At 44.5% G+C, this 458,642-nt stretch overlaps 10 protein-coding genes and 1 long non-coding RNA gene across 30 annotated transcripts in view; 4 read left to right on the forward strand and 7 right to left on the reverse strand.

Annotated features, from left to right (window-relative positions):
* Positions 1–482: 482 nt before the first annotated feature.
* Positions 483–33,057, forward strand: RADX (RPA1 related single stranded DNA binding protein, X-linked). Its single transcript, XM_083796759.1, has 15 exons — positions 483–8,528; positions 8,893–9,035; positions 10,837–11,029; positions 14,215–14,323; positions 14,478–14,569; positions 14,661–14,783; positions 15,700–15,807; positions 17,303–17,470; positions 18,039–18,199; positions 18,637–18,818; positions 19,983–20,051; positions 25,604–25,683; positions 27,332–27,625; positions 28,938–29,120; positions 29,996–33,057. Exons 1-15 carry the CDS (start codon positions 7,925–7,927, stop codon positions 30,139–30,141), a joined length of 2,655 nt encoding a protein of 884 aa, XP_083652885.1. The 5' UTR covers positions 483–7,924; the 3' UTR covers positions 30,142–33,057.
* A 1,052-nt stretch (positions 33,058–34,109) lies between these two features.
* Positions 34,110–75,039, forward strand: RNF128 (ring finger protein 128). 2 transcript variants are annotated; one of them, XM_083796647.1, is made up of 7 exons: positions 34,110–34,614; positions 61,037–61,284; positions 67,516–67,587; positions 68,175–68,257; positions 71,522–71,618; positions 72,077–72,245; positions 73,614–75,039. In XM_083796647.1, the coding sequence occupies exons 1-7, from the start codon at positions 34,209–34,211 to the stop codon at positions 73,727–73,729; spliced, it is 1,191 nt and encodes a 396-aa protein (XP_083652773.1). In that variant the 5' UTR covers positions 34,110–34,208; the 3' UTR covers positions 73,730–75,039. The 2 variants fall into 2 exon arrangements, with proteins under 2 accessions (XP_083652773.1, XP_083652772.1); XM_083796646.1 differs by lacking the exon at positions 34,110–34,614 and adding an exon at positions 47,146–47,608.
* Positions 75,040–80,557: 5,518 nt separating this feature from the next.
* TBC1D8B (TBC1 domain family member 8B) lies at positions 80,558–120,210 on the forward strand. 4 transcript variants are annotated; one of them, XM_083797157.1, is made up of 22 exons: positions 80,558–80,639; positions 80,676–80,844; positions 89,665–89,775; positions 93,542–93,660; positions 94,281–94,506; positions 95,001–95,241; positions 96,726–96,933; positions 98,531–98,698; positions 100,048–100,197; positions 102,966–103,116; positions 104,524–104,738; positions 105,196–105,313; positions 106,004–106,289; positions 107,378–107,507; positions 110,866–110,964; positions 112,133–112,201; positions 112,419–112,659; positions 113,751–113,816; positions 114,120–114,203; positions 115,234–115,290; positions 115,593–115,690; positions 116,045–120,210. In XM_083797157.1, exons 2-22 carry the CDS (start codon positions 80,715–80,717, stop codon positions 116,453–116,455), a joined length of 3,378 nt encoding a protein of 1,125 aa, XP_083653283.1. In that variant the 5' UTR covers positions 80,558–80,639; positions 80,676–80,714; the 3' UTR covers positions 116,456–120,210. The 4 variants fall into 4 exon arrangements, 3 of the variants coding, with proteins under 3 accessions (XP_083653283.1, XP_083653282.1, XP_083653284.1); XR_014571927.1 differs by having other exon boundaries at positions 80,586–80,844; positions 107,378–107,523; XM_083797156.1 differs by having other exon boundaries at positions 80,586–80,844.
* A 2,811-nt stretch (positions 120,211–123,021) lies between these two features.
* On the reverse strand, positions 123,022–220,283 carry PASD1 (PAS domain containing repressor 1). 11 transcript variants are annotated; one of them, XM_083797165.1, is made up of 23 exons: positions 211,236–213,220; positions 170,135–171,226; positions 148,390–148,481; positions 147,098–147,154; positions 145,542–145,696; positions 144,718–144,809; positions 142,776–142,865; positions 142,109–142,229; positions 140,957–141,070; positions 139,876–139,994; positions 138,933–139,015; positions 135,178–135,284; positions 132,560–132,707; positions 130,643–130,724; positions 129,442–129,565; positions 129,018–129,115; positions 128,497–128,583; positions 127,816–127,974; positions 127,049–127,255; positions 125,867–126,069; positions 125,295–125,387; positions 124,883–125,090; positions 123,022–124,349 (listed from the first exon to the last, which is right to left on the reverse strand). In XM_083797165.1, exons 4-23 carry the CDS (start codon positions 147,127–147,129, stop codon positions 124,179–124,181), a joined length of 2,493 nt encoding a protein of 830 aa, XP_083653291.1. In that variant the 5' UTR covers positions 147,130–147,154; positions 148,390–148,481; positions 170,135–171,226; positions 211,236–213,220; the 3' UTR covers positions 123,022–124,178. The 11 variants fall into 11 exon arrangements, with proteins under 11 accessions (XP_083653291.1, XP_083653292.1, XP_083653294.1 ...); XM_083797166.1 differs by lacking the exon at positions 211,236–213,220 and having other exon boundaries at positions 170,135–170,541; positions 171,125–171,226; XM_083797168.1 differs by lacking the exons at positions 170,135–171,226; positions 211,236–213,220 and adding an exon at positions 213,237–220,283.
* Positions 220,284–223,075: 2,792 nt separating this feature from the next.
* Positions 223,076–229,383, reverse strand: VMA21 (vacuolar ATPase assembly factor VMA21). Its single transcript, XM_083797200.1, has 3 exons — positions 229,231–229,383; positions 227,399–227,508; positions 223,076–226,223 (listed from the first exon to the last, which is right to left on the reverse strand). Exons 1-3 carry the CDS (start codon positions 229,281–229,283, stop codon positions 226,081–226,083), a joined length of 306 nt encoding a protein of 101 aa, XP_083653326.1. The 5' UTR covers positions 229,284–229,383; the 3' UTR covers positions 223,076–226,080.
* On the reverse strand, positions 225,983–345,256 carry GPR50 (G protein-coupled receptor 50). Of its 2 annotated transcripts, XM_083797192.1 has the most exons (6): positions 345,003–345,256; positions 316,471–325,540; positions 246,698–246,826; positions 238,537–238,606; positions 229,231–235,689; positions 225,983–226,223 (listed from the first exon to the last, which is right to left on the reverse strand). In XM_083797192.1, exons 1-2 carry the CDS (start codon positions 345,175–345,177, stop codon positions 324,672–324,674), a joined length of 1,044 nt encoding a protein of 347 aa, XP_083653318.1. In that variant the 5' UTR covers positions 345,178–345,256; the 3' UTR covers positions 225,983–226,223; positions 229,231–235,689; positions 238,537–238,606; positions 246,698–246,826; positions 316,471–324,671. The 2 variants fall into 2 exon arrangements, with proteins under 2 accessions (XP_083653318.1, XP_083653317.1); XM_083797191.1 differs by lacking the exons at positions 225,983–226,223; positions 229,231–235,689; positions 238,537–238,606; positions 246,698–246,826; positions 345,003–345,256 and adding exons at positions 279,673–280,085; positions 338,189–342,871.
* Positions 345,257–357,057: 11,801 nt separating this feature from the next.
* HMGB3 (high mobility group box 3) lies at positions 357,058–363,362 on the reverse strand. 2 transcript variants are annotated; one of them, XM_083797196.1, is made up of 5 exons: positions 363,228–363,362; positions 360,422–360,578; positions 359,779–359,918; positions 359,125–359,299; positions 357,058–358,552 (listed from the first exon to the last, which is right to left on the reverse strand). In XM_083797196.1, the coding sequence occupies exons 2-5, from the start codon at positions 360,569–360,571 to the stop codon at positions 358,409–358,411; spliced, it is 609 nt and encodes a 202-aa protein (XP_083653322.1). In that variant the 5' UTR covers positions 360,572–360,578; positions 363,228–363,362; the 3' UTR covers positions 357,058–358,408. The 2 variants fall into 2 exon arrangements, with proteins under 2 accessions (XP_083653322.1, XP_083653321.1); XM_083797195.1 differs by lacking the exon at positions 363,228–363,362 and adding an exon at positions 362,329–362,444.
* A 3,046-nt stretch (positions 363,363–366,408) lies between these two features.
* On the reverse strand, positions 366,409–399,586 carry LOC310880808 (uncharacterized protein). The gene is made up of 14 exons (XM_083797193.1): positions 397,221–399,586; positions 396,864–396,955; positions 395,636–395,663; positions 394,150–394,307; positions 392,975–393,154; positions 390,313–390,500; positions 389,571–389,702; positions 384,955–389,480; positions 384,512–384,702; positions 381,358–383,654; positions 380,858–380,981; positions 379,455–379,537; positions 367,641–367,753; positions 366,409–367,557 (listed from the first exon to the last, which is right to left on the reverse strand). The coding sequence occupies exons 2-8, from the start codon at positions 396,885–396,887 to the stop codon at positions 389,165–389,167; spliced, it is 1,026 nt and encodes a 341-aa protein (XP_083653319.1). The 5' UTR covers positions 396,888–396,955; positions 397,221–399,586; the 3' UTR covers positions 366,409–367,557; positions 367,641–367,753; positions 379,455–379,537; positions 380,858–380,981; positions 381,358–383,654; positions 384,512–384,702; positions 384,955–389,164.
* Positions 399,587–399,713: 127 nt separating this feature from the next.
* On the forward strand, positions 399,714–420,317 carry CD99L2 (CD99 molecule like 2). The gene is made up of 11 exons (XM_083797194.1): positions 399,714–399,844; positions 408,200–408,256; positions 409,140–409,187; positions 410,026–410,121; positions 410,294–410,374; positions 411,175–411,258; positions 412,702–412,764; positions 413,680–413,706; positions 413,784–413,906; positions 415,970–416,035; positions 416,469–420,317. The coding sequence occupies exons 1-11, from the start codon at positions 399,790–399,792 to the stop codon at positions 416,531–416,533; spliced, it is 765 nt and encodes a 254-aa protein (XP_083653320.1). The 5' UTR covers positions 399,714–399,789; the 3' UTR covers positions 416,534–420,317.
* Positions 402,221–415,963, reverse strand: LOC310880817. The gene is made up of 2 exons (XR_014571930.1): positions 414,208–415,963; positions 402,221–406,150 (listed from the first exon to the last, which is right to left on the reverse strand). It is a non-coding gene; the product is annotated as an uncharacterized lncRNA (long non-coding RNA).
* A 2,629-nt stretch (positions 420,318–422,946) lies between the features above and the next one.
* MTMR1 (myotubularin related protein 1) overlaps positions 422,947–458,642 on the reverse strand; it is a 37,429-nt gene continuing 1,733 nt past the window's right edge. The window contains exons 2-17 of one of the 4 annotated variants that reach the window (XM_083797176.1): positions 458,461–458,566; positions 455,258–455,281; positions 453,016–453,066; positions 451,617–451,692; positions 450,607–450,701; positions 450,281–450,388; positions 449,769–449,870; positions 448,988–449,071; positions 448,169–448,318; positions 446,959–447,147; positions 446,260–446,445; positions 442,963–443,169; positions 442,046–442,138; positions 436,688–436,801; positions 435,060–435,236; positions 422,947–424,218 (exon numbers count right to left, since the gene is read on the reverse strand). In XM_083797176.1, coding sequence (XP_083653302.1) covers positions 424,054–424,218; positions 435,060–435,236; positions 436,688–436,801; positions 442,046–442,138; positions 442,963–443,169; positions 446,260–446,445; positions 446,959–447,147; positions 448,169–448,318; positions 448,988–449,071; positions 449,769–449,870; positions 450,281–450,388; positions 450,607–450,701; positions 451,617–451,692; positions 453,016–453,066; positions 455,258–455,281; positions 458,461–458,566 — 1,927 coding nt within the window. In that variant the 3' untranslated portion in view covers positions 422,947–424,053. The remainder of the gene's footprint in view (positions 424,219–435,059; positions 435,237–436,687; positions 436,802–442,045; positions 442,139–442,962; positions 443,170–446,259; positions 446,446–446,958; positions 447,148–448,168; positions 448,319–448,987; positions 449,072–449,768; positions 449,871–450,280; positions 450,389–450,606; positions 450,702–451,616; positions 451,693–453,015; positions 453,067–455,257; positions 455,282–458,460; positions 458,567–458,642) is intronic. The other 3 variants (XM_083797177.1, XM_083797178.1, XM_083797179.1) reach the window with 3 other exon arrangements.

Below are 458,642 nucleotides of genomic sequence, written 5' to 3' on the forward strand. Positions count from 1 at the left end.
TGGTTTTGTTTTTACTTGAAATATGTGATACTGGAAGGTGCAGGGAAAGTGTGATTCTGTGTATTGGAATATCTGGTTGTCTACCTCAAGGATGATGATTCAAAATTTGCTAAGGGGAGAAATAAAGCTGTTAAAACTGGTAGCTGTTTTGTACAGCATGTCAAATTAAGGTAGTGTTAGCCATCATTTTGTGACTGACGGGTGCTCAGACTGCAACCATCAGCTCCAGAATTGGTATCTTCCCATATAATATCAGCAGAGAATCAAATTAGGGACTAATCGCCTCTTCTCCATGGTGGCACCTCAACTGCTGCAGGTAGATAGAGATGCTAACACTGTTCCTCTGTGTTCTTTGGCTATGTGGAGGACCGCACTTTCCAAAGATATTAACCTAGCACTTTTCATGAGCACTAGCTTATCTCAAAATGTATAGTGTTTTTTTATGAAGTATTTTCCTCTTAAATGGTTAAACTTACAGAAAAAAAAAAAGCCTAAGCCATACTAAAAAATATATGCAGTTACATACTCAAAGTAAATTTAAATGCATGCAAGTGATCAGCTTGTGTGCAAATTTAAAATCTGTGTGGTATGCATTGCTCGGGCAAAGCTGTGTGAAAACAGGTCTCTGGCTATTTGTAGTAATGCTCCTACCTGTTGTCCGTGCTAGGGCTGGGACAAATGAGAAAAACAGAGATATTTTAGCCTGGCGTGGCTCCCTGTGCTACTGAGCACGGGGCTTATTTTGTTCTACTGTCACCAAAACCCAACAAAACAAAAACAGAGATGAAAGTTACAATTACAAGCAAAAGAAATTACGATCAGAAATACAATTTACTTGCTTTTACTTCAAATAAAAAATCTAAGAGGCTGTGAAGAAAGAACACCTTTCATTTTGTACCCAGTGGGTGTGCAAAACTTGCTTGCAAAACTGCTCTTGCTATAAGCAATCAGTGACCCAGGCTGCTCTACAATATTTTTAAAGTGTGCTTATCACAGCAGCCTCTGCATAACATGGACGGCAGGTGAAATTTTCCTCTTCTCCCATTTTGGCGACGACAGGTAGGAGGCAGGTTTTTCCTGATGCTAGACAGTAGTTTAAACGGATTTAACAGAGTACAGTGGGAATTCAGATAAGACCGTGCCAAGAGATTAAAGAAGCAAAATGTCATCAAACTCGTTTAATATTACTGCAACAGAGAAGTTTGACAGTAAGTTGACACTCTGTGAAGATGTTTAGCTCTCTACCAAGAAAAACAAAGTGGGTTTGAGAGAGGGGATGTGTGCTACTGCATTAAGATGTTAAACTCTCGTTCTGCTTCCTTCTATTAGTTCTCTTTTCTTTTGAGCTATGATTCAAGTCAGTGGTTGGATTTTCACCTGTCACTTTGCATGTAAAACCATTGGAATTATTGGGATTAACATCCGTATGTAAATAAGGAAAGAATCAGGACCTTGGAGGTGAATGCTTTTAAAGGATTTAGAAGTGGTATTCCAAATAGTAAGGCAATGAGGTGTAACAAGGAGAAGAATGTGTCATTTGCTCTCTATCAAGAGAAAATCAGAAGGAGTGAAGATGAGAAAGCTCAGAGATGTTGAGAAGAGTAACTGAAGAGAGTAGAAATAACTGAAGAGGAGGGAAAAGCTGAAGAAAATAAACAAGTAGTCAAAGGGAGGCAGTGGATGTCTGGCATGGTGTATTGCTGTAGGAGGAATAATAAAAAATAAAAGTTAAGAAATGTTAAGGAAAGTAACCAAAGAAATGGAAAGGTATCTGGAGTGACGGGGTGGTCTGAACGCTGAATGAGGGTGCTCCGAATGGTTATTAAGTAAAAGCTCAAAGGCTGGGAAAAAAAAAAAAAATCGAGAGACCCAAGGTTTTCCTGATATAAGTTTAACTATGCAAAATGTGTATCAGCTCTGTGGTTTCATTCTGTGAGGAGTTTCTCTGGCTGTATGTACCCTCTCTCTAACTCTTAGGACCACAGGGTGAACTGCCGAACAGTTTGGTTTTCCTCTCATTTCACTTTGATGTGAACCAACGCAATAGGGGCAGCAGGGCAGAACATCACGGTTCCACACCTGTGTTCCTTTGGTACATGCAGTTGCCTAACGGCAGGTGGTGCTCCTAACATTGCATTTGCCCAACCAAGTGTGCACTAACACTGCAGCGAGATCGTTTTCTATGTGCCTGCTTTCATTTAAGAACGGGTGAACTCTATTCTGCAGCCTGACCCTTGATGCGTGACTCCAAAACCTGGGAACAATGCAAGCTGTGTACTGTACGTCATGTATGTGGGTTTTTTATTGTTCCCTAATGTTCGACTTGTACAACTGAAACTAATAAAAAAACTCTGAAAATCAAAACTAATGCTGTCCTTGTAAAATTTTGTTATCTTGGCACAAACTATTGTAGAAGTCATATAAAGCTTTGTTTGTTTTCGAAACCCAGTCAGCACACCTACAGAAATGCCTGGCTCTTTCTGCCTGCACCTGTCTTTAGAGATGAAATAACATACTTCCCTGCAGTGGATAACGATGTTGAGGTGACAACTGGAGTTCAGACTCCACAGAATGCAAGTAACGGTGACAGCCAGCGCTGTGCTGTGCGCCGTGCTGCTAACGAGCTTTACAAGCAAGTTCCCGTGCTTCTGCCTTTTCCTTGCACACACCCCCAGTGGACCCAGAGAGAAACAACAGCTGGAAGGCACTGACACGGCAAGAACTGGTTTTATGACTGTTTATCAGCCTGAAGCCAGTGTAGCCCCTTCGCTTCTTCTCAGGTATGCTCACGTCGCCTTTGTTGCCGCATATAAAATTTACCTGACGTGAGAAGTGATGGCACATAGTAGCTGTAGCATTTAAGAGTGAGAATTAAGAAATTTGTCATTTATGCCAACGCTGGAATTGAAAAGGATGAGTTTATATATATATATACACACATATGATTTTTTTTAATAATAATAATTAAAAAGATTATATTGAAATAAAGTTGGTTTTTTTAGAACCAGCATGAAAAATCTTGTACCCAGCTCCAAATATGTGTCAAGACTTGCAGGTGAGGACCCCAGGGTTTACTCTTGAGGTGGTCCTTTGTTTTCTGACTGTAGGTAAGCGTTACCTTGGCAAAGGTTAGTAACACACTGAGAAGTGGCAATCTTCTTAAGCTCTGTTTTTCTCCTTGCTTTTAATATTGTCAGATTTTTCAGAGGTGTGGATATGGGTTCCATCTTCCCTGTCAATTTTTACCAGTTCTTTTTTCTTCTTTTTTACCCCTTTGATCAAGATGGTTCTGCTGTTGCCAGGGAAAAATTCTAAGGCCAATATTTTTCCATGTTTGTTTTTATAAAAAGACGGAAGCAAATTTCTCCCTTCATAAAAAGCAGACAGATGAACAAACGGGCAGGCTTTTCTCTGCAAAAGTTTCAGGAAGCAGAACTTTGAAAGTAACCAGCAAACCGGCCTTTGTACCTTTTACTGTGAAAATAGAAGCCCATTTGCCATTCCCAGTAATGCTTCTCCATTTTTGGCCTAGTTACAGATGGAAAAATAAACGTTCACATGTGCTCAGTATAATCTCTTGCAAAAGCCTATCTCCTAAAGTCCTAGCAGGTGTTTTACTTGAGCCTGAATGGCCTGGTCATAAGAAGGAAACTTAATATGAAGGAAGCCTAAGGAAAGCTTATAAAAAAAAGCTGGAGAGCAACTTTCTGCTCAGGGAGACAAGGGGGAATGGTTTTAAACTAAAAAAGGGGAGATTTAGATTAGATGTTAGGAGGAAATTCTTCACTCAGAGGGTGGTGAGGCACAGAACAGGCTGCCCAGAGATGCTGTGGATGCCCCATCCCTGGAGGTGTTCAAGGCCAGGCTGGATGGGGCTTTGGGCAGCCTGGGCTGGTGGGAGGTGTCCCTGCCCACAGCAGGGCATGGAACTGGGTGGGCTTTGAGGTCCCTTCCAACCCGAGCTGCTCTGTGATTCTATGGTCTCATCCTACCCTTAATTGTAGTACGATGATGTGGCAAATATTGACTAAACAAAAAGCAAACTGGCCCAACTGAGGCACTTGTTTGTGTGACCGGTAAGTAAAATTCAACTGTCTAGCAACAAAATAGAATTAGTCTTTCTCTGCTCATCCTTGTTCATGATCCTCTCCTGCTCCCATCCCAAGTTGTTCAACCGAAATGCTATTGTGAAAACAGAAAGTTGCAGACTGCTAGAAACTGAATGCACCTGGAGATGCAGGAGCAAGTTCCAGACTCCACATCTATATGCTGTAGCACTGGTTCATGTGCTACAGCCCCTGGCATAAACACAAATCATGGAAGAGGTGCACACTGGACTCCAGGACAGCTTTCTGTCATCAACAAATCAGACCAGGCCTCTCCATGACCCTTCTTAAGGTAGCAGCCATAATCACACTAATATGTGACTTGCTTAGTCCTCCTCCTCCACACGCACACTTCATTCTAGCCTTACACACTCGCATCTTTTTTGTGCTGTATGTTCTGTAACGTGCTGCACAAAAGAAACACATCAGTGCCAAAAAGCAACAGTAAGATAGTTGTTAGCTTCTATTCAACGAAATCAAGCAACTGTTTATTTAGAACCTGTAGGGTTGCTAAAAATGCCTTCCCTTCCTGGCTATTAGCAGGCACTAATAAGAGACAAAAATTCCTTTCTCCCTGGAAAAAAACCACCCTACCTTAAGAGCCCCTCAAACCTACTGTGACTCATTAGAACTGCCCTGATCCAAGTTGTATCCGTGCTGCACCTAACGGCATAAACAGAAATTTCTACTGTCTCTATGACAAAAATACACTTCTGCAAAGAAATCAATGCAAGTCTGCGGTTTTGGGGTTATCTCCCATCATATCTGAAACTAAAATATCTTCATACATTTTGTAATTTGCCAAATATTTGCTAAAAAAATTGCCAAATATTATAAATAATGTAATTTGTAAAAGAGTACAGCTAGGCAGCAAGATACAACTATACACCTGCACACAATGCAAGCTACAGAGTATATCAAACAAACTGTAAGTACTTTTGTATTACCTATTGCTGCTGGAGCTCAAATGAAATGGCATTTTAATTTTATCTTTGTTTTATATTAAAAAGTGGTTTGTTCCATGGTACCAAATTGCTCTGGAATTAAATTGGTTCTCCAAAGACCATCATAAAAGCTATCTTACAACTTCAGTGCCATGTTTAGACAGCTGTATTTAAGTTAAATGAAACACAAGCAAACTGCAATCTATATTAAAGGTTTTCTCGTAGACTAACATCTGCGCAACGAATCAAGGTTCCACATAACAAAAGTGTAAGAGATCCTCCTGCTGATAGCCCATCGCTTTCTTAACCTGTTCTTCAAAATGCACAGAGCTGGTTAAAGGGCAAGAGCATGTCATCTGGGCAGGCACCTCAAATGTTATTTTAGTATTATTTAATCATATCCTGTTATTTTCAAGGTTGAGTTAACAAAAGCACCTAAGAGATGAGGATGAAATGTATTGGGAAGGCTATTTTATTTTTTGTCCTCAAAACACCTTGTGGCAAACAACTGCTTTACAGTAAGCTTTATGATCTTGCGCAGTAACTCATTTCTTTTTAAATCTACAGCATCACATTGTATACTTTTATGCTCTTCATTTTGCAAATATGTATTAAACATAGTATTTTACAGAATGTAGTAAGGTTCTTCTATTCAGCATAGCCTGCTCCTCACTGCTATAGAGGCTGACTGCTGTTTTTCTGAAGGTGTGTTGTACATAAAAACTGAGATCCTCAGCTCTTAACTTTTTAAATTCTGATGCAGCCATTTGACGGCTTGTCACCATTCCTTACTGATTCTCCAAGTCTTTCTGAACTTCTAGTTTCTAATACAATCTCAGACTCCATCCATCCCATCCCACTGGTCAGGTATGGCAGGGTGACATCTAGACGAACTAAAGATGTAACTGGTCATTGAAGCACGCTGTTGATGTGCAGTCAGAGATTTACCCTGCTTCAGTTTTTAAATTGGTGTGTTAGCTAGACACCTGCTGGTGAGAAAGAAGGCAGCAGGAGTAAGTCTCTGGGAAAGGAACTATCTTGTATCTGAAACTGCAATGCATACAAATTTATCCAAAATTTAGAAAGTATTAACTCTACTATCCATCCATATTAGTCCATTATCACTCCATAAAAGCTACAGCTTCATCATTTTCCTGAGTCAAAGCCCAGTGACTTACAATAACAAAAAATCCTGAAGACGGTGGTGGTACATGTACCAATTAGTACTGCTCTAAATAAAATAGCTTTCTTCTGCAAATCATATCACAAAGCACAATGCAGAGCAGCTGGGAACAGCCCACAGCTTTCCCTCATAATGCCTAGAGACTCACTTAACAGTCAAAAATATTGTACACCATGGCTCCCTGGGTACGGTTTGCATGTGATGTGAAATCATATCCTGTGTGATCTCACTAAAAAGGTGTTTGGGTTGCGATCACTTCTTAAATCACAAATGCCACTTTATCAGTCCACACAACAGAATGTGTGTTTACAGGGGAAAACGAAACAAAAAACCAACAACCATTAAAGTTTTACTCAATACTCTGGCTTCAACATAGATAGCAAGAACGACTAATATCAGTTTTCCTCAATAAGGAGTGCACTATTACATCAAATCCATAAATTCATCCAACTACTAGGGCAGTCCAAAGGCCAGTAAAGATTTGTTTTTATACCCCAATGTCTGAATTTTTTGGTCTGTTTTAAATGGTTTTAAACAGCTTTTCCCATTTCCCTATGGCAAAGGCAGCAGCCTGAGAATACAGTCATTCACCGAGAACTGCTTTTGGCCCAGCATTTGAAACAGCACGGCCTAGGCTGGAGCCCCACTTTGGTCTTCTGGATTTCTAAAAGTTATCGGGAGTGGTGCCATGGTAAGTACTGGGCACAGCTTCTCTTCTTTTAGTGGGTGACATTGGTAGTAGGGGGACAGTTGGACCAGGTATCTTGGAGGTCTTTTCCAACTTTAATGATTCTGTGATTCTCTTCTGGCCCTTTTATCCTTACTTACCTTGCCTTCCTGCTCTGTCCTGCTGAGCAGGGGAGCTTGGCTTTATGTAGGCTTTATAGCCTATTAGGTTCTAATATAATAGGTTCAAGTGCTAATATCTATATATATTGCTATATATATTTATGTATTAGCAAATGCTAATGTATCAAGTAATATAATAATAGTAATTTAATAAAGTGTTAAATACAAAATCCTTGATCCCCAGAACTTCAATTAATATTGGAAGTGATCACGGGATCATAAAGGGTAACAGAATCTCCTTGATGGTGGCAGAGGGATGAAAGTCAATAGTAAAAAAGTAAGGCTGCATGCTTGGGGACCACCAAAAGCAGCTCCTCCAGCTGGATGTTAACTCATCCCCCGCTGCTGGGAACAGCAGCGGCGGCAGATATGAGCAATTTAAAGCATCGGGGGCTATGATTGCCAACACGCCACAACGACCAAGAAGACAAACACCATTCAGGGGTTATCACCCTGAGGGCACAGGGGCACCGTTAGGCGCGCGGTCAAACCCTCAAAGAAAACCGAGCGGGGGAGCAGGTGCCTCAGGGAGCCCCCTCAGCGTGCCGGCGCCGAGCAGGCACCCCGTTTGTCACCGGGGGGGCTGCAGGAGCCGGGGGACACAGCCCCGGGCGGGTCCAGGCGGGCCGCCTTCCTGTCACCGTCCCCCCCCCGCCCCGTTACCGCGACCGTTGGGCGCTCTGACTGGAACGCGCGCGCGCAGCAGCCCCGCCCCCGGCCGCGCCATGGCGGCGCCGCGGCTCAGCCCCTGACAGCAGCAGCAGGCCGCCCGCCATCGCCGCCGTCCCTCGCCGCCTCCTCCCGCCACTCTCCCCGGCGGGAGGAGCCGCGAGGAAGCTGTCATGCAGGAACCCGGCCCGGATCCGCCCGACCCTACCGACAACAGCACTCCCACCTCCCCAGGCGGCGGCGGCGGCGGCGGGGAGGCTTCGTGGCTGCTCGGGGTCTTAGAGGCGGCGCGCGGCGCCTCCCTCCTCAGCGCCTCCCCCGCAGAGACGCCGCCGTTGACCGTGGTGGCGGTGGAGCGGTACCTGGCCGAGGCTCCGCCGTCCGCCCCGCCGCCGCCGTGCCCCGCCGCCGCCGTGCCCCCGCAGTACTGGTACGACGTGACCCTGGCGGACGGCTCCCGGCAGGAGCGCTGCCACCTGGCTCCGAGCCTCAACGGCCTGGTGCAGCGCGGCCACCTGCGGGCCGGCGACCGCCTGCGCCTCACGCGCTGCTCCTACCTCTACGACGAGCGGCGCCTCCGCTACGGCTTCCCCTGCCTGGAGGGCGTCGAGCGGGTGGCCGGGGAGCCGCCCGCCGTCCCCGTGGCCGTCGCCTCAGCGCCGCGCTGCCCGCCCCTGCGCGGCGAGAGGAAGCACTACCTGCCGCTCTGGAACAACGAGGATCCCTACGGGGACGCCTGGGAGGCCGAGAAGCCGCCGGAGAAGGTGGACGTTGATGGTAAATGGGCGACTGGGGGGACGGGGTGGTGGGTGCGGAGCTCCTCTGGGTGGGGTGCTGAGGGGGTGTGCGGTCGGGTGGGGGATTTGAGGGGTCTGCCCGTCAGGGGGGTGCCCCCGGAACGCCAGCTGCTCTCGAGGTGGGTGTCCTGCTGATGGATAGCGCTCTGTGTCCTCCTGCACGTGTCCCTCTCCTTACAGTCCATATAAACATCAATAACCCAATTATACACAGGTGGCGCAGGACCAGGTTTCGTGGTATTAGCAAATAAACCTCTTGAAATATGTGTAATCTTACTCTGTGCACTTTACAACTGAAAACCCTTGAAATGTCCACTCTTCCTTTCTCTCCTCTTTAACATCAGTCTCTAAGCTGACTTCTCTTGGTCAGCTGGAAATGACATGGAGAAGCAGAGTTCACTTCCATCCGCTGCTTGTCAGAGTGCTGCACAAGTCTAGGCTAAGGTACTACGGGAAGCCAGAGAAAAAAATGGATGTGCCGTATCAGGTAAGGAGGCATAAGGCTGTAAGTTAGTGCTCTTGAACAAATGTTATAGGATATTTGGAAGTTACTGTTCCCATGTAGTAAACACATTAACAGTTATGTTGTAGATAACTTTATATTAAAAATGCTTCGTAAAAATGCTAGGCCCTTCCAAGTATGGAAATGGTGGAGTTGCTGGTAGTACATACAAACATTAGTAGATGTGTTTCAGTTACTATAGTCCAGTTGAGATTTCTCTGTGAAAAGACAGAATATTTGCTTAAAAGACTGTTTTCTGGTCTGTATGCTTTGGAAGTTGGAGTTAGTCTGTCTTGTACCCCCAAAAAATAATATTAATAATTTTTTGTCCCTTAATTTTTGCACCAGATGACTTCCAGATAAATTTTTTTTTGTAAAACTCTTGCTGGTCTTCCTAATATGTTGAGCTTTTCGCGATATTTTATGTAGTGCTTCTTGGAAATGGACACTGCAGGTGTGTTTGATTGTTCACAGGTGCACCCATCAGCTGCTCGCTTATTTCTTCTGCCCTTAGAGGGGTGTTGGGGAGAACATTGGAAGAGCAAAAGCAAGGAAAAACTCGTGTGCTGAGATAAAAACAGTTTGATTAAAACTGAAGGGAAGAAGGGGGAAAACCAAAAAAGTGATGCAAAGGCAGACTGATGTCTGACCAGTCTCAGAGCAACAGGTACTTGGGAAAGACTGTCCCCCAGTTTCATTGCTGAGCACGATGTTATGTGGCGTGAAACAATGTGTAGGTCAGACCAGGTCAGCTGTCTCGGCAGTACCACCTGCCGGCCTCCTGGCCACCCCTTGCTTACTTGCTGTACGGGAGACACAGAAAGGCCAGCAGTAGCTGAAACACTAGTGTGTTATCAGTGCTGTTTTAGTCACAGACATGAAACACAGCACCATGCAGGCTGCTCTGAAGAAAATTAACTCCATCCCAGTCAGACCGCTTACTGGAGGGCAACATTTCACAAACAGGTCGGATAACTCCTATTTCTTCCATGGGGACAGAGGGGTATGGAACTTGTTAATGAAAGGCCACGTTCGCCTCTTGTTCCACGTTTCCATTCCCTTTCACACAAAGATGAATCTGGGTCTTTTACTGGAGATGATTCTTAGTAGACAGTCTACTGACTGACGTTTGTTTTGGTGGATTTCTACCTCGTAAGACCATTCGTTATAAGACTGTTTAAAAAAAAAAAAAAACACAAAAAACAACTTCTTACCGCTCAGTGATCTGTTCAGTTATGGATTCAAAGCTTTCCCATTTAAGAAAAGTAGGTAGAAGTCTTTGTCATAAGTACAATTTCAGTGAAAAGATGGTGGTTTGCAATGCAGATCTTCTGTGTGTTTTTTCAGCTTGAAAATAGTCTTGTATCATGTTTTTGTCATGAATGTGACCCAATGAAAATGCAGCTTCTCAACTTTCCATGGAGACATTTTGAATTATTATTCTAAATACTGCATTCTATCTGATAAGGAAGACTCTTTTCCCCATTGATTCTTGTGCACAGTATTTCCCAAACCTCCTCCAAAAAAGCACAGAGTGAAACTGGCATCACCTACTGTTACTGAGCAGTGGAAGGATAAGAGTTTGGGCTGGCGGAGTTGTGGATGATTTTTTCTCTGGAAACTGGGGATTTCTTCAATGCCAGCGTTCAGTACAAGTTTTGGAACATAATCTGGATCCATTTGTAATAAGTGAAGTCATTCATGAGTCAAGTAGCTGGTGTATTATTTAAAGAAAAAAAAGGATGATGATAAAAGATAAATGTATTTTTGTCTCCTTTTTTTTTAGGCTTACTTTGAAGTTGCTGATAGCTCAGGCATGATGTCGATGGTTTTGTGGAATTCGTTATGTCCCGAATGGTATAACAGTATGAAGGTTGGCACGGTACTACTTCTTGAACAGTATGCTATCAAAAACAGTTATCCATTTAAAACAAAGCCAACCCCGGGAGATTCACAGATGAAGAGATTTGCTACAATTGGTTAAGTATTGCAGAAATCTGTTTTGATTCAGTGAAATAGAGCTGTAAAAAGGGGAAATAGAAAGTAAAACAGCAAGTGATCCATTGCCAAGACTGAATGATGTGATATATATCTGTAATAACTTATTTTTCCCTGTTTATATTTGAATCACGTTTATGAAGTTTTTTGCCACAATTAGATAAAACCTTTATTTAAAAAAAATAAAGATAAAAATCTCTGATTTCAAGTATTGAGTTCATAATGCTGGGCCTCTGGTACTGAATTTTAATCTGATTCTGCTTCTTCCTGATAAGTAAAACAGATACCCTTTGTGCACTGTTTGCACATGCTTCCAGGTCGTTGAAGCACATAGTCACCTGCTCTGACTGTAGGCTTTAGTGTGGTCAGGCCCTGGTGTATCTGCAAAACTCCACTGAGTAAAAATTTGCATTGGTGACTGCTGTCTGTACTGAAACAGCGGCACCATGGGAGTTCATATTTGAAGAATATTCCTTGACTGTGAGAAAGCGTTTTCTTACTTGCTGTTGTTTGACAGCTATTCAAGGGAGCTGTGCCACAGGAATACAAGTGGTGCAATAGAACAGTAATAGCCTTTTCAAACTAGATTTGGTCTACAGTTGTTTTTTTTCTCTCCCACTTCACTGAACATGAGGTTTTTTTCCCCTTATATGCTTATGTTCAGAACAAAACAACAGCTAACATTCAGAAAATACGAACAACTGCCTTGAAACAAGCAAATATGTGTTTGTGATGGATGATGCATGTATAACTTATTAACAATGACAGTTTCCTAATGCAGTTGCTACAGTGCATGAAAATAAACAATATTTTCACTGCTAGAAGCAGTGTATTCTCTGTCTAATGTATCTTCACCTTAAAATCAGATCTTAATGTGTGGAGCGTTTGTGATGAGTTGACAGGAGAGAGAAATGTTCAGCTGGGAAGGGAAGTTTGGGAGGGGAGCTGATGATGTTTATAAACAAGCCCTCAAGCGATCATAATTGCTGCAAAACCTTTCTATGGGAAGAGAACAGAGTAACGTACACCCTGAGGTGACTTTCCCTATGGGTAAACGACTTCAATCCTAATGGCTTCATTCACACTACACTACTGATTTCTGCAAGTATTAGTGGTGTAGAAATGTTGATGGAGAGATCAAAATAGAAAATGAGACCGATGGGCCATAAATGATAGTATCTAATGGGAAACTTAACCAGTCTGTAGTAAGGTGCCACAGAGTACTTTCAGACCACAGATAAATCTTTGGTTCATAGCAGCATGTATGTGCAGTATCTTATTTCTTAGCTCAAAGCTCAGAATTTTGTTTCAATATGAACTTATAAAGCATATTGGGCCCTGTGGTGGTAGATCTTGAGTCCATATATCCTACAAGAGGAGAGTGTGGAAAGAATAACATCTAGAAAATTTCCTAGAGCAGTTACAGTTGATTTTATGCAGCTCTTGGAGCATGATCCGTTGTTGTTCAGATGTCAACATACGTGAAATGTAGTGCCTCACTAACTACTCAACATAAAAATCTCTGTATTTCAATTTTTAAAGCATGCACAATGGGTGTTCCAAAAATTCTTCAGATAGCTAGTTAAAGGATTCAGTTATGGATTGCTCAAGTAACAATTACTTTGTTTTCATAATCAGTTCCAATTTGTAATTCAATCACATACCACCTTTCCAGTGTTCCTTATGACCATTCACCTGTAAATGTTTTTAAATGGTTAGGGGGCTAGGGGGGTTAACAAAGCTAGAGTTCGTTAGTGTACAAGGGAAGGGGCTTTGAAAATTAAGAGTTCTACAAGATGGTATGCTTCTGGCATACGTCTGGTTTTCTGTGAAGCGAGTTCTGTGTTGCCCACTTGTTTCATTTGCAGTGTTGTATGACATGCTAAGAGGTGCTGTTCTATAACCTAAAACTTGTAAAGCTTAAATATTTAGTACCATCATCTTGAATTCCACCTCTGGGCAATGTGTACGTCTCACATCACTGAATTTATGTGGTACTGATGAAAACAGCTGTTTCAAATAGCCCGGACTGACTTTCAGTTCTGAGTAATCCCAGTGTATAATCTTTGGCTGAGTATATGGCTTTCATCTAATCTCAAAATGACCAAAAATTTTTAAATTTGATGAATAGTTTTGATGGATAGAAAGGAGTGGTATGTTTTCAGAAATTTTCTCACAAATACTGCCTGAAAACACCACGTGCAAAACCACATTAGTCCTCCAAATACACTTCTAGCAAGTAGCAGCCTGAAGAAAATTCTTAAGCAGGTCTGGTTTTACGTATAATGCCTTCCTGGTGTCACACCGCGAGGGGGAAGGTCCTGATAGGTAAACAACTGTATAGGTTATTTATTCTTAGCAATTACTTTTCTGGGTGCATTATTCAACTAATCCCTTACCTGAGCCCAAGTATCTTGTGCAAACTGGATCAGAACAGTCTTTTTCATAACAGCAAGTTTTGTCTTGTTGTGAGAGAGACAATAGAGTACCACTTAGAACATTCTATATGCTGAAGCCATTCCTTCTGTATCTTTAGCTGGTTGCAACCCTCTGCCCCCCAGTACTCTACCATGTTTGAGATGCTAAATAGCATCTCAACACTTTGCTTAATAAATTAAAGTTTTCAGGGGTTATGATATAGAAATGCAAAGACCTTCTGTCTTCTTGCATGGCCACGTCATTGTTTCTGTCTTATTTATAACTGCCTGAACTGGTGTCATACACGGAAGTTCTCATCTGCTGGTTCTGTCTTCTGTCTTTCTTCATTGTCTGCAAATCAATTTTAGATTGTAGTGACACTTGAGAACAAAGAGTGAACAAATATTTCATAGTCTAGCAGTATCGTATTAATTTCTTTTGCTGTTTTTTAAAATACCTATCTGGAACAGACTAATTGGCTCATGTAGAGCATTGGAAAGTTTAGCATTGCTCACATTCAAAAGTTGCATTGTGGAATGCTGTACCTGCATTTCTTTTTCTCAATAGAAACATGAGGTTAGAGGACTTCGTGGACGATTTCATAAGCAGTGAGACGTGTTTGAAATATATCTTTTATGAAACTTTACCCAGTTTTGTTTCAGGTTTTGTTTTTATTTAAAATGAAAAGTGTTTTCTTGAATTTGTATTCATGCTTTACACGCTCCTGTCTTTTTTTTTTGTTTGTCAGAAATCAGCCTTAATGTACGTGACCCACCTACCAAAATAAGTATCATTCCAGAAGAAATGGTTAAGCCAGAGTGGGGATTACCTGAAGTTAAATACCGCTTTATCACAAGGTAAAATGGAAATCAGTTGTTTGTCAAGCTGGAACTTAAATTTCATTAAATTACACTGAGTGTTAATTGGAAATATGATTTAAGAAATCTCTTAAGAAAGCTTTATGTTTTGTCATTCGTTAGTACCAACATTTTTGTTCTGTTCTGTTTTTAGGTCAGAGCTGGATAACTTACCAAACAATCATTCCTGTGATGTTATTGGTCTTGTGACATTTGTAGGAAGGATTGAACGAGCAAGGAAGAGAGGTTTTTCTATAAATACAACTCTCAGAATTTATCAAACCTTTTTTTAACTTTTTGAAGAAACACATGTTTTTCTTAATATTTGTTTATATAGAACGCAGTGAAGACTTCTGGCTCTATCGTTGGGCGCATGCCATTGATGGGACCTCAGAGCAACCATTTATACTGGAAATATTTGCAACTTCTCAGCCAGATGTGTTTGAGCGTATTCATCCAAGTATTTATCTCTTTACCGTACTTATTAATAACTGTTTGTAATGTTTTTCTACTTGGTCACTAATTTCAAATTCTGAATATAATTGCCATTGAATTTTTTTTAAAAGTGCCTTGGTTTATCTCCTAAAACAGAAAACAGCTGATCAGGAATTAAAAACTAAAAAAAAATTAAAAAAAAAAAAATAGTTCAAGTATTTGAAATTCTTGTCATACTGCAACCTGCCAGTTAATCTAGACAGATAGAGGCAGCACAACCTGGGGTTCATCTGACATGGTTAATTTCAAACAGAAATTTTAGTTTTTTTTGCCCAGGGCATCTCTTTCATCAGAAACAACTAAAGAAAGAAGGCAGCTCTTTAAATCTCTTACTCTCTTTGTCCATAAATAAATACTTTCTTATAGACAGGAATAATGTTAGATGATTGGATGAAGGGAGAGGTGAATGTGGAAAAGCTTTCTTTCTTTGAAAAAAATATTTTTAGCAATACAGAAATCATCTGAGAGCTGTGTTAGTTATTTTCTGTGAGTTTGTAATGTTACATTTCAAACTGGGGAATCCTTATGGATTTTTTTTAAAGGGCTTTAAATATTTCTCCTTGCCTTCTCTCTCTTTCCCTCCAAGCTACTCACCCTTCTTTTAACACTGTTATTATTTATTTTATTGACATCCTACCTGATACAGTGTCACATGTTTCAGTGCTAATAGGCATGCTGAAACTTTCTTGCACATTTCTTAAGTTGAAAATCTAATGACATCTCCATATACTAATTTATAACAAAGGCTAAATACATGCTAAAGGTCAAGAATTAAAATAACATGTTTTGACCACTTAGTTAAAATTAATCCAGTGTCAGTCGGTCTTGAAATTCTAAAATCAATTAAATACCCAGAAAAAAAAGTTTGTTTGTTTTTCTAGTGACATACTTGGTGTGTACACAGATGAGAGTGGTACGGGACCTCACTGACAATCCTTCCAGCACAATTTACCTTACGACTTCGAATGAAAGTCAAATATTCATTACAGGTAACTTAAAGTAGTTTTAGCTCTATGTGGTTCTAATTGTAATTGCTTGGACTATTACAAAAAAAAGGCGGCATATTGTATTCAGGTGAGGCGCTAATTGATGTATCTTATGAAAAGTACAAGTATTAGGTTAAGTGTTATGTTTACTAAATATTTTGGATTGTTTTAATCATTAGATAGTGTTGCAGTGAATATTGCCAATTTCTTAAAAAATGAAATATTATTTGCAGCTTTTCTGGGTTACAAATCTCCTTATTACAATAAAAAAAATCAGTATGGTAAATTTATCTTAGTTAATATTTTCACTAATACTTGAGAGCTGTTATGTTTCATCTTTCCCAATGCAGAGGCCCTTGTGCAGAACACGTGGCCTGGAAAGGGTTGTCGTACTGGGCTTCACTGAAGGAGCATTCCTTCTAGAAATTCTTATTTGAAAACTCGGATCTGCAGTACAATACTCGTTACGGCCCTGCGATACTGTGCACTAGCTAGCATCAGTCAGCATGTCACAGCCAGGATCAGGCATAGCTTGTTGTAGTACTTGTGCTTTTTGATCAGGAGGCAGATATAGCACAGCGTTGTAGGTGAGAGGTGTAATGGCCTAATTGCAGGGGAGTATGAAATAAAGTAGATGCCTCTTTCCTGTGTTTATCTGTCCATCTCATTTCTTCAGATTTCCTATCATATTACTCACCCGGCCTGAGTCTTGCTGCTGACAAGGAGGAATAGGAGTATTATGTGCTAAAACATTATCTGAATGTAGTCATATATACACACATGGTCTCTTCTGACAAGCTGGGTAGGGTGTTTTGTGCTTAATTGGGCTAGCAAAACAAGCTAGTCTTTTTTCTTAACAGCTGATTTATATTACACCTAAATGAAAAGTTTGTGAGTCTTTTTTTACTTGTTTTCCTTCAGCATATTTTGTGCTTAGTTTTCTAATTAAATGTTTCTCTCTTGAGCTTTTCTTCAGACTAGCTTTAATTCATTTTATGTCTGTTTGCATCCTAAATGAGAACTACAGCTGGAGATGACAAACCATTGGATGAGATCTATTTCAATTCATAGCTTAGAAGTAGACCTGTTTATTTGAAGTAGACAATTTATTTGATGTAACTGGGATTTAGTCAGTATGTTGGTTTTAAACCAGACATCAATGAATACATACCTTACCAATTACCTGTCCGGATATTTGCTGGGCCCTATGAAGAGGATCTACCTGTTCTTTCCTGCTGAGGTTACAGAAGAATGAAGAATGTGTAGGTCTTCAGCAAAGGCAATGTAACGAAATGATTTCTGATCATTTTATTGTTGCATATACTCGTGAAAAAGTTTTCTAGTAGTATTGCCAATTGTTTTATTATTTAACATTTGGCTAACTTTCAGTATCAGATGCTAGTGTTAGCTGAGGAATTCAAGATACTCATTTTAAAATTAAAAGCTAGTGTCTATAACCTGCTTTATTTTTGATATCTGATTATTTTTGTTTTAAAAGGGTGTCACAAGGGCCAGCCATACACCAGAGATACCAAAGTGAAAAACTTCATTCACTGGACTAAAACACAGAGTGAAGCTGATCAAATGAAGAAAACTGTCATTGGTGGCTATTACCCTCTTCCTCGACCTCCAAATAGCTTTCTGAAGTATTGTAAAAGTAATAAAGGTATCGTATTGTCAAGTATCTTTAAGATTTGTAGCCTTTTTCAGTTCAGTCTTACTCCAAGCATTTGAAACATCAGTTAAAAAGTACTACAGTTATTATTAGTGATTACACGGATGTGTAATGTCTTCTAAGAAAAAATCCCTTTCGTGACTCATAATGTATCGTAGGCCAAATCCTCATCTTACAGAAAGTCAGATTTTGCACTTTGTGCATATAGTTGCAGGAGAATTGTAACAACTTACATGAGCTGCAAGTCTTCCCAGAAGTTTTACTCTGACTGCTCTGCTAAATCAGCATTAAAGACAGTTATTTGGAAGAACATAATTAATTAGAAATTTCACCTGAAAACACAAATTGTAATACCTGATAATGCTTATGAGGGGGAAAAGGGCATATTAATTTTTTTCATGTGATGTAAACAAGAGGATTTAAAATCCTTCAAAAACTTACTTTAAAATCAATTTCATACTTAGTAACATTTTTTTTTCCATTTTCTTTGAGACTTGCATTCAGACTTTTTGATAGTGCATTTCTTTAAAACTTGTTTATGGGAATTACTCTTTTGCAGTTGAATCAGTTTTGAAAGCCATAGGTGAAATGGGGAAAGAAATTGAAGATTTGCACTACAGGGAACACAAGCGCATTGCTATTCAAGGAATAATTAGCGCCATAAGATACATCAACTGTAGCAATGTAGCTGAAGATGCCTCAGGAGTAGAACCTGTTCAGGTACAGAGCTTGAAAATTAATGCTGTAGCACTTAAGCAGCTATGATCATAATTAGAATTGAGAATATCGCATTTGAATCCAGAACTTGGCTACATTGTCTCTTGATTAGCTGCACTTGCTATTTCAAGAAAGAAATAGTTTTGCAAGTCATAGTTTAAAATTTTGAAAAGCAGTGATTCAGTGTTTCTCTCTGAGTTCATTGTAGCAGTCCTCTGTAAAACTGCATAACTGTTTAGAAGCTACTAATTTAACTGGCTAGATGATTTAATTAATGTAAATTAGAATGTGGGAGAGCGGACTACTGCAATTTGTGCACTGTTGCTTTCTAGACAGAATTTATCTTACTTTCTCTAAAACGTACTTTAACACTTTCAGGGTTTTGAGTTAGAAGAAATAGTTCTGGGTGCTTTGAAACTCTTAATTAATTGTTGTTGCAGAAAGATACTTCTCAGTCTCTTGAAAGTTCTACCGTGTCCAAAGAAGATGGTGTTCAGAAGGGAAACCTTCAAACTAAAGAGTTCACGTCTTTTCTGGGGCCACAGTGTGCTCCTGGGGAACAATGGCATCAAACTCTAAAATCGAAAAAGAGCACAGTCAAGAGAAAGACAGAAGAAGAACAGTAAGCTCTTTTTTAAATATGTAGTGTATCTTCTCAAAAATGTTAATGTAAATTAATTCAAAACCTAGGTCATAGAAAAGCACATAAGAAGGCTTTAAAAGGGTATGTAGTTTAATGTTTAAAAGTTAGTTACGTGCTTTTCCTAGTATCAGGTGACAACAGTTACACCATTCAGGCTAATGGAGGATTGATTAAAACAGAGGCATCTGATTGATAATGCTCTCTTCTTTTTAAAATTTATGCTACTTTGTTATTCTCAGGGATTTTCAGTAAAGGTAATTAACACTTCAACAATCTATAGGTTAGTGACCTATTTGTGGAACAAGTAATAGTTACAATGGTTTCTTCACTGGAAATGCAGAATTGGGAGGAATAATGTTTTAGTATAGCTATTCCTTAAATCCAAACGTACAAATTTTTTTTTTACTTCTTTTTTTTTCCATTTCTGGTTAATGGAAGGTATTACACATAGGTGTAATTTGCTCTTAGAAAGGAAAGTAGAGGATGGTCATACAGTAACCTAAAGGCTCAAAATAACTCATAGTACTATGGCTCTGCTTGTGATGTAATTCTATGAAATTTTTTTGCACCTAGTTAGACACAGACAAAGGACATCAGTCCAGTATAAGAAAATGGGATAAGAAAAAAACTGGTACAACTTTTTAGTTTCAGGAGTAAAATATTTGCTTGTATAAATATATGTTTTATTGCAATGTTTGTGCAAGTTCTGATGTAATTGTACCGAGTCTTAAAAGTCTCGTTTATATACTGAGAGATTTAATGTTGCAAAAATCTAGCAAGTCACGTTTTTTGTTTTAGTGGATTTCTCGTGCTATAAAAGCTATATTTTTTTTCTTGACTTTTCACATCCAAAAGTCATAATAGTGGGAAGAGTGCAGGTATTTCGAATATTTTGCAGGGAAATGAAGTGAAATGTAATTAGGATTGAACAAAAGCTTACGACAAAAAAATGGGGAATTTGAAGTTCTGTGTTGGTAATGTTATAGCAAGCACGTTAGCGGATTTCCATTCCATAAGAAAAATGCCAACATTAGAATATTTTAGGTTCTGCCTGAAAAAAAAACAAAACCATGCGTGTTCTTTGCTCTGTGTATTTCCATTTAACAGAATTCTGTAAAATAATGGTGAATTTCCTATCTTAAGGGGAAGTGCATCTGTTATTCCTGTACCATCTCACCACTATTTCACACGGTCTGCAAGAAAGAAATTTAGGTAAGTCATGTGAAGTTAATTATGTTAAATAATTGCAATGATGAAGCAAAGAAACTTGAAATCAAATTCTTATAGGTTTGAAATTAAACTCTGGTATGTCAAGAATCTGCATGGAAGTAAAAGAACACAACAGAGTGGAATTTAATATTTTCTATTAATTTCCTCCACATTGATTCTAGGTCAAATATATTGGTTTATTTTATTCTGAAACAAAATCTTGAACGTGTTATTAAACAAATTTTTGTAGTGCTACATGTGCTACTTAAGGAATACCTAGTAACAGATATATTGCTTTATTTATCACAATGTTTTTATTTATGTAGTCTTTGTTTCAGAGAGATTATGGTTTAAATAGGAGAGTCAAAGGTAGGAGGGAGGAATGCTTAATTAGCAAGCAGAGTGAACAATGTGATTGCATTAATGGATTTGCTAGTGGTAATTAAGCTATAAATCATCCCTGGTGCTACAGAGGTGTAAGCTCACAGAGGTGTAGTTGTCTCTGAGAAGTCGCTTGACTCCTTCCACTGCCCAACACTCAATCTTTATTGAACTTGCTTTGGATCCAGAAAAGGATAAAAAAGAAAAAATCCAGGTAGCATTTTCAGATCCATATCCCTGACAAAACTGGAACCTAAAGAGATGACTACACATGGGAAATTATTAAGAAAGCAGACTGAATGTTATTTGCTAGTCTGGGGTAGAAAACTTCCGTCCTTCATGCAATTTTGTTTACGGGTTGTAAATTCTTGTCGTTTGTTTCAAACAATGCTTGAGTAACCTGAATTTATGAACTCTGTGATGACAGTAATTTCGAATGTCTGGTGTCTTGGTGGTGGCGACTGGGGTTTGTATCATGAGTACATGATACATGTGTACAGTGGGGTCCATTAAGATGATGAAGGGACTGAAGCAACTAACGTATGAGGAAAGGCTGAGAGAGCTGGGACTGTTCAGTCCAGAGAAGAAAAGGCTCAGGGGTTTATACATTTGATATGTTTAAACACTGATACATTTATATCAACCTATATAAATACATGAAGGGAGCATGCAGAGAGAATGGTACTAGGCTCTTTTCATTGATGCCCAGTGATGGGACAAGAGGGAGTGAGCACAAACTTAAACACTGGAGGTTCTGTCTGAACATCAGGAAGCACTTTTTGTACAGTCAGGGTGACTGAGCACTGGCACAGGTTGTCCAGAGAAGCTGTAGAGTCTCCCTCCTTGGAGATGTTCAAAGGGTGTATCAACATGGTCCTGGGCAGCCGGCTCTGGGTATCCCTGCTTAAGCAGGGGGCTGGACCAGATGGCCTCCAGAGGTCCCTGCCAACATCAATCATTCTGTGATTCTCTGTGCCCTTCATCTGCCTTCTTAGTTTACTTTCAGCACCTCTTCACTCCTCACTAAAAAGAATTTTTGATGGTGCTAGGGATGTAGTGACAGTCATGGTGACGGAGGTTATGTAAGTTACTGACCATTCTTCCAGTGTTACTGCCTTGGAAGTATACCTGTTCTCATGAAAACCAGTTCTTGGAGGCTAATCGGAAAAAGTTTTTTTTTTTTTTTTTGGACAAACTAGGTTCTTCTGAGCTCCCATGTCTGTTTACTCTGATCCTTTTGGTAGACGCTGCGTTTTCTAGGGGAAATGGTTGTCTGGCTCTGCAACTCACTCATTTAGCCTGACACCTGGCTTTAATATCATGCACCTGCCAAACAGCAAGTTACATAGCCCTGGGGGGAACCTTGGCAGACCTCAGCTGCTAGGGTTTCTATTTAACAGCAACCAACTTAGCTGGGGAGTCAGCACGGACCCCACGTTTCAGCTGGACTTGGCACTTGCTGCCTTCAGGGACAAGAGGCTGTATAGCCACCTGGTGTAAGGATGAGTTTGGGGGTATTGTGGTGCAGGAGTTTGCAGGAACGTGTGGCATGAATCCATTAGAAAATCAGGATGGTTTTTTGAATGGGAGGAATCACTTTTTTTCTTTTGCTTGCTGAGAAATACTCAATTTCTTCAGGGGTGGGGGGAGGATGGGAAAGAATGTATTCTCCCCATTTCTTAAAAATGGGAAAAAAGTTAAGGCATGTTTTCTTTGTTCTCTGCTTTTCTCAATCTACTACTGTCCTCGCTACCTGTGTGTCCTGTACTCTATGCCATTAGTAAAGGAAGAGAAAGTCTGTGTTGGATTATGGGAAGCTGTTTCACTCTATATAATTAAAAGGTAACTCGTGTATTTCTGTAATTACCTATATAGTTGTTCTGAATTCTCCAAATTACAGGAGAAGTACTGAAGTACTTCAAGCTTGCATTGTTTTCTGTTCTGTTGCTTCAAAGTAGCAGAATGCCAGCTCTCACTGGAATATTTTAATATGTTTATGAAATAACGGTAGATATTTCTAAGTATGTATTATAGCTTAGATTATTTTGTGTCAAGTATTTTGTGCAGTATTTCAGAATGTGGTTGAATTGTTGAAGGCTTTATGCTTTTAGATAGTAATAGCTCATTTTAATGTTCTTTATTTGACCACCTCAGTTCCTACATTTCTGAGGTAACTCATGTATAGGATGTCCTATAGTACTATCAGAATGCATGTGAAATGGTCTGATTATTAAGGGTTTCAGAAAGGCTGAGGTAAGAGGAAACCAATTAATTTAATGCCATCATTAATATTTATATCCTTGCTAGTGGAGACATTTAACAGAAATGTACTTTCAAGCTTTTAATGTAAAGTAGTTCAATTTTTTTTTTTTATGAAGGGGGAAAGATCAGGAATTTTAGACAAGCTTTTTTTTTTCCACAGAAATGGAAAAAAAAAAACCCACACAATAGCTTTCTTAACTTTTTAATCTTTAGAAGCTTAGCACTGCAGGTACCACAGAGTTGCTGGTGTATTACATGTTCACATTCCAGACTGCTTAAAAGTACCTTGTTTGTATGCTTCTGTCCTTGCAGTTTCACTTCTAAATGTTTAGTGTAACTTAGCCCTTTGCTTATTTTCTCCATTTTCTATCCCTTTCAATGAGAACCAATGGACAGGAGAGTCTGCAGATTGCGGGTTGGGAATAGCAAATTTGTCGTGGCACAAGTTTTCATAAAGCTGTCATGGGCAAAACAGGAACATGGATGTTTTGGTTTACAACAGGCACAGCATACAATACTAAACGGAAGGATTTGGGTTATGTCAGGTGGCTTTCAGACAATCTGGCTTGCAAAGAAACACATGTCTATACACAAGAGCTTATATAAGTTTCCCTTGTTTACTAATGTAGCCCAGGTTGCACTGTGCACCCATACAGCACAAAGCAGTCCTGTAGCAGTAACATGTTGGGCAGGTAGGTGAAAACATCCCAGCCACAGATCTGTGTAAGAAGCTTGGGAAGAACTGCGACAAGTTTATTTCCAAATTTTTAAGAGGCAAAGCTAGCTCTAAGTCAGAGCCTTCTCACCTTGGAAAACAGTTTGAAGAGAAAAACAAACCATTTTCATAATATCAACTTGTCAGCAGTATGAGTTGGTGTACTCCCGTGCTTTAATGAAGAGGGAAGTTAATTGTCTTGTACCTTACTCGATGTGTTGATTTCTGAGCAAGCCTTTCATAACACTGCTAGATTTTCACGTCTGTTGTTGAGAAAGTCGTGAAAGTGAGAATTAAGTTTTGTGGGCGTTCATTTTTAATTAGACAACTTCTGTTAATAGCTTTTGATAATGTCTTTAATGGCTTGAAAATCTATTAATATAGTTGATATGTAAATATTTAGTTTATTACTATGCATACACAGTAATTACTTTCCAGGTTATTTAAGGTAAAATGAATTAATTCTTCATAAAATGAAACATTGTTTTATCTCAAAATAATGCCATGGAGTCACGATGTAATTACTGAATTATTCTTAGAAGATAAAAACTTTCCTGCTACATTGCATCAGAAGATATAAAAATACCACTGCATAAAATTAGATACGACATATTGAACGCATCTTTCTGAGGTTGCACTGGATCTCAAAATTTGAAAAACATCTTGAACCCTACAGTGGCATTGAAGCACATACGACTTTCTGTTTACTGATATGTTTAGCACAGCTCTGCTCTGAAGCCTGCTTGGGTTTTGGGGAGCAAGAGGGGTCATGCTACTCTATGGCAGCTTTTTGTTTTCAAAATTTAGTAGCTGAAACCTTATTTGTGTAGTTTGTGCTGTTTGAACGGGGATTCTTTTGTGCCTAGAGGCAGAGATCACAAGATAGTCACTCCAGTACTTAGCTCACACAACGATAATAGTGCATTTCGTAGAATGTACTTTCATACTCAAAAAAACCACAGTGTATTTCCTTTTATCTTTTCACAGTATCACTTCATCTTAGATATTTCCCATTTGTTATGAAACACTGATAAAGAATTTCCAGTATTTATCCATAATATGAAATAGGGAAAATTTGGAAAAAAACAATAATAATTACAACTGAAAACTGAAATACAAAATATCCCACTAAACAGCATGCACTGTTTCACGTCCTTTTTCACTGTCTGTGTATTGTTTCTGTGTATTTGCAGTTATAATACCTTAATAGTAACTACTTTGGTAGGCCAGAATTTCAGTGGTACCTGAACAAAGTCTTTCCTGTGTCTCAGTAGTTTGTGTTGCAAATTAGTCTTTTTCTTGAGTTTATTCATACATCTTGTCGAGTTTATAATAAGAGGAGTGTAGCAAAGAAGAAAGGAATATATGAGCTTAAGAGCATATCTTTCTCTGTTGTGGCTGTAGAGTATTTATGTTTTTCTCCAACATAATGTCCAAGATAATTGATTAGAGATTGTAGAGGATAGTTGCTAACCATTAGTTTCAAACTTCATGGTTAAAAATGAAAGTATAACTTCCTAAATTTATTTATTTATTTATTTTATTTACTCTTTATTTTATTTTAGTTTTTATTTTAATTTTTAAATATTTTTATTTTAAATAAAATTATTCCTAAAATTAAAAAATCTGGTTTGCTTGATTTACCTGATTGTTATGACAGAGTAGTATGTGCAAAAGAAAATAAATATTTGGAATTTATCATTTGGATTCTGGAGTGATGAGTCAGCTGTATTCTTGCTTTGTGTTTGACTGCTGAAGTGTGCTGATATGAAATCACAGCAGCATGCTGTGCAGTATTTTCTTTAGAATTAAGTCATAAACCTGTTGATAGTCTGAGATACTCAGCTTTTAGTGTCACGCATGCTATTTCCAGTAGGTGCTCAGTAGAGGGCAATGCTGGCTTTTGAGTATAAAATACTTTGCTATCTACTCCATAAAGCAATGAAATAAAGCAGTTCTTATCTTGAGCTCTTGAAAATGGATTTACAGAGCATATTAGGTCTCATTATGTTGAGCTGCTATATTACAAGTCCTGTGATGTGAAACCAGCTATCAATGCTCAGTCATTCAGGCTTGTTTCATTTATCACTAGACATCTGTCAAGATTTGAACTTTTGCTGCATAGTGTTTGAGATGAAATAGATTTTAATATATAAATATATATATACACACATACACTCTGACTTTCCTTTTATAGCTTGGACAAATTTCAACATGAAGATTTTGTTCAAGACAAAAATGAACAGCCTGTATCAGACAGTTCACAGTACTACCCAGGTATGTCTCAAGCGATTGTAACGTTAAGTTTAAACCTGCTTCTACCCTTCAGGTCCAAAACAGGCAACAAAGATATCCTTACAACCATCGTTTGTCAAGACAGCTTTTCTGTGCTGTATCAGCCTCTAAGGAGCCGCTGTATGAACTTGATAAAGTCATTGTGCTCCATCGTGTCCCTGATGTGTTATAAGGGATGGCTGAAATGGCACTATTAGGCTGTTTCCCTGTATGAGAAATAAATTCTCAGTGTTTATACAAACTGCAGGTCAGTTTTGTACCTCAGAAGTATTGTGCAGTAGACTTAGTAGCACAAGCCTTCGCATCTTTTTTTGATGGTTTTCTTACTATACTGATCTACATGTAATAAAACTGTCCATCTCCAGGAAGATAGCTCCAAAGCTACATGAACACCTAATTAAAAAGAAAAATACAATATGTGGGAGGAAGTTGATGCAACATACAAGCCAGTAATGAGAGTGTTGGTTGAGTTTTGGATTTTTTATCAGTTAATATTATTAAATATTTCTTTCTTCATTTGCAATTAAAATATAAACTCATATTTTAAGTAGTTACTTTCTTGATACCTATTTTTGGATGAAGGAAGAAGTCTAATTTATCAGTCATCATTTTGTGTAGCTTAGTCTGTTTTTTATTTCCTGCAAATATTTTATCACGTTTTCCTCTTTTCGAAGCTGTCTAGATTTACTCTGAGTCATGTAATTTTATCTGAAAGTTTGTCTACTGCTTGCATCTGTCCCAACATCAACATTTGTCAGTTTACTTCCACATATAGTCATAGTATGGATAGTGTTGTCCATCCTTTTATTTAGGAATGCCGCAGTTCATCTTAATGTAATAACGATGGTTTGCCTCTAGTCTACTGATCATTATCTACTGTGTTGTGTTTCTTTAAAACAATAGAATTTACAGTGAACTTTCCCAAATGATTAATATATTGTAGATTGAAATTATGAGGAACGTTTTAAATCAGAGTAAAATTTATACAGTAACTGTTTAAAGTGATTTCTTTTCAAGTGAAAGAACAGCATTAGGTATTATGTAGAGATCTTTTCAAAATTAAGAAAGCATATCCATAAGTAAGTTTGATAAATAATGGGTTAATTGGTTCTTAGTATTCAATGAAATTTCTTGTGACTTTTAAAAATGAGAAATCAGATTGGGTTTCTCTCCTGAAATTATTTTTTTACAGGAATTCCTGGTAGCTGTAGTGTTTATTGTGCTGTGCTCTTACTGTCTCTGGAATTGCTGGGATATTGTGTACATACCTTAAAATGAATGTATGTATGTGGTTTCAATTAGGATGGTTTAAAAAGTTTAAAAAAAAAAAAATCCCTTATACATATTTTAAACTTGTTTTCTTGGTTTCTGGATGTTCGTTAAGCAAATTACATGCTCTCCAAAAACAAGCCATAACGTTCAACTTAGTGTTTTGAAATAAGTGGTTTAACTACAAGTGTAGCCTCTAAGGTTAGTCATATACTCCCGTTCCAGCCCTAGTTTCTTTGTTTTGAGCATTCTGCTGTTGTCTTAACTGAAATGTTCTAGTGAAAATACCTTCCATCTAGCAAAGAAGTGACAGGATTCTGTAAGTACATACGCAACTAACTATTTGCTGTGTTTATACTAGACCAAGAAGGAGTAAGTGCTATACCTGAAACTGAAGAGACTGGAGGAACTCGTGATTCATGGCAGAGTGACCTGTGGGCACAAGTAAAAGACAAGCTGCTGAAATATTTGCATCACAGCACAGTTTTCCCAGAAAGCATCCCACGTAAATTTGATTATGTGCACAAAGACTTACTTATGCAACAGTACAACCTTCATGCAGCTGTGTACCAGCCAAAAGAAGCTAGAACAGATAAAAATATCAATGAGTTTAAAAGTGCTAGTGGCCTTGGGTATTATGAAGTGACAGTTCTGGGTAAGTATTTGGTAGCTTGGCTGTTTGCTATGCTGGGAATGACTTAAGGTAAGCTAGAAACTGAATAGATTTCTTTGGCTTAGTCATTCGAATTTGGGTGTTTAAGTTTAAAAAAAAAATGTTTTAAAGACATTTCAGATCTCTGTTAGAAGAAGGAATTAGAATATTATTTCACCAGAAAGCAGTAATCCTTGTTAAAATTACCATCATGTCATTAATTGAGATAATTGAATATCTTATTTCTATTGCCACTTTCCATATAATTGCAATTTTGTGTATAGGCGTGTGTGTATTATTTGAAGGTTGTGTATAGTCCTTAAGCTGTTCATTATTACAATTAGAGAGAGAGGTTCAGTTCAGTAAGTGAATCAGTCTGACATAATTAGGTAAATTATTCAATTGCACTTTATTGTCAGCTGATCTCTCTGTTGGAGCGGTACCTGTCAGGAGCAAGATAGTGTTCTTAAGGGAAAAGGACACCTTGAAATGCTTCTTTTGAGCTTTATCCTCACTGAGTTTTTTTTCTTTTTTTTTTAGTTGTCTTTTTTAAGTGCCTTTTTTAAAGTGCATTTCTTCCATACTAGAAAATGAAGGGCTTGTATTTTAGCCATACTCATCAACCACTCTCTGCTGCTTCTGGTTACCACAAAACATCAATTGATTGACCTTTATTTGTTAAAATATAAATATGCAAGGTGATAAAAAATATGCAACAAGATCTGTTTGTTAGCATTACTTCGGGATATTAATGTTTGGTTTATTTTCCCATAAAAAGGAGAAGGAAATTGACTAGATTAACAGTGCTCATGTTAAGTTCAGGTAATTTTAAAGTTTCCATTATTTGCTAAGGGAGATTTTCAGAGAAGGTGTTTAAACATTAGAATCCTGGAACATGCAATAAAATACTCAAGATGATGGTAGCACAAGTACTGTACCACATGCTGCATAGATACAGTGGATGTAAAATGATTTTTTATGCCCTCATAGCAGTGAAGTTAAAAAGGAGTGTGAAATGGCTTCCAATATTGATTTAATATTTTTTTAGCTAATAGCATTGATAACCTTAAATCATAATAATGTCGTAACTATCAATTCCAATGTGTGTGTATACTTATATAGGTTTCTATTGAAATGTAGTTTTAGACATCAGTTATGAATTAATGAACAAAGAGCAAGTATGTAAAAATTTTCTGATGATATATATCAGTGTTCAGCCTGCAATAGTCTGATTTTTCTTAATGAGGAAATACAATGTGAAGTTGCAAATGGGCTGGAGATGAAGATTTCTGCTAGTAAATATTTTTCTCAACAGGTATAAACCACGATGTAGCAGTAGATGTCGCATTTCTCCCACTCTTCTGTCCTGAAGACCCACACTTACTTCAAATGGAGGACATTGAAAATGATACATTATTGTCTTGCATGAGTTGCATCTCTGCTTGTCAGCAGAAGACCACCAGCTATGGAACACTTCATGACACCTTTCCACTTTCAAGTGAGACTGACTTTCACTGGCATTACTTATTTATCTTTTCTTATTCTGTATGCCAGTACAAGAGAGAATCCTCTGTAGAAATTAATGTTGTAGATCAGGCATTGCTCACCTCTTCTATGACACACGTGAATTTTATGTGGCTACCTTTAATAAATAGCTATAATACTGAATTCTCAAGGCAGTTTTTATTGGAGCTGTTTTGTACTCTAAAAATAACATTTTAATATCCAAAACACTAACTCCTAAGTGACCTAGATAGTATTTGCAGTTATTTGCAATGTTATACTGACGTAGGAGTCAGTACTTGTGCCTGAGCATGTGGATATTTGCCTTGATTTGCTTTGAAATAGAGTGGAATAAGAGTCAATCAACTCATTTCACTGATGTCACTTGGAACAGCAGCTTTAATGCAACCTACAGTGCCTGTGAACTGAAGTATTTGCCTAATATGCTTCTAGTTACTGGCACCTTACAGCACTTGTGCTGAACGCCATTCATGCATGTCATGCTGCAAAGTGCTATGTAGGCATAGTGTTTTCATGCATGTTTATACACACAGACGTGATTTTATTCAAATACATTTACTTTTCCTTGAATGATACTATGGAATCTGAGAATTACTAATGTTTAAGCAGTGCATGTTTCAGTATTTCTGTTTCTGATGCTGTCATTTCTGGTGGATGAATTTAGTAATGAGATTCTACACCCCACCCCACAAAAAAAAAAAAATTCATAGTAGACCTGCACATAATAGTTCAAGTGTGTTTTTCAATGGAAGAAACTTGAACATACACACATAACTTTGTGGAAAATAACGTCAATTCACTTTATGTTTTTACTGTACATATATTAAAACTACTTTCCTTAATTTCTAGATGAAATTGTAAAAGCAGCGATGGATCTAGATGGCAAACATGTTATCTGTATCTTGGACATCTGTCACTTGGGTGATGATAAGGTGGAAGTCTTTCTGAGCAAAATCTACAAGACGGTGGAACCGGATGTGCTGGATCTAGTGTAATTTAATAACTTATTTTCAACACTTATATAGTGTTGAAAAGGAGGGAAATAAAATTGCTGTAATTTGAATACACCCTCTACACACTGCACTTTTCTAGAACTAGCAGACAAAAATTATGATTCTTATAACAGAGCAATTGTCATTCACATGAATGCGAAGGACAATTGTTACCTTTGTTTTTGGCAACCTGGGAACAATTTTTTACACGATGTCTTGATCACTTATGTTCAAGAAAGGTGAACTGGCAATGCAGTGAGCTTATCTTTTGATAGGAAATGAAGGAGTACGACTGTGATCTCTCTTTCTCTGCCTGTGTGCATACATACGAAAAGTATGCATCAGGGTGAGAACTGAGAAGAGAGGCAGGCTTTTCCAATATTAAAGGCAATGTTTGCAAAAGAATTAACTGAAAAGAATTTAGGCTGAAAATTAAAATCATTTTGAGGATGTGAACTATTATGTCCCAAAGTGATCTTTCAGTGGGAGGTACTATAGACAGCCTCATTAGGCTTGAACCTTACTGTGTTTGTGAAAGGGATTACATATTGTGGTGCCTTAGTACTGGGGGCTGGACTCAGTGATCCAAGAAGTCACTTTCAGTTCTTTTTACCTGACCAAGGTCAATTGCTATGTTTTTATGTCTGCTTTTGTATATATAGTGTTGGATAATGAGTATAGCACCTAAGATTTATAACATATTTTATTTATTAATTTAGAAAACAAAATATTAAAAAAGAAGAAACTTTGTTAGTGAAACTTTTTTCTAGCTTTGCAAGAGAAAAAAAATATTTTTAAGTAACAGTTAGCATGGCTGGATATAGTTTGTGTCACCATTACTTTTTCTTTCCTGTTGGCCACCGCTAGCACTATCTTTTTTCTTTTTGGTGATAGCTGTAATTCAAATGCATGAGGGAACTCAGTAGCTCCAAGAAGCTGCTGCTTCCAGGAGGGCAAAAGGCTCAAGAATACTGTCAAGATGTTAAGTTTCTACAAGCCAGCAGCTGCTGAGTTCCGAACCAAGTCCTGCGTTTTCCTCCCGTTGGTCTCAAATCACTTATGCAACTGGATCTTTGGGAAATTATTCTCAAGCAGGATCCTAAAACACATTGCTGCTTGACAACTTGTCCATATGCAGTGCTGGTCTCAGTTCAGTTGTTTTGAGAAGAAATGATTGCGTTGTGGAAGCTTGCCACTTAAATTGTACCATTATTGACTAAAGCCCACAGAATTAATTTATAGGAACAGATCTGTTCTTTTTCGAAAAACTTTCTAGGTATGTTTTAGCTCCCTGTTGGTAATTAGCGAGTATCTTTTTCAAGTAGTGGCTCACTTGTGTGCTCTGGGGACAATGGACTTTGTCTTCAGGTCCTACAACTCTATCTACCCTGACTTCAGTTAATGGTAATTGAAGGAGAAAGTTAACTGTCTTTATTATAATAGAGTTTCAATGCAACTTCGTATAAAAAGTAAATGCCTTAATAATGTTTAGGGAAAAAAAAGGTTAACATTATTCTGAGTTTCTACCATGGTTTACAATTTAAAAATGTATTAATGAGAAAAGTTTAACTTAAATTGCACAGACTAAAAGTGAATTAAATGTGACTTTGTGTTGTTTATGTTTATATTTTATATGGATCATAATAGTATTAACTCTAGAGCAACGTTTGTCAACCCATGGCTTTCAGAGTACTTTGTAACCTTGCCACAGAAGGCAAAATGAACACAGGACAACCCCAGAAGAGCAGGGTGTTGCTTGCAATTACTTGTGTAATTTTGTTGCTCATGGGTATATGAAGATAAGAAGCTCTAGAGTGAGGAAATTAGCACCAGCACTTCGTGTACCAAACTGAGCCATGCTGACTGTGTCAGCATTTTCTTAATTTAGATATACTTCAGGTGGAAGTCTAATTTTAATAAAACCATTATTTCTAGAAGCAATTTTAAAAAATAGTTATCTTTGTATGAAAGGACTGATGTGGCGAACAGAGTCACAGAGTCACTGTATTCGGTTGTTCTAGCCACTCAATCCATCCCCTGCAATAAAAATCCAGCAAAGATCATTTGCTGCATTGCACTGCTTACTATACTTTAAATATGTAGCATTAATCATTTGATCCTCCATGTTAGGAGGTTTCCTAACTACAAAATGTATCAGAATGATGCAGACTATGTGTAATGTGCACTTGAGACTTTTTAAGTCCATAACTTTATTTTACAGAAATAGTGGTTGAAATTTTTCATGGCAAAAACAAAGGAGGAGACGTATTCACTCCTGCAGAATGAAGTGCCAACGTTAGATGCATACACTGTCTTTGTATAGGTAGAGAATATTCAATACCTATAGTAGACTTGGAATTTGAATACTCAGGGTAATTCTTAAGAAGAACCTACCCCATCCTCATAAGTTACGTTGAACTTGGTATGCCAACTTCAGGTTTTGAAGTGTTTTTTGTGGTGTTACATGATTCTACCGGTCTGTCTCTGTGTCAAAAAAGCACTGTATAACTGGGGAGAAGGTCCAGTCTGAAAAAAACTACTGGCTATTTTATTTGGCGTTTATTGACACAACAATAAACCAAAGTATTTTTGTTCCTGAGTTTGTCAAAATGTGTTAATTTTGCCATGTGAAACCAAAATAGCATCTTTACTCCTGCAAATTATGCCATAGGAATCATCTTTCTTGCTGCTGTGTATTGTCACTGAAATCCTGCATTTCCATGTTTCATATGTTTCCAGCATTAATATCAAAGTAAAACATAGGAAAGTAAACAGTGTGAAATTAATGGTACTTTTGTATGTATAAAACTTTGTAAGTTATAGATCTTAGAGGTAAGATCAGTTTCAACTTAATGTGATGTAGAAACAGTATAACAGTGAAAACTGGAGAATATAAATAAATAAGTTAATATCTGTAAATGTCTTGGATTCTTTCTTTCAAATTTGTAATGTCCCTTCTGAAAGCTGTTCCAGTATTCCAAGAATCTCCTCCAGAGTCTTGTTTACTCTTTCAAAGAATCTTTACAGGAGAACTAGGTCAGGCTTCCATCAAAATATATGCAACCTATTGTAGCTGCTCGTGGCTTTCAACACCGCTCAGCATGACTTGCAGAGAAGCTGGAAAAAGGCCTTGAGTTTTTGACTTGTCTTTAATTTTCATTTTGACCTACAGAATTGTGGCACTGCAATAGAAAAAAATGAAAACCTAACTTATATAGAAAGATAGGAATCAATACTACTAATTGCTATGGAATGCAGCTCTGAAATTAGGGAATTAGGGAAAGTATCTATAGAGTGTATATCCAAAATGGAATGTGAGAATCATTCAGACAGCGAGAATTGTGAAAGTGAGCTAAGGTAGGAAAACAGGGCTGAAAGAGGTTTCTTTGGTCAGTTTATGTGATTCTACATCTCTTGCATTGGTATGAATCAATGTTAAAATCGGTTACTTATAAACACGAGAACAAGCTCGACTTGACAGAGTAGGTGACTGAAAGGATCAGGAAGAAGACGAGGAAAAATGACTTGGTCATTTTAGTGTGTAAGCTGAGGTTGGTTGTTTTGTTTGTTTTTAATAATATTTCCCTCCACTTTTGACCTTTTAAGCAATGTCATTTGCATCCCAGATTGTATTGTGAAGCAAGAGCTTGCATCACTGAACGAAAGATGATCTGGTCCTTCAGGAGTGACATTCAGGTTGAAACTGGAGACTTCCTGGAGCAGGGGGCTTAGGAAACAGCATCAGGGCCAGAATTTGTCCAGAAATGGTGGGGGGAGCTAGGGAGGGAATGGCGTGTGGCGACAGAGGAGCAAAAAGTTAGAGCCAAAAGTTACTTAGAGGTTCCTTTATTCTGCATGTCTGCTTAACAATACACAGGTGTGTCGCTTGGGTTCCCTCCCAGCCCCCACTCCAGATAAGCACGCTGACGCATAAAGGACTTATGTAGGTGGTGTCAGGTTCCTGGTGGAACTGAAATTTCAAACTGATCGGCAGGCTGAGGGCTGACAATGGCCACTGCTAGCTGAAAATATCTGCAGGCATCTAAATTTTGCACTTATATGAATAAGCAATGAGGCAGGAGAATAAGTTCAGCTCTTCCTGCCTCCTGGTGATTATTAGTATTTTACTCAAGCCTACAGAGACACTTCCTGTGAATGCCTTTGTAAGTTTGTTCTATTTCAACAGCACCAGTAACATGTCTGTGTCTGAGCAGTGTGAATGTGGCCTGTACGGGTTAAGCTCCCCCCTGCTCAGCGCTCAGGGGTCTGTGGCCATTCCTAGAGCTGCTAACCTTCAAGCCTGTGACTCAAACACTCAGTTCACCATCACGGAACCGCCGTGGATAGCACTGATTGAAAGAGGAAATTGCACTTTTGCTGAAAAAATCAAGGTGGCTGCCAGAAGGGGTGCGACAGCAGCTGTGATCTACAATGCAGCAGGCAAAAGCAGTTACCCCATTCCGATGTCGCATATTGGTAAGTACCACCGTAAAGCACCGGGACGTGATCATTTCTCTTAAGTTCGGTCCAGGACAGCACAACGGGGCTGTAAGGAAGCATTGGTGTTTGTGGATTATTCTTGCTTTAATCGAGATATTCAATGGGAAAAATAATGCATTATGAAATCTGAGACTTGACTTGTTGAGAAATACTTTGCTGTTATGTTGTGAGCTTGGGAAGGTGTAGCCCAACTGTGACTCTCTGGAGTTAGTCCCATTTTATACTTTCACCGCACATAAACTGTTTTGGACAGTAACGTAGAGAAGCATGTAGTGTCTGCTGTGAAGGCAATAGTTTATGTTTCAGGGCTGGAGGACGCAAACAAATGAGCCTACAAGTATCTGCAGCACAGGCGCATGCTTTGCAGAGCTTGCCCTTTTTTTTTTCCTAATCTTTTTTTAAATCCTGTCTGAATAATAGCTGATCTCAGCCTCTTCTGCTCTTCTGAGATTCCTCAACCAAAGGTTAGACAAAATTATTCTACTCACACCTTCTGGCCCTAATACCTATGAATCTATCATGAAGGAAAAGAAGCCAGCTGTGACACTGCATTGCTTAGCTTTTATTTCTGTGCTTCTCAAGGTCAAGCTGCGTAATAAAAATTTTAGTATAAAACATATATATACATAGCTACTTCCCTGAAATACACTTTGGTGGTGCTGCACTAGGAATTCTTTGGCTTAAGTCAAAGTTTGGCTGGTTTTGTGAGCAAACTGAGAAGCTTTCCATGCGGAGTTGGGCCAGCATTTTACTTATCACCTCCCTGGTGTTGTTTTGGGTTGCTACTTGAGGAGGTTTCTGGGTATGACGCCCACAGCCATGCAGTTTGCAGGAGTCAGCCAGTACAGCTCTCGAGCAGACTGCTTCAGAGTCTCAGCGAGCACCTCCCATGCCGTAGCAGCGATGCAGGTGCTTTACAAACCTAACCATCATGTGAGGTGCAGGAGTCCAGCTCCAGCAAAATGCATCCTAAGCAAGGGATTGCACAACGCACGCGCTGTATGGCACTGAAAGTGCCGTGCCTTATTATAATGCCCAATCAACTGGCTGATATCTGATATCAGCACGATAGAGCTGAGTTGGTGTTTGCGAATGGAGCTTAAATGTGTGTCATGGCCAATAAACCATATGTTTTGTTCTAACTGGAGAAAGCCATTTAGATTTTAGTGGCCAGCACAGAAAGATTTGAATTACCTTGATTTTTTGGGGTTGTTTGTGGAGCTTGTCAGCTCACACTACTGCTGTACAAACAAAAAAGGAATGTGCTGGCTTCCCGGAGCTGCACAACGGGTGCCTGTCGGGCTTGGGGACTGGAGCTGGCCCGGAGCAGGGCGGCCCCGCACCAACCCGTGCCCTGCACAAAGGTCTCTGTAAGGTGCGATGCAGGGAGCGGGTGGGTGCCTTGCCTGGACACTGAGGTTCCCTCTGGTGTCACAACTGGGGTGGTTAGACTAGGCTCCAGCAACAAGGTGCTTGTTTAGGATGGGCTCTGAAAGCAGATACTAATATTGCTGATGTTTTTTTTCTTTAAAAAAATAAATAAATCTTGAAAGCAACAGAAGTATCACATACCCAAGAGTGTATTTCATGAGACATGTAGTCCCTTAATATTAATTAACTTCACATTCTACTATGATAAGTCCCTAAAAATTAATTTAGTTTTCTCAATGACTAGTGATTTTTATAGGGTTTTTATGGTAAAATATATCCGCTTCCTTTGAAATCTAATATTAGGATCTACTTCATGTCAAAGAAAGTTAATAAACCGGTGCAGTACTCACACGTGTTAAACCCAGTGAGGGTAAATTACTTCAGTGAGATGAGTTCTTGACTTCGTCTAATCAATAGAGGTGCTTCTTCTCCCTGTGTTTGTTTCCCTGCCTGCAAAGCGTGGAGCTGTACTTTTTGGGTCAAACAGAAAATGCCTGGGAGAGGAGTGATCATTGCTGTGCAGCACTTGGAACAAGAGTGTGCTTAGAAATGATTTATCTTTCTGTAGTAGAATTATTCTCAGAGCTGGGGAAGGAAATGTACCATATGGATGGAATCTGCCAATGATGACATCATACAGAGAGGTCTATGGGGGCTCGGTGATGAATGCTCTCTCTTGCCTTGGAGCCTTTAGAGGTAAAATGCCCTGTTGGCAGGGCAGTGAGAGAAAATCTACCCTGCTGCTGACCGTGATCTGAGCTCCTGATTAAAAAAGGAACAGCAGCCCCAATATCATTGCTCAGCTCTCACTTGAGCCAGCCCCGACATTGCCGACCATGCATCTATGCAGAAATACAGTAGCAGGTAAATAAGTCTATAGGAATTCTGTCACCTAGGTTATTTATTAGGACTTCGGGCCTTGGTCACAGTTTCTCCCTCATTTTTCCTTCCTCCTTCCTTCTGACTAACATGAAATCAATAGAGCCTTCTAACCAGCCTTGATTTCCATTACAACAGTACAATATTATGCATGTATTTCACATCAAAAAACACCTGCTCAGTTTTACAGCAATTAACTAGATAGTTCTGGGCAAAGTTTGGGTGTCCAGGAAATGTTAGTAATTTCATGTTGCTGGGAAGGGACAAAGAGGAAAAAAAAAATCCATTCTTCGTGACTCCTTCCTCATCATCTCTGGTAGTTCTTTCTACCTGCTGTCAGTTTGACATGATTGTGGGTATTGGTTTATCATTATACACGCAGACGTAAGATAAAACTGATACAGTACTAGCTTTTACTAGAAAATTTCAGAGGTCAAGATGTTGGTAACATCCTTCCTTTTCTCCCTCTGATTACACAGATCATTGATGGGAAAATGCTCTCGTTTAATCTGGAAGATTTTTCTGTAGGTGGTTGTGTCTTATTTGCATAAAGTTAGGTTGATTCAATGATACAGAGACTAAGCTCTTGCTAGGAAAACAAACAAACATAAACAATTAAAATATCTCTTTTTAGTAGTTCCAGCACTTGTATGATTTTCTCTGGAAAGGCAATGGAATATCAATCTGGAACAGCATTTTTCCAGTGCAGTGCCTCAACATTTAAGTGAAAATTAAAGGAATTACCAAGTTTTTTGAGCCATAGTCAAATATAAACAAAATATTTTGGAGCTTCTTTTTTAATAAGAAGTATCAGACCATGGATGGTAGCAGAATAGCTGTGCTCTGCAAAGTCACTGAACAGCTGGTTTTGGTCCCTGCCTTTAAGCAGTACTGGCATGGGTCGGTAGAGGGCTGTATGGTCTTAAAACATTTTTATTTTTTTTTCCTGTTCGTTTACAAGAGAAGATAGGAGGCAGGATACAGAATATATGTGTATATATATGTCATTACTGCTGACATTTGGATGCTATTCCCATATAGCAGCTAAGCTACAATATCAGTGGAGTTCTGACGTGTTTTCTCTGTGGGCTTTGGTAAGACTCGGTGAAAGGGAAATCTGCTGGTTAAAGCCTCATGAAGATCATTAACCTGGCAGAACTGTTGTATAACAGGACAAAGCAGATATATCAGCTTATTCATACACCTGACATAATTGGCAATTCTGAATAATACGCTAACTGAAAAGAGTTGTTGTGGATCTGTACTTCCTTCCAACTTGTTTCCAGGATATTCTATAGACTCCAAGTATTACTTTTCTTATCTCAGAAGTACTTTGAGATAGGATCTTACTAGCTATTCATGCAATATCTATCAAAAACTTGCAGGATAAATGCCTGAAAATGGAATTTGGTTTTAGCTTTTGTTTTGAAAGCTGTTATAAAATCCTGCTGAGATTCTGCATCTTAACTCTAAAATATCATTGCTCATTTGAACTTTAAAGTAATCTCTGTTTTACAACACATTTTCAGTGACCCCCTCTGTTTGGTATAGAAAACCCAGGTACTCCGTCTAAGCTCAGAGCAGCCTGTGGGATCTGTGGGTGAAAACAAATGAAGTGCCACAGAGCAGATGCCATGTACTTCCCTTTTCATTAAGTCCTTCTGAAGTAAATGGCTCTGCTAACAGCAGCCCAAGTGCCTCCATGAAGTCAGTGTACTCATTGTGTGGACTGAATTCCTCCATCTGCTATTGCCAGGGAAAATGGTCTGACTCCATGCCACTCTGCTGTGAGTGCAGTGGCAGGGAAGTAGAAGCACGCAGTCCTTCACCAGCTGGACCAGTCAATACAAGGAGAGGCTGAAAGCCCCAGGACAGGTCAGTGTGGAGAAGAGAAGGCTCAGGGAGACTTTATCCATGTGAACAAATTCCTGATGGCACAAGGAATGACAGAGATGGACTCTTCTCAGTAATTCCCAGTGAAAGAACAAGAGTCAACAAGCAGAAACTGCCATACAAGAAAAACACTTTTTCACAGTGAGGGTGGCTGAACACAGGAACAGGTAGCTCAGGGAGACTGTGAAGTCTCCACCCTTGGAGATACTCAAAACCTGATGAGGCAGAGCCCTGGGCATCTGTCTCTAGCTGCACCTGCTCAGGGCAGGGTTGGACTGGCCAATTTCCAGAGCAGCCAGCCTTTTCCTTCCAGAAGGGCTCCCTACTTCTCTCCAGGCAACCAGCAAAATCCCTACAGGCTGTGCCCACCTCCACAGAGCACATGCTGCCAGCAAACTGCATTCAGGTCTGGATTTTCCAGGTCTCCCGGGACTTGTAGCCAACAAAGCCCAGTCCCTCACCTCATTGGTATTTATTGCTGTTCCTTTAGCTTCCAAAATAATTAATGTGATGAGGACTGGGTTTATTTCAGGTGACGACATACTGTGATCTACTTGTTTGTCCATATACCTGATGGTAAATGTATACAGGGAGCCCAAATTCTGCTTCTTAGAAAAACAGTGGAAGGTTTGTACTGGTACCACAGCGTGGCTCTCTACTGGGCTTCCTCTGTTGGCAAAGCTCATGAAAATCTTTGAAAAACCTTAACTGCCAGAACCACCAACAGAAACCGACCTCCTGGCTGTTTCCCCTAAAAAACAAAAGTTGTCATCCTCTGTTTAATGATGCACAATAATCTGATGGAAACACCAAAAGATGTATTTGCATCTAATCAAGTCAATCAGTCTGGCGTCTAGTTACGAGCATTTAGTATATTATAGAACATATGCAGCTCCCATTAGTCACTTATCAGTGTAACCGCTTATCAGTCATGCCATTGCGGTTGAAGTTGGGTGAGTTGTTACAGCTCCAAAAAAACATAATGGTGCAAACCTGGTAGTCACCATCCCTTAGGGACATTGCTGGGTGAGAGTTGAATTGTCTCAGCTAATAAAAGAAACCAAGCCCAGCTCTTCTGTAGTGAGAGTCAGTTCCTGGTACCTCTTCTCCAGAGTGGAACTGCAGTGGAAACACCTTAGAAGGATCAATAAAAGGCATCGAGGCTGTGAACTGCCTGAGTGTAACTGCCTGAGCAAGGAGCTGGGCATCGCTAGCTAAGCTAAAACTGATCAAGGCAGATTTAGTTTAAATTTTGACCTCCTCTTAAGGCTCTTGTGGTTTGGGGGCCTTGCTCAGGCTAAGAATTAGAGCCTGGACACCAGCTGGATTTAAACATTTCATACATTTTCTCTCAACATGTTGTGGGACGATCCCTCCTGGTGAAGCACAGAGTGATTGAGACCTTTTTCTCCAGGTGCTCAGTGCACTGACTCACACTACAGAAGAGCTGGGCTTGGTTCCTTTTATCAGCTGAGACTATTCAAATCTATTTTCTTGCTTCCTTGAAAACCCCCAAGCTCCAAACTGTGGTGGTGTGCAATGCTCCTCTTGTGTTTGTGGTGCTGCAGGAAAGCAGTCAATTGCATCCATCTGGGTAGGGGCAAGCACACCTAGAAGCAGGACAATGGGAGCTTGAAGCAAATAAGTTGTGATGCGAGTAACACAACAAACAAAGTGTTGTTTTGCCCTAACAACTGTCCCCTGTGTGCCTGTACCCCTTCTGACTCAACACAGGTAAATCTTTCCGCTTTTCCCCTTTCCCAGCCTTATGACTTCACTTCTGTTCCCAGCACAAGTTGAGGAGTCCTTTTTGCTTCCTTGTTCCTTGAAACAATAAAACTATCTTTCTCACAAGTGGGCCTCTCACTGGGTAGAGGCAGTAAGGAGCTGGCTGTCCAAAGGCTACATGTGGTTGCTAAACCTGGGTTTTCAGCCTCTCCCTGTGGGAGCCGGCTAGGCATTCTGTCTTCTCACCAGCTGCTGAGGTAAAAAACCTTGTGGGAAACTTTGTGAATTTGCCAAGCTTTTAGCTCAATTTTTCTGAAATTGGTTGTCAGTGTAGACAAGCAGGAAAGTTGTCTGAGGGGAAGAGCGATAAGCACAGAAAGGAAAATTATACAATCGACAAGCATGACTCCTTTGAAAAACCAATCCAAAAATGAATCACCAGCAGATTTTGGAGCTGATCTAAGCAGCAGCTGATCAGGGGTTTTTAGAACACATTTTGGTCACAAATTTCACTAAATCTCTTTTGGGACCAGCCTTCTTTCTTTCAAAATTCCTATTGAAATTTACTGCCCTGCCTGCTTATATCCTAGTCCATCTGACTTTCTAACTAAGGATTTATACAGGGTATTTACAGAGAAAAAAGATCCTTAAGCCTTACAAAACCGGTAGAAGTATTTCTATTGATTTTGGTGGACTGTAGGCTATGCCATTTGCACATGGAAACTCTGGGTCAGCAAGGGTGTGATAAGGTGCACCATGTTTTTTGTAGATGTTTTTATTACTACCTCATTTTTAAATTAAGCCTAAATATTGTCAGGTGTTCTCAGGGTACATGGCCCAGCAATTTGTTTGTAGCAACCACTGTTTTCAGTGAAAAATCTGCTGCTGTTTTCAGTGAAGCTCTCCAGCTGGGTTGATAGAGGCATAAAAGTTCACCTAGGTGAAAGTGCAGCACCACATGCATTCCACAAAGAGTGAGAAAAACATGAAATACAAACCTTATTTGTACATAATTATGACATATATACAACTGAAATACAATTTTTGGTACCTTTATACATACGCTGTGTTCACACTCGGCCTTCACCCTGTAGCGTTCTCTCAAGCTGCAGCTGGGCTGGTTCAACTCAGAACTTGCCTAAACAAAGGTGCAAAAAGGCACAGACGAAAAAATACCTGTGGCTTACAGTTTCTTCCATCTAAAGGAGGAGATGTTGAAAGAAGCACACACTGGGAGGCATCATTGAGCCTAAACCCAGGTGTGAGGCCTCCTCTCAGGCTGAAAGGCGCGCTGCCCCTAGCGCCAGCCATTGCAGTTCAGGCCTGTCATGCTTTGAAGTCACATGCCAGAATAAGCCTCAGGAAAAAAAAAAAAAGAAAGAAAAAAGTAAAGGGACAAATCATTTAGTGTGGAGCCAGTCTTTGGTTTAGACAATGCCACAGCATTCTCAGAGAAGGCCCGAAGCCCTGAGCTGCAGCCAGCTCAAAGCACTGGCAGCCTGAATCTCATGCACCCTGTCAGGGATGGTTTTCCCATTCCTGATTTTTATTTATTTATTTTCCATTTTAATGCTGTTTTCTCTTCCCAGGTCCCTCTCTGGGGGTGGTTTCTGGAGGGTGGTATGCACCCTGGCATCTTGTCAGCAACTTTGGGTGTAGATGGAAGGCCTGAGTAAGCCTGGCACATCCCCAGCCTGTTGAGGCTGTTGGCAAAGTCCCCACTGACACTGCTGGGGTCACTGAAGTGTGTCACAACTTCTGTCCTAATTATGCTGACAGCTGAGCTTCTGCAGTTGTGTGATCTTAAAAGCTCCCATTCAGAGCATTCCTGTGCTTGGCTCTGTCCCGTAAACAAGGATTCAGGACCAGCTGGAGTCACTGCTAACCCTTCCCTGTAGGACTTTGTGAAGGCTTTTTCACAGAGGTCTGTGGAGGTTTCACGGAGGTGAAGCCAGAACTGACAGTCACGCTTGCGCCTTGGATGCCAAAGCTCCTCAGGGATATGCCACTGATTCCTGCAAGTAGCCGCAACGTGTGGCCTAACAGTCTGTGCATCAGCACAAACCAACCCAGGAAGGGCAAATATTTTAAACTGTACTGTACTCTTCCTCAGAGGGATGAGTGTCAATGTGTTCTGCTCTTGTGGATGTGTTCAGCCTTCCAGTCATCTGACGCTTCTCATTTGGTCAACAGCATTATGTGCATGGTACGGAAAATGTTGGTCCCCAGGCTGGATGGAGGTTTCCCAATGTGCCTCCGGGGAAGGGAACCACTGATTCAGCCCCCTGCTTGGAAACTCCACCATTGCTGAATAAAGACCACCATTGAATCAACAGGCCTGAGTATCATCATGCTTAGCTCCTAAGATCCTGTTAGCATCTGAAACTGAAACAGATTGAAAGCATGATGTCTTGCGAGTTCTGCCTTTCTTGAAATGTGTTTGTTTGTTTGTTTTAATTCATCAGAGGAACTCTAGATGCTTTGCTTGCTCAAGGCTCCTTGTAGTCACCTCTGGGGAATGTCTTTATCTTCAGTTTAATTTTCTGGCATTTCCCAGGTATTGCTTATTTCTATTCATCAACCGAGCTCTGTTGAAATGATAGGTGGAAAAAATAATTTCATGAAATCATGAATTTATTTGATGGTAGAAAGAACGCATGTGAGCTTTGGTCACTGTGTGAGAATCCGTCTTACGTATCTTCTGCCTCTGCGGACAATGTTTTACCCATATTCCCTGGGGGTAGTGGAGGGCACATGTAGCACTGTCACAACAGTTGGTCCCACTCTGCAAGAACTACTGAAAAATAATATTTTCTTCTCTGGCACGGGAGACTCTTGTGCACATCTCACTAGCCAAGTGAATGACTTCAGTTCCAGCAAACAGGGCAATCTGATGAACATTTTTTTTCCCCACTTCCAGTGAATGGAGAGGTGTATACTGGAGTTTCCAAGCTGTGTTAGAGCCAAACAAGCTCCTAGATTCATAGTGAAACTTAGCTGGAGCTGGCAAGCTGTGTCTTCCATAGCCAGTTAGAAGAATCACCACAGATCCTTCTGAAATCCCCTAAAACCCACAGGTAGGAAGTGGAGAGGTTTCCAGCCTCTACACCTCCTCCAGCCCGAGCCTGCCCTCTCTTTAAAGGGACAAAGGACCACAAGCTCCATTCCTACTCCTTTTTTTTTTTTCAGTTGGGTTAAAAACTTGGGATGCTTTACCCACACAGTTGCCTACTCTGGAGCAAGTCATCTACCCAAGTCCCTTCCATTGCTAGCTGTGGCCATGAGCTGGTTTGGGGTAAGGAAATGCAACATCTCTTGTCTTTAACTTGTGATTCAGGGTGATGTTTGTTCATGAATTTTTGTCCCATGTCATTGAGTCCTTGTTTTCATTTTAGTTTTTTTTCTTCCTTTTTTTTTTCTTTCCATTTTTGCAAATGCTTCTCCTTTCCACTCGGTTATTCAGTGGAGAAAGCTCAGACATGCTTTCAGTTCCATACACAGTGCCTGGAGCGTTTGGTGCCAACTGCTGTAACAGCCTCAGAAGAGATTTCTTGTGTCCTTGTGAGCTTTCCTCCAAAGACACGTTACTGGGTATTTGAATGAGAAACAAATGTAGTTTTGAAGGTCATGACCATACAGGTCTTCCGTCAGCAATATGACCTGAATGATCTGGCTTGACGTTAAAAAGCAATATTTGGCATAGTTTTTGTTGTTTTTTTTTTTAACCTCTGGAAAAAAGAAAAGATGTTTAAATATTTATTCAAGTGAGATAAAGCTCCAGGTGATGATAGGGTCCATACCTGTAGAAGTCAAGGAAAGCATTCTCAAGATTTCACTATGTCTGAAAGTGCTGCCCTATTTTTTGAACTTCTCAGAGACTCCTCTAGTAGCCATGGGAAAAATATATATATTTATAAGCAAAATTAGGCAGCAGCCTAAGTTTTTAAACAATGAAATCTTCTAAGGTTAAACAAAATCAGATATGTGCCAGAAATTCCTTCTTGCTGAACCTATCTTAGATGTAATTCTGCTTCTAATTTTGTGGGAGCTCATTAGTGTTTCTTATCCTATCATTTTGGGCTAGGTCATCATGGGCTATGGTGCTTTTATTTTCAGAAACTTTTAGAAAGCTTTCACAAATGAGTGCAGCAGAGATATGTTGTACAACTTGTAAATATGTTGTATGACTTGTCACAGCCACTGCAAAGTCTGGCGTCTTTCTCCAGCACAAAATGTGTTTTCTCCAAACTATAAAATCTCAGATTTTTATGACATGGAAAAAAATTAGGGGCAAAACAAACAAACAAATGATCAGGCCCCCTCTTGCCTGATCCCACCAGGATTTCTAGTGGCAGTTATTGTTTTTGCATGCTACTCTATATGCCCCGTTTCTGTTGTAAATTATGAGCAACTGAACTGAAAGCCTTCAGACAAACTATATTTTTTGAACATGAGTAAAGGATACACTTCAGTGAGTCTGCAGACCTGTTTATTAATTACCATTCTGGAAGAAGATTTAATTAACGAGAGCCCAGCAAGATGGTAATGTTAGACACGTAGCTTAAAATGCATATAATTTGCATGCTGTTTTTAAAACATTCTCACTTCAGTTTGCTGCCAGCATGTCCCTGCGTGCTCTGACACCATACCAGTGCTGTCACTCAGCTCTTCTTGGCTGTGTGGGCACGGAGCAGACACTAACTATGCTGGGTTGCTCGAGGACCGCTGACCAGCTGCAGGTGGTCTCTGCCCAGTGAAGTAGGCCTGAGCTACCAGTGTTTACTCTGAAGGACTGAACATAATCAACACAAGCATCTACTTCTTTTCCCAGTACAAACATTTGACTTCCTTTGCTTTTCTCACTTGAGAAATTCCCCAAACACAGTGAACAACCTCAGTGTTTGTGCCAGCTGTTTGCTCACTTGGTTATTTTCAAGCAAGAGGAGGTATTGCCTGAGCAAGGAGTCAGAAACTTGGTAGTGAAATAATGCCACAGCAGCATCTGCTATCAGATTTAGAGGGATTGTTTCTTGTTATTACACTGCACTGCATGGTAAGAAGTTCGTTTAGTCTCTGTTCGTTTTGGTGAGATTAACCAAGTATGTTGTGGATATTTTGCCACCAGACACTGGCTTGGATAGTGTGTATGTTGCACAACAGCTGCCAAAGCGTGAGGAAGTTATTACCAGATGAAGCCTGGAGTGGATGAGCTCTCCGCCAGCACAGCACCACTACGACGCCCCATGGGCCTGCTCTCCGCATCCTTCCCACTGCAAAAAACACGTTTCCATGTGTGAGGCTGCAGCCCTAACATCTGCCCTGATGCTGCTTTATTATAATCCTGCTACAAACCATATGGAGAAGTAAGACACTGCTGCTGAGCCAAAGCCTCACACTTAGAATCCCCAAGACTCTAGGAAGCTTTGCATCCTGAGGAGATTCCAGTTTTTGTCTTTGATCCAATTTTGTCTTGGTGAAAATGCCAGAGCTAAACATCCCTAAAGCTCCAAAGGCATTTGAAGCTGAGTGGTTTGGCTCCTGTCCATCCTATAAAGCTTGGCTATGTTTTCAGGGTGCCGTTAAGTTGTTCCCTGTGCCTATACAAAGTAGATTTCAAAACAAAAACATGTATTTGATTTCTTAAAGATATATTTCTTATCATAGCTAGAGATACTGTTGCAATAAGTTGTCTGCTTACATGTGGAATGAGAAAATGAGAGGCTTGTTTAGGCTTGGACAGAGCTCAGTGAGCTCTGCGTATTTAGCAATATTGATCTTTAGCAAATTGCTTCATCTGCTCTTCGTTACTTGCTCTGTGCTTCTATTTCAGCAGCAAAACCAAACTTTGATCTCCCTGTGCTCCTGAGCTACAAAAGCCTCCCAGGTGCTGTGCTGGCAAGCGGCATACTCCGCAGGGCGGTCACTGGTGTGGGGACTGGATTCGAGTCCCTTGCCCTCCAGTTGTTATTCACACCTGGCCCAACTCCCGTGGTGTCCCCAGGGCTGGGCTTGGTTGCCCAACGCTGGTTGTCCTGCACTCAGCACAGGTGTAAGTGAAGGAAAATGGATGCCGTCGATCTGTGCTGAGTTACCGGCTATCAGCCGCATGGGTTCAGGATCAGCCAGAAGGCCATGTGTGAAAAACTAAGCCATGCCAGCTTGTACCACAAAGGGTTTGACTCTGCGTTTAGAGTTTTGGATTGGATCATCTTTCAAGGTCCCTTCCGATCCCTAACACTCTGTGATTCTGTGAATTTTGGTCATGACTGCAGAGACAGCAGCAGGTCCTGTCACTGCACAAGAAATAATCCCTTCTAAATAACAGGCTCCACCAAGAGACCCAGCCTGCGTCGAGAGACACGAGGCCAATTTGGAGAGTGGCTCCTGGTTCTGGGGGCAATCCCTGCGCAGCAGCCCGTAGGAGCGGATCCTTTCAACCTCACGAGCGCCTCTGAGGAGAAGGGGAGCTCGAACTGCCCCTCAGGGCCCGGCCGCCCGGGGACCCCTCGGCGGGGGCGGCCCCGCTCCTCCCCCGTGGGCGGAGGCGGCGGCGGGGCCGCGCCGATTTAGGCGGCGGGGCCGGGCCGAGCCGAACCGTGCCGGGAGATGGCGGCGGGGGCCGCGCTGCTGGCGCTGGGCGCGCTGCTGGGCGCCGCGCCGGGGGCCTGGGGGGCGGCGGCGGCGATGTGGACGGCGTGGCTCAACGTGTCTTGGGAGGACGGCACGGCCGGCAACCGGAGCGGCTGGGAGGCGGGCGAGGGCGGCCTGTACGGGCAGGACTCGCCGCTGCAGGCGGCCGCCGGGCTGCTGGTGCTGCCCGACGGCCACGACGGCTTCAACGCTTGCAGCGCCCTCACCAACTTCAGCGGGGCCCCCCCGGCCGGCGGGTCCGGCTCCGGCTGGCTCGCCCTGATCCAGCGAGGGGGCGGCTGCAGCTTCGCCGATAAGATCCGCGTGGCCGCGCAGCGCGGCGCCGCCGCCGCTGTCATCTACAACTACCGAGGCACCGGCAACGACGTGCTGCCCATGTCCCACGTCGGTGAGAGGCGGCCGGGGGCGCCGCGGGTCGCTGAGGGGCGCCGGGGTGGGCGCCGGGCGGGGGCCGGGGCTGCCTTCTCCCGGCTTTGCTTAGAGCCCGCGGAGCGGATTTGGGTTCTTTTCTCAGTTTTCTTCCCATATGCTGTGTGCTAGCCGGCAAGCCCGAGGCGAGGCTGATTTTCCGTTTTTCACCAGCAAAAGCTAGGCTAAAGCCCTGTTAAAGGTCGTTTCCATTTCGCAGAGGCTAATGGCAGAGCCTCCCTCCTGCTTGTAGAGAGCCTTCCGCTTGCCAGCAGCCTGTTCCCTCCCTGGGCTGCCCATCTTTCAAATGAAGAATGAGTTTTGGCTGTATTTCAAGCCAAAGTTTCCTGAGATGCAGCCTTGGGCTGTCTGGCTTCTGGCAGCAGTAAGAACAGGTGCCCTGTCCGCAAGGGCCAGGGGTGAGCTTTCTCTGGTTGCCGTACCCCAAGCTTTCAGGTCCATGTATGATGCCTCACCTCTGTGCTTGTCCTTTGCCAGGTGGCAGTGCTTTGGGCAGCCCCATCTTGAGAGAAACGCAGCAGTGAAAATGAATAGCGAGTCTTAAAGCTTAGGCTGGCTTGGAAAACAATTGTGTACTTGCAGCTGCACCTCTTACAAGGGGTGGGGAGGGTTTCTGTCAGGTAGCAGTGGAGGTGAGTGGTGAGATGAAGAATCGGCGGCTGCCTCTGGAGGCTCATTGTGTGCAATCGTAATGAGCTGTGTGACTCTGTGCTCCACTTTAAGAATTTAAAACCCAGAATGTGGATGGGCTCTGGCCTCTGGGGCAGAGCTTTCTGGTGTAATGAAATCATCCGCTGACAAATGCTGTCGGGATCTGTCTACCGCTGGGCGAGTTTCTCCTGCTGACCTGACAGCAGCATCCCTGCCCAGAGCCCTGCTCGCTGTGTGCTTGTATAACCCAGCAGCTCTGAGGAGCTCCTTTTGCACTACTGGAGCTGTTCTTGAAGGGAAAGTCCCTGTGCCCCTGTCCTTTTCACCATCCTGGCTGCTGGGAGCCCTACAGCATCTTAATCCTGCTGGCAGCTGCCTCCTGAAACAAGCCATCTGCTCCAAGAGGAGCTCCCTCCTTTCCGTGCTACCCTCAGCTTTCTGCCGAGGGATTTATGTTGGAGTGTCTCTTGCTGTCCTGATTATCCCACGTGACAGGTTACAGGCCCCAGGGCATGTTGAAACTTCCCAGCCAAACTTTTGACAACCAGGACGGTGACATTCTGGAGAAGACAGCTTTTGTTGAGCTGCTTGTTGCAGCTGAATGACTCCTGGACGTGTTCTAGCACAACTACAGGGCCGAGCTTGTTGCTGCTGTTGCCTTTACTCCTTGTCCTTTGTTTTAGCCCATTACTTTCTCTCCTGTTACACCCTCTCTTCTTCTCTTTGCACTTGAGATCTTTCTCTATTGTCTCAGTTGGCTGCCAGCCCCTGCTCTCATTCCTCTCCTCGTGGGGCTTTGCCTTCTGCCTGGGGCACGGGGCACCAGGAGCCCCACACTCACCTGACCTGCATCACAGGCTCTCAGCACGGCATGGCCCAGAGGGAGTGACCTGCCAGTAGTTGGCTTTGGTGGTGTTGCAAACTACTGGGTATTCCTTGTCTTGTTCTGACTGGTGCCACAGTCTGGGCTCAAACATAGGAGATGAGCTGGTCGCATTGCCCTTCGAACCCCATTTTGGGCTGGGTTTCCTTCTGGCCTCCTGTGGTGACTCTATATGATCTGAAAGTAGAGGTGATGGTAGCCTGCTAGTTAAGGAACAGTTGTTGTGCAGCTACGACTCCTGACATTTCTGTAACGGCTGTGGCTATGCTAACGGTGAATTCACAGTCTGGGTTTCCTAATTGCCTTCATTTCTGCTTTTGCTGTCATCATATGCTATCCAGTGAAACCAAATGAGGGCAAGAGCTTCCTCCAGGCCGAGGCAGTGGGAAGTAGCTCAGGCAGCCTCTCTGGGGCTAGGGGCCCAGCTACAGGGCTTGCCTGGGGTGATATCTCCTCCTGCCTGTGCTGCAGTGAGGTGTGGGGGCTCTCCTCTGCCTCGCCGGGAGGGAATTGCCCCATGGGTGTGCTTTGAACTGTGTGGCACAAATTCTCTCTCAGGGTTTCTGCAGCAGCAGAGCACCGATTTGTTAGCAAAGCTTACCAAAAAGTACAGTGTGCTGCCTTCTGTGGCTGACAAACTGGGCTTCTGCAGCGACTTCCTTCTTCAGAGACTTCATTGTGTCTGTACTTGACTGCAGTGACCTTATCATCCTGCTCTGAGAGACTTCTTTTCTTATAACCAACATGTTTAGGCTGAGGAATTCTTTAATGCTTATATCAGTGCTCTGTGTGGAAACTTTCTGGTATGCCAACTTAGTTGAAAAACAAAACAAAACTGCCAATAAAAACAGCAGAACACAATAAAAAGCCAGATCAGATATGATCAAATCCTGCTTAATATTCTCCAACACGTAGAATGCTAAGGATTTAACGGAGTCCAAAGTAATATTTACTTTGTACTTTTATAAGCACAGGACCTTATCAATTAGCAAACTTGAGTTTTAATTGTGCTCATTTTAAGAAGATGGTACCTCTCAGTGGCAGGCTGAGCAGGGTTTCAAAGTACAGTTGTGTGTGCTTATAATTGCACCTCTCTGTAATCTATATTGACCTTCTGAAAAATCCATTTGATTGGAGGAAAAACCACAGCATGTGAGGGGGGGAAAAAAGTGCACGGTAAGAGTTGGTTTGTTTTAAAGGTGGACCTTGACTTAAGATAGAAGCGGGCTGTTAGGTGGTTTGGGTATCGGGGTACGTTAGGAAGGACGAAAGTGTTTTTGGGTGGTACGTCCCTGTGCTTGGTGAAAAAGAACTCTCCGCTGGTCAGAAAACTGTTGGGATAACTTTGTTTGGTTTCTCTGTTGTGTAGCTCTAGCCTTGAGGAGCACATCACCTGATCTGCAGAGGGCTTATTCGGTGAGAACACAGCTAAGTAATTCTGGCCAAAGCAGTAACAGCGTGCTGCAGGCTGATGAGATCTGGTTCAAGTCTAAACTTTTGTCTGTAGGTAAAAGGGGAAGGGAAGGTCACATACATAGCACCGCCACTTGACTTGCTCTGCAGGAATTCAGCAGAGATTAAGGCTATCAACCATACGTTTAGAGGAAATAGCATACAGCAAAAAAAGAGCAGTTGTGCTCTGGTGGAACTCAGTATGAAGCATGAGCTTCAGAAAGAAACTAAAACTATGCCACAATATTGAAAGGCTGATGTGACCTGTAAAACTGGTCCTGCTAAAGCAAAGGGTTGAGGCAGAATGGTAATCCCAAGGCAGGCTGTGCTGAGGCTTTGTAAATGTTGTCTAAACAAATAGTTCCGCTCTCCTTTGCAGTGAGTGGGGGTTTGCACTGAGCACATCCAAGGTGGTATTTGCAGACTGCAGTGCCTGGAGTTCACAGCTCTGAATCTAAGAATAGCTGTTCAATGTGTATGGACTGCAATTTTGTCTTTGTAGGCTCAGTTTAGTTCTTCTGGCTACCTGGTTCAGAGTAAATTAATATTGCAGCTATAGGGGCATTCAGACAGCTGAACATGGTTTGCTGGGTTGGGCTGGTGGGCCTAATCTCACATCTGCAGGGTATGTGGGGTGCGATAGTTGGGGTTTCCCCTGGGACAGAGGTCTGTGAGCAGCTGGGAGAGGAACTGAGGACCAGAGCAGGTTGGTTGCTGCTGCTAACAGCTTCTGACCCTGGCCTTGCTCTTTCTCATCCGATTTAGGTACCTTTGTACCATGGAAAAATATACAAGGTAGGCACCAATCCCTTAAATAGCCCAGAACAGGTCTGTTAAGTACCCTTGTTCTTTGGGTTTCCTGGGCTGCTGAAATGTGGAAGGATGAATTAAAATCCTAAGTGACAGCTGTGGCAGCAGAGGCTTCATTGTGTGGGGCACGTGGCCCTAAAACAATGACACTGCTTGTTTGCCTCCAGCCCTGAATATGCCGCTGAGCAAACAGCAGTCGGGCTCGATGCTTTTCCTGACCGTATCAAATGTGCCCTGTCTTTCTGCAGACAGATGCCTTCTGGCTTACGTTGTGCTGACTTCTGTTATCATCAGCTGCCTCAAACTTGCTGATTTCCAGTGGTACTTTCCTGCTACGAGTACGATAAAGCAGGGGATGTTAGCAGCAGACTGAGGAGGGACTTTTTATCAGGGAGTGTAGTGAGTAGACAAGAAGTAAGGGGTAGGTTTAGATTAGATATAAGGAAGAAATTCTTTACTCAGAGAGTGGTGAGGCACTGAATGGGCTGCCCAGAGAAGCTGTGGATGCCCCATCCCTGGAGGTGTACAAGGCCAGGCTGGATGGGACTTTGGGCAACCTGGTCTGGTGGGAGGTGTCCCTGCCCATGGCAGGGGGTTGGAACCAGATGGACTTTAAGGTCCCTTCCAACCCAAACCATTCTGTGATTCATTTTAAGAGGGTGAGCAATGTATTTACCAAATCAGAACTGCTGAAGATTGCTGAATATAGTTGCTGAAGAATTCTCACTAAGGAGTGTTGATTGCTGTTTCTCCAGAGGGCTTTAAATGCTGTTTGTGGGATTGAGAGGTGGTATTTCAATCTTGTCAGTGCCACAGACCAAAAGGCATGAATGAGATCTGCATGACAGCTCTCTTCACATCACGGTGCCCTTAACAAGTGTACTGTCTTGGCTGCTGCTTTAAAGGATGATTTCATGTTCTAAGATTTAGGGCCTGGCAGCATTTGTACAAGTCTTAAAGGCTCAGCGGGGTGGAGGGAAGGCTGGTGATAGGATTCACTTGGCAAATCATCACTTTTAACACTATTTAAACCAAATAGGATGCATGCTGGTTTCCAGCTCCAGTACCCATTGGGAAGCTCTGGAAACTCATGTTATTTAAAACTGTTTGGTCTGCATGTGTTCCTCTTAGACACCCAGCCTGTTTGGTAAAAGGTTTCCACACTTCCTAGTGTGGAAATCTTCCTTATCCACAGTAATGGTTGTGTGTCTGGTCTGGAGGCCAGCCTCACCAAACAGCTTCTCAGGGCAAACATGGATGGCTCTTCCCAAGCAATGTGGTCCCACGAGTAAATGTAACATTGGTGAGCACAATACGCTGCTCAGGCCAAAGGAGACTTGTGTTTCCAGGCCAAGCCTGTGCTGTGGGCACAACCACCAGTTAGCAGGGTTTTCTCTTCTCCCCAGTTTTGTCTTTACCATGCTCAGGATCTTCTGAGGTTTAAATTTCCTCAGCTTAAAATTCTCCATGTTGCTCCTGCTCCTTAACTTATTCTTCTTTTTGAACCTCTGGCTATTGTTGCCTACTCCTGCCGATTTTTTTTGCAACTTTTTTGAGTGTCTTGCTGTTTTGGATTTACCTGTGTAGTTTGAAAGACTTTGAGAAAGAGATCGAGAATAGTGCCAGTTGCCCAGTAAAGCAAGCTGCAACTGGATTTCGTTAAGCTTATGTGATAGTGTGAGTAAGAACCCAGTCAAAAAGCTGGGGTCATAAGGAGCTCTTGCTTTAAATAACTGAGAAGTAGCCTGGAAGTGAGTGATTCTTTTATCTTGGACCAGGTAATGTTTGGGGTGGAAAGAGCAAAGGAGGAGTGGAAGGGGAGGGATAGGACTACATATGTGTCAGATTATCCAGGCTTAACTTGCTCCTGGAATGAGTTCAGTCACCCTTCCCTCCTGCAAAGGGGAGAGCTTATCACATTGCAATAAAGCTGTGAAGATGAAGTTTCCTCTAAGAGCATCTACAAATGAAGATAAGTGCTGGGACAGGTGATGTTTGGTCAGATTGGCCTTCCCGATAAAGACTTGGCCTTGTGCATGTGGTTGAAAGCAATATTTTTTTTGTAAACCTTGTACCATTTATTAGCGAAGAGCTAGGATGCAGGCTTCATGGCTTCACAGTGCTTGTCTGGGGGGCCAGGTGTGAAGCTCATGCCCATAGCATGATATGATGCTGGGCACAATAGGTTTTGTGTGCAGTGCTGATCTTACACCCAAGGGGAATTACATCACATCCAGAATATGGGCTTGGTGTGCATACACTGTTAATGTTCCCTTCTACTACATAATGGTAAACTTGTACCAGCTTGTTTGACAACTGCCAGAAATCCCGTTTCTTACTATTTCAATACAGCGAGGTAAGCAGTATGCAAAATGTTACACTTTTAAAACCTGAAAGGCAGAGTAATAAACACTGTTCTCACCTGCCTGAACAGGCAGGTGTGCTGAGGTGGTAGGAAACAGCGTGGAGAGTCAACTGACACTGCCTTTCATGTTAAAGTGCGGGAGATGGCTTCATTGCCTAATGCCTTTTTGATCATGTTGTGGTTGAGAGGGATATCTGGGTGGCTAAAGAAAGCCTGGGGAGTGCTAGCTCCTGCGGCTGAAGGCACAGTCAGTTCTGATCTTGTGTGTTTCAGGCACCGTATCATGTAGATAAAAGCAAAGATCTAGCCACCACCTTACCAAAACCAGGATTTGTATTTCACCTCCTTAGTCTCCAGATAGCCATTCTGCTTTGGTGAAGCAGAGCCTTTCCTATTCTTGAGAAATTAAACTCAGAAGTCTGCTTTTTTACTTTTTTGTATGTGAAGCAACTGAAATGAAAAGTAAATTTCTTCCATTCTGCTTTTTCTGAGCATGTGGCTTATGTGGTGTTCAGCTAGGGTTTTTATAGTGCTGGGGAAGGGAGTGATGGGTTATTGCCATGGTGCTTCGAACAGTTCTTGTGTGACTGCATTCTCTGAAGACTTCTGCAAGATCGTGCACGCTCTTTAAAAATGAAATCTTTCATCCTCGAGGAGTTCTCTGGCAGAACTTACTCAGCTGTAGCAGAATGCCTGCAGCCTTTAATCCGTTAATAATTGCATCTTCATTTCTCAGTCCTCCTAACACAGAGAGAAAACAGTTCATTTGTATACTGAATTGCTGCTTAATTTCTTTGTTAGACAAAAACATGGTACTCCGTTTTTATTCTTATTTTTAAAAAAATTCTTAATTCATCTAGACTCGCTCTGCCGTTGCAATATTAAACAACTTGCAGTTAGCCTGTCAGAAAGCTTTCTACACAGGGGAGGATAATGTTTAACTTTCAGATAGCTGTACTGCACTGCTTGCTTTCCTTCTCCTTCAGTCACTTCCATGAAATGGTTTCCCTTCAATATTAAAGAACAGTCAAATGTTGAGGAAAATATAGCATTGGTTGAATCCTGGGTTAAATACTGTTGATATCACCCAGACCACAAGCACAGGCTCGTGTGGGGCCGGCTGTGGGGTGCATGGGGCTGCTTCTGGGGGTGAGGAAGCTGAAGCGGTGCTGCGGGGGTTTGTTGGTTGCACAAGGTGCTCTCTGGACAGAGTGAAGTAATGCTGTTGAAAGCATTGACATTTAATTTCACTGCCCTCAAGCATGATGCAAAACCTCAGACATTTGTCAAGGGGGAAAAATAGGCCTGAATCTGAAATTTTGTAGCTCGTGTGTGTGGTATCCTAGCTTTTTTTTTTTGTTTTTCTGAAGTAACTTTCCTAATTATTTCTTCAAAAATGTCTACAAAACTATTGCCTTCTTCAAATGCTTTTGCCAATCTATGTTGTATCTAGGTTTGCTCTCAGAGGGGAGGGGGTCCCTTCAGGCTGTCCTGTGGCCTGTTCGTAGTGAGTGCCGCCAGAGGCGTGACAGGGGTTAGGCCTTTGCTGTCCAGGAAAAGCTATACTTGAAGACCTATTGAATTTGCCCCAGATTATTAATATGCTTTCAAACTCAAATGAAAGGGGCTTTCATAAGTTGACCTGAACTGAATTTAGAGTAAGTTTAAACAATGCAGACCAGTTCCAATGCCTAGTTTTAACTGAACAAGCTGAGAAACCAATTTTAAGTGAGACTAGGAGAGCTAGGGCAGTTGGACTTCCTGAGTTAGCTCTGATATGCAAACCTGTCCTAAACTGGAAGCTAATTATTCACTTCAAAAAGCTTTGTCAGGGTCTCATAAAAGTCTGCTTTTGTCAATGTTACACTGGAGTATTGTGCAGTGAAAACATTAGACTGAATTGTGTTCTCTGTGGCATTAGGTACTGGAGAGTAACAGCACCTGTGTGTTAAATTCAGCTGTAGAGTAGATGTGTAATGATGGCAGCTTTCATAACTGAAGCTCTTACCGAAGATTCAGAGCCATGTGATGTTTTGTTAGTGACTGGCATGTTAGATGTTAAAACGTGCCGTACCGAAAAGGAGCGTACAGTCATAAAGCAGGTGTTGCCAGTTCTGTTTTCTTGGTTATGGAACTCAGGCGGTGAATGAGAAAAATGTGGGAATGAAACAAAGGTTCCTTAAAGTCCAGTGCTTTAAGTTTTCTTTAAAAGTGAATTTGTTTTCAGGCGGTTAATTAGCTGGGGAGCTTAAATATGGCCTTAACTAGAAGGGTTTTGGTAACACAGCAAAGATTTAAATTACTGGAGGCTCTTTCTTCCCATTCCCATGTTGTGTTTCACTTTTATTAACTGCACAATGCAAAAGCTAAATTGAGTAACACAAAAGCAGCAAAGTTTTCTTCCCCTATCATCTGGAAGAAAAAGCAAAGATCTGAAAGGGCAACAGCGAAGTTTGACTTCAACCTTGCTGTAGGTCTTTGAGGAGGAATGGCATGCAGAAAAGGCATTTCCTCCTCTTTGGCTGCCATGTATGGAGTGGTTTAAACTTGTAGGAGCCTGCACAGGAGCGTCCAGGAGGCAGGATTTTACCCTGGAGAACACATCGCTGTAACAACATCCCCTTCTCCTAAGGGAAAGGTTTGCTTACCAAAGCTGTCTTGGAAGGGATGGTAGTTGTGACAGCAGCAGTGGGACAACTTTTGGTGGAACCCAAAATTTTGGTGCTTGGTCTGATGCTCTCATGCAGTGAGTGCCAGCAGCTGCTCACTGGAAATGTAGAGCTAAATTTTAATTATGGTTGAGGTAGCATTACACTTCCATTCCAGGTAAGGAAATCTTCCTGTTGTGTTTACACATATAGCTAGCAGCTGTGCTCTTGGAGGGCTGTTGTATTCATTCCACCTGGACTGCTGGTAGAGCTCCTTTCTAATGTTTTATTTTCTTTTGGTGTAATAAAAATGCTCTAATAGTAGTGAGCTTGGTGGGCTGGACAGAAAGCTTTCAGTCATAGAGCCTGTAATTACTGGAAAACCTGGTGCATTCCTTATGAAATTCCTTTGAACCCCGTCTCACCCTGTGAATTCCCCAGACCCACTGGAGGCTGCAGTAAGTGCCTGAAGGGAAGAACAACTGTAATGGGTCCCAGCAGGGAAGTGAGAGAGGAATGCTCAATACTGTCTGTAAATGATCAATATCCATGAAAAACAGTTCCCTTTTAATTTAAAGGAAAAAAAAAATCACTAACACCCAGGTAAACCTGCTTAAGGTGTTTCCAAAAGTTGCGGCTGTACTCATATGTGCCTGGGAAGGAGGTAGTTTCTCCAAGCTGCTAGAGTTTCTCATTCCTTCACTTGCATGGGTGTGGAAGGAAAACAATGTTAGAAGTCTGAAAATCCTCTCCTTTGTGGGAATCGGCTTGTAGTTTTGAACCTGAGCACGTTGTGACAGCTCCTTGGAGCTGCTTCTGTGAGGTGAGAGTTAACGTTAGCTGTGTGCACAGCGTGGATCTGCCATGCAAGCATTGCCTTGACACAAGCCATGGAGTCCCACCATGCAGGGCAGTGGTTCAGACCTGATTTATCTGTAGCTCACACAGGAGCAGCACAGGGTGACAGTAATCCCCTTGTTGTGGAAAAAGCAGGTGTTTACTGTGCAGAAGTCAGTAGTGCCAGTTATGAGCACGTCTTGCATGCTGCATTTCTCTTCTGAATTGCCAAACCTGTAACTTCATGCTTACAGGGTAGCATGAAGCCAAAGTGTAATGGCAGAACAAGGAGGGCCTTTGCAGGGCAGGGTTTAATATATCTATTTATATTGGTATAAATAGATGAAACTCCACTCTACATCTAAGTAAACCTGATACAGGAAGAGTAAAACTTTGATCTCTAGTCACGTACTCTTCCTGTGTGCCAAATGTGCTTGTTCCAGCTCTTCTCCTCGCACCCCAACAAACCATTTTTGTTCTTGTGCCAACCAGCGTCTGCAGAACAGCATCTTTCAGATTTTGACCAGTGGGCTGCCATCATTTGGGGGGAAACTTTTGCAAAAGTCCAGACCTACAGAGGCAGATGATATTTGTCTGAAGACTTGAGTTACTTTCCCGCTTTCCTTTTCATAGGAGATGGAAAAGGAGAGAGCTGGGAAATGTTTAACTCAACAGATTTTGCTTCTGTTTAGCAATGTGACCCTATTATTAACTATACAGGCAGCAGCTTAATCGTACCTTCTAACTTCCCTTAAACTCTTATAGGAAGCCTTGCTTGAATGACAAAAGCTGACTTCTAGGCTAGGGTTTTGGGTCTCTGAGAGTTTTTTGCCATGCATAGGTGATTCCTCTTACTTTGGAGTCTAGAGAAAAGGTGCCAGTTCATGGCAGCAGCTGTGTGTGAGACACCTCTGCAGGTGTCCCCTCAAATAGCTCACTTCTGCTGAGATGCCCAAGCACTGTCAGAAGCCTCTGTTCAAGTTGGTGGCTTCCTGGCCACAGGCATGTTTCAGTACTTGCCACGATGGCATCCTTCCAGCAGCTCAGGAAGCACTGAGTGGGGTTTGTCCTAGCTGTTTTTATTCTAGCAGCACAGCAGCGTGCCTAAACACAACTTCTGGGCTTCTAGCTTAGCTTCAGGCCAGCACAGTGTCATATAAGGCCTCCACCTGCCAAAAGGAGCCTCAGGTGCTCCCCTGACAGGCACTCTGTATTGGTGCCAGAGCCTTGTTTTGTCCAAAAGGAGCTTCTAAAGTGACCAAATGCCTGTGCCACTAGTGGCCCAGGTCAACCAGGCTCTGAAATAAAGGGAAAGGAATCCTGGAACAGCACTGACTGTTGGCACAAGGCATTTGGTTAACTATGTGCTGTCAGGTTAGCTCACCTGTAAGCGCCTTTAGAAATGAATTGCTGGACCTAAAAGCTTGAGCTCGTAGTACAAAATATCAAAGATGGATGCTGATACATGTCAGCAGGGTTTTGTTCTAAGGGGCAGCAGTGCAGATGCTGATGGACATGACCATCCTCTCAATTTTGCCTTAGTTCCTGCACTGTCAAAGCTCTTAAAAGTTGTGCTTTCTTCATTGTTGGTAAAAAATAAAAAATAAAAATAAATCTCTAATTGTTGCCACAGCTGGCCATGCCTAAAACGACCCCAACACACCACCAGTCCGCTCCTTCATGAAACAATGTCTTCCCTCCTCCACCTCCTCATGGGTGTGAATATGCATTAAGGGTTGCAGTGACAGGAGGAAAAGAGGCCAGCAGCTTGTGGCTCCCAGCGAGGGTGCTTGAATGAATGAGGCGGAGCAGAAAACACCCACCTAAACTTCCTTTCTTCAATAGCTGCAGTCAATGATTCGAACTTGACTAGATGAGCGCATGTGTTTTGATCCAAAGCAGCTAAAATTGTGAGAAATCTCTGTGGGTGTGTGGAAGGTACTAGGAAAGAACTTAATGTTGTCTTCTAATAACATCCTGGTGAACTGATTAGCCTGCAACTTCGGTGGAATTAAGTTTTTTAAGGGTGTAAAACTTCATTACAACTGCCGACTCGGTACTTGAAATGGTTTTGCGGGTTGGTGGTGACATTGCATTAACACAAATCCCTTTACTGTGTGTTGTATTGCACTTAACCACAAGCTATATTTGACTGGTGAGGCACGTAGAAGTGGAGGGGAATAAGGCAGAACAAGCCTTTTGGCAAGCTTTTTATTTTCTTGTTGTCACAACCTGTTCTCCCACGCTTTTCCTCCACGCTTACAAAAGTAGTAAGTCTCAGCTCCTGACCTGACCCATGCTTAATTCTTTTCTTGTTCCTACCACCTCCTTCCAGCTCGTTTTATAACTGGCTTATAAATCCTAGCTCATCATAAAGGATGGTAGGTGCAGTCTGACTTATTTCCCCATCCCTTCCCTGCTCTGAGATGTACTTCTCATTACAGGGAGCTTTCTGAATAAAAGATGAGTTCTCACTGGGAGGAATTGCTAGACATCATGCTTAGACATCTCGGATCAAAGGCATTACATGAGCAAGCTGGAAAATTAATAAGTGCTTTTTAAAATGAGAGCCTTTGTGGTTCAACACCAATTCTAGTTTTGATAGCTGAAAGTTAGATGAGGTTTCTCTTAATGGAGGAAAAAAAATTGGTCTCACCAATAAAACTGGTTTGGCTGGGAGGTTAGCTAAAAATAGCACTTCTGTAACAGCCTTTATTCCTTCGCTGTGTAATATATTATGAATGTTGTGCAGCTGATGATTTAATTCCGTGGGACTCCTTACCGGCTAGTCTTTGAATCTTGTATTTGGTTTAGAGAGACCAGGGACTGCTTACTCATCTTCCTTTCTCCCTTTTTCTCCTAAGAGCTTCTTTAATGTATTGGGACTGCCTGAAGTTCCTACAAAGGGTATGAGGGGACCTCAGCACTTGCCACTTGAAATGAAAACAGCCTTATCCAAGTCAATATTTGGTGACCAGAGTTGCTTGAAATTTCTTCCAACCGTAAAACTCTTCCTTCCTCTGATGTTTTGCCATGATGCATAATCAAGGAAACGAACCCTGATGTTAAAATCTGGATGGGGCTTAGTCTGCCACTCGCAGTTTAAAAGCCAAGCACACCTCAGTATTGGCATCCCTCTGAACTTGCCTTAGAAACCTGCAGCATTTATAGTCGCCACCAAATTTCACTCAAATGTTTTTCAGTTGCTTCTGAAAATGCAGGAGCAAAGGCTGATCTAGGCTATGATAGTTTGGTGTCTGGATAAGTACTCAACAGTGCTGTTAAATTTAGTTAAGAATTAGCAGCAGAGCAAGGAGGGAGGCAGATATGTTACAGGAAGCATCCCTAAGCCACCAGCTCTGTGCCTGGCATCTGGGCGTTCTCCAGGAGCTCAATCCCTCGTGACCTTGCTGTGTTTGTAGGATTTCTTTTTAATTCCATGTAGGTCGAAGGCATGTTAAAATATAAATTGCCGAAGTGTTGTTGAAAATGATGGTGATGAGTGTCCCATATGGGAGTGAGGAGCTTTATGGGGAGGAATGAATTCTAAATATGGTTTGCTATACTGTTGAGCTGAACAAGTACAAAGAGATGATGCTTATTCCTCCAGTCGTATTAAATCTGTTAATGCCAGTTAGAAACTCTCCAGTGTGTTCTTTGGCACTTGAACCAGAGCCTCTGAGATGATGACTGTAATGCAGCACCTGGGAACTGAGCATGGATTCCCCTTCTCTTTTGCAGGTGCAGGAAGCATTGTTGCAATTATGATTGGCAACCTGAAAGGCATGGAGATCTTACGCAGGATCGAGAGTGGCATGAAAGTGACAATGGTTATTGAAGTGGGGAAAAAGCACGGTCCTTGGATGAATCACTACTCCATCTTCTTTGTCTCAGTGTCATTTTTCATTGTCACAGCAGCAACCGTGGGTTACTTTATTTTTTATTCTGCTCGGAGATTCAGGATCACGAGGGCCCAGTCCAGGAAACAGGTGAGTGTGTTGTCTCTGTGTGTGCCATCGCCTATTATCCACCCGAGCCACTATGCTGTGGATCTTAAGGCTGAAATAGTGCTTGAGCACCAAAATCACTAAATTCCTTCCTTCCACAGGAAGGAGAGCGTGTAGTCTTTAAACTGCTAAGGGAGATACGTTTAAACAGCCAAAATCTTTCTACTCAAAGAAATGGCAAAATGTTACCTATCTAATTGTATCTAGAGAGTGCAGCTGATGATGCTTTGCCAACTTTTTCCTACAATTTTACTCCCGGCACTGCAGTGCAGCAATAATGCTGGTGTATTGGAGGAGGTGAGAGAGCTAACCTGCTTTTAGCTGACCCTCACACTTCCCACGTAGCGCTGCCTATGTGCTAGCTGCAATGTGAGACACGACTACAAATGTGTCTGCAAAATGGTGCATGACTCCTGTTGTGTTTTGTAGACCACAAGTTAGGAAACTGCCTCTTGTTGAAAGCTTCTTTCTAACTGAAAGTTTTCTCAGAGCTGCAGTGACAGCCTCAATTAGGAGGTGAAAAAAGGCACTGTTGTGTTCTTTTTAACCCCCAGGCAGGCAATTGTTAATGAGTTAAGTTTCCAAGTAACTCTCCTCTGTGCAATTATCTGATCAGCTGATACAACTAATGCACACAGCTTTGTCTTCAGTCTGATCAGACCCACCTTACACCTGCTACTTCAGGGCTTAAGCAAAAGCCTTAAAGGTGAGAATTAAGTACTAGCATGATGTCTGTCAAAGGTGATGGGCAGCAGGAGGAACAGGATCTGAATGGTTCAGATACAAGAACTTCCCTTGCAGCTGTGTTGCAAAGACGACTGGGTATTTGCGTGCTTCTTTGCAAGCTTTTTGCAGGAGGTACCTGAACTCTGAAAGAAGAGTTATTAGAGTCCTCTCCTACAGGTAGTAGTAGCATAAAGTAGCATAAGCATCTTACTCTAGCTTGGTTTGGGAATTACGTCAGGACTGGGTTAGATACTTAGAGACGTTCTGCCATTAAAGAATATGTGCCCTGACGAGTTTCTGTGCTGTTGTGGAGAGATCAGGCCCCTTGAGCAAGATCCTTCTGAACTAATCTGAAGCTAGAAGTTGGACACAGGTGTTGAAATTTAGGCCAGTTTTGGGCATCGATAACACTTTGGGACTGACTTCTCTAAAATGCTAACATGCAGAACCATTGTTCTTGGCAGGGAGGGACTGGGGTGAATGACAGCAATGTTCACGGGGAACTTGGCCAGAGCTGAACGCCGGGTTCTTGCTCATAACAACAGCTCCTAACTCAGTCGAGTTGATGTTCTGGAATCCTGTTGTTTAAGTGTAATCTTGTGGATGAGGAACAGTCAGCTGGCAATATGCTTACAGACTAGACATCTAGCAGTGGACTGAAACCTCTATTTTTGCCTTGTCTAAGCTGTCTGCATTATCTTGGGGACTAGGCTTCCCGTTAGTGCTTCATTTTAGACTTTTTGTGTTCTGGTGTTATGCAACAGCTGGAAGTGACATGAGAATACAATAAGGGAATAGCTGGAAGAGCGGTATTGGAAGGCCTCATCTGACTGAGATGTAGCACTGCCACTCCTGGAAGTTGTGCTGGGTTGTGTCTGTAGTACCTTTCACAAGGGATGGCATGGAGCCCTGTATCTTGATGCTGTCCACTTGCTAACGTCTGTGGACAGGGAAGCATACTGTCTCCTGCTGCTGAATTTCCTCTTCCATTCTGTCTGAACTACCCCATAGTGAGAACTCAGTTCCAGCGCTAAACAGGATTGGGTGCCCTAGAAGCTGATCTGCAAAAGATGCTTGTAATCAAATCATACAAAAAATTTTTCCTCCTGCAAAGGTATTTAACAGAGTAGTTGCAGAAGTTCTGCTCTGTTCTGATCTTTCAGGCTTTCAAAGAGCTACAGATGTTATTAATGCCTCTGGTAGATGGTACTGGGAAAATCCAGTTGGCTTGGCTTGCAACTTCACAAACTGTTTCTATCTTGGGCTCCGTGTGCACAAAGTTTACTTTAGATTGAAAAATAACATTGACAAATGACATGCCAGTTCCACATGATTTCAGCCCAACTGAAATTAAGGAGCCTTAAAGTGCTTTATAAAGTATAAGAATCGAAGAAAGCTTCTCTGCCATCGAGAAAAAAATCTACTGCTTTGTAGAAGTGAAACCCAAGACAATCCAGAATTGTTTTTTCAATTGTTTTTTGTACCAAGGCGTCTAAAAATTGACCTCACGGGGATAAGATAAGCAAAGAATAACAAAAAAAGTTCTTGTTAGTGAAGGTGAACTAGTAAAAAGGTGGCTCCACAGTGTTCTCTGTTAACTAGCTGACTGGATTTTCAGAGCATTTCCGAAGTCTCAAAACAGAGACTTTGAAACACTGAATATTAGTCAATCAGCTTATCAGTGTGCAAGCTACATGTGGAACTTGCCTGTCATCATTTAGCCCTTTAGAGACTCTGACTGTCTGGACTTTAGTCTGTTATTTGGTGGGGTATTTTCTCCTCCATCACACAGTTGTCTAAGGGTTTTACATTATTCTGGGACGTATATTTAAGAAACAGTTGTGTTTTCATAGTAATTAATACAATTTCTCAAGTATCTTAATGTATGCCTTGACCAGTGTTATAATATTTTTATAGCATCTGTGCACTTCTTGACCTGCCCTGTGGGATTATATTGCTATTCCGTGAAGTCTGACAGTACAACCGAGCATTAGTCTTTTTTTAAATGTCCATATACTGTTCGAACCAAAAGAAATACTTCCTGATTGCTTTACAGAATGCTGTGATAAACTTATTATGATAAATGATTATAATGCTCTATGGCCTGTTTTTATTATCTTTTGGATTCTTGAATCCCACTTGCTTGCTAGGGGTCAGAGCAGAAACAGGGGTAACCCCTGTTTGAACTGGATGGTCTCAAGGTATTTACCATATTAGCAGTATGCTTTTCATTTTCTTTAACTTGGGAAAAGTCTTCAGACTCCAGTGCTTTCAGAAGTCAGAAGCGATCTCTTGTTTTATAGGTAGTCAGGCTGTTGAGTACATTTAATCTTCACCATTTACCAACAGTTTCTGTACTTTTCGGTACAACTACCTGCATTTTCTAGTGAAGGAACTCTTTTTCTTCTTGGTTTGATCACCATATAACCCACATAAGGTCTGAATGCATTCTTTGCTGCAGAATTTTCTAGAAGGCAGCAGTGCTCTCACTCAGCTTGAGCAGGAATTGTATACAAGTCAGGAATGTGAAACTGTGCAAACCTTATTTAATGTTGAGTGACTATTGAGAAGAGCCAGTCACGTTATCTTGAGGTCCAAGTGAAAACGTGAGTTTAATAACACATCTATCCTAATGGTGAATTGAAATGGAGTCACATTTTCCTCATGAACCAACTAGATAAGCTGTTTACAACCAGCTATGTATCTGAATGTGTATTTTTTTCTGGGCTTGAAATTCAAGTGTCCACCTCTCCAGTCTGTTAGTGAGGTCTCTGGGTGAAAAGGTGGAAAAACAGGGGAAGGGAAGTAAGATAAGTGCCTTGCTACCTTTCTATTCAGTGAAATGACAAATTCAGGTCTTCAATATATTAGCCTTTCTTAATGCAGAATGGCCAGGGATGTTAATCTGTGGCCTGGTTTCTGATTTGTGCTCAAGTCTTCACTTCCAGTGATTTCATAAGAATTAGGTGTTGCAGCTGAGCACTGACCTAATTAATGGCTTTGAAGGAGGTGAGTTGCTCACCTTGCTGCAATTCAGAGCTACTTCCGTGGCAGGAGTTCCTCGCCTCCTTAGAGCTTGCTGGTCTGCATTGCTGTGACTGTACTCGTAGGGGGCCTGGAAGGCACCCTTGTGCAGGATGGTTTGGAGATTAAATTGGTAATGAGGGACTAGGTAAGACTAGGGGCAGCAAACCCACCTTTCCCATTTAGGGACCTATCTACTTCAACATGCTGCAGCCTGGATAGCAGCCAGGACCTGACCTGTCTTCTAGTATCTTGATTCCTTTTTTTCTTGCCTCGGCCTAGTCAGCTTTTTGTTTTTCCAGAGCTGCTGGCTTGAGGCTTTTAAAGTCATTAACACTGAATGTTTGCTCCAAAAACCTGGCTTCACAAAATGCTTTGACATTCCAGGCTTGAGTATTCTGGATCTCCTGGTAGGCTACTCAATAAAAGCTTCCTCTTGCAGCCTTTTGCCATCCCCCTGGAAGTGTGTTCTGCTGTACTTACCAAAATCAATGTTAAAGGTGACTTTGCCATCGGTGCATTTCAAGAAGAGCAATTAAACTTGTGCCCAGGCAAAACCTAAAATATCGTTTCAGTAAATTATTAATCATACAGCCATTTGAGTACACTTAAACTTTGCTGTTTGCCAACAGAGTTTCTGCAGCCAGTTGGGTCCTGTCAATATGTTTGGCCTGACATTAGATGTGTAGATTAGGTACTGTAGGAGGGAGTACGCTCCTAGATAGTTTAGTTCTTGATTTATAACAAGTAGCTGTAATGCAGGTACTAATATTGCTGCATTCCTGGTCTGTTAATGGAGCTACGTTTGCTACTGAAACTTTTAGGGGCCACAAGGTTTTCTGAGACAAGTATGTGGCTACTTCCCTGTAGCTTGTGTCTGAAACATTGACAAGGGGAACATGATTCTAAAGTGGCTTACAGAAACTTACACTGGTATCTTCAACAGAAGATCTTTATAAGCTTTGAAGAAAATTTTATCAGTTCTTGTTCCTAATAGGTAAAATACATCTGAAAACCTGCTTGCATCCTTCCCCTTAGGATTGTGTGCATATCTTTCTTGATAATTGCTATAGCTATTAACTGTGAAGCTTCTAAAAGGATGCATATTGATGCCATATGTTAGAAGCCCAAAACAACATAGTATACCAGTAAGTTTGGCTTCACCAAAGCAATGTGATAGGATCACAGCAGACCATATAAATTAACTTTTTTGCCATTAACTGCTTCAGCAGAGGAAACTTCATGCAGTCTTGAATTACCAAGCTTTGCTGAGTTTTAGGTGTCATCAGTAGCTCATCACCAACTTGTTCCCTCTCTGCTTCTGCTAGCAGCCCTGCACCTTCATCCCAAAAAAGATTCTTGTAAAAGAAGTAAAATTTGTTTGGGGAATTAATGCTGGAAAGTTAACAGCACAGTGTTCCTGCATGGAGCGGCTGAATCTGGAAGAGGAGTTTTGATTGGGGCAGCAGTGCCAGAGCTGCCTGATACACCTCCGTGTCCTGAGGCAATAAGAGCACTGGGAGGGAGAGAACAGTCAATTCTTGATGGTGGTGGAACAGCACCAACTTGTGACCTTTAAACAGAGATGTTGGCTCCTGTGCTAATTAAATGCTTTGCAGTGACAGCTGGACAGCAACAGTTGCCAGGCAAGCTGGGCTTCTGCTCGTCTCTGCTCGGGTGTCCTGACAGCACCAAGCAAATGGTGTGGAGGGGAATGCAATTCAGCTTCCTCCTCTGCTTTCATTAAAGCTGCCTCATAAACCACCTGGGGCTAGTCACTTGATTTATTTCACAAGGTGGTGGAAGTAGGGGAAAAATAGCTGAGGGTTGTTTTTTTTTTTGGTTTGTGTTACTTTGAGCCAAAACTGAGATAAAACTGCATTCTTCCACCTGACAGGTGTGGTTGGTGCTAGGAGGCTGCTGGCTCCTAAGCAGTTTGTGCTCTGTGAAAGTCGTGGCAGAGGAGTAGTTCAGGGTACGCTGGTGGTAACTGAGCTGATGGGCAAAGAGCCTCGCCTTTCATCGTGGTGTGAGTCTCTGCCAGGATGTCATAAAGCGAGTAGTTAAAATTATTGATTGTTGGACTTGGTGTTCAGTCTTCTGTTCCAAGTTAATTTGAAGGTTTCTATTTATTTTGGCTAGGTGTAATCTGATAAAGATGTTATCTTACATCTTCTAAAAGAAGAAACCTTTGAAATTCCTGTGCTTTATGAGAAGGTTAGGTAAAAACAAAGCATGTGCAGATGCTTTGGTGTGTCATCTAGAGTCAATAACCATATGAGTATGTCCTGAAGCTTGTTTCATGTTTTGTCTAAACAGCGTGTTCATGCTTACTTAGCTTGTTTCGATAACATCTAGGTTATAAAACCAAGGTGTCTAATGCAAGCAAGCACCAGTAAGTATTAGTAACCATCACTTCCGAGAAAAATAACCGTGTTTAATGAGGACTGCTTTCTGTTACAGCGACAACTGAAGGCCGAAGCTAAGAAGGCCATTGGACAGTTACAGCTGCGCACCCTGAAGCAAGGAGACAAGGTATAACTCGTCTGCCATGTCCTGAGCCTTCTGGCGCATACTTTGCACAAATGTAAAGCTTGGTCCTTCACACTGGAAAAGGGTGCAGAAGCCTCTTGGAACCTGTAACTGTGTGTTGCAGAGGTGGTTCCTCTTTCAGACCAAGTCCTTTTCAGGGGTGCAAGACTTCCAAATCTGCACTTTCTTATAAATTTTTTTTAGCTGCTTACTTGTATTCTTGTTGAGTTGAGAGTTCCTAATTTTGTGGCATGGATGCTTAAAGGTGAACTAGCACCTCTTCCCAGCTTCACTGGCTATTCTTGTGGTTAAAATTGGTGGTAGTAATTTCCAAACCTCTGCAGTAGTGCCTGAAATAACCCAGTGATGGTTTGCAGCTGTATTTCTAAACCATGGGATTAAACTTTGAATGCTTCTGTTCAAACATCAGCTTTACTATGAGTAATCCATTAAAATGTGTTTATATAAGATTATATATGGAAGCTATTTTAGATTACTTTAGCTAGACCCCTTTGTCCACAGTAAATCTGACTAGTTCAGAAGAAGCTTTCACAGTTGATTAATGCTGTAAATTCATTTTGCCGCTTTAGGAAACTGGTCCTGATGGAGATAGCTGTGCTGTGTGCATTGAGCCGTACAAGCCAAACGAAGTAGTGCGTATCCTGACTTGCAAGTAAGTCATCTTCCAAACTGACCCTTAATCCAAGATAATGAAACGTGCCTCTACTGGATATCCCTTCTGCTGTGTTAACAAAGCTGATCAAGCTCAAATCAAGCTGTTGCAGAGCATGAATTCTTGAATCTGTCAGTGTTTCAAATTACAGGAACTATGTAAATGGACACTTGTATGAACACGGGTTGTAGGGGCACACTACCTTCCACTGTACAGCTTGGCTGAACACATTGCTTCTCCAAAAGATTCTAGGGCTTTTTAAAGATTTCTTCCTCTGCTGACTGTATTGGGTTTATATGGCAAGGTTTTGGTAGTGGGGGGGCTGCAGTGGTGGCCTCTGTGAGAAGATTCCAGAAATTGCTGTTAGATAATGGCCACTTTTAGCCGGCTCCAAAGGGACCTGCTGTTGCTCAGAGCCAAGCCAATAAATGATCTTGTTTGCGCCTCTGTGAGAGCAGATTTAAGAAAGGGGAAAGAAAAACTACTGCATAACAGCAGCTGGGAGAGTGAGGGTTGAGAACCAGCCCTGCAGAGATGAAGGTCGGTCAGCACAGAAGGAGGGCAGGAGGTGCTCCAGGCACACAGCACAAGTTCCCCTGCAGCCTGTGGAGAGGCCCCTGGTGGAGCAGGCTGTCCCCCTGCAGCCCATGGGTCCCGCATGAGAGATGAAGCGATATTGACTGACTGCAGCCTCCATTCCCCTGTGCTGCTCGGAGGAGGACTACGTAGAAGAGGGTGGATTGGGGGGGGGGGTGTTCTTAGTTTGAGAATTTCTCACTGCTCTAGCTTGTTAGTAATAAGTAATACATTTTATTAATCTTCCTACTCTGAGTCTGTTTTGCCTGTGACAATAACTGTTGAATGATCTCCCTCTTGTTATTTCAACCCTCGAGCCCTTTTCACCATATTTTCTCCCCCTTTCCCTTTTAAGAAAGGGAGTGAGAACGGTTATGGTGAAACTCAGCTGCCCAGCTGAGTAAACCACCACACTAGTGTATGAAAATGATAACTCTAAATTGCAGATAACTGGTGAAACTATGCACTTTTCTTTTCACTCAGTTTCCTGTTTCCTGAGAGGGTCATTGATATCAGTCTGGTAACCTAAACTTGTTAAACCATGCTAACTTGTATAGTTTAGAAGAAAACACTTCTTGATTCTTGCATGCCTCTTCTGAAATAAAGGCCAAAATAGAGCTATAGCAGTTTATTCTTCTAGAATTTTATATTATTGTATCTCATTGTGCTCCTGTGAAAGCCTGGTATACTACTGTTTTAATTTGATAGTTCCTAAGATAAGTAATGAAGCCTTTTCAAGGTTTAAGGAAGTTTGTTCTGTGTGAGTTCTCTGTGTGCCTGCTGAATGGGACTGCTGTGGCAAAGCTTCTAAAATCAGAGTTAAAGTACGCAGGTGAAATACTGTGTGAACTGCACAAATTTGATATGGGAAGAATGTGCTTTTACATGGGGAGGGTTATGAAAAAGCACTTAAAGTTTTGATATAGGAAAAATCCAGTTCTGAAGAATGGAAAAATCTGTGGCTGTTATGTTCTGAGCAGTGTTATTTGTCAAACACTGTTAAATATGAGCTGGAGTTATTACAGCGTTGCAAAAGCTCTCTGTTTACAAGTAGTAGGACTTCTCAGCTGGTTTGATATCAAGGGGCTGGGCTGGTAAGGTGTTATCAACAAACTTCCTTGATCTAATGCATCGTAATTTAGAATAAAACAAAACTGAATAAGCTTTCAGGAATGTCTCAATGGTTATTAGGTTGTCTTGTCACATTTGTGCTAGTGGGTAGTCCTGTATAGTAATGAATTAAGTGCCATAAGTACAGAGGCATTTAGAGAAGTCAGTTCTAAGTATCTAAAGCCTGTCCTGTTAGTTCCCTATAAAGCCTCCTGATCTTGATGTGAATTTGTAAAACAAAGCATGATTTACTGGGTTAAGAGGAGAGTGACTTCTTTCGAATGTATTATTTATAGATGAATTTGTTATACTGTGTTTTGCTCTGAGTCTGCTTTTAAATATATTTGTTTCATTCCTCTTTGGCCCAAGTATGGCTGTAAATGAGACTAGCTTAAGATGACCATGTTTGCTTGATGATCTCTGCCAATATCAACCATATTAAACTCTCTATAAACTGATATTTACTGGAAGAATGTACTTGATGTTGGTGGTCAGCCACAGTGATGAGACCCTCCTTGTTAAAAGCATTTAACTGTATCTATAAATGAAACAAGCAAAACAAGCAATTGAATGCTCCTGTGAGTCACATCAGTGGTATCTGAGTATCTGGGGCGTATGTGTTTGCAGAAGGCATTCTTGTCCAGATAGTCAAACTGTAGGCATTTATAGCAGGAGAGGTACACCAGACCTAAGCACAAGTTCTCAAAATTGTCACGCATCAAGGAAGTTTTAGGCTGTACTATAGACATTACATTGGTACAGGTGGAAGGAAGTGATGTTTATGTAAGCTGAATTGGGGAATTTTGTATCATGCTTAGGTGTAGGACACCGAACACCAAATGTGGTGAACTCTTCACTTCTTTCACAATAGAGACGTGATTAACATTGAACAGTGCCTGTGTGCCTTGCTGTTTCTATTCAGGCAGAAGGAACAGGCAAATTACAGGATTTCAAGTAGTCTGTCTGAATCTGTGTCCTAATTCAGACTCATTGTGGAACTGAGTATCTTCATAGAAGCAAACATTTGCATCTGTAATGGCTATGAACTATATTTAATTTATTGTGTATGCAGCCTGCCAAATATCCACTTGGAATACACAATGACTGTATAGGCAAAGTAAATGTGTGGGAGTGTAGTTTATGTTGAGGACGTAACCTGGTGAGTTTTTTTCTATGTAGTTTTAACAGAAGTGCTATTTAGTCATGCATCTGCATGACAAAAGTTGACCTTGATATTACTGTTGGTGTCAATATTTGCATTATTAAAAGTATCAGCTGGGAATCCATTGTACAGTGATTTAAAAAAAAAAAAAAAAAAAAAACCAACAACTTAAGACTGATGTAGCAGAGATAATACTGAATTTTAGCAAGCTGGGTAGAGAAACCAATAACCATAAAACAGCTATAGGTTGAGAGACTAACCAGCTAGCTGTAACTTTCAACTGCAACTTCTGGCAAAATAAGGTAATTCATTCTAGAATGAATGAACTTTCAGTGTTTGTAAATAAGTCTAGTTGCTGCTACGTAAACATCTTCACTGATGTGAAACATAACTTGTTGGTTACCTTCTTCCACCAGCCATCTCTTCCACAAGAATTGTATTGACCCCTGGCTTCTAGAACACAGGACATGCCCAATGTGCAAGTGTGACATACTCAAAGTTCTGGGTGTTGAGGTAAGTCAGTCTTTCCTGGTGGTGGATGCCACTATCAATATTACGCTAGGATACATAAAGAATTGCTCGTGTGTTCTGCCTCTGATCTGGGCAAATGCCAGAGGAAGATGCTGTTGCCAGTGCCTGACACTGCCTGGAGCAGCTAAAATGTACATCAGAGTTTGCCTGGAGGATGGACACCTGCACTGAGTGGAAGAAAAATAGATTTTCCTAATGCTGGGCAATAAAAGGGAAGAGCTAGCTGAAGAATGCGGAAGCTGCATCTGAACTTCCCACTCTAAATAGACAGTAGCTGGTTTTCACTTATGATGCTGAAGGTTAACAGCAGAGCTTTTTATTTATTTGAAATCTTTTGAGTAAAAGTCAACAAGACTTCATTCCCTGCAGACACTGTTTTTCTGGAAAGATGTATACTCCTTCAAAGCTGTAACTTAAGCACTTTCTCTTTTTTTGCAAAGGTGGATGTAGAAGATGGGACAGAGTCTGTGCAAGCTACAGTATCCAGTGGGACATCAAATGTCACTTCAATTAACGAAGAAGATAGTCGTAGTGAAACTGCATCATCTGGATATGCTTCTGTACAAGGAGCAGATGAATCTGTTCTGGAGGAACATGCGCCATCAGAAAGTAAGTATATTGCTTCATCTGTTTTGCTGGATTGCATTGCCCTTCCATTGATTGTGCTATGAATTAGGGTGTTTTTGCCTTTATAACAGAGCAGTGCTTTAAGACTTGTCTGCAGAACAAGGTGTTCATCTTCCCTGTTGTTTTAGCACTTGGCTCTGATACTTACTTTATTCAAATGAGGTACAATCTAAACTTGAATTAAAACCAGAAGCTTAGGAAAAGAGAAGTTGAAAATCACAAGCTTAATACTTGCAGGCCAAAGGGAATTTCTGAAGATTTTCCTTCTCTTGTTGTCTCTTTGGAGATTACATTTTGGATGAGTGAGTGTTGCTTTGCCACCACATCTGTCCACTTTAAGTAATTAAATACTCAGAAAATCTTTAGGAAGTCTGTCCAGCTTTAGCATAAATGATGCAAAACCAGAAATGATATGCTTCCTGTTGAATTTCAGATTTTGCCGAGGCTGAGTCATCACTGAACACTTTTCAGAGTGTTTTAATTGCAAAAGACGATTAGCATTTCCAAATGCAAATATTTTAGCATCTTTTGTTATCTTTTTTGAACAAGAGCATACATATTGAAAATGCCTTTTAATATTCAACTCTGCCAGCAATCTCAGTGCTTCTGGTTTCTTCTTTTAATTGAAAGAGATTCCAGATATACAAATTAGTGTAATTATCCTGGATGGTGGAATTGCCTTGGAAAGAGGAATAAGTTTGGAGGCTTTCACAGGTGAAAGGGATGTGGCTGCCTAGCTCTCCTGCTGGATGCCTAGCTGATATAATAGGAAAGTGTGGGATTTGCTGCCACCTGTAGGACATCATGCCCCAGCGAGTGAAGTGTATATGGAAGTGTCCTGTTTAGGCACCCTAGCTGAACAAAGGGCACTTCCTATAAGCTAAACATCAGAAGCTGAAATGGCATCCCTATAAGTAAATGAAGTGATGCTGGACTAGCTAGATGGCTCAGGCCCTCGTGTATTCTCACCTTCAGTGGCAAGGACAAATACTTATGTCAACCTAACAAAAATACTGTGTAGGGAGAAGGCCATCCTTTCTGAATTGCCATGTCTTCCACTGTTTATCCTGAACCAAGTATCTTGGAGTTACTCCTGATGCCTGTCTTTAGTAGCCCTAAAGTCACCTGAGAATTGTCTCCTTATTTTCTTTTTTGTTGCTTCATGCTGCCTTCTGGCACTTGCATGCACAACCTGTGCTTGCCCAACGCTAGTGAGAACTGAACTCCAAAGCCTAGAAAAGATGACTGCAGTGAGCTTGTGGAAATAAAGCAAGTGTGTTTTGCTTTAAGGTAGTAAAGCTTGCCTGTAACGCTTTTTAACTTGTCTTTTCTTGTTTTTGTTCTGGATAGATGATAACACACATCTTGTAAATAATGAATCCCAACCTTCAGCTGTGAATGTTCCACCCCTTGACAACCCAACTTTTGAGGGAGATGAAACGCAAGTTCATGAAGTCAAGTCCTAAGAATATGCCCAGCAACATGGTGTAAGCCTTCTGCAAGGAGCTGCCTACTGCCATCACGTGTATACCAAACATTGTAAGAATCCAGTGGATGACTGTAGCAGCGATGTTGCCTTGGAAATGCTGAGATCAAATAGATTTAAATCATGATTATATGGTTTGCAATTCTTGAAACTGCATCTCCCATGTGGAATTTAGTTTTAGCACTCTTCAGATAAAACTGTCTTAAATATAAAGAAAACGTCAGATTATAACACTAAAACAAAAGTTCCATCTTCAGCAAAGCTTCTATTCAGCATTTGAGTCCCTTTTATAGGGAGAACATTCTTTATATAGTAGCTGTCTCTACTGGTAATTGTTTTGACTTGTTTTTTTTGTTGTTTATTGTTTTTAATTCAAGTGGATTCTCATTGTAAACGAATAGATTTTGATCTGGTCTAATTCTTATTTACCAGACACAGTTTTTCAGTTTAAAGCAACACTGTATTTAATATTTCAGTGCACTAATTTGGTAGGAGAAAGTACAGAGTAATGTCTGTCAAACTGGATTTTTCCCGCATTGTCTTTGGTTATCTGGTGAAGAGATTGACTCTTGACCTCTCCACTCCAATCCACCTACCACATATTTCCTAAAGGGAAAAAGAGGGCTTCAGGCTAACAGGCCAAATCTGACTTGCACAATACTGCAAAGGGAACAAATGCAGGAACTTTCCAAACCTGTTGATATTAGTCTGAAAGATCCTGTATGATTTTTGGAGTTATAACAATCTCTAACAGCAGCAATATGCAAGAGTCCTGGCTTTGTGGAAGTCTGGGATGGCTTCTGGAAGACTTGAAATAAAGATGAAAAGGTAGATCCTTCTCAAAGGATCTGCTGTGTCTTGTTCAGGCAACACCTAGGAAAGATCCCAGTCTCTGAAAAATGGTGGACTGTTGCTGTGCAGTGTGTTGCATGTGTGCTAAAGCTGATGTCCTGTAAATGTAACATGATTGGAAAAGTTTTCTGCCATCTGTGGGGAGTTGAAGGGGTCGGGGAGGAACACTGGATACTTCAATATTAAGTTTAGGGCCTTGCCCATCAAAGGTAACTGAGGACATCTTACAGATGCACTTTATTTTTTTATCTCTGTAACTATGGTTTGTTTCTAATGTTAGCAGAGCTTTGTCTTAAAGCCCGCAATAAGGTACTATTAAATCTGCAGGGGAAAAGCAATGCCTTTTCTTATCTATAGTATAATTAAGGATGTTGTAAATATTTCATGATTTGTATTGAATTTGAATATGAAAATGTAAATAAAACTATATTCTGATGACCTGTTTGTCTGACACTAAATGGTGCTTATCAGCTCGTGTGGAAGCAAATGCTATTCTCAGTTCTGCCCCATCCCACAACCCTGAAACTTTGCTGTTGCGAGGCCAAAAAGCACCAGTGCTTGCTCAAAGTAATTGGAGTAAGGAGTGCTAATTATGTGCTGGATGCTTCCATTACATGGATTAAAAATTTTGCTGAGGGGCTTGAGCCCAGTAGCTGTACTCAATATACAAGAAAAACAAGCACGTTAGGACAGGCCCTCGAGCCCTCGAGGTTAGATAGCCAAGAGGTGGGTGTACTGGCAGGGTGGTGGTAACACAAAGGGCATGTTGTCTTGAATTCTATCTTCTTGTGTTAGGGACTCCCTATGCCTGCCACAGATTTGTTTGCCGGCTGCTTGACGTAGTTGTGAACTACTTGTTTGTGCACGGATCAGCACAAGGCAGTCTTACTCAAATTCTTCAGATCACTTGCATCTCACTTTCCTGTCTGGTTGATCAGCATTCCCATCCTTACTTAAAAGTTATTGCTCTTTGTCTTACAAAGCATTTTAGAAATAATTAAGTGCCCTTTGTTCTGTACTAGGAAGCTAGACATTGACAAATATTTACTATTTCCTAATTTAGCAGTAGGTACTGCATAGTACTTCTCAGTTCAGGGTAAGGCAAAGGTGTCACTACACAAAAGTACAGAAATGCTGCCCAACCAAATTGACCACCACTCTGTTTTGCAGACTTCCCCATCAAGTCCAGGAAGCATTGATGGGTTATGGGCTCAAACTGTAAACCTAAGTATAATCTGACTTCATGCTGAAACTGTATCTTGCTGATAGCTGTGGTGATCTTCCTATCCTACCTCTGAAATGTAGGACAGAGAAGGGAGCTGGCAAGCTGTGAATACACCCCCTGAATGCTTAATTTCATTTTCATTTCAAAAAGCTTTTATAAATTTATGGTGTATAAGCTGTGTAATAGTCTCATGCTGTTATGGAGTCATCTGGCAGTCTTGGGTTTAATGGGAACAAGATTCAACCTTCAAACAAACCATCACTAACAAAAAGGTGGGAAGGGAATTCAGACCAACTCAACTTATTGAGAGGTGCTTTGGCATTTTTTTTGTTCTGATCCTATTGATCCTATGCATATGGATTACTTCTCTGGTAGAATTCCAGCTTTTCTATTTGCTGTCTCTTAAGCAATAAACCTGCATTTCTTCCAGTCCTGGTGTTTCTAATGGTAAATCCAAGGGTAAGGTGGATGCACAGCATTTTCTCAAGGAGTGCACTAGTAGAGTAAGGAGGGATGCAGCAGCAGAACACCAGTGAACTCAATTCAGGCTAAGATAGGATCTGATGCTGTAAACGTATTCTGTAAAGATGTGAATTTACTCAGAGCTCAAGGTATCTATGCTACTTTTTAGAAAAATTTTGAAGATGGTTGGATCAAATGTGAAGTACAATCAAGGGAGTAAGAGCAGCGTTTGTAGCTGGGACAGTATTTGAGCTGCTAGGCAAAATAATTAAATGCTTTTCTGGTTTTGCATCTTAACCTTGAGAGCCTGCCATATACAGATTCTGTTTGTAAATATTCTCCATGCAAGGGTTTGTTTTAAAATGAAAGTTTGAAAATTTTGCAAACTATTATAGTGAGCTCAGGTCTGTTGCTGTCTCATTTTGAGAAAACTTTTTTCTTATTTCACTCAGTTCCGCAGAGGTTTTCCCCTTGAGAACATTGCTACAGTTATTGCTGCTTTAAAGAAATTCTGAAGTTGCACTTTGTATTTTCAAGTTTCTATAGATAGGACCTGTCTTTGGCTGGCTTTGCTTAGAGCACTGTGCAACACACTTGTTTTTTTTGTGATGCTACCGGCTTGGTTGGTTCTGTGTACAGATGAATATATATGTGTGTGTTGTGACATAATAGACTCCTTTAAGCAAGATGCAAACAGGAGTGTGCCTGAGGGTAGGGTTATTCCTGAAAAGCAATGTGAGCTTGTTGTTATTCTGCAGTAGTTTCGATGTTTTGCTACGCATACTAACGTTTGCATGTAAGATGCTAAAAATGATGTGCCCACAAGGGGTAACAGTTGTTAAAATGAATGCCTCTTTTGACTCTGTTTCCATTGAGTCACAGACATCTCAATTGTTCTGTCCCCAAAGAGAAAGCAGAACAGGTTCAAACGTCATCTAGCATGTTTACTCACTGCTGTCACTTATCTTTCTCCCCCAGGAAAGCTCTGATCTAGACACATAAATGCCTCAGGTTCTTAAAGCAAGGTTGGGCAATATTTTTTATCCCTGTAGGAGAGAAAGTCTTGTCACCAGATGCTGTATTACCGTGCTTTCTTGTAAACCAGACTTCACAACAGTGGGATTTTATTGTAAATGCAAAATTTTAAAGAATTTTCTCATATCAAGGAAAAAAAATCAGATGTCACTATAGAAATGTAGTTATAACTGAGCTTTTGCTTAAGGGAAACGAGGCCATATGTTGAGGGACTGCAAGCATATAAATTTAGTGTGAGTCAAGAGAGCAGTTGGATTTCCCATAAAATTGAGAGGTGTGGTCCATCTCACTCTTTAGTTGGAAGGATCTGTGCTTGTCAAGTGACCTAACGGCTGGACAGAACAAATACATGCATCTACCTTGGCTGCTTGATTTGATTAAATTTTATCCAGTGTTTAGCATATACCAGGTCAGAAGCTAGTCCTGCCTTTTCACCCAGGTTTAGATCAATGTCTTTCCTGCATAGATCTGAATAGCGTTGAACTCCCTCAGAGTTGTAATGGTCGGCATTTTGGAGTAGATGAAAGGAAATTTTTTTGTTTTGGCAATTTCATTTTGGCTCTAAGGGAAACTTGAATCCAAATTGTGAAGTTCACCCACAGTGAATTAACAGCTATGTAGTTCTCTACACTGTTTGTTAAACTGGTGGTTATACAAAGTGAAGCCAAAATCTATTTATGTAGCTATTTATCTATTTATATACTCTTGGCTGCAGTTACTGAAGGGAAATCATTTGCCATTTTCAGGAGGTCTTTAATGCAGTGAAAGAAAAATTCCGCAGCACTAAATGGATCTCTCTTGCTGTGGGATGCATTGATTAGACTGTAGGATGATTGTGAACTGATTAAGACAGAATTTAAGCATCTATAAATAAATTCATCGCTCTTTGCATCTTAATAGTATTTGGTTAAGAATCCAGTGCCTGAGGGAACTGGAAAAAAGGAAGACATTCAGGACCTTGAACCAATGGAGAGGAAAACAAAGCATTTTCCAAGCAGCAGCTTTATTGTTAATTTTTTAATCTGAATAAAAAGTTTGAATTTTACATAAGAAAGCAGCATATGTTCTAACACGTCTAGCCTGTGCAAGATGCCAACAGCCAAATTCTAGGTAGGAATGCCAAAGGCATCTCTCCTTACAATTAGCATCAGTATTAGAAGACCTGTGTCAGATCCTAAATAAGTATTTCCTATCCAAGGGCTTGGCTAATTGGGGAAAATTAAATGGTAAATACTCCCTCAGGGAATGCTCTTAGAAAAGTAGCATCTGTGTAGGAATCGCTGTCAGTTTTGGTAAATCTCCAGGAGCTGCCACAGCAACAGCTCACCCACAGGAACCCATTCATGTCTGTTACTTCAGATGGGGGGATTTAGGGGACCGCCTCATGGAGAACAATATGCTGGTATATCTTAATTGTTTGCCTTGTTTCATTAATGTTTTATCTACGTTAGATACCACATGTTGGCTGATGACTTTTAATTCATTTTTCCGGTGTAGTAAATGTAGGGCAGCAGAAATTTGTTTCTATTATACTCTATTTTAAAATAGGTAAAATAATATAGTAGTATTAGTTCAATTCAGTCCCAAAGGTAAATCTGCTTAATACTGGAGTTATCTTGCTATGGTGTAATGAGTGATTGGAAGAAAAAATGTCTTATGCCAGTGCAATTCATCCAGTTTCGAAAACTTCTAGTGAATTAAATGTGACTGCATGCTTGGTGCTGCTTTCACCTTGGTGCTGCTGGATCAGTAGTTCCTTATGCAGTTGGAAGTGGCCAGGCATGGCCAAACATCTTTCTGTGAGTGCTTGGCAAAATCTCATTGTGCCTGTGCTCACAGATAGACCAGTGGCTAGCAGAAGCTCTATGGGACACGGAGTACATCTGGGACTGCTGAAGAGGCTGAAGGAAACAAAGGATAAAGCGAAAAAGTGCCAAGTTTGAAATCTGTTGTTAGCGCATGATGTGCATAATTTCTTTTTTTAGAAGACTTCAAAGTAGAGGCTGAGTTTAAACAAATGCGTACTGGATGTTTCATATGATACACAATCAATAAAGCACTACTCTTGGAAAATCTTAGGAAGGTCAATAATGCTAGAAAGAGAGCTAAAGGAAGGATCTGACAGGGCAGCAAACTGCAGAGAAGTTTCTGGGAAACGGGAACGACCTACTTTGTACCGAGTGATAGAATCTGTCAGGAATAAAGAGCAGGAGTGAATCTTTCACACTTGGAGTTATCTTTAGCAAAAGCCTCTGAAAATTCCTCAGCACCAGCAACCTGGAGCAGAGGCAACGCCACTCCCCTAAATTTTGTTTATGGCCAGCACCAGAAGATACCATTTAGGAAACAGAGTGTTACCACGTGTCATGCCACAGGGAGAGAGCTATGGTTCTTCTGACAAGGTTGTGAAAAGACTGGTGAAGAAACACCAGAAGAGAGAGCTAACTAACGAGAAGACTGAGCAGCTGTGATCGTGGCTTCCTGGGGAGGTGTTCACTCGCTACCAGGCTAGATTGATTTTTTCTACCCTAGAACAATGGGTAAAGTCAGTGTGTAGATGATCTGAAGAACTACTCCACGAGAATGAATGATAAAGTTGTTTCAGACGAATCATAAAAATACAAAGCCCCTGAGTCAAACTGTTGTTAAGGCAACCAAAACGTCAACACCGTTCCACAATAGCTCTTAATCTCGTTGGGTGATAGAAGCGAGGAGGCAGGCTGTCTTTTTTTATAATGCGGTATGTAAATAGGCAACATTGGCCATATGTCTGCTGGTGGTGTGACACGCCAGCTGGGAGGTGACACCTGTGGGTGGTGTGACAGGGCGTGTGGCCCTGTGGAGGGCAGCGGTCAGGGCTGCATGGCAGGCCGGCCGCGTGTTTCTTGTGGTGTGAGTCTCGGTGCTGACTGGAAAACAAGCGTAAGTGCTAAAACTAAATAAATAAAAAGCCATGTTCTTTGGTGATGAATGTTGGGCCAACATTTCCAATGGACTTCTTTGGATGGTGTAAGGGAAATAAAAGAAAAATCCCTTTGTGAAGACCGCAGGGGGACGAGCGCCAGTCCCGTTCCGCGAGTCGCCGCCGCCCTCCCTCCAATCGCCCTAACGGCCCGTCAGGCTGCCGCCACAGCAGCCGAGGAGGCGGGCGGCCACGCAAGGCCCGACGGGAGTTGTAGTCCCTCAGTCGCCGTCACTGGGCGGCGGGGCTGCCGCGATGACTACAACTCCCAGCATGCCTCGGGGGCGGCGGCGGCGCTTGGCACCCGGGCTGTGGACGTGGGAGCGGGAGGCCGGGGCGGCGGCGGCGGGTATGGGCGGCGGCGGCGGCGGCGGCGGCGGCGGCGGCGGCGGCGGCGGCGGCGGGGGGGTGCAGTGAGGGGCCGCCGAGATGTGGCTGAAGCCCGAGGAGGTGCTGCTGAAAAACGCCCTCAAGCTGTGGGTGCTGGAGCGCTCCAACCAGTACTTCGTGCTGCAGAGGCGGCGGGGCTACGGCGAGGAGGGCGGCGGCGGGCTGGCAGGTACTGCCCTGCAACGGGGGGCGGCTGGGGGGCGTCCTGTGGGGAGGGGAAGGGGAAAAAAGGGGGAGGGAAGGGTGGACGAAGTGCCTGGGGCTCGGTGCGGGGCCTCCTGGGTGCCCCCCGTGCTGGCAGCTCTGCAGAGGGGCCGGCAGATCCGCCTGTGAGGCTGCTGGAAGCGAGCTCCTGCTTGGGTGCTTCTGGGCTTGCATTTGAAAAATAAATTTCCAAAAAATAAGCGTGTGCTGTGATGGAGTGTCTCAGGAGCAGCTGATCCAGAAACTGACAGGGCACTGACACCAGTATAATAAACTTTGTTTCATGAGAACTAAAGGTATGGACCAGAGTTTCTGTTTTTAATTATCTTCTGTGTGGCTCGTAAGGTGCTGCAGGGACCCCGGCCGTCACTGAGCTCCCTGTGGTGAGGGAGCTGTTCAGGCCAGAACTGACTCCTTCCTAGTCTGGTGGTGTCAGGCATCGCCCCTTTCAAGGAGAAATGCCCCAGGGAGCAGGGTAAAGTTGGGGTATGGTTCCTGAATGTTTTGAGTGAGTTGCATCTCTGGGTTTTCTAGGCGCTCTCTAACTGTGTCATCATAGTGTAAGGTGTATTAAACATAAGGCATAATTGTCTTGTCGAAACATTGGTTTATTCTGCCCAACAGAAAAAAACAACAACATCAGATTGTCTGGCTGATGGAATTTCCTATGTAGAAATAGCCCTCCCGGCTGGAGGAAGGGCATTCCTCGTTGGTATCTGAACCACTTGCAGGGAACAGGGAAAATGTAAAAAGAAATCGCTGCAAAATCCCAGGTTCCCTTCTAGGGATATCATGATATTCCAGATAATGTCAGGCTTTGACTTAGAACCAGGGGTCATATTTTTCAACCTTGGAAGACTTGTGGTCATCAGGTTAGACCGGCCGTTCTCTGGCCTGGTGTCTGGAAACCAAAGCCAGATGAGTCAGTACAAAGGTTGTCTGGCCGTGTGATAAAATTCACGTAAGAACTGTGACGAACATGAAACGAGACCTAGAATCAGGTGTTCGTTTAAAAGCATCCTTGTAGACTTGCAGCTGGCAAACAGCTGGGGCATCCTATTGCCCTTCTGCTTTTGTTGAAGGTGAGACTTCTGCTTATTTTCTGTCCTTGATGGCATTTGATAGCATGGAAAAACACGAATGAAAGTTCCTGTAGGGTGCCTTCCCGTGTGGTGTCGCACGTTGTATTTCTATAACTTCTCTCATTATTTGAGGTTCATTCAGATTTCATCTGTACGTGTTTTTTCAGTGGACAAAAACAAAAATAAGATGTTACTGAATTAAAATTATAAATAAGAAAGACTAACAAGAGAATTGGGAAATAATGTATGCAGGTATAAAAATATTCAAGCCTTCTAGGTATAAACTAGCACAACTTGCTATGTCAGGTTTTAATTTTGTATTGCTGTATGTTACTCAAGAAAGTTAGTGCTTGCTTTAGCAGGAAAACACCAATGAACAGCTATTATCTTATGAGATCATCTCGGGTGTGCCAAGTGAAGCCTTTTTCTGGCTCTCCCGAGCAGCGTTTTCCAGCAGGTGTGATGGAAGAGTGGAGGTGCCCGCCAGCCGGAGGGGCAGGGGGTTCGCAGTGAAGGAGGCGGCAGCAGTGCAGGTAGAAGTCTTGCAGGAGTGGAGGGGCCGTGCCTCAACCCTGGGGTGGGAAGAAAGGTGAGACCTGCTGCAGGGTTTGAGCAGCAGCAATGGGACTGGCTGAGGAGGCAGCTGAAAGGGATCCCAGCAATACAGGAGTATGCTTGGCGGGGAGGGCTTTGAGGAGGGAAGGAGCAAGTACTGAGGAAGCAACCAAAAGCAGGTGCAGACCAAACATAGAAAGACAGCAGCAGAGACGCTTACCTGAAGGAAGGCTGGGATTTGCTGTGCTGACCTAGGTTTATAAAGGAAACCACACGTGGACTTGTTTGCATGACCCTTCTGCACTTACACAGCAGGGCCAGTTTGTAATCCCTCGGTGACAGTTAGCTCTGAGGCTCGTCTCTACACACAACATAGTTACTAGTTGGCTAGTGTGGATAGAAATGGATGGAGGTGCTTTGTGCTGGTTTTGCTTAGCCTTGTCTCTCTCTGCTGTTACGTACCTGCATAGTTTCCCATTTCTTTCTCTTTTCTTTCATAGACCTCACCTAAGGATACAGATATTGTAACCTGTTTGGCTGGTTCTATTTCCTGATAGCTCAGCCTGCAGACTGTCACAAAATCTGTTGTTGTATGTCTGGCAGTGTGGCTGTGTCCTCTGCTCCTTCTGTTTTCTGCAGAGCCACCATGGAAGATCTGCTCAGGTTTGCTGGAGTGTATTGGAAAGAATGCGGTTAGACAAAATGGTTTGCGTGCTGAAGCACAGTTAAGAGGGGAAAAAGAACACTGTGTTGTGAATGCACATGCTGTAAGCGAGGTCTAAAGAGATTAAGCACGTTGGTCATAAAGACATTATTTTGGTTATAGCTTAAACAGGACCTTACCTAGAAGACAGGTATTCCTGGAGTGATTATATAAATGGGTATTTGATGTCCCAAAGTACTGATCTTTCACTGAAATGTCAGAAAACAAATGATTTGTTTTCTGCTTCCATTGCTTTAACTTTCCTTTTTCTGCTTCAGAGTAAAACACAGCTGTGAGAGGAAAGACACCTGTCAATAAAGTACGTGGCTGGAACTGATCTTCCCTGCTTGCTGTTCGTGCCGTGCTTGAAGAAAGGGGGATCCCAAATGTAGGAAAAAGTCCTAGTTTTCCTGGAACGATTATTGCCATCCTGAATCTGTAGAACTCCCCTGCTGATATTCTTGCTTTTTAAAGGATGTAGCTTGTTGTCTGCATCATTGCTAGCTAATTTGCAGGCGTAGGAGTTTGGAGGAAGGGGAGGCAGAGCTAGACTTGCGTATGTGTTCTGAGGAAACTGTCTTTATCTGGTATCTGGCAAAAGGAGCTATGTGAAAGTGTTATGAGTAGTGGGTATCAGTGGCAAGGACCTCGTCTCCAAGAGAATTTCTTCTTGGACCAATGAAAAAAAGTACCTGGTGATGTTACAGAAATTCACTTTGGTAGGAACAGTAGGATGGGAGAGGAAACTTTTACTGTAAGCAGACTTGGTACGCAGCAAAGGTGTTTGCTTTTCAGAACTTAAAGCTCTGTGCTGTGGAACCACTAAGTGTACAGTAGTAGAATAAATGGTAGAAATCATTTATACTTGCTGGTGTTTTAGCAGACTGGAGCTTTCGGTTTGGCTTGCTTGCTGCGGGTTTTCCAGTCTGACAGGAATTGAAAGGAAAACTTGCTAGATGAATAAAGATCTGCAATGATCTATGCTGCGTTTTTCTTTTCAGCAGCTGTAGCAAAGATTATTTTTCAGTGCGTATATTTTGCAAGACAAATAATACCACTGTGTCACGGAGCATTTTTACATCCGGGGATGGCATGTGGCAAAATGATCAGCGTGTACTCTGGTCACTTCCCAAATACTTTCACTTTCCAAATTAGAGGAGCAAGCACACCCTGGGGCCACAGGACTAAGCACCCTTGGAAGTGTCAAGTCAGACTACCAGCAGTTACGGGAGGTGCTGTGGCTTGCTGCAGAGTGGAGGAGTTGGCTCTGAGCCTGGAGAGGCAAAACTGGTGCTCCCCACTGGGCTCAAGAGCAAAGGGCTGTTGCTAAAGTTCATCTCCTCTGCTTGGCCCCTGCAGAAGGTGCTGACCTGTTTGAACATTGCAGGAGATTTTTCTCAGCTCTGTATTTAGCTGTGATTGTGTATTAAATTCGTATCCATGTTGTACAGCTTTTTAACCGTACAGAAGCAAAGAAGAGGAGCTCTGGCATCTGTCAGGCTTTTCTCCATGCCTCCCAAGGAGATTGACGCTTACTTTTTTCAGAGTTGTGCTTCTAATTTCCCTGCTCTCAGGGATATTCATTGCCACAAGTACTTTTACATATGATCTTGAATACACACCTTAGTTTAATGAGTTACCATTGTTTTACCTGAGCCATCCACTGACTGTAATGTACGTGAGTTATTGTAAACAGAGATGAAATCTTTTTCACTGCAGGCTTAAACTAACCTGTTTTACATCTCAATTACCTAAGAACATTTGCATCTCAGCCCATGTTCAGCATTGCATTAAGCTGAGGTTTCTTGGTCATGAGACCAAGTTCCTTTGGGAAATAAAATTAAAAAAAAAAAAGATAATTCTGTGCTTAATTTTAAGAGATGGGGAAAAAGGGTCTTACTATCAAGTTGGCATTCATGTGTTTTAAATCAAATATATCAAGCCAATGGCTTTTCATGGCTTATATTTGTGTCTTTGTTTAGCGAAAGCTGGACCTTTACTTATTTGTTTTCTGAGCCAAAGTGCTCTGTTGTCACCCTGGAATGAAGCTTTATCCTTCTTTCGTAAACAAGTATTTCTAGTAGTAGGGCTTTGCAGTTTGGGTCTCCTGTGCTGTAATTTGACAACAGCTTGCTCCCGATGTGTATTTTCCCCGATACTGGGGATGTTACAGAAGGTGTGCTGTGCTGCTGTGAAAGTTGGTTTCTACAGACCTGCGCTTTCTGTTTTTTAAGAGGGATTTCTTGAAGAATATAGGCGCTTAAATTGTGGTTGGCATACTTGAATTCATTGTCACATATTTGGGCAATGGATATAGGTTTTGTAGTAAATCTGTATATTTCTCATACTAAGTATATTTCCTGTTGATATTACTCCTTGCAGCTGTGTCTAAGTATTGCATTGCCTTCAAGTTTTATTTTCCTATTTAATTCACAAGTTATTAACGGGTTGACTTTGTGATACAAAAACAACATTAAAAATCCTGTAAAGTTCATTCATTGATTTTTATTCGTGTTTGTATTTCTTCTAAACGTACGGACTTTAGTTTTCAGGAGGTGGCTGTTTAAAACCCTGTTAAGGTTGCTTCAGGCTTCCTTGCTGTGAGGTGTCCTTGCAGGGTTGCACCGAGTCTGTTCGGTTACCTCAGGATCATGCAGGCATCCTCCTCAACTTCTAGCATTTCTCCTTTTTATGTTGATGTAAATAAACTAAGAGTGAGTACTTGGCAGTGCGTGGAAGCGTCTGCTGTTCCAAGTCCTTAGGGATATGGGGCTGGCCACTGTTGTGCTAACAGAGTATCTCTGTTTGTAAGGAACTCCTACTCATATAAATATTTTATGTCCAGTAACACTAGTAATGTAGTAAATCAGGAGATGGGCTGATCCACTTTTAATATCATTAATTATTGACCTCAGAGGTGCTGTTAGGCGACAGAGGAGAAAACAGGCTTGTGCTAACTTTGCTTCAGAACAATAGCACTCTATTTAGGAAAAGCAAACAGTAGTACTCTCTTGATGTACTTGGTGAAATAAATACGGAAGAACAAGGCAGTGTTGCTCCCAAACTGCAATGTGCCAGCCAGTTATTTTCATATATATTATCTTTATTGCCATAAATTGGTACAACTGAGAGCAGAATTCATTGCTAATATGTTTTGGTGCATGTCTCTGCGGGAAAATAGTAGGAAGCAGGCTGCGTGAGCTGCTGCTCTGGTACGTTGCTTCATTGTACCACTGAACCATCTGCACGTAGCTCTGAAGGTTTGCTTTGGACTACTGAGACTCTTTCTATTTGCTGATATTCTATCAGCTAATGTTCATATGCTGTCAACTGAGTGTTAGAGAAACTTTTGAAAGGGATGCTTCCATATTTCAAAGCTATTCTATTTTCCTTGCCCTTTCTTATTATTTTGTAGGGTGTTTTACTCCATTTATTTAAGTATCCAGGGTATTTCGTAATGGTTTTACACAAGTAACTCTGAAATTGAAAATGTTTTCCGAAAGCAGAACCTTTTCTCCTTGCGAATGTGCATCGCCTTTTATATCTATAGCTGAAGTCATTCCCTGCGTGAGGCTAGAGGATGATTTGAGTGAAATCACCACTAGACACTGCGGGTCGAGCTTAGAGCAGAGGTGGGAGTAGATGACCTTCTGAAGGTTGTCCCTAAAACTGTTTGTTTGAGAACAATGTATGCTGCATTTCATTAGCAAGGAATTGGCAAATAGGGCCTGATTTTTCCCCTTGCATCCCTCATGGAGATAATGCTAGTATCTGGGCTGAGCAGTTGCTGATACTCTTGTTCTCTGTTCCTTTATGTTACAATTAATATCCTTGTCATTGTACAGGTGACTTTTAAATCTTTCCTTGTCTGCAACCCTGGAAATGAGTCATTTTTCAGCAAGCTGTTGTGAATGGGGTCAGCAGAGTGCCAGCAAACCGCTCAGCGTTGGTCATGCTTGCCTGGGTGAACGTGGTTCTTGATTTCCCACAGGAAATCACAATAAAAGAGAGTGCTTCCTGTGATGCTTACTACCCAACAACTTGCAGTTATGGAAACCCTGACTGACAGTACAGTATTCAGAAAAGTTCACAGCTCGTAGTTAGAGCACATGCAGGGCTAGGGTAAGAAGATGGAACTGCCAATTCCTTGCATTTATGCCAGTGACCATAGCGGTGAAATTAGCTCATAATGTACTGCGAGGTTATCAGCTGAAGCACAAACCTGCGGTCTGTATTGTGGACAAAGCAGCACTGACTGGCGTACCTGTTGAAATGACCAGTCCCAGCCCGGTGCAGCTGCTTGTGTTCAAATCGAACAACCTTCCTTCCAACAGACGGGAGCTGGTCGGGTGCAGTGAGGAGTGCCGCTCTCTGGGGCGCTGTCGTAAGCATTCACTCAAGCTCAGCGCTTGCATCGACCTCATAAATGGTGACTAACGCCCTGGTACAAAAATTAAATCAGGAAAATTGTAAAAGATGATAAAGTAGCTGCTAAAGCACAGCCATCTTTGAGATGAGCTCAGTGTTCTGACTCATTCAGAAAGGCAAAGCTCTTTATACAGATCTCAGAATGTTATCTATTCAATGTCTGACTTCGGTTTGAAACTACAAAAAATGCTACTTTTCAACAGTAAGTTACAGGCTATGAACTGCAGACATTACAAGGTGGTATTTTTGATGAAATTTACTGGCCTTTGGGCTTTCTTTGTGCTTTTTTATTATTATTCACCTTTTTTTTTAAGAGAATGAAAATCATTCTGAAAATTGAATAGCCACAGTGAGGTAGGTCACACAGGCTCTGTGCTGAAAGTGAATCCTTAGGAAGCATGTTCTGAGGATGGCTGCCCTAGACCTCTTGGTTTTGTCTTAGTTTGCTTCCTTGTATTCCCACAGTTAATACCTTTTTATACCCTCCCTCCCTTATATACCTTAATACCCTCCCCATAACTTGAGAGGGGATTAATGGCAGGAAATTGGAATGAAAGGTAGTAGAAGCCAGCCTAAAAATTCTGAAATAACTTTTGAGAAATACAGTTGAAATAATCCAAATCTAATGCTTCCATAGTATATTAGAGATTGAATCAAAATATAACTCTCAGTTCCCATGGAAGGGTACCTAGAGGAGCTATAAAGGCATGTACTAACTTTGCATACAAGCTCTCTACCCTAATAGCAACTCTTGATGAAAGGTTCTGCATCCATGATCTACTTTACAGCATCTCTTGGGTAGCTGCCTCACTTGTAGGCCTTACATTTCAGTTCTTCTGTAGGAGATTAAAGGCTGTGTGTGATTGCTTTGGCAGCACTGCTTTATTTGAACTTTCCATTTAGGCAGCTATGCTAGAAGGATGCCAAGCCTAGAAAATACAGGAAGGAAGCACAAGATATTGCCTGTCTTTTTGTCACTTGTATTTTCATAAAAAGAAGTTTTACTTGAACATCAGGATCCAAAAGCTTATGTTTTTTTCTGTATAGATTTTTCTTCTCCTCTTAGAATTCTCTGATCCTTAGATTTAAAATCAACTTTTAAGGTCTCTGAGGTGTCTAACACTTATATTACTGTGCAGAAAGAATGATATTGGCTGCCAAGCTAAATTACGTAATCATTTTCTCAGGAAATTTTTTGAAAGAGAGTATCTCATTTGTCATGAGAGTTGAAGCGGGTCTCATTAATGGAATTACTATATTTTGATCTGAGCTGGGCTTAATAGGAGCTAATTCAGTCTGTAGTGGAAAGGAGGTGACATGGCCATTACATCTGGCGTTATAACATATAATGGAATAATGTACCTTATGAAATATACTCATGCATGGATGAAATCTTAAGTGTTCCGTACTGAGTGTAGGAGTCCTCTGATAGAGTGTTGATAAAGAACGGCAGGTATTTTGTAGGGCAGTACTTATAGTAGAGTATGGAATGAGCAGCAAAACTTCTGTAGGTACAGAAAGTATGATAGGTTTTTCTCGTGTAAAAACAATGGGTGGGATTTTTTTTATAAATCGGACAAAATGGAATTGCGGTTTCCTGAGAATTGTTTCCTTTCTCTGTAAAACAGAACAACAGTACATGACTAATTACGAGGTAGTTCAATTACTGCTTGTGCTTATTAAAGTCTGGGAACTACTGCGTTCCTTTTCAGGTTATTCTCTGGTTTACCATGCTGCATGGCTATTACTTCCATGGGTGTCATCTCAAGACCTTCTTCATCCTCAGGCTGTGTTTATAATGGCTTTTTCTGGATGAAAGTATCACTACCTCACAACCAGGTTCCTCTTGGAGCACTTTGGCTTTACTCATTTGTGTTTCTTAATTTCTCAGTGTTTATTAGAGAATAACTCTTCACTTGGGTAGCACTCCTATTCTCTAAGAACGGAGACGGAAGGTGAGTGTGCATTTCAAGACCTTAGTTTCACCAAGCTGTGTATGTTTTGTTAAATGTTACAGGTCTTCTTGTGGGAACGCTAGATGCAGTGCTGGATTCTACATCCAAAGTGGCCCCTTTTCGCATCCTGCATCAGACACCAGACTCTCAAGTCTACTGGTCCATCGCATGCGGTATGTACTACTGTTTAGAAGTTAAGTGAGTTTATAAAGTGAAAAATCAAGGTACAAAGAATGGTCTCAGTTTTTGTGTTGGGTTAATTCTCTCACATCATCACTCATTCCAGTGACATCTAAATGGTTTAAAAGTGTTTGGTATTGATATAGTGTTGCTCAGGAGATTGCAAACAAGAGATTGGCAGCAGTTTATGGTTCCAGTTTTTCAGACTATATCTTCGTATTATAATGTCAGATTGCCTGTTTTCTGCAGCAGTCTGTGAAGTACCGAGAAACTGCTTTGGTGCTCTCTTAGAATAACAGAGGCACAATCTTTCAGTCTGTAAGCTGCGATGGAGCTCTGTAACTTGGCACAGTTCAGGATGGTATGGATAAGTTGACACTTGGGAGTACTAAGTGTGCTGTAGGTATGAATAACAGGAATAGCTTATCTGGATTTTGTTTCCACTTTATCTTTGTTTGTAAAAATGAGCCGGGTTCCCAGTCATGGTAGCAGCTGAATTCTTCCTCATATCTGCTGCTCTCAGTGCAAGAGGTTCTTTCTCTTTGTTATGTTATTAAGCAGTAGGAAATGGAAAAGAAAATTGACCTTGAGTGCTGAGTATGTGATTTTTCATAAAGCATCCTTATTGCTAGGGTGTGTATTTTTTTATTTTAATATTGCAGCTTCCCTTGAGAATAAAGTCTTTATTCTTAATACAGGCTGCTTAAATAGTAAGTCTCCAGACAGACTTTCATTCCAGAAGCTGAGAGGACTCTTAATTCTTTGCATGCATCATTGTTTTTTCTTCCTTAGCACGGTCTTGTCTTTACATTGAAAGTAAAATAGTCATATGGTCTGATGGTAAATGTCACAATTAATCTATTTCTTAGGCTTATCGAAAACTCTGAAAATACATAGAATTGGAGTTAATATATATATATATTCATTTTTTTTAGCTTTCATTTTTTAAAATTATTTGTGTTCTTTAAAAAAAACAGAACACTCCATTTAGATTTCACTGGTCTCCAGGCCTTCTTTTTAGTTGCCTGTGGTGAAAGATGAGCTTTGTAGGAAAATTTGGAGGTGCCCTTCTGCAAACATGTACATACATACATAATTCTACTAGTAAGTGCAATGCTATTGGATTTTGCTGCTATCCTTTTATTATAAATCTTTGTTGCTTCACCTTAAACGAGAAACTGTGCCTTTTCCTATCTTTTTTTATAAAGTTAGCTACTTTCAAAATACAGATTTCTCCTTTTAGAGGTGTAGTTCAGTAGTTTACGCATTTCATGCTGTAATGCTAATCTGTTCCTGTTCTGCAAGGACTTATCCTAAGGGCAGTAGCTGGTGAAAGAACTGCTTAATAACAATTTAATAGAATTCATTACATGTCACTTAAAAGGGGCAACAGTTTAAAGTTGATAGAATTTGAACAGCTTGTGAATTGGCAGTAAATAAAAATTTAGGACTTCTTCTGAAGTCAGAACTAATGGTGACAGGCTATTAAAAAAGATACTTTGATAAGTACATTGGAAATATACTGTAGGGAATTCTAACAGCATCATGTAAGCCCCTGGGAAAATATTAAGTGTAGTCTTCACTTTAGGACTGAATTTATATAAATTCTATGCTACATAAGTATACTTTAGAACAAAAGGCTACATAATGTAATTGTACTTTGTGTTAGAAAACAGGTTATTCCTTCTGTGAAGTGAATAAGTTGAAGAGATTACATTCCTTTCCTGTTTTTACATGTTAAGGGTCTGAAATGGTGCTCCTAAAGCATTTAAATGTTTATAAAAAATTTCATCTTTATTGTGTCACATCTGTTCCTCTGATTCGTGTTCTGACTCAAATAATTGCTCCACGTGTGTAGTCTGAGAAAAAGAATTAGCTTTTGAATTCATTGCTGTGTTAATTATTCTTTATATCATTTCTTTGTGATTGCAAATCCAGCATATGTAGCACAGTCTATTTAACTGTATTTAGAACAATTTCTGTTCATTCCCATAGCAGCCTTAATTCTGTGGAGTCCACTGAAAATTGTTCAATTAGTCTTTGCAAAGTAAATTGCGAAAATAGAAATACTTAATTCTGTCTTCTTACTTAGGGGTATCGATAGTATGCGATTGTACTGGCTTTATTTGTGAGCATTCCTGTGAAGGATAAAACAGCCAACTAACTTACATTCTAGAATCCCTTTATTCAATCCTATATAAATTCTTTCCGTCCCTTTTCTTCTCTGTTTCCCACCATCTGATGGGGGTGGAAAGAGCCTCCTGTCTCTAAAGAATTGACACAGTGTTGTACTTGCAGGACCTCAAATGTTGTTTCACTAGTACAAGCTCTGCTTTATTGCCTGTTACCACTTCCATACCTTGTATCTGATTAAATGAAAAGAATAAGATGAATTATCATAAATATTTCACAGATCGTGAAAGTATCTAGTAGGTAAGAGTTTCCCTTTGTATTTGAAGCAAACCATTAATCTATTTCTGGGAAGTTCGGGTGAGATAGGTTTTCTTTGCTATGAAATTGTAGTGACATATGGTAAGCGATTGCTATCTGAAACCTAGATTAAAAGCACTGTAAAGTGAATAAAGTAACATAATAAAGTCGGCTTCTCTCTAAGATGTTTGATAACGTGGTGTTTATATTCCTGGAACACTGAATTTTATCTTGGCTATGGTTTATACATTCCTTATGGTTAGTGATGACAGTTTTTTTTTTATGATACTGCTCCCCTTGCATGTATGTAATGACAGGGAAGAAAACATTCCTTATTCCTGTGTGTTGGGAGTCTCAGAGGGTTCAGAAGAAAAACACTACTAATTTTGGAGGTGCAAAAAACATTTCAAGGATTATTCATCATGTATGAATCGATGATTTTTTTTTTTTTTTTTTTTTTCCTGGTTCCTGATACAGGATCTTCCATCTGGGATGTAGCTGTGCTTCTGTCCTCTTGTAGAACCCTTTAACTGCATGAAAACATCACATTATTTGGAATTACAACACAAGTAGAACTTTGCTGTAGATAGAATGACAAGTTTCCTGAATGATGGTTGCTTATATTTTAGTGTGATAGAAATATAATTAAAATGTGACTTGATAGAGGATGAGATAAAACCATGACTTACATTGAGCACAACTAACTAGTAATTGTTTGTGGTAGGCAGTGTTAATGGTTGTTTCATGTATCCAAAGAGAAATCTCTGCTACTCTCCTGGTCACAGTGATACAGGCTTTACATCCTTACACTTGTCAGAAGGTTTTTGCACCACAGCAAGACCAAGTCTTGAAGTTCTCAGGGAACCAGTGTAGCTTCCTGATCTAAGCTGAGGCTCACATTTTTATTTTCTCATGAATTTGGTCTCATGTTTCCCACCTTCTAGGGGAGTGTCCTACATACTGAACTGGGAGCGTGCTAATGATGCTCTGAGGGACTGCTGAGCTAAGGAACTCTCAGTCCAAGTCAGGCTTCAGCACTGAGCCACAAAACGTTGACAAAGCTGAGATGCCTCTAGATGTCAAGGCTAGAAATACAGCTGCATAAAGAGCATCAAAAATAAAAACCACGACTGTGCATTTTTAATGTACACCATATACGTTTTTGCTGTACAAAAGAGTTCAATGATAGGTTTATAATTTAGGATTTGAATTCATGTATCTACGTTACTCCGTGAACCTGGAATACACCGAGTATTCTGTTGATTATTATTGTGAATAAACTTATTAAAGTATCTTCTAATTTTTGTTAATACTAATTTTCTCTTTCAGGAGCCAGCAGAGAAGAGATAACAGAACACTGGGACTGGTTAGAAAACAATGTTATGAACACATTATCAGTATTTGATTCAAATGAAGATATTACGAGCTTTGTCCAGGGAAAGATAAGAGTAAGTAACAGGCACACACCACAGTGAAAGGCTAAGTATTTTTTTCCTCTAAATGTACACAAATAATATGTTCCCTATAGAATGTTGAAGGACAGCACTGTAATGTTACATACGTCTGAGTGGGAAGTATGTGGCTGTTAGCTTCAGCATGCTCTGTTGTTACTGTTTATCTGCCCCACAGTTAAGAAAAGTTGTTGGACATAGATTATTTCTTTTTGGTAAATGATACAGCAGATGCCTTTAGATAGTGGTCTGAAACTGATGATACATTATTTCACAATTTTCATAATGCCTAGGAAGTATATGGGAGGTTTGTCTTGAGAAGGTACAGTGCTTCACTTTGCATATACTAAATGTTTAGCTCAGGAATTCTTGTCATTAAGTAAGGAAAACATGTTTTTTTCAGATTGTATACGTTGTACCTAAGCTGTGTGGGAAAACCCATTGTGTATGTCTGAAATAGCACATTTGATTTATAACCTGTGTTTTGAATCTCAGACTGTTTTTGCGGTTCTTAAACTTAGTATAGTATCAGAATGCTCCATTTTATGTATGCAGGTGCACGTACGACACTCACCCATGTGGACACATATATAAAGTAACCGGTTGTTTTGTTTTAGGGTTTGATTGCTGAAGAGGGAAAAGGTTCTTTTGTAAAAGAAGAAGATCCTGAGAAGTTTCGTGAGGGTCTTATGAAGTTTGAAAGGTGTTTTGGATTACCAGAGCAGGAGAAGTTGGTTACCTATTACTCATGCAGCTACTGGAAGGGCAGAGTGCCTTGTCAAGGATGGCTGTATCTTAGTACCAACTTCCTTAGCTTTTACTCATTTTTGCTGGGAGCAGAAAGTAAGTAAGCCTGGATGCTAATCTTAGTCCCTTTATGTTTTGCTGTGTATCTTTCAGATTTGGAGTAATCTTATATTCTGAGTAAACTATTTTGCCATGTGAGTAGATGTCATCACAGAACAGAAAAAGCACAAACATAAATACTGTAGGGAAATAAACGCATTTATGAAACATACTTTAAAATGTTCGGTTTTTTTCCCCTCTGTTAGATTCACAAAGAAGGCACCAAAGAATGATTCACACCAAAGAGTGGTGTGTCTTTAATGTTTTTATTTCTATGAAAGTCTTTCTAATTGTATTGTTTTATAGGAATTATGAAGGGAATCTTTATTTTTTGGCCTTGTGAATTTTTAGCTCTTTCCAAATGGGTTATGATTTAACTGTGTTGCTTCTTTGTACTTTATTAGTGTTGTTGACTACCACTTTTCTGTGTTTAATAGAAAGATAGGAGCTAAAGAGAAGTTACTCAGATCTGCCTGTATTTGTATTTTCAGTAAAACTTATTGTCTCCTGGGATGAAATATCAAAGCTTGAGAAGACTTCCAATGTTATCCTGACAGAGAGCATTCATGTCTGCTCCCGTGGGGAAGATCACTATTTTTCCATGTTTTTGCACATTAATGAAACATTCCTTCTCATGGAGCAGCTGGCAAACTATGCTGTTAGGAGACTTTTTGACAAAGAGACATTTGAAAATGACCTCGTCCTTCACGACCCCCTGCAGATCACCAAGAGGTAACGTAATTGCTTGTAGCCTGTCTGCTCTGGGCCCAGTGCTTTTTAAGACAAATGGGAGGAGAATCCTTGCGTCTAGGAGATAAGTAAATGTCGGCAAAGCTCTTAAACAAGTGTCTTGTTAAAAATTGGGATCAAAGTAACGTGAGGCATTGTAACTTATTACTTTGCAGTATCAAAAGTCTATATGAAGGCAGGAACTGATCAAACCTTCAGAACTGGGCTTCTACTATAGGGTTTACAGTAGTTGATGTTTTTAAAAGGCATTTTAGCAGCATCTAGAAATAGACGATGCAGTTCAATTTTTGATTTTCTACAAAGAATCCTGATGAGGAGGGAGAAGGTGGAGAACAAATGATTAAATACACATGTAGATAGTAACTGCATGGCTTTTCTGCTACAGGATATAGGTGATAAAATCAGTGAGATACAGGTAGGTATATGGCTTTCCTTGTTTATGGCAGCGTTTTAGGCAATGGAAAAGATGTGTATGTCAATAACCGGATGGTTAGAGTCCTTCCTTCCTTCTTAAGGAAGATGTGTGGTTATTTCATGTTGTATGATTTGAGTTCTAGTTTCTGTAGATGCAAATGCTGTCTTCTCCTCAATTCATATTCTCACTCAGATGTTGAAGTGTTGATCTGCTAGTTACTGTGAAAAGCAACCAGGAAAAGCAAGTCTATTGTTATGTAATTTAAATTCACATAAGGGGACTTCGTTGAAAATGTTATCTATATAAATAGAAAATATGATAAAGCATTTTTCTAATAAATTTCAGTCTTAATCTGATTTCCAGTAACTCCATTTTACTTGTTCCTAGTTAAAGCCCCTTGCAACTGCAATGTAAAAGGGAAAGGAAGAAAAAAAGCCAAGTCTTTAATTGTATAGTAAATAAAACCTGTTCTAGGTTGTATTTCCTGGGTAATTGATACCTCAATTTGGTAGCAATGCTGGAGAGAGATGGTGCTCTGTGATCAAAATGTTGATTGTGGCTGCAGTTATCTGTGAAGAATTTTTCCATGGCAGATGTCTACAACATGTGCTACATTTCTAGCTAATTGGCCCTCTGTCAAGCAAAAACTTGTTTTAGGTTTAAATGGATTATTTTGATGGCTTGGGAAACAGAGCAGGATTAGGCTAATAATATGTTGTTGTTTTTTTTCGTTTTCTCTACCATCTTTAGGCCCTGATTCAGCAAAGTTCTTCACTGTGTAAGAGCATGCTTGAATCTATTTCTATTTAGTGAAGCATTTAAATATTTTGTTAAGTGGGTGTATACAGGTTTGGTCCTACACTCTGTTGCCTCTTTAGGCAAAATGCTGAGCCCTCCAGATGGACACCACAGATTATGGGAGAGCATCATGCTTACATAGCCTTTTCCCAAGGCATTTTAACTTTCTTATTTGTAAGGTCATTTAAATATATTTCTTTTTTTTCCTCTTTTTTCCCTCTGTTTTTTTTTGTTTGTTTTCTTTTTAATCTAGAGGCCTAGAGAGCCGAGCCCACAGTGAGCAGTTTAGTGCATTCTTCAGGCTACCCAAAGAAGAAACTTTGAAGGAAGTTCATGAGTGCTTCTTATGGGTTCCTTTCACTCATTACAACACCCACGGGAAAATGTGCATTTCAGAAAACTACATCTGCTTTGCTAGCCAGGATGGCAGCCTGTGCAGTGTAATCATTCCATTAAGAGAGGTAATGGAAACTACAGTCAGAGCCTGCTTTACCAGACGATTTGCATTTGCGTAGTTTAATGCCAGTTTAGCAGATTTTCGTTAGAATCTGTTTAGTTTATATGATGTCATAATTTCTCCTTACCTTGGATAGTGCATATAATAATACTGGTTATAGAACTGCTTTCATGTTCCAGCATTGTCCCCTGTGTCTTTTTTGCCTTTTCCGTAATTACTCTGATTTCTGTAGAAGGATACAGAATCCAATTTTTTAAATACTTTTTTGTAAAATAAAAGCTCATGCTTAATTCTTGAGATTGAGTTAAGGGGAGATTCTCAAGATAGAAAGTAAAGGATTGAAGAGGGTGGGTCTTGAAGACAATTGTTCTGCCATGTTACTTTCTTAGCTCCGTGGTGCCATTCATCTCTTTGCAGTAGTTGAGCAGTGCCATCTATTCGAACATCTGTAGGAAAATCCATTGACAGTCTTCAGTGAGCAAATATCAATGCCATTACAGCTGGTAGTCTCAACAGACTGAATAAGGACCATATTGTCAAGGGCACAGCATTCAGAGTTCTGTAGAGTACTGTAGCTAGACTGGGATAAAGTCTAGGAGAAAAAACCCCTTCTTCATCCCTGTGCTAACTTCATGTGATCTGGGACATTTCATGTGATTGCCACATTTCAGTCTGTCGGTGTTGGAAGCTTTTCAGCAGCACCTGGACTTGTAATACAATAGCTTAAAAATTAAACAGGCTCTGTAATTGCTCTGTATACTCTGTACATACTGCCAATGTAAAACACCTCACAGTGCAGTGAACTGAGCTGATTTCAGCAGTGCATTTGGTGTTCCCCACCCAGATAAGGGACTTTATTTGATCTTCTGTAAATAGTCTTGGAAACAATAGTGACTTCTATAACCTGTGAAAAAACAGAAGAGACTGTGTTAAAGGAGCTGACTCTAAATGCTCTCATGCAGATTGTCAGGTACTGCGGAGTTGTTTTGTTTCAGCAGTCTTTCATTCTTTGCTTTCAACAATGTAAAAGCATCAGCACTGACAGCCACTCCAGCTATTCACTATTGTCTTGTAAGAACGTGCATTATTAAAGTGTATTAACTGCTCTAATCTGCAACTGTTCCATCGTGGCAATTAAAAGCAGCTCCAACTGTCATGTTATGACAGCTGTCATTGAAAGAGTATTCTCAGTGGAAATTCCTTCTTGTGAAACTTGATTCGTTTGATTACTTGCAAGAGCCATGTTTTGTCTGTTTTTGGATGGTAAGAAAAAAAATAACAGCTCCAGCAGGTAGAAGGAGGAAAGATATTCAGATACATTGCATGCTTACAGCTGAGAAAACCTTTTCAAAGATTTTTTTTTTGGTACTGTGTAGAAAAACTATCACAGATCCTATTGCCTTGTATTAAAATAGCTCCAGACCACTGAGCTGTTAAGTAGTAAGTTACTTGCATGACTAATTCTGTTTGTGTGGTGCTACTGTTGTCATACTACTGTTTCATGTACATGTATCTTTTAAATTTTTTTCTTTTTAATTTTTTTTTTCTAGAAGCAATTTTTTGAGGTGAGTTGCATAATTAATATATCCTTGCCTCTGTAGGTCATAGCGGTGGATAAGGCTGATCCAGCCAACAGAGGAGTCAGCATTAGTACCAAAGGAAAAAGAGCTTTTCGTTTCACTGAGGTTAAAGATTTCGAACAACTTGTCACAAAGCTCCAAATCAAATGCAATGCAACTTCAAATCCACAGCATATCATAAGTACAGAGGTAACTGTTCAGCTAATTCTAATTTCTTATTACCTGCTCCTAGGAATTAGGTTTTCTAGTCTTACAAATAGTTTACATATTGTTGTCAGTGTTTTGCAGTGTAATGCCATACACTTTTAGTCTGAATCTAGACACAAAAGGAGCAACAATATCTGCTTCACCTCTAGATTACAGGTTATGTCTCTTTCTATTTTTTTAAATCATGTTCCCATTTCTTGCCTTCAGACCCTTCACATTAAAGTCTGATGTAAAAAAAAAGTCTGATATAAAGAGTGATATAAAATATGTTTAGCTGTGTTTTTGTCAGCTGACTCTTTGAGTCAGAAAGATGATGGAATAATTGTAAGCATGCTTCTGGATGTGAAGAAAGCTGTGTGTAGTTTCATGCATAAGAAATAAGAAAACAATGACAAAACAGCCCTAGCAAACATTACTCATTGCATTTTCTGTATCTCTTCCATGAAGGTTTTCTCCTGAGAAAAATGTAATCAGCTGGAATAGTCTATAAAATGAAGGCTGTAAGAAAATAATCAGTGTCTCAGCAAAGTCTCTACATTGAGATTTTGCTTCTTAAGAGTTACTAGGTGCAAGTGGAGTAATAAAAGCAAAATAGTTTGATAGCAGCAGCAATGTTCAGCTAGTAAGGGTACATACAGCACAACCTTGAGACACCTGAGTGGTAAGGTCTGCTTCTCAAGGGCATTCCCCTTCAGATCACCTTCTTTTGGGTAATATCTGCATTGTTTTGGCATAGTGTGATAAGTTGTATAGCTTTGGTTTTAAGGTGTGGAAAAATAAATAACTCAGTCAGTGCCCATTTGAACGAGAATGTGTTGAACAATAATGTTACTGTTGAATGCATTATGTTTTGTATTATTTGGCTTTATTTTCTATCAGGTTTTGAAAAGCAATCCAGGTTCTAATGCTGTTTTTGAAATGCTCTTAGCATTTCTGTATAGTTCTGTATGGCTCCATTTAAATTAATTTTTTTTTTTTTACTTCAGTGATTGATGGCCTGGCCTCCCTGTCTATTATAATTTTCATAATGAGTTTTTGTCCTTTTATAATTAAGTTCTTGGCTGTAGAGATGGATTTTCAAGTGCAGCCTCCTGATAGCCTGGCTGTGCAGAACAGGGACTGCTGGTTTTCATTTATTTTGGAAATTTGTTCATGCATATATGAATTGTGTGCGTCTAAATTTTAATACTGTATCTGGTACTGGTAAATTAATATCATAAGCAAGGGTAGTCTAGAAACAAAAACGGTTTCTGCTATCAGTGCTATTTCTTGAAGGATTGTTTGGCATTTATAACTACCATTTATTAATTTTTGTTTGTTTATTTATTAAGGTTGCAACTAGTTCTGCCTCTGACAGTCCAAAAGATTTTGATGAGTTATCGTCAAAGACGGGTCAGAGAGATAACAGCAAAACCGTCAGTACAGAAGCCCTAATGACTGTCTACCATCCTCAGGATGCCGAGAATCTAGACTCTAAAATGGTAAGGGATAAAAATGGCCAACAGGCTTTGGAATCTAATTGGAAAGGAGTTAAGTATATTCCAAATGTATTCCAGCAAGGCTTCTGATTTCCTCTGGGGCTTTGCCAATCTTCTTTCATCTGCATGTTCTGTATTTTGAGTCCACAGGGTGCTTCTTCATGGCTCCATTCAATTTTCTGCTCGTCTTGTTTAATAATGATATGCCTTATCTTCATGGAGCTAATTCCTCTTGCTCTTCCAGCCCCTCAGGGAAGAGTTGGCTGTTTGTTTTGTGATAGCTAACATATTTCATATCTTTCTGAATTGTCAAGGTAGAAAGCCACTACAAATGCTTTGGGAACAAGGAGAATGTTATCAGGAAATTGACTTCATTTCTTCATTGCTTCATTCTTTTGCACTTCTTTGTAACAAATCTATGCTCTGGAGTTTTTTTTAATTATTATTTTTTCAGTAAGACGTACTCATTCTGATTCTCCAAAATGTGTGCAATAAGACACAATTTTTATTTTAAAATTAGTCTTTCAGCAAAATTGGGTAAATTCAGATATGGAATTTATGATATCAGAAAATAAACACCCCTTTGGCAGGAATGAAAGTAATACAGGTTTTTAAGTTCTGCTTTTTATAGCACAATGGACAAAAGTGGGCAAAATCTACTTTCCCTTTCTGAAGATCACCTTGAATTGCTTTAACAATATTAAATCTTACTGCTGCATGTGTAGAAAATGTAGTGGCAGTGCTCACCCTGTCTCAGCACTGGAGCCTCTCTTGGGATGCAACACCCGATTGTCAGTTGCTTTGCTTCAGGGAAATTGAATTGCTTTTTAGGTACATAATCAATAGTTTATTAGAAGTCTTATACCTCACAAAGGACCTGTTTCACTGCCGCCACTCTTTCTACCTCCCTCTACTCTGCAGGTAAAAGCCTCTTACTTCAGTTATGTTTGAATAGGGAATTTTTGCCAGTTTTCCCTCTGAAGCAGGTTTTACGTACGTGGCTGGTCCTACTGAAGTTCAGATACATACACAGTTGTTTTGTATTTTGACAGTAATTGCTATTTTGTAAAAACGTTCTCTCTAGTTGATAAATATCTGATTAAATGTTAAAACGATAGGGGCTTAAGTGTTTTCAGCTATTAGTTCCCCTCCTTAATCCAACTAGACTTCATTCTCCTGCAGTTTTCCCTGATTATTGATTCTCTCCCATTGCTATGTGGAGTTCATGTAAATAAACTGTGGAGAGACTTAGAAACTGTGGCAAAACAATTACACTGTGTCATGCCATCCCTCTGCTTTGCATTGTTTGTACCCACTCTGTTCCAAATCTGTTAACTGATATAATGCAACAAAGCATGATGAATCAGACAAAAGGAGAGTAGCCTGTTTTGCCTGTTGAGTTTCTATGGGATGTTATCTCATCTGTGTCAGTGTTACTACATTTGTATTGCTGTTAGCAAGAACAATTCATAGACACATTGAAGTCACGGTATGTTACTTTATCTGAATATCTAAGCAGGTATCTGTGACAGTATGATTTCATCTTGCAAATAATCATATGCTTAACTACCTTGCACCATCATGGCCAGATGCTTTTCTCATAGCTTGTTTGTTAGAGCTCTCAAATTAGCACGGAGAAATCTGGAACCACACATAAACGTTCTGAACCTTCTCCCTATTTTTCTTGGTTGTCTTTTCAACTGCTTTTTCTCAGTTCTGTCTTTTTTTTTCCTTATTCTATCAATTTACTGTTTACCAAGAAAATTTTATGCTGTTTATGACAAAGGAGGAATAAAAAATGGAGTATAAGGGTACTTTAAAATTGGCCCAAGTTATAAACAAATTTGTATGTGTGTTTGTGTATCATATAAACATATGTATATTTACATGGAAAGAGCTGACAAAGAATCTTGCAAGTACGTCTGTTTTTCTGCCAAAAGAATCATTAAATGTGAATTTGCTTATTTGTTATGCTGATAATCTGTTTTTGGAATGCATCAGGAGAACTAAGAGGGCAGAATTTGTCTGCACATTTGCACCATATACTGGTTAGCTGTCTGACTGCTTTATCACTGTTCACTGACTCCGTTTAAGTCCATGGTACTTCATGGTCCTTTGATAATTCTGTATTTTTTGTTGATGTGGTGTCAAAGCTGCGAATGGTTCAACCCAAGGTAACAAATAGCACTGCCTACCTGTTGATTAAAAAAAATAAATCAATTTAGCAAGGAGTCCTCAATAGAAGTTAGAAGATGGCAGATATGTCTGAGTTCAGAAAGCAATTTACAGGGATTAAAAACTGCTGTTTGTTTTTGTGTTGTTAATTTCAGAGATACTGCCTCTGCTGAGGAGGTGCCTGTGCTTCAGTTTGTTGCAGAATGGAGGAGGATTTTGCAGATATTTTGCTTGACTTTGCTGTCCTTTGGCACTTAACTGTTGGTTCTTGTCCGATGGGATACTGGATTAGATTTACCTTTTGTCCAGTCTGGTATAGAAATTCTTGTAAGAATTAAGAATGTAAAATACTCTTGTAAGAATACTTTAAAGAATGGTTATTAAGAAATCACATTGTATCCCAAACTTAAACTATGCACAGGTTACATTTTTGCCGTGATCTGCATCAGCATTCATTGCAGATATTAACACTGATACCAGTGCTGCCACTTACAGTTTACATGAATATAACTAGGAGCAAAATGTAGTTCTGTTCTCTGAAACATGAGAGAATCTTCCAGTATACTTAATAGTCTTCTTTTTTTTGCTTTTCATAGTTGAAAGAAAAAATGAAAGAACAGTCCTGGAACATCCTCTTTGTCGAACGGGGACATGGTGTCAGTATGTTTCGAACAAAGAAGACTCGAGACTTGGTGGTAAGAGGGATCCCAGAGGCCTTAAGAGGAGAGCTCTGGCTACTCTTCTCAGGTATTGCCTAGCAAGTCTAATTGAGTCATTTTGTAGACTCTGCTATATAGGTGTTCTAGTTACTTACCGACCATAGTCTGCCAAAAAAACCACAATGCAAAAACCAAAAAACTTATTTCCTGTGGCAACTTATCTAAATCTTTCTGAAGAAAAATTTCAAAAGACTTCAAAAGAATAGACAAAGTTATTCTGTTCTGCATTGATTCAAACTAAACCTGTGTCATCATCTACAACAAACTCAACTAAAAATAGTAAGAATGCTGTATTTTTAAAGTTCAAGGGGACAATCAGTTTCAGCAGTATCTCTTTACTTGCTAAAAAGAAAAGTGTGCTTGCGGTTCCATTTTTCAATTGTTTTGGTTTAAGCTTTCGGAGATGATAGTGTTCCCAGGCAAAAAAAATGTTTTCTGGCAGAGAATTTGTCTCTAGTATTCGTAGTTCTTTGTTGTACACTGTTGCTTGGTTCAGAGTGAGAAGTGTACAGGAATTGTGGACTTTAATACACATAAGGGATCTCTTGCCAAAACTCTGAGTATACTTTTGTGGCTTTCTACTGTAGAACGCAGCTGGGTCAGAGCACTTAACGTGAGGAAGTGGAGGCCTGGGGAATTAAGGCATTGCTTTAAAAGATGCTTAAAAGGCACCCCTGTGCACTTTTTATTCCCAGTCACTTAAACACTTACAAAGGTGGTAGCCTCTGACTTGATCAGAGTCTTACAGGTAAGCTGAGTTGATTCAGAAAACAAACTGCAGATTCTGAGGAGACCTTACCTGCTACCTGTACTCATGGCGTTCCCCTGGGCAGAGCGTTCTGCTGTTCTAGAAGGTCTGTTTATCATAAGAAATATGTTTTAACCTATTCATTCAGCCTACTGCTGTATGGTAGTTCTTTTTGAGGACATGTGAATGTGGATTTCTTTGCCAGTGTTCTTTGAGTGTTTATGTAGACATTTATGCTTCTGTTACCAGATATCTCTATCTTGGATTGTGTTGACATAAAAGTTATGGAATGAATTAGGTAAATATCAATCCGTTGCCAAGTTTTTTCTAATCCGTTACCAGTTCTACAAAAGGAAAAGTGTTTGCCTGAAAACTTAAGCAAAATTGTAGGTGAAAGGAAGCTTCTTTTTCCCCACAATGAAACAGGAAAAAAACAAGTCAAAATCAACTTTATAATGGATAGTGACTGGAATATGGAAAGATTTTCTCCAAGTCTTATTTTATTTTGCTTTTCTGTATTTATTTCAGAGTGATTGCATTAATATCAGTAGAATTACTCTGTTACATTACTGCAATAGCAGCTGGAGATACCTTAGTAGTCATCAAAAATGTTTGTACAAATTGCAGAGAATTATGTACATACTTTATTATTGCCCTCTAATGCTGTGCAATAACATTTATTGGCAGGTGCTGTAAATGATATGGCATCCAACCCTGGTTATTACCCTGAGTTGGTGGAAAAGTCCTTAGGAACATGCACGTTAGCTACTGATGAAATCGAACGAGATTTACGTCGTTCCTTGCCTGAGCATCCCGCTTTTCAAAGCGACACAGGAATTTCTGCACTCAGGAGAGTTCTGACAGCTTATGCCTACAGGAATCCCCAAATTGGATATTGTCAGGTACAGCAGTTTTGAGAATCTTAATATTGGTTGTCTGAACGTTAGTTCACCGTATCAGTATTGTGGCACCTCATAAAATCAGTCACAGAAATATGTAAAGGTTTCCTTCTCAGTGGTTTACCTGCGTTGCTTATTTCATCCCACTGCGTGGCATGAGCTTTTATGCTGTACTGGAATTTGTTGTTAAATGTTGCCATGTCCATTGCATTTATGCCTGAATTTCTACTAGACTTTTAAAACTTAAAAGTATTTTTATATAGTTTAAATACTATGCTCTATATTTGATAACGTAGAGGTACAAATCTTACACTGGATAAGGCTGTAAGTTATCCCAGCGCTCTAAACGCATGCTGTGAAATGTCATCAGAAGTATAAACTTTAACAAATGACAGAACAGTTGCGTTTTTGCTATCTTCCTTCCACATTCCCATGTTCCTTCCCTGTTAAAATGTTACAGGCAATGAACATTTTGACATCAGTACTTCTGCTGTATGCTAAAGAGGAAGAAGCATTCTGGCTGTTGGTTGCCGTGTGTGAAAGGATGCTACCCGATTATTTCAATCGTCGAATCATTGGTAACATCAGTCTATCTTTTGGTCTGTCTAGAACTGAATATAAATGATCATTCTGTGAGAACAAGTGTAAGGAATGAGCTGAAGCCTGAACAGTGCGGAGGAACTGTGGTTCAGTACTGTAAAGTAGAAAATGGAGGTAACAGAACATCCCAAGACCCTCCTTAAGAGAGCATGGATGTGATTTTCAAATATTGTCATTATTCTAGGGATCACTACTCAGGATGTAGTCACTTAGACTATAACACAGTTCTTTTGGAATTGTAAGTGCAGTTCATACTACTTATTGGAATTTACTCAGCTTAAATAAAAGGAATAGAGTTACTTCAGGAGCAGACTTAGTCTTTGATCTGGTACTCAATGCTTGCAGCTCTAAATGCTAGAAGAAAAATTGCACGTGAAGTTTCTCTGTCATTGCAGAGAGGGTGTATCAACTGACAGGAGAATAATCGTTGGCAGTAAACATGCACCCACAAAGGTTCTTTACAACATGCAAGCCTCTGGACTCAGGTATAGAGTGCATAGTTTTCAGCACAGGGAATGGAGCCAGTGGTGCCATGCAGCTAGATCTGTGTTTGGTTTTACATCAAAGTTGCATTTGGTTAGGGGCTAGGTTTCTGGCCAGTGCTCTGAGAAAACTCTGCTTCTGTGTATTAAGATTTGGGTGGTGGTTTTGTTATCCTCTCCCTGCAGGTGCCTTGGTAGATCAGGCAGTGTTTGAGGAGCTCATCAGGGTTCATCTGCCTCAGTTGACAGACCACATGACGGACATGACTTTTTTCTCCTCGGTCTCTCTCTCCTGGTTCCTTACCCTTTTTATCAGTGTGCTGCCTATTGAAAGTGCAGTCAATGTGGTGGACTGTTTCTTCTATGATGGAATAAAGGCAATCTTGCAGCTGGGTCTCGCAGTGCTGGAATACAACATGGAGAAGTTGCTGACTTGTAAGGATGATGCAGAAGCAGTGACTGTGCTCAACAGGTATCGGTGTAACTGCTCTTCTTACAGGCAGTGTAGCAGCTGCTGTAATTACAAACAGATATGTCATTTCCTCTGAAAATTCCATCTTCCCTTTACGTTTGTCATACGTTACATGTTTGAATGGGCTAGGAGCTAATGAGGAAAATTAGGAATTAATGGGAATTAATGAGGAAAATGTAATTTTTACTTTAAGATGCCATGCAGCCTGGTATTTATTGTAAAACCTAACTGTGCTCATTAAAATTTCTAGCACTTAATAGCAATAAGAGCACATTCAGCCAGTTTCTAATTTATTAAAATCTTAAATAGGAGTGAAGTTTTAATTTTCACTTGAATCAAACAAGCTGCTGCTTCCACTTGATGCTCAAGCTTTTGATGATTATTGTGAACTCCTTGTGAACTCTGGCTTTCAACACTTTATCCGGCTGCAACACTTCCATTGCATGGTAAATCCAGCCTGCAGCATTCTGGTAGTTGTAAAAAATGATGACGGTAGTTTGCCTCGCCCCAAGAAAAAGGAAGCTGTCACTTCATAGATGTTTTTCTCTGTTTTCTCAGTGTTGGCAAAGGAACTGGATAACCTCTGTAATGGAACTGTTCAGTCTGGTTTTGTAGATATGATGAATAGTGCAGATCAGGCATGTCCTGGTTTATGCATCTGAGGGAATTAAAATTGCCTCAGTTGCAGTTCAGCATAAGCCTCCATTCCTCTCTCCTGGTTATGTGGTATATTGCTGCTAGTTGGATTAGAGAAAGCAGGGGAAAGCCAAGTGAAAGGGAGCTCAGGAAGCCTGAAATCTAGCTTCCCACTCCAGAAAAAACTACTGATAGCACTAGGTCATGTCAGCCATGTTACTGCCTAGCTGGGTCTTAAAACTTCAAGGCTAGAGGCTCTGCAACCTTCTTTGGGTAGCCAGTTCCCGTGTTTGTATATCTGTGCTACTGTTACAGCATATTTGTGCTATTCATGCTGATATTCTTTGCTCTTTCCCATTCTCTGCTTACTTTTTCTTCAGTAGATGCTGATGTTATCCTTGTGTTGTGATAATCTGCTTCCTGCTGATATCTCATGTGTTCGCTTCACGCAGGTTTTTTGACAGCGTCACCAACAAAGACAGTCCTTTGCCTCCAGCTGTGCAGCAGGGCACCAGCCTCAGCGATACAAAGAGTGACCACCCAAAAGTGGACATTACTGATTTGATCCGAGAGTCAAACGAAGTATGTGTTCTTGTGGGTAAGGTTTTGCATCCCTTGCAGTGTTTACATTATTGGGTGGGCTACACTGTACAAACCAGAGTAGAAAACCTCTCTAGATTGGTAGGAATTAGGCTCTGCGTTTTCCTGAGTCTTGCTGAAAACCTTGTAGGTTATGGGATAGGTTTGGTTTTGTATTTATTTATTCTTTTAACTGCCTGGAATGTGTTTGCTAGACTGTCCTGAGTGGAATTCCCTGGTTTCATCATAGGTCACGTATTGCCGTCCACTCTGTCAGCTAAACAACAAAGAGAGCATGGGAGAAACAGCCCTTGCATTTACTGATTTGAGACTGATTACTTTACAATGCAGATGGTGGTAACGTTTGATGTAATGGCCAGTGCAGGAAACTGTGTGCTTGGGTAGTTTATTGTACTGATGAAATGGATGTTTTGAGTTGTGTTGGGTGAGGAAGACAAATTGATCTTTTAGCACTTCCTTTCAATTTGCTACTTTTGATTTCTGCAGTGTTCTAGCTTCCCAGCTCTATAATGGGGAGGAAGTAGCTTCTCATTCTTATTTTGTCCTTAGATTTTCATCAGGCAATTCCTTCCTTGGCATGATTTAGATCAGGGCATTAATCCATTGTAGATAGGTTTCTCCTTAGCCAATGTGAAATGAAAAGCAAACTGAGAGAAAAGATATGTTCATGGTTTGAGATTTTTTTCTATTAGCTGGCTTTTTTTATCTCTGTTCCTTTTTTTTTTCCTGACTCTCATTCATATGTTTCCAGTGAAAGAGCCACAGTGCATCTCTTCAGGAAAAATGTTGTAGCATTCACTCAAAAAAGATTAGCTAGCTATTATTTCTATAATTAAGGAACAGCACCTCTCTCTCTCTCTCTCCTTTTTTTTTTTTAAATGAGAAGAGGGCTTTGCTTTTAGTGGGGTGAACAAAGCCAAGAATGAGAAATTCAAGATCTCTTGGAGTGTCTTTATAGCATTAGGTTAATCATACAAAATGTCACTGTTTCTGCTGTCACTGTTGTTTCACAAGAATGTTATACTGAAGAATCACTTCAAGACTCTTATAAGAAGTAGTACAAACTATTACAGGTCTTTCTTGCCATGGTGAGGTCTCGAAGTATGAGTACTTGCAGAATAAAGAACAGACATGGTAAATAATGAAGTGCTGGATGTTACGTTCTGAAGTGTAAGCTTAAGTTTTCATGGAGAGAGAGTCATTACTGATAGACAAAGAAAGCAAAAGGAACTCGCTTTCTTTTTCCCCTGCTGTTTTAGTCAGGTGGCTGGACCGAAACAGTAATAGTGTCTTGATTTGGTATGGCTTTTGAAAATTGATTTGTGCAGATCTTTGAATGTGAATCTCCCAGTTTCAAGCTGACAGTCCTGCTCCCAGGCCTTTATCCCCATTTTTATCTCATGGCCCCTTTTTGGCTGTAAACTTGGATCTTCAGATGAAACTGAATTTTGTTAATGCTGGTAAGCATCGCAACCCTTTGTTTGAGAATTGCTGATACAAAGTAAGAGTCAATTTCTCACTTCCCTTTTAGACCAGACAGTTCATTTCAACACAGTTCAGTTCTGGTGTAGGGTTTTATTTTCACATTACTGTGGAATTAAAATTGAACAACTTTTGAAATGAGAAGATTGCTGCAATGGAGAGTTGTCCCTCTGCAGACAGGTCTAGTTACTAATCATGAATAAGTGACCAGAGATGTTCTTTGTGGTACTGTTGCTTCACATAGGTATTCAGAAACAGATGAGACCAAATGAAAAGATACGGAGTTGAATCCTAAAATTATGTTCAGCTTTATGCCATTATGACTCAGATACAAACACATGATTTATTCTTTTCTAGTCTAATCAGGTATGAAGAAGTCATGCTTAACTGGTGAATGGAAGTGTGACTTTATCACACTAATCCAGAGTTAAATTATACATCTTGTGTATATTCTTAGTGAGGCTGTTGCACAATGTCAGTGTCCGGATGTCGGACTAGTGAATACATTATGACTCAAAGATGCAATTCCTTTGTTTCCCTTTTGTTTCAGGACAGAAATATGCTGCTAGTGGTCTTCACATACAGAAATACAGTTCTGGAAAAGAACTGCAGGGTTCATCCAGTTCAGCTTCCTCTCCAGGGTACACCCAGATCATCCTTGAAAAATGTCTAATGTTAAAACCCTTTCACAAAAGAGAACCTGCAACAACTTTAGCCCATTGTAGATTTTCTGTACCTTTAACCACAAAATATCCTAGTATCCAGTATAACACATCTTGGGTGCTCATAAAGAGCTATTGAAGAAGATCAACTGCATCTTTCTCTGTAAATCCTGGTTGCTACTAGGTTGTTGTTTTTCATCTCTTACCACTTCAACTCTGGTTTCTTCTTTTTCTAGATTCAACATAAGCAGTTCCTTCAACCTTTCCTCAAAGTGTGTGTGCTCAGATTCTTTTTATGATTATTAAAGTCTTTCATACCTTGTTTAAAGTGCACTGCCAAAAATGGGAGTAAAACACTGGCAAAACTTCTGAAAGTCCTGCCTAGTTTGGTAGTTTATCACTTATTTGTTCTCCAAGTCTGGTCCTAGAACCAGTTGTGCACATGGTTCCTGGTGATCGTGGTTAGGCTGTCTTCCTGGTTCCATGTGTTGCTGAAGAGTTTCAAAAACCTTCCAGAAGTAAAGATGCATCATACCCACTGTTTCAGTTCTACATACTAGGCTGAATTTTCTCATAGGAGAAAAAATTGATTTGTCATGATTTTTGTTAAGAGTAATGGCCAATTTTGACTATCTTATCTGTTTCTATTTAGATTTTAATTGTTTGATAATTTGTTCTAGGATTTCTCTGGGAATTTGCTTCTAGGTTTTGCTTACTTTCCTACCCTTTTTAAAGGTAAATGTATTTATTCTACACCAATCCTCAGACACCTTCCCTTTCCTTTAGACATTGTAGAATTAGCTAGGAATGGTTCAGAAATTACTTCACTCTAGTGAACTTCAAGCCTGACAACATATACGTATTTTTCTTTTATACCCTGCAGTGCTAGTCACCATGTGATGATAAAGTTGGATATGGAGCCAACACACAGTAAAATCCTTTCCTGTGTCTTCCCTTACAGTGAAGTAATCCCTAGTTTCTTCTTTCCTCATCATTCTTTTAAACACCTGCCCTTTTGAAAGTTACACTATTTAGGGAGAATCGTGGTGTGGTAATAAACAATTCTTTGCTCAGAGCTCCTGTGATCTTCTTTTGTGTCCATACCTGTATTGTGTTTAGATGCAGAAAAGACAAAAATATCTGCTTAGATGTATCTAGCAACGGTTGATTTCATAGAACTATACTTTTCTTCATAGAGATATGGCGATATTCGATACGAGGATGTTGAGAGTATGCGCTGCAGAAACAGGCTTTATGTGATCCAGACGTTAGAAGCTACAACTAAGCAGAATGTGGTGAGTGACTTAAAGAACTAAACCCTTCCCTCAGCTAAAATTCCTTCTCTTGGAAAATTTTGAAAAAAGCTACACTTTTTAAGGCCAAACAAATCATTTTTTAGGGTGAAATCCCTCTCATCTGCAGGGCATTTGTTAACTGAAGTTTGGGCTGTGATGTTTTCAGTCTGCCAGTCACAGCACGACCTTCTGCTCTCATTACAAGTACTGTCGTCACAGACAGTTTCTAAAGGCTGCCATATCTCTGACACTTGCATTGATTGGAGCAGGCTGACCTATATTTCTTTTTGCTGTTCTTGAATTGTTAATGCATTTTTCTTTGAGACATAATGCTATAGTAAAACAATCACAATCAATCACTTGCATTTTTGGTCTCCAAAGCAGTCCCAAATGTCACAGAAGAGATTATCGCACTGCATTCAATAAGGGTTACTTCTTGTGCCTGTAGTGTGTGGAGGTGTGGTAACAAGCGCGTGGCGTGGCAGCTCTTCAGCTGCCAACATCGTCCTTTCAGCTCAGACCCCTGAATGAAGGTAGAGGTTGCAGGGTGCTTCCTTTGTTTGCCTGTTTTCTTCAGTGGTGTATTTGCAATAACTGGTGATAAGACTAGACTACTTAAACAGTGCTTTTTTCTCTAGTAGGGGTGGCTTATACAAACTGATACTAAACGCTGTTTGTTGAGCTAAGATGATAACTGTTGTATTTCATTTTACGAAACATACATCTTGTGAAGATGGATACAGGTGTTGTTTGAAAATGCTGTATTTTTTTTTTCTTCAATTAAAAAAATGGGGATTCAGCTTCACTGGTAAGGGCTGAATGTGCATTTGTCCATTGTAACAGAAGCTGAATGTTACTTCATTATAAATAATCTGGCATTCACGTTTTATCCTATGAGTTTCATAACATAGTCTCAATATATGCAAATGATGCGAATAACTTCAAGGTCCCTTTTCATAGAGAAAAAATATTTCTTCCAGTTATCTCCTTCCAATCATCTTCTGATTGCTTTTAAGAAATAATTCTATTCTTACTCCTAATTATTGGTTACATGCCAAAACCTGGAATATTCAAACTGTATTTTTTTAATGTAAGGTTAAGTCTCTTTTATGGGTTTATTCCAAAAAGAAAAGACTCATTAATTAATTTTCTCTTTATTTTGTTTCAGCTACGTGTTGTGTCCCAGGATGTAAAATTCAGTCCTAGTGATCTTGATGAGCTTTATGACTTATTCAAGGTAGTGTGCCATTTTCCTTGCTTCTCAAACATGTATGTTAATGGTGAACTGTATGATGGCTGTGAAACAGTTTTAACAAATTGAGGAGAAAGCTAGATTCAGCGTATTTTTTACATGTCAGTTTTAAAGCAAATTATGTAGTTAACTCCTCACATCTTTCACCCAGAGAAATAGTTGTTGTTTCATCCAGTGTAATGTTTTTACTTTCTCTTTGCAGAAGGAGCACTTTCTTTCCTGTTACTGGAATGTCAATAGTCCTGTTTTGCGACACCATGATGCCAGCCTACCTTACCTTGAGCAGTATCGAATTGATTGCCAGCAGTTCAGGGTTCTCTGTCATCTCTTAAGCCCCTGGTCACACTGTGCAAACAGAGACTCTCTTGCATTGTGGACGTTCAGACTGATGGATGAGAGCTCTGATGGCCTGATAAACTTCAAGCAATTTGCCTGTGTTCTTGGTAAGAGAACAATACATATGTAGTACGTTCACAAGGGAACTCCATCTTGGAAATAATCCTCGGTGTTATCACCTTCCATGCACTAGATAAGGAGCCTAAGGAGACTAGCTTCTTAATGTAGGGTCAAATTGTCTTGCCTTTATCATGTGGCATTAAATGCAAAGACATGAAATGGCAAGTCAAATGCTCAAAGTATATTTATAAAATTGAGAGTGGGAGCTATGTTCTTTAGGTGAATGAAAAAGGCTTTAAATTGTGGAACTGTGCTCTCATTCTCATGTCTGTTTCACTGAAATAGCTAACACAAAGCTTTACAAATTAGTAAGTTCTCTGAAGTGTTAATCCCATGGAGAGTAATCTCCTGTTTGAGATGAAATTTAAATATAGCTTTACCAGCAAAATACCAGAAAATTAGGAAAGGGCATAACCTCATTGCCCAACCTGTTTGGTTGATGACAAATGCTTCCTCGCACTGTAAGTCTTCTCATACACAGATCATGTAAGATAAACAGTGCCTTATATCCCTGGGGAACTGAAAGTTTTCTGGAGTTAGTGCTTTATTCCTTTCATCTTGTTTTCAAAGTGCTATTGTTTACGTGCTGGTTTTACCCTGCTGGGCAGCTAAAGTCCGCCACAACAGCTCTCTCACTCCCCCTCCTCAAAAAAAAAAAGAGGGAGGAGAAGAAAATATGATGGAAAGAAAAAGGCTCACAGGTTGAGGTGAGGATAATTTAATTAAGGGGGAAAGAAAGAAGGGAAGAACAAGCAAAATCTGTGAAGAAGCAAAGAGGGGAAAAACACAATTATTCCTTACTTCCTATCAATGAGCGATGGTCAGACATGTCCTGGGAAGCAGGGCCTCAGTATGTGGGATAGTGTGCTAAAATGTCTTGGTGTTCTTGCCTCAGTGTAGGCAAACCTCAGGCTTAGCTACAGCTCATACTTCCTTAAGCATCATCTCTAATTGTACTCCATGTAAGACAGAATACATGTCCTGTTCTGACATCCTTGGGTTGTATTTGTTTAGGTTAAGAGGGTATTTTAAAGCTGGGTCCAGTGGAATAATCTGGTTTGCCTCTTTCCTCCGATAGATACCATGTACAACGGAAGTTTCACAGACAAACTCAAGTTTCTTTTTAAGTTGCACATTCCTCCAGGTGAGTGAGAGATGGTAGCATTTGGGGAAGGCTGTTCCTGGCTTTTATCATCTTTGCATGATTTTAATTTAAGCTTCACTTTCCTTCCTGTTCTCACTAGCCCTGGTTACAGTACAGTCCCATAGCTGTAATACAGATGTGTATTTTTTCCAGAGTGATATATTCTTTGGGAAGGACTTAATCTGGTCAAACACACTTTCTGTTTTGTTCATAGGTACAATATGTACAAAGCGTTTGCTTTTTGTCCTTGCTTTATTAATGCTTGGGAACCCCAAAAACACTCCATTCATTTATTTATTCCAGCTTTTACTGAAGTAGAATCTCTAAGCCCTTCCAAAGGTGGTGATCTTTCAAAAGAAGAACTGATCCACTTCAGTCAACTCAGTGGTAAGCATCAGAGTGTGTGGCTTTGCCTGAAGAATTTTGGAAGGATTCTATTAATTTTCCTATAGTGAAAAATGGGAAGCTTTCTTCTGAAAGTCTCCAAAAGCTGTTTTGAATTCTAGCAAATCATGTCACTATTAACAGGGATCCTCTGTGAAGATCTTCTGGAGACAGTTACATTGCCATATGAAGTAGTGCCGAATTCGAGGATAGCCATCTTTCTTCACAGTCGTTTTTTGTGTAGCAGCACATGGCTTAATTCTCATAACCAGCTGTGTGTGGTAGTGCATCCAGGCATCAGTAACAGGCCATTTCATTGGCAGCCATATAAAGAACAGAGATGTTCCCTGCCCTGAATTGGTTATGTCTGATGATTGAACTCAAAGGCCCCAAATGTTTACGTGGAAATAGAGGAGTATATTTGGTCAGCATTTCTCAGCATACTAGGCAGCCTTTCTGTTGCAATAGTCATTAAAATGATGACCATTGCAGTTTTGTGTTCAAGGCATACAGGGATGATATTTCCTGCCTCAAGAAATTTAATAATTTAATATCCATGTCCTCAATTAAAATAAATCCACTAAGGTGGGTTTGTTTTTGTTTTTTTTTAATTGTGGGGTTTGAGTTTATGGAGTTAACAAAATACTGCATTTGGAAAGCTGTTCATTTTTGCTTCTTTGGAAGAGAGATCCTTTCTGGTTTTTAGAAACAACCTAAAAGTACTTTATCTGTAGTATGTTGGCACCGTTCTCACCGTTGTTCAAGACATGGACCACAAAATATTATCCACTTGATGCAACTGGTTTTAGCTTTTTTGTGATCTCCATTCTCATAGTGCCTTTTTTTTTTTAATTTTTATTTTTTTGAACGTGCATATCTTACCGTGTGCTTTTTTGGCCTAATCTGTGTTGAAAACATGGGGGTCTTTTGGGGGTCTTGCTCCTTAAGGAAAGATTTTTTTGATAAAAGGAAGTGAAGCACTGTTCCTCCTTTCTCAAAGCAGTAACTTTTCTTTTCTTCTCTGAAACTCTAGTTTCATCTACTGGGGATAATCTTGAAAGTAATGCTTTGAAGAGCAGCCCGGAAAAAGGTAGAGAATCCTGGAGACACTTGGTAACTGTGTGTCTTTAGTAGACGCATAGCTGGGAAAGTGTGTGCTGACGAAGTACACTGATCTTAGCGTAGTGCTAATGTTATATCCACTTTTATAAGTGTAGTCCTCGGGGGAGGAGGGACACATAATGTAAACCCTGATCCTGTTTAGTTTTTGGTCCTACTACTCTGTTGAGAAAGAATGACATGGAGGATACAGTTGTTTTGCCCTTCATCCCTCATGTAAACTCTTAGTTCTTGTTTGCTCACTCTTTTTTTCTTTTTCTTTTTGTCAAATAGGGAAGGGGAAAGTTGATATTCAGGCATATTTGAAGCAATGGCAAGATGAACTTCTTAAAAAAGAAGAAAACATCAGGGATCTGCCAAGAATGAATCAGGTAAAACAATCTGTGTCAGAGAACTACGGAAGCCTGGTTTTGATTGCTGTATCTCTTTTTAAGTTCTGTTAGTATTTTTCTAAAGGATTCTTAGGATCCCTTAAATTTCAGGCTTTCACATTAACCATTAGACTGTGTTTTTCTAAATTACTGTAATGTAAGCATACTGTAAACTGCAAGAGAGGGACTTCCAGACACACTGTTTTAGCAGGGCTGGTCCAGGCCCGTACTGTTAGTAGAGCAGTTGTTATCAGGTGCCTAGCAGCATCAAGTGCTGGATCGAGATCACAGTGTGGAGTGAGAAATGAGAGTTGTGTGCTGTTCTCTAAATAGTCTCTTCTGTTATCCGTGTAGTCTCAGTTCATCCAGTTCTCCAAAACCCTTTACAATCTATTCCACGGGGATCCTGAGGAGGAACTGTTGTACCGGGCTATAGCAGTGGTTACCAGCCTCCTGCTGAAAATGGAAGAAGTTGGGAGAAGACTGCAAGGTCCCATGTCACCAGTCAAAAGTCCAGTTGCCATTACAGAGGTTTCTGCTGAAAGCCTCCAAAAAGGGCTGGAGGAAGGCAGCTCCAAGCAGACTGAAGGTGGTAGGGCACAGAGTTTGAAAGGGAACCATGAATGGTCTTTTGCCTTTGAACAGATTTTGGCATCCTTATTAAATGAGCCAGCCTTTGTGAGATTTTTTGAGAAACCTCAGGAGATAAAAGCTAAAATAGAGAGTGCTAAAAATTTGCAACTTAAAGCAAGAACCAGAGTGTAATTTGCTTTATCTTTGACTCTGAACTAACCACATAAAGCACTTGCAAATGAAGGTTGTTTCTATGGAAATTGAGTATGGTGTTTACATAGGGAACGGGGTTTGAAGATTTAGCTTTAAATATCAGATTACTGGTATGCTTTGATGTAAATAAAAATAGTTTGAAGCACAATCACTTTCTTGCATTGTTCATAAGTTTCAGCCCAAGCAGGGGCTGAAGGATAAACTGTCTTTACCATGTTATTAAAATATGCAACATTGCTAGAAAACACTAGGTGTGACCTATAACAAACCTTTCTGAATGACAGCTGTTAAAGTGTGTGCTCTGCAGGTTCATTTCTATTACTGGGATAAATGTAATGACTTCCAGACATTTTCCACTTAAAATGAGTTATTAACAGCTAAGAGGTTGACTTCCAGGTTAGTTGAGTAATTTCCAAGTCTGCATGTGGACTGGGATCAAAAGCAGGGTGAAGACTAAGAACAGAGGTTTGAACTGGTAGCTGTGGTGGGCACAAGAGCCTGAGGTTAGGAAATAAAGTTGTCCTGCTTACCGTTCCCCTGCTTTGGTGTCACCGATGGTCCTGACTGTTGCAGATTCCAGTCCCTCATTGTCAGTTTTCAGACAGCATTCTTGCAGCCCACATCTCAATTTTTGCAGTGTGGCCCTTAAAACTAATTTCCTGTTTTTGTAGCTCAGCCTATATTTGTGATTTCTTTCCCGTTCTCATATCAATCCTCCTTCAATACAGACAAAAAGGATGTAAGGTGCTTGGTCATCCAGGATGCACACAGATGCAAAGGCTAGTGGTATAGGTTGTTGAAATTGAGGGAGAACAGTGGCTAAATCTGTTTGACCATATGGTGGTTGCCATTCATCTTCCATGAGGAGCCATTGTTGACATCTTAGGAGTATGTTGATGAAATGTATAGTTTTGTTTGTGTTTGGAATGCCCAAGGACAGACCATCCTTAGCTGCTTCCTAGTTAGCTGAACGTGACCATGGAACTGCTACGGACAGATTGCAGTTGCTCCTTTGTATACCCGGCGTCCACACCTCAACCTAGTGATTATTAATTCTTTTTTATAGCTCTTTGGATTATTGCTGTTGTTATTTTCTATCTGCCAGGATTCATGGCAACAGCAAACCCTCTAGAATCCAAATTGGAATTTTTAATAAATAAATAAAGATAAAGATCCTGGGGAGGTAAGCTCTGCCAGTGTTTATGCTCATGGATGTTGACCTTGAACCTTAGGTAGCTTGTGCTAGAATGGGTTTAGAGAAGCAGGGGAAGAGCCTGTATTGTAACAACAACAAAGTAAACTGGAGATCTGTTAAACTGGTTAAAAATGACTGCTTTTAAAGCCTGTACGACAAACATTTTCTTCAGGGCAGCATTACTGTATACTGTGCATGTTTTTTGCAAAGAAGCAGAAACAGAATAGGGATGGAACCATTCACTGTTAGTTGTTTTTCTTGCAATACTAAAATGAATGAGGAGTAACATGAAATTCTGACTTGTGTTACAAGCATTTGCTGAAATGCCATAATTGCAATCGGGGTTAAAATTTCCATGTTGCTTTTAAAGAATACAATTTTGATCAGGAGAAATGAATGTACGTATTATTTCCTCTCCTCTTCTCTGCACTCTCAGGTATTAATGTAAAGTTCTACTGAATGAAAAGTAACTCCAAAAAATACAAGACATTTGCGAAAAATGAGGAAGCTTGTTTTAGAAGCCTTCATAAAGTAGTCATAGTTGATACAATATAAATCTGATTTGTATATTTATGCATAAAACATACAAACTAATTTATTCATATGCATGTTTCTGAGGCAAAGTAGGGCAACACTGTGTTTGTAAATGTGTTTGCTCACTGTTTTCCTAATGTTGTTTTAGAAATATAAAGCAGATGATACTGATGTTCTAGTCCAGGACGTACTCAGATAAGCTTTGCTCAGTGAGTAATTCTTATGCAAGCAGCTGTGCTGAAGTTAAAGTAGCCCCATGAAAAGAGAGACAGCTACCCAGACAAAAAGCTTTTGTAGGTCCGTGATGGATATTTCCAATTTCAATAGGTAGTCAAAGCTATAAACTGTTTGCTAAGCAACATAGCATAGTGACATGAAATTCTTAAAACTCAAAGACATTTTCAGTTGGAGAGCCAATATATTTGTTTAAAAAAAAAAAGAAAAAAGAAAAAAACCATGCAAGTTAAAATCGAAGTACAAAAGACTATACTGAAGAAACCTGCAAAATAAGAATGGCCTCGTGTTATTACACGGTTTGGCTATGCAAAACTGAGCACCTTTTTGAAATACCAGTTTCTGTTGGTGTCAGTCCAAGAAACCATAGAGCCATTACCAGTGATGTAGTAATCCTTGTCAGCTATATCGTATCTATGTATAAAGTGAGATTACCAGCATACAATTTTTTAAAAATATATATTTAAAATATATTTGGTGTTGCAAAGATGAATGCTGTTTCACATTGTATTGCGTTAGGACTCAGTGGGTGAGCACATTTCTGTTGCAAGAGGTCAGCTGCGAGACGTAGCGGGGAGTTAAGCAGAAGCGCTAGCAGGGAGCCTGCTGGTTGCAGTGTGTCTGACCCAGCACTACTCAGCTACTTCCCAATGGGGGGACTTTCCATTCAAATTGCAACTTGGAAGTTTTTAGAAGTGTTTTTGAGCAGCTTACTCAACAATAGGAAGCAGTGTGGTTAAATGAGTATGGATACATCACTTCACGTCTCAGTTTTATTTTTTTCCTGGAACAGTTTTCATTAAGTTATCTGATTATTTTTTATTTTTGGTTCTGTCATAGGAAATAAATGAATGTACAACATTCAGTACAAAGTCGATGATTGTAGCTCAGATATAGATTGCTAACACTAGTGATGCTGTTTATACAGTTTTAAAATTGCACTACCTTCTGCAGTGTCACCAGCGGGCCCTGGCAGCTGTGCCATGGTTATTTGTCCTGAAATATTCTCAGTGGCTGTTGGCATGCACTGCACAGCCCTTTCTTGTGGCTGGGCCATTATTATTGTTGATAATGCACATAAAATGCCTTTCGTCAAACGCAATCACCTGCCCATGGGGATGGCCAGCAGAGCTGTAGTGTTCCCTCAGCCTTTCAATACGGCACGTGCTGCTCCGTGACTGCTCAACCCCTTTGTGTACAACAGGTGCGGCGCTGTCTCTGCACAGTCACCCCAAAGGGCTTGAACACATGAGGTGAGGGAATAGCTCCACTGATGGTAATAAAAATACGAGCCCTTTCCACCATCAAAGGGGAGAGCCCTTTATAACTCAAACAGGGGCATTTCCAGGGACTTAGAAATGGTCACTGCTATGTGATTCGGAATAAGCACTCTCTGTTTCAGTCCATTCCTAAGACAAGCCACTTGTTCCTCACTCTAATGGCTATATAGTAATATATTTTTTAGAAGAGTTTGCTAATATAACAACTAAGAAATAGCTGTGCGTTGATTCTATTAGCGATTTCTCATCCAGTTGTACTATACAGGGTTCTTGATTGTGATTGCAGTTATTACCTGAACTAAAAAATGAAATACTCTAATTTGTCTCCAGAAACATAGGCTATTTTGTCTTTTTGCTATAGCTTTGTCACTTTACCAAGAAGGCAACACATTGGTGTTGGCAGGTTGGCTTTTTATATAATGTATTGTATGCAGAATACTGTAAGACAAATGGGGTGTTAAATAAAAAATGTTTCACTTAAGAAAAAAAAAGTTTGAGGCACTATTCTTTTGCACGATGGACTGCGTCAGAAGTTTGTTCAAAAACATCAGTCACGTTAAAACCATTTTTAGCCAGTCCTTTCTGAAGCAAGGATTGAGCCACGCAAGGACCACACTAGGACTCCAACCCCTCCAAAAGTGAATAAAAGAGGAGATCCAGGTTTTGAAGGCTGGGTGTAGTTCAGCAGCGCATGAAACCTGTGCTTGCTTCAGTGCTGAGATGGCTGGTGAGTAAAGCCAGGAAGAGCAGCATTACTTGTTTTTCAATCCACATTAAAACACTTATGCAAATATATGTGTGCAAATATATGACACTGATACCTTGTTCTTTCAAATTCACGTGTTGCCCTTATTCCTTCTGGCACTGGTCATGAAAATTGGTCTCTTGAGCCCCCTCTGTTCAGCTGTTTATACACGTGTATGTGCGTGCCATGGCTGCAGCTCTTGCACCTCCTAGAGAGCAAGGAGCGGTCTGATCATCTGCCTGACACACAACACTCAGGGAATAACAACAGCACAAGTTGTGTAAGAGGTCTTGCAAGTATGCTTTTATTTCTTTTTTTCTTTTTCTTTTTTTTTTTGAAAATACTATGTACAATCTCTTTAAAGCTTGTCAAAATGCACAGACCGCCATCCAATGCAGCTGTGCAGGTACATAGATTCAAAACGAGAATCTTTACTGTTCATCTTCATAAGACACTTCCTTTTTCCCATTACAAAATACTTTTAAGAATAGTAACATTTATAAACGTATCTATATTTGACATCATATAAAATAAACCAAGATTTATAGTCAGTTCTAAGATTGTTTCATATTTTTTCTTCCTCTTTTTTTTTTTTCTTACATGGACTATGTTACAATATGTACAGTAACTTCTCACTGTGTTTGTCAAAGCTGCCTGATGGTACCCACCAGGCTTTAGCTTATATGTACAAATATGCTAAAAGTGCAAGACTTTATTAATTAAAGCTGCCTGTGTTTTCAGAGGTCTGGAATTGTGTGGCCTATATATATAGATATACATATATATGCACATTAAAAACATATCTGTGTATCTATATATGTAGAGAGAGATACTATATAGGTGCTTGTGTGCTAGAAAGCCTCAGGACATTAGTGAGCACTGATGCTGGAGCCCAGCTCCTGGCACAGGCAGCACTGCTCATATTCCCACCCGCCTATGTGACCACCTCACGCCTGGGGTCCCTCGTAAGTACCTGGGAGTGAACCAAACCCACCAGCAACCCTCCATTCCAAACAGGTCCCAGAAACACAGCTCGTAGCTAACACGGAGGTAAACAAATACAACTCAACCTGAATAAAGAGATTTATTTAGTCATTTATCTTTTGAGCGTGAGTGGTGACAGAAGGCAAAAAGCCCGGGCCCCTGAGCCAGCCTTGCCCCTGCCCGGAGGCAGGCTGAGCAGGGACAGAGCCAGCCCCACCGTGGGGCTGGGGGACTTTGCCCTCGGGAGCCCCGTTCTGCCTGTGCCCATACCCATGCCTGTGCTGTGCTGGGTGCCCGCGCCTGGCACCACGAGCACCTGCACCAGCAGCTGGGGTGGGCTCTGGAACTAAAATGCGTTCAGGGGAGAGGTTCTGATAAAGTGCGTTTTACATCGCTTGTTCTTTGCAAGGCCAATTGAATATGTAAACATCCTTGCAAACCTACACTCCCTGCCGAGAGGCTGCCATCAGAAGGGCTGTGCAGGGGGCACAGCCCCGTCCGGCACACCCACTGCCCTTCAACCCCCTCCAACCACTCCTTGGACTTGCTTTGAAAGGCAGCAAACTGCTGCCTCCTCCCTAGCAAGCCCTGCTAACAACCCCCTGTCTCCCCCAGACCCCAACCCCGACCCCAAGCACCACCACCAAGAAGGGTTCACTGACACCCACCATGCCTGGGCTGACGCACAGGGCTGGCACCACTGCAGCCCAGCTGCTGTGTTGCCGGTTTAGTGGGCAAGGCAGGGAACTGCATGGCCTTTGCCTCCCACCAGCAGCACTGGGACATCAGCTGTGTACAGCAGCGTGTCCTTAGCACACATGCGAGCCTCTGTGCATGTGTTTTTGTCCTCATGCTGCTGTAGGCCGTGGCTGCACCTCCCCTCCGCCTGCTCTGCGACACCCAATTCTTCACTGCCGGCATCCCTGGGGTGCACAACCACTGCCCCCAGCACCAAGCGACCAAGGCCCGTGGAAGGCCGGGCTTCTCACAGCTTTTGTTCGCATGCGAGCTGTAGATGCAGGTGTCCCTGCAGCGCCCGCTGTCTCCAGCTACAGCTGTACCCCCACCTGTACACCACCTTGCCCGCTCCCCTGTTTCCTGAAGCCAGGGCTACTTGTGCCAGAGGCTGTGGGGTCAGCACCACTGTGCAGCTGCTGGGGTGGGGCAGAGAGCCAGGGAAACAACAAATACAAATATTTGTAATAAAATAAAAAAAAAATAAAAAAATAAAAAGCCCCAACCCCCCCCTCCCCCCAGAGCTTTGATTGGTCACGACAGGGGTTACAAACAAACCTGTCCCCAAACATTGCTCTTGCTGCACGCTGGTGCAGCCCTGCTGGATGACCCTGCTCCTAACTAACCACCATCCGCCACAGCTTAAATAATGGCCTAAACCATCTTCTGTGTTTGGGCTGGAACAGCGCCCACGGTTAGTACTCAGCTACTAATGCCTCAAAAAAATGTACATTTTCATTTTTCCTTTGGAAAGACACAAACAGTAGGGACACAACTATACACCCACTGAGGAATAAACTCGTTTTCAATTCATAAATATAAACATATAGTTAAAAAGTGACAATTTACAAAAATACAATTTATTGCTGACCCTACAGGCTTGTAACAGTGCCTGTGTCATTGTGAGTATACGTTTCAGGGTTGTCAAATTGAAATATGACCTAGCAAAACCACAAAGTTTGCTGTCACATGATGGTCTAAGTGCTGTTTGCTTGTTTTCATGTAAAGAAACATACACAACAACATCCACTTGGAACAAAACAAAACAACAGAAAAGAAAGAGTAAGGATTCTTTGTCCGTAACCTGAAAAATATTTGGCTACAGGGAGTAAAAACCATATAAATTTATCTGCACTTGTTAACCAAAGTAAAACATGACGAGTATCTTACTAGTTGTGATGTGAGCTGGTATAACAACAGTACGAAATTCAGGCAAAAGTGGTGTTATGTAAATTAGCAGCATTATCCAATCTCCTGGAAAACAAAAACGGTGGGGTTGAGGTATAGAAAAAAGGAAAAAAATCCACAACGGACCTACTAGAGTGAGACGAGAGCTATGTACACGGCAATCCCTCCTGTGACTGCTGCGGCCTGTGTGTGCTGCACGTGCTGGGCTTACCTTCACAGTGCCTTCCAGCACCAAAGCCACGGAGGGACAAGGCTTTGCTGCGGTGCCAAGTGCTCTCCGTGGTGACCTGATCAAGCAGCTCCCGCAGCCGGCCACCAGTCACCGTCCTGGTCACAGGAGCCATACCTGGCACTGGCACAGGCACGCACGGCTTGGTGACCTGCAGCAGCACCCCCCGACGCCTGTCCGTGGCTCCCAAATGAAGCACAGCTTTTGCACTGACAAGTTTACAGCTGCTTTTGGAGCCGAGCTCCAGTGGGCAGGAGCCCCACCATGTGTATCCTCCTGCTCCTTGCTCTTGAAGGTGCCCTCCCTCCAGGAGAGGCATGCCTGGGGCTTGCGGCCACTCACAGCCCCAGGGCTCTCTTCGGCAGTGGTTGTACCACCAGACGATCCCAGCTCAGCCCCATGGAAATCCCAATCCACGAGGTGTCCTCCAGAGCCATCTGCCCCTGGTGGAATCATCCCAGCCCCCATGGGGCCCGACCTCACCCGTCTGTGCTCCGACGGCTCTGTCTCCGCTCCGCCTGCGCTCGGGTCACCGAGCCACCACGGCCAAGGTTGTCCCTGCCTTGGGGAGCCAGCAGTCAAGGCAGCTGCATTTCGGGCAGGTCCTGCAGGTTGCAGGCCTGGCCCTGTGCGTGGCGGCTCTGCGGCTGCGGGTGCAGGAAGTAGCTCAGGGGGTTCTGCTGCGGGACGTGGGCTGGCTGGAAAACACGCGGGCTCGGGCCCCCCGGCACCGCCTCAGGACCTTGCATCTGCGGGAAGACACGAAGGCAAATCAGCCCTGCCCCGTGCCCGGACACGCCGTGCCTTGCTGCTGAGGCTCTTGGACAAAGTACCAGAAGGTGACCCTAAATGCAGCCCTGCAGCACGACTTCCAGCTGTCTCTCTTCCTCCTGCTCTGTGTGCTACCATCTTTGCCAGGAGGACTGTAGCTTACCTCTGCCAACCCGGCAAGCCTTGGAGAGTGTATTGCTCACTAATAATTAGTTTCAACAGCCCCCCTCCTTGGCAGCATCGTTAACTTAGCACACTGAAGGAAAATGTGCACTGAAAAACCCAGATCGCCTTCTACAGAAGTTTGTGTTGGGAAACAATCATTTACTGAAGGAAGTGACTGCAGCTGATTAAGAAAAAACAAACTTGCTATGCTGAGACATAACAGCAGGAGGCACGTTGTCATGCCAGGCTAGGTCTGATTAGTCGTGAGCCCCATTTCTTCTTAAAAAACCCTCAGCCCCCAATCCCAGCCCCGTGCACACCTACAAAGCTGCTCCAGCTCCCTCACCTGAAGGTAGAGGCGGTGCTGCTGCACCTGCTGCTGCGGCCACTGGTGGAGGTGAACCGGGGCGCTGGTCTGGTGGGAGGTGAAGCTGGCGTGGGGGATCACCACGGACGGGGAGAAGATGGGCGAGGGGGCGGGGGGCCGGACCGTGCTGCAGGTGATGGGCTGCATCTGCATGGGGGGAGGCAAGGTCTGCTGCTCCGCCACGAATCTGCCACGAGGAGGAAAACACGGCGTGTGATGCCCACCCCAGAGCCACCACCCTGGGCAGCCTGGGTGCTGCAGGAATGAGACTGCAGCAGGGTTTGTCACGCCCTGCAGAACCTGCCATGAGCGTCCCCCTCCCCGCCGAGCATGGTTTGTGTCTGTGTGATCTTATGCAAGCGCCCTGCTACGATACTAAGCAAGGACTCACTTTCCCTGCTGCCTGCTGGTGCCGCTCAGCGCAGCCTGAGCGCTGCCATTAGCGGCGGGCATCATGGCTTGGATGGACTGGTCCAGCAGCATTCTGCGGTGGAGGAAAAGAGAGGACAGTCAGGGCAGGGACGGACCAAACCGTTGACCACCAGGCTCTAGAAAAAAGCCCCTTAAGACCTCCCAAAAAGCATGCAAAGCGCCACTGATTCTCCGTGAAAAAAGGCAATGAAATAGGATACTTATTGTCACTTTGTGACCCATAGAGGTGAGCCAAAGCCTGCCAATCACGTGAGAAATACATGAAAATGTATTATAGATGTTTATAGATGGTGAGACTCTAGGCAGCCTGGTTTCTCTTGTTCCTTTACACAATGTTTTGCAGTGGCTGGATCCCCTAGACAATGTCTGCAGATACCTCCCTGAAAGGCAGTTGTATAGTCTGGGGCAGTTTCCAACTTTGTATAAAAAAGTAATGTTTTTGCCATAGCACCCATCTTGGCTGGAAAAAAGAGACCCTGGAGCTTCAGAGTGACCAAGACTCAGGTCTGGGAAGACAGGCCCAGCTCGTACCTGAGGCTCCTGTCCTGGCTGTAGTCGGACTGCGGCTGCCTTTCGCTCATGTCGGTCGGCATCTGTGCAGCCACCGTAATGGGATGTGCTTGCGAAAACACCATGGGGTTGTTGTAAAGGGGCATTGAAATGCTTGTCTGCCCTGGCAGACACGTTTGTTGGGCTTGGTTTCCTCTCATGAGGTGCTGCTGCTGCTGTGGTACCTGAAATGCAGACGTAAACACACAGGTAAGATTTTAAAGCTCCCTGTTAGGCAGCTAGAGCAACCGCTTCAAGGATGCAGCTGGGAAAAAGACAATGAATTGTGGATGTTCTCCCTGAACAGAGAAATAGGAACTGTGTGTCTGTGAGGACAAACACCCTGTGTGCATTTATTGCTCTGGCAGAGCATGGGCTGGCAGCCTCTCCTGCTGCATCAGAGCATGTGGGCAGAGCGGGACACAGCTCGAGGGAGAACGGAGCAGCCTACAAAGGGAGGGGGAGTGCAAAGTCCCCAAGGACTGCTCCTCCTGCTTCCTCCATACCTGCATGGGTATTTTTGGGCACCACAATCCTTTCCCAAGAAGATGGGGGGCCAATCTCTTCTCTAGAGCTAGGGAGACTTTATAACAGCCCTCCAGTAACTAAAGGGGGCCTACAGGAAAGCTGGGGAGGGATCCTTTATCAGGGATTGTAATGATAGGACAACGTTCTTTAAGGTCCCTTCCAACTCAAACCATTCTATGATTCTGATCTATGCAGTGAATTTAGGTCTAATGATGTGAAACTTGCTTTTCAAAGCTGTCTTCCAAGAAATCTGGGCCAGGAAAAATAAGCAACAAACCCTCTTTCACAATTATGCCTAGCTCCCTGAACTATGAAGTCACAGTTCTTGCTGACTGCAAAAAAACTCTGGGTGGTGATTGCAAGCACCATGAATCAGAAGCCAGACTTCCCACTTGGTTCTGGGATGGCTCCAGCACTCCCTGGGCGCTGACATTTTTAAGCTACCGAGCTTTGATTTGTACAGCTGAATGGCGTCATTTGCAACGATCTTGAGACAGGTTTCATAGTACCAGCTATGGAGTAAAACAAGCAGGGCGGAGATGAGCAGGACAGCAGCGGGTAGCCCCACATAATGCTTAGAGCCAGCAGGCACGCACATAAAAAGCCAGGCAGGGGACAGGGAAGGCAGCCAGCCACCTGGGAGGACGTGCCACAGGGCTCCCTGAGGAACTGGCGCGGTGAGGGCTCGTGGGGGCCCCCGTAGTGCTTGGTCCCCATCGGGCCTGGCTGGGGGGACTTCTTGGCGCTGGCCTGCCGGGGCGTCCCGGGTGGCGGTGGGGGTCTCCTGGGGCTCTGGTGCTGCACGTTGTTGAAGACCAAGGGAATCGGTTGCTGCATCAGAATCTTTAACAAGAAGAGGTGCATGAGTTGTCATGGGAAGAACGATGAGACAGCTCGTATATGGCAACTGCCACTAGATGGTGCTTCAGTTTTGCTACTAAAATTGGGGTTTCACAGCACTGTGGCAGCCGGCTGTATAACACCACAGCTCTAAATTTGCTCTAAACAGCAAAGCGAACCATGGATAACAGAGAGTCATGTTAGCTTGTGCACATTCAGAGTCACAACTGCTCCAGTCCCATTACGCCTGTTACATGCCGCAGGGGTGGCACCAGGGAACGCAGCAGCAGTAACCAGCCACCGAACCACCGAGCGCACCACGCAGAGGGGACTTCTGAGCAGCTTGACCACTTCCTTGCGACTGTTTTTCTAAACCATGTAAATACTTAAGCAGACAGTGATGCCAGCTACCTCTCAGGAGACACCTCTCTGGCCAGCTGAGACTATACTACCAATTTATCCAGAGCTCATTTCTAAGTGCTTTTGCCATAGCCAACGTTGTCACTGATCTGCAGGGAACAGCACCCTGTTCGTGGGCTGGGAACGGCGCGGGCAGCAGGTACCTGCAGGTTGGAGTCCTGCACCAGCTGGAGCTGCTCCTTGATAACGTGGAGCTCCTCTTGCTGTGTCTTGATGTCTGCTTGCAGTATGCGAGTCCTCTCCTCCAGCTGCTCTTTCAGCTGGTGCATCATCCCCAGCTGGGCCGGGAAGTGGTACACTGGCTGTGGGGAGTGCAGAACAAGTCACAGGTAGGACCAGTCCTGCTATGCACATTTGTAATGATGCTGGTTCCAGAAAAGAAAATTCCTTGGTACAAGGTGGGCAGGTTACTGAAATAACTGACTGGTTATTGTTTATAAATATTATTTATATCCATATTTACATATGAGTATGTATAATTATTTATATATGTAACTCCTATATATATATATATATTTTTTTTTTTCTCCTGGCCTATCTCAGACATCCTGTGCCACCCCCTTCCTCTACCAGGGCAATAACTCTGTAGTGTTTTATCAGCCTGTGCCAGCTGCTAACAATACAGAGATGAGTCTTCAGCAGCCCCCAGTGGTTCAACAAGTCTAAGCCTTCCCTTAAACTGTCACCATGGTGTCCTAGATCGTGCTGGGAGCAGGGACAGCGAAGTGGGGCCCAGCCCGGCAAGCCCCAGCACAAACCCTTCGCCCCCTGCTCAGCACGGGGGGCAGGACACCAGAGCATATCCAGCAGAAGCAAACACGTACCATCACGGCGTGCTGAGAGGGGACTGCCGGCTGAGCCACGGGATGCTGAGGGAGGTGTTCGCCGGGGGCTGGAGGAGTTGCTAGGGCCTAGAAATGAAAACTCCGCCTTACTGCAGGCCCACAGCACCTCTAGCACAGAGCTGGTGTGGTACCGCCTCATGCTGGCCACCCAACTCCGGTGAGGAACAAGTGCGGGAAGTTTGAAAGCAGGAAGCTTCACATGGATGGCTGAGGGGAGAATGTGAGCTCCTGCATGCCCCCTGCTAAGTGTAAACCCTCAGTGTTTGGACAAAAGCCCATGTTTCACATGTACAAAGCCCAAGAGAAGTGGGGTGAGCAGGTGTTTGGCCTTGAGGAGCAAAGAACCCCAAGACAGGAGGCAGCCATGTTGCCTCCAGCAGCTCTGCTGGGCCCCAGGACACCCCAGTCCCGGCCCCACACATTCAGAGGTGGGGAACAGAGCCCTCCGAGGGCGAGACTGAGGTCTGCCAGCTCTTTTTTTTTTTTTTAGCAGCACCGACCTGGGCGCCTCCAGCCAACGTCAGCCGCAGGGCTGCCTTCTCCGGCACCGCCGGGCGGGTGGGAGTGCTGGTGTCGGTGTGCCGCATGGACGAGGTGGCTGGAAAAAGAGACATTTTGTTGTGACATGGCTGTGGGGTGGCAGACCCGCGCCTGGCTGTCCTCGCTGAGCCTGAGCTCCCCGTGCAGACCAGCAGCCACCCGAGTGCTGTGGGGCTGTGTCCCCAAACCACCCACCCCTGGTCTCACGTGGGTGACAGAGGACACGGCATGTGGCACCGGTGGCACCGCAACGCCTCAGTCTCTGATGCTGAGCACCCCCTGAACCGACTCAGTCCCTGCTGGTGGAAGTCTCCCACCCCACCCACGGATTTCGGAGGGTGCTCTGCCCCTTGCCCCCACACCCCCGCCATGCCGGGCACCTACAGGCAGAGTCGGAGAGCGCAGTGTGCGAGGAGCGGCGGGAGCTGTGGGACGACAGCGACACTCCTTCCCGGCTGGCCTCCTGGCTGCTGCCGCACTGCCCCACGTCCAGGTAGCTGCCGTGGCTCTGCAGGGAGCCAAGCACGGCTCATCAGAGGGAAAATAACAGGCCTGGTGCTGGAGGGCCAGCAGGGCTGCACGCCTCCACCCCGGGGAGGCAGCCAGGCTGCCCCTCAGCGGGCACCCCGATGCCTTCACCCTCCCAGCCCAGAGCGAAACAGCCTAACCCAGCGAATATGAGCAGTGTTGGAGGTATCACCCCGCAACGACAAGACACCACTTGGCAGATGGTTTATATAATGTGGCTGTTTCACCTGCAGGCTGTGGGAGACCATGTCACTTCCCCACGCCTCCCTGGGAGCTCCCCAGCACCCCACTCCCCTCCAGAAGAGCAAGGAATGGGAGCAGTCGCTCTGCCTCTCCTCCTGCTGCCTTGCACCAGCAGATGAAGCTTAATGTCTGCAGAAAAACATCTCAGCCGTTGCATGAAGGGGACGGATACACAAACGTGCTGTGGTGAGAGAGAAGGCAAGGTGGCCCTTGCTCCAGCGTGAAAGGTCCTGGGACCTGCATCCCATAAATGATTTCTTAAAATAATGGCATGATTGTCTATAAAATAATGGAATGATAATTCCACTTGGGGAGCTGCTTTGATTATTGGTCTTGTAAACTACCGAGAGGAAGAACTTAAAAGGAACCGAAATGACCTTGTTAATTGGGCAGGCATGTTGGGATGCCACACTGATTTGAACCATGGGAATTACTGCTCTGGTCAAAATCCTACACATGATGCTATCAAGCCCAACGGTGCAAACAGAGCAGAACTCTGGAATAAGAACCAGTTGTGTTGTTTTCCCTTCACTTCCAATCTTTGTCTGAGTATTGATGACAAGTTGGCATTAACAAAAGAGGTGTACTCAAGGCAACTGCTGAATTTGCTGTTTTATGCCTGCATGAAGATGGGACAGCTCAGAGCCATGTAGTGTAAAACTTCCATGTATCTGTGTGAGCCATAACCCAGCTGAAGGCTTGGAAGGAGAGGGGAGGAAAGGAAAAGGAGAAGGAAGAGGTATTTTCCTAAGATCAGTAAGTGATAACTTTGTGGTTTAAAGCCTATTCATTCAAACGTGAAGAAACATGGTACCTTTATAGAAGAAGATGCCAGTTCAATTGATGACTCTTCAAGGCCAAGATCTCGCCTCCTTTCAGCTCGAACCTCCGCATAACTAACAAAAACGATGACAAATTTCAAGTTTTTTAGTGTCAGGCCTCAGCTGTCCATGAAAACAGATGCACTGGGTGTTACGTACTGCAGTGCACCTGCCACACGAGTCACGATAGAGCTTTCCCATTGAGTCAGAAGCTGTGCACAGCTCACACACATGTGCACACTCATATACAAGGTGCTCACAGGACCATCAGGGTAAAGCCTTGCAATCTGTGAATAACCACGTGCACTGAAGGTCCAGAGATCAGAAAAAACAGGGCAGCGTCACGTCCCACTCCACCCAAGCAGGACTGTGGGATTAATTGGTCTCATCCTTCCAAGCACAGATGTAGACACCCCTTTGAAGATTTTGGCCTTGGATGCCTTCAGACAATAGTTGTCTAAAAGCAAAGCTCTGGGGGTGCACACAGCACCATGCCTGCCACATCGGGGTTAAAATCCCTCACCCTGATGGGAGCTCTGCACACAAAATGCCGGCTGCCCAGCTGCAATGTGAGGTGGATACCAGAATCCCCATTAATGTGCCTCTACAGTCTGTATTTGCTTCCCTTACTATTTTTTTCTCTTAAATAATAAAATATTTACAGTAAACAATGCCACATGATTCACCACTGGGATAAATTGCAGAGGATGTTCTAAAGACTCTGAGCGGCTGTGTGCTGTGGGTGCTGAAAAGTGTCAGAACTAAGGCTGCTGAAATACAAACAGGCCACAACCTTTGTGAGGGCAAGAGAAGATGCTGAGAAGAACTTAATTATACCAGTGTTAAGCACTAAATTTTCCTGAAATCATGCTTTAAACCTAAAGTTCATTTAATGTGTGTGTTTCAATGATATATTCTAAGCCTTAGCTGTACAAGACAACTGTATTTCAAAATCTATTTGGGATTATCACTAGGCTTAAGAGGCACTGAGAGCAGAAGAAGAAACAAGTCCATGCACAATAAATTCAGAGCTTGAAGTGCAGCCCAATTGCCTGAAGGATGGTAGAAGCAACACAACTCAGAAGCAATCTCTCCATCTAACATTTGCTTAAAATAGCTCTTGACATGTAGTTTGTATCAGCACTCTAACCACTGACACCTGTTTATCAGTGTAAGGTGTCCTCAGTCTGTTTCTGAACACAGGAAAGATTCCCAGTTTACTTGTGCTTTTTCTTTGAGATGTTTGACAGGAGCACAAAAAAATTGCAAATTGATTCCTGGAAGTAAAGAAAGATGTGCCGAGCCATATGTTTAATGAAGTTAATAGATCAAACCAGTATGTCAGTATTTTTTTAAGCCCTCCACTAGATATATCCCCATATGATGACTGTTTTTGCAGTGGTGGTGGTAACACAGCAGCTCCAGTGCTTCCACCCGTGGCTGGCTCCAGCCCAGCTCCGCAGCTGAGCCCAGGCCAGCATCCCACTGGAAGGGATCCTGGGCCACGCTGTGGGCAAGGAACGCGGCCAGCAGGACAGCAGCCACCATGGTAGGTCATAGCTAGGTCATGAGTATTTAAAGAGTTTTGAAGCCCATAAAGCTGTCTGATTCCTTGTGATGCCTTGTGAGCTTCAATTCCTTGTGATGCCACATCATGTCATCACTGGGGACAGAAGAGGAACATAACACTGATAGATGTGGCCAGTGGTGGCTTCCAGACCAGTTGCCAAAGAGTGGTGAGAACACATTATGTTTTTCCCCGTATTTCCTGTCGTACTGTATACAATTGCATACCATCTTAGTGTGCTAAGGTGCACAGCAAATATTTGGCTAACACAAAACAGGACCAGCAAACATAATGGATGTGTGCACAGAACAGGTAGTGTAAAGTGCTTGGAGCTTGCTCCTACCTAACTACCAGGTGAGTGCAAACGATGAACTCGGGCTTGGAATTCCACTGGTGGTAGGTGATGTAGTAGTGTGTCTGCAGCCAGATCCACTGCTGGCCTTTGGTCAGGAACCTGTAGTAACACGACTTGCCTTTTCCAAACTGCATCACTGGTAAACAAAAAGAAAGCACTTTATGGCAAACGAACTACAGAAAGTTCATGGTATAAAGGAAATTAGAAAAAAAACAAAACACTCAGTCCCATTCTCCCTTGCAGTTTGCTACCCCACTAAGAAGGCTCTTGTGGCTTTACAAGCATGATGGGCACAAAACCTTGTGCTGAGCTTTCATTTGGGTTCTTTCCTACTTATTTTCACAAGAGTGCACTTTACTATTCTAAGATTGTTCTTATAACTAGTAATTGGCATAACTATCTAACTGGTTTTATTCCTAGAACTAATTAGTGGGCTTCTCTGAAAGTAATAAGCACAGACAACATCATGTAAGCAAGGCACTGGCCTTTCAGAAGCACATGAAAATGCATTTCAGAGACAGTGGGCCTGAAGTCAGGATCCTAAAAATGGCACAAAACGATAAGATAGCGGAGTTCAGCAGTTTAACTGAGAGTTTGCTTCTAAGAGCTGGCCTAAATACAATAGACCTAGTACACATCATCAGGTTATGTTCAGAAAAATCACAGATGCTGTAATAAAATGGGAACATAATGAGGGGAACTACATTAAATAACCACATTAATTGCTCCCAGACTGCTGTCAGTACAAAATGAAACATGCTCATTTAAACTACCTGTAATTAGCGCAAAGTGAAATACGAGCGTGGTTTAAGCAAACCCATTTCACTTCAGAACGGCAAGATGCCTGCCCGCAGAGGCCAACCTGACAGATGGGAGCTTGTCCAGCCATAGAAACCCAGGCACTTCTACAAACCTGCACATCTCTACTTTTTGAACTGTTAGGGCTACCTTCTTCAGCGATCCCATTAGCAGGGACGGGCTTCAGAAGAAGCCCTTAGAGGTCTTCCAGCTAGCAGGCTGTGCTGGGGATCGCTCAGCGCCTGGTCCTGTCACAGATGTCCTGAAGCAACTTCTGGAAGTCACCTCACCAGCATCTTACCTTGCCTATCTGCACAAGAAGATTTAAAGATCCTTGCCTGTGGGTGTGCTAGGCAGATATGCTTTTTTAATGTAAGAAGAGGGGATCAGTGGTGAGCAGAGATGTAAACCACTAAATAAATTCACTCTCAACATTAGCATCTACGTTGAACTGCAAGCGTGTATTACCAAAAAGACATCAGCTGGTTAAGTAGCTCACTTCTGCCTGAATGGCCCTTTTAACACACTAAAAAGTGCCACTGTTATAAGCAAATAAAGTATTTATTTAGTATTCCCATCTATGTGTTTGCTGCACCTGACCCAAGCCGTGTCAGCCAGGCAGCCTGTGCCCCTGCTGCCCACTGGGTCATTGTGCTTCACCTCGATTGTGCAGGGAAGCCAGCAGAAGGCAGAGTGCGGAAATTTGATATTCAGAGAAAGAATAATTTTCTCACTCTCTGCTAGGTCCTTTAGCATCTCACATATGTGTATGGGGCAGTGGTAGAAGTGGTGGTGGGGGCTTGCAACTCAGCGTTGGAGCAGTGCTGGGGGTCACAGAGCTCCTTGGTGTCCCTGCATCATGCTGCCAGCACTGCAGAGCAGTTTCAGCACCTCCCCTTCCCCACTTTCTGGGGTAGATTCGTTTCCTCGTGGCAAAACACTCTCCTTCCAAACAGAGATGGCAGACTGACAAACAGAGCACCTTTGCCCAACAGAAAACCTGTAAGCAGTATTTTCTGGAAAAATAGCTGATTACCAAGATGCATTTTACAGAGTGTGTAGTTAGATTTTATTTCTTGGCATTGCAAACCAGCTAGGGGACAGACTTTATTCTGGTTCAGTATCTTAGTCTGAAGTGTATGCAACAAAACATAAAAAATACAGTCTTTGGGAAAAAGCACCTCCATGGGACCTGGCTCCTTGTGGGCTCCCGCAGGTCACTTCTCTGTGTTCACACATCAGCCAGAGCTGGATGAATCTTCAAAATGATGCAACGCTGAGAAAAATCTGGGCTGAAAGCCCCCAGACTTCTTTCTGTGCCAGCAGATGTTCTGGTGAAAGGACAAGGCTCCTTGCCCTGCTACCAGCCCAGTGTGGCCCTGCAGCCACAGAGGGGCTGTGAGGCTCTGCTGCCCCGGGCAGGTGGGAGTTACATGTTCAGGTCCTGTTGGCCTACAGAAAGTCCCCAGGAACGGTGACAATCAGCAACATCCCAAGGGTCAGGGCTGCCCTCATAAATGGGGAACAGAGGGTAGGAAGTTCTGGATTCCCATCTATTAATCTAATTTCACTCATACAACATGAGCTCAAACCGTGTATCTGCCAGTTTGGAAAAGCTGCAGAAATAGTTGCTGATCTGACTGAATTCTGCAGGGACAGAGCCTCCCAGCCAGGCACAGCTAAGGCCATTTTTCTTTCATGGGAAGAGGGCATCCCCTCCCTCCCAGACTTTTGCGATGACAGTGGCAGGCTGCACAGGTGACACAAGAGATCACAGACAGGCACACGGTGACGGGAGAGGAACTTACAGTGTTCATGGCACCTAGCGAGAAGCTCCAGGTCATCTGCGTGGTAGTAGTCGTACCCTGACGTTCCCAGAACCTCAAAGGGTAAGTATCCTATGATGGGTGGAGCCCTAGGAGGGAAGCAGAGGGCAGGCAGTAAACACCAACCTGACACTGCGACACCAGGGCCGACATGCTGTGATGGATGCCAGCGACCAAAACCATCTCATACATCCTTTTGGGAGTGGATTTTCACTGTGATGCATTGCCATATGCAAGAGAAAAAAAGAAAAACAGAGAGAGGGAGAGGCAAAAACCGAGAAAATGAAAAGGTGTGTGTTTACTGGTTCATAGCCTATTCATTATGTGGGTGTAGAGAAGGCATGTGCGTACGCAAGTGACTCAATTCATTAAGCACGCTTGTGAGACATGGCTTGAGATACGCTACGGGTGTTCATGTGCATAATAACTCGGAGCTTGAGTAAAATTACCCGGTAGGTTGGCTATGTCATCTGGGTAGTGAACGTAGAGGGAAAAGTAAGTGGGAAGCTGCAATGTGTGTCAGGACCAGCTTGAGGAAAAGAGAAAGTAATTGTTCTCCTGGAAAAGCTTGGGGAATTGCAACCCGCAAAAATGTTTCTATGTGGGTAGTAACGAGAATAGGTATGGGGCTGATTCTGAGGACTGTTATTTCTATGGCAGGTAGAGCAGAAATCGAGGAAGTATTTAGACGGGCACACTGAATAGACACCAGACTATTCTGCTGTCAATTCTAGATGTTTTATTTTCTAGGCAAAATCTGATATATATATATATTTAAGCAGGTGTACTAACAAGTCTGAGCTTGTACACAGCCTCCACTGGAACCTGCTAGGTTATAAGTATGAAACAGCACTGAAATGCAAGGTGAAAAACACTATTTTTACCTCTAGTCCCTATAGCAGCATGCTGAGGCACAGGTATGCTCCCCCTTGCACTGCCTCAAGCACAACGGGTACTTGGTGAGGCAGGATTTGACCACGCTGAGCTCATTTGGATTTTTGCTCCACCTGTGTTGGCTGCTGGATGTGCTGACAGCAGGAGGCTCGCCTGGCAAGTTCAGCACTTCCTCGGGAAATGTCAGCAGGACACCAAATGCTTCAGGCCTGGGGCCGCTGGGAGGTGGCACTGCCCACTGAACAAGTGACCCTCTGCAGGAAGGTGAATGCCACAAAGCGGCCAAGAAGGTGAGCAAAAAATTAAGTGTAAGTACATTTTGGTTTGGACAGAAATCTTCAGTCTTCTGGTATTAACATGGCAAGTTCTGCTGTTTTGGCTGAATGACCCAGTTCCACCTTCGTACCCTGGAGAGATGCTGTGGGCATAGATTATTCAACTACGGAGGGCCAGAAGAGGTCTGTAACCTCTCCCTTATCAGGTTTGTTCTTTTCTCATTGTGCAGGGAGGCTCTAAGTCCTGCCTGTGACCCCCCGAGGGCTCAGCAAGTCTGAGCAATCTGCTAGACCTTGCCCAGCACAAGGGAGGAACCAGGCCTCCACTCTCTGGAAACAGAGCCCACTTAGCACACAGTGGTCTCTGCCACAATGTGGCCCTATTTATCCAAATGACTCCTCAGAGAGCACTGTGTTCCTTTTCCCCATGTGACACAGATTTCTGTTAAGGACGATAATACATGTATTTATTAAAGTGTCCTTCCTTGCCATCTCTTTGGCAGCTTGGCCAGTGTCTCTTGGCTCTTTAACGACATGCTTATCTTCAAGACAATGATGTCTTTCAGATGCACATCAGATAAACTTTTAAGCTGATCAGGAAAGTATTATGCTTCCATGACTTTCGCCAGATTTCCTTAAATGAGAAAGTAACAACAAAATGCTCCTAATCTGTCATTTGACAAGGAGCTGGCTTGCTTGTGGAGCAATTTAGAAGTGTTTTGTTAGCTTAACTTCCAGCCTTGAGGCCTGCAGCTGGCTCTTCAAATGGAAATGCAACATCTTCAGAGAGCCTTTGAGTGCAGGATTGGTAAGTGGGCAAAAACCTGACGGGTGGTGGGCCTTTCAGCTGTAAGACATGCTGGACTTGACCCTCCAGTCTTTTAATAAAAGAAGGGAAAATAAGGAGAATGCAGGACAGACATGGATTGTTATCAAAGTTCACAGGATTTCTTCCTTTACATATATGTATATGTAGACCAAGAATACAGATTTTCTTTATTTTTTTTTAAGGTTTATCCAGGTCTGTAGAGTGTTTGTTGTACTATTTATCACAACTCCATATATACCATTGCTATGATATGGAAGGTTCCAAGCAATGGTGGGTACCTGCTGCCCCCACTGATGGCACACCTCTCAGCATCAAGCCGTGTGAGCTGATGTAACCAAGCAAGAAACAGGAAAATATCCCAAAACATTTCACAGTGTCCTAGAGATCCTGGGGACTGCACCGGAGATAGGTTTGAACCAGTGATTAGATGATACAACCCACATGATTCCCCTCTGGCTCTTGGGTCTGTGCTTACCGCTTAGAGCTGGTGCTGCCACAAACTGCCTCAGCATCTGCGTTAGCTTAATCCACTCCCAGTAACAATGGCTTCCTCGCCGGGGATATCAGTGGGACTGGAGTGGCTGCGAGTGCCCGGCACAGAGCTTCCTCTCTGAGTCATAACCCAGATTCATCAAAAAACTCTTTGATTTGCTTTAAAGGAGCTCCTGCGTGCCTTATTCGCAGCAGCTGCTGGGACGCAGCCCTTTGGAAAGCCAGCTCACTGCTGCAGACGGTGACATAAGGGGCCTAGGGCTCTTTTAGGAATCCTCGTTAAATCACCTGATTCTGAAGACGTGCCTCATTGGGCAGGCCAGTTAAAGTCTAACGAAGTCACTGCAGCGAGATCTCCACGACAGGAATAATAACAAGCCCACCATCCCGAACCACACAGCCTTTTAACCGTAGGGCTGCCGCGTGGCCAGTTCCCCTGTGCTTCAAGGTATGACACACAGAGCATCTTCCTTACTACAGAAATGCAAATTATTCATCAGTTACATTCTCTTTCTTGTCCTTGATTCAAATGTGCAGAGGATATTGAGCCCCCCTGCAAAAAATCTTCTTTCAGACAGCCTTTCTTACTAGCCATGTATTTCTGCCTTTGCGGAACTTGCAAAGGAAGGGATAATGGGAAGAGCTGGATTTCACAATGTGTTTACGTATACATGCCGAATGCAGAGAAGCAAAAGAGAGAACAAAACCCTCCAGCTTCTTCTGAAGAAAATGAATCCTCTGTTAATCAGCTTAATAAAGTGATTCCTTTTTCATTCCCCGAGCTCACCATGCTGCACTCAGTCAAAACCAAATCTGCAATTAAACCATCCAATCCATTGCGTTTTCTTTTAGTTTTATAAATTCCTTCATTTATCAAGGTGAAAATCAAAATTTGGTCAATACAGCAAAATATTTTTGAGATCCTGGAAGCTGTAGATGGTGAACAGAGAAGCTAAATCAATACAGGTAACATGACCCACAGTGCTCAGCTTCAATGACTTCATGTCTTGGTGAAGTTCGACATTTTTCTAGACATTTAACCTTCACTTTATATGGCTTCTTACCTGCCTTAAGTAAGAAAGAGGGCAAAGCTTTTAAAGAGGCCTGATAAGTAAGTTCAGAATATTATCATCGGTGTAGTTTAATTTAATTAGAGCTATTTTGCTTGGGATGTCAGGCAATAGCAACACAAACATTTCTATTTTTAAACTACAAATTGTTTATACTTCAGTGACCAAATCTCTTACCTGTGGTCCAAGAATAAAAACTTCCATTCCAAACTATGCCTCGATGTAAATTCTTCACATGGCTCTTCAACATTGCAAAGCTCCTGCAAAACAGTTGGCACATTCAGACATTTAATTCTGCGAAATAACAAAAGGAGCTCTCCCTCAAGACCAAGAATGCATCATCTTGGTATAATAAACCCTAGCAAAACACAAGGCTTTTAAAGCACTCGACTTTTTTTCCTCTAAGGAATGCATAAACCTTGTTTTATAGATGCATAAACTGATGAAAAGTGGCTGAATAATTTACCCTGGGCTGAGTTTCAGAGCTAGGATAAATAGTCCAAGGGCCTCATCTTGCAGTCTGCAGGCAACATTTCCCAACTTCCTGTAAATACTGCTAACCGAAGATGGATGACGGAGCAGGTTCCAGCCTCAAGCTGGGCTGGCTGATGCTCTCTCCAGCAAGAAGCACCCGCTGTCCTTATCCCTGCCATTGCGGCACCGTGCCACACTTAAAGACTGGCAGAAAGAGTCCATGAACTGCGGTGCTCGGGGTCTCCAAGTGTGGCTGGCCTCCTTACACCAAGGAGCAGTGGGGTATATTTCTTCAGTGCCTCCAACTTTCCAAGCAGTTAGCTGGGCACCTTTTATTGGCACCCCCTGAGCTCGCTGCTCTGAAACATCCCATCACACAACCACCTCTTCTCAAACGCAACTCCCATTTTACATTTTCTCCTTCCAAAATATATGCCATCTCACCCTCCCAAGCACAGCAGTGCCCTCCCTCACTTACAAGCCCTGAGCACAAGGCAGTTTGCACTGCTGCATGTACTGTGAGAGGCTGCTGTGACATGGCTGCTCGTGCGAGGGCACCGAGCACAGCTCGTGGTACAGCAGCAGCTCCAGCTGAGCATGGGTTGGCTCTGGTACAAAAGGGAAAAGGCAGTGGGAGAGCTCTCACCTTTAAGAACTGTGGTGTGACGAGACGAACAGTCGCTACGAGGCATATCTGCTCCTCTGTGGCTGACCTGAAAGCTCGTGCAATAGCTGACTCAAAGCCATTACAGGAGGGTGTAGGCACTAGACACAACCAGACAATTTATTTAAGACGAAGAGGAAGGAGACCTTTCTTTTCATGTTAGGACAGGCACGACGACTGATGAAACCCAAGCAACAAATTCCTCCGACCCACACCGCGATGCCACACTGATAGACACTGATGTTATTTAAAGCACGATCCGTTAGGCTCCGAGTTACAGAGCTGCAGCCGCCCACCCCTGGCTTGCAGGGAAGCCTCGTAAGACAGCTCTGATTGCTCCCAGCACGCAGCTACAGCCTCCTTGCTAGCATGTCCTTAGGGAGGATGGAAAACTGATGCAAAGTCACTGAACTTCAGCTGACTTTGAAAAGTAGAGGGATTTGCATGATCTTTTTTTCCCAGTGTATGTTTTACAAGCGTCACTTTAAAAATCACAAATTGAAGATCAAGAGGATTACAGAAAGAACTCTTGGTACCTTTATTCTGCCCTGAATCTTTTTTCTCAACACAAAGGAAGTCACAACTGGATGTTAGAAGATGTGGTGAACAAAAGGCTGAAGTATTTTCCCAAGGAAATTGTTCACATCAAATCCAGAAGTTTCTCCCTTTTTATGTTATTTCCAGGAAATAGCACCTTTCTGCAGCCCAACACTTGCAAGATCCAGGATTTTACAAGTTTCTCAAACCATTTCATCTTTAAAAAGTGTCACTCAATTGCCACAAGTGAAACAGAATAGCATATTTTGCTGGTTAATCGAATACGTAGGCTGCTTCACAATCAAGTCATGGAGGGAGTCAAATGGAGCGAAGATCAGTCTGGTGTCACTCCTCTGACCAACAGACTCCCCAGAGCTTTTATGTGAAAAAAAATCTTGCTAACATATCCACAGCACACTCCACCCCTGCTGATTACAGCATTTTCAGCTGAAACAAGGCTACGGAAAAACAGACAATTTAAAGGAGAGAGGCTGAGAGGTAACGGCAGGCTGTAGAGGTAACTCACCATGAGTAAAATATTTAAAATCCACTACAAATTTCACATATTCATACGTCAGGGGTTCATTTGGATCTAAGCTGCCTCTTGCTAAATGGCAGCAAAACTCTATTTGCTTTTCCACTGAAAAGAGAGAAAGAGAGTGAGACATACACATTATTGGCAGCCTGCATGGTAGCACATAGATTCAACATATTCAGTCTGTCCAGGTTTTATATCCACCCTGTTGCTTTGGCATCTCAGTGCCCTTTGCTGAGATGCTCCCGATCCCTGTAAGTAAACCCATAACTAGCAGGAGCAATGATCAGCTGGTTCTGCTTTAGGATGCCTATGACCACCCCTTCTCCCACAGCTTTACAGTTGCCCTGCTTCAACAGGGCTGAAGCCCTGGCGAGCTCAAAGTCGGTGTTTGCCCCTGCCTTCATCGCGTGCAGGATTTCACGTGAAACACTCTGCTTTGGCACCGCTCCGCGGGATGCAGAGCAAAGGGCGCTGGAGTCACCCTAAGTCTTCCTGCTAGCTGTGGAGGGCACCATGCCAAGCTCTTGCTCAGTTTTCTGCCCCAGGTCTGAACTCCATGGGTCAGACCACGGGCTCTTCGGCTTCAGGGAAACCAGCACAAGGGGTGCTCAGGTCCTGTGCATGCTTATGGGGCTGCAGGGAGGGAGGTGAGCTCTGGTGGCCACAGCGAACCCACCAGGGAACGGGGGGGCTGCTAGAAGGAGGGGGTTGCAGCACGTGGCTGTAAGGAAGACACGGCCACCAGTTCTAGTGTGGGGACACAGTCTGGGGAGAATGACAGACGAAGGAAAGTTTTGGGATTTCCCAAAACCCTTTGGGATTTCTCCTACCCAAGCTCTTCCCCCAAACCCCTCACCCCTTTCACAGGCTCAGTCCTACCCTGAGAAAAGTATCTAAGGAGGGCAACTCCACCCTGTCCTGTGACCCAAAGCAAACAGTAAAATACAGCCTGTCCAAATCAAGTACTGGGAGCAAGTAGGAACACTGGATGGGCTGCATCCAAACCCAGAAATATGAACAGAGGCCAAAAGCAGCAGCAGGCAGGAGAATTAAATAGCTGGAGGGCCTGGTGCAGGCTGCCCCTGGGAGCTGCTTGCCTTTGGCAAATTTCCTTGATCGACAGACAAGCAAAGAGCTTACCGTTGAGAAAATCAGCTGCAACAGGATCTGTCATGAGCACGTGTGGAGAAAGGAGCTTGTACACCTCGCTCTGTTCCCGCTCAGGCAGAAAGTTTAATATATTTTGGTCCACCAAATCTGACTGATGCAAAAGAATGCTTTGTCATGTTCCACAGCACAGCCTGACACAACCATACACGTTTTCATCCTACAGTGGAGCACAGATGCTGCCTTGCTAGCACAGATGCTTAACACAAGGAAGCTGAGTTGATCTGCAGGTGGATCTCTGTTTCTTTGCACACTAGGACATTCAGCCAGGTTAGGACATTCAGGTTCCAATTTGCCCTCACATAGCATGGCTCTCACTTTGCACCAGATAAAAACAAAAACTGGTTTCGAGGGGCCAGCAGAAGCTTCTATATCAAAAACGACCTGATGTCTAGAAATTCTCATGGAAAACTAACATTTTTGCTACTAAAGACCATGGGCTCAAAGTCGAAAAACCCAATGGCATTAGGAGAGCATGTATTTAGTCCTGAAATCCCCTTTAAATCATCTGAGAAGAGCTTCATCACATACAGATTTCACGAACATTTGGCTGGACAAACCCAAGCCCCATCTCTGCAGTGACGGGGCTGTGCTAAGGCAGGGAAGCGATTCTGCAAGGCATTGTGGTGTCAGAACTTACCGGTAAGTGTCCGAGCAGAGAGGAGACACTGTCGGATACATAAATAATAATCCCATCAGTGGTAAGTGCGATGAGAAAGCCATCTAATGCCTAATGACAAAAGGCAGACCGAAGGAAAAAGAAAAGAATTATGCATGGGAACGACATAAACTACAATACAATAGGCTAGTTTACTCAGTGGTGATGACTGTAACAGTCTAAAACCAACATGAATCAATTATGGCAATGACGGTTTAATGTAGAAAAATAAAAATAACACATGGTGTCTAATTCAGCATTCTTCTTACACTCTTATTTGCTCATTAATATTAAATTGACTTGTATTTTGCACTCAGTGAGTACTTATTTAATGTGAAGCAAGACGGTGGTGGTTAAATTTTCTACACCCACACAATCCTAGTGACTTCAGTCACTTCATTATGTGTTCTGAATTGCACAACAGTTAACCAGTTCCGTGTGTAAGGAAATGTTAGATATCATCATGGCAAACCCAGCATTATGGATGAATGGATGAATGGATGGATGGATAAACAGAGACAGGCGAATAAAATAATACATTTTTTTAAAATCATTTTATGGCTCATGAGGACAAGATCTGAAGCGTTATTTATCTTGCTTAAAGCACTCATTTGCTAGGCAACTGACACAACAATTTGAAAGTTTGTTTTCCCTTTCTTTTCAAAGTTTGTGTTCCCTTTCCTTTTCACAATGGTTCCTGGCCCGGAGTCTATGTTCTCTGTGCCTTCTAAATCACTGCACGTGCTTTCTTCTTTGAGAGCTCTCTCCCTGTTCTTCACAACATCTTCTTGTACCATTGATTCAGTCTGTTCCTATTCTTCTGTAACACTTAGAAGATCTAGGAGGTCTGACGCCTGGCCAGCACCGTGTACAAAGCCAGCTCTTCTAACGACATCATTAGGCTGCTCCGCAGCTCAGCTTGCAGGCAGCTAAAGATGCTGCGCAGAGGGAGCATCCAGCATCTTTCCCCACAGCCAGCTATTCCCTACCTCACTGTCTGAGTCCCTGCCTTTGCTAATAATAAGCCCTCTCTGGGTAAAACCACTGATTTTAAGTAAACTGCTCAATGGTCAAACATAGTCCAGCAAACCAACAGCTATTGAAGGGCTCTCCCCGGCCACTTGTAAGGGAGAAATTTGTTTTGATTCAGCTGGAACAAACTAGCTTGTTTGGTAAGAAAAATTCCCAGAAAGAATGAACAGACTTTTCCAGGGAGGTGAGTCATGACATCCTGATGAAAAGGAGTAACTAAGACACTGCAGCACCTCCCAGCTCAGCCCAGCATACACCCTAGTTTTGGTGGGGCAAAGAGCAGCGGCTGCCTACGCAGGGTAGGAGATGTCCTCGCCGGAGGAGAAAGCAGTACAGAACCCAAGCAGCATCCTTAAGAAAGGAAAAATGTAGGCTTGTGGGGTGTTTCTAGATCGGCTCGTCGTTTTATAGGTGACAGGATCAGGGCTGATCTGAGCACACATAAAAGCAACCGAAGTAAAAGACGAGGCAGTACAGCACAGGTACAGCCCTGCACAGCTAGTGGCAGCAAAGGCAGCAAAGCCTTGCTAATGGGATGTGGGAGGATGGGAGCTGCTCTGCTTTGCTCAGGTCCTTTCCAGTTTTTGCTCTAGCAGCTGGTCTGAGAAGGGCAGTTCTGTTTCTCCTCTCTCACCTGGCCAAATCTGGGCCAAATTGGGCTTCATGCCTAAATTAAAAGCTGTTTACCTTTAAGGGGAAGCAGTCATATTCCTAATTCTGTGTCTGCAAAGCATTTAGCACAACACTGGTCTCTGTCAGGTTTGGATTATATGTACCAGCAAAGCAGAAATCATTAACACTGGGACCCACAGGTGAAAGGAACTGTATGTCTGAACTACTCCACTGAACCGATTACTTTTCACTAATCTATGCAGCTTTAATTTCTTCTTACCTCTAACATCAACTGGGTGAACTCCTCGTTGCTAAGAAATGAAGGCTTCCAGTCTTGTCTAATCTCACAGGCTTCTGTCTGTGCTGTGATTTCTTACAGAGAAAACATCAAAAAAGCAACATGACTCACATTCATTGGGACTTTTTTTCATTTTCAAGTAACACGATTTCTTTTAAGAGGCTTTCAGAGGAATCATCCTCAGATCATTCTCCATACAAAGCCTTATTATATGTAACACTCAATTTCCACGCCATCATGATAGAAATGCATTAGAAATCAAGAGAAAAAAAAAAAGAGGAGACATTTTGGGTAGTTAGAAGGAAACCTTCAAAATTGAAGAAAACAATTTCTTCCAAAATGTTCTTTCCAATGCTCTGGGCTAGCCTCAGAGCACCACTGACAGCAGACTGGGGCTGGCTCTGCAGCCACTGCAGTAAGGCAGGAGCTTGTAGGCAGCCTGAGGGGCTGCACCCATCCAGATCCTAGCCCAGCAGACCTGGGAAGAGGGGGCAGAAATCCTCTTCCCCAGGCTTTTGTGGCGTATGCTGTTCCTCAGGTCCTCCTTCCTGCTCTGCTTGAGAGCACACAAAGCATGCCAAGGTATGTGGAGGTCGGTGAGGCAAATGCAGCGATGTCACTGCATTCAAGCCTAGCCCATCTGTTGAGGCCAACTGCTGTGCCTTAATCTGACCCTCACTTAAATTCATGTCCAATACGGGGTTTTTAGATGCTTGGGAAAAATAGTTTTCATCTTCTGAGCAGCAACTGGCTGCTGGTCAGCTGCAGAGCCAGTGCCTCCGAGGGTAAAGGGGCACCCTCAGTACCTTTCTGTTTCTGTAAGAAGTCGATGGTCCTCTGCAGTATGGTGGACTTGTCCATCTTGAGAGGGTGGCCGTGGCCCTGCAGCATTGTGCAAAGCTCTTTAATGAGGACATTAAACTGGTCTCTCCTCTTCTTTTCAGATTTGTTGCGTGATGCCCTGGATGACAGAAACATGAATGGCACTAAGTAAAACGAAGGGTCTGCAGCTCGACCCAAGGAGGGGCAAGTGGCCCTATCCCAGCAAAACACTTTAAATACAAGAATCTGAATTCTGCTGGGACTGCTCATTTCTTTAAAATTAGGCTTGGGAGTAAGTGTTGGTGCTTTAAGCCCTGCAGCAGGACTGAACTCACTGTCAGCAAGGAATGCCTGCAGGTAACAAATCGGATTTATATGCATTTGAGCAAGACTGCATCCTTACGCACATTTCAGCAGCAGTTCTCATTGTTTCAAAACCAGTGATGGCTTCACAAAGGTGCTATGGATAAAATTTCTCCAGTACAATACTCAAGGCATCACACACTGACTTTTTGCCCAGTTCTGTTTTGCAGCTACTATGCACGCATATAAAGGTCAAAATGAGAAGGATGCCTTGTTCTTGAATTTGTACCTGCAGACGTAGCTCATTCCCAGAGAACGCTGCGCAGAGATAATTTGATTGCAGAACAAAGTCAAGCACACGCTCTCATATCTGGGTTTGAAAATCTGGTGTGGCAGCAGCATGATATATGAAACTGGGTACGTTAAGAGTCTGGCTGCGGAAACCACAGACTCGTTTCCAGCTCGCATTAATACAATTAAAGAATGGTTTATTAGGGTTTTCCCCTCCATTAAAAACAATAAAGGAGAAAGCAAATCCATTCAGTTTCTTCCAAAATGTTCTTTCCAATGCTCCTATCTGAGATAACACTATTTTCATACAACCTCTTCCAGTAGTAATTAATTTTCTTTACAAGTGTATTCATGATGATACATCGGCCCTGTAATCCAGCCCGAGTGTGGTATGCAGAAAGGATTTCCATTCACTTTCAGGTTGGCATTTGGAGGTTCTCATTTGGAGGTTCTCATATCCAGCATTTCCGTTCCCAGCCCTCTCTGTTTTGGCACTAATGTACAATGAGTAATCACAGCTGAACCAAGCTCCTCTGAAGGAAGACCAGCTCCTTCCTACCTGTGCTAAGGCAGGACTGCCCTCTAAGTCTCATGGGGAACCCAGGTGGGCAGCACTGCGTGAGGTCAATAAAATCACAGACTGGGGTACTGCATCAGCATGATAAATAGCCAAGGGATAACATGAGATTCTGAGGGTAAAGGAATGTAATCTAAGGAGCACCGAGCTGATTAACCCATCGTAGGGGTGGTCAAATACACCATGAGGAGCTTGAAAATGGTGACAAAATTGCATTTTATGTGGTCTGCTGTACACAGCCTGAAAACTGCAGGATTTTGCCTCTGACATCAGTGTCCCGACTACTTTTACAACCATCAGACAACACAGCATTTGCAGTTCTCCCCTGGAAGAGCTTGCAAGCTCAGCTCTCCGTGCATCCCTTCATACCTCTTTGCCCTGTCCTTCTCATCTTCATCCATCAGTTCGTTTACACGACACAGGGCTCTGGAAGGAAAGGACAGAAGTACTTACTGAGTCATATTGCCTGATCTCGTTGAGGCTGTCAGAACATGGAGCTTACTGGTTTGTACCCTATGACCTCCTGGATGCTTCTATCATCCCTGACCCAGCCTCCACTCGATTACATAGTTTCTTGCTTGTTCTGTCACCTACTGAGGCTTGAGAAGTGAAACCTTTGCCATATGCCCAAACATACATCTACAATAACTGTAATTGTACTGGGAAAGAGTCAGCAGCCCCCAGCCTGCCTCTGCAGTCCCCTCTGTGAAAACAGCCCCAGCCACAATCAAGCCCAGCCAGCACGTGATGCAGCCAGGGGAACACCAGGGATGGGGAACCCTACCAAGGCATTGATTTCTGCACAGGAACCAGCGTCTCCTCTGCAAACATGAGAGCTGATCTCAGTTCGAAGTCTGTGCCAGGCAGCACAGTACCTGGTCCTGCTTTGGGGAGTCAGCTAGGCTGCTGGAATTCATTGCAATGCTTAAAGAGCATCTGAGATTTCTGTCCCAGCGCAAGGGCACAGGAGGAAGGTATGCTGATCCCCCACAGGATTAGTATTAGGCAACAGCAGGGTACGGTCAGGAGATTCGAGGAACGATATGAGACAGGCTCACCTGAAATGCCCTGCAGCCAGCGACCGATGCTTGCACTGGTGGACTCCCACCACATCATCCCACCTGCATCCTACTGTGGGGATTCATACCCAAGGCTGCAAGTCAAAACTGTTCCTCCACTGGCATTAACCACCGAAAGGAAGGGAACGTGACCTGGCTTCCCTGGGGTCTGTCTGTCAGCAGTCATTGTGGGCTGCTGTCTTTATTGTACACTAACTGCTTCTGCAGCACAGGTGAGGAGAACAGTTGGCCACAATTCCCTGTAAGGACATGGTACTCTCAAGCCCCATGCAATGATATAAAATCCATCACGATGAGGGTGACCTCTTCACTGGTGATTTGCTCTCAGGTCGGTAACTCCAAATGAAATAAAACCACCCACAGCTGAGAGGATGTCAAAGATGCTGCTCACAGAAAAAGCAACAAAAATTCCCCCTCCCTCCCCTGCTCTGGAGCAAGGATTCCTCTCCCTGCAGGGGACTTGGGCAGCGTACGATTTGTATGATTTCTGTATGATTTCTCCAGTCCCAAAATGTGGATGTACTCCACAGGGAGGGGGTGGTTCTCCCTGCCTGAGTCCCTGGAAGCCCAATTAGCCGTTACCTGTTCTATCGCTCAGATTCATCAGTCCAGACTGACGGAGTGGGATCAGCACTTCTTATCACCATGTAAATAGAGACGGAGAAAAATTAATCCTGGAAGGAAATGCAAAACCCAGTTAAAACACAGTTGCAAACGAGACTTAGCCTCAGGAGCAGCAATTGCTTCAAGCCGAAAAGGTCAGGGGTCACCAGTTAGAAAGGTGGTCGGGTGTAACTGGGGAGCAGCCAGGGATACTGGGACACGTCTGGGACTCCTGGATCTGTGTGCACCACCTGCTGCCACAGAAGCAGGCCCAGCTGACCTCTCATGGCCAGAAAAGCACAGGGCCTGATAGTGTGGAAGAATGGCCCGACTAGTGTGGGGCCACTGAGGATTGATCGGAGTCCTTCCAACACCTGACGGTACAGCTGGCATGTGTGCAATGAGAACCTGCGAGTACACCTGCCATTCACCAACGCTGATCTATCTGGTGCTTGTGGCCAACACAGAGCCCATCCGGTGGTACAGGGAGAGTGCTCTGCAGGGCAGGCGAAATGGGACAACAGGCCGAATTCTTGCTCACTGCACCCATGTGAGATTATGTCAGTCCACCTGCTTGAAAAACCTGGATCGGATAAACTGTAATGCCGTGGTTATAAACTGCAACACTGAAGTTACCTGGAAGAGGACTGAAGCTCCTGACACAACAGAAGTACCAGAGTAACACATAAACATGCAGCTATATAAAAGGCTTCATGTGTTTCAGCCCTAAGCACTTCAGTAAAAAGTGCAGCTGGGATTAAGTCGGCAATTTCAGCTCAGAACACGAACTTCCAGGGAAAACCTTACGCAAGGACTGGTGTCCCTGCTGCAAACACCACCTACGTAACAGGTTTAGGTACGGGGGACCTGCTAGGCTGCTGCTCTCACAGCAGTCATACGCTGGTCAAATTACAAGCTTTTATCCTAGTTCAAAAGGAGCGTGTGATCTTGTTTGTTATCCCAGTGACCTACATTGGAACTGAAGTTCTTATCTTAGTCACTGCTTCTCACCGGCAGTGCTGCTTCTTTTCAAAAATTACGTCGTCGTTTCTCCTTCAGAAGGATGGCCCACACCCAAGTTTTGCTTAACTCAACAATTTCTGAGACACGGAGATATAAAGAATATTCTTTTTAAAGCAGTGGGTTAGATTCCAAAAAAGTACTTGGAACCACACAAACAAATCTATTAAAACTTTTCGGAAAACATTTTTCACATACAGGCCTAAGTATGTAAAAATTCAGCCAAATAAAAGGATTATTCATGAGTTTTGAGTGCAAAGCTTTGCACAGAAACCTTCCCATTGCCTTGCCCATCACCTGTCTAACCACCGGAGGCTTTTTACTGGACATTAACAACGTCCAGTCATTGCTCACCAAGCCTAAATTAGGAAAGGCAGTCCCAATTGCCCCGTCTCCAGCAGTAGCTGTGGCATCCTGCCACAGCACGGCTGCTGTGAGCTGCTGGGGTGACGAGGCTTCCCGGGCCTGTCCTGGGGACACCCCGGTGAATGCGAGCGATGCCCGCGGTCAGCACCAGACTTGGAGGCTCAGACAGAATAAAAGGCCATAAAAGAAGTCACAGGCCCGATCCCACGGAGAAGCTTTTTGCATGATGCAGCAGGATGGTGAGCTATAAAAAGTCTTAGCAGAAGACACCTAAGGACAGAATATTCTTAACCGGATTAAGCACTTCAGGACTACATTTAGCTAAGTGCTTTTTGTCTTGTTATAAGCCAGGGCTAAATATAGTAACCAGAATACTTAAGAATAGTTTCATAAGGGTTGTATACACTCCTCGGCAAGACAAGGCACTTAGCACTATTGACAGAAGTATGTCTGCATGTTAAGAGTATTTTAAACAGCTCCAGATAGAATCTCTTTGACCTTAACTGTATTAACCAGAGGGATCAAAATTTATTTATTGCCTCCTGAAAATCCTCTCCTGCAATACACGGAGAGAAGAACTCCTGAACTCTGCGGGCAGGTGAGGAGAGAGGACACCTGTGAATGCTGCCAGCATCTTTTTCCACCCCACCTCCAACTGGTGATGGTCAGTGTTCCCACCACGAAATGCACATCCATCATTGCTTAATGCCCTCTGTAGCAAGAAAAGATTTGTTCTTCCCTTGCACGAGGCATCTCAAACAACACTAAAAGCACTTTAAAGGCAAGTTACATTTTAGACTTTTCAAACATCACTGTATTAAAGTTGTTTCTAGGGTTACAGAAAGGGCAATGGAGTCTGACAGCCTTAACAAGACAATGGACTTCTCAGATACACATCTAAAAGTTAAACTGCTGTTTCATCCTTTCCGCAATATTCTGGCACAATTTTTACTGAAGAGGGAATGGGAGAGGGAATTTTTTTTAACTCTTTGTTTTGCCGAACTGTTTGACTTCAGGAGCTATCCTGAAGTTGAACTTGCAATATTGAACTGCAATATTTTGACTAAAGATAATGTTTATGTATTGGATTGCTGTAAAACATCAAAACATTCATGTTACTTTGAGGGTAACTCTTAATGGCGTAACATATTAGAAAGAATTATCCCCTGAAACCAACAGTTCCTATGACTGCTTCAATATAGTGTTAATTTTAATTATTTGGCTATGTCACTGATGACAAGGTAAAGCTCACTCTGTGAGTCTACTGCTCTAATTTCTTTGCGATCAGCAGCAAATAAAGTTTTCATCAGTCACCTAAAAACAGCCCTGAACCCAGCTAATTTGATTGTTTTTTCCAACTATTTCAAGTCATCTACTTAAAAATATTTCCTATGCACAAAAACTTTGTATTTAATTTTTTGTAGCATTTTGCACTTGCGTAATGCATGGCAGTTCGGGAGTCTTCAAATCTATACTGTAGGAAATACTTTAATTATGGAAATGCGCCATGCTAATAATTTCCACAGATTTTACATGCAATGAATTCAGCAGAGAGCTCTCAATTACAAGATGCAGCACAACATAGCCGTAAATAAGAGAGTTAACGCGTTCTCCAGCAGTACGATTTATATGTCAATATGGCAATGTTTCATTCTTCCAGAGGCAACAGGAGGGCATGACTGCGCTTGACAGCTAAACAGCAGATTTAATTTTTAAAAGGCAGAATTTAACCTTTTCAGTGAAGTGCTACTGATTCAATTATAAGATGCTAATGTAAATGACATTTGGAAAAACCAAACAGTGCCTCTGAACCTTTCCGGCTGTTTTACATGCCGTAAGGATTCTCCCAATCCCTGGATCTCCACCGCTTACTTCTGTTTCCCACCCCTGCCTGTATTTTCGTGCAGCATCTCTGCAGCAGCTGGAACAGGGTAATAATGGTGGTGAATTGATGAGAGTATCCAAAATTCTGTGTCCTCCTCTTGTTCATCTGTCAGAAGCGGACCTTTTCTGGCACTGCTGTAAGAGGAGCATCTCAATGCGCTCGCTTAGCTGCAGCATCCCCCTCCTGGTTTATTGAGCTCTAAATTTAGCTTGTTACCTGTGACAGATTTATGACTACATTCATTACAGCAGTAACAGCTTCAGAGAGAAGCTAAGAGGTGCCCAAAGAAAATGGATTATACAAAACAATTATGCCATAAAAGAGGCTGTATCAGAACACTGTGATTCAGCACCAAAATGAAATGAAAGATAAAGGGAGGAACAATGCTGCTGTGGGTTTTCTTTTTTTTTGGTTGTGTGTCTTTATTTATTTATTTTTAACTAGGGTATGCTGTTTTCTAACAAAAGGAAAGGGGAGAAAGATTAAAAAACACTAACAGACGCTTGAAAAGAAAAGATGATTACTGGAACATTTTGTTCTCTAGGATTTTTGTCAGATTCTGGAGAAAATAGCTGGCCAACTTTGTTCTGTTCCAGCAATTTACTAAGCCTTGCAGGCTAAAGATGCAACATTGGAGGAGATTATTTTAAATGTCTCTAGGGCTTCTGTAACAAGAAGGGCATGTATTTAATTAACTCTATCAATTTGTCTAATAGCCTCTTAAAATTCTCAAAAGATGGCAAAAGGCAGGACTGCTGATTCACAACCCTACCAGTACAAAAACACAACTCCACTGGCACACGCAGGGGAGGAGAAAAATGAGCATGCAAATAATACTCCTGCAGTCTTGGACAAATACCTGTGTTTATTTGTAGCCAGTTACCACAGGAACTACCCTTCCAGTAAATGTGTGGTACTATGAAATGATGAAGATGTATCTAACCCATAAATAAATTTTTAACACACCTGGCTCATTCAGACACGGTATTTCTGGACCTGGATGCTCAGTCTAATATTTAGAGCCAAATAATCCCCCAACAATAACATACAGTTTTCTCTCGCGTGGCATAGCAGCAAAGGCAGTTGTTCACAAAAAATCCTTTAGCAGAAATCGAGACGTGTGTTCGCATGTGACTATTTCCAGGAAAGGCACATAGAGACAAAGAGAAGGCAGCAATATTGAAATCTCACAACCAGGAGCCTTTTGAACAGAACGTTCTCCAAGATTTCCAGAAAATAGGAATTTTCTTAAAGCTCTGGTTCTGCTTATGGCTGATCCCAACAGGGCAATGCATGAGGTGCATAGACATACACATACAAACACGCATTTTAGTTCAGAATGATTTACAAAAAAACCTGAAAGCAATCTCTACCAAGGAAAGGTGACACTCAGGATGACTGCAGCACTGCTCGTCTCCTGAGGTTTAACGTTAAGCAACCATTCCTGCTGGTGAATGTGGAAAGAAGGCAAGCAGGGCTCCCTGTCTCGTGCCTCAGGGCACCTTCTATCATATCCACTTCTCTGGCAAGTCACAAAAGATGGCATTTGTGTGTGTGGGAAGTTAACCCAACAAATTTCAGCATTGAAAAAAGCAGCTCGACAAGCTAAAAAGCAAACAAGTGAACAAAACAAATAATTTGATTCTGCAGCTTAAACAAGATGGACAACAAGTTTTGGTTGTGCTACCCTGAAATCCTGCTTGCATTTCCTTTTCTGTTCTATTTACTATGGGTGAAACTCATCCCAAACTAAGTCTACGTGCCATTGAACTACCTACTTTTAGGCCCTGTGTGCAGAATAAATGTAATCACTACACAATAAAGAAAATCAGCCATCTAGTCAAGCTAAACAATCAACCACCAGTTTGTTCAAGGAGGCAATAATAGCATCCATGTCCTTAGCTGTTCTCTTTTTCTGCTCAAACAATATATATATATATATTTATTTTCGGTTTCTTCTTTCTCAGGCTTGTATATCAAATGCATTTCAGATGCTGAAGGACGGTACAGATGAAGAGATTTGTGCTTTGTTTTCTTGTGCTGGAGGTTGAACTCATAATGCAAACCTAAAAGTGAGGCCCGAGGGCTGTTTGCCTTGCACAGTAAAAGGAGGAGCCTTCAAATGCATCAGCAGTGGGTCATTGGTGGTTCCAGGGCCATACTTCCCAACTGCTCTGCTCTGGTAAAGAGATAAGCGGGTTGCATGACTTGGCTAAAAGTCCTTCTCCTCACAGCCTGCAGGATGAGCAGAGATGAAAGCAAGAACTGATTGCCATCTCCCTGACGAGCACATCCCAGGGTCCCCAGGTAGCTGCCTGCAGAACAAACAAGGTGGTGCCAGACCTCTCTATTTGGACCTCATTTAATGAAAGAGGCCCAATACTATCAGTGCTTCTCCACTACGTGACCAGATATTTAGTACGGTCCGTGCCTTTCTGGCATGCACAGATTGACTGTATATGACACAAATCAGAGCATCCTGAAGGCACATGGCATGTTACTCCTGCATTGCCCTGTCTTGGCACAATGCTACATCCCCAACAAGAGAGGGAAACTCAGCCGGTGCCCTGCTGCTGCTGGGCAATGCACCACGAGGCAGCTGGATGATGTACAGACACCCTGCAGGTAGCCAGCTATCCTTGACTCTGTCATTCCTCTGCTTCCTTACATCTGCTGGGCCCTCTGTACCAGGGAGCCCTTCAGCTGCTGTAGTGGGAGGTCTTGGGAGTCTGGTTCTTGTTCGCTTTCCTTTGCTTTCTATGAACAATGTCAACTTTTCCAATGCTTCGCAAGCAGCTTGCTGCCTTCTCCTCGACTGCTTCTACATCAGGAAGTCTCGACAGACTCTATAAACACGCTTATCCCTGTTGTACAAGTGAGGAAACAGGGGCACACACTTCACTTCTGTCTTTTTTTTGAGTGTCCCAGTTTTGGGAAGCTGTATTTGAAACGGTAAGTGCAGCTACAGCCTAATTTTCAGTAACGCTGAAACACAGCACAAGCACCTACAAACAATGCACATTTTGGAAAAGTTTGACCTAAATCGTTGGCCCAAGGTCAGGCAGCAGAGTTAAGAAGTGAATCCAGATGTCCTGACGATTAGCCCCGTCTACTGGCATTCAGTCAAGTCTTCCCTCCTAAAATAAGCTTCCTGAAGCATCAGACTAGAGTCTTAGAACTCACTTTAATATGTAGCACTGATAAGAACTGATTTTCAAGTGAAGGAGGGAGAAAAAAACAACAGTTCATTATTTTTTCCTCAAGTGGCCACTGAGTGACTAGTGGAAGGACAGCTCAGGATTCATCTGATCCCAAATTTCTACTGATAAATCAAAAAAGGTAAGATTCTTCTCCCTTTTTAAAACAACTTGAAAAAAAAAAAAAACAACAACCACATTTTGCCTCCGTAATCCTAGACCTGAGTAATTTAATCTGCTCTCTGTTGCAATCTGTTTCTCATGTGTATCACCAGCCTGGAATTTCTGGAACTCAATACATAAGGAAGCTATTCAAAAAAAAGGAAATATTATGACAAAAGCATTAGAGATAGGTCTAAACCAGACTGAAAGCCTCCCCATAGCAGAGGAGAATTCAGCTGCTGATCCAGAGTTAAAACTCTCTTCAGCCCAAATCTCAAACCTGAACACTGCCAAAAAGGTGGCATTTCCCAGCACCAGCCCACCTCTCAGCTCTGGTTCAGAGACAGAAGAAAGGAGAGAACGGGCCCCGGGGCCATGCAGTGAAGCATTTATTCTCCTGCAGCAGAAGTGGAGCAGCACTAGCTGTCTGAACAGTTCAACTGCCCCATGTGAAAGACCTGTGAGAAAATTATAAAGAGCTTTAGTAGTTAAAATTCAAAGTCTTACATGCAGGCTTACTTAGAGTTTTATCTACTTACCCATTAAACGAATATCAAAGGATTCACTGCAGCTGAGCTAACTGACCTCATTTTATATCTCTGGCTTCACGCGTCCAAGTTCAAGCGTAAGAAAAACTTCTTTACCCTCTCGGTGTGTTTAATTCGGGAGTGTTCCAGGTATAACGTGCATGTAAGTCAAAAGGAATTTAAACAAAGCGCTTACATTTCAAAATTTGTCTTATCCTCATTTGGCTCCGGGAATTTCAGCTGCTTTCCTTAAATGATCTCCTCGCATCTGCTCTCCAGCTGAGCCGAGTCCGTGCCCCACTGACCTTACTGCTGCCATCTCTGTAATCTTGCAGCTGAGAATAACCAGCCACGCACCCCGGCCCTGCAAGCGTCAAGAGCCTTTCAAGAAAGAGGAGGTACAAAAGAACCAGCTTTTATGTAAGAGGGAAAAGAAGGATTTAAGAGAAAAAAAAAGCTGTGTGACTCAGGTGAGCAATGGGAACCGCACACCCGAGGAGCCCTGCCCTGGCTTCCTCGGGCAATGGGAACCGGAGGCGTCAGCATCTTGTGGGATTATGCTCTGCAACGGCAGCTGGCAGATATTTTTCTAATGCAGAGCACAGCAGCATCGTTCACACTCGTTTGATTCTATTTGCTGCTGTTCCTATTCAACCCCGACTAATCCGATCAAGTTATTTCTTGGCCTGTGCCTTAAAGCCGAACAAGTAAACACTTTTCATAAGGTCTGAGCCCACTTGTTTCAAGTGTATGATTAAGCACTGGATGTGAGCATTATTGTGAGAAAATTCACCTAATTGCTCAGAATCTCCGAAATAACCCACACTTGTCTTGAAGTGGTAATTTTCCATCCAGTGTTTTATTTCCTGCATTACAAATATATAATATGGCTGCAAAGGGGTCCCAAAGACCAAGCATGTTTGTGCTTCAGCTACCCTAAAGAACGGCTCTTTTGAGCTGAGAATAGCTAATAATGGCCCCAGTTAGACAGCATGATGCAAAATATTTTCTGTGGCTACGAGACCTTCTCCTTCTTGTTTACTATGAAGAAGACAGACAGACGATAAATACAGTCATTAAATGCATTTTGGACAAAGTCACGCTCATTTATAGTATTTGCATTCAGTAACCCTATAAGACTTATGAACCAGCAAAGCTGTTGATCCAAGTGTAATTCCATTGCAGTTACACCAAGGATGGATTTGAACTATTGAAGCTTACCCCTTTTTTTTTTTTCAAGAAGAATTGCTGCCACTTATGTTACTGGAAGTGTTAATAATATAGCTGGTTTTCCTTCCTTCTTTAGAACAACCTCCACACCTTCTCTTTCTCTTCTCTGAGACACTTTTAACTTCACATCCAATATTCCCTTTTGCAATATCTTGCCCATGTTGCTTCTCAACTAGCTCCTCAAAAGATGTTATTTGTTCTGAAAGCTTCAGGAATAAAAGAATATTTAAACAATTAACTGCAATCAGATTCATCATTCTGCACAGTACTGCAAATCTGCACTGGAAACGTAATGAGAAAGCAAAACTTTTGCTCTGAAAGAGGAAAAGAGAAGATAAACATCAACATGTCTCTCTCTCTTATTACTTCGTTATCATTTTTAGACTACAAATATGACAGCCACTGGAGCAGCTTAATACTGGGTCATTATTGTTACACATATTATGCACAAAGACCCAAGTCCTCATTCTGTCATAGATAAGACATTCACACACTTTTTTTTTTTTCCCTTGCAGTTTATTTGCATGGCTGGCTGGATAATCAACCAAAATAACAAAATATGACTCAGCACGACTGAATGTCCCCTTCGCTTTGGGGATTCTCTTGGAAGCTTTTTTTTTTTTTAACTCTAAAACTGGAAAAGATGTGTCCCTCAACAACTGCGTGAGCATACAGAACATTTAAAAATGAGTTTTACTTCTTATCTGCAATGATCTTACACTAAGAATCCTCATCCTGTGAGTCACAACCAGGACTCCAACACAACCAGTAAGTTAAAAGCACGGGCCCATGCCTCTCGAAGGATAACTCTCAGGTAAGAGACCTGGCCAGATGAAAAGGCTGAGGCGTGAGACGGCATCTCCCCTGAGACACAGTGCAAAGAGCACTGGAGAACGAAGATCCGCTGACACATGCCTCTTGTCTTAACCACCTGTGTAATTCCTGGGTGCAGGCAGTGGGATTTGTTTGTGCTTTCCAGAAGTAGGACAGACACAAATCTGTTACTCTGGGCTTTTGCGACCAAAGCACCTTAAACCATGTATCCACATACCAGCAGCATCCATACTATATTTAACACCATAAAATTAGGCTGGCTCAGAAGATAAACATTAAAACCAGCTGATGAAAGATACTGCAACGTACATGCCCACAAAACATATGGGTTGAAAGGGAGCTTGTTCCTGCGATAATCTGACTACGTTACACCACCAAGGCCAGCACAATCCCTGACGAACATTTACGCAGTAGCACGAAGCCAGCAGCAGAAGTTAAAAATGTCCATGACCTTTAGCTAGCAGTCCCAGTTTCCTCGGGATTTCACACCGTGTTGGAGAGGCAAACATCATCTGTACTCGCAGCCTCTTTCTCTCCTGCACTGCTTTTGTGTATGTCTCCTATAAATCACAAGCAAACTTCCCAGTGGTTTAGCAAAAACTCAAGCAGGGAAAACATTCAATTAGGCAGATAGAAAAAACACCTTCCTCCTTCCTTCTCCTCCTCCCACCAGGCCCGCTGCAAAAGGTCAGTAGTAAAATTCCTTATAAGATCACAGAAATTAGTGTTACATCCTTCCTAACACGAACATTTCTTCCAGTTCTGTGTTCTGTGTGGGCAAATTCTGCACGCTGTAAACCAACCAGGCTGAAGCTGGTGTGGTTTTTAGGGCTAAGCGTGCTCGTCTCTCTTCAAGCAAGCCCCTGGTTGCCAGCCGCGCTGTCACAAAAAGTAATCCAAAGTACCTAAGCTGCTTTCTTCTACGCTGAAGTGTAGATGAATAAGAAATCAAGTGCAGTACCACAAAATGCCTCTCCGAAGCTTGTTTACCATTGCCGTAGTAGCTGAGCCGCTGAATGAAATATTTACAACTATTCATGCAATCAAACTCATTTTCCTAAGGAAATAACTGATTAGGTATCTCACATCTGTTCCTGACAATGATTTAAGCCTGTGCTGATCCATATCTAGTCCTGACATGAATGCTAATGCTTTGGAAGCAGTCATCCTTAATGGGAGGGTGACGACAGGTGATCCGGCTCTGGTGGCGATGGGCTGCAGTGGGGAAGGTCCTCGTCCACAGGTGAGGGATGACACAACCAGCCCACAGCTCCCTCTAACCTTATGACCTAGGGCTTAGGAAGCCTGGCAGGAGGCAGAAGCCAGAGCGATGCCTGACGTGGAATTATCTTGGGAATTATCTTCCCATCCCCGTCAAAAGTTTTTAATATCTCACAGATGTTTGCTTCCTCTATGCAGAAGAGCAATCCTGCTCTGCCAGACTTCGGCGTTGCATGTCCTCCTTCCAACAACACTTCCCCACCAGGGCTCTTCTCTGATTGAAGATATTGCAAGTGTTGCAAGGCTGGGAGGAAAATCAACTGCTAGTAAAGCTGATTGAGATGATTCCCTAATAAAACATGACATTCATGTCAGGAAAGACAAAAGCAAATGCCACGCTTTTGCTCAAAAAAATAGCTGTTCTGTGGGCAAACTCTCAAAGCCAAGACACGGATAGAAACACAGGGAGAAAAACAGTGTTTAGTTAATCTAATTTAATTCATCCAGCAATCCTCTTTTCCACAGTAAATTTATCTCAAGAACTTACGAAGAAGGAAGAAGAAGCATTTAGTGCAGTGGCTCCAAACTCCACACTCTTCGTTACTGCAGAGACTCAAGTCAACTGCAGAGCTCCTCAGTGCTGAGCCAAAGATGCCAAAGACAAACCCCACGATTTGTGTGACTGCTCCTGCTGGTACTGTACATATTTTGTGCTAACGGCCGGGTCTGGCAGCAGCAACCAGGTCAGAAGAAAATGTCTGGCAACACCTACATCGCTACAAATTTTACTTCGAGGTCAAGGAACCAAATAAATACAACTGAAGAAAATTTGCCTGTGTTTGCCTGCAAAGGACCCTGCAGAGCTGTAAGTCAAAGAGAAACAAAGTCCATGAAATTGTCTGAGCAGTAAGCTCTGGAACAGTCAGGAATGCCTCATAAAAAGTAGATTTCAAACACAATCCAAAAAAGATTAAACTGACAACTTATCTCTCTTAGGACTTCTATATATCATAAATAGACACTACGCCTTTTACATAAAGCAGCTCATTATCTGACTTTTCAATGATACCTCCTTTTACTCAAACAATTCTAACTGGACTATACTAGAAAATCCCAGAATAGTTTCCAAGGTGTGACAGTTTTTGAAAGAAGATGATGATTTATATTTATAAAATTTTACTTACCGTGCAATCAAATTCACATTAATATAATACACTATCTCTAAGGACAACTTTTAAGAAAGATGCTATTCCAGCTTGTTAATATTCATATGCTTTCCTTTAAAAATATAAAATTGAAAACACAGAAGTTGTCATCCTCTTTTGAGTTAGTCTTTATCCATCCCTTGAATGAAAGAAGAGATTCTGCTCTAGTCAAAACAGCCTATTACCAACCATCAAATCAATCCAACACTCTAGATCTCGGTTGCTCTACTAGTTGCATTTATGAATACACCCATGATAAGGAATTCAGCTCCAGATTCAAAACATGTGCTCTGGCTAAGATGGAGTTCTGATCCAGCCTCGTTTCTTGTTTCCAGGTGGTTTAGTGACAATTTTAGTCCATTGCACTTATTTTTCTCCCATTTTAGACAAAGAATCTTTGCCCTTTATGGATAGTATTGCAGAATCACACACACTCTCCTACTCTAAAGACTCTTCTGGGGCATTCTCCTTCCAAACCAAAGAATTTCCAGAAAGCAGAAATACAGAATTGCACGCAATCTCCCCACGTAACAGAATTTTCAGCAAAAGAACCGTGTCCCAGGAGACATGAAGATGCCCCAGGTAAGGAAGGCACTGGGATCCATGGAGGCCCCAACTCCAGCAGAATGAGCAAGGAGAGTCTCAGGACTGGCCCCCAAGGGCCGACGTGTACTCCCTCTGTAATTGCACAGCTCCAAATCACTACTGCCATCCAGGAGGCCAACCCCAGAGCTTCGGATGCGGAGAAAATAAAGGAACTCGCTTTTTCTACATTGACTCATTGTCTCCACTAATGACAAGGCTCAGCCTGCTGCAATAAGCAAGATTAAATAGAAGATGTAGGTGTTAAGATTAGCACACAGAGTTTGTTTTGTTAACACTTCCTACTGTGCCCCTTCCATTAAAAGCCTGCTCCAAAATGAAGCCTTTCCAAGTATTCTGTTTGAGTGAAAAGCAAACTGTTGATATTCCTCCTTAACATGCCCAGCAGTAGCGAAGCCAACCAAAGTCCCACCTTTTTGCCACACATGACTCACTTAATGCACACACTTAATAAAACGTGATTAGAAACACTTTGATCAGCACGAATATTTCTAATTTACTGTAAACTGTGGCCGTGTATGCTGCGCTCAGCGACGGGACAAACAGGTTCACAACCCAACTTCCTCGGCGCGGGTGTAACCTCCCCAGCTCTTACAGCCTCCCTAATTGCTGGGTTTGCTGTAACTGGACCAAACGCACAGCATCCTCCTCAAGACATGAAGACATACGTGCAACTTGGGCAGCAGAGCCTTCGGTGGCCCAGACCCCAAGGCTGATATCCCTGGGATATCTATTTTCCTTGTGCTGATACTCTGGGAGAGGTCCTTCAGCAGGGCCAGGGGTTTGGCTTATCCCTTTCAGAAAAATCCTCTGAATTACTTGGAAGTCTTCTTATAATGCTGCCGTGTCTATGCGAAATAATTAATGTCAACGGGAGCTGTTATCAGCTCATCTTTTGTTTATTTATTTCTCAAAAAAATGGTTTACTTATTATGCTGCTTACGGTCAAAACTTTATTGTCCTGAAGCAATGCGCCGCGCTGCGCTGTGAGTTAAAATAAGATTAAAGTAGGCTGAGCCCAGAAGAGAACAAACAAACCTTATTAATTTCTTTTACGCATATGTGTGTGCGTGTGTTTGTGGGCTGAACGGATGAAGCAAGAGAGGAGATTAGCATTTTTATGGATATGATTCCTGCCGTTGCTACATACTTGAAAATCTTGCTTGAGCTCGGGCAGTTTGTAAACAAGAATAAACACACCTGCAAATATCTTGGCATTCAGCTATTAGTCAATCAATTAACCCATCTGTCTACACCTGCCACAGAGCAAAGCGCCTGACATTGACTTGCACGTCGCTTATCTGGGAGAGGGAACACAAATTGTGGGGAAACAGAGGTGTAGAAGTGAGGTGTTACACTGCCGTGGGGATCGGAGGGGGTTGCCTAAATCCCTGCCTGGAGATGGGATGAGTACAGCACGGAGGGTAACCTCCGGTACAAATACTGCAAGCCAAGTCCAGGACACCTCCGTGGTGCCCCAAAAGTGCCCGTCACCAGCTAACCACCCCAAGCTCACCTTCCTGCCCTGGCCAGGGGCTGCTTCCAACCATGAGTGTGTGCCCAAATACACTCATGTGTGTGCATCCGTCCTCTCCAGCTGGACATCCGAGGTCTTGCCCTGCCTCCCTGCTGCCCTCCCAAGGAAAGATACGCTTTTCAGGGCTCCCTGGGAAAATGGTGAGCGAGCCTCTTAGTTACCATAGTGCTGTGCTCTACAGAGATGTCGACAAATTAATCAATTATACAACCGTGTTTGCTGAGAATACAAGTCACAGTCAGATGATCCGACGCGTTTCAGCAGCTCCGCGGAGTTTGGTTAGCGCACTTCCTTGTCTACCACCTCGGTATTATCCTCGTCTGCACTGTCATTTTTCCATATTTCAATTTCTCTGAACAGGCAGCTTATCAGGTATGTGATCTCTGCTTCAGGCTAAGTCAAGCTGTTTTCCTTCTTGCTTCCCTGCTTGCTTTCTGTCTTTTTTTTCCCCTTTTCCTCCTCTCTTTCTTGTAATAAGAAAAAGGAATAAGATGCACATTATACATCAACTGTCCTGTAACAAAACTGTCTTGCTAAAATTACCGACTTATCACGAAAGGCCAGCAATCTCTTATTTATTCTAGAGGTTTTTCTGCACAAATTACAGAATTTTTCTCTGAGCAGCACCAGAGCAGGGCTGATTTTAGGTCCAGCTTTGCAACATATTTTAGGAATATCAGGTAGAAAGGGAACAGTGGGGACATGAACACCAGCTCTCCAACCTCAGGAAACAACGCTTCTAGTGCTGACTTCACAACATCTCTTCAACCATCAGGAGCCCCAGAACACGTCCTCACATCCTTCATCAAACTTACAGTTCACATCATTAGCACACAAGATGAAACGGCACTGTAACACGGAAAAGCAGGGTGGGTAAAAATCACTGCCCAGACCGCACATCCTTGCAACCACACAAAGTTCATTAAACAACATTAGCTACCAATCCTGGAAAATATACCATGAAGTACACTGTGGATACTCACGGCGCAACCTGAAGGAAAAACTCCTCTCTGCCCCAAAATCAGACGAACAGGTTAAGCCAGGAAGCACGCCAGAAAACACCGCAGGCAGTCGTGCCAGCCTAACACCACAAGGAGCCTCCGCACTGCAGAATTTCCTTACACCTCAACCTGTGGCCAACGTCTACTGCTTGAGAAGGCAAACGCGGGGAAAAAAAAGGCTGATTCTGCAGCAATGGGGACAACTCTCTCTTGCCATGGCTCCCAGGAAAATAGCAGAAGCCTTGATGCATGGGGTTAATGTAACAGTGCAAACAAAACCTGGTCCAATCTCCTTTCAACCTTGCATTAAAAATACAGATATACTGGAGACCAAAGGGCTAATTCTGCAAACTTAATTTCCTATCTCCAGGAACTCTCTAATTTAACTGTATAATCTCTTTCATAAGATTATCAAGATCTATCTCAAAACTACCCTAATTGAAAGACTATTACCCAACCTCAATCCTTAGGTAGTTGGAAGCTTCCTTCTAATTTCCCATTCAAATTTATTCATGACCAACTTACACAATTTAATCTCGTGTGGATGCTATCTTTTGACTTACACAGTTTTTCCTCCTTCTTGCCATTTAGTCCCAGCTGTGCGTAAAAAGACCTATTGTAACCTGTCCCTTCATTTGTTCAATTGGCCAGAGCTAAACAAATTAAGGTGTTCAATCGCACGTCATTCAATAGAGAGTCCATTTGTGTGATCACATCTCTCGCCCTCCTGCCATTCTAATCTAACATTTTCTTGATGGGGGTGTCCAGAGCTTTGCAATACCCCAGCAGACTACACCACGAGCGACAGAAAGCTCTTGTACAATGATAAAACCAACGATAAAATCCCACCACTTGCCCACAGGCACCCAGGGCCACGCAGTGCCTCCACATCTCTGCTGTCTGTCCCTGCCAGCGACGAGCCCATTTCACACTTGAAATTCTTGTTGTTGGTCTCAACGCGCAAAACTTTGCATGACTTTGCACCCAGCACTATTAAATGTTATTTTATTTCTATCACGCCAATCAACAAAGTCATCTAAATTCCTTTCATATGATAATCCAGTCCTCCTCCCTCCGAGGCCACCTCCCAGCCCCGTGTCCCGCCAGGCACACACCCAGCGCTCCCCCAGCTCACTGCGGCCCCATCCTAATGGTCCCCAGGAGCTTTGCATCCCAAAGGCCCTCCTTCAACGCCAATCTCCCATCAGACAACTTTATTTGGATGCAACTCTTGTACCTTCTGCTTAGCCAGCTCCTTCTCCACCTCTCAGCTCTCGTATTGAACCACCATCTTCCTTTTAAGCAATACTGTCCTGTGGGGCATGGTATCAAATGCTTGGCTTCACATAAATCACATTCCTGCACTACCCCACCTAAGAAATCTGTTATATAAAAAAGATGTTAGATTAGTCTAGCACAATCCATTTTTTGATAAAATCTTGTTGCAATTTATCCTTCTTCCTCATTATTTCCATGTCTAATTATTCTTTCCTACAAAATACGTCATGAGACACCGTGTACTATTGCATTCAAACCAGCACGCCTATAGTTCCCTGCATCACTTTTTTTATTTTTTGACTGCGTAGGGACTCCGTGTACAGGATACAAACACTTCCCCTCCTCTGCAGCTGATGAGCCACGGGAGAGCCTTGCTGCAAGCCTTGCCATGCAAGCCTGGCGTATGGTTGCAGCAGCCCGGTGCCACTGCTTTTGGCATCCCACAACCAGGATCACTGGGAGTCCTTCTGTTGTCTTGCTAAGATAGTTAGGTTTTGCTCTTTTTTATTTATTTTTAATAACTTTGCTATGAATAGCTTCCAGTCTCCTACAGATTTGCTGGGAATTTTTTGGTGCTTAGGGTCATAATTATTGGGTGATATCAGTGGTAGGGCGATGGTTGGACCAGATGATCTTGGAGGGCTTTTCCAACATTAACGACTATGGTTCCATGAATTTCACTCTGTGCCAGGTTCTATAGAAGGTCCTCCTTTCATGAGAAGGTTGTCATATCGCAGAGACGCAAGTTCTCCTTTCAGTTTAGGCACAGCTAATTTCAGTTCTGTGTAAATTGACTCAGGGCAGGTTCAACCAAAATAAGTCCATATGAACCCAAGTAAGAACGTCTGTACGCGAGGTCACACCAGGTTAATCAAATCACTTTAAAAATGGACTTAAACTAAACTGGTGTAATCTCTCTGTGTAGACAAGGCCAAAGCCAATAATGGAAAATCAAGTAGGTCGACTTCTCTCATTAATTGCACGCACCCTGTGCGCATTGACTGAATCTGGTGGGTCTGTGGCTAGCACGGACACGGCCAGCAGGCTCAGCGGGGCACGGGGCGCTTGGCAGGGCATCGCCACCACCTTGAGCTCGCCTGCAACCCCAGCTCAGGTGGGACGTGAGTGACAAACCGAGCCCCGCAGGGTGCTGCAGGCATGCTACCACGGGGCAGGAGGGCTCATTGCCAGAGTCCTTGCACACAACCACAAATAGCAGGGAAACGAGGGAAAAGGAGGTGTGTAATGGATACCCCAGCGCAGCATTTTAGTAACACCAACCAAGCCTGGTCCATGCTATTTAGGTTTTTAGATGCTTTAGCACTTTGGTTAAAGGCATACTATTCCACCAGAATCCCTTGCTATCCCGGTACGAGCCCAGATCAGGTGTCCTGGTACAGGCACACAGCTTGCTCCCCCAGTCTCGAAGGAATGAGCCATGTTGGCATTAAAACCTTTGTATCACCACACGTGAATCTTGGGCGGTTGCGTAATTTAGGGCAAAACAATGCCACTTCTGTGTATAGACAAGCTCCAGATCCAAACTGTAAAGACATTGTACCAATTTTCTGATACTACTAATGAGCAGAAGTTGCGTTTGACATCAGCATCTCTGAAATCCAGTGTTGCTTCCAACGCCATGAGACTTTCATTATGAACTGCTCACTCCCTCATTTTAATTTTGAACCCTGAGCTATTTTTGAGTACTTGATGTGTGCCTTAAACCAGTGAAATAATTCAATGCAGACATAAACTGAGTGGCTAAAAAACAGGAACCAACGCAGGTCTTACTGCCAAATTTCACTGAAGTTTGCAGTTTATAAAAAAAAATAATCAAACCAATTTTACTTTCTCCCCTAGATCAACTAATTTCTCTGATTGAACAGAATAAACGAGCAGCGAGTAACCACTCCTATGGCAATTTACATTTTTCCTCTTACATCGTCCAGAAAAATTGTGAAGGCTCGGCAGCGAGCACGGGTAGCCCCACAGACACCAATGCCTCCCGTCCACACCAGCTCCCATTTCTGGCCTCACCACCGCGCCTGCTCTCCTCGCATGTGTCAGAAGTTGGGCAGCCACGGAGCCCCGAGCGCTGCCGCTACGGCTGCCAGTGCACGGGGTGCCCTGCTCCTCTGCTGATTTGCCATCACCAGCACGCTGATTTGCTCTGATTTAGCATGTTACAGGAAAAGTCTCTCTCTTTTTTTTTTTTGAATACATTTTCTAGCAAATCAAAAATCTAAATGCATTTTTTTTACTGGCTAACTACAGCAAGGCAGTGCAGCCTAGGAAGTTTACACAAATTAAACGAATTCCCAGACAAAGCGGTGCACGCTGTGGTGCTACGTTCAGAACAAGGGGGGGTCACACCGCATCCTCCCGAAGCCATCCGCTGCTCCCCCCGGCACTCGCAGGAGCCGCGAAGACCACCCGCGCCACGCAGAGCTGCCGCTCCCAGTTCCCAGTCCCCCTGGGGGTGGCACTGGTGGGGACTGGGGAGCAGCAAGCCAGCAGAGCGAGGACGGGGGCGAGCCGTCCTTCTGCCCCAAAAACGAGGCTACTCCAGCCACACGTCCCCATCTCCGTGTGTCGAGCAGCACCGGCGGCGCGCAGCAGCACAACCTGGGGCTCGGGAGCTGGGAACCACCGGGCTCGGCTTCGAGGCGTGCTCGGCTTTCGGAGGGGGGCTTTGGGACCCCCCCAGTTCCCCGCTCGCCATGCAGTCGGTCCCTAAAGCCGCCCGCCGCCCCAAGCCCGGGGGGAGGGCTAACTTCGCACCCTGCCTTCCCCATCCAGCGCTCGGGCGCAAGGCTGGCGTCGGAGCTTTTTCCTCCGCCGTATTTTCAGAAGGCAGCCCCCCGCCCAAACACCTTCCCGGCCGGCAGCCCCCCCCCCCCCGGCGACCCTCCCCTCCCCAAAACTTCACCGGGACCTCCCGGGACGTGTCAGGCGGGGGGTCCCCCACCCCGCCGAGGGCACGACCCCGCTCCGTTCCCGCGGCGCCCCGCACGTACCGTCCGGCAGGCTGCGCGTCCCGGAGCCGCTCTCAGTGCCATGCCCGACCCCCGCGCGCTGCCCCCCCGGCACCGGGGGTCTCCTCCAGCCCCGGGCTGCCTCTTCCCGCGGGGGACATGGCCCGGGGAGGGGGAGGGGGGGGACGGGACACGAGTGGGGCAGGGGCAGGGCGGGCGGAGCGAGGCGCAAGGCGGAGGGAGGGAGGGGACGGGGGGGGGGGGGGGGGCGCAAACGCGGCTGCGGGCGGGCTGCCGGCGCTGCGCGGCGGGACTTGTGAAAGTGCCCGGTGGCGGCGGGCGGTTGTGTAACGCGGCGCGGGCTGGGCCCGTCCTCCCGGCGCTGCACAGGCGCGCTCCTCCTCCCGCCGCGGTGCCACCGGCGGCCGCGGGCAGCCGCCACCCGCGGGGGGGACCGGGGGAGGCGGCGGCGGGGGGCGCGCAGGAGGCGCGCAAGCGGCCCCCGGGGGTTTCGGGGAGGGTCCGGGGGGCTCCCGACCGGCCCCGGCCGCGCAGAGGGTGCGGGGGGCGCGCAGCGGGAGCAGGGGGCGCCGCCGCACCCCCGAGCCCCCGCCGGCTCCCCGACCCCCCCCCCCCCGGCGACGCCCGGCGGGCTCTCCGCCCCGCTCCCGTGCCCGAAACGCGCTGTGCCCTGCCGTCATTACTCATTCCGCGCCGTGAGTCACGGGCTCAGCGTTTGCGGCTTCCTTCCTCGCCCGGCTTCTTCTCTGCTCTCCCCATTCTCTCTCCTTCCCTGCGCCCCCCGCCCCGCTCCCGCAGCGCCCCGAGCCCGCAGCCCCGCCGAGGGGGGAAGCGGAGCCGCCTGCCCGGGCTCCGTTTCTGTTTCTCTTATTTCTGCGAGCACCGGACACCGAAGGCTCTTGGCAGCAAGGCTGGGGGCACAGCCGGGACCCCTGACTAAAGCCCCGGCAGGTACCCGTACCATGCAAGCCCCCTTTCAAAGCAGCACACCCTCTTACAAACAGGTTAGGGTCTGTTTCAGCCCCTCTAGCCCCCCTCAGATGCCCCCCTCCAGCCTGGGCAGCACCCCCAGGCCCCAATGTCCCTGCCCGTGGCCCTCTCCCAGCTTTCTTTGCTCAGCCAGGATTCCCTCTCCTGCGTGGCCCCGCACCAGACCCCAAGGGACAGAAGCAGAACCCAAAGGGGACACCGGACCAAAGGCTTTGCCACAGGGCAAAGTATAAAGCCGGTGCCACCGAGGAAGGAGAAACAATACCCCAGAGGAGCACCAGCTGTTATTGATGAGGACAAGCCAGCAGGCACCTTGGCACCCAGGTAATATTTCTGCCCTCTTAGTGGAGCCGAGGCAGCGTGGCTGTGCCTCAAGTGGCAAATCTCATTTTCCCCCCGAGAGCAGGTTTTTGAGGCACGCACCCTTGTCACATGGAACGGGGCAGCACTTCCCTGGTCCATTTAGGAAAATCCTTCCTGCCCTCTTCCAGGCAAGGCACAAAGAGCTGGCAAACGTGGAGTTTCTCTCCTTTTCACTTGAGTTAGGATGTGTCTGTGCAGGGCAGCCTGCTGATCTGGGTGGCAGCTGCTTGGAGGATGCCACTGCCTGCATGTGGGGCATTTGGGGGATCTCTGCAGGTGTGGTGCTTAAAGCTGAGCACCCGCAGAGGGGCTGGGCTCGCAGCAATGGCCCCAGGTCGTGCTGGTGCTGCTGTCACCTCTGTGTCTGGGACATTTCCATCCCTGCAGCCTGGAGTCACGGCCTGGCCACCCCCATCCTGCAAGCCCGGCAGGCACAGCAAACAGCATCAACAGTCTTATGATGCTGCAAAACCCTCCGGAATATCACACCACGCGTTAATCAGAGTAACAGGACTGTCTGACCAGAAATCATGTTCCACTCCAAATGTTTCAACCAACTCCCCTGGCAGGTAGAGGTGCAGCTGGCAGCAGGCTGGGCGAGCGCAGGGACTGCTCTTCCTGTGGCAATGCTGAAAGAGTTTTCGTGTGGATGACGCTAATTATCTTTGTTAGAAGAACACTACACTAAGAACCTTCCAAAAGTTAAACAAGAAGGGCGAAGCAGCCCTTTCGACAAGACAAAACCCCTGCATTGCTCAGCAAGCTGCGGCGTTGGGCAGCGTTAGCTGTTCTCTGCGATAGCTGCCATATCCTCAGAGCTGTTTGTTATTTTTTAACAATGCTGTGTTGCAAAGCCATGTCAGCAGCTATAAAACAAAAAGAAGACTGGTTTTGGCCAGAAAACAAAACCAGCAAAGAATACGTGTATTTATATCTATATATTTACAGGCTGTCCCAGCACACTGGAGAACCCTGCAGTCCAGCAGGGACCATGAAGGAGGAACACAAATGAAGAAATAGAGGGCTAACTTGGGCTGCAGTCTGCACACTCCCACTCCCATGCCTGGTCTTTCATCTGGAGCAAAGGGTTGTCCAAATTAGCCTTTAAATTACACACCATAGCCAGGAAACATTTGCGTTGCACAGTGCTAAGTCCAGAACCAGCACCCAAGCCCCATCTCGCTCTGGAGCATGCCTGGGAATTCAACATGATGCTCTCCTGCATCAGCTATAGGTGTGAGGCTTGCGATAACCCAAACCGAAAGGAAAGCGAGGGATATAGACAACAAAGTGGAACAAACACCCTTGCCTTGATCCGCAGGGGCTGGTGCCGTGCAGCTTTCTCCGGGATGTGGTTCAGGCGTCCGAGGTGAGGCCAGCAGGACAGGGAGTGAATTGTACTATTGCACAACGCTGTTACCTTGATACCACGTCGTGTAAAGATTTTAAACTGCCTCTTTATTAGTCATCCTCTATTCATTTTAATTGTGCCTGATAAACAGGGCTATTTCACCTTTGCATTCTATTGTACGCACTTATCTTCCACGTTTATATCGCCGAGGAGACTTTCAATCTTTTATTATGGTGTAGGTAGGTGTAGAGGAATGAACAGGTACTTCCCTCGCAGCCTGGTGGTGTTTTGGTGTCTTTGCATGTTACGTTTTCAGGTCTCTGCTTTCCAAGCATGGAGGTCTCTGTGGGTCCTTGATCCCGGCACTGAAAATGTTTAGGCAGAGGCTTAGGTTAACGCACAGAACCAGTGAGAAGGGACAGGCTGATTTAAACATGCACTTAATTTTTCTCAGGATCAAGTGCTGTAGGTGCGTGCTTAACACCCCTGAAGTTACTTTGATCTTCTCTGAAGACAGAATTTCCTGCAGATTAAGTTCTCGACTCTGAACGATGGCATTGGTTATTTAACGAAATCAAAGTTGGGAGATGAATAATTATTGAAATTAGAGAATATAGCTGAAGTTTCTGGAATGTTTTAGTCGCATTTACTTGTAACATGAAAAATATACTGCCCAAGAGTCCATCAGTGTGAAAGTTTGTCCCTGCAGTTTCTTATCTAACAGCTGATGGCCCGAGCACGTTTGTGAATTCGGAAGTTTCACTAAAAGCTCCTGGAAACAGCCGTGCATGTTCCCCTCTGTGGCATTACAACCTTCCCCGTGCCCAAAGACTGCCCTGTGCCACCTGTAAGACAACCGGGGTCAGGCTTTGTGGTGACTTCTGCTGTGCCCCGTAGAAGTCACGGACGTTGCTGCTGCTCTTTGGGGTCTGTTTGCTCAGAGCTCACCTCGCTGCTTCAGGCAACACCCTGCAACCATGGGACTGCTCCTCCCGCTGGAGATGCATCTGTTCTCCAGGCTTATATAGTTTTGCCTTCATCTTTTCACCCCTAAAAAGATTTAAAAATAAAGTTTGGGTTTGCACCACAATCACGTGAGAAGAGGGGTAAAATCCCATTCTCATTTAGGTTCAGAAAAGGGAACGGAAACTCCATTGAAGGCAGGGACAAAACCACATTTACTCCAGTGTGAACAGGATTTCCCCCTTGGTGTAAAACCTTGCATCCCTGTGAGCTGGAAGGAGCTCCTTGCTGTGCCACAGAGCATCCTTGAGTGCCACTTTGAATCTTTATGCAACTGCTTAAAAGGACTAGGGGTACAAATGAGTTAATCACCATTTAGGTACAAAGTTCCAACTAAGCTTTTCAGGACCAACCATTTTAATTTCCATCATCCAGCTCCTTATTTTATAGAAAATAATTGCAGATGGTTCTTGTAGAGGCAAGAGAGATATCTGGTTTGGGGTGTATTTTCTTGTGCTAGAATAGCAGCATGGCCAGAAAATGATCAGTGGGCCCATCTGCAGGCATGTGGAACACGTTCGTATGTATTTGGAAAGCTGAGAGGTGCCGAAGTCAGAGGTCTGGCCAGGAAAAAGAGTATTTTTAATGTGGCTAATCGTGCTTCAAACAAAGAATATTATTTTTATAAAGGAAAAATTGTTCTTTCTTAACTGGAGTAAAATATTCTCTGATAAGAATTCCTGTGGCCTGTTATTCTGCCTAACCCAAAAAAGTGGGGGAAAAAAAACCCTTGTAAAAGCATGAAGGGCTACCTCCTTCTTCTCTTATCCTTCTGTGAGCATCCACCGACTCTAAAGCTCTTTCAGCTGTGTTTTAGCTTGATAGCATAGGATAATGTACCTATGCATTCATTTGCTTTGATCCTGGGTTCGTATCTTCTGGAGGCTGGGCTGACGACAAGTTCAGGCTGCTGCTTTTAACTACGGGTTAAGTGGGCATGGGGAATAATCACCTCTGATTAGTATAATCAGCCACTGAGGGGCCTCATGAGCAGAGACATAGAATAAAAACTCAATAATAGTTTTGTTAAAGGGCCAAATCCCCCTGGATTCAGCAGCCATGGATATTTCCTGTCGTACTTCTGCTGATGCTTTGTTCATACCAGTGTGCTGGGACGGGGACAGCGGCAGCTGCCTCCATCCCTGCCCTCTGTCTGACTGCCAGCTCCTAACATTCACCTCCTCTGCTCTGCCCGGGCTGGTCTGCAGCCAGAGGGCTCCCAACTACATCCTAATCTCCTCCAGCAGCCGGGTAACTGGGAAGGAGAGTGGCACTGGGACGGCTGGCACCTGCAGGCACACGGCACCCTGCTGGTGGGGTGCTCCCGCTGCAATGCCACGTGCGATGGGGTGCAGGGAGAAGCAATCGCCTGATTTCACCCGGTGGGAAGGCAAAGTTTGCTTCTCCAAGGCAAGGTGCCCAGTGCAGTCCTTCCCCAGTGCTGCGACCAGCACAAGAAATGAAATCAGGGCTTCTGAAGGCAGCGGAAAGACCCAGCAGAGAGCAGGCTGGGCTCTTGGGTTTAACCCACCACTGGATGATTGTGGGGCTGACGGTCCTTCTGCCACACCCAGTGGCAAACACTGACAAAGCGCTGTGTAGGTACGTATCTGTGCATGCATCTGGTACCACGCAGACTCGCTCACCACAGACAGTTGCATGAACTTAACCACCAAGGAAAGCTCAGGCGCAGTCCGACAGCCAGCCAGCGTATGTGTGTCAGGCGGTGGCTGCTCAGGCACAAGCTGTGCCGGCGGGTCTCTGACAGAACTTGGGTGTCCCGAGGGACCCCCGACACCAGAGCCCACCAGTTAGAAGGGACACCAGCTAGAAGGGACACCAGCTAGAAGGGACACCGGCCCGGAGCACAGCTCTCCAGACGCCTCCCATAATGGTCTTTTAGGATACAAACAAGAAACAAAATCGTATGTCCTTGATCCCAAGTGCACTGAAGTCAACCCAGTTTTTGGGCACATTCCACTGTTCTCCTTCTGCCTTTCTTTTTTTACAAACACAGTCATGTTTAAATCGATCTCTATATGCATAAACCAAATGACCCGACTTCAGCAGAGATCTTACCCTGGGAGCAAGGCAGACCGAAAGCGTCAGGCATTGCTGGTGCTGTGCTGCTGAGCTCATACCTAAACAAAAGCAAGTTAAAATGCAAGTCTGCGAGCCTTTACCACTACGTTTCACCGCTAAACAATACTGAAATGTGTCAATAATTATACAGAACTGCGTGGGATGTTACTGCGCTCTCTACTCACAGAAATGTGCACGGTTTTTCTGGGCACAGGGGAGGTGCTGAACATCATCAATGAACTGACTACGACGCCAGAAACTAGCACTGTGACAGATTTCATCCGCCAGCCATGTTGCAAAAAGCCAGTTGACATAAGTGGCAACAACCCCCATCTTCCAACCTGGTGATATCAGTTTGTGCTATGCAGCTGCAAGCAGTCTTATTTTTGTGTTTCCACAGAAAGTGAGCATGCAAGACAGCCCGAATTTCCTCATCTAGAGAGGAATATCAAGTCACTTTTGGTCAGGGCTTGTGAATGAGGGGTTGGGACTGGAGAGAGAGCAGTCTGATGCACACGTAGCAATGACACTCGTGACGTTTTGCAGAAGCAAGACCTGTGGGAAATAAGTTTGGATTTTTTTTCCTTTGGACAGTTTGTCTCTCTTCTTGTCCCCACTGTGGTGCCCATGTGGACAGGTAGGTGCTGCCACCCTGCTCACACAGACCCAAAGCCCTTCCACTGCATCCCTGCCTGGCTTACCAGCAGGTCCTGCTGGTCACTTCCGTGCCAAATCCTGGCTGCCTCCAGGGGCAGGTTTCCAAAAAATGCTTCCTAGCTGCTTTGCATTAACCATCTTCCATCAAGGCTAAGTGTTTCTCATGAATGCCACCCACCTTTGTACACAATTCTGCATTCAGCACAGTACACGAACAACTTGGCTTTGCAGACCAAACCAGGGCTTCCCTGAGAATCGCAAACCACGCTTTGGGAAAAGGTGTTTTACAACAAATTTCTTTTGACTAAAGCAAAAAAATCCTCTTGCTTTGGAGCACCACTAATAAAGAAATAAAGAGTAGTTGCTGTGTTAGAGGCATCTTTTTGTTCCCCACATCTTTCGTCCCCCCTGCCCATTTAATACACCTGCCTGCCTTTAACACCAACAGTAGTGCAGAATAGCAGCCATTTCAACCGCGGAAAAACAAGAGAGAGAGAGACTCTGAAAATAATTAAAAAAAAAAAAAAGTGCATTGTTTCCTGTAGAGCTTCAATCCTTTCACTTGCAGAACTTGGGCTGACCTGCATTAGACAGCACTCGCACAAAGTGCGATGAAAACAGCCCTCCCTGCGGGTTTGCTGCCCCGTCATCATCTCCTCCCGTTAATTCAGGCACCACGCAGCAGTACGTCCGCGGCACAGATCATGTCACTGGCGCAGCAACCGGCGGATGAATCATAATGAAACCACCAAGAGGAAACATGTCACAAACAGAAGGGAAGGCTTGCTTTTTGGTGGAGTGCCTCGTCTACAGAAGGGTGCTTGAGTTAAGGATGCTGATGAGAGAATTAACTTGTGCCCTGGTCACTTAATGCAGCTTTTTATGCAGTCCTTTACCGCTCCTGTTGCTATGGGGAATGTGAATACTCGCCATGACAACTGCAGCCTGCAACCTCCTTCACACGCAGCATCTTCAGAAGGGAACGCTCCCATTCATGCATCCTGCAAAATTCGGTGTCCTTGACAGCGATTCAGTGCGGGGTTTGTAGGCACATTGACTATTCTTCTGTGTTTTACAGTGTGACATCGTCTGGTGTCTAATACTATTTATTACCGCTTTCTTGCATAGCACTTCAATATCAAAGCACTTTGCAAAGGTAATCTTTCCAAAAAAAACATTCTGCTTCATTTACAGATGAGAAAATTGGGCAGAAAGCTTACATGAGGCCCCACAGCACAGCAGTATCAGGGCTGGCATTTGTACCCGTGCCACTTGGGCCATTAGGGTAACATCTAGGGAGAACGTCCTACTTTTATTTATCGAATACGAGTTCTGTGTGTGTCTGAAAACGCAGTACAGAAGCTTGAGTACAAAAGTAGGAGCAGTGCTGGCTGGCCTAGCACAACTTTTTCGTTGCAAGAGGGTGGGATGGCACTATGGACTCTGCACCGCCGGGGCAGAGCAGCTGCAGGGATAACTTCAGCACGCCGAGAGCATCCGTGCCTCCGACCAGAGGGTGCGAGGCGCTGCAGGCTGTGGGCTCTCCCCGTGATTTAAATGATTTCCGGAGGGGAAAAAAAGCCCCACCAAGTCGTCATCAAGAGTTACGAGCGACTCAGAACACAAAGAATGTGCTCAGATGAAATATATGGCTGAAAAAACCATTACCGACCTGGACTGTAATCGTTCTGGCTATTTACCTCTTAACCTTTCCAAACATGTTCAAAAGTGCATAATAAGTGACATCTCTTCTTCATCACAAGGTTTAGCCCGTGGGGAAACTCTCTCTTTTAGTTACCGACGTTAACCATGTTGCTCTTGGCATCAGATCCATTTCCCTGCTTTAAAAAACAGCATTGACAACTTTTTTCCACTGTTTAATTTGTGCAGTCACAGTAATTAAATATGAATCTTCAAATATTGCTTGACATATTGCAGATTTATCATCAGTGAAACACTCTTCTGCACATTTCCATAATTGCTGCTGTTCAGAACAAAATGGTTATGCACTGAAAGACTGACAATTTTCTCCTTTTGGTGAAGTTCTCATTTGTTTGCCCTCTTGGCAGTGCTCTATAGCAGCTTCATTTCATAATTAAATTATTTTCCACTCACATATGGAGGCAATAGTTTACTTTCCAATTTTTTCCCCCTTATTTTACATTGTTTCTAAAGATGTGCAATCCAATACGTACTGTAAGGAGCCAACATATCCTTTAACAGCATCTTACGAAACGCTATTCATGTGCTGCCCCAGCTGAGTAACAGACAAATATAAATCACACAGAGATTTCATCTGAATAAGTGGCCTTGATGGCCAAGTAGGTTGTGCCTGACTGGTGGCTTTAACCCCTGGTGATTCCAGGGGTGGTAAACTTTGCAAAGAAACAGCTTCAGGACTTTGTTCGAATTTTTTTTTCCTCCGTCTGCACACTCTGCTCTTTTCCATGCTGACCGCCCACCATCTCTGCGTGGTTTCTTAGTCAGAAAGGACAAATACTCCTCGGGCAGACCAGTCTTGCGGTGAAGATGGAAGAAGCCATCCTGGAGCCTTCAAACACCACTGGTAGAGCCAGCCTGTGCCATGTCCTGTCCCAGGGAGCCCAGCTCCCCAACCAGGGCCGCATGTCTAACAGACAGTTCCTAATAGACTGTCCTAATAAACACTGCTTGCACGTTTGTATCAGCTCAGAAACCATAATAGCTGTCTTCCCTTCAGTAAATAAATATCTAATTTCTTGCGAGCAAGGTCTTATCAGATGGAACAAGCCTCCTGGGAAGGTTTGAGGTATGAGAACCAGTGTCAAAAACTGCAGACGGGGTCAAATACGCAGAGCGATAAGGAGCCCCAGTGCGCTTCTTCACTGCCTATCAGCATTTTATTCTTGGGGCCAGGTTAGCCCCCTCTCAATTAAAGATGCGAAAGGAATGGGCTGCTGCCTCACTGCCCCTGCCTGTCCCATCACATCCCTCAGGGTCTCCTCGCCACAGCCCCTAAGAGCAGAGAGAGCATCTTATTTTACAGAGCTCACATGGGTCCTAAGTCTTTTTTTTTTTTTTTAAATCTTTAAACTTCAGTACACAAGTTTGGAGTCACAGCCTGTGGTGGGGTTGGGGAAGCCTCAACTTTTCAACAGGTTTCCTCTACAATGAAGACCTACAGCTTGAGGGGCTGAGCTTTGTAATTTCCTGCTCGCCTTGGGCAAAACCCATTTCCCACGCGGACATTAGTCACTTTTGCTAGCAGTAACCAAAGCATATTGAGGGCAGAGAGCAATGAGTTGATCTCAGAGCAAGGTGTCCTCCTCCTCCTCCCCCTGGAGGACACTGCAGATCTCCCAGTGCATATCCAGCCTTCAGCTGTACATTTCTATTTCAGGTCTTGGCTGCTGGAGCTGGCTGGAAGGGTTGATCGGCTTACCTACTGTCTTGCCAGGATCAGGGCCTGAACCAGGGCAAGCTGGCTGTAACCCAGTCCTGACAAGTCTAAGGTTGTGCTGACATGCCGGGGAAGAGAAGGAGCTGTGAGAACTTCTGTTGTCCACAAGCAAAGTTTGCTTTTATTCAGATTTTCAGACCCAGTACATCAGCGGGTTCACTTCTACCCCATTGATTGTAAGAAGAATAAAGAATGGGCTCTTTCTTTTTTTGTTTGTTTGTTTTGTTTTGGGTCCTTTTCGGGATCAGCAGGTGGAACCTATTCTTCTGAACCCGGTTCTTTCTTATACTGAGTCATTTTGAGCCGACTTCAAATGTCAAGGCCATCCTCATCACAATGTCTGCACCAAGGCCGACGCCAGCTTTCTTTTAGCAGACCAAAGCAGCGGTCTGTGTGCTCAGCCTCCCCAGCACACAAAGGCTACAGAGTTGAAAGACTGCACAAGTAACTAACAAGAAGAGGCAAATACATTTACATTCTGGGTGCTGGAAACTTGGATATCCACAGGACAGACTCCTCCTGAGGATGACAGGGAGAGCTGAGGCATCTGAGATAGTGTTCTTCTGTCAGCCTTGGAAGAATTGTTTTCCTCTTTGGGTAGGCTTTCCATTGCTCACAACTACAAGGGAATATCAGGATGCTTTCTCTTTTGGAGGAATAAAAAAAAAAGGAAAATTTTGATGGATCTGCCAGACAAGAACCCAGACACAATGCTAGAAACAAGCACTGAATTTCTGACAGCCCAAAAGTGATTGAGTGGGGCTCGCTGCCTACTCGTGATGGTCACTTTGAGCACGACCTCCAAGACTGAATAGAGTTGCCTTGGAGAGCTCTGTGGAATCACATGTGCTGCTGACCTGCAGGGGAGACACGTTAAACTTTGCATAAGGCTGACACTTGGAAAAATAAAGCTGAACAAACGGCTGGTAGTTTTTCCATTATAAAACTGGCATTGCTTGCACTTCCCAAAGAAAGCAGAGAGGTGTCCCTTCGAGAACCTGGGGGAGGAGAGAACTTGGATTTCCTAAAAATCCTCCCAGAATGGCGACAGGAGGGACCCTTGTTCCTTTGTCCTCATGAAAGACAGACTGGGCAAAACTGTAATGAGAGCTAAGCCTTTGTGAATATCAAACCACTTCTCCAGGGAGCACAGGGCAATAGCTGTGCACAATGAGGAGTGCACCCTCTTTTAGGCTACCCTGTGTCTTAGAGCACTGGATTCAAACTCTGGGGGCTGCAGGGCCTGAGCAGTATTTTTAGAATACCTTGAAAGGTAAAAACTGAGATTTCCAGCCAAGCGTGCGACTACATTTTGTGTGCAGTTTACAAATGGGAGAAATTAGAGCCATATCCTTTGATTGAACAAAAAGACAACAGAAATCTTCAGGCAGAATTCTCCTCTCAGATCTACCCACGCTGCATACATTGATGTCAAAGAAAGGCATCTTCTGTGCAGCTTGTAGAGAGAACGCAGCATGAAAACAGATGCCCAGAGCACATATCTTAGAAGAATATATTTAGCCTCGCAGTATTTTACACTGAGAAGTGATCATGCAAAATACAGCCAGTATTTTCTTGCCAGTATTATTTTAGTAAATAATAAGGAAAATCTCATCCTACTCACTATTATAGATAATCTGGTTAAAGTGGGGAGGAAGGAGTAGCTTTGATTATGCGTTAGGAAGAAGGAATACCATGACATTTACTATACTCAGAGTCTTAAACCTTCGTTTTGGAGTGTACGACAGGTACGTGGAGCAGCTGGCAGAGTCCAGTCTTCTTTGGGGACGGGGACAGGGACAGGCCGAGCCGACAGGTTTGAAACTCGCTCAGTCAGTTTACCAGGGGGAAATCTGCCAATTTACAGTGAAAGGTGATAGGTACAACTCACAGGGCTGACTGGGTTCCCTGATGGAACTACACAAGTGTGTGAAACACTGAATACAATAGAGAGAGTCCTGGCGACTTGAAGGAGAGAGGGCAGAGACCCGAGGCTCATGCCACTGCATTTTGGGCTGGCGGGATGTTGGCGCATAGCCATCAGCACCTTACAGAGAATCCCATGCACCACGCTGCCATTACTGTTACCACCAGGCCAAACAGAGTGTTGGTCTCACTCTTTACCCTTACAGAATGGAATTCATGATTTGTTTTTTTTTTTTTTTTACAGATCCACAAGTTTGAACTTGGTGCAACTTACCAGGTCGGTGCTGATGAACTAAATTATTTCAGGCCCTGTCAAAATTAATTGATACCCTTCAATTTGGGACACAATCAGCCTAGACGCAACCGTCTAATGTAGGCAGCCTTGAGCAGCCTGTCATTATCCTTCTCTAAAAGGATGAGCTGAGACCTAAATGCACCAGATGAACAGGCATGAAGTAGAGAGGATACTAGAGAAGAGTAAATATCATATACAAAGAGAAGATCCACGCATTCTCCAGTTAATTAATCCATTCAATTCCAGAATAAAACTAATAAACCTAATCCTGAAACTGGTATCTAGGAAGTACCTTCGCAGTGCAACACTGAACACGACACTTCCATCTGCGAAAGCATTCAGAATTCAACCTGTCATTAAAATTGCCATTATAATAACTACTGAGCTATTCTTGTACGGGGAAGTACTCACTGACACCGATAAAGCATTGTGAAGGTGGGAGTTACTATTTCTAAGAGTTATCGTTGGTCTCAGTCAAATTATTTTGGAGTTCACTGGAAATGAGAACTTCTGCCTCCCGTCCAGAATTACTAGAAATTACATTATCTCTTCTCCCGTAGATACAAGGCAGAAAAAAGGTTTTTAGGGTGAATTGTGGCAAAATCTATTAGGCCATTTCCTATGATGCCTTACAAGGATATTATTAATAATAATAACAATTATTATTAATATTATTGCTATTAAATGCCAGTTGAAGACTAACACAAAACAGGGTAAATTCTGTTAAAAAGAAAAAAAAATCACTACATTTAGGCTTCCATTATTAATACAATTACCAAATTGAGCTAAATGACTGCTTTTTGTTCAAACAGACCAGACTTTCCAGTTAATACATAGCTATGTTCATTTATTTTATTAGTTGCTTTTAAGGTAGAAATGTAGTAACTTAAACATTCTTCATTTTGAAGCTCAACCCAGCATCCTCAATTCATGCCTGCAGCCCTTTTATGTAAGTGCAATTTTAAATCTCTCCTTCACACAAGCGTAAAGCTACAAAGATAATAGTAGTGCTATCGCCCTATGTCTTTCAAGCTCTCTCCATTTTATATAACCTAGCAGCACAAGTGGGCTTTTCTTCTGTTGATAATAACTCCAGATGTGGCACAGCCATACCTATGACTAACACACTCAACAATAACATTCACAAAACATATCGGTCAGGAGGGCAATCAAGCACAGCACTAACCTACATCACCTCCGGATTTCAGCACCTGCGGAACACAGTCATCCGCTTGCAAGAAAGGCACAAAAATAGAGGAAGAGGCAGCCTCCACCACCACAGCTATTGCAGCCAACAAGAGGAAGCTACCTTGGCACTCCATCCTTGGAAGTAGTGCCTGAACAGGAAAAGTTGGGCTGCTGGAATAGTTTGGATTTTGATCTGTGCTTGTTAGATCAGCCTCACAGCAATGCGTGTGCCTCTGCTCTTCACCTCAGTCCCATGCTTGGCTACGTTCCACGCGAATTTGGTGACGCTTAAATGTATTTTCATCATCAGTAAAGTGCAGTTTTACATAAAGGCAGAGGAAGAAAAGTGATACTGGTTCTCCATGGCAATGACTTGTGTGTGCTGCCCTACACAGGGTGTTGGCTCCCCTCCTTGGGCCATAACAGCCCAAATACACTGCTGAGGTAGAAACACTCTGGCAAAGCCGAGTTGTAGGTACTGGCACAGAAGGAGCATCCCTAGATATTTTTAGCAACTCAGACAGACCAGGGGAACATCCTTTCCTCTGGTAACAGAGAACAGAGCGAGGTTTGGCCTGATGAAAAGGGCTGGATTGATGTGTCTGGCTGTTTCTATAAATACACCACTGTGCCCAAAGGAGCTGACAATTATCTTTTCATCACTCATTACACACATTGCTCAAGAGCTGATCCCTTCAGTCGCTGGGCACTGTCTCAGGGGATGCTCTCTCAGCCTACTCAGGAACCTCTGCCGCTCAGCACCTCTGCTTCAAAACCAGGAGCCCACCTCCACCACAGACCTCACAAAACCAGATCAACTCCACAATGAGGGGACCAAAGCCACATTTTCTTTCCCTTTGCCACGTCTCTGGGGATCTCCATCTCCACACGTGGCTGTGGGGAAGCCACCAGTTTGCCTCATGTCAGAAACCCACCTATTTTTCAGGCACAGTGCACTGTGCTCTGCAGAGACTCTGCTCTCTTGCTCGCCTGCCGCTCAGGGCTGCAGCCAGGGGAGATTTTCCATCCCGGGACTGGGTGAGGGCATAGCGGGATTCACAGCATTTCTTCACCTGTACCCAAAGACAGCCAAAAAATCTGTGTTTGGACAGATCCATATCTGGACAAAAACATCCCAGTGAAGCATCAGGGTGGGGGGACTCTGGACAAATCATCATATGAGCCATGAGGCATCAGCAAGTGACTGCCAGCTTCACACACTGCAGCATGTAACTTGCTGACAGGCAGAGCTTCCCTTCCAGCACCAATTTGTCTTCCGGACAAACTCCTCCTCCGTGAGGATCCTGCAAACACTTACTTCCCTCGCTGGGAAAGAGACAGAAAGCACGCGTCAGGAAGGCAGCGCTGATGCACATGGTTAAAGCAAGCTGTGAATTGCTTCCCGTACAGTGAAGGATGTGAGTTCCCATAGCGAGCTCACAAAACACCTCTGTAACAGCGAAGAACAAAAAATCAGACATGTCTTTTCCTTGCAATACCACTGCAAAGAGCCTCCTGTCTATCAGATGGCTCTGCTGAAGTCAGTTTTGCATTGGATACAGCCGCCGGCAGGATGACAGCCTACACTTCTCTGCTTAATCTTCTTGGCACACTTAGTTGGCCAGAGTTTAAATAAAATAAATGCTAGATTGATTCATGCCTGCAATCATGAAGGATGAGAAAGTTGTAAGAGGAACATGCGAAATAAGTACAGCGAGATCCGTGAGATTTCCTCTCATTTCTGCTGTCCAAATTGTCTTCTGAAGCTCCCAAACATCTCTGACTTACCCAGATTGGAATTCGGAGGTAGGACGGCTTCATAAACGCCTTGGGAAATAATACTTAGTAATGGACAAACCTGAATCAATGATCCTCCCAGCTCCTCTGAGATGTGGGTTAGCCAGAAGAGCCGGGCCTTGTGCAATGCCCTGGCAGAGCAGAAGAACATGCCCCACCGCAACGCCTCCCAAGCCCAGCGTCAAGGGAGGTGGCCACTTCTGCCCTGGCAAGGCGGAGAAGTGTCCATTCCCAACCAAATTAAAAAGCTCCCTCTCAGCACCGGGCAATGACTGTGCAGGATGGCTTCCGCACAGCTCAGAGAATATCGTGGGGTGGGGATGGGACAGGCCTGGGAACCGCTCTGCGAGTGGCCTTGCACCATAGGTGGTGCCAGTCAAACCCAAATGACAACATCAGCCCTCTCTTCACACGATAACCCAAACGGACGGCCCAGCCCTAAAACATTACTGCTCCCTTCCCACCCCTTCCTCTAACCGTGCAGCTCGGCATCTTAGAGCTGGCGGTTATTCATATTAAAGCACAAACAAACCCCCACTCAAGGTGGACAAGGCTGATGAGGGCCCACTTACGCTACGGACACGGAACCTGTGACGTGGATTTCAAGCCAAAATTGAGCGATGTTTTGAATTTTTACTGAGGTGGGAACCCGAGTTCCTCTCACTTTCTGTAAACCACGAGGGGTTGCATTTATCGGGGGCAAGAACCTACAGGCTTCTGAGGAAAAACAAGGCAATTTTGGAAATGTCACACGTTGATCTTGCTCTTCCAAGCACGCTGAGAGACAGCCAGAGAAATACTATGTGGAAAATTATGGCTGTGTTGAATAACTGTCCAGCCAATAGCATCTCCATAAACAGTTATTCAGATATGCCCTGCTCACACCTATCAGCAACTAATTGCAACATGACCATAAGATCACCAGGACCATATTGACACGTAAGGAAGTGATTAGGAACACAGACCTTCCGAAGAAGCAAGGGCTGTCCCACTTTTCACAATGATGTTGAAGAACAGACATCTCTGTGGAGCTCTAATGGGCTACAGGGGTGAGCTAACAATAAGCACTCTTTAATTAAGCTCTTTGAGGAAGCCAGGCTCCCACTGGGCTTGTTGTGAGAGCAGCGAAGCTCTTGATTTATAGCAATTCAATGCCCAAGCTTCCTAATACTGATGTAGGACACCAAATCACCAAGACCTCTCCGGTGTAATTAAAGGCAGGATGTGCTCGTGGCTGGCTTAGCGCAGCTCTGGATGGGAATGGAGGTGGGTGTATTCTTGGGGCTTGTTCCTGGAATCTGTGTGGTCCGTGTTATATAGCAGACTGCATTGGTGATGTGAAAGCAGAGTTAATTAGAGAGGGTGAAGGAGTAGTGATGGGAAGATTATCCAGGGTTTTCAGAGTTCAGATCATGCCAGAAACTTGCTGCAAAGTTTTGAGAAGCCTAAGACTTCTCTCTTCCCCTGTAAGATTAAGTGGGAAAAATAACTCAGCAGATAGGGATACAGGGGTTTAATTAGTTTATGGCTTGATTTTCAGAAATGCGAGGCAAATTTCACCTCATCGCTGGTGCTCTGTATCTTTGAAAATCAGGCCAAATGGTGTTATATTTCTTTGCAGCATTTATAAAAGCTAATACTGTTCCTGTGGTCACCTCACCTGAACTCTGGGCTTTAAAGTAGCACACACGATGCCAGGATTAACTCCTCCTGAGCCTGGGCTCAAGCACAGTGTTAGACCAACTGTCTAACAACTGTCTGTTGTTGATACACAACCAACTTAGCATGGCACATGAACACTGGCCACTATATGCTGTCTGCACACAGAGGTGCACAAGAAGATATGTCCCAATTCTTGATGAACCACAATGATCTGCGCAAATTGAACTGATCTGGGAAATACCGGCCAACTGATCTTGGGAATATTGGCCCTTCTAGGCTGCAGGCAAGTCACTCCTAAAAGGGTGACGAACCCAGCCAGGTGGAAGTCCTCGAGTCCTTCACCAACATACCCATTTTCCAGTCCTTCAGTCTCTCTAAGTCCTCTGCAGCATTTCATCACCCTTCTTGAATTAAAGGAAGGCTTGCATCAGCATTGCAGTGAGTGCCAAATAACAAAAAGTAATACAACTTAATATCCCTGATTGTACTCCTTCTAACTACAGCATTGTGGCTATTTAACCGTGACTCTTAAAGTCTTGTTCAGAGTCACTGCTTTCAGTCCTGTGCGCTTATCTTTCCAGCTTTGTCCTTTGAAGCATGACTCTAATAGTCCATATAGAAACGAGCAATGTGCTTGCCAGGGGTAGCCATTCCCTTTATATTACTTTACAAGACTAAACAGAAACAGGAAGAAAATAAGCAAAAAATGTGAATCACCATTATTCTTACTTTTTCATCAGAAAAGCCATGTCAATATTTGGAAAGAAAAAAAAAAGACCCTAAAGAATTACAGTTCTCTGGTTTGGTACAAAAATACCATAGGAAAGAAAATGCCAACAACAAAAATGTCTAGACACTGTTACAACCCTAGAGGTCAAAACTGGCATTGTGACCAGTAGGACTTTTTGTGGCTGAAGTTAATTCCTCTGTGGAGGCCAATGTGAGGCCTTTGTCCCATTCAAACCTGCAAAATAGTTTCCCCACAGCAGGTGGGCCGTTCTTTTACTCATTATTGAATTTCAGTCTGTGTGCATATCAGATGAACAGGATTTGGTTCAAGAAAAGAGTCTGAAGGGCAATTTTTTTTCAAGCTGTGTGATGTGCAAAAACACCCAGCCCATCAAGAAGAAAGGCATGAAAAACACAATAGAGAAACCAAAAGTATAAAGGAGGAATAGAGATATCCTTGGGGATAAGGCAATGGAACATGTGTGGGTGGAAAAGCACACAGGAGAGATATGGAAAGTATTCAAAGAGAAATTACTGTATGCCCAATGGTTATGTGTGCCATTGAGCTATAAATACTTCAGAACTGGAGACAAGGGTAAAATTTATACGAGGAAGTGGAAAAAGTCATCTGGTGTAAGGAAAAGCTCTCTGAAAGGAAAGGGAGGTTGAAAAAATTGAGGTGAAGAATGGAAAAAAGGCCATTTAATGACGTGAAGAGAGCGTGTCCAAAGACATGCTCCCTTCTTCTACGTATTGTTCTCTAAGTGTACGTGTTTACTAAGACCTTACTGTTGGCAGTCCTGATGTTGGTTATGAAGGAGCATATTTCAGGACAGGCCCGACTTGACTTGCCACAGCGGCTCAGTACGGCCCCTCGGAGCCACCCTCTGCAAACCTCCTGCATATCTTGCACTTCTGTTGCTCAGGGATCTACCTATTGCCTCTCGTGTTGTCCTACACTTGAAACTCCTCCGAGCTCTGACTGCTTTTCTATTTTGTGTTTGTTCAGCACCACGGGGCCTGTTCCTAAACGTGCCCTGAGCCCAAGCAAAGCTGCAAATTACAACACAAGAGCCAAGACTGCCTGTTTATGTTTCTGTTGCTGATGTACATTCATTTCTGTTCGCCCAGAAGCATACCTGTCTACTGACACTTATAGGCAGGAATTTCACATCCCCAGGTGATGGATGTGGTATACAAATAAAATGCTGCAAATCCCATAAGTACCACAACACATCTGAGAAACACCTACAAGACCTATGCCCATAGGTGTGAACTGCTTCCAGCAAGGGTAATTAGCTATGCATTACCCCGAGGAATGTAGTTTCCCTGGGGCAGGACTCATCTCACCTGACTTCAGCTATTTAAAATCTCACTGCTTATTCCATGCTAAACGTCTAGGGTCATTCCTAGAAACAGCAGAAGGAGAGAAGCTCTGTCAGACTCCAGTTCCCGTGCTCAGATGAGGATTGCACGGACTGAAGTGCTCAAAGCTGGGTTGGACAGGGCTTTGAGCAACCTGACCCGGTGAAAGATATGCCTATGGCGGCGGGGTTGGACTAGATGGCCTTTAAGGATCCCTTCCAGGCCAAACCGTGCCGGCATTCTGTGATATCTCACTGTTACCTGTGGCCAAGCAGCTTGTCGGGCAAGGCACAGGTGGCTGCCGATAACTTCAATCTCATGGCAGGCAATTCTGTTTTCCATAACTGAAGTATTCATGCTGTCACAAAATTTTTTTTTGGGGGGGGGGGGGGGGGAGAAATAAATTAAAGAAGGTGATGAAGCGCACCTCTAACACCCGCTTTGATCTGCCACAAGAGCTGTACGCTGAAGCCCTGTGAAAGCTCATCCTAAAGGAGACACTTCCACCACCACCGTCATTTCACGATGGGCGAGTGCGTTGATCCCTTTTTAACCATAAAGCCTCTGCTGAGTGAAAGCAGCCCCCGGACAGGAATCACACGTGCAGCTGTACTTTCCCTGAGTCTGGCTGCCCGAGTCTCTCCCCTGTCCTACTTGTTTTGCCACAATTACATAAGCTGCATTTGCCTGACTCCTACTTTCTCACTTCCTTCGCTTGTTTTCTGATTTTTAGGACGCTCTTTTACTCAAGTTACATTGACCTCTTTTGAGAGAAAAGGTAACATATTTTTCTGACTAAAGCGTCTTATCAGTGATAACCCGGCACATTTACTGGCCAAGTCAATAGTTAGACTTGGGAATCCTTTTAATTAGAAAAGCGACCGCTCTAATCAATAGCGAAACCTGAAAGCCCCATGTACCAGAGAAGCAGCTATGCAGAAATCTAGACCATCTGCAACAAGCAGACTGATTTTTTCGGTTCCATTCAGCAGTGGAAAATATGTGAATGTATCACAGGGCATCCAAACTACCCTAAATACAGTCACCTGCGAGAAGTTCTGCTTTAGTTATACTGGAATAAAAAAATGGTGGCACTACTGATGTTGAGGCATGCTAAGCATCACTGTCTCCATCACGAAACGTGGGTACCCGTTGGATGTTCCACAGCGTTCCCTTCACTCCTGCCACTGTGGTTTAACCACACAACTGCACGAGAGCATCAGTGGCACCGTGGCTTATCTGCCTTCGTTAGGAGCTTGCCAAACACGAGCTGAGGGTTTCCTTCTGAGGTTTGCGGATTCATCACATGCGTGGCAGCTACCGAAGTGGCACATATAGCCGGCCTCCCCACAGTCCAGCTGGCACAGCGATGGATTTTCTCTTTAACCCGTGACAGAGCCTACTGTATCCAGGATAGGGGAAAACTTGTCATGTGGAGGGCCGGGGAGAACAAGGGGGCACAATAAACATGGGGGGAAGGAGAGGAGAGGAATGGGCTAAGCTAGCAGGTAACAAAGTCCAGAAGTCCCAGCTAGGTCCAGCAGCCCCATCCATACCCTGCTGCGATGGCCAGCATGGAGGCACGGCGTGGGCCAGGCACACAGGTCACGCTCTGCGCACTTCTTAGCTATGCATTAGGATGCCAAAGGGCTGCTTTAAAATCTACTTGCCGTGGGCTCCTACAGAAAAAATCTGGTCCTCCAACTCCAAGCCAAGCAAGCAGGAAGGCTGAAAACCGACCCAAGGGATTGTGCCTGGCAGCCCTCGCACAGGCGGCTGTGGGTACCGAGCCCTTTGTATGCAGCCCAGCACGAGGGCTTCTCGAGCTGAACGGATAATCAGATGTTAAAAATTACTATTCAAAATATATTCTGTGTCATAAATATCCAGCTTCTCAGCAGCGCATTCAGCAGCATGTCCAAAACCTCTTCCCCTTTGTGAGAGGAACAGAAACTGCTTCTCAAACAAATGAGAACAAGACTTTTGTTTTGTTTTGGTACAAAGAGAAATCAACTGATGATAGCAAACATTTAAAAAAAAAAAAAACTTGCTTAATTATAATCTTTCTGGAGCAACCAGGATGGCTTCAGATTATTTTACATAACTGTGTTAAATCCCCCTGAGAATTATTTGCCTCCTACACTCCAGGGTTCCTGAGCTTAAAAGATGGCCAGTTATTTAACAGGCTTGCGAGTGGCTTAAAAATGTACCAGCACTTGCTGCAAAAGAGCAATTGCTGGCAGGTTTACTTTGTTATCTTCACAACTCCTGTGTGACAGACAGGAGATTGTGCTTTGATGGTGCATTTTATTCTGAAGTGTGTGTTGAATCCGTCCTGCTGTGTATTCAAATAGTAATGAACTTTAAAAATACATATATATGGCCAAGGCTTGAGGTCTCATTTCAAGCAGCATTCACAGTAGTAACCTCGCAAAACTTTAGTAGTCAGCTTGCACAAAGATAGCATTTTTTGCTTCTGTAATTTGGAAAAGGAAGGAACATCTTATTTTCCTGCATTGCTTTCCTAGAAAAGGAGAAGCAATCTGCCTAACGAAAAGACCAGTATTTTTGCAGTGCATCCAAATACATTAGAAATCTATGATTCTATGATTCTATGAAACGGACAGGAAAAGATGGTGTGATTTGGCCCCAGTTTTGCTTGGGTTGCAATTATTTCTTTTTATTTTTGATGTTTCAGGTAAGCTTCTAATAACAATTCTCTATGATTACCTAACATAGCATGGCCCAGATATTATTTTCACTGCCACAGAGACAACAAACAAGAATGCTGGTAATACCTTCATTTTCCTTTCCCTCTGATGGTCTGGCAGAAAAATATGTCACGTTAACCAAATTCTCAGTGAGCTGTACACGGACAGGAGCAGCTACTGGCCGCTACCATGAAGATGGAAGAAGCAGGGAGCCAGAAGCAGCAGCTCGTTCTCGGCTGCTGATGGTAAAAGCAAACCCAAATATTGCACAGAGGCATAAGAGGGAGCTGAAGTCATTCCTGAGCATCACTGTGCCACCACCAGCACCCTTGGGACTGTGCCTAATGATGCTGCGGAAACCTTTTCTACCATTATTATATCCACATTAACCCAGCTGAGGGCTGGATAAGTGGTGGGTGAGCACAAGGACGTTGTACCTTAATGCAAACCCAACCGCCCGGGAAGCTGCAGGGTCAGCCTGCTGCGGGGAATCCCTCGGCACTGCAGCACGGCTCCGTGCCTCCGTTCACACTTGGTCGGAGCTGTTCAAGGGGATGTGCCAAAACACGAATCTCCGAGCTCAGAAGGGAATGGGTACAAGCGGAGTTCAAGCCAACGGAGATTGTGCCACAGCAGCCAAGACTTTACTGAAAGTATTTTGTAGATGTATGGACTTGAGAGTGGGTCAGTCAGGTCCATCACCTCCACGCAATTCGGTGGTGGTGGCTGAAACCCAAACGTGCCCAGAGCATTTCATCCTCTGTTCCAGAGCCACCAGGACATCGCACCAGGACGACAGCCGGGCACCCTGCACCGCCGGCCGCATCCAGCTCCACGCCGCCTCCGGGAGCCGGGGGTTGGAAAGAGGAACTCTCATCCCCCCTCTCTTTCTCTGCATATGTAAATATTTTCCTCTGAAATAACATAAGCAAACTCATCTAGAAACGAGAAATTCTAGTCAGCTTTCCGAGAACACTTTGGAGAGACATTGATTTCATCAAACATTGAGGGAGTAAATTTAGGCTCTGTGACTTCAGAGGAACTATTTAGAATTTGCCCTGTGTAACGAAGCTGGCCATTTTTGAATATAAATAGAAAATACAATCTATATTAAATTCTTGCCATCCCACTTGAGTGGGCTCTGCATCGCAGAGCTGGGATAAGTGCCTTCAGCATCCTCTATCAGCACAAGAGCTGCACGACTACCTGGTATTATTGTATGGCAGAGCTGACAGGGAGGTACGAACCTTATCTTAATTGCTGGAAAGAAAGTTAAGAGTATCTGGTTGACAAGCTTATCTTATTCACCTTCTGGGTTTGCCACTTATTCAGTTCAGGGGAATAAACATACATCATTTACACTTGTAAGTACATTATGTCCTTTCTTCACCTTAAATAAGCCCCAGCAGTGTGCGCTGCAATTGAACTGCCAAAAAGCAAACCTTGAAAAAAGTCAAAACACAAGATTTTAAAGGCTGAGCACATTAAAAATCTACATTGTCTGTATGACAGATCTGTATTTTATAGATCAGGCCTCTACCCAGCTTTTTAAAATATAATGGATCAGTTCCAATTACTACATGCAGCGCGGGGAGTGGGGGCAGAAGCTCTTGCTTAAAAAAGAGCAATGCACAGAGCGGTCCTGAGCACCAGCCCTGCCTCCCCACACAGGAGAATGTCACTGCCAACAAGCCCGATGTCACCAGGCTCAGGGAAAAATGAGTGGCGAGAAAGAAACAAGCATGGGGACATCTCTACTGTATTCTGTAAACGGGTAAAACTCCGGGTCCAGAGTATGGTGCTGCCTGGGCATCCCGAGCCTGGGAGCATCGTCGTGAGCTAGGACTGCATCCTCTCCATCAAGCTGTTTAAGCAAGTGCCAAGGAAAAAAGACTTCCCAAGTACATCCTAAAATAATCCCCCAGGGAACCAAATAATCTTCCCTTTTCTAACCAGCCTGGGATTATTTCTGTAGTGGAAGTGGAAGTGCCATCCTTTCCACAGCGCAACCAAATGCCGAACTGGAAAATAAAGTTGAAATGTTCTCGAGCACAAGGCGATTAGTGGAGGGTTAGGCTAAGCAAGTGCAATTTCCATTGAAAATAAAAGATATGTGAGGTTTATGTAACTTAAACATTGCTGCTGTTCAATGAACTGTAGAAATCAAGAGCAGAAAAAAAAAAAAGTAAAAAAAAGCCGCACTAAGCCATCTGTGCCTCCTGTCTGTTCAGCGTGGGGTAGAGCCTTAACAAAGAAAGATTAATGCGTGGAAATGGAAAGAACCGTGTACAGAAAAATGCAAATAAGCAACAGGGCTGCAGAGCCAGAGCAGGGGCTGAATCGTAATGCTGAGACCAAAAATAGGGCGGCTTCTCCACAGCTTGCCAGGAATCAGCCCGAACCCTCTCACCTACAAGGTTGCAGAAGGGGCCGGGCACCTGCAAGGATGCACAAGAGACTGGCAGGGAAGCAGCAGGGGGAGGAAAAAGCTGGCGGCCCGAGTCTCACGGAGAGGTAAAAGGGGAAAGCTGACCCCCAGGATAAGTGCAGGTGGCGGGGCAGGGATGCTGAGGCTGACGGGTCTGGGCGAGCCGCACCTGCTGCGGATCCACTCCTTTCTCCATCATCTGCACATCGTTATTTGTACTAATCACCCGGGACTACCTTCATTACCTAGCCTCAAACCACCCATCTTCAGGTTTTTTTTTTAATGACACGTGTAGGAATAACAAGAGAACATTTTTACTTGAAACCAGAAACAAAACTCCACGAATTCTTCTGCCCCCACTTCTCACCGGGAGGTAATGAAATGATTTGCACATGGCCCCGCTGCTCGGTCTCGCTTTCCCCTTTCCCATGGGGGCTCTGACCTCAAAAATCCCTGAGGGTTTCATAATCGATCAGGACCTGCATTTTCCAGGAGAACGCCTCATTTAAAAAGTATCTGAAAGCTGACTCCAGCTAATCCCTCTGCAACAAAAGGACACCTTCTTTCCCCGCTCTATTCTTCCTGCTATTTCTTCCCTCTCCCTGCTGTTTCCTACCCTTTAACACACATCCAAATTTTCTGATTCTCCCCCATTCCCCTTTCTGTGGTCACTTCTTGGTAAAAGGGTAAGTGACAGGGGTGCCCTGCTCGATGCTTTTGTGCCCCTCGGGGAAGAGCAGGAGAAAGGGGGGCACAAGCAAAGCGCCCCCCGTGTTTAACAGCGAGCTCGTGAGCAGGATCGCAGCTCTGATCTCAGAGCACAGAAACGCCAAGAGCCCCTGTCTGGAAAAAGTGAATCTTCCTAAACACTCAGGCAAACCCAAGGCTTTGGAGCTGTTATTAATAGGCTGGGATAGCTGGGAGAAAGCTCATAGCATGCGCTAATGAAAATGTGCCTAAGTACTTTGGAGCCACCAGCTCCTATTTTTAGCAGGATGTGGGCAGTTCAGTAACCTCTGGCTGTGTCGGAGGAGCAGAGGCAAGTGTCCTGCTTGTGGAAAACCCCAAGCCACAAAGGACAGAGGAATGAAATCATTTCCTACGAGACTGAGGCAGAGGCTTTCAGCTGCGGGGGATCCAGAGCTCGAAGCAAACTCCTGATGGACAGAGGGCCAAACAGGGACGGCTTCATCGCCACGTGGAGCCCAGCCCTCGAAGCAAGCCCTGTTTTGAGCAGGAGGCTGGGTCCCTCTGCAGCACCAGAAGTTTTTCTGTGACCCCCAGCCCCTGCAGCAGCTCCCACAGGCACACGTACTGGCAGGAGCCCCAGCCACGTTCAAACACTCCCTCAACAAAGGCTGATTTGCCCAATTCCCAGCTAATTTCCTTAATTTAGTGCTTCATGGGGGAAAATTAAACAGTCAAAAGCCACAGACATGGAGATAGCCTGCTGCGGGCTCCCAAAACTTCACTGTCAGCCTGGTTAATCATTCCCTGGGGTTGCCAAAAAAGTCTACTCTGGAATTCATTTGCCTTTATTGCTTACTGTTCATCAGAATAATTTAGGATTAAATATATATATATATATATACACACACACACACACGAGAATGTGGTTAATGCTAAAACTCAGCTTTGTCAACTTATTTCAGCCCAAGAGCTGGTGTGAATGTGATGTGGTCTGTCTCACAGCCCTCTTCTGACTTTAAAAAAGCCAAGCTTTTCATTAACTGCATCCAAGTGGATGCTTCTGTCTCTCTGCATACAGTACAGGTGCTTGTCCTAGCAGCACTTCTGCCTGTCATCAGCTCAGACTATTAAACACAAAAATGGAAAACCAAGTGCATCAATCTGAGAAGTCTCTGCGTGGATAGTGGGATGGAGAACTCAGAAAGAAAGAAAGAAGGTTCAGTGCCCCAGTTCACTCACGGTGGAGATTCTCAATCTCTTCTTCTTTGGCACTTTCCGAAATTTGAAGTACAAGTACCCAGCGAAGATTTCACCCTTCAGATATACCCATTATATTCTATTGTAAGCTCTGCAAATCACCTCCTCTCACCAGTGAGGGCTCCTCCAGCCCTTAGTTCCCTTTCACTTCAAGCACCAGAGAAGAAATGGATGGAGTGGGACCACTGACACCTCTCGGCTCTGAGCAACGAGGACTGCCAGCACCATGCCGCCTCCAGCAGCATCACCTCAGGTGCCTGCAGGCAGCTGGCCTGGGTTTGGGGTTAGCAAAAGAAACAGCAGCTGCATGGGTTTGGTGTGGCCATCATCAACCTACAGCCTCCCCATGCTATCACAGGGTCCTCCTTACAAATACAGGAGGAAAACGCCAGCTTTTGGAACGCCACAATATATTACACGTGCCTGGGAAAGGGAGAAATCCCCAGCTCACATCCTGCCTGGCTCTCATGAAGTCCAAACTTACGGACCAAAATTTTAGACTGAGATGGCCAAAAGGTAACATGAAGTAGTTATGGAGCTCCATGAAGGGCTGCAGGGAGGGATGGCTGTGCCATGCCTTTAACTGGAGTGAAGCCCCACGAGCAGACCCGCAGCGATACCCCTCAGCCAGCGAGCGATCTGGCTCGCCGATTCTGCTCTGCAGTCCCTTCTCACCAGACAAAGGCTGCATGCACGGGTGGCTACGCTGTTATCTGTCTGACGGGGGCTGTAAACTCTGATGAACGAACTCACGTCTCCCAAAAACATTGAGAAAAGGGAATCGGGAGACGCCCAGCCCCGCTGCTCAGGCGTGCCTTTTGGAAAATCACCCACAGGAGCCACAGCTGGGAAGCTGCATCTTTCAAAGCGGAGCAAAGAGAAGCAGTGCGCCTCCGCCACAGCACTTCCACCTGGAGGGAATCTCCCGGGACCAACAACTTCACTGGGGCAGCGACTGCTCAAGAGCTGCTCAAAGATCTAGCAGATTTTGCTAACATATTCCAGGCAGTTAGGGATCAACATCACCAGTGCCAGCCAGGGGCACGTGGTGGCACTTGGTGACAAAGACGGGGCTCCTCTTAGCAGAGTCAGTTCCCCTCCTCTCAAAGAGGGATCACAAAAACCACTGCTAGAAGTCCAAGTTTAGCTCTCAGGGAATTTGAATTCTGCGCTTGACCAGCCACTGATGAAAATGGCCCTCGCTGCTCTAAACTCCTCTCAAGCACATCTGTGTGCAGACCTTGTCTCAACCGTGGCCTTGTGTTAAGGAAAGGAAAAGAAATACCTCCTTTTGCACAGCCCCTGCCAGGCTAGATGGCAACTGTGGAGTCTTCCACACTCATAGGCTGTTTTCAGAGAGAAAAAAATAAACCTTACCAGGTATCGATGAATGGGAAAGATAAATGGAACATAAAGCCTTAACATAATTAATACAGACTTGCGTGTCTGAATGACTTTGCAGCAGTAAGTAAAGGTTTTGCCATTTTTCAAATAATTCTGAAAAATAAGTATTTTGGATATTTCATGTGTGCAAAAGAAACAGAGGAAACACATGTCTCATTCTTTACAAGCTATTATTTTTATATCCCTAAATAGCTGCTGCATTAAGAAGCCAAGAGAACGCAACTGCGTACTTAGTCCCAAAACAAATTCGGCGCGAGCGGAGCCAGCGCTGGCTGCTCTCCCGAGGGCCTTGCTCTGACGTACTTCAGCTTTCATTTCTAAAACCATCTTTAGGGAAAGAAAACGCCACGGCCTCACGTCTGGCTGGCTGCGTGCCTGGCTGCCGATGGCTGACCGTGGTGCTAGCGAAGACACAAGGCGGGGATGGGATTTCAAGAGACACTGTCCCCCTCACAAAAAAAATAAATAGAAAAAAAAAAAGAGAAAAAAAAAGGAAAAAGAAAAAAGAAAAGAAAAAAGGAAAGAAAAAACAACAAATCTGAACCCTCAAAAGTTTAAGGACTGTGACTGCACTGAGACTCATTCTGCACAGGCCATCGTTTTGGACTGACATCAGATATTGAGATGTTTTAATTCCCAATGGCCTGGTCTGGATTTCAGCACGTGACACAGAGATAAAGGCCTCTACATCCTATTATCAGTCCCCTGAGCAACTGGTACATCTTGTTAAGTGTAACTACATTCATAGGTCAGAATCCCATACGTGGAGAGCACACGCATTTGACTGGAAACAGAGCATTATGAGGGCATTCCTTTGCCATAATTTTGGTTTGCCAGTTCCTCAGCAGAACCTTTATATCATGCTTTGATATTTTTACTTTCGGGCCACAGGTGTTGGAGTGCCGGTGCCAGGCTGGAGAGCTACCTGCGCTGCAGGGATGCAGAACAGATTCCTGCTCTTTTATGTTACTTTCCGCCCAGAAGAAGTCGAGGTGAAAGCACTTCGTGCTGTCGTCACTGCCTTGCAGACAGAGAAATCGAGGCCGAGCACAGCCATGGGCTTTGCCCAAGATCACAGGGGAAAGCTCTCTGTGATTTAAAAACAAGAGATTTTGTGAGGTGCAATCTTTCCTCAAATCCTGCCTTTTTTTTTTTTTTTCCTCTTTGGTTTCTTTCGGATGAGTTTTCAGCAGCACCGAAAACTCAATGAATCACTTGGCTGAATGGCCCACATAGTTTCCTCTTCAGTCAGCTCTGGCAGCGAGCCACGGCACATATTCGGAGGCTTTGCTTCGAGTAACAGTTTTATTAGTGAGATTATTCCAGCGTTTGAAGCTGGGCTGTCCATCCCCTGCGTACCCCTCTCCTAGCACTTAACAAGGGGGAGCAGGGCTGGGGGGTGAACTAGAAACACTGATGGGGAGCAAAGCTCGCCTCCCAGGCTGAAGGGATCTCCCTCGGATGTCGCATCACGCGCCTGAATCACCCCACTGCTGAATCTGGAGTGACCGCACACCTCTGCACTCCGAGAAGCTAAGAAAGTTTTTTATTGACTTCAAGCTAACAGTTTAAAGAGAACTTTTTTTTTTTTCATAGTAACTGGACCCCGGTTAGCTTTACTTTTCATTCCCCGAAAGGATGCCACCGTAAAGCATGTGTGCCGCAAACTGACGATCTGATGGAAGTAGAGAAGGACAAGTTCAATCCAACATCTTGCTGTTTTAAAGCACTGCCTGCATTTATTTTAGACTCATTTTAGCATGGCAGGTCACAGCAGTATAAACATTGTGGGGGAAAAAAAAAGGCCGAGCTGGCAAACAGTCAGAACTTGCTGTTCCTGACCCAGTAACCTACTTTTTGAGCACCACGTAACACGAAAGCCACCCCTAGCTCAGACTGCGACGTCACCTCTTACTTAACTTCTTAGAGGCAAATAATGGGTCTGGTTGGGAAGAGTTTGGTGACTTGCGGTCATCATTTGCTTCATCCTGGCCACAAAAAGCATTTTAGGCTAGACAGGAACGTCAAGGGCAGTTTCTAACCTTGAGTCACCCCAAGCCACCACCTGAGCACATGTGCTCTGTGCAGCAGTGTTAGCACCTGGGTGCCCATCACACCGACACGCAGAACAACCAGAAATTTGGTCTGCAGCACCAGCGCTACTGTAGGCATCGTGGCCATGGGCAAAGAAGTAGAAAAGAAGTAGGGAACACTGCTTGAAGGAGACCTGCTTTTTCTCCATAGATCTGCTTTAGCTATTTTCACTCCAGCTCTCTCATCCTGAGATGATGTGGTAATTCAGAGATGCTACAGCTCAGTCTTTAAAGGCGGAGAAGACTTGAGGACCTCTGTGAACAGCAAAAGCTGCTCTCTCATGCCATAGCTCTCCTCCCCGGTCTCCTTTCAACAGGGCAACAGCCAGCAGCACCCACCAGCTCTCGGGATGGCACCCGCCTTCCTCGTCCCCTCTTTGCTCCCCTACCTCTCCCAGGCATCCCTGCAGTCCCAGAATGTTGTATTCTCAGGACACCAAATGCCAAAAAAAAAATAAAAAAGGTAATTATACTACTACTAGTCTCCTGGCAGAGAAAATGATAAGAAGTGGATCATGGGATCAATGCTACAGCAAAAAGGAGCAAAAAGACCCGGTAACCATTTTGGTAGCCTGCATTTCGCTTGTGCTTGTACCCAAGCAGCTCCTGCAGCATGGCAAAAGGCACGAGGAGAAAACCAGCCAGAAGCCCAGCAAAACGAAACAGTCATTACAAGCCTTCAGCGAGCAGCAGGGTGCCTCAGCCCAGCCGCCAGCGTTTCATGGCAGGAGAGAACTCAGAGGGGCCTCAGCTCAGCAAAACACTGAAGATCTTCAAGGCGTTTTGTTTGACCAAAGCTACTGGGAGTTTTCCCATCAGAATGCAGATGGAGATATAAAGGCTTGAGTAAAGTTCTCAGACAGATCTCTATTAGGAATAAAAGAAGCACAGAAACAGAATATATATATATATATATATATATGTGTGTGTGTGTGTATATATTCATCCAGTAATGTTGGAAACTCTATCTCCCCCTGTGAACGTCCCTGGAAATCAGCATTTAATGCTAACTATTAAGAAGAAAAAGAAACGGGAAGACTAAATATATGCTTAGTATTTGAAAGGACTAATATTTTGCTGAAGAAAATATCAGGGAAGACAAATAAGAGTATTAAGACAAAGTGAGATAAATAACAGAGGGAGCTCTTAAGGGAAACGATGGGAAATGATCCTTTGCTGGAATATGCCCATTTTTGCATGCAGTTACTGCCAGTGCATCTCTTAACTGAAACACACACAAAATAGGAAGGGATGGAAATTAAAAGACTTTTGGTCAACTATTCTACCTTCATGGGAAAAAAAAAACAACACATAGTTGAAATAATCAGAACAAAAGGTCTTGAAGGTACTGCACCTTCCAACTAGGTCAGCCTCAGATTTTATTTTTGTTGACGCTTTGACTTCCCTATTACAGAGCAGGAGGCACAGGGCACTGCAATATCTTAAAAACTCTAGCTACATTTTCTTCTGCCATCACAAACCATTTTTTCCACCATCTCTTTTACCAGCAATTTTAATTTAACCTAAGATTAAAAACATATGGAAGTATTTCTCTCTAGCTGGCATAAGCACAACACAAAAGTAAGTACTCTAATAGACATAAGAAGTCATTTTTCTTTACTACAATGTCTAATTTAGATCTCTGAAATTGTAAAATTAAAATCTATTCTAATCCATACTTAGACAAAAATGCATTTCTAGCAGATTATAATATCTAACTGCTTATTACACAAAAATCTTGGAATGACTGTATTGTAAAAAAAATAATTGCCTAATTATGAAATCCTGATGATAAAGACACTATTGTCATGAAAACATCTGGGTTACCAGCCCCCCAGAATGCATGAAATTTCAATTGGCAGAGAAAAATTGGGAGGCAGATGAAAGAGGAGTTATAAAGAGGTCCGGAGAAAAAACATCACCCGCTGCAATTTCGGTACCGAAGTGGGGGTGATGACTGCAAACAAACAAACCAGTAATAACCTATTCACAGCAGCAGAGCCGTTAACATGTATGTGGAGATGAGGCACAATTAACAAATATTATGTATTTTTTTTCCCAAGGTTATGCAAGAATATGCATCCCTACCTTTCTGTAATGACAACCTGGAAAAATATTCATTGTATCGGGGTGTTCAAAGACAATTTAGCAATCTGATGCCTTAGGATAACAAGGAGTTGTCCAATTTGAATGCAGCAGCAATCAGTAGCGTTTCTGTAGCATTTAGCTCACATTAAGCATCATTTAAACGATATTTGAAGAACGAAACAGGAACAGGGATGAAGGGAAAAGTCAGTGATGAGTAAATAGGAGAAGTACAGAGAAAAGCCGAGAAGTTTGACGGTGCATTCAGTTCAGCCCACCTGCGGCAGCAGAGTTAAGCCCCAACAAAAAATCTGGTCCTTGCCATTAAACCTACTGTAAAAGTCATGTTAATAGTGAAGTTAGTGGCTATACGCATTTTAGCCACTTATGAAACAATGAAAGCTTTTCTTGGAAAACAGGCAATACCATGAGACTGCTATTCCAGGTCGTTTAATGCCGTAACTCAAGAGCTGCACAGACCAAGGGATGCAGACAAGGAAAATCCACCCTTGTCTCTGAGTCCCCCTCAAAGGCTCTCCCCCAAAGCCCTGCTCTTCTCCTCTTGGTCTGAGCCCATGCCCTGAAGACACGTACACCCAGACCTGGCCCTGCGCAAAGGCAATCCGAGGAAGTTAATGAGGACTCATTATTTACTTATTATTATTCATTTCTCATCTCTAAGCAGAGCTCCCAACTCGGCTTTGACTTTTCACCACTGATCAGGCCAAACCTTGCTCTCCATGATGGAAGCCTCATGTGTAGGTAATCTGCCAGGCCCCAGAACCAGACTTTATGGACGAGACATCAAAGGATGATGTATCACTGATAGGGTAAGTCTTTTTTTTTTTTTAAAACAGAGTTGATTACAATGCAGATGGCATCAAAAGCACAGTGGCCTTCTCACATGGTTGCCATCTGCGGTTCTCTGCTAAAGGTTACACCAGGACTCCCGTTATAAAATGCTGCCAGTTGAGATTTACAACGCAGTGGACAGCCAAGAAGTCCTTCCACATCAGAACTGTTCACTTGCGGGTATTCCGCTCATGTTGGATATTTTTGATTACTGACATGATAAAATTTGCAGAGCAGCATCAGCCCGTACATCTGAAGTGTCTTCCCCAAATGGCTCTGCCTCGTGTCTGCCTGCTTGTTTGCACTGCCTTCAGCTCTTGGGATGAAGCTCTCCCCCTGCACAAAGGCTCACCACAAGATTTGTGCAGCACTTAAGGCTCCCCTAAGCCTGATATTTGGGCTTACAGGGGATTTAAGAAGCGTGTGTGTTGTGGGCTGGTTTGCAGGGTACTGGCAAATACAGCCGCGTGCACTAGGGAAAGCTTTCATATTTTCTAAGGAAGTGTTACTCTTCTGCTAAGTAAATAAAGATGTGCCTGTTATTTACTTTCCAGCACATATTGCAAAGCTCATGTTAATTAAACTTCTAAGGCACACAACAGAATAAATCTCGATTGGCGTAACGCCAACAAATTGTATACGAACTCTCCCCCACGCACTTAGTAAATATTTGCATGGGAGAAAATAACTCACTCCATCCCAGGCAAAGCACAAGCGGGTCAGGACACCAGAGCCAAGAGGCTCCGTTCTGCCTTGTGAGCGCCCAAGCTGAAAATCTGGGATCCGCGGAGAGGAATTACACAAATAGCAGGCAGAAAAAAGATCAGAAAGGAAAGAGCAAGGACAAAACTCACAGGCCTGGTTCTGGGCTCACCATTACGGTGGCCAGTCATAGCTCTGTGGCACCACAGGACCTTGGTACAACATCAGAGACCCCTAATTTTACCCTGTGCTCTCTCTAGTTTACAGCATATGAGTGTGTCAGTGGTTGAAAGGACAGTCCAAATCCAAACCCATCCCCAAAGTTCAACATAGATAATATTAAAGTTCCTTTTTCTTCAGAGAAGCCCGTCCTATTTAAGATTATTGCAGTTCTCAAAATCTTTTTCTTGCTGTCACATTAACTTTTGATACTTCTTACTGGCCAGCTACAACCTAGTTCTCACAAGTCTCAGGCACATTTCAACTACACTAACAGAGCCTCTCAACCTTCATGTGGACCACCTGATGAAGCACATACACAAATACATACAAAAAAAAAGTAAGATTACTTTAAGCTACCATGTTACTCAGACTCACATACCCGTCTTTGCATAAACAGATTACATAGCATTATCAACCCAGATTTTGGGGTCCAGGATTTAGTTTATGTTCCCAAGTAATGGTCACAGGGAAGTGCTTTTAGTTGGTCTCTTGCCTGTTGAGATCCACAGGAATGATGGATGCACAAAACACTGCTTATTGAAATACCGTTTGTGCTGCCTACATCACTGCTGCCCAGGAAAGAGAAGCATTACTATTGATTCCTCTATAAGATAAATACAGCTTAAAAGAAAGCATATTTACATAAGGTTTGGATGACTCACGCGACAGATAAAGAGAAACCTTAATGCACTTCTTTCTTCTCCTACACACTGCTTTGTGCTGGTGCTTTGTCTGGAGCTATTTCACAAAGGAATGTAGAAGAGGCTTTTTCTCCCATATAAGAACTGTTTCCAAACACCTGTGCTATTTTCTATTTCAACAGCACTGTCACCTGGCATATTGTTACTGAGCCATTCGCAATGCAAACCCAGTGCAACCCACCTAAATTCAGTGTTAGCAAATGCAAAGTGATTTATTTTGGTTTTGGGTTGTGATGCGATGGACTTGAGTGTTCACAAAATACAGCCCTGGATTTCCTCCACAGCCAAGCCAGTTCTCAGACCATTACATGATACTATTAAGTATTTGCTGAATAAGGATCTAAATTGAGTAAAACTTGAGCTTGTGCTTAGGTTCATCACTGTTTAAAGTGCTGCTATGCAAGTGGAGAACTCAGTTTAGCTTTTCACAACTTTTGTGCTTTAATGGTTTTCATTCAGTAGGGAGCAAGACTGTAAACATTACCCATGTTATTTCTAATGTGGCTGAATTTCCTTGGGTTTAGGATCTTTATGAATAAGGCTGAACAATAGCATCCAACTCAAAAATATCAACACACACCCCAAGCCCCATGTTCTCTGCTCCCCCAAAGCGACCAACCAAAAACTCATCAAAGCAAAATCAACATTTTTAGCACGCATTTATGGGCAGCTGGAGAACATCAGACCACCAGAACAGCCACAGAAGTACCTTTTGGGAGAACCCAGAGAAAATTTGCAGTTTTTACGAGAGATGAGGCCAGGCTGTGAAACTGTCCCCATCTGCACGGAGGTGGGAGCGGAGTGCCTACCTTCCCACAGACAAACCCTGGCTTGCGCAAACACGGCCGTGCTTGTAGGAGCTGGCAGGAGCTCACATGCAATCGGTGACCCCTTCAGAACAAGTTATCTTCTAAACATGATAAAGATCTAGACCCTGGAAATGTTATTTAAATTTAAATTCCTCTAACAAACCCTTGGTCCAGGCAGAGCAAGCCAAGCAACCTATGGCCAGCTGGGTTTTCAGAACACACCATGCACGGCACCAGGACAAAAAACCCACAGCAGGACTTGCCTGGATGTGGAAGAAATAGCATTAAACTTGTGAAAAGTGACTCAGCAGAACATTCAAACTGGAATGCCTCAAAAGGACCCAGCTTCCATAAAAGGTTCAATGTCTGAAACAAATGGGCCCAGATAAACCTCGACTCACTCCTGCCCGAGATGATCACTAGGGCTACATCACCTTCCAGTGAGATGACTATTTTTAGGGGTGGAATGCCAGCTTCCCAACCCTAGCAATTTAATTCAGTAATATTCTTAGATGTCTTTTTGTTTGTTTGTTTTGTTTTTTAAGTTCCGGACTGCAGACCCCTAGATTACTGGGAAACTGAATCTCACCAGCCAAGTTCCTTTAAAGACTGCAGTAGAACAGCAATACTTGATTTTCCACTACCTACATAGCAAGGGTTTGAGAAGATAACTCTAAAAGTTTTTCTGTTAAGCTTAATAGAGAAAAAGATGATTGCTGCACTTGCCGAGGCAATTGGCTCCAGGGCAGGCGCGTTCTGCAGCGGAGCGGCAGATCGAGGCGGGCTGGACTTTTTTGCCGGCATCGAGGCCACTCGAGGCAGCCGAGGGAGCCGCCAGGGCCCGGCAACCCTCGTGAAGGAAGCTGAGGAGGCGCGGGCGGAGCCAGCAGCAGCGGGCTGTTTACATCGCGCGTCGCCGCCATTTTGTAGCCACTCGCTGAGGCGATCGGCTCGGGGGCGGGCACGTTCTGCAGCGGAGCGGGGGGATTGAGGCCACTCGAGGGAACCGCCGGGGCCCAGCAACCCTCGTGAGGGAGGCTGAGGAGACGCAGGCGGAGGCAGCAGCGCCCTCTCACAGGCCCTACAAAGGCAGCCCCTGGGGAGCGTGGTGACCAGGACGGGGCGCCTCAGTCAGGGCGGGAAGGGCGTGTGCCCTCAGTGCTCTTCTCCAATGGCAGCTGTAACCTGCTTGTGAAGAGCCCGGCCATGATGTCCACCAGGTAGAAACCCATGGCCTCCGCATCTCTTGCAGCCTCTCCATCCACAGTCACCGACGTGGCTACCCAGATGGAGGTCTCGGGGAAACACACAGCCATCCAGGTCTTGGGCTGCAGGGTGTGCCCGAGTCTTCTGTCTGTGTCTGACAGAAACAGCGGTAGGTATGCCTGTGGGAGGTGAGCCCTGGCTGAAGAATTGCTCAGCCTGGTGTTGGAGCTTTGGGAGGAGGTGAGTACGCTGAGGAGCATGAGGGAGTCAGAGAGGGAAATTGACTGGTGGAAGCTTACTCTGCCCTCCCTGAGACAGACTCATGAGCCTGCCACAACACAAGTGTCTCCTGCTACACAGAAGACAAAAGTTCCCCCGTCCTGCCATGCAGTAGGAGGGGACCTAGGCCAAGGAGCAGGGAATGGAAGTAGGTTCCTGCTCGGGATGGTAGGCGAGCCCTCTCCCTGCCCACCTCACCTGCCCATCTACCCTTATATAACAGGTATGAGGCTCTAGAACATGAGAGTCAAAACAACTAGACTAGGACTAGAAGATGCTTTGAGCAAATTTGCTGGTGACTCTAAACTTGGAGGAGTTGTGGACTCCGTTGAGGGTAGAAAGGCCTTGCAGAGAGATCTGGACAGACTGGAGAGCTGGGCGATCACCAACCGCATGAAGTTTAACAAAAGCAAGTGCTGGGTCCTGCACCTAGGATGGGGCAACCCTGGCTATACATACAGACTGAGCAACAAGATGCTGGAGAGCAGCCCCACAGAGAGGGATCTGGGAGTTGTGGTTGACAGCAAGCTGAATATGAACCATCAGCATGCCCTGGCAGCCAGGAGGGCCAACCATATCCCGGGGTGCATCAAGCACGGCATCACTAGTCGGTGGAGGGAAGGGATTGTCCCTCTCTGCTGTGGTGCGGCCTCACCTCGAATACTGTGTACAGTTCTGTGCACCACAGTACAAAAAGGATGTGAAACTGTTGGAGAGTATCCAGATGAGGGCTATGAAGATGAAGGGACTAGAGGGGAAGACGCATGAGGAACAGCTGAGGTCACTTGGCCCGTTCAGCCTGGAAAAGAGGAGGCTGAGGGGAGACCTCATCGCGGTCTACAGCTTCCTCACAAGGGGGAGTGGAGGGGCAGGTGCCGATCTATTCTCTTTAGTCACCAGTGATAGGACCCACAGGAATGGTGTCAAGCTGAGGCAGGGGAGGTTTAGGCTAGACATCAGGAAGACATTCTTCACTGAGAGGGTTGTTGTGCACTGGAACAGGCTCCCCAGGGAAGCAGTCACTGCACCAAGCCTGTCGGAGTTTAAGAAGTGTTTGGACTGTGCGCTTAGTCACATGGTCTGAATTTTTGGGTAGACCTGTGTGGTGCCAGGAGTTGGACTCGATGATCCTTGTGGGTCCCTTCCAACTTGGGATATTCTATGATTCTGATTGCTGATCTATTGGAACAGACATGGATAGAATGACACCTCTTGATGATCTCTACTATATACTTTAATAATAAAGTCTCTGGGAAAAAGTCAGTCTACCTAATTCTACAGATTTTTAAAGTACTTTCTAGAGCTATCACAATTTGTATGCAACATTTAAAAAAAAACACACCACCACCACGTTAAGGAAGAGAAAACCTTTCTACCCCAAATAGCTCTGTATTACATTGCTTTGGGGGATTTGTTTTCATCTCTTTCCCACCAAGTACTTTTAACTCACAATACTCCTGGTCATTGACTTTCTGGGAATACAGGTTTTAGGACGAGGGCAGTGAAAGAGTACATGTCTTCTCTGAGAGCAGACCATGAAGTGATTTTATTGACTACATTGCTTAGCTTTGTACACAAGCTGTAAACTCTAAATCAGCTGGACAACAAAGGTTTAATCATCATGCAAGTACCAATCTGAATGCACGTGGCCCAAACCCCTTTGAGGAAGCACTTTTTAGGGTGTTTTCCAGCACTGTTCATGGGTTCCTCGGTAAGGCCTTCAAGCCCTCTATAGCTGGATCTCCTGTCTTGTAGGTGGGCTCTTTTTGGGAGTGCTTTTTGGGCATAAACCCTTCTTTGGGTGTCTCCAGTGGCAATTCGGCATGCAGATCCTTAGAAGCCTCATGCTAAAGAACCATCTAAAGAGTACTCAAAATCCCAGACTGTCCATCACCTCCTTAGGATTGTGAAAGCAATACAAAAAGAAAAACAACAACAAAAAATCCTTGAACTACTGAAGACTGCAGAGAACACACGGCCCAAATGCATGGGCCTATCACTAAACATTTTTCTACCTTAAAAAAAGTTACGTGTACTCATGGGTACCATTCCAATTAGAAATATCTTTACCTTTTGGTAGCTAAAAGGTAATTTCAATAAATTATTTCCTCCTGAAGATAAAAATAAGAGTGCTGTTATGGTAACAGAGCTGTGTTTTTCAACAGCCTCTATGTTACAGCTGGTTAAAGCCACCAACGATGCGTTCTCCAGTCAGATGCAACAAACTGTTTGCAGTTCGGAGCGGTGATAACGCGCCCTCAGCTCCTCTCTGTTTAGCAGCCAGTAACCAAAACACATCCCAGGGTAAACACCGGAGGAGCCGGGCATGTGCTTCCGCGGGGCTTAGCTCCGTGACCCCGTTTCCCTGATGCTATCACTTCATCCTCATTATAACACTTCAAGAAAGGACGTAAACATCTCGTACATTTAAATGCTCTTGACTTTTATGAACAGCCTGATTCAGCAGCCCTCAGGGTGCACTTTCATGACCAGCTCAAGCACATCTTGCCCTTGAAGAGGCGCTTCCTCTGCTCCCAGCCTCCATTGCATGGAAAATCACGCACAGTTGAAAGCTAACGCTGGAAGAAAATTTCATAAAAGATCAGCTTTCAACTACTTTGCCACAAAAATGCCTGTGTTGAAGGTCTCAAACCAGCTACTCATGAGATGGTATGTATTTTGATCGACAGCCTTCAAACTCAACATGCTAACTACTGCAGTGAAGACAGCATTATTCACAAGCACCCCATACATGTCAGACACTGCACAGACAGCAGGACAATTTAAGGGGAACACAACAAAGATGTTCTTAAACTCTATTAAATGCTACTGAGGAAAATTTAAGAGCAGATATAAAGATCTGTGGGGAGGAAACTATTCAAAGCATTCGGTGAGTTTTATTGTTCCATAAAGCTGAGCCACAGTGCCCCATATGTTGCAGCATCATCTGAAGAAACCATATCTAGGACCTAATGTTTACATCTATAAACTCTGCTGTAGTACAGAAGTTGCCAAAGATCAAGGAGCTGATTCAGCAATTGACTCGAACAGTTTAATAGTAAGCAGCACCTCCATCAGCGCAATTATTTATCTACTCAGATTCAAGGATGTGCTATGTGCTTTGGCCAAATGAGAGCTAAAACAGGAGGGATCGTTTCCAAAAGACATTACATCTTATAATATATAGGAAAAATTTCCCTTTTAAAAAGGGATGGAGAAACCAGGCCATGCCATTGCTTTCTTACCAGGGAAGCATGAAGGGACAGTCATACCCCTTGAAGCAGAGAAGGATGACCTACAGCTGAGCACCAGTGTGAGATGGTGCAGAAAGGTACAGCCAGAACTAGGTGGCACTACTGTTGTACTGGTTCAGGTGAAGTCACAGTTATCTCTACATTAGGGATCGGCACCTTGCTACACTGTGAAAAGAAAGAGATGGCTCAAAGTCTCTTTGTATGCCACTTGCCACAGCTCTCACAAGTGAAAGCCTTACTAAGAGCCCTACACTACCAGCTGGGCCTCAATGCATTTGCATTTTCTATACAAGACTGTTCCAGCTCCTCAGGTTGCTTGCAAATGTACCGTGCTGCATTTCCAAACAATGTACAAGGACATATTTTCAGACAGATTCTGTGTTGCTTCTGTTCCTCACAAATCCTATTTTATCATTGCTCAGGGATGTGGGTCTTCAAGCCCTCAGTCACGCTGATGGAGTTTATTCAGCAAAGCTGGTGACTGTTCTGCTCCTCAGCTTTCGTTGTGCCTCTGAGATGAGTTTCCCTGTTCTTGAGAAGAACAGACTCAAGATTTGACTTTGGGTAGAGCCCTGTGGTGGATTAGACTGCCATTCTGCCCACCTCAACTGCATGCTGCAATCTGCTTACTTGCAATATGGAAGATCTGGCAAAAAGTGACAGTTGCTCGCTGTCCAACATCATTAGCTAGCCCTGCCACGAGAGCTCAGACGTGGTGCTCCGTCTCCATACAGAATCAGCTATTAATAAATATACTGTCCAGCAAAATATTTTCCACACAGCTGAAGCAGTGCTTTGGGCAAGGGGCTGCCTGATCCACCCACCATGGACACTCAAAATCAAATTCTAGATAAGATGAGATCGGAACAGCAAATAGGTTCGATGGACAGGCATGCCAGAGGCACTGGCACAGCTCAGCATGGAAACAATCCCTGTACTTACCTTTATTATTCATCCTTTATTACTCCAGTCCTGGAGTCTATAGAAGGAAGGACAATCTAATCAAAAGGCCACTAAATTCAATGAAAACATGGCAATTTCTTGGTCTTCCTTAGGCTCGGCTCCCCAGGGTATCAGAGAACACCAGGACCTGGCCACTAGGGCTCAGAGCCTACCTTATGGGGCTCAGTGTCAGCACCTAAGAGCCCGTCTGCTCTTCAGGCAAAGGAGGACTGCTTCCTGTGTGAACATATTTGTGTCATAATGTTAAAACAAGCTTGGAAGTAATTACATATATTTTAATTCCTGCAACAAAACACTTGAACTAGAAAAAAATGGCTGAGTTGATTGGACTGAGGCAAAAAACACTATACTTTTTTTAAAATGTCTTGAAAAAGGGTGATTTAAAGAACAGAAAGATCCAACTTTGCTCCTGATGGCACAAAGGTTTAAACCTAACTCCAGTCAAACCTACGGTTTCCCCTTTACAGACAGGCAGGCAAGACTGCATGCTGAGCTGCTCCCCTTCCCTGCTGGACAAAAACTAGAACTGTAGAGCTACACAGACACGGCGCATCTCATGTAAGGCAGCCCAGCAGAGCCATTTCCCAAAAGCCTTCACAGTAATCCCCAGGCCCAGCACTTCTATGTGAAGAATTTTGTGTGATTCAAGTAAAGAAAATGAAATGTTTTTATTTTAACACATACCTGTGGGGAAAGAACGTCCCACTATTTAACAATGAGCTCTTTAAAGACATCCTGGGAAATCTTCCAAGAGCTACGCTGAAACGGATGAACACTCAATTATTTAATCTATTTTTTTTATTTGCATGTCGGAAGTCACTCTCCTCCTCTCCCATCCTCCCACCAAAAGCAAAGCTTTTATTTTCTGAAGCTGGGGCACTTCTGATGCCAGCTCCCAGCAAGTTTACTCACTTTTCCCAGAGTTATTCTCCCAACCATTCTCTCTGGTTTTACACCGCTTGGCCCCCAAAATTCTCAAGGACCTTTGTTCACCTACCCCTGCAGCAACGAACAAACGCAAACATTTACAGTTCTCCAATTCAACAAACAGGCAACAAGGCTAAAGAGCGTGGCACGAAGAACACACCATTAAAATGTCAAGGTTTCAACAGGAAACATGCAGATACCTCCCGTTATCCGAAAGCCTCTTCTCTGCACAGATAACACTATCAAGGCCCATCCCTTCCCCCTGCTTTTATCACTGCTGCTTTCACTCGAGTCTTTACAGTTATTTATAACCTTGCAGTTGGGTTAACGCTGCAAGTTCTTAGGCATGTACATTTTGATGTTCTGCTAACCTGGATTCTAGAGTGTTTCAGTTTATCCTGGAAGCACATAAAAAAATTAAAATAAAAAAAAGTAAAGACCAGCAACTCTCCTCCAGAGCTGAGTTCCTAGAGCAACTTCAGGCAGTGATACTGCAAAAATCACACCCCTGTTGCTTTCACATGACCACCGAGAGACATGCTCAGCTTTATCACTTGGGGGCTGGTAAGAGGAACTCACTAGAAGAAGAGCTCACTACCAGCTCTGGCCTAGCTCATCCCAGAAGCAACCAAGTGCTGTTATCATCTGATGACTCCACACGTGGATCTGTTCATTTCCACTTTGCAGTTTGGTGTTTTAACACACCCCTGTCCCAGACACAACCACCAAATGAGCTAGGAGACACTCGCCAGTAGCTGTTAGCTGTATGAGGCCTGATGTCCAGATATGCAGTAGTATGTGCTGGAGACATCAGGGCACTGAACACGCAGTTTCCATTGCCTTAAGCATTCATTCAATTTAAAACTTTATAAATTCCTGCGTACAAATCTACATTGTAGAGAAGCTGGCAAAGCTCTCGCTGTTTTGTCTGGCTTCCTAAGGACAAATGCTCATGCGATCTTGTGCCCTATTCCCCTCTCCTCGCGAAACCTGTGGTTTGTTTGCCAGCTTCAGATCAGCCTTGTCAGGTTTGAAGGAGAACAAGGTCTTACCATCCTATGAGAGGATACATTGACAGGAAGACAAACGCCAAAGCTTCGCTCTGCTGGGCACCTCTGCTCCTACCTGACACAACCATATCCAGCAAAGCGAGTGCCAAGCGATGGAAGCAGTGCCTGTCTGCTTGAGAGTGGTTCAGAGAAGAGAACGAGTGTCTGACAGCAGAGTTCGGATAAAACTTGGAGCAGCTTTGCCAACAGGAGACTTGCAGTTGAATTGCAAGCCCCAGCTCTGCACAGCATCGCTATGACATTTTAAATTTTTTATTACCATTTTATAATGGTAATTAAATATAGGCATGTGCATAGAGAGGAATCTGCTTAACGTACAGGCCAAGGCTCACCATCGGCAGGCTTTGCCAGGCCTTCCTGGCCCCGTGGCTGGCAGGCATCACCCCCAGGGCAGCAATCAGGACCCAGCAGGACAGGGCTGGCCTCAAGGTGACAGTAGAGCAGTCCTCAAGGCGTGGTTAACTCTTGGCAGCTGCGTTTAAGTTCCCAGCTAGGTTGCCCATCACTTCTAATTATTATAATTAATTTTGTGACTAGTTATGTGCATTTACTTTGTTTCCTGGCCAGCCCTGTGCTGCTTCTGTTCAGTTGCACCCCAGAAGCAGGGAGCCTGGTGGGTGGAAGCTGAGCTTTTCAGCTCAGTTGTAACTGAAGCTGTTCTGGTTCAGCTCCAAGTCCAGCATCAAACTGGTTCATTAGCTTCCAACCAGCTGAAACTGGTTCAGCTGGAGAAAACAGAAGTGGATGAAACAGACTGAGGAAAAGCCTTTCCCAAGCTATCTCCTGTCCCCTTGGCAGAGCACAGCACCAGCGTCTCAGTATTGTGCAACTGATCCAATTCCTGCACCTAGCAGAAACAACGGGTGTCATCAACTACGGCAGGGACCAGGCAGAGGACAAGGAGCAGGTTCCCCCCCAAATCCTTGCCTAAGCACACGCAACGCTATTGTGAAATAACCTAGTGGGACTGCTGGGGAAAACCTGAGACCAACAGGACCAGCAAGACCCAGTGAGCATGGCCACTGCTGGAGAAAAGCAACCAGAAGCAGAACTTCTCCCTGCGGGATGAGTTCGGTGAGTGCCACGATCCCAGCCCCCAGCAGCGTGTGCCTGCTTGGGGCTCTGTCACTTGGACTGCCACTCCCGTGCTGTCAGCAGGCAGCTCTGATGGGGCACAGACCTGCTCCAATCCTCCTGCACTTAGATCCTACAGAACCTGCAAATGGAAACGTCTTTGGCTTACCTGTGGCTGGGATCAGCTGGGAATGGCTAGCAAGAGACAGATCTTTGTATCTGAACACTAACCACAATTTCACATTTATCATCGTTTCTGACAGAGGAAGGGAGCTCAGCTGAACCCAGAAGGGAGCTGCATGGCACCACAAGTACATGGCCTGCCTCCTCACCCTTCTGCTGTGCCTCTTGGTGGATCACAAGAACCCCAGCTGGGATCTGCTGAGCACGAGCAGGGAGTGTGGGTCACACCTGGAGGCAATTTGCACCTCTCAAGAGTGATCTCTACTACACCACAGCTGGCAGTATGAGACAGTTCCTGCCTCAACCCCCTTGCAGTCTCTAGCGATAATGTTATTTTTTCTTAGTTGCACCCATTGATAGCAGAGAAGGGATGTGCCGTTTCTGCAGCATGGCAAAGCCACTTCCCTGTGAAACCCTCCAGGGCACTCGCAGAGGCAGAGATGTCCCACACCTGCTGCCAAGGAGGGCTATGTGAGAGCCCTTCCCTTCCCCAGGTGTGACAATGCCAGCAGCCAGCCTCAGCTTGTCCTGCTGATGCTCCACAGCTGGGGTTGGGGCACAAAATGTCCGAGCTGCTCCCAGCAAAGCTTCAGCAACATGTCAGAAGGGCACTGGCAATGCCAAATGACCACTACCCCAGCATAAAAACTGGCAGCAAGGCCCCAGGGAGCCCACGTGAGTCTGGAGTCAGAGGCAGCCCTCGGGTTAAATCTGTGCCCACACAAGAGCCATGTATCCAGGCAGGGACCAGCCTGGTCTCTGGGACCATCAGACACAAGCTCGGGAAGAGGACAAAGATGAAATAGGATGTGGGCCCTGGTAGTTTGCTATTCCAGCTGAACGTTGCAAGGAGCAAATGTAAAAGCAAAAGTGACAGGGATGGTGACATCAAGTAGCTTTTAGATGGTAACACAAAAGGGAGCCTAAAAATTGAGTAAAAGAGATTCACAGTCCCAGGCGAATACGAGCCTGTATCTAATGCCAAGCGATTTTTCTGCTGCACGGTTCATTTTAGGACAACGTTTACCCTCGCAAGGCCAGTCCTGTAGCCTGAGGCTGCTCTGGATTCAGGCACATTGCTGTTTGGGAAGAATTCAGATCCCCTTGCCTATTTAGGTACCGTGTCCCACTGTTTGAATCTTCTGAGCTTACACCGAAACAGAGTCCAGCCCTTTTATTTTTTAAACAGTTTTGACCAGAAGCCACCAGTTTTAGCAGTATCTCACACACACAGAGCTAAGAGAGCAACTAAAACCCCTGTAACACTGCCCCCCAAAGCCCAGGCATTCTTTGCTGCAGATGGGGATTGCTTTCTGCTCTCTGAAGTGCCTGTCTGGCACAGCAGCTCTGCAGGAGAGCATTGCACACACAGCCAGCTCTTGTCACAGCAGCACGCCTGCCTCGACCCACAGCTGCAGCCTTAAACCAGAACAGGGGTGGGTACCCACGCTCACGTACACAAGCGTCCAGCACACACTCGCTGGAAAACACAGACGTTTTTGCTTGGACAAACAGGTACCAGCTGAGCTGCAGGCAGGCACAACTCTGCAAGCGCAAATGACAGCAGCAAAGCCCCAGCAAGTCACATTATGAGCAACACCAACAGCTTGTGGTCATTAAATGTAAAGCATTTCGCTGCCTGAGCACAGCCTTCACTCAGAAGTGTTATTGCCACTATAAAATTTAAGGGAAAGCCATTTAAGCTTAAGAACAGCACATTCTTAATTGTGTTTCAGACACACGCTCATCTTTGAGGAAAGCAGAAACAGTACAAACACGTTACAGAGCTATTTCACAAAGCATCAATGCCCTAAAACGATCTGTAACAAATGGGGTTTCAGGCAGCATGCTAACTGCGCAGAGTGGCTGTGCTCGCATGAAGCACCACTGGCTGCAAACACATTTAAACCCGTCATTTTTGAGCACCTTTCCAGCAATGCAGCTACTAACACACACCTGGGCAACAAGAGACAAATTCCTGACTTACCTTTTAATCAGCCCAGAGCACCAAACCCTCCGCAACCTCCTGCAGAAGAGTTGACAGAGTTTTACCTTATTACTCATAGAGAGAGTTATATAACCGGCACCATTTCTGTAGGCAACGAGCGTGCACCCAGTGCACTTCCACCCGCAGAGACTCCTTGTCCCCCATCCCACGCAGACACATCTTCCCACAACAGCCACGCCGCGGCGAGCGAGGGAGAGGCAAGGTGGGCTTCGGGCTGCTAATGAAAAACAAAGCTCCCCGCGTCAAAGGGAGTTCAAAAGGTCCCTGGCGTTTATTAAGAGATACTGCTACTCCAAAAGGACGCGGTGCAATGGTATAATGTTCCTTCGCCTGCTGAAAGCAGCTTGGCCTAGATTTTCCTCTACTGTTTGATGTGACCATTCATGCAAACAAGAGTAAAACTTTCTCTTTGCTTTTAATTAAGCACAAAACACTTGGAAAAAAAAATGACACGTACAACAGCCCTGCTGTCAGCTGGGTCTTCTGGGCTACTGTCAGACTGAGAACACGCCGGGATCGGCCCCATTGATTAAACTATTATTAGCAGCAAACAAACAGATGTGCTCAGTGAAAGACAGGACAAAAACCAGGCTCTGTGCTTCTGGACTACATACGGGAGAAAAGATGATTTTACCAAAGGCTCATTTGGTACGTTAGCAAATGAAAAGGGAAACATTCTTTAGCACACTGGGCAGCAGGAAAGCACAGAGCATTTTAATCTGGAGAAATCAAGATAAGTAACATTATTGCCTTGGCTCTGTTCCCCCAGACAAAACCCCACCAGCTTCTGTAAGACATGGACCAGGTGCTGTATTTGAAGTCTCATCTTGAACAAAACATGGCTTGTAGTCGCTCCATAGGGCCTTGTGTCCATGAACTATCAGTGGACACAGCCCACCAACATACAGGGCCGTAGCTTCAGTACAGATACAAAACTCTTATGTAAGCCCTAATCCTCTCACGGACTCCTTATTCAGTGATTTGAAGATCTACGCCCCAGGAGCCTGCTGGCAGCCCAGTGGCTTTTAACCAGTTTGCAAATGGTGAGGCTCCGGCTGCGATGCGATCCCCTGGCCGACAGCTGGGGCTCCGTGCCACTACCTCCCGCGGCAGGATTTCGGAGGGCAGAGCCTTTCCATACGCTGGAAATTCAGCCCTCGGCAGGACCGGCCCTGTTGCTTTCTGCGCTGATTGAATTGCGGGGATTAATCTCCTGCAGAGTTCACTGAGGCTAACGATAATCAAGTTAAATTTACACTATATGATCAGAGTTTAATTAGGTACTGTTATACAACTATTAATTACACCACTAATACCCTTATGAAATGCAGATGGGAGGGTGGGGCTGTGGTCAAGGGGGCTGCGGGGGGGCTTGGCTGCTCCAATGATTTCAGGAAAAAAGCACATTAAAATGCTCTGTGCCTACCTTTATTTACCTGCTTGCCTTGCCAGCGCTCAAGATGAAACAAAACGCTTAAGCAACATGATAAACCTACAAAATGTAAATCTAGAAGATTAAAGATCTCCCACATGCTTCATGATCACCTTCTGCTTACACCAAAAGGCAAGAATACCATTTCAAATCCCAAAGAGCTGGAAACATTATTAAGTTGCTCTGCTCAAAATCCTACCCAGGAAAGCCCCAGGTGAAAGAAGGCGTTTATTTTGCACTGAGATGTTAACTTAATTGAACCCAAGGAGATCCCCTGCAAAGGGATGCCTTGTGCATCTCCATATCCTCCATCTCAGGACAGCAGCGCTCTGAAAGGAGACACCAGGCTTTCGCAAAGGCCTGCAGCCCTTTGTCTGCTGCTGTGATGCTTTTTGGTCCCTCGCTGCTGAGAATGGCACCAGTGACACACTAAGGGGAGTGCGGCAACGCTCCTGAAATAAAGCTTTGGTTTGGGAGGCAGAGCTGCTCAGCCCACTCCGCTCTTGCTGATGAAGTGACCTGGTTTTGTCAAGTCTGTTTTTCTCCCTTCATCTTTGATGTTGTTTTGGAAGGCAAGTCAGGAGATTTTCATGGAGGCACTGACTCAAACTTGGACTAACACGAAGAGTCACAATACCATTGTAAACGAATGGGGGTGCGATTTCCCCTTAGAGGATTACAATATTATTTAGGGTTCTAGCATATTTATTTCTGTAGTTTATTAATCACTTTCACGCTTCTCAGACTGTACTCTAATCCATTTATGTTTTAACATAAGTTACAAGGATTATCAGCTTGTAATAAATATGCTCATCCCCTAAAGCATTTGAACAGCCCCTGTGCTTTGTGAAGATCTTGTTCAACAGGCATACACGTTTGTTACTAGTTTCCCCATTCATTTGTAGACATCGTGTGGAAAACCATCAAACTGCAAAATATGCATTGTGCAAGTTACTTTTCTGTGAAATTAGGTGTTTTTGGGCACACATACTATCTTTGTTATAATGTACTTTTAACCTAAGAGGGTTTGGAAATCCTGGGGATCGTGTTTTGCACTGGCACGTGGTTTACCTTGTGCTTATAAGTTAGGAATGATGTATAGCATTCAGCCCACATGCAGGATTATGACAGTTGATCACTGATGAAATTCAGACTAAGGAAAGCTGTTGATACCAGCTAAGGGGAATCCAAAGAAAAACTAAATATTATCTATGAAACTCTAAAGACATCCCTTACTAATTCACAGAGTGCCCCGCATTTTTCAGCGGATGTGTCTCACCTATGCTTTTGGTGCTTGCCCTACTTGCAACCAAAATCCCAACTGAGTTTGTAAGCCAAGAACATGAATTATCCACCAGATATTTTCAGTCTTTCAACTTCAACGGGCAGTTCAGCTTCCACTTCTGCCATAGCTCACTCTCTTCTTCCTCCTCCATGCTGCTCTGCCCCAAGCATTTCTCTCCCTTGGAAAATGTGATGTTAATGGTCTAAGTTGCTTTCATTCTTTATTCTTACAGATGGCATTTCATAAGTCAGGAGGACACTGTGTACTTCATGCATTCTTTGTTGAGCGCTCTGTGGGACACAAAGCTTAACCCTTTGTCACACATGACCCAGTTAATCACTGGCACCTCTGCAGGTTCTTTTATTGAGAACTCCATTCACAGCAGCACGCTTGTTGTGGAGAGCTCCGGGAAAATAAAAACACTGCAAAGTCTCCAGAGACTTTTTTTTAACAGGACTCTGCAGACAGACTGGCCTTAGCTGGAGGCGTGCAGAAAGATGCTCGTAGCTCTGGCCGACAGAGCACGGACATGCCTATGCTGCAGTCTCTCTAATTACAGCCAACCCTTCCCACCATACGGAATGGCAAAGGCACGAAATAATTGTGTGTTCTTATTGTTCCTGGAAAATCAATTACAAAAGTATTTTTTTTTCAAAAGTAAACCAGTCAACCCAACATCTGCAAGGCAGTATTAAGGCTGCAGTGACCAGAAAGGGAAAAAATGATGTTCAGTGTGGATTTCTTTGTGCAAAGTTTTGCCTCTCAAGCTGCTGTGTTACCTCTTCAGGTTTCACCAAGGAGGGGTACTTGGAAAAACAGGACTTGGTTTTGTGGAGCTGCTGAATAATTAACAGCAGGGAAGGTAGTGCAAGACACTTGTCCAGACTGTCACTGCTTTGGCCTCATGCACCGTACACAGAGGGATGCTGATTTGCAGCTAGGCAAAAGCATTTCAGGAGTTCAGCTCTGTTCCAGGTTACACAATAGTCGCATCATGAAAGGATCAAATCTTAGAACCAGCATCAGGCTTGGCTCTTTAACAGGTGTAAGCATCTCTGCTTCAGAGTCCACAGTTAAATAAATATGCAACTGGAACATCCACTGCGAGCCACTTTTCAAGGCCAACTCTCCAAAGCAGTTTGTACCACAGCTGGTTCCTCAAGCTCCCTCCTTAATCCCAGTTGACGCTTTTCTGGGAGAGCAGTTGATTCACATAAAGGACCTGGCTTCTCTGTTTTACCAGACACCCCAGTATGGGCAGAGAGACACCAATGATGACTCTCATTCCTGTGCACCCCTACCAGGGATTCCTCATTTAACTGACACCAAATGACTGCTGGAGAAGGCATCATTCCCTTTCCTGCACTTACCAGGGAGTTTTATGTATAGATACATGGGGCCACAGCATATTCACTTCTTCCTCCACATAAAAAAGGGAGCACAGCAAAAGCTTTCCTTGTGCTTTCATACAGAGACACCTCTGGCTCTCATTAACATAACTAATTAGCGTTGGCAAAACACTTTGAAAGTGTAAAGCACTGAAAAAGGACTTACAGATGATTACAGGTTTCAGTAAATGCTAGAACTCCCAGGAGCGGAAGAGATGAGAAAACCCCTTAAAAAGGGGACTGAAGAGAGATTTATTCTTACAGCTCTGGTGATCTAATGAATACATTAAAAAATTAAATTAGGCCAAGCAACGTAACAGAGGAGATCCTCTGCACATCTCAGACACCAGCAAGTACAAAACGGGTTATTGTAACTTTTCCACACGTCCTGAAAGTCCCAGTGCAGCTCCCAGGTTTTAGACCCTCCACCTCAAAGCAGCACGCTGGCTTCTGGAGCTGTGCCTAAAACAGGCCCTGGAGGCAGCCCCAGAGCAACGCCCTACCTTGAGTCCTGTGGCTATGCGGGCACAGCAGTACTAAAGAAGGTAGGTGGCTTTGGCATTTCCTGAGCCTCAGAGCGAGCTGCAGGCTCACGGCACATCTGCGCTGCAGAACCGCGTGGCTGTACTCGATTCAGTTTTAAACAAGCTTGGCTTCGTTAGCATGGGAGTCAGCTCCAGCCTTCTTGTGGCACAGGACACCAGCTACAACACTGACGAAGTGCCTCCACACTCCCTTCTTAGTTCCATCCGCACAACCGCTTGTAGAACTGCATCAGTCAGAATGGCCACAGAGGGTGGTGTTATCAGCAGAGCATCTTACACAGACCAATACTCTCCATACGCACTATTAACAGGCCCAAAGATAAAGGAACAAATTTTTCAAGCACCTTAATGCCCAGAAATGCAGTTTTACTTTGCCAAAAAGTTTTCCTCTCGTGAACTCAATGCTCAAACAAGCTCCCTGGTGAGGTAAGCACAGGCTGCCTTTTAATACAAACATAAAACTCACATTTAACTTATTAGCTGGGGGAGGAATACAGATGAGGGCTGGATGAATCTCATGAGTCATCATTTCTGTAGGATACAAAGCAAGCTTGTCTCAAAAAATCAATTCACTTGCCTTCATTGTGTATTGCAGATAGAAGCACTTAAATAATAAAAAGATTAATAAAAACACTTCCACCAATTGTTCTAGAAAAATGAAAAAAGTTTTTTGGATTATAGAATATTTTTTAAATACAGAAAAATGAAACATTTCAAACAGTACAATGTTTTGGGAAAGGAGAGAAGAGGGAGACAAATGCAGATTAGTCACGCTTGGATGTATCTACCCAAACAAACTGCTTAGAGCTAAGACTACGACATGTACATACCCAAAGGCATACATGAAAAATTAGGGTATTTATATGAGTCTAATTCCTTTATTATTTACTCACTTCCTTATTCTCCCAGCCTCATGCCAGCCGTTCTCACAGATAGCACCACATGCATAGTCTGCATCCTGACCACAGACCTCATTCCCAGCAAGGTTTTGTGGGCGAACGCAGGGATGTGTTTTTTGAGAGCAAAGCAGGATGAAACCACAGCGCTAATGCTACTGAAGGAATAATGGAAACAAGCAAAGTGCAGCAGTATCCTCCAGCAATGTGCAAACCTGAGCTAGCTTATTTTTTGAAGATTTCAGAAGGAGCTGGGAGGAAAGCAGCAGACAGAGAAAAGGTACGCATGAAAGACGACCAGAGAAGCCTAAAGCCAGCTGAAAAAAAGGTGAAGACCTGCTGAGCCAGGGATTTCGTGGGATACTCAGAAGAACTGACAAAGAGAAGCATGCACTAGCGTGAGAAAGCTGCGCAGACTTTGAAGAAAACATCAAACTACACAAAAACAGCTAACACTCCTGATATCCACTGATCCAAGATCTGACCAGAACAATCCCTACAATCACTGTGGATGGATGGAGGCAAATGGCAGATATTGCTGCCAGCAGGTCAAACGATTCAAGTTCCAGTCCCTTTCCACGCCCACCCTTCAATTTTAAAGGTGTGAGCTGACATAACACCAAGCAAATCCCTTTACCTCTCTGAGGTGCATCTACACCCATAATAAAAAGTATGATTTTTTTTTTCCTTTTTATGGAGACAGCTGAAAGACAGGCTCAGTGACCCCAGGAGTTACCAGGGGCTGACTGCACTGACCGCCTCTCTCCTTCCACTTAAACACGTTTGCTGTGTTTGTTCCCCAGAACGCCTTTAGCATAATACATCAGGTTATAAGGTGATTTCTTCAGGACAGCAATCAACCCACTGCATTCATAAAGATCTGCTACTCAGTGCACTTGTTCTGTAACATGCTGAGATAAAAGTACATCTGAAAGCAGTGCTGGACTGTTTTGTATCTTTTAAGCTTATGACAACACAAACATCCTGTTATTTTAGTGCTGTTCATTACTTCTCCCAAGGCCCGTGAGAAATGGCTATCCAATTAAGAATCATTTATAAAATTGGATTTTTTTTCCCCTAGCATTACCATTTTAAGTCTCAAATAAAAGGGCTGGTATCACTAACAACTCTGAAGACACATGGGCAGGAAAGCCCTGTCAAGGGGTCTCAAAACCCTCACCTTTCCCTGTAAAGCTCAAGGTAATCTTAACTAGGAATCACAACAGATGTGTCACTATAGAAAATATTTGTCAAGTGCTTCAGATTGGAGCAAGTAGCTAGGAGAGGTAAAGAGGCAGAAGTGCTAAAAAAGAGTGAGGAAGTTGCTGCTGCTTGCAGAAGTATAATGGGTTGGAAAAAATGCTGGCTAAATATAAAGGAATTGGTTTAACATATAACAGATCAGTCAGTCATCATTGTGATGAGAGTTGCTATTTTAATTTTATTTAAAATATATAAAAACAAGTAAAGATCCAGTTTTCACTTAAACATCTGTTATTCAAGATTATTTCTAACAACATTTTTGGAGCCATTAAGCATGAACGCAAACAGTAAACAGAGCGCACAGAATTTGCTACCCACACAGCAAGTCTGAGGGATGCTGCCGAACCTGCCGTCTGAGCTACAGCCCCCCCACATTTAAACACAGCTGTACCCAACACACAAACAGCCATCAAAGCAGTTCAAACACCCAAATCATCAGGATCACCTTTGGAAACCACCAATAAATACTTCAAGGACTCGTTCCCTTGAAGTGACCCGAAACACTCCAGATATAGGGCTAAACTTTGGTATTTTCAGTTGATCTCCAGCATCAGAACTGTATCATTAAGGATGGATCACAGAAGTTAAGAGACGAACTGCATCCTGAGGTTGAAAACCAGCAAAGTTATTAAACGGCTCCTCAGTGGTGCCTGCAACACGGGTCTGCACCCACGTTTTTTGTTCTTTAACTTTCACTGCTGTTAGTCTCACTCATAAATCACCCTTCAATTAAAAGCAGCTTTAATTAATCACACACACCCTGTGCCTATGCCCTGGGCCATTGGCACAAAAACTATTATGTTACAGTGTCATACACCAAACCTAAGCATCAACAGCTTTTTTCCAGGCCTATACGTAGTCAGAGATATAGTAAAGCCCTGCAGAAAGTAAGGTGACCAAGAAACACCGGCCACCCACATGGCACCGCCCGCAGCAGGAACACAACCACAAGCCTGTTCAAAAGACAGCCAGCACCAAGAAAGCTCAGTCCCAGGCTGGGATTCACTGGGACAGCCAACAAGTTGGCTGTGTGACTTTCCAAGCTCTTCTCCCAGTCATCCTCCACCACGGAGCTTCAGTTGCTATCCCTGCCTTCCAGAAATGGGAACACCATTGGCTCTGTCCCTTCTTTTCACAGTACAAACTGGAAGACCAGCATCTGGAAGAGCTGCTTTCTGTAGAAATCCCCATTCACTTCCCCCATACTTTTTCTTACCATTCCACATTTAAATGGCATTCAAGTCCTGTGAGTTTACCTCTGTCTTGTCTAACCCCCCAGCTCAGCATTGTTACACAGCACTGTAATTCAGCCCTCCTAACAAATTCTGCCTGCATCCCACCATCTCAGCAATTCGTGCCCTAGCACCCACCTTCAGATATCAGAATGACTGTGGGGGCCCCAAACCATACAGTATTTCCTTGTTGCAAGCCCCATTCAAGCACAAGGGAGCCTTCCCTTGCAGGGGAACAGCAAGCACCCTTCGTTTCCTGTGAACTGTAAATTAGAAGCTCTCGTGTCTCCCTTAAAGTGACAGTTGATTACAGCTAATGAAACATTGGTGGCAGTTACTCTGTGGTGTTTTATTTAAGAAATATTTCCACTCCAAGGGCTTGACCCTGCCCTAAGAGATGACTCAGAGCTAGTAACGATGCTAGTTCTACAGCAGCAGGCTGAGCAAACGTGCCCCAGATTTGCACAAAAGGAGATGCAAGGCTGTCAACCTATGAACAACTTTAGCTGAAAGTTACGAATGGAACAGGCTTGCTGGTTTGTACGATTTACATTTAATATTTCAGATCAATGACTCTGCATAATCCTCTAAAGAACAACGGGATAAACACTTCTGAACAAACCCATATGGTGCCTAAGCCATCACATACCAAGCTGTGCCAGCACGCGCCAGCCCTCACCCTACACCAAGTCACTCCTCTGCTTTCACAGAGCCTTTCCTCCCCGTCCCATGGACAGCCTACCTCAATTTCAGCCATATCCATGTACATTACTTGGAAATAAGACATGCACAGCTTAATTCTGTTTTAAAGGCCCTCTCCGTCTCTTACTCACCTGAACTATTACCAACAATTCCCCGTCCTGGAGGCTTTGAGCACACCCTGCCCAGCTGTGTGGGCTGTCAGAATTTTATTTAACTACAAGAACCGTGCAGCTGTTTGAAAGCCATGAGAACTGCAATAACCTCAAACATTTTGCTGCTCACCGTTGTATTAAGTGAGAATACAGCTTCTCAGCAAGCACAACTTCTCCTCCCTCATCATGGGAAACCGAGAGAGAAGCCTGCCATCTAGTTTGTCACGCTGCTAATACAGCATGAAAAAGTCATGTCCTTCAGATTTCTATCAATTTGAAAGTGTCTGACAATCATAATTATGCAAATTACACAGGAGGTTGTTTAAGTGATGTATTACTATGCCCACTTCTACACAGCAAAACCAAAGTAGGCACTATTGTTTTCTTTCATTATACTGTAAAGACTACTTGAAGTGCGTACATTAGTGTATGACAAAGTTCCTGTTAACATGATCATCAACATCAATTTCTCAGAAAATTCCCACTCAGTGCTAACAGTTCACGGATTAATTAAATCAGGCATCATTAACCACAAACCAAAGTCAATCACCTGCATGCTTCCATAAGCTGCATATCCACCAGTATTCTGCAGACATGGAAAAAACGGTGAGACGATAAGAAGTACAAAAGAAAGTTAAACTGATTTTGAGAAGTTCCTGATTTTCCAGTTCTCAATTTCCCCTAGTATCTTTACTCTTTATAATCTTGGTAAACATTCCAGGAAATTTCTGCTGCAATCTCAGTTTCAAAATGCTTGCTCTAGCTAAACTGTGTAACTGTAAACCTATACAGAAGCAATGGACTCTTACTGAGGTTTTCAAGTACTGAAAGGCCAGGTTTCCCAATTTTGTGTTAACAGTTGTTTCATATCCATTCCTAGTAATAAAATGAACAAAATTACAGTACCACTTTAAAGTACTACATCATTACAAATTGTATATCTTTTTAATAGAAAATAAAAGCACCACAACAAAAATATTGATTACTCCACAGCTTTGATCAGTTTCCACATTTAAACAGTATTATTTAAGCTCTAGAACAATCACAATGACCATTACACAATAAAAAAGATGAGAATTAGCTTTGACATTAACAGGGACATGAGGAAATAGGAAAGTAAACACTCAACCCAAAGAGACTGCAATAAAGCTCTTGAAATAAAATAAATCTTAGTATTGTTAAGGCACAACAGGAGTCCCAGCAGAGCATCTATTCCATGTACACTACAGCACGAGGCTGCAGTTTCTGTTCTTTGAGCTCTCCAGTAGCAGGGTATTTCCACCGCTCAACCGCTGTCATTGTACCACTTACCTGAGTGGTTTTCAGCTTCCAAGCACAAGCAACATAAAACCCCGTAGTCCATGACCATTACTGTCCATAACTGTCCAGAGACTCATGAATTACCTCTTCTCAGGGAGAACACTGGGGATCAAAGCATTACCCTTAAAGACAAAGACCTTCCTATGGATGGATTAATGCTCAGCTCGTTACCCGCCACCAGTTGCTGAGATATTATAGTGGCTATATGTACAGCACAGGTCAAACTCTTCAGATTTTTGTTATAATTATAATAAGCAATTATTTCCTTACTATCCCTAAAAAATTAATGTCTAGGAACTCTGGTGCATGGAACACAATGGATATAGCACTAGACCCAGCTAGTACAGAACAACTTCTTTCACATTTATACTCTATTATAAATGAACGTGGCTATTGAACAATGCCATAACTGATCTACTTGTAAGCTGTGCTATTCATGAGCATTATTGAAGATATTACTTAAAAAATTGTTCAGCACAAGCATTTATTTACTGGACCTTGTATTGCAGGGTAGTTCCTTAGTAAAAAGCAGTATTTGTTCTACAGCATCTCTAAACTGGAGAACAGGAAGCCAACATGGCAACGTATAAACTACTGAAATTTGTATTTCGGGGCTATGACGCCATTCTCCAGCTTGCTGGCAGCAACCTAGCAATGGACTTCCAGATAAGAAAAGTTAATGTTTCCACAATCAATGTAAAGACTGATTTGTGCTAGCATTACACTCCTTTGTAGGTCTCCTTGCTGATGCTTCAACTACATCCCAGCACATGGTGTGTGTTTTTGCACACACACAGGGCTGGGGTGAAGGTAAGAGGAATGAGCCCTGGAAGCACATTCTTCTAGCTCCTGCGCATGGATACCTGATTTGTCTTATTTATGGGTACGTTTTACAAAAGACAGAAGTAGCAACAAAATCATTCCAAGTCCTCTATTAAGCAAAACACTTCCAAAAATGCTCAACTAACACAACAAACTGGAAAACTCAAATTAACAGAAAGACCTCAAGTACAATAGCTTAAAAGCAACTGATAGCATTAGCAGAGTTCTGCATATTGCTGGAACCTTTTATCTGCAGAGCATGGAGCTTGCTAGCACAGCACAACAGAGAAATGAAATTCAACTTATTATTCTATAACACAAATTTCACCATGGTTTTACTACAGAAAATTTTCACACACAACTGAGGGGAAAAAAAAAATCAATATATTGCATCAATTCAACCTGTACAAGTTTGTATTTATGAAGAGAAGCAAATTTGCCATAACGTGATCACTTGTGTTCTGCTTCATAAAGGACATGTGCAGATGGCTACAGTTTTGTTTTCTCCCTTACATCTTGCTTGTTCCTCTACTGCCCATTCTGCGGGTTGTTATAGCTGTTACTGTTATTCCTTCACAACAGGCAGCCCAGTCACATCCTTCAGCAATTATCAAGGACATACACAGGAGTAAGGACATAAAAAATATATTATGCCATTTCTTTTGCTTCATCAAAATTAATTGTAGAAGAGTGGAAAGATGAGCACTGCACTAAGACAATTGCTCCCAAAACATTACAAAAGGAAATTAAGACATTAAATTTTACACCATAATCAAAAGTTACATTTGAAGATGAGAAAAAGTGAGTATTCCAAATTAGGAACACAACATGTGAATTCCTAACCAGTTCTATTGTTGCAATTACTTCTAAACTCAAAAATACTATTTTTTTCCCCTTCCTCAAGGCGTAATTTCCCCTAATAGAAGACAAAACTTGTCTAGTATTTTGACTCAAATTGTAACTGCACTTTAGGGTCACTGAGCACATTAACCATGCGTTACTTTTTAAATAACCTATTCACCCTGCATGATTATCTGTAATTTGAACAAAGCGAATTACAGGCGTCAGAAAGCAGCACTGTATAGTGGTGAGAGGAAAGTCAGAACACTTTAACAGACTTCAGAGGTTGCTCCTTAATGAGTTTTTCAGAGAACATCTTCAGCTTTTTCTGACATCTTTCAGTTCCTAAAGGTAAAAAGATTCTGCCCAGTACAGCACTGCAAACAGCTGCCAGTTCAGTTATCGCCTTTATTCCACCTCTGCCAACAAAGTAACCACACATGTAGAAACCTGAGGAATTCGCACAACAGAATGCACAGCTGGACTGCATGCTCGTAAGTGGGGAAACTAAGAAATCCCATCTTGAATTTAATTGGACAGTAACTCAGATATATTGCCTTTTAACTAGCAATTCAGTTACTTGAAAATGTAACGCTTGTTTCATGCCAATATTATTCTCAGAAAAGGCCAGAAAAACACTAGAGAATGACAAAAATAGTTACATGATTTTTTTTTTTTTTAAAGTAATTACTTCATTCTGATTTCAGGTAAAGACCTCCTTGGCTCATGCTAGCAGAAGCTGGCTACAGCCACGTACAACTTCCGTCAGCATCTGACAAAATACTGCTACACATCCAGGACAAGCACAAGTCTTACTGCAACTGAACAGAATCGAGACATTAGCCTCATCTTTGTACACAAGTATTATATATTTTGAAGAATGTTTTTCATTCAACCCGCAAAAATTGTATGTACAGTCTGTAGGTATCAGACGACGGTTTTCTTTTCAGTCCTGTTTGCCTTCCCGCCACTGTCGAGTACCTTCGTTCCACGCTACGTACACAAACAGAGCAAGTACCACATGAACAGTAACTACAGCAACTATGGCAGCATAAAAATAGCTGTCTCTGTTGGACATTCCTAAGGTACCTGAGGAAACAAGAGAAGGAAAGAGTATTAGTTGTCAATGCTGAAATAGAAGATGACAACTTTTTCAAGAGACCAACATTTACATTTATCGCTGTATCAAGAGACTGATCTCAGGAAGATTCATAGGAAGAATGCACCATCCGCAGACCTCAAAAATATTTCCGGAATAAAGCAACACTGCAAAATATTTATAATACCCTGACTTTGAAGTCAACAGCTAAGAGTTCTACAACATCCACTTTTTATTATCCAGCACCAAACTAACCTCAATATCCTTTTTTCACGAGTGTAAATCATTGTGGGGCAGGAAGATAGAGGGACAAAATGATTACATAGCTTATTTGCTGCTATAAAGAATAAGCCTGTGTAACAACAATTTAGAGAACTTCTACCTTCCAAATTTAAGCTGTAAAACAACTCACCACTTAAAATATGACACCTCTCACATGAAACAAGCCTTCAAATACCAGAAGACAAAACATCATTTCTCTTCATCAAAAAGCAACGAAAAGGCAAACACCAAACCGACACCCTCCCAAACACAAATCCGATCCTAGCAATGCTAACAGATCTTGCCATTAACTAAAGTTAAGGCTCAGCTTGCAACACCTGAGGTTAAAAAAACACAACAAAACATAATACACTAAAAATACACTTGAAATTTATTTAGCAAGCTTTCAGCTTCATCCTTCAGAACTACATATAGCAGTAAACACCAAAGGAGAACCATCCTGGAGGACCTTCCAACTTAGCTATACACTGAAACGGCTCTTAAAAGCAGCTGACTTCAGTGGCTTACATTTAAAGCAGCTATGTTTTGAAATGCAGACAAGTTCAGTAAGTAGCATTAAACTATCTTGAAAAAACAATTAGTTTGCAACAGCTACAGGAAACATATCCCTGATAATTCTGGTACAGCTCTGAAGAAGTGGGGTGTTAGATACCCTTTAGGTAAAGGGAATGCTGTACCCATATATGACAAAACCACTGCTGAACAAACAGTAAATATTAAATTGCAGACCACAACGCAAGGAAAGATGCATCAAATATTTATATGACTTTCTAGTTCAAGTTAGACATTACAGGATTTTTCGTTTAAGGAAATAAATGTTCCAAACAAGGAGAACTTTTCCTATTTCCGTAATAGTAATGCTAATTGGCAGAAACAAAATTACCTTCAAATATATAAGCCTTTGATGAAAAATACAGCCCAACAGGTAATGTGATCATTAGAGCTGTGAAGAACAGAAGTGTTCTTAAAGTTGATGTTAATGAACCCTCATTTCTGAAATAAATAAGAAAAGTTACACATAGAAGGAAGTCAGAGTATACATGCCTGACACAGGACAAGAACCAGAGAAGTAAGCCATTTACTTTGCAGGAATTAAGTGCACCTGGAAGTGGTGAAGACTGAGTATGCATTTACTGCCTGCAACGGAAAGCCACCGCACTGAGACTCTGCAGTGACTCTGCCCATTAAAGTTCACTAACAAGGCAGGTAACAGTATTTAGACTTCTATTACTGTTTTGCAAACACTAACAACATACCAATTTCATATTAATGCTATTAAATATCTAACATTAGATACTGTTATATATGTTGTGCATATGCGTATTTTACACCAGAACTCCCAAAGTTCCCTATTTCCTTTGGAAAAAACTAACTACAAGTCTAGGAAAATGACAAACGCTGCAGACTCAGACAGATAGGGAAGTACGTGGAATGACTTGTAAGAGCTTACTATTGGAAATTAAGTTCCTTTTTATTATGCATCATCCCTCTATATTTAAAATAGTTTTCCACTTTTCACTAAGAAAATTGGAGCAACCATAGCATTAGAGTATCAACCTAGTACACAAAAGCCTCAGTAACTTTTTTTTTTTTTGCCTTCCCAGACCTAAACTTGGACTAGGTGATCTTGGAGGTCTCTCCCAACCTAGATGAGTCTATGATTCTGTGACTTTGACCAAGAGAATCATACTGACGGAGTGTGTAGCTGGTAAGGTCTCCCTGGAATTTGTCTGCTAGAACAGGTTCAGTATTTACAAAACAACGGGTACAGCTTGTTTTGGTGTGCTCCTACCACTTCTCAACCGCTCTGCTGGCTTTATTACTTTACGTGGCAGTAAACATGTAAGCCGACCAATATCCTTCTGACTTCCAAGGACTAACAGGCTCAATGGCAAAGTCACAAAGGCCTTCAAAGTCCTTAAGACTGAGGCACAAATATCCACCAAAGCCAATTCAAGTCAGGGATGCACAATTCTTAAAACTCCCAGACGTCTACAGAGATTTCAAAGGCTTTATCTAGAGATATTTGCACCATGATATACTGCATAAAATCACGTTCTATCCTTGACATTTCTTTGGAAAAGTGAAAGCAAAAGACAAACAAAACCTCATTCTCTGAGGGTCACAAAAAGACAGCGACATGTGGCCACAGACAGCTTTTACATCAAAGCCAGCAGCACTTTTTACCAGTCAGGCCCCACTGTCCTAACACACCTTTAAGTTGCACATTAAATAGCTTAAAGAGAAGCTGCTCAGAACCTTTCCCTTTACTACAGCTTGCCCTAAGTGCTCTCTGGGTGGGACGCACAACCCCTTTGAACCTTCCCTATCCTTCAGGCACAGAAACGAGAGCCCGCTCCCTGTTCAGTCACCTCCCCGCACGGACACCACACGCCGACCCCCACCTAACCACCCATAGCCCCAGCGCTGACGAGCACGATTCCCCTCCTGCAGGCTTCCAGCGCTCCCCCAGCCCACCTACCGCCCCGGCCCAGCACGGCGCCCCTCCTTAGCGCCTCGGAGCCTGCCCAGGGCCACGGCAAACCCGGGACACCCCCAGGGTCCCCCCCAGGCCCAGGTCCCCCCGTCCTAGGCCCAGGCCCCCCCCCGGCGGCCTGGCAGCACCGGCCCCAGCCCCCCCCCCACCCCGGCGCCTCACTGCGAGCCGCCCCCAGCCCCCTCCACCCCCCGGCTCCCCTCCCCGCCCCCCCGCACCTCAGCTCGGGCGCGGGCAGGCCGCCGAGCGCCGCCCTGTCGGAGCGCTCCATCGCCGCCCCTCAGCGCCGCCGCCGCTTCCCGTCACCTGACCGCGGGGCGGGCGCATGCGCGGGGCCGCCCGTATAGGAACCGCGGGCGCCTCTGCGCAGCCGCAGCGCGGGCTGGGCGGGGCCGGGGGGCAGTCGCTGAGGGGAGGCAGCGGACGCCCCTCAGGAGTTGGGGCGGGGGCGCCCGGAGCCCTTCACGAGGGTCTCGTTGCGTTCTCTCAGCCCCCAGAGGGGAGCTCACCGCCTCCACGCACACGAGGGCTGGTTACTGTTCCTCCCGCAGCCAGAGGGGACATTGTTGTGCGGGCATGCCCGTGGGTGCTCAGTGAATAAGCACACAGGGCTGCGAGTCGTCGTGCACGGCTCCTGGGAGCCATTTGGTTCAACGCTGCCGCTTAATTGAACCCCACACGCCGCAGCAATAAGACATTTGTCCCTTTTATGGCAAATCTATGTTGCTGTCTCGCTGCTCGGCCAAGCCAGCTGCAGATGCTCTGAGTCACAAACTCCACACATGACTTTCCCCGTGTTTCCCTGCAGGCACCCAGCGCTGCTCCTTGTCCCGGTGCCACACAGCTCGGGACCTGGCACAGTGGCCTCGTCCTTCCCTCGTGGGCAGCTGTCCTCCTTCAAACAGCAAGATCCAGCCCCGAGCCCCTCCACGCCTCATACTGCTCAGGAATACCTGATCAAACCCCAGCCAGCCGCTCGCCAAGTCCAACCCAAACGTGCGAGCAGGTTTTGTGTATTTATAGATTACCAAATGATTACAAATAATTTGGCAAAAACAGCGGTGCATAGTTAAGATATAAATCAGACAACTGAAAAGGATGAAAGGAGGTGCCACAGACACTTAATGGGTAGATACGTGGTGTTCTTTCCACTTCTGCTTTGGCTTTCCTGTTTGCTTCCCCAGCAGGAATAGCAGTGACATAAGGCAGCTTAGTAACAAAACAAGGAAACAAAAGTGGAATGGTCTCACATAAACCTACCATAGAGATGCATATCAAACGTGAAAAGGCAGCAAATCACTCAAGGCCTAACAGCCCAAGTCATACTTTTTAATATAAAATTACTTTGCATCTCATCCCATTCTTTCATCAACTAGACTAATAACAATTTCGCTGAGTAATTTTCTGCGTGTTCAACTACTGTTCATGAGCACATAAGGGAAATACAAAATTATTATACATGTTTTACAACTGTGAAAAAATAGCTTTTTGTTTGCATTTTTGTTTCAGTTCTTTTAAAAGATCTGGATTTATTTTATTTTAAGATCTGGAAAAGGACTACCTGCTGGTGAAGGGATTCCCATTTGTCCAGGAAGTGGCAACTGCAGTGAGGAAGCGTGCTAGCCTGCTAGCCCTGGCCACATACCCCCAAAATAGAGAAGCGAGCCTGTGCAGACAGGGTGCTCAGCAGTGCAGGAGCACTGAGGGTGCTGCTGTTCTGGGGGCTTCATCTCAGAAGGTGCAGAGCAGCTGGGAAGTGCCTGCCGGAGCAATACCATCTAGTGGCAGATGGAGAAAGGGAGTCCCACAGCACGTGCAGAGCTGGAGAGCAGAAAACCTACAAGATAGCACTTAAAAACAGAACCACCTGCTTGTGAAAACGTGTAATTTTCAAGGTTTTTTCTTTTCCTCAGTAATTCCTCAAAATGAAAGATACAAAATAGATGATCAGAACAGCAGCTGGAGCAGGGAAGGGACCACAGTAGGGCCAGAACAGACACAGGTTACAAGAGCTGATCCTGCAGAAGTGCTGAGGGACCCCCTGGGTCCAGCTTTTGAAATGAGATTTGCTAGTAGCGAGCAAGCAGTGCCATGCAAAGCCAGCCTTGAGGCTGTTAACCACACACTTAGACTCAGCCAATGTTTTAACATGGTTAGTGCTTAGCCCCGGAGGTGCTGGTGTAGAAGAAAGAGCAGGTGTGAGATTTTTTTTTCTTTTTTTTCAGGCCATGGTTTGCTGTGGTCGGAGGAAGATACATAATGCTTGTGACCAGATTCACAGTGCGGAGGGACAATTCCTACACAGAGAGCTGGAACTTGTAGGAAGCGATAAGATCTTTTATTACACCATCTGATAGAGTTGAGGAAAGAAATAGACAATTCTAGGGGCTCTCAATCTTTTTCTGCATCATAAGGACTTCTGTGCAGGAACGCTGTCCGTTTTTTCCAATGATGCCAGTTGATCTAATTGAAGATATTACCTCTTCCTACCAAACCTTTCATCTTTCATTTTCTTTAAGTCATCATGGCTCCAGCAATACTGCAAAAAACTCTCTATTATCTGTTTTGGGAACCTCTGTGCCCCAGGAAGAAAGAGATGCATTTCAGAAAATGTAAAATATAAGAATTGGCTAACTCTTCATAATACTCCTGCCCCAAAGCCCAACTTTTCAAAACAAAGCACAGAATGTGTTGCAGACTTAGCCACCAGCTTCTGTGCAATTAGAACTAGAGTAATGCTGGTGCTTTGGGTTAGCAAAGAAACGATTTATATGGGCTTTATAGGGGTATAGTCCCTCTTAAAATCCTGTTGCCTATTCCCAGGATAAGTTACAGCAAAGAGCTATGACGCCCTTATTAGCAAATGGAGCTTAGAAGTCTCCCAGTCTAATTTCCACCTCCCGCTATAATTGCTGTCATTTTGCAAAGAAAACATAGGACTACTGATGGAAGTAGCAGCTTTCCACATGCGTTGTGAAATACTCGAGGCACCTGCATTAAAAGAGTGGGAAAGGCTCCATTCCCACAGCTGATATAAATCAACCAGTATTTACCCATTGCAAGTGAGACTCTAGACACTGAAATTGAGTGAAAGAGGGAGAAATCCCCTTTGTCTGTAGCAGCAAATATAATCAGTCTTATATGTTACATGCTTACCCCAGGAATTAAGCAGGTACGTGACGTTGTTTAGTGGTGTCCAGAGAAGGTTGACTATGCAGCTGATGTTGTGGAATTGTCTGGCAGGTTTGAGGAGTACTTTTATTTAAAAAAAAATAAGGAAAAAAAGATGCACACAAACCACAGCTGCTTCCCACTACTATTGGGCTTATAGCTGGCTCTGGGAAAAACTGAAGAGTTTTTTTTGTGGAAACGGAGAACCACAGAGGTGACATTTCTATTGTAAAGAATTTAAAAAATAAAAAATAAAAAAGAGCCAAGCAGCCCAATCCAGTGTGCCAGACAGCATGGGAAAGTCCTTAGAATTTGACATTTCTCAGGGAGCTGCAGAGGGAAAGGTTTGTCCCTTGGGCAGGCTGCTGTGATACCTGGCACCGAGTTCAACTGCAAAGCCTTGCAGGGCTGGGTTGCCCCACAGCATCAGTACATCCAGGGTTTACCTCTGAGCTCAAGGCCAGGTAAAAATCTGTTCATTGACTGTAACTTGATCACGTGAGCACACAAAAAAAGTCACAACTACTTTCACAGTAGATTATTTGATAAAAATTGACAGTATTGTTTAGCTGAGACCGACCACAAGCCTCTTTACCTTTGCCAAAAGGATTTTATCATGAAGGGGAGATTATTTTTCTAGGCAATCCATATGATTTCAAAGTAAAAAATCTGCAGCCAAGACAGTACAACTGGGCTGCTCCAAGTGCCTGGAAAAAGCAGGAAAAATTTCAGACTTTTCTATCTTTATATCCCAACCACAGAGGCATGGAAGCAATAGCCGTGCCATCTGTGTTTACCCTGTGTTAGGTGTTTATCTCCACTGTTTGAGATTCTCTGGGGGATTTCCCTGCCCCTCTACCAGAGAACCAATTAGTGCTGAGGCACAGGCACGAGCTCTCCCCGCAGTCACCCGCACGGTGTCTTTGCCAGCTGGCCCCGGAGTGGCTTTGGGCTGCTGCAGCCAGCGCTCTGCAGGCACCCAGCAGGCACAGCCGGGCAGCTCCAGCTCCCAGCAGGCAGCCCAGAACAGCCTGCTGCTTCTTGCAGTGTTCGTAGGCATCACTGGAAGCAAGATGTTGGCTTGAACAAATACAGCCAGGCAATTCCTTATACCAGCAGAGTAGGTTCCAGGGTTGGCACAGCCGCTGCTAGGCAGGGCAGGATGTGGCCAGGGCCAGAGGGCACTGGGAGCAGCAGGGAAGAGGGATCCATCAGTATAAATAGCAGTGGGTTGTGTAACAAACATTAAATGGGGTCCCCCACTCCACAAATGTAAACAAACTGGAAAAAGCAGCTGTTTCCTGGCCAGTTCTAGAGATGGTTTATAGAGTATGGAAATGTGTGTAGGGTTTATAGCTTGAGTAATGTCTACTCATAAAGAGGATGTTGTTTTATGCAATGGGAACCGTAAGAATTTATGCTTATTAGCTCTGCCCATACCATGTTGCTCTGGGATGACAGCCCTTTTCCTTCAAAAGACTTCCTCCGTGGCAGGATTACAGCCACGTCTTGCTTACAGGTGAGCCCAGAAACAGCAGGAAGAGTCCAGATCTCCAGTGAATCCTTCAGAAGCGTGAACCATTCCCCTTCAGCTTTGAGACTGATATTATTAGCAGAAAATAAGAGGGAAAAGGTCTTGTGTAGTGGGGCTGGATTACAGCCATACCCACATGGCTTTCCTTCTGTCACAGAGTGATTTCCGCTGTCAGACAGTTGGGTTGGCCAAGCTGTTACGTTACAGCCTCTTCACCCGTTGCATGCAGTCAGACGACAACAGGGTGATGCTGTTAGCTTTCTGTCCCGATACCACTGCTGATGTGGGAAGATCCACGGCTCCCCACCTGCTTCAGAGTTCGCTCTAGGGATCTAGCCCCATTATTTCAGCAAAGAACTGGAACGCGTTTTACCGTCATCTTGTGGAGTCAGAAACAACTAAAAAATCCCCAAATACTTGAAAAGGTTACCTGATCAGCCTGATGGCTCTAAGAGTGAAATAATGAACCAAAAATTACATCTCAGTGCTGTGATTGTAGTCCATCAGGAATGGCTGAGAAGGGGAGTGAAAGTATAATTGTTACCATTATTCATATGCATAAATGAACAGTGGTTGGAAAGTCTTCCCCTCCCCAGGTCTCTGCTCTTTGCAGACCTGTAATAATAATACAATCACATCAGCTACTTTTAACGTGAAGCCCTTGAAAGGACAGTATAGCTGTAAAAGTACTTCCAAAGCCTACTGAGTTACATGAATGCAAATTCTCTGTTCTGAATATAAACCAATTTATGAAATACAGTCTTCATTTTGATTAGGAAAAGCTCTCAAAGTCCAAAATTCCTTCCAAATGAGTTAGAAATCAGAAGTTTCTGACTCCAACCAGCTTGCAGCAGACCTCTTACTATCTTTTTATAAACACCTTGGGAATTCTTTGTCCAAGCATCGTGAGTCTGTGAGACTAGAGATCTTTGAACAGGTCGTAATGGAGCAACATAATTCAGCTAAATACTTCTTTGGCTTCAGGTGAACCATAAGACTTTTAAGCTAAACAGAAAGGCTGCGTTTAGAAAGACGGATAGATACAGACAAGCACATGCACATGTAAGAAAGACAGTGTTCGGGAGTAAATAATCTATCACAACAATTAGTGATACTGCTATATGAATGCACCGTGTGGGAGGATTTAAAAATCTGTCATTTCTTTGCTGAAACAGTCTTAAAAGTGGAGAATCTCTGATGAGCTTCACAACATCAATTACAGGAAAATTGCTTTTCCTTCTCCCTGCTCCCAAAAATCTCGATTTTATTTTCATTGGAACTGACAAAGCAAACAGTCCTTGTTCATCCTGTGTCCTGGAAAACACCGCAGAGGTCCAGTATGCTGGGCCAAACCCACTGCAGAATTTATACAATTTTATAAAATTACCAGCTTTTCCCCTATCCTGTTACATGCTAGGCCATCCATCAGTATGACATTGATATTATTTGCATTCTCCAATAAAACGATTGGTAATATTCTTATAGCAATACAGGATGCCAACAGCTTAGGATGTAAGCCAGACTTCTTCAACTCAATTAAGAGAGTAGCTAAATTTTAACTGAGACTGTAGTTTCAATCTGCCCTTTGCGTGTGGCATCTTAATTAGCTAATAAAATTCTCCAAGGTCAGCTACACTGACAGGAGTTATTTGTTCTGATCCAGTACTCACCCAAAAGATATTTGGGTCCGGCTACAGCCTCAGTTTGGCTTCCAGGTGAATGAATACTACTCAAAGGAGGCTACAACGGTCTGTATTTAACTTCCTGAGTAGTGCAGCTCATAGTTTTTCCACCAGTGAGGATGGAGAGGTGCAAGTCGGGCCTCTTTGCCCAGCTTTCCTGCTGGGCGCAAGGAGGAGCAACTCACCAGGCAGATGCTGCAGAGTGAATCAACAGCTTGTCCTCAGTTGCTTCCCAGGGCTCTCCAGCTAAACGTTTTGCTTTAACCAGAGCACAGACAACCACTTTGTTCCTGGGAAAAGGCAAACATAGCACATGTCACTCAGCAGTAGCCACTGTACAACTGTACAGTCACGTATCTGCAGGGAAGGTTTCATTCTACGCTTGTAGTAACTTATAATGTGCTCTTGTTTCAAATGATGGCAAATCTGTGACTGCACGGTGTAGAGGACAAGTATACATCTGTTTGGTTTTTAACCACAGGAAGGATGTGGACCGTGAAAAGATGGGGATTTGGAGATCTTCCCATCTGGAGATAGATAAATCTGTGAGAGCCAAGTTAGGGCTGGTGAGCCAGAGAGATGGGAGGAAGTCACCAGCTTCCCTGTGCACTGGGTCCAGCGATGCTCTCCCAGGATGTGTGGAAGCCCTGTCCATGGCTCCTCTGAGACCTCACCAGAGAAGCGAGTCACAGCCTTTAACTCTCACATGGGAACACAACTGAAGCTCTCAGAGGAGTTCAGAATGTATAGGCTTCAGATCTTGAGCGTAAACTAACAGGATAAAAGCTGCCGAGCCTGCTATTGGAGACCCCTTGGCAGCCACAGGGACGGGCAGGGATCCTTGGAGCAGCTCTCTAGCAGGCAGCGAGGGAAAACACTCCACAGACCCTGGCTGGAAGGGATGTGGTTGTAGGGTGACATTGAAAGGGGAGAGGCAGCCTGCCTGTTGCAGAGGCTGGTATTTCTCAGCCTTTCCCTCCAACACGAGGACCCCTCCTTCTGAGTGAAGATTTCTCATCACCTCCAGTCTTTTCAGTATCCACATGCAGGCAAAGGCATCAGTGCTGCCTCTGTAATTGGCTTGCGTGTAGGGACCTGCATGTTTTGAGAAGGTGATGAAGATCAGGAAGCCTCAGAGGACCTTGAGATGCAGAAGTCTGGGCAAGATTTTCTTTGCTTTCCACTATCATAACTTTTTCCATTACCTCACACCTCTGCTCCATGAGTTCCCTCCCCACACAGGCGCACACTCCTGTTATCCCCATGAAAGTGAGAAAACATCCCTTTCCCTCCACCAAGCATTTCACCAGGACAGCAAAAGATCACTAACCCTTCTCCCTGATCTGCAGCTGAACCGACTTCTTAAGTAGTGGAAGTGGCCCAGAAGTAGTTATCCACTTGCTGCTGTGTGAAATATAGCTTTATCAACCCCTCTCAGTAAAAACTGCAGGCACTAAGTTAGGCATTAAACAGGTTAGAAAATGTAAAATACAAAAAACTTCCCAAAAGAACCACATCTGTGCTTGGAGGCCGCAAAGGCAGCAGCAAATGGCACACACGGAGCACACCGTGTACAGGACACGGCGGTCTGAGCATGAGCTCAGCAGTAGCCCAAGGCTAGATGACGGATGCTTCTGTTTCACTGATGCCTGCCTGTGATACGGCAATCATTTTCTAAATAAATACTCCTCACATTTCATTGAATCTTATGCCTCTTTGTTTCAGGGAGGCGTTTCTCTGGCTGTCCTTTCCTTTGCTTGTTACTGGTTCTGATGAGGCTTAGCAGGAATTTGGCCTTTGATGGGCGTTTCGTATAATCTCCTATTGAGACATGGGAAGTGCTGCACCCAGAGGAAAAAAAAAACCCAAACATTTGTATTTTTATTTTTTTTGGTCAATCCTCCTTCAATTGAGAAGGTCCCATTCAAAAATTAATCTGATACACTGAAAAATGGATAGAAGTGTGATGTAACTGCGGTTATCAGGAAACTTGATTAAGGATCAGGGTGTTCCTTTCTCTGCCATGGTGAAACTGTGATCCTTCCCATGAGAGCAGTAACTAGCAAACACGCTGCTGTGTTTGAAAGGAAGAGCTGCAGCCACCAGGAAACAGGAGGAACCTCTGACACCGGTCTGAGGAGACAGAACTAACAGCTTATGGGAGCAAAGTGAGAGAGGGAAAGGTGGAGGGTCACACAGAGAGAAAGAGCTGCCGTTAATGCTGATACATATCTCAGATCTGCTATCTAGCTACAGAACTAAAACTGCTGTTGGACACCCCAGGGACTGAGGCAATTCCTGGATGTAATACTCTCCACTGGGGGGGTTACACAGCACGGGAACAGGTTGTCCTAAGAGCCATGGTGAAACCTCTGCTCTTGGGGGTTTCAAGGGTCAGTGGCATAAAGCCATGGGCCAGCGCTCGGCTGGGAGCTCCCTTCTGCCAGCACCGCCATAAGCCTGCGAGAGGAGCAGCAAGCGGATTACATACCGAAGCTGAGACACTGGAAATCCTCAGGGACTGCAAATAAAATCCCGTGTTTTCTTATATAAAACTACAATTTGTGCAAAATAGCAATGGGTGATGGCTCAGAGAAATACAGCCCGATGAGGTGGAGGTTAACTCTGAGCCTTGAATTCCCAGGTTCGGACTCCCACTGCTGTTGACCTGTTTCTGAGCACGTGGGATTAGCAAACACCCTGTCAGTGGCACCTGAGCTGGAGCTGCTTTTTCCCTTATTTGAAGGCAATCGGTGCTTGACCATATCAGCACTCACCAGTCTCTTTAGCAAGCCAGGATCAGAGGGACTGGGCTTGCATTTTGACATCCCAAAGCTTGGGATATTGCAGATATTGCATGCTTTTGGTGCTTGCTTCTTTCATACAGCCAAACATCAGAGGGGATTTCTTTCCCTCGGGCTGGCAGCGATGCCTGCAGCTCCTCCCGGGGCCCCGCTTCTGTCGGCGGACCCGAGCGCGGAGCTGGGGATGCAGCCGCTCCCCGCAGCCCCGTCCCCAACACAACGGGTCCTGCCCGGGCTGTCACTGTCCCCAGAGCCCGGCTCAGCTCGGTTCAGCCCGGCTCAGCCTCTAGGTGGTGCTGCTCAGCAGGGAATGAACGGCCGGGGGGCACTTACCTGCCTTGCACCGTTTTAAGGCTCATTCTGGAGGCAGGCTGCACGCTTCTTCAAAAAAAATCACTTCTGGCTGTTAAGGGGGAAAAGAAAAAAAGTTAGCTTAATGATGCCATGCCTTATAATCCAGCCTCCACTCTTCATTTCCAGGTACTACAGCTTTACAGCCGGGGCTGCGTGATGCTAACAGAAGGTTGTGCAGCGGTTTAGGGACAGCAGGGGATGTTGGTGCTAATATCCAGTCTAGACTAGTGCAGGTAATTGCCCTCTATCTAAATAATCTGTGGGTTTCGCTGTGATACAATTTTTTATTATTACTTTAACTGTAATGCTGTATTATGGAAATTACAGCCTGAGATCTGAAGAATCTGTCCCACTAGCATTAGCTCTGTTTGACCAGCCAGAGTCTGACCTAAAGGCCACGAAAGCAGAAAAGACTGCTGTTGCCTCGGGTGAATATTGGCAGGTTACTGTGACCACACTGTAGGGGAAATCTGTGTGCAGCAATAGCTGTGTGAGAGTAGCCAGCCGGAAGGTGACAATTTCCCAAGACAGAACGTCTCATCTCCCCAGACACCAGGTCAGGTATGAACACACTTCTCTTTCGATACACAAAAACATAATTACAGTTCCTGGAATTGCTCTGGGAAGAGCGCTGATAGCTCTCCCCTGTGAAGAAAATGCAGCTCACAGGAAGGCCTTTCTCTTTTCTTCTCCCTTTCTCTCACCAAACCATGCCTAGGAACTCCCTCGAATATGTATTTTATCACTCAGCACGTCACTGCAGACCAGCAGTGCTGGATCCACAAGAGGCCGAACATTTGGTGCTTAGCCCACACAAAATCCCACCTCCTTGCACACATAAGATGTTCCTCTTACTTTTCTCACCTTCGGGACTTGACTCAACTGGTATTTTCAGAGCTCACAGAAGCCAGAGCAGCAACCCATTTATCCTCTTCATTTACTCTGCCCAGCACATCTGCCCTGTTTTAGGGGTTGGGGTCATCATCCCTGACTGGGGAGAAATAGGCTCTGTTTCTGGGACCCAAATTCTAAAGTCTCGACTCAAAATAATTGGGACAAAGAGAGTCAGTCTCTGGGGAGTGAAATCACCTAGGGGAGAGAAAGCTGGGTTTTAGCTCCTCATCTTGCATCCATGTAGTTTAAAACCCATAAACGCCACTGATGATCTATCTGCCAAACAAACACGTTAACAGTGGTGTGCAATGGCAGCTACTCCGGGGACTACAAGAACCAGGGTGTTTCTGCTTGACATGTGATCAGACCAGAGCAGTGAGATAAACGGACCTTTATGCTTTCCCCCACCGTATTGGCTGTTGTGGATTTTTTCATAATCACAAGTAATCAAGGTGGTGTCATCCCTTGTTCAGCCCATCACGCTCTGAAATACCTTGGCTTGCTCCTCTCAATAGGCAAAGAAATACCGTGTTCTGCTGCTCAGGTTTTAATTTTGCAGCCTCGTACTCCACCACAAGGCCGGGCTGGTTTTATGAATCCTGATGAGGCTGCAGCCTAACGTGGCAGTCTGATAGCAGCAGACTGAAGGGAAGGTGGGAATTTAATAGCCATGGCCTAAGCCCTGAGCTGGTAATGAAGAAGGCTTGTTATTACTCATTTGCATAGCATAAAAATGAGATTCAGATCCAGGCTTAATAAATTCCTCCCCACACGAAATAACACAGTTATAGCCATTTCTATAAAAATGTCAAAGCATTTATGTGAAGAAAGTGTTCCTTCAGAGCATAAAACACAGTCCTAAAACTTAATAAAATAAGTTGTGTTGCTACACAGACTTTTTAAGTGCCACTCCATGACAGGAGGTGTGAGCTTAAGCAGCACACACAGCCAAGGTGTTAGACAGCATGACGACAAGAGCAGCTAAAGATACAGAGCTAGAGCAGAGGACACAAGAGCTAGAGCAGAGGACACTGAGGAGCAGGCACAAAGAAGCAATGCCCTGGGTGTGGATCTATTAAAAAGTTGCATTGCTTTTCTGGTTTGATGATGCTTCTTCCCTATTTTCCCTCAAGAAGCTCTAAGCCATCACCCAAGAGATTCAGAGAGAAAAGAGATGGGGCAGACCCTGCCTATGATTTGGATTTTTCACAAAAAAATCACAAAATCACAAATTTCCACAAAATCACTGCTTTCCTCATGTTTTTGTACACAAGAGACAAGAGGCTGGAGTTTACGTGATGCTTCTTTGTTGCATGACTAAGAGCTCTTCAGCACGGTTGTGTTTCTGCACTGGAGCTCTGTTGGCAGTCACAGCCACCCACTCAGCTCAGCTTCCACAAGCAAGTATCTCCAGTCGAGCTCCTAAACAGAATTTCTAAAATAACTCACTTGTATAATAACTCACATCAGCCTGCTGGTGCTGCACAGGTGAGAGGGAACTTGCTGGAAGGAGCATGCATTGGCTGAAGCCTGGGAGCCTGCACTTCACAGGGCTTTTGGGACATTCTGCAGGGCTTAAGCCTACAGAGGGGATAATGTCATCAGTTACCTCGCTATCTTCCCTCCTGCTGCTCCCTTTGGTCCCTAAGGTTTCTGTGGGGAGCAGCTCTCCCACACCTGCTTAACCACATCCTCATCCAGCTTTCATCTGTTCTGGCTGTGACTGATGGAGGGGGTAAGTCCTACCTTTCCAGCAAACTTTGCTTCTCATTACAAAAACTGAATTGCATCTGAGCTGCTCCCAAATCCATCAGCCTTTGGAGCAGCCCAGCCAGAAAGCACAGGAGAAGAAACAGATCTGTGCCCATTGCTATCAGGATGTCATTCTAATGAGCAGCCTATTGCAAGCGACAGCAGGGTACTCCATCCTAAAGGAAGAATCTGAGAGACAAAGAAAAGCTCTTTTGAAGTTAAGGCTTAGCTAGCAAAATATTCCTTTTTTTTTTTTTTATAAAGAAACATTTCAGCCATCGAATTTAAACCCAGACAGATAAAAAATTCTCATGTTGCAGTCAGGCAGCGTGCACAAGAGCTGAAAGGGAATCAGTACTCACCACTGCGAGCAACAAATCACTAGAATCCAATCTTGACCTGCGCCCAGGCTTTAAACACATTTTAATTAAAGAAAATGTAGAAATTGTGAGTACTTAGTGTTTCTGTAATGCCAATGTGGAACATCATTTATGGATGTGCAGGGACATGCAATAAAATACATTTGGAGATTGAATTTATTGCTGATTTATAGTTGTGGGTGCAGAACAAGCCTTATTCCTCACTGTGCCGCTGCTCCTGTCCCACACCTGTGCTTTGGCTTGAAAGACCTACCCTTAAACTGGGCTAAGAGAGACAGGCCTGTTGAAAAGGAGCTGGCTAGTAAAATGCTTTCAGACACTGTGTACTAAATTTATGTTCCAGGCAGCTTAGAAAACAGCTATGCTCACTCGTTTTAAAAATAAAACTGCCACTGCAGAAACACACGCTGTTTCCATCACACCTTCATTTAGGGCTTAGGAAAGCGCCAACTCCCACACCAGATGTAGCGGTGCTGGCAGAGGGGAATTCCCCATAGGAGATGAACCCGGGTTTGCTCACTTGGACTCTAAAAGGATGATGAAGCCGTCTCTGGCCTGAAACTCACTGCTTGGTGAGGCTGCTTCCTCACCCCTTCCTGTGTGAGGGTCCCAGGCCTCAGCCCGGACGCGCTGCCTCATGAAGTCTGCTCCATCGCAGCCAAGCACTTGCAGGGCTGAAAAAGAGGAACTGATCAAGAGAAGAAAACCTCTTCCTCACAGGAGGGCTCTCAGAGCCTGGTTAAAAGCAAGGAAGGTCGAGGTCACAGGCAGGGGAGCTGGCTGCCAGAGCAGGAGAACAGGAGGGGATAACTCCTGCTCGCAGAGCAGGCCTGCGGCGACAGAGCCTCCGCTGGGACTTCAGTCACATCCGAGGCTCTGACCTTTCAGCAGATAAACAGATTTTCCTTGCCCCTTGAAAGGGACCTGTCTCTGCACCAGGTTCAACACCTCCAGGCAAGTGTGAAGCAGCTCAGCTGTCACCCGGCTCGTCCCTGTGATCGCTGAAGGGATCAGCGCAGATGAAGACTCAGACCAAGCGCGGCTTTCCCGGCCTCGTGCCAACTTCGCTGCATTTCCACAGCTCAGAAGCACTCTGATAAACGTGTCTGGAGAGAAACATTTCAGAGACGTAAGCTTTGCACCGTCTGCTTTTCCAGTTAGCTTTTTCCCCTGAAGACATCTTCTTAGACAGCCCATGCAGTTTCTGGGCAACACGATGAAAGCATCCATACTCATTAAAGCAACTTTTTATTAGCTTTTTAACAAAATACTTTTACCAAGGGGAAAAAATAGACCACCTAGAACTTTAAAAGCCATTTTCTCTAGTCCCTTAAGTTACTCTCAGGTGTCATAACGCTCCAATAACAACAAGATCTTCCTGCCCTACAAAGCACGTAGGGAGGAAAGGCTCTAACAGCTGTGTGTGCACACCTAGAAGTACTCCACCCTCCCCTTCCCACCAGAATTTCAGCAGATTGTTAGGCTGCCCAGGGGGAATATAGTTATCTCAGTCAGCCCACAGCAGGTAGGAGAACTGGCCAAGTGGAAAGCAAGCTGTGAATTGTCTGGGAATGGACAGACTGAATGCAGTGCTCTGCCACACACACAGACGTGTTATTATGTTCACAAATATTCACAAGTTGTGGAGGATTTGGGCAGGCCGTGGTTCTGCGAGATGGGAAGAATCAGTTTTTAGGCTCAAAGCACTCAATCAAAAACATGACAGCCACAGGACACAAAACACCAGCCTGGCACCAACCCAGCCGACCGACTCAGATCTGCTCAGGACTTTCCAAGGAGTGACTTTGTCCCAGAAGACTTAATGCCAGATCAAATATCAGCTGTGCTCCTGCAGCCAGCGTAAGGCACTGAAGCTAACACACCATCACATGGCCACAATCAGATGTGGGCACTTGACTGTGGAAAAAGTACAGCCTGGAGATCTGAAATCACGTGGAGCCTATATAATTAACTGAAAGTTTCCACTAATGGTTTAAGTTCTGCTCCCATGCACCAGACAATACTGCGTACTTCTGTGTGCTTATTTGGCTGATTTGGGGCAACTGGAGGAATAACAGACTGAAAACTGAAAATTTCCAGATAATTTAAAATTTCTCCAGCTACAAAAAGCTGTGGGTCAAACTGAAGATTTTCAGGCTGTCCCAGAGCTTGGAAAAGCTTCTCAGGCAAACTGCACAGCCCCGGCAGGACATGCACTCCAGATCTGGCTGCAGAGTTCTCAAACAGCAGTTCTCCTGCATTTTTGAAATATATATATTACACGTATTTTTTTAAACACATATATTTGCCCACAGCAAAGTCTAGCAGGACTGGAAGACTGGATCTCTGTGATCCCACCACAACGACCAGCAGCGTATCCTTTGAAGGAAGGAGAGCACAGCTGCAGCTATATATACCCCATTCTCCACATGCGTAGAAGCCATTCTCCTTGAACTGAGGGGTTTATGATGTACAGGGAGAACAAATCATCCAGGACATATCTGGGGAAGTCCTACACTCCCTTGCCACTCCCTCAGTAAACAATGTGTAGCTAAAATAAATTGAAGAGATGAGCAGTAACTTATTTTCCCGTCTGGAAAAGATAGTTTAACTACTCAATTAAATATTGCCTAAAGCCATATATTGCCTATTAGAGTAGCACATCCCATCTGCAATACAGACAGATCTTGGTCTCTTATTACTGGTCTTCAGGCTGTCTGATACTTAAAAATTCTAGTTTAATTAGATGATACCTTCCACAAATGCTAAGCTATTGGCATAAGATAATTAAAATAGTATTTAGGAGTTTCTGCCATCCAAGAAACCTTCTGTAGGAATCATATGTTCTCTTACACATAATAGCAGGTTGCAAGCAATACTGAATAAACAGATGACATTATTTCCTAGCTCATGTTGTTTTGAAGTACAGGGCTTCAATCTGGGCTCCTTTCTCTCCCCCCCAATAGTTTTCACCCAAGACCATCCACAAATCAGATGTTTGTGCAATATATTTCATCGATTTCTCTGAAGTGTTTATCCAATATTGAAATAGACTATTTTAATACTGAATTAAGAAGCAAGTATCTCCATTATGAGGAGCTTTAATTCTGATTGCAGTTATTATACCTAATTATAGCTGTCTTGAAACAATACAGTGAGTTGGAGAGGTTTGGGTGCAACGCCTGTACGGGTAGTCAACTCTTTGATGTGCTGAAATACATTCAGTCAATCCCCTGTCAGGTGTAATGCTGAGGAGCTCTGCTGGAGCATTAAAACGGCACAGACACGTGCCTTCAACACTTTTGCAGAAGTGCTATTCAGGAGGTAGCTGGGCAGCCTCCCGGAGCAGCATAAACACAGCCTTGCCCTCATGTACCACCAGCTTTTTACCAGGTGGCCCTTCTGCAGGCTAGAGAAAGTAACAGCACGCTGCAGGCACCCACCTTTAGACATTCCCACTGGGTCCACGTGTGTTACCGTCCCCTTTTCTTGCATGTGGGAACTGGGAGGATGCAGGTGAAGAAGCAGCAGCACAAGCTGTGCTCAAAGTGCGGGTGACTCACCTTCCCCCACCTTCCATATGCCTCACCCCATCAGCAGTCCACCCTCCGTAGGATGATGAAAGGAGGTTTGCAGAACGCTGCCTAGAATACGTTTATATTTAAGGACTAGTTCAATCGGTTCCTTCATTTGCTTTGTCAGATGATTTTCCATCTCTTCACCCCCTATCCACCTCCACCATCTGCTACCATCTGCTTAAAAGTTTGGGGGAATTTACACGTGATCGAGAATTTTGCACCGCAAATACAACTGAAGGAGGTCAGTCTTTTTGCATTCACATGTGCTTAGAAAAAGCACTTTATGCTTCAGATCCCCATGATAGGGCTCCTCAGGAGCTCCACATCCTAGCTCAGCTGGGAACCACATAAACATCACTTTCTTCACCAATCTGTGGTATTTACCCTTACCATTTGCCAGGATAAGGGATTGCCTTCCTGTACGAACACAACAAAGAATCAGTATCTCTGGTCCCTTATAAACTCCTTCATGAAAACCCTGTAACTTTGAAAAAAACAGAAAAATTCCCACCTACAAACAACAGATCTGCTGCTGCCACTGCTCCAAGAGTCTTGTACTGTCAGTGAACATCTCTAAGCAGGAGGACCAGCAGGCTTTATCCCAATGCATCTGAGCTACTATGACTACAGATATTTTTTTGTTCACCTTTTTTGTAATCCTATTAAACTCCTTACCTTAACGATATAACCACTGGATGCTCTGTACTTTGTAGTATAGTATAAAGAAATCACATACATGAATCACAGGAATCAGCCTTGGACAAAAAGGATGATGGAAGATGCAAAAATATCTGTTAGATTGAATGATTTTAGATTGAGTGTCCTATCTGTAGTTTCCTATTGCTGCTTCCTTGGTAGTAGCAGTTTATGGAAGAGCTTTGGACAACTCATTCAGCCTTCGCACATCCCCAGAGGTGGCTGGAGCACTGGTAGCTCCTGGACAAACAGCTGTCAGTACCTTCTATACGCACTTCTCACTGCAGGTTTCATGAAATCCCATCAAGACAAAGCCAGGAAAACAACTTCCCTCCAAGAGCTTTACCCGCTATATTATTAAGGCCTTAGAGGTTAAAAATAAATAAACACGTGGATAAATCCAAAAGATAATTCCTTCACTGCTAGATTTGTAACAGAAGCTGCCCACATCTCTCAGATCCCTGGGTACGTATGCAGATGTTTCAGCCATATGCAACAACATATGGCACGCTTCTTGCGAGAACTAGTCATTTTTGCTGCGTGAGGCTCCAAACTCACAAAAATCATAAACACGGAGCATCCCAGCCTGCTTAGGACAGAGAGAGCATCTCTGCTGCCTTCATTTCCCCCTGCCAGACCAGCTGCCCACCAGCTGAGCACTATATTAGCTCCTTCCCTCTCTCACCCTGGTACAATTCAGGCTCCATTCAGGCTCTGCAGCAAATACTTCGCTTCCAGACCAGAGTGGAGGCAGCCCACGCTCCATCCTCATGGGCTCACTGGAGGGTGTGCTCCATGCCCCTGCCCCACCTGGTGACAAAGGACCCAAGAGCTCCTCACCTTCACCCCTGGGTCAGGGGACTTTGCTCCACCACAAGCAGCCGTGTTGTTAGCCAACGACGTTAGAAGCAGACACCTTTTATCTCGGTCCAGCAGCCCGGTGTTTGATCACAGTGCCTGGTGCCTCTGCTGGAAGATCAACAGGAACAAATTAAGTGCTGCTCAGCCTCTGCTGATCAGATCCCCTCCCTGCCCCAGACATCCCCGTGTCAGAAGAGACCGGTTGCATACAGCCTCCTTCCAGACACCCTTAGCAGCAGTGCACGTGTGTACAGCCACCAGCTGAACGGCGAGTCTCAAAGCTCCAGGCATTTCTCCCTTCTGATTAGTGACCGGCTTCTGCATTTGTGAAAGTTATTTGTAGGGCAAAGAGATTTTTCTGGATGCCGGAAGAAAAGTCCCTAGCTCAGATGAAATTCAATACAAGCGCATGAGATTGAAAAGGTCACGGTTGTTAGACTGGACAAAATTTAATTCTTCTTGGTTACAACAGTGAGAGAGGGAAAGAGAAGCTTGGGAATTCCAGCCTGACTTGAAGGAAATACGAAAAGGGATACAGAGGATATTTTAATCTTATAAAACAAAATGCAGACCGGCATGCTTCGCAATGTAACATCACAAGCAAGTTTCACATTTTTACAAAATTCCCCAAACAGAAAAATCAGAGTAACTGCTGGGACTAGGGAGGCTTAGTCCAAGAAGCCTGGAGTGGCTGCACACCTCGCATACGCTGGGGAGGACCAAAGCCCTTACAACAAAAAGCCTGCCCCAAATAGTTTGGTGGCCGATCCACTGGGCCCACATTTCTGTGGAGCTGTAACTGAACCATGTAGCTTCAGCCAGGTAAAAGTGGATGGTTTTGACCGATGTGACAAACACAAAACAGCTCCGTCTTAAACTGAAGCCTTTCTGGGTATTTTGATTTGCAAAACTGTTACGATTGAACACGTACCCCACTCCAAAACATACATTCAAACTTTGGCAGCTTCCCTGGGGCTTAGGGTTTCATTTCCTACTTGCTCTACACAACTCGTGTCGATGCTTTCCCATACACAAATACAATTTACCAATTCCTTAAACACAAACCTGTCGTTTGCAGTACAAATATGAACTGGAGCATAAACAGAGCACTAAAAGGCATGAATTCTTGAGATTTTAGTTCCTCGAAGTACTGACTTATTACTGCAAAACCGTGGGTACTCTGCTCACAGACAAGTTTGTATCTTCAAATGCCTGTCAAAAGCAGAAATTATTCAATTAATGTGGCTTTCTGCAAAGACAGCTATTTCAAACCTCTGTTGGAAATTTATTGAAAGAAATGTCAGTGTTTACATGTAGGAGAGAATGTTTGTTTTGGAGAGGGGAAAAAAAATCAGAGCTGCAAAGATATGAAAGGATAAAAGCTGTTTATTTTTGGGTTCTGGTTCTCAGTTCCTTGTCTAAATAAGAGACTGCATCTCTAAAGCAAAGCCTGGTTGTGAAGCCCTGAACCTCTGCCCACTCTCTCCTTCTGATCGCAGCATGAAAAGTAGCTGTGGATGACACAGGGCTGTGAATCAGTACTCTGCTCATTTGAGAGTACAGGAGCAGCAGATTTAGCTACAGAAATAGGAGAATACCTCTAAGCTAGTGCTACCCCATCCCCGACACCCCTGCTCACTGATACCCAGTTTGCTCTGCTTGTCGGAGCCTGCCAGTCCGCCTGCTATGGGGCAGAGGAAAAAGCCCTAAGTCACAATAAGTACATTGAGGGAAATGACTTGGTTAAGTCACTACACCCTGGAGCTTGAAAATTTGCTTGCCGAGGTGTTTGGCCTTGAGGTTATCGCTGCAGTCTCCTCTCCCTGCACCCTGAGGGAGCAGCATCTGCTCCGGATGAAAGCAAAGGAGAGGCTCTAGTTATCAGGGGGGCAATTGCTTGTAAAACCAGAGCAACAGCTCGGTGCAAACTACAGTAGCACTTCGACTCGACCTTAGGACTTATTAAAATTTGTTTCCGTAACTTGGTATATTTTGTCCACTGTGAGTCCTGAAAAGCCTCAGATACATAACTGTCAAATCAACGAGACACAAAGGTTATTTCCGAGGGCATTCACAGGCCTCCCCTAGACAAGCACATGGGAACAAACTCTTCGCAGCCACCCGTGTAACCTCCCAGAGAAGCAGCACTACCATGGAGAGAAAACAAATACACCCCATGTCCCCATGGCAAGGCAAGTGATGTTATATGCCTTTTTTTCTTGATCCTTCTGAATCCTCTCCCAGGTTTACCTGCTTCACAGCCACCTGTGTCGTATTTTATAAGCAGAAACATCCTTATTTTCTTCACAGGGCCTTTCCCCTTTCTCCACAAGCTCATCTGCCTTGCTGCCACCTCTCCCCCAGACTCAACCCCTCTCCAAGGCAGCTGCAGGAGGCAGGAGCAGCCCTTCCCTATGCCCACCGTGGGGTAGAGCATGCAGGGACCCCAGAAGCGGATGGCACAAGCCGAGAACAGCACAGCCCAGGCTGCCCACCCTACAAGTGCCTGCCCCATTAATTGATTTGTTCCCAGCTGCGATGGCAGGCATCGGTTTCTCCTGGCCGGGCTCATTATGCTGCCATCAGTACCAATTTGCTACCTGCACACTGCAGGGAGGCTTGGGGAGCTTGATGGAGATGTCTGATCAAAAAGAGCTATTGCCAAGCTTGCACGGCTTCCAGGTGCTGACACGTGCGTCCCTCCCAGCATTTTATTATTTAAACTATTGCTCTTGTTTATGACCTAAAGGCTTAGTGGTTTATAGTGCTAGATGAAGAATGCCTCCATCTATTGGAAAATAGGGGGGAAAAAAATAGTACACATTTCAATTTTCTCCCAGGTTCCTCTTGGCATCTCTACAGCTGCTTTCTCACTGCAGATATGTAGTAGGAAAAGTCAAGTTTATCTCATTTTTGCAGGAAGAGCTATTGAAACAAGAGGAGGCTTCCTCAGAAGCAAGACCCAGGCCCTGGCCCATGGTCCAACCGGACTTCCCAGCACTGGTGCTCCTCGGGGGCAGCTTCACAAGTGCCACCTCGGCCCCAGTGCCCTGGCAGAAGGTAGGCACAGCAGCCACAATTTGCCTACAGCCCACCTCCTGCTGGTGCAAAACCAAACCGCAATTGCATGTTTACCTGCACAGCTTTTAAATTTATTTTTTGTTAAGGATATTGGTAGTAAAGAAAACTATTCTCATCCAGAGGACACCAGACAGTGCAGGAGCTGCTACTTCCTTTTCATTCTGCCTACTGGTTTTTAACATACCAAATCCCGAGCACACAAAAGCGAAATCTTCATTCCCGGCAGGACAGATACATGACATGTTTCCGTGCTTACTGACAACCTTGACACGCTGTTAGTGTAATCATTTACATTTTGGCATTCTTGAACAAGAATAAAGCAAGTCAATGACCTCTGCTTGACTCTAAGTTGTTTTCTGCCTCATCACAACACACAGATTTAGAAGGATAATTACCTCATTACTTCTAGATGACAATCTTGAATTAAACTCCGAGGTCTCCACCGTCTCTCTCTTTGCAACTGAAATCACTCCAGACACACGAACAGAGAGGGTGATAACAGGAAGGCTTCGCAGGGCTTGTGGCGCACCCTCACAGAGATAAAAGGCCGAGAGCCCCCCTGGGCAGGCGGAGAGGGTGCAGAAGCCCCCACTGCACGGATGGGGGCTGGAGCCCACCCTAAGGCTGTGGCAGGCACCAGTCCAGCTGCCCTGGGGAGGAGCACAAAGAGCTCCTGCTCCCTGAGGCCAGCTCCCCCAGGAAACTGCTGGACAGACACACCTCGTACACCCTGAGCTCAACCACCATGAACCAGGCTTTCTGCATCACTCCCCACCTTGGGCCACACGTATTTTTGGAGGTGAGTCTTGTCCTCTCTCTCCCTCCATCGGCTCCACGTGCTGGGTGCTGCCGGCTGAGCTACTCTGGAGGAGCTGTGCTGCTGCTGAAGGGTGACAGCTCGCAGGCTTACAGCACCCCAGGGCATGTGGAGAGCCAGGAGTCCCCAAATACCACTAAAACGGGGTAGGGCAGAGCAGCCAGCACAAGCAGCACGCCCCAGAAAAAGGGACTGCAGTCCAGCACACATTCCTCAACAGCCACCCAGGCTCGCAGCTGCCACTGCTCGAGCAGAGCTACTTCAACAGCAAGCAGCTGGGGAATGGAATTGGCTGGGTCCCAAATAGGCCAGATTGGGTCACGGCACGAGTCACTCGCTGCTAGCCAGGAAGAGGCAGGCAACCGGGATGCATTTGGGAACCTGACAGAGGTTAATACCAATGTTATGTTTCAATGTTTGCTGAAAATCCGGTTGTCTCGTGTGCTCTGCGCCTTTCCCACTGAGATGGGAGCTGCCCGGTCACCTTGCTCAGCGGATGCGGTGGAACATCTTGTACCAAGCCACGCAATACTTGCCTGTTTGATCTTGCACGTGCTTTCCATCCAGTAATCCCCCTTCCCTGTGGGTTCCGCAGTGGGTCATCGCTGGGGACTGTTTGTTCAACCACCCTTTTATCAGCAAGAACATCACACGCTCTTGCACATGTTGTCGAGCGTGTAATCCAACCCGTGCATGCTCCTTCACAAGAGGAGCGTGGCCGGTAACCTCCACACAGCTTACCACAAGCTCTAGGTCCAGACAAATACACAGCTCAGGCACAAACCCAGGCTCAGGCTCCTGCCCTCCTGCTTAACACACGACCATGCACGGTGCTCAGTGTCAGCATCACCATCGCTGCCAAAAAGTGCTGAAGATGAAAGGGACAACCCACTAATGGAAATTACTGATCAGCCCCAAAATCTGCACTCCTAACTTCAAAACACAGTAAAGCACCAGCTGTAGCCTTGCCTGACTCAGAGTTCATAGACGTTCAATGTAATATAGATACTCTTCCTTTTTTTGTATCATAATTATGGAGTAATTTGAAAATAATCGAGGCACATCTTACTCTAGGCAAAAGCCAGTAGTTTGTATTTATATAAGCAGGTGTTATGTGTCTGCCAGGACAAAGCTGGTTTCAGTTTGGGCTTTTTCCCAGTAAGAAATGTATTATTTCAGTTGCTCTGGATCCATGTGGAGCCAGTGTTAGCTAGTCTATATTTATGGTGCTTGATTTAGCCCATACCATTATATATTAATGCAGGCTGCCACTTAGCCAAGGCCAAGATTTAAAGTGTTATTGTGTTTTCCTTCGGATGCTAACTCTTCCCCGAGCGTTCTTGCTAGCACTGCACAAATCAGGCAGTTCATCACTCTCAGGCAATGGTGCTCAGGGCTCCCAGGAACTCGGCCACATTTTTTTCAGTCCTGTTTTGTTGTTGTTTGGTTTTTTATGTCTAAGGCATCAAGCAGAGTTGTGGGATACATCAGAATGTCAATGGGAAATGGGCTCCACTTGTTCTTCTAGTACCTACCAGAAGTGCTTTTGTTTTGCTATAAGCTCTAATTATCTGTTTCAGTTTCACCAGTTACATTCCTGATGAGTGAAAGAAATAAGAAATATGCACATTCCATTACACTGTCAGCAAGTTAGCCCTGATTAAAATATATCTGTGTTGTAAAACCAGGCTTGCATTGAACCTGTTACTCCTTCAGCTCTCCAAAATGCAACCAAGAAGGGTCCAAGAACAGCTGCCCAAGGAGAGCACCTTACACATTTAAAAAGGATAAGCACAACTCTCATGCCCTAAAGCCATCCATTTAAGCAGTTGCTGATCTGCAAATAAAATCCATAATGGCTTTTAAAACGTTGCTCAAATTAGTGCTTAATTATCAGCCCTCCTCTGGGAGGTCAGACTGCGTGTTTATTTAAATGATTCCTTTTGCAAGGCTTTGGATGGTCTGACAGTCTGGGCTACTGAGGTCAGTGGAAATTTAAGCGCTGCTGGAAAACTTCAGCATGTGCATGGGGTTGCAAAAGCAGCGCCTGTCGGGGGGAGGCTCGCTCTCAGAGGAGTGTATTTGAGTTCCCAACAGCATTACATCGTTTGCCTCTACCATCCCTTAGATGTAGTAAGGCTACTGACTTAAAACCTCAATTCCCCTTCTTGAGAAGGGAGGAATAAAGCTGGATTTAGAAGAGGAAAAAGGAACTTTTTTTCATGAGCTGGCAAAGGGAGCTGGTGCTGAAAACGGAGCCTGTGATTTTGCTGCGCACTGGTGAAAATTGAGAGGATTGGAGTGCAGTACAGCAGGAGAGGAGACGGCCCAGTCTTGAAGGTTTTCATCAGGAAAACAGCCTTTCCAGGTCTTGTTTTACCTCTCCAGTGAGTCAGTGAAGTTCAAACGACCCAAGAAGAGACTTCAAGGTGATTACAGAGAACTGAAAATAAATCTGGGAGACTGAGTGAGCCAAGGAAAGAGACCTCAGATATTCCAGGCTCTAGAGGACCCTGCTCTTACCAACAATGCTGCCTGCTCCTTGCCCCTCGAGGGTCTGTTGGATCTACAAAGCTCTGAGTTGAAGTTTCCATAGATGCCCTTGACTGAACCCACATTCCTCTCAATGCCAACACGTGGGAGCGAAGTTCTAAGAGTTATGGCAGCATTTTGGGTGCTAATCATTGGGAAAATGGTCACCTCATAACATTTTCAAAGTCCACCTGGAGCTATCCATTCACTTGAGTAGCTTAAAGTACAGCATGTATTCCAATTTTATGCTACATCTATATCAATGTCTAAAATACCTGTGCAGCAACTGCTGTGATTATTCTGCATGCTAGTCTATATGTAACATAAAATTAAAATAGGTTCCAAGAGGACTCCGAGACATGTCTCGTAGCAAAATTAGTTTGTGTGACTCACATTTATTCAAATTAAATACAGAAATAAAGTCAAGAAAGTAATCAAAATAATATTTAGTGGACTCTCAGATGATTAACCAACATATTCAGATCCAAACTTCTCTATCAGTCTCTTAACTGGTTCGTTAGTTTCTCTTGGCATGAACAATTTTACAAACCTCTAGCTGACCTTGACATTTGAGAAAAGTGTATTCTGACAACACCTTGATTTATACTGGGGAAAACTTATTTGCCAGTGAGCAGTTTGAAATAGGGATTCAAATATTGTTACTTTTGTATTTTTCTTGAACTGAAATTAAAGAATAAAAACATTGCTATACACACGCAGTACATAGTACTTCAGTACTATGAAGTTGAAATTGTTATGAAATAAAAAAAAATGAATACTAAGGATTCAAATGGATTTGGTTTTTTGCAAACCACTTAATTTTGAATGACTTCATTATGAAACTTCACAGCCAGATGCAGCACTGAGTAAGGAGCTCTGAAGCTGAGTAACTTACGGGCACATTCCGAACATCTCAATGTATTGATAGCAGTGATGACTGTCCCCTGGGCTCATTACTTCCAGAAGTACCAAACTGGTTCTTTTCCTTGTGCGGATGACAGCTGCTGATATTCAGGGTACTCTGTGACTGTAACAACCAAACACGCCACTTGAGCTTTATTTTCACCCACAGTGGCAGGGAAAACAAACAAACAAACCAACCAAACCCCAAGAGAAATTAGGAAATCAAATTCAAAGGCAGTTTAATCCTGCCGTGCTCAGCACACTCTTCACATGCATCCTCTGCAAACGCTCAGCAAGTAAGGCTCCCTGAGAATAAATACGAGATTCAAACACCAGCTTCACTATCTATTGAATCCTGCCCTAGATCAAACCCTGTTTTACAGAACACAGCATGTTAGGTACTCATGCCCTCAATCAATACTCAGTAACTTCCTTTAGACTCTGGGACTTAACGCAGGACACCAGCCCTGCCCACAAAATTAAATGAATACTGAAGTGTTTTGCAAAATTGGGACCCAAGTCCTACAGCCGCTCAGTTTCTGCTCACATAATTTCTGACCAAATCCTGACAAACCTGACCATCATTATTTTCATGATCTTATATTAGTTATAGTACTTTGAAAATGTAAAACCATCTTATATTAGTTTCTCATAAATATAAATTGTATTAAAAAGCCAAGCCCTTCGCTTCAGTTAAGGTTCCTACGTGACAGCATTACACTGCCCTATCTCATCACTTACAAAAATCCAGACGCTTACGAGCAAGAAAATAATTAAGAACATAATAGATCATATACCACCAGCCTAATAAACACATTAAGAAGCAGAAAGCACATTTCAGCACAGTAACAACCCAGTTACAATTCCAAGGACAGCGTACGGGTGGAGGTGGGATTATTTCTACCTTGATTTTGGTACTTCCACATCTGTGCCACCTGTGTGCAGCTGCACTGCCCCACGCCAGCATGAAGGAAGGGGCTTTTTGCCTCCTGCCTCCTTCCAAGCAGGGCTTGCTTTCTTCTCAAGTCTACAGCAACCCCCTCAATGACCCATGACAGTGTCCCCACATGCCGTCGCCCTGCCCTTGCTGCAGGAGAGCTTTCTTGGAATATTTCTGAATACCTGGGGCCAGGTGAGGATGTACAAGGGTAGACTGGCTTAGGGCACGCAGCTCCTTTCTCTTTCACATTTGTGGCACGTGCTGAAGGGATGCACATCAGCTTTCCTTGGCTGTGTGAGATGAAAGGCAGCCTCTCAATCAAGCAAATGATTTTGGATGTTGGCATCATGAAGAAGAGGAATATTGCAGTGGAAAAGCTACTAGGAATTGTTTTGAATGCACTGCAGCCCTTCATAAAGCTCACTGGTCTCAAAAATGTGTTTCAGACCCTTTGAATCAAAACCAGCAGTTAAAGAGCTTTATTTTTTTTGAGTCATTCCTGTAATAAAAAATATATTTACCCAGACAAAGCTTTAAGAAATATTGCTGACTAACATACTTATTAAGTTTAGCTATGTGAGCCTTTAATTAAAGCAGAAGACCGATAATTTTCTGAGAGCAACGAAGCAGAAATACGTGAAAGACCTTTCTCTTTCGAACACACTGCAAACTAAAGGATTGCAACAACACATTCATCCCTACGGGCAAACAAAAATATCACTATGAGCTATGATATGAACTATTCCACAGGAAACACACTGCAAGGGTCAACCTAGTCTATCTGGAAAGAGATTTATACTTTAATAAGCTACTTAAGGCAGAAAGAGGCTCTCTCTGGAGGCCAGTTTTGAACCCCCCTACTGGGATTCACCCCTACCGGGGAGCACTTACGGACACCGCTAGAGCCAGCTGCCATAAATATAGGAAAAATAAGTTGTTTTGTTTGCTTTGTGTGACCCTGAGCCAGTAACATAGCCCCTGCTGATCACCAGGAGCTAGGTGTGGAGGAGCACTGCCGCTATGTCTGGGCCAGGGTAATATCCTGCAAGAGGGAAGGGAACAAAAGCTGTAGGAAATCTCTCCAACTCGAAGAGTTAGGTGCATGCAATAGATTTCTTTGGTGCTGCCATAATAAATTATAAAGACCACATTCTCATTGCACTGATGAAGAGGATTTCTTTTCTGAAATTATTACTGCCGGACAGTTTCATTTTGCTGTAACAAATCACCCCACGGTAGATAGAGTAAGGAATATCTGCTGGATAATTTCTCTTTCACAGAACTGTTTGGAATAGTTTTGAACAAGAGTTTCCAGTTCAGAGTGACGAAGTGTTCAGACTGAATTCAAACATGAATCATTTTTATACCATCCTTAAGCCTTTTGAAGAACGCTCATGAAAAAGACTGACTGATGTGCTCACACCTAGCTAGGAGGATCATGTTCTCACTTATCAGCACCAGTACAATTCCAGTTAACACAAGAAAAGATAAAAAAAAAAAAGTCAGTTCACGCCTGGCCAGCCACCTAGCCCCCACCTCGAGCCCACTTTGGAAAGGAGCTTGGGCCATACATACATATCAGGGAATGTTCCCCATGTCAGCAACTTATTTTGGAAAACTGGACAAAAAAACAGAGAAAGCTCACTTCCACATGGACCAAATCCCTGATTGCTTGCACGGAGCAGCCATCCTCGTAGCGTCTCCTCTTCATCATTCATCTCCTGTAAGCCCTTTTCATAAGCAGGTAGAAAATGAGAAAAATAGCCAAGTGCTGCTTGACAGCGCAAGAGCTTATTAAAAATGATGAGGAGGTTACAATGTAAGACACCTTATTAAAGAGAAGGGACACGTCCTTTTGGGAGCCTGCCACTGCTCCTGATTCATCAACACATTCCTTCCTCCTAAAGCAAACTATCCCAGCTCTCCTCAACAGCACTCAACGAACAGTGACGGCAAAGGGTGGCTTGATTCATTGCACTAAGGTAGAAAACGAGTTCCTCACACTGTGCTTAGCACTGCACGGGACATTAACTGAACAAATCTGAGTAAGTTGCAGCTCAGCAGAATGGGAAGCACCCAGAAAATGGCACACACAATGTGTTCTCGTAAGGAATTGTCCAGGAGATGCCAGGCAGGATTTGAAGCTGGATTTTTCATCTGTGACCTGCCACTTTCATGGCCACAGGACTCAGACCCCAGCTCAGTCCAGGCGGCCCGAGCTGCCCCAAAGCAACCGGGATGCCCAAAGCACCCAGCCCCGCAGTGGGGGCAGCTCATCAGCCTGCTGCATGCCTCAGCCCAGCGATCCTGCCGAGCAACTTGCTGCTCCCCAGGAGTTTCAAAGAAGGTTATTAATTCTGCAAAAACCTGCCTTGAAAATCCTTTCTGGTGCCCCTGAACAGGATTAGTTTTGACGGAGTGCCATCGTGTCACCTCATCTGCCTGAATTTCAGGCAGTTCAGCTCCACATCTGCCTCCCAGTCCCTCGGTTTAGCAGGGCTGTTGGTTCCTGTTAGTAACATAACACCTTCACCTTTCCCACCAGCTATTTTTCAATAACTTTGATTTCATCTTTTTTTTTTTTTCCTTAAGCCTGCACCGGGTTTTATTATTTCTTTCTACTCTCATAACTGCAGGTTAAATACCTTCCATGAAAATCAGGCTATAGATCACAGAGCAGAATCACTCGAAGTTATCAGGTACTGTACTTGATCAGCTGAACACCGCTCTGACATATGCTTTCCAACAGATTAGTCCCCATAAATTTTAATCACTCCAAATTAGAATAACGCTAAGCTGGCTTTGGGATCTGGCTCCACTGTGTGAGAGGGACATTTAAAAGCAGAGTTTGAATGGTGCGTATGTTTTAGAAGGGCTTTTTGGAAAAGGTGAATTACAGCCCCTTCCTCAACTTAAAAATGCTGTTTCCCAGCTAGAGAGGGAAGGAATGGGGAGGGGATTTGCTATATAAAATGCAATTTAAAATGTACGTTATAAGCCCAGTAGCAGGTCCTCTAGTGCCTGATGATACATTTCAGCAAATGACTTAAGCAAAGTTTTGTCCTTTCTGCCAGACCGAGTCCAGCCACAAGACTCCTCCTGTTCAGAAAAATCCTGTTCAGAGAACTAACCTACAGGCAAGTGGAAGCAGCACGGTCACTGCCAGCACCAGCACCACAACAGGACCTTTCAGCTCCTGAGCCTGGCAGCCGGGTACCCTCTCCAGGTGCCCGGACCTGGCCTTTCTGTCAGGGCACTGCCAACAGGATCCCGAAAGGCAGTGCAAATATTCCCAGTCCCTGTGCAGCTGCCAGCAGCAGCATTACTCGCTGTTTGATGACCTTATGTTATTGTTTTACCTTGCAGCATTGCTTGAGAGCCAACAGAAACTTTTGGCAGATGGCCACATCACATGTCCTCGGTGTCCCAAACACGAAATCAGTCCAACTGCCACGGGGTTCTCTTGCTTCAAGCATAGCCCCAGCAGTGGTAAACGTTACTTCATTTCCCAGTGACTGCTTAAGTCCTATCACCTTCTCTCAGACATGCAAAAAATAATACCTGAAAAGAGTTTTAAAAGGCACTGATCTTCTCTGGCATTCACATATGCACCATCTAAAAGCATCAGACTTTAGTCTTAGGTTATCATATTGTATTTTTCAGAGCCTTTGACTCAGTAGAAACAACTGTAACTTCAAGAATATAGAAACAGTAAATCTGTACGGATACCATGTTATTACTGCTACATAAAACTCAGTGCCATGAAGCGTCCACAGGACAGGAGTGCCAGCGTGACCCGGGGCCCAACACAGTGCAGGGCCCCAAAAGGGTTGTGCCAGTTTGCGGCACCTCCTGCTGGGGTGGAAGCTCAGATTCTGGGATTGTGCGTGGGATGTTTAAGCTTTCACTGTGACGTGGCAGAAACGTGCATCTCTTCTGCCAGCACACCGCAGCTCCTGTATCACCTGAGTGGTGGCTGCTCATAAAAACACGTTATCTGTCACAAACTTACGGTCTCGTGCATTACTGTGTAAGAATGCTGTGACAGAGGCATGAGACTTTTTGCAGTATTTCTGTTCAGTTAGGCAAGTATCAGGTGCCAAAATGAGGTGGTTCCAGCGCTGCAGCCATCCCAGGACGGCCCCTCCAGCTGCATTTTTGCATTCACAGCAAACACAAAATGTGGCCCCATACGGATGGTTTGCTACTTGCCATATTTAATATTTACTATTAAAACACCAGGAGAAACAAGGCTTCTGCAATGTAAAGCTGTGGCTTTCCTCCTCCCGGTCCGTTCTTTTGTTTCTTGCCCAGTCCCTGCCTTGACCTGTTTGTGGTGCTGCTCGTTTGCAGCCTCTCCCTCTCCCTGCAGCACACCCACACCCCGCTCATCGCTCACCTGCTATCAGTCTCCATCCCACGAGGCTTAAATCATTAATAAGTCAACTGCCCACAAGAGTACGCTGGCATGCCGTGCTCTCAGCTTTCAGCAGCTGCTGCATTTTGCATGGAGCAGAAGAAAGCTGAAGGAAGACTTAAACTCAGATCTTCTGGGTCCCAGAGGCACCACAGAGCTACCTGCTAGAGCGGGACAGGGTCACCGTGCCTCCTGTTCTTCCCCTCACCCTCTTTGCTATTAGCTTTTGATAAAAACAAACAAAAAATGAAAAAACACATTATTTAGTAGAAAGAATATGGTTACACTGCTTCAGCTGAGCGGGGATCTTGTATGCATACCCACATCTCAGGAAGCCTTACCCCATGCGTCTGCTGCTCGTTACAAGGGCACAGACCCAAATCTCAGCTGTTCCCTGCCTGCTTTTCACTCCCCATAACGTGAGGGGCCACCCTGCAGCCTCCAGGACTCCCCAGGTGCCCATGGCTCCTGCTCACCTCCATTGCTCAGCCAGGGGGACGAAGCAGCTGTACCACGGACCTGCAGTCGCCTGCACTCAGCCGGACACACTGCCTTTGAAGCCAGAGGAAATTTAGCACAGCATCCCCCACCCCGCAGCCCTCTGTCCCAGCCCACGGCACGCAGTTTGCTCTGGTCTCTCCAAAAACAAGCTCCTTGCTTCAAGCTGCAGTGAATTTCTAAGCAGGTGCTGGCCCCAGTCCTGCTGGAGGTGGAGCTACCTTGCATGGATGAGAAAACACTCCTGCAGCAGGACCACGCGGCTATTTTCTGCTCTCCCATGTCCCAAAAGACTCTCCTGGGGGCAGTTATCAGCCTCAGACCTGCCATCTGCCAACAAACCTTGCTGCTCCACTGCACGGATGTGCTGACATTGCTCTAAAATAAACAAAATAAAGTCTGATTTGTTTTCTAACTACTAAACTCACTACTTTTTGGAGTTGGCTGCTGGTTTTCCATAAAATCCAACCCATCTAGGGGGCAATACTGGGAAAAAAAAAAAAGTAATTCCCGATGATCTTCAAGGTGACCAGCACACGGAGAAGTCACCTCCCCCAGCTAAAGCACTGCCTAGCTCTTGCAGCGAACCCCCCGGTTCAGCCAAGCACCGACCACTCAAGCACTGGAACGCTTGGAGTGGGAACCTGAGTGGGAAAAGGTTTTCCGATCCTATCGCATTTGAGACTTTGAAGATTTTCCATATTCTAGAACAGAAGACAGTCAAAAAACGTCTGTACACTGAAAATGTCAAAAAGTCACAGCCCGGGACTGATTCGTTCCAACTGAAGCACTGAAAAATGATTGAACCTTTTGATTTTGACCTTGAAAGCCTTCTACAACACAAACACTGCCAGGGAAACATTTTTCTTACTTCAAAAGTCAAAATATGATTATTTCCATGATTTCAAAACAATTTTTAGTTTAAAAAGCTGCCATTTTCCTTACACACCATCTTGGTTTTGAAAAACTTGGCGTTCACTTATGCTATTTTTTTCCAAGTTTCTTTATCATTCAAATGTTAATAAACCAAATAGCTCACAAGCTTTATTTTTAGTTTGCAGAGATTAAACATCCTTCACATTAATGGCTCTTCTAATGTTTTACTTCAGTTCATTCATTTCCCTCACTCAGTGAATAGCAGACTTCTCAGAAATCAACACAGCTCGTTAGAAAAAAGACAAAATGCCCATTAAATTATCAAGTGCCTTTCTCATCAGAGCGCAGCCATCATTCTCTGCAAAGGAAAACCAGAGATTAATTGACTCCCTAGCAAAAGCAATGTTTAGACAGATGGCACTAAGAAACATCCGACTGGCATTCCTTAAATTGCCACGTTTAAGTGACGGGGACATTTTGGGAAAGCAAGTAGGCAAAGTGTGAGCAGTATCCCTTCGAGATGGGCTGCAGCAGGGACAGATGTGTCACACCAGCCGCTGTGTACTACTCGTTCATCCGACAATCAAAGATGCTGCAGAAGTAAACTGAACTATAAAACAGGAAAATTAAAAAAAGAAATGCTACTATCAAGTTTTCCAAGTTAAAAAGGCACATGTATGAAGCAAATATCAACACTATTGTCACTAACAGACTTTCGTGGCAGTAAAACCTATTTGCTTCAGTACTTCTGGTTCATCTTCAATATTTCAGTATTTGAGTTTCATACGTAAATGAAGTTTGACTTGTGCATTCACATTGCATAAAAAAATAAAAATAAATCCTGAATAATTTTAGGCCTGTGACCTTTGGAAACGTGCAGATAGCGGTGGTCACCTCCAGAACTATTTTCAATAAGAAAAAATAGAAGATGTTCCTCTAAGTTACTTTCCTCTTAATAACCTTCTCAGGGCAGGAGTGATCCCAGACCATAAACTATTTAGACTTAGCCTTGCTAGGAAACCAAGTGGCAGAACCAGTGCCAGCCACAGAGGAACACGAAGGTTTCAGGACTGGAGGCCACCGTGCCCCTCTTCTGCAGCACTTCACGGCAGAAGCTGCCACTAGAGCACACCGAACAGCTGGCACGCTGCTTAGGTCTGCCTCACAAAGCAGAGAGAAAATCCTGCAAGGGGGATTTTAAGAGAGTTGGAGTCCGTAATGCCTGGCAATGAGACGTGACCACTTCAGCAAGCGCCAGAGCTCTGCTGTGAGGGTGCCAACTAGAGGGGTGCCACATGCTCTGCCCCACAGCAGGGGCACATACCAGCACGGGAGGCAATACACAAGCTGCTGACATTAAAGAAATCTCCCTCCTTCTCAGGGAATCTGTCCCAGCTGTAGTAAAACGTAAGAGTAGGCTAAAGCACTCACACAGAAGACTTATAACGTTCATTTCCTAGCTTTGCCCTATATACAAAGGGTCCATCCACATCAGTAGCCACAGGCACTGGGTTAGAGACAGCAGGGACCTGGTATCCAGGCTCCTTTCCTCATCCCAAGCCCCAGGGGGAACAGCTGCCAAATAGTGCTTTTACACTTCCCCTTAAACAGGCGCTCTCCCCGCCTGTGGCAGCAGTGACGAGACCCAGGACAAGTGCCATCTGTTCCTCTAGATAGGCATCGGCAGCACCAACCGCACCGCAGCAGTTGGAGCCCTTAATAAACGCACACTATCCAGTTTTCCTAAGTACTGGGGCCAGGCCTAAACATGGAATTGCTATTCCAGCAGGATTTATTGATATTTATGTTGCACCCCAACAGCCGGCCTTCAGTAACGAGCATCATATGCTGATCCAACTGTTGGCACAACAGCATTAACCCAGGCCTGAAAGGAACCCTAAGAGCTCTGCTAAAACTTTGCCTTTCCTCCCAAACCTTGCCTAGAAACCACATATCCGCGCTGGGGTCTGGGGGCATGGACGTTATCAGGTAGGCTGAGGGCATCACCCCCAGCCACTGTAAAGCTTGGGGCAAGTGGAACATCCCCGATAAGGGACCTGGGTCCCAAAGGCAGGAGCCGCGGGGCTCGCTGTGTGCTCTGACTGCTGAGGGCTGGCTGTTGGCCTTGCTTTGCTGACAGACGGTACCTCGACCGCCTGAAATAAATAGCGTTTTGTTGCCTAAGCTGAGAACACTGGCACGAGCCCTTCAGATAAGGAAATACCAGCACAGGGGGCTGTGTTATCAGCATGTTTTAAAGACACTGCAGATTAGCAGGGAAAGGGGGGGCTTTAAGTGGAGCTATTTCATTGATTTTAGAGGGCATTGCTGAACAGGGCTCGCTCCCATCTGACAGGCGCTGAGCAGGGAAGGTTACATGAGCACATGGGGGCTGCAAGGGGGTGTATCCACTCAGCCTGCTCACTAACAGAGCCACCAGATCAGCCTTATTACTGTTTTAGTCAATAAACCCCAGTGGGTGAAACTACGTGGATGTTTATTACAAATCATATTTGACAGAATGAAATTAGCACATAGATGCTCTTATGTTGGTTAATGAGGTCTGAAATATAACACTATAAATCATCAACAACAGCCATCTGGTGACAGACACATGAAAAGCAAAGCAGGTGATTATAGCACAGCCACATCACTGCAGTGACAACAGTTTAAAATAGCAGCCTACCTCCCCACGGCACACCAGGGGGGTAGATTAGGAAACAATCAGTTTTCCCTTGCAAGCAGACTTCCTGCTAGGAAGCTGGAGTGAAACACAGGGCTGCTGAAGGGACTGAGCCTTTCACCCCACGCCGATACAGCCTTATGTGCCCTTGGATCACCATTGGATAAGAAAGGTCTGGTTATGCCATCCCTCCGACAAAATAAAATGAAGGCAGAGCTGCTGTGTTAGAGGGGTCTAGATCTGGGTTTAGTGTCAAGCAACGTCTTTGGGTGTTTCCAGCCCAGGCTGGGTAAACACTGAGGTTGTATTGTTACACAAGTGCCCAAGTTGGTATCAGTGTAAGTAAAGGAAGCTTACAACCAGTCTGAAATTCTGAACAGTTATGAAAAATGCAGTGTTAATGTGTATTTTAATTTGCAGTATTTATTATCCAACACAATTCTTCACTCTCATGATTCCTCACTCTGATGGTGATGAGGCAACCAGGCTTTCCAAACATACATCTATTTTCATCCAAGGTCTATAGTAAAACATAGGACTGAGTAAATGCCTTGAGTACAGCGATTTACATTTACTGTCCTGTATTTTTTGTTTTGCAAGTAAATCTACCTGGGAGACCACCACAGGTAGCAGGAGGTGAGCATAGGGGAGGCATCAGAAAATCTGGCGGTATGGATGGATTACAGCTGCGAGCACACACACTCTGCAAACAGTTCTCCTAGTAGCTGGGCTCATTTTATGGACACACATCTCCTGCTTTATTACCCAATTCACAGCCCATTTCAGTGCTGGGGAGAAGTGCCAGGCCTCTGCTTATGAACACAGACATCACCTGGGTGGTATGTGCCTGCTCTACAGCCCTCTCCTCCCAGACAGCATCCCCATCTCTCGATAGAGCATAAATAATGAGCACCTCCTTACCCGTCTTCTCACTTGAGGAGCAGAATATTCTTCTCTGAAAGCTAGCAGCATATCGCAAACAACTGATATATGACCAAGTGCTGTACAAAAACGATGGCCCTAAGTCTTCTCTTTGCTGCGTGACTGCTTCAGTGTAACAGCCTATGCTCTAAACTATCCTGTGATGGGGTTCTAAAATATAAACACATTTATGCTTTCCTTTTTTTTTGTATTCCACTACAATCTGCTATACTCCTGTGGTTTTAGCTTCCGTTTTAACTTTGTTTTCCCATTTTGCAAATTCACTGCTTATCATTCAGCTCACCTCTGCCATTTCCATGTTTACAACTATCCTCCATATCCTTCACCAATGCAAGATTCAGCATGGTGACGTTTTTTCACTATAGCAAGTTACATCTGGAACACGTGAGGTCTCCAAGAACCACCAGGTTACAGCAAAGCCTGAGAATATTCCTCCTGCTCAGAAAACTGTGCATTAGACAGCAAATTAAATGTAACCTGTCATACAAGAGGCTTTGTCTGTACTCTTTGAGAGCTTTATGAAGACCAATTTCTTACATACTCCTCACTGAAATGAATTTTAGATGACTTATATTGATCAGTGACCAAACGGTTCACAAAAAGCCAACCTGAGAACAGGGAAATAGTCCTGGGGATGAGGGGGGAAAGGCAGGAAGCTGCTTTGATCAGCACTAACAGGTAGAAATTTAGAAGCAATTTAGAAGCAACACCAGCAATTCCAGCAACCCTTAGCAATGTTGGCTCTGTAGTTGGCCCTTAGCATACAATTGTTTATCTTATACCAGCAAGAGAAAGCCAGCCAAACTTTTACACATGAACTGCCACAGGAGAACAAGAAACCTGAGAAGAAAACAAAAGTTTGTGACAAATGCAAAGCCACAAGCAAAGAGCAGAACTCCAGGCGTGGATGAGTGGCAGCAGACCAGGCACATTGCTCTTGGCTGGTGTGACGCACCTTGCTTTAGCCAAGGGACTGCTGAAAGCAAGGGAAATCAGCATGGGAAGCGTTTGATAACAGAAGTCTCTATTCTGACAAGTTCATTTTGATAAAACCTGGCCCTCAAAGACTTCTGTGCCATAGAAAGGATCTAGCTTATAATTCCAGGACACGTTTGGACTCCATGTGGCAAAGGGACTGTCAGTACTGGCAGGAGACATCTGTGAGACAGCTGGGCACTAATTCTAAATAGGAGGCACAGAGCGAAGAACAATCTAAGGTTACATTTCTTTTATGTTTAGATCTCAAACTGCCTCGCAATACAAAAAATAGATTTTGCTCAGTTGCCTGCCTGGCTGATAAAACCTCAACACTTGTAATGGATAAAGCACAGCCCTGGCTTTCCTACTGCAGTCACTGTTCTCTATAGGGGTAGCAATATAGCACAAGATTAACCTGCAAGCTTCACTGCAAGTCTGTTAACGCAAATAGCCCACACCCACAGTCATCCCACGGACAAGATTACATCTGCAAAGACCTGTAGGACTTGAAATCATTTCCACATCTCATAGCCTACAAATGCAATGTGTTTCTAAGTTAGTCTTATCACAGAAAGCAAACATACTGTGAAAAGAAATGGCAGCCTGTCCCACTTATTTTTAGAGAACTAAAAAAGGAAAAAAAAACTTTCCTTGATGTAAAATTCTGGGGAAAATTCTGCCCAGTTCCTACAACTGGGATGCTTTTAATGCAAACCATCCTTGTCTGCCAGCGGTCTCCTGTCTGCTGACAAGTGTTTGGGAAGTGCCCCCATGTCCCCAGTCCTTACAGCAGCCCATGGCTCATTTCTTTCTGCTGGCCTTTCTGAGCTTCTGAGTGCCAGCCCCAGCACTGACTACTGCTGCTTTGCAAAAGCCGCATCTTGAAGCATTTTGATCATCTAACACCAAAAGGGCCTCCAGACCATGGCAATCCTTGAAGCGACATTGACTGCATCTGCTGGAAGCAAAAAAGCAATTACTCAAAGTGCTCTGACAGCAGAACGTGGAGGAATATTTAAGGAGTTTTAAAAGCTTATCAGGGATCTCAATTTTGTGACTTGTTTTCAAATTTCCTCCGTAAGTCATGCATCAAGAAAAGAACGCAAATAAACAAGGAAAAATATATTGAAAAGATTATTTCAGTCAGCAGTAAAAACGAAGCAATACAATGGGAGATTAATTTCACCTCAGAGCATGCCGAGTGATGACATGAATACTCATTTCAGAAGATGTAAAAGGAGTTTGTGCCCCAAAAGATGGAGTGTGATTATGAGCTTAAGGGGTTGTTTAACTTGATAAAGTGCCAGATTCTAAATAGAAACTGTGCTTTAAATATTTAATCATATTTTGAACAATTTCCCATTTTTTCCTTGGCTAAAACCAGACAAAATTGCATTTTTCCTTAAGCCGCCAAGAACTTTGATACAGAAAATAAGCAGGAGGGGGAAGACTTGGTTAAATTTGAACCTGTTTGGGTGCCTTTTGGTCAAAGCGGTACAGTGAAACACTTGCTGACAAATGATGGGATTAGCCAGTGCCTTTGGACTTCGCAATGGCTTACAGAGCCCCAAGTGAATGTGGAGCACCTTTCCTACCCATCGCCATGGAAAACAGCCCAGCTCAGTACCCAGAGCCTAGCAGAGCACCCTGCTGTGACCAGCAGCTTTGGAATAAGGAGATTTTTTTTTTTGGCTGGATGTTTTATATCCCATAGCCCAACGCACGCCTCCAAGCCCAGCCCATTGGAGCAGCTCCTCCAGCAGGCACGGGTTCATTTGGCTTTTTGTGGAGTCGGGTCCTTGGCAGCTTGGAACAAATTTTACATTCCAGGGAGCCTGTTTGGATAACAGAAAATGCAAAAACCTTCACACGGCAAGTGATCCCTCTCTGAGCAGCATTATAAGCCTGGCAGACATCCAACTGGCACAGTAGCTGGGAGCAGCAAGCAGGCACCACTTAGCTAGTGATGTGTAAAGGGCACTTCTTAACAAGTGCCGCCTCAAAAACTGTCTTGTGAAACCTTCCAACTTGGGTTGTACTCATACATCACCGAAATCATCTGCATATAATTGAGGGTAGCTAATAGTCCCAGGCTCCAAATAAATCTAGCATCTCTGCTGCCCACCAGCAGTAACAGTGTGACACTTCACTTTGCCTGTTCTCCCTTCCCTTTGGCACATATGGCTAGCTGATGGAAACAAATACTCCTTAAGTGACTGCTTTTGCACCCTTCATTATTTTAGCCCTCAAAAGCTCCCTGTGTTTGGAGCCAAACATCCCACTACATTCCCACCCAGAGCTTAAACTTCCCTCAATGACTGCTTTTACAACTCCACTTTCACAAATTCTAGTACCAGGATTTAACACTTTCACTAATAGTGGATCAGACTCTGAAGTTGGCTCTCAGATGTGCCTGCACTTTATTTTTATCACAGAGCATTTGAGCCAAGTGATGGGTACTTCACAGTCCAGTTGGACTTTTCTGTAGGGACCCGGTGGGACAACATCTCTCCCACACTGAGCTTTATGGGCACAAAGGGATGACTCCAGATCATGACTCCTCCCCAGAGTGGCTTCCTTAGAGCCCACAATTCCTTCCCCAGACACCAGAGCAGTAACCAGGCCTCCCTACTGAGAGGGTAAACAATTATGCTTGGAGTCCCATGCAGATTTGACTTGCCCCTTGTTGCAGTTTGAAGCTTAGACCGTCTGCCAATGCTGCAGAAAAATACACACACTCAGCACAGCAAACGTGGCTTTTCCTGCAGGAAGATGCAAGGGGAAGGCAGTGTGCTTCCTTCCCTCCCTCCCCACAGCCAACCCAGCCTCAGCTCTCCCTCTAACGCCCTTGAAACACGGACGGTGCAGTGGGTGGCACACCTCAACCATCTGGATGCAGGAGCAAAGGTGATGGGAGGTGGTTCCTCGGGTTGCCCAGCACCAGGGCTGTTGACTGATGCGTCAGGGCAAAAATTCCTTAGCAGTGAGAGCAAGAGGGGCAAAATCTGCCCCTCTTTTTTTTTTTTGCCACTGTTTCTCTCACTGGGATCTTTTTCACTTCTGTCCTTGTTACTTCTGTCCCGAAACCCATTATTTTCTCTTGGCTTCCAGCTATCCTGACAGCAGCCAATTTACCAAATTAAAAACGAAATGTAAACAAAGAATCAAAACTAACAGCTAGCAATCTGAACAAAAAGCATAACAAAGTAACTATATGCAAACAAGCAGCTTGCAGAGCTAGCAGAAATTGAGAGATAATAATAAAGAAAGGATGCAAAAAGAGGAAAAGCAGCATTGGTAACTTTGGTAGGGCAGTGCAAAAGCACCCAGCGGGTCCAGGACCTGCACCATCCCTGGGACCTCTCAGCTTATTGGGAGGATTTGATGCTTGCTCCTGCCCACAGCTCAGCTCAAGATTGACTGGTGTTTTCCCTCTTTACCTGGAAAAATCAGTGATGCTTGGATTTCATTAAAGCACCTGGTTCTGCATAGATGTTTGTGGGCTCAATCCCCTAAGTCCTTCTGGCTATCACAGACAGCAAGGTTGTGGCTGCAGTTGTAAAAAGATAAAATATCTAACTACCTTAGAGCTAGCCTGATCCAGTGTAACAAGAACACAAGAACTCATTGGAAAGCCTTGTTTCTGCAGACATTCGAACTCAGGAGCAAAGTTTGGTCTAAGAGCTCATCTCGGGGTGGATTTAGAGCATGGAGGAGGGGGGACGTGCAGGGGGTGGCACTGAGGGGACACCCAGACCTGCTGGCACACTCAGCCAGTGCACAAGTCACAGAAGTCACCCTGCTGGGCTCAGGAGCTGCCTGCGCAGCCCAGTCCCACGCAGCACCTCCTCCCAGAGCTGTGCTTTCTCCTGGGAGCATATTTTGAGCTTGTTTAGTTAAGTGCATCAAAGTGAAAAACAGACAAAAGCATCAAGAAAAGGAAGACAAAATTAGCTAGAATGAAGCCTCTCTGATCAGAGTGGTGTTATAAATGCCTAAGAATATTCATTGCCCACCCAAAGAATATTTTCAAAGGAAAGCAGCGAGGCTTTGATGCCTTTGGAGCTCAAGGACTTCAGCTTTTTGCTTGAACTTCTTTATATTGTGTTTCACATTTTCTTCAGGGAAAACACAAGCACCAGAAAAGCACCCTTATCCTTAAGTGTGCTGCAGCAAAAGAGATGGCTTCATCTCCAACTCAGAGCTGAGAAGTGCTTTGCTTTTCAAGAGGTTGAGGTAAACAAAAATTAACAATCAAGGGAATCAAAATGCCCAAAGGCTCTTTACTCACTGCTGAAGAAGTTCTATGAACAACCCCCCCCAAAAAACCAAACACCTCAAACTAAACCACAGCTGTAGAATCACAGGTATTCAGGCACTCACGCTGCAAGAAGAGGAGACACAGCAAGGGAAGATGCTGAAGCGTACCACCCTGCCCATAAGAGCCAAGGACAATGCCCTGCCATGCACCCGTGAAGCACAGGCATGCGGGTGGCAGCACCGGGATTTTCAAGCAAGTTGGGGACAGCATCTCAGGAGGCACTGCACGTACCTGGCTGGAGGCCAGAAGCACGAATATATCAGCAGGAGACAACCGTGCAAACAGTTTGCAAACAAGTTGCTACATAAATCAAAGGCCACAGAAAAGAGTCTTATGTAGGGTGAGAAACCCCATCCACAGCATTCGTGGGCGGCCCGTGCCCAGGAGGACCCCAGCTTGGGTTTGCCCCCTATCCACATGCTATTGTCATGTCCCTAATATATTTGGTCCCAAATCTCTGCCATGGCTGAAGTCTAAAAGGCGCTGGCTCCTGCCAGTCCTCAGAAAGCAGCAGATGGGAACTACTGTTCCAGTGTTGTAGCAAAAAAGCTACAAAAAAAAAGAATGCTACAAAATAAGTTAAGCCCTTGTTTTATTATCATGCGCCACCAGATCTACCTTTGCATCTTCAGTCAACTCAGCTTCCACAGCAGTCAGATATCCTTTGATACTCTTTGTGATCAAATGGTCCTCTAAAAGGATGCGCCACACAAAACCCTTTTAGATAAAGAGGCTTTCAATATCTAGCCTCATAAAAGATATTTGAAATAACTCAAAGTCATTAGCAAACCATTCTCAATCAGCACTTAATGAACAAGAACACAAGAGAACTATTACCACAATTAGCTGCTATAATAATTTCACATTTTCTTTCGCTAAGTGAATGAAAAATAAAGCAGCCACAATTATTTAAGGTATTTATGTGGATTCTTGCAGCCCTCACACGATTACTCAATTGGATGACACGGTGGTTTCATCTGACTGCCCAGGTGACAAGGGAAAGAGGCCCTGGGGGCAACACCCTGTGCATCTTACAGAGAAACAGACAAAGAGGGGTTTTCACCTAACACAGGAATCAGAGACTGCTATTTTGGAGGCAGGCTATGGGATCAGGTGTTGCCTTCACCAGCAGCAATAACACCAGTGAAGTGCCATTGGGGTCAAATCTGGTGTCAGCCTGCTCAAATCTCCACACAGCAAATGGGTTTCTGGTGATGGGATCCCAGTCGCATCCTCTGGAGAAGCCCTGTCAGAGAGCTTTCCTTTGACCACAGCTGCCTCTACAGCAATGCCTCCACAAGGTCCAGAGTAAAAGCTTATCACCCAGAGAAAAATGACCAGGTCTTATTTTAACCTGTAAGGTACCCCACAGATTTATAGGCCATCCTTAACTAGTCCCCTATATGCTTCAACCTCTGGGTTTTTAGAGAGCAATCTGCATCTAGACCCTCATTTCCACCTCCTGCCATTGGCTTTCCATCACCGCCCCCACCAGATTCAAACTCCAGCCACCACCAGCTTCTGGAAACCACCAGAAAGCAGCACTGCTCTTGCTAGCACCCAGCACAGCAACCAGGCAGTTGCCCTTGCCCCTAACTGTGCCTGTGCTTACCTCCCCTTGGTGATCAGCAAGGCGGTGCTGCTGCAGCAAGGAGGGTTTTAAATCCCTCCACTCTTCTGCTCTCCAATGAAGTCCATAAACCCAACGATCTGGGGCTGTTCGATGGCAGACAGACAGCATATTGAGGCTATTAGCAAGAGTCAGGTAACAACAAACAGCATCCTGCTATGAAATTAAATGGAAATGCAATAAAATCCCCAAACAGGAAAATATGCAGATCGACATGAACTTTGTCACTTTGCTGAATTAAAGCACGTGTAGTGACAGGGCTTGTTTTTCAGATGGGAAGCAACAGACTTCTGTAAGATGTTGCTGACATCTGGACATAAGCGGTTTTCTTGGGAATTGACAGTGGAAATGCAACAGATCTTCTAGAGGACATTGCTTCCTTTCATTCAATGAGATATCTATATTTTAAGACAAATTGAAGTTTTAATCAAAGTTCTTATGTTTGTCAAAAGCAGCAGTAGTGACAAGTGCTCGTTGGTTGCTGGCTCGTGCTGAGCCAACCATTTGAATGTTATTCTGGTTGATTAAATTTGCATTGCTAATCACAGAGAAGCCATATGCCTCGCACACCTGTAGAATACATCTCTGGGCTTTGAAAGGTTATTAGCACACCATTATGCTTTGGCAAGAAAGGGCTTTTTTCCAGCATGGGCATGAAAAGCACCTGGGGATGCAGAGGGATGCACAGGTCCTGGCCACTTGTCCTGCCTGCGGCCCCACCACAGCCCTGCAGACAGCAGGCGAGGGGAGGAACCTGCCTCAGCCTGGGCAAACACCCTTCGGTTCCAGCAGCGATATGCGAAATCTCACTTCAGAAAGAAAAAAAACACAGAATGGTTTGTAAAGATAATGTAATTGCTGCTCTATCTGGCTTCAGCTGCCTTTTAAATGTCTTGGCTAAAAATTAGGGGTTTGTTTTTCCTGTTGTCTAATTAAGAATTTTGTCATCACTTGAGATTGCTGAAATTACTGTTTTCTCCTTCAGGAGATATTCCAAAAATTAAACAGACTTCTGCTACTCCCATTAAGACTTTGTAGAGGGATTTTTATCCTGATTAAGGCGTTAAAAATTAATGCCACGCAGACAGCTCCCTTTGGATTGTACAGACTGCAGCTACTGCCTGTCTCCTCCAGGTATTTCAGCCAACACTGCCTGTAATTAACATTACGTGTCTTAGTCACTGTCTTCTTCTCAGGGAGCTTTCAGCAGAGCTGAGCAGGGGCAGCCCAGCCTGCTGTGAAGGCAGGCTCCAACACCAGGCGGAGGGAGCCTTGCCCTCTTTCTGGCACACAGCTTCATTAGCAGTGAGACAAACACTACATGGAGAAAATTCAGCATGCATGGGGCTTTCCAGGCTAAGGCTCCTGCGTTGAGGTCACCTCTCAGCATTCACTGCCACCCCTGTGATATCCAAGCTGAGAAACACCAGTTACTTTTCCCATTTAAAAGCTGCTGCCTGGTAAGGGGACAAAGCATTTCGGGAAGCCTAGCTGAGCTAGCACTGCATGCAACATGCGTGGGCAACAAGGAGGGCGTCTGGTCTCAAGATGGGAAATCTCAGCAAGGAAATCCCACAACAGCCACAAGATGTGGGCAAGCACTGCTTCCCTCCTGTTACCAACCCCCTCCACCACAGTCTTGCTATTTGAGAATTACAAGCTCCACTTTCCTCTGAATTTCCAAAACTTTATGGGGCTTATGGATAACTCTAAGCACAGCCGGGCACAGCAGTTCCTCGCAGCGATGCCTGAGGAAGAAATGTGAGCTGGCAAGTATTTATTGACAAACACATGCTCTCCTTATTCCACGGGTATTTGTGGTATTAGACAGACAGGAGGACAGATAAGCCTGAGTCCATTTTTCCCCCCAAACCATGCTGGTAATCCCAACCCAGCAAAAAAAAACCTCAGAGGCCTGCAGAGCCAGAAACATGGGGGGATCCCAGTAGGACAAACGCTTTTTTGTGCAAACCTTCAGGATGCAGCGACCTGAGGGGTGCATCCAGGCAGCAGCACCCAGAGCAGAGCTGGGGTGCTCCCTGGGCTCTCTCTAAATTTCCCCAGTGTAGTTTTACAAGACTAAGGCTGAAATCAGGCTCAAAGGCAATGAAAGAAGGGCAAGGACTTTAAAACGACTCCCTGCAGAACACCCAGCCAGCTCACCATGCACCCCCCTGGGGGAACAAAGCAACGCCTCCCCGGCCACAATGTACCCTAAGCTCAAGGGCACACGAAGTTTCAGCACGCAGATCTCTGCTCTCCATTCTCTAAACGAGGAAGGACCTTGAAAGTGCTGTTTAAATTTAATTTATAGACAAGAAACCCAAAGTTTCCTAAAAGAGTACATCAATAAATTAGCATCAGTTTTTGCTGCCTTGTCAAGGATTAGCGGTTTTAATCCACTTCAAGCATGAATTGGGAATTGGAAAATAGTGCTGAGATATTAATAACAAGTAGTTTAGTGTGTGCCCTTAATTGCTTAAATTTAAAGGGCTGGTAGGAGTTTTCATGCAGAGTGGAAAAGAAGCTGAGTAGATAGAATAAAAATGCTTTAATGGCATAACATACCTAAAACTTTCTGGCTACAAAGCCCAATTTTCCAGAGAAGGCTGGCTATTGTGTCTCTCTGCCATGATTAATAAAAAGGAATCAATGTTTTAATTTAAAGGGTGGATCTTAAGCAGACCTCCTCAAGTGACATGAAAATAATTGTCTGCACCCATGCAATGCACCCTGTTTTGTGGAAACAGGGATTTAAGCTTAGATTGTAATTACTTGTATATGCTGCATGTGCTGTTAATGCTGTTAACGCATAACATATCTGCATGACTTGTGGGATGTAACACGATAAAGTGAAAACCCACACGTAAATCAATGTAAAGGCAGGGAGGTGGTTTGTCCAGGGCTAAGGAACTGGTCTTGGGAACACCAAGGCTCACGTCTCTCATCTGTAGAGACGTTCTACTGCAGATGAGTCCTGTGGGCTCCCTGCAGCCCTGTTCTCCCAAGATAATACGGGGCTATAGAGACACCATAGCCTAGTCCAGGGGTAGTTGCAAAGGCAAGTGCTTCCCAGATTTGGGAATATTCAGCTATAAGTTCTGAAGGAAGTGATGAAGAAGTCAAATAAAATCCCCACCTGCAGGTTTTCATCCTGAAGAGCCACACAAGAATGAAGACGTGTGCTCTGGAATAGTCCCCAGGTCTTTTACAATCCTGGAATCATTTGCAGTGTCATTCTCCTATGCCATATCATACCATTCTCTCTGTGCCATCTTAAGCAGACCTTCCTACACATACAGGCTGGGGATAAGCTTTCAAGCCTGTATTAATTCACATTTTCCCTGTGGTTGAACAGCGAACAACCGGAGCCAAGACCCTGAGATCTGCTAAATCTCTGCTGCTGGTTGCTATCTCCAACCATTCCCCTCATCTTTCCATCAGCAGCTGGGAAGGAGGCCAAGGATGCCGCCCCTGAACCATCAGAAGTTGCCTCTCAGGCCCTGTGAGACAGTTTTGGGCTCATCCCATGTAGCAGGTGCTCACACCCCTTTGCACACTCACACCCTCCCTTCGGATGTGATACCTGTGCATGCAGAGGCCTCCAGACAAAGCGCGGTGCTTCTGGAAGCAGAACAGGTGGGGATAAAGTAGGTCAGATGCACCGAAGGGCTTTTAAACTGATTGTCAGTGCTTCAGGGAGCAAATTAACATACCTCAAGTTCTTTGGAGAACACCCACAAGGCCTGTTCCCTAGCACAGCCCCATATATCATCAATTTAATAGGCATTAATGGGCTGGTGCCTTCAGAGCATTTCATCAGCACAGACATTTGCCCTTTGACAAACCACTTTGATCATTTATGCTACTAATTATTTTTAATTCAGAAAATGTCATATGAATTGTTTGAAATGCGCTGTGTGAAGAGCTATGGTATTGTTGATTATCTCCCCTCAACTTCTGTAAAACAGCTGGCACAAATTTGGTCCAGGCATGTAAAAAAGGAAATGCAATTAATATAAATTGAGCTGTAAGTTAGTCCCCTTTCTCCTCCCAGATAACAGTAGATGACATTAGGATAAGTAGCACAAAGAAGCTCAGACAAGACTGCAATAGTACAGTCATAAATCACAATGTCTTGACATAACCTCATTTACAACACACTCCTCATCCCCATGGCCCTTGCCATCACAGGAAAATGCAGAGATGCTCCAAAACCAAGGACAGGTTGCAGAACCAAAGCAAGGAGAGCAGAGACCATGCTCATCAACAGTTGTTTTCCAGTGGCAGGAAACAGCCCTCCCTTTTTTGTAGGCAGAATGACAACAGTAGGAATCTCATCATGTCACGCAGTCACTCTGCATTACATTTATAATCCCATCTTCCAAAATCGAGATACAGGGTTTCATCTCTCCTAATTACAAAATAGCTGTAAACAACCCATTTAAAAGAAGCACAGCTTGACCAAACAGCCACCAGTGGGATGTGCTTCCTCCCCTCCTTTGTAAGGGGCCAGATCAGCTTCCTGCACTTCCAAGCTGTTGACATTAGCCCGGACATAATCATGTTGCTGTCTAGCCAGGAAAGATTGATGCCTATCCATGCTGACAGACATGCTGATGCCTCTTTCCTTAGGTTTCTAAGGTTATGGCTTGACAGTCAATTAAAAAGTTTTCTCTTCCCTGACAAACTGTTGGGCTCCACTGAGTTTTTTTTCCTCCCTTCTTCCTGTCTCATAAAACACCTTTGTGCTCTCCCGTAGATCACAAGGACTTTATTAGCAACCTGCTACAGCAGCCTCTCAGATGACTTTATGTTCCTCCACACCACAGAAAGGGCGGGTGGCACCTGCATCTGGGTCCTGCGATGCGGTCCATACCCAGAGTGCTGCCCTCGCCTCTTCCAGCTGGTCATTGATGCTCACAGCAGCGCTGATTGACATCTCCTGTGCTGTCCAGGTTTGCTCTCTCAAATCCTGGGTGGCAAAGCTGCACATTCCTAGCTTCATTCTTCTACCTGTAGATGGCATGGATATACCTTGCTATCTCAAGCTGCTCTCCACCTCAGCTCACTTGCTTAGCAGCATTGTAGAGACCTCCACTTTTAAATATGAAGTGCTATCTAGCAGCTGAAATTAGCTCTCATCAGATGATGCAAAACATCTGTATAGAGAATTTACTTGAAACAAACCTTTTAAGAGTCTTGGAATTACTATTCAAGTTAGAAACTAGTGTACTTTGATTTGCAATGAAATCTTTATGCAGTGAAGATTTCCTATGGCAATTGGGGTTGTCCATAGGCTAAAAAAAAAAACACCAAACATCCAAAGAAATAATCAGGAAGAAACCATTTCAGTGACATTCAAGCTACAGGAGGTATAGTACTAAGCCTAGAACTCCACTGAGACATCTCTCAGCAAATACAGCCACTGAGACGAGGTGTAGGAGGCTGCTCCTCCAGAACAGCTCCATTTACAGCCACACCAGTGTTATCTTTGGGCCCGTTATGCAAAAAGTATTTAATTGCCTGAAGGTTCAGAGCTGCAGTTAGTCAAAAATGACAGGAAGACGACAAAAACCTTAGTGTGACTGCAAGGAAAACAAAGTACCTAAAGATTTCTGTAACTCCCAGCAAACACATCTCCATAATTTTAAGCAGCTTTTAAGCAGCTAAATACCTCTGCAAATCAGATCCCCAGTATCTTTATTTAGCCACTCTTGGAAAGCTTATCCTTAACCTTAACTTCAAAACCCTCAGATTCTTTCCAAAACTCTGCATTTGATTAAAGTAGGAGACTTATTCCATGCAGAAAGCAGATCTCATTACCAAACTTCTTTAATAACTTCAGATGGGGAACCCTCCAGAAATGACTCTGTCTGGAAGAAGCTGGAGGTTATCTGTAAAACCCTGCTTCTTACCATGCCTCTCCTCTAAAGAAAAATAATCAGGAAATAAATTTTGGGCACTCCATTAAGCTGCAGTATTCAGAATCCATTCCTGCAGACTTGTTGGATAGTACCATTAGCACCTACGTGCAATGCACCAAATTAAGTGTGTAGGCAGTCCTGGGGAGAAGTACTGTCAAAGCAATCCGTATGTGCAGTTACCTAGACATTGCTTAAAAGACACAACAGAACTCCTGAATGCATCTTAATAGGTCTCATCTGTTTCAGTAAGACACCAAAATTTTCCACTAAACTTTGAGCACCAAGCAGCTTCAGGTCCCCTCCACTTCTTACTCGGAAAAAGAAAGATCATCTTAGAGCAATGGCCATTTGCTGAGAGTGTACCCTTCTTTTACCTCTCCCCCTAAAGCGGAGGGTAGCTGTGCTAGCCGTTGCAGAACATAAGCTGTACACCCTTCTGGAAACAAAAAATCAAATCTGGGCAGACTTCATACTGTGAACACTGCAGAAGTTTGAAGAATGAAGTTGGAGAAGAATAAATGTTAAGTCCTGCATATGTCAGGGACAGGTGTTTGTGGCAGGACTGCTCTGTTGCTTTATCTTCTTTTTACAGTTGAGGAAGGGGGAGCAAGAACATCAAATTAGATTAAAAAGTGACAAAGCGTGATATTTTAATAGTGGCTTCTGTATTTTGAGCTTTGAAAACATATCCTTAATCTTCAATTTAGACACTAACCAATCCTCTTAAATGAGGGAGGAGATAGCCTGTTCATAGAGTAAATCAGGATTTTTATGACTTAGGTTAGAACCACAATGAACTGTATTTGTCCTTTAAGAAAGATAAAATGAAGCAACTGGAATTGCAATTAGCTTACTCCTAACACAAGAATTTATACAGGCAACTTCCCTAGTTGTACAGAGTTACTACATGTATCTTAAAATTCTGCACCAACATCCAACCTTAAGATAGAAAGCCATAGGTGGAAATTGGACTAGAGGCACAACACCCTTTTACAGACCTGTGAAACATTCAGGACTGTGTTTTAGCCATGTAAGATGTTTCAGCTCAGGACAGAATACTGCCAGCAGCTTTGCTTCCCTTTGGTCTTGTGTACCAAGACTTTATCTCAAATTAGCCAGGACTAATTGGCACTGCCTTATAATTTACTAAATTTGAGGGCTCTATAAATACCTCTACTTTGTGCTGTACTATGCAAATTAAATGAATACAGAAATGGAGACAAGCCTCTCCAAGACATTATAAGTACTAGAAAGGACAATTAAATTTGATCTTAGATCTGTATTTTGGTACTTGATTTCTCATCCCTTAATACCAAAATGTTTTTTCCCCACTTTATATTATCAAACTCACTTTCCAATTCTGTCACTCATTAAGTAATTGAACAAGTTGTTGTCCTCTGCATTCATTTATCAGAAAACTGGTTTCTGGCTTTATTTTGAATCCTAGTTGATTAGCTTTTCCATATCTCCTCCTTTTCCACAGCAAATCACCTATCCTAACCTGTCTGTCTAAAAGGGCCTTCTTTGTTCTATTGCCTTCAGCTTCTCACAACCACTCAGATTCTAGGTGACTGGATTCTGAAAAGTCTCCTTTCCTAGAGATTCAACATGATTCAGCTGAAAACATCCAGTTAAAATAGCTACAGATTTACTTGGGAGACTGGAGCTAAATCCTCCAAGCACATTCAGGGACTGTTGCCAATGGGCTTTGGGCCTTACAGCTTTTTCTGCACAGTCCCGTGCATTTCCCAGCACTGATGCCAGGTTTCACACGCATCTTGCAGCACACTGGCAAGGTGCTATAATAAAAAAAAGCCAACAAACAGGGCTAATTACTCTGAAGGTTGAAAGTGCACACTCTGCAGAGGTATCTCATGTTACTTACACTAAATGTTCATGTCAACACCGGATCTACTATAGCTGAAACATCTTATATCCGTCCAGTGCCATCCTAAAGCTCATATTTTAAATATATGGGCACATTGTCCTATCATCCCCCTAGCAGAACTGCAAAAGCTTTTTTTTAATTACTATTTGTAGTAAGGTACAGAGAATCCTTTGGGCTGAGCCATTCTCAAATACTTCACATTCTCTGTCTTCAATGCAGTTAAACCGAAACAACACAAATGCTAAGGGCATGGAAGGTCTTGACTACTTAAGGTGAACCAAGTTATAATTTATTTTTGTCCCAGACACATGCATTTCTTGTGCTTTGTGATGCTGATAGCCACTTATGCAGGGCTAGCCCGAGTGTTTTGAAGAGCTTGACCAGCATGTTCAAGGCAGCTATTTACCAGGAGCCTGCACAGGGGACATAAATCCCTCCTGGTGTCTCTTCCACTGTGCCCATGTCTCTGAACATCACAGAGGTGCCCCTCGTTATAGTCAAATATCATACCAGTATCTCAGTCAAAGTAATATTGTGGGCAACCTAATGGCAGTGATAATCTTCACAACCATCAGTTGAGTGAAGGTCTTGCCCAAAATTAATGGTCTGCAAGCCTTCCAAACTCAGCTACATGCTGCTGGGAAAGAACAATATGGATCTTCAGGAGTCCTTCATAGAAAAGAAGTGGCAAACTTGCAACACAAACAACTTATAAAGTTAAGCTAGAGATGCCAGACAAAGAAAAGCTTAGAAAAAACTGCCTCAAGAAAGCGGATACTGGCGTTGACCACTAATGCCCCAAATCAAGGAAGAGCTGTCAGGTTCAGGAGCCTCAGAGGATCTCTCTCGCAAAGGGGTTTGTGGAATGAGACCTTGCTAGCAGTGATCTTCACTGCACCTGATCATTTTCGGGTCCCACAGCAGAATGATTTGGCTGAAAAGAGATATCCACAGGCATTAATTATTACTCCATTTCCCCTGACACCAATTAACATCTATTAACATTGAATTCCGACAAAACTTGGAATGCTGTGAGTGTTCCAGAAGGCTGAAGAAAAACACTCTTCCAGAATAAACAGATGTCCAAGAAGCCATAATCTTGCATAGACCCTGAGCAAAATCATATTAGCAAAGGCTAATGTGGGGGGCACAAACATGAAAGGATTAAAAGAAGAAAGGATAACTAAATGCTGATCAAGACAACTTTCTTTGTTGTTAGATTACTGGCTCTACTAGCAGATAAATATCACCATGTTGGTCAAATATGCTTCACTAATGTTTTTGACTTAAGTGACTTTGTGACTCCTGCTGTTACAGGACATTATCATCAAAAGTCAGCTCCACAGAAAAATCAGTGCAGATCTAAGCTGATTAAAAGCCCATTAACTGGTAAATCACAAGAAGCTATGGTAGATCATCCATCATAAACCCTCTGCTATTGCAAGCTAAGTTCAAACAAATCCCTCTCGATTTCCCACAGAGATAAGGAAGACCACACAAGGATGGATACCACCACTCAGCTGGCACATAGCAGTAGGCTTGACAGGTCTGGGAGCCCCAGGCCAAGACTGCAAGTTCACATGAGACCTGAAATGAAGATACCAGGTCTACATAGCTTTGCACTTGGATCTAGTCCTTCCATAGAGCAGTAGACACTCATTTCTCTCTCTGCCAGTAGCATTGTCAATGGAGGAACTTGCTACAGAGAGCCAGGCAGTGCTGTACGAATTCTCTTCATAGAGATGTGCTGAAAAAAGTGCTGTAGAGTCTTTCCTTGCTGAACCTGCTTATACACCTCCTTTCCCTTTTCCTGAAGATATAAAAGAGCATTGAAACTGTTAGCCTCATAGCTGGTCACAATCTGCTATTTTATGCTTTTCCTGGGTTCTCATATTCAAACAGTGTCCGAGTCTTGCAAACTTTCAGCATAACCTCCCCTAACACACAGGCTCTCCTCTACCTCTAACTTCTAACTTTTTTCCTCTACCTCCACCCAAAGTTGCCATTCAGGTGGCTGTTTCACATCTGGATCACTGACGTACTGGCATTGGCTTCCTCCTAGCTTGGAAAACATGATCTTACCCTACACCCTTCTGCAGAATGAGTGCATGATAATGACCTGCACTAATGATTGCTCTTGCCCCTTCTCCCATGCTATTCCTTGTGCTTGGAAGAAGCTGTTCCTACATTTCCACAAACCAAATATCACCCTCATGAGCCTTTCACGCAAAAAGCCTTTCCTGTAGGACCACCATGCTCTCTTAACAGCCGTCAGTGTGCACAGACCATGATGCTCATTCCTCCTTCCGTATTTCCCATTCTTTGTCTCACCTGAGTTGCCTTCTTTCACTTGTACTGGAACATTTTGGGGGGTGAAGGCCGCGTTTTGTGAATTACTGCATTCAGCACAGTAAGGTTCCACTCCCTAGTGGAGGACACTGTGTCCTACACATACTTTTACTGCAGATCCTCATTTCTAGATTTATAAACTAGAAAAATATTGTCAGGTAATTGAAAGAGATTGATAGGTAATACACAGATAGCTGAACTGCAACTTCCACAGTAATTTCTTTATCTGCTACAACTGTATTTGTTACTCACATGAGTGCCAACACAGCAGGAATTAACAGGCCTGTCCTCACTGGCACTGCTGCTTCTCATTCACACAAGGGCTGGTGGACAGAGCCAAACGTGTCCCCCGGACTGCTGGATCTGCACAACACACCGCCCTTCCAGCTTTCAGTACCCCCCTCATACAGGATTTATTCATCCAGAAGTTGTGACAAGTGAGAATTTCCTAACACTGGAGCACATCCTCCCTGCAGCATCATCACTGCGGGTTTTATTGGCTTCTCGTGTTCAACAAACTTCACCCCTCCTGAAGCAACAGATCCTCTTCATCCTTACAGAGCTACCCAAGACACGTGGACACAAACCACAGAGCATAAAAGCACGTCTCCACAAGGCTCATTAAACCTGTCACCTGCTGGGAGATTCCTTTGCTAGTCAGTGAAACGCTGCTTTAAATTCTTCCCACAGCTGCGTTATGTGGAACCAGCCAGGAGTAATTCCAGCATGTAGACTGTACATGAGGTAGGAGCTCATCGGCTTGCGAGGCTGCTGAGCACGGGTCAGATGCGATGCTCGCACACAAGTGGATCCACACACTGAGCACGACAGGCAGGACAAGGCAGCCAGCTCAGGAATCCTTAGGGAGAGGCACTGAGCAGATTGCAGGACTGGGCCTGTCAGGAATAGATTCAGGCTTTAGAGGCATATGGTTTTACTGTGGGAAAACATCTGGGGCCAGTAATGGCTCTGATGATATCTCACTGCTGTCCTCCTTTCCTAGGGTAAGTCTTATCCCCATTAAAATCAACGGGAGCAAGGAGCAAATTCAAATAGCTCTTAAGAAAAAAACACTTTTACCAAAAGAAGGTGGCCACCTGTTAAATCTAGTTAAAAAAAGCAATTCTCTTCCTGGCCTGGATGCTCACATCCTCAATCACAGCTGGACAGGGCAATGGTAGGTTTTATTGTTGTTTTGATTTTATTTTTTAAGTGCCAGAGGACTGGCCTCTTCTGAGAGGTCCCAGACTGACCCCAGTGGCTCTGCTGCTGCAGACCTGCCCTGCCTTCAAACACTGGGAAAATACTTTCTGCTCAGTCCTGCTAGAAACAAGCTCCATTTTATTTACTAACAGCAACTGAGGAGGCAGGATTCAGACCTACTACAGTAGAAGAGAGCCAAGTCAGCACACAATTTCAATTACTTGGGTTAGGCAACCCGTTTCCATTACTGCTAATGGGATTTATGCATCTGTTCTGCAGAGCGTATTACTGAAAATCCATGCCTCATTCTGACCCCAGAAGTTTTTCTTCCCACATATAGCTTTAAAAAAACAATGGAAAAAAAAACAAGTAAAATGAACACTGCATTAATTGCTGCTTTAGTTTTGGACCATTTGCAACACCTCTGCCCTATGGAGCTGTATGTTTTCACTTCAGTAAGTGTCTGCCCCCACTCCACTGGCAAAGCTGTTGCCTGAGGTACTGCATCTCTGCACTAGGTTTACACTAGGTTTATATACGACCTGTGTCAGCAGGTTTTGGAGGATAACCCTCCTTTTATACCTCTGCCTAGCTGGTGGAGGCCAGCACCCAGCCACATCACACGTGCAAGGCACGGGAGCCATCACCCCAGGAGGCGCTGGGGAAGAAAAAGTCCATTTGGTAATGCTGTGCTGTCACTGGTGCTCATCGTCCTGTTTTGTGGTGCTAAGAAAAAGTTAAAACTTCAAGTACAACAATGAAAGCAAGAATGACAGCACCTCTTTGGCTTTGGGATGATTTTCAGACTAGCTCTGTTTATTAAATAGGAAACCTGACGTGGCCACCTGTTTAGCAAGCCTCTGCAAGCGTCTTTCTAACCTTTGTATTCTATTTGTCTAAATAGTTATACACAGGAGGGCTCAATTCTACCTGGAGCCTTAGGGCATCCTGGAAATTTTAATACAAAGGTCAAATTGAGAAAAGAGTGATTGTGCATTGAAGCCTCCAGTGAAACTCACAGGAACAGTACTCCTTCATGGGCTGCAAGAGGGGAGGGTGTTGCGGATGAAATTCTGGAAATTTTGTTCTTGTTACTATTGAAGACCCTGGCACAGCTCTAGGCAAAATTGCAACAGCTTAAACACCTGTTGGGCACTGCAGAGAAATCAAACGGTTTGGGCTCAAGCTTGCACTCCAGGTAGAATTCAATTTCTAGAGTGGCCAAAGCAGCAGAAATCTCATCTTTTTTAAATGCAATAAAAAAGAGAGCCTTTTACACCCCTACGTGATAGGCAAACGTGGTCTGGGCTCCTTGGTGAATCAAATCCTCTACACTTAACTCAGTCTTGCAGCAATCAAGTCCAGATGAAGCTATTGCAAAACACTGATGGGGGACAAATGCATGGCCATAGGCAATTCAGACCAGAAAGAATGAAAACGAGAGCTGGAGGGCTCAAAGGTGCAACTGAAACCAAGCTAGGATGAAGGTAATGAAGAGTTTGGTTGGGGAATGACAGACAAGCAGGAGACCAAGGTATAACAGATGGAGAGGAGGGAAGGACATGAAAAAGGACCAGAAGACCTGACTCTTGTCCCGGCTTTCCCTGTACCTGCTGTACAACTGACTGTGGGGGAAGCAACTTGGCAAAAAGGAAAGAGCAGGGTCTGGCCTGCAAGATTATCCACACTGACTGTGTGTGAAGGAAGAACTGAATGTTGGCATCCTGGAATCACAACTGAGCCTGCAAAACTGGCAGCAGAAGTCATGGGGAAGAGAGTCTTTGCACTTGTTGCAAGAAAACTTCTATGGTAAAAGTCTGAGAAATATCTAATCTTAAAAATGAAAAGGCTTACTGGTAGTCTGGTCATGTTGAAGAGAACCACGCTTCCAGGCACATCACACAGAGCTGCTCCTGGTTTCCTGCCACCAGCCATCAGTCTGCAGGACCTGTTACACACAATACTCCCCAGGCTCCCCTTACAGGCTTTACAGAAAGGGAAATGCTGCTGCATTGCAGCCTTGTGCTGAGTCTGCTTCTAAGTTACAGTCTCTTACAGCAGTCTCTTCATTTGCTATTCCCAGCAAGGAAGCACTGCAAGCTCAGAGGCGTGATTTCAGCAAGCACTCTGTCATTCTACACCAGGAAAGAGCAACCACTGCTGATCTCTTAAGGACAGAAGATAATCGGCATCTGTCTGCTGCCTTCCCTCTGAGACCCAGCTCCCTGAGAGCACAGCATGTACAGGCATCTACCGTGAATCAGGAGACAGGGGGGACAGGGGGGGGTCAGGGGTCAGGGGGACACAAGGGACTGCTGGCCTTCTGCAGTTACTTCATGGAGGTGTTAGAGATTTCTTCTGCGATCTGCAGCAGGTGCTGCACATAGCAGCTTCCAAAGCCCCCAGTCCTCTTCACACTCCTCCACTTCAGGTCACAGAAATCAGCTTAAAGTCAGCAAGGAAAAAGAACGTGCTGTCTTCCAGCAACTAAATGGGACGTGCCCTAGCATGGACAGCAAGATTGAACCAAGATTGAACATAGCTTCCACGTACTGTGAATCAATAACTCCCTTTATTGGCAGAGATTACCAACCTGATGGCTTGCATGGGGACTCTTACTGTTGCATTAATCTGCTGTGTGACTGCAGAGCAGGGAAAGCAGGAGGGGTGAATTTGCTCAGATGCTCCTGATATTTATCAATTAACAAGAATAAGTCATAAGCTTTATTCCCCAAATATCTTTGCATATGGAGAGCTGCAAAAATCACTGCTTTAAAAGAGGAAGCAGCCCCAGGGTCACATGCATACACGGCCAAAGAGTCTCCCCCAGCAGCAGGATTTCCCATCCAGGCTCACTCCAGCAGTACAGAGCACAACTGAAAGAGGAGATGTACTACGTGAAGCAGATCATTTATCTTCCTGGGAGAGCCCTGGCAGATTCCTTCCATTTCCATTTTTAATTCACCACCAAATATGGTGAATTAAAGGGAGGCAGCGAAACCTTTCTGGTGGCAGGGTGGATGAAGGAACAGCTCCTTCATGTTTTTAATCAACTCTGCATCGAGTAATGACAACAGAAAGTTCATCACCCCTGTGAAGTGCTCTCTGACTCCCTGGCTGCCATCAGCCAGGGGCAGCACGGTGCCCCTTGCCCCAGGGAGGGCTCCATCTCCCCCAGGGACACCGCTACCACCCCTGAGCCGACTCCATCTGCTTCTAGGGTCCCAGCGAGGAGCCAGCCCAGGGCTCAGAGGGGGTTTTTCCTCCTCACCCTTGCCAGGAACCAGGCAGCTACTGCTGAAGCGAGCACCCCAGTGTCAAGACCCGCCTGATGGTGAGATGTTGCTCTCATGCTCGTGGTGCTCAAAAGCATCTGGGCTTAGCCTGCCTGCTGCCAGCTTTTAAAATCAACTCCAGCTGCTAAAACTGCAGGCACTAGTTTAGCACCTCCCAGAAACTGAGTCCTCACATCTGAAAATTAGTCTCAGAAATGAAATCGTGACCAAGAAAACCACAAACTGTGCTAAGCTAAGGCAGCAGCACATTCTTCTTTTTAATTTAATTTTTCCTTCTTAATTTTCCTGAGCTTGGCTATCCCTGAAATCTTTTACTAATGAAATTACTTGAGCAAATTTCTCAGGAGACAGTCAGCATCAGTCTTTTGGCACAGGGGATTTCTTTTAAGCTGAATTGACTCTCCTGTGTTCAAATTAAGATCTGCTGCTAAATACTGTCTCCCCCAAAGAGCAGAGTATAAATCCAATAATAAACACAATGATATATTTACCAAGGAACTAGAGGGCAAAAATAATTGAAATGATCTGTTCCTAAATATATTCCAGGGTTGGGAAAGCAGAGTCTTTGCTTCCATTTCTGATTAAAGTATTTTTTTTCCCAGTCCTGGTGTCCTTTAGGGACTGGTTTAGCACGTAGTAGGAAAAATAAGCATCAACTCTGTGGGTACTCCTTACCAGCCCTTCGCTTGCTCGGGGAGATACTGCTCCCACAGCCACTGGTTTTTATGCTGCCCTGTCTTGTGCTGGTGGACCAGGATGTGTTCAGATAATGCCAGGAGCCCAGTTTGCCACTGGTATCTCCCTGTTTCACCTCTTTGGACTTCAATGAGAGCAGTGACACTATAAAAAAGATCACAGCAGTCAGCACAAAAAACATTCCAGCCGTCCACTTGATTAATTTTTTGCTAATTAGGCGTGGGACTACAGACAGTATTTGTTTTGTCTTGCTACAGACACTTTGTGGGAGCTATAAAAGCGGCCCTACTTGGAGGAAAAGAAAATATTATCTATAGGAAGTGTTGCTGCCAAAAGCAAAAAAGAAATTCTTCCCAAGTAACTTCAAAAGACATGGGTTCAGGCAACAGGTCACCATTTAAGTAATTCAAAAGAAAAATAATAAAACCATAACAGCACTATCCAGACAGTCAAATGGATTTCATTAAGGACTTCAAATCAGGTAGAAAACTTGAAATGGAAAGTTAGTATTGACTTGCAAGATTTGAAGTTATTTTACTGGAGTATTTGCTTTCAAAGTTGCATGCAGAGGATCAGTTAGCACAACCTGATGGAACCACATCAGTGCCCACATGTTGATTTGGGGCAAAAGCTGGGGGGGAATCACGGGGTGAGGTGCAGGGGCCGAGCAGAGCTCCAGCTGGGAGCAGAGCTGCAGGCACACAGTGCATTGCTTCCAACCCAAGGACAAAACTGTGGCCAGTCAGAGCCTAAAAGGAGGCTAGAATGAAAAGCTAAGTGCTTTAAAGGAAGAAAAGTAGAGCGTAACACTGCTTCTGCCCCACAGCCCATGCTGGATGCAAAGGACTTGATGCTCCAGAACTCAGCCCACTGCTGCTGTGCAGTGAGGTTTGTGCTTTTGTGACAGCAGAACTCATTTCCCACAAAGCAAAAGTACTGCATGCTAAGGTCATAAATACTGTGCCAGGCACTGGCCTGCAACAGAGCAAAGCATACCAAGAGCTGGAGAGTCCTCTCATAGAAGGGTGATAACCCTGTGATATTTATGATTTGTGTTAATCATGCTGCCCAACCAATGCATTAAAAAAATCTAAGTTAAAACCTATTAAAAGCAAACCAAATTCCCTGGCAGCTTTCCCAAATTGACAGAATTTAACCCTGCCTTTCTCTGAGCTATCCTTAAAATAAAAACCACAGCCTTTACAAGCACGTGCATCCAGTTTAATATGCAAGTGTCATGAAAAGCAGTGCTCATTTCTGTAGACAGAAGGACACACATGCATTTCCCCTGAATTATTTCCTGCCGTGAAGGCTGCAGCATCACCACAGCTCGCCCTGGTCCTACCCTGCGGTCACAAAGCAGGGTCAGCCCTCGAGCCTCCAACATGCACGTGCTGCTCTCCGCCACTACTGCAAGCAAGCAGGGCACTAGGAGGTTTCCCAAGCAGCATTAGTCTTGGATCAGAGGTTGTGTTTTCAGCCCTTGCATGCTGTGACACTCAGATCACAGCCGACGCCATCACAGGCCTCTTTAATCCTCCCAAGGATGACATTTCTTGTGAACATGCTCGGTCTGCATCCATGCTGGCAGGGCAGCCCAGCACACAGCTACAGTTATCTGCTCACACTGTCATTTCATGAGGGGTGTAAGCTGGCGTAAAGGACCACTTACAGGGAAGAAAACAGGGAAGAAATGGTTCTTCCCCACTGCTGCCCGTCCTGTACTGCGAGAGAAGCAGTACTGAAGGACTGACTTCTATTTGGAACAGGCTGCAGCGTCACTCCTTCAGCACCAAGCTGGTTGCCTCTACAGGGCATGGGGGTGACACCACCATCAGGACAGAGCATCCTTCAGGTCCCTGTGCTCGCTGAGTTTTCCATCCAAGCTGCTTTACTTCACCTGAGCATGATAGATTCAGGAGTCTCATTTCCTTCACTTTTTCCTCATACAAGGCTTCAGCCACACCAGCAAGCACTGTGTTATCCTCACCAGAGCTCAGACAGGTCAGGGCCTTTCAGCAGCACACAGGTCTTATCTGTGTCCTTGGAAGGAACAGGGAAGAAACATGCTAGCCTTGGCCAACAACTTCACCAAGGATCATGAATAAAGCCTTATAGAGAAAGCCCTCTGGGCCATGCTGTTTTGACAGATACCACAACCTGATCAGCAGAGCCATCCTTCCCAGCAGCTCTGCCCTGGCAGAGGCCGCTGACACCGCACCCTGTGCCCAGGCGGGTGAGGATGGGCTGCCACACTTGTCGTGGTACCAGAGCCCCCAGACCTCCTAACAGCAAGCAAAGCGCAGCAGCCTCAGGATAATCTCTTCGGAAGAACAGAGGCTGATGTGGTGGTTAATTAGCTGGAAGGAACAGAAATTGATTGAGAAAACCAAAATAAAAAGTAACAAAGCCAGGACTGCTCACCTGCCATACCGAAGAACAAGAAAGGACAGGAAAAAAGTGTAAGAAATGTGGAGTTTAGTTTTGTCCAAGCCACAAGGGAAGGGATGGAAACACAGCAGGGTTAAGGAAAAGTAAAATGCTGCATTAATGCACAGTTTCACTCTTGTTCTCTTGGCAAAAAATAGTTTTTGAGTAGATCATATCTGCTTTGAGAAGCGTTCCTATAGAATTGATTTTTAGGGTCTGTCTACACTCACATTTCTAGATTGTTTTACAGACGGTTCTGTCTAAATTATTTCTAAATTGTTTGTAGTCATTGTATAGACTTCAGATGGTCTTAAAACAAACAGGCATGTTTTTACTGCACTAAATTAAATGTAGCTTTGAGAATATGTTACAGCTAGTGCAATATAAGTGTTCAGGTCATCTGTAGCTCTGTACACACAGATTAGTGCAATGGTTTTAGCATTAGTTTGCACAGTTTTAAGCCTTGCAAAGGATTCCCTCCCATTAGGGAAAATCCATGCAGGTCACATCAAATTAGCAGGTGATTTCCTTTCACATCACCTACAACACCACTCACATCACATTTACAAAATACAAGGAAGAAATGGACACAATCAGCTTCCAATTTCAGTTTATTTGCTGAAATTTTAACAACTACAGCAGCAATTACTAAAAGTCTCAATTCTCACCACTGAAAGGCAGAGTGGTCATAATACTGACTTCTTACTTGCAAATGACTGGTAGATTTTTAAGCAGCCTACAGAGGAAAAATTAGGCATTTTCTTATCCTGTGAGATTTTTTTCCTTAGAACAAGAACGTGAAACGATTGCATTTTTTTCCCCACTGAAAATCCAAATTAACTTGGATCCATGTTTACCCAAATATTTCCATAGCTCCAAACAGGCCATTTACAACTCTTTCCAGTGTTTTCCTGTTCTCACTGGACCTGGGTCAGTATTTTACCTAGCTGAGCCAAGATGCAAGTCAATCTTTAAGCCCAGGAGAATTTCTTCACCCAAACCGTGCACCTTCATTTTACAACCCTGCTGTACAACTTCATTTTCCAGGCACAGTCTCAGCTTTGCCCTTGGCTGTGCCACATGAGTCAGCCCCTGACTAATTAAACTCTGGTTTTAAGTTGGCTGTGTATTTTACTTACCACCTATTTTGTAGTAGGCATCAATGCAATTCAGAGAGTTTCACACCCAGAGCAGTTCCAGCACTCTCACCTCATCGAGACATCACTCCTCCTTCTGCCAGGATGGGCAGCACAGAAACAAGACATGCTGGTCACAAAGTCATAAAAGCAATTAAAATAAACTTGGAAGTGGACTGCCTGGACATATTTCTTCTTTACCTGTGCAGCTTCTTTGACTTTCTTTCACAGAGGTAATCCTACCAAGAGGCCGCCTACACAAGTGCTACAAAAGATGCTGAAGGGCTCTTTCCTTCCCGCTCAGCAAGCTCACTTCTCCATGTCTGATCCTTGCTGATTATTCTTAAGTGACCTAAAACCAGGTTGTACATGAACCTTTAGACTTCCTCCAGATATATTCAGACTTCAGAGGTCTTTTCCCACCCAGCTGTGAAGCCCTTGCAAATACAAACACCTGGGAGAAGCTTTGGATTGCCAAACCTGAGATCCTAGCAGGTTCTGAGAGCTGGTGAGGGGTCACCTTGTTCCTTGTTTTGAAGTAAACCACACAAGGTAACAGCTAGTCCCAAGAAAGTTGGAAAGTGAGAACAAGCTATCAAAAAGGTCATTTTCTAAACTAGCCTATGTCAAATAAAGGGCTGTACAAATCATTAATCTCTTGAGTGAACACGGATCTGTTGCCTTTGGACTCTGACCATCAGTGATGGAGGGGACTTGTGCACGTCAGGAGAGACATGACACCCCAGAGGTCACCTGTGACACCCAGGCTTAGCATTGCCACTGTCCAAAAGGCAAGGTGACCCATTTGCCTGTCCTTCCAGTCCCCCAAGTGATTTCTTCCACAGCACAACCCCACACATCTCTACCCCAGCCGCAGTGCAGCCCCAGCCCGTAGGCCTTCTTGGCTCATCATGAATCAGGTCTCAGGATGCCTCTTCACTACATTTACATCTAACTCAGGGCAGGAACAGAGGTGGCTTAAGCTAGTTCTCCATTTTCCCTCCCAACCATGCTCTCATCCAGTGATGAATCTTGCCCCTAGAGTACTTCATTGTGCCATGAGTTGGTCCCAAGGTAGAGTTTAAATGCCAAAGTGCCTATCCAATCCCACCCCTTTCTCTTCATCAAAAGCCAAGCCTTATGCAGTTGGATAAAAACTAATTCCTGATCATGAGAATGCAAGAGAACATGTGCCTTAAAATACAGCTCAGACTGGCCTGATTTCTCACAGCCTGCTTTGTACTTGCTAGTAATTGTCCCATTCCCTGCCTTAGAGGGTTTGTCTTTCCTGGCTCCAAACTTCCTGGCCTTGGCCAGTTTATTTAAGTGTAAAAAAGGAGGTGGCACAAGTCCTCTCTACCAATAAACAATATAAAATTAATATTTACTTTTTTTTAAGCTGAACTTGTTTGTTATTTTTTGTGCATTCTATGCTTTCCCACAGGCCACATTGCTTTTGCAATTCTAAGTCTCTGTCCTGGTTCACAAAGTTAGGAGAGCAGTCGTATTTGTTTTTCTTTTGCTTAAATGGATGTAGAAGTCATCGAAATAAACAAGATATGCAATAGACTGTCAGTAAACGACAAGGAAAAATTTTCTTGCTGGTTCCAAGAGTCTCTCATGATAATCCTTTGTAATTTCAGGAAAAGTCAAACAAATCTTCACAATAAGTTGGAGACTTTGAGGTTTGAATGTCCCTGAGAAAGGCATAGAAACCTCAGTCCATAAAAGTACTGAAATCTGGGAAATCACTTGACAGTAAGGCATTACTCCCTACTTTTTAAACCATCCACAAAACAAGTCATAGCTAAAGCACGATGTATGCCTCCAGCTCCAGGAAGCATTTTATGGCCCCGCTTTGCACAGAGCCCAGCTCGGTGCTTGCATGAACACTTCCCTGAGATTACCAGCTCACTCACAATATGCAGCCGGGTTGTTATGCTAAGTCCAAGGCCCAAAAGCCATACTTGGTGACACCAGGCTTGGTTCCTGCCCACGCTGTCTGTTACAGCACTAGGCCCTGGTGCTATACAAAGTACAGACACACAAGATGCTACCTCTGCTCTGCAATTAGTGGCTGTCTGGGTGCATCAGGGCTAATCGCAAGCTAGGGCTAACAGGTCAGGCCCTGTGAAAAAAGGAGATATAACAAGTCAGGAAAAGGCCCAGATTCTCCAGGTACTGGGGTGTCAAACCTCTCATGCCCAGCCTTCCCAGAAATATTCAAGCACACACAAGCTACCTGATACAGAGTAGAGATCTAAGATCTACCAAATGGCTCTAGAGTTTAGCAGGGCTACTCAATGCCCAGCACAAACCCTGTCATACGGGCTTGCCTGACCTCCCCTGCCTTCATTCCTGCTCTTTGCTTTAACTCCACAAAACCTAGAACAACATTTCAGTGGTCTTAGAGATACTAGCTCACCCTAATTCTCTGGTGCCCTCTGGCCATTCCTCACCGAAGATATTTCTGGCACAGTCCTGACTAGCCATTGTTCAAAACAAAAGCATTAATTTGCCAGAGAGCAAAGACAAAAACTGAACTTAAATGTCATCATCTGAGCTGTACAGTTCAGATTACCGTTGGTAATCTTGTGTGCTGCATAAATCCTGTTAGACATCAGAGAATCTGCAACCACATTCATCTTCAGGACTCAACTCTGCATGAAAACAGGTTGCACAGCCCCCCAAAAGAGCAGCCAGTAAGCAGTAAGATTATTCCTATTACCAAATACTGCCTCCACTGAATTTAGAGAGTAATCTCTCCAGCAAGCCAAAGAGACATAAACCATACAGTTATATACGTGTAGGAAACAATATAGCTATGTACGTGTATGTGTCATAGTTATATACACATCACAAATCCACATTCAGCATTTTACCCAGGCTTTACAGCAGGCCTGAACCCAGCTTGACTGATCCCCCCAGACACATCCAAAGTGCCTCCAGGTGAAGCTGCTCTGGCCCTACAGTGTAGCAGCCTACTTACAAGCACAGATCCCTGCTTGTGAACTGATGGGGCCTTTTAAATTCCTTGTCTCAACCCCACAAGACAGTCAGTTACAGCACTCTGGGACATAATGAAGACAGACACTTTGTTAAATCAGCTGTACTAATTTAGGACAGAGCACAAAGCCACATGTGCTTACACTAGACAAAGCTCTCAGTCCCAAAGATGCTATCTGAAATCACAGACAACTCCGGCACTTGAAACTAAACGCAAGTTTCTGAACCAGTGCCTCCTGTGGCTCAGCACGCAGGGGGCTGACACTCAGGGGAGACAGTCTACATGGGCTCTGCTTCCCACAGCCTGGGATCAATACACACGCACACACACCAGCTCCTACAAGCTAAAAACTTAAATAACCGCATGGGAACCCTTCGACAAAGCCCTAGAGGCCCTCCTTGGTATAGAGGTACAAAAAATTCCAAGGAGGCTGCAAGTCTTTTAAGCTTATTGAGGTGTAGGACATCACAGGGAATCATCGCAGTCTGAGCTTGACCCCAAATCCTCTCGCAAGCATTGTGCAGATGTCAGTTCAATACCAGACTGCTCCAGTGGCATCAAAGCTCTCCAGAGAGACACCATGACCACCTACCACGGTCTGAGAGCTGGCAGAGAATAGACAGAGGAGAGTAATGCTTTGCATCCAAAAAAAAGAGCTAGTATGATCTTGGGAAAAAAATACACTCTGAAAGGCATTAACTAAACAACCAGGCAGCAACAGACCAGATAAAACTACCTATTACCCTTGGCAATGCCCCTTAGAAGAGACCAAATCCTCACCAATCCTGGCACATCTAATCAAATTGTAGAGCTGTTCTCTTGATCAGGGTAAAATTTTCCTTGTAACTGATGACACTGATTGATCCGACTCAGTTAATATCTTTTCTCTGAATTTCTTCCATTTAGCACTTTCTTCCGGGATTTATTGGTACAGCACGCACTTGCAAGCAAAAACAAACCATTTCCCATTAAGGCACCGAGAACAGGCTGCTGCTGGCTTGTTTTCTACACCATTTGAGATTGTTCTCCTTTTTAAAGAAAATTGGATAGCTGGTGATGCTCATTTCAGATCCAGATCCTATTTCACACAAGCCTGCTTTTCACCCTCTGCCCACATCAAGCAATATACATACTGCATATTAAATCCCAGAAAACTTCACACTCCTGTCACCAGGGCCCTGCACTAGTTCCCATGTGCTCCATTAGAGATTTGGGCATGCTTCAGGCTGAGGTCAGCTTTCTGAGGTTTTCAGGACAAAAACAGAGCCTCTCCCCCACTTCCATTCTTCTGTGTTTTTACACGAGTGTGAAATAGGGTGGACAGCATTTGAGGTAAGCCATGGTCATTCATCTACTGCAGAAAGGTTAGAAAGCTGTTGATCAAGATGAGGTCCACCAGCAGGGACTCCACGCTCAGAAGCTTGCTTTGCTGCAAGTAGCACAAATCTAGTTCGAACAGGATTAATTCAAGAGCCAAAGAAAACAGAGGTAAAGCCAACCAAGGCTATTTGGGATTACAAAATTTACCTAAATATCAGTCTTCCCTTTTTTGCATTCCCAAAGCATGGCAAACACCTTTCCAGGTTCACATTCATGGCATAAACACAGCATCCCTGGGTACTGGGCATCAGATTTAGTAGAGGCAGATCAGGTGCCTAACATCTGGTCATGCAGATAGTCCTCACTGAAATATTGCTGATTTTCTAGAGAAATACAGTCCTTAGGGTGTTCTCAAATCTTCGTTTTCTTTACTGGCCCCTCCTCTGTTGACATCACTGGATTTAGCTACTTATGAACTGCATTGAATGCTTCCCTACTGACTTCAGCAGATGCAGAAACAGCTGCTGGCCAAAGACATCTGAGTTCAGGAGAAGCCTCAAGTCCTATTGAAACTGGAGGTGCTCCAAAATTTGCAGTCTCAAAACCTAAGTACAGTGCTATAATTTTAACAGGAGTCACAGAGCAGTTGATATCACTCCCTCCAGCTTCTGGGTTTTAGCTTTAAATACAAGTATAACAAATTAGATAGATTCAAACATTGAAGTTTTCCAGATCCATTGCCTAGAAGTGCTGAGCCCTTTTCTGTTACGCTTGTTCTTCCCTGTATCTTTTCAGCATCAGTTATGGATTCCGCACACCAGAACTTAAGATCTTAACTTTAAGTAAATGTTATTCTACATAATTGAAACCATTTCAGTAACCCAGTTTGTTTATTCCTCCCCAAACATCCATTTTCTAGCATGCTTCAATAAAACAGAGCTGCAAACCTGATGGGGGAATATAAAGATATACCCAGCTCTTCCAGGAAAATCTGTAATGTTTTATGCCTTGGCAAGATATATCTGTGTCTAGGGCACCCACTACACGCCCACAGTATGTCTTTCCATCATTACAGGCCACTTCAAGCTGGTATCTGAAGTCTTTAAACATTCTGGATTAAGAGAACTGAATGTTTTCTGAAGACCCAAAGGGCTGCAGAATATTTTAGTTCAAATAAAAACAGATTGTGGTGGTTCGCTCCTATGTGTCAAAGCTACTTACGGGCTTGCCTCCCTATTAGCTGATGGAATTCATGAATATTCAAAGTTAATAGCTATTATGTTCTCAGGGCAGACGTATCCACTCCTTTATAAATTATACATGGACTCTTCACAGACAGCTGAGAAAGCCAATTAGCCAAGCAAAATTTGCATATCAATCGAGGAAGAAGTGTCCCGTGTTCAGCTGCTATACAAGAAGCATCTTAGATTCACATTCCACATCTGTGGGTTGGTTTTGTTTGTTTTGTTGGTGGTGGTTTGTTTTTGCTTTTAAGCCTTCCCCTACGGTTGTTAGTTAAAGATATTAAATACCCACCTGGGGGAAACTGAAATGCCCTCAGAGGCAGCCCAGCATCTGTCTGAGCAGCACAAAGCTCAGGGCAGGGGCATCCAGATCCCAGAAACCCGACTGCAAAGGGGAGAGGTTTGTGGCTGCCTGACTCAAACTGCCAGAAGCAGCACAGGGACGCTGGGGCACCCCACTCAGCAGCTCCCAGCCCAACCTAAGGGGCGTCCTCACACTCAGAGGTGGAAAACCAGTGACAGAAAGCACAGCCAGCTTATCCTTCTTACAATTTATCCTTCTGAGCTGTGATCTCCGGCCTTATGGTCCCAGCCTACACATGCCAACCCTTCTCCTGCTCCGTAACGTCTCATTCCCCCCTCGAACCCCATCAGCCAGGGGGAGCAGGGACCAGCCCTGAGTTGTGTGTACTGGCTCAGCACCAGCTCCGATGGTAGCTCCACGTGGGCTGATATGAGGCTATATTTAGGGCATAAGATTCCTGTCGTACCTCTATAACTGCTTTCAGTGACTCACGGTGGGGAAATTAACATCCCTACAGAACCATGAAAGCAGAGGGAAAGATACTTTTGGGAAAACCGCCAACACCCTCTCTCTCCAAGGGGAGTTTAAATTGGCACCAGCATTTCTGTTCATATTGATCTACGCTCCTCCACACTCAGCACCACTATTTAAGTGTGAGGAGGAGCAGAAACAGCACAGATGAGCCGCACGACTGTGAGAGCCATATGGGAAAGCGCTGATCCTTCTCTCTCTAGTATCAGCCTGTATTTATTGCAGTGTCTCTGTTTACAATCCAAGTTTACACAAACTCGGAGTGGGTATTTGCAGTCTACTACGCATGCACAGACCATCAGCTGCTGCGTCTCAGTGGACGTGCAGTAGCATCCACTTACAATTTGAGGCTGTAATTTGGAATATGGCTAGACAAGGTCCTGTTCAAAGTGCCATACCCAGGGCTGCAGGCAGATGTCTGCAGGAGATGGCAGTCCTCTGCAGCAGGAAAAGTATCTGGTCCTTTTTTCCTTCACTCAGCTTGGATAGATCCAGGAGGAGACAGTGTCTGCCCACAAAGCTGCGGTGTAAAAGCCATCTGTCCCGCTTACCCCGTAAACAAAGAAGAAACTTCCCATGCAGCTTGATTAAATGCATATTGAAGGATTACAGCCATTACAATCTGCTGGATATATAAAAGTGAGACCACGGTCATGAAGCACGCGAGCAGCACAACTTGTACAGCACACAGCTCCCCTTCTCACCCCAGCATAGCAGATGACTACAGTCCACACATCCCTCTACAATTAATCTATTTCTCAAGATGGGAATCCAATTCAGCAGCTTTTCTGGAAGCTTGATGCCACATCAGGATGTCTCCTGTTGCAGGGTGCTTTGGGAGGAAGCTCTCACCTCTAGCGTGGCTGTGCACAAGCCCAGATGGGTCAGCACGAAGCCACACAGCAGCCCCAAAGCCACCCCTGTGCCCAGGGGCACATCACTGCAGCAGTCTGTGCACTCTGCCAGCAGGGCCTGGTGCAGCCCCAGATACTCACCTCACTAATATCGCTGGTCATAATGAGCAGACAGAATTAGCAGCTGGCAAAAGCTCTGTGGTTTCATATTCAGCCCTCAAGAAGCAGGAATCCTACAGTGGGAAAAAGTCTCCAAAGCAGCTGAAGCAGTTTTTTTCCCCCCTCTTGTGTGCAGAAATGATGAATAAACTACCACTGTAAGCACAGCTGGTACAAGGCCTCCCACAGCCCTTTGGTCATGTCAGTCATCTGATTGCCTTCACCAAGTGTTTCCATGAGTGAGGACTTTTGGCAGAAGTTTGGCGAGACAAAGCACTTGCACATAATGACAGCTACATGGAACAATATGAATATTTATACACACTGGCATGGGACCACTACACTTCCCATATAATTTCTGCACTGTGTTTAGGCACGCCATTCACTATGGATGATTCCAGCTGAGCAGCTTTATGGCTCATAGAGGCAGCCAACAAACTGAACCACGCTTTGCTCTCCATTTCATGCCAGTGCTGATTCAATGCCTCGGCTACTGCTGAACATTGCCAGTTTCACCCTGATGCTATTACAAGAACCATAGCATTACGCTGCCTGCATGACAAGCTTTACCCACAGCTCTGCTTCCCCATCGCCTTTGCACAAAGCCAGAGGTTTCACTGACATCCTGAAGGACTCATATCAAGGCCAAGAGCCTGGAGACGGAGCTCAGGACTCTGGAGGTTTGTCCATGTGGCACAAACACGCTTTGAACAGGCTCTCTGGGTGCCAAAGCAGCATTTCCAAGAGCTGGGCCAGCTGCAGAGAGGAGACTGAGTAAAGGCACTGTCAAACCTGGTGCTCTACCTGCTGCAACATGCCACAAGATGATAAAATACTTTGCTGCTGTTACTTAATCAACACTGGCAGAGGTGGAGAACCAACAAAACCCAACACGAAACAGTGGAATACAGATATTTCAGGGAATACAGACCAGATGTCTCGAGGGGCTAAGGGATGCAAACAGGCACAGCACTGGAGAGCTGCAGGTCTACCCAAGGAAACCAGCCCAGGAGAGGTAACCTTACAGACCTATTTGTAGTATTACCGAGCTTTGTGCTACCTGGAGTATTTTCCTTTATAGAACAGGAATCAGCAGAGAAATGTTCCTAAGCCACAGGCCACCTGTGTGCCTGACGGGTGCAACACCTGCAGTTAGGGGGGGGACCCTGAAGACCCACATCCTGCCAGAGCTCAGCCATGAAGCCCCAACCCAGAGGACTAGCCAGAGATACTCCCATGGAAGACATTGTTATTTAACAAAAAAAGCCATCACAAATACTGCTGCACCCACAGACTGCCAGCAGCAACAGCAGAAGGAACCTGGGCAGGGAATTTGCAGCCTGCCATCTAAGTAACACCTTCCCAGTTACACCTGTGGCCTTGCACAATCAATACCAATTATATCCACCTTCAGTCCACAAGTGAGGAGTGAAGTGGTGATAATGACGATGATGTAACAAACATTAATTCTGGGCACATCAGTAATCTGAACTCACTCGTGTGCTTTGAAGGCATTAGGATGGATGTGCTCTGAAGCCAGATGCAGCACAGAGGCTGGAATGGCTGTGCAAACAGCTCAGACCAGAGCCCCTAGAAGTTAATTAAAACATCAAATGCTTCTGGATCAGTGCTCCATAAAAACACTTGTCAGCACACATTCACAAGAACTCCCAAAACAGACCGCAGTGACAGCTGTACAGGGCAATAAATATGTTAAACAAGGCAGTGTTATAACCTCCCCTGGCCTAGGGGATACTAATGAGAACTTCTGGACATTTTCCTCATTTTTTGGCTAGTCTCACTGTGGCAGTTTAGGACCCGACTGATTTGCCACTCCTCAAGGCAGAACGTGCCCACGGTCAGCCAAACAACAACTTGGGAGCACTGGACACAGCATGAGCAGTTCTGCAGGGTGGCTGCTGCTAGAAGAGCTTGTGCACCACCTGTACTCAGCATGGCCCCAGCTGGGGCAGGTCTCACTACCAGGGAGGGATCTGAACACTTGGGCAGTCACCTCTGCAGCACTGCTGGTATCTCAAGAGCACAGTTTATCATTTACTCTCACAGTACCTTCAGGGCCCATTACCAGGAGCCCTTTGCAAGAAGATTTTAAATGCTTCTGACATGCAGGGAAACGAACCAGAGCTTAGCAAGACCCCAAGCAGCGCATCAGGCTGTGAGGAAGACCTCTCTGTTCTTTATGCCCCATGGAGAGGCTGGGTGATCGGCACCAACCAGGCACCTGCTGGTGCACAGAGCAACTCCCTGCAAGCCTGCTAAAAAGAGGACACCATACAGTGTCCCCCCCCTTATTTCCCAGCCTCTTTCTTGAAACTTTTCCCCAAAGATTTCACAGAGACAGAAATCCAACCAAAAAACAAAGTGGGCTGAGTCTGACCACTGAGAAGAAAGCTTGTACAAAGACATCCAGACAGCATGATGGCCTAAGTCCTGCATACCCAGAAATGAAACAAGTTTCCTTTAACTGTCAGACATTGCTACACAAAACTGATTTAAGTCACAATTCAGACAAATCAGGAGTGTTTTTTCCCCCTCAGTTGCTAATCCAACTACATACTCAGCTGAGGAATCAAATGCATCATCATCACAAGTGTACCAATGGACAACTGCATGATATGATGAAACAACATCCAACAAAAAGTTTACCAGCTAGGTCTGGCTCTCAAAACAAAAGCTTTAAACCAAGAAAATAAAATGAAGACTGAAAGGAGGCAAAAAAAATCAAACCTTGTGCTCCATATTAAAGTCTCAGAGCCCCATTGTCCCTCAGATCCTTTGCTTTTTGTTCCACACCAAAACCCAACTTATTGCCTTCCCTTCTCAGCAGGGGAGATGATTGATGCAAGATCCACACAGGCCTGTGTCAAATCCAAAGGCATTAAACATACAGAAGGGTGCTTTACCTATAACAATGCAAATTACATCAGCTGTAAGCTATCAAAAAAGCTAATTTCAAACAACAGTAATTTAACAGTTATTCCAAGGAGCACTAGTGGCTATATTTGTTTTCTTTCTGATATTGCAATAGCAAACCATGCATGAAGTTTATTAAGCCATGCTAATTGTATTTCTGTTCTAGTACACTTTAGCCATATGGAGAATCTGGCAGGTGCTCAAAAGACAAAATTGTTATTTGGGGAAAAAATATCCTGAAAAGCTTCAACTGCCTCAAATGTTAATTCCTTCAAAGTGAATAATGCATAATCAAAACGTCAGCTGGGATGCGGTACAACATGTTGCAATCCATTGGAGAAAGGTAATTTGCAAACCCCGAGGAGAAGCGTGTACCAAAACCCAGCACAGTTCGTGTAAAACATTTGCCATTAACACTGGAGTGCATGCTCACCAATTAGGAGAGATCCCACAGCTCAGGCTTAGGCACGTGCAATTCAGCGAAGTGCCAAGCAGCACCAGGATGCTCCACGCCTTACAGAGCAGGTACCTACCATCAGATCCCTTAAAAAGGGAGTGCAAGAGGCTGGGAAGTTGTGTGCAGCAAGTAGGTAATTGGGGACAGAGGTAGCTGAAGCCTCAGGGAGTTCCTTCGCAGAACTGCAGAAGATACTCAAAGGGAAGAAAGGTTGGAGTTACTGAAGCCTTTTCCATGGACATCCACACAACCAGTTCATGTGCAAGAACAAAGCCCTGGGAGACAGCCTTCCCCCACGCAGAGCCCCCTGAATGTTGCATGCAACTAATGTTTCAGGTGGAAAATTCTCATTGAGCTACTATTCACAAGGGAAATCTCAGAATTACAGCGACAAAGGCTGACAATTTAAAGTTCATCGCTATAAACTATCCCTGTTAAACTTCTCAGACCCTTTAAGCTGTATAACAAATATCACTATACAAGATTAAAATTTCATAATCACTTGCATGCCTTGCTGATTTTTTATTTAAACATTTTTATTTCATCAAGAGAAGACAACGTCAATAAATTAAGTCCAAGAAGAATTTTATGTGCTATAATTTTTTTTCCATCCTCACACTGCTCTTGTGCTGCTAATAATTCATGCCATTATTTGAAAGAGCGACTTTCAGTAAGGTTAGCCATAAAACAAGTCCCTGCTGATAGCACTGTGATGCAATCCAGATATTTATGAATAAGGATGTTTTACTTTATTAGTCCCTTCTATGCTAAGGAATAAAAATTTAACAACTTGCTGCTGAGAAGGAAGATACAAGACTACAAAACCAAGACATGTAGAATACAGTTCATAGGAGCAACATGAGATAGTTTGTATTTCTAAATATTTAAAATACTGATTGTGGATTAAGAGTTTGTTTGGATGATTCTCAGTTTTTTCATTACCTTGCTCTGATCACCCTAACAGCAGAATAATCACAGTATTATGTATTTCTTCATAACTCCCGGATTACCTAAAGTGACTTAAGAACAACCCAGTATGTACAAAACACCCCAGAATAATTTGTCATCAAAGAGGGCTCGAGGAAAAAATAATGGCACTGTCTGCCCATATGAAGTGTTTTAAACAATGCTTTAGGATAAATCCTTTAAGGAACACAGGTAGGCAGTACCAGGGCCTTTACTTGAGGGGAAGCTCTAGGACAAGATGCTCTGAAAGATGCAGCTTGAGAAGTATTTTACTCCAACATAATCTTCACAAACTAAAGCAAGCCAGTCCTGTGGAGACCTAGTCTTAAGCATCAGGTCTGTCACAAATTGCAGTAAACCACTAAAAATACAAGTGGACAGAATGACAAGTCATACGTTTGAACTACACTGGCATCAGCAGTTTTTAACGCAAGCAGTCATCTCAGAAAAGCAGCCAAGAGAGTACCAAATCTCTTGTTTCACATGGCTCACATGCTGTACATGAGTAAGGGGTTCAGCTGACTTCAGCACAAATTTGTGAGAGGCCACTGGACAAAGCACAGTTGGTCCTGAATACAGTTACACTCCAAAGAAGCTGAAAAACCCGCATTTCTCCTGCTGGATTGAGCTGCCTTCCCAATGCAAAGTGCTCTAGGCAATACTTTCACAAAGCTCGAGCGATTCTCACAAAACCCAGATGGCACGATCCCTCTCCCAGGAAAAGCTGGCATTTGCTATGCAGTGAGAAGTGTTAGAGGGCAAACAAGCCCCCTGCCTGGGCCTGACACATCTTCCCTCCGTCAAAACAAACCCTTCACATAGCTTGCTGAAAACCAGCAGGAGAAATGTTAAGAAAAAATCAGATATCATCACACAGGCTCTCCCACCTAAGCTACATGGGAAGCTCCCGTGACTCATTTCTTCAGTCACGCAGCAGAGGAGGGAGCAGGAATAATTTCCATGCCATGGCTGTTTATTCCAACAAAGTCCCATTTTCAGCATTATTCCATTTTCAGCACTAAAAGGAAACCCGTCTGTCCACAGAACAGCCAGGTTTGCCTGCAGTGAGCTAATTCACATGCTGAGCATCTCCATGGGTGCAAGGGAGAAGGATTTGCAACCTGAACCACCAAGCATCTCCCGCTATTTTGTCTCATTTAATCTTTTTGCAGTCATTTTGCTGCTTTTCCTGATTTCATGCTGTTCCCTGAGCCCACACTGCAGCACCCTGGGCACTGTGCTCCACCTCCCACCCACTGGCCTCACCAAGGTGAGGGACTGCCCCAAGCCACCCCCTTCCATGTGCTCCCCTCTTTATCCCCCAACTAACAGGCTCAAGCCAGAGCTGGGTTTACAGCACCAGGTTCTTGCAAGTGGGAAAGGTGAGCTCTAATGAGGGAGAAGCAGGAACAGTTTGCAAACAGCAATTACCAAATATGTTTCCTCCTGAAGATTAAAAAGTGTTTTTTTTAAATAATGAATACACCTGGGTTTGTGCATTCAGTTGAGCCTTAAAACTTTAAGAATCCAATTAGCCTCATTTCCTCAAAGATTTTTTCTTTATAAACGTAGCTTATATGGTCTAGAGTCTGAATTTGTCACCTGCAACGCTGTGAACTCCAGGAACTGGCAGAGGAAGCACTGCAAAAAAAACACATTAAATCAAACATCTTTTCAATACCTTATTTCTGGTTGACTGCCCTTGGAAACACAAAGTAAAGAGGAAAGAAAAGCAAGAAAGTGATGTGTCCACCCTTATTAGTGGAACACATCAGTATTTCCTCTCCTGTTCAGCTCTCATTGCTGTTTGCATTTTAATTAGCTTTGCATGGTTAATTGGATGATCAATGAGGCAGAGAACTACATAACATCCTGATCAACAGGGATGCTAACCCTGGGTTTATCTGAGAACACAGGTGCTGAAAAATTTGCCTGCTATCACTACAGTAAGACCTACAGGCAGCCTTTACGTGATGTAGGATGAAGCACAAAGAACAGCTTGAGGCATGTCCTGTGCCCTACACACATAGTGGTGCCACACATCTTATCCTGAGGCCTCAAGGTCTTGCAATAGCCCATGCTTATGACAGGCCCATGGCATCACAATCTGGGCGTGCTGAGGAAGGCATTGCACATTTGTGACACTGAGATGCAGACCTGGCTGAAATAACTCCATCTTTTCCCTTCCTCTGCAACAGGAATGTCTGTGCTGAATTTTTCCTTAAGAAAAACCAAAACACTTCTCGATGATTAAACTCCTTGTAGAAGGACCAATGGGGAAAAAATGCAGAACAAAATATGTCACTGCTGGTTTACACTAACTTCATTTTTGTATCACAAGGGCATGATCCTTCCCTGCTGAACCCAGCTTAAGCTGGAGGCAGCCTTTAAGCCACCACTTCCAAGCCAAGTATCCACGAGCTAGCTGTGCAGCACACGAGTGGATGTGAATTGTCTTCCTTCGCTGGGCTGATTCAGGGGTTAAGTATAACAGGGCAACATGGCCTTCATTTAGACATAGCTCTCCAGCATTAATAGCATTTCTCAAAAGTATTTTGTTGACTCTTTCTACTTTTCACTGACCCTCAGTCATATTTTTCAGCTGCCTTCCCCCTTGCCACTGCCCCATTTCCTTCCTCAGTTTTCAACTAAATCCAACCCATTGACGTAATTCAGGCATTCAGAGGGCAAAACAAAACCCACCCTTGATCTTGGTCCAGAAGCTGTTATAATCAAGTTGAGGTCAAGTTATCAGGCCTGCTTGGCTAGCCAAAGGGCCACAGGGAAGGGGCACCCAAGTGCTGAGCAGCTCAGAAGAGAAATACAGCTCCTTACACCCCAGCTGGCTCTGTCCTAGTATCAGAGGGCCTCAGCAGCTGCCAACACTGCAGCTTTATCAGTCTAATATAGCAAAGCAGGATTTTGCTTGTGCAGTGCTTGTATAGATGAGTAAAGTTAAGATCTTTAGTGTATCTCACCTCAAAAACCTCTGTCTGAATTGGCCTTTAAGGTAAGCTCTCCATTTCCAGATGATTGTCCCTTCATCTAAAGAGAAAGTATGCTCAGGCTCACCATTTAATGCTTGAAAGATCATCATCACCACAGCTGTAATCCAAACTGCTGCCAGGTCTCTGCCTGTGTTTTGCAGTTTTGAACTTCCAGCATCTACCTCCAGACAGACAGATCCCTGGTCTTAACATCAACACTTCTCTACTCAGAACAGGAAATCAGCTGCTAGAGAACAAAAGCTCAAGATATCTGCTGAGGAAAACACCAGGGAGCAAGAAGAGCAGTAGCTGGTGTTAAAAGCAAATGAAAAAAATGTAGTTTAGTAGTTAGAAAGGCACATCCAATCCACGTTGTACTATACTTCCCCACCTATAGAGAATCAGTGTAAGATTGTTTTTGAATATTTTTTTTGAGTAGGGTTACATGTGCAAAGCTGTTTATAAAACAATGGTTCATTACAGGAGCATTTCAGTGCTCCCAGATCTCCAGTATGACTTGCAGGTCATCTAAAGTTGCAGTGTTTTCTGCCTTTATCTGTCATCCTTTGCTTAGCTACGTTTACTTACCCAATGCAACACCAGCAGAAATATTAGCCTTCAAAAACCCATGAAGTGGAAAACCAGGCATGTATTTAGGCAATTGCATTTTACTCAATACAGTTGCAAAATAAGCCATGTGATTTCCATCTGCTTGCTGTTACTGACAGTTAACACTGGCCAGATGTTAGAGCAGATCTTTTCTGCATCTGGTAGATTGAATCCCACTCCACCCAGATGTGAACCAAGGCCCTAACCAGGGCACCAGCACCTCTCTGGCCAAAAAGAGGGCTGACAGTAGGTGGGCTGAGCTCCTCTCAGCTGAAAAGAGATCTTTAGGAATTGCATGTAGTTTTCACAGATAATAATTCAGAATTTCATAGATTAGGAAATTAAGCCCCAAGGAATAATGCTCTCATCCAAAAGGCCAAGGAAAAGTCTAGTTCCTCCTATGATATGTCCGAGGAGCATCTTTCAGTTACTTTACTGAATCTGCTTAAACTAACAAGCCAAGATGCACATTGAGCATGCCATTAGCTGTCCATGTTACAACCCTGAGGATGCTTGCCAATATCCATTCAGAATAAAAGTCAGTAAATGCAGCTTTCAGGCATGTCTGTCTGCATTTTAGCATGGCTTTTCAACTGGGTTGCACTACCATGCGGAGGTAATAGACTGGAAAAAGTGTGTTTTTGTGTCTCAGGACAAAACAGCACCTTCAGCAAACCCAGCCACTCAAGGGGCTAAGGGGCAGAGGCCCCAAGCAGCATACACTGCCCTCAGCTCTGAAGCCCAGCTTGCATTAAAAGCCATCCCTCTTGCAGCTGAGCACCCACAGAACAAGTTGTTCAGTTATTCTCCAGGAACACACCGCAACCTTGGGAAGAGCTGCACACTTGCAGTGACTGCAGCTGACAAGCCATTACTAATTAACATCTGTTTTTTACTTTGCTGTGTTTTTAGTGCAGAAGCACCTGGCTCCCCCAGGTCACAGCAGGGCTAGAGGCTCACACTGGTTGGGGTAAGCAGCCTGTGGGACTAACCCTCAGGCACAGAAAGGTCACAACAGCATCTCCTTCCTCCTGCCTTGCCAGCTGATCTTGCCACAGCTCTGCTCATCATCTGCTTGCCCAGGCCAGACTAATTCCAACCTGGTGTAACATGTAGGAAGCTAGTCCCTGCTGCACCCCTTACCCCAGCTCCAACCCAGATGGCACTGAAAGGGCAGAGTCTTTGCCAGGGCAGTTTTCACTTGGGATTTCACTTTTATTCAAAATAAAATCAGTATTAATGTGATGCTAATTAGTATAGAGCTTTGGGTTCACATCACACAACTTTTCACTCTCTGAAAGCAATTTATCTCCCATTCACACCATTGCTGAAACTGGAAAAAATAGGAGGGAATGCTGGAAATGCCCAGATAACTCCCTCAGCTCTGTCTCCATGCATTTCACAGATGTGTAATAAGGCTGTAATTATCACTAGAAATAGGTTATCCACCAAGAGAGGATTAGGTCTTTACCAATGATTACAGATAGATCTACCTACCTATCAATATGTATTTAGACAGAAAGCCTCTGGAGACTATTTCATTAGCGCTCACTGGAGCTGTACATAACACTGCTGATATTGCTGGCCATACTCATTGTGCTGGGAGACCACATTAGTCAGGCACCAAGGGACTGCTGCTGTTTTCACAGGCTTAAGAAAATCCTTTTTCTAGTGTTTCTCTGCAGGATTTAACCTCTCTAGCCATCTATTAAAGACTAGCTCTATGGGAGCAGAAATCGAGCATCCAGCTCCCGCACCAGCCTGACGTCTGCAGCAGCGGCCTGGTGTGAATATAGGCCATGGGGAAGGTCCTTACTCTAATGTACATTCTGGAGCTTACAGCCATTTGCTCTTCCTCCTGCCCTCCAGGGCCTTTTTCCACAATACCTTACTCCATGAGGCTCAGTGGTAACACTGGGGTTATGCTCCAAGGTATGTTATTAAGCACCGAGCCATCTCTTTCCAAATTTCACTTGTATCTCAAGAGGCAGGATGTGGGTTCTGCTGGCTGGCATCAGAAACCTCACTTACCTCACGTACAAAGGAGGAGCCTCTTCAGTTCTGCCTCTTCACTGCCCACAGTACGTCTTGCTGAATGGAAGCAGGCGTTTCTTCAGCTTTAACAACCAGATTTGATGCCTAAAGATGAGCCCTGAGCCTGTTTTGATGACATCTGTGACACCGTGCTTTCAGAGAGGCAATCGGTCCACAGGGTTTAGTCCATGAAGGTAAGAAGTGGCAGAGTTCACTGAAAACTGGGGGTCATTGGCATGGTCCTCCAGGCTGAGGAGGCCTGTAGACATAATCGAGGCTTCAGATACCTCCTGGGCTCGCTCTAGGCCACCTCCTGATCCCAGCTTTGCCTTGAGGCTCCATATTTGAGACAATTTTCCACATGCCACACTGTACATTTTTCCCTGTTCCACACCTAAACTTTAAGGACTGCAACTGGCACCAGTCCAGTCCAGCTTTGCATCTGGCCTTCACTCCGCACTTGTAAAGCATGGATATTCTGCTCACACAGGAGAAGTTTAGACACCAAAAAGAACAGGAGGCATTAAATATCTTCAGCAGATTGCCACAGTAGTGCACTCCAAGTCATCCTTCAAAAGGGATGATAGCAGCTGGCTTCCCCGGAGTGCCATGGAGCTCCTCACGCGAGCACTTTGTGCTCTGCAGGGCTTGTTTACAAGAGCTTTGCTTTTAGCCTACAGCTTCCATTAAAAGAGGTTAAGAAGATATTTGTCTGAAGTTCAGTTTTCAAAACCACAGACAGCCAACCCATTCTAGCCACTATAATAAACTACAGTGGTTTAAAAGGAAAGAAGGATTATTATTTTTTAAAGCCATAAGACAGCCAAACAAAGAAAAGCAGTAAGTTTTTCCCAAGTAATATTCCATCTTGCCAATAAGACAACAGGGGTCGATTTGAAGGAAACAGCAGGCAGTGGCTTTCTCTCCTAGAGGCCTTTACTTGCCAGGCAGACAGGGCTGACACGGCAATGGGTCCCAGAGGTGGCTTAAAGAGCAACGGCCATGAGAAAGAAGCAGGCTTTCGGAGAGAAGTGGAAGAGTCTTCCCAAGAGATGGGAAAAAATAGATTATGCACTATCATTAGCAGTGGATACAGACTGAAAGGGAATACAAAATGCTAATAATCATACCACAAACGTTCTTTTAAGACACGATCAGAACATATCCTCATATTTATAAAGGCAGATGCACGCTGGAGTTACATAACATGTCTATCCACAAAGTTTTCTTAACATCTACATGCCTCACCACCAAGTAAATCTGTCCAGCTGGTTTGACAGACCCACATACACCCCACTAAATAAGTGTTAGGTATTTATTGACCCATACAGCAGAAATATACCTTTACCATGACACCAGGATGCACTGCAAATGATGCAGCACTCTGATGGAAGAAAACCTGTTTTAAACTGAAAAATGCCCTAAGTTTTTATGATGATTAGGTGCTAGCACCACTTTCTGCCTCTCGAGGAGGGAAAGTAGTAATTAGCAGCCAGCTGAACTCCCTGCTACATGAAGAGTGCTCCCACACTCCTGTCAGCTATGACAGCACCCAGCACTCTGTGGGCAGCACCTTTTTTTTCCCCCCTTTGCTAAACAGCAACTGAAAGGCACTGCTTTCACCAGCCTGCCTGTCCTGGCATGGGCAAGGCTCACGTAGATTAAAACTGCAAGGCTTAAACCAAGGAGCTCCTTCGGAGCAATCCCCAGAGCAGTTTGGTGCTGGTGGCCACCAGTCTCAGTGCTTACCTGCGAAATCTGGGCAGATCAGCCCATGGGATCACATCCGGCCAGAGCCTCTCTGCCAGCAACCACCACCACCTTCTCTCTTGCCAAGTGCAGCACAGCAACTTTAAAATCAAGCCACAGGAATGCTGTCCTTCCCCTTGGGTGACAGCTCTGTGCCCTGCAGTCATGGGGTAGCTGCCCCCTACCTCAAGAACCAGCAAAAGCAGAGCAGGGGCCAGTCTGCCCCCACAGATTTCAGCAATCAAGTTTCAGCCAACTTCAGTAATGACAGAATGGATTTTTCCCGGTCAGTTTTTTTTCCTCCAGTTGAAATGGGTGTCAATTTGACTTGTCAGTTTTAATTAGCATTTACATTATGTTCTGCTCTGAAGAAGTTGCTCTGTTTTGACAAACAAGGGGGAAGTCTAATACATTACTCAAGCCTAGAATTTCGGATGTCAACATGAAAGGCAAAACTAATTAAGATGCTTCACAGGAGAACACTGCTTCCCAGACAGTCACTGACATGATGGTTTAGACAGGCATTCTGTACATGTGGATGTGTACAAACTCCTCCAAACAGGAAGGGGTTCGTAGATGAAAACTGACATCAATTAGTCCTAGCAATGGAAGAGACTCCAAGACCTGCAGCTAAGTTCAAGACTAATAATACTAGATGTTGTCTAGTAATACTAGATGTTGTAGAAGAATCAATCCATCTTTCAAATAAGAAATCATAGCAACTCCGGATAAAGATTCACAGAAAGCATTATCAGCAGCTAATGAATGGAGAACCAACATAAGCACAGACTCTGGAGCAAATTTGGTTCTTATCTCCTGCGGTAGTCAAACAGTACTATAAACAGATGTACCTCCAGGGACACCAATGGAAACATAAGCATCTTTTTTTTTTTACACAAAATTGGACTTATTAGACATCTCAATTGACTGAAGCAAGCTGACAGTTTCCTCCCTGTTTTTTTTAACCCATCTAACTTCACCAGACTTGCAGGCAAATGGTGCAGCACCGAGGGCAAACCCATATGCAAATGCAAGTTATTTTGTTCAGTGCCATCCCTAACACTGCCAAGTACCATTACAAGTGCAATTGACACAACTCAGTGACACTTCCAGTGATGCTACTCATGAAAACACTTCACAGTTCCTCACAGGACATCTCCAACCCTTTGAGAAGGCCCTCAGTTCTTGGCAGGAAGAGACTCAAAGTCAGGAGCCATCTTCAGTCCTAGAGCAATATTCACGAGTTGGGTTTGGTTTGCTTTTCCACTGGTCATAACTTGTTTAGATGACACTGATGCTTTCACACTGGATGAAACACATGGCAGCTGTGCAAAACAGAAAGAGGACACACTCCCAAGAAGCATGTTATTTCTCTCAGCTATTTACTCATTTTACAGGCGAGTTTAGAGACTCTTGGGAGTCAAGGTTTGCAATGGAAGTACCAACCGGCCTTGGATTACAGCAGTGCGAGCACTGCAGCTCTAGTAACTCACCAAAATCTAAGCTGAACCATGCCATGAAAGGGACATTTCAGAAAGAGGATTTTTTTTTTTTTGGACAATAGCTGTGACCAGAATCAGATTAGCAAAAAAAATGTTTTAGGAATCTCAGCACATTTCATTCTTTCCTCCAGACTCCTTAGACCCCATTTCCTACCACTAGGCTCTAAAGTGCATTTTTCCCCAAGAAGAGACCTAAAAATACACCTCAGATGAGCACTGCCCTGGGTTTGGCTGGCTGCCAGAGCTTCATTTGCAGACTTTCCCAAGCTGTGCTATGGACTGCACAGGACTTGGTGGCAGAAGCACATCCCATGGGCCAAGCCATCAGCCCCAAGCCAACATGACAGTGCTGCTGGCACAAGTGACTGCAGGGCTCTGGACTGACCGAGCACATAGAGACCTCATGACCAGGGAGGAATCGCTGTTCATCTGCAGCTTTGCAGAGTTTACTGGTGTAACTTGTCCCTTTTGACTTATACCTCCACTGTTAGCAGAAGAGAGGGTGTAAAACAATACCTTCAGTTCACCAAATTTAATAGCTGGATGTATCCATCTGGTTATTAGAAATAAGTCAAATGAAATTACACATCCCTTTACAGAAAAAAATCCCATCTTATTATTTGCTGGCATAGCAATAATATTCAGATATCTCAGCTAGAGCCAAAGGCAGGCTCTAACCAAAGATCCCCAGAACCAGCCTAGCACAGTGCTGAGGTGGGACAGGCCTCAGCTCAGGCTCACATTTCTCAGGATCCTTGCCTAACCCACTGGAATATATCATTCCTTGGCCACATCTGAGCACTGAATCACCTGTGTCCCAGTGACAAGGATTTGGGGGAGGCAGGTGTTTAAGGCACACAGCAAAGAGCTGATACAGGCACTGAACTAGCTGCTTGCCTGAACCCAGCTCTAATAAACACCAGGCACAGGTATTTAGGGGGAATTTCAGACAGCTGACTGGTCCTGAAAACAATTAAGTCACTTAGGAAAGTATTGTGACAAATGCTCTAGGTATCTTCCTCAATAAAGAAAACCAACAGGTAATATAACTGAATATTTAACTTCACTGTACCTGTGATCCTGTCTGCAAAACATTTACCCCTAATATATCCTGTCTCATCTACACAAAATCCACCTGCAGTAAGTTACCAGCAGTATGAACTTGGCCTAGCTAATGAATTGAAGAAATGTGCATGGGATTTTACAGTTAATTGTGACAAGCAATGAAATATTCTTCTAGAACAAGTTATGCCTCACTTCGTTAGGTTCTCGCTCTAGCTTAAGATGCACTTTTGCATCTACACTAACACATCAGCTCACACAGCAGCTTGGTGCATCATGTATACATAAATGAAGGATTTCTGACTCCTCTCTCCAAATACAGTCATCCATTAGATTTGAGGATATCCAGTTTAGACTCAAAGTAGGTTTGTAGAGTAAGAAAATGATTTTTTAATACCAGAAAGAATCAGTTCAGTCAGACTGACCTCCAGCATCACAGACTACAGCTCCTGCATTGCTTTCTTAAAAGTTCTGCTGCTTCTGCACATCAGCTCCAACTTAATCCCTAGTCTCAGGCCAGCTAAGCATCTTTTTACCAAAAAATATTATGGATATTATCCATTTTTATCTGAAAATCAACTCCTATAGAAATCTAATATTGGTTGTTTTTAACTAATTACACTGGCAACATTAGATCAGTTCTCATTTACATTTTTTGTTGCCATTAATGTAACTTCAGAAGGCTAAAAGCCCTAACTCCTAACTAATGAAAAAGTCATTCTGGATTGGGATAGTTCATCTCCTGCACTAGTGTTACATCAGTGTAACCACAGCTTTCCATGCAGTTAGCTTTGTTCACTCTGCAGGGAAACAAAGGTCAGCCCTCCAGTTTTCTGCCTACTATTCTTACAGTAGGAGTTTAACCCACAAATCCATATGCATGACCCAATTTTAGGAGGGAGAATTACTCAGCATGGCCAAACAGTACTGCAGCAAATCCAACAATGTTCCATGGCTGCTAATTGTATCCCCCAAAAGAACAGGCTCATTTAAGATACAGAAGACTGCATATACCAGAAATAAACAGTGCACACTAGTACAAACAAAAAAACAGAATAAAGGCAGTCCTATAATTGCAATAAAAGAGCTCAACAAATCTTAAGGGATATTATGAATTAGCTTGGCTGGACTCTAATATGTTACTGATAATTACACATTTAATCAAATTAAGCATGGCACGCAGATCTGGTCTGTCTTTTCTCCCGTTTTTGATTGATGTCAGCCCTTGGTGTGTTACAGACAAAGGATCCTGCTCCTTTCAAGGCTGGGCACATCACAGACCTCATCTGGATACTTGAATGGTGGGCAGTGGCCAGAAACATCCCCAAGTGTCCTGCCAGGATAACCTCCCCATTATCACAGCTGATGCTGACAAGTTACTATCCTCCCAAGCTATTGGGGTTTCCATATCCAACCCATACACAAAGCATTAGTAAGTTACACATATTTCTGCCTTCCATACACCAGGTTCAGGGGAAAATCATCAGCTAGAAGACCAGATCTCAAAACTCAGCTGGCTCTGTTCCTTTAGTGACTGTTTTTCTGTCACATGGTGTTTGGTTGTGTGGTGTTTTATTTTTTTTTCCCCATTATCCACTCCCCTACCTTTCCCAAAGGGCATCAGTTGGAACATCAGAGGACCACAATAGTGCAGCAAGCTGTACACCCAGTCCTGGGATTTGTCCCAGGCCATTAATACAAGGTGTCTGCAAAGCCTTGTCTCAGCTGGCTTATTCAAGTCCTCTCCCCTTCCAGGAATGATGTTCACCTTTGATTTTCATTTCAAAGTTCCTGCTTCAGCAGGGTTAATGAGAAAGAAATCATACAGCAAATTAAGGCTTAATCATTGTGCAATTCCCTTAGATAAATGTTAATTGTCCCATCCTCAGTGCTTTGCAGTGTAATTAATTGTACCTCCATACCAAAGGGAAAAACTATAGCACACTTCATTTCAAGGTCACAAACCATGTGAGATAGAGGCAAGAACAGAAACAAGACCTCCTGACTTGTCACCCCTGCTTAAAGTCCTCTGCTCCAGCTACCAGGCAACATCCTCTCTTCAAGTTTACACAAAACACAGAAAACCAAAGTCAGCGTCAGCTACCAAGTCAAAAGCAATGAGAACAGATGCTGGGAAAAAGGAGCCTTGCACTATTGATCACAGAAAAACTGCAGTTTAAATCCGTGTTTGAAATGTAGTAAGTTTGACATACATTCTTGTATACAAGCTATCTAGGTCATTGCGTGTCCTTGTAATTTTTGTGTGTCCCTGTAATGACTAAAGAAACTATAGACTTAAAGATCCAAATTCTGAACTCAGTTCCAATTTACTCTTCTTTGCTGAGCTATTTATCATCCTAACATCACCATCAAAACAGAAGTGAATTCTACTAGATATATCATTAAAGTATTTAGTAATCAGAACAAGATAGCAACATAATACACAAAACCCAAAAATGCCCCAAAATCATAGCTGCTACTACTCCTTCTGTAATTTAGGCATCTTAATGAAATCGCATCTGGCTGCAAAGTGAAATATGAATGATTTATGCATAATAAATAGTCCATTTAATTAGCAGCAGAAATGTTTAACAGCTAATATTAATTTATGTTTTAACACAGCCAAAACTCTCAGCTGAAAGCTCTGAATCCAGACATTTGTGCTTGGTATTCATTTCACTTGAATGGCTCAAAAAAGCTGAATTTTAAATGTGTCTGCGCAACGAGGAAATCAAGTTGTGACCAAATCATAAGCATTCAGTTTGAAGAAACCTATAGAAACTATCAGGCCAACCCCCCTCCCCCCCCCCGGGGTTGGCCTGATCCACATTCAGGATATTCTATGATTCTATAATTCATCCCAGCCTGTAATAAGTATCATACATTGCAGCCTCAAATTACTGCAGTTCCAGAGAGGTGACATTCATTCCTTACCCAAAGGCTGATTACCATACTCCATGAAGCATGAAGATCAAGAGATCGTTACCCTCCCAGCTGTTATCAATGACTGCCATTCCAGCCCAGCTCAGTGCCTTTTTGAAGAGGTCACCTGCACGTATTAGTAATTCTTCAAATGACAACCCACAAACATGCTCCAAAGCAAGCAATCAGTTACAAGAACTTGCAAGAAAGCCTCGTAGGGCATTGTAACAACTATTCCTTGCTTTCCAAAATTATAGCATCAGAGATTGGAGCAGGGGAAGGGTCTGGCATCTCAAAAGACACTGTCAGTCTGAGCACCAAAAGTTACAGGCAAACTCTTTATTCCCCTTTTGGAATAAAGCCTGCCAAACCCCTCCAGTCTAGAGAGTGGATCAGCAGGGGAGAAGCACCCCATTTTTGAGCTCTTACCAAGCCAGATGCAGGAAGGCACTGAGCAGTGCCCAGCCCTTCCGCAGGGCTGGACTCATACAGCAAGACCTGTCTTGCTTTTCATCTTGCATAAACATCACTTTTTAAACATACTGAGAATAGGATGCCTTCAATTTCTGTATTACCAACCCTTAAATTCTCTTCCTGTGCAGTTCTGGGCCACAAAAACTAAGTTTTCCTTTCCCTATTGGAAAAAAGCAAAGGGAAAACTACTGTATGGCAGCCATGAAAAAGCTCATTTTACGCTCCCCAGTCACTAGGACACAAAGTGCAAATCCCTGCATTCCCTGATTGCATTATCTAGTATTTCCTCAGTAAAAATAAAAAATATCAGCTCTCCTCCACATGCACAGAAAGGACATTTTTCTTCATTGCTTGCAGTTTATTGATTTTTCAGTTGTTCAAGTATAAGTGAATCTGTAAGACCTCACCTCTAACCACTCTACATGTGCTTTTATGTTACAGAGCAGTTTAAGGCAGTAAAACGTCAAAATAAACAAGATTAACCAGTGACTATGACATGTTTCCCCAAGGGCAGGGAAGCATTATCAGCCCCTGGCGCATTTTCCATTTGCTCTGAAGTACCATGAAGAAAAATCAAAACTTCTATACAGTCAATGCTTCGTAACTTATGATTGGTATTGATTCCTTTTAGAAAACCCAGGGTATGCGTATATGTCTATATGTATTTCTACATGAGGAAAAGAGCATGAACAGGGCCTGTCCTGAAATCTCAAGGGAGATGTTTCATGGCTGGCTTGCAGGCAGCAGCCTGCTGGTGAGAACTACTACAATGTGTCCTCTCCATTGCTTGGAAGATGGAGAACAAGGAATGGAAAGGTTAGTTTCTGGTCTAGGATACTGCAAAGAGTCTTGTGGGGAAGAAATACCTTCAAGGCTTGAAGAGAATACCACAAGCAGGGCACTATCTGAAGCACAACGCAAAGCAAGCAGGAGCGCCACCAGACACAACCTTTCACCTCCCCCACTACAGTCACCCCCAGAAAGGCAAACCCAGCCCTAGTGAGCCAGCTCATCCTTCCCACCACAGCCCCCAAAACACAGCACATCACCTCCCCCAGCACCCCAGCCCCTGGGGCAGGATTACCACTTCCTACCTCAGGGAGGCTTCTCTCTAGGCCCAGCCTCCATCACGGCTGGATGTAAGTCCATGACAGCAAAACCTCAGCATGCCAAACCCCACCATGGTGCTCCAGGGTCCCCTATCTGACCCAGGCATGCTGGAAGGGGCACAGCAGCTACCCCACACTTTCCTTCTGTCCATCTGCTAGAGGAGGAAGAGCCTCTCCTCAGGGCAATTTAAGCGAGTGGGGTTGGGTGCCGCCTGCCCAGGTGCAGCCCTCAGCGCTGACCGGCCCAGCTGCACCAGGCCTCCATCCCCACCGCTCCTTCAGGAGTGCTTGACAAGGGCCAGTTGGTTTTAGTTACAACTAAATTAGTGCCAGGGGAAAGAGGGGGAGCATTTTCATCAGAATCTGGCTGTGAATCATTGGAAGATCCCCATATCCTAGAGGAACGGGCTCCCCAGCTGATCCCGTCAAGCTGGGCTGCCCTGGTACAGTCCTAAGAACAGACCAAGAATAAATAAAAGTTTCCCTTCATTTTATCTTCACCCCTGAGGGGCTTCCATGACGGTGGCCGCCTTTTCTGAAGTGTTTCCTCCTGCTGGAGAAGCTCAGAGAAATTCCTTGTCCCTTGCTGCACCAGGCTGGCATGGCAAGAGTGCCAGGATGCTGCAAGGGGGGCTGAAAAATAAATAAATCAATGAATAATAAAACGGTAGGGTTGAAAATGGCTGTTTTTAAGTATTTCAAAAGAATTAGAAAGTGAAATGTTGTTAAAAATATATATATCTTACTAGTTTTATATCAATTACCAACACATTTGTGTACTTATTGTGTCCAGAAGTACTCTCCATTTTCCTGTATGTTTCTGTAGCTTTATTTACTGTATTGCCTTACGTGCTAATTCTTCATCATCATGCAGTGCACTTTTGGTTGTGTTTTATTACTTACAACATACGTTTATTCAAATAGATTTTAAAGAAAAACATCCAGTAATGGTCTGCTTCCTCTCAATAAGCCTGGCACTGGCAGGCCATGGACCCGAGGGGGAATCCACGAGGAGCAACACGAAGCTGGAGGTGCTGCCGGGCACGTGCCCCGGCACCATGAAAACCCCAGGGTCCTTTTTTATATTAAAGGCTTCATTAACTTCCTCGTCCTGGCTGGGCCCCGTGTTGAGCACGTACAGCCCCTCCATACATTCCTCTCTCATTTCAAACACAGATGACATTTTTAATTTCTTTCCAGCAAATTGCTCTGCTCTTCCTTTTTAATGTTTTTTTAAAATTAATTGAAAAACAGCTGCCACTTTTCACCCAAGAGGTGGTTGTATTTTGATGCCAGATTAATACCTCTATCCTACACAGTTATCAAAACCACTGGAAACCCTACCTCAAGGCAAAGCAACCTGCTTACATTTGAAGAAACAATAAATTTTGCAGCCTACTTCCAAGGAAATTCTGAAGTTTTGTTCACAGCAGAGGAGCACAATGCAGATAGAATTTACAATTACAATAGACCACACAATTACAATCTACAATTTTAAATAAATATACAATTGCAATAAACCACAATTTATTAAGTGTGTTACCTATAAAATATTCTACATACAGAATAAATGGTGTTTCAACTGGAAAGATTTATAATATGGTTTGATGGCTCAGACTATTTAAGAGGCAATCTAAGCAAGCAGTGATTGCACAGCCATTGCCTCTAATCTCAAAGACATTAAAGTTTCCCTGGCCTCTTAGAAGTTATTATTTGAGTTAAAAACCTTATCGGGATAACATGCTTGGGAGATCACATGGAAACATATTTAAATTAATGGTTCAGACCACCCCTTTTTGCTTTGGAAAGTGACCCCATACCGTAAATTCTCTCTCTGCTGTGCAGTGCTTTACTTATAGCATCTGAATAACAGATATCATAAACAAGCATTGCAAAATGAAAATTAAGTTAACAATATTATGGAGCTTCTATTCACAAATGTAGTTCATCAGTAGTACAAATTTTACGGATCTTACCACCAAGGAAAACATTTGCATATCTCATCACAGAGTTCTTCCAAGAGCCCATTCTGCATTTCTTATCTCAGGGCTTTTATAGTAAGAAATATTGCATTAGGCCCGGTAATTTGCATTTTGCTGATAAAATTCTAAATACATATGCAGCAGCTCTTTATTGACTGGCTTCACAATATAAACCTGGGAGTAAATGCATTAGGACAAATATTGATATCCACATAGTCACTATGAGAGAGATCTTATCCTGGAGTTGAATTACGGCATCTCTTGTCTTTTATAGCCGTATTTTATCTCCCAGCTACTACACTTTCTAGCAAGTACATAAATAAATAACACCACCTCACTTCTGACAGACAGTTCAATTCATTCATGGCAGAAATAGCAGGTACGAGCCAGTGCAAGGGTGCTCTAGGATCACTACACATACAGACATTTGGGGATCTGCAGCTATCATAAAATCTTTTTTCAGCATGTTGCATCACTGAGCATTGCAAGTTTCGCAGGGGAAGCAGCTGATGAATTCCCATGCCTCTTGGAAAATAAGTAATAGTACTGCCCTGGGATGTCATGGAACAAACAGCACTCGTTGTTTGTTCAACAAGCCTGCTCCTGTTCAGCAATTTTCTGTTTTAACAGCAATTCTCAATACGCAGTGCTGCAGCTGCGCCTCATCTTGTTTCTGTGTTGGCTTGTGGGCTGTTCAAGCAATCGTCCTGCACGCTCCAGTGACAGCACCAGCTTTGGTATCTGTGTTACTACAGATGGTTTTATTATTAAAAGAAAAACTTGGTGCTATTCTGTAGAGCTCAGGGGAGTCCTTTCATGATCAAACTTGCTTCTGAGTAGAGCTGCACGAGTTAGAAGAATTTAAACTGCCCAATCTATTTTCACCAGGAGGTTTGGACTGTATTGAAATATGCTCATAGCGATATTGAAAAAGCAAAACTGGAAATTAAGTAACAAATACACGTGTATATTTATGTTTGAACCATGGTCACTGACACTCCTGATGTCACACTGACATGTAGAGCAAATACTGTCTGTAAGCATCCACTGGGTGATTACACACGGCATGTGGTTAGGAAACAGGAACAAGGCACTGTGCAGTAAATCAAACAGAGATTTCCAGCTGCAGCTGTGACTGGATCACCCTCTGTACTCCATCAGCCTCGCCTTGGAAGTGGCACCGAGACCCCCGACCAAACACCTCCGGCCAAGCTGGCCTGGAAGTACAACTACTGTGACCTACGGACAGGACCCACCAGCTGAAGAACTGCATGAATGCAGCAAAACCCACAATCAAAATGTGCTTCCTTCCATCAGGACCTTACCTTTATGTCTTTTCCCCAAGTCCAGCCTTGTCCATGATGAAGTAGGAATTAACGCCTTGCAAGCCAATTTTAAAGAGGAATTTTACACATTTCAGGCATATTTCCGTGTTTATTTTCAAGTGTTGGCTTTTCTTTCCTCCCCCTTTTTATTTTCTAAATTTTATAAGCCCGTTTCAAAATTGTGAGCTTGAGGCAATGCAATGAAGGGGACATTGTATTCTGCATCTGCTAGAGCAAGATAACCACCTACCAATGAGACAGAGGCAAACCATAGTTTTCATGCGATAGTTTTCATGTTTATCCTGCTGCTGCAATGAAATGCTGCTTTTCCTTCACAGGCAGCAAGGACAGCAGCTATTTCTATGTTTATTTATTTTTCCACTTTCCAACCAGTTCAACCTCATCTCTAGCTTTTGAGACTGAGCACCGAGAACCCAGTAGCCTCGGCACAGTCCTGCCACCAGCACAGGAGCAGTCAGTGCGCCTCCAATGAACGCTCAGCGTGCCGAAAATATGGAAGAAATGTTAATGAAATGGAAGTCTGTATTTCTCTGTAGACAGCTCAGTAGAAGCTAATTGCTAGATGCCACATTTCTTTCAAGAACAGAGATCTGCTTTCGCTGATAAGTAATTTACTAATTTAGGATCCGCTTTTCTTAACGAAAGCCAATTCTCTCTTAAGACCTTACTGATGATTTAATAACCCTAGTCTAATTGCCTTTTCAGAAGTATTTCGAATATTTATTTTCAGAGCATAACACAAGTTGATCGCAAGCCCAAATTTGAAATACTAGCCCAAAAGAAGCACATTTGATGCTGTCTGATTTTTAAAATAAAAGTGCAGCCACAGCAGGGTTTTTGCGTAGTCCTTCCTGAGAGTGGGCAGGAAATGGCTTACAAAAAAGGAGCAGGCTGCAACCCACAATCTCATCGCTGCAGAACATAGACATGAGAAAGGCAAAGGGCCTTGGAGGGACACACAGTGATGAGACAATACAGAGAGTTTCCTCCATGAAGAGGATGACTGCAGTGCATCAGGCTGCTGGCTTACAGGTGGCTGGAAGAAAAACTCATGAATCCAACGTACGCCTGAACTCAATCTCTAGTTTAACCAATTATATATGTCAATTCAATCTGCTTTCTGGTAGTCAACAAAACCCAAGCTGTTCCAAATAATTATTAGAAAATAACTGCAAAGGGAAAAATCAATAAGCAGTCCAGTGGGAGATTTATTACAGTTTTAACAGGTAAAGGGAACAAATCTACTTTATGAACAAAAAATAGCAATAGGAATTATACTGAAGATTTCTTAATCAAATGACAAAGCGGAAACAGTATATGCAATATATATTCATATATAAATATACCAATTACATTCCTCTTAAATAGATTAAACAACATTCATTAGCAACACCCTGAAGTATTTCTTCATGGCAAGAGATTCATCTTACTTCATAGCAATGCCATCTCTCCATAAGCTGACATCCTTTACAGCAATTTTAGAGTTTGGGGCTAGACTTGAGTATTCAGGACAGATCAAATCCATAGCAAGTGATGTAAATCCTATTTATAGGAGAGGTCAGTGCTATTTCTGAGACTTAAGGTGGGGTATGCAACAGGTGGAATTGGCAGAATGTAGTTTAAACTGTGGGATCTCCTTGAAAGCTAAAATTTGGATTAAAGCTAGATTCTCACGGGGAAACTGACTCTGCTCAGGATTCACAGTTTAAGACACACCTCCCTTTTTCTGTAAACAAATGTTAACAAAATAAACTTTCTGTACCCTGTTAACCATTTCTTAACATAAAAATAAGGAGCTGCTTGGGTAGTCTTAAAATAATTCAGTATAAAAATCTATTCTATCCTATCCTAAGTACTGTCTCTGTATCAAAGTGCTAGCAAATGGCACAGTGTTTTCTGTTTGAAGCCAACATTCCCTGCTCTTAATGTTTCGTATTGCAGATCCCAGCCCCAGCAGGACTTCGCTCAAGAACCCAGCCGTGACAGCTGAATCATCCCGCTGGGACTCCGAAAACGCTTCTGAACGGGTTGTGCCGGGGCAAGCTCTTGGTGCCGTCTGATGGCCGGAGCCCATCGCAGGACCCGTCCCCAGCCCGCGGGGTGGCAGCAGGGCACCCAGCTCACAGCAGCAGGCGCTTTGTCCCCTGCAAATCCAGCAGAAGAGAGGCAGGTGCCCCGTCACTTTGCATAGTTCGGTTCAGCAGGGACTCCGCGAGCCCCTGGGAGATGCTTGTGGTGCTCCTCTTGCTCCTTTTCCCACCAGGCACCAGCAGAGGCTCCCACCGCGTGCCTGTTCAGGACCTCTTTGGCTTACCCAGCTTGGTTCAAACGCTCGCTGGCTGTTACTTTGGAGCCCAAATAAGAAATAGTGCAAATCCAAGCTTAAAGAAAGGACAAATACCGCATTGCCTGCATTAAACATTCAGTTAGAAAGGCAAGGATCCACAGGATGAAACCCCAGTGGTGGAGGATTATGAGACATTTGGCAAACCTGTAAAGGGTCCTTCGTGATTGTCTGAAAGGAGTGTACTTGGCTTGGGTTGGTGCTGAGCAGATAAAATTATTTGCTAATGTGATTCTGGCTAACGCTGTTGTGGCTAATTAGAAACTAATTTGAGGACTGGTCACAGCACAGGGGACATCTCCCTGGGCGATGGCAGGAGCACTGACTGCTGCTACAGCTGCGTCTCTGCACTTGTCTTATCCTAGTTTGACTTGAAACATCCTTGTTCGCACAGAATTGTGTGAATTCATCCAGACTGGTTTTGCTGGAAGGCAAACATACCACATTATTTCTGAGGGTCAATATACCTTTATTTGGCCATGCTCAGGCAGATCAAGAGGCCAAAACAGAACTCAGCTTGATTCCTATTATGGGATGCTGGCTGCAGTGCATTTTAAAACAATAATCATCCGATGTTGCGGAGATGTTCAAGTCTGAAAATGTCACGAAGTGCCAGGGCACCCAGCAAAGACAGAGACCCGCTCGCATCGCAGCAACCTTCGCCACGGGGCAGCACACGTGCTGCACTGAAGTAATGCACCATGCAGAGTTTTTTGGTCTGATCCATAAAGGGGCTCAATTTCTTTCAACTCTTCTTCCCCCAAAATATTCAGCAGGAGGGACGTTCAGCAACAGGATGCTTTCAACAAGCAATGCACAAATGGCTTACCTTTGCTCAGGATTAGGCACTTAGCCTGCCCTAGGGCTTTTTGTAAATCCTGCCTACTTTCATCTTGAGGCACAAAGGCTCTCCGTGGTTCAAGGCTCGGCCCTATGAACCTGCTCTGACTACAATCAGTACCTTAAGTCACTGGGAGAAGGCTGCACTCTTTGATCAGGAGGAGGCCTGCTGTTGTCCTTATTACACCCACGGGGCTCAGACCTGCTCCCATCCCTCGTGCACCTCCCGCTGTGCCCCCTGGTACACAGGCACCAAGCCAGGCTTGCTAGCTTGAAGACAGAGCTGCACCAGGGGAGTTTTATCTGCTGATTTAATGGGGCTGTTTCAGAGCAGGTTCTGCTCATTTAAAACCGTAAGGAGTTGAATTTACAATGAATTGAAGGAAAAATAAAGTCGTATTTACAGACAGCAACCAGCCCCCCTACACACACTCCATTAAAGAAACAGCCTTATCTCTGCCCATGTGCTTGTTTCTAATGCGATACTGGCCTTCCCAGCACTCCAGGACATGGTTTTCAATGACAAAGATAACAGAGTTCAGGTTTTAACTGAGAACTGATGCGTGAATATGCTTATATAGCTTTCCTCTCCCAGCTCCCATGAATTAATCACTGCTTCGCCCATGAACAAAATGGAATAAAATTCTCCGCTCTTTTCCCCCATCAAATTCATGTTATGTGGTGGGCAAAAGGAAAGATATTTGGAATAAAAACTTCCTTTCCCTTCTGCCTTCATGTCCAAGTGCAAATATCACTGGAACTCAGTTTTCCTCTTTTATTAAAAGCCTGCATCTGCATTAAGCGGATAGGACTCTGTAACGTTCATCTTTTTTTATGATGCTCATGCAGAAGGGACTTCTGATAGATGTTTGGAACGAATGCTGGCCATTGCAGGACACTGCCTAAATTAGAATCAGGCTCCAAGTATCTTCCTGCAATCAGATTATGTCATGTGCTATATACTCTTATTCATGGCCTGGAAGGAGAGTGCAAGGGTACTTAATATCTGTAGAGATTCAATTAAAATGAGCACATCAGACACTCACTAGGTCTGGCTTCTGTTTGCCTTGCATTCAGCCCAGGCTACCTACTAAGCTGTAATAGAAGGAAAAAGGAAAACAAACACAGGCGCAGTGGAAGTCGTTGTGCTCATGTGTATGCCTGCTGGCTAACACCGTTACTAACCTAACTGAAAAGATACAAAATCATGCAGTTTACACTTCGATTACTGTAATTTGGGTTATGTTAATGCTAAAGAACAGAATTCAGAGGGAGGAGAGAGAAGTTGGTTTGTGTTACACAGCAATTCTGCAGTTTGCATTTCAAATATAGCTGCATTTTTCCATGCACTCTGAACGCTTCCCTTTTCGAGGGTATTGGCATGCTTGTTGCAAAAGCAACCAAAGCAATTCATTAGGCACACAGTGAATGATGGCATAGGAAAAAAAAAATAAAAAAAAGGTAAAGGGCAGTTGTTCCATTCTTAAAATCCTTACTCAAAGCCGTGACGTCACGGTGATAAGCTGAGCAATAAAGGTACCAGACTCCTTCCTTGCATGAGAAGGGGGTGGCCATTTAGGGTCCAGCAACATCAGCTGTGAAATGCACAGGTAGGAAGGCTTATGTATTGTATGTACAAGGGTAACCCAGAATAAATAGTGCTGCTGTTCTGGCTCATAAGTGTATTTCAGCTTGGTTGTTGTTGTTCGTTACTGCTGGAGACGGCTTGCTTTTCAGCCCTTCTGTCCCACCCTTGGACACATCGATGAAGAGCAGCCTGGGAGTCCGGAGTGTCAGCAGTATCCTTTTGTACTCCTTTCGGAAATTCTGGTTAAGCAGCCCATAGATCACGGCATTGAGGCAGCTGTTAAAATAGGCCATAAAATAGCTCAGGACGAAAAGCCACTCTGGAATGTGTGGCTGCACTTTGGAAGGATTAATTGAAACAGCAAGGCCAATAAAGTTTAATGGTCCCCAGCACACAGCAAAAAGGACAAAAACCACAAACATAGTCAAGAAATTCCGTACGTCAGCTGCTCGGAGCTTCTGCTTGCAGTCTTGTCTCACCCGGTGTTTGACTTGAATCACCAAAATCCAGATCCGTAGGTAGCAAAACGTCACGATGGACAGTGGGACGATGAAGTGGACCACCACCACTGCGATGGTGTACGACGTGCTCACCGTCTGGGCAAAGGTGCAGGAGTAAATCCGGGGGTCATATTGCAGGGACCCAACAAAGAAGTTTGGCACAATGGCCACCACCGTGAGCAGCCAGGTCAGGCAGATGTAGCAGCAGGTATTCTTCAGGTTGAAGAGCTTATCGTACCGAAGGCTGTGGCAGATGTAGCAGTAGCGGTTGATTGCGATGGCGGTGATGTTGAAAATGGACCCGATGACGCTTAGGCCCATCAGGAACCCACTTATCTGGCAGTGGACGTTTCCCATGGTCCATCCATTGTGGAAAATGGCGCTCAGGATCAGAGGGTACGGATACACTGCCACTACAAGGTCTGCAACCGACAAGCTGACCACAAAGATGTTGCCTACGAAAAAGGAGAAGAGACCACGAGAGGTTAGCAGAGGTCTGGACAGACAACTTCCAACTCAGAACTCCTCTTTGGTCCTAACTCTGCCTGTGAGCTTCACTCTATCCTCCATTTGGAGTTTGAAAACATAGAAAATAAGACTTTGCTGTCTGTACTACTGACAGCGAGAGAGTAACAGGGCATTATTAACCTGTGTATTCCTTCCTAAAAAAATTCTAAGCTGGAAGCATTAACCTTAGCTCAGCTGTTATTTCCTCCTGTCTTTGAACAGGCTTCCTAAATACACAAATGAAATCCTAAATTAAAATGTATGGATTAATAATTTTGCTGAAGAAAGGAAGCGAGAGGTCTTTAGAGAACTGGCATAACTACAGGACCAGCCATAATGCTGTAAGGAATATTTGTCAAAATTCAGCTGTCTGATGATTAGAGAAGTTGTCATTTCAAGGGAAACTCAGCAATATAGAGGACAGCACTAGGAAAAGTCATTTTTCCTAACATCACTACCTGCAGATAAACCTGCAGTAGTAGGAAGGAGAATATTACTAGAGTACTGGTAGAGGATATGTTTAATACATTTAAGGTGTTACCATCCATGCAGCTATGTGTTACAGGCGACACTCCAGCCCACTGATCACACCTGCACTCTCTCTTCAAACCTTCATAGCCTGCTGTCTAGCAGATTATCTCAAAAACAACAACAAAAAAAGCATCTTTTTCTGTAGTATCTGTGGACAGGCTCGCTGAGACCTCAGTTCAACTAGGTCACTGGCTTTGGCATTTGGAAAACATATCCAAGGGCTGTCGGAAATCACGTCTGTATCGCCATCACAGTCGGCTCATTGCTATGTTTGTTCCCAACAAAAACTATCAGCACCAGTCAACAGCTCCGTCAGGCAGCAGAGGCCACTTCACACCGGCCGGAAAGCAGTCCAGACTCGAGAACTGCCCATGGTGGCACCGAGCTGTGGCAGCTGACACGAAGCATCACTTCAAAACAAGTATTAGCAGAGGACACGCGAAGGGCTAAAATCTCAGCAGGGAGAGATTTTGCATAGGCAGGCTCACCGCAGCATGCCTCTGTGGCCGCTCTGGCTATGCAGGCTTAGCACTCGCATAGAGAGGGAGAGCTGCTCTGCAGCGAATTTGTATTCCTTCAGTCACAAAGATGCCTCCTCAACAAAAGGCTAAACGTGTCCCCAGCACCAGAATCTCCTCTGGGGAAGTTTAAGGAAAATTCTTAGTCTCACATCACTGCCAGCAAGTGGGAGAAATCACAGCCTCTGCAAGTCCTTCCTCTTGGATAGCTGGGAGGATGTAAAAATACAGGGAAATGAAAAAAAAAATCAGGTCAGACGGCTCAACTTAGCACCTTTTCACATCAATAAACTCAACTTCTCTTTTATTTGACCGTGTGGTCAGCTTCATATTTTTCTCCTGGTGGGTGAACACAGAGGCCAGAGCCACCCAGCAGCCACTTGCCAGCCGGTCCTGACAAACTGAGCATTTTAACGACTGAGTACTCCAAGGAGGGGACATGCTGCATGCCTCCAAGCAGAACAGGCCCTTCAAAATATGGGAAATGACTGCTTTTTATTGAAAAAAGAGTAAACTTCAGTTAAACACCAAATGTGAAGCCATCTAATGTGCAGCTGTTATGGAAAGTAAACAACAATCTCCCGCCAATCATCTTTTCTTTGTCACTACTGATTTTTTATTATTATTATTATTTTTAAAAAGAATTTTTCCACTATAAAACACAGGAGTCCTGCCTGCAAGTAATACCAGCAGGACATTATCTCAAACTTTAATGATGTGCTTCTGTGGCACTATTTTCAGATGCATCTTTTTCTCTTTGTGAGCATACAAACATAATTCCTCATTAACTTCCAAACTTTCCGTGTCATGTTTTTAAACTTCCACATGGTATGTATTGGTTTGTGCATCTCTGCACTCCATCTCTACCCCAGCACAATGGCAGCACAGACCTGACCACCTTTTCACAGAAACCTGAAACCTTTTCTCGTGCCGCAGGTCCAACACAGGACTATAGAGGTATGATACACTGTTCACAGTGTAATCAGCAAATTATTTGAAACACAAAACAACCTGAAGCCTGGCAGCAGATCAGGTTATAAGCATATGCAGGTTATACAAAAGGGGATTTATCCCAGAGCACCTTCTGCCCTAGTACTTTGCTCTGTGAGCTCCCTCCTCGCTCCCATGCTCCCATACTTGTGTTTCTGCTCACCCCAGCAGTCTGCTTCTGTATTCCAGCAGTTTCCTGGCACTGCCAGGAACCCATTTTGCCCAGATTATCTGACAGCACAGGTTATCTGAGGACTTACTGTCAAGTCCTGGCATCAGGTTTTATACACATGGAAATCCTGCAAAGAGTTCTGCAAACCCAATAAGCCACATACACAAAGGTCCCCGATGGCAGGCTGCCCGAGCACCTCCTGACTTCCATACAAATGCACGTCACTCTTCTACAAAGATTAACTGAGCATCGCTGTGCAAATACGAGGGTCGCTGGCCCTGCCTGCCTCAGGAGGCTGCTGGAAATCCCTCGGTGCCCAAGCTCCAGTTGCTTGGATCTCCCCGTTGTTCCCACAGCATCTGTGGGCTGTCCTCTAGGACACACGGGCTGTGTTTTAGGCATCCTGAACCTAGAAGCTCGGTTGAAAAGGAAAATAAAAAAAGAGATTAAAATACTTTGTCTTAAAATAAAAATACATGGCTTTTTATACAGCCAAAAATGTCCAAATAGAATATCTAAAAGCCTTGTTCTCTGTTACCGGACTTACACTAGCCTTCCTTGTTGAAATATTACAGATCTGTGTTTGCTTCAGGTCAGTGTGATGGAGATGTTCAAGGCACCTGAGGTTAATGCTGCTACCTGTAAACCACACTGCTCCCCATCAGGCAGTGCTCAGAGGCTTTGAGAGCAAATAAAATCCACCTACAACAGCCTCAGCCAGATCAGATCCTGTCTGTCTGTCCAGCTGCAGCCAGAATAACTGAGAGCTGGAGAGCAGCAGGTGTAAGAGCACAGGTTGGGAAAACATGCTAAGATACACAAAATGCTAAAAGTTTACTGGGGTGACCAGTATGTTTGTGGTGACAGTTCACTATCTGTGGCCTGCAATATGAAGCATCTTAACCTTCATGGTTCTCTTCCCAGGTTTTCTGAAAAACTCACGTCCAGAAGGTGGTGAACTGGAATCAAGACTCTCTTCAGCATCAAAAGGATCTATCTGTAATAAGGTTCAGTAAACAATTTAACAGGCCATGACTGTAAAGCAAGCTTCTGATGACCACTTACCATAACCTAATACTCTCTATTTAACCTTTGAAAGCTTATGCTCGCTGCAAAACAGAAACAAAATGCACCCCAAGCAAAATAGATAAAGTCTTAAAAGCTTTATTCAACGTGCAACAAGGCTGTGTATTAGCTCTGACAGCCTCCTTTCCATGTTCGTTTTTACCTGCTACTCGCTATGCATTTGCTTGTACCTCAATGACCTCCACTTCCACTCGGCCGACACGAAGAGCACGCTTGGTTCTGCGAAATAAGTGGCAGTTCACAGGAAACACCTTCAAAACAATTTTGTTCTCTTTATACTATAAAGATGGCACTGAGGGTTTGCAGCCACGTTATCATACTGACTGCTCTTTTGGACCAATACTAATACCGGGGTGCTTGGGGCAGCCGACGCTGCAGCCCTCGCACTGAGGAGCATTTCCAACATCCCCAGCCCCAAAAGGTCACTCCAGGGAACAAAGTAACTGCCCGGTCAAAGAGCATTAGGGTTGAGCCTCCTGCAGGGGTCTGGCTCAATGTCACCTGCCCTGAGAACGTCACGCGCACAGCACAAAATAGCAAATAAGAAAGTCCAGGCTGACATTTGGACAACAGAAAGTGTTTGACAACTCAAAAGCAGGGACGCTCTCCCTGAGGTCCAGGCATCAGGAAAAAAATAAAAGATCTGTTGTTTAGTTCATCAATCCACAAATTCTAACTGATGATTTTATACGTGTATTTAGGAAGCCTATTCAAAGACAGGAGTAAACCAGAGAAAGAGAAAAAAAACAATCAATTATCCAATATCGTTGCTCCACCAGGATGGGACACAGTGCGGTCTCCGGCAGTCGATCGGACAGCACAGTCAGGCTGCCAGCAGCTCTCAAATTCCAACTGTGCTGCATAAAATGATCCTGCTGGCAACAAACAGCCAGGAGAGGAGGTATCTCCAGCCCACAGCACGCTTAGAACGTAAGGTTAGAGAATGTGGAAATATCCAGTGTAAGGACACAATGAAGGTCCTAGACAAAAGCATAAAACTCCACCACCATTGAACTTTTTCCTGGCAAATGTCTCTCTTAGCACAATAGTGATGCCAGAGAGCAGCAGTGTGCTCAGTATGAGCATCACCAGTAGCGCTGGTGTCGTTCCCAGAAGGAAAGCTGTGGGTGCTTGGTGCTCTCCTGCCTTGGCATCCATGGCATCCATGAGGAGCAAGGCCAAGGTGTTTCAGCATCACTTTGGCATCGTGACTGCAAGCCTCATCAGCCGGCCCCTCGGTGCATCACCATGGCTGAACAAAAACCTCCTTTCCCTCTGGATCTGTGGGAAAGGCTTGCTCCAGCAGGAGGAGAAAACCCTCGCAGTACTTACTGAGGTAGAAAGGACCCGCTCCCAGGCACTTCCATCACATTCATTTTTTTACGCTCCATGTATTATTTTGTCCGCTGGTTGGAGAAAGGAATTACTTGCAGTGCTGGCAGAGGGCTGGGTTTTAGATGTGCTTTTAGGTCACAACCTTTAACTGTATTGCTGTCAAAAGCATATCTGAGCCATGCCTTCAGCTGCTCTAATTGCGTGCGGCGAAGGGCAATCATTGCAATGTTTACACTCCAGAGACTCACAACTTTCATTTGGCTACGGCCAGCCAGCTTCAAAGCCGTGTCCGAGCTCACGAGCCTGTGGAAACGGGCTGGAAACATGAGCGGCCGTGCTCACATGATTTCCTATCTCTCCTTTTATCGCTTACCATTATATTGGAAACAATGGAAACGGGCACTTTTTTCCTTGGTGTGTCGCAGATGGGAGGTGGACATTGGTTCTCGACTGAATAAAATGAGTTGTTCCCTCGTCTTCTGGACCTTTAGAAAGGGGTGTTCCTCTTTTGGTACCAGTGAAGAGCAACACCCTCATTTTCAGAGTTTCAGATATATTAAAAAATAAAAGAGGCTTTCAGACCATCCCATAGAAACACTGCCTCAAAATATTCACCCTCTTACTCCATATGAATCCTAATACATCCTGCTCAGCTCAGACATGCCTTCCTGAAAAGATTATTTAAAGATATTTTAAAAGAAAGAGGAAACTATGTAAAATTTGACATTTTACCTAGCTCCAACAGTTTTTAAACTTTTAGAAAATAACATTTTCTGTTCATTTATGTGCCTTTTAATGACTTCTTCCAGTGTTTTCATTGAAGTTTTGGCCTTTTGCATGAGGAAAAACTCCAGTGCTGCTGTTCCTCTGGATTTCTAAACTTAACTCTTGTTACTGTGATGTTTTGCCCGGATGCAGCTACGGCAATAGGTTCTGCTAGTAAAAGAGGAGGAAGACATGATCATCTTGATCTGGCTCTTAATATATGCAGAATAAGTACTAACAGCAACCTTGTCTGGTTATCAGCTTAGAAGCCTGGTTCCTCCGTGCATCCCTTCCAAATGCTTCGGGTAAAGACAAATTTGGGAACACCGCCTGCACCTCGCAGCCTTCGCAGGGCACCGCAGCGAGGCCGATGGAGGGAGGTGTGGGAGGCAGGAGGCCCTCTCTGCCACCCTCTGGTTTACGCCACAAGCCTCAGCATCTCTGCCAGCACCAGCTGAGCCCGCGCGGTGCTGGCTGCAGCGCCTCAGCCTGCAAGGACCATAAACCAACAGCTCACTGCCCTCCGTTTCTGACCGAAATCACTGCCGAGCGGTACTGCGTGACTAAGCAGCCCGTTCCTATGCAGGCTGATGCCCTTACGTTTACCCTGACACACTAGGATGCACAAGCACAGATAAGCTCTACCAGCCCATGTTAACTCCAAGCCTAGCATTTATTAACTGGTTTGCAAAGCGCCCTGAAACCAAGCAGTATCGTACAGTTCCCAACTTCAGGAGAGAGCAAGCTGAATTTAGGCAACAGAGAAAAAGCTCAGTCTGGTCACAGATCAGCACAACACAAAACGCTGCCCCAAATTCAACCTCACTTTCTAACAGAGGCTCGAGACAGACCTCTAACACATACTGATCCTGGCAGCATCACGCCTCTAGCGCTGTGTCCAACAAGAACAAGAGATTAACATCAAAATGATTCACTTGTCATAAAGGCCATTTTTAGACAAAAAATGCAATCAACTTATGAAGTAACAAAGCCTAAACCAATAACTGGAGGAAAAATAATAGAAGAGTTTTACATAACAGAAAAGAGTTAGGCTTGGTACACACGCTAAGAGAAAGCATCTGTGCTCCAAGCGTCTGTCCTCAGCTCAGGGATGCTGAAATGGGATTGTCTGTCTAGAGACAGCATGTCTGCTTTTCCCATTCTCAGTTAGTCTAAAGAAAGCTGTTCCTTTTCCAAGCAAGGAAAAACGCTGAGCTACCTGAATTACTGTTCATCTGACCTTCACAATATGCTAGGAACGGGAGTGATATTCCCTGCATTACAGACAGACAAAGAGAGACCCATCATTTGTTGGCTTGGCCACGGTGATGCCAACTGTGAAAGAAGCCCTGCATGTAAGTAGGAGACCAGAAAGTGAAAGAAAATCTGTCCTGGGCCTTCTGGTTCATTCACAACTATCTACTAATCCCATCAGAAACAGAGAGTTACTTTCACCTGGGAACACTGCAGAGACGCTGATACAATTGTGCTGGCAAAAATCCAGTGCAAACAATCCAAGTTGATTCAATAACAATAATCACGATACTGGAAAAAATTACCTCAAATAAAAAAAATAATAATAAAAAGCAAGCCCTAAAGGACCTTTTTAATTTTCCCAGAAATGAGTCCAAAAACCAATGTTTCCCAGAACATCAGCAAAATCTTTACTTTAGATATTCCACAGGACTTACAGACCTCATATCTAGTCTGGGTACAGGACAGGCAACAAGGAGCTATTGACGGTACGAGAAGCTCTAGGAAATGGGAGTCCCAAGTGAATTGTATGAGGACATTTGCTTCTGTTTTTTTTTTTTTTTTTGTGGGTTTTTGTTTGTTTGTTTGTTTTTCCAAATGACTTCTGACATTTAATCATCTTTGAGGTGCAATGTATGGGAATATAACAAGAGAAAAGCAGTTTTTGCAGCGAAGTCCACACTAAATGTGTTCCAACATAAGCCCATGGTTTAAATGGGGGTGCTCTAACACTGACCTCAGTAGGAAGTCTAATGGTGATAGTATCCAAATGGGTGAATGAGGATAAGATTATATGGGCCTATGAGACCTAAATTACTGGAAGAACCTCTCAAAGTAAGTAGCCACACATGTAGGCAGAGAAATTGGAATGGTAAGTGGGAGATCTTGCACTCGTGGAGCACAAGTGAGCAGACACCTCTGCTGTCGACAGCTTCCAGCACAAGAATACCACTGTTTTCTGTCTTAAACAAACAACATTTTGCCCTCAGAAAGGAAAAAATAAATATATAAATAAATAAAAGATGCTGGAAATAAATAAAATAAAGCCATCCATGTGAAACTGAGGTTGCCTCATCCTGAAATACCCCAAGTCCTACTTTCTGGACTGTAATGCTGGGGCAGACCTACTTTACAATTGCATAATAACCATCAAGTGATGGGGCTTTTAAGTGTATCCTTAAACTTTTCTGCCCTTTGCCTTTATCTCCATTGAAGTTTTCTCAGCAAGAAATAAATCACAGGGATTTCTTCTCTCTGAAACTGCTTAACACCCACACCAGGGTGCTTCAAAGCGGTAGCGTGAAGCTTCAGCCTTATGACTCCCATCACAGGCCAAGGAGGCTTGGAGGAGCCAAGCCAAGGAGGCTCTCTCTCCAAAGAGAAGAGAAATGGTCAAGATTCCTAATTTTAAAAATAAATAAATAAATAAATAAATAAACAACCTCACTCACTCTATGCCATTTCCAAAAAGCCCTCTCCCCTGCTCCTAGGCTTTCCTTATCTACTGACAGCATTTTTAAAGAGCTGTCATTTATCCAGCGTGAGATACGACTTCCTGCCTCCCGGTCCCTTCAGAACTGTTTGTAAACCTCCTTTTCCTCTGCTTAGCAGGATTCACTCATTTTCCCTTTCACTGCTGAAATCCCATGTTGTTAGCTGTCCTCAATGAAGTATTTTTGTTTATTGACAAGCTCCAGAGTGACAGAATATTTAAGGAGCTACATCAGGATGAAACAAAGCCTGGGCTTAGTACAGAGGCTTCTGCACGTCGGCAGCTCAAGCAAAATCCCACAAGCCAGGAGGTCATCTTCAGCCCAGCAGGACCGTCCTCCACACCGCGTGAAGCTTCCAGCAGACTGAAATACCCCAGTCATGTGTCTGTGGATGTTGTAAGGAACCCAGAGAGTGATTTGCAACATCAGAGCTCGAAGGAACTGGGGTTCAGAGCTTCAGTAACGGCTGTACACACAGGGAGGAGCCCAGCCCTTGCAATAGGCTCCAGCCTCAACACCCAGGAGCCTCCCCAGGCAGGAGCATGGGGCTGGAGCACCTCAGCCAGCACGTCACAGCGCCCTGGCCATCGTGTGCCCCAGCTCCAGGGTGGGCAGATGCGCCCCAGGAGCGCATTGACTTCACCACCCCAAAAGCAGACGCATCTTGGCACCAGGGGCTTGGACTGCGGCTGCTAATTGGGACGAGACAGAAGTGAAGGGCAGAACAGGGGAAGAGGTCTGCTTTGGTCTCCCTCAGGAGTACAAAGTCTTTCCCAAATTCAGCTACATAGCACAGCCTTTAAAAGGAGAGCGACAGCTTCTTCTGTATCAGCTGCAAGGCAGGAGCTCTCATGCCAGCGCTGCCTTCTTACGCTAACTGCCCTTTTATCATTTATTCAGAAATGAGGCTGTAACGAGGCAGATTTATATCAAATGACAAATAACAGCTGTGGGGAAAAGAAAAAGAAGTCTCGTGCTTCATTAGAACCCTGTAAGGGTCTGACAGCCCGAAACACACCGCCAAAGTGGCAAATGCAGCCAGAAAGACAAGACAGAGCTCACAGCAGCTGTTAAGCCAAATGGGAACTTATTAAAATTAAGGGCCATCTTTCCCCTTTCATATTTAGTTTCAAAAGACCACACAAAGAAATTCAACCTCTTATGAAGACTGAGTCATTAGTGCAGATGTGATACGAGGCCTGGGCAAAGATTTCAGATTGAAAGGTAACTGTTAATTCCCAGGTGGTTGCTAGAACCTTAGGAATACATTAATCTGGTATCAACTGGAGCCCCCCAATATTAAAGTCATAAATCTTACCAGGACGAATTTCCCCATTACTCACTTGGTGTTACAATACTGCTTAAAAAACCTGCAAGCATTCAACTTGGAGAAAAGGATGCTGATGGGTCTGCAGCATTAACTATGGCATGTGCTTGGGACTGAAAAGTATCCTGCAAGTCAAGTGGGAGGATTTGCCTGAAGGATGCTGATTTCCAGAAGGGGCTGGGAGCTCTGTGCTTCAATCAGGTCCAAAACAAACACTGAAAAAGCAAAGGAATTAAATACCTAAGCTGCCAGGCAGCCGCAGATTATCCCACAGCATGAGGGGGCAGCATCAAGTTTTCTGAATTTCCTTAGTGGGCAGGTGGTGAAGGCAGTAGGTAAACCTCAGGATATCAGCACTACTTGTCTTTTTTCACCTCAGTCTCCTTGAGTCTGTCTGATCGCACTGCCTGCCTTTCCCCAATAATTTTTGTTACCGAAGGCCAGCTTCATTCCCTTTGTACAGGAAAGTGGATGACTCATTAAAAAAAATAAAAAAGCTTTCCACACAATAGAAACTGGTCCCCAGCAGAGCAGGGATATTTTGAGTGATTGCGCTCATTAAAAAGGTATAGGGTGACCCTAAGTTTTTTGGGAAAGCAGGGCATTCAGTTTTTACAAAACCACAGACCATGGGACAAGTTCTTACGGACACAATGCAGAACCAGCCTCTGGGAAAACCGGCCTCATTTCGATGCTCAACAAAAACTAAACTAAATCTGCTGAAAAAAACGTTCAGAGGGCAGTAAACTTGGATTTCAGTGGAGCAACCACTGTATAATGCCGCAATACTGCAGCAAGGTTGTGGGTTACCTAAACTGCCATCCAAGAAAGAAAAAGCAAGACAAAGAGGCTGAGATAGTGTTAGCCAACACAGATAGATTGGCTTACTAATGAATTTAACGCTGACTTAATCTTCTGACTTGGCAGTGCCCCGAAAGCCTGCTCTTTTTGCCTCCCCTCGCCTAAATGAAATTAACCTATTCCAGAAAATTAAGGACGATTTACCAGGCCACTGAAGGCCGACTGCTTGTTGGATCTGGATCCGTGTTAATCCATCCAAGAAAAAAAGAGAAACTCTGTGATTTAGAAACCCGACTACGGGAGGGTTGGCAGAGGGGCACGCGTGGGCTCTCGCTGCTCGTTTCTCACAGGCGTGCTGGCACCAGCCAGGAATTTTTGGATGAACACAGCAGGAGCAGCGTATTTCACTGCAATTTCAAGCTTTTTTGCTTTCTTGATGAAGCTGAAGGTGGCTGAGGCTATGCAGGGGATGCTCAGGGGACCCAAAAAGCCTAGCTCGCCTTCCACATCTGACACTTTCCAGGCACAAGGCAAGACCCGTGTCGTCAGCAGCAGAGGGCTCGACCCTGCCCCTGGGGACACGGGGAAGGGCAGAACGCCACATCTGCATTCCCCATTAGCCATTTAAACAAGCATTCACACATTTTTCCATTTTCCCCTCAGCTTACGGCTGCTGTGTCACAGGAGATGAAGCCAGCTCTCACTGAATCAGCGGGACCTCCCTGGGGACAAGCAGCAGGTCGTAAACCACACACTTCTGCATCTCCCCATGCTGTGAAGAGCAGTTCCCGTCCAAAAAGCGAGAAGGCGTTGGGAAGGTAATGGTTGTGCTGATGCTATGTAAAGGCCAGGGGAGCAAAGCCTTACTTCAGTGTGTGTTGCAGTCTCCTGGTGATTTACAGATTGTTTTCCATGGATGTGGCCTGGTGTTTACATCAATATTTGTAGCTGCCGCAACAGTTACACAAACATCACGGGGATACAGATTCGAGAGCCTAAAAATGATACGTGTATAATTAACGCTCATCATAAAAGCATCCGAGAAATCTTCCAATCCCCATTCCAAGGTAAAACAGAATTCAGAGTTTACCAGTGCTCTGGAGATGTATTTTGGAAACTGGAATGACATAATGCAAAATATATTTCATTACCCATGTAACATCCAAGACGAAACTAGATACTGGATAAAGTCCAGGTTAGAAACCACAAACTTCTTCAGTTCTATAGCTCACAGCGTTTTCAATCTTTTACATAATTACACAGACTTCAACTCCATCGCATGATATCATGCAAATGATTACCTACCTACACTCATTTCCCCGAGATACACAGAGCCCTTAACAGGCGTACACCACACACCCTTATCAAGAAAAATAAATAAACACACTATCTTCACAAGAGACTGTTAAGACACTGAAAGGTTGTGGAAAATTGGAAATAGCATCCATGCTGAGAGCATAAATGATCCTTCTCTTAGGGAGGACAGAATTGGACTGCTGTTTCTCACTAGGAAAAGCACAAAAACATTTGCAAACATGAGCCCTATTATGAGATCCATAAATCTACATCCCACAGTTTAGATCATCCTTCCTCTCCCTACTGTTCCAAGAAAGCCCTTGCTGCTTTCCCTTATATTTCAGCAGAGGACAAGGAACAGCCAGACGCAGCTGAGGCCAAACCCACTGCCCCTGCACTTCCTTGGTAAGACTCCCCTCCTGCCTTCTTTGCTAACTGGTTTGTTCCCAACAGGGCTGGTCCTGGCACGACTCATCTCACCGCTTCTGCGGCAACAACATCAGGAGCATCACTTTGAAAGCTGGGTTGGACAGATGTATTTAACGAGGGTGGGCAGGCAACATCACAAGTTAAGCTCTTGTTTCTCGACTTTCCTCTTCTTCAAAACCCTGCTCATCACATCCCAAGGCACGCGTTGCCCTGTTTTCAAGTTTTAAGAGGAGAAAGAGCACCGAGCACCATACAAAATCAAAACTACAGAAGGTACTTGCCCATAAAGTAACCTTAAATTCTCCCTCAGCTTAAATTTTTTCTCTTGATTGGAAATATATTTGTATACATCTACAGTGGGTGAATGCAAATAGCATTTCCAACATATCAAGATACAGAAATGACATTGAGCCCTAAGGTGAGGGACTGCAATACATGCTGTCTTGGAGAAGCTGTAAAAAGCCAACATTTTGATTGTTTTAATTTTTCTTAAGTTTCATGGATTTTTACTTCTCTATAGAAATAATGTCTTGGACTTTGTGAGTACCACAAAAATTAAGAAGTGTTCAGAAAGAGAAGGAAATAAGCTCAACACTTACCATGCTCAACAACTCCACAGAGGCCTGGTAAGGTGACATTTCCTCTCACCATATGGAGACCGGGGGGGTTCATGCATGCTCTCAGGATGAGAGTAGATCTGAGGGTCATCTCTTCTCCTGTCCCATTGCCAGCAACTGCAGCAGCAGCTGCTGCACGGAGAAGTTCAAGAAAACATTTACTGGGCTCCATTGCGATAATGTGCCTTGGGGGAGCACTCCTCCTGACGCACAGCCAAGCGCTCCAGGCTCACATGTAATATCAATACAACACGGTCGCTTCTCTAGTGAGAGCACTCATTTTTGAGCACTACTCCAGTAAATACGCAAGGAAATTTTACGAGGCAGTTGATGCACAAAGCTTTCACTTACCAAGTTATAGGACCTCATGGGAGAAGAAGGCATGTGCGGAAGCAGCAGCTGAGGCCAGGCAGGGAGGGAAGATGCTGTGATGGCCACAAGACAGAGCCCAGGCTTGAACGACGGCCAGAAAACAGGATGTATTCATGGAAAACACACCCTTACGGATTGGACAAATCTTTACAAGTCTCCTCCAAGATAAGCCTGAATCACAGAAGCCTAACTTGGTGGTAAGCTCAGGAATCTCCACGAAAGCCATAATGATGCTGCCTGGGTGACAGCTGCATGTCGAGGCTCCTGCTGGTGACAAACTGGTGGGAGAAGCCACCAGTACCTGAAGATGCCCTGCTACCCAGACCAGATGCACATCTCACCTAAAGTAAAGCCTCCGTTATATAGAGAGAACAACCCAAGTTTTATTCACTATACAAGGCATCATGTGAGAAGATGTCAGCTTCCTGCTTGCTGCCCAAGTGCTCTCCAGAAACTAAAGAAAACCTTGCTGCAGAAATAGGACTCAAACCCACCCCCTTCCTGAAGCAATAAACAAACTAAATTTGCAGTCCTTGATTTTCCCCACTTGGCAGGGGGGAATAATCCCGCACAACAGCATGTGTCTGATACGATTGCTTGGGAGAAATTAGAGGCTTACACCTAGAGAAGTGTAAATCCTGCATTGCTAAGGTTTCTTCAGCTGCAAGGGAAAGAAACATTGCCTCCTGGTGATTAAGAATGTAATTATTATTATTAATTCTGAAACACTTTGAATTACATGGTACATTTTCTTTAAATGGGCCCTATCGTTAGCGGAAGCTGATCTGAACCAATGATTTATTCGTGGCTTAATATCCACGCTTGTTTCGCATGCTCAGCACATTTTGCTCAGTATTAGTGGCTGGTTGCTAGAGACAATCGATTTAAATTTAGACAGAAGCTTTTGGAAAAGTTTTATTCAGAGCAGATATATGAATTAAAACACTAACTACGGTGATATGTAACTACATTTCTTCTAAACTCTTAGCACCTCTATGTGCACTTTAAGATCTCAAGAGAGTTCACAGCAACACCAAGCTCAAGTCCATATTCGAGCAGAGCTTTCCACTCAGACCCATTCTAAAATCAGGAGGAAGTCTGCCAGGCGGTGCTGCAAAATTGTGGAATTTCTGCAGATAAAATCAGAATTGGGCTTCCCCTACGGTGCCATCAATGAAATACCTCCGGCCTTGCCCATTAATTTGCAATATTTTCTCCACTTTCTAAAGTAAAAGCCTGTCTTTACCGACTTTGTTGCAAAGCAGGTCTTAACCAAAAATAGCCAAGGAAGAGGAGAAAAAAGCCTTTACGGGTTTGGCAGATACACTACTGACAAGAAACAATACATTTTTAACCGCTGTGTAATCACAATACACTTTTTCTACTGAAACTCTCCCAGAGTTTCTGCCCGAAGGTGTTGGATGCTGAGCAAAAGCCAGCTGCCACATCTGTGATGCACGTGGCTGTGCAAGCAGCTCCTCCTACTTCACCTCCGAATTTTTACAGCTCATCCCCACAAGCCAAGTTGAGTTTTCGTGCTGGGTGGGGCTGCTAGAGCCCTTCATTTGGGGGTGCATGCTGTTCCTTCTCCCAGATGTAAGTATTTCCACATTGCACTTCCTTAAGCTGCCATCATTTACACGAAAGGCCACCCTCTGGTCGCCCTGCTTTGCTGATTAGATGAGGAATAAGACTGGAGAACAAGGCCAACAAGTCAACAAGTGCTTGGCTCTCTATCGTCTGTCCTGCTCCCTATTCAGGGAAGTTTTCTGACCTGTGTAAATGAATCCGGATCCGCAATGAATTAGGTAAATCCATGATGCTGCAGGCTGCTGTCTGCCGGCCAGCAGGAAAGGATCACTTTCAAAGGTGAGACAAAAATGTGAAACACTGGCTTATCAATGTGATGTGAATGCCCCAGCGACAGCAATTGGTTTTATAAGGTTAATGATCAGTCAGAAGAAACTCAGCCAGTTCTGGGAGAAATTTATCTCAAAAAAGGAAGCATGAAGGAGAGAACTGCAGCCAAAATGTAAGGGAAGAAGGGCAGACGCCTCCACGGAAAGGCAGAAACACTCCAACCCCTTGCAAGCCCTATTTGTTGCTTGCCCACTGCTCCGTTTCCATTTCTGTATAATTTATTCCAAAGCAAATACATTCTTTTTAAGAGAAGGAGGAGAAGGCTGTGCCTGTGCTGCAGGACACAATGCTGGTGTTCAGTCGCTGGTTATTCCTTGCTCCCACACTAATCACAGAGGCTTTGTGTAGTTTGGGATTGAGCAATACTTTAATTAACATCTTCCGAGGGTACAGCCACATTGGGAAGACTCCTCTCATTAGCTAATTAGCCTATTGTCCTAATAAGGTGGGGCAACGCCTGTTTCACCCCCTTCTCTGCCCTGCACAGAAAACCCTGTTTTTCCCACCTAGGTGTTCCCTCCAGCTGGTCACAGCCCCTCTGGATGGACTCTTCTTTGAGGCTGGGTGGTGGCAGCCAGCAGCACCCAGTGTCACCACCACAGCTCCGACTTCAGGAACGGGAATGGTTACACATGGGAAAACCATGGCACAAGTTTTCCTCTGTGCTTTCATCCAAGAGCAGCCCTGGGGCATAGCCTTGTCCCTGCCAGGCAGCCCCCAGGACGGTCCTGTCCTCCTCCTGCTGCTCTCTGCCTGGACTTGGACGAGATTAAACATCACCCATGCGGAACGGAGAAAGAAAAGCAAACAAAGTGCAAAGAAAATGGAGACAGAAAAAAAAAAGTAAACAGAGCATGTATGCCCACCTTCCCTCTTCCTGAAACAGGTCCCGGCTCGTGCGGCAGGACTGTCAGCGAGGCCATTAATCATTTGCTATTACCAAAGCCAGTGTTTGTCCCTCCAAATCTTTCAGCAGCACCCAGCCCTGGCCAGCCTGGCTTGTTGTTGCTGCGGGACGTGCAGGGCAGCCCTCCCAGGGAGGCAGGCTGGGATTTTGCTTGGCACACGAACAACTTGGCTGAGTTTCTCCTGCTGTGCAGAGCCTGGGCACAGCCGAGGTGGCGTTTCGTGGGAAAGCACGGCTTGACAGCAGCACAGAGGAGAAGGAGAAGGCACAGTGCTGGTGCCCAGCACCTTTGCAGGAGCGCTTGCACCCGTGCACAAAAACAGGATGCTTGTCTGCAGGCAGCCATGTAGAAATAACCTTCCCTCGTGGCCTCAAAACCAGAAAGCAAAGTTCAGCGAGTGGAGTCTCCAAGAGATGGAGACGAGTCTGGCGTAGGTTTTCCTAATCAGAGGAACTTTGTTTTAACTAATTTGAGGGTAGCTGTGTGGACACCTGCACCAGCATGCAGCAAAAGCCTGTGTTAAGCACACGCACGGCTGGAGAGAAGGGTCTTCACCCAACTGGAAGAAACCTAAAACCTCCAGCCAGCAGGCCACAATTACAGAAGTCTTCAGCCCAGGAACTTCTGCAGGGACTGTGCGTGCCCATGGCACAACACCGGGACAGCATGCCAAGGGTCCCCAGCAGGGACCACCACATCCCCACCAGTACACCAGCCCCCTGAGCCCACTGGGACACGCCCCACTACCCAAACACACCACTTGCCCCAGCTTCACCACGCCAAGGAGCAGCAGGACCACGTCGGTCATGCCAGGCCTGTGCCAGCCCTCCCTGGAGCAGCCCCGGTGCTGCATCCACGTTTGTGGCTGATGGCACAGGAGCATCGCCGGCAGCCAGCTCGACATGGTAAATTCATCACTGTCCAGCTGAGCGAGTCGATAACGAAGCTAAAAGGAAATGCTGTCATGGGCTGTTCCCCACAGCAAGGACATTTTTGAGCAGCTCACACCTTTGATGGCATCCCTGTTTAAGAGGGGGGTGCCAGGTGTCACCCTTCCACGTGGAGTCCCAGCAGTCCTCCTGCAGTTCCCTGGCCAATGTGACATTTCCCTGGCTCTCCCAGAGAGCCACAATCCCCACGTCAGATCCTCTGGCACTCCAGAGGGTCAGGATATATCAGAAGCCCCGGTGGGAGTTTGCTACAGAGGAATGAACTGGCAGAACAGATGAGCAGCTCCTTAGGCAGCTACCCACAATGTACAGAAAGAAACGATGCCGTTTCAGGCTTGTGGCAGATGCTGGAGGGTTTGTGGTGCTAAAAAAAAAAAAATCATCTCAAAACACCTACATACAGTCAATAGCTTTCCAGGACAAGGAAATCATGCAGGAGCTGGGATGAAACCAATCGCAGTTCCCAGCTGCACCTGAGATATGAAAACTGAACGTGGTCCAATGCGACGCCTCTGAAAGGTCCATCTCCCCAAACTAGAAACAATCAGACAAAAATAACTGAAAGAAAACACCTAAATATATACAAATGTGGCAGTGGGAGATGTTTAAAGATACCTCAGTAGAGCCCTCCTCCTTCCAGAAAAGCAGTACTATATTCAGAAAAAGTTTATTTTGCTAAAGAATTAAGACAGGAGACGAATTAAGAAATGAGTAATGAATAGAAAATCCACTATGAGTAGCTAGAAAGCAAATTATTTTATAAAGAAAGCTAAACGGTATCACAAAAAATAATGGCAACATATGTCAGGAAAAAAGCAATGATCTATCGATACAATAGGCTGACACTAAAAGAAAGTGCAGGGAAATTATCTGTCCTGATACAGCAGATGTAGAAAGTATAAGCATTTATTTTTCTCTTTGCAGATAAGGATGACTTACATTTCAGGTACAACCAAGTTCTCCGAATTCCAGAAGCAAGTGGGAAAGGCATTCAGCACGACTAAACGTTTTCCACATCTGCAAAACTGGAAAACGTGAACATGCACAAAGGAGCTCCCTAACACTGACTCTGAGAAAAGAAACATGTCACAGGGCACGCAGGAAGTTCCAGAGGTCTCGGAACAATAAATACCCCCCCCCCTTGAGCAAACACAAAGCTCGCAGCGTGCCAACGTTTCAGCCCGGCTGACCTGGGAAGCGCAGGCCGATAACCCCGGCTGCGGTCCCGCAGAGCCAGGGAAAGGCAAAGCAGCAAAGTGTGAGGAGACGGGAACGCGATTAGTGCTGGCCAACACAGCTGTATGGGAGGAGGGCTTGTCAGGCCGCTCTGCTGCTTCTTCCCAGACCAGGCATCTGGCTGACACAGGTATCTGTGCTGACATGATGTGTGCGGACTTCTGCGTTGGGTTTGGGCCAGTGTGACAGCCTCACAGCAACATACCCAGAGTACAGCAAGGGGATTAAAACCAGCTGGGCCTGGTGACCTAATTAAAGTTGTAACCCCACTGACTGCCCCTACAGAGGTTTCGGCTCCCTGAGCGGACGATGCTGCTACCGAGGAAAAGGAGCCAGCAGGCAGCAGGAGCAGCTTTCTGCAGGGCAGCATGCGTGCAAGACGTGGGCTTTCAAGGCGTGCACGTTTTGGCTGCGTGCCTGCGTTTGCAGAGAGTTCAGGAGAGGTAGAAAACTGCATTTCCAGAGCCTTTGCCCACCACCCTCGACCTTTCAAGTGTGCTGAGCCTTGAATGCACGAACCAAAGCCTGGAAATGTGTTTGGCAACTGGCTCCTGACCGGTACTTAGACTGAAAATATCGCTGTTATAACCCAAAGGGGAGGTAGTTCTCCTTCACTTCGTAGCAACTTTTAACTTGCAGAGGAGGCAGGCTTAATAAGACTTGCAATGCATCCAAGTGATAACAATTAGACAGGTGGTAAAGGCAGCTAAATGGCTTCCAATCTGCCTGCTGCACTTCTCAGCCAGAGAACACACACCACCAGTTACCCTGGGGGGAAAAACAAGGGGGTATCCATTTTTCCTTCTGATCACAAGCTCACAGTGCTCCCATTTTAAAGCAAAGCTAACAGAAAGCAGCACGTTTATGTGATGAGTGTCCTACGGGCCACGCTTTGTTAATAAATCAATCAAAGAGCGGGGGCAAGGAGGCGGGGGTGTTGTCCCATCGGGCTCACCCAGTTTTACTACTTATCCTGTAGTAAAGGGCTACTTTTACTGTACTCTGTTGAGTTACTCCGTATTAACAGAAGAGTGAGGTACACAGAGAGAGATCAGCATCTCCACAACACTCACAACTTTCTCTCCCACGTTATAAACACCGGAGAACGTTTCATCCAAACCATTTAAGTGAGCTGTAACAGTACGGGTCACTTTATGCCTTCGCCTGTAAAAGCGGCCCGAGCACCCCTAACGCAACGCGCCCTGCGGTACATCCGAGCAGCATCACCTGAAACTCCCTCCGGAGCAATTCCTGGGGAATTTTTTCCCAGCCTTTGCCGAAATAACCCACCTCTGACGGCAGACCCCAGCCCTCCCTGCCGGCTGCCAGGACACCGGTACCCAGCGGGGGACACCCCGGGACCTCCCCGCGCCCCGTCCCCCCGCTCCCCCCGGGTCCCCCCCCACTCACCGGCGTTGCGGAGCTTCTTGTTCCTCAGCACCGAGAGGATGACCAGGGCATTGCCCAGCACGTCCACCACGATGGTGACGATCAGCACGGCCGCCAGCCCGCTGTTAGCCCTGGCCACCGCCTGTCCCCCCCCCGGCCCCGGCCGGCAGCTCCCGTTCCCCCCCTGCCTCTCCATGCGCAGCTCCCTTACTGCGGGGCTTTTTGGGGGGGGATTTTTTTTTATTTTTATTTTTTTGGAGGGGGGGGGGTCCCGTCGCCCCCACCCCCGGGCGGTGCCGGGGCCCGGGGCGGGGCGGGGAGGGGCTGGGGGGGGGGGGGGGGGCAGGCGGCAGCGCTGTCGGATGGCGACACCGCGCGGTGGCGGGGGGCAGCGGCGGGGAGCCCGCCCGGTGCGGGGCTCGGGGGGGGGTCACCCCCCCGGGGTGCCCTCAGGAACATGGGTTTACTTTTGGTTAGCCCCCAGGTCAGGCAGGTGGACCTGTTGGCCTTTGAAGTCCCTTCCAACTATTCTATTATATTCTGTCCTGTTCCGTTCCGTCCCATCCCCATCCCATCCCCATCCCATCCCCATCCCCATCCCCATCCCCATCCCCATCCCCATCCTCATCCCCATCCCATCCCCATCCTCATCCCCTCTCCATCCCATCCCCATCCCACCCCATCCCCATCCTCATCCCCTCTCCATCCCATCCCCATCCCCATCCCCATCCCCATCCCCATCCCATCCCCATCCCATCCCACCCCATCCCCATCCCCATCCCCTCTCCATCCCATCCCCATCCCATCCCCATCCCATCCCATCCCCATCCCATCCCATCCCCATCCCCATCCCCATCCCATCCCCATCCCATCCCACCCCATCCCCATCCCCATCCCCATCCCCTCTCCATCCCATCCCCATCCCATCCCATCCCCATCCCCATCCCATCCCATCCCCATCCCCATCCCCATCCCCATCCCATCCCCATCCCCATCCCCATCCCCATCCCCATCCCATCCCCATCCCCATCCCCATCCCCATCCCATCCCACCCCCATCCCCATCCCCTCTCCATCCCATCCCCATCACATCCCCATCAGCAGTGAGGCTCAGCCGGAGCCCAGCAGCACCCAGGGGTGCCCCAGCCAGGCTGTGCTGCACCCTGAGCCAGCCCCGCTCCTGCACTCCGGCCTTGGCTGAGCTGCCTTTAACAGAGAGACTCGAGAGCACTCCATTTTGAAACAAAATGTTTTGTTTTACTTTACTTTACTTTTTATTTTATTTTATTTTATTTTATTTTTATCATAACAATCAAAACAGTGCATTTTCAAATTGTCAAATACAGTATTTCAGCTTGAAGCTTGGCCCTGTGGGTGAACTTGCACTGAATTCTATACAGTTTAGCAAATATTTTGCTTTCCATCTAAACCAAATAGTTTTCTTCGCAGACTTCTTCCCAGTTTGCTTTCAGAACCTTCCTGCAGTTTGGGAGCAGCTCAAGTGGATGCATCCTTCGTCAATTTTGCCTTCATTCTGTTCTGGTCTGGTGCCGTTTTCACCACTTTTAAGTCACTTTCAGACATATTTTAGATGTGGAGAGCCAGGATGTGGCTTCAGGGGACCTGGAGTTCATATGCAGGTTGAAAATAATGAAGGTGGTGTCCGAAGTGCAGGGAAAAGCCGTTGCCTTTCTGAGCACTTTGCAGGGATGTGCACAATGCCATCACTTCTCCTCTGGCTGGGGAGGCTTTTAGGAGCCCTGGCAAACCCATACCCAGGAGGATTATCTTCTTTTGGCACTGCCCTCCAGCCCCACAGCAAGGAGATTGCTGAGCTGGGGCGTCTGGTGGGGTTTTGCCTATTGATATCAACTGGTTATCAGCTGATTGCTGAATAACTGGAAGAAAATTAAGGCTGAACCCCACTGCTTCCCCCCAGCTACAGGGCAGGGGTGCCTCTCATGGGGGTGCTGCCCCAGGCAAGGGCACCCACAGGAGCACCAAATCTGCCCAACAAAGATTTTGGCCTCACACCTAAAAATATCTGCTGGCATAGCAGTGTGAAGTGCCGGGAGTCCCATTTCCAAAATAATTTTTTTTAAAAAGGCCTTTCTTTTGGTGCAAAACTGACACCTGCACGAAGCAGTCTTTTTCTGCAGCTGCCCTAGACGAGCAGGTCTGGGTAGCTCTGCCAGGCACGTGCGTGCATCTGCATGGTTACGGTGACTAATCTCTCGTACGACACTTGGAAGAAATTATGATAGATGTAGTGAGCAACTGTTTGCATCGGCGGGGTGATTTAGATGAATCGTTCTCAGGCTGCTTCCTCCCACCTTCCTGCTAAATGAACTCGTCGCTGCTTCAATTAAGAAAAGTCTGGCACTCGAGGAAGCAACGGCAAGGAAAGAAATGATGGTGGAGGTATCAATGAGACCTTTTCTAATTACACAGTGCCAGAAACTCTGATGTAAATCATGCTGAAGAAAAAATACCTGCAGAGCGCTGGAAGAATTCAGGCTCGTTTGGTTGTGCAGGGACCGCTCATACGATGACCGGAGAAGGAAACTGAATTAAGGTCAGCAACCAGAGCTTCTTGTCTCCTGTGGCACAGAGGTGAGGTTACAGGCACAAACACCAGGACCAAACAGAGTGCAATTGGTGCAAAATACTCCCAAACCTTTTATTTATTTTTTATTTTTAGGTGCAGAGCATCGCCCGTCGGTACGGCACGGCGCCTGCCAAGGTGCTCAGCTCAGGAAGAGTTAATCCAGGTATACCCTAACAACTGAAAACCTGCATAATTGAAAAGTAGCCGAGGCATTAATCTTCCTTCTCAGTACCTTGAGTCCTCTTTAAAAAGATTATTTTGTCTTCAGAGACAGCTTTAATGCTGCTTAATGAATTGCTTATAAATGAAGGAATTTTTTTCCCCCTACATGGGGACAGGCTGACTGCTACGCTGATTTTTGTCAGTGCAAAAGAGACAATTAACTTTTGTCAACTATACAAAGATAATGGTTGTTCTCCACAAATACCACTATGCTGTTTGGCATATTTAGGGCCGATTTATCTTGTCCTTTTGGCTGAGCCTGCTTAGTGGCAGCGACATATCCATTTCCCTTGGCTGGCTCAAGGGAGCTCTTCGTGCTTACCAAAATAATTACTGGCCCTTGTGCACCCCCAGGAAGGGGTCGAATCCAGCAATACCAGGCTGGGAAATCCAGAACGGCCTCTGCAGGAGAGACGGACGCACAGACAAGTCTATTTATGCCACAGAAACTCAGGACAAAGCACCAGCCTCGTGTCCAGCCGCCTCCTGCTTCGTCCCCATGGCCCCAGCCCCGTGCAGTGCGCACACTTCGCTGCCCCAGAATGGGCTTTTTTGTTTGGCACCTGAAAAGCCTGCTCATTCAGCCCAGCTACCCAAAACTGCAGTAAATGGCAAGGGAAAGAAGGAAAACTTTGTATTCCTTCAGGACTCTGAGTACACAGTGACAGGGGCAATGGTGCTGTGGGACGGAGCATCAGAGCCCCCCTTTGCTGAAAAGGCTTTTGTTAGCAGGATGGTTTGTATGGCAGAGGCTGAACTGCGCACGTGATTCGTATGGCCTCAGCCAAAGCCATTTCACCCCATTTTGTCAGGCCGGGAAGGTTCAGATACAGTTGACGTATTTTGTGGCCAACAAGAATTTTGAGGGTTTTATTTTCTGAGAAAAGCTTCCCTCCTACATTGCCCAACAGCACACGAGTTACTCAAGGTGTTCGGTGTCCCACAGCAGGACAATAAATCAAGGAGAGGAGGGGAGAGGGCACAATGTCCCTGTTTGTCCTCCTGCCCCTGTCCTCCCGCAGGCAGGGATGCTGCGGGGTGCCTCCTGCTGGTCCCCGTGGCTCTCAGCCCCTCTCTCCCTTACTCTGCCCTTTCTTCCTCCCAGCCACAAGCCCGCGGTCCTGCCCCATTTAGGGGACGGCTGGAGGGCAGCTTTTGGACACACCAGGGTCTCCCCCAGTTCCCCACCAGCTGCATTCAGAAAAAGGAGCTGAGATTATACCCTGGTTGTGCTTCAGCCCCAGCAAAAGGGCTGGTTTAGAGCTCTGGGCACTGACACCCTCACCACCAGCCATGGTGCAAGAAATGTCTTAATGACACACCACCAGCACCTCCCTGCCTGCAGCGAGGGGCTCAGTCACCCCGTTGGCGAAGGCTCGTTTTCTTCATCCTCATTACGGGAAATAGCCTGCTCGGCTCCAGCAGCCATCCGAGATGTTTCCTCCTACGAAGCGCGGTGCTTTGGGCTGCCAGTTACAGGCAGGGAGCTCTGCAGCCCTCTGCAAATTGCTGGGTGAAAGCTTCGATAGGAGCACATGGGCACTGATCCCGTTCCTGGCGGCTGGCTTGCTTGAAAACAGTGGATGGAAACGCAGAGGCCAGGAGGACAGAAAGCCTGGACGTGGCGGGGATCAGCGGGGGAAGAGCACCGAGAGCTGTAACACACAAGGCATCAACCCAACAGCAGAAAAAGGTGCCAGAGATATTTAGGGTTTGTATACACACATTACACATATATATATATATATATACATACACACACACACATATATATATATGACTGACAAGTCATATCTATACGTGCAATATGAGCAAAATGTTGCTATGGCAATCTTAATTCTGCGTTCCTTACATTAAGAAGAAGGCTGGAAGTTGTTTGGCACCGCGACTGCCTTTTTGTTACGGTACGTGCAGCGTTCAGCCCAGCAGGACTCTGATCTCTGCCTCCCGGAGCTATGGAAATAGAAATCACTGCTAACAATAACATGGCCACGCGGTGGCCTTGGATGCAGAGTCCTTAAAAAAAAAAGGAAGATGCAGATGGAAAAAGAGGCTGCATGTGCAGCAAAACCAGGCTCCAGTGCTGCCTGTGCTGTGGTGGGAGCCCTGCCGAAAGCTGGCATCCCCGGCCCCAGGCTGTGGTCTTGGGGCTTGGCTTGGTTTTGCTTCCCCCAAAGGAAAGACCTGGGATGAATTTATTCAGCCTTTCCAGCAGCAGCTTTAAAGACATTATTAAAGCATGAAAATACGCAAAGATCTCCAGAACAACCAAGTGGGGCTTGAAGGAAGGTCCTGGAGCTGTCATATCAGAGAAGCTTGCAGAAAAATGCATTCACAGCAACAAATTTTGGGGCTTTTCCCGTCGGATGCTGCAGATCTGTTACAAACCACGTGGAGGAGGCGGCTGCGTTGCCATACCTGAAGGCGTGGGATGGAGATGCCGCACGCCCAGGTGCATGGGGATGGTCAGCACCCAGATGGGGAACGAAACACAAAAATGGAGAAATACTTACCTCACGTGCAGAACTAGATGCCACGCTTTGTGAGTCTCATAAAGCCTTTTGTGCTGAAAATCCTGCTCCAGATGAGGACGGGGATGTTTCCGTGGTCCTGATCTGCCCAAAACTTCTTTGCGGAGCCGGAGACACGGACACGCTCCCCTGCACGGGCAGCGAAAGCCCTCGCCGTGCCGGGACCCCAGGGGACGAGCTGCCCCGCTCCCCTGCCTTCGGTGAGGGTCTTGGTGCTGCCGGAGCCCCCCCGCTGGTGATTTATTTGGGAAGGAGCTCCGAGCCACCGGCAGCACCGGGGACGCGCGGGGATGCTGTGCAGTGCGTTCGCGCTGCCTGAAGATGGCAAGCCAACACTGCTGTTTATAATACATGCAAATAACCCTGCCGGAGGAAGAAGGGGCTCCCTGCGAGTAAGAGGGCTATATTTTCTTCGCAGCCCATGGAAACCGCCAGGGCAGAATTGAAATTGCGGCGTTTATCAAACGGGTCCGAGCTTTTTCCTTTCCTCCTCTTTGTTAGGCAGAAGCCGAGGCGCTGCTCCCGGTACGGCACCAGTCTTCGAGCCCAAACGCAAAGTCTGAGGGAGAAATTGCAATGCATCCACTGGCACCAGGGAGCCATAGAGCTAGCGTGTGCAGGCAATAATTTATCCTAAGCCTTCTAGTGGCATTTTATGTCTTTTTGCTGTAGTGCTATTACAGCTTTGATTACTCCATTTTTATGTTTGTCAGCACAGCATATGGGCGAGATAATTTGTATTCAAAGTATTAAACTGGTAATGTAAATTATTAAAGACCCAATTCATAAAGGCAGTACGCGCCACATGCAGATCCCTTCCCCAGACCTCTCCCCTCCTCCCCTGGATTCACAGACCTGGTTAACTGGGCTTGCAGACCAGGGTGGGCACGGGGTGGGACCCCCAGCACGGATGTGGGATGGGGACAGGGACACTGACACTGCCTGCATGTCCCACTCCTCCCCATGCTCCTGTCGCCCACCGGCGCATCTCATTTCAACATCTCTGAGGATGTGACAGGGATGCCGAAACATTCCCCTGCTTTTACCCTTTTTCCTCCAGAGCACCCCCAAACCCCGCCAGTCTTGCCAGGCCATTCGTCTCTCCAGCTGTAACCCCCACAACGACGGGCGACTGGTTTCAGTAGCGGTTTACCCAACCATACACAGCACCGCCGCGTTGAGCAGATGCCGTCTTCTGTTTTTCTCATTACCAAGATTTACTGCCTTATAAGCTTATTATTGACTGAGGCTTTAGGCTCTCCTCGGGGCTGAGGACAAGGGGAATGCAAACTCCCGGCCACAGGAGCATCCCCGGCATGGTGCTGGAGCTCCAGGTGCTTTTTGGGGAAAGGCTTCCCCCAGCCTTAACCTCTCCACCCCACAACCACTGCTGGCATGGAGCGACACACCAGCTCTCCACGACACCAGCACTGAGCTAAGGAGCTGGTTTACTTGTATGTGTGTGTACCAGGTACAAAGTGCGCGCAGGGATGGAAATGGGAGCACAACAAAGCCCTGGAGGTGACGGAGGAGGATGGAGGAGCAGAGCACACGCTGAGCCACGAGTAGAGAGATGACTTCTGGGAGGGGGAAAAAAAAAAAAAGAAGTCAAGAAGCCACTATTTGGCTACTTGTGTCCACAACATATCAACATATTCAGAATTCCTTTTCCAATATTTTTTCCAAAAACATTTATACTCACGTTTCATCACCAATTAAAAGAGAGAAAACCCCAACCTGTCCCACACTCACCGGGGCTCTGTGCCCCAGGCTCCCACCTGGGTGAATAAAATTATTTTTATTTTTTTTTAATTATTTTTATTATTTTGGAAGGCATCCACAGAGATGTGGATGCCTCTCAGTGCCTGCAGCCCGAGCCCAGCAGGCTTCCAGATGTCCGCACGGCTCTCCCACCCCAGACTCCTAATCCCCTACTTTGTCTGAGCCCCGGCTGATTCCTGATGCGTTCAGCTCACCCAGCCCACGAGCATCCGAATATTTCTCCCTCCCATCCTCACGTTTCACCTTGAAGGAGAAGCGCTTCGCCTTCGTTATCAAGCCAATTAGTTCGGCACAGAAGCGGTGAATAGGACCAAGCAAGGCTCAATGGCCTGTAAAATCCCCAATATTCCAAGACCGGCCAAGGCCAAATATGACTTTTTTTTAAAAAAGGGAAAGAAAAGGGTGAGTAACCAGAGTGCAACGATGAACAGAAAACAGCAACCACACCGGTTAACGAAAGGAAAGTTGACAGCCAGGGCAGCCATAATTCCCCCTACAACATCGGAAGACCAAAGTTTGCGAGGAACAAAAGGAAATGATTAACAGGGGAAATATGCATGGTACAGAAAAGACTTTTTAGTCCAAAAAGGGATGTCCGCATTTAGCAGCACTTGGTTCCTGTCGTCAGGGCCCTTTGCCTTCCTGGAGGTGTTTCTCCCCTGCGAAAGGCAGAAGTCACAAAGGGAGCTCGTGCGCAGCCGTGTCACACGCACACCGAGCGCCGCGTGTGTGCCTCGAGGATGAGGGGAAAGAGGCAAAGTGTCTGGAGCAAGTACATAAATAAGGAAAAACCCTCTTATTCAGGAGATGGTTCCTGCTGAATGCATTCAAACCCCTGGAAGCGCCCGTGCCCACGCAAGACCTGAGCCCGGACCCCAGCAGACCCACACGAGACCCCCGCCCGCTCCCTTCTACCCGGACCCAAACCCAAGACCCCACGTCCCTTGGCCACCCCCATGGCACTGTCACAGTCACCTCCATCCCTGCCCAAGCTGATGAGCAGTTGTTGCTTTTTTAAATTTATATATATATATTTTCTTTACCTTCCAGTAAGTTAGGAGTGTCAAGTGCGGTCTGGGCTGGGTTTGCTGGGTACTTCCTCATGCTCCCGCAGGTGAGTAATCGCGTTTTAACAGGAAAGGTGAAGGGTTGAGCCTCTAACAGAGCTTTCCCTCCAGGAAAAATGCTGGGGGAGACAGTGAGATCCCCACAGCCCATCTCCCCCAGCTCTACAAACCCTAGGGGGACCCCAAAACCAGCTGTGTACCAGCAGCGGTGCCCCCCAGGGTCAGCATCACCGACAGCAAGATCTTCAATCAAACAGCTCAATGCCATTTCCTCAGGTCCTACCCCAATTCCCAACAAGCCCTTGAAGAAAGGGCTCTCTTCAAGGCTTGCACTGGCTCTTCACCTTACAGCGTGCTCCCAGCAGCTTGCAAAAATTAAGTTACTGCCCAAAGCAATGAGATAAACCCGCTGCAGACCCGGCGCGTTTCCTTTCGCCCTCCCTACTGCAGGGCAGTGCCCGTGGGCAGGATGGGGGCTCGCAGGCGCAGGGAGCAGTACTGCAACCAGCTGACGAAGCCCAGCCCAGGGAGGATGCCCAGCCCGAGCTCTGAAGCTAAGGAGAAGCAACCACCACCCTGCTGTATTTCAGCAGGCGAGAATCGAGCAATCCCCCACACCTGCCACGTGTGTTCCATTTTCTACACCAGCATAAAGCACACCCCAAGCTTCACAAAGCAGCGGTTAAAAACACTTACTGGTAATAGGCTCTAACAATGAAGCCAGGACACGTCCCATTAATGTTAAAAAAGAGCTTTTTTCCCACTCTAAGTACCCCTAGGAGGTTTCTAAGGGGAGGGACTGGGAAGAAACAGGCGTGCAGGGCGAGCCCTCGGACGAGTGGTGCCAGGTCTGGGGGCAGAGCAGTAGCACTGCAGGGCTCAAGAGCCAGCAGCAAACACCTTCAGGACTCCCCCCAGCAGCTCTCGGCTCCTGAAGGTGATTTTCCTGCCTGTTGGATTCAGCCAGCGACATGAAATCGCCCCTTGCCAGGGAGCGGTTACAGGACGGGCGACCTCTCACCTGCTCCTGCCCCATTTAGGGACCCAGGTGCCCTCAGGACAAGCCCTTGGCAGCCCCAGCTCTGAATGAGGCCGTTAGCACAGCCCGGGAGCCACCCTATACCCTCAGCTTGCTTTATTACATCCATACCAGCCCCATCAGGGGGATCGGACGCTTGCGGGTCACCAAGCACAGCCCGGGCAGTAAACCCTGCCAGGTTTTCCTCGCAGGGCACACAAACCCCACCAGATATGGGTCCCTTGTATGCCACAAGCTGAATCACGCTCAGAGAGCGGCTGCCTGGTGAGCGGGTCCCTCTGCTTTGCTCTACAGAGCGGCCACGATTTGCAATTCAGTTTATTGCATTAAAACCTGGTGCAGCCCTAGCAGAGAGAAACAAACATGTCACTGCTGACGGCCACTCCTCCTCGTCCAAGCACGCTTCCAAAATCCCTCAGATAGGGCTTGCTTGGGGTTTTCTACGGCAAATGGGGTTTGCCCACTTAAACCCCAAACCAGGTTTCGTAGGGCAGCATTTATCAGGAATAAATAAAGCTACCTAAACAGCCCTTCAGAGGGAACAGATGCAGAGGTGTTGTGACTCTGCCGGCATCCCCAGCGCAGGCTCCCACCTTCCTGTGGACCTCTGCTAGAGCTGGAGCTGTTTACTGCTAATTGACTCAATGTGCGCTCGGACCAGGATTTTTAATTAATTTTATTACAGAAGAATTAATGCACTGCTTCCCCACAGATGCATTAGGGTACCAACAAACCTGTATCACTGGTCTGCATCCCCTGCTCTCACTAACACACTGCTGGGCTTATTTTGGGAAGCAGAAGGCTCTGCCCGCAGGTGCTCTCCCTTGAGGAAAACCTACAATTGCCTCTCTGCCACCCCATATTTTAGGCATCCAGAGAGGGGTCCCCAACCCTTCCCAAAGGGAGCTCCTTGTGCTCACAGCCTGCCTTACAGCCCACAAAGGAGGATGCAACACATCGCATTTGGGGAACGAAAGCCACGTCGCAGTCAGCTCCAGCAAATTCACTCAAGAGCAAGGCTCTCTCCAACCCTTCCCTCCCCTCAATCTGTTTTACCGTTACCCTTCCCTACTTCCAGCAGGGTTAATAAGAGACACATTTACTCTGCATGGCTCTGGAGTGAAGTTGAGCAAGAAGTTTTAGCTGCACGGCAGCCCAAAGGAGAAGTGGTGCCTGCTTCGAAACGCAAGCATCTCAAGGCATGCGGAGGGTGTTCTGTCAAAAAAAAAAAAATGAGCTGTGTGAAATTAAGCAGCTCCCAATATCTGAGATGACAACATCTCCAAACACAAAATCCAGCGGTGGTGGAGCAGGGGGAAAATCCTGTGCTATTTATGTACATTCACACTGTGGTGTTTATCAATGGCAGAGCGTTCGGGGGGAAGAAGCATCATCACTACATCTGCAATCTCCAAATTCCAGTCCCCAGAGTCCTGCGCTAGCGTTGTATTGAACAGCATCCCCCAGGCATGCCATATTTCAGGAATGTGCCGAGCAGGAAGAGGTGCACGGGAAGGCCCAAGACCTTAATCAAGCCCTGAAACTCGATAGATTTCCTATATAACTAAGACAAAGAGGTGTCAGCTCTAGTTCTTATTTGCTAACACTATCAATAGGGGCTCAGCTCACTAGCAGTTAATTCAAAGCCAAGCTCGATTTGCACAGCAGTGATCTACACTAATTCCCATATGTGGCTAAGGGGAGATTTTGCCAACTAGACAATAGAAACAGCATTAGAGCTCCTGAAACGATGCCATTGCTTTTCTCTTCTGCTCCACCACTTCCCATCAAGTTTTCATGTGCCGGCATCTCCAGTTGTCTTCTCCCTCACGACACAAGTCACATGGAAAGGGTAGGGAATACAAGGGTATCTATTTCTTTTCCAGATGCAGTTTTTATTCATGCTTTTAAAACACAACTTCCCATAAACTGGGAGCCAATTTCACACTTGCTTTTTGTTGTTGTTCATTAAAGACACTAAGAATTGCCATAATTAAGCAATTATGGAAATATTTCTAAGTGATCCAACCAAAACTTAGCCTTAAAAAAAAAATGCCACATGTTGCTATATTCCATAAAAGTTTATTAGCTTGCCTCATCTGATACCAAGCGTTGCTTGTTTTTGCTTTCAGGTTGTAGCCCATCTCAACATTAGATGAGGCTCAGTTTTGCCAAGACACTATGGTTATTGAGAAGTCACAGAAAGCCAGACATGTACCCAATTAGGCAATGAAGCTGTTTTATCCACATTCGAATTATTTTTACTGCCTGTAAGCCTGGCCCTCATTAATCTGCAATTTGGCTCAAAGGGAGCCGTGGCAGCAGCCCATACCCGGAGTTTACACTAATGAGTTACCCTGTCCTCTTAAGTCAGCTGTGCGTGGCAGCGCGCCTCTTTGACCTGCTGTTAATGCAAGTACCTCCTCACGCCCATCTCCTCCTGGCTGCCAAGCAAACACCGAGCCACAGAAGGAGCACGAAGGGGTGTTTGCCTTCCCTTCCCTGTGCTGCCACTGCTGGGGAAGAGCAGGATTAGAGCCGGCAGACAGAGACCGAGTGGTACCGCTCCCTCCCCAGGGCTGCGAAACACCCCCAGGTTGGGATTGTCAAGGACCTGCTGTCTTTCCAGTGCCAGAGGGTCACTAACGGGGAGAGAGACCTGCTGTCATCTCCCACCCCATGGCACCCAAGTCACGTTTGGGCTTGTGTCAGAAGGAAGGACACAGCCCCAGTACCTGTGCCACGCTCCTATGCAGCAGGGAGATCGACTAGGCGCCTCGCTCCTGCCATGAATTAAGATGCTAGAAAAAACCACAAGTCTGAAACAGTTTAACACAGGACAAAAAAGGCACATTTTAATATGTACAGCAATGCATTTGGGCTATAAATTTACCCAACACAACTGAAAAAAAAAACCAAACTATGCTTTTATACTTATTCCATGGTGTCAGCCTCATTCCTAGCCACCTACCTTTCTCTGCATCTCTGAATGCTGCTATATACACACACAAACAAACAATTACGTCATGAATGTTCATTTAGGCTCCCAAGTTCAAGTAATAAAGTTCAAACTTGCATAGCATCTTATGCCACTCAGCCATAAACAGTTACGATTGCATATTAGCTGGAGCAGCCATCTCTTTCAATTCAGCCAGTTTTGGCTGGCCACCATTTATTTATTTTTATTTTTTAATCCTTGAGTCAGAATGTTTCCTAAGTCACCAGCCCTGAGGGATGCCACAGACTTCAAAATGAACCTCTTTCTCGCTGTTGTTAAGATCCTTTTAAACCAGAAATTTAGAGTGTTGTCAAGAACAGTTTTAAAAATGTAATACTGTTTATTTTGCTTCAAAAACATTTCAGCATTCTAAACATACAAAAAAAACAGAACGTTGCAAATTTGTTTAAGTACAGAGTGTTTTTGAACTTCAGTTGCTGCACTGGCTCTTCACTTAGTTGACGATGAAGAGATGTCTACAGTTTCAGTTTAAAAACTACCGCACTTAACTAAAAAAATCCATACACTTCTCATGCCAGCTGAACCCCCTTCCACAACTAAGAATGGCAGCAGAATGCTATTTCACTATATACAGAAAGACAACTTTAAGCTAAATGGACGCCCACTGTAGTGTAAATAGATCTACCCTCACAGTGCATGCTTTGGGCCATGGCACCCCGTGGAACGTACAGCCTTTCCCAGTAATCACTGCTCCTCTAAGGCATCATAACTCTAAGCATGTACCACAAGAATCTGTCTAGTTTTTACAAACTATAGATATGTACAGTTTATAACCCAGGATTTTCTAGCCAATAACCATATAGTAACACCACCTTACAAATTAAAAAAATGCTTGAAACATTTTTAAATGCTTTGTTACACCAACAGCAAAGTGCACAGAGTTAGGAGAACACTAGAGCGCCTTTTCATTTTAAAAATGTTTGGAAATATGTACAACTTTGATACAGTTTCAGGGTGCTCACTACACCCATGGCCACTTCATGTAAACCAGTTACAATTTCTAGAGCACTTTTAGAAACTACAACGCGATCGGAATCCAATTTTTTTTTTTTTAATTAAGCCTAATAAGGGCAAGAGACACCATCTCAAATAAGAGGTGCTTCATTTATGGTGTTTCCCCTACTCTATGGTATTCACATGGAGACAAGTATTGTACAGTTTTATTCGTCATCATCATCTTCATCCTCCTCTTCTTCATCCTCCTCCTCCTCTTCGTCTTCTTCCTCTACCTTTTTCCGAGCAGCTTTGGTTGCTGCTCCCTTTGCGCCATCAAACTTTCCTTTAGACTTGTAGTCTGCAACATCCTGCAAAGTCAAGGGGATGTCTTAATTTGCTCTAAGTAGCAAACACATCAAGCATTTGTACAGCAGCGGGCGTTAATGTGAAGGGACTGGCTTTCTGCAGCTGCATCCCCAAGAGGGGACACAGCCAGCATACAGGTATGCAGACACTCGAGCGTATTCGGCTGCCCCCAGACTACGGAGGACTTGAACCCTTCGTTCAGTTACTTTTCTGAGGAGGAGAAGTAAGAGAACCCAACTTCTCTTAGAAGTTTCCTGCTAACAGGACAGAGCTCCTGTAACAGCACAGCAAACTCTTTGCTGTAGCAGCACAAACAGCTGCTGTTGCGCTTTGTTTGGGGAATTTCCGTGCCAGTGGAATTCACCTGCGTGCCTCTAACCTACTCTACCCCAACATATGTCCAGCCACAACTCAAAGTTTGGCTACACAGCACACTGAAAACATGTCTACCTGCCAACAGGTCTACTTGGGAGAGTTGGTCGTTGCACTGGGGCCACCTCGGCTTGGTCTATCACATAGAAGCACTCTAACACAAGAGCCCATATGGAAGAGACGAGGAAAAAGCTAGCCTTACCTTCTCGTACTTCTCCTTCAGCTTAGCTGCCTTGTTGTTATAAGGCTGCTTTTCACCATCACTGAGGTTGTTCCACATTTCACCAAGTTTCTTTGCTACATCCCCGATGGATATGCCAGGGTTTGTGGACTTGATCTTGGGGCGGAACTCTGAACAGAACAGGAAGAAGCCAGACCTTGGAAAGAAGCACCAGAGGACAGTGAGCACCACAGCAGCATGCCCAAGCAGCATCCCCTTCACCCACAAAATTCATATGTACGCTTGCATACAGATAACAAGTAGTTGTTTCTTCAGTATGCATTTTGATTTTACTGAGGGCCAGACTCACAACTTTCACCCAATGTTGTTCTTATTCAGTGTTCTTTATCCCCACCCCTCCCCATTTTCATCTCAGATAGGGCTGTAGTTGAGACTTGAGTCATTTCTGTGTCTTTCATCACTGTGAGTTTAAGGGTACCAAGACCTGACAATTCCTGCTAGCATGCTACATGCTCAAGAGTACAAGCTGCTTATGAGACAGCATCAGTACTACCAGTACTTCTATACCAACAGCATGCCCCATCTACTTATTTTATGGTAAACATAAAGGCAGGTCACAAGTACTTCAAGAGAAACCAAAGCAATGTTTGTGCATTTCATGCCTCAGATACTTACGGTGGTCGTTTTGGGGCATTGGGGTCCTTCTTCTTCTTGCCACCCTTAGCTGGTCCATAGTCCTTCATTTCTCTATCATATCGTACCTTATCAGCCTTCGCCATTTCATCAAATTTAGCCTTCTCCTTGCTTGACATGGTCTAAAAAACAAAAAAACAAGACACCAAGCCACGTGATTACCCAACTGTTCAATAGCTGGCAAACTTTAAGTAAACAAGCCAACACGTACCAACTCGACAGGGGCGTTTCTGAATTTGTTTGTTTTCTAACTGGACCACATGGGGACGAAGGTCCTGTACTGGGGACAGCGGCCACAGCTGGCACACTGAGCAAGAGGGCAACGGCTGGAATGACACTTGTACAGCCACAGTCCCCCTTGAGGACATGGGTCTCAAGTGAGGTGACCGTTTAAGAGCACTGCTTGGGAAAAGGAAGAAAGCCCAGGCTGTACTGGAAGCGCTTAAATGGGCAAATGCCATGGGCTGAAGCCTCCACAATTCTTACAGGAGCCAGCAGCATCACATCAGTGGCCACAGTACTCGTACTGAAACATCACAGGAGTCCTCAGTGTTCAAACGTATGTATGCCATGCTAGCAGACACCACAAGAAGTTGGCACTTCAAGAAGTCACAAATTAAGGTACCTTCCACCTCTCTGAGCACTTCTTGGAAAACTCTGCAAAGTTGACTGGAACCTCTGGGTTCTTTTTCTTGTGTTCCTCACGGCACGTCTGCACAAAGAAGGCATAGGCAGACATCTTGCCCTTGGGCTTCTTCGGGTCACCTTTAGCCATCTTGACTCTGTAAGGAAGACGGGAAGAGAATAACAAGTGAACATATATACATGTGAATGTGTGTGTGTATAACGTGCAAATGTTTGTATATACACACACAAGCAACAGTGTATCAGTTACACTCCTATCAGTTATGTCTCCTTCCTGTCCCCCCAACACTTCTTGCTGTCCCCCACATGGGGCTTAAATTATTTTTCCTTATGACTTGGATTGAGGGCTATGCCAAGCGAAATTGGTCATCGGATTTAAGTTTTACATAAATATATTTACATCATGTCCAAAGACGGGCTATTAAATACACATACTCCTGCCCAGCAAGCATTATATATGAACTAATATAAAATATTTTAGTTGGCTACCACACTGGGGCTTGAGCAGTGCACATAGTGCTGGCCTGCGACTCATCCCTTTAGCAGGGGAGTTCCCGCGTTAGCAGCTGCTGCCCAGGTAGGAAGGGTTATTCCTCCTGCATAAGTGCAATAACCTCGACAGATAAGGAGTTGGGCGAAGAACGTCCAGTTTGAAACACAATGGGACCTGCGGGGCTCTGAGTGGAGAGCCACTCTTGGTCTTGCTCCACCAAGTGACACCACCAAGTGACACCAAGCTCCACCAAGCTCCACGCCTGGCGCCGCAGTGGGCAGCGCGAAGGAAGACGTGACCGGCCACTCGCCGCGAGGAAGACGCCAACTTTCGGGCCGTGTCCTCCCCACCAACTTTTCCCCCCCCGGAGAGGCAGGAAAGCCAAGCGGAGCGCAGCAGCCCCCGAGCAGCGCCCTGGCACCGCGGCGCTCCCCACTCGCAGCGCTCCCAGCCCGACGCGGGCGCTCCAGCGCCGACCCACGCCGTGCGCGGCCGGGAGCCGGGCGAGGGGGCTCGGGCGAGCAAAGTTTGGGGCGAGCGGGCCCGCGGTCGCCCCGGCCTCCCCTCCCGCCATCTTCTCGCCCCCCCCCCCCCCCCCCGGCCAAGGTCACCGCCGGCGGCCGGAGCGGGGCGCGGGCACCTGCGGGCGGAGGGGGCCGGGGGCCGGGGCGGGGGGGGCCCCGCTTAGCGGCGGGGCGGCCGTCCCCTAATAATTCATCTTCCATTTTGTGAAGCGCCTCCCGATGAAAGAAAGTGCCCCTGAAATGCGGCGGGCCGGCGGGCTGGGGGCGGCGGGGGGCCGGGCGGCGGCCGGGGGGCGGCCGTGGGGACCCCTCCGCCGTCGGGTCCCGCTGCCACCGGGGGAGCGGCTTCGGCGGCGGCCGCGCTCGGCGCCCAGGGCCGGCGCCGCTCGCTAAGATGGCTTCTCCCGGCGCCGCCGCCGCCGAACAAAGCCGCGCACCCCCCTCCTCCGCCGCGCTCGCCCCCAGCTCCCGCCGCCGCCCCCGGCCCCCGCCAAAACGCCGCCCCCGCCGAGCGGGGACCCCCCCGCTGCCGCCCCCCCGGGGCTGCGGGGGCTGCGGGGCCGGGGCTGGGGCCGGGGAGCGGGTTGGAGGCGCTTCCCCCCCCCCCCCCCCCCCTCCCGGAGCCTGCCTAGCGCAATACTCTGTAACAAAGGCTCCCGTGCAGCCATTATAGCCGCGGCTACGCTCCTCCGCGCCGCCAGGAAAAAAAGTGCGAAAAGGCCCCCCGAGCCCCCCCCGGGGCCGGAGAAGGGCACGGCGAGGTGGGGAGAGAGGAACCGGGGCGAAAGCGAAAGGTTTGAGCCCCCGGCGGGGCGCCGGGGGGGAGATTTCCCCCGCCGCGACCCCCCTCCCCATCGCTGCGCTGCTTACACGTCTTTCTTCCCTTCGCCGGGCTCTCCAGCGCCAGCCATGTTAATGCCCACAGCACGGGCGGCGCGGCGCGGGGAAGAGGCGATGCGGGGCTCGGCCGGGGGCTCAGCCCCGCAAAAAGGCCCGGGCCGGGCAGGGGAAGGGCGGCGGGGGCGGAGGCGAAGCCACGGGGGGAGCCGGGAGGCGGCGGGGCCGAAAAAAAAACTGTTTCGCCGGGACACACGGGCGCAGCGCGCAGGGTTTATCCCTGTCAGATGCTAAAGCGACAGCCATATTAATGCAGAATAAACAGCAGGCACGGCATTGCGCACGGCCGGCAACTTTCCCCCCGCCACCAGCCCCGGCCATCCCCACCCGGGGGGAAAGGGGGGCAAATAAAAGCCGAGGGCGCCGCGCGTTTTGCCGGGCGGCGGCGGCGAAAAATCCCTGCCCATGCGGGGGAGAAGAGGAGTTAGTCCCGGTGTAGTTACCGCACCAGCCATGTTACTCCCGGCGGCACGGCGCGGGGAAACGGGGCTGCACCGGGGGCAGGCGGCGCCGGGGGGCGACCCCCCGGGGGGCAGGGGCGGAGGACGGGGGGCAAACGCTGCGCCCGCGGCTCCCCCGTAACCCCGCCGGCTGCCCGCTGCATCGACCCGCGCGCTCCTCTCCCCGTGCGGCGTCGGGAGGGGTGGGTGGGAAAGAAACTTTTTTTCAGGGGAAAAAAAAAATTATTATTATTATTATTATTTTTAAAGAAATCGGGAGAAGGAAGGAAAGGAAGGGGAAAAAAATAAAAAAAAACAGGGTGCCAGGGGAAAAGAAGGAGGCGAGGGAAGGCGGCGGGGCAGGGCGGGGCGGCGGCGGGGCAGGGCAGGGGGCAGCCGCCCCCCGAAAAGTTGCGGCGGGGCCGCACGTACCTGTATTGTTCGCGGCAGTGTGGCCGGGAGCTGGAGCGCAGGGCACGGCGCGGGGCTCGGCGCGGCGCGGCTCAGCCTCGCGTTGGCTGCCTACGAGAGCGGCCTGATTGGCTGCGGGGCTCCGCCGTTTAAAACAACCTCCTCGCCCGCTCATTGGCCCGCCGCCTTATGAATATTAAGCGCCGCCCCGCGCCCATTGGCCGCCGCCGCCGAGGCCGTTCATTCAAAACTGAGCGCCCGCCGGGGGTGAACGGGGCGAGGCGGCGGCGCGCCCCCGGGAAAAGTTTGGCGCGGGGGGCGCGTGCGGGGGCGCGCCCGGGTCCTTATCCCGCCACGTGGGGCCGAGCGCGGAGACCCCCCCGCGGCAGGGGGTCGGCGGTCCCGGGGAGGGTTTTGGAGGGGGATCCGCAGCGCGGAGCCCCGCAGGGAGGAGGGATGCTGCGGCCCCCCTGGAGGTCGCGGGAAGCCCCCCGGCAGCCGCTGGTGTGTGCGGTTCCTGCCCCGGAGCCGCCAGGGCCCGGTTCCGCTGTCATTGGGGCTGTTCGCAGGGCCGGCCACCGCTGTGCGGAACGGCAAAGGAGCCGAGTCCAAAATAAAGCCCGATGACAGGCGGTACACGCGATGGAAAAGAGCTGCGGGGCTTCACCCGCTCGTTCAGCAAGTAAAAACACCGCCGCGACTAGCTGGAGTTACTATTTCCAACCCACTTCCACAATCTGGTTGATATTAGCTTTCGAGGATTTGGTGGCTGTTACAGAGGCTGGCTGCGTGCAAGGAAATCTCCACACACGCACTTGGGCTGAAACGAGCCCAGCTCTGGGGCCGAGGGCCGAGGTCTCCTTCGGCTCCCTTGAAAGAGCTGCTTCCCATAGGGTAGCTGCCGAACGGCTGAACTGGTATTAGTGGCTGACCACAATTGTTGGTTGGCTCGGAAAAAGAGAGCTGTTATTTTAAGGCTGGAGCGGTAAGACTCAGAAACCACTGCATACTGTTATGGGCTGGGCGCAACTGCCACCCTCCTTTAAGATAGCCAGAAGAAACAGTTGCCCTCTTTAGGGAACAGATAGCGCAAAGAAGCCTCCGCCCTGGGCTGAGGTGCTGCCAGGCAGCAAGGTTCGCCAGGCACTGCCCCGGCTAAGTGCTTATGGCTCTAACAACATGGCCACAGGTTGCCTTTGCTGGAAGAGACCTACACAAACTGCCTGATGAGACACAGAGGAGTGCCAGCCTCCCGCTGACAGATCCAGTGGGAAAGGCGCAGAATTTCACGGAGGATTTTAGCCCAAGTCCTCCCTGCATTTCTCCCTCGGGGTGCACCTTCCCAGCCCATCTAGCAAACGCCCAAATCCAACTGTCATCCCTACGCAGAACTGCCCGAGGTTCACTGAGACCTCACGCACGTGTCCTTGGGCTTTCCAAAGCATGGATGGTAAAACCAGTCTTACTAGCCTCGCGCCCTATTTCCACGTTCTAAAACCAAAAGCTTAAAACAAGGGGCTCATTCATAAACATTAATGAGGCTACCTGAGGGACTGTATTCTGTAGCATCATCATAAAATAAGACAAGCAACGCTACTGCAGGATAATCTCTTTGTAGCTGACAAACATCACTCTCACCTATTTTTAGGTATACTTTAAAGTGTTTCAAACTAGTTGAATAATTAAGGTTTTTTTTGTTTGTTTTTGTTTTTTTTTTTTTCTTTGGCTCTGGAGCTGTGCAAATTCTTGCTCTGGAACACTTTCTTCCTCAAACTATGATCTCGTCCTAAAGAGCACACCAAGCTGGGAGCAGCCCAGATGGACAGACTGTTGAGGAGCTTGCTCAGGACCGGCACCTGGCATCAAATGTGCAGTCCTGGTAGTCATCTCCCGAGCATCCCTCCTATTTCTCATAAGCCAGGAGAAACATTCCCTAAGATGCTTGTTCTAGGAAGGCTGAGAAAGTTTTGACAGCTGGTCAAGGGGCAAAGGAGATATTTTGGTAGCTGAGAGACAGCTGGGTTTAAGGTTTTGTCCCAGCATGGTTTTGAAAGCAGCGGAGGGCTGAGTAACAAACGGGTGAACATAACACCCCAGGGAATGCTTGTACTCACCTCCCGAATCGCCACTGCTGAAACAAATCCTCCCCCAGTGCCCTCTGCCCCGTGCATCGCACCTGGCCACCCGTGTCTAAGCACTTTCCTGTGCTGCACCAGGAAAACAGCCTAGAAAGTTGGCTGAGCAAATTCAACCTTTTGCTGCAACTTCTTCCAGGCCATGCAATCCCAATTCCTCCTGCCACCCGGCTCCGGCCTTCCCCTGAGTCCTGTGGGAGCCAGTGCAGCTCACTAACCTAACAAAAAATAAACAAAACCCCAAATTGAGCCCTCCCTGTTTAATTTTCTGCTGGATTAGTGAGCTGAACCAAGTACCAAGGAGTTAGGTGAGTCCCAGAGCCAAGGCAAAGGAGGGTGCAGAAGGGAACAGCCAGGACTACCCCGTTTGACAGCAGCTCACCAACAGACCAATCCTACTCTCCTGCTCAAAACATCGGTGTGTCAGTAACTTGGGTGAGGAGAGGGAGGGGGTTTGTTCCATATCTCCTGTAAATGTGGGTTTGGCAAGTTTTAGGGTTTTCATCCTCTTTTTTAACATTACAGACATAAGGACATGCTTGTCATGCTCTAGGAAGCACGAGAAGAAAACCAAATCCAAAAGAAACTTCTGGGTGCCTGGTTCTTGCAAGGCTTGCAATGGTCCCAGAATGCAGGGAGAGCTCAATGCACAGTCTTGTACCTACTCTTCAAAAAGATCTGACCTGATGCCCCCCATGACTGCTACAGACAGATTTTATTTTGCAAGCACATGCCATGTTTTTAAGCAACTGACAGCCATACCCAACATCCCACAGCAAGACCCAGGCTAGGCAGTATCTTGAATATAAGGACTGAGATAAAATTTAATCCAAGGTCCCAAAGCAAGCAGACAGCTTCAAATACTTCCAGTAGCTTGTTGCTGAGAAGATTCCCTGCCAAGTTCCGTCCCAGCTGATGTCGCCAAGCACTGAAGGTTTCCCTTCTGTATAGATCATGTTGGTCCAGGAAACAACAGAGCTGCAAACTGCTGAGGCCAAGTCAATACCGGCCAACGTGGAATGACATCTCCTCATCAGCTAGAGATGATTAGAACAGGGAGGCTGCATTGAAAGAATCTGGAGTCACCAAGGCCTCCTTGGACAAATCAATCGATTATACACAGATACACTTCAAATTACAAAATGAAACTCTTTTTTCTGCTCCACAAAATTGCCTGAGGTCTAGAGTGAGTTTACCTGTTCTTCCGCCAACAGCCAGATCTCATCTGAACACCAGCCACAGCTTGGTGAGGACGGCCTTCTCACAGCTCTGTCTATCCCGCTCCAGTTGTGTCAGATCGCTAGCAAAGTATGGCCCACCGTGTATTTAAGCTGTTCAGAAATCAGAAGCATTGAAAAGGACCAGAGTGATAAAGGATTTTTTTTGGAACTGCCCATATGACGGGTATAGTAAGGAAAGAGCGTCTTCACTAGCGCTGATCAGCTCCATGGTTTATCTGGCCGTTCAGACAATGCCCCTCGACCATCCCCTTCCTACCAGTGAAACCACGAGTGCCTCAGAGGGATCCTACAGGACGACGACTCAGTGTAAAAGATTATTCCTCAAGACCTTTAACAAGCTTCCCAGCCTGAGTCCAGGTTGCCTTGATGTGGAAAGCTTGCCTGACATCACCTCGTACTTGACCTCAGGCTAGTTCTGCTGTGCATTTGCTCAGCGCTCAGGATGATTTCAGCCTACCAGCAGATTCGAGTTGATGCCGTGCCCTTACTGGGTTTGTCCAACAGTGGTTGGAGCAGCGTGCTGCTTGTGTTGACTGTATCGATCATAGGTAGCGTCACCTACAATACCTACAGGGCGCAGCGGGTCACAGGAAAAACAAGATGACACACACTAGCTGTTCACGGGGTGAGAAAGTTCATGAAAACACTTCCGATAAATATTCAGCTCTATCAAGCATGTAGCTCTGTCCCTGTGACATGTTTATTCAAGCAACCTGGATAGCCAGCGTCAGCACGCTCAGGATGTGCTCGAGGCCCTGCAGAAACACCGGCGAGGGGGCTACCCATCTCTGCTGGGGGGGTAGCATCAGCACAAGGCTCCTTTCCACCAGCCCCAGGATTCGCAGCAGTGCAGCTCCAGCACACCAGCTCTGTAAAGTGGTTCTGGTGTGGACACGGCAATCCCAGCACATCGCAACGTGTTCCTTACAGCAGCGTAGCCAAAACCTTAGCGAGGCGAGCAGTGCGGTCGGCAAGCTGCAGTGTAAGCAGTATAATCACAGCTGCGCTTGGCGCTTCCACCCCCGGCTGGATCGCATCTCTTCGTAACCCCTACCCACCGGCAAACCTCTCCAGTGAAGACTTGACCCGAATGGGAAGGCTGATATCAACACATCCGTAGGGTTCTGCCAGCAATCAGAAGTGAGGGCGGGGGGAAATCCCTCCTAGGAGCCTAACAAAGCCAGGAAACCTTTTTAAGCAAAACCAGCCTATCGGAGTGACAGAGTTAACGTTTAAGGCTGGATGGACAATAGCGACAAGAAAAGTGTTAAATGACCTGTTCATCTCAGCAGCATATTCATTAGGCTAGTTAGGGAGCTATTTCAAAAGCCTTCAGTTTGGACCTAGCTTCTCCCATCACTGACCTTCTGTGTTAACATGCAATAGAGATGAAGAGGCTCGATTAACCCTTCTCTAACTGGTATAGTCAAAAGCTGTTTGCAGAGGTTTGGTTTAGAACTGGAAGAACTTTTTTTTATTCTTTTTTATTTTTTAAATCGAGAGTTTGACTTCAGTAAAAACGAGGAGGAATCCCTCCCGTCCACGTGAAGCTCTCCCATTCTTACAACACGTGGGATTCCACGCGTGGATTTTCTGATGCCCACAGTCTACGGCTGAATTCCAAGTTCTGTAACTACAGTAAAATATTTGTAATTGCTCACTGGGATCTCAGCCAGTGAGAATATTTCCTCTCTAACCTATTAAACAAAAAGAGTTATCTTAAATACGTGCTGAAAATAGAAAATAAAATTAGCAGTGGTGTTTAAGGGAGCTTGCCAGCATGCGAGTTCAGAGAGACAGAGGTTAATTTGATCCCAGTTCAGCTATGGGAAACCTAATGCTCCGACAATTAAAATATTAGTCCAGATGAACAGATGACCCCCCTCCACCCCTCCGAATCCCCTAATGTGGAGGCACAGCCTGTTATCCCGTGTAGCCGTATCCCATTAAGCTGACACCTCTGCAGGAGTAGGATACATTCCCAGTTGCACACACAAAATTAATTATTGTCAAATGCACTTCATGGGGACTGAGGTGAGAAATACAAGTTAAAATAATTGACAGTCATATTAGGCAGCAGTTCAAAACCTCCTTGTGGTATAAACACTGGCAAAATAAACAGAAACTCACAGTTACCTTCGCAGGTGGCCTCCCCCCCACCCTCCCTTCCTCGTACATTGTCCCTTCTCCTCTTGGCTCTTTCTTCCTCTTTCTCTCCCTTCTCCCCCTCCCTTTTTTGCTTCCCTTCACACCTCAGACCTGGCTCCTTCCCAGCACAAACTGCCAGGCTGCCCGGGGGGTGGCAAGCAGGCAGTTTGCCCCTGCACACCTGCTCCAAGAGATTTGCCACCGCAGCGTAGCACCTCCCACGCTACCAGATCCCTGGAAATTGCATGGCCCCTGCATGCTGCATCCTTACACGCCCAGTACGTCTCTGCTCCCTCATCTAACACATCCTTCCTGCCACAGCACACGTTCTTCAGACGTCTCCCTCCGTGCTCAGCTACCACAGGACCATCTGCTTCTGTGTAACTTCTCTTTAAAGAGGTCCTATCCAAAACTGTGTAACCCCAAGTGACTTGGGGTATAAGCAATGAGCAAAACCCAACTTCAGAAGGGAGGTTCTGCTTCCACACACAAAAAAATAAAGGTATTGAGGGGAAAAAAAAAAAAAAAGATCTACCTACCCCACCAAGCCAAATACTAAAGGTAGGAAGATGGGACAACTAGAAAAAAATCTCTACAAGTTTCCCATAGCCTTCAGAGGGATCAAGTCTAGATGTAATTTTAAAGGAGAAGGCTGTGAGCATTCTCCTTGCACTTTAATTGGCAAGCAATCAAGACCACATTCAATGCAACACAAGTTCTTGTAATCACGCTGTGACGGCAGACCAAGAAACTCCATTAGGAATCCAGTGCAATTCCAACCCAACAGCAGTCCAGCAAAGTACCAGATATAAAGGGAGACACGACCCCACGTTGGAAAGAGGCTGGAGATCATACGGCCAAGGCTTGGTTCGGACAACACTGAAGTGACGCTAACAGAAGTGATGAGAAAGGTTGGCGCTGGGACAAGAAAGCTACCACTGCATACTTATTTCCCTGTGTTGAAGTGTTGTTGTCAGAGCTGGTTTCAGACCATCAAATAGCTGTTTCCAAACCCATGAATGCCCCCACCCCTCACCCGCTCCCACAAGCAACATCTGGACACGAGAGCGTATCCTTTCCTCGTTGGCCATCCCACCACCATCCGCACTTCGAAACAGGACAGGGTCAGTACGCTGCATGCAGACTAGATGACATATTAAAACCACTAATGCTCAAATGAAAGAAAGAGGAGACTGTTCTGCCAGAGGCATCATCTTGGTGCTCCACTATCTCCCAACACATTGCTGAATGAAGCTTTGAGTCTGGCCATGGCCATCAGTTGTTTCTAACAGCTAAAGCCAGGCTGCCTGTCTCCAGGTGCCTGTGTCACTGCTGAGATCAGGAGTGACGTACCACGCTCTTGGCTAGGCAGGAGGAGGAACGAGCTCTCTCCACACGAGCTGTGAACCAAGAGCTCTGTCTGCCTCTTCCCACCCTGGTCAGGCTCCTGGATCGATCGGCTGCTGGACTGCATCGCGCCGACCAGCTGTTCCCACTGGCACCGTAAGTAGGCTGAAGGTCTGGGTGCAAGAAAACCGGAGGCCACGGGGTGATTCCAGCCCGGTGGGAAACACACTGCTAGCACAACAGAGCTTTGTGAGGGGTTGAAAATGCAACTGTCAGGAAGGACACAAACAGCACTGGGCCTGCAAAGGAGGAGACCAAAGCAGTTTTCTTGACCTGTGACCAGCACAATGCTGCTCTCTAAAACCGACTGCGAAGCTACAAAATGAATACTTTGTCCATACACATGTATCCTCACTAAAAGCAAGAAAAAAATGCAAATAAATTAACAAATATTTACAGTTTAGGAGAACATGTAATCGCTTGTAAAAATAACCCACCAGGGTGACACTGCACCAGCTGATTCTCTAAGGGGTTAGGTGGACCTTCAGTTAAAGAGAATGACAAGCACCCAAACACTGGCTTAGGAAGCCCCTCCAAGTCCCTTCAGCTATTTTTTTTTTCCCTGCCCATAACCTCTTTGTCCCCTACCTGCTTTTTTCCTTCTCATAAATCTGTTCAGAAAATATTGCTTCCTTTTTGGTATCAGTTTGGCGCTATCATTTCACCATAGCAACAGACAGAAAACAGCAGCTCAAACAACTGGAAGTTGTTGGGTGATTCAGGTGGGCTCTCCCGTGACGGTAGGCTTGAGTGACTCTGTGCTTTTGAAAAACCGATCGGTTGCATAATTCTAGATTTAATTCTGCTACAAGAGAATACACACAATTAACTAAATGCTACCAATTAAACTATCAAGAAGGAAGAATATTTTCAATAACTGCACTTCGTCTGCAGCTACACTGTAATCAAGGCATGACAGCAGCTTCTGCAGACACACAGAGCTACCTGTGAAGTTGCTGCCTCGAGTCCTGGAGACAGACATGGACCACAAACCCCATGGCAATGGCTGGGTAAACCCCCTTCACGGATATCCGTGCTGGCACGGGCCAAACTGCTAGCAGTGCCCAAGCTACTGGAGCAGGGTGGAAGACTTTGAGAAGGACCAAAGCTCCAGGTCACTCCCAAGCAGTGCCAAGCCATGAGGGTGGATTTGGGCTAAGGCACTAGAGCATGAACCGAAGCAGATGAAGCTAAATCCTTCTGCTGTGCCATGGAGGTACTACATGCAGCAGGCCAGTGGGGAAGAGTAAAGAAGGATGCTGAAGCAAGGAAGGAGCGGAAGGGGAGTGTTGCAATGTACAGCTGGGACTTCCACACGTATATTCACATTACTGAAAAGCGTGCATTTCTCCTCAACACATGGAGTCGAAGACTATGACAATGTAACTTTCGTTGCTACTACCAGGCGTGTAAATGTACCCTTGATGATGTGGAAGGAACAGTTTATTTGGAGGAAAAAATAATAATAAAGGGTGTCAATTTCTGCCAAGTACTCCTGAACTATTCTTCTTGCTTCACAGTTGTTGAACATCTACTTTGTTAACATGTTTAATTCCTGTTTTGCACAGGAGTGTAGGAACATTACAATGAGGAAATAGCAAACAGTTACAGTGAAAGCCTTTCTAAAATGGTATTGTTTGGGTGTGCACAAATCCTCATAAAGGCCCAAGTACATATATGTATATACACCAAGAATCATCTTAAAGGAAGGTGAACTTCCCCCCCGATTTGCGACTATTTCAATTTTCTTTCAGGACTGTTAAGCCACTTTGGGTTTAAAAGGCATTTTCTATTGAAACCAAGGGTGTGTATTGTATGCCCAGCAAAGAGTCCACTGAAGTCAATTAACAATATTTTTTTTTATTACAACTTCTCATACCAAGATAAAGGTGTTTGTTAAAATTCTCCCCAAATGTCTCCACTTTGTTGCTTTCCCTGACTAAAATTAGATGCCTTTCAAAGAAAAATGGCTTCAATCATGAAAGAAAGACAAACATACTGAAAAGATTTTTAAAAAAAAATCAAAAACCTGCCAAACTTCCTTTCCTGTATCATTAGAGACAGCACATTTTCAAGATAGCAGCAGCAGCCCAGTGTATTTGGCATTTAAAAATATACAAATAGTTTAGACCTCTCCGTTCTTTAATTCATACACTAGTGTCAAAATCCCAAGCTCCAGCTACAAAACGCCACTGAATTCAATAGAATTTCATAGATAAAATTCAGGGAAGAATTCAGCTTTGTGTTCCTCAAGTGTAGTTGGCCCATAGCATACTGGCTGACAGGAGACAGGTTTTTCCCATCATCGCATAAATCGTTGAGAAAAATAAATAAATTAGTAACTAAAAAGGTTTTTCAGAATCCTATTTTCCTGGGGGGAGAAAAAAAAAAAAAAGAGTAGTTATATGGAAATGGCAAAGTTATTTGGTCTTACTGTGAAAATGGTAACTGTGTCTCTGGTTCATCTTGCACTTTTTTCCTGTCTTTCCATCAGCTCATTTGTTTTCCATGTGGCTGCTTGTATATATACAATTGTCTTGGTTATCATATGCTGAACATTATTGTTATGCGCTCAGATTTATTCCCAGCATGAAAATTATTTGAAAACGGGTGGAACGAGGGGGAGAAACACAACCATCATCTGAGGAACTCACACAGAAGAGTGCTCAACAGCTTCCTTTCAGATTTGCCTTCCCTGCCAAGAAAAGGCATTGTTATAGTGACAGCCAAGAGGCGTGTGTTATAACAGGAAAATCATATGGGATGCAAAATCAAAATCTCAATCACAGGAGAAAATCAAGGCAGCCTAGGAGCGTACATCCAGCATTGCTCTTTTCTCCCTGCCTCCTAGAACAAGTTGCCACTGCCTTGTCCTTTCTGAGGTGATATGGGAAGAGGGACAATGCCCGCAGCAGGGTAGCTGGGCACACTCGGCAAGATCCCTCCCAGCACCGCAACCCTTTTCAGCACTGCTCACAGAAGGTCTCCTCTGCCAGCACAGCTGGACCTGGGGCAGGTCTTCACCAGTAGATCCCGTCAAATTAAGAGCATGACTCTCCAGTGCCACAAAGCAGCGTAACCGCGTTGGCTCAAGCACTAGTGTGACGTTTTTGCTGCATTGTTTCCATGTTTTCGGCTCCCCGGAGGAATGCTGGGCCCGGGGTTAACACCTATGCTCAGCCGACGATTCAGATGATCCCCGGTGATAATTTAAGAACCAAGTCATCAAGTCGGTGCAGATCCAGATAGAAATCAGGCCGGACTCTACATGCAGACTGCTGTATTTCTGAACGGCAGATTATACTTCTCAGCTTCCCCTACTCCCAGCTACTAAGCACTACTTGTCTGTTGTAGTAATTCTGGCCAACACAGCTCACTACTACTTACCCTCTTAGAATAATCACACCCTTACAGTACCTCTGGCAGCCTAATGTTTTACACTGAAATCTGAGAAGGTCTGAATAATCCTAATAGCAGTTCGGCAGTGCCACTCTCACAATTATTATATAAAAGGTAAGTGTGCTCCTACCAGCTCTCCATTTAAATTTATAGTGATTGGTTCCATACAGTAATGTGGCAAATGAAAAAAATCTCACTGCCTTCATTTAAGAGGTCTACAGTAAATAAAAAATGCCAAGGGTTGTGCGTTGGCTCCCGGTCTGTCAGCTCTCCGTGCAGGAAGGGGATTCGGGCTCCCTTTCCTAGGCAAGCATAAAATGCCGGGTGATATACTGCTCTGCGAGCGCAACTGCAGCGACAGCAAGAGCAACTCACGCCGCTGGTCCTAAGGAAACCTTCCGAGCAAGCCCGGGCTGGTATGGCTGACACAGAAATCACACGCAGCCTGTGTTCCCAATGCCGCTCCCACACCTTCGCAGGGTTTAGTGATGCCCTGTTTCCCAGGTACAAGGCTGCGTGGAGCTGAATCCCTGATTAATTCGGCGCACAGCGCTGTTACTGTATTGAACAAAGGCTGCCAACTCTGTCAGATGTGGCAAGTACCGTATGAATTATCTTTTTCATGAGAAGCACAGACCTTGAGAAGGTTTTTAAACTATCTCTGGAGACTAAAGGCCACTCTGTTACTCTGAATTGAGACTGCAGGGAAGACAGGTCCTTGCTCATGAGATTTTAATTTCAGTAGCTGCATGAGTAACTTTAGAAAAGACACCCTGGGTCTGATCCTGACTCTTACCAAAGTCAGAGGCCAAGATCTGGTGCAAGTTAGTCAGAAAGGTGCAATTCTGCTACACAGAGCAAAATGTCTGGGGATGCAGGGCACCGCTGCTGTGATGTTTGTCAGTCCTGGGTGAAAATGCCCAAGGTGCCTGCTCCTCCATTGTCATCCTCACTGAAACCACACCGGGGGCCTGCAGGTCCCCTTATGCCGCTCGCAAACAGACCCCACGTCATTGCCTCAGCCGGGCAAACAGCACAAACCGCACTGTCCCTAACTCACTGCCTATGGGGGAGGCTTTGGAAGCGGTGATCAATGAGAACCACCCACAGCTCTGCCCCAGACCAGGTCTGAGAAGGGACCTGCAGCTGAGTCCGTCAGTGCAGGCACCGGAGAGCAGAGAGGCCTGCATTGCCTTTACATCACCTAGACCCCTTTCGCCAAGAGCCTGCAACATCTATCTGCTCCCGATGAGGAAGCACACATAGATCCTTCAGGTTTTCACATAAACACGCTTTTGCCATGCCACAAACACACCTTCAACAAGCTGTTTCTTCAACCACCCTTGTGCTGCTACAGCATCTTGGCCGAGAGCACTTGGCTGCTGGATGGGCTGCCTCATAACCCGCCCTGCAAGGAGCCTGGCCAGCCGGGACCCCGCCTGGCAGAGCCCCTGGCCCTCGTGGCAGCCCAGGAGCAGGCGAGCAGATGGTGGGATCAGCCGAGGGGAACTTACTTGCTGTCACTGAGGAAGGTGGTCGTCCCCCTCGGGACATCCTGCCCTGCTGCAGAGCAGCATGTGGGCCAGCAAGGACTGGCTTAGTGAAAAGGTGCTGGAGGCAAGTTGAGGAGCCCCTAAATACCAGCTGGGAGAGAACCAGCGTGCCTCAGACCCCAAGGAGCTTGTGTTTTCCCCTCGTTTAGCACCGACAGGAGGTCCCAGCACAACTGCTTCTGTCTGGAGCTGCTCCTGCCAGTGGCAGGCCAGGAGAGAAGCTAGCTTCTGCCTCCCTTCCCCAAGGGGAAAACCAGCAGGACTAACAGCCCCCGGAGCAGCGGGGAGCCTGGAGCACCCCCAGGCTTTGTCGCAGCCCACTCCGGCCCTCACATGATGGTGAGCACAATGAGCGCACAGCTGAACACAATTGCGTGCGTGGGATGAATCATTCCAGCCACGAGTACGCGCCCTAACAAGGAGGGAAGACTCTCCCCTGCTTTCCCCTCTTGTTTCTCCCCATCAGCTCCCTCATCGTAATAAATAACTGAACTAACACCTCGACCTGCACAGTCTGTGCCATTCCCTGCCCCTGGCGAGGCCCCTGACCCCCCAGCAGTGCCGGACACATCCCTGAGCTGCATCCTACACCCTGGCCTCAGCCTCACAGGGAGCACGGTGCTCAGGGAAGAGGAGGGATACTCGTGCATACATGGAAATGTCAGTGCTGCCACCTCGTACAGCCTTGCACATCCGTGCAGTCCTACTGCCATGCCTGTCCCCTAATTTGTTGGGATTTCACTGCAAGACAGGCATGGAGGGGGAGGGAGCCACCAGCCATGCAACATTTAGGGATACATCCCAGCTCCCTGCGGAGCCAGCCACGGCTGGTGTCTATCTGCCAACCACTCTGACATCTCCCCCTCCCCAAAGGAAAGCACAAAGCAAAACTGGCCAGTTTGCACCTCCCGAGCCACACTGGGCGGAAGGGGGGGGTGTCACTGGCAAACCCACGTGCAGGCAGGGGTCTGCAGCAAAAAATCACTCTTAAATCCTTCTGCGGGAGAAGTTGCAGCACCCCCTCCCCCTGCTCTTGCAGTCTCTGTAAGATCAGGGGCTTTACACTCCAGCGGCATGCTCCCAGTGTGCCTTGCACATCTGCTGAACTAAGGTAAAACCGGACACTGCAGAGAGGTGATTTATATCACCAGGGTACGGCGCTGCTGGAGAGTCCCTCCCTGCCGCAGGAAGAACACACGCTCACTTGTTCTCTGCCTCTCCTCATGCATCCTGCCCTTACGACGAATGCAATTTCAGAGGGGAAGCCTGTTACGAAGATGGCACCGCTCCCCCCATTTTCAGCATCCCAAGGCACGTGGCTACTGTGCTACCCTGCAAAGACACCAGGCTGAAGCAAGGCCTGGGCGATCCAGCATCCCTGCTGTAGTCCCAAACATGCATTACCCCAGGAGTTCAGAGCTCTGGTGGAAGCACAGGCAGCTTTACCCTTCCCAGGTGCTACCAGGATGCCTGAAGACTCCACCAGGGCTAGCCGGCCAGCTTGGCTGCAAGCAGAGTTAGCCCAGCCGAAGAAGGCAGAGGAATAAAAGCTTTTCCTTTCTCTGTTTGTCAGGCAACAGGTCACACATGCTTGCAGACAGATCCCAAAGCCTGTCTCTACTCTCACATTTCCTCCCTTCCTTTCCCTGACGCTTTCCTGACACATCTTCTTGTGCACTTTGCTCGGCTTTCGAAGTAACACTCCTCTCTGCTTGTTCTCCTTCCCACTCCTTGTCACTGGAGTCCTGCTGCTGTCATCACACTCCCATCAGACTTCTCCTTTCAACTGTGCGTTTCCACGCTGTCTCTCCCAACTGTCACATACGCTTCTGGTTCCAACATCTGTTCCTCCCCCTCCCAGGGAAGTTGCTCCAAAACATGCTGCTTTCTGTCTGAATGGCAGGAAGGCTATATTTGGTTGTACACATGGCACTACACAACCACCCGGGCTCTGGAGTAAAAGCCTTCTCTTTTGTGAGTGGGTCACATCAATTCCCAAGGTCACAGGCTTAGTCCTCCTTTATGCTGCCAGGATGGAGAGGGAGAAGTGCATCTTGCATCGTGCAGCATCGGTCAGCAGCCTCTGCTAGGCAGGGAAGCAAAGGAGAGGGATACTTGCTACCCCTCACAGGAAGAAGAGCTGCATTATCATTTTCTGTAAGGGCGTAAACAGATAATGGTTTAGCCCGAGCAATATGCCCAGCGCGATGTCCTGCACAGCCTGACAGACAGGGCAGGTTTACAGGCATCCCAGGGCCCAGGGATGGAGCACGTTCCAAGCCTCTGCAGCAGGACACAGCCACCCCAGCGCCCGCACTGCCAGCCCCGCTAGCAGCCAAACCGCCCAGCCTTGCTGACACCACGGGGTTGAACAACCGGACCCTTGCTCTACCCCACTGCGCTGGCTGGCGGCCGGGCTGTTGTACAGCAGCACCGTGCCTCAGCAGCATTTCCTTGCTCTGTCCTTGGGCAGACAGAAACCTGAAGTCTAGCCCTGCGTAACCTCAGGGCGGAAAACAACTTCCAGTCCTGGGGTCCTACCACCCCTCTCCAAAGCAGTTGGGTGTCACTCAGCAGAGAGCTGTGAAAGGCCCAGCCACGTTTCACCCAGCGATCCTCTGCTTCTAGACAGAGGGAGGAGGGCAGCCCATACTATGGGCCCACCAGCACCCCAGCAAGTGCTCCTGTGACACCACCGCTCAGCCATCTCTGCTGGCTCTCTATCAGCTGCCAGCATATTCTCCTTCACCAGGCACAGCACACAACTGCACAAGGCTGCTCCGTATCTGCGGCAGGCCCCTGCACAAATGGCACAGCTGATCACAAACCATGTGAGTTAACGCAGGTGAAGTTGTCTCTTCTGTTAGTGCGGCCACCGATAGTCCCTCCTCGCCCAGGAGGCGGCTTTCACAGCCTTCAGGCACACCCCAAATCAGGTGTCAGCACTTAGAGACAAAGGTTCAGAGGCTTTTTTTGCTACCAGTGATGTTGGTGAGTTCCGCCAGTAGTTGCAACCACAGTGAAGAAACTGAAATGCAGTTGCTATTCTATTCCCCTTTCGGCTGCTTGTAAGTTTCTCAAACAGATTCCTACTCAGGGTGAAATGTTCAGTGCTTGGTCTCAGCTCAGAGATGATTTCTTTTATTTCCCCCTGCAGGAACTGTGAGCAAAATACTAAATGCAATAGATTTGGAGTTTGGGGAGTGCGAGTAATCAGATATTTTCCCCCTGTTCCCTCTGATACCATATGTTCCAATTGGAAATTTTACACTTGCATACTGGTAACTCGTAAATGGTGGAGATGATAGACTTCAAATGTTCTCATTGAGAGGCAGAAAACAAACCCAGATTTAACAAAATAATTGGTTCAATACTGTTAAGATGAGTTTAAAGAATTCTGATAATGCTTTTCCCTTCCCCGGTGTCCCAGGAGGGACAAGTACACACGTTTCATTTTAATCTATGTGATATAATTTTAAGGATAGCTGACACAAGGTGGTCTTTGTTAAGATGTATCTATTTGCTTTGAAATCTAAAGAAGTTCAGCACTTACAGACTGCCAGAAATCACAGACCTATTATTCAGGGAACTTTTGAGCTCTGTTGTCAAAACCATCAGAAGTCCTTTAGCTGAACAGCTCCTATTCAACGCATCTGTGTGCTCATTTGCAAATTCTACAGGGATTGCTTCGAGCTTCACTCTCCTCAACTGCAAACTCACTTAAGACTGAAGGCAGAGAACCCCAATATTCTTACAACTGTATGTTTAGAAACCAAGCTTTTCAGAAGCAACAGCACCCTAGCCATCCTTGCCTACAAAGTCAACTAGGTCATCTTCCATGTCAGACAGTTTGTTTTTTTTTTTAATTCAAGGTCCCTTGCTGAAGGCAGACAGCCCTGCAAATCCCATGCAAACTTTGCATACCTATTCATACTGTACGTGTTATTTACAAATGCACGCCGAATGAACTTCAAGCACAGGTACTTCCTGATCACAAGTGCTCAATCATTATTAAATTCCTGCGTGCACAGAGATGATTATATACCTGATCATTTCCTGTGGCAGGTTTGCTAAGGGGATGGAAGGAGACAATATCCCTCCCTCCCTTCTCCCATTAGCTCTGCATGCCACGGGGATCTTTTTGTATGTGACTAGGGAGTTACCGAGCAGCTGCCCAGCCCATCTTGCTTCCCCCTCTTCATCCGTGGTCCTGTTCACAGCCAAGAGTCACAACTGACAGCTCACATGTATTTAACAAGTTGGGCAGCAGACCACAACCAAGACAGACCAGCACATCATGGCATAATAAAACAGCATACAAAATAACACTATTTGGGCAAAGAAGTCCCACAACGTGAAACTCACCAAACACATGGGCTGGCAGACCATCGAGGAAGCAGACGATGGCTCTCTTCCAATCCCGCTGACCAAAGAGACCCCGCAGCCACCTGGAACACAGCAAGAGACAAAAGCTCTTTAGCAAGCAGTTCCCAACCTCTCCTCTGCCTCCGTGGCATCTGGCACAAGCCACTTTCACATCCAGAGCTCCTGAGCAGTTTGGTCACTCAGCTAGTAACATGCCTTAATGATTCATGATTGTTACTCAAGTCCCACCTGCAGGCAAGGAAGCCTCCACACCAGCCTACTCACACTTTGGGATAGCTGCGGGCTCCCTTCCCAAACCTCCTGGGTACTACTTCGTTACACCAGTCTTACAGCACGGTAATTCTATTAAGTACTATGGAATCAATCCTGATTTATGCCAGTGGGAGGGAGAGAATAATCAAGTCCTACGTCCTCTCCTTCGCAGCTCCTGGTACTGCTCAGATCTCCTTCACACGGCGCTTCGTTCCGGTCAGCTTGACAGAATTACTTTGCTTCTGCATCCTTAAGCTCCAGCCATTCTTTGCTGTAATTCCTTGCAGCAACTTCTGGAAAGGTGTTTTTCTCTCTCCGCTCCCCACAATAAATGAGTTTGTCACTTGAAATATACTGCCAATGTGTTACATGTCCCACAGTGTTTGTGGTTATATCAGAAGTGTTTGTTTATAGCACCATAATTCAGCAATATCTTGATTACAGGAGAGATGGTGTTGTAACTCACTGTGGCTACAGAGAATATTATTTTTCTTTACCTTTAATATAAAATGTTGATTTTTAGTCAATACGCTGAAAGAAAAAAGTGCAGCTGTTGCCCTAGTAACCACCTGTCTTGTAAACCATAAGATGTTAGGAGCACAAGGTGTTAATTGTTCCAAGTGCTGCTTGTGGTCAGGGATGAAAGCTAGAATGGGAGAGATCACGAGGAACATCTGGGAAGATAAAGTCAGCTGGTCTCTTCTTGGAGAAAGCCTAGACAACAGCGAGCACGAGAGACAAGGCAGGGAGAAGTAACACTGCCACCAGAGGAGCAAAATTAACTGAATTGTGGCTGTGTGCAAAAGCATCCCTGAGCGAAGCCTCTGAGTGCACAGCATGCTTCTGGGAGCCTGACAGGTTGTACCAGACACACGCAGAGTTCAGCCCCTCCAGCACCAGATGTAGCAGCTTTTCCTGCAGCTCATCCCCTCCTTCTGACCAGACCGGTCTCCATTTCCCCTTCTGCGCTGTGTCCTGGGGTTTCCACGTGCTGCACGCCAGGAGGCTCCTTCCACAGGTTACTCAGCGAGGAAGAGGGATCCCTGCCCCGCAGAAAGTGCCACCACGTCTCTGCAGAGCATTTCCTCCACAGGAGCAGGCCAAGATGGAGCACCATCCCTGTCACGTACCTGTCTTGCAAAACAACTTCACTGTCCTGCTGAGCAGCTCTTGCTTTCAGGCTCCTCGTACTGCACACCATGCACCACCTCCCTCGCTGCTCCTGCCGCGTGCTCGTCCCGGCCGTGCTGCCTGCTGAGAAGTTGGAGCAGTTGATCACCAGGCGGGCAGGCTGAACTCTGCAAAGCATCTGTGTTTCCACCCCAGCCTCCTACTGGACAGAGCCCCTCAGCTCCAGCAGGCTGCATGCTGGGGCTGGGAAAGCAGCACCAGAAGGGCTCCTTCTGCAGAAGGCCTCCAAGGGAGGAAGGCTGCACGAGGGCTTCTCCCCCATGTCTCCTCTCTCTCTAAAACGAAAGCAAGCTGGCGAGCCAGCAGCCTCATGCTCTGCAGCATCTGCCATCTCTCCCTTCCGTCCCCCCCTTCCCAGCCCCTGCAAGCTGGAGAGCAAACACAAATGCTGCTGAATCTGGAGGAAAGTTTTCTACTTCAGCCCCTTTTAACCATTTACCTGCTCTGGACACCCACTGAACCTGCCCGTATCTGCACTCCCTTAGGAAATAAGGACAAGGAGCACAGCAAAAGCAGCATATTTATAAGCTAAGCCCCTCCCAGGGGGCAGAGTTATGCTAATTGGGGAGCCTCTGTCCCAGTGTGTTGCATGGATTGCATGGCAGTAACATATGGTGAGGAGGGCTCCAGGCCAGCAGCCTCATGTTCTGCACACCGCAGCTTCCCTGGCACACGTGGCCAGGAGCAGTGTCCAGCCACGGGCACACAAGGTCAGTGGGGCAGGGCCAAGGTCCGGCTTTGACCTGAAAAGCAAAAGGAGGGGACACCAGTGTTGGTGCCCACATGAGCTTCAGGTTCCAGAGATAAATTCCTCATGCCTTGTTGGGGAATTTTTCCCCCCACCACCCTATTTTATTTTTTCAACTCCTGGCATTCGTGCTTGTTCATACAAACATATCACAGTGAGCCACACCGCAGAGTGAGCCACCCTGCATGCCATCTAAAGATTAAGTGTAGTTACACAACCTTGATATAAAGCAAGAGATTGATTTTATTTTATTTCTCTTCTTCCCCCTGGTACAGCCACCTCAGGCCCTCAGCACAGCCTAACGCATACCTCTGCCACTGACTGGGGCTGGGATTTCTGCCATGCATCCTTTACGCTAAAAAAACATGGTCTGAGCTGAGAAACCATGAATTCTTCCAAGCGAAGACTGTCTGGGCAGTGCTTCACATAGCAGAGCCACGTTTAAACACGGGTCTCTGAGTAAGACTGAAAAATAAAGATGAATGAGTTTGGTCGGGTAATTAGATAATAAAATTGAGGGTCTGGAGTTTAGCCCAGGAACATAATCCAGCGTGTATGGCTGGCTAGTCTGCTCCCTTTCCTATTACTAGCATCCCCATCTTGACTTAGCACTGAGATCTGCCCTTCATGTGGAGTCCAAAGACAGAAATGCATGTAGGCAGCCCAGCCCGGGTACAAGCACAGGAAGGGATCAGTCTCACCCTCTCCCAGTCTCCTAGCAGCTGCGTTTGTTTACCGTGTGTGAGCCAGAGGAGTGCTGCAGGACCTGATGGACTTGCCTGCTTCAGCAGCGCCAGTAACTCTGTACAAGCAGAGTAGACCCCATCCCAGGGAGGATTTGCAAGAGGCGCTGTGTTTGGCAGCACAAGAAAAGCGTTTGGGGGCTGGCAATCTGTCTGATAGCTTGAAGGCTCCACAGGGCTCATTTAGGCACGGTGGAATTCATCCCATGGCGGGTGTGAGGGACAGCCCCAGACCTCTCTGCACAGGCCCCACCTGGGTAGAGCTGGCTCAGGCTCAGAGATATGTTTGGACAGAGCCAGAGCTAACCCTCATGCATACCTCACCGTGTAAGTAAATACTAAACGTAGCTGTGTACAGGGTAGTGTCTAAGGGTGGAAAGGGCAGTGCACTCAATCTGAAAGGAAAACTGCTGTTGGTTTTGCTTTCTGGAGTGACTGCTTTCCTATGTTCAGCTTTCAAATTTCCACAGAGCTGAAAAGCAAAGCAGAGGCAAGTTCTCTTTGACTCGGGAAACCCTTCAAAACTAAAGCAAACCCTTCTGAAAGGCAGACTTTGTCAGCTGCCCTATTTTTAGGATTGACTCCTACAGGTCCTTCCTTCAATGATAGCAGCTTTGCTTGAGCAATGACTAGGGACTGCAGGATTTAGGCTTTTAATAAAGCAATTGTGTAATTAAAAATAAATGGGTCTCTAGTGTCACTATTTAAAAAAAAATCTTAGATCAAATAAGGCATTTCTTTCTTTTCGGTTTAGTCTGCTTGGATCATGCAGAGCTTTAATGACGCAGTCACAAATGTTGTATTTAAAAGGCCTCTTAGTTGCTGAGAGGAGCCCCAGGAGAGGGCTATTAACTGGCCAAATTAGGCTATTTATTTTTGTGAGTTTTGCAAGTTTGAAAAAGAGAGGCACATTTTCACTTAGGAGAGTGATATTTCAAATAGGTCACAGGAAACTCTGGCAGGCGGGGAGCAAAGCAGAGCGTCACTAGGAAAACATTAACCAGAGACATTTTGCAAGTGCAAGTCGACATTTGGGTTCCTAATAGCTTCTGAAGTCCATTCAAAAATCTTTCAGTGGATGTAAAATAGGGGCAAGACATCGCAGCTGTGCAGGAGCCCTGGCCTAATCCCGAAAGTCTTTAAAATGGCAGAGCTGTGGCTACGGGTGCTGCTGTGAGAGGACCCAGTGTTGTCAGCAACAGCAGACAGGCTCGGCAGAATGTGTTTGAAGGATGTGGACTCAACCTGTTGGTTAGGAAATAGCTGGTGCTTGCACAGATGGCCGGTCAGTGCTGAAAATTTGCTGCACCTAGCCCTCCCCCAGCTTGGGTTTTAAATCTTCGGAGAATCAATAAGTTTCATCTTCCTCCCACGTAATCACAGCCCAGAGCAAATCAGGAGCAACTTCATTAAAGCATACAAAGCAAGCTGCATGCATAACTTAAGAATCAGGCCCAATACTTTTTAAATACTTGAGGGCTGTTTTGAAAGGGTTTCTCTGTGCCGCCTCAACAGGAGTGGCATGCTTGCCAGTTTCATGTTATTTCCTCCTTTTCACATTTGCAAATAGAATCAATTAACTTAAAGTCTGCTCAGGAATGATTCAAGTGAAGTTGCTTTGAAGACACTGGCCCATCTCCCATTGACTTCAGCAGCTCTGAATGAAGCTACTCGGGAGCTGGTGAAGCCTGTGGGGTAACAGCCGTTGCTTGGTCCTGTCCCTTCTCCAGCAGGGCTGGGGATCCTTGAGCTGCTGCCCCACAAGCACTGAGCACCACTGCATCTACACATGATGGGAAGGCTTTGCAGAATCACAAACAGTATGAGAAAATAAATGATATAAGATAATAAAAGAAGGGTTCCTAGAAAATGATGTCTAATGGATTCCTCTGCATGAATTCTAAATCTCCACCAGTCACACAAGTCATAAAACAAAATAAAAGTTGAAGAAAAAGTAACCATACACCTATTAGAGCACTCTATCTTCTACAAGTTCTTTCCTATATAAAGGAGTTAATTTAGGACTCTGGGGACTTGTATATTTGAAGCTCTCAGCCCCCCATTATTTGTCACATCAGTACTTTGGTCAATGAATAACAAACTTCTGTCAAACACCTTTCCGTGACTGTAGCAGGATGGGCTGTCAGTACCACATTCTCCTTCTCCAGCTGGGTAGCCATGTGTGGTTGTAAGCCCTTTATGTGCAGCATTTCCACAGGACCGCAGGTTTTTACAGCACAGACAAAACATTTACTGGATGAGAATGAGGGAGCTGGCACTGGAGTGAAGGGAGCTGAAAGGGAAACACAGAGTACACAGCTTCACTGAAAACCTCCTCAGTCAATGCACAAAGCATCAAATAGGCCTGACCCCTAGCTTTAGACTTCCAGTAATTATTGTTCTCTCTCCCATCACTGAACAACCCATCCCATATAAAATCTGATTAAACCCGATTTCTGGCATCACGAAGCTGTGGGCCAGACTGTGACCACCACTGTGCACGAAGTAAGAGAAAAATGGGTAGAGAGAGTCCCTTCAACCATACCAGAGAAGAAAACCCTGCTCCAATCTACATCACTGGTAGTGTGTGAGAGGGCAGGCATTAAAGCATACCCTGTTTTACAGAGGTGGGGAGGGAATTTATAGGTGAAGGAAAAGGACAAACACATTGCTTGTCCACGTGGCATGAGAGGAGCTATAAATACTCTGATACTCGCCTCCAGGAGCTCAGGACAACCTCTGCCCTAACTCATACCACACACTGTCCCTTTGGACTTTTTACCGAAGCTATTCAGGTTGCTCATGACCAGCTCAGCTGGTTCAATGGTTTGTTATTCCCTTTAAAAATATACTAGCAGAAGCAGTCCTTTTCAAGAAGACACCAAGACTGCTGCTCTGTCTCAGACAAACCTGCTGGAGCTCCAGCTTCACGCATTGTGCAGTTGTACAGCACTGTTCTGCTGGGCCTGGCATCTGCAGTAGTGCCTCTAGGTCTATTCTGCATATTAGCTCAGGCCAGTATTATTTATTTAGCAGATAAAACTTCGCTGCCGATGTTGTAGAAATACAATGTTTGCAATACATTAACAAGACCTTAATATTAATCAAAAACATTTTTTGAGTCTGTTCAAATGTTTGGTGTAAAAGAAGCAGCACGTGGCAAAGGTCACCAAGTAAATAAAGCCCTTAGGAGAAGTTAACTGTTAGATAAAGAAAAGGATGAGGATGATCTGAGAGATACTAGAAACCACTCTTTCATCCAGGACCTTGTGGCTCACACCATGTGCTGTATAACATATGCAAGGCTACCACTTAAAACAACCAAATATGGGTCTACATCTGAAGAAATAATTCACCCTTTTCCCGCAGACAGGCACAAAGCACACTGCACCACAGTGCAGTCCTGGGACCAAGAACTGTGTTTTGGCCTACACACCTGTATAAACAAAAGGATGGTCATTATTTAATGGTTTCAGCAGTGATTCAATGCATTTTAGACCCTTGCAGGGGCTGAGGAGGCAGCAGGGACTCCTCACACTGGTGGCAGAGCAGCAGCCATGCTGCCATGCGGGCACAGCGCTGCCCGCTCTGTGGTGGGCCCTGCCCCACGCCAGTCACAAAATGGCGGCTCCTGCCCCACCGCCCTGTGGGGAGGCGAGAGAAGTGGCCAGCGCGGGCCCAGGCAGCTTCGCCTTCCCCACTGAAGTGCAACCACGTTAATTCATGGATGCTTTGCTGGCAGTGTCCCTCACAGAAACCTCTCTGTGGCCTGTTTTCTTTTTGTCTCTGTTTCCCCATTCAGGAAAAAGCTTCTGTCACAACAGCTGCTGATTCATTTTCTGACTTGGTGCCGAGCGTGCCAGACATAACATTCGTTTGCTGCCAAAGTGGTAAAAACAATGACTTACCAGCTCATTTTTCTTCAGTTGATTATGTTTGGGTGGGGGAGGGGAAGGGAGAAAGGAACTTTAATTAAAATTAGATAAGGAGGAGAATAAATCCAGTGAGATGCAGAGAGTAAGGCTCTGAAAGGCACAGGAGAGGGAGAGCATCTGAACGGGTGAGGTGACACCCATTGTCAGACAAAGGGAAAGAGAGGGGTCCCTGGGAAGGTGGGGGCCTCTCAGGTCATTCACTGCCCTGCTTGAACCTTTCCCTTCTCACTATGCTTTTCACCATCAGGTGTCAGACAGTTCTCAGACCACTAACTCAGATCTGACATGATGCCTTGCAGGTAGAGAGGAGCGAAGCCGCCCAAAGACAGCTCTGATGGGGCAGACAAGCCTACCAGCGTTTGATCCTCCCCACCTTTCTTTCTGGAATGAAGGAGTCCCATCCTGGATATCTGTTTGCTTCTTAAAATATCCACTCATTTTTTTGCCTGGTAGATAGACCCTGTGTTGACATCTTCCCACATTTCGGAGGTGGTGATCTGACTGAGATTTTGGCTTACTTGTTAGGGGGAGGTAGACATTAGAGAGAAGAGGGCTGAGTCTGGACATGATGAGTGAAGTCTGACCTGTTAGACTCTCCAATATTTTTCTCAGTATTTGACAGGGTGCTTTGGACACATGGGAATGAAGCTGATCCATATTCCCTGACCTCAGTCATTTGCCATAGGTCATATTTAGAAATAGCTCACCAGGTCACTAACACTCATGGCAGACATCCAAGTGACACTTAGATGCCAAGAAAACAATGGCACATGTAGCCTGACCACAGTACTGTCCTACTGATGTTTAGTAACAAATTAATTCCCTATCAGACTAGTCCATCTGCAGCCAACACAGAGAAAACGCTACCCTGGGCCAGTTCTACTGGCCAGAATGGGTGGAAAAAACGTATTAACTTTCATATTTAATTTCTCTAATCTTTCTATTAGGAGTTAGTATAAAACACAGCACAGTGAAGTGCTGATCCCCTACTTGGAAGGCTTTGTCTCCACTGTCTTCAGATAATGACCAAGCCAAGCTGCTGTCCTCCAAGTAATTTATTCCCATAGGGCTTGTTTCAGTTCTTATTTGAAAAGGAATGGTAGTCAATCACATCAAGACAATGCAGAGGAGTTGTGGTAACCAGTACCACGGTGAGCACCAGCTATGGAAGGACCATCCAAAGCCTTTATCAAAACAGAGCTATTATCATCACATCTAATGACAAAAAAGACTACGTCATTCAGAGCACCAGAGGCTATAGGAGAAATTTTTAAGGCAGCTGAAGAATAATCATTCTTGAGGTCTTCAGCTAACTGTGCGGTGAGATAATATGATTCAAATCAAGGACTCATCAAAGACTACTTATCTAATGCCCAGTAACCAATCCAGACATATAAGGAGGAAGTGCCTTACCTTCATGATTAGGAAGCTCTTGCATTCTTTGCTTTAGATGGTTGTTTGTGTTCTTTACTTGAGGGGAATAAGAAGAATGGCTATTTGGGAATACAAAACCTAACGTCAAGAAATTGTTCTTGTTCACCAGAGAAAACGAAAGAGATTCTCTAGTACCTCTTGAGCAGGAATGAAGGATTTTCAAGAATACCAAATGAAGCACCTAGTTACCTTCAACAAGCTATTGAAAAAGGCTGTCTGGCTTTTTGGAATATTTTTGGAAATTCATCTCATTATGTCAACTTCTATTCAGACCCTAAAGGGAATATTTTTGCCACCATCTTCTCCCAGAACTGGGAAGAAGAGAATTGAGATTTCTTGGGTTCTCTGTTCTTCACTCTGCTACACAACTAAACCACTTTTTTCTTGACTTGATCTACCTATATCATTTCACAAGGGCTTCTGCATACTGTCCCTTGGATGGCATTGCTAAATTACTTTGCTCTAGCAAAATTTTTGTATTTTAAGAAAATCTCTAACTCAACCAACCATGTTATGACAACACACACTAAGAAAGATTTTTCCCCTCCCATTATCTTTTGCTGATTCAGATCCTGCAGGATGCAATACTGTACCACAGAGCAGTACTCATGCTGCGGATCTACATATCTGTCCATCCAGAGACACTCTGCTCTTCTTGGCTTTGGTTGGACCTATAATTTCTCAGCACCTTTGCAACTTAAGCCTAGAAACTAACACATTAAATTGTATTGCTGTATGAGGACCTTCATTTCCAGGCTTTTATCTGCAGGAATGATATTGCCATTCTATACACTAAACCTGTTTTTGTAATACTATGGTTCATCAGAAGTTTTTATGTTAATACCGAATCAGAAATAATACACATGTGATTCATAATAATCTAACTGAATGGCTGCACTGAATGTATTGCAAGAAATTCTGGTTAGGAAAGAAACTCATTAAAGAAATAGTGACTACTATTATCCCACTGCATATATTGTTCTACTGGAAAGTTTCCTCGAGTAGTTTCTTTAATTAGCAATTTGATATTTTGAAATAGTGTGATCTCCACCACACACAATTTGTAGAACAGACTTGGCTGGCAATACAGAGGAAAACAAGCAATCTTTTCAGAGTTTGCATCTCTAGGGCATATCTTGTCATTTTCCAGCTATTCAGCTGCTGAATATATGTGTATAACACAGTGACACTGTTCTTGGGGGATTTTGATTTTTTAAAAGTTACATAGATAAACAGCTTTTATTTTATTTTTAAATGGGAATAGGATATATTGTCCTTTTTTTCCCCCTCTTTCTTTTCTTGAGAAAAATCCACATAAAATATTTGCATAACTTTTGGCTATTCAAAAAGAAGGTGTTTGACCCCAGCTGTATTCCAGTGAATGAATCATTTATGTAGGAGCTCATTGCACAGAACGTATGGTATTTTATCTTTGCTGGTTTTCTGCCAGATACAGTCTGTAGCAATTTTTCCCCTTTGCCACATTTGCCGCTTGATATCCTTTAAAATATACCAGCTCCAAGTGTGAGAAAGCAAAACAGATTCTGGGCCTGCTCTGGCTGAGAGCTCCTTGTGCGCATACTCCTGTGCTGGCACCGAGACTCTGCTGCTGTTGGAGAACGTCCACTCCAGATCTGGGATCTCCTCGCACTGATTCCCTTGAATCAATGTTGATTTAAACTTCACTTGAATCTGTGGGGAACTGCAAAAGCCCAGGAGTGAGAAGAGAAACAGGGAACCTCCGTATAGAAGACAAGAGCTGCTCCGAAGCAGAGGCACAAACTTCCATTACCTGAAACATGCTAAGCTCTGTACATGCAGAGAAAGCCAGGAGGAAGGGAGGGCATTTCTGACATAACTGTACGCTGTTCCAACTAACCTCCAGGTGTCACTTAAGTGGTATTTTGGCAAGATACATTTCGACCTACAATGGCAGGGAACGAGATTATTTCATTAATTTATTGAGGCATTGCACAGCCAAAGCCGCTATTACACTGGGTTTGATTTGAAATGGTAAGTGAGAGGTCAAGCTCTCTCAACACTGATCTCCCGGGGGAGAAGAGATAAGGTGGAACGCAAAGATTTCCACGCTCCCACATGAGTAAGATAAGATCTGAATGAGCAGTCTCATCCGTAGATTGCTTCCCTAAGCATTTTTTTATAGCTTACACTGGAAACCCTCATACCTCTCTACACTGATTCACATAATTACGGTTTCCACAAGAAATTCAGAGCAGGATCTCCTCCCACAGTTTCCTCTCACCTGCACTCCTTTCATCACTGAAGACGACTGTTTGTCAGCAGTACCTCTACTGCTGAAAGAATTCACATGTAGCTCAACTTAGCAGCCGACACAGGCGAGAATATTCCCCCACGTGCAAGCTTCTAAAATGCTCTCCCATGACTGCGCAAGGCATGAAGGTCCCCATTAGGAACTGTTTGTTCAGGACATATTTCCAGTATGTGTGTTCCCCTTGTCAAGCAAGGAACTGCTTTTTACAACAGACAACCTCCTCCATCGGGAGGTTACTTACCAGTTTCCCGGGAAAGGCTTGCTCAGATGGTGATATCGCAGACAGGATGCTTCCCCATTAATCTCTGCCAACCCAGCTTTCTCATGACTGAGCTGTTCTCCGTCATAGGAGGCTCCCTCTTCATTACGCCCTTCCTCCCACGTAGAGCAGAAACGTAATATCACGGCTAAAGTGACCCTAGGTAAATGCTGAGTACAGACAAGACACAGCTTTGAAAGTCACCAGTTAATTCATCTTTCAAAAGCAGATTATTTCTGATGCAAAATGCTCGCTCCCATCCCATCAGATCAGAAAGATCGGGTTTGTAAACAGCTCCACAAGGCTCTTCCTGAGACCAACCCAAGAATTTACATTGACATACATGCCTCTGTTATAGGCAGAGTTAAAAGCACCACTATAATTACAGTTGACTATTGTATAACTCTGGTTTTGGTTGCTCATAACTTCATCTATAATTAATTGTTTAGGCTGAAAATTTCTTCAGCTGGGTTTGGCCTCAGGCTAAACTTTTTCATTTCAGCTGAAATGGCTCAAGTCTTTCCAAGAATACGTTTGAGGGAAAAGATTCTCTTTTGCCCCTGTTAAAAGGATCTTTTTGTCATTTACTGATATCTTCTCACACTCCACACTTCTAAAAGCAGAACTGCGAAGCACTGTCAGCCTCGGCTGCTGTGAAATTCATGTCCTTCCATATTCCTAGGGAGGGGGGGAAAGAAATATATATATATTTCTGATATATATATATATTATATTTCTGATATAAATATCAGAATTTGGCTGTTTTGAGCCTCATTCTCATAAATATCTATAGACAGACATACAGATAGATACAGATACATGTACTTGCTGTTTATACATGTGCAGCAGAGATCCAGCAGCTACTTTGGCTGTCCTCAGTGCTGAGCAAGCTGAATGCTCCACTGTGCCAGGCACTGGTGAGACAACACATGGGGCACCTGGCAGGGCCTGGGGATGCTCCTGCGGCTGCAGGACTCAGTAGGGCTTTCACTGCAAGCATTCCCTTCAGCAGCAGGGCCTCTGCAGGACCTGGCCAGAAGAGAGCTAGAAGATGGTTTAAGCTGAGCTCTCAGCACATATAACCAGTGGAAAAAAAAAAAAAAAAAAGAAAAAAAAAAGAGAGAGCTCTGTTTGGACTTTAATGTAGAGAGGGCAAGGCATGGTAGGAGGTTGGAGGAATGAGATGGTAATAGCCACACAGAGAGAATCTAAAGAGAGAGGAAAGTCTCTTAATTAAGGTATACAAATCCTGTGCTTAACTGAACTCTCTCGATCCCTTCCTGGCACTGCTCTGTGATGTATGGGCCACTTAGCCCAAGGCTTTCACTAATGCACGTTCGCTTCTCCTGAACCCTTCCTGTGCAAGGGTCTCACATGGAAAGCTGCTAAGTGCTGAAGTCACCGAGAGCTGAGCTTTGAACTGTGGCATCAAACATCCTGCCACAGACTCTGGAACATGAGGTATCCAAAAGGGTACGTAGCTCACAGGCTCTCTCTGTGCCTTACCTCCCCCTGTGAAGTGAGGATACGGGTGCTCCATCTCCTTGAATGCCAGGGAAGTGGCTAGGAGAAAGGGCTTGTGATCCGCCTACCTCCAGAGCAAAGTCTGAACCATGCACAATGAAGACAACCCTGTGTGCAGTTGGAGCAGTGATGGCAAAATATTCAAGAGTGGTTCACAAAACAGCTGCTGTCTACTGTGGTTACCCAAAGAGATAGAGGTGAATAAAACGAGTTTATGATCACTCATGAAAAAGAGCACAACACAGCTCAAGAGGCCTGAATGCCATCTGTGCAAGCAACCTTCGCCTATTCTTGGGGAATATCTGAACTTGCAGTGTTACGACAGACTAAAGATTTTGCTGCAGCCTTTCAGAGAGGGCATGTGCACAGTGACTTCTTGTCACACAGAAAGAACGTCTCACTACTGACAACAAATTCCAGAAACACAGGAGTGGAAATCTTGGAAAATCTGAACAAAACCCTGCAAACTATTAAAATAGATACCAATGGAGCCCAGAGATGTCATTAAGAAAAAAAGAAAACCATCACTTAACTGCCTAGGAACTAACTTGAAAAGCAAAACGGGCCCACTCTAAAGCAGAAATTAAAACACTTAGCGACGGCTCTTACTACTCTGTGAACATGAGTCAGTACAAGTGAAAATGGTGCACAGATGGGCCAGCACAGAAGCAACAGAAGTGCCGTGATATTTACAAGGGGGAAAAAAAATCTTCCCTTACAAGTGTAAATATACCAGAGAAATCATCCGCTTGCAATACAAACCGGGGCTTTGATGTAGCAAACACTCCCACCAGGGACAGCGCTGGCTCGACGGGAGGAGTGGGGATGGTAGACGTTGCATCTGGAAGGCAGTAGGCTCACAGTGCTGAGCTTTCCCAAGGAGCCACAACAGGCAGAGACATGCCAAACGACACATACCATTTTATAGTCTTCGTGCAACCGGCAGAGAGGGGCCAAGCATGAACCCAGGCCACAGAGAGATGCTAGGAAGGGAAGAAACGTGGTGGACTGGCTCCAACACCTGCACCGGCAGTGTGAGAGCTCCACCAGCCCAGGCTCCAGATGCACCCAGCCCTGAACAGATTGCATCCCCTTGTGCCCCAGCAATGTGACAGCTTACGTGTGAATCCAGGATGGTGTCGTTCTGCAAGTGGGTGGTGTTTTGGGGTCCCCCACTCTCTCCCAGAGCAGCGATAGCGAGCGCTGTCTTTTTCTGCCGCCTCTCTGAGGTCGCTCCATCAGTTCGCAGCACTGAACTCTCTGGGCAGATCACGTTTCTTCCCACCCGTCTTCCCCTCACCTGTAAAACAGCAGTAACAATATTTACACTTCTGCAGTTGGCTCAGGATCGGGGACTGAAAGCCTAATTATCATCAGTGTTATTCCCTGAGGATCAGCTCGCGGCCTGACCATAGCAGAAACATTAACAGAGCCCAAACAACGGGCTGCGTTCCCACAGCGGAGCCACGGGAGATAGCAAAAACTTCATCCCTGTGGTTAAAAGGTCTGACAGCCCTGAATGGGAAAGAAACAGCTTCCTGATCCTTTATCAACTCGCCCACAGTGAATTAGCACAGAATTTCAGACGTGGTTTCCACGTGGGCCCACCAAAACCTCCTTCCCATTCAGCTGCCGTGCGCTGCTGGCTCTGCAGCGTCACACACACTTGCGTTCGGCAGGAAAACCAGTTTTAAACAATAAAAACAACCTGCAGAACCTCTCCCCTCCCCTGGGTCCCTCTAACAACTTCTGGGGGTTTGCACTACATTGTCTCGCTCCCTAAGACTTTTCTCTCCCCGGTGTTGTGTGAAAGGCCGGAGCACAGCAGGCAAAATTAATTGAGCAGACAGCAATTCTGCCATCAAATGAACAGAACGAAAGAGGAACAGAGCCTTACACTTAGAGTCACCCCTAAGTGTTTCGCATGACAACAGTAAGGAAAACACAGTCCAGACTGTTGTTTTAATGTTGATAATATTCCAAAATCCGCAGCGCTTCGTAATTTCTCAGTGGAAATAAAACCTTTGACATCGGTGGGAATTCTGTCTGGGCACGGAGCGCGGTTGCTACACTCCTGTGCAGCAATAAGAGGCTATTTTGATGGCCAGACCTTTAGCACTAAGATCATGCCTGCCCGGAGCACCTGACACCACAGGGGTCTGGACATACATGAGGTCTGCAGGAGCTGATGGTGTGCAGAGGCCAAAACTTTGGTCAAATTGTGTCAGACCTGAATACATCCGTGCACACAGATGCTTTCTGCGAAGGCTTGTGCTAGCGCAGAAGCTCTCCTACCCTGGCTATCAGCACGGTTACTTCGCAGTCACCTTCTGCCCGATGTGTCAGACCCCTCTGCTGGACGGCAGCTGCTCTTTTGGTGCGCTTTTGCTGCGTGCGTGCTTGCTCGGGGCGCACATCCTGCTCTCCTGCAGCCTGGGACCGACGCAGCAAGTCTGTTAGATTGCATTTAAATATCAGTGTGATGATAAAGATCATGGGAGGCGAGGGAGTAAGCAGCGGGGTAGGAAAAGCATTACGATCACAGCAACAATAAGAGGGAAAGGAAAAGAGTTAAGCTAAAGACAGGGAAAAAAATCAAAGCTCTATGAGTGTAAATCGGAATCACTTGAGGCATGTGTCAAAATAGTGTCAGATCTTTTTCTGTTCATTAAGTCAGCATTTATACACCCACCAGCTCCTCTTTTTGCTAGCCCGGGATTTCTGCTGCAGCTGGAGATGCGCTTTGCAGCATCCCCGCTAGGAACAAGCGGCTCTGGAGGCAGATCTCCTCCTGCTCTCCAGGCGCTGGAAGGGAGCCCTCGCAGGCGGACCGCTGCCATCGCTGGTGCCACCAGCAGGGGTCGGATCGCATGTTCCCCGTGCTGCAGCACAGGACAGCAGCCGCTGCCGGAGCTCAGCAAAAAAAAAAACAGCAGAAAGGGCCTGATTTTTAAAGATTTTCCTATTTTTGGGTCACGCATTATAGCGCTTAATACATGTCCCCAGGGGTTGATAAAATAAAATTACCCCCATAATTCTGAGTTAAAAACATTAAATTCATATAAATCCAGGTAATATGGGGTGCCCCATATGTAGCTAGCCTGAGCGGTCCCAGCAAGGGGACAACTGGGTGCTGCTCTGAGAGCTCACCCACCTCCAGTACTTGTTTTTAACTCAATCTCACCTTTATAGAGGAGTCACAGAGAAAGCACCAGGCACATGAGCACTCATGGGTGTTTAACCTGTTAGGGTGTTTAACCTGTTACAAGATTTAATGTAAAATCACTGCTCAATTACAAAATTTTATGGCAGGTTAGAAAAAAAAAAAATCAACCCTTAAAGACAAACCCAAACTTTTTAGATGCAATAAGATTTAGCATCCTTTTTTAAAAAAAATAACTTCTGTTACACTTCATGGAACTTTTCCATTAAAGGTCGAATGATTAGTAAAGAAGCAATCCCTTATTTACAGAAGAGGGATAACATTGTACAAGACAGAGTGCACATTAGATTGAGACCACGGTAATTTCCTAGGACTGTATTTAGATGAAAGTCTCCAGGTTCTTTTTAGTGCTTTTGGCCTCAAAGCCCTCCCCAGGGGACATGTACAATTTAGCTGTGTTAAGTCTCCTTTAGGTTCGGGAGCCAAGCAGATACAGCCACCCCTTTTCTCCAAGGGCCAGTGCTCAGGATTTGCCAACAAAGCCACTTTCCTCCCGAGCAGCATCAACCCAGCGTCACCTCTGCTCTCTGCCAGTGCCCACCTTACCGCTACACTCACCCAGCCACATCCATCGCCCCTGTCCTGCCTGTGCGAGGGAAAAAGCAAGCAGACACCTTAACTGCCTGACATTACCACTTCTACACCCAAATTTCCACACTTCCCAGCCTGAATAAGGCTGCTTTATGCCCCATTTTATTGCTGCAAGACATACTGCACACTCTCAGCAACAGGAACCGAGATTTTGGTGAAAGCAAGTTTGTTTATTTGAGGGTTTTTTCCCCTCCCCTTTAAAAAAAATTACATTCTCACTGTTAGTAACTATGAACATTCCTCGCCAGTCCTCAGTCAGCCAAAAAACACACGAGGTCCTTTTGAAAACCTCCGTTCTGTGCAATGAAGTTATTAACTGCTGGGAACGGCAGGAAAGCTCTTTTACAGCTGCTCATTGATCCACTGGACATCACCTCGCACTCTTTCACCCCTTTTGGATTCTGCAGACTTCTGGAGTAGTATGAGAAAAAAAAATAAAAAGCTTGGCCAAAAAAGCAGTTATGCTGCTTCTCTAGACATGTTTTCTTTGGGTTCGGGCCTCGGCTTCTTAGCCAGGGATTTTTGTCCCTAGTGGAAAGTTAAAAAATACCAAAAAAAAAAACCAAAACACAAAAAACACCAGTTTTTGCTGCTTTTCAGGAATCTAGAGAACAAGCACAAGTTGTGAATTGACCCCAATGCCCCGGCGCCCTTCCACTTGAAGATCACAGTCATTTTGCAAAAACAAAGCCCTGAACTCCCCGCCAGCAGCCCCGCAGCGGGTCCGTGCCCCGTGCTGCCCCAGCGCCACCCCAGCACCCGTGCCCTGCAGGATGCAGCCCTGCGCCTACTCCACCCACATAGGCGTCCTCATCGGCCACTCTGTGGCTTTAATGAGTCCCGGAAAGCTTTTACGTAGGCACCCTGGATTGTGTCAGCTACTCCGGTTTCAAACAGGTGCACGTAAGACCTGCTTTAAGCAACTGGCTAACGTCCCAGAGTAGACGAGGCCAGAATTAATTTTCTCCCTTGAATTTACAATTCAACATTTTTATTCTAAAACTGTACGCTGATGCTTGGGGACCGGCAGGTGCATTTAATCAATACCCAAACCATAAACAATCAGCCCTGTTTCTTCTCAGTCCTGCTCTCTCTAGCATGAGCACGCCATTCCTCACACCAAATCCGCTGCTGAGGTTTCATTCCTCTTCCCCTCTGAAACAGGGCAGACAGCTGATGAAGAGCCAGCACTCACCTTGACCCAGACTCGGAGCTTCATCACACTTTCTCAGCAGGAACAGTCAGGCTTGAAATGAGAGGCAGTGCTTGGCAGGTGCTCCCAGGAGACTGGCCAAAAATAAATGGACTCCCCAGTTAATTTCCACGCTCGTACTACGAACACTTCTCCTTTAAGAGTGCAGTTCAGGCATTTGATTTACGCAAGGCAAGGAGGTTCTTTATTTGTTTGCAGTAGCAGTACCAAACCCAGCATACAATAGGGAATATTCATACCCATTTTAAGCACCTACTTAAGGTGCCCAGGCTCCCTATACAGGCAAGGGATCTTTTAGGGTGGGATTCAGAGCGCTGTAATTAGCGACCTGCCTCTCACCTTTGAATATACCAGGAGTCTAGACATCTAATTTAGGCAGAGAAACTGGGTGCTTAAAATTAGCCGGTACAAATAGCCCCACCAGTGCACCCACACTGCAGCAGACCAGACAGGAGGCAGCGGGTGATCTCCAGGGGCACAGTCGCAGCCAGTCCTATCTGCAAGCTGGGAGAAGCAGAGGGATGCTGTTTGCAGGGAGCTCTGCTCGGCTGTGTCTTCCACCACGCAGCTGCAGCACAGCCCGAGCCTCCCTCCCCAGCTCAGCTGGTGCGTTTGGGGGCAGCAGCTGAGGAAGGCAGTCTTTAGGAGCTCAAGCTCTAAAGAACGAGGCATTTAGATGATTTGACCGAAAGTGTTCCAGCTGTGCAAGGGAATTAAAAAGACCCCCAAACTGGCAAATTTTTATTAAAAAAAAAGAAAAGTTGTTTTTGGAAAGGATGTCATAAAACAACAGCATCTCAGGCGTGAGATGGACATGGGTGGAAATGTAATTCTGCTTCTGAAATTGCTCATTTTACATTGTGTGTAGCATTTTCGCTTTCCATTACAGATAACAGTGTAGCAAGGCTATGCATTGCTACATGACAGCTCATCCTGCTTTTAAAACAGCCGCACTTCAGCAGCAGGTAAATTGGTGCTTTTTATGTGTCCATCACTTATCAAAGGTAATTGATTGGGGCCTGCGAGGGGTTCACTGGGATCTAACAGATTACATGTTCTGAGCCTGCTAAATTATTTGAATAGATTTAGCAAGAAAAAAGATTCTGAATCTGATTTTTGTTTGACCCAACGTTAGGTTCCCCACTCAGCTTTTCTGCTTCCCTTCAAACGTATTTTTGCTCAGTGACAAACGCATGCTAAGGGAACAGATTCCCAAAGGCAGCAAGAGGAGCTAAGTGTAGTACCTGCTAAAACACAACGAAAAGCATTTTCCCAATTTAATGTTTTTGACGCATTTTTCCCACTGAAAGTTTCCATCTGCTTGCTGTTTAGTCCACCAGCTTTAAGACAGATCAGAAGAAAATAAAAAGCCTATTGCCTGCTCGAGCTTGGAGGTGAGAAACACAAGAGGAGCGCACCGTGCTTCTGGACCAGGTAGCGGCAGGCATGGCGCAGGTCACGATGCGGAGCAAGTGGAAGCACTGAGGCCTCACAGCGTGCCCAGGGCACCCAGTGCCAGCCTTCAGGCCCTGCCGCTGGCTTGGCCTCCCCTCGAGGCGCAGGCGGTGCCGCCACGCATGGCCCAAAGCCAATGTGACGGGCACAGGGGGCGACTGTGGGCGTCAGGGCCCTCAGCCAGGTGAGCTCTTCCAGCGTGGACTCCGGAGTCACACTGCTCCGCTTCCCTCCAGCTTTGGTGCGCAGCGCTGCGGCTGCCTTCCTGCCAATTCATTGCGACATTTGTACATTTCTTTGTAATTATGAATCGACTCACAAGCCTTGGTGCAAACCCCAGGCTCACGCAGACGGGCAGACAATATACTGTCGCGGGTTACATCAGCTGCTGCAGCGCTCTCACATGCCTTCGGGCTTGCTAAAGCTGATCTAACCCTAATATAAAAGCCTCGTTACCCGCCTCCTCCCCCCACAATTACCAGAGGGCTGGAAAGCTATTGAAATGCAAATAGCTGATGGAGAGGTTAGTGGGGAACCGCACTGGGACAGTGCAGACGTCGCCCTGCTAGTTTCCTTCAGTTCGACTCTTGCAGGACTGTAATCCTGGATTTCTCTCTGTATAAATACGGAGAGGCGATATTGCGAAGGATGGCCTTGTTTAGGAGCCAAAGAGCATCTTTGGCTTTTTAGCTTCCCCATAATCCGAGGTCGTTGCTACTAGTCCCATCGCTCGCTGCAGCGGCAGAGGATCACCAGGCTGGGAAGCGTTTGCCACCCTGACCCACGACGTGGGAGCCGCAGGTCCCTGCCGTGCCCAGAGCTGCCTCCGAGCGGGTGCCTGCAGCCTTCCCCGGGCAGGGTGCTGGAAAGCAGGGCACCGGGGGACAGCAGGCCTGCAGCGTCCTTCCCGCTGCTATCCCCCCACCTCCTGCTTTCACAGAGGAAGGACTGCAACCCTACCACGGCCTGTTTGCTTGCTCCCTGCCTCCCAAGCACTGCTTGCAGGGATGCAGAAGGCCCTAGCATCGCTGCATCTCCCAGGTGGCTAAAACTGTGGTGAGCCAGGCATCACCGTACCTGGGGGTGTTTGAGGAGAGGTTGGACGTGGTGCTTAGGGACACGGTTTAGTGGGTGACACTGGTGGTAGGCGATGCTTGGACTGGATGATCTCGGAGGCCTTTTAATGATTCTATGACTAACTACTCCCCCCTCCTCCCCGTTTAGGAGAGGAGCGCATCCAGCGCCCGCCGCCCACCAGCCCCAGGAGGCGGCCCGCGGGCCGGCAGCCCGACCTGCAGCACCACCCTTCCCGGCCGAAGTAGCCCCGGCAGGGTCGCGGCAAGGCCCCGAGGCCCCCCCACAGCCCAGGAGCGGGCCGGGCCGCGGCGCCGAGGCGGGCTTTGCGCAGCCCCGCCCCAGAGGCCGGGCGGCAGAGGCGCAGCCCCGCCGCGACATGGCCGCCCGCCGCCCGCTGCGCCTCCTCGCCCTGGCCGCGCTGCTGGCCGCAGGTAGGGGAAGGGGCGGCTGGCGGGGGGCCGGGGGGGCCCGGCCGTCACCCCCCGTCACCTCCCCGTCCTCCGCGGTGCTGCAGGGAAAGGGCGGCCGGGGGTGGGGGCTCGGCGGCGGGCAGGGGGCTGGGGGCTCGGGCAGGGGATGGGGAAGGGGCTGGGGTGGCGGCGCTGCGGCAGCCCGGGGCCAGCAGGGTCGTTCCCCCCCCCGTGCGACCCAGATTTGCCGATTGCGTCCTCGCTGCTTCTGCAGACGGGCAGGGGCCAGCCCAGGCATCGGTCCCAGCGGGGCAGCGAGCTTTGCAGATAGCAAGAAACGAGCCTTTTTTTTTTTTTTTTTTTTTTGGGTGGTCGTGAAATCATGAAATCGATGCTTACCCTACCTCTTCATTTCCTTTATTTTAAAGTACTCTTAAAAAGCTATCCGTTTCTTATTCCTTAATAGAAAAGAAAGTCCTTTTTAAGGTCACGCAGAGAAAATAGTCAACCATTATGTAAAAGGCCCTAGGAAAGTTCTCTAAAAATCCCTTTTTGGCGAGGAAGCACCCATCCAACGCAGCTATGTTGGAGAACGGCAGCACTGCGATGAAGATTAAGGTGGCAGCGAGCAGCTTGTGCTGCTGGAAGAGCCGAGGCTTGCCATGAGTCAGCCCGGAGGTGGTCTCCATCTGGGTCCCTACCTGCCGGGCACCTGCGGTGCGGTCCGAGGCTGCTCCTGCTCACTGTTCGGTGGCTGCGTTTCTAACTGCGGGCGTCAGTTTGGCAGACCGAGCTAAGAGGCTGGGTGCGAAATCCTGATTTCAGATGAAAATGACAAATTACTGATTACTCAGCAGCAAAGCTGTTTGCATTCTGCGCTGCTTGCAGCACGGCCAAAGAAAAACGCTGCTCTGTTTCGTTCTTAAGTGCTGGGCTGCAGGGTCCAGCCCTTAAACATCCTTGGCTGTTCTTGCATCAAAACGAATTTCATTCTAAAGGTCTGCAAATCATCTCTGCTGGTGCCAGGCTTTGCAGGTAGCTGAGCAACGCTCAGTTTGGCCCTGTCTGAGCTGCGCTGAATTGCCCCTCCATGGAAATGACTGCACAAGGGTAAGGAAGGGGCTTGGCATTTGCAGCCTTTTCTGCATGGAGCGGGCATCAGGTCCTGGCAGGTGGCTTCAGCCTTGCCGCGTGGCTCTTGCAGAGGTGCCGGGAGCCCTTTGCCAGCTGAGCACTGAAGTGGCCACAGGAGAGCACAAGGTAGTGATAAGAAGTGGGTTTCCAAGGCAGAGCTGTCCCTTGGGGCTTTCAGCCCCAGCTCCGCCATGCAGTGGTAATAGAAATCAAGTTTCTTTGGTGCTCTCTGTGTCAGAGAGCAAACTATGCAGCGAAACCAGTATTGAACATGATTTGTGCAGCTGAGGTCCATATCAGCCACCAGCACAACAATAATATGTATCTCAACTGCAGTTGTTCAGGAAAGCTGGAGCAAACTGACTACTTCTGAACTGAAAAAAATATGGTAGGTTTTGCTTTGTGAAGCCTTTTTTCTCCAGAGCATTACCATGGAGCCTGTGCTCTTCTAGCACCTTGCATGATTTTTTAAATCCGCAGATCTGTGGCTTTTCCAGGAAGAAGTAGTTATGTTTGAGTCATGCAGGGTTAGCCCGATGCTTGTCCAAAATGATAAAGAAAACAGTCAAGCAAGGAACTTTCCACGCTGTTCTGGCTTTTTTTAGTCTCTCCTCATCATAAGCCAGGACAGAAACGCACTGATGTTCTCATGGAAATGGCAAACGTGACACCTGAGGTCACTGCTCCTGCAGGGAGTGCAAGGTTACCTCTCGCGGGCCTCTCAGAAGGGGCCTGTCCAGGTTTTATGCTTTATATTGTGCACGAAAAACTTGAAAAGCAATTACAAAGTGATTACAACTGAGCAATAGAGTTTGGCGCGTCCTCCGGAGCTGCAGCATCAGCAGTGATAGGCAACTCCTGGTGCTGCCATCCCGCGTCCTAGCAGGCAGCCTCTGACGGATACCTCTCCGCTCAAGTGTGACAGCAATGTCCCGCCAGCAGTTACAATAATTACTTAAATGAGAAAGCGATATTCGACAGCGTAATTAGTGCTAACTGTTGCGCAGATGGCGCGGTCACTGCGGGCAGCTCCCCTGCACGCCCTGTGCGCGCTGCGGTGGCCGGTGGCGAGCGCAGCAGGAGCCAGCTCCTCGCCAGGTGTTTGCCCAGCTGTCCGGGCTTGCCTCTGCCACAGCGGCGGCGGTGGCAGCTCTGCGAGCACCCGGTGACCTGCCAGCACTGCAGGGACCGCTCGCCACACTCCTGGCAGTAGGGAGGAATGGGATGGCAGAGGAGCGAGGGCACGGTTTGGTGCTGCCGTCGGTGCTGAGCTAGGTAGCAGCCTCGTGCAAGGCATCTACGTTTACTAAAAACCTTAGTTATTATCCACTATTATGTTATAAAATTTATAATTACTAGGTATCGGTAGCAAGTCAAAGTAATACGTTTAAGGAATAATTTTACTTTGATAGTGTTTCTGACAAAGTGGGAGAAGCTAAATTGGTTTTCTTACAAATTATCTCTGATCTTTGAACAAATACGAATTAATTAAATGTGTTGTGCCCAGATATTTTTGTATGGAGCTTTAGAAATAATTAATTTCCATATTTCTGCCTGTATTTCAGAACCTCTTCCTCTAGCTTGGTGATACCTGTGCTTGGAAATGGCTATTTTACTCTTGATTTTTTTTTCCCCTGTACAAAAATGTAATTTTTTCCTTACATCTGTTGCAACCGTTTCAGCCCTTACAGCACATAAAACAGAGCAGTCTATTGATCTCCAGTGTTGACTAGAATAAACTTTTAGGACCCCTCAGTTTAAAAACAAATTTGTTTCTCCTTACAAAACTGTCTCCTGGAGGTTTGAGGCATTGACTTTATAGTTAACTAAAGGAAAAGGGGGTTTTTATTAGACACCGCTTCTGCCGCCACTCTAATAGCAAAACATATGTTTAATAAACTGCATCACACCGATGGCAAAGAGAAAACCTTTGCAATAAATCCTTTGTAATCCAACTGGTGTAATTCACAACTGGGGGAAGAACTTGAATAGAGCGGGATTGGGGAAGATGAATGCCGCATATCAAAAGGCAAAACATGAAAAGACTTCTCTTGAAAAGGAGACTTCAAAGCTGGGGATCCAGATGCTGGGTTTGCTAGCTGTGATCTGGGAGGCGAGCACGAGAAGGCATTTGCCGAGCGAAGAGCGCTTCTCAGAAGGCAGCGGAGAGCCGCGGCCCAAGGAGCGGTCGCGGGGCCAGGCGGGCACAGCACGGGGCTGGAAGGCAGGAATTGCTCAGCGCTTCGCTTGCTCTTTGGAACGCTCCCGTTGCTTATGCACAGGGGGATCTGAATAGAAAGGGCTTGCCAAAGGCAGGGAGGCTGCCCGACATCCCGCTTCAGGAGGACACGCACGTGGCTGTGAGCTCGGTGGGAGCTGCTGCGCGGACCCAGGGTGGTCGGAGGCAGGAGGGAGAGGAAGAGCTTTATGCAGCAGCAGGGCACGAGACCTGAAATGAGATCCCAACAGCACAGCCCTAGCTCTGCCCCTGCAGGAGGGGAACGGGGCCGGCCAGCAGCAGGGGTCATCCTGTGGCAGCAGCAGGAAGCCTTCCCGTGCCTCTGCCCTGCAGTCCTGAGTGAGCGAGCCAGAGGGAAAGGCCCGTGGGTGAAAAAGGGGAAAAGGAGAGGTTTTAAGCAACTGGCAGCATGCACAGCCTCTGTGCTTGGATAAGAAATGGCCGTGCTGCAAGGGGTGGTGGTAGTGGAAGCCACCCAGCTTGTAGCCAGAAGCCATGCCTGCCTAGTTTTGCTCTTCTTCGACTACTTGGTTTCTTCTGCGAGCGTTTTTGTGTTACCTTGGTATTCTGAAGCTGCCATACTCTTACTTCCATTCATGTTTCTGCTTTTCATTCATACGATGACCTAACACACAGCAGCAGCGATCAGCATCTGTCCTTAACGGTGGGGTACCACAGTACGGCCGCGAGTTGTGCACTTAACATCGAGGTCCAGGAGGCCACCTCTGCATGGTGCTGGGCGGCGGGGGAAGGAAGCAGGACTTACCTGAGAAACAGCGATCACATTTCCCTTTTGGGTAACCACAGATTGGGTGAGAAGGGCTGAGACTCGGTGGTGGACTTCTCTTTGAGCTCCGGGAGCTCCCGGTTTTATACATCTAAATTATTTCATGCCAGGTGAGTAGCAAAGCGCTCTGGTTCCCTGGCGAACTCCCCCAGCAGTGGGAGACTAAACCAGCAGCGCATCCCAAGTGATGAACCAGCGTTTTTACTGTGTAATTCCCTATTTACCTACTTTTAACGACATCTTCTCTTGATCTTTATCTGATGAGAGCGATGTCTCTCCCTTGGGAATCAGGTGATAAGCACTTAATCTCCTGCCTCGGTTTTCTTTGGGCTCCTGCATCCCTGGCTTTGTCATTAGCTGTTCTGCGCGGGGTTAGGAACAAAATGCTTTCGTGCCGTAATTTGTCGGCTGGTTTATAAACAGGCATCTTTGGCCCTAGGCGAATTCAGAGTCATTACTTAACGTGTAAGCAGAAATCAAATGACAGATCTGAACACAGCCCGTAATGGCTCTGTGTAACAGCGCTGCTTGGACAGCATGCAGAAAAGCAGGAAAACGCCCGCAGTAATGGAAAGTCAGGGAAAGGAACCGTCCACGTTTTCTGACCTTCACCGAAGATGGCAAGCTGCGTGAGCTGCGTACGTGGGTCCCACATGCTGCGGGGTGGCAGCGGATGGGCAATTCCTGCTGCCTGGTGGCCAGGAGGGCCGGGACAGCGTGCATGCCCCTGGCTGGGCTCCTGCTCCTTGGGGGGAGATGCTTGTGCTCAGGAACATGCAGGCGTCCTCTCCTGATGCAGTCCCCTGGGAATAACCGGAACACTTTTTGGAACGGGTGGAATGTGGCGCGCACCAGGACCTCTTCTTGGGCATGAACCACAAGGATCGATCATCTGAGCAAAGCTGTGTGGGACCCTTGTCACCTGCCCGCGATGCGGAGATGCCGGGGAGCCTTGGGAACGTTGCAAGCTTTGCGCTGCGGAGCAGGTGCTGGGGCTGCCCTGGGCGCTCGCTGTCCCCTTGCCAGGATTCGGAGCGGGGACGTTCGGGGTCTGCAGCCCCCTCCCAGCTTTAGAAGGTTCAGGCACTGAAACCACAGCTGGCAGGGAAGGAAAAGGGGCCTGAAGAGCATCCTGCTGGGAGAGCTCGCCTTCTTGCAGATGGGTCCAGAGCTGGGGCTCTTGTGGCTCTGCAAGCAGCCGGAGGTCCATCTGCCCGCCTGGGTAGGGAGAGGATGCCCAGGGACCTTGGGTGGCAGCAGCTCCTGCTGGGTGCGTGGGGCACAACCGGGCAGCTCCTGCTGGCCTTGCTGTTAGCAGGGCTCAGACATCAGTCCCTCCGCACAGAGCAAGTCTTCATTATGCAAATTCTCATCTTAAAGCTTTATTCATGTGCTTCCTGGCAGGCTTTCCTTTAATCTCAAGAGCAAGATTGCTTGGAATTACCATATACCCTTGTTAATTGCATAAAAAAAAATTACAGCAGAGGTTGTTTTTGCCATAATCAAGAGCGATTTTGATTAGTACTTCTAGAAATCAAAATGTTTTGCTGGGAGTGGAGAACGGGGACAGCAGCATCGCCTCGTGCCCGCCAGGGGGGCAGCCCTAGGGGCAGGAGTTGCTTCCTCTCGCCGAGACACCAGAGAGCACCTTCGGATTCTCCCCCCCAGCCCCGTACCTGCTCTGGACTTTGCTGTGCTCACCCAGACTGCCAGTCTCGCCCCGTCACAGGCTCCGAATTCCCCCGGAAGCCGAGCACGCCCGTATTGCACGGCGAGGTACGTGGGCAGGCACTAAAAATGGAAACGGGCGCGCTGCTAGGAGTGCCAGCGGCCTGACAGCGTACTGGTGTGAGTTACGGTACTGTAATTCCAGCTTTGTCAAACAGCAAGGTGTAATTAGAAAATACATATATATAACTGTACAAAGGGAAAAGCTGACGAGTACAATCGCGCGTTTGAGCTGCCTGCTACAGGAAATAACGAGGAGGGAATGCATTAAGGCACAAACCCCTTCTGCCTTCAGAGAGCAGCTGACTTGGATTCAAAACACCCCTGGCAAGGCAAGGGGGAGCTGCAGCACCTCACCTCTGTCCTTCCTTCCCCGGCTTGGGCATTTGGGAATCCGCGTTACACGCTGCGAGGTGCCCGGGTTTGTTTCTTTAGGTTGCTGCATTGAAGAAAGATAGGGAAAACACGGCTCGTTCACCTGTCCTTTCCCCATAAACAGACAGCCCTGAGGATGCTCCAGCGCCATCCGACAGTAACTGCAGGGTGAGGGCAGCACGGAGCCTGTACGCAGGGCAAGGGCTGCGTTGCACCCAGTGCTCCTTTATCTCCCAAAGAGATTTAAAGGGGTATTTAAAAGCAGCACTGGGACCTGAGAGACCCTGTGACACTGCATCACCTCCCATCCCAGCGATGTTTGGTCCAGAGATGGAGTTGTGCCAAAAACCCCATACAAAAAAACCCTAAACCACCACCTAGCCATAAACACCAAAGATCCCATACCGCTCCCTGACACCGAGCAATTGGGAGATGTTTTCCTGAGTCCTATAAACATACACCGGTGTTTTTATAACCCTGTGCGAGGCTGCAGGCAGCGCGGGCAGGTCCTAAAGGGGTGTGTGCACTTGGCGTGCATCACAGACCTGCGTTGGCAGCAGCAAGCCCCGGCTTCTCCTGGGGAGTGCTCCCAGCCCATAATGCACAGACAGCCTGTGCTGGGTAGAGATTCTGAACATAGGAGGGGATTTGGGGCTTTTTGTGACTGCTGCCCCTCCACACTCCTGGAGCAGAGGGATTTGCTGGGACAGAGCAGGGCAAAGCACCCGAAAAGCTGCTGGTATGAGGTGAACGAGCACGGCGTGGACTTGAAGCATCTGGCTGCGAAGCGTGCTTGGTTGGTGCGTAGCAGCGACAAAACACGGAGCAGAGCTCAGCCCTTACCTGCCGGCGAGCACACAGCCTGCCTTCGCCAGGAGCGGTGCTTACCGACCCCGTAAAGGTGCAGGACGTCTCTGTAACGCTCCCTGCCTGAACTAAAGGCGCTGGCGGCTCCAATCAGCTGCCCATCTATCATTAACCTGGGGGATTCCCCAACCCAGACAGACTGTTACCGGCATTACTACCAGTAGTAACACTGGTCGCTGGGGCTCCGTTCAGAGACGGCAGACGGAACAAGACGTGGTGCACGAGTGGCCAAAAGCAGAGCTGAAGGCGCTGCAGCGCTCGGTGACCGCTCCCTGTACAAGTTTTCCTCTGAAATGCTGATACCTGCTTTCCGATGGACTGGTGCGTTTTCGGTGTTATTGTCCTTGTCAGTAAAGCTTTAAATTTATTCATGAAGCACGCTGGAGCTCAGGTGGCACCAGCTAAATCCATTTAGCAGTAGGAATAAGAGGAAAGCCATTTTAATGTTCTCTCGCAGTGCGGCAGTGCTTAGCAAACCCAAAGGATATTAATTACTCAGCATGCTCTGAGATGTAAAAGCATGAATTTATCAAGACAAATACAGTCAGAACTAGGGTAAGTCAACAGTAATTAACGTGATGCAGGAAAAGACGGAGAGTGGCAGGATTAGCCAGGCCGGCGCATGGGCCCACGGTGCAGCGTGGTTATCCCCGGGACGTGGCGTGGTGCTGAGCTGGTGCGGGCACCTCGAGCGCCGCGTGGCCGAGTTCCTCACCCTGCTCCTGGTGCACATCACCACGGCAGGAGGATGCAGGTGCTGCCTGAAATATTCTGCTGGGGTTGCAGTCAGCAGCAGCATTTCCATCCGCGATGTCAGAAGGCACTTCCCAAGAAGAGGTGCGTGCGCTCTGCTGGCTTTTCACCCAATTTGTCGGTGGCGTTCCAGTGTTCTCCGGGTGTTTAGCAAACCTGTAATCGGGAGCCCAGCCACGGGTGAGTGGCAGCCGGCGAGATGAATTGGTAGGCTCTGCTTGACAAATTCAAGCGTAGCGTGTGTTTTTATACCGCATCCATTAAGGCAAACAAATGGAAAAGCCAGAGATGACTGCTCTGCAATTTAACAGTCACGGGATGCAGGGAAGGCTGATGTCTTCCTCACCACTGATGATGGGTCAGGTTTAGAAAAAAAGCAGAAAGCCCTGTATAAACTAAAGCAATTTGAGCACGCGCATCTGTCCAGGCTGTATTTAAAGGTGACTGACGCTGTGTGGAGCAAGTCGAACCTGTGCTGATTCTTTGTCTGCAGGTTATGGGGACGACCCAGGGGGCTTCAGCCTAGAAGATGCCCTCGGCCCGGTACAGCGTAAGTCAAATTTATTTCTACATTCATTAAAATGTCATTTTGTTGATGATATTTCTGCACTAGGCCTTCTGGCACCCCACTCCCTTTCCAGAAGTACCAACAAACATCAAAGTGAGGGCTGTAAGAGGGTCGGAAACCTCTGCATCGCAGCAGCCTGAGAGCAAGGGAAGTCAGCAGCCAGACCCCATCAGATCGTAACCACACGCTGGAGGTGAAGCTCAGCGGTATTCAGATGGAAATTAATAGGAACGGAGCAACCGCAACTCTTGCTCATAGTTTATTCATATACTTGCTAACGCTGATGTTAATGGATAGTGGTCTACAGGTACAATAAAAATGAAAAAAAAAACCCAAAGAAATCCAACCTGTAAAGCTGACAGCAGCTTGTTTTGGCACGGGAGTGGCCAGGAGAGCTGGGCACTGAGCATCGGGGTGTCTCCAGAACTCCTCCAGCTGATGGGGAGCCTCCAACACGTAAGGCAGCGCTGGAAGCGATCCCTCACTCCAGTTTCCAGGGGCAGGGACAGCCCAGCGCCAGGAGCTGGCTGCTGTTTTCCGTGCTGCTCCGTGCAGTACCCATCCTTGCTCTGTTTGCTGCTGTCTTCTGGAGGCGTCCCTTGGAGGAGTTTATTCCCGTTCTCTGCTGGGTGTCAGTTGCATCCAAGCCCCAAAAAAGCTCTGGGCCAGATCGTGCACAGGGCTCCTGCTGTATGTGTGGGGTCACAGCCTGGGGGTGTCGCAGGTGTGGGCTCCACAGTGACAAACGCAGGAAGGGTTGGCTGTAAAGCTGAGGGCATGCCAGCAAGTCCTGGCCACTCGTCAGGCCAGAGGTGACATTTCCAGTGCTGCCCACGACTAACATTTCTCCCCCGTTTTGCCACAGCCACTCCTAAGGGAGCCAAGAAGCCGTCCGGTGGGACAGGAGGGAGAGGTGAGACCTTGCACACATGTCATTTAAGCAAAACCCTGGGGCTGCACCGCACCAGCCACCCTGTTGGCTGTGTGCTGTGTTGGCAGAGACTCCGGTGCAGAAACCTTCGCTTGCCCGTACAGGTGCCGCAGATGTAACTTTGCTCGTGGTTTTCAATAAACCACCTCCCCTTGGTTTGCCAAAAGCTGCGCTGCAGTGTCCGCTTGTATTGCATGAGCTTTTCCACCTGCACCAAGGCATCTTCTCCATCCTCTCCATCGACTGTATATCTGTGTGAGCCCCAGCTGCTCGCTTCCTCTGCCTCTCCTCCCCACCAGCATCTGCACACCTAAGTGCAATATTGATATTTCTGGCCATTCTGAAGGCAGGCAGCGTGAGAGCATTTATGGCCAAGGCTGAGTTCTGCACGCTTTGCAGTATCTCGATGGAGGAGACAGACCACAGCTCGGCTGTGCGAGGGCTTTCAGTTCTGCCCGTGCGGCACCTGCTGGCTTTCCTCCCAGGAGGAGCCCGGAGGATGTCCCTGCTCCTGCTTTTCCTCCAGGACATCCCCGGCTCCCACTGAACGGTGCCAGTCTGGTGATGTTTTCCCACCCAGGGAAAGACATCTCTCCCACGGTGCCGGTCAGGTACCCTGGCTGGCCAGATCCCCAGCACCTGCCCCGTTCCAGGACACTGCTTAGGGTCACTCGGACACGAGAGTTTTGCTCCTGGTGACTCCCCTGGTGCAGATCTGGCCGGACATAGCCCTGAGGCACCAAGCAGTGACAAATACCAGGGGCTGCCTGAGCAGAGCCACCAGCGCCGCTGCTTGCCGGTCTCTTCTCTCCCACAACAGAGTTTGATCTGGCCGACTACTTCGACGACCCTCTGGAGACCACCACCAGACCAGCCAAGCCAACTCCCAAGCCCTTCCCTCGGCCAGGGAAGCCAGGTACCCCACGGATCTGCTCGCGCCCTTCTGAAATTGAAGCCCTGCTGATGCGTGCCCTGGGGCAGGGGGACCCGGAGCCGGTGGTGGCAAGGAGGGGGCTGCCACTTGGTGCTCGCCAGATTGATGTTTGGGAGGGTAATGGGGTTTTTGTCTTTCCTCCACACGCTTTCAGACAACAGCTTTGGGGACGTCATCCGCACCACCACAACCAAGCGGCCAAAAACGACGCGACCCCCTCCCAGGCATAACCCAGGTGAGCACGAGCTCCCCAGCCTTGCTGCCTCCAGCCTTTGTTTTGTGTGTTCACGGGAGAGGTAGGAAAAAGCCCCAGAGTAACCAAACCACGCAAAAGCACCCCACGGATGGGGCACCTCAGCATCACCGCATACCTCCTCCGCCCAGGGGGCTTGCATTTCCCCGCCAGGGTTGATGCTTGGGTCTCAGTGCGCCCAGCTCATGGGCTCCTTTGCTGCCTGTTTGGGCAGAGCTTTGGGCAAAAAGGCACTCCCGGGCTCAACATCAGTTTTGGATGAGAAGAAACTTATTTACGAGCTAGCAAGTGGGTTGAGAAACTCGGGTTGGCTCCATTCCACGTTTTTAGCTGCCATTTAGCGAAGGCAATAGAAAGCTGCTCTGTTCGAGTCAAGCTCCTGAGGATACCAACTGTGCATTTTATGGAGAGGAAAAAAAAAAAAAAAACACAACACACTAAGCCAGTGGGTCAGAGGCAGTTCACGATGGCGTGGGTGCTGCGGGACACCGTGCCCCTTCCAGCGTCCCCATCATGCCACCTTTGCTCTGACCACTTATGTCTGGTGCAATTTGTGTGATTCCTGGGCTCGATCTGCAACGCGATGCAATTTCTGCATTTGTCACAACAGCAGCGCTGGGGCAGGTTCAGAGCATCCCCCAAACAGCACGTAGCCACGCCAGGAAGCAGCAATGTCAGGGACTTCGCTGCTTCCAGTGATGCTGGTCCCTGGCAAAGTTGAGCCTTTCCTTGACTAATAATTGTCATTAAGGAGGTTCCCACACTGCTGTGGTGTTTTGTAGGGAAGGAATTGGACTTGGCCGATGCTTTGGACGATAGCAATGATATGAAGGGCGGTGGGCAGCCAAACTTGAGACCTGGTGAAGGTACGTGTGGATTTCCCCTCTCCCTGCAACCCTGCTCATGACCATGCTGTGCCATCAGCCACGCGTCCCCGGGTTGGATGCAATGGGTTGCTGCAAAAAGTAGGGGGAGAGCAGAAAGAAAGGCAATGCCTTGTCTGGGCTGCGGTGGTTCTGCTGCATTCACCTCATCCCCATACCTGACAGCTATTTAACCGAGTGCTGTTGGGGTTCGCAGTCATTGCCAAGACATAAATCCAGAGCAGCCTCAGCCCTGGCACAGCACACGCCATGGGCCAGGAGACGTTTTTTTTCCAATCTCTAAAATACTCCAGTGAATGAGTTGTTTGTCTGAGAGGATTGTTCCCTCGAGCACCGGAGCTAGAAAACAGACTTTGCACGGCAAGTTTATGGATGTCGAGATGGCCGTATACCCTGCTCACACGTGTAATTAATAGTCAGGTATTTTATTAGGCTGTATTAACTAGGTGACTTGTCTGCACTTTGATATTCTGGCCTTGTTGGAGCATTAGACTCCTGCAGGAGGGTTTGAGGTGTTGAATGGCTGGAACATGGCACTCATTGTGAGCCAGCTGCTGAGCCAACGGCCGCACACTTCCCCAGCATTGCTGCACCTTGCGTTGCTTTTGACCTCTCTGGGTTCTGTTTTTTTTTTTTTTTTTTTTTAAAATGTTTTTACACTCATTACTAAACCCATAAACTATTTTTTGCGGTAAGCTAGTGAGCAAGGAAGTCTCTTTCCAGACTGGAAAGTCAAAGGTTCAATAGCTTTTCTAATTCTGCTGCTAACTCCCGTTCCACGTTTCTCTTTTCTTTCAAGCAAGACTTAAAGTCAATTATTACCTCTTTTATGAGCTTAAAATAAAATAATTTGGGGTTGAACATTTTGCTAACGCTGTGTAATTGCGAGGGAAGTGGAACGGCTCATTAACCTCTTTCTGTCCTTGCTTGGGGACGGAACAGGCGGGAGCCACTGGTGGCAACACACCCGTCAGCCCCCTGCTCAGCCCAGGCTGCACAGAAAACCCAGCCGAGTTCCTCAAACAGCCAGAGAGGTTGTAGGGAATACTGAGATGAACACCGCAGCCTTTGCCTTCCCGAGGGATCAGCACTTCCCTGCAGGTCGCTGGAAGCCCGTCCTGCCCAGGCACACCATGCTCGCAGGGGACCAGAGTCCCCCCAGAGCCCCGTTTCCAGCTCTCCTGTGCTTCCCAGGAGCACCCACAGACACCAGGACAGACACAGACACCAGGACAGCTGGCACCCAGCTTTCCTGACCTTTCTCACCCTGATCAAGCCACACACTGTTTTTCCTTTCCATTATGTTGGCTGCTTTCTAGGCTACTCTTTCACTCACCCCCCCAAGGGAAGGCAGCTGCCAGACCCCCAGCTGCAGGGGACGATTTCCCTTCGGGCTCCGACCAGTTTTTGTTGTTATTTTTAAAGCATTTTCAGATGACGACCTGGCTGATATCGTGGACGGAGGCTACAGCCCTGACAAGAAGAAAGGTAAGCACGGGCCTATAGGCAGGTTTGTGCCCCAGCCTGGGACCTCCTGGAGGGCCTCTGCCCCTGCTACTGTGGTGGGGAGGCGACCCCTGGGACCCCCCGATGGGCCTGAGAGGATCGGTGGGCTCGGCCATCCCCGCTACACCAGCAGCCTGCACGCTGAGGTGGCCCTGGAGCCTGGCACGTCAGCCCACACCACGGCCGCCTTCAGGAGACACCAAACCCACCTCCCACCACTTGGCAGCAGGACCATGGCTGGTGGGGACAGAAGAAGAGGCCTTCAGCCTCCTACCTCCAGTCAGCCATGCCTGTTTCTGACCCCCTGAGGCTTTGTGGGACCCATGTCCCCCGACCCCAACATGGTGCCGGCCTTCACGCAGCCCTCAAGGCATGACCATCCATGGCTGGACACCAGGAGGGAGCAGCAGCACTGGCTACACCTACGCGAGGATCCACAGCATTCAATATTAAAAGCAGCCGAGTTAAAGACGATGAACCCCACAAGCCCAATCAACATTTAATGAATCACTGTGCCAAGGACGAACCACACTGCAGACGTTAATACAGCGCTGACCTGCTTCCACTACTCGGGATTTAAGCACCTCGCTCACAACTACAGCTGCCAGCAGGAACCATCTCTGCTCCCGATCCCATTTCTCTAGGGAAGGTGACTTTAAAACAGACTTCAAGCTACGTAAATATGCCCTGGAGTGACGAGCTCAGCCAGTTATCTCCTTCTGATGGCATGGGGATGTTGTGTACCTCTGCCTGATATCTTGTTTACCCTCACATTGCTGAGGGAGCAGCACAGGAATGAGGAGGGCCCCGTGTGCCAGCCCAGGGGTGTGGGGTGAGCATGGCCACAGGTGGGACACGGCTGGACTGGGCTCGCTGACAGGCTTCCCTCTCTTGCAGGTGCCGGAGGCAACACCAACAATGAAGGTAGGGACCATGGGGTCTTGGGGGGAGCGGGTCCATGGGTGTCCCCCTGCCACCCAGTGCCTTTCTGTGCCCCGCAGGCAGCAACACGGTGGAGACAGGGACCATCGCCGGCATCGCCAGCGCCCTGGCCATGGCGCTCGTGGGGGCTGTCTCCAGCTACATCTCCTACCAGCAGAAGAAGTTCTGCTTCAGCATCCAGCGTAAGCAGCCCCCGGGTGGGAGTGGGGTCAGTTCAGGGGGGCAGAAGTGCCCAAAGCAGGATTCGGGCACACCAGCAGAACGTGCACCCCTCTGCCCCCACTAACTCCCCACACTGCCCCCAGGAAGGGGAGGCAGGGGAGAGCCCTGCCTCTGCCTCAGCACAGCACAGGTTTACCAGGACCCCCATACAGACACCCACCGCCAGCACAGCCCTGTGCACACACTTAACTCTGACCCCAAAATAAATATGGGTAAATATGAAAAGAGAAAAAAAGCTCTTTGCAAGAGGTGAATACTCACCAGGTAACAGCAAGGGAAGCAGGGTAACACTGAAACAGTGGCTGCAGCCACAGCTGTGGGTGAGATATCCCACCCCACCCCCCAGGTGCTTTGCAATCACTGCAATTAAACACAAATTAAGCTGCCAAGCTCCCCGAGGTGCTGTAGGTACTGGCTGGGACATGTCACCTGCAGGCAGGTGGCTGGGGACAACGGACCCATGCGTCCTGAGGGACCGTACCCCTCTCAGAAGGTTTAAGGGCAGGTGAGGGGCAGCGTGGTGCTGGTCTTAACAGCAGGCAGCCCCCAGGCCCTTACGGGGCAGTTGCAAGCAGCTGGAAAAGGCTCTCTTTATATAAATCCAGTGAATTCTCCTGAGAGCCTCCTGTGCTCTGGGGAGGGTGTTCGGGGGCTGGAAGCTTTGGCTGGAATCGTGCTATTTTCCCAGTTGTGTCTGCAACAAACAGGAGCATTTTGGTAAATGAGATCAGCAGGGAAAGTCAAATGAATGTGATGGAATGAAACACGCTTGTATATTCCCCCCACTTAAATGATATTTTGGCAAGAATAAATAACTAAAAAAAAGAGAGCAAAGGCTTTGATGAGGGGGAAGCTGAAACACACAAAGCCCCAGAAAGGCGGCAGGAAATTAAAGTTAATTATAAAGGAGGATTAATTTAAGCCATCAGACATGGCATGCTGGGCTAATGTCAGGCCTCAGATGCATTGCAGTGCATGACAGAAATCTGAGAGCCGTCAGCCGCTGCAGAAGTGGCTTTTTATTGGAAAACATAAATTGCATTTGGTGTTATCCCAGCAAAACACACGGCCTGGGGGAGGCGGAGGTGGTGCGTGATGACCGCTTGCTGGAAGCAGGGAGAGCAGGCTCGGCCCTGGCGAGGAGCAGCCCTGCTCTGGTTTTCCCCTGCCAGGAGATGGGTACAGGTCTGTCCGGAGCCGGGCAGGGGCACAGCAGGGCCCTGCCGGGCTTTGTGCTGAGTCCAGATGCATAGAAGTTGAGATGCCTACAAACGGAGCGCTGCAGTGCCTGCAACGTGGGGTGTGGGAGGCACAGTTACAAACTGGGCGGTAGCGCCGCCTGCGACACCAGTTCTGCTTTGTCCCTTACCCCTCAAAGCTGCAGAGGGACAAGGTAAAGGTGGGCTTTCATCTTTCTCTGACTTCTGCTGCCCTGCTTGAAAGCGGCGCTGTGGCAGCCTTGGGGACCCCATGCCCGCGTGCTCCCTCGGCAGACCCCGCGGTTCAGCGGCGCTGGTGCTGCTGCGGGGCGCGTGCTGGGACGTTGCTTCATCAGCACAGCCTTGCTTTAAGCTGCTTCTTACAGCTATGCATAATTTAGCTTTTAATGAGAAATACAGCACGTACCTACGCTTAGAAGCAGCCCCTGCTGCATAGCAGTCCCTCCTGGAAGAGGTACCAGTTCCGTGCACCTCTGCAAGCTGAGCCGTGCTAGCACAGCAATTAGCCTTGCTGCCTCCTCGCATGGTAAAGGTGAAGCAAGAGACTCAGAAAAAAGGGATGGGACTGGAAGCTCTGCCTTCTGAGAGAGCCTCTGTGGTTACTTGAAAGTCCGACAGCGCTTTCTCAGCTGCGTGTCATGGTTTAGTGATGTTTCTGTATTGCTGTTAATGCAGAGGAGTTTGCAAAAAAGCATCTTAGCTTTTACAGAAGATAGGCCCATTACTAGAGATTTTAAAGCATCAAAGCAAATCATTTCTGCTTTCTACCCTCCCATCTCACTCTCTTTATTGTTACTTCTCAGAGGGACTTAACGCAGAATATGTGAAAGGGGAAAACATGGAAGCTGTTGTAAGCGAGGAACCCCAAGGTGAGAACTTTGCATTCCTTAACCTTCCTGCATCTGGCCACAAAAGCAGCTATAGTGAAGGACTTTCTTGAAGGCGCTCACGCTGCACTGAGCTAGCGTCTCTTTGAAGACACTACTTAGGTTATGCTGCAGCTTTTTGTAAAACATCCACTACAATGTCTTTCCCTCTTTATCGTACACAAAGGAAAGCCGTGATAAGAGACCAAGGATCTCATTCTGCAAACGGTGGCAGTTAATATTTAGCTTTCATGTTTTCAGCCATCAAAAGTGTCTTACACAAGAAAAGCATGATCCTTCTTTCACTGACAGATAATCAAGGCTGCTGTAAAAGCTTTTCCAAAGTCAGATACAACCAACCAGTATCTGGCACCCATTGCTTGCACTTTGTTACTATTGTGTGCTATTGTATTAATGATTTTTTTTTCCTCTCCAGTTAAATATTCAGTACTGGAAACACAATCAGCAGAACCACCAAAACAAGACAGTGCAAAGATCTAAAGCATGGCCTGGGGCTAGAAAAGAATCAGTCAGCAGCAAACACGGAGATCTTACATGCTTGTAATTTAGCTTTTTATTTAATTTGAATCCAAAGCTATTTAATGTGTACTTAGGCTTGGACTGGCTTCTTATTGCTCTAGGCTTTAGGGTTAGGATGGTAGTACGTGTTGTTGTTGTTTTTTTTTTGTAACAAACTATGTTTACATTGAAGTAATACTGTAGGTTTGGTCTCAAGTTGTATGCAAACCAACAGAAGGTGCTTCAGCAGTGGTCAATTATCACAAAGGTCTTTTTCAAGGAGAATTGCTTACAGGTGTGAGGACAGTGAAGTGCCTGTAAATAGCAACCCAAAGCAAACCGTTCAAAACCCTTAGTCAGTCACCTCCAGCCAACTTCTGCCATCAGTGATGGGCTGTCACTTCTGGCAGCAGTGATGAAAACCGCACATTTCCTGAGGGTAGATTGTGGTCCTTAGTGTACCTGTACCTAAAACCAAGTGCCTATGGGTATGTCCTCAGGTAGGGCCTCAGGCTGAGGCAGGTGAGTCCCTGCTCCCAAGCCAGGAGTTGGGGATGCTCCACCTCCACGCAGCACTGGGCTTCTGACCAAATCAGAGGACCTGATTTCATGCCAAGTCATAAGCACAGGTACCAGCAGTGTATGCAGCGTTCACTTGTAGCAAACACCATTTGAATGCTTGGCTATGGTAGAGATGGGAAGAGAGTTACCAGGTGGCAGGGTTTGTCTGTGACATGAGATTCCTGTATTGTCACTGAGACGAAAAAAACTGCGTTCAGATGTTTTCAAGGACAGATTGAGATCTCATCCATAGAGCACACCACAGATTTAACCCAAAAGAAAATAAACAATGTGTGCATCTAAGATCTCTAACTCACTGCCACAAGAGTTGTAGATAGAGTTCTTCACCTTCTCCTCTGATCATTATACAACTATTGAGAGCGTTTCCTGGCACATTAGGTAGAAAAAGGATACAAAGCTTCATCCTTTGGGTCACTACCTAACCTTTAAAAAAGGCAGGATGTCCTGAGAGGACAGGTTCTCTGCTGCTGTCCCATGGGGGTCCTGCAGCTCTCTGTGAGCCTTGCTCAGCACGGCACTGCGCCATCGCCTGGAGCGCGCCCCCATCCCACCCACCCCTGTGCCACAGTGGTACTGCTACCCAGACCCGACCTTCGCTATCTCGCAAGAACTAGTTTTCATACTTCCTCCCCAACCCTTTCTTATCGATGCTGAAATGTGGATACAGCTACCTTCTGATGCATTTTTCCCAAAGCAATGAATACTTGAAAAAGCATGCTCTGAAGTGAAGGAAAATTCACTTTACCTAGTATAAAAAGTACTCGCTATTTATATATAAACCTAAAATGTGTGCATTTTGTAATGTTTTGCAAATCCCAGATTGTGTGAATGTGAACTAAAAAAAGCATTTCCAGTTTGATGTACAAACTCAGAGCTTTCAGATAGACATGACTTACACGAGGCCTTGCCAATAGGTGAATGAGCCCAGGAGCATTTCTCTGGAACAGCTCAATTCGAAAGGAAATTGCCCAGTAACATTGTAAGTATTTTGCAGCAGCTGCACAATTCTTTATGCTCTTCTTAACACTTGCATTTTTAAAGCCTTACACTAGCTCAACAGAACAACTACAGCATTTTATAAGGGAGACGAGTTGTAAGGATATATGGTGCCTCACATAGATTTAGAACACTTTATCTACTATACAACTGTTGACTAACTACTGCTACTTTATTTTATGAATGTGTTTGGGTTAGAAAAAATATTATCGTTTGTTCTGAGGCTGTAAGCAGAAGAAATAGATACGGAATATACTCGATATGTTTGCTTAGTCCCAGAGTAAGACTTTCATGGGGGAGCATGGTCTGCAGAATTCCAACCATCCCATGCAGGAGGTCTGATTCCAGCGAAGCCACACAGCTGAGCTTGGGCATCTCCATTTCCAAACACCATCATCTATTTTTTTCTTTCTTAGTCAAACATATTTGAAAGCTGTAGCATAAAAAATGTTTTTTTACGAAATTATTGTGGATAAAACGTTGCAACGTAGCATTGATGAACACTAGGAGTCATTTTCCTAGGTTAGATCAAGCGAACGTAATTCCATTTCTTTTTGCTGATGATAATGCTTGCTGTAGATGCAGATCATCAGTTTTAGCGCATTCCTCTTACAGCGCACTCCCTGTTTGTCTAGTGCACAGTGCAGTGGGGTGTTCAGGATTGCTTACAGGCTGTAACACCCTCCTTTGAGAAACTGTTATACTAGGAGATTAAAAAAAACATGCATGTAATTCACAAATACTGCAGGTTGGTTTTGTTTTGTTTTTTAAAAAAACTTTCACTGAGAAAAAGATCTGCTTTTGGAATTGAGAAGCAAACAGCACTGAAGTTGCTCCTTTTCATGAGGCCTTTTTATGACTGGTGAAAACTTTTGTTGATATGATTTCTAGGTATAGTATACGGAAAAAAACATAAATGCACAGTGAAAGGGAGCACTTTTTCAGAAGTTTACAGTAACAGAATTCAAAAACTCTTCCTCCAGCATTTCAAATGGGAAAACATTGACAAATACTGCAGTAAAGAAATTAAACCCAGTCTTCTCTTCAAAACAAGTGCACAAAAATCAAAGCCTTGATATGCTAAATGTCAGCTAAGGCTCAAAATGCTGCTTTGTTGCAGTCTGTTTCCTTCTCCATCTGAACTGTCAGATCAGTGTCTGAGAAACAGGGAGTTCATACTTCACGCCATTGTTATCTCAGGCATTATAGCAACTGAGAAGGTTCATTCGTGTTTTCCTAGTAGTGATGCAAGTTCTGAAACAACTGACACCTCTATAGCTATCTTCATTTAATTAGTATCCATTCTCTTTAAACGTGGATATCGAATTTTTTAAAATTTTGCACTTATATTCTGTATACATGGTATGAACTTTCTCATCCTTTATTTAAAAAAAAGGTGTAAAAATACTAGAAAAGTAGGATTTTTTTTTTTCTGGAGTCCAAAATTATGTATATACATCTGTCCTGAGAATTTAAGTAAAACTGTGCTGTGGGCTTTTTTTTTTTTCTCATCACACCCCACATTTTTAACTAAAGCTACTTTTAATGAAATGATTGAGAAGAGGTTTCACTATTATATAGGAAACAGAGAACCGAAGGAACTTAACCAGCTCTTATTCCCTTGTTTATTCTATTAATTACTTGCATTTTCCTTCAGCACAATTGTAGAAGGTTCTGCATTTATGGTACTGTGACATTAGTTTATTCAGTTTAGAATACTCTGACATGAATTTCAGGTTTTTTTTTTTGCATTTTAATAAGCTCGGTCATTTTCATACAGCCCCTTTAAGGAACCCTTACAAGTGCTATATTTGTCATTGTTAACTATTCATTTGTTGTGATAAAAATGGAATTAGTCCACAGTACCGTTTCTAATTCTGAAAAAGCAAAATGACTATAGACAGGCTAAGGCCTTCAGATTTGCTTCAGCAACAAATGAGGTCCAGGAACAAATGAGGTTCAGGAACAACAGCGTTGTGAAATTAGAGAATAATTTCTTTTGAGTGAAATCCTTATCTAAAAGCAAAGCCTATTGTTTACTGATGCAGAAGTGATCTATACCAAATGAAGGTTGAATGTTCTGCTGTGAAAAGATAAGACTCATTTCACTAATGTGTATGTAAGGGTCATGGGGGGAAATATCAGAATTTGACAACCTTTGGAAAACAACAAATAAACTGTCTAATAAGACATGATAGACTTGTTTTTTCTTTCATGTTGCAAGTAAACTGCAAAAGGTGGACTATATCCTTTTTATACATAACCTCTTCTGTAACTAAAAACTTTAATAAAGAAAAAAAAACATAACCACTCAAAACCTCCAAAACCAGTTTTCTTTGTGAGAAAACACCTATCATTACAAAAGCTTTAATATTGAAATATTTAAACACACACACACACACACACTCACTGTCCCTCTCCCTCCTCAGGCTACCCAGCAACTAAACTCAGGTAATGAATGCCCTATAATCCGTGGCTGCACTCACTAAAGCTTAGTTTTCAGTCCATTTCACTGCCAGAGGTTTCCTGCCATTTTCTGTATATTTTCATATGCAGGAGATGAATCTCCCATGCAATGCAAAGTTAAGTTTTTGGCCTCCATATAATGATGCGGTGCTTTATCTCAGAGTTAAACAATGTGTTTTATACTTCAAACTACCTACTTCTGACTCTTATTTCTTGTAAAAATAAAATTATTCCTTCCTGACTGCACATGATCTGGCAGCGAAGAGATCTCTGCTAGGATATCCACTTAGCTCAGATGTGATTGCTCAGCAAATGGATGTTGCTTTGTGCATTTTAACATAAGAAGAAAGTTTGTCTCAAAGGGGAAATACTCTGATATTTCCCATTTTACTTTGTTCTCTGCTGTGGGGCTCAATCCACGTGAATGGGAGTTGCTGATCCCTTATTTCCAGCTCTTCAAAAACCAGCCATTCTCAGTGTTACCAAATACTGCCTATGACTTAGTACAGCTTTTCTTGAAAACTAAGAGAAAAATCAAACACTTCTTGTTTAAAGCATCAACTCCTTGAGAGGAAGGCTGCCAATGCAGGGAACAAAAACAGGCAGATAAGACTGTTTACCAACTTTAAAAGCCTTCTTCCATTTTCCTGAAAAATAACCAACAAGAAAAAAAAGACTTTATCTACAAAGGAGGAAAAAGGGTAATTAAGCTCTGAAACTGGACTAAGATGGCAAAGTGTCTGATGCTGATGATTCACTCAACTTACTTCACAAGCAAAAAATGTTTCAATTGCTTACTACAGCTTCGGCCCATTCTGGGATATTGGATTCAGTTTGTTCTCCCTTCACGTGTCATCTACACTAAGAAAACCCTACAGGTCAGATTTAACTGCTTTCCGTCTTTTTGCACATTCCCTTTATACTCAGTGGAGTCATATCCAAAAAACACAAAGCAAAAGATCCAGCGACTGAATTAGAAGTTAACAGTTCTGTTCATGGCACATCAAACGGGGAACAAGGTTCTGCTCTTTCTTCAAACAGTTCAAAACTGACTGCCTTACTAAAAAATAAAAAAGGGATGGCACACATAGTTGTTAATAGGAAAAAAAATGAATATTAGGACGCAGACTAAACACACAGACTGTACTAATCACTTCTTCAGAATAAAACTATGCTTTAACTAGCATATATAGCCTATTTTTGAAAATTACCATGGTAAGTATATACAAAAGCATCCATTGTGCTTACCCAGATTTATAGCAGGATCCCTCCCCCATTGCTATCCCTTACGATCAGAGAAGATTCACTGAGCTATGTTGAAACTTGTGGAGAAACAGGCAGTCACAGTTGGAATAACTGGTAGTCTTGGTGAAACTGAATTCTCAGATTTTAGCTCTAGGAATCTAAGCTTTTGAAATCTCACAATGCCTAAGCTAATCCAGTCATCACTTTTACAATAATTATAGAGGAAACGTCGTGACTATTAGCACCAATAAAGAGAAAAACTTCAAAAGATCTTCTTTAGCACTGCATTTGAGAGATAAAGTGCTTTGCTTTAATATACAGTTAAAACGTCAAGGAAATCTTAAGTATGGAAGAGTTTAATTAAATACCAGCTCAACATATTTTGGCAATGTAAAATTCACTGCTGGCATACTATTTAGCAGAATCATTTTTACAGCAAAACATTTTTTGTCTATTTATAAAAAGCCTGAGGTTGATTAAGAGATGCCACATTGCAAATGTCCATAAACTTTGTTCCTGTAGGCCGATATCTATTATAAAGTGTATTTACTGTAACAAAAAGGAGATGTTGACATACCCTGCACTGCTCAGTAAACTTGCAAGAATGGATACAACACATCTGCCTTTCCAGTTGAAGTTGCGAAAGTGCTAAGCAGCTCACTTTACTCATTAACTAAATGCTACGTACATGAATGCAGAGGAACAGAAAAGCGACATCTTATATTGAGAACAAATGTGCAGACTACTCACAGACAGCAAAACCCACAATCGGCATACAGAACCAACTCAGGAACAGGGCTTAATTCCCATCAGCGGAACTTGGAGCACGAGTTAAAAAGCAGAGCTGCAGCATTTAAGCACCTTAAGAGGAGCCAGATTCTCATGAAACACAGTGAAGAAAAGAAACAAAGGAAAATTTTCAGTGCGCACCATTTCTGGGCCTTCCAAGGAGCCAACTGAAAAATTTTTCAAACAGTTGGGTGTTATAATAACCATCTCTCTCTAATTTTAATATGTTGTGTGAATATAAAAAAGATGGGAATGCACGTTTTATATGATAACACCGATACATTATTCACTTCACAGAAAAAAATGCTAGCGGCAACTTAAAAAACAGAAAGCCAACAGGCTTTATTTCAAGCAAACCAATTAAGCTCTTATTATTTAAAAAAACTTTGTTTGACAAAGTCATTACAAGTTAAGGTCTTTGAAAGAGTCTGGATAGGCAGGATCCATTTTCTGAACGTAGAGCTTAAAAACACGGGAGTATGCATATGTTTAACATCACATACACATGTTTTTATAAAGGACACAGCTTTGCATTTTGTGTGTACACTTCAAAAGAAAACACTTAACAAAATGTGGAGCTATACAGACTATACAATTTACACAGGTGGGTGTCATTTCAACCCCAAATATTACCATTTGCTAGAAAACACTTTTACTTTGTACAAGACCTTGACATGATTAAGTTTACTCCTCACTCAGGAGGCTGAAACTGAACAATAAACTAAGCTGTCAAAAGACTTTATTTCAACTTGTACAAAAGGCATTAAAAAACCTAAAATACATGCTTTACCAAATATATTACATCATACAAGTCAGTGTGGTGTTTTTGACAAACCTAGCTTCATTTCATCCACTTTTAATGGCATATTTAGTTGAAATGCAAAACTGACTACACTGGAAAACATTACTTTAAACTGGAAAACATTACTTTAAAATCAATTTCCAAGTGTATCAATTACCTTAACACAATTGCTCTAGCCAAAAACAAAAACAAAACCTGTGTGAAATAAGCAGCTCCCATTCAGAAAAATGTTCTCAGTGTTCTGTGTAAGCATCACGTGTCATTTCATCCGATTCTCCCAGCTAGACATGGTACCCTCGGCAGCATGAGAGGCATTTTTCTGTCTGCTTGGCAGATGGATTCCTTTTTAGGATGGTTAAATTGTTAGTTGCTCAAAACCAAGTTTAATTTCACAATTGGTGATTTAGCTAGAGATGTCAAAACACGTGGGAACTGCCAACAAGAAAATACATCACATCTATTGAAGCTCTTTTTGGCCTCATCTTGATAATATCAGACACAGTAAGGCATGTAGATCATAGCAATTACAAGTCACTCACGATCCTTGTGTGATAGGAAAAACATTTCACCCTCCTCTCTGTATTACCTGACATAAGCTGCGTAACAAAAGCCGCGTGAAGCATCACACAGAAGTGTGTACCGGTGTTGCTGAGTGGGAAGGAGATGAACCTCTATCAGAGGAGGAAGAAATGGATCGCGTAGCAGCTTCCCGCTGCAGATCTTCAACCTTCTTCTGAAGCTCAGACCGGATGGCAAGGAGTTCTTTGAGATTCTGATGGATTGGAACCTGCAGGTGAAGAAAGAAAAGGTTTACTTTGACTCTCATGCATTCTCTTCTCAAGTAATGCTTCCACTGCTTTCTGCAGTAAGACAACGAATCCAACAGCTATGAATTTCGGTGTATCGGTATTTAGTGAGAGTTTCCTTAGTCATTTGAAATGAAGCATTTCAAACTGTCCCTTTCTAACAACACAGTTGGCAGAAGGCCAATTCAAAAGACTGTTTGCAAACCAAGCTGTTGGGATAGCACACACTCCAATAAATGTCCTTCCCTGAGAACTATTTCCTCTGCCTGCTGGGACAGAACTTGTTATGCAAAGACAGCAGAGTTCACAAAGCTGGCTGCATATGGAACATCTTGTTACTCATCCAGCCAGGCGCCTTTCCAAGAATCTGACCCCTTCCAGCACAGCAGTGAGAAAAGTGCACCAGGCAAGTCAGTCAAACTGCATCTCCTGGAGCCACACTGATAAACCTTTTGTAGAAGCGTCTCATACAGGTTTCTGCCTCTGCTGCTGACAGTGGCACGAAAAACACCTGAGACTTTGGCCAAGGGTCTGCATCAGAGTTCTAGGCACACTTCACATTCTCCTGGAACACTCAAATATATCATGGACAAAGGAAGACCCAAGTTATGTTGCTTTTGCAGCTGGGTCTGTTTTCTTAGACAAGCAGAGAGAGACCTCCCCTTCCTCCAAATGCCACAGAAAGCCCAGAAAAGTTTGGCTGTCAATTGCTTTTAATTTATTTCATTCTCTATAAACGTTGAATTGCTTACAGCTTTTGGAAAGCACAAGATGGGAAAAGAATTTATTTGGGCTGTCAAGACAATCACAGGGAAACGCAGCACTGGGAAACCCAGAGATTGCTAGACATAATAAGGAAATTATACCCTGGGCTTCTGGAATGCCAGGCTCCAGGGAACTGTGATCACCCAGGATCACTTCCTAGTGCTCACAAGTATTTGTGGGGCTGGGATGCACACCTGAGCATGAAATTCTCACGTGGTGCTAGGTGAAGATGATCTCAAAAACCAGAAAGGGTTTCTCTTCTTGCTGTCAACACACAACTGAAGCACAATTTAAGATTTTGTCAATCCTGACTTTTAAAAGAAATTTCAAAAAAAACCCCATGCACTTGATTTTGACATTTTCAAAATCTAACACTTGTGTTTCTGAAATAGGAAAAACACATTTCATTTCTAACTGAATTGTAACTTGAGAGGATAAAATAGTACCAAACAGACTGTTTAAAGGCAAGTGAAACATATTTTTCACTGAATTATTTTTTTCTTGTTTTGTGGCTTAGCCCACAAACCAAAACTTCGGCATGTTCACGAAGTGCTGCTACCAGTACCTTGGGAGTCATCAATTCATCCAGCATGCCATCTAGAGCAATTTCTAAAGCATAACTTTTGGAGTCTTCAGCAAGGGAAACACTGCACACCACCAAACAAGCTCCCAATGGCCCTGGAGTCCTGCCTTCGCTGTGGAATGAATCCTTCCTCCTTGCAATCTTCTCCCACACCCATTGCACAGATACTTTAGAAAGTGAGGCCACAAGTCTGAAGAGAGCAGCCTCCTCCACTAACCAACACAAAGCACATCTACAGAAAGCCAATCTCTTTTTTTCTGAGATGGTTGTTAAGTATTTGAAGTTTCTCAAGATACCGGATGACACACTCTGGGGAATTCAAATTTCAGTGGAGCCCAAGACTTTCGGGACTTAGCACTCTCCCCCCCTATTTTTTTTTTCTTTCCTTCAAATACAAGATCCCTTCTTCCTCCACTCCCACGTCAGAGTTCTGCTTTATGAAGACGTTTTTCTGAAACACTCCGGTCGGTAACAGAATGATTTACCATTGCTATCATTAGTCACGCCAGCCCTGGGTCATGGGAGATTTGTACACCTGAGTTCTGCACAGCTTAATCACGATTTGGCTTACCAGGCCAATTTCTCCTAGACACCTTTCACACCGGTGTTAGCTGGAGTGTTCCACACTGTGCTCTAACTCCCATCTGGTTTTTGGGGAACCCACTACAAATCCTTTCAGGCTACGCAGCACAAACACCACTGCAGGACTTGGCACGCTGCGTAAAGCACTTAGGGGAGACAGGCTGCACTTCTCCATCCTTCTTCTGCATTCCCCCTGAACCCAATTCACGAATCCACATGTTCAAACTTGGATGTAAATGCTGTTCTCCCCATGCTTCCATCTCAAAGATCAGGAACATCTTAAAATAAATGCTCTAAATAAGAATAATGGCATTTTAAAAGGCAGTGCATATTCAAGTCATGGAAACAACTCTTTAACACGAAGGCTGAAAAGTTATGCACTCCAAAAATTAGAAAGTGTCAGAATGAAGATTACTTCTCCACACTTAATTCAGCCTTCTTCCTGTACATCTGTATAAAATTGTTGGTTAAATAAACATTAAAACATTAGTTCCTCCCTTGTATTCCTGATTTATTCAGTGCACAGTTTGATGCTACTCAATTAGTGAGCAGTTTTTCAGTATTTAGTTTTCTTTGCAGCATCTGACCCCATCCTTTATTTATCCCTCTGAAATAAAAATGCTCAGTTTTCCTCACGGACTTTTCTGTACTTTCATCTCATGTCGAGAAACCAATTTATTTCTCCAGCACCCCAGTGAGGCAGGGAAGCATTAACACTGCACTTTCACAGCCAAGGATGTAGAATGAACACCTCCTAATCTGGATCCCTTGGATCTCAGGCTGGTTTAACAGAATTCAGGAATTCAGCCATTCAGCCTCCTGGGTATCAAGCAGGACACCCAGTAAATGCCCCCTTCAACTGCTTCCAAACAGTGCATGTGAGGTTTTGATTCCACACACAACAGCATCCTTCACGATCCTGTCTAGATCACCTCAAAGAAAGACATCCAGAAAATGAGCAAGGTGGGCTCTGCACAACATAACGGATCGTTACGACTTACGAATATATAGCCACTATATCAAGAGACAAGCTGAGTGCTGTCACTTCCTAGTTTTCAAGTGCTTAACTCTGCAGCTCCAATTAGACTCTTAATACAGGCTGGGTGAGACTTAGTAAATGAACTATTTTCTCAGATTATATTCCAGGAGTAGAAGAGAAAGCATCATGCTAAGCATTATCAACTCCTCGTTCCTATTCCCTGCTAGTCACAATTCTCATCAGCTGTACCAAATCCATCTCCCCCTTTCTAACTCCATTTCCTCTCAGTTCCTGAGAATTTACTGAGATTGTTCCAACCTCCAAATTGGATTAATTTTTTTCCAGGATATGACCAGGCACGATTCTGAAAGATAATTTCTCTTCCTAAGATCTCATGTTTGCCCTAGAGATGCAATATTTACAGAAAAACAGCCCTTCACCCCAACAAAAACCTATAACACCAGTATTTTCATAGGGGAAAATGTTTTTGTCAGATGTATTCTCCTAAGAAACTAAGCCTTTTTGGATAAAGTTTTACAAAACAATTTGGTCAGACACTCATACTTGGTGGCTCAATACAAACCATTAAAGTCTGGCAAAGCTGAAAGCAAGACAGAGTAGGGTCTGCAAGAAATGTCATCTTTTACACTTTGGCCATCGTTTAGTAAGTGCACATTAGATGCAAATGCTGCACAACAGGTCTCCATAAATATCATTGTGCCATTTCAAATGGTAGTGTAAACACGCATCGTTTTCTAACGTCTTTACCAGGAAAAGATTAGTTGTTGCTTTGCATTTAATGCAGCATCACGTGAACGCATACTATAACACCTGGATGCACAACAGTACAAAATAACATTTTGTACAGTAAACTTCAGATACATATTTTAATGTCCTGTAATAACGTGTCAAATTCACTCTAGAGAATACTTTCACTCTAGAAAATACTTTCAGAGTATTTCCAAACAGCTGACAATAATGTACTCATCAGCGATAAAGGTCCGTGTTACAATGACATACGCTTTGGGTAAGAAAAAGGTGATACAGGCAGCTGAATGATATAAAGAACATTATAGAAGTTGTTTTTATAAAAGAACTGAAAAGCCACGTGGCATGAGGATCTGCGTTTTCTCCCAGATATCTTAAATTCTGCTGCTGTAATTCCCTTTCCTTGAGCAAAACAGCAAATTCAAATGTGAAAGAATGAAAACATAGATAATGGTGCTAGAGAGAAAAAAAAAAAGGTGGGGGAACAAAGCCTCAATCTCAAGTCCCATGTATGTTTTTTATAAATGAAACTGTTAGGAGAATCAAACAGAACTGCTATCACGCAGCTTCCTGCTATCTTGGCGGGAGAAAGAAGAGTAAGAGGATGAAGCATCTTCAAATGCATTCCATCACAAGACCCATGAAAATAATAATGTTTACTTCTTTTCCACATTTCCTGAAGACTTACTCCCCAGCAGACCTGGTGCTGCCAGTGTTTCCTCATGCCATCTTTTGCACATTCTGACAGCTATCTATCTACAGTTCTGCCATTTCACACCATTCTATTTCAGTGCGATTCCTCTCCCCAATAAAGCTTTCTTCAGAAGGGAATGGGTCCTGCAATCTTGACAATAATACCTGTAATGGCTTGCTCTGAATGAAGTTCTCCTTTACTTTGCCACTGTGTAGAATAAAAGGAAGTGAAAGGGTGGCAGATTGTGCAAGGAACGAGAAGCCTGGAGAAGATCGTTTATTAGGAGATCTTGTTATCACCTTCAGCCTGGAAATATACACTCACACAGCACTAGTTGTGCCTCCACGACAAGCTTTTATTACAGCCTTGTTAGGAAATCGTCTAATTGATTTGACTGAGATGAATTTGTTGGGAGCCTGACAGCAGATGCACTGCTTCCTCTCTCATCATGCCTCTCAAATTAGGGAAGGGAGCTCAAAAGCTGTCTCCGGACCCACCACTCGTTTTTTGCTGCTTTACTCCGTGGCATTGATGCTAGGTTTGAGAAAGGCGTGCATCCCTCCCTCTGTAACAGCAGCTTCCCAGCCCATCACCTTAGTAATGCTGCTAGGCAACACCAGGCCACGAGAGCCAGTTCCCAACCATTTCTCTGCTGTACTCGAGGCGAAAGAAAAGAGCTACTTCTGCCGCATGAGAGGAGCCTCCACAGATGAAAGCTAACCCAACAGGGCATTTACATCTTTGGTGGGCTGTAACTGGAAAATCGACCGGGCCACTTCTCATGAGGTCTTCAGGATGTTTTGCCCGTGTTAGTTAAGCTACTACCTCAAAGTGCTGAACATCGATCCACCTCCGTTCTGTTATTCATCAAAATATTCTGGTAAAAAGTAAAGCAGAAATCGCAAGATCGATATACTAGGTTTTAACAGATTGTGATGCGTTAACCTCATCAGGAAAATCTGTCATTTGACTATTTATAAAAGATAAAATCAGATTTCTCTAATGACATAAAACTTACTAAAAAAACCATAAGTTGATAAAACAAAACCAAAACTGACATTTATATCTGATACAGCTAGAAATACAATCCCAGCAGGGATAACAGAAAGGAGCTGGCCAACAGCACTAACTAGTGGGGATAAGGGCCTGGATCCTTGCTCCAGACCTGCAACACCTCAAGAAGACTTTATGGTGTTGATTGTTTTTTAATTTATTATAATTACTACCGTAATATTGACTCAGGAGCTAAAACAAATATGACTGACTGTATGTTGTTCTCCTCCCCAACTCAGAAGCAACTTAAAATAAAAAATAAAATCAACTTATCAAGATTTTATTTAGCCAATTTCTGAGATTTCCCTTGCTTTTACACAATTCACATTTTTGCCCATTTCAACATTCCTGAAGTTTCCAGTCTAACTTTTCTATATCAAGCCCTGATTAAGCACAGAACCTGCTTCTGCTCCTCACGTAAGCTCTTCACTTATACCTAGCTTCTACTCTTGCACTTCTTCCCTTCCCTATATACGCCTATATTGCCAGCTGCCCTCTCCTCTCTTTGGCATGAGCACTCTCCCTGGTGAGATTGGACATGATCCTCCCACTCCTAGTGATACTATATTTGACACCCTCTACCCAAGCCAATGAAAAAGAGCAAAACACTGTAAAATTGAGTTAGCCAAGTGGAGTTCTTCACTCAGAAAGAACTGATTGAAGGTTCCCACCAATATATCTTATATTGCAGTATTATCCAGTTAAAATGGGGGGATTTTTATTTTCCTGCTTAGCTAGATTTATACCCTGTTTCATTCAAAAACAGGTACTTACCTCTCCTACATCCTAAAGATAGGGCACCAACTGCCTATAATAAGCTGAAAAATACTTAGAACACTACTAAAGAAACATCCTTTATTGCTTAAAATACCACTGATATGAAACCATTTTTAATGGAATTATGCACATGCACATCAAAAGCAGAACCTGGTGTAGCATAACTCTCAGAAAAAGCCACTTCACAGTTATAATAAATTGTTCGTGCCAGGGGAAGACTTAAGGAAAGAGAAATTATTTCTTGTTTGTTTGTTTTTATAATTATACTTACACAGAAGCTACAATTCCAATACACATACTACTACACATATAAAATCCATCTAGACATAAGACAGCTTCATTTCCAAAAATTTTCAAACCTTCCTTTTCTTAGAATTACTACAGTTCACTTTCAGTATTGATTTTCAGGCTTTCATTCCCAAGTAATCCTTCAGGATCCTGAAGTGCTTGTGGATAGCAAAATTTGTCAACACAAGGATAGTTATAAAAGAAATTATAATAGCTACTCACTTACAGTACCACCAAGTCTTAATTGGATGGATATCTACTGTGTATTACTGTACTAGCTCAAGGACAGCCATTCACATGAAAATTGTTCAACAGTGAATGCATTTTGTCTTGTTCAGTGAGTATATGTTATCTGTTTTAGCAACAGGGAAGAAAAGCTGCAAAGAAAAATGGTGATTTTAAATTCATCGCTTGACTTAAGACTGTCAGTTTTCCAAAAACCTACTCTGTGCATTGCAAAAACAACAGTATCTTTCACTCAAGCTTTTTGTTCCTCTTCACGAAGAGCTGAAAGTCTGACAGGCTTGCTTTTAAAACCTAGTTAACAGTATACCCATAGAAAAAGTCAATCTCAAATGATGAAAACAGCAGTTCTCTATAATAATCAATACTTTCACACTTATTGTGAAGGTATGCTCCTGGGAAAGCAACCAAAACCTCCAGGCCTTCTGGAAAACCAATACCTAGCAAAGAGAAATTATGAATCCTACCATGTGGGAACTGGAACACAGATTTTGCAAACAACTGTATAGATTTACAGGCTCAGGAAACTCTACGTGGTACAGACTAATGCCATTACTTGTTAAAACCTACAGTCCATTTAGCTTTTGACATCTGATAGATTAGAACAATGTTTTGAGGGCTTGCTCTTCCGAATATGTTAGAAACAGCCAAAAATTAATATTACTTGTACAGTATTAGTTTCTCCTTTTCTGTGCATGTTCTGACATTGTGCTCATTACAGGGTAACAACCTTTTCTTTTCCCTCAAATAACTACAGATTTGCTCACAACATGGGATAAGTACATAGTCTGCATTTTATTCCATATCAATCGAATACAGAGCGATTTATCTGCCGATGTATGTTACCAAGGCAAGTTACTTGCCTTGTCTCACAAGAAAGTCTGCAGTGAATGCAGGATGAAATCTAGCTATCCAGGGCAACACTCAAGTACCTAACCCACAAGGCTCCTTCTCCTGACGTCTCCTGCCTCATTCTTTCACACAAAAAAGATGGACTCAAAACCACGGATCGTGGACCAGCAATGCCAAGCATTTCCAGAGCCATATGACAGCCTTTTCCTGACACAAAATAATGTTAAATCAAATGTGCAAACCTTAAAAATATTACAACCAATGTCAACATAAGAGAAGAAAATGCTGGACATCTTGACTGAAGGCAGGTATAATGGTTATGGACACCCCACGTGCCAGACAGCAAGTTATACCCAGTATGTGGCAACACAAAGCATCTCAGTAATTATATTTTCCATTTTAATCTCAACTGTTTTTCCAGTACCATTTAGCATCTTATTTGTCCTTTTAAATGAGCAATTTTTTTGTTTAATGACACTGAAGTTTAGCTGAGATCTGATCACTTAACTGTTCATTGCGTCAGATTCTTCTGCAATTTCTACACAGCATAAAAAAGGCAGCAATCATGGTAACCTATTTATATGCTTTCCAGATAATTTCTGCATGCACTGTACAAACAGCTATTTATGCCTGCTTTTTGTTTTCCTTTTTTTTAAGCCAGCTATTAACCTGTGAACAGACTATCCCTGGCTGCTCGTGGAATCTCTGAAGACTGCCTGTAGCAGACAATCCTATCCCACCGGTTGAACTGAATTCATTTGTCGTAGATAGTGCTAATCTTAAGTTCTGAATCAAAGTCTGCACACACACAAAAAAGAATGAGTTTGAAAACTCATTCAAAAATAAGAAAAAGAAGAAAAAAATTGCAGGTATAGAAAAATTTAAAAAAAAAAAACAAAAACAAGTTGAAGCCCTGTACTCCAAGGGTAGCCATAAAAACAACTACACATATCCTAATGGACGATGCAAATTATCAACTAAAATACATTCTTGTCCTTCCGTTGCAGAGAGCAAGCCACAGCTTGAATTGAAAGGACCAGAATTTTTACTCACGCTCTGCATGTATGAATTGTAAAGTGTGTACTAGTTTGAAAATACTGCCCCTGCAGAAGCCATTCGGAAACATCATTCGTTGTGTTCCCCCCACCCTCCAGAGTTGCCCAGGATGAAAACTAACTGACATCTTGCAGCCAGAACTTCTCAGACCACTGCAAAGAAGAGGTCTGAGTGGCTACATAGGAAAGGAAAGACAAATAAATGGCATCATCTGAAAAAAAAATCAAGAGCATCACACTATCTTATCTATTCCAGGCTAGTAGATTCATCTGTAAATGCAGGTACCCACAGAGCACACACCTCTGTATAGAAGAATGAAGGAGCTTATCTTCCACATGTCACATATAAATACACTTTTTTTCCAACCCCAGGAAAGGGCAAATCTGAAAAAAATCCCTGTTCCCAGTCAATGAATTTATATATGATAGGACTAAAATCTATCTGATTTTCTTGGGACAAGAAGTCAATAATGATGTAACACCTCTAAACTGAAACCAAGGAACGTTTTATTTCACTTAAGACTTAGAATGACCTTGTTGAAGCACAGTTTAGCAAAAAGGGAATCTGCAGGAGATATCCACATTTAACCTACGGTTTTCCTCACTGTTACTTATCAAGACACTTGCTCTTTGAACCCTCTGGAAGGAGGCTGCGTGTCACCTATTTGCACAGGATCCATTGCAATGTGGCCGTAATCCTAACACGGGGCTCTTGATACAAATAAATACCATCAAAAATCCCGAATCAGCCTTCCATAAAACACACAAATGATGTACCATTGTATGTAATCTTTTCTTTACGGCGCCTCCGACAGAGAGGTGGCGAGCAAAGCTTGCCACCAAGTATAACTTGGTGGCCAAACAGTTCTTGTATTTTCTCATTATGCCATCTCTTCCCCACCACTCATTTCATTTGGACAGGGACTGACTTTCAGGTATGTTGCCACAGTCTGCCCACTTTCAGGCCTATAGATCCCAATTAAATACAAGTGATAACCTGACATTGCTGCAGGTCAATTATACTAAAGTGTGCACAAACCATACAAATGTTTTCCAGCAAATAGGCTAAGGGAAGATGACATGTTCTTAAAATGCAGTTGACAATTTTACTTCAAAACCACGAAGATTAAAATACACCTTATTTCAAGTTTTAACATGTGCTAGAAACAGATACCTAACATTTATAGGACTACAGCAACCAAAATAGAACAAGTGAGGGAAACATTTCAGAGAGAAAGCGAGCAATCGACACTTCCCTGTATCTTAAAAGGTATTTTTCAGATGCCTGGATTTCTACCAGTGTTCTGTCCTTGAAACTTACTTAGGAACACATCTTTTAAAACAGCCTGTGACTTGTGGGTGTCTAATAAATTTGGAACTCACATCTCATGCTAACTGCCAGAAGATGAAAGCAGCTTTCAAACAGTCACTCAACGCAGGTAATTTATCATAATACGCTTGGGGATACCTTGAAATGTTACCTTAATAAAGAGACAGCGTAGCACCCTCAGATATATTATGGTTACGGAACAAGCTGATTGTTCTTTCTTCAGAATTCACAGAGCATACAGAGCATTCGTTTGATGAGATTCAGAGATTTATCTGAATAGCAGACATTACTTATAAGAACAAATACGGGATGAATCAAGGAGTACGTATAGGGACTGTTTAATCTTTAGCATGCCAACTTGAAAATAGAAAAGTCAACTGAAAACAAGTACTGTAAGACAGTAAGCACCTACAAATGAGTTGGTGTGTAGTCCAAGTCCTTCACAAACCACTGCTGTATTTTAAATCATTGTTGGTAAATGGCAAAACATGATTAAAGAAAGTTATACTAAACTCTATGAGAAGGTTAAGGCAATAAAAGTATTAAAAAGTGCTATAAAATATTATAGAAGTGTTACAAAAGTAATCTTCTGATAACAAAGACTGTTAATGTCACCTTTCACAAGTCAGTAAAGTGATACTGTAACACTATTCTACTGGTGTCTTTAATGAACATTAAACATTTTACCAAGTTTTAACATATCCCATACCTTGTTTTAGAAAATTACCCTTTTCCCCATCAGCAACAAAGAGTACTTTGAAATGAAATACTGCATTTGACCTTATGAAAAAGAGTAATTTTATTTTTCTCTGTACTTTTCACTAAAACATAAAAGTCATGTGAAAGCTCATACCTGAGGCCTCATTCTTGGGTTCCATCTGACATAGTAGTTGACCCACAGTTCCAAATGGTTCAGACTAGCAACAGGATACAGGACGTGGTTCTCATAGTTTACGTAGAAAGGATTTGTGAATTCATCTAACTGACTGTTTATATAGGACCACAGCGATACAGTCTTTGTGCTTAGCTCCTGAATTAAAAAAAAAAAAAAAAAAAGATTATATAGATTGCAAAAATATAGATAGATTATAAAAATATAGATAGATAAGCAAAAAAAATATAGATTGTATAGACTGCAAAATCTTAAAATGTGAGGTTAATATCTATATATCAGTAACTTTATGAAAATTACCTTATCTACTGCAAAACAGCACTCTGAAAACACTTCCAGTAGCTGATCATTAAATAGCCTTAAAACTTGGTCAAAACTTTTAACTCTTGTTCCCTTCCAAGGCTAACTTAGGAGATTCATGCATATTATTTTCAAAGACACCAAGGTCTAGCTGAGCAAAAGAAAGCTACAGTGGTCATAATTTACAGCAATGTCTACAGCTCCTTAAACCTATGGTTACACACTGACCAATTCAAAAAGATTTGAAATTAAATTAGCCTTGAAAAGAAAATCAGTGAAGAGAACATGTAGTTTGATAGATCCAAAACAGCATCTGTGGAAAATAATTATTCTGTTCTCCTACTAGAACTATTTGCTCCTATCTATTGATACCATACTTTAAGATGCCTATTTTAGCTTTACTTGCAGTTCAGAAAGTTGTATTATTCTAAATGTAATCAGCATAAACAGTCAGATCAAAGTTTTTAAATCTGAACTTAAATCAGATTCATCTTGCAATTTTACACTCCTTCAGTGTTGTAAAGCATGTGTTTCTACTACCGCTGTGTCTTAAATTGCATTTCTTTATTGAGAACTGCATATGACTACTCATTTATGAAAAAAATCTGTTTGGAAACCCTGTATTTGCCGAGAATGTGTTATTCAGCTCCATCTTGTGGTATTTGCATGCAACTTTTTCCCTACAGAAGCAGTGAGACAAACTAGAAAAATAACAAAGCTGAATCTGCCAAGGAATAGTTACTTCATGTTTGCGTTAGAGCAAGTATTATAAACAACAAAGCCCAAAGTAAGCAAAAGTATGCTAACAAACTTTTTTGGTTTTTAATCATTTTTTCCAAACTCAAAGTATTTCATGGAGCCCTATCTTCATTCATTTAGGCGTTTTAAATTTCCCTGGTCTTCAACCACAGGGTCAATCAAATTATGTCCTAAAGTGACCTGCAAAGTCACGCATGGGAGTTGCTCTGGAAATAGCTGAAGAAATGTTAGTATCACTTGATAATGTTTACTTAAAATTGTGTATGTTGGTCAGAAATATCTGAAAGTTAATTTTCTAAAACCCACAAAACCCACAACAGATGATAACTGAAGAAAAATGAGTGGCACCTCAGAGGTAGAGCATTCAGTACGTATTTCTTGTACCATGAAATTTAATGTTCATGTTGTATTTGAAGACTATATGGCAAATTTATCAAAAAATACAGCTTAAGTGTTTTTAGGTCATGTATCTTAAGCATTTTCATGTAAAAATCAACAAATTAAGAATGCATATTACAGAAGTTATTTACCTCTTTTAATCTCTCTTTTTCACAGTTGCATAAGAAAGTCCCAAAGAGACAACTATAAAGATGATCCAGAATGGTGATCAAAAATAACTCATTGAATTCAAAGGCTGCAGGAAACTGAAATTAAAATAAATGGTTAAATTACTTTAAACTACATTTTAAGCAATGTAGTAAGGAAGAAACTCACATGTAAGAAATAACCAAAAGATTCAGATGAGATTTTTTTTCCTCATTTAGTGATTATTTTCAGGAAAACTCAGCAATCTCTGTAACTCCCACTGCAATAAAACATTTCACCTACATACTTCTTTATAATACTTCTACATACTTATATATATATATATATACTCCTTGGAGACGAACCTTACATTCATTGTGCAAGTACACTAGTATATAAGCGTAAAAATGTTAGCTAATGTGAAACTGGTGACAGAAAGCAATTTGTTATAAGGAGCCCTATCTAGCAACATTTGGTTCTCACACACCCCAAACTATCTTCAACATAAGCTTTATTTCTTTTCTTACAGAACAAGAAATCGTTTTGAAAGAAAAAACAAACAAAAAAACAACAGATATTTAAGAGCTTAATTTCCTATTCTAACATGCAATGAATTGGATAATAAATACAATTGCACATAAAATACACCTAATATATTTAAAACCTTTCTTTCACTTTTTACCCAAAGAAGTTATTTTTCTCAATTTCACCCCTTGAGTTTACCATCAGCTATGTACAATAATCCTTTAATCCCTTTTCTTGCTCCATTAGAAAGTAAATCCTGTATATAAGAACTGTTATTTCACTGATCGCTGTTAGCTATTTTATTCATAAATAGAGGTTACCTGACATATTTAGAAAAAAAATGGAAAATTTGAAAACAGAACAAATATTTAAGATGTATCTTAAATCTGTAGTGCTTCAAAAGTCATAAAGGAAGGAATTAATACAAAGAGTATGGGCTTGCTACCTATTCAGGTGGAAAAGTCCTTCTTCAATCATATTCTATGGTAGGACTACATATGAGAACTGCTTCGTGTGGCAAAATAACTTTGTGTTCAGTGTGACAGGGCCTCAAACACAGATATGGGATGATAAACATTTTTAGAAGACTAAACGAAAATTTTAAAAGTAGCATTTCTGTAATTTACCTGTGTTTTTAGAGTGTTTTTAGAAGACGCTTTTAGGACAAACGAAACCAATTTTTTTTCATTCCCACTGAAGGAGTAAGTGTTTGCAGTAGTCTAAAATGCAGTGTTGTAGATTCATAATGAAGAATTTCATTCCATATGCAGAACTCTCCAGTCAATGTTTCAGATGTGAAGCAGAGAACTGGGTTCTGGCTTGTGCCACTGAAGAACACTGAACACCTTGGCACGAGTGATTCAAGAGCTAATTCAAACACAAAAATGACAAAAGAAGACAAGTATACCTAGGAGGAATAACCCAGCAGTTGGGACTGTGGATGAACTAGCTGATCCAGGAATTCCTCCTCAATGTCATCTGTGATTTATGAAGGGCAAATATTCAAGCATGTTGAAAGTAAGTTGAATAACACGCATCGATTGTGCTTGTATTAAAACCAGAAAGATCTAAGTTTTAAGCAATGCTCTTTTAAAAGAAGGCTGATTTAAGTCAAACATTGCTAAAACATTCTCCTTCCAAGGCTTCTCAAGCCAAGATATACCAACTTTCAACTGAAAATTTTGCGTAAGGAAACTATTGACATCATGGCTCACAGAAAGAAGGGAGCCTTCCTGCTGACCCTGCTATGGATTAGGCACTGTTCAATGGGGTGCAGGGCTCACACTGGGGCTTCTCTCACAAATCAACAGTTTGTTTTCAATCACCTAGCCATTTGTTTTTATAAAACATAGAGAAACTTGATATTATCAAATTCTTTTTTTCAGTCATGCCCCAAAGTTATCACTAGCAGCACTCCCTTCTCTTAGGAAATCATGCCAGAACTTAATTACAATACAACAATCTTAACAGTGTATCTATGATTAAAACAAACAAACGTGAATCTGATAAGCAGGTATGCCAGAGCTAGTCAGGAGAAAATTCAGTACTTCACAGATCTCAATCTCCTGCATCCAGTTCAAAGCGGCAATCAGATACATAAAACAAAAATAATTTACAAAGGATCAAAATGATATTTGGAAATAACTTTGAGGACAAAGCCTCTCGTAAAGGGACTCTCTTTAACTGAAAGCACTTAATGAGCCTTGTCACATTAGGGTTCTGTCTTGTGATGGGTCCATGCTAATCAGATGGATGCCGACACGGCTGCTATTCCGATCCAGTGAAGCGTATTCAAAATTCCATACATCAGTGGTTGCACTGCAACTAATTTATTAATAAGTGATAGCACTTTATTGAAACTCTGCCTTTGAATACAAGAGTTGTACTGTTGGAACTGATGTATCAAGACTGTAAAGCTTCTATTACTGCTGCTGAAAAACCACTGACCTAAAAATTCTTTGCTCTGTAGTTCCAAGCCCATTAGCGTCTGTTTGAAGATTCAGGTGGAAAAATTCCCCAAATGAAAATTTACTTCTTGTCAAATCCACTAATTGCGAGAGAACACATGGGTCATTAAAAACTCCCACTTGATGCTTCTGGAGTTGCGTTTTTTGTTGTTGATGTTGGTTTTTTTCTTTTTCAAGGAGGTACTTAAAAGAAGAATTCTCTTGTTTAAGAAGTCTGATGATGCCAAGTGGCATCTGATTCAGAGGCATGCAAAATAAACTTGTTTTTCATTTTATAATCAATAAACTCATTGTGTACTATAGTAACATTTAAAGTTGAAACACTCTGCTGAATAGTCCTTATGACTGTGGAATTGGACTGAAATATGTTAACTGAGCAGGATATCATAACAAAGTACATTACAGAAATTAATCCAGAATGCATCTCTGGCAACTGCTGACATCTGTTAATAAACACAATGCAGCTTTTTACCAACATACCTTCCTCCTCTGTGGGTACTGTGCAATAGAGGTAGAAAGATAATGCTTGAACATGCAAATTTTGCAGTTTTGTTTGATTTTTAACAGGGCTTTAGTATTTCATCAGATCACATGTGGCCATTCCAATTTGACATCTGCTGCTCAAAATCATCAGAATTTATAAACAGAGAAGGGAAATCACTTCATCATGTTTTTTTATTAAATCTGATAGCATTGTACTTCTCTCAAGTTCTCTATTACTGTATTTGTTTGTCATCAAGACTGTAAAAAAAACAGGGAAATATAAGGCTGTCAAAGATTAAGTTTCATTGTCTGAAGCTATCCAGATGTCTGCATCTTAGATGGCAGTTAGAAATTCTCTTGCTATATTAAGTTGAATGTTTTAAGAATGTAATTCTCAGAACACAAAAGTAAATTTGCTTGCTTTGAGCCCATGCCCAAGCACGAGCCCTTACACACACACCCTCCCAGTCATTAACGCTTGTTTGAGCTTTGGAACATTTCTCATATGTTTGCCATGGATCCTAAAGCACGAAACTAGCACTGTTTTACGAGCAAGTGATCTGCACAAGGATAAAATAGAATCCTCGTTTTCCTACATCTATGTCAAAGTAATCACAATCTTCAAATGTAATCTCTAGGTGTTGAAGTCAACTGAAAAATAAAAATAAGTGGTCAAGAACTCTCCAGGAATGATGTTTTCAATTTTTCGTGCTGTAACGTTAATGATTTTTCAATGCCACTGCTGTTCATGAATTTCACAATGGTTTCTGGATCCAGGTTTTGAACAGATGTGGTACTGGCTAAATATTCCATAGCTCCGCCCCATTTTTTTATTTTTATTTATTTTTTTTTTTAACAAGAGGGAACTAAACTGTTTATAGCAAGAAATTGGAGGCAGCAAGGGAGATCACAAAAATAGAAGAGGCTGCTCTTAATTAAGGACCTCCCCAGAGGACTTTTGTTCCTACCAGGTGTTTAGAACTCTCTCTTTGCTATTGTTATTAGCTTTCCTCAAAGAGAGGGGCAGAATTTTTCATTTTTTTTTTCCAGCCATAATAAACAGCACATTAATGCTGAAATGCAGATACACGGAAAGAGAAAGTCTTCAAGCAACTCTGGACAAGGGCCCAGTATTACAGCAGGGAGCTTTCGTAATGCACATAAGACAACTGTTTTGAATACAAGTTTTGGAAACTGTGATGCAGGGTTTTTAAGAACCGCGTTCAGAACAAGAAGACTGAGGTAAGAGATTTGGGAATGCTAGCTTTACATGGAACCAGACCTTTATCTTCCTTTCCTCAAAACAAATCACATAATATACAGACTTCAGTACTTCAGATTTTACTGTAACAGCCAGCACAGATCAATGTTAGGCTTCAAGGAGAGTGAAGAAGAGAGAGAGAAAGAAAGAAAGAAAAGTCGAGCACTTCTAATTTACTTGGAACTCTCCATGTGGACAATGAGTTTCAGCAACACCATTAAAGAGTCCCCATATAAAAGCACAGAGAAATCTGAAGTTTATATTCATGTAGGTACAAACGCTGTCCAAACACTTCTTGAGCTCCAGCAGCTCGGTGCTGTGACTGCCCCCTGTGGAGCCTGTCCCAGTGCCCGACCACCTCTGGGTGCAGAACCTTTCCCTCACACCCAGCCTGACCCTCCGCTGTCCCAGCTCCATGCCGTTCCCTCGGGTCCTGTCGCTGTGCCCAGAGAGCAGAGCTCAGCGCCTGCCCCCCCGCTCCCCTCGTGAGGGAGCTGCAGGCCGCCGTGAGGCCTCCCCTCAGCCTGCTCTGCTCTGGGATGAACTAACCAAGGGATCTCAGCCACTCCTCATACGTCTTCCCCTCTAGGCCCTTCACCATCTTAGCTGTCCTCCTTTGGACACTCTCCAATAGTTTTATGTCCTTCTTACATTGTGGTGCCCAAAACTGCATACAGTGCTTGAGGTGAGGCCGCACCAGCGCAGAGAAGAGCAGGACAATCCTTTCCCTTGACCAGCTAGCAGTGCCATGCCTGATGCACCCCAGGATACGGTTGACCCTCCTGGCTGCCAGTGCATGCTGTGACTCACATTCAACTTGCCATTGACCAAAATCCCCAGACCCCTTTTCTGCAGGGTGCTCTCCAGCCTCTCGTCCCCCAGTCTGCACATATAGCCAGGGTTGCCCCTTCCCAGGTGCAGAATCTGGCACTTGCTCTTGTTAAACTGATCTGAGATTAGGCTCACTTTGAGCAAAAGGTTCCCCTGAACTATGTGTAGTACACAACCATAGCGAAACCAACTTCAGGAATACACAGTATTGTGCTGTCAAGGAATGTATTCTCCTATAGGAATTAGATTTCCAAGATAAAGACCGAGACCTCATAGAAATGTACTAATCATCTTACCTGCTTTGTCATTTGCCAAACACAGTCAATGAACTGAAGGAAAATGGGAGATCTGTCTGCATCGGCATGATCATCACCTCCATGTCCTACTCTCTGAAAGTCAGAATAAGGTTTTCATTTCAGTCTAGTGTATTTACAGCTTCACCCCAACACTTCAATGCTGATATTTTCCAAAGATGAACAAGACAAGCAAATTTTCCATAAAGCTAACATGTATTTTTCAACTACTAAAAATGCATATTCACTCCTAATATTCACTTATGGACATGCCTTCCCTGTTCAGAAGACCTATAAAGGCACTCAGTCAGCAAACCTCTCCCAGTTGTTTCCCCATCTTCCACTACACAGATGTTTATTTCTATCAGTAGGTCAAACTGGTAGGTATTTACTACGACTGTACTGAAACAATGATTCTTCCATATCCACCTGCCCTAAGTACATATCATTTCCCCTAAACCAACCTCAAGTCAGAGCCCACAAAAATTTCATAGTAATTTATGCCCTAATTCCCTGTCGGCCCACGTGTTAAATAAACATGGCAATGTTAAGTCACAGCAATGTTTGCAGTGATCTTACCTTCTGGACACCTTAAACATTATACCTGTTTTTCCATTCTTAAGATTGTTAAAGATGAAGCAATGTGTTACAATCTCTCTTCCTCATAACAGTCATGTGATTTTTTTTATTCATTAAGGTAAAGGCATTTCATTATTTATTTTATACTAGACATATCTTTCATACATCACACAAAGATTTCCCATTAAAAAAGAATAGCTCACAATTCTCCTTTACATAGTTTGACACACACCATTAAAGGAAGGATACCAGATATAATAACAAAAAAGTAAACTAATGTGAGAAAACACATTATTCAAAATGAAAGAAGGTGACAAACTACACAAATTCTTTCACCTTACCATTGCAAATCGGTGTCCAAAACTTATCCATTCTTTCTCTATAAGGATTTCAAACCCCTTGATAGTTCTGTAATAGCTGTCCAGCATAAGCATAGCTAGTGCAGTAAGCTGTGCAGTTCGATCCCAACCATCGCTGCAATGTACCACCACAGATGTTTTACCAGACTCAATTTTATCTGCAATTCTTACTGCTCCAGCAAGAAGCATCTTAAATAAAAACAAACAAACAAGCATATTAAATACTAACCAAAACTCTGCAAAAAAAGTTGTCATTTTATACTCTCGCAGTTAACATATTCAAAATGTTCAGATTAATTACATAATCATCTGGACAATATTGCTTTAAATCAGAGATTTCCAAATGGTGGTATGCATGTACCTAGAGGTACAAAGCCAGTTCTAAACCACGTGCACGCTGCTGCTACCAGGCCTCCATTATTAGCACAGAGCAAGAGAAGCTGGGAATCCCTTCTCTAAATTAAATCTGAAATTCTGTGTCATGATGAAAATAGATGCAAATACTGGAACATACTTCAAAGGCTGAAGGTTCAGTGTTTTCAATGTTCGTCATCACAGCAAACACTCTTTCTTCCTCAGCTTTCAGTTCTCAACTACTGAGTTTAGAGAAAGGGACAAACCATCCAGCTAATCTAAACCAAAACACAACCCAAACAAAAACAAATTGCTGGCTAGGAGCCTGTGCTGATTTGTTGGTGTATGAAGTATACACAGTATTCAACCCGCGCGCAGGCCATTAATAACTTGGGTTCAGAGGCACACTGGGGAGCAAAGGAGAGATGGCACAGAACTGAGACCACTTGTGTGAACTTGTTGTCTCCCCCACAAAGAACCCTCTCTTAGTTTTCTTTGGTTGCTCTCTAGATTTATTAAAAAATTAGAATAATCTCTCCCCTGTGAAGATCTGTCTCTAAAACACAACCTATGATAGCACTGTAAAACGTGGGGGGAAAAACACACTAGAACAGGACCACAGGAGAAATTTGTATCTCTACATTCCAAAATTAGAAAACAGTAACTTGCAAAATACTCGCATTCATCCCTTCCCAGGCATGTAAAAACATCTTCTGGGAAGAAGCAATGCCTACATCCATGGGAGAAGTGCACAAGACCAGTCTTTGAAGCCATTCCAAAACCATGCTTTAGAGATAATTTTCACTGATTGTATCTTACAGTACAACTGAAGGATGCCAGGATAGAAATATCAGGAAGCACTACAGAAGCTTGTATGAGAGAATAAACCTTGTGGTCTTGAACTAGTTAACTGCCAATTACTTCAGTTATGAAGATCTACTGCACTGAAATATTAAAACAGTTTGGTCTCCGATAAAACCAGAAAAATGATCTGTATAATATACAGGTATGAAATAGTTTGCTTTATTGTCCTAAGGAGAATACGGATGCCTCTGAGGAAGTACAGCTGAGAAAAAAAAGGCTAGAACGCATACAGGCAATAAGCAGAGAATGGGAGACGGAAAACAGAGTTACTATTAATATCTCTGGAGCAAACAAAGCATTTTATTCTACTTTGGACAAAAGTCTTTAGAAAAAAATAACTGCTTCCTCCACAAAAGATCATTATTTTTTATAGATGCTTCAAAATTTAGCAGCCATCACAATATTTCAGTTAGGGCTACTAATGAATAATTGGCTTTTAGTTGGGTTAGAAAATGAGAATTGGTTTAAAAATAATTGACAACACAGGTTCTGCCCTTAAAGACTGAAAAAGTATCCTGGAGGACATGAGGAAATAGCCTGGCTGTACAAAACATAGCAAGTGACTCGACTCGTGTTGTTACTACTTCACACACACGGTGTTCCTCGTGCCTCCCCAGATACTCCCAGACCACCACAGTCAATGTGTTTTTTTGGGGGGCACAGTGCCAGGGAATTGAATTTCTGGTAATGGATCATATCAAACTGGGAGGCGATCCCACTGTTCTGAGCCAGGAAAACAGAAGAGGCATTAGAGTAAAGCTGTGGATTTGTTAATTGCTGTTTTGAGTCAAATCAAATAGGAAAGGAAGGCAAGCAGTTATTGGATAAAAGTACAAGGAGATGCTATCAACGCTGTTAACACGGTAATGCCAGCTTTTAAGAAATCAGGCTGCAGTTTGTGCTGCCCACACTGTAACATGAAGGGTTATAAAAGGGAGAAGTTCAGGAAGAATGTTACACGTATGTCAGATCTTCTAAGTAACTTAAATTAAGTTTCAAACTGCTATGCTAATGTCACCTGTGAAACAATGGTATTAAGGTCCACTTTTGTAATTGTGTAAAACCAGAAACCCCACTGAAATCAATGTCAATGAAAGGTGAACATTGGCCTAAAAACCTCCACTTTTAAAACTAGATGATTGTATTTAATGTCAGGCTGATTAAAAAAAAAATGAAAAAAAAAGTTTCCAGATACTTGGATTCTCAAAGCTGCTTGAAACAGTCCAACTTCAAGCGAACAAGAAAATTATACTGTTCCCAAAAGATCATTAAATTTGCTTAATTTTTAATTTAAGCATTTGCTCCCTCTACTGGTTCTCCTGCAGCAGTTAGCAAGCTGGAGTTATTAGAAGAGTATAACTAATGAACAATCCAAAACATGTTTTGCATGACTGACATGTGAGGCAATTGCTAATAAAACAAAATTCCACTCCACCCCTATTCATCATAAACAGAGGAGAGGATGTGATAATGAAATAATCTATTCTAAAAGCATTTCAGAGGTTAATCAGACTGTAAAACTACGATAGTGATTTATTTTAATATTATGTTAACTAATAGAGCAGATTATAGCCCAGTGCAGCACAGACTATAAACAGCCCGTGAAGGCGGAGGTATCCAACACATGAATACCAACATCGCATTGAAGGAGAGAAGGATGAGGAAAGACTGAAGGATCTACAGTGAAGTCCTTTTGGCAGTTGTTCGAATATAATCTGAAGTTCCCAGGGCAGTTTTCCAACAAGAATGGATAACCCTGGGCTGCTCACAAACATTCTCTCTCAAGAAAATAAAACGTTGTCCAACACCAGTGCTATCAGTGATTAACTCATTACCTACCAATACGTAGAACTGGTAACACAAATTTACAATGGAATGGATATATACTTTACTTAAAATGCCACGTTCTAAGTGACCATTTAAAAACAAAGCATTTTTTACAAGATTATCCTGATCAAAGACACGTGCTTAAATCCAGACATTATTTTAGTAACGTTTTCAAAAAATGAAAGTAAGTAACATGGTTTAAGAAGCAATTGTTAAACATCTAAAGTATTTTACCCTTATATATTCCAGCCAATGCGTTGAGTCCACATTTGATAACCACCGAGTCTCATCAATAGTAGGATAAACTATTTCTTTAAGTTTACGCAAGGATTCTCTCATTACATGTATATTATGAATTTCGAGAAAGACCAGCTCTGCATTTGGGTAGGCACTTTCACTTTCATATCCTCCACCTTTTGCCTGTCATTCAAAAGGTAAAAACAGACAAAGAAAAGAACATGTACAGTATTTCAGTATAAGGTTGGAAGAATTATTTCAGTCCAGTTTCAGGATTTTTTGAGAAAGGATTACTTTAGCACTCGAAAAAACAAAACCAAAAATATGCTTTTAGTGAGAAGCACTAGGAGAGGTTTTTTTTTTCTTAGATTAAAGAAATCCAATTGCAATAGGCTACATTTGATAACACATCCAAACAGTTTCTCCTTTTTACCACTTAGGTCCTACTTAGAAACCTCAGGTCTTCTGTGGGTGTTATGGCATTATTTCTCAGGTCTATCTTCATGCTGCCTTCAATTCCTTCCAGCCTTTCCAAAATGCTCCAAGCAACTTACCTTCATTCCCATGCTCTATTTACAGATTTTTTTTAATAAGAATCTTTTTTCATATCAAGTTCTCCTTATCTTCATCCCTTGCTCAGTCTTCAGCCCTGAAATAAAGACAGAACTACCACTGCTACTTAAGATATCAACCTACCTTGTTTGTATCTGCAACACTATTCTGCCTGGCATCAAAGATGATAAGTTTATGTGACTGAGCATTGGCATCCATTATTGTCTGTAAGTATTTTTCATCTTCTTTACAATGCTTATCATTTGGGCCAACCAATGGTTGACTGCACCGTGTTATTGTTGCTTGGCTCTCAGGATGAATCCAGGATAACACCTGGAATAAAGCAAAAATGATTTTAGCTTACTATACTAATATAAAAGCAGGAGGCCAGAGAGCAATTAGACAATCACTGCCTACATGGCATCATTTTCTGGCAAATCAGCAAACGCAAATCTAAGGACAAGCTGATGCAAAACCATATTGATAGCACACCAGCATCACTCATCCTAAATGTGGAGAAGAAAGGGAGAGGGAGGCATCAGTCTCTTCTCCCTGGTAACCAAGGATGGGACACACGGGAATGGCACAAGGGGAGGTTCAGACTGGACATCAGGAAAATTTTCTTTACCATGAGAGTGGTCAGACACTGGAACAGGCTTCCTAGAGAGGTGGCTGATGTCCCATGCTTGTCAAGTGCTCAAGAGGCATTTGGATAATATGCTGTAACTTTTGGTTAGCCCTGAAGTGGTCAGGCAGTTGGACTCTATGATCTCTGTCCCTTCCAACTATTCTATATCTGATCAGCTTGAAATACAAAGGAATTCTAAACAACTTTTACTTCTAATAAAAACTAAGCTTGCCACTGTAACTTATTAATTAGGAAAAAAATAACAACAGAGGAAGAAAAACTGTTTCCATGTAGAAATTTGTGGACCTGTATGCTACTTTGGCTAAGCAGATCTACAGCATGAACACTGTCACCATTTAACACGTTATAGGGGGTTCTTAAGCTACCTGCAAAATTTATCTATTCTCAGAAAAAACACTATGGCTGTAACAGATTCCACACCAAATCAGAATGCAAGTTAATATGCGAATTAGCATCAGACATCACTGTGTTAATTCCAAACAAAAATTTATTACACAGCACAATAACCAAACAATTAGACTCACATTTGAGTTGGTTTCTTCAGTTCTAAACCCATCAAGCCTAATTCTTCTTTCTTTGCCCCCTTGTCAGGAAGGAAGTGGGCCCATTGTTGTTAAACAAAAAAAGCCCAGAAGAACTCTGATCATTTCTTATAAGCTAAAAATACATAGAGAACTTTTACCTCCTTGTAAAAGTTTCACTTACTGGAACTCTGCCTTTGGCTCTAAACGCTGCCACTTTTGAGAGGTCATCATCCTTTACACTGGTTGGCACAACAAGAACAGCAGGATATGTATCACAAAGCTCATAGGTGCTGTTAATTTTGGATATTTTCCAACTCTCGTTGGGCAAGCCCTGTAAGAAAGCAAAACATTCTTGTATTTTTCAGGTTAGACTCTACACACCTGGGGTTTGGTGATGAAAATATTGGTATGATACATATATATATATATATATATTTTTTTTTTTAATTAAGTGTGCCCACATTTTTGTCTTCAACAAGTTACAAACTTCAGGTCTTCAGATTGTACCATAAACCAAAACACCAAAAGACTTTCCTATTATCTTAAAAAACCTCTTCAAATGGTTATTTTGCATACACAGACTGTACACTCAGGTAAAAATAGATCAAATAATAAAATAATAATTTTGCAACTGGGACACTAGATTTACAATGACAAACTAATGTTACTCTTCTGTTTAATGATGTGTATTCAAGAACAAATTTTTATAGAGCCTATGTTTTCTAAACACAGCACTTAGAAAAGGTGGACTTAGGAATGTACGTTAACATAGACCAATTTGCTGAAGTATTCGGCACATGTTGTGTCCATCAATTTCAGCAGGTACTCAACACTCTCCCGGTCGGGCCACTTGCACTGTATTACCTAAACATGAGATCTAGACAGCGTCTGCATGTAGCCAGAGATGAAAACTTTTGAGTTTTTTGTTGCTGTTGTTGAAATGACTTTGGGGAAGGTGGAAAAACAAACAAGTAACACGCCAAGTAGATATATAACTTACCTGCCTCTTATATTCTGCCATTGGATCGTATACTTTCCATCCATTAACAGCAAACTTTTCTTTATAGTTGAATGCAAAAAGAGGCTAAAGACAACAAAGCAAAGGCTTACATTACTATCTGATGGGCTGTAAGCACAATAAGCTCCAAAACACAGACCCCTATAATATTTCAGATGTAACATTTCTAAAACTCTTTAACAGCAGACATACAACTTTGAGTCAAGGATGGACAACACCATGCTAAAAAGTAAATAAAAGACAATTTTTTCTTTCAAGTAGATGCTATGTAATTAACAAAATCAAGAAAGGAAACAGTTAAAGTTACTTGCCTGTGATCATAGAACAGATCAAAGGCAAGGCCAGGATGAGAAAACTGGTCTCCTACCTTCCAACCAGTTCCTTATCCACACAAGCACACAAAACAGCATTCCGCAGATAATTAACAATATGACTAGTTGTACCTATGTTTCATACAGAACTTCTAGACTGAATTATCTGCTGCAGAAAATTAGAGTCTCTATACATATATTTATTCTTAATCAACAACATTAAGCAAATCTGCATCTCAAGGGTTACGTACAAATTCACTAATTTCACTGATAGCAGGACACAGAATAATGTTTTGTGATGCAGAAAAGGAAACAGGATCAGAGCAGCTTGCCTGCTCTGTAACAGATTTATCAATATTTTAATGTTTGTTATACCGCACTTGTATTTCCCCACCTACAGTTTCAAAGAATAGGACAGACCCAGACAGCCTTCTCTACGTCTTAAGACCTACCAGTCCATTAGACACAGGAAATGCACGTGTTACAAGGTTTTCAAAAATCTCCAATCTGTTCTGCTCTTCCTGTTTATAGGCAAGCCGCAAATTTCTCATATCCTGTCAAAAATAAGTCACACTATTTTACCCCAAGGTAAATTTTAAAAAGTAATAGCAGTTATAAGAAATGTGACTGAAGGAAAGCATATAGGTAACACTAAGTCACTGACATCACTGGACCCATGTCAGAACAAAGTTCTGTATCTGTATCAGATGACTGCAGTTGTCTTTAGAGTTGCTGGATACCACAACAATAACCATTTTTTCTTTGAATTCACTCTTGGGACAAAAGGCAGAAGCGTTGAAGATTACACAGTATCACAAGAGGAATTGAAATGTATTCTCTAAATGAAGCAAGGTTCAAATACAGGGAAGTGAGCAGACAGAAACAGCACATGTGCATGCAGACTCCTCTTACAGAAAAGTGAAATGAAAATCCTTAACATGAATAAATCTGTACCATGTCATACCTTGCAAACTATTTCTATACCACAGGAGTTGTCTCCATGGCTCTGTACTCCAATTTTTTCAACTCTACTTATCACTCCAAGAGGAACATCAACTACAAAAGGTGGATCCTGAAATTTGTGAATAAAACAAATGAATTTTGTTACATTCAGAGGAACACAATCTCTTATTATTCATGTGTGTTTCATTAGGATCAACTATAATTCCTGTTTAATAGACTGCTGTGGAACATCATGCTTCACTTACAGCAAATTTGTCACTTTCTGAAATCTACTCCAGCAATATTTCTACCCCAAAAAAATAATGCAGATAGATAGTGAAGGCTTACCCTTTCAACACTTTTGATGTACATTCTGAAGTCCGTCACTGTCAGTGTACCACTGACTGCTCCCATAAATGGACAGATATACATAACATCTTTAGCTGGAAAACAGACCAATTAAAGCTTTATTTTACCATTACAGACATTTGTTCCATTAAAATCTACTTCCATTAAAAACAGCAAGATTTTTGACGTTCCATAACACGTTACAATTCTGATACTTGAATTGGAGGAAAGAGGAAAATCTGCTCTACAAATGCTGTCAGGACCGAAAGAGTTGGCTTTATCTCAATAATGAAAATAATCCGATTCTGGGATGCTGTTCAGCACCTACTGAGCAACTAGGGCTGTGCTGAGAGAGCATGCCCTACTCTAAGGGCAAACAGGTAACAAGAAGTCTGGCACCCTGCTGGTATTCTTAGCTGCAGGCAGCTCTGGTCGCTGCTCAGAGGTTTAAAGCACCCACACTCACCTCAGAAACACAGCATGCAAATGGTAATTACTGAAGAGTATGCAACTGACCTCAGAGTCAGTCAGTGACACGCTCATAACTTCACCCATGCTTTTATTTGAAAGAACACACATTCTTTTCTAGGCAAGAACTGTACTGCTAAAACAGAGCTTGCCATCGTGGGCCAAAGTGAAATAAATCAACCTAAGAACTGGAAATGAAGTTTTATATAACTTCATGTTCTTTGTTATCACGATTTAGAGCTTTTGAATCTATGAGGCGTCCTCAGCAGCCCCAAGCAGAAATACAACCCAACCATCCACATGGAACAAACTAACTCCTGACATAAAATGATTTATCTATACGGAGCAATCATCCACTTGAACTGATTACTCTTTCAGGTCTACATTTGGATGTAAGACAAAAGAAATCCCCATCAAATCTGCATATCCAAAATAGCATTACATTAAAACAACAGACCTCAAAAGGAAGTAATAGCCTATTTTTAAATAAAAAAACCTAGTGAATTAATAGTATTCAATGTAATACTCAGTAGAATGCTTACCAATAACTTTGATGGATTCTCCAGGAAAAAGCGGAGCCTCTTCCATCTGTGCTAGTTTGTTTCCATCCCGCAGTGCCTGGCAGAAACCCAAACCCATGAGTAAATCTCACTTTCCCTCTGTACTACATCGATACATTTTGATGCAAAGTGCTTTTACTACAAGATTACTGGAATGCAAGAAGTGTATCTTTTTTATAAGGCACAACTGTATTAAAAACACAGAATGTGGTATTATAAATATTAGACGTACGTGTTAGTAATGTATTAGTAACAAAGCTTTTATGCAACAGTTTCACATGCTAGCTACAGATAGCGCACAAAAACACGAACAATACCAGCCCAAATTTGTAACTAATAATTTGTTAGTCTTTTGCTAAAAGCAGGTATTATTTTGCCTTTTTTTTTTTTAATGTACTTGAGAACATTTTAAAGCTGATATTAAACTGTTTTCTATTCTTAATGGTGAACATTTAGTATTTGAATATTTTCATCTGAGAGATTTTTATGGCAGAAGCTTTATTTATTTAGCAATTCCACTTCTGATTTTTAGTAGCAGGCAGAAACACCCCACCAGCTTCTATTTGAATCAATACCCTACTGAGAGTGCCACAGTTATGGAAGAGGTCCACTGTAGGAATTTTGGATCCAGAAGGTCAGATTCAGATCAAAGTAATGAAATACAGAAGAAAAAAATCAGTGATTTTAAAACAAGGGCTACTTTCTTAAGTTTTCATTTAGGTAAGGGGCTTGATTCTTGAATGAGACAAGATTAATCCTTTGTGTCCTTTGTTGGCAACTGAGATTTACTAAAGATTTTAATTAAGAATACAAAGGTTTGTGGGACTTTTAAGGACCACATGAGAAAAATACCTCTTTCAGGTCAACGCGATGAGACATTAAGGTTTCAATTTTGTACATCCTGAAGTGAGAATGAATATAATGGTCTGCTTTATAGTAAACAAATAGCCTTCCCTTGTGTTACAGCTCTGATCAACACACAAATAATTGGTAGGATCTGCCTGCCTCAAAAATAAAATGCAAGCCCTCATTAGGTAACTTCTAAAAACATTTAAATTTGTCTTTGGTTTTGTATTTTCTTGGCTAGTACCAGACTTTTATATCAGCACCCGATGACAAAAGATGACGACATGCAGAGAATCAGCCAACACTTACGGACTCAGATGGGTGGGTCTGCTCTGCCCCATGGGGCCTGACGTGCAGCATTACAGCTGTGCTACACGACATCAGATGGAAGCCCTACCTAGCACAGAACCAGTTAACACACTAAATGCTTTCTATGGGTTCTCTGAAATGAGAAATATGAGGTTTCTATGGACTGTACTAGCTTACAGTACTGTGCTACACAGTTAATGAAGGGAAGAGGAGTAAAACTTGCCACCTGATCAGCTTCTGCTTCAGAATGATAGCCATTGTGTCCATCCTGAATCTCCTGCATAGCATGAGGCAGCAGTAGGGTAAGAGAGAAGTAACGAGAAAAAACATGCAGACAACAGGTGAAAGGACAGAATCTTTTCTTTTTTGCTTTCCCCCTTTTTTTATCTCCTTCCTTAAAGAGACAGCAAATACTTTAACTCCACTTTTGCCCTCCAAAGGCTGGCAAACTCCTGGCACAAACTACTTTCCACAAAAAGATGCCAAGCGCTTGGGGCTATCCATTTAATGTTACTTGCACAACATAAAATTAAAAATTACTCCCCTTTGCACAAAGAGTCCACACAGGAACAAAAAGTATGTACTGCCTTTTTAAGACAAGCAACTCCATAGCGAAGAAAATGAATTCAAGGTATGCCACATGCTTATAAATAGAAGAAATCGAGTACAGCTTGCAATGGTAGCATTAGGGGAAAAGTCATGCAATCTTTCAAGGAAAAAATAGCTCAATGTCAAATAGAAGTATTTAGACAATTTGAACAATGCTATACTCGGTAAACCATGTTTGAATTGAACTTTCAGTTTTATGGTTTCACACATTTTCCCAGCAACTTCTGTGTTGCTGCTTGTCAGTAACTTTAGAGAACTTAAAATTATTCCTCGTGGCAAAATATGAATATTACTCACATTTTAACATTTCTTTTTGCAATCACATTGGCAGCAAATCCTGAATATTTATTAAATCTGTTTAATAAACATTATGTCCCTATGCACTCCAAGTAGAAGCAAAAATGTCGGTGGGTCAAACGAAGTAATTGTTTTAATACATTCAGCCAAAATTGTTCTTTCTTCTTCTTTCTGTATCAACTAGAGGGAAGTTGTATTCATGACATCCCAGTAGTCCCCATCCCCATACAAAGAACTTCTCACTTGATAGGCTGTAAAGCCAGACTCAAGTCAAATTTCCAATTGCTTGCTAAAGTCAATTTTTCTTTTTACAGTATTTTTACAGAACCTCCCCCAAAAGAAAGACGGATTTCAGATAGCTTCAGATAATTTGGACTCTACATGTGCTTAAAAAGTTTTAATTAATAAAAGTATATTTCAAATTATAAGGGACTACTAATATTTAGGTCTTGATAAAATTCTGTTAAAATGAAATTGCTTAAGTTCCAAACATAAAAATGTTGTTTCTGAAATTACAGTACATATCATGATCCCTGAGAGAAAACAAGAAGGACCAGCAAAAACACCAAAATATTTTAAATAAATGAAAGAAACAGAAGCACAGAAGATCATTTAAAGATCAAAGCCTTTACAAAGAGCTATGAAAAACTGAAGGAAAACAATCAATTTCTGTTACTTATCCCATGCCAAATATTTCAAGAGCCTTCTATTCCAAACAAAAAAAAAGATCAACTTGGATGTGTATGACTGGCCTAAACACATCATTTTCAAATATGTAAACAACAGATGAGAAAAAGAAATCATTCAGACTTCATCTCTTGGTGTGCGACTGAACAAGAGCTCTTTGTGTGAATAAAAGCGTTAGACACATTTCATGAACAATCTCAGAACACTGTCCAGATCGTTTCTCACTCCATAAATGTTTCTAAGAGAGAGGGACAAGAAAACAAGGCATGCCTTTTTTTTTTTTTTTTTCATCTCCAATAAGGAATGGGCAAGACCTGGTCTCAAAATTATCATTAAGAAGATAAAAAGATGTAGGCCATTGCACTAGCGTCCGACTTCAAACCTAACTTCCAATTCTTCTATGGGGCTGTAGCAATTAAGGTGAAACATGTACAAAGGCAAGCATGAATCTGAACTTTATTTAAAGAGGATAGAGAAAGACGTAACGCTTTTAACCATTAATATTCTTCAGCACAGATAACACATTAGAGTTGCTAATACAGTGTTCTGTAGTCCGAAGCATGTAAGCCTCAGTTGCAAGCATCCATTTTGTCAAAATTAATGTGATAAAACCGAAGTTAGTATTGCACATTCGTAACATCATTTAAATATACTGCTCTCTTACACATTGACTTTTATTGCTCACGAAAACATAGTAACATATATAAAGCATTTCTATGGCAAAGAAGCTGTTGCGTTGCGTAGCAAAACGGTCTGACTGGTTCATAAAAAACATTAATGAAGTAAAGAAGAACGCTTGACACACCAAGATCTCACACAGCACAAAAGACAAACAGGTAGGAGGCCGTCTTACTGCTAGCCAAGGGGAATCTTACCCGTATGTCAGGCCTCCTGAACACCTGTTAGTTAAAATACAAAACGTTATCCAACAAAACAGAGTTTTGATTGTCAAAGATACTGTATTTTATTTCATCAGATTCCCAGAAGAACTCTATTCCCAAGCGTATTAATTACAGGTGGATTTTGAAAAACCAAAAACCCAAAAAACCCTACGTGGATCTAGTAGCTACCATTTGCAAAACTGCTCTGCTCTGAAAACAATCTAGCCACTTCATTTTAGTGATGAAACAAATGCCAAACTCCTTTGAAAAATGTATTCCTAATCACCCTTTTATCCAGTTACAACATGCTGTTGTGAGAAGAGAAGAAAAGAGCCTGGTAAACCTTTTGGGTGGAAGACGATAAGCCTGCAATAATGGCTGTGAAATATACCGTCCAAATTTAATTTTAGATTAAAATGGCAAAACAAAGACACCCAGCTCTTCTCAACTTATTTCTGAGCGTATTTACACTCAGCTACTGCAATCGAGGTGATTTTCGTTTATATGAACCCCTCCCTCAGGGCCTCTCTCCAGGCAGAGCACGCATACACAGCACCCTCTGGTTTTGACGGTTCCTTTACAGCCCCTCCTTTGGTTCTGTTTGACTTGTCTGCTCCCCCCACCCCAAATTACATTTTGGTAAACTGATTTTCTGGAATGAGTAACACAGAAGCCACCAGTAGATACAAGAATCTGTATATTTACTCCTGTGCAAACATATCGACTGAAACATTTAAAAAATGAAAGAAAAAATAAACCCAAGAGTTCCTGATAAATCCAGCAGAAAGCGGGAGAACAGCCTGGCCAGTTCCAGCAGCAGACGAACCATCCAGCCCTGCCTGAAGTTTCTAAGTTGTAAGATACTCTAAATGCAGGATGTGAGGCAGTCAAAGGTAACGGAGACTCAAGGAATGGAGCAGTGTGCGGCAAAAGGGAAAGATGCCTGAAAGGAAACTGAGTTATAAACAGGCATCACCTTTTTACATGGGAGCTCCATGGCAATAATGAAGTTTGACTTCTATACCAGGAATTTGCATATATATGAAACAAAATACAGATTAATTTTAAAGAATTTGAATCACCACTATAAATTTGTTGAAACACTTGATAATGCCAATAAGCTGGACACTAATGTTTTTGGTGTAATAATGACGAAAATAAAAATCCTTCCATTGTTGTAAGACACCACAAAAACCAAACACTTTGGTTTGGCACATGAAAAACGTGCTAGAAGGTGCTACATACATCTGGACAGATTACTCAAATCACAGGCAAAATCAAGCAGAGTCTCAATGTTATATAAAGTCATATGCAAATCAGAATTGTTCAGCATGATTAACTGTCCTTACACAGGAAGAAAATAAGCGTTCAATAAGTGAAACCCCTGAAGGTCTAATATCTGGGCAGTAAAGTTTCTAAATAAACTTTCTATATTTTCCTTAGTTTTAGCCGGTGCATGTTTTTCTTCACTTACACACAAACCAACTTAAACCATGTCTTTCCAAAATATTAAGCTTGTGTTCGTTTCTGAACGCTGCATGTGCAGCACTGAATTGTCATTCTGGAACTACGCAAACCCAGCGTGTTTGTGGTCTTGACTAAGCAACTGGCAGCACCACTCAACTTGTGCAGAAGCTAGGTGCAAAGGAAACCCTTTCCTAGACCTTTACAGCACTCCACAGGATACTACTGGTCCTGAATTTAAATAAAGAAATCCTAGGTTAAAAAAATTACATGATGTTATACACAAATATGGGAGTTCCAATCACAATCATGTGATGGCAAATACAATTTTTACACAACAATTCTGAATACTACAAGGCTTAATTTTTTTTTTCTAAGAAACAGAGAACGAAGCAGAGTTAAACACTTTTAATTAGGCCTCGAAAGACTTATTCCTCTTAAGTAATATCCAAGATGACTTTGGAATAGAGAACAAGGTTACTAAGAATAAAACAGCTCTCTTTACTCCAGAGAATTGTCATACAACTCAGAGACAAACTGAGCAGCAAGCTTACACACTTGGATTTTACTAAAATGAAGTCCTTGATCTACAGGGCAAATACAACATCGACAGCTGTAATGCAAGGTTTCCCACAACGTTTTATCAAAGATGTTAGCCTTGACCTCAAGTAAGCATTTGCAATTCAGCTGCCATAGTAGGGAAGAGCTGCCCTTTTTTATGAGGATAAGCTGCTGACTGTGCCAATGATGCGAAACTCTGTGAGGTGAATTTTTAAACAGACTATGATCAAAAACATTTTGTAGATTCATCTTCAGGCTTGGGGTGAATCTGACCTGCAGTCACAGAAGCTAAAATACGCTGTTTCTGGACAACAGACTTTAATCACAGAGCTTATTAGTAAATAATTTAAAAGCTAGTTAAGTACGAGAAAGGTAAAATATTCATTTGGTCCTTTTGCATAACGAATGTAAAATTCTTTCAAATCCAGGAAGAAAAAGGATCTGAGAGGACTCAGATCTAGACAGCAACAGCCTGGCTTTCTTAAGGGGACTTGACACATGGGTGACTTGTAAATTTATCAGACGATGAAAACTGAATATGCTCTACTCTTGATGGTTCGCTCAACTCTTGATAGTTCACTTGGCTGTCAGTGTACTGCAACCAGCAAATGAGCACAAAATAGGGGACGAAAAGCATAACGAAACCTAGGTAAAGCACACCGTGTAATCGCTACTTTAATGAGAAAAATGTTGCTGGGAGGGAACAAAACAAGTGATTTTGCTTTGTTTGACATTAATTTCTCTCTGTCTGGTGAAACCCCATGAAAAATGATAATCATTTACGTTCTTTGCACAGTAACAATGACATATGCTTTTATTTTTTCGGTGAAATCTGAAGAGCTCAATTTTGTACTCCAAATGACACTAGAAGCAATTTCAACCTGTAATTATTAATCTACTTTACCAGGGTTTTTTTGATGTAGTAATCAAAAGGAAAGACAACTCACTTTTGGCTTTTTATTTAAAACATTGACTTTTGATTTTCCTATAGACTTCAATGGCACTACTCACAGAACAGACTCAAAAGATGCCGGTGCATAATGAGATGTCTCTAGTTCTGACACATTCGGAGACCACTCAAGTACTTACCACCTGACAATCAAGGTAGTAAGGACCTTCCTGATCATTCACTTTTATCTCAGCCAAACCAATGCACCCCTCAAGTCACTTACCCTGTAGTCTCTGGACACGCCTTCTGGAGGGACAGACCCAGAAATCTGACTAGAAATCGTTGCAGCTATCAGCTGTTTGCACCATTCAACATGTGATCCAGTAGGGCTACAAGAACAGAAGATTTGAAATTATTCAGCAATAATTCAAAATGTATATTGAAGACAGCATAGCCACTAAGCGC

The sequence above is a fragment of the Anser anser genome (genome assembly GCF_964211835.1).
Source record: "Anser anser genome assembly, chromosome: 13".
Classification (NCBI taxonomy): domain Eukaryota; kingdom Metazoa; phylum Chordata; class Aves; order Anseriformes; family Anatidae; genus Anser; species Anser anser.

Excerpts from the sequence above, each read along its gene's own strand:
- RADX (XM_083796759.1), top strand. The coding sequence starts at position 7,925 with ATGCAGGAACCCGGCCCGGATCCGCCCGACCCTACCGACAACAGCACT. Across the intron at positions 14,324-14,477 it reads AAATACCGCTTTATCACAAG|GTCAGAGCTGGATAACTTAC; the intron begins GTAAAATGGAAA and ends TTCTGTTTTTAG. Across the intron at positions 14,784-15,699 it reads GTTTGAGCGTATTCATCCAA|TGACATACTTGGTGTGTACA; the intron begins GTATTTATCTCT and ends TTGTTTTTCTAG.
- RNF128 (XM_083796646.1), top strand. The coding sequence starts at position 47,176 with ATGGCGGCGGGGGCCGCGCTGCTGGCGCTGGGCGCGCTGCTGGGCGCC. Across the intron at positions 67,588-68,174 it reads CCCTGAAGCAAGGAGACAAG|GAAACTGGTCCTGATGGAGA; the intron begins GTATAACTCGTC and ends TTGCCGCTTTAG. Across the intron at positions 72,246-73,613 it reads GGAACATGCGCCATCAGAAA|ATGATAACACACATCTTGTA; the intron begins GTAAGTATATTG and ends TGTTCTGGATAG.
- TBC1D8B (XM_083797157.1), top strand. The coding sequence starts at position 80,715 with ATGTGGCTGAAGCCCGAGGAGGTGCTGCTGAAAAACGCCCTCAAGCTG. Across the intron at positions 100,198-102,965 it reads AGAATCTAGACTCTAAAATG|TTGAAAGAAAAAATGAAAGA; the intron begins GTAAGGGATAAA and ends TGCTTTTCATAG. Across the intron at positions 105,314-106,003 it reads TTTCAATCGTCGAATCATTG|GTGCCTTGGTAGATCAGGCA; the intron begins GTAACATCAGTC and ends CTCTCCCTGCAG.
- PASD1 (XM_083797168.1), bottom strand. The coding sequence starts at position 147,129 with ATGGATGAAGATGAGAAGGACAGGGCAAAGAG. Across the intron at positions 139,016-139,875 it reads TCACACCACAGTTCTTAAAG|GAGCTTTGCAATGTTGAAGA; the intron begins GTGAGAGCTCTC and ends ACTGTTTTGCAG. Across the intron at positions 125,091-125,294 it reads ACCAGCAGGCAGCAGGGAAA|ATTCGTGGCGGAGCAGCAGA; the intron begins GTGAGTCCTTGC and ends TCCTCGTGGCAG.
- VMA21 (XM_083797200.1), bottom strand. The coding sequence starts at position 229,283 with ATGGAGCGCTCCGACAGGGCGGCGCTCGGCGGCCTGCCCGCGCCCGAG. Across the intron at positions 227,509-229,230 it reads CTGCCCGCGCCCGAGCTGAG|AAATGAGGGTTCATTAACAT; the intron begins GTGCGGGGGGGC and ends TATTTATTTCAG. Across the intron at positions 226,224-227,398 it reads AAAGGCTTATATATTTGAAG|GTACCTTAGGAATGTCCAAC; the intron begins GTAATTTTGTTT and ends TTGTTTCCTCAG.
- GPR50 (XM_083797191.1), bottom strand. The coding sequence starts at position 338,378 with ATGGAGCCCAGTAAATGTTTTCTTGAACTTCTCCGTGCAGCAGCTGCT. Across the intron at positions 325,541-338,188 it reads CTGTGGAGTTGTTGAGCATG|GCAACATCTTTGTGGTCAGC; the intron begins GTAAGTGTTGAG and ends CCTTTTTCGTAG.
- HMGB3 (XM_083797195.1), bottom strand. The coding sequence starts at position 362,369 with ATGGCTGGCGCTGGAGAGCCCGGCGAAGGGAAGAAAGACGT. Across the intron at positions 360,579-362,328 it reads GGCGAAGGGAAGAAAGACGT|AGTCAAGATGGCTAAAGGTG; the intron begins GTAAGCAGCGCA and ends TCTTCCTTACAG. Across the intron at positions 359,919-360,421 it reads AGTGCTCAGAGAGGTGGAAG|ACCATGTCAAGCAAGGAGAA; the intron begins GTACCTTAATTT and ends TTTGTTTTTTAG.
- LOC310880808 (XM_083797193.1), bottom strand. The coding sequence starts at position 396,887 with ATGAAGCTCCGAGTCTGGGTCAAG. Across the intron at positions 394,308-395,635 it reads GGGGCGATGGATGTGGCTGG|ACTTGCTGCGTCGGTCCCAG; the intron begins GTGAGTGTAGCG and ends GCAATCTAACAG. Across the intron at positions 389,481-389,570 it reads CAGAGCTTAGCATGTTTCAG|TTCCCCACAGATTCAAGTGA; the intron begins GTAATGGAAGTT and ends GGGCTTTTGCAG.
- CD99L2 (XM_083797194.1), top strand. The coding sequence starts at position 399,790 with ATGGCCGCCCGCCGCCCGCTGCGCCTCCTCGCCCTGGCCGCGCTGCTG. Across the intron at positions 410,122-410,293 it reads CCCTCGGCCAGGGAAGCCAG|ACAACAGCTTTGGGGACGTC; the intron begins GTACCCCACGGA and ends ACACGCTTTCAG. Across the intron at positions 411,259-412,701 it reads AAACTTGAGACCTGGTGAAG|CATTTTCAGATGACGACCTG; the intron begins GTACGTGTGGAT and ends TTATTTTTAAAG.